This window comes from Schistosoma haematobium, chromosome ZW, assembly GCF_000699445.3.
Source record: "Schistosoma haematobium chromosome ZW, whole genome shotgun sequence".
Classification (NCBI taxonomy): domain Eukaryota; kingdom Metazoa; phylum Platyhelminthes; class Trematoda; order Strigeidida; family Schistosomatidae; genus Schistosoma; species Schistosoma haematobium.
In genome coordinates, this window is record NC_067195.1 from 75,980,413 (window position 1) to 76,537,062 (window position 556,650).

Consider the following 556,650-nt stretch of genomic DNA (forward strand, 5'->3'; position numbering starts at 1 on the left):
CTGTTTCCATTTCTCAGCGTAATGTGTTCCTTGGTCTACCAAAATAATTCATAGTAGAATGAATATAAACATTTTTTTTAAAAATTATATAGTGTCATGACTTTAAAAAAAATTCAAATCTTATCTATTCAGTATAGGTTTGGACAACCGGGCAGTATCCTAGCCCACACACAAATCAAATGACCTTAGTGGCGCATATGTATTTGGTATCCATTTGTACCAATATTTATGTGTTCAAATAAATAATTAAATAAACAATAATAGGTTTGTGAAGATCGTTGAATTTTAATTGAGATCATGAACCGATCAATGTTAGACTACCATTAGAAACCTGAAAGTATTGGATGACCGTCTCGTCCTAGTATGAGACTCCCCAACATTGGGTATCGACGATCTCGTACGTAAGTATTATATCATAATGTTTATTTTCTAATTTTCTTAACTAATCAATGTAATCAATAAAAATTTATTATATTTATATATTATTAGTTTGAAATGATGTAACATGGTATTGTTGTTGTTTATTTCTCCATTTCATTAAGTCAACTAAAACTGTAAGGAGTCGTTTATAAACCACAAAATTATATCACTGTAATTCGATTGTGAACTTAGTTTTATTGAAGAAGAAAACTGTTTTAAATTTTGTACATTTTAATTTGTTTTAATATACATAAAGATTTACAGTAAGTAGTCCTTTTTTATTTTTGGTGCAGTTTTGTTCTCTGAGCTGGATGGTTTGGTCTCCAGCTCAGAGAACAAAACTGCACCAAAATCATCCACCTGAGCTACAAATCTTCTCCACCATCTCAGTCCCTTTTTATATTATGAGTTTAAAAGAGTATTTCTAACGATCTAATAATTTAGTTAATGTATTTAATTATTCCCTTTAAATAGAACTACCCTCGTTAATTGTTGTTAATTTCTGTCTATATGGAATAATGTCGGTTATATCAAGGTTAGTATATTGAAATAAAGTTGAACAATATGAATCGAAGATAAACAAGAATGAGAAGATACAAATAAAACAACATTAAGTGAATTTAATTGAAGATAGTTTAGTATGGGATGTATATTTATATTTTACAACATTTTTTTCATGTTCAAAGATCAATATTCGATAGTAAAACTATTTGTTTATCGGAATATAATTTTCTTTTTTCTGTTATAAATCAAATTAGTTTCCATATAAAGTAATAAAACTTAATATTATACATTATCATGATTATTAAATAGGTTGACATGATATGCAAAATTAAAAAAACCCAGGAAACAACAACCTTGAAACGTTACCCATTAGAATAGTTACTAAACAGGTGGATATTAATCTATTCACACCTGTTTAACCTTTATTGATGAAAATTTTGTATTCAATTTTATATATCATACTGTTTATCATGAAATTCTTTAAAAAGTAAGATACAATTATGAATTTTACTGATTTTAAGAAAAAAGTACAAACGTTATATATTAACTTGATTGAGGTTTACACATTGATTACATGCTTTGAAACCGTATTAGAATGATTAGTGGAATTTATATATTTGAAAGTTGTAAAAGTTGGTTAATCAATGGAATTAAACTTTGAAATAATTAAACATGACAATATACAATAAATATAACAAACGTACTAAGGAATGTATTCAAGATAAACTTCCACTGAGTATTCATGGAGAGTAGGGTAAGTTTTTTCATAAATGTATCAGTTATTTACCAGTTATTTCAAATGATGGCAATGTAATATTGTAAGATTTATTGAATTTAAGAATATGAACCAGAGGATTTTGAATTAATGACCGAAAACCTGGTGCACTCACTAACAGATGTAAGAGTTTATTAATTATTGGGACGGCTTCCGAGAACTACGATGGAGCCTCCAAGGGCCCTAAAGGAGACGAAGAGTTTCCATCCAATCAGAACATGATGGGACTTTTTAGAACATCAACCTAGCATGATACGAATAGAGAGTAGAATAACATGTCTCTTTCCGGATTAGCTGAATTATAATGTTGATAAAACAAACGCTAATATTTATATATACCCATGATTTTCTGTTTATTTTGGTTCTTACCTAACAAGCACTTCTCCAGGCTTCTTCTAGTTTGCGACTAAAAGGGTTCTATACATTCGAGTGCTGTAGTTGTATACCGTCAACAAAGTAGCGAACTTTTAACAGTATTGTAGTATTGCATTCCATATTTGGACATAAAACAAAAGATCATAGTTTCTCTTTATTTCCAGTAGTTTGCTGCATAGTGATAGTCTGACAAACAATTTCTGTGATTGAAACTCTAACTATTAAAAATAGATAAATTGTGGCTAGCAGTGAAAGCATGAACACGTGTTTCTTTCTATTTGGATCTCATCAAGTGAATATACCTACTTACAATACAACAACGGTATTATTCAACTATTTTTGTATGAAAATTCAAATGTCTAACTGTTGCAACAGTATTCTTATTACATATGTCAACTCTTATTGGGTTTTTTTCCTTTACTTAGAAGTGATTAGATACCTTATGAAATTTATTCTTAATTCTTTTTACAATTAAGTAATCATGACATAAATATGTTTATTGTTTCCTGTTCATTTTACATAGTTACATCATTTACATTAGTTTTTATAAAAAAGGTGTTTCATAACAAAATATTTTCATTATTCTACTTGTTTTATTTAGTGTCATTTCATCAGTAGTTATAAAGAATTACCTTGTTTTAGTAAAACATGGATTTTTTTCCACCAAAAAAAATTAATAAATTTAATAATCTTAATCAATGAATTGAGTTCTTTTCCCTAGTCGATTAACGTACGTAGTACTTGAAATTTAAAATTGTAATTATTGTAATGTCACCATAGTTACACCAAATTGCGATACTATGGATCATCGTCGAACAATCAGTTGAGTGGAACGCGTCACTGTACATCAAGTTCATTGATTATGAAAAGGCATTTGACAGTATAGATAGGAGGACATTATGGAAACTTCTTCGACACTACGGAGTTCCTGAGATTTTCAACATTATCCGGAACTCATAAGACGGACTACAGGGAAAGGAATCCATGAAGGACAGCTGACAGATGCATTACAAGTAAGCACAGGAGTCAAACAAGGCTGTCTTCTATCAACCAATATCAAAGTGAGAATCTTCAATATGAACGTCAAAACGGTTCTACTGTACAGAGCTGAAACTTGGAGAATTACAACAACAATCATTAAGAAGGTACAAGTATTAATAAATGGTTGTCTACGCAAAATACTCAACATCCATTCGTCGGATACCATCAGCAACAGCTTTCTGTGAGAGAGAACAAACCAACTTCCAGTTGAAGAGGAAATTAGGAAAAGACGATGGAGTTGGTGGATAGAACATACATTAAGGAAATCATCAAACTACATCACGAGGCAAGGCGTAACTTGGAATGGTGAAGGGAAGCAGAAAAGAGGAAGGCCAAAGAACACATTACGTTGGGAAATAGAAGCAGATATGGAAAGGATGAATAAAAAGTTGAAGGAGCTGGAAAGTATTGCTCAGTACAGGGTTGGATGGAGAATACTGGTGAGCGGCCTATCTCGTTCACGAGGAGTAACAGGCGTAAGTGAGTAAGTAAGTAAGCATTGTAATTACATTTTAAGCAAACAGTACATTTAATGTATAATTTGATCTTTTATCATATCAATATAGGGACATATATTTACAAAATGGTATTAATATAAGTGTAAGATGTTTCTTTGAACGATTATATTAGAGAGTAATCGACTCTTTGAGAGAAAAAAAGTACAGCAACAACACAAATATGAAAAGAGAACAATTTTAAAAAAATAAAGATATACACATAGAGAAGAACTTGAATGAAAGGAAAAAACGATACCAACTATTGGACTATTTAAATAAAATCCTTTTTTTCAATACTTCTTTATGTCTTATCCATTCGAAAGTTAATGACAATAAAAACGACAATAAAATAATAAATGAAAATTAAATCAATAAAGATACCATTTTTTGTTTGTCTGTAATTAGTTAAGCAACAAATTTTTATACACCATAGTAACTATATTAATAAAATTTAAATAAATAATCATTTCAAGTTATCACTTTCTGATTACATAATAGACAATATATAGATTTTACATTAATTTACTTTATTTTAATTCTTTCTTTTCTTTTTCTTTTTTCTTCGTTAATTATTATTTATATTTCAACTTTGAATCAATTTTATTCTGAATCTATTCAATGTAATACAGTAATTAAGTATGATTTTATTCACTCGAATCATTTTCTCTATTTTATATTAAAAGGTTGTTTTATTTTATTTTAAGAAAATTTAAGATTATTATTTTCTCACTGATTGAAATTATGAGTCAATTGAAGCTAGATCACCATGGGAAACCTGAAAGCACTGGATGGCCGTTCCGTCCTAGTATGTGACTCCTCAGCAGTGCGCATCCACGATCCCGCACCCCGCGTGATTCGAACACAGAACCTATCAGTCTCGCGCCAGGCATTATTTTTTGTTACTTTTTTTCAAGTTTTAAAAACTCGATGAATTATTATAATACATAGTTTCATTAAATTATCTTTTATGAATATTACGTAACCTTTAGTAGATTTTACTTGATAAAAAAATAAACATTTTGTTACTTTCAGTTTTTCCATTTATATTCTTAGTTAATAGTTAAGATCATGAGTTAATTAGAGCTAGACTATCATGGAAAACCTGGAAGCACTGGACAGTCGTTTCATCCCAGTATGAGACTTCTCAGCGATACATATCCACGATTCCGCCTTGTGAAATTCGAAGTTAGATATTAACACGGTTGGATGACGACTCAGTTTGTTTAGAGGTTAGGCTTTCTCATGCAAGACTGGTAGGTTTGTGGCTTTGAAGCCCGCGAGGCGGGATCTTGGATGCTCACAGTTGAGGAGTCTCATACTAGGACCAAGCGGCCGTCCAGTGCTTCTAGGCTTTCCATAGTAGTTTAGCTTGAATTGACTTATGAATTCAACTAGTAATTTACTATAATATCCACAAAACCCCTCTCTGACTTCTATTATTATTTACTTGAATAATGGTTTGTCATTCGTTGTTGTTTTCTTACATTAGAAAATAAACAATTTATAGATTTCCGACGACAAAAACGATCATTAATGTTTAGTTTTCCGACCAGTTTTATTAATTGTATTGGGAATAGTGTTAATCTTCTTTAAACATTGTAGTAATTACATACGTTCATCTGTAATGTGAATTTGTTACGTTCTCAAATAAATAACAGTCCATTAGTTTTGAATTCAATTAAAAATTATAATTATAAAATGTAACAAAACAAATAAGTATTCCGCTGGTTGAAATCATGAGTCAATTGAAGCTAAACCATCATGGGAAACCTGGAAGCATTGGACGGCTATTTCGTCCGAGTATGAGAGCAGTGCGCATTCACGATCCCGCACCCCACGAGACCCAAGACCTATCAGTCCTGCACCAAGCGCTTAACCAACTAGACCACTGAGCTCGCCGGCATCCAATGGTGTTAATGTCTAACTTCAACCAATCCACGAAGTTGCACCACCGTACACCATTGTCTTCAGTGAGTTACTATCTCACAACAGACCTGGTTGAAATCCACTGGTCATTGCTACTCACTAGAACTCCAGGAGTATCTCTTGAATTCAGTCACTAGTGAGCAGATGATTATTATCAGAAGGGGTTTTGTGGAGATTTCAACCGGTGAAATTTCTAAAATCTCCACAAAACCCCTTCTGAAAATAGTTATTCAACGATAAATTATATCATTTTCACTAAGAAACTTGCAGAATAATCATTTCAGTACGTCGGAATCCGTGGATGGTTTTTGTGAGTCGACTTCAAACAAATATACGAATGAAGATTCGTATCTCATAGTTTTTAAATATTGTCTATAGTGCAAAATAACTGAAAATACTTCATCTTAACTGTAAATCTATTCATCATCTATGTAATATCATTTAATGCTTGAAAATTAGAATACTTTTATATTTAGTGAAATGATTTTTAGGTTAGATTTAGTTTAGGATTCTTATTAGAACGAAATTTACTTTAGTAAATTTGTTATCACTAAATATATATATATATATATATATATATATATATATATATAGAGAGAGAGAGAGAGAGAGACTATAAAATATAATTTAACTTCAGAATAATTTTTAATCTTGAGATGGTAAAAACAAATTTCTGCTCACGTGATTGTTGTCTAACTCTTTAGTTTTTTGAAGAGAAAGACAACAACAGGTTAAAGTTCAACAATAAGTAATCAAGATCGAGTTCAACGGAACAAGCTGTGAGTCATATTTGAAGAAATTCAAACAATTGACTTCCACCTGAAGTATGTGCTAATGATGTTGTTCAGAAGAATGATGAAAACTTCATAACCAAACCAAGCAACTCAGAGAATAAAACTCCATCCAAACTTTTAATATCAGTTATTAAGGTCGACTTTTTTAGAATAGATGAAGAGGTTTGGTGGTTACGCTTTTTTTAGCTGAACAATCCTACTTAGATGCTTTCATTGTCATCCTGCACGATATTTCAAATTGCTATCTTAGATACATATTAAGTGGTAGTACTACTTCTATGTGTAAGATTAAACGTGTTGTGAACATTTGAGTCCCGACTGACTAAATTACTAAGTTGATTTTCACCTATACGATCGCTTGACTTTTGTACACTAGTTTGATGTACTTCATTTGTCGAAATCTTGTTTGATTATAGAAGGAGATGAATTCTTGATTTCTGTAGATTAGAATATTGCTGGATTTTTATTGAACAAAATGTTAAGAAAGGCAAGACCATTTCATCGAAAATGAAACTTTCTACTGCATTTTATCGTTTTCTTTAAACTGTTTACCATATAGACACAATGTTACATCTTGTGCTTTGATTTAAAACTTCATTCAAAAAATTTAAAAAATTATTTTTTCAAATGAATGTTTTTTAAAACTACAAATTATATTCAATTTGAACAGTCAATAATCAGTAAAGGGAGTTGTAGATATTGTGGTATTTTCACAGTTGAAAGCCATCTAAGCTAGACCACCATTGGAAACCTGGAAACACTGGACGGCTGTTTCGTCCTGGTACGGGATTCCTCAGCAGTGCACAACCGCGATCCCTCCCGTGGGAATAGAACCCAAGACCTTCGGTCTCTCGCACAAACGCTTAAACTCTAGACCATTGCGCCGGCGTCTAACGGTGTTGATGTCTGACTTCAATTGACTCATGATCTTGCGCGACCCGTCATTCACAAACTGAGATGGATAACTACCTCACGCTCGACAATAATCATTTTTAAAAAACATCACAATAATTATAAAACTATATTTATTATTGCTAATAGAATATGTCTTTATCCCATCGGTTTTAATCGTTTGATACTTGTTCCCTAGAACTATGTACCATTTTTGAATAAAGGATCTGAATGACAAAGTTATTATATCGTGTTTCATGTATTCAACATTAGTTTGACTCTAAAAAGATATCACGCTATGTGATTTTGTTGATAATTAAAAATGCCACATTTTGCTTGGAAGAAGCCCTTTAATTAAATATGGTGAAGTAATCACTTGTTTTTGACCCTATGAACTCTTATTACAATCAATGTTGTTGAATGTTCTTTTATATAAGGTATATATTTACAATATTCAGTATACTTAATTTATTTGCACCCTTGCTATACTATACCGATGTGTTTTCAATATAACTTTCCACTAAACCCTTTCATGTAAGTAATTTAAATCCATTGTGTAATTATGTTTTAAAATATCACAAGTTGTAAGCAACTAACGAGAACCAAACGAAGTAAAATGAATTCATGCTATTCTTCTAGAATCTTCGTTCTTTCTCTCTACAAATACTAAGTATTTAGTTTGGTTGGTACTGATAATTACGATTTAAAAATATAGTCGAGAATAAACAGCTTTTTCTCGATAACATTTATATATGGTTGGATTAATTGCTCTTGTCAATACATTTTATTTGTCGTGTATTGTACATGTATATCTGGAGGATAAAAATCGCATGCTGACAGTCATTGTAAGTGGCATGACCAATAAATAAACAGCAAAGTATCAAATACATAAAGAAATGTATGAAAAATTAGAAAACCTTATAAAAACCTGTTTGTGCTTGTTTATTAAAATAATGTATTGAAGTGAATAGTTATTTTCAGATTAATCGTTTCGCTGTCGAATATCAGTGATGTAGGGATGATATAAAGCTAGAAAACGTATTGGCTTTCTGTGTTTATGAATGCTCTTAATGTGTGCTGTTACTTGGACTCTTTAACCGCTGATTCACTGTTTGAATCACTGATGAAGAAATAAATGTTTAGTGGGGGCCTTAATTTTGACGTCGATTAGATTGGACGATGTTATTGATGGACTCACCACTTCAGTGGACCGATGTCTGAGTTTAGTTGGATCGTATGAATGATTGCTGTCGAAATATATATATCGTCAATACTCGTATATAATCATCGACTTAGATCGCGTAAGTGAATAGCGGAATTAAATAAATCAGATACGAGAATGGATTTTCGAATACATATATTTTGTACACTCATTGATCTGGGCAGGCAAACGGAGGGACGAAACAAAGGAAGCGAAGTGACGAGCAATGGACAAGACAGTGAGCCTACTCGATTCAATCAAGCGTTAATCGATATTTATAGTCACACAGATATAGGTTACAAAAATGTCATGAGTAGGATAAGAAGTGTACACACACATACCCTCATATAAATACAGTCAGGCTTGATAAGTGAATAATTAACAAGGTCAAAACGTGACTCAAAAAGAATGGATAAATTAGCCTATTCGGAAGCTAAAAAATTGTGTGGGCTTAACACTGTTAACCGATACTACAAACGTTTTAAAAACCGTCTATGATCAGTTTCCTAACATTAGAAAAATATGAAAACAACAAAATGTGAAAAGACGAGAATACTTAACATACTGACTTCTGCAAAAGTCCCAAGCTATAGAAATTTATCAGTAACAATTTCATTGCTAAAAATAGAAAATATTCTAACACAAGTAAATTCTATGTAGTTTCAATATTATAAAGTGAATTTTTTATGAGTTCAGTTTGGTCGTTTCTTGGAAATTGACCTCATGATAACTGGTTTATCTTCATTAAATTTTGATGCAAGTTAGATATAATTTTGAAAATTTCTCTTTATATATGAAGAGAATTTATATTCTTTATATTATTAAAATTTTTAACGTGTAATCATATCTAAAATAAATGAGTACTGAAATTGTGATACATATTAATGTACGTTACTAAAACAGTCAAGAAAGATATTTCATAGACCGATCAATGTTAGACCACTATTGAAAACCTAGAAGCACTGGACGATCAATTGGTCCTAGTATGGTGGGACTCGTCATCAGTGCGCATCCACGACTCCGCGCGTGAGACCGAAGGTGCTCTAGACCATTGAGATAACATTCAAGGCTGTTAATGACTAAATTCGAGAGATAATTCTTGGAGTGATCAGTGGAGTTCAGCCGTGTCGAGTGTGAGACAGTTATCCACTGAGGACAATGGAAGATGGTCGCACAATATCGTGGATTGTTTAAAGTTAGACATTAACACCGTTGGATGCCGAATCATTGGTTTAGAGATCAAACGATTGCGCGTGAGACCGAAGATTCTAGGTTTGAATCCTACGCGGGTGATCGTGGATGCGCACTGATGAGTAGTCTTATACTGTGACGAAACGGCCGTTCAGTGCTTCTGAATTTTCAATGGTGCTCTAAACTTGATTGATTCATGATCGCAATCAAAAGGTTAAGTGTGTAAGTATACTACTAATTTGAATTTCAGTAACGAAATATTTAAATTTTGTATCCTATAAAGCCAAAAATCAATAAATAATACAAGTGTTGCTTTATATACTTTCCAAAGTAAGTGATTTTGAACTCTATCACAGATATAATTTGTTGATCATAAACTTTTTTCGAAGCAGATTTAATTTATTTTTATGAAGTTGAATGTTTTTTAACCACTGGTAAAATGTAATTTTACGATGATGAAGAATATGTGTAGCCGGAAATGAAGATTTTGAAGATGTTTTGTCCACGATAGAACAATCCTACTCATTAATTAAACACAATCTTTCTAGGTATCCATGCTAAGGTGAAACTTGATATTTTCAAATAAAATGAGTATTCAGTAGAAAGTTAACAATGAATATAGAAGTTGTGATATCACAATGAGTAGAAAAGTGTATTTTTGATATTTAGTGACTGAATCTAAACCACTTCTTCAGAGTAAATAAATAACCAAAATAAAATTAACACAAGTTTAAATAGTACATAGGAAGTAGTCGTGAATAGTATAATTATTACTAAAATGATTTATTAGATGAACTTGATTTCTAGATATACGTTTATTTACTTGGCTTTAGAATACTTCATAAGCATAAAAGAGACTAAGTTTTAACCTGCAACTTAATTTTAAAACTTCAAATGCTTTAATTGTTTAGTTATCAATCCATCAATTTAGTATGAATGGTCTATAATAGTTACAAACTTTAGTTTTAACAGTAATAATACAATGTTTCATCTGCTTATCAAATATGTACCTCCAAACATGTATATAGATATACATAATTTCACTAAAATTAGTTTATACGAATATCCGTCAAGATTGGAACGACGTTTAACCTCTTATACCACTGAGCCGGCATCCAATGGAGTTAGTGTCTAACAACAACCAATCCACGAAATTGCGCGATCATCTTCCATTGTACTGAGATAGATACCAGTCACTACCCGACACGGATTAGCTCCACTGGTCACAGCTTCTGTGTTTTTGATTATTACCCTGAAGAATTCCAGACAAGTTAGCTGGATGAAACGTTGGAATTATTTAAAAATTTCAATCGCTAAGGTTATTTCAAATAATAATTTTCATATATAATCACTTAAATTAAGTTGATATCTGATCTTCATTTATTAACATTTACCACTATTAATCGTTTAATAGTCTATATTAAATAAATAAATAATATAAATTTTAAATAAGTCTTAGATAATAACTATACATTTTCGACTATTCTTTCATGATCATTCAGACCTATTACTTAATTACTTACTTACTTACGCCTGTAACTCCTCGTGAATGAGCACAGGCCGCTCACCAGCATTCGCCATCCAATCCTGTCCTGGGCAAACCTTTCCAGCTCCTTCCATTTGTCATTCATCCTTTTCATATCTGCTTTGATTTCCCGATGTAACGTGTTCTTTGGCCTTCCTTCAGGATTACAGGTTAGGGCTTGTCTCGTGATGCAATTTGACGAGTTGTGTAGTGTATGTTCTATCCACCAACTCCATCGTCTTTCCTAATTTCCTCTTCAAGTGGAAGCTGGTTTGTTCTCTCCCACAGAAAGCTGTTGCTGATGGTATCCGGTCAATGGATGTTGACTATCTTGCGTAGACAGCTATTTATAAATACTTGCGCCTTCTTGATGGTAGTTATTGTAATTCTCCAAGTTTCAGCTCCGTACAGTTGAACTGCCTTGACGTTCGCATTGAAGATTCTCACCTTGATATTGGTTGATAGACGGTTGTTTTGAGCTCCATATGTTCTTCAACTGCTTTGTTAATACTCGCCTTTACGTCTGCATCTGATCCTCCTTGTTCATCGATGACGCTTCCCAGGTATGTGAAGGATTCTACATTTTCTAGAGGTTCGCCATCAAGAGTGGTTGGATTGCTGTTCTCCGTGTTGTATTTGAGGACCTTGGTTTTCTCCTTGTGCATGTTGAGGCCTACTGATACAGAGACTGCTGCTACACCGGCTGTCTTTATCTGCATTTGTTCATGTGTATGCACCTGTAGCTCTTCTAGAGTTACGGCCGGCCCCAATTGTAGGTAAAGCAGGAGGGTTGTGCATGGGGTTAGCGTCCCCATCCCGTAGAAAACTAACTCGCTAATAAAACGCTTACCAGAAAAAACAATTCAAACCTATAACTGTGTAATTTATTTAGATTTCATTCTATTGTTTTCTGATTGGTTAAAAAGAAATACAAATATTCTTCCTCTTTAATATGTCTCTTTAAAATGAATATTAGTTATGAAGTTGAATATTTACTATACTTAATTCCTTTGGAATATTCTGTATTTAATTAAAACATTTCATTTAAACAAATAGAATTGAATGATTTGTATTTTACAATTGACTGTGGAACATCATTTTGGAAATAAAAACAAAAATCTCAGGTTGTGGATCAATTTCTGATTTTTGATCTTATTCAAAATTTACAAAATCATTAAAATATGGTGATAGAACATGAAGGAATAATGAAAAAAAAATCCATATAAAATGAATGTCCCAGTGAATTATGATGGTGCAGTTGTGGGTTTAGCTAGACGATCTACTTTATTTCCATTTACAACACCATTACCAGGAATATCAACAGCAGCTGTACAATTAGAACACTTAATAGGAAGAAATAAAAAGTGGACATCAGCTGGTTGGAAATTAAGTTGTGAGTCAGGATTAGTATTTCGAACTCATTTACAAGATAAAGAATATGTCTATTTAAATGCAGCAGAGTTTGGTGAACTTGAAGTTGTTCGAGATTTATTGGATGATATAAAACTTGATGTAAACTGTGTAGATTATATGGGACGTAATGCTTTATTACTGGCAATGAAAAATGAAAATCTTGATTTAGTGGAACTATTAGTGAATAGGTTAGATTTTTATGCTGTTGAAGATGCTTTATTAAATGCGATAAGCCAACAAAAAAATCATTTAGTTAAACTAATTGTTGATCATCCACAATATATTAGAATGGAAAAACAATGCAAAAGTAAAGTGTCCGGACCATCAAGTGGAACAAATAATCGTGGTAAACGATCTCAGTTCTCCTCAGATATTTCACCTTTAATGCTTGCAGCACATATTAACAATCATGAAATTATTCAATTATTACTAGATAGAGGGTTAAAACTAGAAATGCCACATGATCGTGCATGTTCCTGTCTGGAGTGTGAAACTATTCGTGCTGAAGTAGGTGTTTGTTAAAATGTTAATATATCTTTTGTTTATTATCTAAAACTGTTATATTTCTGATATATACAGATATATTGTTGAATGCAAATTACATCATAGAACAATTTTATTTAGATAACTATTAATCATCAAGTAACAATAGACAAGTATCACTCATAGAATTCAACGATGGTTGAATAGTCTTTTATTAACTGAATTTGGAAAGTAAATCAGTAAATCTCAATTACTCAAAAACTTTCTTGCCTAGAGGTTTACAGGTTTGATTTCTGCAAGATTATGAAATGGAACCCTTGAGAACTTATATACTGGTATTAAACGGATGTCTTACTGTCCCATATTTCCAATGGCTTCTCCTATATGTATATTAAATTCTACATACATGTAACTAAATTCAGCTTTTTTAAAGTAAATGTATATGACCGCTAAGTAGCGAGGAAATATTAATCGTACAACATATTTCAACTGTTGGTACTTTATCGTATCTGTAGTGTTAAACATAGAATGTTACTCATGAGAAAGTAATTTTAATGTTTATATTGGATAACTAAATATTTACTTTTGTAAGAAACTATGATTTATCTTTGGCCACTAATAGATCTATACAATAAACAGATATTTGTTTTTATAATATTAACTGTCAGAGAGAAAACTTAGGTTTTCCACAATACATTTCTAGTGTATTTCAACATTGTAAATCTGAATGAAAATTTTTGTTTTTGTTTTAACGATGTTGTGAAAGTCATATTTCAAAATGATTCACTTGTCAAATATAAATAAGGTATATATCTAACCGATGAAATTAAATGTTATTTATACAAATTATATGTCGATGAATAAAAAACTTACTTGCTTACTTTTGTTACCCTTCATGAAAGAGCATAGGTTGCTTACCAGAATTCTCCATCCAACTTTGTCCTGGCCAATCCTTTACAGTAGTTTCCAGTTGTTATTCATATTTTTTATGTCTGCTTTTCATTCCCGAAGTAGTGTCGTCTTCGTCGTTTAACTTTTTCGTTTCTATTCACGGTTCCAAGTTAGCCCTTGCATCGTTATTCAGTTTGGCGATTTCCGCAGTGTATTTCCTATATACTTCCAACATCTTTTCCTAGTTTCCTCGCCAGCTGGAATGTGATTTGTTCACTCCCACAGTAGGTTGTTGCTGATGGTATCCGGCCAAAGAACACTGAGTATCTTTCATAGACAATTGTTTACAAATACTTGTAATATTTTGACGATGGTTGTGGTAGTTTTCGTAGTTTCAGCTGCATACAGTACAACTATCTCGACATTCATATTCAAGATTCTGATCAAAAGAGGGTACCCATAATTGCTTCAATGGATCATATATTAGACTTAGAGGTTGTTGTTGTTTTTTGCACAAGTGAAATGCATCTTGTTAAGTTTTTACAACAGAGTTGGGATCATCTAACATACAAAGCCTAAAATAACCCTTGACGAAATCAATTAAATACAGTTAACAGCCTTTCAGTTGTTTCTAATACTATATTTAGTGGCTTGTATTTGACAATTTGTAAATAATGATGAAGTAATGTGCAATAAATCATAATAACTTTTCAAGTTATTTAACACTGAAAGTGCATTAAAGCTTGAGTTGGAAACTGGTTAAAAGATGAACTTTTAATAGATGAATAGTCTTAGCTTAATGCATAATTATGGGGAAAGAAAGCTAAATAAGCCATCTCTGTTGACTTTTACCCGTATTTTATGACTTCACTGAACATAATGATGATATTATAATGCTTATATACTTGTGTACAAACTTAACTTACAATTACCCTAATCAATGTAACAAAATATATACATATGTAAGGACATCGGATTTAGCAAGTTTGTGTTACTGTCCAAGATTTACAATTATGAGGTATTGATTCTTATGAAAAGAGAAATAATTCTCTAAGTTATGTTTTAAACTGAATAATTTAATTGCACAATACCTAACTCCTATATATTTGTTATAATTAAATGATCGCAGAAAATTTCAGCCCCAGTTCATTAGGGACATTTTCAATCAAATTAATATAAGTCTTTATTATATTTTGACTACTTATAGTAAAGTAAAAATATCATAGTTAACTACCATGTACTCAACAGGGTTACATAAACTAATGATCAATTTTATTGTATGGTCATTTTATAACTATCGAAATTGATTGGAAAACATGGAGAAAACTGAGGTTGGCAAAATACAAAATAGAAAACAATAACTAATAGCAGATGGAAATTTTGTGTATCCTCCAAAGACCCTACAATTAATTTAATCAAATACATTTATCTACTTATCGATTTAACTAACCTTCGATGATTAGATAATGAATATCACATATGGTCAAAATTGGGAAAATATAAAAATGAATTTTGATCTGAATTATAGAAAAAAAACGATTACGACTTGTAATACTTTCTGAACTTCATAATGAATATAAAGGATAATGGACTGTAAAACTGTCTTGGTAAAATAAAACAAACATCATATTCAACGAGATTCTCACTAACTTTAACCATGATCAAGTGGTTTTATTCTATACTGACACCTCTATATTTTTAAGTGAATACGTTGGACTCCTGACTTCCACTGAAATATGTTTTGGTATAACTAAGAAGTGCACAAAAAAATCATGATTACTTCTCTTTTTTTTGTCTAAACTTAAAAGATTGTTTTTACACAATAATGAATTGAGTTATTACTTAACAAATGATAGAAACAACTTAAAGACTGGAAGCAGAACTAAAATGAGATGTTGACTGCAAACTTTCCTAAGCTTTCAATTAATAATGTGTCAGAAACCGTCAATGTACCTTTGAAATCAGTATTTCATTTTGACTTCATTCCGAAATTTGGAGTAAGGTTCGATACCTGTGATAGCATAAAGAAAGATTTGTTTATGTTCATATTAGCTGAAATGGATAGTGATTCAAATTGTCGTTCTCATCTTATGAAACTGAACTCCATTGAAGATATCCAATGTGTCAATTCTTTTTTCTTCCTGGAAATGTTCACTGAATTTAAAATTTTATAAAACGGCTAGCATTTTTCAAAAAGTGTTTGATGAAGAGTCATTAGTGTTCAGTACTGTTTTTAGTAATATTTTGTCCCTCAACGAATTCAATGTTAATTGTTAAAGTTTATCAGATGAGATGACTCATGCAAACATCTAACACTAGCTTCAATAAATCAAATTCAGTTTAACCGCTTCATATTTGTATGCAGCATACAACTCCATAGGTAACGGATATCAGATATGAAGTAAGAAATATCATTATTTTCTCAAGATTTGAAAGTATTATACAAAAATCTTATAAACTGAATGCTAAATGTAAAAGTTTATCGAAGATGAAAATTGTATGTAAGTGTTCAGAATGTTTTTGTCGTCAAAATAACCCATTACATCTACTTATTTAAAGGAAACGACATATCCAAGGTGTTTTTACTAGTCTTCAGAAGTATAAAACTCATTGTTTTTCTCCTTCATATTTTAAACATAAATGTATAGAATGTCAATAAGCAGAATGTTAATCTCGATTTGATAAGAAGACCGATTTTATTTGTTCATTTACAAAAAGTCAAGCCAGTTTCCTTCATTTTATCGATATGAATAAAACAGGAAAAACCTAATAAATAAATATAATCCAGGAGGTTTGTCAAAATGTTGGTGTTATCAAGGACAATCACAAATCAAACTGATGAATTAGATTCTAAACGTTATTCAGTTTAATTTATTCAAATTTGACTATTGGTTAATGTACACATTTGTATAGGAAATCAGCGTACTCAAATGTAGCTTTGATCCATTTTTAATCCAGAATAAATCTTTGTTTGGTTCTATCTTTTCCTTCTCCATTACATCAAACCATATAAACTTTTGTTCAGTTGTAACAAGATGGAATACAGTCATTTAAATAGTGATGTCATTTCAGATAAGTTCTAAATGATAAAATTATGTTACTTGTTGTCATTTTCATCATCTACATGAACAGTAATTAGGTTTGACTGAAAAGCGTAGTTCATCAAAATAAATACTTTCATAACTGAATCTCAAAAGGACAAACACTGAATTGTCTCATGAAGAGAGGAGAGTATGATTCAACTGGGCGTAAATTGATAATAGAAAAAGAGCATCGGAAAGGTTATTTCACAATTCATTACAAAATCACTCAGATATTCACTGACCAAATATAATAAAGCAAGAGCTAGTTACAAGTTGAACTGTTCATGCATCCATCAAACCGGTAGATTTTCTAGGCACAATTTGATGTTTAGCTTCTGTTGACGTAGCTGAGAATTCTATATTGTATTAAACATATAATATTGAATAAATCCATGGATAAAAATGATAAACAGTCATTCATTCTGTTGATTAATTTTTAGGCATCTAACCAAGCCTTACCTAGAATAGATATGTGCTTCGTTGTGTGGCAGGTAATAACTGCACATTTCATATGAAAGCATGGTATATATTTTGATACACGATAATCGGTACAGTTTTGATTAGTCTTGTGGTTAATTGTCTTCTCTTTTCTGAATGTTAAAAAAGTCACTACCTAGATTTCAATGTCCTTGATACGTTTTACACATTCGAATTCCGTTCCACTAAGTTACTGAAAGTAAACTCTAGAATATACTGTCTTGACCTTGAATGAGTTTTTTATTATTTAAAACTCTACTTAAATAGCTCACCATAAAAAAACACAGATACTGACTCATTTTATACACAATTACAGTGTCCCTACAGCTTATCAATATTAATTTGATTTTATTCACTTACATTTCCTATCATCCAAACCTATACTCAATCCTTAATATAGTAATTTTAAAACAAAAGTTATTTCCAACTTCTGACATTAGAATCCCTAGCCTTATGCCAGTTCCTCTTTAGCTGTTCTCCCTTTTGAGATGCCTGTATTTTGATGAACTGATAGAAATCTATTCAGTAATACAATGTATTCTTTTGAATGTATCAAAGTCACATAGTTTGTAAACTATTATTTTATCTACAACTTTCCCGTTGACTTTATTAAAAAGTTAAATATTTACTCTTGTACATTAATTATTAGCTATGATAGTCATCGCTTTTTAGTCATGAACATCAAACTTAGGGATAGATTCTTAAGCATTGGCCAAATATATCTGGGATCTGAACCACAATATGTTTTCTAAACAATTGGACAAATAAAATGTACATTTTTTTTGTCAATATTTTAAGACTTCTTATTTTTAAATGGCAAAAACGAATTGTAAAAGCATTCTTCAATTCATGTACTTCTGTGAAGTTTCCCATGACGTCTATCTGATAATAATGTCTTCAGAACAAAAGTTTCCCAAAAGCATTACACTTGTTCATTCAGAATCATTTTGAAATGAATGTTAATATAAGACAAAATAAAATCTTATCATAAATCATTGTTTATTACTAAAATGAAATACAAATGAGAACTGTTCCATTCTTTGTTGTACAAATAATTCGTTGATGTAATCTGTCACATAATGTAAATACAAACTGTTTTAGTTGGGTTTTTTTATTATTTGATTCATATGTCAAATGAGATAAAAACTTTTCCGTTTTCACACAGGATTATCCCGATTATTTATATTATATAATATGTGGTCGACTGTTTCTCATTGATGTATCTCGTGTAACTACAATCTTTATTTGGATTAATGACGTGATGTACCCCAAGAGATAAAACAACTAGTTAGTGAATGAAAGAATTTTTTTCTAGTCAAATGTCATATATACAAAAAAGAATATATAAACATAGATTTTAGAACTATATACCACCATTGGAAATTTAAAACTATACTATTTTGGCTAGTCACACTACTTTCCTACGCAATTAAACTAAACTACTTTGACTATTGTTATTTTTAAGTATAATAAAAAACATTTCATAGTGACTACTTTGAATAAAGAGAAGTCCCTATCTAGTTTTTATTATGAAATGACATTAATTCATAAACTTTTCAAAACATATCTTAATAAAAGATAAATCCTTCAAAACTGAAAAAAGGAGAAAACAAAAGAAAACATAAACGGGCCTCATTTTTGATGGTAAATAAAGTCCAGTTATCATGTGATAATATGTATATAAATTACATTGGATAAATTTCTCTATGTATAAGTCTTTTCTATCTTCATTGTTTAAATGTAAGATATTCAAATGATCGTAACTACATCTGAGTTACCTTTATTTGTTTAAACTTTTCCTAGAAAGATAATAATACTAGAAAGGGTTTTGTGGAGATTGTAGTCATTTCAATAGTTGAAATCATGAGTCAATTGAAGCTAGACCACCATTAAAAAAAAACTTGGAAGCACTAGATGATCGTTTCGTTCTATTGTGCTTCCAGGGATTTTCATGATGATCTAGCTTCAATTGACTCATGATTTCAACGATTGAAAATATTAATACGTTATCAACAAGCTTTTTATTTATTTAATTTGGAAATTATTTCATAAGAATATAAACTGATTATTCTTTGAACTACAAGAATACAGCCGTCCACATATATTTACCAAGAATCTACTAAATAAAACTGATTCTAAAAGATCCCTGAATTCTTGAATTTGAATGAAATGAAATATGAATTAAAATCGGAAAATGTAAAAATTAGGTCGAATTACCGACAATTACAAAGAAAATTTATTGTAAACTTTTCTCTATTTACACTAGAAGTGTACTTAGTTATTTATTATTCGTTTATTAGTGTACATGTTATGCCTGTAAGAGTTGTAATTTCTATTTTCGATTCATAGTTGAAATTAATGAAATTATGTCAATTTTATTGAGGTCCTATAATTAACAGATTTTGATTGAGTTCATGGATGGGTCAATGCACATTGCCGATGAGTTGCATACTAAGACAAAACGGTCATCCAATACTTTCAGGCTTTTAATGGATGGTCTAACAATAATCCATTCATGATGTCAGTCAAAATTCGAGAATTCCCTCAACCCTATAATGAAAGTTATTAGATTATAGAAAAGTAGAATATTGATTGAAATTTCCCTAATATACACTAAAACACATTATTCTAAGAGAAACGATAAATTATCTGATGAATTTTCATCTTTTAAAGAAAGATCTTCAGTGTTGAATTTTTTCAACTTGAATATACCCATTAAATAATAGAATAATAATTGTAATGAACTAATTCTTTTAAGCGAGTTTATTTGTTAGGTTATACAATCGTATGTGCTTAGATATTTTAAATTATGTCTAAATACAAATTGTATGTTTGTCAAGATAACAATGGAATAAGGGAATTAAATTAGATAGTCATGTAGGGGAATTTATGAAACTTAAAAAAATATTTAACCACAATGGGGATTTGTGTCGATTGTAGCAATTTTTACAGTTGAATTCACGAGTCAATCTAAGCAAGACCACCATTAGAAAATCGGAAGCACCAGATGACCATTTCGTCCTAGTACGACACTTATCAGCTGTGCACTTCCACTATACTTCACGCAAAAATCAAACACAAGACCTTCAGGCTCACACGTAAATGATGAAACTCTAGAACATTGAACCAGATTAGTCGTGAATTCAACTGTAAAAATACTAAAATATCCACAAATTTCCATACTGACAATAATGTGCTCATCAACGCCTAGCTTCAGGATGTTACTCCTCAAGTTTTAGTGGGAAGCCGTGACCAATGGAGTCCAGTCCGCCTGGAATGCAGACAGTAATCCACCTCATGCAATGGGTGAAAGGATGCACAAGATCATGGACCGACCAATGTCGGACACGAACACTTCGTCTGTATAACAACTATGAATGCACTTACCAGTATGTACATCGGTTCAAAATTACGAAGACTTTATGTTCCTTCTACAAATATTTATTGAAAACATGAAGTTTTAACATCTTAATTAATATTTTATCAAATTTTTGTTACAAATTGTGATGTATGCTACTGATATTAACAGATAGTAGTATGTAACACAAATCAGATGTGGAATACCTGTCAAAAAGAGGGCTGTGGAGATTGAACTAAAGAGAATAGAAAGGAAAACAAAAAGGAATCTGAATAAAAACAGAATTGGAAGTTTAGTAGTTAAATTTGTTAGTCGATTTAAGCTAAACCACTACTGAAAACCTGGAAGCACTGGACAGCCTATTCGTTCTAGTATGAGAATCCTCAGTAGTACACAACAACGATTCCCCACTCAGCACTCGGACCTAGGACCTTCATTCTCGTGAGTTAACACCTAGTCTCTAGACCACTAGACCGAGATCTAACGGTGTTAATGTCTAACTTCAATCAATCCACGATATCGCACGACAGTCTACCATTGTCTTCAGTAAATAACTGTCTCACAACAGACTCGGTTGAACTCTACTGGTCACAGAATGAAGTATATAATGTATGATTCCCATAATTTATGAAGACACTTTGTTATTATACATGAAATAATAAATTGGTTTTCTCCACTTGAGCTCTTATTAAGAATTATTTATTCATTTAATTAAACCATTAACTCTCTCAATTCACTTGGTGTTGTTTTACTTGTATCTTCCCATTGTTATTTAGGACTGCAATTGATCAGTCTCATGTTTGCATATGTGTTTTAAATGGACTAAAACTGATTTTATAAATAAACACATAAAACTGTAGACAATTAACTAAAATGTTAATAAATAATAATAATAATGTAATTAATTATGATGTTGAAAAATATACTACTTTTATTAAGTTTAATATTACTTCTACCAATATAATATAGCTCAGTGTTACATGATCTGAACATGGAAACCTTTAAAAGTCATATAAAGCAATTCTTAGATATTGATATCACATAATTTGAATATTTCACACGCAAAATATATTCTGTCTAAATATTTACCTATATAAACCCGGTACTATAGAACTATTGTACTATGAGTATAGGGGTGTGGAGAGTATTAAGTTTTTGATTGAGATCATGGACCGATTGATGTTAGACCATCGTTGGAAACCTGGAAGTACTGGACGTTCGTCTCGTCCTGTTGTTGGACTCCTCAGCAATGTGCATTCATGACCCCACTCGTGGGATTCGGACCCAGGGCTGTCAGTCTCGCGCGCGAACGCTTTACCTACTGGACCGCTGATCCGGCATCCAGTGGAATTAGTGTCTAACATCAACCAATCCACGAAATTGCGCGATCATCTTCCATTGTACTGAAGTAGATACCAGTCACTACCCGACACGGATTAGCTCCACTGGTCACAGCTTCTCACTAGAACTCCGAGAATTCCTTCACTAAGCTAGTCACTAGTGAGCACATGTTAATTATCAGTATAGTATTGTACTATGACTTCTCATAGTGAAATGTAATTGTCTCTGTTATCTTTATTCACTAATGTTTGTATTATTATTATTGCTATTGGGTAAACATCATTATTAATCTCCCCAGTATACATGACTCATTCACTTCGCATTCATCCCACCCTATTATGTCTTACTAATCTTTTACACAATATAGTCTTCTATTAAATATTTGATCGAATTCTAATTACACTATTTTTTTCTCTCACCCTATCTGATCCATATTAATTTGGATCATAGATATTAAAATTGTATTTAACATAGAAACTGATTCAAGTTAACATTTTATACGAATCATATCAACATAAACAATTTTATTGTATCTTGTTTAACAATCCTAAATTCACATGCTTTAAACGATTTACGTTGCCTTTAAATTGGCCATTTTTCGGATTATTAATTTAGATATATATAACTGTAGAACCTGAAGAGAATTTATCGAAAATAATATTCTTCATTCAAATATTAATCTTTTAATGTATATATATATATATATATATATATATATATATATATATATATATATATATATATATATATATATATATGCTTTTCCAATATCCAATATCATTGTCACGAGCTTATATTAAACTGATAAATTTCTTGGGGCTTGCTTCTTGTTGTTTTGTTACGGTTTCAGGTATTTGGTTATGTCCGACAGGTGGTAGTCCAACCACACGACTCCACTAATGTGAGACTTAATATAAAGTAAATATTTACATGAAAACTGTGCACCATAAAAGCTATTCGCATAATTGATATAAATTTTTATATTGTTTAAAAGAATTCACTCATTGATCAATATCTATGTGAATACTTCTTCAACAGTTAACAAATGTATATTTATCCTTGAATAGATAATAACCTAAAACATATTTATCATCATTTCTCTGAAAATGAAATCTTTAATAATAACCATATGAGAAAATTACCCAAAGTTTTGTAGAAATAATAAAATTAGGTAAATATAAATATAAACCACATAATGTTCTATAGTGGTGAATATTATTATTTGGGAAGAGATATAATCCGTTATAAAAACTATAGTGTAGTGTTTATTTTTTCGAATGTTTGTGTAAAGCAATGGATCCGTTTTATAAAATTTCAGATCAACTTCGTCATTTAAAATATTATGAAATCATTCATGGGAATAGGTGAATATTTTGTATTCAAAAGTCAATCAAATTATGTATTTTAACATTGATTATATTGTATGGAATATTCTTTATTGAAACGATAGTATATATACATATACAATAGGACTAGTGGAAATATTCTAATTTGATTGATCCTTCAAAGTAATAGTTAAGATCATGAGTCAATTGAAACTAGATATTCATGGGAAACTATGATGATTAGGAGTATTTGAATTATAGTATGAACCAAGAATCCCATAAATAACGCAATTGGATCATGAAGTACTCGATAAGCACAGACGAATGTACTGTATTTGGAATTCGAAATCAATCAATCAACAAGTACAAAGGAATCATTAGTTTATTCAAACATCACAGAAACGTGGTACCCCTCAGTAGTGTGTATGCACGATCCTGTCCCCTGGGATTCATACCCAAGGTTCTGTAAACGTTGAAAACTGATATATAAAAATATGTAATGCTTGTCATATCATCTATTCTTTATAATCTCTGATTCATATATGAAAATAATTACAAAAATCTTATGTTACTTCAAATTTACAATATTACTTGTAAAATTTATTCAGAATATCACGATAGTACAATTGTGACATAGTGACATTACAAATATTTTCATACTTGATTATAGAGTATTATTTTATTTTTTCGAAGGATATTTATACTATGCAAAATTCGAGATACAGTTTCATAATGTTGAGTTTAAAAGCAATAACAGGATAATAAACTGTAAAATTGTCTATTAAACTCCTTTGGAAATCCTCACAGTACAATATAAAGCTAACGAGTACTAAATGTCGTAGATCATTTAAAAATATTTTACCTGACATTATTCAGTTGCTAATATTTGAAATGTTAACTTCATAATTTAAATAGTATTGTGATGTATGCTACTGATATCGACAGATATATGTTGTATGCATCATTAATCGAAAGTGAAATACCTGGTGGCAGAAAGTTAAGAAGGTTGAAAGAAAGAGAACGAGAAGAGATAATGATTGGTATGGAAACGAAGGAACGATGAAATCTGAGACAATTGATTGACATTTTTTTTAAAATGAAGTATTTGCTGTATGAATCTCAGATTTTTACCAAGTTATTCTGTACATTTAGTTGTACCCTGCTTGTGTTCTTGTTCACATGTTCTTGTTCATTTAATTTCAAGCGTATTGATAATGTTACAAATCATATAACAATATTTGTAAATCGTGATAAATTTTTCTTCTGTGTAACAACTACCTTTTATCTATCGATATCATATAACCACGTAATAGCCTATCTATTGGTAATAAGATTAAGATTTGAAGAGAAGAGTGTTATTTTCATCAATCAAATGGTAATATGAAACAAATAGATGTGATAAATTCTAAGGAGTCCTTCTTTTGTTTTAACTAAAACCAGATAAATTGAAAATGTTCAATAGATGTTTTGAAGTTCAACAATGATTTGTACATTAATTATTTCAGTAAAACAGTTTCTCTCTCTTTCTCTCTCTCTCTCTCCAGAAAGCATTAACCTTAGTGAATATTTTCTCTAGGCAATTAACATTCTAATATCTTTTACTTTAGTTAGTAGTTATCTGTAAACAGTAGGTCATATTTGAAAAAAAGAAACGAAAAAAGAGGTTGATAATAATTTATTAGTCAACAAATCAAACAGGCGTTAAATTTAAAAGTACAAGAATCCTATTGAAACAATCGTGGTTTCAGATTTGTTTTGTTTGTTTGTTTGTTTGTTTGTATATTACTTATGAAAGTCAAACTGGTATAATAAACAACAATGAAATATAATAACACATTTACTGATTAGTTTACTTTTGTTTTCATTAATCAAAAATTAATAGATTCTCAATTTACAAAACAAGTATGATGAGTTTGCGAAAAGACATTTTTTTTTAAAAAAATGGACAACGACTTTGAAGGTCAAAATTATTGAAACAAACAATTGTTTCGTTCGAAAAATAACATGATATGGAAAAAATATGAACAAAAGTCTATCTTTAAACAATAATTGATAATTAACAATGGTATACAACTATTTAGTATGAAATATCATTAACAATAAATTCAATTAGTGTATTTTCCGATTGTTATTTAGGACTGGAATTGCTTTGATATAGCCACAAGTCAAAAGGCAATCTGTATAAGATGCATATATTCCAACAAGAGACTGATTAATCGCAATTCTAAATAACATTGGGAAGATATAAGTAAAATAACACCAAGTGAATTTAAACATCAGTCCATTCCATAGACAGGTGGCTATCAGGACTCAGTAGCTAAGTGAATAACGCTATGGAGTTTGAAGTGAACGGTACTGAGTTCGAGTCTTGGAGTGAACATTAACTTTGGGATGCAGCTGATGAATCCTAAATAAGATGAAACGGATTTCACTACTAGCCATTATTCATGTTTGCTTATCATTAACAATGTTGGAAATTTAAATACGAGTCAGTTTTATATATGTTACTGTAATGATGAAAGTAAATTGTTGGTTCAAATCGATTATATTTCATTAGTTGGTTGTTAATACAACTAGCTGTGGTTCCTAAAGTTATCGATGAGCTTAAATACAATAAACTTATCTTTATGGAACCATCACAAATATTATATTAATTACCCCATGAAATTTGTATAAACACAATCATTATGCTGAATTACTTAGGTATCAACTGATTGATCATTTAACGTGCAAATATCAAGTGTTTTTATTGCTATTTAAACTGTTTATCGTTTTCAAGAAATCTTAATTTCCAAAGTGAACTTTCTGTCTTTTTTTTTACAACAATCTTACTATGCTATACTTACATTTTATAAAGTTTAAAAACTCTTCACCCCGTTGACCTTCTGGGTTTTTACGTTGTTGTTTTTTTTTTTAGAAAAGCTACTTAAATGTATGTAAGTAATTCTGACAATATTAGTGTTAAGATCACATTTAATCTCACCGCACTATAATGATTGTTTACTCAGTAGATTATCTAGGGGGTAAATAAAGAAAATTCAGGAAATATTTAATTAGGGAAATATATTAAACATGAAAGATGAAATTTGACTGAATTAAACACTTTAACCTTAAAATTTTTTAGCACTATGTATTGATACGTGCATTTTATCAAATCAATTAAATTAATCTTTCAGTTAACTTAGTCATTTTACATATTGGCTACTTTTTGGGGAAAAAAAGCAAACATTAAGGTGAGAAAACATCACCCATTCGATGCATAATAAGAACGGTTATTAAAGTATGTACTTATACATATTACCACAGTTACCAACATTATCATGCATATTAAATGTCAAGACTTTGCGCTTTACGGCCCCAGTTTTCATATCACCCTATAAAACGTTTGTAAGGACCATAAGGAAACTTAAGAATGAATACAATGTTTTTTCAATAGAAAAGTTTTATGAGGACCACTGGATTAATAATTATTATTGTGACAGATATGTAATTTATGCATAATAACAAGGATTGTCTAAATTATGGTGACTAGTCCGATGTCGAGTTCATATAGCTTATTCTAGCTTCCGGATAAACCAGTTTATCCATTCTTCTCAAGTCACATCTTGACCTTATCAATTATTAGCTTATCAACCCTGAATGTTCTTATGTAAGCACATGTGTGTACACTTCTTATATTATACATCACATGTCTGTAGCTTGTTTTTGTGCGACTATAAGTATTGATTAACGCTTGATTAAAACGAATTGGTTCACATGCCTTCTCCATTGTGTGTTGTTTCGCTTCACTCTCTTCTTTGTGCTTCCCTCTGATCGCCTTCTCAAATCAATCATTGTATTCGAACATCCATTCTCGTATTTGACCTATTCCGTCATTCACTAACGCGATCTAGGTCGATAATCATATACAAGTATTGACGATATATATATATTTTGACAACAATCATTCATACGATCTAACTAGAGTCAAATAATGTACTTTTGAGTGAAATTTCATTATTCTGTGATGTATTAGATTTTGATTGGAGTAGGTAAAATTAACCAATCAGGATGCAAAGTTTATAAAATAATTAAATAATACCTATGAAAATATTAAGATCATCAAATCAGCTCATAATTACTTATAATAATAGTAACAATAATAATAATAATAACCTTCCTCCTTTACCCGGGCTTGAGACCGACAGTAACACTACAAGAGCTACAGGTGAAGTTAATCAATAAAACTTATTGTTAATTAAGGGTAAAATATATAATTAAGTGTATGAAACCCAAATTTTCTATGAATAAAAGAGACATTTTGAATAATTATAAATATAAATTGAAATACTTAAAATGAATAGAAGAAATATTCTTTATAATGTATATTGCTGAAATTATATTTTAAAGAAATAATAATAATAATAGTAATTACATGTTTCTATTTATACTACTAATAAATTATAAGGTGTAATTATGTTGTTATATTAAAATTAAATTGTTCATCAGAATATATTACTATAAGTAGTGATTATCAGCATCAATTTTAAAATAGTGCCGATAAATAAATATACCTAATTTATGATTGATCGATTAGTATAATGTTACTATATTTGCATTGAATATTACACATAATTGAGTAGATAAATACGTAAACAACTTTCGAATTCTCATGCACAGATGATTAAGTATATAAACTATACTGTATTGAATATTGTAATACTACGTACATATTGTGGTGTGAATTACTTACATCCACATAAGTAGTATATAACGATGGTCAAGCATAGAATGTATTTCAGTAGGAGATCGATAGGGAAAGAACGGGAACAGAATGTAATTGGTATAAGATAATTGACTGATATTTGCAAAAGGAACAGTCAAGTTTGAGACGATGGATTGATATTTTTCAAATTAACTATTTACTATACGGTTCTCAGATTTTATTGAGATGCTCTGTAATTTCGTGTCAAATAAATTCGATTGTCCACACTTGTGTTCTTGTTCACTACAACATAATGAAGTAAATAAATAAGTAAACGTTAGTTTGGATAATAGAATATTTCAACAGTTTATTGAGTCTCGTGCCTAGATGGTCAATAAAAACAATGCATATATTTGTATAAATTCACTTGGTATTGTTTACTTGAATGTTCCCATTATAGCTTTGAACTGCAGTTGATCAGTCTCTTATTGACATCTTTGTATACTGTGCAGATTGTCTCGATATTGCCTTAATTCACAAGCATTATATGCAAAGATGAATAGTGGATAGCAGTGGAAGCCAGAGTGAACATCAACTCTACGATCTAGGTACATCCAGCTGACGAGTCCTAAGTAGGACGAAATGCGCGTCCTTGATTCCACTGCTGCCCACTATCCATCTTTGCCTATAATATATATTTGTAATATTCCAATAAGTAGAAAAATTAGATTTTCTACTAGGTGGTTAAGTCTATAAGCTTTACTGATTACTTATAATCTAAATTTTTACTCGAAATTGTATCGTTACTGTCTATGTAATGCTCACGTTTCAGATGACAAATAAAACTACATCTTAATAGAGTAGATACCATTTTTTTGTTAAATAATAAAGAATGCAAATTTAATTTACGATTTATATCTCCACTTAATGTATTTTAAATAAATAGATTTGACAAACTGATGATTTTGATTGAATAAAACCAAACAGCAAACATAGATATTAATGTTCACTATCAACAAGATAAAGTTATGAATAAAACAATTGTATTTGGAAATTTTGTACTATGGAATAGGATTAAAATGTTTTTTGGTGAAGTTTTATTCTTTGAGCTGGATGGTTTAGTCGTGGAGCTTCCATCGTTCTTCTGAACGATATCATCAGTACAAACTTCAGTTAGTAGTAAATTGTTCATATGAGCGTAGTTGGATTAAACTATCTCCTATAAATGTAAATCATAACTTACAGGAATATAATGTGATATTTCTCGTTACGGGTTACACTATTATTATATATTATAGTGACAATAATAGTTATTGAGACGTTAATTATTCTTACTACTCAGTGTAACGAAAGAATGTCGACAGACAGTGTGATATTACAACATATTACGCTTAATCCTCCTAATAACTAAAGGCTACTTAAAAATTTCTAATCATTTCATTGACTTGAAGATCTACTCAAACATTTCCGTTACTATACAGAAATAACTGAATATTAATTCAAGTTAATAAAATGTATTGTGAGGCACAGTGTTGCAAAGTGTAAACTAAGCTTGTAGTGGCTGTGCTTCGTTGACCAATCACCCTCGTAACCGTTATCATATAATCCTCAACGGTGTTTGAAATTATATATATATATATACACATATATATATATATATATATATATAACACTCGGTTAGCTGACTCACTCATTCGCTTCACTGCTTTGTGGTCTGAGTTATCCGCTAATAAAACTGTAGTTGCTGCTTCTCTTTGCCTTCTAATTTCAAACAGCTTTGAGGATTATATATAGGGAAATGAATGGATCATCGAATCAATTAAGCAGTTCATAGTAAAGGTAGCAGAATGAATATATGCGTAGGCGGTAAGCAATGTTCAAGCATACATATTTCATACAAGCACAACAATAATAAAGGTGCAATAAGTTGTTATAGTACGGATAACTGTGTCCGCTAAATAAGTTAACAAAAGGACTTAACTGAGGTAAATGAGAACAAACTCAATTGCACGTGAGTTGCTATAAACTACTATTGAGGTCGATTTATCTTCTATATAGTTTATTCCATAAAGCAACAGGATATGATGACACTTGTATTCAAAGATTAAATGTACCATATAATAAGTAAATTTGTCGATTCAAATCTGGACAAAATTCAATATGATTGTGAATGGAAAACAATTGCATTTTAAATATTTCAAATAATTCTTGACTACATACAATTTGTATGTAAATAAATAATTAACTAATACACTATTTGAAGTACTGAAAAGGTTGTTTTTTTACCTCCTAGATATTACATAGAACTAAGTTTGTTCTCAACATTATTACTCATATCCAAGTAGGAATTAGCTGAAAATGTTACTAAAAATGAACTAAGTATGAACAAATCCTTGCAAAAATACCTAAAACATAGAAATAGACTAGTTATTTTGTGCTGTTTGCTATTTATGTTGACAGACATAAGTAGTATGTAACATCAATCGGAAGTGGAAAACGTGGCAGCAGAATGCTATGAAGGTTGACTTGAGGTGAATAAAAATGGAATTAGATAGGAATTGTGAATAGAAAGAATCATACAGAATGTAAATGACAAATGATGTAAATTTGAAAACGCAGTATTTAATGTATGGTTCTTATGTTTTACCAGGATACTGTGTAATTTTGTATTGAAATACATTTGATTGTATTCACCTGAGTGTTCGTTTACTACAATCTATCTTCATCTGAAGAAATTCTTGTAAGTTAAAATATGAGAAGGTTTTTGATAACATGATGCTTTGTTTTTTTTGTAGTTCACTTGCTGATGTCAATTAGTTATCTCAACTAATTTAAAACTGATTAAAATGTCTAGTTAAACTATTATCTAGTGCTTGTTAGTGACAGATATTCTAATTGATCCCCCGCAATCTCTCTGAGAAGCTATGTTTGATGGAGTTAAATGAGTCTAATGTCGAAAATTGACAAATTGATAAACCTAAATGAGAACCGCATTATGTCACAAAAAGATTAAAAACGAGAGTAAGGAACACCGAAATTTGAACCAGTGGATAAAATTTATTTTGTAAGCAGCAAGTATAGGCATTTCTATGGTTGTGGATGTACACTATTTACGAGCAAACAGATATCATGGTAGTATAGCAGATCACATGTAATTGAGTTTGTTCACATTTAATTTGGTTAAGCCCTTTTGTCAAATTCTTTGACGGACAGAGTCATTCCTACAGTAACAATTTATCTTTACCATTATACCTTTATTATTGTTGCACTTGTATGAATGTGTATGAATATGCTTGAGTATTGCTTACTGCCCACGCATGTATTCATTCTGTTAACCTTACCACTAGTCTATTATTCATTCATTTCACTATGTATATGTAGGTATATTTTATTCATGATCATTTTCTCACTGACTCGTTCGCACACTCGCCTCTTAGCTTTTCGGCACACTCTTTTATGCTTGTTTAACGTACCTGTGAATTTGGATATCTGTGTTCAATATTTGCTTCTGTCTTGAAATATTTGAAGAAATTATTAGTTTTCAAGACTTCAAATTGTTTTTTTTAAAATTAATTTGCAGTAAATAACGTTAAATATCTAGATCTAATTAAGTAATATTGAATGGAAAATGTCGAGTACAACAACTATATAATTTATATGCAAAGATATATAGTGGAAAGCAGTGGAATCCATGACGCCCGTTTCATCCTATTTGAGACTTATCAGTTGAACGTACCTGTATCTTAGTGTTGACATTCACTCTGGGACTTGAACCCAGTACCAACGTTTTGCACTGTTACATAAGCAAGTGTCTATCAAAATTCAGTAACTAAGTGGATAATGCGATAGCGTTTCAATCGAGCAGTACTGAGTTGGATACCCAGAGTGAACACCAACTCTGAAATGCAGGTACATCTAGCTGACGAATCCCAAATAGGACAAAATGTGCGTCCTGGATTCCACTACTAGCCACCATCCATCTTTGTTTATAATACTTGTGAATTAAGGCTATATATAAAGACAATTTGCACAATATACACATATACCAATAATAGACTAATCAATTATACTTCTAAACTATAATGGGATGATTCAACTAAACAATACCAAGTCAATTTATTATATAATTTGTTTAATATATTTGTATGTTTTATATGTCTAATAATGAACAATTGTTCAATGTCAAATAAAATAAATGGTATGTGACATAAACATGAATGTTTAACATCAAAGCAAATATTATTCATGATTAGAAATAAGGAAAGTAATAACTAACAATATACTAATTAATAGATTTAATATTGAAATATATTTCATTATAGAATTATAAAGTGATGCTTAGAGAAAAATAGGATCAAAATATAAAATGATTGTTGTTCATCAGCATAAACATCCCTCTAACATTATGTATCTAAGGCAAATCTATTTTTTTCAAATATTCAATAAATTATTGAATAGAACAGTAAAGATTCCTCTTTCTTTCTTTCCTTACGTTTTCCTATATGATACAATAATATCGTTTGTTTGCTTTGTTTTGATTAGGTTTATTCGGATTTTCTTTTCTTTTTCTTTTTCTTTTTTTTTTAAAAAAGAACGTTTTAGTCTATTCAATTCATTTTGTATTATCTAAGTTATGATATAATATCACGCATTCTATTTAAATTTCCTACTGAACTATAATTCTCTCTTTTTTTCTTCTTTTAATTAAGTGAAATATCAATATTTTTCTTTAGTTTATCACGTAGGAAAAACAAAATTACTCTTCATTTATATTTTTTCTTTGAAAGGGGGGGTGATAAAAGTGAAACTGATTTAATTAAATTGAATTGAGATGATGTAGAAAAACAAAAGAACAAATTTGCAATCTGCTTGATTATCAAAATTATCTGTTACTATCCGTTAGATATTTCAATAAGTTATCTAATTTTATTTGTTTTAATATTTTATTATGTTTATGAATTGTATAATCTATGGAAGTGAGTTTATAAAATATTTATAACCTTCCATTGTATAAGTTATTAAAAAAAGAGTACAAATAGAGACATTGTAGTGGTTAGTGATATGGAATGAAAAGAATGTACATTATTCAGATATTAATTTCTGAACTGTTAATATCTAACTGGCTATCAATCAATATTTATTGCCTGGATTGATCAACAATTTAGAAACAGAAACTTGTTGAAATACTTTGTACTGAGAATTCTATATTGTATCAGAAATATAATACTGAATTAAGCTAATAATTTATTTATATCAGAAGGGTTTTTGTGGATATTATTGTAATTTCACTGGTTAAGATCATGAGTTAATTAAAGCTAGACCACCATAGAAAATCTGGAAGCGTTTGCGCACGTGACTGATAGGTCCTGGGTTCAAATATCGCTAAGGATGCTATCATGAATGCGCACTGCTGAAGAGTCCCACAATAGAATGAAACGACCATTCAGTGCTTCCAGGTTTTCCGTGGTGGTCTAGCTTCAATTGACTCATGATTTCAACCAGTGAAATAATTTATTTGTTAAATACTCATTTATTTAAAATGTCTAGAAATTTGATTATCTCTATATTTCAAATGATGTAGATATTTTCAAATCTCCAAGTTGCACTCATAAAACTGTGAAATATTGTCTGTAAGATTAAAAAAAGAAGTTTTCATACAATGCCGTTTGAATTTTTTGGATATTAATTTTATGCGAATGTAAAGTTCTGTTCAGAATTTCATCTTAGACGGTGTAAAACACACAGGCTCTACAATACTTCAATTAGCATGATGATATAATATTCATGAATTGTAACTGTATCATCATGCATCACAATAATTTAACTATTCACAATATGACATCCTAAATTAAAGGCCTTGATTCTTTTTGTCTGTACCGTGTTATGGTCAATATTCAATATAATCCTTAAACTTGGTATACAGTTCTTCCTGATAACCCTCACTAGATGACGCTCCAATGGTGTATCAATCAGAAGGCGAATAAGAAGTGCTGATTACGTTTATACTATTGTACTACACACAGATCACCAAAATTACAGGTACGCTAAGCAAGCTTGGAAGAGCAGTGTCGAAAAGCAAGAGGGCAAACGAGTGAACATGAATAAAATGTACATATATACATAGTGAAATGAATGAATCATAGACTAATGCTAAGGTTAACAGAATGAATACATGCGTGGGCAGTAAGCAATACTCAAGCATATTCATACATATTCATACAAGTGCAACAATAATAAAGATATAATGGTAGGAACGACTCTGTCCGTTAAAGAATTCAACAAAAGGGCTTAACCAAATTAAATGTGAACAAACTCAATTACACGTAAGCTGTTATAATCTCTTAGTTTATTATTATTTTTTAAATCATATAGCACCGTTCAATCCTTGAACATTCAAAATGATCTTTCTTACTTAGGAATCTGGAGAAATTTCCAGCGTCAAGATGATTATCGTAAAATTAGAAAAAAAATATGTTCGACTAAAATGTCACAAAAACATTAATAGTTCATACTTTAAAATTAGAATAATTTACTTTGCAAGGTATTGTGGTGCGTGCTACTTATATTGATATAAGTAGTATATTATGCGAGTCAGAAATGTAATGTCCGACAGCAGAAGACGAGGGAAGATCAAGAAATCAGGAGCAGGAATAGAATGCAATTTGTATGAAAATGTAAGGACAATGAAGTCTGAGGCATTTTGAGACAATTGGTGGACATTTTGCAAATTAACGATTTAATATAAAGTTCTCAGATTTTATTGGGATGCTCTGTAAGTTTTGTGTCAAGTACATTCCATTGTCCCCACCCGTGTTCTTGCTCACTACAATATTGCTTCATTAAGTTAATTCATAGCAAAATAGGTTTGTATATAACCACTGAATTATGACAAATTCTTTGTTGAATTATAAAATTATCTTTTATTCCGGTAATTTTATAAGACAAAGATTATCAGAACTATGTAATTGCATAGCAAAGCATCCCCTGGCACTAAATAAGACCCAGATCATTTCACGTAACAGTGGATACTCTGTTAAATCATATCTTTCATCACATTGTCCAATGTGAGACAACTAACGATTTTTAAGACATTTATCCTTCAAACCAGTTGAATACCGACTTCACCAATACTTAGGCTGAAAGTTTTTGTAGGTCAATTTAGATGGGATATCATACTTAGCGAGGATATGCTTGATTGTCAGAAGTTGATCCCAGTGACATGGGTATGAATCTTCAGAAGTATAATCTTGTATAATCTTTTATTTTATTGTATTTGCCGTTATCATTCCTAAGATAATTCATGTAATTTCTTTTCTTCCATTCATTGTATTATTCAATAAAACTTTCCAGAATTTACCTGAATGTACATTGCATAACCCAATGAGTGTTTATTTTATTATTACATTCCCTACTCATTATATGATTGAATAGTAAAAATACACATTAATCATTATCAAGCTTCTGGAATTATTCACTTGATTAAATAAGACATGAAAACATATTCAGTTTTATTATATGTTGTTTATTTATATTAAAGTACTTAGTTTAGTCTAATAGTTCAACTGTGACCACATCTAAATGAATGCTTTTACTATCTGCTTTCAATATTTTATTTAGAAAATTGGTTATATTCATTTTTTTATTTTGATACATTGGATTTAGCTTTTTCGGAAAAAATATTTTTCATCCACCAATCATATGTTTCATAGTGACTGATTTCGAGGGGGCAATTCTGAACTTCTATTGATTAACCGTGACCAGTAGAGTCCGACCATATTGAATGTGTGGCAGTTAGTCAACAAATGTATTGGAAGATGTCTGTGTGATATTTTGAACTGATTGAAGCTAGACATGTATGCCATTGGATTCCTGTTCAGCGATCTAGATATTAAGCATTAGCACCTGAAACCCAAATTCTTGGGTTCGATGACTGGTGCTGGGGGCGTGGATATGCACTGTTGAGAATCCAATAATAGGATAAAACGACAGTTCAATATTTCTTGATTCTCAATGGTTATTCAATTAGGACCAGTCCATGATTTTGACCATGAGAGTTTTCATTTGTTTTCGTCAATTAAAAACGATATTTTTAATTAATTTCAATGTTTGATCCTCTGACTTTTTTTCGTCTTCGTCAATGTAAAGCTCATTACTTACTTCACTGAAAATAATATTAATAGATACATCATCATAATCAAGTAGTCATATTGTAATTATTTCTATATTACTGGATGTTTAAATGGAAAAAGAGTGAAAACATTATTATAATTGCAAGTTTGGTGGCCCCTTATTTATGAACATCTGAAGACTGAATAACTGGTCAATAAGAGAATTTCATCTTTATTAGTAACATAATGTACCAGATGATCAAATATCTACCATAAAAAATATTTCAATTATTTTCAAAATTGATAATAATATTTTCAATAGTTGAGATCATGAGTCGATTGAAGCTAGACCACCATGGAAAATTCGGAAGCATTGGACGGCCATTTCGTCCTATTGTGGGACTCTTCAGCAGTGCATATCCATGACCCCGCCTCCTGAGATTTGAACCCATGACCTGTTAGTTTCGCACGCGTTCGCTTAACCACTAGACCACTGAACTAGCAGGCATCCAACGATATTAATTTCTAACTTCAACTAATCCACGAAATTGAGCGACACATCCACTATTGTCATCAGTGAGTTCTTATCTCACAACAGACTCGGTTGAACTCTACTGGTCACTGCTTCTCACTAGAACTCCAGGATATACATCTTGAAGCCATAATAGTTTACCTAAGTCAATTTACGTCATATCTATTAAATAAAATATTGTTATTCTCAATAGTACAGAATTTCATTTTATATAACTGTACTCTATTGTTTCTTATAATTTTTTTAATGATCAACACCCTCCTTAGATATTAAGTTCTTTTTTCATCGAATTGTTTAAATATTCTTATAATAAATGTCATTTGTTTTTAAATTTTATTATAGTCATTCATGAATTTCTATCTTCCATTCACCTAACTATTCTATGGGGATGAGCAAAGAGAAGAAACAGTTTAAATGGATTGTTATTTTTTTATGAGCTATTAAGAAATATGATTATTCTGACAAATATCTTGTAAAATATGGATTAAGATTGAGAAAATAAGAAAAAAAACATCATATAAACAGATATTCGGATTTTTGGAAGAATCAAAATTATCTATGACCATACAAAGTGTACTATTACTTTTAATGTTTAACTACAAATAGAACCATGGTATTAGCCTCATAGTCATAAATATATTATTCTGAATATTTATTTAATACTTGACAGTTAAAATTAGACTATTTTTTTCATTGTCTATTTCCATTAAGATATTGTTATCACTTTTGTTCCATTCACTGTTTGCTCTATGCTACATTATGGCACAACATTTTTGGGCTTTCCTATAGTTTATAAGATTGTGAACATCTAGAGTTTATTATCCACAAGATTTTTATGGTCGTGCACAGAACAAATTACGACACAACGGATCATCGTCGAACAATCAGTTGATTGGAACTCGTCAATATACAACAACTTCATTGATTATGAAAAGGCATTCGACAGTGTACGTAAAAGAACAATATGAAAACTTCATCGACACTATGGAGTTCCTGAGATTGTCAACATTATCCGAAACTCATACGACGGACTACAGTGCGAAGTAGTGCATGGAGGACAGCTGACAGATGCATCCCATGTGAGGATCGGAGTCAGACAAGGCTGTCTACTCTCTCCTTTCCTCTTCTTTCTTCTGGTGGTTGACTGGATTATGAAGACCTCGACATCTGAGGGAAAACATGGCATACAATGGACAGCCCAGAACCAATTAGACGATTTGAACTTTGCAAATGACCTAGCCCTCCTATCGCATACGCACGAACAAATTTAGACGAAGAGAAGTCATATAGCAGTAATCTCTGTATCAGTAGGCCTCAACATACACAAGGGGAAAACCAAGGTACTCAAATACAACACGGAGAACACCAACCCAATCACACTTGATGGCGAAATTCTGGAAGATGTAGAATCCTTCACGTACCTGGGAAGCAACATCGATGATCAAGGAGGATCGGATGTAAAGACAAGTAAAGAAAAGAATTGCCAAAGCAAGAGCTGCATTCCTACAACTGAAGAACATATGCAACTCAAAACAACCGTCTATCAACCAATATCAAAGTGAGAATCTTCAATACGAATGTCAAAGCAGTTCTACTGTACAGAGCTGAAACATGGAGAACTACAACAACCACCATCAAGAAGGTACAAGTATTTATAAATGATTGTCTACGCAAGATACTCAACATCCATTGGTCGGATACCATCAGCAACAGCCTTCTGTGGGAGAGAACAAACCAGCTTCCAGTTGAAGAGGAAATTAGGAAAAGACGATGGAGTTGGTGGATAGGACATACATTAAGGAAATCACCAAACTACATCACGAGGCAAGGCGTAACTTGGAATCCCTAATGGGAGCTGAAAATAGGAAGATTAAAGAACATATTACATAGGGAAACAGAGGCAGATATGAAAAGGATGAATAATGACTGTAAGGAGCTGGAAAGGATTACCCGGGACAGGGGTTGGATGGAGAATACTGGTGAGCGGCCTATGCTCCTTCACGAGGAGTAAGAGGTGTAAGTTAGCAAGTTACGATTAATAAAGAAACTAATCATTTATTACCAGACTTCTTGAGTGAAAAATAAATATTTCCACCAAGATGGTGTTTTCGTGGAAAATATTCAGTTTGAAGATTTGCTGGTTTAATCCAGAAAACCGTTAAAAATCAATAGACATTTTCTGGCTGTTTTTTCTCGTAACTTTAAACCCTTCAGTAGTATACATTCAAAACCCAGCATAGCATTCATTAAAGGACCAACAAGCCACCAAGTCATAGACCAAAGGTTATCATTTCTGAACTCAATCAATTCCCGATGTCGCTAAACTGCCATTTAGTTTCATTCGTAATATCTGTTCCAATAAGTTTGATATCTACTTCACGTGGGGTCTCATTAAGGTAGTTTCTGGTGAGAATAAAACCACTGTTTGAATATACGGCACTTGGCAGTTGTTCAATTTGGGAACAAGATATATTTTTCAATGATTTACAGCAAATAACTTAGCTTACGACTCAATGATTTATAAGCAACAGTTTTGTTTAGAAAACTGATTGCTACTTGTTAGCGGATGATCAGTAATGTAAAGTAGCACAATGAAACAAAGCATTTCACAAACTCTCCTTGACTTTCAATGGTTGTCTAGTTGGGTCCAACTAGTAATTGAAACTGTTTCCTAAAACACTCTTGTTCAAAACTTATGCTTATTCCTAGGATTAGTGAAAATGATTTTAAACATACATAAAACAGTAAAACCAGAAAACACAATAACTTTGTTTCATTTTCGTCTAGCACTTCTCAACAATATGAATCTACAACCCTACTCTGGGTGGTATGCAGGACTTTCAGGTTGAATAGAACCTATTCTATTGATACATCACTAATTTGTCATTAGGTGGTTGTAAATGGCAGACGTTTATCTATATAATTAATTGATAGAAGTTTACAGTAAATTACGAAATAAATTTTAAAAGAGTTCACTGAGCTTACTAATCATCAAATACATAGATTATTCATATAAGCACAATTTTGGAAGATAAAATCACTTGTCAAGTGATAGACTTTAAATCAAAGAATAATTAATGGCAATAAATAAGTGAATAATCAGCTAGATAAATGCTAAGTACTAGTTATGGAAGAAGTAATTTTAATTTTGATTATATTCTACTCAAGACATTCAAATAGATAAGAAACCATAGCAGAAAAGAGTTCGTACAAACCTACTTTGAATGAAATATTCTTGTTTGTTATTGTAGATTTATACACCTTTGTTTGTGCTAGCTTTTAAGCCATCACGAGTTCACCTAATCGGCGAACGAGAACAAGACTCGGTGACCAAAGACCAGTAAGCTAGCTATTGATGCGTCCCAGCTCCACTAACTAGAGGAAGAAGTCCAAGCTTGGAATGGAAAGTATATTCTGCAAACAGCCAGAAACGAGCGATAACAACAAACACTATTCAAAACGTATATATACAGTGCCAAACCGTCCTTGGCGAAAGTCACCAAATAGCACACTATAGGACGCAATCGACCAATAGCATTTAAGATATTTCCCAGTGAGAAATACGACATGAAGGTGACAAGAGCGCCTTTGGCGCAAAAACAAAGAAGTTCAAATTTTCTAAATAAAATTACAAAATTAGATTCTTTCCCAAGTGAGTTCTGGAAATCTAACGTCCCCAACAGTTTAGATGACAAAGAATATGAATTGAAGCATAGAAATAAATTGAGTTTAAATAAGTAAATGATTTTTAACAGCTACCCTAAAAACAACTTTACTTCCACTATCAAATAGAAGTTAAAAGATTGGAAATTTTGCCGCTTTTTCTTTCTCAGATCAACATAGGTTCAGAAATGTAGTACCAAACTTATAGTTATGTTACAAATGTAATTATTCACGTATAAAAAAACATTTGAAAAATATAAAAGCGCGGATATGGTATAGATCTATTGTTAAATAGTTTGAAACCAAATTACATTCAATATCCTAATCATTCTTATTAAATGCAATTGACCCACGATCAATGTTTTTTAATCCTGACATACTATTAATAAGCTATGATTATACTTCTCAAATTCTGTTCTTCTTAATACGATGGTTCTAATGATACAATTTTAGGTGATACATATGCTTACAACTAGCTATAATAAACAAATGTATTTATCATATAATGAATAACCTTACAACAGTTAATTACCTCTCATTTACTGTATATAGGAAGTATGTATATTGAATTAAAAGCTTTTTTCAGGAAGAACTCAATGACGATAATTATTATTCTAAATTAACTAATTATTTTTTTTAAAAAAAAGGACAATTAACGAAATGATAATGAGAACGGATGTGTATTACATTGAAACTATGGTCATTTATAACAAACTAATGTATTTTGTATACAATAAATGATTGTACAAATGAGCTTACTTTCATAAATTATTATTTAGTCATGAATACAAATCTCTATATATTATTTTATAAATCTTGCATTCTTTTTACCGTTAGACATCGTGTACTTCACATTATGTCTGACACTTTATGAGGATATTTAGGTTCGTCATTGAAATTATAACAAAGATATGTAAAGAATTATCATTCATTACCATCTATCAGCTAGAAAAAAAACGATTATGTATGATTGGTAATGCGTAGGACTAACTTTGATTACTTGTATTGTCATTAACATTATTGTTCTAATGTTATGAATTCCTATTATAAGCATATGAATTTATCAACTTATGTAGGCTATAATGGATAGCGGTTAGCAGTGGAATCCAGGACGCGCGTTTCATCCTATTTGGGACTCGTCAGCTGGATGTGCCTGCATCTCAGAGTTGATGTTCACTCTGGAACTCGAACCCAGTATCATTCGCTTCAAACGCCATCACGTTATTCACTCAGCTACTGAGTCCTGATAGCCACTTGCTTGTGCAATCGGGTGAATTTAAATTCACTTGATATTGTTTTTCTTGTATCTTCCCATTGAGGTTTAAGACTGTAATTGGTCAGTCTGTTAATGACATATATTCTAGCCACTATCCATCATTGCTTACAAAAAGCTTGTGAATTCAGGCAATATCGAGGCATACGCACAGTATGCACATATACCAATAACAGACTGATCAATTGCAGTCTTAAACCTCAATGGGAAGATGCAAGCCAAACAATACCTAGTGAATTATGTAGACTATCTGTAAATACCATAATCTGAATTTTTCTTGTTATACTTGTATAATATGTATTACAAGTTGAGAGAACGCATGCAACAGACAAATATGCGCTGATAATATAATGGTTACCTTCTGATTAATTAATTGTACTGGGAAAGAAACAAGAATTAGATATTTCGATAATGTAATGAGAAGACGAAGTTTATCGGAATTATATGATATAGTTGTGCGTTCAAAAACAATTTGTCCTTACCCTTAACCTACCTTGGTAATACTGATTTATTATCCAGAGTGGTTATCACATTGTTTTTCTTTGTTACAACTTACCTTTAACCTGTTTAGTTGACATTTTAATTTTCATATAAAAATGTCTTAGCAAGTATGTGTGTGAACAGGTTGTTCAAGATGTATTGCGCAAATATATCACATAATTCTGATAAACTTCGTCTTCTCATTGAATTATCGAAATTTATCAAAGGGACTAATTGTTTTAAAAGAATTAGAGAGATAGAAATAAAACGTACTGGCGATACACGAAATACAAAATAATCTTGAGCAAATTTATAGTTTACATCAAGAACTTATCTTAGTTTGACAACTATTGTGGGCCAGAAAGCAATGCATGGTTATTCCAACCTAGTATGGGACTCATTGGCACTGCGCTTCAACGACCCCATAGGGGATTGAACTCAAGGAGTTTAGGTATTGTAACTCACTGTTAACATTTCGACCACTTAATTAACATCCAGTGGTTTACATTTCTATTTTCAATCAACTCTAATTAATGTTGTTTTTCAAACTTTCTCCTTTTTTACAACGGTAAAAGACATATCTATAATAATTAAACAAGAACACATAAAACTTAATACTGACCGTGGTAATAACTCTATATGATCATTTGGCAAGAGGTTTTTTTGACTTCTTAAATTTGTTCATGGAAATGAACATCAACGATAATTGTCTGTTATCAATTCGGTTACTGGTCCATAATTACATATTTTTTCACAATCAATGTTTCATAAATATTACAGCATTTAGTAAGTAGTAAATAAAAAAAGTTAAATAATTCAGGAATGTCAGAATGTAGGTTAATTATGAGAAATTATGATCAAGACAGTTAATTTAGCAAATAAATGTTGAATGAAAATAGCTATACACATCAGAAATGTAGTTCTATTGTAGTAAAACCATAAATATAAGTGGTAAAATAGAAAAATACAAATAAAATATCTATTCACATATCCATTTATTTATTTATCATATTTACTTTACAAGATCCTTGTTGACAAATATTTAAAATGAATTAGTTCAATAAACTTACTATCTTTTCGACTAAAAGATAAAGTGATTAGAATATTGAATTGAATAGAAAACTCTAAACAGTTTCAAAATCTTCATAACTGCGTGTAACATAAATTAAGATAAAAATAAGCCAAATTTATTACTAGGAAATCAGTATGACAATTTGGGGAGATCATAGGATTTTCACAGTTGAAGTCAAAGGTCGATCTAAGTTAAAACACCACTGATAACCTGGGGACACTGGAAGGCCAATTCAACCTAGTACGGAACTCCTCAGCAATGCGGATGCACAACCTCGCACACAAGACTCGAAATCGAGAACCCCGGTCTCGCGCGCGGATGCTTAGTCTCTAGACCTCTGAGCAGGCATTCAACGGTGATAGTGTTTAACTTTAAACAATCCACGATGTAGCTCGACCATCTTCTATTATCTTCGTTGGGTAACTGCATCACACTCTACACGGACGAAATCCAATGATCACGGTTTCTCACTGAAACTCTAGGAGTTACATCTTGAAGTTAGTCACCTGTGAGTATATGATTGTTATCAACATGGAGATCTGTGAATATTGTAGTGTTTTCACGGTTAAAATTGCAACTCAGCTGGTATAGCGGTTTAGAGGTTGAGCGTTCACGCTGTAAATATCATGATTTTGAAAAAAAATTATTAGTCAAATGAACAACAGTTGTCTCAACACAAACAGAATTTTAAGCTGAAAAGTATTTTGCTGTTTCGTCGCTAGTTAGTATTTTAAATAAATAAACATGATTCACTCAGTGTTGTTTACTTGTATCTACCCATAGTTATTTAGAACTTCAATTGATCAGTCTCTTGTTGGCATATGTTCATCCTATGCGGACTGCCTCAATATTGCCTGAAGTTAGTAGCTAGGTGAATAACGCGATGGTGTTTTAAGAGAATGGTACTGGGTTTGAGTCACACAGTGAATATCAACTCTGGGATGCAGATACATCCATCTGACGAGTCCCAAACAGGACGAAACATGCGTCCTGGATTCCACTACTAGCCACTATCCATCTTTGCAAATAAACATGGTATTTTATTTCTCATCAGCTGTTATATAATTAAATTGAATAAGAAAGTATATGCATCTCAAATAGAATTCTACTAATCCTCAAAGCTTTATTAACATACAATCCATATGTTAGTATCATCGTGAATATTTGTCATTCCTTTATTAGACATTTTTCAAGTCGTAAAATGGAATGGGAATAATTGTTAATTTACGAAGTGTACGCAGTTCCTTTCTTGTTCTACTGCAGAAAATACCCAGCTTTAATTTCAATTAAACACATAACTTATATTAGTAATCTCATAACTTTCAAGTTATTGAATGGAAATTTAGATGTGATCAATTATATATTAGGAAAGTGACATTTATTATGACTCGGGATCCCTTTCGAGTTTTTGGTTATCAAACGATACAGTAACAGTTATCCTATATATATGGTTTTGATGGTATATTAGAGTTCATTCGAACAACTGATCCCGATCCTTCAAATTAAACTTCAAGCATTCCCGTTTGTATGATTTTAAAAAATTTTTATTTTGTGCTGTGTAAAAAGTTTTTGAGTCCATAAGTTTGTATATCTTAGATATTCCAAAAAAGAATCTTATCTAGGTCATAAAATTCTAATCACCATTAACAATAATCAATAAATAAGAAATGACTATACTTCTCTCTAAAATTTAATATCCATTGTACATTTACTAGTAACGTGGAATTTTACAAACCTCTACTCAATAGTTATCTAGATTTTAAAGAGAGTAAGAACAAAGGTTGGTGCAGAACAATATGAATTCATTTTATTTCGTTAGGTTCTCTTCAGCTGCTTACAACCTAAAATATTTGAAATTCAACGTTATTATAGATATTGACATACGTATACAACAGAGGGCGATGAAGGATGAATATATGTAACATAATGTGGCAAAGATTTCGTTAGAGTTAATGAGGTCATAAAATTTTGTTTCGAATATATAAAGTTTGGGAGGGAAGGTTCCAGAACATTGAGATAGTGATTAGAAATCATGGAATTAAAACACATTAGACGATTATGTAATGAAGTAACTGAAAATAGATTAATGTTAATAAAGAGAGATATGAATTGAAATTGGTCAGTTATGAATGATGTAATTACGTCATTCCAACTCTTTCTGAATTTTATAATTACATCATTCATAACTGACCAATTTCAATTCATATCTCTCTTTATTAACATTAATCTATTTTCAGTTACTTCATTACATAATCGTCTAATGTGTTTTAATTCCATGATTTCTAATCACTATCTCAATGTTCTGGAACCTTCCCTCCCAAACTTTATATATTCGAAACAAAATTTTATGACCTCATTAACTCTAACGAAATCTTTGCCACATTATGTTACATATATTCATCCTTCATCGCCCTCTGTTGTATACGTATGTCAATATCTATAATAACGTTGAATTTCAAATATTTTAGGTTGTAAGCAGCTGAAGAGAACCTAACGAAATAAAATGAATTCATATTGTTCTGCACCAACCTTTGTTCTTACTCTCTTTAAAATAATAAAGGGAACTATGGGTGTGAAGTTATCTAGATCTTATATCAAAATAACAATATGGGATAAACTTCAAAGCAAACCATATTTAAATATTTTCATAATTTATATTTAAAAAGTTAATTATTACTTTATTGAAATTTTGATTAGTAATTTACCTTTATTTTTGTTCCTCTTAACAATAATATTTAGGATTCATTGATATTAGAACAACAACGCTTACATACCTATCAAGCATTATCTAGTTCAGCTTATTTAGCTTTAACTACATCTGATCCAGTATCTACAGCATTTATTTTACGTAATGAACTTTATCAATTAGCTTCTCAAGAAAAACAGTTCAAAGTAAGTGTTTAGTAGTAATTAAATTGTTAAGTTTTATTTAAATTCTTATAGTTGGTTAATCTATCAAAATAATATTCATATAATACAGTGTTTCAAATAAATTGGTCTAGCTTCAAATGACTCATGATTTCAACCATTGAAATTACTATAATATCCATAAAACCCCTTCTGATACTAATTAACATATGCTCACTAGTGACTGGCTTTAAGATATATATCCTGGAGTTCTAGTGAGAAGCACTGACCAGTGGAGTTCAACCAGGTCTGTTGTGAGATATCTACTCACTGATGACGATGGTGGATTAGTTGAAGTTAGACATTAACACCGTTGGATGCCGGCCAGTTCAGTGGTCTAGTGGTTAAGTGCTCGCCTGCGAGACTAATAGGTCCTGGGTTCGAATCTCGCAGGGGCGGGATCTTGGATATGCACTGCTGAGGAGTCCCACAATAGGATGAAACGGCCATCCAATGCTTTCGGGTTTTCCATGGTGTTCTAGCTTCAATCGACTCATGATCTCAACCATTGAAATTATATAAGTTTAATTGTTTTTAATTATAAGAAGAGATTTACGATAAACAAGTACTAATTATTCTATATTTGTTTATATTATTCTCTAATATAAACTTTTATTTTTCCACTTGAATGAATTATTCAGTTAATACTACTATCAATTTTAGCTAATATATATAAGCTGTTATTGATAAATTTATGGATAAGGTCATGCAAATAATTAAAATAACCCATGATGTCATTGAATAAGAAAGAGAAAATTCAGCTGTACATGTATATAACGTTATATAGGCCGCACAAAACGATCATTGTCCAAACACATCTCAGAACACTATCCGGCTTGGCTCTTAAAAGGAGAATGTAAAACAATTACTAGTTCGATACAGGAGGATTTAATTAACTGTGGACACGTCACTCTAAAAGATTCTTCTTTTAAAGTAGTCTACAGAGTCAAAAAAAGTGGATCGAAAGGGTAAAAGTCGAATCAATATTTTATGCACTGCTGAGGCATTAGCAATCCATGAACTCAAACCTGAACTTTGCGTTCAGAAACGATTTGTCCAACCTCTCATCTTTCCTTAGCCCTAATTCCTTTGATGGGTATTTTTCGGGGTTGTTTTTTTTCTGCTTGTTTTTCTGCACTTTTATTTGATCATTATTGAACTTTATAAATTACTATTTTACATTTTAAACTCGAATCAGTTATTATTACCCCATACAAGTTTTGTTGATAATTATTCAGTCTATCAGAATGATCTTTGTATTGGTTGCTTTTCTTCATATTTGTCAATTGGACTACGTAACGTCAATTGTTATTTATTCCCGAATCCATTTTTGGTGATGCAATCTTTTCTATTCTCCTATAGACATATATATGCGAATGTACAGTTTGAGTAAATGATTTCATCGAAAAGAAAATTTTCTTCTTTGAATTCTCTTTCTCTTATCCAAATAAGTATGATAGCAATTTTTCTCAGAACCAAAAATGTTCTTGAATGAAACTCCATTGTTTTACACTATATTAAAAATTTTATAGAATCAAGTAGGTATGTGGTATGTGCTACTGGTGTCGATAGATATAAGTAGTATGTATCATCAATCGAAAATGAAATACCTGGAGGCAGAAGAAAATGAAGAAACAATGAAGTCTGAGACAATTGATTGACATTTTTCAAATGAAATACTTACTGTATGGTCCTTAGGTTTTATTAAGAGATTTTGTAATTTTGTATTCAAATACATTCGATTGTCCCCCACTTGCATTCTCGTTCGCTACAGGTACGTTATCAGGAAGACATGGAGAGAGTCATTCATCTCTTTGACATTTGTGGTCTCATCTGCCTGTAAGTGAATCTGAATGGAAAAAGAAACATCAGTAGACTAAAAATTAATTAAATACAAGTATTGCAAAAAGAACCGTTAACTAGAGTCAACAAATATGAAAGTAGGCCAGTGTAGATGTAAAAACTTTACAAATAATACTATTAAATTTGCAAGTACTTTGCATTTATTTCATATTACTACATCTCAATGTCTCATTGTAGTCCCTCTTATTCATAGGTATTATCCAACAATATATGGTAGAGTTATCGTTTAAGTCTGTTCATTTCTGCATAATCTACGAATGTTTTTTTTCTTAATTTCAGGAGGAATATTCAGAATTAGCAGTTAAATGTATGGATTTTGCAATAAGTTGTGTAGATCTCTGTCGTACATCAGATGAACTACATTGTTTATTAGGTGGTACAATAAATTCAAAACCACATGATCGCGGAAATCCTTTAAACACTATTAAGAATGCAATTCAATCTCATGAAAAAAAGGTGAGTTTAATGTTTAATAAATAATTTTGATTACCTTGAAATGACTAAAACTTTTGAATGTATAGGACTTTTAATGTATATATTGAAGTTGATACTGGAAGTTATGTTTAAAATAGAAAACGCTAGTAATTTTTCTTATTTTTCGATAGAGATCATGAACTGATTGATCTTAGACCATCATTGAAACCTAGAAGCACTGGACGGTCGTTCCATCCTCTTGTAATACTCCTCAACGGTGCGCATCCACGATCCTGTTCGCAGGATTCGAATACAGGGCTTTCAGTCTCGCACACGAACGCTTAGCCTCTAGACCACTAAGTCGGCATTTGACGGTGTTAATGTCTAACCTCAACCATCTTCCATTTTACTGAGGTAGATACATGTGTCTACCCGACACAGATTAGCTTCACTGGTCACGGCGATTTCTTTTATTGTTACATCTTCTATGCAAAAGTCAATCTCAGAAGAATGTATTAGTGGTTGCATAAATTTATATGCGTGGAAATATATGAAATGAAACTTTTATCTGCGATGCAAAATCAAATGTTGATGTCTTTATCGCATTCAGCCATTGATAGTTACCTTGAGTTGAAAAATAAATCTTTGGTAGAGTTAAACAGTAGTTTATGAAACAGTTTATGTTATGTTAAAGTTTGAGAACTGAGACTATGAAATTAAATAGTATTTCCTTATTCTTTCAAATGTGCATGTCACTGAAATAAATTATTTTAATCGAATTAACCAATTGTTCATTGAATAAAAATAAGGAGAAGTCAGCGAAAAAAACTTTCTTTGCAACGAAATCATTAACTGGAGTTGAGAATTCGTATTTATAGTTGTTCAGCAAATATATATTTATGGAAAGATAGAAAAGATTAAATCATAAATTGATTTGAGATTCCAAATATCGAGATACATCTATAAATTTACTTGCTCCTATGGGGTAGGTTACATTGGCCGCACAAATTGATCACATTCCAAACGCCTCTCGGAGCATTACCCTATGTGGCTTTTAAAAGGAAAATGCAAAACAATCACCAGCCTAACATAAGAGTACCTAACCAATTGTGGACACGTCTCTCCAAAAGGATCTTCCTTCAAAATAATCTACAGAATCAAAGGAACTGGACCAAAGGGAGGTCGGGTCTAAAACTTATGCACTTCTGAGGCGTTGGCAAACAACTATCTCAAATCCGGACTCCGCGTACGAAAACGATAGATTCAATTTCTCATCCTCCTTTGGCCCTAATCCCCTTCCATAGTATATTTTACACATAGTTAATTATAGCTTGTTGCTTTCCAGTGCGTATTCACCGATTCAGCCACTCCCACGAAGAAATTTATATCTGTCGTATCATCTATCAACTTAACCAACGAATAAGTGAACATCTCTGTACGTTCAAACGTTCAAAAAATGACAACACTTATCTCCATATTATCATAATTGATCAGGTGGTAGAAAAAATTAAACCATTCCGAATGACATCACATATGTTATCAGTTTCAAAAAAAGTTCGATCGTGTCTTTTACGTATACTAGAAGTTACAAAAACTCGAGCCTACAACTCTAGTCTGTATGTTGTGACGAAATTTAGGATACGTCTATACTCTCTATGTCTAGAGAAGATTTATAACTGATTTCATTAACTATTCATCCGTTGATTTGTTTTTTTCACTTCCGTTTATATCTCCGCTCCATTATTTTTATATTTATGCCGATTATCTGCCTACTCATTATCACATAGTTTGAGCACATTTTAATGGTTCTTATTTTAATGCTGATTCTTCCAACTGTCGACTTCTAACTTCGGAACATCTAGTTAAGCTATCATTATTCTTACCACTACAAGGACGCTTGTCGCTGCACTTCTAATTTATACTTTTTTAATTATTATGATTAATTATGTGATGTAGTTCATTATTATAATTGTCTTACAAATTGTATCCATTAGTTTAATATTTTTCTCTCTATGCATCTGAATACTACTACCTGAGAACGATCAAATTGAAAGCAGTAATTCTCGCTTACACTTGCTGTTCTAATGATACTGTCTGACGGAATTTTCTTAATACATAAAGAAACACTTAACATGCTCCTTTCTTTGAGTCTATATTCATTTACTTTGATAAATAAGAGATTATGTTTTTTTTCTAGAAACTAGTCTATTTTGGACAGACCCTTGATAGTTCTCATTTTACAACAGAGTACATTTTTTTGCACTACATAATTTCCCATCTGACAAATTTACACACGCTCATTTTGGCACGATAATACTAAATTATTTAATGTTACAATGATAAAGAAAAAAATTGAAATGAAAAATTAGCATATACTTCTCAATGTTTTACTTAGAGAATTTTCTGTAAAGATAAACAGCTTTTAATTTTGAAGTATTCGGTTTGATTTGAAAAACGTTTCTGTAGTCCGCTGGACAACTACCAGAAATATAAAAGACTAGTCAGTTGTTTTGCTTACATCCGTTGTTATGATTAAATGATGTACAGCCAAGCATCCACATAGGAATAAATTTTTTACGATCAGATCTTTAAGAAGTGGAATCAAAACCCAGTGATTCACATTTTTAACTTTAATCAGTTGATGAATCATCACAACAATAATCCAGTGTTGCCAATCAGCCACTGTCCAATCTAAAAATTCCGTTGATCATGTATTTTTACTAAAACTACTTGTTACCATCTCAAAACTAGATAATTTTAAGCATCTCACTCTGTTTTTTGGTTTACTAAGTAGTTTAACGATTTATGTAGACGGTTTCAAAATTACTATCAAGTAAAACAAAGTTACTTTCTTCATAAGCAGATTTTACCTTTGAATTAATTAACATTTATTTAACAGTATCCTGTGAAATACATGTCAAAGAATGGATCAGTCAGGTTGAGTAAATTATTAACATTATAAGAAATTATTAAATAAAAGATAGTAGATGAGGTTTAGCAACAACAACCCTACAAAAATTTGTTTATACACCAATATTATCAGAAACGAATTCAGAAAAATTAACCTTTTGCTATCATTTTGGTTGTTTTCTTTTAACTAATTTGGCTTCCTGATAGAATGGTTCATAAGGAAACTTGTTCATCTTTATGATTTGTTATTGTTGTACTGTATGTGTTTACTGTGAATGATGACATTATCTTACACATGACATCATTGCAGTATGATTTGAAAGCCATGAACAACTAGTGATTATATCGAACTGATAGAACACCTGCTGAAAGTGTATTCCTTCCCTAAACCTATTGAACACTAATGGAATATGTGTTCTTTAATGTATGCTCCTCATTAGTGCTAACAGTCTAATTGTCCAAACTGTTTTACGTTTTATAGATATCTCACATTATGTTTTGCAAAAATCTAAGACACAAAAATGATAACATTTGATCATTCATCAAAAACACTATACGTTCCATGATTTCGATCACATTTCTGAATTTATGCTCAAAGTCTTGAAGTATCATTTATCATAAAACATTAACCTTTACAATAGAGTTCTACCAATCTTGGAAATAGCTCTCCGCAGATCGATGGTAGATGTGATCTAATTCGAATAACTAATACATAGTTTTTTATTAGTTGATCAGTTCGGTGACGAGATCAAGATTCATCTACTTTTATTTATGTCATATAAATACAATACAGATTGTATTCGAGGAAGTAAATATCGCTATCTTTTCGCTTTTAAGCTAATGACTTTCTAGTTATGATGGACATATGAAAGCTAATCAAATGTCAATTAAAGTTATATTTTGCCTGGCGAGAATATAATTTATGGACGAACTAATCAGATATAAGACAACAAGTCACAAACTTTGGCGCGAAATTCATTCATACATTTGGCTTAATAGAATTTCGGCATTATAGTTGGTATCAGTTTGTAATGAAAACCCTAAATCTAATTTTTAACCCTAACCATCAACTGTAAATGAGAATTCTAACGGTTTTATAACCCCCATTAAGTCCTAATCAGTAGGTGTCCACTCTCAAGGTCACTTCAGTGTCGCTCAAAAGTCGTCCATAAATTATAGTCTCAATATTTCGCCTTAATCACTAAGACATATTTCCAGTTTCACTAATGGACAAGTATTTTACATTATGCATATAAAAACTCTGTATACTAAATAATCATTCATCATTTTAAAATCACTCATTCTGTTACAAAATAGTTATGTCATCAAACATGTTCAAAAATCAATAATAACAATTTGCCTTGAGTAAACGAATATTTGATAGAGATTAAATTATTGATCGTCTTGGCTACTTCAACATTTTAAAAAAAGGACATATGGATCAAAAAAATTTCTTGAAAATAAAACATGAAATTTCATTGAATAAATCGACTAAACGTCTTTGCTCACGATTCTATATTCATTAAAATACTACTTCAAATATACTAATTTATAATAATAATAATAACAGTAAATAAGTATAGCTCATTGAACTAATACTCCTGATAATTCTGCCAAAAAAATCTAATGTCGAAAGTTGTCTAACTTCGTGGAAACTCATTTCTATATTTCTTATATTGTTCTCTTAATAACATCAGCGATTTATAAACAATGTTAAGAAATGATATGATAATCATGAAAATACACCATGCAAAGGAACTTTATGTTATATTTTTTTAAAAATTATTTTAGTAGCCCTTGAATATATGACTCCAATTAGATCGTTTCTGATTGTTATTGATTGAAATATACATGTCACCAATTCTTGTATATAATGATCATCAACTTAAATCGCGTTAGTGAATAACGGAATTAAATAAGTCAGATATGAGAATGGATTTTCGGATATGTGTATTTCGTACAATCGTTGATCAGAAAGCAAAACAAACCGGTAAGCCAAGTCGATTTGATCAAACGTGACTGAATATTTATAATCGGAGGAGAAATAAGCTACGGATATGTGATGAGTAAGATAAGAAATACACACATATACGCTTACATAAGAATAGTCATATTTGATAAGTGAATAATTAACAAGGTCAAAATGTGACTCAAGTAGAATGAATAGATTGGCTTGTTCGAAAGCTAGAATAAGCTATGTGGGTTTAACATAGCAACCGACACTACAATATATTTTTAAATTTATAAGCAAAGATGGATGGTGGCTAGCGGTAAAATCCAGGATGCACATTCCGTCCTATTTATGACTCGTCAGCCTGTATGTACCTGCATCTCACATTTGATGTTCACTCCGAGTTTCGAACCTAGTAACGTTCACTTTAAACACCACCGCGTTATTCACTTATCGACTAAGTCTCGATAACCACCAGCCTGTGCAATCCACACAGGATACATATGTGAGAGACTGATCAGTTGAAAGCTTAAACATTAATAGGAAAATTCAAACAAACGATACAAAATGAGGTATATTTGTAGCTGTTACAAGTGCCTATCATCTTGAATGATAAGAGATTCTTAATACTGAACATTTGAACAATTTTCTATTTATCTATTGATCACAATTAGTATATGATGTTAGTCGTGAACAGAAGGTCTGGCAGCAGAGAGACAAGAGGATCGAACAGTAAAGAATCGAAACAGGATGCAATTTGTATGAAAATTCAAGAACAATGAAGTCTGAGTCATTTTGAGATAATTGGTGGACATTTTGCAAATTAAGCACTTACTTTATGATTGTTAGATTTTATCAACAACTGTAATTTTGTGTTCAATACATTCAATTTTTCCCCACCGGTGTTCTTGTTCACTACAGTTGGAAGAGAACTTGACAGTGAACGATTATATAAGAAATAGAAAATAATCGAGATTTCACTTGTTTTTTTTTGGTACACAAACAATGTAACATAATAAAACGTAACTATTTCCTTACTTTATTATTAGTTTTGTTTAAACTATGTTACATCATTTTAATTCATAAATCTAAAGAAACTATAGACATAATCAAACAATTTATAATAATAAATATAATCAGATTCTATCTACATCATTGTATGAATAAATTCATTATCTAAAATAATATGACTACTAAATCAATTGTATAGATTGAACAGAGCAAGAACAAAGATTGGTGATGAATAATAGATGAATTCATTTTATTTCGTTAGGTTCTCATCAGCTGCTTACAACCTAAATTATTTGAAATTCAACGTTATTATAGATATTGACATACTTATACATAAGAGGATAATTAAAGATGACTAAATGTATCATGATGTAGCGAAGATTCCGATAGAGGTTATGTGATCATAAAATTTTGTCTCGAATAAATAAAGTGTGAGAGGGAAAGTTCCGGAACATTGAAATAGTGATTAGAACCCATGAAAATAGATTAATGATAATAAAGAAAATATGAATTGAAATCAGTCAGTTATGTATGATGTAATTTAAACTTCAGAAAGAGTTGGAATAATGACTAAATAAATAAATAAAGAAATAGAAATAAATGAATAAAAAGGGGGGTTATTGTTACCAGGATAAAAAAAGATTTATTACTGTCTCTTTTTGTATACATAGGTCTGGTTTTAGACGTTTGATTGCTAATGCTTCAGGAAATTTCAGGAAGTTGGAGCTTGATTGTTTATTAATCACCTTGAAAGTCTTCAGTGTATCAATTTCGTGTCCTGTCCCAAGGAGATGTCTTGCGATGGCACTATAGAATGCTTTCAATCCATTTGATGTTAAACTTTTCGGAATATGTTCTTTGAATCGGACGTAGGCTCTCCTTTCTGTTCTACCAATGTAACTGCTTTGGCAGCTACATGTGAATTTGTATAGGTTGAATTAATCTTTTGAAGTTGATCAAAATAAGGGAAAATACAATAAATCTAGTAAAGATTAAGAATGAAAACTTACTAAAATCAATTATTAAGAAGAAAGGTGCATTCATTACTGTACAACCGAATCAGTTCATTACTTATAACAAATTTTTGAGAATGTATATTTACTACTGAATTAAACAAGTGGAAATGTTTAGAAGGATTAGAACTTGTTATCGAATTTAAATAGGTACTTTATTATCTAAATAATCAATGGGTCAAGAATGGTATATCACAGCGTGATATATCAAACTTATAATTCTTAACAAAATAATGGAAATTAAAAATTTATTCTAAAGGTCTATTTTTGGTATGATTGTTTTCGTTTGCTAATCTTTATTAAGGTGTATAAGTTTTGCCGCTTTTATGGGCCAAGAAAATTATTTATTGTACACAAGATTCTTCATATAAATCGTTCAAATATAGCAGGTTCTTTTTATTATTAAATCTTTAAAATGGATGAGTCTCAACATACTCGTGGACTGAAACTGAACTCTGCATCAGGAAAAAATATGTTCTTTATTTGTCCTTAACTTGACGCATAAATATTAGATTTATTCATGAAATTAAATCTTAAAAATTATGTATATATATTCAATGATCACTGAAAAGTAACCACTATCTTGTTTGTCTCATCATCAGTGATCAAATCTTGTCAATTAAACTCCATTATCTCCACTGGTCTAAATAGAAAGTACTATGTTCTAATGCTAGATAGTTGGAGGTGATTAGCAGAAAATCCTTGACCTATGTTTTGTATTCCAATCAATGGAGTATAATTAGAATCTTGAGTGGATTGATGTTCTATGTTGGGTTTAAACCCATATCAACAATTTTGTCGATAGGATGTTGTGTTTCTAAAATACTGTATGAAGTCTTTCTTGAATAAAAGTTGTCATAAAACAGATTAATGACAGTTATCCAGAATATGAGGCAATGGATTGATGTTTGCAACAGGAACAGTCCAGTAAATCATTAATTTGCAAAATATTGATCCATCATATCAAACCGGACTGTTCCTGTTGCAAACATCAATCCGCTGTCTCACATTTCATTGTTCATGCGTTTTCTTACAAATTGCATTGTGTTTCCGCTCTTCCTTTCTTGATCTTCCCCCATCTTCTGCTCCCAGACATTACGTTTTTAACTCGCGTCATATGTTATTTATATCAATATAAGTAGCACGCACCACAGTATCATCCTATGCCACAATCGAATAAACCACCGCTGGGATTTTTAAACTTGAATTAACACTTTTAACTATACAATAATCGATTGTCGTTGAGATTCAAATGATTGATTGACTAAATTTTAAATTCAAAATGTTTACAATCCCTATTTTTAACTTTGTTGTTAAGTAAAAAGTTATTAACAACTTGATATGGTAAAAATACTCAGGGAAAATTGCTTTACACTAATTGGTTTATCACTAATAAAGTACAGATGATTAGAAACACGAAATTCAGCGAAGGGATCTCTTTTCAACGAATTTATTATCAAACTGTATAATAGTATATATACAAAAAGAGACAGTAATAAATCTTTTTTCACCCTGGTAACAATAACCCCCTTGTTATTCATTTATTTCTATTTCGTTCTTTATTTATTTATTTATTTAGTCATCATTCCAACTCTTTCTGAAGTTTAAATTACATCATACATAACTGACTGATTTCAATTCATATTTTCTTTATTATCATTAATCTATTTTCATGGGTTCTAATCACTATTTCAATGTTCCATGAGGAAATGTGAACATGAATACCCGTGATGACATAAAAAGCTTATAATACTAGATTACGTAATGCAATTCATAACAACAGACTTAGTAAATCAGTAATGAACAAAGTAGCCTATAATTTATTAAGACCAAAAGAATAACCAAATAAAACTTGACATGGTAATGCATTTAATAATAAGCATATGAAATGCAATATATAGATATTCTACTATCATATTCAGTCTTTAGTTAAGACTAATCTGTATGTTACCTAAGTTTAATGAGTACCATCATCAGAAATACAAAATATCTAGCTTATTCAGTCCTATAATGTTTGTCATCATTGTGATTACCTCTAAAATGTTTGTTCTTTTTTGTAACCATTATCTGTTATTCACCTTTAAGTGTAAAAATATTCTAACGGTTCAGCTACTACAACTATTTTCTTAAAATTCATCATTTATTAGATGTACAAATGAGAAAAATAAGCCAACAACTAGAGGGTTTTCCATTTAAGTTTTACAGTATTTGTAAGCTTATAATAAAGCTTGAGTTAATACAAAATTAGCTTTGAGAATTATTTAATTCAAGCAAATCTGTAAAAGGATTGTTTACTTACTTACTTACTTACGCCTGTTACTCTTCGTGAAGGAACATAGGCCGCTCACCAGCACTCGCTATCCAACCCTGTCCTGGACAATTCTTTCCAGCTCCTTTCAGTTCCTATTGATGCTTTTCATATCTGCTTCTATTTCCCGCCTGTAGCTCTTCCAGAGTTACTGCCGATCCCAAGTCCGGGTAAAAGAGGAGGGTTGTGCATGGGGTTAGCGTCCCCATCCCGTAGAAAACTAACTCGCTAAAAAACGCTTACCAGAAAAAATAACAGGATTGTTTGGATAGTTGAAGAATAAATCAAATAAAATGTTTAAATATACTCATTAGTATCCTTATTTATTATAAAGTTACCTAAATAAACTTACCGATATATATTAAAAATAAAGGTTTTCTTGCCTCCTACAAACTACTTATGAGTTAGAAATCGATTCAGTCATTCATTGATCAGAATAATTTCCGTTAAACTACAGTACTAGAGATGGAGTATTATAATTATTTGTTATCAGAATGTGGATTTGTGGAGATTATAGTAAATTTAATAGTTGAATTTATGAATCGATCTAAGCTAGACCACCAAAGTAGGACGAAACGGTCATCTAGTGCTTCCATGTTCTCTATGGTGGTCTAGCTAAGACCAACTCATTAATTCAACTTTTAAAATTATTTTTATTTAATTACCAAAAAATTTTAATTTTAATCATTAACTTGTCATTCATTCAGTCAATTGAAACTACTGTCATGAACTTTGCTACTGGACGAAATTGACAAAACTCTGTTTAATGCGATTAGTTAATCCATAAAACTGTAATAATACATAAATGTGATTAGTGATTAAGGAGTATTGTCATGTCTCATTCATTTAGTCCAACTTCCGGGATAAATTATAGTACAAAATAAAACTTGTGATTTATTTCATTGATTACGATTTGTAAATTATTTTAGGCAGTTCAATTAATGTAAAACATATGGACAGAATATCTGACAAGGAAACCAGATCATTATCAACAAAGAGACTTTTAACGAATTCAAGAATGCTACATAATGAGAACAGCTTACTCACTTAAGCTGAGATATACTTCTAACTTACACTGACAAGATTACTATTCACTAATTAAGTTTCCAAGCTCTATGATCTATAAAGATGTAAGTGAAAATTACAGATGAAACTTAAACTAAAGGTAAATATAAAGTTCCAGCTCTCTATTCTTTCCAAAGGATATCTGACTGATTTCCAACCTGTGTTGGAAAATTAATTCCAAATTCTATTTAGTTGGATAGTATTTAACCTCACTCTCAACTTCATAGGCTTTATGATATGTATTTGTGGAAAGATATTAAGACATTAAAAGTAAATAAATGAGTATTAAACTATGATTTGTTTCAAGAAAATTTATTTGTCTACACACAAATGTCAATCTCATAGGTCGAAATAAAAGATACCTTATCAACAGGTACATCAGTGTATTGTATGTCATTTCATTAATAAGCTATCCCAGCTCAGTATTTGAGTATACCTTGACAACAAAACAATATACGACGTTCTACATGTTGCGAACAATTCGAATTCAAACTCAAAGCAAAACAACATCCCGTTTTTCCATTATTATTATTATTTGTAGATGTTTGATAAAACTTTGGATATTTACTTTATGATTTATTAGTCCAGCTTACCTACTAATTATTATGAAGTCCCAACCTTTTTCTTTTCAACTCAATAGCTTCAAAGACGACATCGACTTTTTATTTATCTATTTACTTTCTTCTTTTTTTTCTATTACAGTTTGTCGCTCATCCAAATTGTCAACATCAAATGGAAAATTTATTTTACAGTTTAATGTTTTGCATTCGAGATTTTGAAGGTTTACAAAGATTACAATTTGTGATTATATTCCTCTCATTACTGCCATTTTTGTATATTATCTACTTATTTTTTCCACATTTTAAGGTTAGTTGAAATGACGTTTTGTAATTTTTTTATCCATAGTTTTGTTTGGATTTGTTAAATCAATATTCAATCATTACTGAACATAGAAAATAGTACTATACTTGCTTTTCTTGTATCAACTCAATGACATCTTAAATAAAAATTTATATTTCACAGATTGAAATCATGAGTCAATTGAAGCTAGACAACCATGGAAAACCTGGAAACACTGGACGGCCGTTTCGTCCTAGTATGGGACTCCTCAGTAGTGCGCATCTACGATCCCGCACTCCGCGAGATTCGAACCCAGGACTTATCAGTCTCTCGCCAAGCACTTAACCAACTAGACCACTAGGACGAAACGGCCGTCCAGTGCTTCCAGGTTTTTCATGATTTTCTAGCTTCAATTGACTCATGATTTCAATCTGTGAAATTTCTAAAATCTCCACAAACCCCTTCTGATAAAAATTGATATCTAAATTAGGTTAAAAAAATATCAGTTCAATTAATGTGTTTTACCCAGGATAGATTAGACTGAGACATATTTTACAGTACTATATACTAAAGATGATTCATAACATATCGTTTACAAGAGTGAAGTAGCTAAACTGATGTTTATTAGACACTAGCTTTTAAATCATACAAAATTGATGCTGTTGTCATTCTCAGCTAAATTATGCAAAAATTTACATACTCAAGAATTCTTTTGTACACTGATCATTCAGTAAATACTAATGGATAATAAATAAGTATTGATAGTTATTAGAAAAGGGTTTTGTGGTGATTGTAGTGATTTAATAGTTGAGTTCATGAATCAATTAAAGCTTGAGGTTAAGCGCTCGCATGCGAGGTCGAAGGTCTTGGGTTCGAATCCCAAGAGCGGGATCGTTGATGCACACTGCTGAGGAGTCCCATATTAGGACGAAACGACCGTCCAGTGTTTACAGGTTTTCAGTAGTGATCTAACATTAATATTGATTGAATTGGTTAGAGTAATTGAATAAATCTCAAAATCTACAAGGAAAACTGATTCATTGAGACAATATCCACCAGTAGATTTACTGTATACTCGAAAGTAATCTTTATGTTAAATTCACAAACCAGACAGTTTATTTAAGTAAAATACAATGAAACGTAAAGATACATTGGCATAATCAGATGTAACTCCCTCAACAATATGGCAAGATGGAATACGACGTTTAATGTAGAAATAAATTCAATTATCTTTTCAGGGCTCTCTGGTTTCCAAACAATTCTGATACTTATTCATGATAGAAACCATTGGCAAAAAATTCAAGGAGGTAGTTCTACTCATATTCTCGATCAACATTTGAAAATCACTGAACTGTCTAAGTTTGTTCTCGTATACTTCTTTTGGTTAACGGATTGAATATACCAAAAAGAAATAGACGAAACTTGTCTTTAGATGATACACTAATGTTTATCACTCTATTCAAGTTTGAAAATATATAAACTGATTTTCTATTCAGTTGCAATGAATCGAATAAATGTCAAGTATTTACCTTCAAAATATAATAGTCATAATACATTATAGGGTTGGAGATTATTTAAGTCTGCGTTTAATTTTTGATGGGGTCATAGGTATGCACTCCTTAGGCTTCTTATCGTATGAAAAAAAAATGTTTATTTTTTCCTGAATTTAAATATTACACAAACTAATATCAATCAAGAACAAATACTACATATAGATACATTATATTTCCCTAATTGTTTTGACTCAAAGTTTAAAATCAAATACCTTTAAGCTCATTAAACTATTCTTTTGTTAAATAACATTCTGAAGGGTTATACTACTAGAAGAATCAACAATTTTAGATTCCTAATACTTATTAAGCGTTATAGTTAATTACGTTTTGAATTGAGTCTTTATGTCAATATCGCGTTTAAGTGCATCTCTTTAATTACGACATCATACATACCCTAGTGATAAACCCATTTAAAAGTGGTTTTTGTAAACATCACTTATATTTCCAGTGCTTATAGTAAATGTTATTGACATGAAACGTAATTGTCAAAATAATACGTGAAACTTCCGAACTACAAAGTATCCGTTGAGTGATATACAAAAAAACTGGTCTCAAAAATCATGTTTTGTAGAGATTTATAGATTAGCCGATGTTGAAAGTTGATTTGTTTGTGGATTAATAATAAAAACCGGAAAGAAAACAACAGAATTTTTGTATAAGCATGAGTCTGTGTTTCGGAAGTTTTTTGTAACTATAGATTGAGCGTAGTGCTTAGGTGAAACTCTGACGATATTTCAAGTTGTTTTGATCTTCATGATCGTTTGTTTCTTACGAACACTTGAGAAGTAATTGCAAAACGAAAACCCTTTCATTTTTATTTACAGTATGCACAGAATCGTTATTTCACAATATTTCGACTGGAAATAACCAGATAATAATAACACAATGATCCAAATGTGTACAACGTACAGTTTATTTAAAAAGGTCATTACAGACACTTTGTTTTATTTTGGCCGCTTCTCCGCTGATCGGTTTGACTCAAAATGCTCTATTCCCGAACTACTTAACAATACTTAATCCTCTCGATGATGTTGAGTTACATTTCGTCATTCAATGCAAAAACAGAAATCAACTATGAAGGTTTGATGGATACTGGATACTAACAATGATTGGTATAGCAAATAAACCCACATAGTGCACCATTCACAGTAGTCAAGAAGTCTGTGCGGATCAGTCAGCGCGACACATTGTTTAAGTGTTCAGTTAAATATTCAGGTGTATACAAAATAAGACTACCATACAGACAAGCCAAACTATTTTATATAGTTTAAATTGATATCATGAATGTATCAACGTTAGACCACCACTGAAAACCTGGAAGCACTGGACGGCCGTCTTGTTCTACTATGGGACTCCCCAACAGTGTATATCCACGACAAAACGGTCTTACACTGCTTTCAAGTATTCATTGGTGGTCTAACATTAATCAATCTATGATGTCAATCTAAACTCAACAATCTACACAACCCTATACTGACTATTTGATATAGTTTAGCAAAAATAACACTTAAAATGTTATATAAACGCTTACAATTTTATTGCTTTATACTGCGCAATGCTACTTAGTATCAAACCACTTGAAAAATAAGTGGATTTATAGAATAATATAGCAACCATTATTACACATACAATTCTGTACCTAATGGTATTCTATTTTTCGTTTTGTAGATGCCACTTCCACAAAGTTTAATATATCGTGACCGAAGCGTTACAAAATATGAAGTAAGTAAATTTTCAAACTTTAGTAAATATTACATAACTGAATAAATCATAAGTGTAATGAAAGAATTCATAAAAATACAGGAATTTTGTTAATTACACTTATATGATGTGGGACAGGTATCATTCATTACATAACCTATTTAATAAATCTGTAGACAATAACATTTATGTTGATAATGGCTAAGTACATTCTTGATTCTTAGCATGTTCATAAATAAGTTTTAACCAAGAATCTAAATTTAGAATTTTAAATTAAACATGTTTTGAAGATGGATTCTGATGTTACTTTGCATTAACTACAGGACCATTGAAAAAAGGAAAGAAGTCATAAAATATTTTGAAAGGAACGAATGATCCTCTTCCAAATATGATTCATTACTATTAATATATACTACATATTTGTAATATCCCAATACGTAGAAAAATTAGATTTTCTGATGTTTCGTGAGTTAGTGTAAGCCACTTCTTCAGAGAGTAAATAAATATTCAGAAAATCTAATTTTTCTACTCATTGGGATAATACAAATAAATTATTTATTTATAACAATCTACCCAATGCTCAATTTATTCGAAATTATCAAGTTAAAACTTCGGTAACGATACCTAAAAAGATTCATTACTGCAGTATTTTATCTAGTCTTAAATTTACTTATATCCTCGCTATACTATACTGTTGAATATCCAAAACAACCTCCAGACAAACTTAAGTTGATGTAAACAGTTTTTATGTAACAAATGATTTAGTAATATTCATATACTAGAAACTAACTGGATATGTGATAAATCTCTCAAAATTTCAATTAGACCTCAATTTTCATGTCATCGAACATAATAGAAATGTAACAGTCACTGATCAGTTAATTTCATCAAAAGATATAACAACCTGTTAATTAATGGACAGTGGCTAGTAGTGGAATCCAGGAAGTTCATTTCATCCTATTTGTGACTGGTCAGCTGGATGTACCTGCATCTCAGAGTTGATGTTCACTCTGGGACTCGTACCCAGTACCATCCGCTTCAAACACCATCACGTTATTCACTCAGCTACTGAGTCCTGATAGCCACTTGCTTGTGCAATCGGGTGAATTTAAATTCACTTGATATTGTTTTGCTTGTATCCTCCCGTTGAGGTTTAAGACTGTAATTGATCAGTCTGTTATTGGCATATGATCAATTGCAGTTTTAAACCTCAATGGGAAGATACAAGCAAAACAATACCAAGTGAAACTCTTAATTGATTGAATTTAAATTCTTGTTTTTAAATTTTATATCAGTGATTTAAAAGTGCTGTGTTATCAACATATAATGTAAATCATAGATTTGACTCTATGAGTAATTATAAGGATTCTCTAGCAAAGAGATTTTTAACTAGAATCAAGCATTTAATCATTCTTTAGTTTAAGTTAGCTGATGATCAATTTTATTGTCAAACTATACAAATTTTTATAAAACACTTAATTATTGATGTAACAATCTAACCAGAATATTCTATTTTTTCTATAAAATTATCAGATTACACTTCTCCTTTTCAATTATTCTTACAACTAATTTGGTCCAATGATGTGAGTAAACTAAACTCAAATTCTAAATGTAACTCAATGGATAGTTTAGTCATTAAGGTTCGGTTATTTAATTACACAAATGTTAAGTATAAAGTAGTTATATGAGTTTTACTATAAATAGTGATTTATATATTGATTTTTTTATTAGTATCAGAAGGGGTTTTGTGGAGATTGTAGTAATTTCAACAGTTGAGATCATGAGTCAATTGAAGCTAGACAACCATGGAAAACCTGGAACCATTCGACGGCCGTTTCGCCCAATTGTGGGACTCCTCAGCGGTGCGCATCCACGATACCGCCTCGCGGGATTCGAACCCAGGACCTATCAGTCTCGCACCAGGCGCTTAACCAACTAGACCACTGAGCTGGCCGGCATCCAATGGTGTTAGTGTCTAACTTCAATTAATCTACGAAATTGAGCGACACATCCACTATTGTCATCAGTGAGTTACTACCTCACAACTGACCCGGTTGAACTCCACTGGTCAGTGCTTCTCACTAGAACTCCAGGATACATCTCTTGAAGCCAGTCACTAATGAGCATATGTTGATTAGTATCAGAAGGCGTTTTGGGGAGATTGTAGTAATTTCAATAGTTGAGATCATGAGTCAATTACTCAACTGTAAATAGTAAATTTATATTAGAAGCATTCTACCAATGATTATGTAATACGTTTCTAAATTTTACTCAAACAAACAAGAATTTTTCATCGTTTCTTTATTTCGTTCTTCTTTTGTTTGCCAAAAAATTCCCATGATATTAAAACATAATCGTATGAACAATTGTGTTTTTTTTATTATTTATTAATTGATTTTCCATTGAATTGATTTCGTTTCGCCTGGTACGGTCAAAGTAAAGTTCAATGTTAAATAATAAATAACTATCTATTCTGTTATCAAATTTACTAACTAAAGATAATATTTGTTTTATTAAGGTAACATGTTTACTCTACGAATAAGCGGTCAATTTGGAGTGAATTATCATTTCAGTTTACGATATATATACCGTATATATGGTAAACTTTTTCCCATAAACTTTATATTACTTATTCGTCTGTTTGTTTACTGTGAATAAATAAACTGATCTTTATTTCTCCTTTAGGGTATAATTGTATACCTTATTATATTACAAAAATAGGGGAACGTTAAGTATTTTTAATGTTCATCTTCTTTGTTAATATGTAATAATCACTAACCCTTTATTTTTCCTTGGAAAAGAAAACAACACGTTCGGCCTAAAAGATAAGAGTTCTTATTTTATAAAGGAACGTAAAAGTTATTTATTTAATAATTCTATTTTAAGATAAAATGCAATTTTCTATACTGAATTATATATATATATATATATATATATATATATATATATATATGCGGTGAGACTATAATTCATTGCCGACTTTTGAACGACGCCAGACTGACCTTGAGAGTGTTCACCTAATAACCAGGATCAAATGAAAGTTATAAACCTGTATGAGGAATTTGAATTACGATTTACAATTGATGTTTAATGTTAGAAATTAGATTTAAGGTATTCATCACGAACTAACATCAGCTATAATGCCAAAACTTTATTTATACAAATGAGTGAATGAATGAGAGACATGTTATTTTATACGAGATCGATTTGTCCAAAAATTATAGTCTCACCATATATGTTTATATTCTAAAGTTTTATCACAATAAATCCACTTAAAGATTGAATAATCAATGCATAAATGAAAAGTACTCATTGAAGCATATAATAATAAGAAAGTATAGTTCATTGGAAAATGTTTTCTTTTTGAATAACTTTATACAACAAACTGTACATTTGCAAATATGTAAAGTAGATTTTTTTTAACATAATAACAAACATGTAAAATAAATGTTTATCTCTTTCAGTTCTTAAAATAGGCATCAATAATAAAAAGCTTAAGAAAAGTGAAGTGTGGTTACTATGGGAACTAAACAGTTGTTAATATCACTATAAAACTAAGGTTTGAAAATGATATCATTATTCTTTGTAAATTTATTTATATATAACCTACAGAACTTTTATCAAGTAAGTTTCTCTCAAATTATTAAGAGAACTCAGCATCGATTAAACATCATCAGAACTGATAACTCAAACATATTAAACTACATGTATCCCTTTTTATAAAATCCAGATAAACAAAATTATAAGGATAATTAACTAATTAACAGTGCAGTTCTATGAAATACAGTCGGAATATTTATTTAATCATACTAATTCACATTTAAGTGACATTTTGCGTCTTTTTTCTTTCAATATATAGACACAGTGATCATATCCTATACTTATGAAGATCAACAATAGATTCACTTGGTATTATTTTGCTTGCATCTTCCCATTGAGGTTTAACACTGCAATTAATCAGTCTGTTATTGCCATATATGCATACTGTGCGTATGCCTCGATATTGCCCTAATTCACAGGCTATTTGTAAGCAATGATGGATAGTGGCTATCAGTGGAATCCACGATGCGCGTTTCGTCCTATTTGGGACGATAGATATTCTATGGTTAAGTAATATTGGTAATCATAATAGTGCATAGTATCCTGCAATTAATATGTCTCTTACTTAATTATTATATTTAATGGGAGATAACTGAATGAAATAAATGACTTTATTGTATATTTTAGGATAATACATTTATTTTCTATTCTGATCTACATTCAAGAGTTCAACCAGTTCTTATAACTTAAAATAATAATGCGAAGTGTCAATATCTGTCTGTTTAAATTTCACTGCCGGATTTGTTTCAATTTCTCAATTTGTGTTCGCGTTTTTAATGAAAAACAACAAATTTATTATTTTACAAGTTGAAATCATGAGTCAATTGAAGCTAGACAACCATGGAAAACCTGGAAGCACTGTACGGCCGCTTCGTCCTAGTATGGGACTCCTCAGCAGTGCGCATCCACGATCCCGCACCCAGCAGGACTCATGATTTCAACCTGTGAAATTTCTAAAAATTTATTATTATTTAAAAACCAACATCCTATAATAATGAAGTCCAATGACATTAAATATAATAATCATATACAATTAATACCAACTCTTATGAATATGGATTTATTCTTATATCATTGGAATTCAATTAAGATCAGTTAATTTGTTAGTAAATTGGATTCCAAGAACTTTGATTATGAGTGTAATAATCTCATTGAAGTATATATATACATATATATATATATGAAGATTTCAAACCAATGAAGGTAATTTAGGTCAATAATCACAATGAAATTGAATACGCCACTGCACATAATAGATAAAAGTATAGGTTTATAGTAGGAAGAATAATAAAATATGGTAACAAAGGTCTTATCAATAGTTTAACATTGGAAATGGAAGGTTAAACGTAAGTAAATAGAGTTAAAATAATCATCACAAAATATTAAAACCATTACGTAAAAATAAAAACTTTCGTCAAAATTTGATCGAATAGTTTCACAGAATTTGGGCGCCGAGTTGATGTGAGACATTAAGGAGGAAGAATGGATGTGTAAGACATGAAGTGTTTAAATAATTAGATAGTGAAGAATACAAAGAGAAAGAGGGGGAAAATCACAAACAAATACCGAATATGAAAATAATGTCAATGGTACCGAAAATAAAATAAAGTCGTTTGTTAAACTATGTCAACTTGTACTTTTACCTGTTATGTAAAGTGATGTATTCGATTTCATCGTGATTATTAACATAAATTACATTGATTGGTTTAACATTTTCGTATAGAGATTCATGTATATTAGAGTAATGCCTGATGATGTGATGATGATGATGATGATGATGATGATGATGATGATGATGATGATGATGATGATGATGATGATGATGATGATGATGATGATGATGATGATGATGATGATGATGATGATGATGATGATGATGATGATGATGATGATGATGATGATGATGATGATGATGATGATGATGATGATGATGATGATGATGATGATGATGATGATGATGATGATGATGATGATGATGATGATGATGATGATGATGATGATGATGATGATGATGATGATGATGATGATGATGATGATGATGATGATGATGATGATGATGATGATGATGATGATGATGATGATGATGATGATGATGATGATGATGATGATGATGATGATGATGATGATGATGATGATGATGATGATGATGATGATGATGATGATGATGATGATGATGATGATGATGATGATGATGATGATGATGATGATGATGATGATGATGATGATGATGATGATGATGATGATGATGATGATGATGATGATGATGATGATGATGATGATGATGATGATGATGATGATGATGATGATGATGATGATGATGATGATGATGATGATGATGATGATGATGATGATGATGATGATGATGATGATGATGATGATGATGATGATGATGATGATGATGATGATGATGATGATGATGATGATGATGATGATGATGATGATGATGATGATGATGATGATGATGATGATGATGATGATGATGATGATGATGATGATGATGATGATGATGATGATGATGATGATGATGATGATGATGATCTAATTGAATACAATTGTTCACTTACATATGTTGTTCTAATTTTCACAATAGGATTCTTTGATATTTCTTTATTACCTAACAGAGTATATGAACATTATTTGTAATTTCTTAACTAGTTAAAGATAGCATGTCCTATGAAATGGAATGTACTACATAAATTACAGGGAACTAAATTTTATCACCAAATAACATAACACCATACTACAGAATCTAATGAAAGTTTTTACCATAGTGTTATTATTAATCATAAAATAGACTATATTTTAAAATGAGATTTATCCCAGAACATTGAATAAATATCACTTAATAATCACTTACTTCAATTCTAATGTCAAAAATGATGAATTGAAACTATGTCCATCATGTGGATTTTCAAAAAAAAAAGGGAAAAAAGGAAAAAAACAGCATAAATTATACACTGTGACCAATTTTCATTGTTCCGTCTTTTTTTCTCTTTCTCTCTTTTCAATAATCCATAGAAATCGAAAGAAGTAAAAGATCATTTAGAACACGCAAATGTCATTATTAAAACTTAAAAAGTTTCCATAAATCAGAAAGGCTTTTTTTATGGAGATTGTAGTCATTTCAATAGTTGAGATCATGAGTCAACTGAAGCTAGACCACTATGGAAAATCTGGAAGCACTAGTGATCTAGCTTCAATTGACTCATGATCTCAACTATTGAAATTTTCATAAATCATAATAATATTAAATATATCTGACTAGTTTTAATTATGATAAAGTAGGAATGATATTAAAAAACTAACAACCACTGAAATGAATATGTCAGTCATTGAGAAAACTGAACAATTAAAAATGTATATATATGATATACCTCATATTTTTTTAAATTATTAAGTCTTCCTTGTCATTGCATAGGTGAAATTTCCCACGTAATCATTATTAATATTATTACTATTGTTATTTCAAAACTAAAACAATAAAACTTAATTAATAATGAATGTACAAATAACATAATATGAAATGTAAACAAAGACGAATGGTAAATAATAATAATAATAATAATAATAATAGAATCTATGACGCATATTTCATCCTATTTGAGACTCATTAGCTGATTATAAATGCATCCCAGAGTCGACATTTATTCTGAAACTCGAATCCAGTAACGTTTATTTCAAACACCATTATATTATTCACCTAGCTACTGAATCCTGATAGCCACTTGCTTGTATAATGAGATGTGGCGTTGGTACTGAGTTCAAGTCGTAGAGTGAACATCAACTCTGAGATGCAAGTACATCCAGCTGACGAGTCCTAAATAGGACGGAATGTGTGTTTTGGATTCCATTGTTTATTATATTATTTTATTAGCTACTGAATCCTGATCAACTGCAGCTCTAAACATTAATGGGAAGATTGAAATAAAACGATATCAAAGTGAATTTAATATGAAATATTTCGTAAAAAACTCAGTTTCAATGTTATTCTTTTTAATTAATTATTAAGAAAAGTACTTTACTCAATGAAATTCTATTTGAACAATGATAATTTATTTGAATACTTTACTGACTACGAAGTTTAAATTTCATTTTCAGTTGCTTAAACTGATAAATTAATTAAAGAAAATTTCTATTCAAATAATTTTAAATATAAAATCAGAAGGGTTTTTGTGAATATTATAGTAAGTTCAATGGTTGAGATCATGGGTGAATTGGAGCTAGACCACCACGAAAAACCTGGAAGCACTGGATGGCCGTGTCGCCCTATTTTGGGACTCCTCAGTAGTGTGCATCTACGACCTCGCTTCGCGATATTCGAACCCAGGATCTATCAGTCTCTCACGCGAGCACTTAACCACTAGACCACTGAACTGGCCGGCATCCAACGGTGTTAATGTCTAACTTCAATTAATCCACGATATTGAGCGACACGTCCACTATTGTCATCAATGAGTTCCTATCTCACAACAGACCCAGTCGAACCTCACTGCTGAGGGGTACCACAACAAGACGAAACGGCCGTCCAGTGCTTTCAATTTTTCCATTGTGGTCTGGTTTCAAGTGACTCATAATCTCAACCATTGAAATATGAAATCATTCAGTCATTATAATTTATATTTTAAAAGAACAAACTATTCAGTACTGATTAATTTGAAGCGAATGGTACTTGGTTTGAGTCCCTGAGTGAATATCAACTCTGAGATGCAGGCACATCCAGCTAACGAGTCCCAAATAGAATGAAATGTGCGTCCTGAATTCCACTACTAGCCACTATCCATCTTTGTTTATAAGGATTAATTTCATGTTTAACTAGTTCTAATAAACTATTACCATTCACTTTAAAATACAATACACTATGCCAAATAAAATTCAATCTAATTAGAATAAATTAAAAATCATTTTGAAATAAATAAACAACTAAGAAATCTATTTAGAAATTTTTTTTGATATGACTCATTACTTCCGATTTCCTTATTGTCCATTAGTTCTACCAAACTTTATTTGGATACAAAACCCCTACTCATCTTTTCAATGACAAAATTGAACTCTATCATTAAATTGAATAAAATTCTGTCTGAATCCAAATTAAAGGGATGCAACAGCTAAAAAAATTGTATATTTTATGTTTATGTATTATGAACATTTTCATCATAAATTATATTTGAACAAGAGTTACCTTTGATTATAGTTACAAGTCTCTCGTTATGTAGTTTTCATTGATGACAATCCGATGAAACTGCTTAATTTATCTTTTTTCTAATAATACTATTGAAATAATATTTTCATTGAATAAAAACAATGTAATTTAAGTAGTACGATCTAAATACTAAACTTGGTCATTAGAAACTAGATGTGTTTAGAAAAATATTTTGACATATGTGTTCTTGTTTTCTTCTAATCACTATGTAGATTTAGAGCTAGTTAACACGATACTGAAGGAAACATTCCTATATGAAAGATATGAAATAACTCTTTAAGGATTTTATCTAAAATAAATAGTAGATATATGTAGTTCCATTTGTTCAAGGTTATTGAGGTTATTGAATTTCGTTGATATTATGAACTGATCAAGTTTAGACCACCATTGAAAACTTGGAAGCCATGAACAACCGATTCTTTCTTGTACAGGACTCGTTAATAGTGTTTACCCACAATCTCGTATGTGGGATTCGAACCAAGGATCTTTGGTCTTACATGTTAACGACTGACCTCTAGATCTTTGAGCCGATATTCAACGGTGTTAATGTTTAACCAGTCCATGAGGTTGCTCAACCATCTTCTATTATCTTTGCTGGGTAACTGCCTCACACCCGACACGGTCGAACTCCACTGGTCATGGCTTCTCACTAGAACTCTGGGAGTTACATCTTGAGGCTAATCACTAGTGAGCACATGATAATTTTCATTTAGAGATTGTAGCAATTGTTGAATTTTATTAAATTCATGATCTGATCAATTTCAGAACATCAGTGAAGACCTGGAAGCACTGGACCGCCGTTTCGTCCTAGTATGGGACTCCCGACAACATATATATATATATAATATCTGCTAAATGTCAATTAATCCACAACATTACTCCCTGTGTGTCATTTCATTAAAATATGGATAAATGGCCCAACATTTGACAAAAACTACTTGTTTATTCCAGACAGTGTTTATTATAAACAAATATATTTTTTAGTTTATATATAACGACATTTAAAGTTAAATGCCAGTGGCTATAAACGTCTGTCATTGTTTTTTTAAAATTCTATTTTACAAAGTAATCTCTAACAGAATATGTTGAATGGTCAATTTGCTTCAAATTAAGCATAAATATGTTTGTTTAGTGAATTGATGTGAATAAAGGAAACATTGGAACATTTATCAATCGGACAATCTGAAGTGTTAAAACAGAGTTCTTTTTTCTAGAAAAAAAGTATGATTATGACTTAAACAATAGCATAAATTCTGTGGTAGACTAATTCAAAGTAACATGATGTATATTAAAAATGAATTAATTTCTTATTACCTCATATGACCTATTGAAACGATGAGGAAATCCTAACATCGTTTCAGATAGACTGGATACAATAATCTATTATACCCTTGTTCGTATCAGACTATTCAATAAGTGAATTATATTCTGAAATCAGTATGATGAAAAATGCATATGAAGAAAACTAAGAGCCTGTGAGAATATGACGTTTTTAACCATTATAAAATACAAATAAAGACTCATTTGAAAAACTTGCTTTGACAAAGTAACAAGTAGATAGGATTTTTTAGAGGAATTCAAAAATTCTAATAATCTATATGCCTACGTTAAACGAAATGCAGAATGTCTAGTTTTGAAGGTGAAACAAAAAGTAATTTAGTACTTAGAGAACTACAACAACCACCATCAAGAAGGTACAAGTATTTATAAATGGTTGTCTACGCAAGATACTCAACATCCATTGACCGGATACCATTAGCAACAGCTTCTAGCTGAAGAGGAAATTTGGAAAAGACGATGGAATTGGTGGATAGGACATACATTACGCAAATCATCAAACTGCATCACGAGACAAGCCCTAACTCGGAATCCTGAAGGGAAGAGGAAAAGAGGAAGGCCAAAGAACACATTACGTTGGGAAATAGAAGCAGATATGAAAAGGATGATTAACAACTGGAAAGAGCTGGAAAGGATTGCCCAGGACAGGTTAGGATGGAGAATGCTGGTGAGCAGCCTATGCTCCTTCACGAAGAGTAACAGGCGTAAGTAAGTAAGTAACTGTTATCCACAGTGATATCAGTTCACAAACTCAGTGAGATGAATAAAATCGACATTCAATTTTAAGTATAAATCATCGTAAACAAAAAATTTGGACTCTATCGGTTATAAACGTGATGATTATAATTGCTTCATATATCAATAAAAAAACAAATACAACAAAAGAATAGAAAACCAGTCACTCAGTAAATTACGTCAAGTACTAAGAATTGATAAGATTTATGAAAAATAGACAACTAAACGGAAACAATGATGACATACGTAATATTACTCAGTTAGATATGCTGTTACCAAGGTAAAGTTAAGGTAACCAATGCTCATTCAAATTGATAAGTTGTCTTTTAATTTATTCAACATTGTGAAATCATAATAATCATTTGAAAACCAAGCTTATTTTTATAATAATAAAAACAGTAAATTATTATATAAGAAATAGATCCCAATTAATTCAATTCGTCAGCTATGCAATTTAAAATAATTTAGTCTATACAAGGTTTAAATTTAGAGATCTTGCATCAGTTTATATCAAAACAGATTATAGATGTTTATAGTAAATAAACCTTGCCTTTAAGTGATATGTTAGCTCCTGAACAGTTGAAAACAAAACCAAGACGAATTAATTCTAACTGTCTTTGTATCTTACATGATAAACCATATTTACCTATTAGCACATGCTGTCGGTATAAGTAAAGAGTAGGCTTCCAATTTTAGTCACTTTTGTATTTAGTTATAATTTTAGCAACTCCTATGAAAAGATATAGATTAGTGGAACAAATAAGCAGATAGACTATCGATTTCTAAAGTAGTTTCTAGTGTAAATAGACAAAGATTCGATGGAATTAGCTTTATATTACTTTATTAAATAAATATAAAATCATCAAAATCTTATCACCCATAATTATATCAAGTGAAACCTTCAAGGTTTATTCGGCTTCATTTATTATTTATTTCAAAGGAAATTTCCGACCAACCTTAAACCTTAGTATCTTTCCTATTCTTAGATCGCATCTAATTAATTGGAATCCAATAGTTTAAATTTCCAACTTTAATAGATTCACAATATAACATAACAATTGTCCAATATCATTGGCGGGTTAATAATACACTTTCAAAATGAAAACTAACATAATTAAGAAAAACCTATTCAATATCAATAAATCTTTAAAATAAAGTCTTATTAAACATCATCAAACGGTAAAGTTACACACGTAATGAAAGTATTCTAACAAGATCATTATAGAATAAAAATTTACTAGTTACAGAATACTTCATTGTTTGATATGCATCAATTAATTTTATTCTGTACATCACTTTTTTACCCACCAAAATTAGTGTTGCTGTAAAAATTTTTAAAAAAAATAAAAATAGAACTGACATGGCATAGAAACTAAATCTCCAGGTTATATAATAAAGTTTATTAGGCAATCAATAATATATTCTATCAAAAAAAATTATTAAATTGAACTGTGATATATGAATATATGCTGTATCTAAAAAGAATTATTTAATTAGTCTTAATGAAACATATATATGTATATATATCAATAGTTGAGACCATGAGTGAATTGAAGCTAGACCATCATGGAAAACCTGAAAGCACTAGACCACTGGGCCGGCGATTTCGTGGACTGGTTGAAGTTAGACATTAAAATCGTTGGATGCCGGTCAGCTCAGTGGTCTAGTGGTTAAGCGCTCGCGCGCAAGACTGATAGATCCTGGGTTCGAATATCGCGAAGCGAGGTCGTAGATGCACACTACTGGGGAGTCCCAAAATAGGGCGACACGGCCGTCCAGTGCTCCCAGGTTTTTCATGGTGGTCTAGCTCCAATTCACTCATGATCTCAACCATTGGACTTACTATAATATCCATAAAAACCCTCCTCTTAATATATGTATATATATTCATTCTGACTCCGTTTTACAGATCAATAAATTATTTTCTCAAGTTTGTTTTATAGTACTTACAAGATACTCCATAGATTAGTAGTAGTTTCAACAATACTTGTTTGTAATAGTCTAATACTTCTAGATATTGTATAACATACATAATTAAGCCTTCAATATAAACTTTATTTATGAAACTTTGTTGTCAGTAATCATTCTGATTTCACATAACAAACTAACAATGTTCAATTGTTCAGTATTGAAACAAAACCAATCTCACAAAGAAAAGCACTTCTATCTCTTTTATACTTTCAAGAATTTCTTTATTATATTTGATCTACCTAGAATATATTTGTATTCGTACCAGAATTTTATAAGGTAAATATGAAGTATCAATATAAATAAATGTTGGGCTAATGTTTTTAATGAAAGATGAATTAAGTTTAGATGACTACTCTTATTGACAATATGGTAGTTGAGATGGATTTTTTAAACTTATGACCGCAAAATATGATCTATGAATACCAAACAAGTTTCATGTGATGATATTGGTTGAAGATCATGTTGTACCTAAAATTTTCTGAAGTTAATGACAGTCTTCGTTAATGGTAGCCTCCGTGTAACTTTGTTTTAAACGCATTTTATTTACTGTGAGAACTATTGATCTTGACTTTGATTATGTGTAGGATCGAGGGTATAGGCTTCTGGTAAGTTTCGAACTAAACTGAAACAGCTGTTACTTACTCCATTATACAATGTGGTTCTCCACCTGATAACTATTTTGGAAGTATAAGATGAATAAATCACACCTAACCGCAATAACCAGTGTTAACTACCAAAAGTGGGCAATATAATATTGCAAATTTTCCTAAATTATTAAAATCCAAATATTCCTTTAAGTGTCAAAAGTAACATCTTCTGAATCTCGTCTTCATAAGCGTTTAACATTTGTAATTACGGATTCTTTATAACAATAGAAAAGTTTCGCTGGTGATTTAGATACTATAGAAAAGATTGTGTCTTCTGATATGAGTGAAAAACGATTTATGTGTGTGATATTATTATTTCTGAATTTTCACGTTTCTCTTGGAGATCGCTATCGTTATTTTCATTTCATGTTCTAATACATAAATTAATTACGTTTTGTCGAGCGATTTCACTGTAATACGTTTGGTTTGAAAAACGTTTTCGTCCTAGACTGACATCAGTTTGTAAACTATTGAAAAGATGGGAGGGATGGACATCTATCCCGTCTCAATAAGATAATTATCATTGGATGATCGCCGTGTCATAATTTTTTTGATCGCAGTTGTAAATATGGATGGTCGGACTTCGGCTCTATAGTTTCAATACAAAGCAATCGACATGATGCTCTATTTGATTCCGCACATGATCTCGGAGGTGCACTACTAAGCGATCTCAACCCAGAAGAAATCACCTGTTGATTACTAACGGTAATGATGATTTTATCTAAAAGGATAATCAAAATTTAACTATTTCAGTTTCCTGCCCATATAACGTATTACAAATAAAATGCCGTTTACTGAATTTAAAACATTAATACAACCTTTACAAACGAAACATCATTTCTCTACTACCCTTCAACAATAATATTCAATGTTTTTCTGTCACTTTTCTTAACAATGAATACTTTACTTTTAAGGTAACAGAAATACTACGATGTCCTGTGACTAAATTTCTTGGTCATATGGTTTCATACTTAACATTCCTGATATTAATTACTGTGGCCACTTTTCGTTTGGATCGTACAGCAATCAGCGATGGTGAAGACAATTGGGAAGTTAGATATACAGAAATTTTAAGCTATGACTTTAGAACATCTCATGTGGTCATGACCAAAATTCAAATAATATTACTATTTTGGATACTTGGTAAGTAACTTTTTAATATTACGGCGGTTCAATTTTAAATAAATGTTACCTATCCATGAATGCTATTATATGTAATATAATTAGTTTTGTAAACATCTGATATTTTTCTCAAAACTATTCCAATAAACTTAGAAGTGTAAAAGCTGATTTGTGTATAAGCTGTTTAGTGCTCGGTACCCAACAATTCTATCCAACTAAATTACAATTGTTAACACTAATTTGGAAATCGAGATTCAATCTTCTAAGTTAGTTAGCCGAAGACAGTAGACAGAATGTTCTGAATTCAGATTATCTGAGAGTTAGCCTCCTAGATAACATGTGAATGATGAATAAAAGCTATCTTGAAACATCATTTTTAAATATTTCTCCTAATCAACTTTTATCAACTGTCATTAAAGGTTCTTTTAAGGTGTTTAACTATAATAACATCCTGCTGAATCTTGAGTACAAGTTGTATATTCTAAATAGTCAAGATGATACAGATATATGACCTTAAAAGTAGGATAATTTACAAATAATAATCTTTTTTATCAATCAACTAGAAATGAATCAATAAATTTATGTCATATGTAAACGAAGAAAAATTCTTTAAAAAAAAATAAAACTCATAGTTCAACGAACAGTATAAAACTTGTGACTTAAGATAATAATCAAGGCAATCCTTATAAGATGCATATATGTCAATAACAGATTGATCAATTACAGCTCAAAATAACATTAAGAAGAGAAGATATGGGTAACTAATACCAAGTGTGGATTGGTTGAAGTTAGACATTAACACCGTTGGATTCTGGCCGACTCAGTGGTCTAGTTGGTTAAGCGCCTGGAGCGAGACTGAGAGGCCCTGAGTTCGAATCTCGCGAGGTGCGGGATCGTGGATGCGCACTTCTGAGGAGTCCCATACTAGGACGAAACGGCCGTCCAGTGCTTCCAGGTTTTCCATGATGGTCTAGCTTCAAATGACTCATAATTTCAACCAGTGAAATACCAAGTGTATTTAAGTAGTATATTTAATTTCAAAGGTTCAATATTTCTAAATTTTTATGAAAAATGATTTTTTTTAGGAAAAAACTCTACTTAACAATTCATGAAGTCAAAAAAATTATCAATTAGATATTGACTAATTTACCTAATTATAGTAATTTCAATCGTTGAATTCATAAATCAATGAAAGCTAGACCACCATAAAAAACTTGAAAGCACTAAACGACCGTTTCATCCTATTGTGAAACTCCTTAACAGTATGCATCCACAATCCCACCCCACCAGATTCGAACCCAAAACCTATCATTCTCTTACGCAAACACTCAATCTCTTATTTATCCTTATAAACTATACTAAATTAATTATAGAATTAAACCAAATTTTAAAAAATACCCCCAAAGAAATGATAACAGTTTAGCATATTTAAAAAGAATTAACCAATTTGTCAAATAATAGAAAAAAAAAATTAATTTCCACCTTTTTTCCAAATATTCATTAAATAAGTTAATGACCTGATATTAATTTATTTTATCCATTAAAATAACTAATTAAATAATAATTATGTCCGTCATAAAACTTTTTTTTTAAAAATTTGCCTAGTAACAAAAAACTCATTGATTTTAAATCAGAATGTTTATGACGATTCTTCACTTGGATATTAATTTATATCATAAACTGACTTATAATACTAATAATAAAGGACCACTGGAAAGAATACAGACAGCATTTTAAAAAATTGTTTCGTTTTACATGGGGAATTTGCATTAGTACATACTCACTATTTTACATGAAATCAGATTTAGAATGTTCATAATCTGTGATAGGTACATTATAGGTAGATTTCAATGTTCTGTATTTCTAAGTTGATCAACCTTAGTAATTCATTTGATTGATTTTTTTGATAATTATAATTTAACTAATTAAGAATAACATCATTCAATCATACCTGTTAAAGCAGTCAAGTTACGTAGATTAGGGATGATTTTGAATTGAATTTTAACTAAGGGCTAAATGATCAGTCAACTGAGAATTAGGTCATATGAATTAAAAAAACTTACGGATCACGTCTCTGATTAATTAAGTTCTATTATGATCTATATTGATCGATATAATTCGAAAAGGGAAGCATGACAACATATAATGTCATTGGGATGATGAGCCGATTAATGTTAGATCACAACTGAAGACCTGGAACCACTGAGCGGCTGTTTTATCCTAATATGGAACTTCTCAGCAGTGAGCATCCACATCCTACACACGTGACATTAACGCGATTGAGTGCCTGCTCAATGGCCTAGGAGACAAGCGTTAGTTTGAGAGACCGTGGGTTCTGGTTTGCAGTTCCGCGTGCAGGATCATGGATGCGCAGTACTGAAGAGTCTCATACTAGGATTATTTCCTTATTTATTAGTTAACAGGGATTGAAACAGAACCTAGACTAATTGCATGGAACGTTACCTTTTTATTTCTTTCGGCCTAGGGACACTTGTTTTAATATCAGTTAAAACAATAAACTCTTTGTATTATTAAGTCACACATTGAGTATCTGTCAGATACCAATTAGCAATCAAAACCATACCAAAGTTGTGTGTGTAGTATAGAAGATCACTCAAAAATTTACAGATGATTACAAGTGTTTATTTTATTGGAACGAGTTAGGATATCTTTAACCATGTTATAATCCCTATATTTAAATAATTAGATGGTAACATGCAGTAAATTGCTCTGCTTGTTCAGGTATTTGTATTACTCTATGTTATTCCTAGCATAAGTGTGTCATGAAAACTCTGATAATAAGCTATGTATGCCTACTTGTATTCATTTATTTATCATCTAACAACGACAAGTACATTTGTTTGATAGATAATTCAAGTACACAGTGAATTAAATCAACGGTTTGTGGTTATTTAGTTTAATTGGTTATAAAGTCATAAATTGTTTCTTTGAAGAACTCTTATAACAAGTTGATGTAGCTAAAATTTCTAAAGCATATGGTGAATGTTTAATGACAGGTCGGGAAAAGTTAAGTAATCGCACTCTACCTTTTATTTCACATGATAGCTGAGATACAAGTATAGCCAGTATGTTGTGAGTACTTTAATTAATCACTTAGCTAATGTCAATTCTAGCATATCTACACTTGAGTAAGTCCTACAACCGATATACGATCATCAACTTAAAGTATAGTTATTCAGTTGTAGCAATATAACATTCTATATAGCCACAGATTTCTCTGTCTGAAAAACTGTGATTATCAAGTGTGCAAAAATGTATTAATGACTCAAACTGTAATTTCTTTCAAATGTTTGCAGTAGTCGCTTACATTGGATGAAAATTGTACTAGAGTGTACTGACCTCGATAAAAATAATCTGCATATTATCAATAAATTTTAAATTATATAATTGTTAAGCTAAATATTACCCAAATTAATACAAATACTAATAGATTAGCATAACTCAAATAATGGCAAGGCTTAACAGATTACCATAAAATCCTTTAAAATTCACTTGGTGTTGCTTACTTATATCTCCCCATTGTTATTTAGAACTGCAGTGAATCAGTCCTTTGTTGACATATATGCATTCTGTGCGAACTGACTTGATATTACCTGAAGTCACAAGCTTTATAAGCAAAGATGGATAGTGGCTAGCAGTGAAATCTAAGATGCATGTTTCGTCCTATTTGAGACTAGTCAGTCGGATGTACCTGTATTTCAGAGTTGATGTTCACTCAAGGACTCGAACCCAATACCATTCGCTTCAAACGCCATCGTGTTAGGACTGCAATAACAATGGGAAGATACAAGTAAACAACGCCAAATGAATATAACTTCATCCCATTGCACAACCAAGTGGCTATCAAGACTCAATAGTTAAGTGGATAACGCTATGGTGTTTAAAGCGAACGGTACTGGTTTCGAGTCCCAGAGTGAACATGAACACATGCAGGTAGATCCAGCTGACAAGTCCCAAAAAGGACGAAGTGCACATACTGGATTCCACTGCTAGCCACGATCCATCTTTGCTTATACATCTTTATAATTGTTAATATTCATTTTCTGATTTATTTAAAATAATTCAGTATTTTATTTTATTGAATCAATCATAGGTCAACTTTGTATGGAGTGTAAACAAGTTTATCATTATGGACTACGTTATTTTTTCCGTAGTTATTATAATTTTATGGATTGGGTATCTATTGCCTTGTATTTGGCATCATATTCATTAAGAATTATTGTAGACTTTAAAGTTCAAGCATCAATGAGACAATATCAAGATGTACTTAAAGTGGCTCAATCAATTCTGTTAAATACTACATGTTCCACTTCAAAATTTTGTTCTAGTACTGAACAGACAACACATCAAAATTATGTGAATTATCGAAATAAAATATTAATTCCAGAGTCTGCTTATTGGTTAAGAGGATGTAAGTTATTATATTGTTTTAGTAATAAATTCATTATGTCGTTTAGTTTATTATCAAAACCATCAAAAGTATTGTAGTTGTATTCAATAACTAATCTATTCCATATACATTTTTCACTCAGTTTTATTGTTATAATTAAGCAAAAACTTCTGACAAGTTGGCTAATTAATTCACATTAGGCGTCTCGCTGTTAACCCACCATTATTGTTACAGATAGTTGATATGATGGGAAGAAAAGTTCAAATTCGATTGATTTTACTCATTATAATTTTTGTTCAAGATTACTTCCGTTTTGATTCAATGTAATGATTACTCAATGTTGTATTTGTTTTCTTTTCTCGTATGATATTTTATTCTGTATAATATGCGATATTCTTGTATTCCATTGACATGAACTATGCTCAGTCTGTGATTTGTTATGTCTCTAAGTATTTTTTTATATATATGTGATTTCATCCTAATTATTTAATCAAAATGGGTGTACAATCAATAAATAAATAAGTGTATTTTCGACTAGGGTCGTCGTCGTCGCCTTGCTTTTGGGGGTTAATAAATCTTCATTTATACCAGTCTTTGCGTTCTTACTTTTGCGTCGTGGGAATTGCAGAGGTCACTCGTTCCGAGTATAAGTGATAAGCGTTTCCGACATAACAATCAGTGACGACCAAATATAACGAGTAGTATTCAATCCACTAGACATATCAATATTACTAAATCGAAATGTGCACTGCCAGTTGATTCATTACCGTTCAGATGGAGATAACTTTTATGTTTTAATATTAAACTATATATATAGCTATGATAAATGAGTATATAAAAACAAATATTCCTCCTTCCAATCTCCAATCTTATTGTCTGAATAGTTATATTTAATTGATCAAAGGAATTGGCTCTTATAGGCACACATCTATTTATAATGTTGAGTTTTTTCTACTTTTTTAACAGTATGCTGACTAGTAAGAAACTGAAATGAGTGTAGTTTTATTTATATATTTCTATTCTTCAATAAATTGATTTAACTACTTACAAGTAACTAGTGTTCTAATTAAAATATTTTGTTTAATTAATGATCAGTCAAATAGTTCGCGGGATCGTGGATGCGCACTGCTGAGGAGTCCCACAATAGGACGAAACGGCCGTCCAGTGCTTCCAGGTTTTCAATTGTGATGGTCTAACATCATTCGGTTCATGATCTCAATCAAAAACTTAATAATCTCCACAACCCCTATACTAGTTCAGAACCATCAAGTTTCCCAGTCAGCTTTCCACACTTGGAACACAATGCTGGCATTCATTGGTTCATATGTCTAATTTTAATTAATTGACTTTACTGTACAACCATATCGCATTTCATAATACCACACATATTTGAAGTTCACTGATCGAATTTTACTTTAGTAGTGATATTTACACTTAGGATACATTTAGTTTAACACTTAAGCTGTAAAGTTAAAGGAAATATATTTTATTTTCGAGCAGTGACAGTATCTTGTTTGAGTTAATGTAAGATAAAATGTAGGAAAAATATGTGTTTATTTGTTTAATATGGTAAACTCTTCTAAATAGTATCTAATACTAAGTTTAAAACTAGAGTTTATCACATTCGCGTTCAGTTTTACAATACATAGTCAGAAAAATAACCTATCACTACAAGAGTAACAGTGAATTTAGGTTCCAAATATAAAGGAGATACATTTCCAGCATTTTTATGTTCATGCTAGCATTCCAGTTCACGTTTAATATTTATTTAAAAAATGGAAACGATGCAATAAACGAAACTTCAGTTGATTTCTGTGCTTTTCTGTTAAGATTCATAAAAGTTCCTTCTCTGACAGTCAATTATCTTTTATATTTAAACGTAGGTCGGTTATGGTGGGCTCCAGACGACCCAGAGTACATTTCTGATTGTCTATTTGCTTTGGGTAATGTTTTATCATTTTCAAGAATTAGTTATCTAATGCCAGCATGGGAATTACTTGGACCTCTTCAAATATCTCTGGCTCGTATGGTATCAGATATCATACGATTCATGGCGCTCTTTACTGTGGTAAGTGATTTTTCGTTTGCCTGGGATGACAATTTGTTTGTGAGCACCCATGGTTTGAAGCGCAAGTGGGTATCTATCTTTTATATATCTATATGTTATGCATATAATTTAGACGCTTATGTGAATAACAAACATACACTGATGAAAGTACAGAAACTCTGTAAAACGGACCATGTTATTTTCACTGAATGGCTTTTCGTAAAATCGCAACGTCTGCGAGAAATCAAGTTACTGAGTTATAATCCATTCAAAATTACTTTTTGCTCACATCAGCTCATACAGTGACTTTTATGTTTATCATATTGTACAGATTTTAAGCAGGAATTATGAGCCATCAACGTGACATTCTGGAACGAACACCAGTGCAGAGTAGTGTTTGGATTTAGGGTCTTTATTTATCTGTATATAACACAAGGAAAATTAGTTCATTTCCTACTTTGTATAACTGACTATCATGGTAGATAGCTTAACAGATTAAATATAAAGTTTCAGATATGTTTTCAACAAAATAATCGAAGAGTTTGAAATCAACGTAATATAAATCAACTAGCAGGTGACAAAAGTTTCAATATTCCAAAAAACTCGGACTTACTGGGTTGCAAACGTGTGTCAAGAAATGAATTAAAGATAATGATGGTCGTAAGACATGTACTTTTCTATAAGTACACGAACCACAGCAATCAATATGAATTTAAATGTACAGTTTTTGGAGATTTGTTCACTTTGAACATATCACAAACTGGCAGAAGCTGGAGATACATGGAAAACCAAGGAGCATAGAACTTTTTTCCTCTTTGTTTGCAATTATTTTACAATGTACTCCTGTGATGTCACAAAAGATCAAATGAAAGATAGTTGAAATGAACTTATTAGAAATCTTGGAAAAAATCCGTGATATGTTAGGTTGAATAAGTTCAAAATCAGACTATTATCTACCTATGTAACTGAATGATAGTCGTATCATATCTAGAATTGACCAAAGTTGAAAACAGGGACTAATGGAATCCTACTTATCGTTCACTACAAGATTAAGTGTTTATACTGGTCAATTCTATGTGAGATTGTTATTACACATTTCTGAATAGTCTCAAAAGTTGGTGAATCAACGATTTATTAACTGATGTTAGTTTATAATGAAAATTATCGTCAAATGTTCATATGGATTAATTGATTTTAATTTATTTAAGATGGTAATTGCATTTGTCGTTGGTTTGACTAATCTCTATTGGTACTTTGCAAACATCATTGTATCCGTTGATGCTCAAGGACAATTAATTCGTTATGCTAGTGGAATACCATCATTTAAAAGGTGAGTGGTCTTTTTCATTGTGTTTAGTTGTTTTTTTTAGGACTTGATCAGAGTTTCTATGATGAAATCTCGAGACAGCTTCACGTAAACGTTACATTGTTGAAATCCGGTTGAAGAATGGAATTTTCAAAAATAAATTTTACACAATTATAAAAACATCCAAGATGAAATTATCAATCATTTCTATTCTCGTCCTTATTACTGAAATTGATGTAATAGACTAACAAATTGTCTTGTGACAAATGATTCACTCTAAATATTGACTGAGTTTTGTAAACCTGGTTTTAACATTTGAATATCAATGTAGATTTAATATAACCCTAAATAATTATGAATAATATTACATGAAAAGTTTAATCTGTCTATCATACTCGATGAGATTCATCACTTAGGTATACCTGTAACAAATACTTAATAATCATAAAACAAATTAGTAATAATCTTAGTCAAAAATGTTATCACTAATCATGTTTATGGTGTCTAAATAGAAATTTAAGAAAATTGATAAACAGTTAAGTCTTTTATTTAAACTAATAGATCATAGAATTCTTGTAACAAGTAACTAGTTATTGTTAAGAAAACAAAACTTTAATTTAAGCAAAGATGGATAGTGGTTAGTAGTGGAATCCAGGACGTGCATTTCATCCTATTTGGGACTGGTCAGCTGGATGTACCTACATGTGTTCATGTTCACTCTGGGACTCGAACCCAGTACAGTTCGCTTTAAACGTCATCACATTATCCACTTAACTACTGAGTCCTGATAACCACTTGGCTGTGCAACGGGCTGAAGTTTTTATTCACTTGGTATTGTTTTTACTTGAATCTTTCTATTGATATTTAGGACTGTAATTAATCAGTCTTTTATTGGCATATGTGTATACTATGCATACTGCCTCGATATTTTGTTTATAAATAATAATAATACTTACTCATGATAATTGAATACTTTTATAGTTGAAATTATTGATTAGATCAAGTGAAAGCTTTTTATTTTAAAATTAATTCTTTCTCAAGGAAATTCTTCAAGATAATCCAAATTCATTTATTATCAGTAGTATGTAAATTCTCCGCCTGAAGTCCCTCCGGGGGCTACTGCCGGTCCCAAGACCGGATAAAGGAGGAGGGTTGGGCATGAGATTAGCGTCCCCATCCCGTAGAAAACTAACTCGCTAAAAAAACGCTAGCCAGAAAAAATTATTCAAACCTTTTAAACTCTGCCCTGGGAGTCAGAAGGTCTTCATTTAGAGGAACTATGACGCCTCATGATGAAAACCGAATTCCTTCGGAAGTTACGAAACCGATACCCCTTCTGACAACCAGAGCAACCATTTATTTAGGTACATGGAATGTTCGTACAATGTGGGACACCGGGAGAGCCTTCCAAATTGCTGCAGAAATCAGAAGATACAACCTGGAGGTGCTTGGGATCAGTGAAACACATTGGACGCAAGTTGGACAACAACGACTAACTACAGGAGAGCTCCTGTTATACTCCGGCCATGAAGAAGAAAATGCACCACATACACAAGGAGTTGCATTGATGCTGTCCAAACAAGCACAAAATGCGCTTATAGGATGGGAATCTCATGGACCAAGGATCATCAAAGCCTCGTTCAAAACAAAGAAAGAGGGTATTTCAATGAACATCATCCAATGCTATGCGCCTACCAACGACTACAATGAAGACGCTAAAGATCAATTCTACAATAGGCTGCAGTCAATCGTCGAGAAGTTCCCAACAAAGGACCTGACCATTCTGATGGGAGATTTCAACGCCAAGGTTGGAACGGACAACACTGGATATGAAGACATCATGGGACGACACGGACTGGGAGAAAGAAACGAAAATGGTGAGAGATTTGCAAACCTATGTGCCTTCAATAAACTGGTCATAGGCGGAACTGTATTCCCACATAAACGCATACACAAAACCAAATCGACCATATTTGCATCAACAAAACGTTCAGGAGGACTATAGAGGACGTGAGAACCAAGAGAGGAGCTGATATAGCATCAGATCATCACTTGCTGGTCGCCAAGATGAAATTGAAACTCAAGAAGCACTGGACAACGGGGCGGACAATATCACAAAAGTTCAATACGGCCTTTCTTCAGGATACTATCAAACTCAACAAATTCAAGATAGACCTCAGCAACAAGTTCCAGGCCTTTCATGATCTACTCAATGGAGAAGGAACTACTGTGGAGAGCAACTGGAAGGGGATCAAAGAAGTAATCACTTCAACATGTCATGAGGTCCTGGGTCACAAGAAGCACCACCACAAGGAATGGATCACTGTTGATACACTGGATAAGATTCAAGAAAGGAGGAACAAGAAAGCAGCAATCAATACCAGTCGAACAAGAGCAGAAAAAGCCAAGGCACAAGCTGAATACACAGAAGTTAACAAACAAGTGAAGAGGAGCATCAGAACCGACAAACGTAAATATATGTAAGATCTAGCAACGACGGCGGAAAAGGCTGCAAGAGAAGGAAACATGAGACAATTGTATGACACGACAAAGAAACTCCCTGGAAATCGCCGCAAACCAGAACGACCAGTGAAAAGCAAGGAAGGCGAGGTAATCACCAACATTGAAGAGCAACGAAACTGGTGGGTAGAACACTTCAAAGAACTCTTGAATCGACCAGCCCCACTGAACCCACCCAACATCGAAGCAGCACCCAGGGACCTCCCAACCAATGTTGGCCCACCAACAATTGAAGAAATCAGCATGGCCATCAGATAAATCAAGAGTGGCAAAGCAGCAGGACCAGACAACATTCCAACAGAAGCACTAAAAGCAGATGTAGCGGTAACTGCAAGGATACTCCACATTCTCTTCAATAAGATTTGGGATGAGGAACAAGTACCAACAGACTGGAAAGAAGGACTTCTGATCAAAATACCGAAGAAAGGCGATCTCATCAACTGTGATAACTACAGGGGCATCACTCTTCTCTCAATACCGGGAAAAGTCTTCGACATGGTATTGTTAGACAGGATGAAGGACTGTGTAGACGCCCAACTTCGTGACCAACAGGCAGGATTCCGTAAGGATAGATCGTGTACAGACCAAATCGTAACTCTACGGATCATTGTGGATTAATCAATTGAATGGAATTCATCACTCTACATCAACTTCATTGACTACGAAAAGGCATTTGATAGCGTGGACAGAACAACCCTATGGAAACTTCTTCGACACTACGGCGTGCCTCAGAAGATAGTCAATATCATACAGAGTTCATATGATGGATTACACTGCAAAATCGTGCATGGAGGACAGTTGACAAAGTCGTTCGAAGTGAAGACCGGTGTCAAGCAAGGTTGCTTACTCTCACGCTTTCTGTTTATCCTGGTGATCGACTGGATCATGAAGACATCAACATCTGAAGGGAAACATGGGATACAGTGGACATCCAGCATGCAGTTAGACGATCTAGGCTTCGCAGATGATCTGGCCCTTCTATCCCAAACGCAACAACAAATGTAGGAGAAAACGACCAGTGTGGCAGCAGCCTCAGCAGCAGTAGGTCTCAATATACACAAAGGGAAAAGCAAGATTCTCCGATACAGCACAGCATGCACCAATCCAATCAAAATTGACGGAGAAGATTTGGAAGATGTAAAAACCTTTACGTATTTGGGCAGCATCATTGATGAACATGGTGGATCTGATGCAGATGGGAAGGCACGGATCGGCAAAGCAAGAGCAGCATATTTACAACTGAGGAACATCTGGAACTCAAAGCAACTGTCAACCAACACCAAGGTCAGGATTTTCAATACAAATGTCAAGACAGTTCTACTGTATGGGGCAGAAACCTGGAGAACTACGAAAGCCGTCATCCAGAAAATACAGGTGTTTATTAACAGTTGTCTACGCAAAATACTTCGGATCCGTTGGCCGGACACTATTAGCAACAACCTACTGTGGGAGAGAACAGACCAGATGTCAGCAGAGGAAGAAATCAGGAAGAAGCGCTGGAAGTGGATAGGACACACATAGAGGAAAGCACCCAACTGCGTCACAAGACAAGCCCTCACATGGAATCCTCAAGGCCAAAGGAAAAGAGGAAGACCAAAGAACACATTACGCCGGGAAAAGGAGATAGACATGAGAAGAATGAACAAAAATTGGATGGAATTAGAAAAGAAGGCCCAGTACAGAGTGGGTTGGAGAATGCTGGTCGGCGGCCTATGCTCCATTGGGAGTAACAGGCGTAAGTAAGTAAGTAAGTGAGTAATGTAAATTCTTTTGAAATTTATTAATAACATTCATTCAAATTAATAAAATCTCCAACGACAACAACCAAAATATATTTCATAAATTAAAATTCTATAATAATAATATTCTTTTTATTTTGATCAATTTTTATTAGCTTATATAATTAAAACAAACAACTACTTTTTTTCAAAATTATGACTAAACACGATACATTGAAATATAGAATAATAGTAATGGTAATAATAATAATAGTAGTGATGGTAGTAGTAATAATAATAGTAATGGTAATAATAGTAATAGTAATAATAATAATAGTAATGGTAATAATAACAGTAATAGTAATAATGATGATAATGGTAATGAAACAGATCAGACTAATAGCATGATGAAATATCGACATTGATGTTATTTAACATATGGAATAAAAATGTATAATTTTTACTTTTCTGATCTCAAATAATCTATAAATTCTTTTTAATACCATTTTATGGTTGTACACATAGTGACAAATAATATAAATGTATGGTTCTCTCTGTCTCTCTCTCTCGCGCGCGCGCACTCACGCACGCACACACACACACATTTTATCAAATTTCCTGAGGATTAATTACTTGAAATTATTCAATATAAATCGTCTTTTTTTCTCAAAATTTTATTAAATTAAAATTTATTACTGATAATATTGATATATCTTTTTATTATCATTAAATGAAATGAAAATAACAATTATGGAATTATAGATACCAGCTGTTTTATTATTCTTCGCTAATTGTAAAATTACAAATCCATTGCATTGTATTGCATATATCAGTGAAACATTTCTCTTAGATGGTGATGACAATCAAAATAATAATACGTGTGTTTATACATGTAATATAAATTGGGAAATTCATTAAGATAAAAATAATTATGTAATAAGTATAATATTACCATGTAATTTACACGGATTGAAATCATGAGTCAATTGAAGCTAGACAACCATGGAAAACCTGGAAGCATTGGTCGGCCGTTTCGTCCTAGTATGGGACTCCTCAGCAGTGCTCATCATTTCATCATTTCAATCAGTGAAACTTGTAAAATCTCCACAAAACCCCTTCTGATCATATAATTTTCAACGAAAAAGTGTTGAAAATCTTTATAAATTACAAGTAATAAAGTAACTTGATGATTAATTATTGAACAATACTATTAAAAGAATAATACTACTTATTTGTTTGTATATCTACTTATATATTGTATACTGGCTTATATAAGATGGGTTATGGTTAATTTTGTCTCAGTGGATATGTTATCGACTTAATCATTGTTTATTTGTCATTCATAATCGAATGTTTAAATTATCGGTATCTGAAATGCTAGTCTTATTCAACTTTTTATTTCCTTTTGTTAGAAGAATATATATGAAGTAAGTAGCTAATATAATTCCCCATGTAAATGTTTAAGACATTGTTATTTTCATCAAAGCATTGTTAATAAATTTCTATAGACTTTGTCAAAAACACTGGAATTCATTTAATATCAAATAAATGTAACTACATTATTGAATAACTTTGTATACTATACAAATTTCAATGATGACTAATTGTTCTAGACAAACTGTTTTACATTCAATTTGTATTGTTTGATTCTACCCTATGATGCTTAGGACTGCAGTTGATCAGTCTCTTATTGTAATATGTGTATCCTGTGTAGATTGCCTCGATATTGCCTTAAGTAACAAGCATTATAAGCAAAGATGGATAGTGATTAGTAGTGGAATCCAGGACGCATGTTTCGTCCTATTTTGAACTTGGATGTACCTGCATCTCAAAGTTAACGCTCACTCAAGGACTCGAACCCAGTACCGTTCACTTCAAACGCCATCACCATATCACACAAGCAAGTGGCTATCAAGACTCAGTAGTTAAGTGGATAATGCGACGGTGTTTGGAGCGAACGTTACTAGGTTCAAATCCCGGAGTGGACATCACCTGCGAGTCTCAAATAGGATGAGACGTGTGTCCTTGATTCCACTTCTAATCACCATCCACCTTCGTTTACAAACCACTTTACAAATGAAAAACTTGTAAATGTTTTTATGGTTACTGTCATTATTCAGATAATCAAGGAAATAAGTGATTAAGAAAAACGTCACCAATGGAGTTCAACCGTGTCTGTTGTGAGGTAGTTACTCACTGAAGACAATGGTAAACGGTCGCGCAATATCATAGATCGGTTGAAGTCAGATACTAACATCGTTGGATGCCTCTCCAGTGGTCTAGAGTTCAAGTGTTCGCGAGCAAGACCGAAGGTCCTGGGTCTGAATCCCGCGCGCGGGATAGTAGGTGCGCACCACTAGAGAATTCCCCACTAGGACGAAACGGCCGTCCAGTGCTTCCAGGTTTTCCAGCTTAAATCAACTCAACCATTAAATTACTACAATTTCTACAAACCCTCATTCTGTTATAAATCTATTCAGATATTCGTCACAATGTAACCAGAAAATTCCATAAATATTAAATGCCATATGAATTTTTTTTTAATGTTCTTATTTAAAAAGAAATACACTGATATTAAATGCCATACTTTTTGGAAGAATGAAAAATCCTTATTTCCTTAAGTAGTAACTAACATTATCACCTCTTTTGTCTTTTGCAAAATAAATGTATTACAAATTGATATAAGCAACATAAACAGTGCCTTCACTATATTCCACAACATAAACCCACTTCATAAATAATCGTTCATCTAGTTATGGACTGAAATAATTTGTTATAAATTCTCAGGCAAGTTATATCATAAATAGTAGATTTTCACCATTTATATTCAATGTCTATTATACAAGAATAATAAATTATAATATCATCATTCTGTAGTCAGTCCCAGCAACCGTGGATGTGATTGGACCGTTTTTACAGACGGAGAGCAGTAACCAGTACTTGCCAGTGATGACGGAACATTCTACATGTTGGGTAGACGCCGTACTCATTGCAAAAAACAATGACCGAAGTAGTAATCCGGCATATTGTAGCGTGTCACGGAATACCAAAGATGATATGAACAGACCAGGGTCCTTGTTTTGAAAGTGACGAGTTAAAAGCCGGTCTAAAGCAGTTTGACATCAAGAGAATGCGAACTACACCGTATCATCCTCAGACAAACGGGCTTACAGAAAGAAACAATCGGACGTTAAAGGAATGGTTAGCATCTAAAGGAGGAAATTGGGAGAAAGCGTTACCCACGATTTTGCTGGCTCATCGTTCCTCCATACAGGGAACAACCAAGAGGTCACCTTTCTTGCTCATGTATGGCAGACAGCCACGACTTCCAATGCATAATAAGACCTGTCCACAACAACAGAAGTGGACGACAACAAGGTTAAGAAAAGAAAGGAGGGAGGCAGTAAGGAACGTGAAAAAGAAGCAAATATCAGACATAAAGAAGGTGGAACAACAGGGGAGAACGTGGAAACCTTTTGCAGTGGGGGGCCTAGTAAAGTGTAGAGAACGGAAAAGTAACATAGCAAGGGGATCGGGGTCAAGAAAGCTGATCCCAAAGCGGGAAGGACCGTACGTTATCACGGAGAGACGTGGCTCAGTTTACACGATCCGGAGAGAAGACAAACAGAAGCGCATAAATGCCACTCAATTGCAGAGATGGTTTCAATATCATTATGAGTATGACTCACGAACAGCATCGAAGAAGACAGCGGTATGGCGATCGGAAAGACTGGGATAACAGCTCATAAAAATGGGGGAAGAGTGTGATGTGTGTTACGTATGTCGACAAAATTAGTAAATAACGCTATTCAGAAATAGAATATCTGGCAGCAGAAGGTTGAGAAGATCGAGAAGGGAAGAACGGGGACAGAAAGCAATTGGCATGGAAATGCAGGAACAATGAAGTTTGAGACAATTAATGAACATTTTGCAAATGAGGTATCTGAGTATGGTTTTTCTATTTTACCAAGTAACTGTAATTTTGTGTTGAATATATTGGTTGTTCTCATCTGTGTTCTCCTTGACTACACTTTGTCTCCCAACAAATTATGCTTAATTTAGTATTGCTCTATGTTGAATATTGCTACGTTGATTGTTTTGTACATTTATCTAGATTGTTTGTCTAGTCTTTTATTTAGTCGATTTAAAATTTCTTAAACTTAGAACATGTCTACTAACTAATTTGTCAGAGCTTAATTTGAGGTGTTATTTTGTTATTTATAAAAATTTAGTACGGGTGCTACTTTTCATACATTATACTGGGCTTTATTTGGACAATCATCAACTAATGTAACAACCATTGATGAAAATCTAGCCAGTATGTACCCTGGCCATGAATATTTGGCAGTAGACAGTAGTCCATATATAGTAAACAGTCTTGGTAGTATTTTATATGCAATATATAATGCTTGCATGATTATCATTTTGTTGAATATGTTGATCGCTATGATGAGTAAATCATTTGATGAGATACAGGTAATTAAAATTTTATTAATTAACTCTCATTAATAAGTGTTTGGTCCATTTACTTATATATTAGTAATATTATGCAGATTAATATGAATTACGATATAGTCGAAGCTACATTTTACAAATACTGTACTGCATCACTCTCGTACATTTAAATCATTATAGCTTATGGTGGTGTAGTGTTCTCTGAGCTGGATAGTTTAATTACAAAACTTTTGTCTCTTTTTTAAAGAAAATCGTAGACTGGTTTTGGAAATGAAATTGAGCTTCTTTAAAATCATGACATTCATGCCAAAGCAGACAATCCTGATGATCTTGTTTGTGACCATCTGTCATCTCAGACTTCGTTAGCTTTGTGTAAAAACTATTTTTAGGTTTCTTTGGATTGCGTCCTATTCCAATTGAACATCTTGTTAGGTTGATTTATTGCTCTGTGATTAATCTTGCCAGAAAAAGTTGATAAACTGAATCCATTTCAGAAAATGCGACCCTACTCACATCATTTATCTGAGTTACAAATCTTTCGCAGTATTTGTAGCTTTGTTCAACTCTTTGGGTGAATCTGCTAGTCAAAAGTTTATTTGTTCTATGTTTATCTGTGTGTAATTTACATGTCATGCGAATTTGAGCTTCTCAGCAGACATTTAGTCGAAATCTAGTTTTCTTTCAGATATTTATTACTAATAGCTTGGAATGATAAATTTTTTTATTTCGAATTTGCATAAAGTACATAAAGCTGTTAATTAGATTTGAAACGTGAATACAACAGTGGTAACATCTTTGACTGTAACATTGAGTAAGGTATGTTGAAAGACTATACGAAACATGAATTTCCTTAGAATACCAGATACACCTTGCTAATTAGTGTTGATTCACATGCAACCTGAATCCATGACTTTCTACTGACCATCTACGACTAATTAATATCAATAACGTTATTAAATGCAATAGAATTATTTGATTACAGCTTAACTTTAGGACAAGAATGACAGTTACCATCAGGGATTGTAATATGTGAATAAAATTTACGAATTTTTACAATATCGATTGTGTCACTAAAAGTGTATTACACTTCAAATAGTCTCACACTATTTCAATAAACATCCAAAATATACAATGGCTAAAGTGTATGAAATAGTAAAAGGAAACCTTGGTTAACTTTATTTTCTAATGCTGGAATTAATCAACAGACGTTTTTGGCATATCAATCGTGATTTTGTATCAAGCAGTTGACTCTTAAATTAAGAAACTGTTAAATAATTTGATATTTTAACAAGTCAATAACATGTAGTTTAATAGTTGAGTTCATGAGTCAAATGAAGCTAGACCACCATAGAAAACTTGAGAGCACTGCATGACCGCTTCGTCCTAGTATGAAATTCCTCAGCAGTGCGCATCAACGATCCCGCCTCGTGAGACTCGAACTGAGGACCTATCAGTCTCGCGCGAGCGCTTCACCTCTTTGCAACTGGGCCGGTATCCAACGGTATTATTGTCGAACTTCAACTAATCCATGAAATTGCACCACCGTCCACCATTATCATCAATGAGTTACTATCTTACAACAGACCCAGTTGAACTCCACTGTTCATGGCTTCTCACTAGAAATCCAGGAAATACCTCCTACAGATTGTCACTAGTGAGCATATGAGGATTGTAGTCAGATGCTATTTCAGTGGTCTAGAGGCTAAGCGCTCGCGCGCGAGACAGATAGGTCCTGGTTTCGATCCCCACGAGGAGGGATCATGAATGCGCACTGCTGAGGAGTCACACACTAGGACCAAATGGCCGTCCAGTGCTTCCAGGTTTCTCATGGTGGTCTAGCTTCATTTGATTCATGAGTTCAACTATCAACTTACTATAATGTCTACAAAACCCCTATCTGATCAATAACATGTACTGAGTAAATAATTTCGAATAAAGTAATTTTTATACCTACAAAAAACGTAAAATCACATTGGTAATTTATTTTAATTTTTATCTTCCTTTTTTATATTGATTTAAATAGGGTGACCGTTTAGAAGAATGGAAATTTGCACGAGCAAGTTTATGGTTAGTATATATTGATCAAGAAGGTGTACTTCCGGTTCCATTAAATTTATTACCATCACGAGAAGCTATATCATCATTATTATCACGATTTTGTAGTATAATACAGTGGAAGAAACCACAAATTTATACAAAACATCATTGTGATTTACAAAAAAATGAAAATGCTATTATATTTAGTCAAACTACACCAACTAAACATCATTCAGTGAATACACAATTCAATCAAAATATTCGTAAAACTCATACAACTACTACTGTAAGCACTTTATTAGATACAAATTCTATACATTCAAATGAATGGACATCTGATGGATCAGAAAGTGAGAATGAAACAGAAAAAATTCTTAACGATTATAAAGTGAGCTTACAATTAATAATTGAAAAATAATCATATACTTGTAGAATATATACAGTATAATAATTATTAAGATAATTTTTTTTGTTTAAAGTTTTATTATTGTACGAACATTCCATGTACCTAAATAAATGGTTGCTCTGGTTGTCAGAAGGGACATCAACCTCGTGACTTCCGAAAGAACTCAGTTTTTATCATGAGACATCATAACTCTTCTAAATGAACACGTTCTAACTCACAGGGCAGAGTTTAAATGATTTGAATTATTTTTTCTGGTTAGCATTTTTTAGCAAGTTAGTTTTCTACAGGATTGGGTCGCTAACCCCATGCTCAAACCCCTCCTTTATCCGGGGTTAGAACAGGCAGTAGCCTTAGGGGGGGGGCTCCAAATGGAGTTAAAGTGTTAACAAGTTGTAATGAATTTTTTACTACAAAACATGGAAGTAATTGGAATAACAGATCATTATCATTTGAATTCTATTGTGCCTGAAATGTTAATCAAAAAACACTGGAAAGCACACAAGTTAAAACAGGATTTCAATGAATAATAATCTGATGTCCTAAAAACAAATTGCGTTTGTGTAGATATGTGACTCTTTACATTTAAGAATTCAGTTTTCACAATCTCAGATTATAAATGTTTCTTAATAAATCGTTTTCTTTAAAAAGGAATCCGAATCATGGTGGTTTGAAAAACATTTTGATTTGTACTTAATCAGATTGAAATAGTTTCATATCAATGACTCTGAAATTAAGAAGATAAATCTTATCCATTGAGCTTTAAAAACTGACAAATATGCATATTTTTACAGTTTAACTCATAAACTGATCTTAGTCAAACGAACATTACAAACTTGGAATCTCTAAACGATCGGTTTGTTTTAGTATTGGACTGCTTAACTGTGTGTATTAACGATTCTGCTTCTGAGGATCGAACCAAAGAATTTTGACCTTATGCACGAACGTTTAATATCTAAACCCCAGAGGTGACATCTAATAGTGTTGATGTTTAACTTTAATCAATTCATGATGTTGTACAACCCTCATATATTGCCTACAGTAGATAATTGTCTCAAGATTGTAGATACACACTTCTGAGGAGTCCCATGCTAGAATGAGTCATCCGTTCAGTGCCTCCTGAAAACTCTAAAATCTCCATAAATCTCATATACTAAAAATATGCACATCCCAGATTTATTTTAGGCATTAAGTGTACAACTCACTGTTCAATAAACAGGAAAAATCAAAATCCTTTGTTATACTTTACACTAGCTACCAAATCAATTTAATTGAAATGGTACTAATTTACATGGAAAATTAACTAATCAATCAATAATTTAGTTAAATTATTTACGTAAACCAATTCGATTTAAAGAATGGACGAAGTTTCTCTGTAAAGTTCTTTGGTTTTCAACATCTTTCCAATCTATATCTTATTCTTGATGTAAATTATCTTCAGATCCAATCATTATTAGGATACAAATAAAAACTAGAGAATTACATCCATTTCAAAATTCCAGTTTCTATCATCAGTGGTGTGCTAAATTAAATTGTAGAATACACAGTTAATCTCCAAAATTCATCCTATAGATGTGATTTAATTAAATATTCAAGTCTTTATGGTTGGACATTTCAGGAGGATGTGTTACGTTGAAATGTAATGGATTTCCTAGCTTAAATATGTGATTTTAGAAAAAAGTCTACTAATAACTGTCCGTGTTGGTATTAGTTATCATAAAACTACCTACTGAGTTGAGTTTTCTTTGAATCAATAAGTTATATAGTTATATTTATCCCTTTCAAAACTGGACGTAGATATTCTTACATAAAATGATATTAATTCCAGAATTTGTGATAGTGATAATAAGAAAGTATGCTAATTTAAAGTGATAATAATAACCTAGTTCGAAACAGTGGGGTGAGCTTATTTTCAGAAGTTGTCATGTATACTGAGTGTTTTGCATATATCAGTTCTGAGTATTTATTTTTCGTTTACTGGGTAAGTGCTGTATATTCAAGTTTGATTTTTAATAAGGACTTCATTTCAAATCCTAACTTTTGTCATATTTGTGTGCTTCATCCACACTAGATCTCTCTATACTACATCGTTAGAGACAAATCCAGCTGAATAGTGTTGTTGTTCAAATGATGTGAAGAACCTAACAGGATTATTACTATACTAGTTTTTACTGTCCATCCACTTCCAAATCCGAAAGAGATAAACAGTTGGAACGGTCAATGTACAGAAACTTTAATATTTCATAAATATTGACTGTAATAAACTCTACTGATAAGATTGTCGATTTTAGCTTTTACGAGATAATATCAATGTGGTTAGTTTCTTTTTTAAACTATAAAGATTAAATCAAAACACATTATCTTTATGAGATGGTGGACAAGATTTGTAGCTGAGGTGGATGAATTTGATGGAGTTTTGTTCTCTGAGCTGTATGGTTTGGTTGTGAAGCTTTCATCGTTCTTCCAAACGATATCATTGGCGCGAACTTCGGACTTCTATCTGAAGTTTGTACTGATGATGTCGTTCAGAAGAACGGTGAAAGCCCCGCGACCAAACCATCCAGCTCAGAGAACAAAACTCCATCACCAACGTATTATTTCTATGATTCATTCATAAGTCTAAATGTTTTGGATAATAATCGATTTTAAAACAAAAAAATTTTTTTCTATTTTCTTAATCAATGTCCAACTTTAATTTTATACAGTTACTTTATTTCATATCATAATGTTTTCATGGAATTATATTTCAGCTTCATACTGATACTATACGTGCTGATGTAATGCGTCGGTACTTGTTCAAGTTACAGAAACAGAAAGAAGAAGAATTAAAATCTGGTGGTATGAAATGATTTATAATTTTCATTTGATTTACAGTAATGGATATAAGATGAAAATACAGTTAATTCATAATTAATTCTATAGGATTTAATAAGAAGAAAAAGAAATTCACCATTACATTGTTAAATAGGTTGTTTCATTATGACTTATCTATTGAGTGAGTATACAAGGAACTATTATAACTTGTGGCCTTGTGCCCTATTAATGCATAATGTAATGATATCACCATCTAGAGAACATTGATTTATTGACCGGACTAATGACGCATAAAACCCGTACAAGCAATCTAGAGTCTTTATCGGTCCTTCTTCCAGCCTAGCCTTGCCTGTTAAGTCTAGAACACCAATATCAGCCTCTGCGATATGAATCATATATTTCAAACATACTGGGTTTATATACAAACCAAACACACCACATCAAACCATAAAATAGAAAATAACATTTGTACACAATCTAGCCAGAAGTGGCTGTGAATGTAGGAGACTGTAATTAATAGACTGGACAGGACTCCAGAACGGTAAATCGTATAATAATAGTCAATGGGTCAGAATAAAGCTTATAATAAGAGGAACATGAATATGCATAGTTTAGCTACTTAAAAACAGTACAGTAAAAATATATGTATCGTATTGGTCCATAAATAGTTCTCAAGAGTTACCATTCATAATTTTCGTCGGGACGTAACAGAAACATAATGTATATCTAAAAGATATTATCTAACAGGTTATTTAGTATGTAGTCAATGATTCCATCTTATTACCAGTAAATCTGATTGTTTTAATTTTAAATACGTTTATTTTGTTTGCATATAAGATGGTAAGTAAATTTACTATAAATCGTTTATGTTATGATCTGTTTAATGTTTTTCATTCAATAAAACGTGATCTAGATCATAACGAATAACTTGAATTAATAATGATAGAACCGATACTCATCTAGTAAAAATGTACTTATAATTGAAAATAACTCGGACAAGTCTTTTTATTCTATTTACATTTCAATGACCTGTTGTAAACTGTTAAAATTACATATATGGGTATAAAAATGTAAACGCTGGACTTCAGTACAAATAAATATGAACTATCTTTAAAACTACACATAATAGAGTGAATACAGTAGTTATTACTAAGTGGAACCTGTAATATAATGTTTTCATTGATTTTCTTGTCTTACAAAAGATAATACTTCCTGAGTAATAATACCTAGAATCTAGTAGTCAAGGGATAAATAACTACATTCGTTGATAGAGAAGTTTACACTAATAATGATGAATTTTGCACTACATATTGACTGCTTTTTGTGTGTAGAAGATCCATATAATGTGTTCAATATAAGTTATATTGTTCCAGTAAGTAGCAATACGAACGTCTTGATATTCTACGAATGATTCGACACCTGAATAAAGTAAAAACGATCGTAAAATTTATTGGAAAGATTTCTTTCGGTTGGTTACAATATAGAAACATTGACATTAATTATTTAAATAACAACACGATATGCATATTATAAGTGAGAAAATTCTTGATCAAAATTGGATCTGATACGTAGATGTAGGTAAATAAAAGACGCTAATTGTACAGGAATTAAAGATTTTTTTCGATGGTTATCGATTTATAATTTGAATGTATAAATATTTTAGCAGAGAAAGCTGAGAGTAACATGGAAAATAAAATTTAGAAATAGATTAATGCCATTGTTTATGTAATACTTAAGAAAAAATAAACTGACTATTTGAGTAAAGCTCAGGTAAGATGCAAGAAATATGAAATTAACAGAAACTGGAAATTAATGTCTTCAAGACAAAGAATGATTGATAGCTACATCATTTTGGATGGACAAACTTGATATAAATCGTTTTATCACGACTGTATCAGCAGAGCTTAGTAAGTTTGATGTCCTTTGTTTATTGACTATTTTGAAAGACTAAGACATCAACATCATGTCCTCGGTAGAGGCAATTGCGATTCGAAAAGCACATTGTAATTTTGGTTTGTTTCTGGGAAATGTGCTCAGGGATGCAAACACTGACCCATTTTACTGTTATATGCACGTAAACTGGTAGACTTAATCGGAGGTACACAAGGCTCGAAGTTGTCTAAATTTGGCTATCCCAATGAGCAACTTTGTGGTACAGAGAAATTGACTTGGCTGCTTAATATGTCCTATTCGGCATGGTATTCAATTTAAAATAAATCTTCCAGTCTATCTCATCATCTCTGAATTCAACTCTTAGTAAAACTGGCCTTTTCTCAACCTTAGAATACTCCATTCGTTTTGTTCTAGTCTTCTCACAGTTATAGATTTCCGAATGTGATCGTTATTATGTGAATAATGCTCTCAATTTTATATCTTGAACATAATCTCTGTACACTGTTGGAAAGTGTTCTGATCAAAGCTATTTTGCAGCTTTATGGTCAGAAGCTACTGAAATTTAACTACATTTCACTTCATGCATCCTTCCGATAAACTTATCTTTCCAATCTCTCATTTGTATTGTCCTTACACCGAGGTCTAGAAAACGAAAAATGTTGCCATATTCAGGTTCCATAGTAAATTGAAGATATAGAGGAGTTTCAGTAAATTTGCAAAATGTTGATAATTATTACGAGTAATAAATGTATCATCAACGTATCTGATGTACACGGTATCGTTGATTACCATCTTCACCACTGCCTGTTCTAGTATTCCTATAAAGGTATCTGCAAGGATTGATATACTAATAGTCATTCCATTCAACAACATAAGACATAATTGAAGTGAAATGAAATATATTTAGTACACATAAGTGATTGCTGTTTGAATTCATCCTTTATCAAAAAAACTAAGTCAACGTGTTGGCATAGAATTTGTATAGTTTCTTCTAGTGGTAAGGTGGTAACTAATAAAAAAACTAACAAAAAATTAGCGATAACGCATATATATTATTGTAGTGTTGGTTGCTATGTTAAGCCCACATAGCTTTTTCTAGCTTTCAGACAGACCAGTCCATTCATTCTTCTTAAATCACATTTTAACCTTATCAATTATTCGCCTATCAACCCTGACTGTTTTTATATGAGCGTATATGTGTACTTCATATCCTATTCACCACATGTCGATAACTTATTTTTGTGTGAGTATAAATATCTATTCACGCTCGGTTAAATCGAGTTTTTTCACGTGCCTTCTCCACTGAGTGTCATTTCTCTCCGCCTCCTTCGTTTCGTTCCTCAGGCTGTCTTCCCAGAGCAATGAGTGTACAAAATATATGTATTCAAACATCATTCTCGTAGTTGACGTATTTAATCTCGTTATTATATACGAGGATTGGCGACATGCATATTTCAATAACAATCAATCATACGATATTACTGGAGTCATATTTAGGGCCACTAAAGTGGTGAACCCGTCGACAACATTATCGTCCGATCTAATTGGCATCAAAATAATGGGCCAATATTATCATCATTTTGCTGCATTAATCTTACTACTAAAGGCTAACGGTCCTCTTTTGTTCTTTAATAATGTTATCAAATAAAACCATAGTGTATTCAGTGACAGTCAGAAATCTTTAACAAGACATAAATAAACTAAACGAATATTGAACACAAAATAACTTTCTACCTAATTACATCATACATAGATACTGCCAATAAAAATATTGCTAAACTTAAACTAAGTCTTTCTTGTCCTCTTTATCTTTTATAGAATTTTCCGTTATGAATATCCACCGGCAACAAATACAAAAAATGATGGATCATGAAGTTAAACGTAAACAAGAATTAAACCAAGATAAATTGTCAAGAAAAGAAAGCAAAACTCAAGGTGATGAAGAAATTGACGAAACACCACCAAAGTCAGCAACAGAAATTGGTGATGAGAATAGATTGAGAGGTTTACGCAGTCTTTTAATGCCACCGTCTATTCGTAAGAAATTAGAAGCTGTTGCATCAGTAAATCATTCAGGTAATGAATCAGAAAAACGAGAAGCTGCTGAAGCAGCTGCACGTTTTTATTTACTTCAAACAACTAGAAAAGCATATGATACTAATAAATTAAGTGGTGAAAGTTTTAAAAGTCGTCAGTCATATTCTAATCAACCTAAAGATGAAACATTTACAGCACGTACCGAGAGACCAATTAAAGGTGTACATCTAAGAGAATTATATGGTGTTGAACAAGAAATGCATGATATGTCAGAAGCTCTTTCATCTTATTCATTGTCAGAAGCAACTATTTCAGAATTAAATGAATTAGAAACTTACTAACATTTTACAACATGATAGTGTACATTTAATACTAACTCATTCTATACTGCAAAAAAAAAAAAATATTAAAATCAACTTAATCAAATATCTTTGTAAGTTACAAAATTATAATACTAACACTGTTTATGATCTTCAGATTTCAGATCTAATTCACAATTCAAACATTCACTTCATATGATTCTCTTTCTCTTATTAAATAACACAATTTCCATGGAGATTTTCAGTTTGTAATACTTTTCACAATTTGGTTTGTGTTCTTTGTTTGTTTTTTGTTTTCAAAACAAATCAATGTGTTTTGGCTTCTATTTCGTTAACAAATTAGTTACTAGAAGTAGGATTGAATAACATGCAACATAATTCTTAGTAATTACTATTATTATTATTATTATTATTATTATTGACTTATTTGTTGTTACTTATTCGGTTTATTTGATTATTTTTTTTTCAATATTGTATTGTCTAAAGAAAGAAATAAGAAGAATCTTTGATAATATGTAGGACTAATTACTGAAATTCTATCGTTTTGCTAAATAATATATGAATGTTTCAAGGAAATTAGTCTAGTCTAATATTAATTATTATTGTCATGGAAATAAGTTTTGAGTATTGGTTACAAACAAGTGACTTAAATATATTGATCAACAAAATGTTAACAATATATATTAATATTATTTGATTGATTAACTGTTGGGATGCTTATGTCACTTCTATCAATCTCCCAAAAAAAAGCTTTTTCTAAGGTCCAAGCAATATAATGGATTTAATAAGTGATGTTTGGGAGATGTTGCTAGATTCTAGAGTATTCTGATAGTTTATTCTATTTAGATCACTTTAAGAAAATGTTATTACTGCAGTCATGGAATTCGAAAGATTACAAATATGCACTCTATAAGACTTACTGGTAATTACTTTACTCAATTAATCCATAGTGATTACATGGCCTCAACTTTTTAAGAACTAGCTATCTGCCTTTCGCTAAGTTCTCTATATTAAATCTGGAAAGTTTAACGAAAAACTTTTATAGGATAGCAGTGTATGAATCATTAATTGCAAATACTGACAGCAATTGGTTGTTGGATATAGACTTATAGTGATGTCTTTAAATTTACTATGATCCTTCAAAATACAATTTAAGAAAGAATGTATATAGCTCACCCGTGTTCAGGAGGAAAGAATTTCTCAATCTTTCAAATTCAAACATTTACATACTTACTTACGCCTGTTACTCCTCGTGAATGAGCATAGGCCGCTCATCAGCATTCTCCATCCACAGAAGTCTGTTGCTGATGGTATCCGGTCAATCGATGTTGAGTATCTTGCGTAGACAGCTATTTATAAATACTTTTGCCTTCTTAATGATGGTTGTTGTAGTTCTCCGATTTTCAGCTCCATACAGTAGAACTGCCTCGACGTTCGTATTGAAGATTCTCACTATGATATTGGTTGATAGACGGTTGTTTTGAGTTCTATATGTTCTTCAATTGTAGGAATGCGGCCCTTGCTTTGCCAATCCTTGCGTTCACGTCTGCATCTCATCCTCCTTGTTCATCGATGATGCTTCCCAGGTATGTGAAAGATCCCACATCTTCCAGAGTTTCTCCATTAAGAGTGATTGGATTGCTGTTCTCCGTGTTGTATTTGAGGACCTTGGTTTTCCCTTTGTGTATGTTGAGGCCTACTGATTCAGAGACTGCTGTTACACTGGCTGTCTTTATCTGTATTTGTATGTGTGTGTGCGATAGGAGGGCTAGGTCATCTGCGAAGTCCTGAGCTGTCCATTGTATTCCGTGTTTTCCCTCAGATGTCGAGGTTTTCATAATCCAGTCGACCACCAGAAGAGAGATGAAGGGAGAGAGTAAACAGTTTTGTGGCCCGTGGATCTGACTCCATTTAGATCGTACGAATGGTTGTTATCACCTGTCCTCGTATACAATCATCGACTTAACTCACATTAGTCAATAACGGAATTTAGATAAGTCAATTAACGAGAATGGCGTTTGAATACATATATTTTGTATGTAAAGTGGATGTAATAGAACAGAGCAAAATGACGCGCAAGGAAGATGGCTGGGAAGCCAACTCCATTTCTAGCCAGGCGTTACGCAATATTTATAGACAGACAAAATAAACTACAGACATCTGATGAGTCATGGGACATGAAGTGTACACACATATACGCTCACGTAAAAACAGTCAAGACTAATAAGCGAATAATTAACAAGGTCGAAATATGACTCAAGTAGAATGAATAGAATGGAATTTCCGAAAGCTAGAATAAGGTATATGGGCCTAAAATAGTGACTGACACTACAACAGCCTTGTCTGACTCCGGTCCTCACTTGGAATGCATCTGCCAGCTGTCCTCCATGCACGACCTTGCACTGTAGTCCGTCGTATGAGATCCGGATAATATTGACAATCTTCTCAGGAACTCCATAGTGTCGAAGAAGTTTCCATAATTTTCTCCTATCTACACTGTTAAATGCCTTTTCATAATCAATGAAGTTGATGTACAGTGACGAGTTCCACTCAATTGATTGTTCGACGATGATCCGTAGTATCGCAATTTGGTCTGTGCACGACCGATCCTTACGGAATCCAGCTTGTTGATCTCGAAGTTGGGCGTCTACTGCATCTTTCATCCGGTTCAGCAACACTCTGTTAAAGACCTTCCCTGGTATTGACAGTAGTGTAATGCCTCTGTAGTTTTCACATGTGCTCAGATCTCCTTTCTTTGGAATCTTGATGAGGTGTCCTTCTTTCCAGTCCATCGGCACTTGTTCCTCGTCCCAAATCTTTTTGAATAGAAGGTGAAGCACGTTTGTAATTATTTCGATGTCTAACTTCAGTGCTTCAGCTGGAATGTTGTCGGGTCCTGCTGCTTTCCCGTTCTTGATTTGTCTGATGGTCATTCTGATTTCTTCCATCGTTGGTAAATTGACATCTTTGGGAAGATCTGTGTGCTGCCTCGATTCCCGATGGATTCACTGGAGCCGGCCTATTCAAGGTTTCCTCGAAGTATTCTACCCATCTGTTCCGCTGTTGTTGAATTTCAGTGATTGGCCTGTCTTCTTTGTCTTTGACCGGTCTCTCTGGTTTATTATATTTCCCCGTTAGTTTCTTCGTTGTATGGTAAAGCTGTTTCATATTTCCTTCTCTTGCAGCTTTTTCCGCCGTCGTCACTAGCTCTTCCATGTATTTCTGCTTGTTCGCTTCTATATACTCAGCTTGTGCTTGAAATTTCTCTGCTCGTGTTCGGCTGTTGTTAATTGCTGTCTTCTTGTTCTTCTTTTCTTTGATCTTGTCCAGTGTTTCTATAGATATCCATTCCTTATGATGATGCTTCTTGAGGCCCAGAACCTCTTGACACTTTGAAGTTAATGCTTCTTTGATACCTTTCCAGTTGTCCTCCATAGTAGTTTCTTCTTCCTTCAGTAGATCTTGTAAGGCTTAGAACCTGTTGTTGAGGGCTATCCTGAATTCATTGAGTTTGTCAGTATCTCGAAGGAAGGCTGTATTGGACCTTTGTAGTGCTGTTTGTCCAGTTGTCCAGTTCTTCTTTAGCTTCAGTTTTAAATTGGCCACAACCAAGTGATGATCCGAAGCTATGTCAGCTCCTCTCCTGGCTTTCACATCTTCCATTGTCCTTCTGAACATTTTATTGATGCGAATATGATCTATCTGGTTCTCTGTAGTGTAGTCCGGTGAGATCCATGTAGCTTTGTGTATACGTTTGTGTGGAAATATTGTGCCTCGTATGACCAATTTGTTGAATGCACACAGATTTGCAAATCTTTCCCCTTCCGTTTCTCTCTCCCGGTCAATCCATGTCGTCCCATGATATCTTCATATCCGGTGTTGTCTATTCCGACTTTGGCATTTAGATCTCCCATCAGAATGGTGAGGTCCTTTCTTGGGCAATTCTCTATGATTGAGTGCAGCCGCTCATAGAATTGATCTTTAATGTCGTCGTTGCTATCATTGGTGGATGCATAACATTGGATAATATTCATTGTGACCCCTCCTTCTTTGTTTTGAATGATGATGCTTTGATTATTCTGGATCCGTGAGATTCCCATCCTACAAGTGCATTTCGTGTTATTTTGGACAGCACTAGAGCAACTCCCTGGGTCTGTGGAGCATTTTCCTCTTCGTGACCGGAGTATAGTAGCATCTCTCCCGTATTTAGCCTTTGTTGTCCAGCTTGGGTCCAATGGGTTTCGCTGATTCCCAGTACTGCCAAGTTGTATCTCCTCATTTCCGTTGCTATTTGACTGGTCTTCCCGGTCTCCCACAGTGTTCGGACGTCCCATGTACCTATAAAAATCGTTGCCGTGGTCGTTAGAAGGGGCATCGGCCTCGTGGCTTCTGAAGGAACTCGGCTTTCACCATGAGGCATCATAGTTCTTCTAAATGAAGACCTTCTAACTCCCAGGGCAGAGTTTAAATGGTTTGAATAATTTTTCCTGGTAAGCGTTTTTTTAGCGAGTTAGTTTTCTACGGGATGGGGACGCTAACCTCATGCCCAACCCTCCTCCTTTACCTGGGCTTGGGATCGGCAGTAACTCTAGAAGTGCTACAGGCGGAGTTAAATTCAAACATTTAGCATCCACTACAATTTCTACTATTTTCTCGCTATTAAGATCGTGGTGCGTTGACACTAACTCAAAGACTTAGTTACCTGAATAAACTTTAAAATCAATACGCAAAACTTATTTCATATTACCCTGAAAGAAAAACATAAATAGTTAGTATTTACAAAGCCACTAATCCACAGTTGTCAGTGGAGACATAATAAAAATTAGGGTCCATCCTTCACATGCACGAGCAACAAGATTGCAGGGAGAAAATTTGGTGGTTGACGGAAATTAATTTGAATCCTCGTTCGGAACTGGAATTAAACTGCTCAAGTAAACGGGGAACAGAAAAAATGGTCGAAAGTAGCAATGATGGAAAAATCTTCATAGGAAGAACAACCGAGAACATAAAATCAAAACAATAAGTGGATAGATTAAACAATTAATTGTCGCAAAAAGGATATCCTAGGGAGACTACAATTGATGGCAAACTAAATTAAGGATAGCAAGTCTTGGATTTGAGCGCGAAATTCATTCATCTATGTAGTTAATAAATAGCAAGTTAGGATTATAGCTGCTGTCATTTCGTGATAAAAATCTTTACTTTTATTCATAACCTTAAATTCTAAATCTAGACCCTAATCCTAACTCATATTAATTTATAGCCTTCTTTTTAACCTGGTAAGGAGGTGAGTTGTCTCAATGTCTCTCTAGCGTAGCATAAAGATCGTCTGTAAATTATAGTCCTACGCAAAGTCACCAGTAAAATGGTTCAAATTCTCAAACTACTTTCAAATATCAAGTAGTGTGAAAAACAGTATAAAAAACAGGTACACATAAGGGTGGAAAACTTATTTCCAATTAATACAAAATGTGAATATTTTATTGATGGTGCTATTCGAGTTGTGTCCTTAGTTTCAGACTGATAAATCTTGTACACAGTTATATCATCTAAGTATACTCAATCCAGGAAAGTATTATTACGTTCTGCTTGGTCAAAATTACCACCAGATTTTCTCCAAAGCAAAAATATATAAATCGTTATACAGATTATTATTATTATTATGAGTAAATCTACTTGGAATCATTTGTTTCCACCTTATTTGCTAGTTTGTCTCGTCCTCTTACCCTGAAACTTATATCCTAACTTAATAAAGTCTCAATCACAATTCACCAAGCACTTTAAACTGGACATCAAAATATAATTCCAAATATCTCCCAATCAAAACGTCAAACTATGGAATCATATATTATGTGTTGTACGGTAAATCATAAACACCCAACATCAAACCCAATGTTCGATTATACTTATCAGACCAAATCTGAACCACTGAAAGAACTTACTTTTGACGAAAACCAGAAATGAGCAAAATTGTTGAAAACTAAAGGAATTTAATATACTGTTGTTAGATCTATTGAAGCGTCCAAGTCATCCGATTTAGATACGCGCAAAACCGAAGTTTCCAAAACAACGATTTGTCTACAATAGCGGTTCTTTATTAAATAATACACAAAATTTAGTTACAAACCTCAACTTGTGAGGTGTCTTGGGCTTTTAAACGCACCCTTCAAGTATGAAATAAAAAGGCCTCCTGTAACAGTAACATAAAGAATAATTACAACATACGATAGTGCAAAGGACAGCTAATAACTGTGTCGAAATTCGATAACAGTTTATGAACAATCGAAACCTCGAACCAAGAGCAAAACAATATGGAAACTGTTGCGCTTAAACAAATGCACAAAACTGTGGATAACCGCTACAGTGATTAAGGTACAGTAATTATAGTGATAAATACAGTGATAAGTACAATAAACGTTATAAGTATATGTGAACATATCAGAATATTACATTACAACTTGCGTTACAACACATGTGTAAACATTGTTGGGAATACAACTGCTTACTGAATGTAAGTAAGTAGTATAAAACAATATACAAAAAATAGAAAGGGAGCGAGTAGAAACAATGTAAGACAAACTTAACAACTGTGAAGATTAGAATTTCTCGATAAACCGTCATTTAACCAATAAAAAATTGTGTGTTAAATCAGTGATACACCTGGTGTATAGCGGTTGATTGCCATATCAAATATTTCATAAAAGGGTACACCATACATCAAATAACATAAACTAAGTGAAAGAATAAAAACCTTCAGACACATCCTAAGATTGTTCATAAAAAGGTATATTTGAATTGTAAGAATACAGAAGGGCAGAAGCTATGTACCTGACAATCATTCGACCACCTTATAATGAGGGCGGTTACTAAATTATTGGTCCTCTGATCAGCCAGTATTATAAAAATTTAGACATACTTCTGAATTCAGAAACTGTGACAGGGATCCCTTGTGCTCTTCAAATGACCGATAGCATTAGCTTTTCACACAGATTATCTTTAACGAGGTACCTCATTGAAAATATATGGTAACTGTTGCATACTAATAATTGGAATAAAGGAAAAAACTGAAATTTACACTACTCAGTAAAGAAGATAAGACTGATGGCATCTGCAGATTTTATTAACCCTCTAAAAACAAGACGACGACTCCCATCAATAATACTGATCTGTACATCAGTTTTGCCGAAGTTTAATAGTCATTTAACTAGTTACACATATAACCGAATTAGGAGAAATACACAAATAGATGTCGAACAGAATTACCATAAAACGAGTGCTTCATGTTATGCTGAGAAAAATTCATATTATACTAATATGAAGAATATCATACTGAATAAATGTCATAAGGAAATAAGACCGATATAGCGCTGAACAAATAACCCACTAAATTAAAAGCGAAAGAAATGCTTAAAAACAGTCAAACTGAGTTAAGACATGATCTTTCGCTTATACCTCCCCTTCGCACCTCCCTGTCTTTAGTTGAATACGTAGGAACAAGTTTTTGTCAGCGTTCTGATTTCCTTTGTCACTTGTTTTGGTATAACTGTAGAATATATGTTATTGAAAACATCATGATTACTTAGCTTTTGAAATTGGAGTAGAGAGGCTAATGAGCGCTAGCAAGCGAATACAGAGGCGGATTTATAGTCAACTCGAATCAACACAAAGCAATTAATAGGATTCAAGGATATATATATATATATATATATATATATATATATATATGATCAAATATACACGTTTATACAGACGTGATAGTGATCATAATAATAATACAAAGAAATGGACAAATTGTTACTGTTTGAATAACACTGTCTGTCAAATAATTTGATAAAAAGGCTCGACAAAATTAACCATAAACAAAATTAATTGTAGGACAGTTGCTATAACGTACTGTTTATTTTTAGTCGTGGAAAGTGTAATTCCTGACGAGATTTTTTAGTTTTAAACAAAGTTATAACTACCATGACCCCCTAAGTTTTATCTACTAAATGTTCATCATTGTCTGGGTTTCATAAAACCGAGCTACGTTTTGACGTTTTTAACGCTTTCTTAACCAAGAGAAAATATATGCAAACAACTAATTGAAAGTTATGGATCAATTCTTAAACTCAATAAACATGTAGATAACGACGTTCTAATAAGCCGATTAACCATAGTTATTAAAGTGATCTTTCATGCATTTAATCTATGGTTCTCAAACAAAGAAAAAGTTATCTGGTTTTGCTAATTCAGTTTATGCATACATATTCAGCTGGTATTGTGGATGGAGATAATATCGGCTGTACTACCAAACAAATTATTCAAATAATTTCAAGATTATATTCTCAAAGGCATAATTTTTTCAGTGTTACTGATAAAATGTGCCTATTGGCATACTTCCGTTCTAGATGGATCTATAGTATTGACAGTATCTTCAACTATAAACTTTAGTAATGTGTAATTGTCGCTGGCAAAGAAACCTAAAACTCACGTTTCACACTATATAAAAATCGCTTCATCAAAAATTAGTGACAAATATCTAAAGTTAGATTTTCATCCTTTACAGGGCTTTAAAATTAAGTAGTAACTTTTGGTTTAGAAATTTCACTGTAAGATTACATAAGTAAAGAAACTATCTGCCTAATCTACCAACTCATATAAACCTGAAGTTAGTAATCAGTGAGAATTGATATGAACCTAAAGAAGCTCTAAAAACCAAAAAGCATTGACTATTTATTTCAATCTAGTTGTGGACACTTCAGTAGTGTATAGTCATAAAATGCCATATACTCCAGGATTAGTCATTTCGAGAATGAATTAAAAAATCATGGATGACATTGAACGAATATTGTTTTGTTTCATAAGTTGACTTGGCTTAAAGGTATCAACCACTGGATTTCAACTCTAATAACCAAAACCTGAAGTTTGTGCTGATACTGTCGTTCAGATAAACAATGAAAGCTCCACAACCAAACCATCTAGCTTAGAGAACAAAACTCCATCGAAACAGGAATATTATGCTCATACAAAACTTGTATAAGTTTGTTAAAGATTCCCAGAATAGAATAAAACTGAAATTTTTCTTTGCCTTGGTTATCCAGATGAAGTTTGTTATTGTAAAGTAAGACAAGCTACTCAACTAATGTATAATACCAATTGGCGACGGGGTGAAAGAATACAATCCAAAGTCAGCCTGTAATTGGACGAAATTCAGTATAATTATTCCGAGCAATCAACATTCAGATTTTTCATCAGTGTCCTTCAACGACATTGGTCATTAGTCATACAGTTAATTTTCATTGCCGGTGCTGATTTGAAAAAAAAAGACTCTTCCTTCCAATCGATTACAGCTGCTATTTGAACGACATTTGGAGTTCTTAGTCAGATTCCGCACGCAGCTGCTGAATCACTCATGCTTTGGAGATGCGACGGAAGTGGATGGATTGATTTCTGAATTGGACATTGAGTTGGGAAACGATTGCAGCCTCCATGAATCCTCGATAAACCGTACTTCAAACGCACAGCATTCACTCAAGATCTGCCCAGTGGTCCAGTACTCTCCATTTCAGAAACATGCCCGGTAATGGATTCAAACTCCATTATCCCCGAAACAGCATGTGTAAACAGTGACTCATCCAGCTCACAAACAGACGCCCTGCTAAGTGTACATAGAATTGTCGCAATAACCGCCCATGAAACAGGAAACAAATCGAGCGGTACAGAATGTTAATTTGAAAAAAATAAATAACTGAGCTTATTTTTCATTATCCATACTCAATTACAATAATACTAATCTGGTAATTAACTAATTTTATTGTTCAAGTGTTAATTTCTAACATCTGTTTCCCTATTAATTATTCTTAACATTAAATGACAATAACCAAATAATTAAATGAAGAATTCTATAGTAGCATAGTTTAGGCTATTTTAATACACATCAAAACTTATTATCAGTTATTCAATTTTTTTCTTAACATATAAAGTATACAACCACAATAATATCAAGATGTATATTTATATTCCCTTATGGTTTTATTTTATTCACACCATTTTCACTTCTTTTTCTTTTTTTCTTTTTTTTTCTTTTTTCTTTTTTCTTTTTATTTTACTGATAAGTAAAAACAAATGAAATCAGTGAAAAGCAACTGATGAATAAATAATGAGAATTTTATGCATGAACAACTTCACAATTTCACAGATTCTTTTATGACCTAATGAAGAAAAAGTGTTATGTAATATAAGATTACTTTCAAGCAGGTAATATATAAATACGCTTACTCATTGTTTAATTTAATGTTGACAGGATTCTTGTTTCTAAAATAAATACTAACTCATTTAGAATCATAGTTACTAAATATTAAATCAGCTGATTTATAATGCTTCTAATGATTAAATTACAGACATTCTAAAGAGTTTCTATGTATGAAATAAACAAATGAATGAATGAATGAATGAGTTTTATGTTATAAAATGATGGACAATGTAATGACAATTTCATTTTATTTTGTTGATATGATGAATTACAGTTTTATTTATTCTGACATTGAAAGAAATAGATTACTATGTGGATAATTCATTAATGAAGTAACTAAGGTTTATTGCTTCATTATGAGTTATATTAAAACACTTTCAATTCATTCTGTTTTCTGTTTTCAAAAGAAAAAAGTCATTAATTAGTTTTGTTTATTTAACTATGATGGTGACATAAATGAATACTAATGTATTTCATTGGTTATTGATAGACTTGGTACATAGAAAAATTTCAACGTTAGTCAGATAACTTGTTCGTATAATCTATTCATATTTCTTTACAAGTAATTCTCAGACTACTGTTTGAGATAGATAGACAATAGACCTGAGCATTAAGGCAATATTATGAGTACATCAATCATATGCTTAAAGTAAGCATCTAACTTATTCAGACTAGTCTTCTTTTGTAATTTTAGCATGATTGTTGTATGATCATGTTTTAGACTTGTTGCTTATTAAGTATGCGTAGTAAACATAATAAAAATCTTAAAAAAAGCCCATCCAATAAACATTTTATAAAAACAGCACTGAAAACTGTTGTATTTTCGGTTGGTTTTGTAAATTGTCAACTTGTATAGACTTAAAAATCTAACTCTTTACTTAATTTCTTTGAGTTAGGAAACGCAAATATTCCCAATGATCTCCAAATGACGTGATGACAATAAACATAATATCATTTGAATCTTGTACAATGTGTTCATTTCCGTGTCTTATCATTTAGCAGCCTATTCTGTACTTGAACATAAGAATGAAATGGGTTCATAAGTCCATGAATAAAGAAGTCTAACAATAATCTGCTTCTAGAAAAACTGTTCAAAAGTATCTCAGATAACCGACATTTTCCTATTCAAACGATGGCACATAAGAAAGTATCAATTAAGCTCATGAGAACAATTCATATGTGTTATGGTTATTTATTTACATTGTTTTTCACTAACTACTGTTATTTCCATCCCAACCTATGTAATAGAACTAGCCGAATAGTTGTCTGTTGTTTTGTTCACATAAGATAATCTTTTTGTGATATACAGTCTGATTATGAATGACTAATTTTACAGTTCCGATAGATAATTATATTGTTCGATAGATCGTTTTTTTATGTATCACCATTTGTCAAGTGTATTCTACATTGCAATAATAGCAGTATTATTAATGTAAAATAAATTAAGAATTTATTTCCCAATCATTGTAATTTTCATGGTCATTTAAATGTTGACACTGGAATGATTTAATTCTAACTAATTGTCATAGATCATTATGGTTATGAAGTTATCTATTGTCTTTCAGTTTCATAATGTTGTTACAAATAATATAAAAGTATTTACCTGTTTACATTTATAATTCACACGATCGAATGTAGAATTAACTGAAAATCAAATGTGGTACTTGATTATCTCTGTTGAATAACTAACAGAATAAGTTGTTTTTTACTACTTTTAATGAAGTATTCTAAGAAGACATTGCATCTACAGTGTTCATGAAATCGACTGTGAATTCGATTTTCGGAGTGTGCATATCATTATATTGTTACATAAATTGATTGTCTTGTACTCAATTCAGTATTATTATTATTATTATTATTATTTGACCTGAATATTAAAGATGTAAATATCATATACAGTGTTGTGGCCTTAAAGCCCGGCTAATTATCACGTGATTTATTTTCCAATCGAAATACGGCTTATACAATCTTCGTACTGTGCCAAACCAATGACGTTTGACTGGTATGAGCAGTCGAGCGTCCTTATTGGTCCTTTGTTCGCCTAACCCGTCCAATTGAGTCCAGAACGCCAATAACAGCTTTCACTATTATTATTTCAAGCATACTTGATTTATATACCAGCCAAACAGACCGCATCACATCACAAATTAGGAAATAACGTTTGTACAAGATCAAACCAAAAGTGGCTGTGAACGTCAGAGGCTGAAATTAATAAACTGAGTATAATTTCAGAATAGTAAATCGTATAATAATAATTTATAAGTCAAAATGAAGCTTATAATAAGAGGAGTATAGATATACAAAATCTAGTTCCAGAACATTTATACAATAGAAATAGATATATAATATTAGTACATTAATCATTTTCAGAAATTACCCATAATTTAATCTTCACTAGGATATAACACATAAAACATGAAATGCTAATTCTGATAGCTCAAAATTATCTCAAAAAAGAGAATGAATGACAATAAATTTCCATTAACTAGAAGTATGTTAACAGTCTTAACAATGATTTATATTTAACTGGAAAATGTTATTTCAGCTATTTGACTGACTTCGTTACGTTTGTTCAGTTGCAAATTGTTGATGAAAAGATATGTAATATCCAACGGTTGATGGTTTTACTTCTAGCCCAGAGGGAAAATTTTTGAAGGGTAATTTATTTGTACGAATCTAGAAGATAAGAAACAAAGGGAAACATAAGTTGACAACTTACGAATTACGGGGTTCACTAATATTTATGAAGAAAGTAAATGACATTTACAGGTAATGTACAAGTGCATACTCAGGATAATTTGATAATGGAAACTAGAAATTTGCAGAGTTTGTTTTCCATTGTGTTTCAAATGCCATTTTTTATCCACGGTACAGGTACATTAATTCATCTACTGAAGTTAGCTTTCATTGATAGGTTTTAAAAATTGGGTTTATAGAGCTGGTCATTTATAAATAAACTTGATTTACTGTCAAGTCAAAACTATTTGTTTCTTGAACTGCAATAAGAAAGGTTTGTTTAACTTAAATACACTCTTAGTGGGAATTTAGTTTATTCGAAAATAATTCTCATCACAGAATGAGTTGGGAAACTCTCAAAAACATGAGATCATTAGACAGATATTTCGCCTAAGGTCAGTCCTTTTATCAGTGTGTACCGACAACTCTACAAAGAATAAGATCTAAAATCATCAATCGTTGAAGAAAACGAATAGTAGTCAGACAGTGAGTATAATCCTAATTACAAAAATGTTTTGAATCGTCGTCAATTCACTACATCTCATGATATGCATAGTTTACAAAAACATCTATACTCTATAGAATTATCAATTAAATATTTTATTTACAGATCGTAAAAATTCTAATTAGAATATTGATTATTTATGCGAACAGTAAACACTATTAACTTCAAACAGTAATAATACACAGGTTTTAGTGATCCAAACTCTGTGAAGTCAGTCTACTTGTTCTAATGGCTGTTCGTTGGCGATGTTTACAAAACTGATTAAAATGGTGAAAAAATATTCTAACTACGTAATTTATCACGAGCATATTAAGCAGATTAGTCGTAATATTTAAACCTATATATTTAATGAATTGTACACCGTTAGTGGATTTAAGCGCGTTTCGTTGTTTTGTTTTTAAGTATTAGCTGAACAACTAAGCTGTTTGATTATGTAAGTTAAATCTGTCAGCTACATAAATTTTTACTGATTCATCAGTATTTCTCTGTTGTTGTTTTTTTACCATTAATGTTCATGATAATCTTAGGAGATAAAATATGAATAATGTCAACTTTTCACTATGTAAACTGATCCTAGCTTCTTCAGGGAAATAATTAAGCTCGAGTGAATTGTGTTTTAAAAAACAAGTGCTCGGGACTCCATTACGGTCAAACAATTCGTTCAAATTTTGACAAATAATCATATAATTGTTTTAAACTCCTATGTTTTTGTTGGTTGGCATTATCTCTTGACAATATCTGTTGTATTCTTCAGTATATTTACATTTTAATAAATAGGCAATCGTCATTTCGACATATCTTAATATTATGTAGTTAAGATCAAGAAATTCAGATTATCTTTGGTCTTTTAACAGCAAAAAATTTAGGCTACAATAAAGTTATTTAGACTAATAATGGTATCACAACCTGATCGACAGAATTCAATCGACTTTGAGAATTAAATACAATATGAAATTAATTACTATTACCTGATAAGGTAGCGTTGGCATTTTTAGGATTTATAAAGCAATAGATATAAAGTTACTACTTACATCCAAAATTTTTCGGTTTATGATTTTTTTGGGAGATAAGTAAATTGTGATTCAGAAACGGTGATATTTTTGCAATACGATTTATGTACATAATAAAAAAGTGTTAAATAAAAAAATGGTGTATTACAGTCAGTATTAAGTTTTATGTGTTCTTGTTTAATTATTATAGATATGTCTTTTACCGTTGTAAAAAAGGAGAAAGTTTGAAAAACAACATTAATTAGAGTTGATTGAAAATAGAAATGTAAACCACTGGATGTTAATTAAGTGGTCGAAATGTTAACAGTGAGTTACAATACCTAAACTCCTTGAGTTCAATCCCCGATGGGGTCGTTGAAGCGCAGTGCCAATGAGTCCCATACTAGGTTGAAATAACCATCCATTACTTTCTGGCCCACAATAGTTGTCAAACTAAGATAAGTTCTTGATGTAAACTATAAAGTTGCTTAAGATTATTTTGTATTTCGTGTATCGCCAGTACGTTTTATTTCTATCTCTCTAATTCTTTTAAAAAAATTAGTCCCTTTGATAAATTTCGATAATTCAATGAGAAGACGAAGTTTATCAGAATTATGTGATATATTTGCGCAATACATTTTGAACAACCTGTTCACACACATACTTGCTAAGACATTTTTATATGAAAATTAAAAGGTCAACTAAACAGGTTAAAGGTAAGTTGTAACAAAGAAAAACAATGTGATAACCACTCTGGATAATAAATCAGTATTACCAAGGTAGGTTAAGGGTAAGGACAAATTGTTTTTGAACGCACAACTATATCATATAATTCCGATAAACTTCGTCTTCTCATTACATTATCGAAATATCTAATTCTTGTTTCTTTCCCAGTACAATTAATTAATCAGAAGGTAACCATTATATTATCAGCGCATATTTGTCTGTTGCATGCGTTCTCTCAACTTGTAATACATATTATACAAGTATAACAAGAAAAAATTCAGATTATGGTATTTACAGATAGTCTACATAATTCACTAGGTATTGTTTGGCTTGCATCTTCCCATTGAGGTTTAAGACTGCAATTGATCAGTCTGTTATTGGTATATGTGCATACTGTGAGTATGCCTCGATATTGCCTGAATTCACAAGCTTTTTGTAAGCAATGATCATTATAATACTAGATTACGTAATACGAATAATAACAATAGTTTTAGTGAATATAATAAGATGATTAAAATGTTTTTGTTACAGCAATTAAAGGTTATTAAAGGTCATAGAGGTGTAAAAAATAAATAAGGTGATATAATGAGTATTTATGAATAAAATAATGAGAATATAAAACATAAGGGGAATGCAGTAATAATAATAATAAGTAAGGCCATTGTAACGATAACGATGAGACGTACTTCTTTTGTTCATGTTTCCTCACGGAATTAGTACTTTAACAAAAATCTTCATATATATATACGATTGTACAGCCTGATAATACATTCGTTGAAAAGAGATCCCTTCGTTGAAATTTTTTTAAATTTTTGAATGCATTTTATCTAGATTTCGTTTTTTTTTTAAATTATTTTTTATCAATCAGCGGACAACAGTGAAAAGTTATGACGGAAACTAATCAATTTCATTACGGTAACAGTAGTTTACAATTCCTTTTTACTCCTTTCAATCATAATAACAATTGTAGTTATTGAATAAACAAAATATCTGAATAATACAAATCATTTTTAGAACAGAAATATATTAGTAATTTGCATATACATTTATTATAGTGAATCATCATGTACACCAGTGTCCACACATGTGATAGTAATAATATTAATAATAACAGTGATATGAGAAAAGTTTATGCTCAACAAACCTACATTACATCATCTTATAGAATGAAATGTTTCTTTATTTTTAAACATTTCACAGGGAATAATAGTGGTGAATAGGAAAGTATTTGAAAAGATTGATAGGATAACATAAACACATACATATTTATACGTATACATAGCTACATATATCTATATCTAAACTAATATAGTCCAGAAAAAGAAGAATAACAAAATAAAAGATTAAGCAGAATATATATTTTTTAAAAAAAGAAAGATAAACAGAGACAAAACCAAAGAAAAAATAATAATAAAATGAAAAAGAATTTACATTTCACAAATCAAATTCATTCTTTGAGAGAATTATGAAATTGCCTTGTTAAAAAATATTCCAACTTAATCCTTTCCATTGGGTACAATAAGAGTTTATGTTTTAACATCTACACGTGTATATGTCTATGACATTCAAAAGTATGTATGTATGTATGTATGTATGTATGTATGTATGTATGTATGTAAGTATGTATGGGTATACGTGTTTGTGTATGTGTGTACATTTTCATAGATTTGTAACATCATATCTGATATATGATTGAGTAGGAGGGGGGAGATACATATACATACACAATGAAAAATGAAACACCAAAAAATTTGGCAATTTTACAGGAGAAAATCCCTTATTTTTTTTTAGCAAAATTTTTTAAATTATAAAGGATTATATAGATAATCATAAACTAATTTTATGAGCGAATACTTTCTGGCTTGTAATTTTCTAAAGGAACATATATATAACTGTGATTTTCCATTTTAGGATGTAGTGTAGTCTAGTATATCTACGTATAAACCAACAGTTGCTTGAGAAAAATAATACGCGTGAACGTAGGTTACATAAAAATATATAATGAGAATAAACTCAATTATTCGCTTGGTATTGTTTGGCTTGTATTTTCCCATTGAGGTTTAACACTGCAATTGATCAGTCTGTTATTGGCATGTGTGCATACTGTGCGTATTGCGTCGATATTGCCTTATTTCACAAGCTTTTTGTTAACAATGATGGATAGTGGCTAGCAGTGGAATCCAGGACAACAAACTCAATTATTTGTGGACTGAAATCAACTATTAGAAAGATACAAGTGAACCGAACAATTTACTTATTTTTGTCCTAAATAATATATAAACGGTTTCATTGAATTCATCATTAGACCATTGAGTTTGGAAGAATGAAAAAAATGATAATTTCAAACTAGAACTAATAGATGATTTATCACCGATCATTAAGTGATTTTGTTCTCAAGTTCTTTGATTTCATTGATTAAGTACTTATTGAATTGTGGAACTGTTGACCATACATCAATAAAACATGAATATCATGATTTCTATGATTTTTTAGTAAATCTCGATGTAAATGTAGAAAATTGTGATGAAAGTACATTTAACTGACGAATCCCAAGTAAGATGAAGAGAGTGTTATGGATTCTACTGCTAGCCACTATCAAAACTTAACATAGAAATTATTAATAAATGGATGAAGATTGAAAAAACAGTAAATCTTGAAAGTATTTCCTGAATAATTATTGTATATATTCTCATTGTAAAGTAATTAAATAACTAGACTAATTAGCTACTGTATTCTGTTAATTGTAAGCTTCCGTTTGACCTATTAACTATTACTACATCATCTTATGCCCAATTTATTGCTGACCAACTATTTACTGCTTGGATGATTCACAGGCACTTTTCACCAGTTTTGGTATAACTGTGATTTTCCATTTTAGGATGTAATATAGTCTAGTATATCTACGTATAAACCTACATTTGCTTTAGAAAAATAATGATAGAGGCTTGGCTGAAGACTTCTCCTTAACACTCAAGGCTGCGGAAAGAGAAAGGTGTTCAAATAGGCAAACCGATAGGAGTGAAGTTTACGTCAACTCTATGTTAACTGTTTTGACCAGTATGTATCATTCTTCAAATTAAGGATGCTAGGCTATAGACAAATTGGCAGACGGGTGGTAGAAATAATATAAACAGAATTATAATTGGTGAATTCAGCAAATGATAATATTTGGCGTCTTACAGGCATAACAATAAGAGCTTGAATTAACCTGTTAGTGATATTTAATATTAAATTCCGACGAGTTTTGATAGCACAGTCACAAGTTGTGGAGATCACGTCAATATAACTAAAGTGTCACAAGCTTTTAGAACAGATGGTTTGTGGTGGTTATCTGAACTTAGCAGTTCAGTGAATAATTAGTTGATATTTAAACTGAATGCCACAGCTTTCGAATCTCAGTACGAACATCACCACTGAAATGTAGGTACGTCCAACTAATGAGTTGTGAATAAAACGAATTTCGCTTCTTGAAGTTCACCAATAACCACAATTCGTTTGTTTTATAAGTTATGATTTGCTTATCATACTACAAAATGTCTTCATATTTAAACCCTTTCCATAGTTTATCTATCTATTGCCCTCGTGATGTTTTGGGTGCTCAATTTTCTTATTACTCATAATAGGACAAAACAGTTATCCAGTACTTCCTGATTTGCAGTGGTATTCCAACTGTTATCAATTCATACAGTCTATAAATTAAACCACTCTCCGTAAACAAGCTTTTATCAAAATAACTGAATGTTGCTGTACCAATACAACTATCAAATAAACCCGCTAATTTGTAATTATTGTAAAAACTATGTAGTCTCCTTAATAATTCTCTACAATCGTCAAGTTTTTTTTAAATATTCCTAATTACACTGGTTGAAACCATGAGTCACTTGAAGCTAGACCACCATGGAAAACCTGGAAACACTGGACGGCCGTTTCGTCCTAATATGGGACTCCTCAGCAGTGCAAGTCCACGATACCGCACCCCGCAAGATCCGAACCCAGGATCTATCAGTCTCGCTCCAGGCGCTTAACCAACTAGACCACTGAGCTGGCCAGCATCCAACGGTGTTAATGTCTAACTTCAACCAATCCACGAAATCGCTCCACCGTACACCATTGTCTTCAGTGAGTTGTTATCTCACAACAGACCTGGTTGAACTCCACTGGTAACGACTTCTCACTCCAGTGCTTCCAGATTTTCCATGGTGGTCTAGCTTCAATTGACTCAAGATTTCAACCAGTGAAATTTCTAAACATCTCCACAAAACCCATTCTCAATTATCCCAAGGTTTAACCAATAATCCAATGGTTAAATACAATCAAAAAAATAGTTCACTAATACTAAATACATAAGTAAAACTTTAAACAAACAGACATTCTTATAGAATTAAGCAAACAGAATCATAAATCATAATCATGAAAATTCTTACATAATATAGAATAATATAAAGAGAAACAACAATCACAACTTCCTGAATAAAATTTAATATATAATGCCATATACATCATACATATGGCACATGTGTGTACATACAAACGTACATATATTTAGAGTTAAAGAGAAATGAATTAGTATTGAATTGAATATAAATAAAGAACTATATAGATGAATAAATGACTGATTTGTAAATTCATTTTTATAAATAACTTGTCAACAAAAATTGTTACTTTTCTCTCAACAATTATTCATAATCACAATATCTAGTTTCTTTTCTTCTCTGTTCTTTTCTTTTCTTTACTTTTCTTTTCTTTTTCTTTCTTTGAAACAACAAAAAATCCTTATTATCAATCGTTAAATCATTAGAATATTTTCATTAAAATTATATTTTTGACACTTTTCTAACTTTTGTAAGCATTTATTTATAGTTTTAGTAAAGTAATTGTGGTAATACTTGAAGTAAAATGATGTTGATGTTGATATTGATGATGATGATGATGATGATGATGATGATGGTGATGAAGATGATGCCAAAAATAGGAATAATTCATCGGTGTTTAGCAAGAAAAAAAGAAGAGTACGAGACAGTTTAATGAGATAACGTGTGCCTGTGTGTATGTGTGTGGTTTATATGTCAACACAAACAAAAGAATAAAATAGAAAGTGATAGGAATAGATATGAATCAAAATGTATTTATTTATGTTTACTTGTTTGAATTATCGTCTCTTAGGATAAAAGCGGAGTAGAATTAATAATTTCTACAATACATTTCCTTCATATTATTAAAATTCTTATGTATACACGCGACTTGATTTGACAGAATTACAAAAATATTTTTCAAAATAAAAAAAAACAACGTATGATTCAATGTAATACAACACAAATTTGTAGACAATTATCAAAAGTGAATGGAACAGAATGGAAGAGAGTATGATTAAATCAAATTGATTAAAGTCAGAATGAAACTTAAAAGATTGTTGTTTTTAGTTATATACTACTTTTTCTTATTCTGATTAAGTAACAAATGAGATGTGTATTCTATATTAGTACAAGTAACAAGGGATAAAATATAACAATTTTTTCTGTAGTTGAAATCATGAGTCAATTGAAGCTAGACCATCATGGAAAACCTGGAAGCACTGGATGACCGTTTCGTTCTAGTATGGAACTCCTCAACAGTGCGCATCCACGATCCCGTCCCCCCCCCGCGAACTCAGGACCTATCAGTCACGCGCCAGGCGCTTAACCAACTAGACCACTGAGTTGGCCGGTATCCAACGGTGTTAATGTCTAACTTGGTGGTCTAGCTTCAACTGACTCATGATTTCACTTATTGAAATTACTAAAATCTCCACAAAAGCCCTTCTGATAATAATCATCTGCTCACTAGTGACTGATTTCAAGAGGCATTTCCTGAAGTTTTAGTGAGAAGCTGTGACCAGTGTAGTTCAACTAGGTCTGTTGTGAGATATCAGCTCACTGAAGACAATGGTATACGGTGGCGCAATTTCGCAGATTGGTTGAAGCTAGACATTAGCACCATTGGATCCCGGCCAGCTCAGTGGTCCAATGGTTAAGCGCTCGCGCGCGAGACTGATAGATCCTGGGTTCGAATTTCGCGGGGTGCAGGATGGTGGATGCACAGTTCTGAGGAGTCCCATACTAGGACGAAACGGCCGTCCAGTGTTTCCAGGTTTTCCTTGGTGGTCTGGCTTCAATTGACTCATGATTTCAACTATTGAAATTACTACGATCCCTACAAAACCCTTTGTGATAATTTTTTTTCTTTTCGAATAATGTAATTTTGATTTATCTAAGAAATAAATTGTTTCAATGTTGAACTCTTTCATCTATAATTTCAATATGAATTGAAGCAATATCTTGAAGTGAAATAGTAAACATGATGAGAATAGTTATAAGTCAAAAAACTTAATTAGCCATTAGATGACATTCAACCAATAATATTTACTAAACTATGAAGAACTTATTGTAATGTTAAAATGATTGTATCTTTTTATGATAAAAATAAAAGATAAATCTGAAGAATACAAGAATTCATTCTATTTTGAAAATTCATTGGTTTAAAAGGTGTTATGTTTTGTCTGACAACTGATTGATACAAGTTCATTATTCAATGGAGTTATGAGTTCGTTTAAATGCGAAAATCTAAACAATGACGATAAACTTATTCAGTAAATCAGCGCTTTTAATGATCCTCCTGTTGATATTATTTCATAATATAAAAACAACTAATTATGAGTGATGGGGTTGTGGAGATTGTTATGTTTTTGATTGAGAACATAAATCGATTGAAATTAGACCACTATAGAAAACCTGAAAGCACTGGACGGCTGTAGAGACAGGTATCTACCTCAAATAATGGAAGATGGCCGCGCAATTTCGTGAATTGGTTAATGTTAAACATCAGCACTGTTGGATGCCGATTCAGTGGCCCAAAGGTTAGGAGTTCGCACACGAGACCGGAAGTCTTGGGTTCGAATCTCGTATGTGGGATTGTGGTTGCACACTGCTGTGTGGTCCCATACTAGGACAAAACGGCCGTCCAGTACTTCCAAGTTTTCACTGATGGTCTGACATCAATCGATTCAATATCTTATTCAAAAATTCATTATAAATTGAATAATTTCCAAAACTACCCTATTTTATTGTGAGACATGTTTCTAAAAATTATCTATGATAATTTATACCTGTCACCTATTGAGTGATACACTTAATAGTTATGATAATATCTTCATTTACTTACTTTTATTATTATTCATTAACTTTAAAGATGTGATATAAGATATACTTTGAATAACTCAAAGCAAATAAATAGAGTAGTTAAATAATTGGAGCTGTTGAACTTGACAAACGATTGACAGATAATACTAGTCTTCTTTAAAATACAAAATACTTATTTAGTTTATGGAAATCATTTCATTTATGACTTTAGGTAGTATTGTTTATATTCGAAATCACACTGCTGTGAATCTGACAAGTTTATCATTACGAAAGTAACACTTAACAAACAGACATATAGGTGGTATCTGTTTCAAGATTCCCTACCGTGGTGTCAATATAACTTTTTCAAATTTTGGTCAACTGATTAAACTTATTTGCATAAAATATTGATATTATACATATATCATTTCGAAATTTTATATTACCTATATAATCTTTAGTTCCTTGTTTACATAGAACAATAGTCACTGATTTACATTTTATCTCTCCCTATTTTATTGATTGATATTTACCGGTAATTTATTTGAAATTCAACTGGAATCAAATTCTACTGAATGAATAAATGGGAATGTTAAACATAAATGTATTATTTATGTGTTCTTTTACAATCAACTACATTATATATGATGTTTTCTTGTCCAAATTGACCGATCGGAAAAAGTTATTAAACTTATGAAGCAAAAACGTGCATATCCTGTTTATGATGTCAGATTTCTCTAAAAGTCTGTCCTTCTTGGCTCCTAATATACTGAATAGTAATGCGATTGATAATTCCAAAAAATAATGCTTTAGTAGGTATTTAAAAAGGACCGGAGTCAGACAAGGCTGTCTACTCTTTCCTTTTCTCTTCTTTCTTCTGGTGGTTGACTGGATTATGAAGACCTCGACATCTGAGGGAAAACATGGCATACAATGGAAAGCTCAGAACCAATTAGACGATTTGGACTTCGCAGATGACCTAGCCCTCCTACGGCATACACATGAACAAATTCAGATGAAGAGAAGTCATATAGCAGCAGTCTCTGGATCAGTAGGCCTCAGCATACACAAGGGGAAAACCAAGGTACTCAAATACGACACGGAGAACAGCAATCCAATCACACTTGATGGCGAAACTCTCGAAGACGTAGAATCTTTCACATACCTGGAGAGCATCATCGATAAACAAGGAGGATCGGACGCAGAAGTAAAGACAAGAATCGGCAAAGCAAGGGCCGCATTCCTACAACTGAAGAACATATGCAACCCTAAACGACTGTCTGTCAACCAATATCAAAATGAGAATCTTCAATACGAACATCACAGCAGTTCTACTGTACGGAGCTGAAAATTGGAAAACTACAACAACCACCATCAAGAAGGTACAAGTATTTAAAAATAGCTGTCTACGCAATACACTTAACATCCATTGGTCGGATACCATCAGCAACAGCCTTCTGTGGGAGAGAACAAACCAACTTCCAGTTGAAGAGGAAATTAGGAAAAGACGATGGGGTTGGTGGATAGGACATATATTACGCAACTCACCAAACTGCATCATGAGGCAATGCGTAACTTGGAATCCTGAAGGGAAGCGGAAAAGAGGAAGGCCAAAGAACACATTACATCAGGAAATCGAAGCAGATATGGAAAGGATGAATAACAACTGGAAAGAGCTGGAAAGGATTGCCCAGGACAGGGTTGGATGGAGAATGCTGGTGGGTGGCCTATGCTCATTCACGAGGATTAACAGGCGTAAGTATGTAAGGTATTTAGTGTTAATACTGACCTTGTTAGTCTAAATAGAATTAAACTGTTAAAGGGGTTTAAAGAAACATCTGCACCATTTCTTGGCGCTTTTCATATGATACTCTTGCCATTTACTTGGAAGCTAATTGATGAACCTTATTTTTATTAATCTCTGTGCATAATAATATAAATCATTCAATTCAAACTATTACTGTTTTTATATTTCCTTCTTTTGGGTATAATGTTTAGAACAACTTGGTATAAGTATTTCTTGATTCTGTTGTATCAAGTAATCTGCAGTAAAATGAAACAATCATCTTTTAATATTAAATATAAATTTTTGTTATATCCCAACGAGTATAAAATTGTATTTCTGATGTTTCGTGACTTAATGTAAGCTACTTCTGAGGAAGTTTGATTTGGTGCATTGTATTTTTTAAGAGTACAAACTGTCGACACCACTACAGACCATGGTATGAAACTTTCAGTCTCATAAGGAACAAAAAAAGCTCTTTTCACTATTTTAGAACCCAGTCATGATCAATCTAAGGTCCTAATGTTGTGTATCAGATCATGAATGGAGACACGTATTCGTAATATCAGGGAATATCAAACTAACATAAACCAGCTTTCCAATACTGTTTACATTTCACTAATTTTTTAGCTGATATGAGCTTATAACTTAAACTCTTTTCACATTGAGATACTCTTCAAACCACCTAAACAATCAATGTAACCTACCTATTTTCCATCCATATTGAAAGAAGAAATAATTGTATTTATCAATAGAGTAATTCATTGACAGTTTTCATTACAAATCGCAATAATTATTCAGTTTTAAGTAAATAATATTCCCAGAAGGGGTTTTGTGGAGATTTTAGAAATTTCACTGATTGAAATCATGAGTCAATTGAAGCTAGACCACCATGGAAAACCTGGAAGCACTGGACGGCCGTTTCAACTCACTGAAGACAATGGTGTACGGTGGCGCAATTTCGTGGATTGGTTGAAGTTAAACATTAGCACCACTGGATCCCGGCCAGCTCAGTGGTCTATTTGGTTAAGCGCCTGGCTCGAGACTGATAGGTCCTGGGTTAGGATCTCGCGGGGTGCGGGATCGTGGATGCGCACTGCTGAGGAGTCCCATACTAGGACGAAACGGCCGTCTAGTGCTTCCAGGTTTCCCATGGCGGTCTAGCTTCAATTGACTCATGATTTCAATCAGTGAAATAATATTCGTCTGTAAAGTTTTTCTATCTCTTTAAATAATGTTACTTAAAATCCTGTAAATCAAACTGTTGATTAAATTAGATTGATTACATAAACAGTTGATAAACAATCATAACTTAATTCAAGGTACTATATTTATTCATGACTGAATATACTTTTTAATTAGTTTATTAAATTATTTTCTTCTATTAATGGAATTTTTTAATTTTTCAGTTAAAAGCTTTTACTGACTAGCATAATATCAGTATTTCCGTCCTCTAGGAAACTGACAGATATATATATTTGTTGTTATGCAAACGAACGACATAACATCATCACGATGCGACATACCATACTGTTAAATATCTAGACTAAGGCCTACATAGTTACTTATTTGAAATAATATTGGAATACATACAAATATGTGAGGTTATACTGGCAACAAAATTATATATTATTCTTATTAAATTGTCTACAAAACAGTTGGTTTACTGAATAACATACATATATTGTCTATGAAATATTAATGATAAAACAAATATTATATAATTGATAAGTGAAAACAAAGTTTTCTTCAACTATAAATAACTAAAAACAATTAGGAAAAGAGTATCGTACACAATTTCAATTACATTACTGTGGATTATTTAAAATATTAAATTGATGACTGAAAGTCCACTTGGTATTCTTTGGCTTGTATCTTCCCATTGAGGTTTAACACTGCAATTGATCAGTCTGTTATTGGCATATGTGCATACTGTGCATATGCCTCGATGTTGCCTTAATTCACAAGCTTTTTGTAAGTAATGATGGATAGTGGCTAGCAGTGGAGTCCAGGATGCGCGTTTCGTCCTATTTGGGACTCGTCAGCTGGGTATGCCTGCATCAGCGTTGATGTTCACTTTGGGACTCGAACCTAATTTTTAAGTAACAATATATGGTAAAATCACTGGATATTTAGCTAATATGAAGTACTAATTTTGATCAAGTCATTCAATTATATTTTATTTAGTGTTAATAGTCAGTATTTTCAATTTAGTGGGTAGATTTACAGATAGAAACAAAATAGCCCAATCCCATCTTTTATATCAGGAATAATGACAGATGTGAAGAAAAGTCTCGAGACTACCTCTCTACCAATAATCAAACCAAAGATCTGGATACGTTATGTAAATGAGATAAACTCCCAAATATTTATAAGATGATTAGTAAGACCTTCGATGACATAAAATTTATAAGACAAATAAAAACAGAAAACGAAATCTCATTCTTGGATGTTTTAATCAACAAATAAAAAATGAGAACTTTGGAAGCACAAGCGCACAGGAAATATAGCCTATCAGGTAAAATAATAAGCTATAACAGTAACATCTGAACAAAACATAAGAGGAATTATGTCCAGATATTGTTCAGAATAGTCAAAACCCACCACAGTACTCATACTACACGAAAACGTGATAAAACTCATCTTCAGTTCATCTTCCGTTGGAATGGTCAAAAAATCAAACAGAGAAACAGATCGCCCTACCGTATGTGAGAGATACATCGGACACCCTTAAATGAATCCTAAAGTTCAAATACTAACACAGTTATCTCAATCTATCTCAGATGGACCAAAAGTCAACGGCCAAATAAGACAAATCCGACGTAATCTACAAAATAAATTGAACCAACTGAGAGAAACATTACATTGTGCGATGTGAATATCACTTTTACATACATAAATGAAATAGATTAGCAGTGAGACGATATGACACATTATCATTCAGACACTTATGGACATGAATTCGATAGAAGAAACTTCTAAATTCTGTATCATGGAAATTTCGAAAATTTCCGAGAATTTCTAGAAACTTGGCATTCAGATCAAATAGTAACCAACAGATACATCGGCGTGTACTTTCAACTAACAAAGACAATCAACGTGAATAAATTGGGACGGTAAAATCTACATAGATAATCAATCACAAACAAGGCCATCGGAACGAACAGATGTAATACTTGCAGAGTAATCAAAAATCCCACTTCTACGCGGAATGGACTTTAAAATTTTCATCTGGGATGAAAATAAAAGCTCCACAATTAACTCAACCAGTTAAAAGGACACAGTATCGCTAAAAAAAAATCTGTCTGAGCTGCAAAACTTTACCATCATCCTTTATTTTGTTAGTCTGGAATATATTTTTTATCTTCTAAATCCTTTTATGTTCGTATTCTGATATGACAGATTATTTACCAAAGATTATTTTCCTGTAGTTTATATTAGTAAAGTCTAAATTTCAATGGTATGTTTCATGCAATTTGTTCCCTTTATGAATTTAAATAAAGCTAGAACAAACATTGATGCAGAATAATATGAATTCATTATATTTCATGGTTTCTCATCAGCTGCTTACAACCAAATATGTATTAAACTTTGACATAGAGATAAGAAATAGTATGGAATAATTGACAAAAGTGAATGTAAAGGATCCTTTATTTACGTCATATGGACTTGAATCAAGACTTACGGATTTTGCGTAAAGCATGATAATATAGAATTATTTGTTGTAGAGTTTAATCATAAGTGAAGGTAATAGAAATACCAAAATGTCTAACAGAAAAAATAATTACCTAGCACTTACTGGTTTTCAGTTGTACTCTTATTGGTACCAATTCATGATAAAAGTTTTCTTTGTAATATCTTTATTTAAGTCTGTTGTCTGTGTGAAATATTCACTTATGTATATAGTTTGAGCTTGTGGAATGGAGTAAATAACCATCTTTAAGTCAACAAACTATTTGGTAAATCATTAATGTATTTAAATGACCGATATCAAGATCTGTCGAATAAGTATCAGTTGCTGGCAAGTGTATGTCCTTCGATAAGTGCCCATACAGAACAGTGATATCACACCTATCTGTTTAATGATAAAAAGTCTTCACCAGTGACAACTGAGTATATTATGTGTTATATCGAAGAAAAAATATAAATGAAATTATAAGCACAAGTCAATGATGTTACTTCGGTTATGAGATTAGAAATAGTCAGTTCTTCATAAATATATAGCTTTCCATCGAAGTCAAATTGTGAATTTTTCCAGACGACTATTTAAATGATGCATAATCAATATTTATACAATGTCCAAAGGTGTTTAACTTGTTCCATGGAATCATTCTTTTCGAAAACAAACTCATTTTCTATGATAAACTGTTAAAAATAGGGATTTATATTCCTACTTAACGATTCAATTGAGTTAGACAAACAGTTAAGATAACATAACGCTTATATATATGTTATACAAAGCCATTCGTTTGAATGTGAAGTATATAAGTTGACAAACTTTACAAGTGTTATTACCTGACACAGATCAATCACATGTTTACTAATACTAATTCGAAAATCATCATCGTTAATACACTCATAATCTTATTATACAAATTAGAATTACAAATATATCACTTGGAGGCTAAACTAGATGTTATAGCTCTAGAAACTATTTCTTTTTTAATTTCTCATCGTGTTTGTTAGTTACACAATATTTTTACCAAAAATTTCCTTTCATTTTGTATCCTTTCAAAATCTACCCAAAAACTTATTAAGGATTGATTATTCTCCATCAAATTATATGAAGGAAAAGAGGATTATTGAAACGGTACATCAATTTTCCTCACCCTTTTTACGTCTATTTTCAATGGATAACTAAAAATCTGATTGGTCATATCATGTGATTGAATATTGTCTACCCCAGAATCTTAGACATATTCTAATGATATCAAATTTATTCATGTCCTATGTGTGATTCTTAATATTTCATTTGCTTGTTGTTATGTAAGTATGTTAACGTGTATTTCTATGTTCTAGGTGAATGGGACTAAAATATAGAAGTAAATTCCAACGCCCGACATCACACTACCTTGTTTCTGAAATTTAATCAAAATTCTTTAAGCTTAGTGGTTTAAAGGATTTAATAAAACCAACTGGCTTAAAGAATTTACTTGATTTAAACACACATGACCTGAAACTCATTTTCTCCTCTTTTTTTTGTTGTTGAAAATTCAAGCTATTCTTTATAAAATTGGGATTTTTCTAAAGATTTATTCGCTTGAGACGGAAAAACAGAGGGAAGAAAATAATACAGGGTGGTTGGATACGTATATTGAAAAATAGATATATATGACTAGTAAAATATTTACTATAGAATTCAGTACAGAGTAATATAGAAAGATACAGAACAAGGGAGCGAGCGTCAAACAGACACTTAATTTTTTAAACTCAACCGCGAACGAGATTACTTATATGCAGATTAGATAGTTTCAATCCTCAGAATCTACTATCTGTTTAAATAGGCTTAGTAGTTGACATACATATCATTACATTACCCGATTAGCTTGTATTCTGATCACTAGTTCAATTAAGCCGACTTAAAACCCAAGGATTTATACAAGATCTATACGTCGCCAAAATCCAGTTAAAGCTTCAACCTTCTGAATTTTGACAGAAAATCACATAAGCTTTACATGAATTAAGCTATTTTTGCGATCATCCATACATATATTCATTCTACATCTCTCTCTCCCACTCTTTAACAATTCCATTCATTGTGTCTGATCCTGGGCACCTGTTATCATTCTTTAATTTCTAAGAAGAAGAAGAATAAGAAGAAAAGAACACAACAACAAAAACAACTCCGAATAATAACGGATTTCCTCTCTTTATCCTTAATCATTCTTAAACGAAACGAAGAATATAGAAAAAAGTAATAATAACGATAATAAGAAAACAAAGAAGCCTGATTTGTCTAGGATTTACTTGTAAGTCTCTGAATAATCTCATTTGATTTCTGATTTATAACAATACATAATATGATGGTAATATTTTACTTTTACTAAATAAGTTTATAGTAAGCATTTTTTTGTATTGTCTCACTAATTAAATCCATTTTAGTAGTATCTTTAAAAGTAAGCTCATGTCATTCGCATATATTTCTAGTTAGCGTTTTTTAGCTAGTTAGATTTCTATGGGATGAGATCGCTAACTTCATGCCCGACCCTCCTCCTTTATCCGGGCTTGGGACCGGCAGTAGCCCCCAGAGGGACTCCAGGTAGAGTTATTCGTATATATATATATATATATATATATATGAAGAATTATCTCTGATCTTTCATAAATAACTTCTTTTTAAATGATTACGCTTTATACCTTGTTCAAATGAAAAACCATATAGTACAAGTGTAAAAATCCTTCATAATCCACACTTAAAAGAAATGTAGCTTGTCTAATATATTAGATTAGTCAAAAATGAAAATATTTTTGTTTAATGAAAGATAAATTGAAGGATCATGATGCCAAACCTCACTAATTGATATTCATTTTCTTTGAACAATATTATTAATTTCAAACACTTCTTTCGTCACAACCGTTATATATATATCATTTAACTGAAAAGTTTCGAGAGTAAGAGTGGCTTTATACTTTTGTGGCTAGAGATAAATACTCGTGTCAATGACTGTTGTTAAAACATATTTCCTCAAACTGAGGAAAGTTTTCTGCCTAATTTCTACTTTGAACCAATTATCTAATAATCAGAAAATCCATTATTGTCATTATTATTATAAGTGGTAACTAAACTCCCTTATTAGATTAGAAAATGTAGAATTCTTATTTCTCCTACTGTTATGATGGTCCAATTCTTTTGACAAAATATTTGAGGATGTCGAATTGATAAATATATATTAGTTGAATTCATGAGTCGATTTAAGCTAGACTACCTTGGAAAACCTGGAAGTACTTAACGGTCGTTTCGTCCTAGTATGGGACTCGTGAGTAGTGAACAATCACGATCCTCCACGTGGGACGAAACGGCCGTCCAGTGCTTCCAAGTTTTTCATGGTAGTTTAGTTTAAATCGACTCATGAACTCAACTATTAAATTACTACAATTTCCACAAACCCTCATTTTGATAAATATTTACCAAGTCACTTCTCAAGTTCTAACCTAGTAGAGTTTGGGAAACAGAAATATTAGTCATCTGAGTAAGTTTATGAATAGACATTAATAAACTAAAGCCAACATTTAAAGATAAAACATATAACTAACTTGGTGTGATCAGAATATGGTTTTGTGGAGATTATATAATCTTTATAGATTTTGTATCACAAATTAATCTTGGTTAGACCACCATTGAAAACATCGAAGTACTGGATAGTCGATTCGTCCTAGTATGGGACTCCCCAGCAGTACACATCCACGACCTCACAATCAGGTATCAGACTCAGAACCTTCAATCTCTTGGCATCTAGATCGTCGAAGAGGCAGCCAACGGTGTTGATGTAAGTTGTATTATTTGCTTGTCAATGGATAGATGAAGGTTTAAATAAAGAATGAAATATAACGAATCATTCCTTTCATAATCCAGCGTTAATAAAAGTATTGATTAGAAGTTTTCTAAATTCTAATCGTAAATACAGTAATAAGTACACTTGATAATAGTTTTAAATTTCAGTTCACTTATTCTCTAAGAGAAAAGAACAAGACAAGGAATTTATGAGAGAAAAAGAAAGAAGAACCAAAACTCATATTTAAAAGAAAACTAAGAAAAGAAATAAGATTATTAACAATATCTTTAATTATAATTTATTAATGACAGTGTATAAGGACAGTGTGACATTGTAGGGACAATTTCCATTGATCAAAATTAAGTTGTATCCATTTAACATAGGATGTATAATTTATATTTGTATAGCAACTTCAGTGATAGATATTGTTCAGTAATTTATACTATTTATATGTAAACATTTTCACTGATTAACACTAATATCCAGCTTAGAAATTTAAGTTCTAGTATTTATTAATGAATAGATTATATAATTTATGAAGGTAAAATGAAGTTATATTTGGAATGGAAGATTTAAACATGTTCACTTTCTTATTAGGAATAATTTTAGAGCAAAGTATTAAAAAATAACATGTATATATAATTTTAATGGTTAAAGTTATGAGTTGATCTAAACTAGACAATCAATGAAAGCTTGGGACTCCACAAAAGTGTACACCCAAGATCCAGCATTCGAGACTCGAACCGAGGCCTTCAGTCTCGCGTACGATCGATTAACCTCTAGACCACTGAGCCGGCATCCAACGGTATTAATGGATTCATGAATTTAACTATTAAAATTACTACAATCTTTACAAATCCCCATTTTGATATATATGTAATATTGTATAGTGTATTTGATTATGATCTTAGCACAGTACCATAAGTCATTATATAAGATCTTGTTTTAAAAAGACTCTAGTCACTTAATCTAATAACAAATAAAAATAGTTTTCGTTTCATATTATCCTCAATTGAACGATCATTAGAAATGGGGAAACATTGAATGCCTTTTAAATTGTAGTGTATGATTATTTAGCACTGCATATCAAGAGATTTGAACATTCTAGGTTTGATTCCATATGATATTCTAACTATCAATGAAACAAGTGCTCTCTTTTTTACTTCTCTTCTGTTGATGTTCATTTGTGATGGAAATCATCATATGAAAGGTAATGAAAATAATCTTCATAAATCTTAATTTTTAAAAAAGAAAATAAAGCATATTTCCTATGAATAATAAAATATATTAAAATGTTTGTTTTCCAGTTATTAAACTCAATGTACATTCCACATACATCAGATCTTATTATATCAAATAGTATGTTACATTCAATAAATACTACTACTACTACTACTAATACTACTACTATTATGAATACTAATATTCATGATCAAAATACAACTGATTTATGTAAATTACATAAAAATGGAATAAACAATGATCATAATTTTGGAAATTATTCTAATTCAGATCAAATTTATCCCATAAATAAAAATTCATTTAAACATGATTTTGAAAGATTTGGTACGTCTTACACAATGGATTTGAATACTCAATTAACACCAATTAAATTAAACAATAATAATAATAATGATAATAATGGTAGTATTAAGAAGTCATTACCACCCGACTTATTAATGAATTATCAAACTGAATTAATGGAACGTAGTCCGAAATCTTTTAATTCTAAAAAAGAGACCATACATCAAAAAATAATCGATAATAATAATAATAATAATAACATACATAATAAACATGATCACTCCAATCATTTGTGTACTCTTAGTAACAATATATTTTCTTCTAATAATTTTATGAATCCTCTTACTAATATATCGATATCAACAACTTCTTCTATGATACATTCAAATCATTCACAATATAATGGGATAATTTCTAATAATTTATCAAAATCAAAAAATCAATCATCAATCAAAAATTTTACTGAACATATTAAATCAAATTTTGAAGTTTATGATTCAAATATAAATAATTCTTTAATAAATAAAAAGTATAATTGTCGTTCACAATTAAATAAACGTCAACGACGTCAACGAACACATTTTACTAGTCAACAATTACAAGAATTAGAAGCAACATTTGCTAGAAATCGTTATCCTGATATGAATTTACGTGAAGAAATAGCTACATGGACAGATTTATCAGAAGGTCGTGTAAGAGTAAGTTATTTATTTGGTTAAAATAAATGAATTGTTAATTAATTTCAATGGTTAAGATCATGAGTCAGTTGAAGCTAGACCACCATGGAAAACCTGTTGTGAGATAGTAAGTCACTGATGACAAAGGTGGATGTGTCTCTCGATTTCGTGGATTAGTTGGAGTTAGACATTAACACCTTTGGATGCTGGCCAGCTCAGTGGTCTAATGGTTAAGTGCCCGCGCACGAAACCAGTAGGTTTTGAACTCGAATCTCGCAGGGGGCGGGATCGTGGATGCGCACTGCTGAGGAGTCCCACAATAGAATGAAACGGCCGTCCAGTGCTTCCAGATTTTCCATGGTGGTCTAGCTTCAACTGGCTCATGATCTTAACCATTGAAATTACTATAATATCCGCAAAACCCATCTGATATGAATAGTTAATTAGTTCAAAATATTTGTATATTTTATTTTTTCTCTCTAATTAAAGGGTCTGGTATTCATGTCATTAGTTAAATGATAGTTGTCTAAGATTTAATATGACAATTAAGTAGTTAGACGTAAACTGTAAGAGAAATTGAGGTTGATATATTTTATTACGTTAATAAACTGTGTATCATAGTACCTTAATCCATTCATCATTTATCAGAAATCTGGGCACTTTAAAAATGGAGTAAATAAGCGTTACCTATAAAATTAAAATGTCGACCGTTTATTACTATAAGATGTCAGGTTTTTATATTAGAATCATCTAGTCTAATCTGATCACAATATGCACATGCTTCCTAAACGCCTGAACCAACCGTTATGCAAGTGAAGACAGTAAGGATATTTAGAAAGCTACATTTTCAAAATCGGACTAATGTGTACGCACCTCATCCGTATATATATATATATATATATATATATATATATATATATATATTATAACTATTATTAATCGCTTCATTCAATATCATATTTTCTTGGGACAACATATAATTCTCAGCACAAAGTATTTCAACAAGCTTCCCATTCTTATTTCATGATCGATTCTGACGATAAATATTGAGTGATTCCCAGTTAGATGTTAGCAGTTCAGGAATCGACATCTAAATAATGCTCATTCATTTCAATGCACATTGCCAGCAACCACAATATTTTTGATTGTACTTCTTTGCAACTTGTGCAGCGAAAGGTCTCAAACTTTTCATAGACACACCTGAATAGGTTATGCGATTAATGGACATAATGATGTGTTAAAACAAGCAAAAAACAGATGACTTGTTGAAATGTCTAGATGGCAGGAACAGGTAACCCAGATATTCAAGCATGCAGCCGTCTATTTCTATATGAAGTTTTAGCTAAATAAAAATGAACCATAAAAAGTTAGACATTAGCACCGTCGGATGCCGGTCCAGTGATCTAAAGTGATCGTAGATGCATTATTTACTTACTTGAACACATAAATATTGATACAAAGGGTCAACGAACATATATGCGCCACACAAGTCACTTGAGTTGTGTGTGAGCTGTGATACCGACTGGATGCCCAGACTGAAGCAGGCGTTTTTCTTAGGGGGTCACACCCCAAGCCTTCTACCGAAAGGTCTGATCTACAAGGCAGTGAAGCAACGTCAGGAGATGCGATCCCACAGTATCCGGTGACCAACAATTGGTTCACATGCCATTTGTTCCCTCAGGATACTGGAGCCCATGTGCACCACTGGTTTGGAACCAGAGTTTTTCAACTCCTCTAGCTAGACTCTCAGTATCCGCCAACTCAGTTAGATCACCGCACATTCGCTTTTTGTCCTCTCAATTTCGTAAACAACACCCTCGCCACGAGAAGGCAGTGAGTAGAACTTCCCTGGTAGTGGTGTATACACGTGGCCATGTGAGAGCACTTGGAGAGGGAGAGCGGACTCCCCCAACTCTTAGCCATACCAGGACATTTGAGGGCATTGTGGGTGCACATTGTTGAGGAGTCTTATACTAGGACGAGACGGTCGTCCAGTGCTTCCAGGTTTTTTATGGTGGTCTAGCTTTAATCGACTTATGAATTCGACTATTAAATTACTATACTCTCCACAAAACTCCCTTTATGATTTAGAAAATTGTCTCATTTTCCAAACTAAGTATTCGATCAAAATGAATGTGATATTTTGATAAATACCTGTCAACCTTCTAATATATCAATTTGCCTAAGGCTTAGTTGACCTTTGTCTTTCTTGACATTAATATCACTTCTCAAGTTGAGACAACATTAAATTCAATTTACACTCTTAAGCACATAGTTATAACTTAGTTGAATTGTGGTACATTACTTGACACAGCCATAATACAGTGATACATTGAAAATGATATCAATTAAAAGAAAAAAATGAAGCTAATTTGCAGGATAAGACATACCTTAAAGACATTTCACTCCAAGTTACTATATAGTTTCATTTATGATATATTAAATGGGTTATTTACGAGAAACCAATTATGTAATATTTCAACTAAATATGAAGTTAGACATTAATACCGTCGGATGCCCATTAAGTAGTCTAGAGATTAAACATTCATGCGCGAAATCAAAGGTCATGAGTTCGAATCCGATGCAAGGGATTGTGGATGAACACTGTTGAATAGTCCCATACTAGGATGAAAAAGGCTGTCCAGTGCTTCCAGGTTTTCGATGATGGTCTAACATTGGTCGATTCATGATTTCAATCAAAACTCAACAATCTCTACAACCTTATACTGATAAATATAAATAACTTTTTTCTAATTTCAATTATATCCTATATATATATATGATACATTAAATATTAAAACCATATTATTGTAATTCTTTAAAATTTATTCCTTATAAACTCAAATCAATCTTTCTTTTTCTTTCTCATAAATCTCAACTTCTAAATGATTCAGAAACAATCCCCCCCCTCCAACATTTACGATTAAATCTTCATTTTAATATTGAAGTAAAAGTCCTAGTTATATGCATTTTAAAAAAATAAATAAATAAACCAATAGGTTAAATGAACATTAATAGTAGTAAATTGTTGGTAAAACGAAATCCATGTAATCTATACTATTTGAGGTATGTATTTATTACTCAATAAGAAGACAGTCATCAATTTCATAATATCCGTTTTAAATTTTCATTTATTTATAGCTTTCTGTGGTAAAATTACTCATAAAATTTGTGAAAAGTCAAATTAAAGTGTGTTATTTTTTTTGTAATAAAAGTCTCTTCATTATTAAGATTGAAAATTTTTTAGGTAGAATAAAGTTTCCACGGGAAGAAAACTTATACACAGAATAGGGGGAGGGAAAGAGAGAGTGAGAGAGTTATGAAAATGTTCAGTATATAAATTATGCTAAAAGACAATACTAAAAAGCTATAAATGTCATATATCCTTTTGGAGATTATTCTTCCTATAATATGAATTATTAGTAGTATATATGATGGAAAACAAATTAGAAATCAAATTATTTGATACCAATGAAAAAAATATCACAGACTCGTATTATTCCGGAATAAAATGTAAACATAAATAGTTTTATGAATAGAGCCACTAAAGTTTAATCATACCTACAAGAATAACTATACTGGCTATAGACACTTTGTAACATGTTACAAATGTAAAGAAGTAAACAAAAATGACAATAAAATATTTCGTAATTTCAATTAATCAACCTCTTCAAAACTTCACAGTTTTAATCACCTAAAAATAAGAAACTTGTTCTAAAATCTAATTAAAGTTACATGACATTGAAGTATTCCACTTGTGTTCAAAAGAATCCTACTAAATCTCTAAAACAAGAATAAGATATTAGAATCAACGTGTTTGAATAACTTGACTAATTAATTATTTAATAGTGGCTTATGACATGTTGATCAAACTCTATCGATCAAGTTTCAATATACTTACTAGACAAAGGGGTTAAGCATAACCGTCTGATTATAAGCAGTTAATGACAGTCACCAGGAGCTTCATGATCTAGTTTCTATGCTGGCTAATACTTACCAACCCGACATATCAGTATTCTTCAGGGAGTTAATATTCTTCAAAAAATCTCAAATTAACCGTATACCAAGTAGCATTCATTAACCGACTTGTTATTTATGCATTTAATACGACTGTAAGGTAATTTTCATAAATAGTTTTCTCAAGAAAATATTATTTTCCTGAAAGGTTTCTCACTTAAATTACTTTGAAACTAGACAATTGATGACATACCCAGGAACTTAAACAGAGCTCACTCAATAATTATCTTATGATGCTGACGATTTCTTGAAATAATTGACAGTGGCAAATTATGAAATTCATGAATGTTTATCAGCTGGTTTTAAATAAATCTTAGTAATATATCAGTGATGTATTTTGTAAGACCATGGTTTTGTATTGAACTGTGGCTACTGCTTTAAATATAAGCAAGTTACAATTACTCATGGTAATGGTTTAAAACTCCATTTCCAATATGAACATGGAACATTTTGGTATGTAAACATGATTTAAAGTCATTGAATAGATATGTGCAATTGAAGGGTAAATATCTCTGTAAGTTAGACATGAACCAATCAAATTAACCATCCGACTGTCAAATTTAATTTATAACCCTCCCACCATTATTACCTAATAATTTTTTTATTCATTTCATGAGTTGACCAATATTAGACCACCGTCGGAAACCTGGAAGCACTGAACGGCCGTTTGGTTCTAGTATGAGACTCCTCAACAGTGCACATCCATGAACCCGTGCGCGGAATTCGAGCCCACGATCACCGGTTTCGCGCGTGATCTCTTAACCTCTAGGCCCCTGAGCTGGCATCCAATGATGTTAATATCTAACTTCAAGCAATCCACGAAATTGCGCGACCATCTTCCATTGTCTGACGTAGATACCTGTCTCTATCTGACAGATTAATTTCATTGGTCACGGCTTCTCACTAGAAGCTGAGGAGTCCCACACTAGGGCGAAACAGCCATCCAATGCTTTCGGGTTTTCAATAGTAATCTTAAATCGATCTATTCGTGATCTGAATCAAAAACTCAACAATCTTCACAACTTAAACAGTTGAGATCATGAGTCAATTGAAGCTAGACCACCATGGAAAACCTGAAAGCACTGAACGACCGTTTCGTCCTATTGTAGGACTCCTCAGAAGTGCGCATCCACGACCCCGCCTAGCAGGATTCGAACCCAGGACCTATCAGTCTAGCTTCAATTAACTCATGATCTCAACTATTTAAATTACTACAATCTCCACAAAACCCCTTCTGATATTAATCTCCACAACCCCATATTGATATTTAATAATTGTTAGAAATCACTGATGAGACCAGATGAAATCAAGAATAAAATCATATTTAGTTCTTCTATGAAGCAAGGTCATTTGATTTATGTAATCATGTTAATATCAGTCTATTATTATTAGTATTATTATTAATAATCTTATTATTATTATTATTTAAAACACATCATTCACTGTTCTTTAAACAGGCAGCTCATTAATCAAAACAAATAAGAATACTAATCCTTAGAAATAAAAATAAGTCATGTCAAAATTATGACATAACTTCCTCCTATATATATAGGGTATAATCTTATTATTTGTAAAACGACATCAATTAGTCTGACACTATTATTATTATTATTATTATTATTATCATTACTGTTATAACATGAGTTTTCACAATCTGTTTATTTTTGACATCTTTCCATTTACCTATTAGATAAAAACTATTTATGTATATACATATACCTAAAAAAAATTCCTCCTTTTTTTAAAAAAAATAACCCGAATTGTTTGTTGTTTTTCAAATTTCATGATAATATAGTCTATACCATACAAGAAATAATTTTGATTGTTGTTGAGTAAATGGGGCAAATAAATGAAAACTTCTCTAGAGAATTAATAATCTACCTTCGTTTTTTTTTCTTTTTGTTTTTCTCTAAGAAAAAAAACACAAGAAAAGAACAATAAAATTAATTAAAAGGAATAATTAGTCATTATTTTGAAATTGATCATTTCTGTTATTAAACGTTAGGTAAATGTATTAATTTATGTGGATAAAGTATAAATTTTCTTTTGCATTTCAATAGTGGAGATCATGAGTCAATTGAATCTAGACCACTATGGTAAACCTGGAAGCATTGGATGGCTGTTTCATCCTGTTGTGGGACTCCACAGTAGTGCACATTCATGATCCCAGCCTTAGCGAGATTTGCACCCAAGATCTATCGTGGATGTGCACTACTGAGTAGTCCAAAAATAGGATGAAATGGTCATCTAGTGCTTCTCGGTTTTTCGTGGTGGTCTAGATTCAATCGGCTCATGACCTCAACTACTGAAATTGTAATATCCATAAAACCCCTTCTGATAATAATCATCTGCTCACTAGTGACTGGCTTCAAGAGGTATTTCCTGAAGTTCTAGTGAGAAGCAGTGACTAGTGGAGTTCAACCGGGTCTGTTGTGAGATAATACCTCACTAAAGACAACGATGGATGTGTTACACCATTTCGTGGACTAGTTAGAGTTAGACATTAAGACCATTAGATACCGGCCAGTTCAGTGGACTAGAGGTCAATCGTTCGCGCGTAAACTCGATAGGTCCCGGGTTCGAATCTTGCGGGGCAGGATCGTGGATGCGCACTGCTGAGGAGCCCCACAATAAGGCAAAACGACCGTCTAGTGCTTCCGGGTTTTTCATAGTGGTCTAGCTTTAATTGACTCATGATCCCAACTTTTGAAATTACTATAGTATCCACAAAAAACTCTTTCTCTTAATTGTTAAAATAATTTACATTATGAATCCAATAAAAACTAGAAGACTACTGGAGAGTACATTGCACCTGTTTTTCGTCCTACTATGAAACTCTCCGACAATATCCATTCAAACGCCAGATTTTCAAGATTTACATCCTATTTTATTTATAACTATTCCATTAAATTATCAGAGACTGGAATTTACTGTCCCATAACTAACAGCAATTTCTTCTTGGTTGTTCAATATTCAAACCAAATTTTGACATAAATTTACTGTCGCAAATGCTAACTATCGCAGATTCATAACTGACTTTCCATAGCTTTACAGCCATTTCGATATTTATCAGTTTTTTAAAGGAAATCTTTTTAAATTCATGAAACTATAAGCCACAAATGCTTTTTAATAAACTCAACTTTCAATCAATTTAAAAGTCAGATTTATCACCTCCATCAACTAGTTATGAATGGTTATTTCATTGATCTTGTAAATCCTTCTACGGGGACAAGAAACCGATTTTATGAAATCCTCTTATAACTCATAACTACAATACCACGTGTCACAATTTAAGTTTTGTGTTTGAAGTAACAAGGTAAGCATGTATTAGATTCCATTTAATTCTGATTATAAATGAGCTAATACGTTTCTAAATGGAGAAATATCAATTTTACAACCTGAAAAGCTTTTGTAAAAATAAATTGTTATACTATTTTTTAGCATAATCTGCATTGATACCTTCAATTAAAGTGTTTCTTGAATTTCAATCCCTTACTAAAGGTGTGGTTTAAAAATCGTAGAGCGAAATGGCGAAAACGTGAAAGACACCTAGATGTTGTATTACGTGGAACCATAACTAATCCTTTTGTGCCATTAATTCGTTCTGGAGTTGGGCATCCACCGAATGGACTCGTCAACCATCCAATATATGGGACAACTGGACATAGTTTTCCATCAGTACGACAAAATCAATTGTCTAATACAATTTTAACATTTTCACAACCACAAGGATCATATTTTCAAAATTCTTCCACGAATAATTCGCGTAATCCTTGTCCATTTGTATCTAGCTTACCATGTGATAATGTATTACCAAGCTTGATAAATAGAAATAGCCCGAATTCTCTAAATCAACATTTTGCTGATTTTCCAAATGATAATCGGAGTGATACAGATGAGTTTCATAGTTATCATGTTGGCTTGCCAGGTACATATCCGCTTAAATCTATCAGCAATGGCAGTAATAATACTAATACTACTAATAATGTGTCAATCTACTCTACACCATATTGTATGTCACAGAATGAAACAAATTTACACATGGGATTACCGGTACGTTTACCTCATTCAACATGGATAACAAATTTCAATAATATTGATAATAATAGTAATGATAATAATAATAATTTACAATCTACAGATTTCAGTGCAGCAGCCTTTGCCGCATCAAACATGTTGAATACCTATTCATCAGTAATTCATGGAATCAATTCAACAAATCTACTTGGTTTCAATACGAAAAAAGATTCTAATAATTATCCTTCTTTTGCTTCTTCATCAAATTCATTTTTATCTAATGAAACAATCAATCATACAGTTAATCCGCTATTAAGTTATTCAAATCACTTACAAAATACAAGTTTACGACCATTGGATGTATCACTCACTACTGAAAATACCGTCACTAACAGTAGTTGTCTTGAATCGACGTTATTTTCATCAGGAACACTGTCATCGATAGGAACAACATCAGTGACAGGATTGACAAGTATGCCTAATTGGCCATCTATAAACAAGCCTATGAATTCAAATCAGTACATAGATGATTTTCCTTCAATAAAAATGAACACACGTATGGATGACGAAATCAAACTTCATTCAAAACAATTTTTATTTGATGACATAAATAGTTCTTTGAAAACATTGAAAGATACCAAAGATTATATGAAAACGTCATTTACAAATGAAAATAAACATTCTTTGCAACAAGTAATCAATTCTGATCATAATACTACTAATATAAGTAATATACATGATTCAGAACTAACTGACAGTATACATTTCGATAATTTTATTCATCCTTTTATTGTAAAAAACGAAACCTATTTTAATACAAATGAAATTACTGAATCCATAGATTGTATGAATACCAATCGTAATTTTTCATCATCACCTCCATCCACAATACCTTCGGTATTAAATTCACTATCTACAAAGAAATATGATTACTTACAATTAATGAATTCATCACAATCAAATGAATTATTTTTTGATAGTACCAACCATCGTAAAGTAAATGGACAAAATTTCAAATTAGAAGAACCATTATCTATAAACAAATCATTGATTCAGTATCATCCATATCGTCAACATATGCGTCATACACATCCACAATCATTTCAACACCAGATAAATGAACCTGTACTTATGATACCTGGTAGTACAAATAATTTTTCATTTCTACCGACTGCAGCTATGATGGCCGCAGCTGCTGCCGTAAAAATGAATACAAATGTATGTAATGCTACAAATTTTAATGAATCAAAATCATTAGTACATATTATGTCAAAGAATTCTATTCCAACTAATACAATGACTAACCCAACATTATCAGAACGATATACAAATTTAGGCAAATTCTCTACTATATCAGACACAATTTTAACAGACTCTTCAAGGACAACAATAGTATCATCATCACCTTCATCATCATCGAATATTATAAATGATAAACAAACTAACCATGGAAATTATCGAAATTCAATGTTGACGCATTATGTTCTACCGCAAAGTATTCATGAAACAAATCAATTAAATGAAATTAATCCAATTTCAAGTTCAAATATTTATCAATTCTATAATTAATATCCGAAGAAAAATAATAAGATAGAATATTGAAACAATTGAGGGGAAAAACATCTAACTGATTTGAATATCTTCCAGCTACTTTAGAAAAAAACTAATTATTTCTTTCTGTACTATATCCTTATACATAACTTTCTTTTATATATTACTATCATTGAAGTAACCACTTCTATGAATTCGGTGTTTATTTTGTTGTGCTAATGAGATGTAGCAACTTGGACAAATGAATATATGTACCCGATCCTACGTTATAACTGACTGACTGACTTTTATTTTAAAATTTGCTTATCTTTTAAATAAGTCCACATAAATTTATGAAAGCAGCTGATTAATATTAGGTTATCTTAAACACAAAAAAGGCAGTGTATTCACATTTCAATAAACGAAAATCACCACATAAACATTCTTATCATTGTAGTATGTCCATTTTATGTTCATGTTGTAGTAATAATGTGGTCTTAATCAGGTATCAAATGATTGACAATTACGTATACAAATATATATCTTCTATAAATGTATGCAATGTATATTGTGGTTATTGATTATTAACCATTTACATATTCAAATGTTCAACATTCCATTTTATTGAAACAAGACATTTTCTAATTGTCTTTAATTATATTACACAGATTGTATTTATAATAATAATAATATAGATAATTTGTTGAATAAATAATTTACAGGAGGAATTTACGATAAATATGATTTTTAACAGATGAATTCATGAGTCTATATAGTAAGCTAGATCACCATGGAAAGCCGGGAAGTATTGGACAGTCGTTTCGCTCTAGTATGAAAACACTCAGCAGTGCGCATCCATGATCCAGCACGCGGGATCCGAACCCAGAACCCTCAGTCTCGCACTCAAACACTTAACCTTTAGGTCACTGAGTCGGCATACAACGGTGTTAATATCTAACTTCTATCGATCCATGAATGACTGCGTAACCATTCATCCATTATCTCAGGAAGATACCTGTCTCTACCCGACACGGACCGGACTACACTGGTCACGGCTTGTCACTAGAACTCCATGAAATTATCTTGGAGCCAGTCACTATTAAGCATTAACACTACTGAATGCCGACTCAGTGGTCTAGGAGTTAAGCGTTTGTACGCGTGACCGAAGACCCTGGGTTTGGATCCCGCGTGTAGGATCGTGGGGGCGCACTGTTTACGAGTCCCATACTAGGATGAAACGACCATTCAGTGCTTCCAGGTTTTCAATGAGGAGCTAGCTTATATCGACTCATGAATTCATCTATTAAAATTACTATAACCTCCACAAAACCCCATTCTGAAAATATGATTTCTTTGGAGAACTGGTATCAGTTGGAAAGCCGTAAAAGGATAACTTTGCAATAGAGAACATTTTGTTTATTCAGCAACTAATTTCCACGAATATTTACAAATATTTAAAATTTCTATATTCTGAGTTAGAATAACACATACAAATAAGGAATACTGTTTTCAATTAAATGTCCATCAGGTTCTGTCCTAATATACAGTAATATATATGCATATACCAAAATACCAAATCAACGAAGACGACTTATCAGTCAGTGACCACAACAAAATAGACTACAAAAATAAACATCATAAGTAAAAAGTATGAACTGATAGTGTGATGATAGATGTACTAGTTGTGATAAGAATAATGAAGCCTTGAGGCAAGGTTTCGTAATAGGAGGTAGGTCAATGACTCGGAAAAACAGACACCGAAGTAACATTCATTGAAACCCATTAAAATTACGTAATAAGATGTGTTCTTGTAATCAGACAGTGAAGAAAAGAAACGAAAAAGGGATGAAGAAATATACACAAACAAGGATATGGAAAATAGTAACAATAAGTAACATCATTTGCTCTAAGTAACGGATGGGAGTTAAAAATTTCTTATGCAAACAGAGACTAAGGTTTTTAGCTCAAGTTCCTTTAAATTTTATTGTACGTTGAAAATGAGGTAGAACTCAACAAGGAAAACCAGAAGGTATACGACAAATTACTCAAAATGACTTGGTTCTATTTACTACATTGACGCTACCTACCAAGTATGACAAAACGAAGTTGCTTATTTTCTTTACAAACCATTTCCCAACTACAAAGGATGGCACCTAGTAGCTCATTGGCTTTGTTGTCTGGCTGTACACTCAATACAGTCTTTCAATAGGAGCAGCTGAATTAGTAGAAAAACATGAATCTGGATAAACTGAGATTATTCTTAAATAATGGAATCACGACTGACATTAAAACGACTAAGGCCTTTTTTTCCTTACCCCTAAAGATAAACGTTATGGGTATGAGTACAAATATTAAGAAAATAGTGATTGGCTTAAGAGATGTAGAATGCAGAGAAATAAATTACCGCTAGTTGTAACTAAGTTTGAACTTGAATCCAAAATGGTGATGGCGTGGTTACCAGTACCCATTCTTGATGAAAAGGTATTCAATGAACAAATTGTTGGCTCTTATATTCATCTTGAAACAGTAATAACCGATAATACTATGTTTGAAATTACGAAGATTATTGAGTGACAGGTTTGAACGGTGGAAACCGGGAAGGGGTGAAGAACTACTAACTAACCCAGGGGCGACTAATAGGTACAATTGTAAAATAAAGTTGTTTTAATGTTACTCAGTGCCATGAAACTGAAATACTTTATTCATCAACGTAGTGAGTACACGGAAAATTTAATTACTGGAAGTCCACATATATTAAGAACACAATGAAACATGAAACTAACTTATAATCAAGGATGGATAGTGGCATGCAAACTCCTACTTTCTCAAACCACATTCAATCTACATGAAAGCATAAATGTGAGCTCTGTGTTAGACATGTTAGTAATCATTATCTCACGATTCGATCAGCATCGAAGCAAATATATCCAAAAAGCCGTTACCATGATAATGATTAATAATCCGTAAATTACCGAGGTTTGTGACTGGTGGATTTCAGCTATGTTGAACCTGAATTAATTGCCCAAGAATGGTATCAGATGACTGTCACTATATATCATGAACTAAATGAAACGGGAAATCTAAACCATAGGATACTGACTCAAAGATATCGTTCTTACAGAGAAACCTTAAGGTCACGTATTTTATCTAAGGAGTCCCGAACTGAGACAAAATAATTACAGTGTCCCTTGGTTTGTATTGCATTCTAGCAGGTCTAAGAAGTTAAGGAAGAATAACTTCAAAACGGACTTCACATAGATATTGTGTCACATATATAAGTGTTTACATAATGTTTTCTGTTTGATTCCAATAGTCGCCTAGTGATTTGACAGGCATTATCTTATTGTAAAATAATTAGTGTTCAATAAATCTATTCTTTCAATGCACAAACTATAGCTGACAAACCAACAAAAGGAAGTTGACTGAGAACTTTAAGAAAACAAATCACCAAAACTAGTTATTATTTGAAAGGTTGTTCTAAATGTATGAATTGTTTGACGATTCGTGAGTTAGGTCAAAATGATTTTTGAAAAAACTATTTTAGCTGAGAATCCTAACGGAGAATAGTTACGCTGCTAATAAACATCTTAAAAACTTACAATAATAGTTTTAATTAATCTAAATCAAGTTTCAGTTACTATCACAATAAAATAAATATCATCATATTGATGAAAACTTACAAAACGAACTTTAGATTTATGGCTAACGTAAATTGGCGGTCAAATTCTTTATACTTTTTTTTAGAAATCAATCATGCTGTGATGGATTAAGAAGTGTTGTATTGCAGTTGTATTCATTTCGAAAATGACAGACATAGGAGTTCATATTAAGAACGTGTATACGTTCATAAAACCATCAGTATATTCATATTGTGAAGATAAATTGAATGACTTACAGTCACATTGAATGATTGTTGTTTTGAATGAAACTTTCACTAAACTTAGAAGTTTTAGATAATAGTTTTTAGAATGAGTTTGTTGAAAATCAGTTTAATTTATAAGTAGTATTTATCACATTTTGAGCTTATTTAATGTAGCGATGAGAACCAGGGAAGACTGAACAACTATATTTTCTTCAGAAGCCAGATCATGAGACTGAACTACTAGAGAGACTAATATTAGAATGAGAATGGCAAGCTAAAAAAAGATCAATCTATAACGAATCCCTCATGTAAATGATACTTTGGAATTATTATGGACAAAATCCATTGATTCACACTTGAAAACCTTGGCAATTTGTAATTGGAGAGCAGTCATTTCCAAAATGCTTAACTGGATAAATTTGTCATCTAAAACCGAATTACTAGTGGAGATACAATTATTATTCATTTAATTGATTACTTGAATATTTTTGTATCTTTCCACGGTAATTTTTTATCATCTGATTTCAGTTTGTGACAGAATAAAATTATCTTCAAAATATACATACAAATCTTTACTGAACTACTGTACTTCAAATCTACATTACATATTCATTTAAACAAAATTATTCAACATAGCTATTACTTCATGATCTTTTTTTATACCAATATATTAGACCGTTTCAACACAATTGAACTTTCTCTAATTCACCGAATATGAAAGATGTGCTAGAAAATCTAGTGTCAAAGGTTGGGTGGGAAGGTGATTAATAAGTTTTCATATTGACTTATCTTTTTTACTATACCCCCCAGTGATGTCTTCTAATACAAGTACACACATTTACACAAAAAGGAAGAGAATCAGTAAAATAAAATGAATAAAATAGAAAAAGAAAAAAAAACAGTAATGTTGAATTATATTTATATTCAATATTGAAACAAAGAAAAAAAATTGGCTACACGTGTATTCTAATCTTTCGAATAGTTTCATAAATCTTCAAATAAGTATTTGATTGCCACATCAAAATATGGTAAATGTTTTTTCTTTCTTTTCTTTCGAACGTCAGCTATTAGATAACGAAAGAAAAGATTACTATTCACACTTGTCATCTTCATTCACAAACACACACACTTCCTCTCCCCCTCTCGCTGTCTCTTCTATCCCCCTCTTTACTGTTAGATACTTGCAAATATTTAAGAAAAAAGAAAAAAGCAATTTATTATGCATAGAAGTCTGTCAATTTAACAATGGCAAACAGAACACATACATAACTATGTTTTAAACAAATTAATTTGATATTTTGTTTGTAATTAACATTTTCTTAAGTTTTATCTTTTTGTTCCTCTTTTGAAAATAAACAAGACAGTGAATAAAAAAAATAATAAATTTGTTGTTGTTTTGATCAATAAAAGTATAACTGGTAATTTGTTCATCGTAAATCAATTAGTTAACGCTTTGTTATTGTTGTTGTTGTTGCAACTAATGAATTACATTCGTTCATAACTTGTAATGCATAATGTCTAAAAAAAGAAAAAAAAACACAAAGAAGTTTTCTTATCCAACTAGCCTAAACCCACCACTCCATCAGTCACTAAAACTATTTCAACTATACTGATTAGAAAAAGAAAAAAGAAAAGATATTTCATCGTTTATTATTCATATGAGAAATAAGAGTATTATGAGTGTATTTAAATTAAAAGTAAAATCAAAATGTTTTTCTATGGAACGATAATAATAATGATTAATTTAAAACAGAAGTTGTAAAAATCTGATTTGATCCAGAATTTAACTGTATTGTATCCTTATTTTTTTCAATAAATAAAAATAAACTAATAATGGTCTAGTGGTTAAGCGCTCGTGTGCGCGAGATTGATAAGTTCTGAGTTTGAATCTCGCGAAACAGGATCGTGGATGCGCACTGCTGAGGAGTTCCACGATAGGACGAAACAGTCATCCAGTGCTTCCAGGTTTTTCATGGTGGTCTAGCTTCAAATGACTCATGATCTCAACTAATGAAATTACTACAATCTTCACTAAAACTTTCCTCATACTAATAGTGAATAATAACAAAAAAATACGGATAGGATAATTGTAGGTATTTGTATATTATGATTATTAAGATTCATTGTTTGTATTTAAAAGAACAGGTTTGAGCCGTATTGTGAATATCAACGTTGGAATATTGGTATGTATATTTAATTAGTTTTGAATTCTATATAAAATCCATCCTAGAATACTCTTCTGGTTAAACGCTACACCATAGATATGATGACTTTTTTGAAGGTTTGATAGTACACAAACCTTCTAAACTTAGGAAAAAGAGAACCACTCTTTCGGTGAAATCATGAAAAAACTTTTATCTCGCGGTATATACTTAACAATATGAATGATCAAGACTGTTCAGCGCAATTTGGGAGGAAGTCATAAAGTTTCTGAGATTCCATTGAAAGTGATATAGAGACGGTAAAGCAACAAATAGTTCTATCATGCTCGAAATGATTCTACTAATATGGAGCAATTACATAATGTTGAATTTCCGCATCAAACAGAAAGATCAACGATGAACAATGACCATAACAGGTCTCGACTGGAAGAGTAACTACCAACGTGTCACAGCTAATGAATAAATTCGACCTCAGCAAATGAGGTTAATAATTCTAAAACATAAAACCAACCAACTTAAATATAAGATATAAATAACAAAAAAATATTTTTTGTTTGCTGACTGTTTAACTAAATTTCGCACCTCGAGTATACACATAGATTTTATGAATTTAAACCTAGTCTCATAATTTGTCACTACACTATTTAAACAAGATCAGACCTGATTTCCATACTCTACCTTCTTATAATATATTACTATGCTACTTACTACGATTCAGTAGTTTGTATATACTCATCTATTTTATAATATTTAGCGTTTGGCGCTACAATAGCAACACCGACAGTAGATGTGCTAGTGTTACTCACGGTCCCAAGTACAGGTAAATGAGAAGGGTTGAACTTCGGGACGGCAACCCCATCATACAGAAAAAATTCTTGTGAAAAAAAGCTAACCACATTAAACAAATTAAACAATTTAACCTCTGTCCTCTGAGTTGAAAGAATTATGACGCCACATGATTAAAACCGAGATTCTTCCGAAGTAATGTGGTCAATAACCCTTCTTACAATCAGACCAAAAACTAATATAGATACATAGAATGTCCTGATAATGTGGCAGACCAGAAGGAAAAAAAACTTCGTGCTGCTCAGAATCACTGAAACCCATTCGAATTCAAGCTGGACAGACAACGATACATTACAGAGAGAGACTGCTGCACTCTGGTCAATAACACGGAAATTCCCCAAACACTCACACAGTTGCTCTGATGCTATACAAAGAAGCACGTAAACCACTTATAGGATGGGAATCTCATGCATCCACAATCACCAAACCATTATTCAAAACAACGAATAAGACTATCACAACCAAAGTTATCAAGTGTTATGCACCCACCAATGATAGTAGTCAACATGATAAACATCAGTTCTATAGGAGCCTGCAATTAACCATAGTGAAATGATCAGGAAACGACCTGAACATTCTCATGGCACACCTAAACTCCAAAGTCGGAATACACAACACCGGCTATCAAGATATCATCGGACGACATGAACTCACTAGGAGAAACGAATGAAAATGGTGACAGATTTGCAAATTTATGTGCATCCAACAAAATCTTTGTAGACGATACAATATTCCTACACAAAAACACACACAAAGCTACACTGGTCTCACCACATCACACTACACAGAATCAGATCCATCATATTCGCATCACTAAAAAAATCCACAAGATGCACGAAGACGTGAGAACCAGGAGAGCAGCTCACATGGATTCAAATCACCACCAACTGGTGGTTGCCAACATGAAACTGAAGCTAAAGAAGTACTCGACAAATGCAGAAATAGCATCACAAAGGTTCAATACACACTTCCTTCGACATACTGACAAACTCAACCAATTCAAGATAACTCTCAACAACAGCTCCCAAGTCCTACAACACATACTCAAACAAGAAAAAACTACTATGGAAAACAACTGGAAAGAAATACCAACACAATCATATTTGATGGAGAAACTCTGTAAGTGGTGGAAACTTTCATATACCTGAACAACAGCATCATCGATGAACGAGGAGGATCTGATGCAGACGTACAGAATAGCATTGGCAAAGAAAGAACAGTATTCGTACACTTCAACAACATATCCAACTAAAAACAACTCTCTGTCAACCAATATCAAAGTCACAAGATCCAGTACGAACGTAAAAACAATTCTACTGGACAGAGATCAAATTTATAGAACTACTACAACCACCATCAAAATAGTACGAGTATTTATAATCAATTGTCTACTCAAAATACTCAATGTCCCTTGTTCACCAGATACCATCAGCAACCGCCTTCTGTGGCAGAGAACAAATCACCCTCCAGTTGAAGAGAAAATTAGGAAAAGGCAATGGAAGTGGATAAGACATATATTGTGGAAATCACCAAACTGCATCACGAGGCATACACCATACACCAACTTGGAATCCTGAAGGGAAACGGAAAAGAGGGAGACTGAAGAACGTAATGCGTCAAGAACTGGAAGCAAACATGAAAAGGATTAATAGAAATGAGAAACTGTTGGAAAGAATTGTCCAAGACAGAGTTGGATGGAGAATACTGGTGAGCGGCCTATGCTCCTCCATGAGGGTTAACAGGCGTAAGTAAGTGATATTGTGTTTCAGCCAAAATGCAACAATATCCTGCGTAGAAGTAACTGTTACCATTATTATAATTCTAAACGGTCGACTATTCATAATTGGTATTTGTTTTTTCTAAACTCCGAAACTTTCATGAATGTGATTGGACTCATTCGTAACATTAACTTGATCGCTTCAATATTCAATCAGTACATTAGGTTCGTTGTAAGAGTTAATATTACCATGAACCAATCGTAATCATCAACACTTTTTACTTTAACTCCTAGGTTTAAATAACATTGATAATGAATTTCCAGTACTTGTCCTATATCTTTATTCACTGTGATAGATTCATGAGAAAATAAGCATACCTGTGCTAATTATTCAAAAACGTTTTCAAATCGAAACAGATATCCATGACACCAGGATTGTCCAGGACAGAGTTGGATGGAGAATACTGGTGAGCGGCCTATGCTCCTCCATGAGGTTTAGCAGACGTAAGTAAGTTCTCATACTGTGATCAAATGTCAATTCTAAATATTTCCATTTTTATCAGATACTTTGATTGATTTTCCTTTAATTTTGCTTCCTCATCATTTTCGTAATTTGGTTTGTATTATATGTGTTACTCAGTGAAAGTTCGTTCATTCAAAACGACCTAAATATTTCGTACATAGACCTCGATTTATTTCGTTATTCTTGTTAGGCATGACATCCGTGTGCTGTGTTCTAATTTATGATTGATATTGTAATTTAGGTTTCATTTAGGTGTTTGGACGAATCGGTTTATTTTTGAATCTGTCTTTGACGTCATCATTGACACCTCACGACTTGAGACTTGTAAACCTTATCATCTATGATGTTTTCCTTAAAACTGCTGTTTTCCAGATATACTCAATGTCTGGTTTCGAGACTTCACGTATAACTCGATCGCTAATGTAGAACCCTAGAAAGGAACCTATTTAATTTCATATATTCATTGTTCATTTCATAGGATGTAGGATCCCATTCTGTCAGGCTCCTGACATTTTTAATTAAACCTCTAAAGCAATCAAAAATAATTTACTATAGTTCAATCATTACGTTGGCAGCCAGCTTGAATATTTTGGCTACCTGTTCCTGCCATTTATATATCTCAACAATTTATCTGTTTTTGTGTGCTTATGAAAAGTTTACGACCTTTCGCTGCACAAGTTACAAAAAAGTACGATCAAAGACATCGTGGTGGCTAGCAAAATACATTGAAAAGAATGAACATTATTCATTTGTCAATTCCTGAACTGCTAACATCTAACTGGCGATCACTAATTGACAAAGTGAACTGCTTTCAACTTTTACTAAGTATAAACATGTATCATAATCGTGATGTATTCACAATTCAAGAATCCTGGTTAAATTAAATTACAAGATTTTAATATTAATCGTCAGAATCGATCAGGAAATAAGAAAAGGAAACTTGTTGAATTACTTTGTGGTGAGAATTCTATATTGTACCGAAAACATAATATTGAATGAAGCCAATAATAATAATAATAACATTTTGGCCAATCTTGAAATGAAACAATTCATAAAAAAATATTATTAACTTCATAAGATGAATTATCAATAACCTTAATTTAATATTCACCAAAGCTCTTGTCAATCCTTTCCAGCTCCTTCCAGTTGTTATTCATCCTTTTCACATCTGATTCGATTTCCCGATGTAATGTGTTCTTTGATCTTCTTATTTTCCGCATCCCTTCAGGATTCCAAGTTACGCCTTGCCTCATGATGCAGTTTGATGATTTGCGTAATGTATGTCCTATCCACCAACTCCATCGTCTTTTCCTAATTTCCTCTTCAGCTGGAAGTTGGTTTGTTCTCTCCCACAGAAGGCTATTGCTGATGGTATCCGGCCAATGGATGTTGAGTATCTTGTGTAGACAGCTATTTATAAATACTTGTACTTTCTTGATTGTGGTTGTTGTAGTTCTCCAAGTTTCAGCTCCATACAGTAGAACTGCCTTGACATTCGTATTGAAGATTCTCATTTTGATATTAGTTGTAAGTTGTTTTGAGTTCCATATGTTCTTCAATTGCAGGAATCCGGCCCTTGCTTTGACAATGCTTGCCTTTACTTATGCACCCGATCCTTCTTGTTCATTGATGATGCTTCCCAAGTACGTGAAGGATCCTACATCTTCAGGAGTTTCGCCATCAAGAGTGATCGGATTGCTGTTCTCCGTGTTGTATTTGAGGATCTTGGTTTTCCCCTTGTGTATGTTGAGGCCTACTGATACAGAGACTGCCGCTACACTGGCTGTTTTTATCTGCATTTGTTCATGTGTATGCGATAGGAGGGTTAGGTCATCTGTGAAGTCCGAATCGTCTAATTGGTTCTAAGCTGTCCATTGTATGCCATGTTTTCTCTCAGATGTCGAGGTTTTCATAATCCAGTCGACCACCAGAAGAAAGAGGAAGGGAGAGATAGCAAACAGTTCCGGATAATATTGACAATCTTCTCAGGAACTCCGTAGTGTCGAAGAAGTTTCCATAATTTTCTCCTATCTACACTGTTAAATGCCTTTTCATAATCAATGAAGTTGATGTATAGTGACGAGTTCCACTCAACTGATTGTTCGACGATGATCCGTAGTGTTGCAATTTGGTCTGTGCACGACCGATCCTTACGGAATCCAGCTTGTTGATCTCGAAGTTGGGCGTCTACTGAGTCTTTCATCCGGTTCAACAACACTCTGTTGAAGACTTTCCCTGGTACTGAGAGTAGTGTAATGCCTCTGTAGTTTTCACATGTGCTCAGATCTCCTTTCTTTGGAATCTTGATGAGGTGTCCTTCTTTCCAGTCCATCGGCACTTGTTCCTCGTCCCAAATCTTTTTGAATAGAAGGTGAAGCATGTTTGTAGTTACTCCGATGTCTGACTTAAGTGCTTCGGCTGGTATATTGTCGGGTCCTGCTGCTTTCCCGCCCTTGATTTGTCTGATGGTCATTCTGATTTCTTCCATCGTTGGTAAATTGACATCTTTGGGAAGATCTGTGTTTGCTGCGTCAATGTCCGATGGATTCAATGGAGCCAGCCTATTCAGGAGTATCTCGAAGTACTTTACCCATCTGTTTCGCCGTTGTTGAATTTCAGTGATTGGCCTGTCTTCTTTGTCTTTGACCGGTCTCTCTGGTTTACTATATTTCCTTGCTAGTTTATTCGTTGTATCGTAAAGCTGTTTCATATTTCCTTCTCTTGAGGCTTTTTCCGCCGTCGTTGCTAGTTCTTCCACGTATTTCTGCTTGTTTGCTTCTATGTACTCAGCTTGTGCTTGAAATTTCTCTGCTCGTGTTCGGCTGTTGTTAATTGCTGTCTTCTTGTTCTTCTTTTCTTTGATCTTGTCCAGTGTTTCTATAGATATCCATTCCTTATGATGATGCTTCTTGAGGCCCAGAACCTCTTGACACTTTGAAGTTGATGCTTCTTTGATACCTTTCCAGTTGTCCTCCATAGTAGTTTCTTCTTCCTTCAGTAGATCTTGTAAGGCTTAGAACCTGTTGTTGAGAGCTATCTTGAATTCATTGAGGAAGGTTGTATTGAACCCTTGTAGTGCTGTTTGTCTTAAGCTTCAGTTTTAAATTGGCCACCACTAAGTGGTGATCTAAAGCTATGTCAGCTCCTCACTTGCTTCTCACATCTTCTATTGTCCTTCGGAACTTTTTATTGATGCGAATATGATCTATCTGGTTCTCTGTAGTGTAGTCCGGTGAGATCCATGTAGCTTTGTGTATACGTTTGTGTGGAAATATTGTGCCTCGTATGACCAATTCGTTGAATGCACACAGATTTGTAAATCTTTCTCCATTTTTGTTTCTCTCTCCCAGCCCATGTCGTCCCATGATATCTCCAAATCCGGTGTTGTCTATTCCGACTTTGGAGTTTAAATCTTTCATCAGAATGGTGAGGTTTTTTCTTGGGAACTTCTCTATGATTGATTGCAGCCGCCCGTAGAATTGATCCTTAATGTCGTCTTTGCTATCATTGGTGGGTGCATAACATTGGATAATATTCATTGTGACCCCCTCCTTCTTTGTTTTGAATGATGATGCTTTGATGATTCTGGATCATTGAGATTCCCATCCTACAAATGCATTTCGTGCTACTTTGGACAGCATTAGAGCAACTCCCTGAGTGTCGCTAACCCCATGCCCAACCCTCCTCCTTTACCCAGACTTGGGACCGGCAGTAACTCTAGAAGAGCTACAGGCGGAGTTCATATCCAAATTAATAATCCATAAAATTGGTAAAGTTTAAGGTAGAGTACAACATTTGAAAATTGTAACATGTGAATTAAGAAGTGTTTATCATATAAAATTAAATCAAATCGTTAGTGCTGGGATGAATAATATGTAGCAATTTTTTCACAATAATATATCGTGTTAACAGCAGTCTACCTAATTCCTTCAAACTGGGAATCCTGCAGACGGCTGAAGCGATTGATATTCGGATAGAAAACCCAAAGTTTTGAATCCAAAAGAAATATGTTCAGCCGCTCCCTTTACCCTGGTCAACTTCGAACCCGACTAGTTAATAATCAATTTTATAATATGGTGACGTAATTTGATTCATGTTCATTTTTATACCCTAAACTTATCCACACATCTTACCATTATCATTATTACTATTATTATTATTATTAGACTTGCTAATCTTTTTGAGAAATTTATTCAGCATTCATCCTTATCTACCAATTCTTGCCTAATTCGTATTATTCTACATATTACGTAATCTCTGATTTGTAATTACATTATTCTCTCTCTCACACCCCATGTTCACCATATTTATTCTGATCATTATTTATCTCACAATTTCATTTCACTTATAAACTGATTCAGGTTAACACTTCATATTAGTCAATCCCAACATTAACGATCTGATTTGATTTTATATGACAAACAACAATTCTTGATTCTTATCAGAAGGGGTTTGTGGAGATTTTAGAAATTTCACTGGTTGAAATCTTGAGTCAATTGAAGCTAGACCACCATGGAGTTCTAGTGGGAAGCCGTTACCAGTGGAGTTCAACCAGGTCTGTTGTGAGATATCAGCTCACTGAAGACAATGGTATACGGTGGCGCAACTTCGTGGATTGGTTGAAGTTAGACATTAACACCGTTGGATACCTGCTCAGTGGTCTAATGGTTAAGTGCTCGCGCGCGAAACCGGCAGGTCATGAGTTCGGATCCCGCGGAGTATGAGATCGTGGATGTGCACTGCTGAGGAGTACCATACTAGGACGAGACGGCCGTCCAGTGCTTCTAGGTTTTCCATGGTGGTCTAGCTTCAACTGACTCATGATTTCAATCCGTGAAAATTCTTGATTCGCCTATTACAGTTGCCAAATGTTGTACTCTGCCTTAAATCTGGCCAATTTTATGGATTATTAATTTGGATATGAGATAATTGTAGAACCTGATGAGAAATTGTGGTGTTTGAATGAACCAATGATACCTTTGTACTGGTTGAATGCTTGATTTCGAATTCTAAATACAATACATTCGTTGGTGCCTGTGTCTTCTTAATTCAATTGCGTTAATCCTGGAATTCCTAATTCACACGACAATTAGAACACTATATTGGCGTCGTGATGGAACCTGCAATGGAAAAGTTGGATATTCATTCAACTCCTGAGGCTATTGAGGATTATTTGGAAAGGTTCGAAATTTGGAGCATGACCAAGAAAGATGTTAAAGGTGAGAAAATTGTGGCACATTTTCTGACATTCATTGAGAGAGAAGCGTACAGCTTATTAAAAACTTTGGCATATCCAGAAAAACCTATCTCACTCCCTTATGCAACTCTTAAAGAGCTATTGTTAAGTCATGTAAAATGCACCAGTTTTGAATGCCGTGAAAGGGCGAAGTTTCATAAGATGGTTCGTCAAAATGACCAAAAGGTTCGGGAATTCATCCTTGAATTACAGAAACAAGCTGCCAAGTGTAATTTCGGTGATCAACTTCATGTGCAACTGAGAGATCGATTAATTGCAGGAATTAACATACCGAGTTTGGAAAGAGAGCTGTTAAGAATGCCAAACTGTTCCTTTCAAGATGCTAGAACTGCATGTATTAACTACGAAGCAGTCAATGAACTTGATATCCAGTCGATGAAGATTTCTAATACTTTGCTTAGTCGTCGTGATGAACTACAATCTCAGGGTCAATCAAACTTGCGTTCATTTAATGGTGATTCCTATTCTCGTGTAAATATGAAAGGTGTTTCAACAAGGAATTACAAAGAAAATCACAAGGGTGAGATCAAGTTTGGTAAATGTTTATCGTGTGCCAAATTTCATCCTCGCAATTAATGTGCATTTCGTAATGCTAAATGTTTTAAATGCGGTAAGATAGGACACATTCAGTCGGGATGCAAAACTACTGTTCGTTTTGCTTTAAGTAGCACTAAATCTTGTAATTTATATCTCAATAATTCCTCTGTTCCTAATGATCATTTATATTTGTCCACCATTTCGAAAGGTAAGGCTCCTATTCAAAAGTAATTATATAAATCCGTTGGTTCGTTTCATGACTTTATTGTGGACACAGGCAGTATAGAGTTCATTATTCCACTAAAGAACTTGAAATATTTAGATCCTAACGTTGTTGTACGACCCACTGAAGTATCAATACTGAGGATTACTGGACACAGACTGCCCATACGAGGATGTTGTGAATTACTAATCAGAGATGATAATTCTTCACACATACCTTGTGAATTTTTAGTTAGTGAAACAGGACTGTCAATATTGGGTTTAAAGAATTTGAAAAGGCTTAAGGTGGAGTTGTCCTTCTTGGTTTCTAAAGAAAATTCTGATACTTTACTTAAAGATTTGATAGCTATGTGTGCTAAGTGCAGTGGAGGTATGAAAATTAAGCCTATAAAACTTCAAGTACAGGGTGATCCCGTCTTTCTTAAAAGACGGATAATTCCTTATGGTCTTCGAGAAGCAGTACATAAGACATTAAACGATTTGTATGTGAAAGGCATAATTGAACCAATTCAGTCTTCAGCATGGGGTACTCCTATCGTTACGCCACTGAAGTCGGACGGCAAGACCCCTAGAATTTGTGGTGACTATAGATTAACTCTGAATTCCCGTTTGTTGAAGCAAACGTGCACGACGGTAGAAGCTGAAGATATTCTAAATCGACTTCATGGTTCTAAAGTGTTCTCGAAAGTTGACCTAAAAGATGCTTATCTTCAAATTCCTTTAGATGAATCTTCATCTATTTTGACGACAATTAACACTCCTTTTGGTCTGTTCAAATACAATTTCCTTCCATTTGGTCTAAGTTGTTCTCCAGCCATATTTCAGGAAGTTATGAATAAAGTAGTTAGTGATCTTGAAGGTGTTGAAGTTTATCAAGATGATCTCATTGTTCATGGCTCTAATAAGGTAGTTCATGACCAGAGACTTATTGCTTTATTGCGTCGTTTGATTGAGAAGAATATAACAGTGAATCCAAATAAGTGTTCATTTTGTGTATCTAGTTTTGAATGCCTTGGATACCTAGTTGATGGTAATGGTTTTAGACCAGATATGAAACGACTAGCTCCACTGACTAATGCACCGTCTCCGAAAAATCTTACAGAATTACGTTCACTAGTGGGTGCTCTTCAATACTATTCCCGTTTTATTCCTAATTTTTCTTGTCGTGCAAATTGTTTATTTAATATTTTAACATCCAATTCATTCAAATGGAGTGAGGAACAAGAGCCATGCTTACGAAGTCTGCTGACGTTTCTTCAAAGTGATGCTGTTCTTCGAACCTACTCCCCTAATGTACATTCTGTGCTTATTACTGATGCATCACCTGTGGGAATTGGTGCAGTTTTGGAACAGGAAGGTAGACCAGTTATTTGTGTTTCACGCAAACTTACTGTTACTGAACAAGGTTATTCACAGACTCAGCGAGAAGCATTAGCTGTGTTTTGGGCTGTTAAAAGACTTCATAAATATTTATTCGGAAAGAAATTCACTATTGTTACTGATCATGAAGCTTTAAAGTTTATTTATCATCCCGAAAAATCCTTAGCACGTTCCTCAGCAGCTATGGTTCAGCGATGGAGTATTGCTTTGAGTGCATATGACTATACGGTTCAGCACAGAAGTGCCAAACAGATTCAACATGTTGATTACATTTCTCGACAGTCATTACAAGACAAACCTATTAATACTTCGGATTGTTTGTTAGTGCAACCTTTACCAGTGAGACGTTCAGATCTCATTAGAGAAACTCGTAGATATTTTGGATGTATACTCAGTGCTATAAGGAAAGGTTGGAATGCTAATTTGAAACGTAGATTTCCTATCTATTTTTCAAAGCGGGATGAGCTATCTACTACTCCTGATGGTATTCTGTGTTTAGATGATCGTGTTGTCATTCCTCCTTCATTGCGTAAATCTGTTCTTGAAGATCTTCATAGTGGTCATTTAGGTGTTGAGAAAATGAAGTCCTTGGCAAGGCTCACATGCTGGTGGCCAGAGATAAATGCAGATATATGTCGTACGGCAAACAATTGTGAGAAACGTCATCAGTTGAAAAATCATCCTTCGAAGTGGGTGCCATGGCCAGTATCGTCTGAGGCCTGGCAGAGGATTCATGCTGACTATTGTGGACCATTTCTTGGTAAATACTACGCACTAGTAGTCATTGATTCTTTTTCAAAGTGGCCTGAAGTTTTTTTCACAACTTCACCAAATTCTGATTTCACAATACGAGCATTAAGAAAGGTGTTTAGTCGAGAAGGTGTTCCCTTGGTGTTGGTGACTGATAATGGCTCACATTTTGCTGCAGATGCAGTCACTACCTGGTTGAACGGTATAGGGTGCAAACATCTATTTACTGCTCCCAGACATCCGTGTTCTAATGGTCAGGCAGAGAATTTTGTTAGGACATTAAAGACTGCTATTGATTCTATAGCCCCCTCAACATTTAATGAGCTGGAGAGGGGAGTAGATACCTTTCTATTGCAATATAGAAATGCCAAACATTCGGTGACGAAGGAGACTCCAGCGAAGCTATTGAAAGGAAGAATTCTTCGGTCGAATATGAGATGTCTGGAGTCTGCAGAAGTTACATACTATCGAGGAAACGATCTTCGACCATCTACGGATATTGTTCTGAAGAATGTCGGAAAATCGATGGTGCGAATTCTAGACATCGATGACTTAAGTACACACAGTCGACATGTAGATCAAATACAATTTCAGGAACCAGGTGATTCAGTTCCAATTTCGATTGTTAATTCTAATGCTAATGAGCATATTCTAGATAATACAGAATCCTTATCCAATACAATGTCAGACAGACTCAGGATGAATTTGAGAAGAAGACGTACGATAGATTACAAACACTTAGACTCCAATTTAAGCTGTGGCGGATGTGGTGTTTGAATGAACCAATGATACCTTTGTACTGGTTGAATGCTTGATTTCGAATTCTAAATACAATACATTCGTTGGTGCCTGTGTCTTCTTAATTCAATTGCGTTAATCCTGGAATTCCTAATTCATACGACAATTAGAACACTATAGAAATTCATGGAAAAGAATATTCTTCATTCATATTAACTGTGTTTTAATATAACAGAAATTTTTCAGTGATCAATCATTTAAATTAGCTATAACATGTTTTTCATCATAATTTACATATAGGAAGCACTTACTTCAAACTTTACCCTGCTAAAAATATGTACAGACTAGATTTCAATAATTTATATTTTTACACATGAAATTCACATATTTATAAGTGTTAGCTTGTTTTTAGCACAAGATCATGAGTCTTAATCATGATTACATTAAAAATCTTGAATAAATTAAAGAGGATTGAAAAAATCCTTCCCAAATGCAATTACAATGCCTTTCTGATTCTATTAGAAAGAAGTGAGTACCAAACACTTGAGTCATGATACTATCATGAACATTCCTAACTAGAAATACAGGATCTACTTATTAATTATAGTTTACTTTAATGTTGAATTAACCGTTGGTTATCTGCGTATGTGAAATCAACAAATTCTATTCAGTAACCTATCATATTTAATAATGAAAATCTTATCGATCTTCCAAAGCTTACTAATTCTACCATTATTTCAAAACGTTTCCTTGGTACTTTCAATAAAAATTGTAAACAAACATTTATTTTTAAAGTCACTTTCATCATCTAATGATAATCCTATCATTGTCAGTTAGTGTAAGACTGATTTATATCATCACCAGGCACAGATAATAATAAACAATTTTTTTTAATCTAACATAACATGAGAACAAAATTAAAAAAGATTTTTGTTGTAGTTTAAGGGAACTTGAGAATTTAAAAAAAATAATTCAACGATCTCAAAGATAAATAGCTAAACAAAACACGTTCAGATTTGAAATCTGCCTTAGTTCCAGTGGTCCGCAGTGGTTATGAGTTGGCTAGGTATAAATTTTAAGGACTGTGTTAGTTAAATGAATTTTTCTGTAGTTATTACTTAAGAATTTCTGTTATTAATTCAAAATTGGGGTAGCTAATAACTAACAACATTTCATGGGAACTGATATTTCATTGAGGAGCATAGTTATTCATAATTAACAAATTCCATAAATACATAACTGTATCCACATATTTAGTATCTTTTTAATTTTTTAGTGAGAGGTCGATATTGTTTTTCTTTTATGTTACAAGTCGATAGTTAGCAGTTAGTATGTTCTTGTATTGTTTTTCTGAACTGTTCTACAAAGTGTCCTGTTTAACATTCAGTTATTGTATTATATTTCTTATTGTCGATCAATCAGGACCAACTAAGCACTACAAGACTGATATGAATAAATCTCATAATAAGTTAATCACTGAGTGAATATCTCTGTGATAAAGTCTTTGACTATATACATAAGTAACATTTATCATAATGTCGGGAACTGTCAGTGTATTTCTAAGTTGTAACAATCCTTAACGCTTAATAATGTATTTGATTTAGGATATTCAACCGACTATTTCTCCAACTGTTCAGCACAATAACATACATGTCACTTTATTATTCTGGAAATAAATAAACAACTGTTGTAACTGATAGAATGCAAAGTATAATCTTAAAAATAATACTTAAACAATATTCAAGTATTCATCCAACTGTATTAATTAAGCTAATCTTTAATAGTATCTTAATATTTCATATAAATCTTAGTTAATTTAGATAGACAATTTGATCATGTGCATAAATAAATCTAATGAAACGTCAATTATCGATACCGAGATTTTTGAATGATTATGTACACACCCATGTAAACAATTCCCAATTAACTGGATGAATCCTCGTGGTTTAGGCCTCACGTAAATCTACCTGTCGATCTTATTGTAGTATATTATGAATAAAATAAATAGTGAATTCATTAGTAAATAATATCGTGATAGATAGTACGAAGTCGTAACTCTTGGATTCCAACGAGTTGGTATATGAGACAGTCACTCACTAATATCGTAGAATGATTGTCATATTTTGTCAAAAAGTGACTGAAACTGAACTTTGATTTATCGATCTAAAAATCTGACTTATCGTTCACTAAGTCTGAATATCTTAAGTCCTATCTCATTGGGGGTTTTGAGTGTTCACCATGAAGAAGTCATAAACTAGGATAAGATAGGTCGGCTATTTCCTTGCCAAAAGTTAGGCACGAATGACTTTTCATACCGTTCAAGTGGAAAATGACATTTTTAAATCCTCAAATACATAAAAAAGCTTTTGATACACAGATATTGTAATATATTTTTTAATTTGATTGAGTCAAACAAGGATTTTGGTCCGCATCTAAAATACGCCACACCTTTCTTGTGTGAATAGACAGTATCTGTCTCCTGAATCGCCAACTTAAAGTTTTTTTAACGTCTATTTGATCAATGAAATTAATTGACAAATATATGGTATAGAAACAAGATTAATTTTCAAACGTCTACGATTTGACTGCTTTACGGTTCTTCTCTAAATACAGTCACACCGGTGACTATTCAATTTTATATCTACAGAAAGTACATTAGTGATATCTTCAACCAAATGGATGTCTTTCAAAAGTCAAACAACGCCCACCCATCAGTCAACTTTACATTAGAAACTGGATCAAAATCAACATTTGACTTCTTTGATGTCTGACTTTTGACAATCTCATTCAAATATACATTTTAAAAAGACACAATCGACAGGAAAATATTTTTCTGTGTTTCCTTAGTCTCAATTATAAGCTTCATCTACCTACTCTTTTCGAAGATCAGAAAATCATGAGTAATTAACGAGTGCAACTAAGAAATCGGAATCCATTAAGAATTTCTTAATATGAATATTTATTAAAATTAAAACGAATAATTTGAATGAAATTGAGCTCGATGTATCTATAAGAAATTACATACAAAAATTATGTATACGCTTATGGCGAGACTATAATTTATGGACGAACCAATCAGATATAAGCTGACAGTTCTTGGATTTTGGCGTGAAATTCACTCATCCATTTGGCTAAATAGCATTTTGATATTTTAACTGATGTCATTTCGTGATGAAAACCTCAAATCTAATTCCTAACCCCAACCATCAACTGTAAATCATAGTTCTAATTCATCACACTGATTTATAACCCTCATTCAGTCCTGGTTATAAGGTGGACTTTCTCACAGTCACTTTAGGGTCTCTCAAAGGTCATCCATAAATTATAGTCTCACTGAGAAACGACTCCAAGGATAAAAACGGGAGTTTGATTATTTCGTCATTTAATTTGTTCCCGTTCACCCCCAATCACTTTATTTAGTATCACAATCCACTACCTGACTACTACCAATAGATATATAATTTTTTTTCTGCAAGTTGTGGTTATTCTTATGTGCTTTTAGTTTAATTGTAAACAAAACGATTAATGCATCCTTAATCCTTCACAGAAGCTTCAATTGTTCATTGAACTTTAGTAACAAGCGCATACACATACCCTATGAATTTATCTCACATAGAATGACTACTTTCTTATTAGACACAAAACCCGCAATCGAACAAACGTTTAGTATAGATTTAGTTTAAACCTTTGGTATTTGTGATTTGGATTATTTTCATGAAGAAGCTCGTACTAGTTTCCCATGTGGAACGTCGAGATAATTTGAATTTCAGTCACTGAGATCATTTTAAATATATTTTCTACATATAATGTTTAAGCAATTCTGCTAGAACACTATTTCCTATCTTAATATACTAACAAAAACAATGAATAATTCCAACTTTGTAAAATATCTTTACCAAACCTTGAAAAAACTTCAAACTTTAAGCTTAAAAACGATACAATAGTAGATGTTAGTCATAAACTGTTTTTTTAAATAACTAAACTGAATTTATTATGATTCAATTATCAGTTATCTTTTTATCATATATACTATTTACAAACGAGCTTGTTTCCCTAACCCTCAATATGTTCACAGTAATGTGTGTTCCCTTACCACGTTTATTTGAAAACACTGTGAGATGTTGTTGAAAATGGAAAATAGTAAATCAGTACCCAACTTGACTGTTAAATGCAGGACATTTCACTTCAAATGAAAAATCCCTCAGGATGTTCTAAAACCTTCTCCTGGAGCTCTTCTAGGGTTACTACCGGTTCCAAATCAGGATATAGAAGGAGGATTGAGAGTGGGATTAGCATGTCGTGAAAAAGAAGCTTGCTAAATAGCTCTAACCAGAAAAAATCATTTAAACCATGTTTTAAAAAGCGAAACTAAATTGTTCAAAAGAAACTTGAATATATCTGACGAATAATTTCCAATCCAGAACTACAACTAAATAAAATTAGATATGTACAACCTATTTATTGAACTATATCCACAGAATGAGAATGTTATTTCATTTTCTTTATGGAATATTCCCCTATTGTACTAATCGAATCTATTCTTAGTTTCTATTTTACACTATGTGACAATGTGATATAACATTCTTCCAACTGGTTCTTCATGAACCTGTAGTGGCCTACTTTTACCAAGAGAACGCTATTGATTTAATGGAAACAATCATTATTACAACCAATTGTACCAGTGATTGTTTTACTGTGCTCGTTTGTTTAACTGTGTTAAAGACAGCTATATTACTGCCCCATTATCTTTCGATTGTGACCTTGCACGGGTTCGGTTACTCTCGGTAACCACGCTTGTACTCCTTTGGCACGATCTCGGTATCCTTTCGATACCACGAGATCGCCAAAAAATACATCTCGACTACAGCCATCAACTGTCTTCTGATATTTGGCTTACGGGGGATTTTATCGGTTAACTGGCACGTAGTCTTCTTATAGTGGTGTTCATAATCAACCGCGACTCGACTCTACGCTACAAACCATTGATAGCTGACCTGAAGCTTCTCTATCATATTCTATCATTTGTACTATGTATTTACCAATGTTCAAAGACAAAAATAAGTTTTAACTAACTGATTCATTTCTACAATGTAAGCATAACACGAAGAACAATAATTGCAGAATATATAATGAATTTATTGTATTTCGTTGCTTTCTCTTCAGCTATATACATGCTCATAGATTTAGTTTGTTCGAATGGAATTTTAAGAAATGAACTGTTAATAATTAAAGAGTAAGTTGAAGTTAAGAATAAAATTGTTTTTTCAATAACTTTTTTCAAGCAATAAGCTATTGACATATGTACATCCTGATCAACTGTAGTCTTAAATGTCAATCAGATTTAAATAACCAATACAAGATGAGTTGAACAAATAATTCTGAAATATTTTTATTACTGTTATAATCTAATTTAACGAGACAGTTGCCCAGTGGTTCCTGATTTTTAATGTATGTCTATCGTGTATTGGTCTGTGATACTAATGGAAAATAAAAAGACATTTTCATATAAATTTATTGAATCGTGAACAGGATTAACTGCGGAGTATCAAATTAAAAACTTAATTCCCATACTCTTCGCTTCTGTTATCAAAAGAGTTGAAGGTTAACCACTGACTCTTTTTCATTCAAAGGTTAGAGTCAAGGATTCTACCTGTTATGGTTTCCCCGGATCATAACAAGACAAAAAAACCTTGAACCCATTCATTTCATTCACGTTATGTCTCATATTAATCAAGTGGTTTTACCTAACTCTGAAGACTATTTTGGCCTCAGAGATGAGAATTCTCGGGAATATGTTGAATAAAACACGTAGATGGTCGCCTTTCAGTCCTTAAAATATACATACTTTTACACATACATGTGTATGGGTATTATTTGGGCAAAACCAGTATATCAAGGTATAAGGTTCTAACTTACTTCGATGAAAAGTGTTGATTCAAGTAAACATTACAACCACTTGTGTTCTTTCGAATTATATAAAGGTATGATTACTAATTGATTATTTAAGATTACTTTAAAAAGTATCCTAAAGATTGAAATGATATGGAAACTAATGTAGTTTAGAAGTATTTAAGTGATGCTTTATTCTCTAAGTTGAATGATTTATTACTAAAGCTTTGACAGCTTTTCCAGACAACAGTAATATATATTACTTTTGAAAGTATATACTGATAAAGATTAAAATTCAGATAATCAGTATAAATAAATCAGATTATAAAATTGAAAATGCTTTCATCTCCATAATAAATTAATAACATGAAATATTGATTTGACACTTCAGTTCCTGATTTGTATGATAATGATATTCTTGTACATGAATTATTATCGGAAAAACAAACTTGATCATGTATTCATACAATAACGATGTAAATTATGCTTTTTTTTTCTATTACATAATGTAGTGCTACCCAAAGAACTGATTAGAATTATTATCTGAGAATGTTTTGTAAGTTAAAATTAATTTGAAGACAATAACTAACCTGATTTTTAAAAAAAAATAGTTACTACGTTACAAATTTAAAAAGTAGAAATTGCGGACGATTAAAAACATTCAATGAATGCTGACAAATTCAAGGTAAATATCACATTGTTATTTGAAATGTCCATCTCATTAAAATGAATGTACATGTATGTGTATGTATGGAACATCCGTGTAATCCGTTTGTACGTTAGAAACAAATGGAAATTTTATGCATATTTTCAAAAATACTGCGGATTAGAGAAAACTGAAAATCACATCTGCTTGTTATCGATATGTATATAGTTCTGATAATCTTCGTCTTCTTATTACACCATCAAAATTTATCAAAGGAACAAACTACTTTAAATATATAAAGGTATTTTCAGATCTAAATGAAAAAAATATACTACTTATCCACAGTGATTTTTCATCACAGTTGACGTTATTTTTGTTAATAGTATTGTGGTGTGTGTTACTGATGTCGACGGATATAAGCATTATGTATCACCAGTCAAAAGTGGAATGCTTGGAGGTAGAACTTTGAGAAAATCAAAGAAAAAAGAACGAAAACAGAGAGAGATTGGTATGGTGATGAAGGAACGATAAAATCTGAGACGATTAATGGACATTTTGTAAATAGAGTATTCACTGTGTAGTTTTCAAATTTTATCAAGAAATTCTGTAATGTACTGAAATACGTTTGGTTGTTCCCACTGGTGTTCTCGTTCACCACAGTATTATAATTCTACGTGCGAGAGAGGTTATTGACTTATCATTACTAAGTTTTCTGTTGTTTTGTATTATTGTTATTACTATGTCAATTATCCGAGCTTAATAAACAAATTATGTCTTTATATTTTATGTAGGGAATTCTCCATTGCTTATAAGTCTAGGTCATAGGGCTCATCTATAACCTTAAGTGAACTGATGCTGTCTGTGTGATACGAATTCACGTCATCACACTTCACATCCTTAGACGTTAACACTGAGCCACTCGGTCCCCGACACCTTACAGACGAGTTCTAAATAGCACGGGATACAGGTCCAGGGTTTTCTATCGACTTCCTCCAACTAATTAACATCTTAACATTAGTGAACGTATTATTGTTTCATTTAGAATAATGTTGTTGTTACGACTTGATCGATAGGAACCGATTTGACAAAGATGACATTGATCACTAATCATTGATAAACCAATTTTAAATTATGAATTTATTCACTCTTACTCAACTTGACAGATGCATTTACATACTCTAGAAAACTAGCTAACAGTATGGTTTAATTTAAACGTTTTACCATCTAGGTCATTTAGTCTGTAACTAGGTTAAATGAGTTTGGGTCATTCATGATATGTTCTTAATTGTTTCTATTAGTCAAGTATATGTTCTAATCACGTAATCATATCGGATTATAAAAGTAATAAAAGACAAAAATATACAGCGCTGTTATTTTAGAGCTACTTTTCACAACAGCTGATACAACAGTTTCATTTTGGTTTTTAGGTTCACAAAAATCCATACTCATATCCACTCACAAGAGGATATCAGATCATTTAGATACCGTGTGAAAAACAAGATACCTTTATGCCACTAACACATCATCAGTCAGGTACAACCAAGTAGATTGTGAAATATGTCTTATAGATGATCTCGAAGCCAAATTACAATGTGACTGACGTTGAAAATGTCATCTATTTAGTTCCAATTTAGTAAATTAATTGTATTGTGTATGCTTTCATTTAAAGACTATATGGATATACTTCATGAAATTCAGTTATGATTGTTCTGTTTTAAGATTGATAAGTTTCTTCCATAGAAGTTTTATGGGATATTGATTAACTTTGTTTCCGGTTACTAGAACTTAAAAGCCTAACAACTTATTTGAAACTGTTAACATTTCATATGTACAGAACCATTTTCTATGCCACGTTTTGATGTTGCTACGTGGTTGGAACAACCTTATTGAACAATCCGTTCTGTTGTTGAACCAATCTTGAATGACTATTAGTCAGAATATTTGACTATTAAGATGAAACTATGAAACACTGATTTCAAATAATAAATAGCATGGATTTAGACCAACCATTTCAGTCGCGCCTTCAGGTTTAGTTAGAAACTTAATGACGCTGGTTAGCTTCGTTAACCTTGTGATTCATAAAGTGAGATTTAAAGCAATACAGTTTTAGAGTTTGTCATGTTCAGATCTATATTTGAAAGATTTAATAGATATTCCTTGATAAATTAGAGAACAGAATAAGCTAAAAACTCAAGAGAACTTCATATGAAATCTATCACGAGAATTTTTAACCAGTTCATTCGAATAACGATACCATGAGTAGTATTTTGAGAAAAATTCTGTCTAATGAATCAGAACTGATCACTTTAATGAAAATCCTTTTTTTAATTTATGTTAGAAAACGTAGTACTGACTTCCAAAGCAAAAAGTAAATACTTTAAGAAAAACCCATTTTCGTGTTTGGTGACTTTAGAGACTAGAGCTTTCATCAGTTTCATCAAACATCTTAGTTGGCTAAAAGAATAACCGAAATGATTTTCATCATTCAAGAGGAAACATATTTACAAGATTAATCAATATGATCTATTACGGTCCTGAAAAAGCTATAATCAGCTTCAGCAATAAATCAGTTCTTGTTACAGATGAGGAACAGTTGAAGTAGACCAGTAATAATGCTTGGATCATGATTAGGATATTCAGATCTCATAGTAATCATATTATCTACCTTCAAACTCAACAATCACCTCTAAAAAACCACAAAACTTAACGATAATCATGTGTTCACTAGTTGACTAACTTCAGAATTGAGTTCCAGAAAGTTCTAGTTCAGTCTACCGTTAACTACAAGTCTTATTGAAATGTTCATTATTTATTTGACAAGGAACATTTGTCATTACAGACCTTAAAATATTTAATTTAGAAATGTATCATAATTCAAAATAAATAAAAATTTACCAGTGTGTAGATTCCCGAAAATTCATAATATTTTAATAAGTGGTCAAACCAATTCGAAAAACATATCATTAAGATCAGTATGGGGGTCTGCGGAGATTGTAATGATTTCAATAGTTGAATTTATGAGTCGATGTACGCTAGATCATCATTAAAAACTTGAAAGCACAAGATGTCTGTTTCAGTCTAGTATGGGACTCTTCAGAAGTGCGCATCTACGGTTCTGCATACGGGACTCGAAACCAGGACCTTTGGTCTTGCGCGCGAACGTTTAACCTCATGAATTTAACCAATGAAATATCATTAAATTTAAATTACGCAACAATATAACATCAGGCTGTTGATTAATTTGTAAAACAACTTGACAATGGTAAACAAATGTCGTTAATTAATTACTTTTCAATTATTTTTCTTTTTTTCATTAATTATTTCAAGAGATGATCGTAACAAAAGTGTCATCTATCAGCTTTAATAAAGCTGATATATATTTATATATTAAAATGTGATGTTGAAAAGAAATTCTACCGTAGTGCCATGTTTGAAGCGATTACGAGTTCAGTTAGTCTGCGAACGGAACAAAGGCTTGTGACCAGTAAACTAGCCATTCTATTGCGTCCTAGGCCCGCTAACTAGAAAGAGATGTCGAAGTTCGAACAGGGAAGTATATTCCGCAAAAAGCCAGAAACACGAGCGATAAGAACAGACACAAATCAAACGTATATATACAGCATAAAACTGTCATTGGAAAGCGTTACAAATTAGCATACTGAAATACACAACGAACCAATAACGTTAAAGATTCTCCCAAGTGGGAAATACGACATGAAGGTGAAAAGGGCGTTTTTGGCGCAAAAACAAGGAAATTCAAAATTTCAAAATAAAATCGCAAAATTAAGGCATTTACCAAATGAGTTATGGGGATCTTAAATCCCTAACACGTAGTCAAATATTTGAAAAAACAAACAAAATAAGTCATTAAATTAGAGCTGAAAATTATTTACAAATTTTGATGTGTCAATTAAATGAAAGTGAGAAAAATAAGATGAGCATGTAGTGGTCAGCATTCAATATAGTCCTTAAACTTGGTGTACAGTTCATCCTGATAACCCTCACTAGATAACGATCCAATGGTGTATTAATCAGAAGGCGAACACGAAGTGCTGATTACGTTTATATTATTGTACTACGCACAGATCACCAAACTTACAGGTACGTTAAGCAAGCATGGAAAAGTAGTGCCGAAAAGCAAGAGGGCAAACGAGTGAACATTATTAAAATGCACATGCATATATACATAGTGAAATGAATGAACCATTGAATCAGTTAAGCGACAAATAGTAAGGCTAGCAGAATGAATATATACGTAAGCAGTAAGCAATGCTCAAGCGTACATATTCATACAAGTGCAATAATAATAAAGGTATAGTGGTATAGGTAAATTGTTACTGTAGAAATGACTCTATCCGTTAAATAAGTTAACAAAACGGCTTAACCAAATTAAATGTGAACAAACTCAACTGCACGTGAGCTGCTATAAACGATTTGTTATGTGAGATAATCTTAAGCAATAAGATACACACATTTTATGCAATAAAAGAATTTAACAAAATTTAAACTGTTACTATAATGTAGTTATTAAATTAATAAAAGAAACTTGGTAAACGTTTAGTGTTTTATATCATGTGAAATCAATGAAAATGTTAACGATATTGATGAATGAGGTAAGATTCAGCTTTAACATTATGGATCGATGAAATTCACAATTTTGTAGAGATCTATTTCAGAAAGTTTTCAACATGAAGTTACAGTAATTAAAGAACTATTGAAAACTAGAAAGTGAAATAGAGCTGAAGATCATCATGCCTCTTGGTGGGTATAATTGTTTAGAATATACTAAGCTGGATAGAATCCAGTATTATAGATTTAGAATTTCAGTCAATTTATGGTTTATAGCGATAATTATTTAATTTAGTCAGTATTATCTGTCTCAGACACAAATTGACTAGACTCCATCAGCCACAATTTCTCACTGAAATCTTGGTAGTTCATCTAGAAGTTGTGACTATAGAGGCTCAACCAAGTTGGATGTAAGTTGTTTATCACCGAAGTAAGATGAAAAAAAGTATTCAATGCTACTTGATGATTAGTAGTACACTACTGGTATTCAGTTATGATGCAAACAATCTTTAAATAGAAACATTGTTTACAATGAAAGATTCATTTTAGTCACATTAACTGGAACTGAATGATCTCATTCTAATCGAATTGAAATCCTGTAGTAGATGTTCATTTTGGTTTACACTTATTATCATCAAATCCATTAATAGGATATACTTTGAATCTAAACACATTGATTAAGTGAATTTAAATATAATACATTTATAATCCAATCATACGTTACGATACGATATGTGAGAATCAGGAGCAATAGTTAGGTTTTATTTTCACTAAAGTGTGAATAACCTACGAAATTCGTACTAAATGTTCACTTATATGTTAAATGTTTGTAGTATTACAAGTAAAATATTACGAATATTTTATTTTGTGGGCATTGAAAGAAAAAAATTAAATGTTTAAATAATTTTGTTGTCTGCTTCTGTTTTCATAATACAAAAATGGACAGAACAGATTATCACAAATTCTTCAGTCACATTTACACGAAAAAATATTGAAAATAACACCTTAAAATGCACAGACCACATAATTATGAACCGTAGTGATCGATATCATATTATACTTCGAAACACCGATTTTCAGTCAGCATAATAGCACAGCCAATAATTAGTTTATATTTGTATGAAAGAACCAACCAATATGTTCGTGACTTAATTATGATCAGCACCTTCCTAGATTTCTCACAATGGTTTTACAGCAAAAACTATTTCCTATGTTACCTAGTATTTCATATGGAAGTATCTGATCAACACTTCCTCCATAGAATAAGCACAACAGCTATTTCTTTTATATTTATTAATTCAACTGAGACTGTAGAGCAAGTGGCATCAGCCGATGACCCAGGAAACTACATTTTCGTGTCTATAAACAGCTCCAAGTCCAGATAAGTAAATGAATAGTTAAGAATGCAAACAACTCGACCTTAGCACATTTAGTTCAAACAGACCAAAAATGTTGCACGGACAAGTTACTCCTAATAATCTCCTAAAGGCGATCAGGCTCAAAGTCCTTCAAATGACATAATAGTCATAGAAAGTGAAAATACCGGAGTTATGTAGATGTATGTTCTGTCGCTTCTCTTACCTTGGTAAGTCTCAAAACACAATTATGAGATAATCGAGTTTGCAAACGTTTATGTCCTATCCTTGGTTAAATGGTCACTACACACACTCTCTACTTGAAATAGTAGCATGATCATCTTTAAAAACGTAGTGATCTAGACAACAAACATTTATGATGTGGCGAAAAGGAGTTAAGTGTGGTAATCAAGTGTTGACTTTATTGACTAATCGATACCATACAGACCGTTAATCTACAAACACAGGAAATTCAAGTCACATGGATCGAACATGAAATTAGAACAATAACAGACTAACAATGCACAAGAAGTTGGGTACACACTCTATTCAGGACCAAAACCTACTGAAGGACTCGCGCTGCATGAAAAATAGGGGAAACACACGTTTGTTCCGTTTCCAGTAAAATAGCTAACAAATTGATATTTCATCATCAATTCATCCCTAAAAATCAAGTCATCCTGCTATAAAAAAGACATTTTGGTAGTCCTTTCATATCAGTGTTACCAACATAGCGACACAACTAGTCTATTTCATCCTACACACATTGAAGGTAGACAAGTGAACGTCCACTACATTGGAAACATGGACTAGCGGTGAAATATAATGTATTACCACTTATACCAATCCACATACGTAAATATGAACACAAATCAGGTTGGGTAAACGTAAAAATTATGAATTAAGGAAGTTCCGAGAATGAAAGACAGTTGTTAAAGTCGTAGTATTGGTTAAGCCCACATAGCTTACTCTAGCTTCCGGACAAGCCAGTCTATTCATTATTCCTGAGTCACACTTTGACCATGTTAATTACAAGCTTATCAACCTTGTCTGTTTTTATGAGTGTACGTGTGAGCACATCTTATCATATTCATCACATGTCTGTAACTTATTTTTGTTCGGCTATAAACATCGATTAATACTTGATTAAATAGAGTTGGCTTACGTGCCTTCCTCACTGCGCGTCATTTCATTTCGCTTCGCTCTCCCCTTCGTTCCTCCGATTGTCTGTCCAGATCAAAGTGTACAAAATACATGTATTCGAATTCCATTCTCATATTTATTTAATTTCGTTATTCACTAACGCGAATTAAGTCGATAATTCTATACGACGATTGACAATATGTATGTCTCAATATCAATCAGAAATGATCTCACTGGAGTCAGATCCCGGGCCACTAAAACCTCACCCTCGTATATAGGAGGATTGCGTATTAGTATTAGATACGGACACTGCAAGTCACAATATTTTCAACTAATTATTCCTGAAAAGCTTAACAAACAAAATGCCTTAACCACTTTTATACAAGACATTCAAGGTAATTTTAAATAATATCCACTAAAGCAGTAGCTCATTCTAATTGAAATAAACACAAGTTACTATTACAAACCACTGTTTCATTAAAGAAAAGACAAATGTATGAAAAGAGAAAAGAAATAAGCTCAGTAAATTGATACACAAGCGCTAATCAATCATCCAACTTAAGAATGCAAATGTTACAAGTAAAGTAATAATATTAAAAATAGTAATGATAAAAGTAGTAACATGTTGCAATACTAGTAATAGCAATAACAATGACGAGTCTAACAACAAGCGGTATCATATGCAATTAATAGTTGCATAACCAATTAAGACTATAAATAATAAATAGTATACGTATATATTATATTTGTACAAAATTTTATCACAGTAGAGATAAAGAAGAATGAGAAATGCAAGTTCATGACTAGTAAAATTAGTATTTTTACCTAAGATATTCTGAATCATAGAATATCAGTAAGAAGATAATATATACTTATGGAAACTACGTACTTGGTAAGAATAGTGTGTAAAAGAGATGAAATGAAAAAGCACACAATGAATGTTATACATGTGTGCATACATACAAATGGAAATAATCCCTGGAAAGTATGAAAGTTTTTTGTTTTGTATATTGTATTGTTTGAACAAGTAATAGATAGAATTGAACTTTTAAAAGAAGATAAAACATTAATATTGCATGCATATATAAGAATAGTGTCTTTTTCTTAAATTAAAAAAAACGAAGTCAATTTAGCGAAAAAGAGAGAACTAGATAGAAACAAATTACTGTAAATAAGTAAGTAAATAAACAAATAAGTTAATAATTATTCTAAGTAAATAGATAAGTAATATATATATATATATATATATATATATATATATATATATATATGCAATTCACTAGGGACGGTGCTTTTTATTGTGATACAACTTTCAAGAGAATAGGGCAATCCAAAAGAAAATTGAATTGACACAACAAGTAACATTCACAGTGACAGAGAGAAATTAGTTTATGGGGGTAGTGTAGATGTTAAGAGAAATATCATGCATTAATTTCACTCTTGGAATGATTATATTTATGTACATATGTCTAAATAGCTATCTACATACATATGCAGACTTACAATTATATGATCAAGTTAAAAGTAAATGAAAGTAGACAAACTAATAAATGCATCATTACAAGGATATTCTGACAATAGAACAGAACGCTGAAACTTAAGTAAAAAAAGGTTACTATTATTAATATTATATGGTGTATTAAGGAATAAAAGAATGTAAGTATTGAGATATGTTTTCCTTTTTTCGCATACAAAGTATACAAGCAAAAAAAAAGATTTGATAAGATCATTTACTATGAATTTTGTGAACACAGAAACGATTGTGAAATATATATATAACTTCTTCATCTTCCATTACGACTAAAAACTCAGGAAATTTACGGCGTATGTGAAGTCATGAGTAGGCTATTAAGTGGTACTGTACAACAGTAAGCAGGTACAGATTTGGAGCGATGCATAACTTTACGAGTAGATGTACATTTAAATTCGTTTTGCCAAGGTGACCAATGAATATCAGCTTTTTGTTCGACAGTTGGTCGGTGATCAGCACTAACAATAGACGATCTACAAGATGGTATAAATATACTGTGATGAGGAGTTGATGAAGTAGGTTGAGGTGTATCTGTTCGATCATTTTGCACATTAGAAGATATAGGCGTATTTAATACACGACCATTAACCATATATAAACCCTGAGAATGCCGTTTGCGTAGACGGTGTTGGCGATAAAGCCGGTGACATTTTGCACAAATAATACATGGCACAGCAACCATGATAAATGGAGCAGCAACCAGTAATAAAATCGTTAATCCAGTAAATACACTGACAACCTGATTTTAGGTGTAAACAAAATACATAAATAAACAAGATAATAGTCTAACAATACGTGAAAGAAGACTAGTATAATTTACCGTTACTCACAACAAATCAATCGAAAAAAATACTAGCTTTACAAAAAGAATCAATCGTAATTGGATAAGTAATGAAATCAAGAAGAGGGATAAGTTGATCCCTGTACCCACCTTTTCATGTTATGTAATGTACCTTTGGAGTTAGACTCAAACTTATTGAAACCGCTAACTAGGATGACATATACTCAAATTAGATGTTTGTCTATATCAGATTTATGCAGTCACAACTTTAAAGACAATGAGTAGAAGACTGAACCTGAGTTTGACACTGGTTTGGACTCATCAGTAAAGGATATTTACAATAGTGTGAGAAGTGATGTTTAACTAAGACATTTGAACATGTCACTAACTGGGTTATTTGAGCCGCTTACCGTCAGAAAAAGAAGCTTAGGCTAGTAGAATATTGCAACATAAAGGTGGAAGCCCTCACTAAAAAACACAAACTTATTACCATAAAATCATTCCGTCAAGCACATAAAACTGAAAATATTTTAAAAATCAAATTGTAACTATGCCTATAAGTCAAAGGTAAATATGAAAGATTTCACACAGCAGTAATAACCTATGGAATGAAACCTGACGTCAATTTGATAAATTAAAAAATACCGAAATGCTATCATTCTATACAATAGTTTAGTAGTAAAGTAGAATTGCTGTGAAAATATACAAACCTTGATCGTTATAAATGCTTTTCAGTGTTATTAAGTCATACGTTCAAACTCTGGCCATTCAATTCAACCTGAGAAACCGCATAGCACCATTAATCATTACATAAAATTTATACCTTAAAGACAAGTGTGTAAACATGTATATGTAATCCTACCTACAAAAGTTAGACAAGTTAGTCAGTCGCAAGCAATGTAAGACCTGGCACAAATATACATCACGCGAAGTTGCCACACCAAGTTAGTAAAACGAGATATCAACAAAGACATATCAAAGAAGTCAAAATAATAGCGCCATTTTTGTTAATTTGTAAAGAAATAAAATCAAGAAATGAAAAAGAGATTAACTAGTATTACTACTCACGATTTATGGGAAGATGAAGAAAAAATTTATGTTAATGTGGTCGACTTTGAGCCATATTGCCTGACGTCACCAAATCACTAATCATGACTATCACGTGAATCATGATATGGAAGTGTGTACCTCGTTAAAAGGCTTAAACTAATACACTAGTATACTATTTAATCTGTTATAATCTCTTTCTTATGGTATGACCCAGCTATGCCTATTGCTTAGTATTCTTGGACATCAAATCACTCGACAAGTCCCCAAATCAGAACACGGTTGAATAGGAAAGAGATCATATTCCAAATAACAAGGTCAGATGGAAGCAAGAAGCAAGTAAGAAGTGCAATAGGGAAAACGCTAGTACATTTATAGCTTTTCACATGAGATTTATAGCGTTCACTAAGTATCGGCTAACGCTGATTGGCTGATTCTTACCCAATCAGCGTGCACCAAAGCAATCGTGCATTGAGCATGCTTTAATCCAGTCTATGTCCCGCTAACATAATCATTCTAACCAAAATAGATCATATGTCTAAGATTGAAAACACTGACTGAAAGTTGAATACACAAAGATTACACGCAGGTCTAGGTGGAATAGTTTTTGATCCATAATTGAATGATTAAGTATTTTCCTCATTAATTGGCAAGTTTAAAAGCATGTATAAGCAACGTAGTATTGAATATTTACCAACTTCTGATGAAAAATAAAATTGTTATTTATGATGGACAATCGCATAGTCAAATAGCCATTTATCTCAATATTTTATTAATTGAAAGATTTGATGTGATAATGATTTTTAATTGAAATCATCAAGTTTTTACCAAATCTTTATAAATAGAAATTTTTATTTAAAAAAACGAACACTTAGAAGTGATAAATATAACTTGATAAGTGAACGACGGGACTGAGGTTACCAGCGGTACCCAAGCATTCTCGGCCATTTTTCCGTTTATTTAGTGGTCAAACTCTGTAAACAAGAGTGTGATTTTCACTGAAGATTTGATTTTAGGCTTTAACTCTCACCTCATCCTGCACATTGAAATGTGGTAAACTGATATGTTCACCGTAAACAGATGTGGATAAACTCAGACGCTTAAGATGAAATCTCCAATGAAGACTACACTCTTAAATGTATCACTTACCCACTGGATGAATGGAAAAATACCTGAAAATGTTAGATATTGAACACTTACTGAATGTTGAAAAACAGATGGATAATATGAACCAATGAAAGTGATGATTTACAACGACTACATAAAATTCAACTTTTTTTTCTACGAAATTCCTAAATCTTGCCAAACGAAATGAGATCAAAAATTGTTAATTAAAGCGTTTGATTTAATGAAAGCATACTTAATCAATGCATAGCAAAACCGCAACAGATAACAGAATATAACCAACTTTTTTTTACACTAAAATAACTTACATAAACTCGATGACCAATTACTGATGCACGAGAATGACCAAGTTTTCCTTTACAGGCCCCGTCATCATAATGTTGAAGAAGGAAATCATCCTGGAAAATAAAGTATCAGTGAAAAAAATCTCCGATAAATTACACTGACAAAGCAATAATTGATAAATATGACAAATAATTTCCATTAGAACATTAAGAAACATGAAGTTCAGTGAAGGGATTACTAAGTTAACAAAGAATTATAATGTGTATGGAGTAAGACAATTAAAATGTAAATTAAGGGAATATCGAAGAAATCTACACAGAATGAACATATACCAATAAGAGACTGATCAATTGAAGTCCATAGCATCAATGGGAAGATTCAAACAAACAATGCAAAAATGAATTATTAATATATACGATTGTACAGCTTGATAATAAATTCGTTGAAAAGAGCCCCCTTCTCTGAACTTCATGTTTTTTAAATATGACAAAATCGTATAAAATCCATGATCTATGAAATATTGTCATTCAAATAAAATAAATGAAAGTTACCGTGAAAAATTTTAAAATACTATAAAAAGATACTATTTGAATTTTATTTTTATAAAGAACTTATATTCCTTAATAGTACTTATGAGCACTGATAATATAATTTCTAGTCTAAGTTCCAATTGTCTTGTGTAAAAGGACTTTTGTTATTTTACCGATATGTTTAAAGAATCATACTAATGCAACTATTTATTGACGGGATTTCTATCATGATTTGAGGTCACATGGAAAATTATTTACTTTATTTAGTTACTACTGCCAAAATAAAATTGTTTAGAAAATAAAAAAACCGGGATTTAAATCTTCAATCACTCTCACTGTATTTCTACTCATAAATGTTAAGTTATGGGATAACTTGTTTATTTCTATGACATAGGTGATCGTTTATTTTGTAAGCTTACAGTTTTAAATGAACTTCATCTATACATAAATGAAAAGCAATTTCATGTTTTACAAAATAATGTAGAAAAATTTAAGGCAGTTTGAACAATAATAACACCACCAATAGCTCTTCTAGAGATACTGCCGGATCCAAATATGGGTAAAGGAGAAGGGTTGGACTTCGGGACGGCAACCCCAACACAGAAAAAATTCCTGTTAAAAAAAGCTAACCACATTAGACAAATTAAACCATTTAGCCTCTATCCTCTGAGTTGAAAGAAGAATTATGACGCCACATGATGAAAGCCGAGATTCTTGAGAAGTCACGACGCCAATAACCCTTTTAACAACCAGAATAACGACTAATATAGGTACATAAAATATCCGAACAATGTAGGAAACCAGACTTTACTTACTTTCGCCTGTTAATCCTAATGGAGCATAGGCCACCGACCAGCATTCTCCAACACACTCTGCTCTGGGCCTTTCCTTCTAGTTCTATCCAATTTTTGTTCATTCTTTTCATATCTGTCTTCATTTCTCAACGTAATATAATCCTTTGTCTCTCACTTCTCCTTTAGCCTTAAGGATTCCAAGTGAGGGCTTGTCTTGTGACGCAGTTGGGCATTTTCCTCAGTGTGTGTCCTACCCACTTCCAGAGCTTCTTCCTGATTTCTTCCTCCGCTGGAATCTGGTTTGTTCCCTCCCATAGTAAATTGTTGCTGATGATGTATGGCCAACGAATCTGAGGTATTTTTTATAGACAACTGTTGATAAACACCTGTATCTTCTGGATGATGGCTTTCGTAGTTCTCCAGGTTTCCGCCCCAGTAGATAGTAGAACTGTCTTGACATTTGTATTAAAAATCCTGACCTTGGTGTTGGTTGACAGTTGCTTTGAGTTCCAGATTTTCTTCAATTGTAAATGTGCTGCTCTTGCTTTTCCAATTCACGGTTTCACATCTGCATCAGATCCACTGTGTTCATCAATGATGCCGCCCAGATATGTAAAGGTTTTTACATCTCCCAAAGCTTTTCCGTCAAGTGCGATTCGATTGGTGCATGCTGTATTGTGTCGGAAAATCTTGCTTTTCCCTTTGTGTATGTTGAGACCTACTGCTGCTAAGGATGCTGCTACGCTGGTTGTTGCTTCCCCCCAGAAACCAAAAGGACAAATCAAATAGATGTCGAAATGAAGAGATAGATTAGAGAGAGATCATGCTGCCCTCTGGTCACTAACACGGAAATTCCCCAAACACTCACACAGTTGCTCTGATGCTATACAAAGAAGCACGTAAACCACTTATAGGATGGGAATCTCATGCATCCACAATCACCAAACCATTATTCAAAACAACGAATAAGACTATCACAACCAAAGTTATCAAGTGTTATGCACCCACCAATGATAGTAGTCAACATGATAAACATCAGTTCTATAGGAGCCTGCAATTAACCATAGTGAAATGATCAGGAAACGACCTGAACATTCTCATGGCACACCTAAACTCCAAAGTCGGAATACACAACACCGGCTATCAAGATATCATCGGACGACATGAACTCACTAGGAGAAACGAATGAAAATGGTGACAGATTTGCAAATTTATGTGCATCCAACAAAATCTTTGTAGACGATACAATATTCCTACACAAAAACACACACAAAGCTACACTGGTCTCACCACATCACACTACACAGAATCAGATCCATCATATTCGCATCACTAAAAGAATCCACAAGATGCACGAAGACGTGAGAACCAGGAGAGCAGCTCACATGGATTCAAATCACCACCAACTGGTGGTTGCCAACATGAAACTGAAGCTAAAGAAGTACTCGACAAATGCAGAAATAGCATCACAAAGGTTCAATACACACTTCCTTCGACATACTGACAAACTCAACCAATTCAAGATAACTCTCAACAACAGCTCCCAAGTCCTACAACACATACTCAAACAAGAAAAAACTACTATGGAAAACAACTGGAAAGAAATACCAACACAATCATATTTGATGGAGAAACTCTGTAAGTGGTGGAAACTTTCATATACCTGAACAGCAGCATCATCGATGAACGAGGAGGATCTGATGCAGACGTACAGAATAGCATTGGCAAAGAAAGAACAGTATTCGTACACTTCAACAACATATCCAACTAAAAACAACTCTCTGTCAACCAATATCAAAGTCACAAGATCCAGTACGAACGTAAAAACAATTCTACTGGACAGAGATCAAATTTATAGAACTACTACAACCACCATCAAAATAGTACGAGTATTTATAATCAATTGTCTACTCAAAATACTCAATGTCCCTTGTTCACCAGATACCATCAGCAACCGCCTTCTGTGGCAGAGAACAAATCACCCTCCAGTTGAAGAGAAAATTAGGAAAAGGCAATGGAAGTGGATAAGACATATATTGTGGAAATCACCAAACTGCATCACGAGGCATACACCATACACCAACTTGGAATCCTGAAGGGAAACGGAAAAGAGGGAGACTGAAGAACGTAATGCGTCAAGAACTGGAAGCAAACATGAAAAGGATTAATAGAAATGAGAAACTGTTGGAAAGAATTGTCCAAGACAGAGTTGGATGGAGAATACTGGTGAGCGGCCTATGCTCCTCCATGAGGGTTAACAGGCGTAAGTAAGTGATATTGTGTTTCAGCCAAAATGCAACAATATCCTGCGTAGAAGTAACTGTTACCATTATTATAATTCTAAACGGTCGACTATTCATAATTGGTATTTGTTTTTTCTAAACTCCGAAACTTTCATGAATGTGATTGGACTCATTCGTAACATTAACTTGATCGCTTCAATATTCAATCAGTACATTAGGTTCGTTGTAAGAGTTAATATTACCATGAACCAATCGTAATCATCAACACTTTTTACTTTAACTCCTAGGTTTAAATAACATTGATAATGAATTTCCAGTACTTGTCCTATATCTTTATTCACTGTGATAGATTCATGAGAAAATAAGCATACCTGTGCTAATTATTCAAAAACGTTTTCAAATCGAAACATATATCCATGACACTAGTTATGAAAAGCAAGCACAGTTATTTCAAATTTAAACAATTAAAGCAGTACCAGGCCTACATATATGTAAGTGCAGACCGAACTCAGTCAAAAGTTAAATGACCAGCGTAACAATATTATTTTATGAAATGTACTTACATCCAATGAAGTCAAACAATACCAGCAAAAGGTATGTTTGCATGACCGGCACATCATTTGAGCGCAACCTTCGATACGTTCAATAGGGACTAGGCAGGCAGGACAACGTTTCAGCCAGTCATCAGGAGAATATGGAGGAAACCCAACAGCAAGAACGGAGACATCAATTGTATCACTGATATCCTGATTGGAAAGATAAATACCTGCATGACTCTGTAAATAATTACGCCGTTTTCTTTTGGATCGCCGGAGTGAGACTTTATTTATTTTGTTTTTCTCTGGAGGTTTTCTCAAGGATGGTAATGACTTGATGATTTCTGGATTTTGCGTCACAAACTGTGACTGGTGTTTCTGAAATATAATAGGATCTGGTTCTGAATGAGGATTAATATGATCCGAGGCATTTACATTTTCCTCCAAAATTCCAAGTAAATTTTGTTGACTAGTAAATTGAGTGCTTAAATTTTTATTTCCCTTGACAACGTTACGAGGATATTCTTCACACACATACGGTCCAACTCCGATGTGCCAGTTTAAATGGCATCGAGCACAAAATTCATGAGAACACTGTTTGCATACGACGCGTACAGCCGGGCGACCAGGACTCACTTGACACATCAACGTTCTTTTTTCAGAGATATGGAGTAAATCCTTCTCTCCAGCACCTTCACTGGTGGGTGTCTACAGAAAGAAAATGTTAACAGCTGTGAAATAAATGCAGAATTTTTCAAATTTTGAAATTACGGATTCTTTCCATCATGCAAACAGCTTTTACAACTTCGTAAATTGGTGTTAAATTATGGGATATAACCAAGCAAACAATAAACTTTAAAACTATGGTAAAAAAGAGGTTACTTGCCAACATTGAATACACAATACAACTAAATAACCATAGCATGAGACATTTATCGTAAGGCATTACCATTATAATAAGTGAGATATGAGAACTTTCACAGAGTGCAACTTAATCAAACATGATATCCAACTGAATACATAACCGACAATATTACGCGAAATACCACATCGCAGAAACTAAAAATTCAATGTCCTATAAATATATAGTTTAGTGATAGAATAACTAAACCCAACGTTTCACGTACCAAAACCAAAAAATTGCACAAAACAAACAGAAAACAGCACAATTAGTTCACTAAATCAAGTTGAATAACGAAATAATGCTTACCGTTACACAATCTTCTTTGTCTTCATCCCTGAGATTACTGATAGGCTTGTAATATGCGTTATTTGGAATTTTTGATGTGTCATCGGCATGAAAACTCGTACTTTTGGTGCTGGGAGAAACATGAGTGGTATCTCCTTGTGAACTGCAAAGATATCTTCTGTACCACCTAGTAAACCGTTCCAGAGCATGTTTATTACTTCTGGTAGATGGGTTTATTCCATTTCGTATGGGTACTTTTAAAATAGAAGGAACTTGGCACACAGCACCACAATTTACTGCTGGGCAAAATGTTAGGTTTACATTCTGCTCGATTTCTGAATATTTATGTTACAGTTGGGAAAAATGGACAACAAACTGACCTCGCTGAAGCTTCTTTACAGAAAAACGTTCGTAAACGTCAGAAGGCAGCAATTCTCTTATCTAGAGTAATAGAAATTTGGATAACTGAAACACCCTACCTCTGAGTCTGTCAAATGACCACTTTGACTACATGGATAACTTGGACAAGCACAGTTAACATCAACTCGATCTCGTAATACTGTAATAACATACGTTTTCAAGCACTATGAAGTAAAAATACTTCGAGTTAACGCAAGCTTTGATATGAATATACTCTCTATTGATAAGTAAACAGTTATAATAATGGAAGCTTTGTAAAGCTCCCAAAACACTTAGATTTTACGACTTTTAAAAGTCGTTCAAATACACAGTTGAATAGTAAACTTCAATGTAGCAGGAATTGATGCTGCTATAAAACGATCTTAATCTACCGTTATAAAGGGTTTGTTTAATGAATGTCATCAGTATATAAATCGGTTATGTAAGGTCTAAAAGAATGATTTGCATAATCCACATTTTTTGCGAAGCCAGAGCAGCATATCCTTTTTTTGTTCACTCTCCACCGAACGCTTGAACAGCGCTATAAATATTATGGTAACTATAGATCTTTAGATTAAGGCTTTCGACTTCCCAAAAAGGATTGTCTGTTGAACGAGGATGTCCAAAAAAATTGTTAACTTAGTGAAAGCTCATCACGAAAACTGTGAAAACATAACATGAGAAAATAATATTCTTTCCAACCATTTGAACCAGCAGCATTTTTTCACAGGATTGCTTAGTCTTACATAATTCCACGATTAGGTGAGTGAAGCCCGAGGAATCATGGGATTCAGTGGTCTAAAACGCTATCTGATCTAGCTTAGAATAAATGTCAGTGGTTACTCTATTGAATTCCTCGTAAAAAGATGTTTCCTTTGAAGGGAAGTAATTAATCCCGGTTTTACTATAACTTGAAGCATATTGTTCGGTGCGTACTGCTCCTGTTATTTATTGATTGTATGACTATCTTTTTAATTAAAAGTGATGTAATTTCGTCTGGGTGGTACAGTTCCAAATGCCCTACTGCACCAAGACTTCTCGTTCGGTAACGGAAATGAGTAGTACGATATACAGTGATACCATAGATAAAAAATGGTACGATATGTAGACCAGATCATATGACAGAAAATCAAATCCGTACAATATATGCATACAGCTGCACAACCGGTTTATCGACAAATTGGTTTGAACATTCGAGTGAAGCATATTTCTTTTATCATACTTTATGAAAACACTGAGAAGTACTTGAGGCTAAAATCTATAGACTTCACAAGACGTAAACATCCAAATATCGTATTGTACAGCTGTCTAAAGCTAAGGGTATGCTAAAGCTTAATATATCCACCATATTCGAGTCAACCGAAAATCGGCTATTACTTAAGTCAAAACCTCGGTCATAGCATAACTTACACCTGTCCAATCGTCCCTTCAGGCGGAAGACAAATCCAATGCCCTGGTCACTAGCAATACATATCATGTTTTTACAACAATACACTAATCAAAATATTTATGTGAAACAAACACCTAATTTTCGCATGCTTCGAATCATAATTAAATTCTTTTTTGAACAGAAATCCGTAAGGACTAAAATATGTGCTAAATAGTAAAATCACTACGAAAAATAGGAAGGTGAAGAGAGATGGCAAAAAACTACCTAGGGATATGATCTAAACTTTACTGAGGTTTTTGTGTCAGTTTGTTGCCTTGCTATATATGCAGTAGTGGAAAACGATTCAGTCACTTAGCTTTGATTACAAGCAATAAGTGGTGACGTCTCAAATGCACGACAATAAAAATCCTCCTAATGTGGTCGCTGAGCACCTACAGCCGTTGACTTAAAGTATTTTTCGCTCGAAAATAGCATACCCGAAGAATTCTTTTCTTTTACTCAGTTTCAGAGGCAGATACATTTAAAAAAGAAAAAAGCTAGAGTGATACACGTAATTTTATCTTGATAAGTATTAGCCAGATGAATAATAATATACTAAAAACGGTAACAAACCATAATACAACTCTTTTTAAACAAACGCGAATACCAAGATGATTCTTAAGTGGTTAGCAATATATATACAAGGTGATTTTCACACTACGTTTGAGTAGCAGTTTAATGTTATCAACTACTATGGTCCGGTTGCAATCACTGAAACCTAAACAACTTGGAAAAGACGCCCGTGTTTGAAGCCAAGAGATTCAGGTTAATCCTCTGAAAGAGTACCCACTTTAAACCCTCTCCTAAGAACAACTAATAAAAATGTAGTTACGGAAGTCTAAATCGTGATTGTAAATAACAGAATCACAGTGACAAAGTCAAGAAGTATTAGTGGGGTTTTTACCAAGCTACTAAGCGTTATAATATCTATATTATGCAAATGTCTTCGGATTTTCGAATGGTTTCTATGTATTATACGTCAAATGTTCATTTAACTCACCTCAACTAGCCACTTCTAAGGCCTTGTGAGGAATGTGCTGAGCAGAAATAAGCTCTTCGTTTACTAGGTACTTGAGCTACACTGTATCTAGCAGCCTAACTATTTCATATATTCAAGCATTTTGTTTGTAGATAAACTGATTGATTGAACGCCTGAGTAACTGCCTACAGAAACTTAACAATACCTTTGCTGACCAAAAAATCTTAAACATACATATGTATAAAACAAAACGACTATTTGGCTCAGGTCTAATACACTACATAATAAGTTTTCATTTACAGCCAAATAAACTAACCTGACGGCAAAAAGAACACCCGCAAGCCGAAAGAAATAACATGTTTTCATATGGCACTGCATCAAAGCAAATATTACAGTGTCCATACTCAGTCCCTATCATTCTGAGGACTAACCTTGACCGACCGCCATCAGATGAAATCGCGCAAGTTTGGCGGCTATGTGACCTTAGTTCAAACGGTTCAAATGGTTCTGGATGGAATAGAAGCTTTCACTTAACGGGCTTCCGCATCTAGAAGCAGTGGGTCATCGATGCCTCCAGGTAGGAACCTAGGCATATGAACGATAAAAGAGGAAAAGGAAAAAAGTTGATAAATCATAGTAAGATACTGCCCTTAGTCCTTAAGGATATGTCGCTTTTTCTCATAATGGACTCTTAGAAAGTCGCTTGAGCTAACTCATCTGGTAGCGACCTCCGGCATTTGACTACCCTTAAGGAGTAGAAGGTATGCCTACAGTCCGTTCTGCCATATTGTGTCTCAAGTTTCTAGGTATTACCCCTAAGGTTTGTATTGAGACTAAGCTCGAGAATTTGTTTAAATCGATGTTCAGAAGTGTTAAAGATGCTATACGTCATAAGAAGATCACCTTTAAGACGCTAGTACTCTAATGGGTAAAGGTTTAGTGATTGGATGCGCTCTTCATAAGACTTGAATTTGAGTACCCGTACTGATTTTGTGGGTGGCCTTTGGGTACATTCTGGTGTGTCCTTATCGTTTTGAAGTACACACTAAATTTCCATACCCTACATGAGATATGATGAAACAGTTGAAGACTAAGTGGAAATTTTTCCTGTCGAACTGGTCAAAAGTGAAATTCGACGTTACTAATGCAGGGTTTGCTCGGAAGACATTTTTTTGCAACTAGCGTGAGACTTCAAACCAAAGGGTACCAATACTCCTCGATCTTTTCAACTTGGAATACTTCCAGAGAGGATTTTCTTGATTTGTATCTGGAATGGGCTGCCTTACACTTTGAAGTGCTAATGGTAAGTCCGATGTTGTCTGCCCAAATTCGAAGTCGTGTCAGATCCTTCTGAAGTGCCAGTTTATTCTCTTTGTTGCAGACTTCTCTCCAGAGTTCCACACCGTCAGCAAAAAGAAATAAATCAGGCGATACCTGCTGTAAAGGATCGTTTACGTATATTAAGAACCCTGGTGAATCCCAACAGGTCATTCTATGGTCTGAGAGTATGTGAAATTAACCCTACCTTGAAATGTCGGTTTTTTAGATATAAAGTGAAGTGATCAATCAGTGGTGCTTGGACGCTTGATCGTTTGAGCTAGTTGATAAGATATATATGGTTGATCCAATCAAAAACTCTTGAGAATTCATAGTGTATTACGTCAGCCTTCTCCTTGAGAGTTAAGGATAGTTATCCATCCGTCCACCGCTGTCAGCAGGTTGATTGTGCAAGAACAATCTTTTCTGAAGGCGTGTTGCTGGAGTGAAAAGACGTTTGTGGATAGTAAGTAGTCGCGTTGAATTTCCAATATCAGGGACTCCACAATTTTTAAGGGTATAGAGAGGAGTGCTAACAGTCGGTAGGCTTGAGGTTCACTGAATCGACCCTACTTGAAAATTGGTGTAATGTGGGCCAGCTTCCAATTTTCTGATAATATGCCTGAGCTGAGCGGTTTCGCCAAAGCTGAAGCTGCTTCCCTCAGTATAGCAGAGTCGTCCAGGAGAAATGTACTTGTTTTGGCGCTGAAGTTTCCGATGCACCAAGTCAACGCCCAGGTTCACTTTTGAGAGTCCTATTGAGTTGCAGATGAAGCTCTCAGTATAGATACCGCTGGTTAATTGAAATTTCCGGGAGTAATGTTCTGCCAGAAGGTCGGCGGCGTCACCGTTGTTGTTGATTGGGCCATTAGTAAGCAGGATCGCAGGTACGTGGTTACTCCACCCCCATTCCTCTTTTTCTGTCGTTTTGAAACAAAGACATCTCGGATAATGCTAGCTCCTGGTTCGTTATTTGAGATATCCCTGTTCCAGATATTCCTATCAGATGCTATTATCAGCACTACTGAGTTCACTCAGCTTATCCATTTTGTTTGGTGAAATCACGGCGTCCACATACAAGCAGTTTATCTTTCCAGTTTAAAATCCGTGAGCTTCTCCGTCCTGCTTATCTGTATTAGGCTTATGTGAATGGACAATAAACCTACCTACACAGGGTTTTCCGAGTTGGTAGCCCTTTTATTTTCTACGTTTTTCATGGTCGTGACAGTCCACAAGTAGAACAGTCAGCTCCAATTTGCTTTTCTGCTTGATCATGACATCATATGACCTCTCAGGGTGCATGTGGATTCCAGTCGGCAACTGGCGTCTGTTAGCACGAAAAGCTTCAAGAGTGGTGACGGCCATATAGGAGGACGGGAACGTTATATTTATTAAACGCGGCCTAGAACCTCCGTCCTTCTTGGTTAGTAAATATGAGTAAATATGTTCTTGAGCTTTAATGACTGCTTGAATTGTTTGAACATTTACCACAAATGATTGTAAAAGATGTTTAAGTGCATGACCTTGAACTCACTCACGTGTTGAGTTGCTCATAGTCCAACGTGGTTAAAATAATCATGTATGATGTTTTTAATAGGTTCTATTTTTTTTTCTATTGCAGCGCGACCAAGGATAAATGCTTAGGAAGAAGAAGAGCAAGCTTTGAATGCACTGAACTTACATGATGACTCATAAGACTTTTTTGGAACTGGCTTTCCTTTCTGTACATGAGCAGCGAATTTCAATTTTCAAATAAAAGACTCGTAGCTTCCATTCCGTGTTCTCTCTTGGTGTGAAGTTAAAATTGTGTGTGTTGTGGTTTCAGGTCTTCTCCGTCTTTCAGTGACTGCTGAATATACGTGTTACAATAGCATGACACTGCTAACCGCTCGTGAATACACTTTTACACACACGTCTCTTGTTTCCAATTGCGTGTGGTTATGATAATTGGACTATAAAAATATCTACTATCCACATTTATAGACTACAGCCATATTCCCATTTTATACTAACTCTGGTTATATTACCGGAATCACAACAAATTCATTAAAACTATTAATTATATATAATTGTGGATAATGGTACCAAATGCAGCTCAAACACGCCAAAGCCTTCTAATTTAAGTGACGTCTCACAACGTTCCTTTGTGTTTATAAATTGTGATTGGTACATTGTAACAATAACATTTGAACATGATAACTTTACTGTCACTTTTGAGTTGAATAATTTTTGGTCCACCACAAGTGTTGAAGGTCAGTTATCTTGGTGTTACCTTTTCCTCTGATCTCTCTTATTTTTCTCATGTTTTACGGTTATCAAAATAAGTTTTCGGTCCGACTTACTAAATAAAGAGGCTGAATGCTTTTGGGATTACTTAATATTTACTCTTACAATTTATTAATTCCTGGATATTACCTATTATTATTATTATTATCATTATTATTCACTAACATCTTATGGGTACATAAATATTGTGAAAAAAACCATTTTCGTTTTCTTCAAAAATGTATTGATACACAATTTCCAATAATGTTAGCACTGTATTTGCCATATTTGAAAAAGAGAAAAAAAGACAATAATTATAATAATTAATAAACAACATATCTGTAATATCTCAATGAGCAACAAAATAAGATTTTTTGACGTTTCGTGACTTAGTGTAAGACAATCCTGTAGGGAATAAATAAATAATAACAAATCAGGTTCTGTATAATCGAGAAAAATATTGAGTTGGCTTTAAAGAAGGAAAGGGAGGAAAAAAGACAAAAGAAATCAAGGAGATGCAAAATACGTAAATAGTTTAATAAGCGTGATTGCAAACACAGAACAAGAATAAACGACTATCTATGTATCGTCAAATGAGTAACGACAATAAAATAAAACAAAAAACAAGAAAACCAATTTACTATTGCAGTAAGATATGATGTTAGAATAAGTGTTTGTGCAGTCATAGTTTGTAGTGATGCTATGAAAGTCTCAATTATGTGCGAACGATAACCAAATATCAATATGTACGAGTCATATATACATAGTAAAAATAAAACGAGTCTAAGAATTTAATTTAAGTGTAACACAAGCTATTGTCTTAATTACAAAGTTCAGAATCTAAGGAATAATATTTATTTTAAGGGGAAAAAGAGAGAGGAAAGTAATAAATACCTAGTGAAAGTGTTTAACCATGATAATAAGAGTGTAATGAATATGGGCCCCCGAAGTAAACGACTAATTTCGTTAGTTTTTAGTGCACTGGGGTGAATATATCTAAAGTTATGCAATCGGATTCAGAGTTAAAGTTGATATTAGTATAGACATTTGTGCAATGATAATTTAGAATGATGCTACGAAAGTCACAATTAATCGCAATGGATAATCAAATATAAATTTCTATGTGTTATATATATGGTGAAGATAAAATGAATTTGAGGAGTTAATTTATTTAAGTGTAACGTCAAGTGACTTTAATTGGTTATGCGTAAAAGAATTGAGTGATAAGTTTTCAGATATCTGTGAGGATAAATTGAGACTATGTGTAAAAGTAAGGGCTCGTAAATATGCTCAGCAGGAAGCGAAACCTGTGTTCCTTCCAAGGAGACCGGTACCTTATTCGATTACTGATGACTCGAATGCAGAACATGACAGACTACAGAACTCTGGTGTTATTTCTCCTATAAATTATTCTGCATGGGTAATATCATTAGCGGTTGTAAGAAAATCTGATGGTGAAATACGTGTATGTTGAGACTTCTCCACTGGGTTAAACAAAGCACTACAGGACCATTTATACCCTTTACCTATCTTGGAAGAATTGTTTACTAAGTTGAATGGGTGCTCCATATTTTCGGAGATTTTTTCAGATGCATATCTCCAAGTGGAAGTCGAAGAAGACTGTAGATACTGACAGTGAAGACACACCGGGGATTGTTCCAACACAATAGACAGTTTTTTGGTATAAAATGTGCCCCGGTAGTTTTTCAACAAGTTATGAACACTATGTTAAACGATATCCCGTTTGCCAAGGCATATGTGGATGATGTTATTATTGCCAGTAAAAGTGAAAAAGAACACTATGATCATTTATAAGAAGTCTTTGCTCGTATTGGAGAGTATGGTTTTCGTATAAAAGTAGAAAAGTGTTCACTTTTTATGTTAAGTATTCGATATTTGGGAACAATTATCGACTCTCAGGGGCGTAGATCTGATCCTGAAAAGGTTCATGCCATTGTGAATATGCCAGCTTTATCTAATGATAAAATGCTTCAGTCATGTTTGGTAATGATTAGCTGTTATAGCCATTTTGCGCCAAATATGCTTGCCGTGCGTGCTCCATTGAATGTACTGTTAACCAAGAACACCAGATAAAACCGGAATAAGGAATGTCAAGTGTCCTTTGAAAAAGCGAAACAGATCTTGACTCTTGAATTTTTGCTTACTCATTGTGACTCAAAACTTGAGTTAGTGGTAGCGGCCTACACATCTGATTATGTCATTGGAGCGGTGATTCTTCATAAATTTCCTAATGGGTCACAAAACGCTATTTTTCATGATTCACACACCCTTACTGGGGCTGAAAAGAATCACAGTCAAATCGATAAGGAGGTTTTAGCCCTAGTGTTTGAGGTCAGGAAGTTTCACAATATGCTATACGGTAAAAAGAATTACATGACAAACTAACCATAGACCATTGCTGGCCATATCTGGCTCTAGAGAAGGAATGCCCATCCACACTGCAAATCGCCTGACCAGGTGGGCTACTATTTTGCTACGATATGTATTCGAATTACTGTACGAGCCGTCAGCTCGTATGGGTCATGCAGATGGGTTGTCAAGGTTAATTACTAGTAACCTCAAGTTAGAGGAAGATAGCGTGGTTGCTTCTGTATCACTTGAACCGGAAATATAAAGTGTTCTATGGTGCTATCAGAATCCTACCAGTAACGGAGGAAGCGGTTGAAGAAGCAACGGCTTGTGATCTTCTACTCAAAAGAATAAACGGAGCTGTTTTAAAGGGTTGGAAAGATGATAAGGCTGATCGACAGTTTCAACATTTTTTTCAAAGACGTGAGTCCATATCGATTTATGATAACTGTTTGATGCATGGCAATCGTGTTGTTATCCCTAAATCTCTTCAGTTTTTTGTGCTTAGACGGTTTCACATTGGTCATCCGGGAATGAACAGAATGAAAGCAGTTATGCGTAGTTATGTCTATTGGCCACTCATGGACAAGGCAGTGGAAGAACACATGTTGAGATGTCGTCGATGTGCCTAAGGTGCAAAAGATCCACCGAAAGTAGAATACTAGCCATGGTCATAAACGAAAAAGCCTTGGGTCTGACTACACGTCGATTATGCTGGATCAATAAATGGACAATATTTTTGGTGTTGGTAGATTCAAAACGGCCTGAAATTTACGTTGTGCTAAGACTGTCTACGTCTGAAACACTGATGCATATCAGACAACTATTTGGTAGGTTTGGGACACCTAATGTTTTGGTTTCAGATAACGGGACGCAGTTCACGTCGCCAGAGTTTGAGGAGTTCTATTAAAAAAATAGAATCGAACATATTATAACCCGACCGTATCACCCTCAGTCGAAAAGGCAAGCAGAAAAATTTGTTGATATTCCTCAGTGAGCTCTCTTAAAGATGGGAGGAGAAGATAATGTAGAAGAGGCTCTGCAACACTTTCTAATTTCTCATAGAATTACACCGAGTCCAAACTATCAAGACGGGAAATCACCAGACGAATAATGTTCGGTCGACCAAATAGGACATTTTTTTATGTTTTGGACCCGAAAAACGGAATGAGTGAACAACAAAAAAATAAGAAAGGGAATCCTCAGAAGGTTCCAGAATTTAAAGCAGATGACCCAATCTGTGAGCGTGATTTCCGGCCTGGCCAGCCAAAATGAATATTTGGATGTGTAGGGTGGCGTCGAGTTGCGGTTGACTATAATCACCACTATAGGAAGACTACGTGCAAGTTAACGGATAAGATACCCCGTAGGCCAAATATCAGAAGGCGGTTAATGGCTGTAGTCGAGACAAACACCGTAAACGTTCCCATTCGAGTCTGCACGAAACGATGTGGGAGACCCGAATATCTACTCATTATGTGAAGCAACCAAATTTCATTGAGTGAACTACTACAAATTCCTCTAATTTTTACAACACATGCTTTGATACTTTTAATTCTGGTGCTAAAGTAAAAGCTCAATATGCACGGAATTTTTCTACTACTTAACTCCGCCTGGAACCCTTGAGGGCCACTGCCGGCTCAATCCCGGGTAATGGAGGAGGGTTGGGCAAGGAGTTAACAACCCCATCCTGTAGAAAACTAACAGGGCAAAAAGCGCTAACCAGAAAGAACAAGTCATCTCAGTTATTCAGCTGCTTCATTGAGGAGATTATGCGCGTAGAATGAAGTAATAACGATGAGGACGGAATCGAGAAAAATATGTACTTGTCTCTAATAATACAGTAGAGAGTTGTGGCCTAGTCCGATATTAGTCCACTAATCTTTGCTACTATAATAATAGAACTAATTTCGAACTTGTAGCTTTTTCATTACTATGTTGTACCTCGGTCCCATATAGTAAGGAAAGACGACCAGACGCTGCTACACTTAGTAAGCTATCAGAAGAGTGTTTACCAACAACAAACTCGTTGGGTTTAAACTTCTGGCTGGCCACGTCTTAGGGTCGTCACTGCCTCACTAGGGGGGAGTGATCTGTAGCGGTAAATAAATCCCCAAAATAAATAGCACTGAGTTTTCGACATTGGATGCTGACCATATGTTTTAGTGGACTCATCTAGCTGAAGGCGCTCGGTCAGGCATCCGCACCAGACCACGTGAGGTAACGCCGTGCTCAACATCACCCGCAATCGCTAGCTAGATTAGATCAGAGAATCCCGATATATTGGTCATCGCCAAATGTACTCTTCCGATCTCCTCGACTCTGTCTTTTGATTTCTCTGGGCGGGAACGAAATATATTAGGTGTTACTGGTAGAAGCGTTGTCAAACACTGAATACCTGTGACATCATCACTTTATCCCATAAGATCTTACGTGGAAGTCACACCAAGGTCTACACTGACTCGTCCTATCATGACGATCACCAATTTAATGTCTAGTGCTTCTAAATAACACGTTTGGGTTGTAGGATAACGTATTTGATAAATGAAGCAAGAGTGACTACGTTTGCATAGTCAAGACATGCCGTTTCGATTGATTGTTTTAACGTTCACCGTCACTAAGTTTCTCCCCGTGTTATATGTGAAATTTCTCGGTTCATGTTCAGTAACCTGTGGCTGGAATTAACTACCACAGCAATAATTCACACGAGATTTATGTTCAGGTTCTAAAAGGACTCCCACTACAACACGATTTCACCGAAGAATAACAACATACCCTGCAGTTATTTATGAAGCAAATTAAAGTGAACACCTGAAAATCACTGGTGACATGCAATTCATCACCTTGTTTCTTCCTATTACTGTTCCTATTATCATTCGAACTAATCAAATTATCTTTAATAACACAGTTTAAGTGCGACTAACATCCCGATGATAGTTCAAATTTAATGCTTTTTCACTGGTGGACATAGGTTGGCAAGTTAAAATAAAACCATGAATTGTTTGAGAAGCACTCTATACGACTCCCATGTTTCTTTCCACGCCGGTTCATATTTACACACGTGGTTGTTAATATTCCCCATGTACACACCACATGTAATAGTCTTACTCTTAAATATTTTGCTGTTGTAGCAGTAAATAAATATCCAAAATAAGTAGCTCTGTAAGTTTTCGACATTGGATGCTGACCATGTTTTAGTGGACTCATCTAGCTGAAGGCGCTCGGTCAGGCATCCGCACCAGACCACGTGTGATAACGCTGTGCTCAACATCAACCGCAATCGCTAGCCAGATTAGATCAGAGAATTCCGATATATTGGTAATTGCCAAATACACTCTTCCGATCTCCTCGACTCTGTCTTTTGATTTCTCTGGGTGGGTACGAATTATATTAAGTGTTGCTGGTAAGAGCGTTGTCAAACACTGAATACCTGCGTCATCTCCACTGTAAATCTCGACACCCTCTGTTTAGTATTGCATACTTTTGGCTACAAACTGTTATTATCCATTTCATCCCTAGTTTTGATTTACTGAAGGCGTCACCCAATTAACATGGCTTTACGGTGTTAATTTTGCTTTAATTGAACTGGAAACCCAGTTGCTGCCATATCGCTTGTTGAATTTGCGTTATTTCTGTTCAAATCGATTGAATCATTTTAAGGTTTGACTGTAGAATACATCTTCAAGATTATTCGGGACATCTTTTCCTCTTTACAACTTGTTTGCACAATGTATGTACACATTACCTGTTAGAGTTTGAGTGGTCGAACCGGTTAGTTAACTGACAGAATTAGGTCCCTCATTTGGTAGGGGCTGAACTGGATGTTGGCAGGATAAAGTTAATATATTTCCGTCCTTTTGTATAATTCCGTAGCTAGTTTGGGAATAAGAAATACCTATGCTCTTGAAGATAACGTAAGTCTCCCATTTTAAAAGGCTATGGTTCATAATTGTCTACGAAAACAGGGTGAGTTGCAACAGTATAATTTACCTTTTATTAAAGAGCAGTCGACAACTTAATACGATCCGCTCATTTTTTCCAAATATATACACTATTTGCTCATACTGAGCTTTAACCAAGAAACAAATCAAATGAAGTAGTGCTATGATATTTAGGTCAGACTACACCAAATAGACATTTGTTACGGATCACATTGCCAGAAACATTTTTATGAAGTGAAATTAAATGATAAACAAACCTTTTAGTCGGCAGCACGTAGTGACTGGAAATTACTCACCCAGGAATAATAATATCTAGTCGATACGGATATACACGTTTGTTTAGAAACTATTAAATTCTACTTTTGACAATACCATTGTGTAAAAACACCAATTAACCTACACTTTTGATGAAATTCGTGTTACAGTAATATGACTATTGAAATACACACTAGGATTGGTGATGAAAGTCAAGTAAGAGTAAGTACTCCATCAGTGTACAACCCATAATGTTACTGAATTGAAGTACGCATGTAGATAAAAAAAATCACTAGAAATATTTCACACAAACCAAATATAGTTTATTCGATTTCAGGCAGTTGAAGGAACGCCAAGAAAGAGAGAAATAACAAACGGACAAATGGTGTTGTAAATAAGAGAAGGAACAGTACAAAAAGATTGTAGAAACGATGATGATGATGCATTAGTTAAACAATACACACAATAGCGTCATGAATCTTAGTTTATATATATATATATATATATATATATATATATATATATATATATATACATATATATATAAAAAGTTAATCTATTTTGATGACAGAATAGATATGTCGCAGAAATATGAATGTAGAAGTGAAACCAATTGTTCCCGTTAGGATCCAGAATGCGATCACCATTAATATACTATAACCAAAGTATATAATTGTAGGAACGAATTCAGTTATACTAAGCTGTGAACGAAGAAAAGTTACAAAGAAATTATCATCAGGTTATGAAGGTCATTGCTTATAAGATTATAATACAAAAGAGCTGCAAATACATACCTTTGTCAAATAGTAGAAGAACGAATATCCGAACAGATAAACTGCCGCTCCACCAGATGTAATGAAAGTGCGCCACCACCAGTGATAATCCTATGTGAAGAAAATTTAAACAGTTATCTACAATGTTTCGAAGTTATAAAACATTGATTAAGAAATATAATTCCCGAGATCACGGTGATCAAGAAACTCGAAACAATATAACTCCGTATGATGGACCCGTTGCTACGATATATATATGTTTCTTTAAATTCAGGTAGCTAGATAATCTGTGGAGATACCGTTTTAATTGCATTTCAAAATATCTCCTGCTATGACTTAAAAGAAATAAGCAAATTGATTAAATCGTCCTTTGTGCAACATATAGTAGATTCAAGACACTGAGACCTACATGTTTACATTGACACCATCTAGAAGTCCGCTTACTGTTGTTTCGCTTAATTATTGACAACTGTTTAGTAGGTTCATATTCATGACTTGTTTTTCCTTTAACAGATATCAAAACAGTTTACTAAATAAATGCATGGTGATTGAAAGTAGTCAACAGGATACTCACCAGTCTCCTTGCATCAAAACATAAAACAGGAGAGATTGAGTCACTTGGACTAGTGGTTAGATGGGGACTTAATCGACTGAAATCGAATAGTACTAATGATTTGAGACAAATATAACACTGATACTCAAGAAACGTTAAATGCAAATATATTTTTATATTGAGCATAAAAACACCCAAAGTTATCTTCCAACAAGCCACAGAGTAATAAGTGGTTTTCTACGCCATATGAAATACATCCACGGACTCTGGTACAATGCTTTCAGACACGATCGATATGCCATTCTTCTAAAGCGCTAATTATAACAGCAGAAATTTAAATGAGTTGTTGTTAAAACAACTTATAACTTCAATAATTATGGAGGTAAAATACCAAACTAAAACATACCGTAATGCCTCAATCTCAATAATTCAAGTAAAAGATACCTAACAGACTTGAGTGGTCTACTTACAAGTTAATTAACTTTGCTTTTGCAAAGTAAAAAGTGTAATAATGATAAATACAAAGAGAATTCACAATTATTAACATATACAAATGCCAAAAACACTCAACCTAGTTGAAAAAATAAGCATTAAATGATATACAAACTACCTTCACAAAGAATACAACTACCAAAATTTCATATTTTACTCTTTACACCTTTAAACTATGACAAAAAAATGAAAATTACATCAATAAGTCTTTAATTGGGAGATGGACATTTGAAATGATGTAGGGAGATTCTCAACTCAGATGGATGCTTTTGGTGTTATTACGTATTCGTGAAACTAAGTGCTATAATTACAAAACACTCATTTTATTCTAAACAACATAATTAGTGTTTACTTTACTCTTGCATAAATCACAACTAAACAATCAAAATCAGAGGACGTAATAACATCAAAAGGAGAATGATATTGTTTTGAAAGATATAGTTGATTGTTATTTGATACTATACAGTAATAATTGTATATCCTTACAAGTGCTATAATGTACTATCATATTGTGAAAGTGTACCTTTTGGAACAATCTTACGAAGGATTATTGTACTCTTATATTATCCAAGTTATAAGCTTTCATTTGGAGCATAAACTACTTCTCCGTCTTATCTTCTTTAAGTTACTAATAATTAGTTGTGAGCGTATTACTTAGATCTCTTTCACTTACCAAGTAGTTATGCTCATATTGTAATTTCTTATTTATGTTGAAAATAACTAATCATACTAGTTTGAGTTATGAATTGATCCAGATAACAGAAGTCTAACTACTTGCTGTGTTGCCATTATTTTCTAGCTAAACAGAAAGCGAGTAGGGAACTGCATCCTGAATTGATAGGTTCTCAGTCGTTACCTCACTGTCATTGAGTTATTAGTTAAAAACAAGTCATTAATCCTAAACATGCAATCTAGGCAAATGAACTAATAATGAAATTAAATCATATATCTGCTCCTAAAACGACAATCTGATCTCATAAAGGCCTCAATACAATACAAGAACTTGTTTTTATTACCGTCACAAAGAAAAGGAAAATTCTCGAAATAAACCAGCTTTGGAGAGGTACGAATAATCTTATATAATATTAAAATTCATGATAAATTTCTTACTTCACTGCATAACTGAAAATACGTAGCAACAACTGCTACTTGTGCACAACAAATAATTAATATGATGAATACAACGAATAAAAATCCGAACAAATAGTAGAACTGACTCTCCCAGATAGCCTGTTTAATTTGAAACAAAATAGTGCAGAATTATACAGACGTAAGATATGACAATAATAATGACTAGTAGACAGTAAATAAAATGATTATAATATCTGATGTGTGGGCGAGAATGATAATGATTGGTTGTCTGCTTAGTCAGACATGTAGATAGTCTGATAGGTGTCAGATGAGTTATATATTTCCTTATCCTTATTATTGATTGTTCATTGTTGTTGGGTTGTGTCGGGTGTTTGGTGTGGAAATATATTTACGTTCTAGTCAAGCTAACCATGTGTTCTTGATTTGAATTGTGTTGAAGTCCTGTAGGATAGACACTGAGAGGGAATCTAGTGTAGATATTCACCTAATGTAAATTTACGGCCCATACGTGTAAAAGTGGAAAACCAACTGTTATAACAATATCAATCTGAGCAGTAGAAGAGTGAACTTACTGCTTGAACTACTCAGTGTTCAACCAACAGGTTGTAATTATGAACTTCATTTTACTTTCAGTTTGAACTATCCAACAAAAAGTCGACTTATGTGAACTTGGTAATTAACAAAAAAGTTCCATTTTGACATTACTCTATATTAATGAATGCTTGAAGTAGAATTAGAGAACTGTCCTTCTATAGACATATATTTTCCATATAACCATAAATACGAATGTACAGCTTAAGTAAATGATTTCGTCCAAAAAAATTTTTCTTCGTTGAGTTCTCTTTATTTTTATTCAACTATGGAAAATCTTCAAGATGAAAAGAGCAACACATGGTGCTTTCTGCACCTGTGACTATTGGTTTGGAGACTTATACGGATATTAGAAACATACTAGGTATAATCCACAAGATTATTAACTTGAAAAAGGTATGATAACATTAGTCAAGCAAATGTTTTATCTCCGAAATTTTTTAACAGTTTATCAGTCAATGCACCTGTAAGACTCGTTGTTACATGTTTTATTTATCATCAGTTGTTTACTAAATCTGATGACATAATTTTGATTTTCTTGTCTTCATCTTTTTCTCTTGGGCACACTTGAGGGACGACAAGTTAATCGCTTCAAGTTTAAGTTTGTACCTACACGGTGGTTTGATTTACGGACGAGTAAACTATTCAGTGTGATAGATAGAAAGAACTCGGATATAACCCGTGTAAATAATTACGACGCATATTTATTATCATATATAAGAAAATCTACTAGCCCTATAATATCAAGTATTACGTTGGTTAGAAATCCTGTCTCTGTGATTCAAATATGACAATTTATTACTTCCAACAATAAAATCTAACACTAACCAAAAAGTTAACACCAGCTACTATAACCAACCAGCAACGAATTTTAGTGAAGTTGTATTGTGGTCGGCAATGGAATTCAGGACATGTCGGTCAGATATACATACCTCGATCCAAGTGCCAACGCACCCAATAGCACTCGAATTCGGTAACTTTCGCTTCGAATCCCAACACATTATCAATTGAGCTATTGAATTCAGACAATTACTAACTTGTACAACAGGTATAAAGTTTTATATGTATCAGTAACATTTGTGAAGTTAAAAATAGAAAACTAGCTAATAAATTAAAAACAAATCAAAACTCCATCAAAGTCAGTTCAACCAAAGTTTTAAATCAGTACATAGAGCATATTAACATTTTTTTAAATACAAAAGACGAATATGATAAACTTACATTGTATATAAAGAAAACTTCGATAAAGACTGCACCAAATGGTAGAGCTCCAGAGTAAAGTGTACTATAAATAAATAAAGATATGTAAATGGAAGACAATATTTGTAGATCATCAATAATATTTACGTCTTTTTAAATGATCCAGAACTATGTTGATTAAGAAATAATTGTTTTATGATCTCCTAGAAGGGCTAACAACTTTGCTTAAGGGGATTATTTAGGAAAAAATGGCAACAGTAATGATGAAGAAACTGTTGGCTGAGTATACTGTAACACATACAACCAATACAGTCAGTCAGTAACAACGTAGAACTTCGTACGTACGTACATCAGTTCGAGTTGCCACACCACATTACCACAGAGATGCAGTGGTCGATTCAAATCCCGTAGTGCTAGATGTAGTAAAATTATAAGCTGTAATCAGAAAAATTAGGGTTTGAAGATGTTATTCAAGGAGTATAATCCAGTGAAATAAATTTGGAAAGAGGAAAAGAAAGGGACATGAAGAATTCAGAAGATTAGAATTTGGGAGAACATACAACCAATACCCATGTCTATGATGAATAATAAATTTATTTATTTATTTCTACTTAAAACTTAATGCCTAGTAACAGCATAAATTGTGAAACAGTTCAGTGGCACATGAGCGGTGATTTGAAGATCCTTATTATTAGAGCCATCAAACTATCCATTTATTCAACCTTTAAAATCAATTGAGATTCTACTCTCACTAGCCATAGGGTAGTGTTCCCATAGCAAAAATAGTTAATACACCTTACATAGTTAATTTTACAAGCGAAGCAAAAGTCAGTCAGTCAGTAACAACATAGAACTTCGTACGTACGTACATCAGTTCGAGTTGCCATACAACATTAGCACACAAATACAATTGTCCATTCAAATCCCATAGTGGTAGAGGTAGTAAAAGTATAAGCAGTAGTCGGAAAGATTAGAGTTCGAAGATGTTGCTCAAGGAGTATAATCCAGTGAAATAAATTTGGAATGAGAAAAAAGAAAGGGATATGAAGAATTCAGAAGGTTAGAATTTGGGATAACACAAAGAGTAGGTGCACCTGCGCCATTGCAAATGACGTTGAGCCATGTCATTCAAGGTCTCTAACCATCGGTTGCTATCGTCTAGTGGATCCCAACAAGGTAGTTTACACCTACCAACATGACTCAGTCCAATTGTCAGTGACTTCATGGATATTTAAATTTTATGAAAGTATCGAAATAAAAACACGTAGTTCTTATGTTAGACAGTTTACAAGAATAATGAACCAACTTTTACATCGATTTATTCATTAAGCGAATTGAAAAAATTTGCATAAACCATGCGTTTATAGTATTTTTATCATCACATGAAGTCATTTATAACTTATATATTTACTACCACTCTTTAGAAAAGTCATAAAAATCATGAAGAAACTATATAGTAAAGTGAATTTCGTAAGTCAATGGTATATACATATATCTATAACGTTTCGAGGCTGGTCTAAACCATATTTATACTAAACAAACACATTTATTTGACTTAATAATCGATTATGTTAGAGAATTCAAGCAAAACAGTTTCTGAATGAAGGTCCATTATCTGCTTAGTCAAACCAGTTAAACAGAGACTTAGACTTGGGTGCTGCTAAAGGTGACTGAGAGGTTGTTACTTCCCGGTTGTATATAACAGGGGAAAAAAACAATTTAATAATGAAAACAGATTAGTAGTGCTCTTAGAGACCTGGAATCGTGACAGTAGAGCCTAACCGACAGCTTCTTGAGACCGGTTGCATATAGCCTTATGGTAGCTACCTGACTCGAATGAAATATAAAGACTTGATCTTGATTCGTATTCATATTCTCAAACTTACCGCTTCGTTGAACGCAATATCAAAAGTGGAATACGAAATTTTCTGAAGATATATATATTTCAAGCATGGATATCAGTAGACAAACCAAGGCGAATAAAGGTACGTAAATGAATGAATTATGGAAGTTGTCTAGCAGCCAAATCACTGAATGAATTTGTGACGCAGTCTATGAAACTTTTCATTTGGCACAGTAAACAGATATGCAGTCGGATACGTGGAAAACGCGTACTGGAATACAGTAGCGAGATTAATAAGGCTATATTTATCTGGTTTTGTTACAACCTTTTTGTAAGTAGTTCCTGATGAGCTTGTAAAGCCTTAACAATAGATACAAAAATCCGTGGGGAAAAGGGAGGTGTGATTTATTGGTTCCCTTCTTTTCTAAACCTTCGTAACCACATTTTGGGAAGGTACTACAGCTGCAGATGCTGGTTTTTGAGGCAAACACCTTACTGCCGCTACACCTAGGTACAGTTGGTAGCATAAGCTTTAACTTCAGGCTTTAAGTGTCCGAATTTGTGAAGTAACTTAATATGTTTAAGAAAATAAGACCTTACACAAATTTACATCAGCATAGTGGGAGAAGAGCAACAACAGATAAGAAAAACCGAAAATGTTATCCATAAAATCGAGGAAATGAAAGAGGTAAGCCAGGCTTTGACATTGAAAGGTATGAATAAGATAGAGCATAAGTCAATCAATAAGTTATGACTAAAGTAAAAATTGTCACGAAAGTGCATTGGTCTAAATTTCCACACTACATCGGCACAGTAAGATAAATGAATCACGAATGAGTTGAACTAATAGTAGAAAAGGATTTGAATGAAGGTAAACAATGAACGTGTACTATGCGTTCGGTTTAAAACTGAGAAGTGTCTAAATTACTGGAATTTAATTAAATGTCAATGTCTCGTGACATTATTTTAGCATACTGCATCTAAACTGATGGGAGGACTTACGATAGTAACAAATTATGACAAAATCTTTGGTCAGGAACTGCTCGAGGAATTTGATTAGTGCGAATAGGTTGTTCAAATCCACGTTTTCTATAACCAAAGAAAAATCCGATATAAATTAACGGTAATGAAATCCCTAGCCATAATGACAACAACGCAAGCAGTGTAGTGAATGGAATAGCTGCAGAAGATCCTTTGTACCAGATAAAAGTATTTATTACCAGTCCAAATACAAGCACGATTCCTGGAAAAAGCAATCCGGTCTAAAGAGAAGTTCATAAAAACAATGCACAGACATTTAATAATTAGAAATAATTAAAACAAACGTTGTCTTATTTAAGTTGTGAATTGAATGAAACAATACAAACGATTAAAAAGATTTGAGGTAATGAGTCGATAGATGGTATATGTCAATACCCTTTTATGGTACCAATTAAGAACTAAGTTATCTTTTGCTTGGTGCAGTATTTCGACAGAAAAAATGAAATCCAATAACTAAGTAGCTTCGTGCACCCCGGTACCCGAAGTAAAACAGGCAGAGGATAGTTTGAAACTATAACACAATAGCTGAGTACGCAAACCATTAATATATAACTCTGATGTCAACTGATTGCAAAATAAACTAACATTGTTGACAGGGTTATGGATCTCTATTGCTGAAAAGCACAAAAATGTAGACAAATCTTCGAGTTCAACAGATGAGATATTTTCTTTGTAATAATTCAGTAGTAACCTGCTCCATTATGGCCGAAAACAGATTCGATATATAGAACTAATTATACAAAATATCAGTTAAGTACTGTTCTTTGTTAAATAATTATGGTCACTGTTGTCCTAAATAGCTCAGCAGTAACATTTCTCACTATGACGGAATGGTACGGGTTCTACTCTGACAGAAAGCATCAAATTCCTCAAGACTGTCGAAAGACCTTGCTAATTATCATCAAATAGGACGGAACTTAGATTTAGAACTTCCTGGCGAACACCTTAGACGACCTAACATCAACTTTTAAATAGGAATCAAATATTAATTATGCTTAACTGAATACATAACAAGTAATGAATAGATGGGGACTAATCTGAAAGTAAGTAACCAAATAATGTTAGGAATTTATTAAAAATAAAGCAGAATATTCATTACATGTCATCATAAATTAACTGATTAACAAAAGTTAGTATTCAAATACTGATTTGAGCATGAGAGGATTTGAGAACATTTACTGTAAGACTGACGAAACTGAATTGCAGAGAATTTTAAACTACTGATACAATAATCAAGTGAATTAGACCACTGAACTACGTCTTACTACTTGATACTCGTAAATAATAAATTATGATTTAAAATAAAGCTCAATATTATACATATATATATATATATATATATATATATATATATATATATATATATATATTATCAAGCTGTACAATCGTATATATATGAAAATTTTTGTTTTTTAAAAGTACTAATTCCGTAAGGAATATATATATATATATGGATTTAGAGTTTTGGAATGTCACAAGGATAAATTAAACTTACGGCTACTGCGGTCGACTTCCAAAATGGCCCACGTAAGGTCTTATACAATCTTCCAGCAAAATATCCAGCAAAAAGTCCCATAAACACGTATGTGAATATGGCTGCGTTCATAAGTGCACCGCGAGAAGCTGGTGACAATGTCCCGAGCATAGCAAAAACTAGAACCAATCGTTTTCATTACGAAATAGGACAAAAAAAGGGGTAAAAAAATTCAGTGGATTTTACTTTGAAAGTATTGATCAGATGCAAGAAAATTGTTACGCAGAAATTAGATTGAGAGTTGTGTTTTGAAACAATAACATCATAAAATTTAAGAATGAGTCAGATGGATGATAATTTACTTTGTTAGACAAAAATATTAAACACATACTATACCACGAGGAATCACCAGATCTATACAAATAATTATCAGTGTTTTCGGACAGATTATCAGTTATGTTTCATATAATTGGGGTCGCGTGTGGAAAAGTTTGCTTTTACAAACTTCAAAACTAATATCAAGTTATACACTAATTGAAAAATGAGACTGAACCTAATTATAGTGTAGTCGAATTCCTAGTAAAATTATGATGATTAAATAGGTAAGAAATATATACAGTCAAAGTAACTGATATAAAATATTTATAATTTCAATAGTTGATATCGTAAGTCAATTGAAGCTAGACCACCACGGAAAACCTGGAAGCACTGGACAGCCGTTTCGTCCTATTGTGGGACTATTGCGAGACTGATAGGTCCTGGGTCCGAATCCCGCGGGGCGGGGTCGTGGACGCACACTGCTGAGGAGTCCCACAATAGGAAGAAACGTCTTTCCAGTGCTTCCAGGTTTTCCATGGTGATCTAGCTTCAATTGACTCATGATCTCAACTAATGAAATTACTACAATCTCCACAAAACCCCTTCGAATATTTATAAATAATAATTACGTGACTCAAGTTATACAATGTATAAAATGAGGTGATTTCTTTAGATTAAAGTAATAATTATATAAATGATAAAAGCAATACTCTGATTTGAATAAAAATATGAAACTATCAAAGCGCTAAACAACTACTAAATAAAAGTTTGTTCCTTTTCTATAAAAACTCAATCAACAGATATATGAAACTTGAATCCGTACAATTAATCAGGCATCAAGGAAAGAACGATTTCCCTAGTGTAAAGATCACTATAACTTATCGAAGTTAATGAGTAAAATGTGCTTAAAAATTTCCGTGTTTCTTTTGTCGCAACTATGAAATATAAAGGATTAAAAAGCCCACTCAATCATGCTCACTTTGGTTAACAAACGACTCAACTTTCTACTGAACAATTCTCTAACAAGCGAAGAAAAACTGGACAGAAAATTTCAATTTGAATATGCACGTCCGACAAGAGATCTAGCAAAACAGCTCATCAGTTCACGTGGTCTTATTAGCTGACCTGAGATACTTACAGTTTTAAAATTTTCTCAATGAATTTAATAAGGACTATTGGTCGGGGTTCATCACAAATTATTCAGTAATTTTCTATTTCAATGAAGTTTATTAATTATCAATTTCAAATACTTACAACTCATAAAGTGTTTCGACTTAAGGATTATCTTCACTGATCTTAACATTAATACTCTCGAAATATATAAGAATACAAGTTTATTACAAACTTCGCTTTGTTATAGTGTAATAGCTGAACAGCAATTTTAAACATTATAACTAACATTATCCGAACCTTTATCACTGGGACAGATAAAATGTATTTACTTTTATAACAACTCTCTTTATATCTTGATGAATAAACAAGAGTATAGATAATAATTTAACAGAAGAACTTCACAAAATCAAGTACAAGGAATATTGTAGAATGAAGTAAATTCATTTGATTTCGTATGCTCTAAGTCATCCACAAACGCACTGATTTGTATAAATAGATTAAATGAATTTTATACATGATAAAAAGTCATCATATATTATGTAAATGTCAGTCGTCACAACGCCTGTCTTTTCGTTATGATGAAAACGCTATATGAAATGTGCTACTTGAAAAGTGAATTTTTACAATTTAAATGGACGAAGTTCATGAACTAATTGTTTTAAAGATGGATGTCTGGTAATCCTACAAAATATAACTACTTCCATTTGAATCAAATAAACAGAAAACAAACAATTCCTTAGTGTTGCATTAATCACAGTTTACTTTTTATGATCTTTAAGTATAGACCAACTAGGATAAATTATTCATAAATTATCCTACTAGAAATAATACCAAACAATCATACGAATCCGCTGAAAATGTATCTAAAGTATTAAGACTGTCAAAATAGTAATGCAGAAAAGAAACGTTTCAGTGTTTACTATTCGGTCAGTTTTAATAACCATAGAACCTGAAACAATTGTGCACTAGCCAGAGCTCTCATACCAAATCAGCAGAAGAAGATGAAATTAACATGGTAAATAGAAAACGATTCAAGAGTTATAATAAGAATGATATAAAGAATGATCAATCCATATGTTACACTTCAGATTAATACAGAAAGTTAACAAAATAAAGAACAGATAAACCAAAGTAATTGTTTTAATAATGGCAAAATCTAAACACAGAAAACATAGATCGTGAAACAAAAAGCAATAATCATAAACGATGATTAATTAGTGCTAGAAAATGTCATTCTGATACATGCCATAAATAAGCGCTTAAGGAATCTATTTTTTCCAATTCCTGTCAAATAAGTTATTCACTATCAGAGTAGGACATTAGTATAAAATTTCTCGGAATACAGAATGAATAATTGACATTTTAACCAACATTAAAAATCCAGAATCGGTTGGATTCAATGTAATTAACAAATTACTAATACTTGAATGTACTTTTAAGTAGAAAATATAAATAAGCTAATAAAATCATGAATGTAAATCTAATAAGAAAAATATAGTGGGTGTGATAATTGAAGTACAAGTGCTAAGAATAACTTAAGGCGAATAGGTCAACTGGTTGAAATAAATGTTTATTAATACTGATCACTGGAATTCAAACTACTTTTAACAACTACAGGCTTGCCTCAACAGAACCATAAAATAGTAGTAAACAATGACTGAAAATTAATAACTGTCATACAAGGGTACCTTATTTATTTATTTCAACACAAATATTGATATAAAGTAGCACTATATATATATATATATATATATATATATATATATATGCACCATACAGTATGCAAAATGAGAATGTGAAGAGTAAAGAAAAAAGGTAAGCATAATAAAAGAAAACAAAAATCAATGAGAGTAGTCCGCAATGGCAGAAGCAGTTCAAGTGAGAAAACACAAACAAAAAGAATTTTCCCAGTTAAAGAAGTTCCTCTCAGTTTCATAAAGTAAAAGTAAATTACAGCAGGACCGCCATTAGCTTCTGTTCTGAGCCATGTTTGGTAACTTCTCAAGCCAATGTGTTGTACTACCTCTAGGATTCCAACCACGGGGTTGTGAAGGACCGAAAGATCACAGTCTCGTGCAGCTTCACTTCATATCATGGCGCCGTGTCATAAATTGCACAGATGTACTCACCATATATCTGGTTCTTAGAATTGAAAAGCACATTTTCTTAATTATCCTCATGTTGCACAGCCTAATATTGTTATTCACGGGAATCACAGTTTACATCTCAAGCTTATTTTAATTAGAAAACCATTCAAAACCAAGAAGCACTGAACAGCTGTTTTGTCATGATATGGGACTCCTCAGTAGTGTACATCCAAGCCATCTCACAGGGGATTTAACCCAGGACCTTCGGATCTCACAACGAGCCCCTAACCTTTAAACGACTAAGACGACATTCAATAGTTCACATGTCTAACCTCAATCAATATGAGATATTTTGCGATCATCGTCTTCTGACCCTATAATGAGAAATTAACTAACTGTTCCATCTTTTCTGGTTGAACACACTTTACTGTTAAACTATTAAATATATCAAATAAGTGTATTATTATGCTGTGTGACCATATAACTCCTTGGGATCGACGGGAAACTCCGCACCGACTAATAAAATGTTGTATTTAAACACATATAATGGTCAGAATGTTGGATTTGGCAACTATGTATATTGTAAATAGTTACTATCAATAAATAATATGCAATTGGGAACAAAAATTGGACTAGAAAGTTACTTACATATTACAATGAAAACCATAAAGAACAACTGGACACCAGATCCAAATAATGCTGTGAATAATCGCGTATGTCGTGGCGGTCGAAAAACGTCTCCATGTACCAATTTCCATCCTGATTCCTCTAAAATATCCTCCTATAAGGTAGGCAAAAGTGATGAGTATTAGTCCAAACAGTTTTAATAGGATGCGTCTTAAGAAAATTTGAGGATCTACTTACTACATCATCACTGCGGTTATATTTGGCAATATCCTTCCTTAAAGTTCGGATAAGTATCATGAATATGACACCTAAAATGGGAAAAGTAACAAAATACATAAAGTTGGATATGAAAACAACGAAAATAATTGAAATTTAGACTAATTTAGGAAAACCTGGCTATCTAACTAAAGCAACTACACACATTGATAGTTAATTGTAATAATAATACAGTAATCTGACTATCAGAGAACAATGAAGAACAGAACAAACAACATACAGAACCCTGTTTTTAAGTGCAAATCATGCTGGGTTAGAAATAGAAACACTTCCGAATGCTTCTGTTTTGTGACTTTTCTGTACAGAGGTATGATTCAACGAGGTAGCAGGAGACGACTGCCTTGAATGTTGATTCTGTATTTTTATTAATCTTATAGATTTCCTCATTCGATATTTACTTTCTTACTGTCTAATAATATTCGTTTGCTTCATCTTCCATTTTCATTTCTTCGATTTTATGCATGTACTGTCAAAGCCTAAGTTTATTGGACCAACATGTGTTTAAAGTATTAAAGGAGAGTAAATCTGTTTCACTGTATTAACAGTAAAAAAATCTACTTGATATTGGTCATTCTAGATGGTCACTGTACTTCAATTAAATCTCATTAAAGTCAGCCACCAAACAACAGTGTTGAACCTAATGCTAAAAGATTTTGGTTGAATCACCTCAGGAGTCCCATAAAGTACTATTTTACTGGCTCAGCACATTGTGAGAGTTTGATTAATGCTGACGTGAAGGATGTCCGAGCTGTTTTAAATATTTTTATCAATATCTCGAACCAGCATAACAGCTTTCATGATCAAACTGTTTTTTAACAATAAATTGAGATTTCCATATTTACGCTCTGTGAATTAACGCAGAATAAATTCCATTAGCTAAAATTATCGCGACACCAACTATTTGTGTGTTACTGAAACATATATTTGACCCATAAAGTGTGGCTATTCCCGTGACGTTGTATCCGTGTGCTGACTTTACGAAGAACATAAATGCATGAAGAACTCTCGTTGATGGTACGGAAAATTCACTTCGACTATATTCAACCTAATCGCAAACCACAACTAAGTGCTTAATAAGAAAGTCGCTTCAGTCTCAATTTAAACATCGTGAAGATCTAATATTTGAGACACAAAAGAATAGACACTTGTTTGAAGGGTATCGTTTTCGCGTTTTTCCCAATATATGATTACCGACAAGAGTTAACCTTGGACCTTGGATCTTCCTGCACTTATCGTGATTTTCGGAGCCATTTCAAACACCTATACTAATCTTAACAACAAAATTATACTAAGCCTTTATTTCCAATCATATTTCTACTTGTAAATTTGGGTTGTTTATGATTAGTGAGGTCTCAAAATAGAATGAATTCATTTTATCCCGTAAACCTTTTTGTAGTTGGTTTGCTTAGAAATTTTGAGCACAACTTGTCAAAGAAAAAAGGCGAAGATCAACAAAAGTATGTCTAGATGATCAGGAAGAATTCAAATAAACGTTTCCTGAAGGAGTAAAGAAGGAACCATACTATTTAACTTGAAAAAGATGTGAAGTTGGGAATTTAGTAGATGTGATGAGATATTTATTCCTAATACTTGGGAGGGTTGAAACATATCACTATCGAAAATTCTATTTTCATGGCATTGCGCTTTACAGAAAGAAAGAAACTTTAGAACAAACGTGGTACGAAAAATTAATGTATAGTGGATATCAAATAGTTGAGTCTTGAGCTCTGTAATGACAAAAGATTAACCCGTTTTCCCCTACAGATATTAACACAGAAAATAGCTGAAAACCATTGAGAACCAACATGTAATAAATTACATTTCAAAACCAACAAATTCTAAACTGCACAAGTACTTTTTAGTTATTGATTCTAAAAAACTATAGAGTTGTATTACATTCCTAACCCTACTTAAGGTCTGTAGTCTTCGAAATAATATGCTTCTCTTGGTTTGTTATTACTGCGTTCTTATTTTTGCTGCTGTGCCATTCTGCTTGTCGATCTCCACTTACCCTGTTGATGCGAGATGTGGAAGCTTGGACTGGTACATTTATGTGCCAACACCCTCCACGATTGTCTTTACTAATCCTTTATAGCTTACAATCAGTATAATCAATATAATCTGGAATATTTCATAACTAGTTTTTTAATTGTGAACTAGGTCAGAAACAGAACTACCTAGTGTATAGTACTACGTAGGAATGGTAGGCATACGTTAAGGCTTATATTGAGCGAGGCACAAGAAGACTTGCATACTACAATGGCTTATATCGCTTCAAAAAAGTTAGGCAGTGAGAATTTATTTATTTATTCCAAACGGTTGGTGGTACGAGTTGGAAAACGAGGTCACACAGAACAACCTTCAAGTTATTATACCATATCAAAAGGAAAGGAAAGGAACACAATATTGAAAAGGAGTGGTTAAAGTAAATGAATCTACTCTACTATTAGTGATCTGAAGCTACAAATCTAGATTGCTTTGTTGAAAATATTTGAATAACTAGCCACAAACCGCAATTCCTTAAGGAACTCAAACTAACAAGCAGGTAACTCGAAACTTAAACTGGAAACGCAAATGCTTTTTTCAATCGATTAGAACTTCATCCTAGTTAAAAAGGCTAGGAGAAAAAACAAGCATTAAAAAGGCAACCGTCAGTGAGGCCTGTTGAAAAAACAGGTTCATAATCTACTCAACGTAGACGATTGTAACAATGGGCAGATCACCCCAAACAGTTTCATTAGTCTTCAGTTACCCCCCAGTTGCCTATCGCCAAGAAACTTTATTGAAACACCGAAAGAAGCCCCTCAAATATTGACAAAGCTTAAAAAGCTACGGCTAATCTCAATCAATGGAAAGAAGACTTGATGAATTAACTCATGAGGCTTTTAAAAACGGTGGTCCTGTTTTCGTAATTAGACCGACAGAAATACTAGCTATAGTTTGAGAGCTGAACGTAATCCTATCAGACTGGTTAAGATCCCTGATCATCCCAGTTCATTAAAAAAAGACTAAAATCCTGTTGTAGCAACCAAGTGTCTAAGATATTAGCCTTAGTGATTATACAACGCCCAAATAAGGTTCGCAAGCTGCACATCAAGGATGGTTTCAGACTTGGATGTAGATGTATCGATCAAACGTTTACCCTATGTTAGTTTCCAAAACACAAGTATACCTACTGTCTTCCGACAATGATGGCATTTCTTGATATGACGGTACTTGAGTCCGTAAACTGAGAGGTTTGTTGCAAAAAAATGCATCGAAGATGTACAAGAATCTTATGAAAGCTTTTTACACGGACGCTAACAGCTGTCGGAGCTTATGATCGACTGTTCTCGGAGTTGTAAACTTCAAATAAAGTTCGTCAGGCCTGCTCACTGATTGGTTGGAGTTCGTGGAATAACCAGGACCAGTGTTTGGATACGTTTGGTGACAAAGCTCAGAATCGTTCACAATGGCGTAAATACATTCACCTTTTATCTTCTCTTAGATCTTGAATTATAAAACTATTTTATACTTTTTATCCCTCTATTTCACTCTCGAATAATATTATCTACCCGTGTTCTTTTCTGCTACACCTGATAATTCTACTTTGGTATTCATCAGGATTATATCATCTCATTGTTCTGACGTAGCGGGACAACTCCAACTTACGTTTGGATACCAATGTACTATAGCTCCTTTTCCTTTCGAAACCTGGCTACTCCGGATACAATCTTGTTCATCACATAAGCCGATGCGTATATGTACCAGGTTCTACATTGCTTACTACTGACTGAAACAATCTTGAACCTTTTCAGTAGGGCTTTTATTTCCATTGGTTGAAACCACAATCTGCACATTTGTTCGTTGGTAACTCAAACAGACACCGATATGTGTAAAAGTATTTCGAATTTCAATCCAGCCAAATTATGCAGACCAACTGATTAACAGAAGTGTGTTTTTCCTACTGAACTTTATGTTGTAGTTTAAGTTGAGAAAACAAGCTCAGTTCCCCGAATACTCTAGATTGAAACACACAGAGTTGCTATGTCACATTCAGTTTTGGAATCAAATCTAACTGATGTGATTGTAATCAAGGCAAAAGTAGAAGCTAAAGATGAAGAAAGCTGATAGTTATCATGCTAATGAAAGTGAATTTCAGAAAGAATTATACATACTGATGTCCTGTAGAAGAACCTACAAAAATTTTTACTTGAACACACAAGTGCTTATCTCAACAGATGATAATGTTTTAACATGTTTGGATGAGATTTTATCACAGCATCGCTCATTAAAGACAATAAGACTGAACCTTTTTTCAATTGACTGTTTTGAATAGAACAAGATCAATGCAATATTATCAGACATACTCAATAGTATAGCTTTTTAACTATAAGATAATTACAACTAATTTTATTTTAAACGCTCTTCATCTGGCCTTAATAGTAGTGAGGAATTCAAAAACAAATACAAGATAGTCAAGATCGTTTTAAAACTAGTCATAGTAAGTCTTGGATGCGCATCATGTCAGCTGCATGTATACTGATTTGTACGCAGCACTTGAATTTCTTTAGTCGCAAATCTAGACAATATTCTTGGTGTACTGAATGGACTGTTTTGAATGAGTAAGTACTTATTATTTCCATTGAACATAACCAGATGAAAACAATATTCATGGTTAATGAGTAGCCGGTGCATAATATGTAAAACGAGAACACTTAGGTGACTATGATCGAAAAGGTCATAAAGTTTCATTGTCCATGCAAAACAGCTAATATACAGAGCTCCGAATATAAAGTACGTAAAACTCACTGGTAAGAAAGAGTACAATAACCACAGAGTTAATGATTGAAAACCAATGTAATTGGCCACTTGCTGTTTTGAGATAGATGTCCCAGCGCGAAGCCCATTTTATGTCTGATGGTTCCCAAACAACTTCGCTGGTAAAATGTATTACGGTCTCCTTTCCGTCAATCTTTTTCCAATTGGCAATCGACATATCTGAATCTAAATCTTTGCACACCCCATTCTCCATGTGCAGGTTTTTTTCGGAAATACTTTTGAAAGTGATAATACTGAAGACTTACCTCATGGGTTCGATTTCAAAGCCGACAAAACGGTAGTGACCACTATGGAAATGTAAAATAAGTCAAGTTAACATACTCATCAGTTTGGTGGTATTGCAGTATAAACTTTAGGTGATTATTAACATAAGCCACTCCATCGACAACTGACCCAAGTCTGTATCCGTGCTCATATCGAAAGGTTTTTCCGTTATCAGAAGACACTTTGGTTCCGCAAGGAAGGTTATCGATAGACCTTTACCAAGAAAGCTAATTAAACGACAGGTTTAATTACAGATGAACAGAATACTGGCTTAAAATGAAATGCCTCAGGAGGACGGCATCAGCACCGCTTAAAGTGAGAGGTGGACAGACTTCAGAACAACCTGTATTTTCGGCCATTTTTATCGAATATGGAGTATTGACGACACGATCACCGCGAAGTATCTCACCTAGATTGAATTCCGGTTAAAAAATAAAGCTATACCAATATTCTCCGGTGGGTACTCAACTAACTGCTTCGGACGACAGAATGGGAGTTTATAATACTCAAAAGGGAGTTGAGTTAAGTAGCTAGTCAACTTTACGGCCTGAAGGTAAATTCATCTTAACAAAAGCTACGTCATACCCTGACTTCAATAGAATCCCCCTTATAAAACTCATTCGGCGTCACTCCAGGAACACTTACTGCTTCATTTATTGACACAGAAGACAAGAAGATGAGAAGGCCGAACGCCAACATAGCTTCGACCTTGTGGCTTTTAAATAAAGTGCCATTTTCAATGCACAAGAATCTTATTCAATCCTCAGTCTTCAGTAACAAGAATAAGAGATCTATCAACATATATCAATCATTGCAGTTTGCAACACTGTGGAGGTCCAGTCTCGTTTTGAATATATCAACAAACCTCGCTATCGCGCTCGTTTCAAAAAGGGCAGTGATTTTTGTACTTGTGATTATACTTGCTTTGGGTACTTATTGCACCAAAAAGCATTCTTGGTCTACTTTAAATAAAAGTACTGTGGTTGACGGGAACGTGAAATCTCCGTTGACATTAACGAGGAATGAAGTGCCGCTTGATATTGACATCGGCAGTCATAGACCTCTAGTCGAAATAGAAGATCCGGATATAACTGTCACCGTTCTACGTAGTCCAGGTGTGGCTGTCCTGACTGGTGACAAATGGACTTCAGTAAGGAGAAAAAGAAATGGGAAGAAAAAGGCTGTAAGCAAAACGCAGCTGGTCAGCAAGGTATCGGAAGGGATGTAATCAGAAAAAAATCCTCACTGAGTGACAAGACAGATCTCTCTGAGAGATCAGTCATTTTTCATAAGATCAGAGAATCTTCAGATAAAGAACCAAAGGCGAGATTTGAACACGATCTCAATCGTATTAAGATATCATTAGGTAAACTACTCCCAGATACAGTTTCAGGAGTCAGTATTTGTAAGCTTAATAGAATAGGAAAATAGGTGGATTCCGAAAGTCCTCCGAAAAACCACCTCCTGAAGGTTACATTCAACACGGTGGAAGAAAGGAGCCTGATTCTAAGTAATTCACGTAAACTGATAGGATCCGGAATATGTGTCCGTGAGGATGTCAGCCTAGCTGATCGTATTAAGAGACGAGCTGCAGAAGCGGAAATAAATGAACGTCGCCAAAACGGGGAACGAAACATTGTTCTTAAGGGTTTTCAAGTTGTAAACGTTCGGAGCAAAACGATTCCCAAGCCACTCTGGGTGGCAAGGGAAAGCTCTCCACAGACTTAAAGGTATGCTACACAAATGCTCGCAGCCTACTAAATAAAATGGATGAGCTCAAGTCAGTGGTGGATAAAGAGAAACCGGACGTTATTGCTGTCTCGGAAACTTGGTTAACGTCAGAAGTATTAGATAGTGAAATCCAGTTGACTGGTTTCATAACCAGTAGGGCTGATAGATTGAACCGTAGGGGATGCGGGGTTATTCTGTACACGAAAAGTACCCTAACCATAAGATTAGCTGAGACAGTAGCACATGTTTCAGGGACATGTGAACTGGTGAGATGTAAGTTGAAGTGCCGACGGCAAGATATTGAATTAGTTGTAGTATATCACAGTCCAGAATTGTAGCAGATGATTTTATCCTAAGTAAACTTAGGTCCTAGTGTAACAACGGCAAAAGTCTTGTAGTGGACGACTTTAATGCACCACATATAAACTGGGTTAACTTAGAAGTAGGGTCATCCATATCGTCGTTCGACTGCAAACTGTTAGAAACCTCGATTGGACTAGCATTATTCCAACACATTAGAGATCCCACAAGATACGACTTAGGAAACTCTTCTCTTTTAGATTTAGTCTTCACACACGGTGATGACATTGGCCAAACGGCTTTTCTCCCACCACTTTGGAGAAGTGACCATGCAGTCATCTTATTCAAATTCATGGCTGAGATCGCCTGTCAAACAGTTGCACCGGCCCGTCCCAACATATGGAAGGCAGAAATGCAGGCAATTAACTTCGCAACATCGGCCGAAAACTGGGAAATTGACTCAAAGGCATCAGTACAAGAGGCATGAACTCTATTCAGGCAGTTATACAATCGGGTAACTCAACCATACATACCCTGGACTGTCCCAAAGAAAAAGAAGCACGGACATCCCTGGATAGGGCGGGATATTCGACGCTTACTAAGACAAAAGAAGAAATGCTGGGACGTTACCATCCTCCTTGGCACAGCAGGTACGATGGAACGCTACAGATCGATAAGAAACGAGTGTATAACGAAAATTCGGGAAGCTCAAAGAAAATATGAAATGCAGCTGGCACAACCTGTACTCAAGCAGCCCAAGAGAATATTCTCGTACATAAACTACAGAACAAGGCTGCATCATTGGATTCTCAACCTAATTGAAGAAGGGAGTAGATCTGAAATGATAGAGGAAGATCAAGAAAAAGCAGAGGCTATGGCTGACTATTTTGGGGCAGTTTTCACTCAGGAACCTCCTCTAGAGAAAGAACCAGACCCAAATATAGAGTCAACAAACCAGCTGCTCACCGTGGACTTCGACCAAAACGATGTGCCTAAAGCTCTTAGCACCCTAAACATGGAGAAGTCAACAGGACCAGATGAACTACACTCCAAAATCTTGAGACATTGCCCAATATATCGCGGCCCCACTGACTGTGATATTCAATATGTCACTTGACCAAGGTGTGTCACCTATGGACTGGAAGGACGCAATCATCACTCCCATACATAAAACAGGTCCACGATAAGTTCCATCGAATTACAGACCCGTAAGCCTCACCAGTGTTGTAATTAAAATACTGGAAAGAATAATCAAACGGACCAGAACGGCATTTATGGAAACCAATAACTTGCTGAACATGGCACAACATGGTTTTAGAAAGGGTCTATCCTGTACAACGAACCTTCTTATAGCTAGAGAGTTCTGGATTAACGCGCTAGACAACGGAAACTCAGTGGATGTTGTCTACATAGACTTCAGTAAGGCTTTTGACAAGGTGCCAACTAATAGACTGCTATTGAAGTTGGCAAACCTTGGTATTGCCGGACCTCTTTTAAAATGGATTAAGGATTTCCTAGTAGGTCGTAGGCAAAAGGTAAGAATAAATTCCAAGTGCTCCATCTGGAGACCAGTACTTAGTGGAGTACCCCAAGGTTCCGTCTTAGGTCCTTTACTTTTTATAATGTACGTTAATGATCTTACAAGTATAGTACAGTCTCCAATGTTATTATACGCTGACGATGTAAAAATTTGGCGAGTAATAACTGGAGACAAAGACGCATTTACTCTTCAGGCAGACTTAAATAATATGATAAACTGGTCTAAAGAGTGGCTGATGCCTATCAACTCGGAAAAGTGTGTCTACATTCACTTGGAGGATTCAAAGGTTAATAAGTACAACATAAGGGATGTGTCATTACCAGTAGTCCGGTCTCATAAGGATCTAGGGGTGATAGTGAGTAAGGATCTTAAGACGATGGCCCATTACCGGAAGGTCGCAGTTAAGGGGTTTCGAACCCTCTGGGCTTTAAAAAGGACATTCACTAAGCTTGATACTACCATGTTCACCACATTATACACATCCTTAGTTAGAACTAAGATAGAGAACTGTGTTCAGGCTGCAAGCCCCTGTTTAAAAGGTGACTCAGACATACTAGAAAAGGTACAGAGGGCAGCTACCAGTGCAATTCCGGAACTCCGGGGTTTATCATATAAAGAGCGGCTTGAAAAACTGAACCTCTTTACTCTGTCCTATCGCAGACTAAGGGGAGATCTAATTTTGATGTACAGAATACTGAGAAATGATTTCGGACCTAACTTATTCTCTCTCTTTCTTCCCACTAGATCGGGACACCTTAGAGGATATGGTAGGCGAGTAGAAAAGCCAAGAACGAACAAAATATCAGTGTCATACAGGTTTTCACACCGCGTCATCAATACTTGGAACCTCCTGCCTGAAGCAGTGGTGTCCGCACCTTCAATTGACTCTTTCAAGAGAAGACTGGACACTCACAGAAGCATACTAGAAAAGGAATAACATAGGCCGTAGGCCTTCTGTCCTTACTACACAAATCTGAATCTGAAATCTGATATTACAGAGAATTCCAGTAATTCACTACTCAGTGTGAGAAACGAAGCTCCAGTCGTACGATTTAATCTCGGTTTTTTGAACTTATTTAGAATATCTTCTCAAGCAATCAGTTCTAAACGGGAAGAAAAGATAAGACATATTAATACCAAGGTCACCATTCCGTATACAATAAGCCGAGATTAAATCACACTTTAATCTGCAATAAGATAACGGAAATAATTTGAGGTGCCTCAGTCTGTCTCCATCAGCTAGGATGTAGCTGGACAATCTGAACTTCGCAGGTGATCTGGCTCCTTCGTCACACACATAACCACAAATTCAGGAGAAAAGAATGAACAAAATTGGATAGAACTAGAAGGGAAGGCCCAGAGCAGAATATGTAGCAAAATGCTGGTCGATGGCCTATACTCCATTGGGAGTAACAGGCTAAGTAAGTAATTCGAAGAGAGTGAAGGCTCTAAACCTAAGAATCGTTTTGAGCATGACATTAGGCTTACGAAAGAGTTGCTAAATCAAATTATGCATAAGAATATCTCCGGAGTCACCTTGCTAAAGGTGTATAGACTGTGTAGTCAAGCGAAATTAAAACCAAACCATGCTGCTTAAAGTAGTATTAAAATCTCCTAATGTTAAAGATTTCCACTGTGAAAATTAGAACAACACATATAAGCGGACAATTGTTTTCAATTAGATCGTCATCAGGCTTTACCCTAATATACATGAATATTTATACGAAAATGTGAACCAATCAAGGCAATATGGGTCAATAATCACAGTGAGATAGAATAAGTCTCTACACATAATAGGTAAAAGTACAAGTTTATAATAGGAAGACAGGTGAACTGATAATAGTAAGAATAATAAAATACAATAACAAAACTCTTATCAATAGTTAAACGTTGGGAATATAAGGTCAAACATGGGTAAACAGACTAGGAATAGTAATCACAAAACATTAAAATCATTACGTAATAAAATGTGTGCAAATAATTAGATAGTGAAGAATACGAAGAGGCGGAAAATTACAAACAGATACTAGATGTGAAAATAAGGTTAACGATAACACAAATAGAGTAAAATAAATAATGATAATAATAAAATTTTAAAAAAATAAATAAAAAATTGTTAGTTAAGTTATAACCGGCCATGGGAGGGATAGGGGGGTTACGTATTTCTTCTGTACACATAAATTGGGGTTATATGTACGAATTCCAATGGCTTCAGCTATATGTAAGAGGCGGGAACGAACTCCGTTGGGAAATGATGGAGGTATACGATAGATAACTCGAAATGATTTCGATTTATCTACAGCATGACCGGTATCAATGAGATGTGCCAAGATAGAACTGCGAATAGAATTAATCTGGCCGTTTATGTACCAATTTAGTAGATGTTCACTCATTCGTTCGTTAAGTTTCCTGGTAATACGCCCTATCATTTACACCACGACTGTATGGTTCGCCTAAAGTACATAAAGCGGGAAGCCGAAAATGAACTACAACTTAGGTAAGACACTGGTGAAAAGAACCTAAAACCTGTAAATATTTGGTTTGTGTGGCTTCGACCGAGAATGATGCTGAAGCCATTTAAATAGGCTTCGGATCTGTTACACTAATCCACGAAGCCTGCTCAGTAAGCGGTCGGAACCAGGTATACAGATTGAATCCACAGTCACATATAATCGCAGTCACAGAAACCTGGCAGAGGCAGGCTATTGATAACGTGGAACTTCATTTTGAGTGCTTTACATTGGTAACGGCCGGCAGGATCCAGGAGTTTGAAGGAGGGTAAAGTAGTGGCATTGGACAATAACCGCACAATCCACAAAGCTGAACACGAGACTACTCAGAAAATAGATATTCAATATTTAACGCGGAGAAATACCTAACAATGGAGAAGGCGCGAACAATGAATTGAATGGACTGGGTTTGATCGGATGGCATGGCTCGTCCATGCAGGCGTGGTCCATCTCAATGTTACTTTATATCTTCTATTCATATTCAATATATTGTTCTTTCTCTAGCCTAACCTTGTTCTACATCATGTATTGGTAATTGATACGATACAGTGAGTTGGTGTAGTCGATGGTGTGACTTCCACGTAAGATCTTATAGATTAGGCAGTTATATCATGACAAATCTACAAATTTAGGATTAGGTCTATTATTAGAGCAGTACTAATATCATAGTAGATCATAATTCTACATTGGTGAGCCCAACTAAAGAAACGCAACCTATTATTGTTAATCCTTATTTTACAATAACTTTCTCAATCGGTTTTTATTTTTGTACATCCAGTATTCTAATAATCCTTTGATTAATGGTCACATATATTATCGTAATGTTATATCTATCAGTTTACATAACTTACTAGCTCAATCGATAATAAAAGTTGATCATCTATATCAACTAATTAGCTTTGATGGTTCGTTAACAAGCTTTAATAGCATTTACCTGCTTCAGCGACATAGGCTTGTTTAAACATCAAGCTCTAGCAAATATGACCTGTAAATAGCGTAAGTATACATTGACTAACAATGCAATCAAGGACTAAATAGTTATCTGGATCTAATTCTCAGTGTTCCTTCACTTAACACCTCATCCTGTTGTAAACTATGCACTATCCTGTAATATCTTTTCTTCCGACCACTGCCTGCCTAATTTCATATTTTCGAGTTCCATTGCCAAACAACAAGGATGACACTTCTCCAAAAAATACGGTGAGTTTCATCTTTAAGTTTTCTGCAATCATAAGTTCATTTTAGATGGCTCATTCAATGGCACACACAATTATCTGGATTCATTCAGTTGTTCTGATCAGAGTGAGTCCCAAAAATCTCGACAGCATCAAGCACCCTGGAAGTGATTGCCATACTGCATGTTTTATTCTGGATTCTTTTGGATCATTACTACTCCTCACGAATGGCGTTATATATGTCGTCCACTGAGTAATCTAATTTTCAAAAATAACCCAGGCGAGTTCAACTATTTTACTTGATGATTTTTTACTTAACATGTATATGTTTTCCGGCTCCTTTTGCTATATATTTGTAAGTGTCCCTAGGCTAAATGCAGTAACTTCTTATGGAATGTTTATAACGCGTCATATTCTTGCCTGAAGTTTCATAAGCAGTCTTAACTTTAAAATTATCTTTCTGATCATGTTCATTATTTTCAAATTGTCATATACGTCAACAACCTGCATGTTAACCTGGCCCATACATACGTTACACTATATCTCCATGTCTTCTAAATTTAGAAATCATCTGGATCGCCTTTAACATTTATCAATAAACCCATCATAGTCGTTGTTGCCAATCGTATTTGGGTTTATGGATTAGCCTAAAATGCAAACATAGTTTAGATAATAAGATTAAAAATTTAGGTACTATCAACGGCACTAGTCAAATAACTAAATCCCCAGGTAGCTGTTGGCTAAACAGACGTTTAAAATCAAAACTCCGTAGCCTACTAGAATTAACACTAAACGAACATTTCTGAATTGAAATTCATAATTAAATTAGGCGTCTCGGATTCTTTAACTTTGTAAATTTCTGATGATTTTGAATCACTTAAAGCAACAATACCTATTTTTCCACTGACTAATCCTCAATCAACACTATAACTAGTTAAATTTAATAGTTTCAGGATATCGTCATAAAGCATTGTCATGACTTGACAATCACGTAATATGACTGATAAAATTAATGAAACTATTAACGAAATCGGTCAACAAATTGACTTATAATTACCATTAAATGGTGTTGTTTTCTTGGTATCTTCATCCATCACAGATGATTACAGTATGTTTCTCTATCAGTTGCTCATTCAGTAAATATCTCAAAACCTTGTCAGTCTAATTGATGGTTTAGCGACACAATCATGCATGCAAATAATCAGTATGTAGTGACTGACATTTATCACGAGAACACGACTGGTTTAATAAAAACAATTATTATTATAACCAACTGTACCAGTGTTTGTTTTAATGTGCTTTTGTTTGACTGTGCTAATGACAGCTATTTTCTGCTTCCATTCTTATACTGACACTTCGATTGTAACTTCGCCCGAATTCGGTTACCTTCTGTAACCAAGGTTGTATCCTGGCACGATCTCGGTATCCTTTCGATGCCACGAGATCGCCAGCAAATATAACTCGACTTGGTCCATTAACTGCCTTCCGATATTTGGCTTCTCGGGGATTTTATGGAGTCATTTGAAACGACCTTCTTACGCCTTCTGATCTATTTGGCACGTGCTTCTTGGTAGCGGTGTTCATAGTTCATCTCAAATCGACGCCACGCTACAAGTATAAGCAGTCGAGCAAATCTCCTACAAACTGAAAACATCAATGTCGAATTTACCCCAACACTGACTAATGTTCAAGCCATTATCATAGACATGAGTTGGGAGTGTACTCCCTTGGTTACCACTTATGTTCTCCCTGATAATCACATGAGCGTCACTCATTATTAATCATCTTGTAAAAACTTATTTAGTCAAATACATCTTGCAGCACCACGTCAGTTAGTAATATGACACATAGGCTTAACTGATTTCAATAACTTATAACCACTATATCTCAATTAAGTCGTATTCCGCTTTATGATAAACCGCGTACTTGCAACTAACTTGTATGACCATCAGCCGGCAAGTATAAATATAAATAAATAGTCTGCCGCAGATCAGAACATTGAGTCTAGAGCATGTCTTACGAATACACTCAGGTTTAACGATTTTTCCTAGCTATCTGTCCAAAATCCATATAATTATCACTCATGTATTTAAATTTTGTTTTGATAACCATTCATGTGTATTAGTAGTATTACTAAATTCTATCACGGTCAAATAAAAATGAGGTTGAGAAAATCTCCCGTAACTAAATAAACCGTATCAAACTAACTGGAACACTAGTTGGAATTCTTCTCCACGGTATACTTTTGTTCCTTCAGTTAGCCTACTAATACAAATGCAATTGAAAATCAACTCATGGACAACTTACCGGCATAATCGTTATCTGATTTCATAATTTAAACCAAAACTAATACCAATATTAACATTTCTACAATATTCATTACTTTAATACTTCTAAACACAAAATACTACCTATACGTTAAGTTATTAACCAACGGCTATTAGCACGCATCGTTTTATTATTATTATTATTGTTATTCCATTCTTTATAGTTCAAAAAATCTTCACCCAAATTCTCATTTCAAGCGTTTTAAGCATGAAGGCAGATATTTTAAGATTATTACATGTATTTCCCGACCAGATGCTGCCGCTTTCTTTTTGATTTATCTTTCAGCTTACCAATATCCGGAGGATTCTTATTATCCTTGGTAACCTCCGGCGCGCGACGATCCCATCCAATTTGGTATCGAACCAACATCACGTTGATTCTGGTGGGAGAGTAGTGTAGTGGCATTGGACAATAACCGCACAATCCACAAAGCTGAACACGAGACTACTCAGAAAATAGATATTCAATATTTAACGCGGAGAAATACCTAACAATGGAGAAGGCGCGAACAATGAATTGAATGGACTGGGTTTGATCGGATGGCATGGCTCGTCCATGCAGGCGTGGTCCATCTCAATGTTACTTTATATCTTCTATTCATATTCAATATATTGTTCTTTCTCTAGCCTAACCTTGTTCTACATCATGTATTGGTAATTGATACGATACAGTGAGTTGGTGTAGTCGATGGTGTGACTTCCACGTAAGATCTTATAGATTAGGCAGTTATATCATGACAAATCTACAAATTTAGGATTAGGTCTATTATTAGAGCAGTACTAATATCATAGTAGATCATAATTCTACATTGGTGAGCCCAACTAAAGAAACGCAACCTATTATTGTTAATCCTTATTTTACAATAACTTTCTCAATCGGTTTTTATTTTTGTACATCCAGTATTCTAATAATCCTTTGATTAATGGTCACATATATTATCGTAATGTTATATCTATCAGTTTACATAACTTACTAGCTCAATCGATAATAAAAGTTGATCATCTATATCAACTAATTAGCTTTGATGGTTCGTTAACAAGCTTTAATAGCATTTACCTGCTTCAGCGACATAGGCTTGTTTAAACATCAAGCTCTAGCAAATATGACCTGTAAATAGCGTAAGTATACATTGACTAACAATGCAATCAAGGACTAAATAGTTATCTGGATCTAATTCTCAGTGTTCCTTCACTTAACACCTCATCCTGTTGTAAACTATGCACTATCCTGTAATATCTTTTCTTCCGACCACTGCCTGCCTAATTTCATATTTTCGAGTTCCATTGCCAAACAACAAGGATGACACTTCTCCAAAAAATACGGTGAGTTTCATCTTTAAGTTTTCTGCAATCATAAGTTCATTTTAGATGGCTCATTCAATGGCACACACAATTATCTGGATTCATTCAGTTGTTCTGATCAGAGTGAGTCCCAAAATCTCGACAGCATCAAGCACCCTGGAAGTGATTGCCATACTGCATGTTTTATTCTGGATTCTTTTGGATCATTACTACTCCTCACGAATGGCGTTATATATGTCGTCCACTGAGTAATCTAATTTTCAAAAATAACCCAGGCGAGTTCAACTATTTTACTTGATGATTTTTTTACTTAACATGTATATGTTTTCCGGCTCCTTTTGCTATATATTTGTAAGTGTCCCTAGGCTAAATGCAGTAACTTCTTATGGAATGTTTATAACGCGTCATATTCTTGCCTGAAGTTTCATAAGCAGTCTTAACTTTAAAATTATCTTTCTGATCATGTTCATTATTTTCAAATTGTCATATACGTCAACAACCTGCATGTTAACCTGGCCCATACATACGTTACACTATATCTCCATGTCTTCTAAATTTAGAAATCATCTGGATCGCCTTTAACATTTATCAATAAACCCATCATAGTCGTTGTTGCCAATCGTATTTGGGTTTATGGATTAGCCTAAAATGCAAACATAGTTTAGATAATAAGATTAAAAATTTAGGTACTATCAACGGCACTAGTCAAATAACTAAATCCCCAGGTAGCTGTTGGCTAAACAGACGTTTAAAATCAAAACTCCGTAGCCTACTAGAATTAACACTAAACGAACATTTCTGAATTGAAATTCATAATTAAATTAGGCGTCTCGGATTCTTTAACTTTGTAAATTTCTGATGATTTTGAATCACTTAAAGCAACAATACCTATTTTTCCACTGACTAATCCTCAATCAACACTATAACTAGTTAAATTTAATAGTTTCAGGATATCGTCATAAAGCATTGTCATGACTTGACAATCACGTAATATGACTGATAAAATTAATGAAACTATTAACGAAATCGGTCAACAAATTGACTTATAATTACCATTAAATGGTGTTGTTTTCTTGGTATCTTCATCCATCACAGATGATTACAGTATGTTTCTCTATCAGTTGCTCATTCAGTAAATATCTCAAAACCTTGTCAGTCTAATTGATGGTTTAGCGACACAATCATGCATGCAAATAATCAGTATAAGCAGTCGAGCAAATCTCCTACAAACTGAAAACATCAATGTCGAATTTACCCCAACACTGACTAATGTTCAAGCCATTATCATAGACATGAGTTGGGAGTGTACTCCCCTTGGTTACCACTTATGTTCTCCCTGATAATCACATGAGCGTCACTCATTATTAATCATCTTGTAAAAACTTATTTAGTCAAATACATCTTGCAGCACCACGTCAGTTAGTAATATGACACATAGGCTTAACTGATTTCAATAACTTATAACCACTATATCTCAATTAAGTCGTATTCCGCTTTATGATAAACCGCGTACTTGCAACTAACTTGTATGACCATCAGCCGGCAAGTATAAATATAAATAAATAGTCTGCCGCAGATCAGAACATTGAGTCTAGAGCATGTCTTACGAATACACTCAGGTTTAACGATTTTTCCTAGCTATCTGTCCAAAATCCATATAATTATCACTCATGTATTTAAATTTTGTTTTGATAACCATTCATGTGTATTAGTAGTATTACTAAATTCTATCACGGTCAAATAAAAATGAGGTTGAGAAAATCTCCCCGTAACTAAATAAACCGTATCAAACTAACTGGAACACTAGTTGGAATTCTTCTCCACGGTATACTTTTGTTCCTTCAGTTAGCCTACTAATACAAATGCAATTGAAAATCAACTCATGGACAACTTACCGGCATAATCGTTATCTGATTTCATAATTTAAACCAAAACTAATACCAATATTAACATTTCTACAATATTCATTACTTTAATACTTCTAAACACAAAATACTACCTATACGTTAAGTTATTAACCAACGGCTATTAGCACGCATCGTTTTATTATTATTATTATTGTTATTCCATTCTTTATAGTTCAAAAAATCTTCACCCAAATTCTCATTTCAAGCGTTTTAAGCATGAAGGCAGATATTTTAAGATTATTACATGTATTTCCCGACCAGATGCTGCCGCTTTCTTTTTGATTTATCTTTCAGCTTACCAATATCCGGAGGATTCTTATTATCCTTGGTAACCTCCGGCGCGCGACGATCCCATCCAATTTGGTATCGAACCAACATCACGTTGATTCTGGTGGGAGAGTAGTGTAGTGGCATTGGACAATAACCGCACAATCCACAAAGCTGAACACGAGACTACTCAGAAAATAGATATTCAATATTTAACGCGGAGAAATACCTAACAATGGAGAAGGCGCGAACAATGAATTGAATGGACTGGGTTTGATCGGATGGCATGGCTCGTCCATGCAGGCGTGGTCCATCTCAATGTTACTTTATATCTTCTATTCATATTCAATATATTGTTCTTTCTCTAGCCTAACCTTGTTCTACATCATGTATTGGTAATTGATACGATACAGTGAGTTGGTGTAGTCGATGGTGTGACTTCCACGTAAGATCTTATAGATTAGGCAGTTATATCATGACAAATCTACAAATTTAGGATTAGGTCTATTATTAGAGCAGTACTAATATCATAGTAGAACATAATTCTACACCTTCAATAAACTGGTCATAGGCGGCACCATATTCCCACATAAACGCATTCACAAAACCACATGGACTTCACGGGATCACACCACGCAAAACGAAATCGACCATATTCGCATCAACAAAACGTTCAGGATGACTATAGATGACGTGAGAACCAAGAGAGGAGCTGATATAGCATCAGATCATCACTTGCTGGACGCCAAGATGAAATTGAAATTCAAGAAGCACTGGACAATGGGGCGGACAATATCACAAAATTTCAATACGGCCTTTCTTCAGGATACTATCAAACTCAACAAATTCAAGATAGTCCTCAGCAACAAGTTCCAGGCCTTTCATGATCTACTCAATGGAGAAGGAACTACTGTGGAAAGCAACTGGAAGGGGATCAAAGAGGCAATCACTTCAACATATCATGAGGTCCTGGGTCACAAGAAGCACCACCACAAAGAATGGATCACTGTTGATACACTGGATAAGATTCAAGAAAGGAGGAACAAGAAGGCAGCAATCAATACCAGTCGAACAAGAGCAGAAAAAGCCAAGGCACAAGCTGAATACACAGAAGTTAACAAACAAGTAAAGAGGAGCATCAGAACCGACAAACGTAAATATGTGGGAGATTTAGCAACGGCGGCGGAAAAGGCTGCAAGAGAAGGAAACATGAGACAATTGTATGACACGACAAAGAAACTCTCTGGAAATCGCCGCAAACCAGAACGACCAGTGAAAAGCAAGGAAGGCGAGGTACTCACCAACATTGAAGAGCAACAAGACAGGTGGGTAGAACACTTCGAAGAACTCTTGAATCGACCAGCCCCCCTGAACCCACCCAACATCGAAGCAGCACTCACGGACCTCACAATCAATGTTGACCCACCAACAATTGAAGAAATCAGCATGGCCATCAGGCAAATCAAGTGTGACAAAGCAGCAGGACCGGACAACACTCCAGCAGAGGCACTAAAAGCAGACGTAGCGGTAACTGCAAGGATACTCCACAGTCTCTTCAATAAGATTTGGGATGAGGAACAAGTACCAACAGACTGGAAAGAAGGAATTCTGGTCAAAATACCAAAGAAAGGCGATCTCATCAACTGTGATAACTACAGGGGCATCACTCTTCTCTCAATACCGGGAAAAGTCTTCGACATGGTATTGTTAGACAGGATGAAGAACTGTGTAGACGCCCAACTTCGTGACCAACAGGCAGGATTCCGTAAGGATAGATCGTGTACAGACCAAATCGTAACTCTACGGATCATTGTGGATTAATCAATTGAATGGAATTCATCACTCTACATCAACTTCATTGACTACGAAAAGGCATTTGATAGCGTGGACAGAACAACCCTATGGAAACTTCTTCGACACTACGGCGTGCCTCAGAAGATAGTCAATATCATACAGAGTTCATATGATGGATTACACTGCAAAATCGTGCATGGAGGACAGTTGACAAAGTCGTTCGAAGTGAAGACCGGTGTCAAGCAAGGTTGCTTACTCTCACGCTTTCTGTTTATCCTGGTGATCGACTGGATCATGAAGACATCAACATCTGAAGGGAAACATGGGATACAGTGGACATCCAGCATGCAGTTAGACGATCTAGGCTTCGCAGATGATCTGGCCCTTCTATCCCAAACGCAACAACAAATGTAGGAGAAAACGACCAGTGTAGAAGCAGCCTCAGCAGCAGTAGGTCTCAATATACGCAAAGAGAAAAGCAGGATTCTCCGATACAACACAGAATGAAACAATCCAATCAAAATTGACGGAGAAGATTTGGAAGATGTAAAAACCTTTGCATATTTTGGCAGCATCATTGATGAACATGGTGGATATGATGCAGATGTGAAGGCACGGATCGGCAAAGCAAGAGCAGCATATTTACAACTTCGAAACATCTGGAACTCAAAACAACTGTCAACCAACACCAAGGTCAGGATTTTCAATACAAATGTCAAGGCAGTTCTACTGTATGGGGCAGAAACCTGGAGAACTACGAAAGCCATCATCCAGGAAATACAGGTGTTTCTTAACGGTTGTCTACGCAAAATACTTCGGATCCGTTGGCCGGACACTATTAGCAAAAACGTAATGTGGGAGAGAACAAACCAGATTCCAGCGGAGGAAGAAATAAGGAAGAAGCGTTGGAAGTGGATAGGGCACACATTGAGGAAAGCACCCAACTGCGTCACAAGACAAGCCCTCACATGGAATCCTGAAGGCCGAAGGAAAAGAGGAAGACCAAAGAACACATTGCACCGGGAAATGGAGATAGACATGAGAAAAATGAACAAGAATTGGATGGAACTAGAAAAGAAGGCTGAGGACAGAGTGGGTTGGAGAATGCTGGTCGGCTGCCTATGCTCAAAAGAGGCAGTGAGCTTTTGGAAAAGGTTTAGAGAACAGCAACTAAGCCGATTTCCGGAATAGCGAAGCTCCCGTATGATGCTCGATTGGCCAAGCTAAATCTATTCCCGTTGTCATATTGAAGAACTAGATGAGACTTGATGATTACAGTTTTAAAATCGCTTAGTGATAAACTTGCGCCTGATATGCCCTCATTTTTCTTGTCTTCCAAAACAGAGAGTTTACGAGGACACCCCAAAAAAGTTCACAATCCCAGGGCAAATTACTTGTCAGCTGAATACCAACTTTTCAATCGAATCATCAACGAGTGGAATTCATTACATCAGCACGTGATTGAGGCCCCATCCGTCGACTTCCTCAAAATAAAGTTGGATCACCTGAGAGACCATCACTGCCAGGTCTAACACAGGCCATTAAGCCTCCTCCCCTTTCCAAATTGAAACCGAAACATCTCAAGTCATCAAGATGGCGAATCGCGACACTATGGGTCATCTTTAAACAATCAGTTGAATGGAATTGGTCACTATACTTCAACTTCCCCGATTATGAGAAAGCGTTTGACAGACTGGACAAGAGAACGTTAAGGAAACTGTGGTACACCTGAGAAAATGATCAACATCATACAGAATTCACACGACAGACCCCAGTTAAACTTACAGTACAAGATAGGGAAAAAGGACAAAGAAATAAGAATATTGCCCAATAAAACAAGCTGGAGGAATTTCCAGTTTGTTCTTTCCGTTTCACTATCCCTGTCGAATTTGACCCAAATTATACAAAACCACCTTGGCGACTACGAGGTGGGATGAAAAGAAAAGTAAATTATTTACTACTTGCCCACAAATGTTCTGTTTCATATAACTCTCGAAGCGACCCCAAAATTACTTGTTGGGATATTCTTTGTGCGTAAAGTCTGACCACAATGCTATACAGCCATTGAATAACTTCAGAGATGAATATGGACAGTTAATACGTTGATTAAAACGCCTGGGAAAATCTGGTTTCATTTGCCTGTATTGGAAAGGTGCCCACCAGTGTAAACATAACATCTCGAGTAACCGAAAACAACGATGTGGTGAATAGCTTTCTCAGAAAGGTTGATTTATAATTGTGCTTCAAGTTCAAGTTTTCGAACATTTGACATATGCCTTTAAAAACAATAAAACTTCAAGATTTAACCCTTTCATGAACTTCTAAAAGTTACTACTGAGAGACGTTAGGCCCAAGTATAATTGTGAACCACTCAGAAACAAAAAAGTGCGAAGTCATGGTGAGAGATATTATTTAGGGAGCCACTCTGCATAACGGACCCCAAGCAAAGAATGCACCTAGAAAGAGAACTCCCTAGTTTTGGCGAAACACAGAACGCTTACTGAAGATAGAAGGAAGAGACCGACACAAATAGAAAGTCGCTCTAAAGTTGCAGATCTTGCTTGACACTAGGAAATAGATAAAGAGACATAGTAGTAGAAGTTTTCAGACCACTCTATCACCTTAAATATAAGTCGGCCCAAAATATCCTCATAGGTTCATCACACAACAGAAACACTAAGTGGTCCATGCCTAGCTGTAGTTGTCTTGCCAACATAGAAATAGTAGGAATCCCTATTACTAAATTCATCAGTCATTGAAATCAGAAACACAATGGCTCAGAACACTCTTCCACTCTAGAGCCAACTGGTCGCCATGGTAAATATTCACCTAACTCCAGGCCTAGCGCTAAGAAAGCTAGGAAAGTCACCAGATTGTGAGGACATCAACAACATAGTCCTGAAACGATGGTGGAAAGCCATCAGTAAACTGCTATATGGCCTGTTCAGGGACTCATTAGAGTCAAAGTAGCTTCCAAAAGAATGAAAATAGGCCACTTTCTTCCCGATCTCCTGAGGAGTAGAGAGGAAAGACCCAACCTATTGCACACCAGTCACATTACTCCGAATACTATCAAGGGTAATGGAAGGACCGTGCAATGACCAAATGATGGAAAAAGGGCAAAAGGATTTCATTTATAAAGCCCAAAGTGTTCATACAATCTTCTTGTATCATGAAGCGGCTGAACAGCTTTCTGGGTTCAAAAGCTGCTGGTCCATGTAATATTTCTCGACTTCTAAAAAGCGTCTAAGTGTCACACGCCTCCTCATGACGAAGGTTGTGAGGATGTGTTTCATTTACTCATCTTTACTCTGGCTCCGGAATTACTTGGCGAACCGAATATTCTGCATTGCGTTTTTATGAGTTGAAACGTGTTTACATTAGGCGTCTCACGAAGAACTGTTTTGGGTCCACCACTCTTCCTGATTTTCGTTAATGACGTCCTAGACAAAATTGGCTCATAAACTCATATACACTGACGATTTCAAAATATAGAGGTCCATTAAGAATGTTTAGTGGCCCGTGATCTGACTCCACTTAGATCGTACGAATGTTTGTTATCATTTATCCTCGTATACAATCATCAACTTAAATCACGTTAGTCAATAACGGAATTTAGATAAGTCAATTAACGAGAATGACCTTTGAATAAATATCTTTTGTGTGTAAAGTGAGTGTAATAGAGCATAATAAAATGACGCTCAGGGGAGATGGCTGGTAAGCCAACTCCTTTTTAGCCAGGCGTTACTCAATATTTACAGGCAGACAAAATAAACTAAAGACATGTGATGAGACATGGGATATGAAGTGTACACACATATACGCTCATATATAAACAGTCAAGACTGATAGGCGAATAATTAACAAGGTCAAAATATGACTCAATAGAATGAATAGATCGTACTGTCCGAAAGTTAGAATAAAGTATATGGGCTTAACACAATAACTGACACTACAAACGCTCTCTTAACAGAATAGCTCACATCCTGCTTAGTGGATAACTTCAAGAAGAGACTTAACAAACACTTACACACCCACAAATGACCATTTTCATCTTGGATTAGCTGTACCTGATGCATGTCTCTCAAATTATCTATTATTATTATTATCACCACATGCTGACCCATTAATTTCTCGCTTATGACCATTTCACTTTCTTCCAAATTCATATGCTCTAGTCTGCTGACATTGTCTGGACTGCTAATTAACTAATTTATGCATTTACTTCTCGAAAAATCGTTTCCTCTTACCACTAAGGTTTTACTTTTCTTATTTTTCAAATTGTGATTAGTAACTTCATCCATGGTTGTGTGATGGGTCCTGGTTTCAGAAACTCTAATCCCCTGAAACAAATGCACTCACTCCGTTTACAATATATACAAACCTACAAACGACTACCAAAATGATTAGGACTGATACAGTTGAGTAGCTAAATTACAGCTCATGAGACATTATCGAAGATGTGAAACCGTACCGGAACAACCAGAAGATGGAAGTTAGTAATATATAGATTTATTTGAGCTCATCACAAAGATATTGGATTTTCGATGGCGCAAATAGCAAAGTGAATCGTTCCGTGTCAGTTGCATTCCTATTGGCTGGAAATCGAAATTGTTTCTTTGGTCATCAAAACTCTCTGGAGGTTATCTCTAAAGCTTTTCATTCGCTAAAATGGCCAGCTCATAAAACTTTTTTCTTACTACGGTTGTTTTGACCTATCCTGTTATCTATGGGGAGCAGTTGGTAGGTCTACCGTGTAGCGCTAATGGTATTACATGACATTTTTCTTTACCTAGTCTCCTCTAGTGGAAGTGTGTAGCCCGATCTCCCGATTTTGGGGAAAATTCTGCCTGTTTTGGGGAAGCCATAATATAAAATTTCAGGGAAATGCAATAAGAACTCCAAAGTTTCCCCCAGACCAGCTGGTTTGGAGTTTTTCCTCAAAATCTCAAGTTGTTTTAGAGAAGTACCCAAAACGTGGCAGAGTACGAATTTTCATATGACTTTGGGGAGAACCTCAAAACCTGGAGATTAGGCTTTTTCTCTCTTGTCACTTTGTAGATTCGGTAAAGATACAACTTTGGAATAAGAGTTAGCTTGCGATTCCCATCCAAGAAAGTTTGAATACACATACAGTATTATTGTCACCTAAATCTTTTACCTCGTGGTCCATTATTTTGATAGTATATAGAGATGTATTTATAGTTAGGATTGGTTTTAATGTTTAAAACTTTCATACGAAAGCGGCACCTCAGGCGAGATATTATTACTGTTTTGTTGACGTACCAGATTAATTTTCCATTATGGTGCTAGTTATCGTGTCTATGCTGTTTATTGACAATATACAGCTGAACGTAGCGGAACTCTGTTTTTCCATAACGCTTCATGTATGTTAGGTAGCTAAACAGCATTCAACAATTGCGTAAAACCAACACTTCACCCCTCTTTCTTTCGATACCTAACACTACTCGCGACCAACAAGAAATGTTTATCTAATTGCTTAAACCCAATTGTAATGAGTATTCATACAGCTATTAAATTAGACTGGGATGCATGTGTGTTGAGTTTTATTAACATTTAATTGTTGATAACCAATTGCTTTTAAAATTTCAAACCATGAGCTAAACACCACCTTGTTAAACTATAATGAGATCACTTCTTATATCCCACCAGATATTTAGCTAACTTCTCCTGAAATACATACTTGATAGTCACTTTCAAATCAACTCTAGAGATATTCAAGCTCCTCAAATTTCCTTTATTTAAAGTGGTTGGAATGCAAACGGCTACTGCAGGAAGAGTAGAAATCTTCATCTGTTTATCTCTAACGTCTGTTAACAATATAATTTATCAGGGTATACCGTCGAGTTAATGTTTACGACCGTCAAAGTAGGGAGTTTTTACCTTAACATTTGAGCTTGTATTGGCTAACAACAAGTTGTTGTGACTGAATCTTAGAGAAGTCACTATTACTGCTTCATTGACACGAAATTCTTGGAAAAGCACTAAGATAGTACTCTGCCTATCTCAGCCCGTACTTAGATTTTGAAGTCCAGGATAAACATTCATACTCTTAGTCGTTTGGAGTAAAACCGACAGACTTTAATGGAATTGTTAGCGAGATGTAGACTGGATTAAAGCATGTTCAATGCACGATTGCTGTGCTGCACGCTGATTGGCTAATTCTTATCCAATCAGCGTTAGCCAATACTTAGTGAACACTAGAAATCTCATGTGAAAAGCTATAAATATACTAGCGTTTTCCCTATTGCACTTATTACTTGCTTCTTGCTTCCATCTAACCTTGTTATTTGGAATATAATCTCTTTCCTGTTCAACCGTGTTCTGATTTGGGGACTTGTCGAGTTAATCGGTGTCCGAGAATACTAAGCAATAGGAATAGCTTGGTTACAACCGTAAGAGAGAATTATAACAGGAATGTATCTTACATTTAGTAGGTGAGTGAAAAATTGTTTTCAAAAGATAGTGGAAATTTGAGAAAACGATAATATTAACATTTTCAATAAAACTGGATTATTTTTGCTCAGTCGAAGAAACCCAATCAACTACTTGAGTTGCTTAAGATATTGCTTTAGTGAAGGTTAGGAGATTTGGTTCATTTTTCGGGATAACTAACGCTTCTAAACTTGTCATCCTGGAATAAAAATGCACCATACTTGAAAACTAGTAACTCCATTGATGTTTGAGTATATAATTATATTAAATCACTTCTTTAAGGAATTTTAATTCAACATGTTATTTGTCAACTAGAGCTTATGTGCAAAAAACCAACAAAACCAATCAATCGTGCAACAAGTTCTGTTAATTTCTTAGTAACGGTAAACCCTGAGATAACAGATTCACCTCATGGTGCAAAATATCAACGTACACGCGGTTTTCATTGGTTTTATTTATTCCGGAGGTCTTGCAAGAACGATATGGGTGTTATATAAATAGATATGGTTTGCCCTCATTTACATTAGGTTATATAATTAAAGGTTTCGGGGTGATCTTTCAGAGTAACATTAACTGGTTACGATTCACCAAACGATATTGTAACTCAGAATTCTTACTTCTTTCAAATGTGATCTCTTAACTATCTAGATATGAATTCCTATTTTTCACCTCAAAACTATATTTTCCCAGTTGAATGTAAATTTGTCATATTCGATTGCATTAATATGCTTTGGTTATGAATAAGCAATGACAACTTGTAGTTAATTGATCAAAAGTTAAGCAAATACAACGTATTGGTCGTATCTCCCTGTTGCTCTGTTTAGTGTTTTACTTATCTAATGGTACCGATGCTAGTTTTGTTGTTTCGTCCTTTTATTTGTTTTGTTAGCACTGGTCAAAGAAGTCAGTTTATGAATGAATTCCACACATTAGTTTATAACCAACTCAATGTTCTGTTGACTTCATATAAAAAAGTACTTTTAATCAATATAAAAACAATCGTTTCTGGATAAAAACAATTGAAGCATGTCAAGATATAAATATGTGGACCTGAAAAGTGCGTCTGGCAGTGTCAATGTCATCGCCATTGTTAAACATGTTAAGAAACCGAAAAAAACCAAAGGTTCTTCATACTCACTGTTTTTTTCGATCACTGATCCTTCTTTAAACGGTGATAAAATGTCATGCATCGTTTTCCATGATGCGGAAGGAAATTTACCTCAGGTACAGTTCGTTTTATGTCGTTGAAAACTTTTCTTCAGATAAATGGCAATTTATTTGATGTATCTTTTTTCAAAAGAGACTCTCATTATCAGCCTACTTGAAAGTGCAAAGTTTTAGCTCTACCAAATAATAAAATAAATAATATCACCAGATATGCGACTAATTGGTATCCATATCGTCACATCTGTCGGCCAACAAAGACTGATTATCACTTCACTGTATGATTACTAATTACTCCAAGGAAGCATTACTGTAATATCAATTTGGAACGATTTTTAGTTATTATTGTAGGCACATCCACGTTATTTCTGCTGTTGAATTTTCACAAACCATCTTTAGCTAACTAGTTACCAGATTGTCAGTCAGTCAGTAACAACGTAGAACTCCGTACGTACGTACATCAGTTCGAGTTGCCATGCCACATTAGCACAGAGATGCAGTTGTCGATTCAAATCCCGTAGTGGTAGGGTAGTAAGAATATAAACAGTAGTCGGAAACACCAGGGTTTGAAGACGTTATTCAAGGAGTATAATCCAGTGAAATAAATCTGGAAAGAAAAAAGGGCATGAATAATTCAGGAGATTAGGACTTGGGATAACACAAAGAGTAGGTGCACCTGCGCCATTGCAAACGATTTTGAGCCATGTCATTCAAGGTCTCTAACCATCGGTTGCTATCATCTCGCAGTCCCCAACCAGGTAGTCTACACCTACCAACATGACTCAGTCCACTTGTCAGTGACTTCATGAATTTGTGCCATGTTTTGGTCTGGCCGCCCCTAGCTTTCTTCCAACCTTCTCCTACACCATAAAACATCGCACGTCGGGGCAGTCGGTGGTTGGGCATACGTAGCACGTGTCCCAGCCATAAAGTTTTACTACTTCATCAATTGATTTACCATCCTTACCTAGTACCCGTTTCCTAACAACTGTGTTACTTACTCGATGGTCCCAGGATATACGAGCAGTGTTTGGAAGACATCTTTGATCGAATACTAGTAACCTACGAATATCCTCTACTCTTACCGGCCGTGTTTCACTGCCATAAAGTAGGACAAAATGAACTGCTGCGCAGTAGAGACGTCGTTTGGTTGATAGACGGATATCTCGCCTGCGCTATAAATTTAGATTGTACCCAAATGCCCTGGTATGGCTGAGGATGGGGCGAGTTATTTCTCCCCCTCGAAATAATGCTCTCACATAGCCACACATATACAGTCACTGCCAAGGAAGTCCTACTCACTGCCTTCTAGCAGCGGGGTGTTTACGAAATTGAGAAGACGAAAAGCGAATATCCGGCGCTTTAACGGTGAATTGGAAAACCCTGATTCCAAACCAATGGTACATATGGGATCCAGGGTCCTGAGGGATTAAGTGGCGTATGATCCAGCTATTGGTCACCGGCTACCATGGGACTACATCCCCTGACGTTACTTTACTGCCTCGTGGATCAGACCTTCAGGTCGAAGACTTGGGGTGTGACCCCCTGAGAAAACCACCCGCTGCGGTCTGGGAACCCGGCCAGTATCACAGCCCACACACAAATCAAGTGACTTGTGTGGCGCGTATGTATATGGTGCCTCTTTGTATCAATATTTATGTGTTCAAATAAATGGAGATTGTTCACTCAGTAATCCTCCCATAAATGTGCTTTTTGTTTACTTGGAGATTTTCCTACCTGCGACAAAACATCGGGATGCAGAATATACTTTCCGCATCTCATGCTGCAACTTCTCATTCTTACCCTAACCTCGTCAGTTTTTACTAGATTTTCGTACCATTTTATTAGCAATGTCAATGTACATCACTTAAGAACGAGTTTGTTATTTTCTGATCGAGTAGTAGTTCTAGCTTGTCTGTCCAACTATACTCTGACATTACTTATCCTATTCTAGGATTAAGAGAATAAAATCGATTGCTCGCAAACATAGTTCTGACATTTTTCGGATTTTATAATATTTTGACCGTGTCAGTTATTTTACACCTATGGTATACTTTGGACTCGAGCCTCTGACAGTGACACACCACTCACCATATCTCTCTTAGACTTTGATGCTGAATTCGGCATTACTAATATTTGAGCACTTCCACATGATATTCTGTCAAAATCTTGGGCTGACATTTTTTTAATAGATCCAATTGGATATGTTGGTAGACGAATTTCAAATAATAATTTGTTGCTCCACATGATATTTATTTATTTATTTGAACACATAAATATTGGTACAGGAGAGCGCCAATATATATGCGCCACACAAAACAATGAGAATTCGAAGAGAAAAGAAAAAAAAAGGTAAGGAGCGTAAAAAAAGAGAACAGTAACGAAGAGATTGGTGTAAGGTAGTGTGGTAGTAATGGGGGAACGGAAAGGTACAATCGGAAGAAACCTTTAGGTAAGGGAGACACAACCACTTTTTATGAAGAAAGTAAAAGAAGGTTACAGCAGGATCGCCATTGGCTTCTATTCTGAGCCATATCTGATAACGTCTCTAGCCAATGTGCTACACCACCTCTCAGACCCCAACCAGAGAGTCGTGAAGAACCAACAGAAGCTAGTTCTTTGCAGCTTTCTTTCACACCACGACACCATGTCATACACTGACCACCTCTCCGCTTTTTCCAACCAGTCCCAGAGTCGGCAAATAATGCACGACGTGGAATTCTATGGGACGACATTCGGAGAACATGTCCAAGCCACCGAAGTCGGCGTTTCAAGATGGTGACACCAATTGAATTATCATCTCTGTGCCCGAACACACGATGCCGAACCTCTGCATTACTGACATGATGTTGCCACTGAATGTCAGCAATCCTTCGGAGACAGCGATGATCGAACACAGAGAGTCGTCTAACGTCCTCAACTCGGAGAGGCCAGGTTTCACAAGCATAGAGCAAAACTGCTCTCACCGACGCGTTGTAGATCCGACCTTTTACAGCCAGACTAACATCATGAAGGCGCTAAAGATGGCCCAGATTGGCATAAGCCGCTCTGGCTTTCACTATACGTGCATTGATCCCATCACTCACACCCCCACCAGCACTTATGCAGCTACCCAGATACACGAACTTCTCGACTACTTCTATCTGCTCACCATCCAGGGTGAGTGCAGGATCAAGGTCCTGCCAGTCTTGTAGAAGTACTTTGCACTTCGAAGGTGCAAAGCACATACCATTCCTACGGACACTGATTGCCAACTGATTAGGTGCGGATTACATGGCTTGGGCATTATCTCACAGTAAGACAATATCGTCCGCATACTCAAGGTCGAGAAGTCTTTCTCCAGGCAACAGATCCACACCACTATTACTTACATCCATCAGAGCTGTTTCCAGAATGTCATCGTTGGCAAAGTTGAAGAGGAATGGTGAGATTGGGCAACCCTGTCTAATCCCACTGCTTTAGTGGGATAGCGGAGAGCGGTGGTTGTATGCCCTCACTCTGCCTGAGGTGTTTGTATATAGGGCTTTTAGGATGTTAATAAACTTCTCAGGCACACCCTTCTTCAATAGACAATCCCAGAGGACAGTCCTGTTCAACGAATCGAAGGCAGCTCTGATGTCAACAAACACTACGATTGTTGTCCTGTGATAAGCATGACGGTGTTCTAACATTTGACGGAGGTTGAAGATATGACCAATACATCCTCGACCAGAACGAAAACCAGCCTGTTCCTCACGAGTCAATCTTCCTCGGGTTTTGAACAACCTACAAAGTATGACGGAAGCCAACAGTTTGGACTCAATCGGAAGTAGACTTATCCCTCGATAGTTTTTACAGGAACGACGTGAACCCTTTTTAAAGATAGGGACAACTATCGACTCATTCCATGATGTTGGAACACTCTCTAGCTCCCAGACCTTCGTAAACGACGTCGTCTATTCCTTAGTCAAAAAGTCACCACCATCTTTAAAAAGAGCCGGAGGTAAGTCATCTGGGCCAGGTGATTTGTAGCGTTTCAAGAGTTGGAGTTCCTTGCGGACTTCCGCCTCATTTGGTGGATCAGTCGTCACCGGCCATGGAGGGCAGGACAGTCTGATCGATGTTGCCGGGGCAGCAGGTCAGTTGAACTGCCCTTTGAAAAATTCTGCCCATCGTCCAAGACGTCGATGGATGTTAGTGATTGGCATCCTGTCATCATCACAGATTGTTTCGCTCACACCAGACTTCTTGCTACCAGTGGCTCGGGTGAGTTGGAAGAGCTTCCGGTAGTTACCAGATGCAGCTGCTGCTTCCAGCTCATTAGCACGCTCCGACCACCAGGCTTCTCGGTCCTTACGCAAGCTTTGCCCAATTTCCTTACGTAACATCCTTCGTCTGTGGTGAAACTCACGGTTACTCGGAGTAGACCGATGGGCTTCAATTAGTTGTAAGGAACCTGAAGAAACCCAGTGCTTATAAGTGGGACGTTTCGCGAACCCACAACTGACTGTACCCGCCATTTTCATGGCGTCACGCAATTGCAACCAATGCTCATCTATACTTTTCGGTGGAATGGTAGCTAGCCTAGAAACTAGCTCGGTTCGATACTTACTAGCAACAGAAGTTGCAACCAGCTTGCTAACATCAATCCGTTGATGGCGGTCACTTCGTTGGCCACTGAAAAGTAAGGCAAGATTGGCGCAGACCAGAGCATGATCAGAGTCCAGATAGGTACTCCAAAAGGAGTGGCAGTCTTGTACACAACCACGCCAGCGGTAGCTGATCGCGATGTGATCAATCTGAGTCCAGGCTTGGGATGCAGAGGGAGGACGCCAGGTGGTAGATCGGCGATGACTGTGCCGAAAGTTAGTGCTAGCCAGAAACAGGTTGTGGTCTGTGCACAGTTGCAGTAGACGGTCTCCGTTATCTGACCTGCGACCAACTAGTCTCCATCGGCCACCTAAACGACCCTCTTCTGTGCCTAGACGCCCTTATGCTTAAAATTAGTGCTTGCTAGAAATAAAAGATAGTCTGAGTACAGTTGCAACAGACGGTCACCATTATCTGTTCGTTGAGCTGGAATACCAAAATACCTACCTAAATATCTTTCTGTTTGGTTTAAGCTACCTACTTGGGTATTAAAGTCACTTGCTACGAGTGCTATGTCTGAGCGTTTTGCTTCATCCGGGCTGAAGTCAGTGGGAGCGTAGGCAGAAACGGCGGAAAGGTGACGACGTGTGTCCTTATCCTTCCGAGTTCTTACGGAGCTGTTTAGCCGTACAGCACATAGGCGACTGTTAACGGTAGTCCATTCTAATAGTACTTGTTCTGCCCTCGTACTCAGTGCTATGGCTGCACCAGCCAGTCCACAAGAACTAGCCATCGGGTCGCCAGATAAACGGTGGGCGTGTCACGTCGGCTCCCCGCTTTGGTGAGGTGAGGTCGATTGAATGATCACACTAAGATCCTGTATGTGTGTTTCAGAGACACAGCATAAATCAATGGTACGAGATTCTAGGGTTTTAACCAAGGAGACCTGCTGGCCGATTTGTTACATGGTGCATACGTTGAAGGCTCCAATCTGTAGTTTGGAGCGAGGTTTCAGTAGACCTGGAACAGTGTTTCGTGCACTAGAATCGTTGGCCATGGTGCCACCTGGGGAGGAAGCCAAAAGAGGAATTTTAGGGTTGAAATTTGAGGTAGGAGGAATAATAGGCATTGAAGAAAGGGATTGATTATGAATACAGTAATCTTTCGTTGCTAGAGGTATGAGGGTGGTTATCAGTTCCCGGTTGCCCACACCGTGGATGGGTTTTTATGGAGGTACCTGAAAAGGAAATCAGGTTATAGGTAGTCTTAGTGATCTGAGAGCGTGACCGCAGTGCCCAAGGGACAACTTCTTGACGTCGATCACACACAGCCTTTTTGTGAGCAATTTCCATGTTAGCTCCGTACTTGTTGGGACCTTACTGCTGGAGACGGATATCCGTGGAATAAGGCGAGGTGCGCATTTTTATAGTCAACATTTTACAACCCCGCTCTTCCTTGTGGGAAGGCAGCATCGCTGTTCTGCTGGTTGTCTGAAGGAAGCACCTTACTCCCGTCACACCTCTGTACAATCAGCAGTACGACTTAGCCCTCTGGCTGGTTTTCTGCTTTTAGTCTTACCACTCTTCAAACGACCTGTCTGGCACAGTAGGACCTTGAGGAACGATCGTTCCAGCCAGTATAGCTCGATTGGTTCATCACGATAGGCCAGCCCGACTACCACATCAAGGTAGCAGCAACGGTCGGGTTCACTACATCAGGTCTTAAATCATGTCGCAACATAATCTGAATAATCTTGTTTAATAGTTTGTTCTGTTAGACCAACCAGTTTACGTAGTTTGACCATTTCCTATTGTAATTTTTGGTTAGTTGAAAACGTATTTAGCGAGTTTCATTTTTGATAAATAATTCTTTAGTCTTACTAAATGTTGTATCCTCTCAGCCCAATGAGAAATAAAGTACTGGCGGACGGACTCGTATTCTCTATTCATTCGTGTTTTTTTCATCGCAGTTTGTTTTCCATTTTCGTATCAGTCAAATCGATCATGTCAACTACACATCATATAATTTTTATATATTGTTATAGTCCTCAACTTACTTTTTTGAACATAAACTTTTATTTTAGATTCAAAGTCCTGGAGATATTATCATTATGCATAGGCTTGTGATAAAACAATATAATGGTCGAAACCAAGGCTGCGGTTATGGTGCAACAGGTTTCAGTGCAGCTGTATTTTCAGGTGTTCATTTGGATCCATTGACTCCTTTTAAATCAAACACTCGATGCACTGTGAGTTAATTTTATTTGTAAGTGAACATTATCAATTTGTATACAATAGTTGTTTATTAATGTTACTGACTGATAACTCTCAGTTAAAGGACATAGAAAGTGAATGATATATGATAGATTGTCATTGGAAGTTGATATATTACTGATATTCATAAGCAGTCTAAGGTGTGGTTTGCTGGTTACATGTTATGTACAAACAAGTATCTTTTCAAGGAAATTGAGTATACATTTTGTTCTTGAAACAATAGAGATTTGTAGCGTATGTGGGTGATTTTATTGGTCTTATTCTCTTTTCTAAATGATTTATTTAAAAAGCCTCTTATTGTTTCCCTAAACGACACCATCAGTGCACACTCTGATAGTATCTTCTGGAAAGTCTATATCAATAGTGACGTGTTTATCGTTAACTTTAGTTTAAGAAATAAGTACTTATCATTCAATGGGTTGCAGGGGTATATTCTTAAACTGACAATAAGTCTTGATTACAAGTTACAGAGATCTTTAATGAAGGCGATAGTTATTGATTTTCATTGAACTTTAGGTTGGACATTGTCAATTATTGGAAAATTTAAAAAATATTCAAAAGATTTCTGTACTGTCCGATATTTTAGTATCTATATCTTTAGAAATAGAAATGTAAAAGAAGGCCGAAATGATTTGTGTGGCACATATGTATTTGGTTCCCCCTTTACCAATGTGTTTAAATAAATAAATAATACACATGGCCAATATTTATGCCTACATTCCAGTCTAAAATGATTGCATGAATAACGTTTTCTTAAGGTTTTTCGATGTTCTTTTTGTGGTATATCTAGTCTCATAAAGACATTAAACCTCTAATCGGAAATGACATCGCGAAGATCATAAAAAGTGTCTGAAGTTTTAATGACATTCTTCTTTGAACTATTTCTAACTGTCTCTAAAATGGACTGTTCAGGATGAGATAAATGAAAATTTCTCCTCGTTTTTAACAAACATGGAATTCCATGCAAACTAATTCCCATTTATTAACTTTAGCAAGGTAAAAATAAATCCAATAGAATACAATTAGTTCACCGTATTTTCCTTGTCTTTCCTTCAACTAAAAACACTAGTGAAAATAAATATGGGATGGAAATTCTTGGATCAATTTGTTATGTGTTAATAATTAGAAAAAAGTGACCCATTTTGTCGATAGACCTTTTCTTTTCAAATATCTACATTAATTTAATGCAACCGTTTATGTTGTAGCAGTTTCTCTGTTATTATGCGCCTATATGATTTCTGTCATTTGAATAGACTTTCTTGACTTAGACGACATTTGACCATTAAGTCATTTTTACCATTCTGATGACTGTTCTGTTCATAGGCGATTATGACTTTTTGTGCGTGTATGCCTTTTATATTCGTGTCCTTTTACGTCTTACATGCTCTTGTGTGTGTTTGTGTCTTATTCAATGTCTATCTTCTGGAACTATTTTAAGTTAATTAACCCTTATAATGATTAGCATTTTGGGTTGACTAGTATGCCAACTTGTTTCAGCATTTGTTTTTCTTTCTTTTACATGATTGTCTGCTTAGTGAGAATGCATAAATAAACGTATCCTGGTAACACTTCGGACTTTTGACTCATCATTGTACTAACGCGATGTACCAGCGATTAATTACGAAATTAAATATGGATTACATGAATATAAAACCGGAGTTGACAATGGATTGCTAAAATATCTTTCATTTATTTTACCCTGTTTATAAATCTATAGAAGTTAACGAATAACAGTGGGAGCTTATATCTAACATTTTATTTTTACTTTTACACCGAATTAGTTAAATATGTAGACTTAGCAGTTAATTTCACGTCGCTCATTCAACTGATTAATAAAAAATGCGTGATTCAAGATAGGCAAAGAAAATATTTTTGAGAAAGACCTTTAGTGAATCGCGTGAATGTGACTCATCACTCCCACTCGTAGTTTATGCTTATCGACTCAATAATAGTGTCGTAGTGCAGTCTTATTAACCTTTCATTCACCATTTTAATGCAATATCCAAATATTAGGTCTAACAGTCAGGTCTTATTCCTAAATATTCATTGGCACCAGTCAGATAATCACCTTTTCAATATTTGTTTAAAGAATTTTATTGAATGTATACTTTCAAAAAACACTTGAAATATATAATACATGCAGTTATGCCGAGATCTTTCCTTGTGTTTGTTTCAAAAACACTAATGAATAAAGCCTTGAGGCTGTTATGTGTTCAATGTTTTCTCCTTACAGTTGTCCCCACAAATATGTAATTCTGTATAACTTAAACAACAAAATCTGTATCTATTATTATGTGTGGGTCAATAAAAATTTCCTAGTCAATTTCAGAAATCTGGGGCCAACGACAATAAATCAGTTGAAATTTTTTAAAATTTCTTTAAAAGCCTTAGACGATATAGATTAACAAATACCGAACGAGCTCTTTTTGTTATTGTACAAATATTTCGTCAATAACCAACACTTTAGGGCTGATATAATTTTCTCAAATAAAATATTCAGTTCTTCACAATCAGTTTCTAAAATCTCTAAAAAATATTCTTTATGGTACATTAGTTTGGTGATGAAGAGCTGAGAGTGATAGAACGCTTAAGAGAGTGGTATATCTCTCCTAACTGCCCAGTTGAAAGGGAAAATATACAAATTTCAGCCGAACAAGGTGGTAATGAAGTATGCCGAACTATTACATCTGGAATAAAAAGACTTGATCTTCTGAATGGAGAAGAATATTGCACAATTGAAGGACAGGTAAGTACTCATTTTGTTATAATTTGTAAATTGATTTGACTGATTAATCACCACAAAAGAAGTTATGAGACCATGTTCTCTAAAAGCCAAAATTAGTGATAAAAGCAAACATGTTTTACGATTAATCAAGTCTGTCGACCCACAAAATAAATGTTTGACTCTTGTTATATGCCAGATGAATTCCCTGACTCCATTCTATCTTATTGATTACAAGTTCTTGTGGTAATCACAACAATTATATAACGTTATTCATAATCCTCTTCTTAAATTCATGCAATCGTTTTAATTTTTTCCAAACGGCTATTATCCAGGTTGAAAATACATAATGATATTCACCAGAGAAATCCAGTGTTCCCATTTTTCTATTAACTGATAGAATGAGCTTTTTTTGTCCATTTATAATTTTTTGGCTGAATTAAAATATCTAATCAACCTCATATTGAGGTATGACGAATATCTAAGTACTTCCATCATATCTCTTGTGCTTAGAGTGGCATTATCTTTATAAATCCTTCCCTTCACTACAATTGTATCGTATTGATTTATATATTTCCTTCTCCCACTATTAGGTCGCGAGTTCGAAATACTGTCCTATTACTGAGATACAAGTAGTAGGCACAGTATCATTAGCCTAAAATTAGTGTTTCAGTAAAATGTCTTTGTTTTCGTCTATATCATATGCGACTGGAGTTTATTATACAGTATAATTCTGATACCATAGAATGCTTGTAATGTAAAGTGGATTTGTATATATTCATGTATAATATTATTGCTTATTTGTAACAAACAAATTAACCGGCTTGTCAAAAAATGTTTGTTTTTTCCAGATTATCAGTATTTATAATTCTGTGGAAATTGATAATCGTATTGTTCTATATATATGGGATGGACCACAATCTAATAATAAACAAAATACTGTTTTTATTGGTCTTTCTCAAGACCATTTACTTCAATTACTTCCTTATTCTCAGCATGATCCTCATCTTGCTGCCTTAACAGGACACAATTTACAACAATGGAATGAAAATATAGTGAAGAATTATGAAACATATACCGAAGATTTAGATAAGGTATTGAAGTCAAATTTTTCGTCTAATTCAATGGAAACTTTTCGTGATTGGTCTGTCCCAATTTCCATCTATGATGAATACGCTATTAGCGAACCGATTGTCAACATTAAACCTGGTGATTTGATACGTATTCATAATGTGCATGTTAGTTGTAGTCGAGTAAGTCGTTGTTTATTGAGTTATATTATAAAATCGTCAATTTTGTATACATAGAAATTATACTTTAGGTTAAAGTTGTTAGCCTGTTAATTACTGTTTTCAATAACTTGCGTATAACTGAAAGCCATTTCATACTTTCATCTAAACATCAATCAGAGAGGAATAGGAAAACATATGTATTTTATGCTGTCTAGACTCGTATTACAAAGTATTATGAAAATGTCGGAAGTTATAACATATCTTATTAATAGTAATAATGTGAGTCAATGGTTATTTTCTGCTTCTCCCCTTTTTTAAAATCATACATAAAGTTAAATAATAGTTCGGTGGGTCAGTTCGAATGCATAATATTCGTGGTCATCGATCCGGTTACTCTCTTGAAAATAGTTTCTTTTTCATTTAATAGCGTATTTGCTTCATTGTTCATTGTAAACGGTTCAGAAGTCAGTTATTCAAAACAACTTAGGACTAGGGATAAATGAGTTTCAGCTCCAGTTGCCAAACTACATCAACACAATGATATAAAATTAACAAGATGTATAAAAATAGTTGGAACACCAATATGTTTGTCAAAAGCACTATATATAAGCAATATAGTCTGTAAAGAAGGAATAGGTTCACAAAATAAAAAAATGTAAAATAATATTCAAGTTTTAGAGAACAGTATCTGTATCTGCGACGCTGTAACTGATTTCGGTCTGTCACCTAACATCTTTGATCGTTAATATCACCATGGATATTTAAGAGATTGGACAGCTAGTCTAGTCCGCATTTAATCGTTGATCTTTGATTCTAATACTGCATCTATTTTTCATATTCCTGTTATAACCTGAACCTTTTTGCTACACAGTTCAAAATATTAATGTGACAGTGAATCCTCTCCATTATTCTTCAACAATATGCTCCCAATATTCTTAAACCAGGCCCTAACTATTAAGAAAACAAAATCTGACTTGCAAGAAATACATCTTTTTTTACAGAGATTAATAATTTCATTCAGATAATTATAACTTAAAGCGAATTTTATGCTGCGTAAACGTCAAAACTAAGTGTAATAATTATCAGAACTTAACAGAACGTCATGCCAAAATAAATTACCAGTTGGACATAACAAAATTCAGTCAAATGTTAAAGTGGCAAATTATCACATTTAATTAGTTAGTTTTACTATTGGTTAATTCTTATCAACTCCGTTGCTACGCTTATCTTAACTCTTCTGAATATCATCTATTGATATGTCCTGTTCTTGTCATGAGAGAATGGTAGAAAGCCAGTTTGCATTAGTCAGAACTTGTGAGGTTTTGGCATCACAGCATCAGTCATTTCTCCTAATTTTACCCCCTATCGAATCTTTCAGTAATTAACCTAGCATGACAATATCCACCAATAAGAATTTGAATAATGTAGGCTGAATTTTCTCTCTACTCACAGTCTGCGAGTTGACAAGTTAATATTTCCATTGAATAACATGAATTCCGACGTAGACATTTACAGAGTTGTGGAATGACTTGGGGACTGTTTTCCGAAAATGATCGCCGGAAGATCATAATAACAAGTAGTTGAGAATCCTTTTATAAATGTGAGGATTTACTGATGAAGAATAGCTTATGAGATTACATTTCTGAATTGTATTGCTGACATTACTGTTGCCACGTTCACTTATTCAACCTTCACAAACATCACTTGATAACAGCTTTCTTATTTAAAGTTTGCCATTGTCGTACAGCAAGCTACAATGCTGGTGTATTTCAAACTTCACAACGTATAGCGATTCTCATTTACACCAACTCTAATATTTTTTTGTGTTCTGTTTAATTCTAAGAACTAAACGATTAGTTCATACCATCCTGAAGATGAAATCTGAAGAAAAGCAAATTGTGTACTTAGCACTAATAACAACCTACTGGATGCAATCCTAATTCTGATCAAAGCACCGATCAATGTATAGGATCCAGGTGTTTTCCTATCGGCGTTAGTCTTGATCACTCGAACATCCGAAATAGGAATGTAATTAAAACAGAAGTGGAGAGTATTTCCTGATCATTTTACTATTTCTGAAGTTACATATGAGGTGGAAGTTAACCCGGTTTCGATCCGGAGGGCATATCAGACGCTGAGTCTTTCATTTCTATTTTTTACGCAATATACTTACTTGTCCTAACTATTTGTATTAGATAATTCACAGAGGCACCGTAAGAAGTAGATGGTTCTCTTATTTTTACTAAAATTTTAAAAACTCCCATATTGTGAATTATAGCAACATATATAAGGGAAAAATAGTTTTCAATTAGATCCTCATCAGGCTTTACTCTAATGTACAATAATATTTATATTCATATATGAAATTTCATACACACAGTCCCCTTTATAATCTTGAAGAGAACAGGAACAAAGATTTGAGCAGAATAGCATAAATTTATTTTATTTTGTTTGGTTCTCGTCAGCTGCTTACAACCTATGATATTTAAAAACCATAATTTCAAAATAGATTTAAAATACTTATATAAAAGAGTTTAGTTGGAAGTTACTTTGAGGACACATCAGTATAGTACATCACTTTCCTTAATTCCAGGCTAACTCCATATACCGAACGGTCATGAAAAGATGTATTCAATACGCCAAACATCAAGTTGATAACTCAAGTTTAATGTAATTTTTCTGTGTTCTCTGAACTCAACCAACACAATGAAAAACAACCATAGGAACTATATTTCTCCATTATTCTGAAATAAGTGTATAAATCTACTTAATCTGTTCATGAAAGTAATGCCAATAAAAGTGTACTAAAATAGAAAAAGGATCAATTATAGACCAATGAATTTTTGACAAAAACATCAATTCAAAATTGCAGTCAACATAAGTAACATAAAAAAATAATACAAATGCTTTGTTTTATTTTTTCTAGGATGGTTCTTAAACTTATTTTAAGAACTTTTTTGCAAGTATTACATTGTTTCAAGTGTTGTTTTTTTAGCAGAAAAATGATCAATCTTGCGGCTTGCAATTAAGATTACATGGTAACGGTCATAAATTTGGACGTGGAATAAAACATTTAGGTAATAAATGTTTACTAATGAATTATTTGAACGATACATTATTCACTTCGGGAGACGATGCAAACATATTAGACGAAGCAAATAGATATGGTCTCTTAGACAATTTAAAAAGTGGAATAAATTTAAGATCTCCACTACTTAAACCAAAATGTGAACTTTTGCCGTACGAGCTACAGTATCCCGTAAGTTCATTTATTTCCTGGCTTTCATTATATTTAAGTTGTATTCCGACATATTTATAGATTGTAAATGGATTATTCAGTATCCTTCGATAAGGCTGCTCGCAAAAAGGCAAGTTACACATGGTCCACATCATTACGAGAAAGTTGCGAAGGATGATTTTATGATGTAGTAAAACACTGACCGAGCAAATATAATAAGTCAAGATCGAGTGTGTAAATGGTGGTTTCTTAAAGTAATATAGACATAAATGTTACTTACACTCTTAAATTTTTATAACATCGTTTAATATGTCTAAATACTCACGTTCGAATCACGTGCCATTTCGCGCAAACAATCTAGCATCGATCTGTTTCTGTAATTTTGTACGACCAGTTTAATACGTTCTGCTACCTCCAAATACTTCCTTTTTAAGTCTTATTGCTGGATTCTCACAAAGAGATGTTCGACTTTCAACTCATTTCCTTTTTTAGAGCATCATATGTTCAGATAAGCGGTCCCAATTAGTTGATTAAGTCGTTTTTGGTATCACTCTATCACATTGTCCGTTTTAGGCATGTCTTCCACAACGGAAATGTGGACATTCCATAGTACAATTCTAAAAATTGGATCGCTATGGTCTCTGTGTTTTGTTATTCTCCCGGTCCAGATGTTTTCAAAATAATATGGTAATACTTTGATTTCTTTTGGATATACTTGTCGAAATGTTGATAACGCCGAATCTTCGTAATCAGTCATGACAGTTGGCGAATTTAAAGTCAGGTGTAGTTATTTAGATTTGTTGGAGGTGCGCACATACGAATTCATGTTTTTGTCTTTCATCGGGACTTAAACCGAAGGAACAATCGTTTTGAGTTTCATAGCATTGAATGGTGTATATCTGAGTAAACCAAGACCCTGAGGTTTTGAATATTCTATCGGTATATAAGTGAAGAAATCGCTCCAACGATTTCAGATTCGGAGTTGTAGAAACAATCGAAATTCGTTTTCCGCCCGATGTACTACCTTGTAAAATGAAATCCTCTCCTCTCACAATTGTCCTTAATTCAGACGATAGACTTAGTGGTTACTGCTGGTTATTTTAATCTAAATTCCTAAACTTAACCTTTGTAGTCAAAAGAAGTTTTTTTGAAACCTCTTTCTGTACCTTGTCCATCAGCAGAGGCTATACAAAAGCGGGTTAAGGCAGAAATTTTATTCTTTACATTTTTGCCAGATACATTACGTATGCTTCCATAATCTTAATATTCGTCTCCTTATTCTTACGTGACGGTTAATAAATTTTCTTGTTATCATATTCTTTTGACAGTTCACTTACCAGTTATATACATAATCCAGAGACATCCACGAACCCTCTATACTGGTAATTATCATGTACTAACTAGTGTCTATTTCTGATAGGTAATTTTCGCAGTCCTAGTGAGAAGCCATGACCAGTGAAGTTTAACGGTGTCGAGTAGACGTCAGTTACTCTTCAAAGATAAAGGAAAATGGTTGAGCAATACCACGAATTCACATATTTTTCTTCGGTCTATTTTTTTATTAGACGTATATTTTCAGGCAAAACGCTTTTAACCAATACTTATGCTATTTTATTTGTATGTTTCATGTGAAAATTCAATGTGGTTGTTTTTCTTTTTTGCAGCTCACTATCTCACAAATACGCAATATTCCTGTAGTAGTCAACGAAAAGCAAAGACAACTCAGTGATTGGGATTTATTATATCCTATACAAACAGAATTTATTCCACCTATTCCTCCTGACAGTTGGCTAACCTGTACTGATTTGCTACTCAGCTCATCAGATCTCAATGTTGTTTACACCCGATTATGTGCTCGAGTAGTTGATATTGCTCCACTGGATGTTAAAACGTTAAAAGATTGCTTACTATTAACATGTAGTAATTGTTCCTTTTCAATCAGGGGTTCCAGTATCTCTGATGATGATGAGTAAGTATAATATTTTATACCTTATTTCTTAAAAAACAATTTCTTCAACACCCTGAACAATTTAGAGTTTTCAGAGTCCCATTTACCAAACGTCTATTATTAAGCTAGCTCGATGATGCAAGTTTTCTATTTTCGATTTTTCTGGTATCATTCGAGTGAGATAATTATATAACAACACAAGTTTATTCTTAGTGTAAAAAACGGAAACCCTATCACTTGTTAGTTACTTTAATTTGAATTTACTTATTCCAATATCATAAGTAACTACTAAAGTGGCATTTAGCAATATTTAACTAATTCTTGAAGATTTATTATTATTGTGTACAGATAATGTAAAATTCACATTTGAAGGTGAACACTTCAGACAAATAGATGGTGTAGCTATGTGTAGCCCTCTAGGACTATTGCTGGCTGACGTGTTCATGGGATACGTGGAAAATTTAGTTGAAGACTCAATTCGAAAGATGGGTCTGTATAAACGATATGTAGATGACATAATAATCATAGGGGATAAAAGTGAAGACATAAACCGCTTGTTAGAAGAATTTAATAGTAGTCAAAAGCTCATTTTTCTTACATGTGAAGAAGAGAAGAAGAACAACCAACTCCCTTTTCTTGACATCCTGATTAGTAGGAGAGATGATGGTTCCATCAAACGTGCTATATATAGATAACCAACATGGACAGGACAATATCTTAATTTTCACAGAACATGGCAATTCTCCCATGCTAACTAATTAACGAAAACTGGGGTTTTATATTACTTTTCCTATAACTACTTATTCTTAAAAGTAAAAGACACGCGTAGGTGTCTCCGGAGCATTGCTAGCATTTCGTAGGACGGTTGATTTATCATTACTGAAGTTAAGCATATGGTACTAGACGACGTTGGTAAATCGCGTTGGAGGTTATGAACTTTCATCAGCTGAGATGGTTAGGACATGTTACATGTACATTGTCACCAACTACATCGATGGACAATGTTATCTGATGTAGGATTTGTTTTTAAGTTAGGGGGCTAAAAAGAAACGTGGCATCAGTCCATGAAGTAATTAACTTGATCTGAGTCATGCTGATAATTCTAGACTACGTGGTCGGGTCCGCGAGATTAACGCAACCAGTGGTTGGAGACTTTGGGTGGCATAGATCAGAATCGTTGACAGTGGCACAGATTCATTCACTCTTTGTCTTCCTCTCGATGTTGAATTCTAGTATCCCTTCATACATATCTTTCCACTACATCTTTTTCAGTCTTATTGTCATTGCTGCTACACTATTCCGATCTCTTATGCGATTATCCTGTTCATTCCATCTCGTCGTGCTGATATTATGGCAACGCATCCGTGCCAGGCTTTACGTTGACTTATCTAATCTGTCTTTTAAATACTTTCTAAAATTCATCCTAGGTCATTGTAACTGTATACCAACTAATTCACTTTGTCATGTCTGGTCAGACGATTTGCTTCCATACACTTACAATCTACGGCGAAAATGTTTTGCACTCGTACGTAAATGTCCTAATTTGATTTTCAATGCCCAGATATTTATTATCTTTCCTTGTTTAAAAATCTTTTTCAGAGCACTTTGCGAGTGTGGTTCTTGGTAAGTTAAAGCGTCTGTATTCTTATTTTATACCGAAGCTTATCTATTCTTCCTTTATTCTTCCTTCATTTAGAAGATCCATCCGGTAACTTAATTTTAACTGTCACAGGTCATAATGCCATTGGCTTAATTAATAGTTTAGTTGATGATGATCTTAGACCATGTATCAATAATGATGCATGGTGGACGGGACTAATATTCGAGATGAAAGAATTACAGAATATTGGTATATCACCAGATCAAATAGTTCTTGAACAATGTCGTCGATTATTGGGTCAGTGGATTGATGTTGCAGTTAAAATAAGTTGGTCAAGGAAATCCATTCCAGGTACTACAAACACCGAAAATGACAATGATCTCCAGTTTCATATTAATGATTGGAATTTTGTGTAGGAACGTATGTTGAAATTACTTTACATAAAATCGGATTTAAACCACACATTTCTCTTATATTCCATGCTCACCTTGTGCATAGTTTTGACATTTTTTTATCAACCCAGTTTCTACCATAAAACTTTTTAAGTTGCCTTGGTTATTTTGCTTACCGTTGTGGCTTGAGTTAAGGTTTTGTATTTTTAAATTCTGAACGACTAGGAGATTCTTTGTGCGAATAGGATCCATGTGAATTGAATAAACCAGACGACTGACACAACACTTCTCTGCTAAATCAAGGAGTAAATAAAAGTCTTATAGCGACAATGTATTGGTAAGGACCATCAGAGGAATTGTTTGAGCTCACATCAATCGTCACAGTGAATTTACGAATACAATAAGGTATTTTAAAATCAAGTGGCTAATTTTATGTCGAATGGATCAGTAGAAACCAGATTTCACTTCGCATCAAGTTAGTCTTGAGATAATATTCGAAAGAAATTAGTGTTTGAAGATTCAGCATGTCCAACACTAAGTTAGTAAAATGAAGCACACACTTTAGATGCTAAAATACACCCTACTATTGAGTTCTGAATGAAGCTTTAACCCAAGTGCTTTCATCCGTTTTCGCCTAATTGAAGTTTTAACATGTAGAGCACCAATTTACTTGAAACGGCGTGAGTACTTACAGTAAGTACATACTAATTTGTGTTTCTAGTTCATTGTCGTATTTAGTCTTTTATTAGTCGCAAAACGTTCGTGACTATAACACTAAAACAGGCCCCCAAATGCCCTGGTATGGCCGAGAATGGGGTGGGCCCTCCCTCCCTTTCGAAATGCTCTCACATGGCCACGCGTGTACAGCCCTTTCCAGGGAAGTCCTACTCACTGCCTTCTCGCGGCGGGGGTGTTGTTCACAAAATTGAGAGGACGAAAAGCGAATGTCCGGTGCTTTAACCGGATCCCAAACCAATGGTGCACATGGGCTCCAGGATCCTGGGATTAAATAGCGTATGAACCAATCGTTGGTCACCGGCTAGCATCTCCTCATGATGCTCCATCGCCTTGTCGGTTAGACCTTTAGGTTCAAGGCTCGGGGCGTGGCCCCCTAAGAAAACCACCTGCTTCGGTCTGGGCACCCAGGCAGTATCATAGCCCACACACAAATATATTGGTAATGAAAATGTGTGGCGCATACATATTTGGTGCCCCTTGTACCAATGTTTATGTTATTAAATAAATAAACACTAAGACAGAATAGTGTAAAGTTGTTCGGACATGTCAGTCAGCTACAACGTAGGACCAGGCACATATGTGCATCGGTCCAGGTTGCCATACCGCATCAGCACAACAAGATGAACACCGGATTCATAGCAGTGGTTAGGTCAAAGGTAGTAATATGTAAGAGAAAGATTACATATAGAGATATAGTACAAGAAGAAAGAATTGGTTCGTAGAAAGAAAGATATGAAGCGATTTTAATCCCTTGGTTTAAGGGAAGACAGGGAGTGTATACAGCGACGCCATTGTGATCGATTCTGAGCCATGTCACCAAGAGTCTCCAACCATTGGTTACGATAGTCACGCGGACCCCAACCAAGTAGTCTGCATCTACCAACATGGCTCAGACTAGAAGTTAGTGACTTCAAGCAATGATGCCACGTTTTGGTTTGGCCGCCCCTAACTTTCTTCCAACCATCTCCAATACCGGATAGCATTGCACGTTGTGGTAATCGGTGTTCAGGCATACGTAACACGTGGCCCAACCATCTCAGTCGATGAAGATTCACAACCTCATCAACTGATTTACCATCATTCCCTAATACCCTGCATCTAACCTCGCTATTACTTACCCGGTGATCCCAGCAGACGCCAGCAATATTTCTAAGGCATCTGTGGTCAAATACTAATAGCTTACGAGTGTCTTCTACTCTTAATGGCCATGTTTCGCTGCCGTAAATTAAAACAGAACGGACTGCCGCGCAGTATACTCGTCCTTTTATTGATAGACGGATATCTCGCCTTCGCCATAGGTGACGCAAGTTGGCAAAAGCCAATCGAGCTTTTCGAATCCGTGCTGAGATTTCGTCCGATACCAACCCATTAGGGCTGATCAGACTTCCAAGATAAGTGAAGTTGTCGAGGCGTTCGACTACTTCACTCCCTATCATTAGTTCAGGTGTTGACGCGGTTTGGTCCTGAAGCAACAACTTGCATTTAGAGGGAGAGAAGCGCATTCCAAACATTCTAGCATTGTTGCTCAGTGCTACCAGAAGACTCTGCATTTTGTCAGCGTCTTCACCAAACAGGACTATGTCATCTGCGTATTCTGAGTCGATAAGTGGACCTCCTGGTAGGAGATCAATACCCGAGAACTCAGTCGACGAGAATGTTATTTCCATCAGTAGATCTATGATGAAGTTAAACAAAAATGGGGAAAGTGGACAGCCTTGACGGACACCACTTTAGGTTGCAAAAGTAGATGACAGTTCGCCATAACCTCTGACTCGACTAGTAGTGTTCGAGTAAAGAGCCTTTACAAGGTTTATGTACTTCTGGGGTACGCCTTTCAATGACAGACACTGCCACAGAACCTCGCGGTCTACCGAGTCAAATGCTGCTTTTAAGTCGAGAAAGACCACCATTGTCGAACGCCGATAAGTATGCCTGTGTTCTAGAATCTGACGAATGGTGAATATGTGGTCGATGCAGCCACGACCAGGTCTGAAGCCAGCTTGATTCTCTCGTGTTTGCAGTTCACGAGTCTTAGTTAGGCGTCTGATAATTACCGAGGCTAGTATTTTAGATATTATATTAGTTAAACTAATCCCTCTGTGGTTGTCACAGGATGATTTTGACCCTTTCTTATATATTGGGACGATAAGTGATTGTGACAAGTTAGATGGAATAACGTCTAACTCCCAGATTTTAGCTAAAATATTAGTCAACCTAATCGCTAAAATTGGACCACCATCCTTAAATACCTCTGGAGCCAATCCATCTGGACCAGCTGCCCTTCCTCGTTCGGACATGTGCATTTACTGAAAGCTGACCTGAACCTCTATCCTATGCACATGCAAGTTGTGTTATGGTGAATATTTGAAAATCCATTGTTGTGATTGAATAATAACGTCTTAGCTTTGTTTAACAAACATTTAAATTTGATATTCTTAAGTGTATCGTAATCATGAAGAGTAGTTGCGACTAGCTGAGATCTGTTGTTCGATATTACAGGCAAAGGAACAAAACTCAATGGCACAGCGACTGTACCATAATTCTACGGTTTTGTGAGTTATTTTTTGTCGTAAAAGTGAGAATTGCTATTTGAACTTAGGAGTTAGTCTTAGCTTGGTTCCCACCAAGAACCAGGAGGCATTCTTTACTTACAACTGTAACCGACCGTGGAGAAGCATAGGCAGCCCACCAGCATTCTCCATCAAACTGTCCTGGGCAATCCTTTCCGTGCTTGCTTGTAATTCTCGGCACAGTGTTCTTTGGCCTTGCACTGTTCCGTTTCTCTTCAGGATTCCAAGTTAGCACTTACCTTGTGATGTAGTTTGGTGATTTCAGCAATGCATTTCCTGTCCACGTCCAACATCTTTTTCCAATTTCCTCTTCAACTGAAAGCTGGTTTGCTTTCTCCCTAAGTGAGCTCTTGCTGACGGTATCCGGTCAACAGACATTCAGTTTCTTACGTGGACAATTCTTTAGAGATAGTTGTACTATTTTGATGATGGTTGTAGTTCTCCAATTTTCAGCTTCGTACCATACAACTGTCTTGACGTCCGCACTGAAGATTTCGACTTTGATATTAGTTGACAGTTGCTTCGAGTTGCATATTTTGTTCAACTGTAGGAATACCGCTATTGCTTTGCCAATTCTCACCCTTACGTCACTGCATCAGATCCTTCTTGTTCGTCGACGGTACTGCTGTTCAGGTACGTGAGTCCCCACACCTTCCAGAGTTTCGCCACCAAGTTTGAAAGGGTCGGAGTTCTCCGTGTTGTATATGAGGGCCTTGTTATTTCCCTTTACTGCTGCTAAACTGGTTATCTCGACCCTTAATTGTTCGTGTGTATGGAATAGAAGTGCTAGATGGTCTGAGCTCAAATCGTCTAGTTGTCGATTGTATTCCGTGCTTCCCCTCAGATAGTCTTCATAATCCAGTCAACCGCTAGAAGAGTGGCAGTAAGCATTTTTATCTGACTACGCTACTCATTTTGAACGAGCCTGTCAGCTGTCCTCTATGCACGACTCTGCAGCGTGGTCCGTGGCATGAATCCTGTATGATGTTGACGACCTTCTATTATCAGTGTCCAAGAAGGTACTCCTATCCTCGCCGTCAGACGCCTCCTCAGTCGAGGGAGTTGAATTGTAGTGACGAGTTCCATTCCGACGGGGTATCTTCAACCGTTCACATGCACGTCCCTATCACAAGGTTTTCTGTTCCATATGACAACTCTTGACATCTAGACCATGGAGTCTTGCTACCAATTATGTACATATCTAAGCTCAGCATCGCGATCGTCTTTCACTGCATGCGGTAGATATCGCATCCGACATGTCTAGACCACTGGTCACGGGTTTTGACTATTTTACATTAGTATGTTTTTCCGGGTACTTAATTCCCATCGGCCAGATAAAGAAAATATCTACTGTACTTTTACTGCTCTTAGATTTTTGTGGCAAAACATATTCAGTGGCCCAGTCCTGCTACAATTACAAGCGTACCAGAAACCGTAGTAGGAGGCGAATATTATATCCTTCGTAAAAATATGATTAATTACAGATAATATTGACGATGATAATATTAGTAAGATTTCAAAGCACATATTAAATTACTATCTTTTATAAACTCAAGGGATTGGGAACCATAACTCTTTTATTCTAATCTAGCAAAAAAATAACTGAGAACGATCACATTTATTTACCAGGTTTACTTAATTTAAAAGGCATAAAACTTCTAAGTATGTTAACAGGCCTTCAAAATTATTCATCACAGAGAATATATGGTAAGAGATACAGAAAATAGTTGAGCATTGATCTGACAATTCCCATTACATGCAACGTATGGCGCGTACTAGCTATACGAGTACAATTATGATAAATTTTTGAAACACAAGAAACAATGTGGTTGGCAAACGCTTAGAGATCGGGAAAAGGCAGTTGAGGTTGCACGTGAGAAACAAGAACACAAGGTTAAAGTTCATCTTCAGAATAACTCAAGCAGTCCAACAATAATGCAGTACCAGATGGAAGGCAGTATATAGTTTTGGGGGATAGAAAATTCCATCGTGTGATTTACGTGACATTTCTCAGGACACATCTGGAAATAAAATCAAAAATTAAATGTTTTGAAAATATTACATTTTAAATTATTATCTGCGATTTGGGTCCCTAATTATGATAACGGTTGCACTTTACGACAGAAAGAATGCTCAGTGTCGGGAAAATTTTGGCGTAAAAAGTGGTCATAAAGGAATAAAACATTTTGTTTGGATGAATGTTTAGTCAAACTAAATTTAACTCCGTTTTTACCGATGAAGAATCCAGCAACGGCCTACACCAAGATTATGAGTATTATCTTTATATGAAAGTAAACTTAACAATCCTGTTGGATATCTTTGTAAAACGATTGGTTCCAACAATTTTCCGTAAATCAATTTACTAACCATATCTTTTTTATGCATGCTCCAAATTCTTACCAAAAACGAGTAGAATTTGTGAAAGTCTATAAATAACCACTTTGATGACTGAATTTCAAAACCAATGACATATGAACACCTTTGTTTGTAAAAGATAATCGAATGGATAGAAAATATGATTTAGAAGTTTTGGTGGTGTTTAAGTCGATGATCAATAGAAACCAAACAAAAGTGTGGGCTTCTGAGTGGCGATAAATATTTAGACGTTATCACTAATGAATCTAACGAAGGACAGGGTTATGGTTTGCTTTAGTGAAATTTCGAACCTATTTATTCATGAAATCAGCAAACAAATTTTCTGCGTGAATCCTTGCTTGGATTATTTCTTAAATAGACTATAACATCAAAGCATTCAAAAAGCCAGATTCGATAAACAATTACTTTGCCTAATAAACTGAACCTAGACATAGAGTTCAGGACAATATATGGGAAAATATCATTTGACTTAGAATGGGAAATACGGCAATGTTCAAACGAGAACTAGTTCATAGCCAACTAAAAAGAACGCAATCATCCTGAACAAATACGATGGAAAACTTACAACTCATTGGGGAGTTCTGAAATCGACTGTAGAGTTGATCGTGATTGAACTTCAGAAATGCTTCATATTGCTCTGAAATGTAAATGAAGATTCAATTGACAGAGGTTTAAAAAATTACGTTTTGTTTTAACCATGTTGAACCAGTTACTTTGAGAATCTTACTTTTGCCTCTTTAAAGATGTTGGTTCTCTTTTTACCTACGTCTGGTTGTTGTTGTATGTACCGTGAACGAAATATATACTTTTGTGGAGAACCGCCTAGGCAAAATACGTCTTCAAGTAATGTAGTTTAATATTTGACTGGCAGAATAGTGTTGACATAAAGTATCAAAATTTCATTTCAGTAGAACAGACTGGGCTGAACTAATATCACTGTTATTGTAGCACAAATCGATTGTATAAGGCAATCCGGATCCGTCTGAATGTATTTTTCGGTCTAGTTAGTCAAATTAGTCTCCATGGGAAATTGTTGTTCATGTTGAATCCCGAAATATGACATTCAGTTTTAAAAATAACGTTCTTATTTGAAATGAATTCCGTCTACCAACTTAACTTTTCACGTTAATTAATTCAGACTGATTCTCGTCCACTAACTTTTAGTGAATTCCTGTTTGTATCAGTCTATTCAATATAAAATTAGCCATTTGATTTTAAAACACCTTATTGTATTCATAAATTAACTATGATGATCGATCAGTCTGACAAAGTTTGTAATAAATAATCGGTATATAAGCCGACTAGCTTAAGTGTTAATAAATCAAGCAGCCTCGCTTGTCATATTAAGACTAGAGTTGTGAATAACTGGTTTGTTGTACAAATGTATTGAAAGTGTAAGTCACTACACTTTTCAGACGAATGATAATGTTGCATTTAAGACTAGTAATGATACGACGATAATCCACACGATGGTCTGAGACTTGACAGTCTGTTGCAACTACGCTAATATTTGAAATTTTTGAATAGAATACTGTTCTTTAAAAGTTATACATTCTCAACAGAATATAAACAGATTTGAACAAGCTGATAGTCTGTGGTTACAAGCAATCGAAAGTATTACATTATCTGGTGTAGAAAGTAATTGCCTACATACGTAATTCTTAACTATTCCCTAGACTGTCGAGTACAGTTTTAGCTTAGCCAAGTCAGAACAAGTAGGCTATTTGGCTTGATAAACTTTATCTGTTTCTAAACGTAAAAATAACAATTTGATTCGTACAATAGCTAAAGAAATTATAATCATTGAGTGGGACACACAAACATACCGACCAGTATTGCGTGTCTTAATGAAATGAATAAAAATGAGTCACAGTAATATAATGGGATAATGTCCTTCAATTGGCAGGTCATATGCAATAGAGATAGTCCACAGACACATCAGACCAGATTGACGTGTTGGGTGCTTAAAGGGCGATCTGATTAGTTAGTTATGGACATAAATAACATGTGGCACATTAACAAATAATGTTCCTGAATTAACTACGACTGTAACAAGAAATCTAATACTGAAGGTACCAGATGATTGAACTGATGGTCACACAGTGAGAAGGGCTTAGGCCCAACTGTTATGGAGTAAATGACCTACAATACAGATTTCCCATGACATTTAATCCTGTTCATTTTTTTGTCAATAATTCGTATATAAGCAAACTTTCATTTAAAAAACAACTTTTTCTTCTGACTAATGACCATTAACATCAGTTCATTGGAAGATCTGAATCGATAATCCAGTCTTATGAGCACCAATCACCCAGTTACATCTTACCACTACGTTCATCCATTGATGAGCATTCCGTTTACTAGACCGTATACGTTCTTTATTGCAAATAATGAAATTCTACTTTACGACAGATGAGTTTAAAATGTTGCTGCAGTTAACTAGACACTCAGTGTTAATGTTTGGTACTGAAGTTCCTGGATTATGAAATGATATTTAGATTCCTACATACACAGTCCCTTTGCAGGAAAAACATTTAAAATCAACTATTACTTTCCCTAGATTAAGCCTGCTCGGACAGAAAATTTGGAAAACAGAGTTTATATTCAAGACTAGTATACACTAACCATCAAATTATGAACTAACCTGCTAATTTACAAGATAATATACTGTCATACTCTTCTCGTAACTCTGCTTCTCGTTCTTTGATTAAGCGCTCACAAAGAGCCGTAACCTGGGGTAAGGTGAAGATCGGCATTGAATCGATGGTATGTGTAGGTTTCAAAGAAGATTGTGAGGAGACAACTGAGACATTCTCAAGTGTTTGGAATATCGGTTCACTGGTACGCAAAGGTGACTGATCACTATCCGAGTCTTGACTATCTGAAGTAGGTGACCGCAATGCCATGGATCGAAAACTACCACTGCACGAAGCAACTGATGCAAGAAAATATATGAAATAAGAAACAACTTTGTTTATAAGATAGAAAACTAGTTATATCTTGGCATGCCACGTACAAGTCCTATTTTATTGTTTTAGAAGTGAAAAGGATTATTCAACTTAATCAGGTAATAACTGCGACATCCAAAACCTTCAAACATAAAATGACTATTCTCAAAATATTACAAAGGTAACAAATACAAATGTCACAAATTTTTAAGCAGTTTTACAACATCGGATAGAGTATAACACAGTAAAGCGAAACTTTTTGGAATGATCTTGAATACATTTATTTTCGTTGTAACCATATCTACAAACCAACTTCTTAAGACATTTCCTAAATAATTAGTAGAATCTATAACTCCTTTATCGAAATGACTGCCGTGCAAACGTGAAGCAAATCATCAACCAATTGTCCATAACATTTAGCTTCTTAGTTATGTGAGTATACTTTTTAAAGTAAATGGTTAGCAATCGTTCGTAAAAGAATGTTTACTGCTGAGCAAAAAATCATGAGACAAATGAATGCTTCAAGATTTCCATAGAAGTATCTTGGATCGGCTGGGTAAATCTCATATTACGATCATGATATTTACTACATTTGGAACCAGTTTTAATAAGCAACAAACAAGCCATTGACTAATTTGTAGGTTATAAGAGAAAATTTAGAAACTGAAACTAAGTAAATAGGCCAAGTCCTAAACTTATACTAACCGTGAAACATTTATGTTTCCGTGGAGTTTTGTTCTGAGCTGGTCGACCAGATCATCCAGCTCAGAGAACACAGCTCCATCAAAATCATCCACCTGAGCTACGAATCACAATCTCAAAACATTTATTTAAACATCAACATTGGTATAAGGCGGCACCAAATACATATGCGCCACACAAATCACTCGATTTCTGTGAGGGCTGGGATACTACCTGGACACCCAAACCTAAGCAGGTGTTTTTCTTAGGGGGCCACACCCCGAGCCTTGAACCTGATCCACAAAACAGTAGAGCGACGTTGAGAGACGCAGTCCCATAGTAACCGGTGACCAATAATTGGTTTATACGCCATTTGTTCCTTCAGGATACTGGAGCCCATGTGCAACATTGGTTTGGAATCAAGGTTTTTCAACTCCCCAAGGTGGATCTTCCCTAATCAACAACCCCGTTAAGTGGTTGGGCATTCGCTTTCCATCCTCTCAACTTTGTAAACACTGTGAAACAGCTAGTTACATCTCATTAGAGTAAAATACTAACTGGATTATGAACAATCTGTAGTAATACACAGAACGACTAAACCTAGTATTCGTACTTATTTGTATTAGAACAAAAAGACCTCGCTGTCAGTAATTAGATGGCCACAATTTTATACACATGGACTGAACTGATTCCATAGATAAGAGTAACAACTCACCCACGTTTTCATCTTTTGCATGACCGGCGAATGTCGCAGTTATTGCCGGGGTGGGACCTCCAAGAAATCGTGGTATCAAACGACGTCGTTGTAGACGTTTGATTTCCTCCTTGATGCGCCGTTTCAATTGAGCTACAGAATCGAACATCAGAGACAGAAATTAGTGCAAGAGTTAACACGCACAAGTATTTGCTGATAGACCAGTTACAACCAGTTTGAGTTTTCTGGAAGACAACTAGGGAGAAATTAAATAGTGTATCCGACATGCAATCCTGACAAATACCATTTGAAGCTGGCGATATTGACGAGTCCTCAGTATGCCTTAATTTGAGCACTGGTGTTCGAGTACATCTTTAGGTTTATGGACTTGACTAGAACACCCTTCAGTGATGAGAACTGCCGAAGATCCCCTCGACTGATGGAGTTCGACGATGCTATTTGGTCAGGAAAAACTACAATCTGGAGTCGGTGTACTGAACTTTTCGAAGGGTAAAGCTATAATTAACACACCCATGACCAGAACTATAGTTTGTGAACACAAAAGGCTTGAAAACCCTAGTCAAATAAATAAATGTAGTTAGTATTTCTTTTTTAAGAACTGTGGTAATTGACATCTAGCACTTAGTCATAAGCCAGGATATCACTCAACTCATGAAACAGAAGTCAATTCTCCTAAGTTAACCTACTAAGTAGTGCTACCCTTCTATTGTTCTCTAATTGGGCAGGTAATGGCAAGCGAAACCTGAACCAGTTCTTGACACACACTAAACCGTGGACCCTAGTCAAAAGAATAAGGACCCCTGTCACTAGATGATGAAGGAAACAAAAAGCCCTATGATAACAAAAGCTGGGTTAATAAGTGAAGAGTTTTTCACAGAGCTTACCATGATGAGACCGTACCTAGTGTCCTGACCTTTATTTGCACATCGACTGAAATAATAAGCGACCCGGGGCTGACACTTGAGAAGTGGTGTGAGTACATAAAGTACATACTACACAAAAATTAGTCGACTCCACCGACCCAGACATTTTGTGCATTAGTTTGGTTCATGAATAATACCACACAGAAAGATACTCAACAACAGCAGAAATAAAACACCGGACACTGGCCAATTCGATTTATATGCTTAATGATGTGTGATTAGGAAGCACTGGCTTAATTTACTTATCCACACGATGTTTGGATATCGTTTAAGATGTGACTCCCAAACACTTGACAGGCAAACAATAAATTTGGAATTTAGCGAACGTACTTTGGGTTGATAACTCCTTCGGGATGAATGGGGATTCTGACGCTGCTGCTTCCGTGTTGCAGTTCCGAGTTAAAGCTTGGTATCGCCTTCTTTTGGAACAAGTCGCTTCCATGATGTCAAAGTTATGGGTTCGTTTAAGCGTAGCACATGCCATATTTCCAAACAATAACAAGTTAACTAGAGTTCACTAATGAAACACGCAACAAACTATGGCTAATATGTACGCCGGATGTCACCCGTCCACAAGATGGTTTGGCGCGAACTGATCGTATTCAATCTACAGGTTTACTGAAACAAAGACATGATCTTCAGCAGACAGAGTAGAAGTCCAAACTATCTGTACCAATAGCTCCAGATTGTGGAAATCAGTCAGGTTGCATGCGCGTTTTGAGAAATCAGTGAACATACTGACAAACAGGAAGAACCTCATGCGTTCCAAATTGAAAGCATAAACTGCTTATACATGAACGCCACGAGTCTACCAAACAAAATGGATGAGCTACGTGAACCTAGCAATACTAATAAGGCTCATCTGATAGGAATAACTGAAACTTGGATATCTTCTCAGTTCTCGAACCAGGAGTTAGCATTACCTGAGATGTCTTTGTTTCGCAGCGACAGAAAATCAGGAATTGGGGTTGGAGTAGCCGTGTACATACGATCTTGCTTGGAGGTACACCAAGTTCATAACCTGGAGCTTAACAATCTTCAGGAATCCATATGGTGCTTTGTAAGACTGTCAAGTACTTCGAGGTGTCTAGTCGGAGTCATATATAGGAAGCCCACCGCCGACATCGAGTACGACAGTCGTATGCTGGAAGAACTATCCCGCTCTACCCGTCGCGGTTTCACTCATATCCTGATTGTAAAGGACTTCAATCTCCCTAGAGTCAACTTCACGGAACATACGTATACTGGAGGTGAAAACTCAACTGAAGCACAGTTCTCCAACCTCATTGAGGACTTGCGATTATACGAAAATGTAAAGTCGGCAACTCGTTGGAGAAACAGTCAGACACCATCGCGCTTAGACTGTGTATTTACAAACGAAGGATTCCTAGCTGACAGTTTCTCAATCCTGGCTCCCCTGGGAAAAAGCGATCACGCCGTCATAGCTTTCAGTTTTGTCAGCAAAACTGAGCTAAGATATCCCACCAACAACTTGCGCTGGAATTTCAAACTGCTGAATTTGCCAGCTCTACAGGACTATCTGCAACAGGTGGATTGGGATGTTCACCCTCAACTCGATGTGGATACTCACTGGGACTTCTTACTGCACACTCATATGTGCTGCAAATCATTCAGTTCCTCAAACGGTTCCCCATAGCTATCAGCAACCCACAATCATCAGGAACCGCACTCTTCGCCTGCTAAGCCGCAAAAGGCACTGTTGGGCAGAGTACATACGAACTGACAACAACGGAGCGTACAGGCAATATAAACATATAAGGAACATATGCACGAAGGCTATAAGAGAAGATAGGCTTCAGTACCAGATAAAGCTTATGGACAAATTTGTCTCTGATCCTAAAAGCTTATTCCGTTATGCAGCCTCTCTTCGTCAAGCTAAAACTGGAGTTTCTCAACTGCTAGGTCTTAACGGCCCGACCAACAACGATGGCCACGCCGCTAACCTTCTGGCTGAACATTACTCCCAGACATTTCAACCGACCGACAGTAACTTTACTGATGATAGTTTCGTTTGCATTTCCACAGGACTTTCCGCTGTGAACCTAAGCACCGACTTGGTGTTCCGGAAACTGCAGCACTTAGGATTAGACACTTCTCCTGGCCCGGACATGGTTCATTCTGCCATACTGAGGGAAGCAGCCTCAATCCTGGCAACGCCGCTTAGCGTGATGGTCTGACACTCGCTAAGTCGAGGAAAACTACCGGAAAGTTGGAGGCTGGCTCACATCACACCAATTTTCAAAGGTGGTCGACGCAGCGAACCTTCAAGTTACCGACCTGTGGCTCTTCTCTCCATACCATCAAAAATCATGGAGTCCCTGATATGCGATGGTATAAATGACTATTTACTGTCCTTAAATTTCTTCTCACCCCAACAGCATGGTTTCAGGAAGGGTTAATCTTGAATTACCAACCTGCTGACTGCGTTGGACAGATGGACAAGCATCCTTGATCACAAAGGGAAGGTTGATATCATCTACCTAGATTTCTCAAAAGCTTTTGATAAGGTTAACCATACATGTCTTATCAATAAGCTCAAAAGATTGGGTATCAGACCACCTCTAACTGAGTGGCTCACTTCATATCTGAAAAATCGACATTTTAAGGTCAGGGTTAACTTCAATTTCTCTCAGGCTATGGAATGTCCTAGTGGGGTCCCCCAGGGCCCAGTACTAGGACCTCTTCTCTTCTTGATCTACATAAATGATCTTCCTCAACAGGTAACGTCAGACTTACTACTTTTTACCGACGACGTGGAACTTTGGAGAGAGATACGCAACCAAGACGATATACAGGCACTTCAGGAGGATCTGACTCGAATTCAAAGTTGGGCAGACGATGACGGACTTACCTTTGACACTTCGAAGTGTAAAGTAGTCCATTTGCGACATGTCGCAGACTACAGTGATAACCTAAGGAACTCCTCTCTAGTAGTATCTCGAGTCGAAAAAGACTTAGTAGTCCTGGTACCCTACGATTTAAAGTCTTCCCTAACTGTAACAAAAATGTCTTTCGAGCAAACCTTACACTGGTAACATTGAAGAGCATTTTTGGCCAGTTTGATGGAAGAACTTTCCACATAATCTTCAATAGTTTTCTCCGTCATCATTTAGAGTACGTAAACATAGTATTTCCTCCCTCACTCCAAAAGGATAAGGACACTCTGGAGCGTATCCAACGGCGAGCCACGAAATCACTTCTGGGACTCAAATTCAAACCTTATGAAGAGCGCCTCCAATCACTTAGCCTTTACCCATTGGAGTATAGACGTCTTAGAGGTGACCTTCTGATGGCTTGTAGTATCCCCAACACTTCTGGACATCCTCTCAAACACCTACTTAAGCTTAGTTCCAACACTAACCTAAGAGGTAACACCCAAAAACTGGAGACACAACATAGCAGAACGGACTGTAGACACAACTTCTACTCCTTAAGAGTTGTCAAATGCTGGAATTCGCTGCCGACTGAACTATTTCAGGCGGCTTTCCAGGAGTCCTTTAAGGGGAAACTTGATCTATTCTTAAGGACTAAGGATACCTTCTTATTATGATTTACCAATTTAAAGTCCAGTACCTGATAAACTTTCGCAAAATAATGTTTTTTGAAGCGACCTCAAAGATTGCTGGTCTTACGATAGGTCTTCACGTGATAGATATACGCTGATAAGCAGATATGACAGAATAATTTATCATTCCAGATTGCTGAAGTCTACGATAATCAACAGTAAACCTTCGTATAACTTCGTTAAGAAATAGGTACAAAACAGTAAATATTGGCTTGGGATTACCTCATGGTACACAGTTCTCACAATGATATTTTTATGCCTCTGATTGGAGAATTCCAACCCAATTACCGCCAATCCGTTATATCTCTGTTCACTGACAAATCTATCCTCTTCAGCCGTAATATTAGTATCATAGCTTTTGAAACTCGCATAATCAAAGGGAATCCGGGATGCTCGAAAGCATACCAACCTCCTGCCTTAGGTTGAATTTGACTCACAATCTCACATGGATGTTCAAACATACCGTGCCTCTGAACAATTTTCACGTGGATTTTCACTTTGCGCATGTTACGAATGAAACTAAGCATTTTGAAACTACTATATATATTTCCTGATCAGTTACTGCTGCTTCACTTTTGATTGACTTTCTAGTTTATCTGTACCCAGTGGATTCTTATTGTTTTCTTGGTAATTGCAGCGCGCAATAATCTCACTTGATTTGGTACCGAACCAACGTCACGTTGATCCTAATGGGAGAGTTGTATGGTAGTAATGGTTCCTAGCCACATAATCTTTGGACTTGGACATTACAAATAAGATTTATATTCAACATGTAACACCTAGGGAAAATCGAAAATGGTGGACGCGGTAACAGAGAATCGAAGTGACTTGGTTCAATAATTGGGTTAATTCTATTCCTATTGCTTATGAGCGACCCAAAATGATTGTTTTCCTATGGTAAATGGAGAACAAAGAGTAGTGATGGTACCCCCTTCGTGTTACACGAAAATTCAGATTTACTAGCTGGATCAGATCTGGCAAAAGCCGAGACTTTTTCAAACTATTTTAGCAAAGTCGACTATAGATGCATTATTACAAATGCCTGTCCTAATCACACCGTTGAGATGCCAGCCATAGGACCCGTAAGTATGACTAAGAAAACTGTCCTCCGATTGATCACTAACTTCAAACCTTGTAAGATACCGGACCCCAATGGGTTAAATCCACGACTGCTGTCATCTCTCGCGGAAATGATTTCAATACCACTCGCGACAATCTTCAACATGTCTCTTTCCCGCACTCAAGTCCTCAGAGATTGGAGAGATGCTATAGTCAGTCCTGTATTTAAAATGGTCAGAGACAGATCGTATCTAACTACCAACCTGTCAGTCTAACCAGCATAGTCGTCAAGTTACTTGGAAAGATAATTCGGGTTAAGTTACTAGATCACATAGAATCGTACAATCTGGTAACTCCCGGGCAACACGGGTTTCGAGACAAGCATTCATGCTTGACCATATATTGCAAGAGAGAATCGGACAGCAGCTTTAGATAACTGTCTGCCCGTCAATGTGATATTTATAGACTTTAACAAAGCGGTGGACAAAGTTTCAAACTTTGGGTTTGCGCAGAAGCTGTCGAGCTTTGAAAGAACGGATGCCGTACGAAAATGGATAGGAAACTTTTTATATGACCGCAACCAGAGAGTAGGGGTTAATGGGATGCCGGTCAAAAGTGACGTGCCCAAAGGTGCCATTTTAGGCTCCCTAATTTTTCTTCTCTACGTCGATGGACTACAGCCATTGCTTATGTAGTGGAGATTATTGTTTGGAGATGATGTCAAAATCTGGAGAACAACGAGAGGGGAAGCTGATTATTTTGATCTTCAGGCCAACCTAGACGAACTAATTAGCTGGACTCGGTGTTTGGGCTTAAAAGTTAATTCTAGAAACAGTGTGCTCATGTACATCGTACAAGTTAACAATTGCCAGAATATTACTGACGATACATTTCTTCTATGCGCTCAGGAACATAAAGACTACGCATTGAAGTGCAGCAGCTGCCAAAGGTTTCGCGCATTAGGATCACTTCGCCGAGCATTAAAATGGTTTGACATGCTGTTTAGAACTTTATATACCACCTACGTAAGACCGCTAGTAGAGTACTGTATCCAAGCAACTGACCCATGCCTGATTAACGATACCAACTCACTTGAGCGTGTTCAGTGTATGGGAACAAAATGAGTGAAGGGTCATTCCCAACTCCCTTACGACGGGCGCTTAAAACGCCTAAACCTTTCCCCTTATCTTATCGTAGAACTCGAGGTGACCTTATTTTGGCATTTTGTAATTTTAATCACGATTTGGGCGTTGATATATCTCATCTTTTTACTCTCTACAGCATTAATAATCTCCGAGGCCATATCAAGAAGGTTCACAACACCGCGACCTAATAAACCTCATCAAGTGGTTAATGACCAGAACGCCCCACCTAAACAAGTGGTATCAGCCCCATCAGTGAACATTTTCAAGGAGATGTTGAACATTCACCGGAAGGCAAACTTAGAGGATTAACACTGGTCCATCAACCTATTATCCTAATTACTGAAGACTGACACACCTATCATTCTGATTTAGTAACAACATTTAGATTTACTTGTTATTTCCTTCAGTTTCAGAAGGAACAAGATAAGAGTTGTACCGGGCCATAATCAAGAATGCTCCTTTAACATCCAAACTTATATCTCAAGGGACAAATCCTTTGGTGGGAGGGTGTGAAAAGGTTTTAAGTTTAAAGGCACTTATTATGGAGCCATCATTTGTCACGCACGAATCAGCCTTTCAAACTTTTCTGTGACAATATAGTGATATGATCGTTCTCTAGAATCGGAGTGTTATCAGTGAGGGAGACCAATTAACTAATGGGGTTTTTGGTATTTCCTTCATCCCAAAGCTAGTCAGAAGTGTCATTGGTCCATAAACGCGCTATTGTCTATGCTAGACTTAGTGATTAATCGACAACTTTTCTGTTAGATTAACTTGTTCCAGTTAACGAAGCTATCTTTGGGCACTCTCAGGACTCTAGAAAACCTAATGACAAGGCGATTAATTGTCGGGACAAGGCTTCAAATATTCCATCAGAACGAGAAAAACGAGGTTAGGCTGTCATAAACAGCGCTCTTCTCTGTAGTGCACAAAACTTCTTTGAGTCGTTTGTATTTAACGAATACATCGAACATGAAATTGATTATTTGTACACGTTTGTTTCCAACACATCCTCGTCGGTCTCTTTGTTTCTATTAGTTGTTTGACCTAATGTTATTGGGTATAGCTTACATACAATACACGTTCTCGTGTGTACTTAATGCAATACGATGTGAATTAGAGCTATATTATCTAATTCGGATTTCACTTATTTATGCCTGTTACCTTCAATGGAGCATAGGCCACAGACCAGCAATCTCCAACCCACTCTGTCCTGGGCCTTCCCTTCTAGTTCTATCCAATTTTTGTTCATTCTTTTCATATCTGTCTTCATTTCTCAACGTAATATAATCTTTTGTCTCTCACTTCTCCTTTAGCCTTAAGGATTCCAAGTGAAGGCTTGTCTTGTGACGCAGTTGGGCATTTTCCTCAGTGTGTGTCCTATCCACTTCCAGAGCTTCTTCCTGATTTCTTCCTCCGCTGGAATCTGGTTTGTTCCCTCCCATAGTAGATTGTTGCTGATGATGTATGGCCAACGAATCGGTGTCTAGCAACCTTCTAGAGGAAAATGACAAGGGTTGCCAGGAGTTGTTAACCCATTGTTGTAAGACGCCACCGATTGCCGAGTCCGATGCGTCTACTGCGATACTAATGGGTGCTTCGGTGTCCTGATGTGCGAGCATTGTTGCTTTAGCAATCAGTTCCTTAACTGTGGAGAATGCTTTTCGTGCGGTGTCGTCCAAATTAATGGATTTCGCATTTCCACGAAGTTGGTCGGTTAGCGGTTTCATGAGTAATGCGCATTTCGGTATGAAACGTCTATAGAAACTTACGAGGCCGTTAAACGTGCGTAATTGCTTTACGGTGGTCGGTTCTGGGTAATCCAGAATTGCCGCCACTTTGGTCCTAAGGGATCGGATGCCTTGAGCATCGATAGTGTGTCCTAGGAAGTTTAATGAGTCGGTTCCGAATTGGCATTTCTGAACGTTTACAGTAATGCCATGTTTTTGTAGTCGTTCGAAAACAAAATCCAGATGCTTGAGATGTGTTTCTCTGTCCGGACTTGCGATTAGACAGTCGTCAACATACGCATGTACGAAGTTCAGACCTCGAAAAACGTCGTCTATGAATCTTTGGAATGTTTGAGCCACGTTTCTTAAACCGAAAGGCATTCGCAAAAATTCATAGAGTCCGAAGGGAGTAATGATAGCTGTTTTCGGTATGTCGTCAGTAGCCATAGGGATTTGGTTATACGCTTTAATCAAGTCGATTTTTGAAAAGACAGTTGTACCTTTCAAGGTAGCTGTCAAATCGTGAATGTGAGGCAACGGGTAACGATCGGGAATGGGTTTCGTGTTCAATCGCTGATAGTCACCAGTTGGACGCCAATCGTTGCTGTCCCTTTTAGGGACCATGTGCAACGGAGATGCATATGGGCTATTTGACGGTCGTATGATTCCTAAGTCTATCATATGGTCGAACTCGTTTTTCGCTAACCTTAGCTTTTCGGGAGCTAGTAGTCGTGCTTTAGAGAATACAGGTGGTCCTGTAGTCGTGATGTGATGTGTAACATTGCTGGTTACACACGGTAGTTTCGGTTGAATTTGTTGTATCCCGGGATACTTATCGAGTAGTGGTTGATAGAGTGGGTCTATCATATGTTTACTTGTGACTGGGGATAATTTGCAACCAGTAAAAGAAGTTACGCAAACGGACAAATTAGTGTTCCCGTCTACTAGCCTCCGTTTGCGCGTATCGATGATCAGATTATGGTGTTGTAGAAGGTTCATACCAATAATTGGCATAGAAACATCTGCAACAACGAAGATCCAGTGAATGGGTTTGCGTAAACCCACGTTAAGGTAAACGTACCTTTTGCCATACGTAGCGATAGGTTTCCCGTTTGCCGCCTGTAAGTTTAGAGCCGATTCGTGAAGCCGGTCGTTGGGATTCGCTGGGAGAACGCTAACTTCTGCGCCAGTGTCGACGAGGTAGCGAACTCTCGTTGTCACATCTGTGACGTATAACAGACGGCTATGTTTGCCGGCTACGGTTGCCGTCAACGCGTGCCGGCTTGGAAGTTTCCCGAGTTGTTTTTCGGATCAGTCGGTTTCGTGTTGGGAAAATTGCAGGGTTTTCTGCAATTTCTGGAAGACTTTCCATACTGGTTATGATACCAGCACCAGTCGGGGTTATCTGTCTCTCGTGGTCTAGAGACAGATCGCTTACGTGAAATGTTTCTACGTGGTGTGCGCGATCTCTTACGGTCGGTACGAAGATTAAGATAACGCGTGAGTGTATGACGTACCTCGGTTATGTCATTCTGAGTCGTTTGAGGCTTTTCTTTGACTGAAAATACCTCGGTAGTAGATTTCGTAATTTCTAAAATGCGGTCGGCAGATGCAGCCAGTTCGTCTAAGGCGTTGTTCTGAAACGAGACCAGAACCGCTTGCACCTGTTGGGGAAGTTTGGACAAGAAAAGTTGTTTGAATAGGCCTTCGTCGAAAGTTCTTAGACCTATCACCTCTCTCATCCTTTCCAACATGTCCGTCGCAGAACCGTGTTGCAGGTCGATGTTATTAAAGAGTTGATCTAACCTTTGTCGATCGGTTAGGTCTCCTCGTTTAAGAATCGAACGTTTCAAGATTTCGTAAGGATCGGAAACATCACTAGTAAACATACTAGGTGTTACGTACCTGCTGAATTCGCGCGGTAGTGCCTTGACTACTGCGAGGAATTGTGCACGTGTGTCGATCACGCCGTGCTCGTGGAAGTCGGCTTCTGCGTAGCAGAACCAGGCTTCGATGTTGTCGGGCCAGAAAGGCATGAGTTGAAACGAAGGCGGGGACAAAGTCTTAAGCTTGAGTACTTTGGGTGTCTGTTCAGTCATGATGAAATATGAAGTACGATAATGAACGAGGGGAAAAATATATATATCCAAGAAAAAACACGAAAAAAGAATCACAATGTTTAAAAAATAAATAATAAGTCAATTATATATAAAAAATCCCAAAAAGGAACAGACTCACAGTTGCAATTAGGCGTACCAGATCACGTCGGGCTCACCAATGAAGATGACACAGGTATTCAGTGTTTGACAACGCTTCTACCAGTAACACCTTCTAATATGATTTGTACCCACCAAGAGAAATCAAAAGACAGAGTCGAGGAGATCGGAAGAGTGTATTTGGCGATAACCAATATATCGGAATTCTCTGATCTAATCTGGCTAGCGATTGCAGTAGCAGTTGAGCACAGCGTTACCAAACGTGATCTTCCAAATCTTCTCCGTTAATTGTGATTGGATTGGTGCATGCTGTGTTGTATCGGAGAATCTTGCTTTTCCCTTTGTGTGTGTTGAGACCTACTGCTGCTGAGGCTGCTGCTACACCGGTTGACTTCTGCATTTGGTGTGGTGCATGTGATGGAGGAGCCAGATCACCTGCGAAGTTCAGATTGTCCAGCCGCATTGTAGCTTTCTGCTGTATCCTATGCTTCTCCCACATGTTGACTTCTTCATGATCCAGTGGATCATCAGGAAAAAGAGAAAAGGTGAGAGCGAGCAACGTTGTCTGATACAGGTCTTTACTTTAGTCCAATCTGTCAGCTGTCCTCCACGCACGATTTTGCAGTTCGATCCATCATAGGAATTCCGTATGATATTCACTATCTTCTCAGTCGAAGAAGCCTTCATATTGTTGTCCTGTTCACGTTGTCAAATGCTTTCTCGTAGTCAATGAAGTTGATGTAAAGTGACGTAGAGTTAATTAGAAGTCTAAAATAGTTGCTGAACATTCCAACGCCAGTGTTACTATGACTCCAAACCAATTACAAGGGGGATTAAATCAGTTTTCATTCCACCACTACCCCCGTCACTTTGATCACATTTACGTACTTTCAGTCGTATGACACTTCTACTATACCTATTTCTGTTAAACGTATCAGTTAAATTAAATATTCAAATACTCTGTCAACAACGTTGGAGGGTTTGGACCACTGAAGTTTGTTTCTTCATACTGGAAATCAATTCCCTGGCTGTCATATGCCTAACATAGTTTCATCTAGACGTGGAACTCATCGACCATTAAGTTTATGGATATTTTGACCAATACAAATCGGTAGTGAAGAACATCAGACGGAAGTGCTAACAATGCTGATTAACGGTATCAACTTTTAGATCCCTCTGACTAACCGCAACTGTGGATTATGTTTGTCATATTGAGGTGGGTATTGGTTTCCTACCATCAGATCCACTTATCGGCTTAGAATTCGCAGATGACAGTCCTGTCTGGTGAAGACCCTGATAAAATACAGAGTCTCTTGGCAACACTTAGCAACAGTACCAAGATGTTTGGGATGTGTTTCTCTCCTCTATATGCAAATTGTTACTTCAGGACTGGTCTACCTCAACACCTGAACTAAGAATGAGGAGTAAAGTAGTCGAGCGCGTCGACAACTTCACTTATCTTGGAAGTCGGATCAGCCCTAATGGGTCAGTGTCTGACGAAATCTGTGCACGAATTCAAAAAGCTCGTTTGGATTTTACCGACTTATGTGACCCATGGTGAAGGGGGGATATCCGTCTATGAATTAAGGGACCGGTATACTGCTTGGCAGTTCGTTCTACTTTACGGCTGCGAAACGTGGCCATTAAGGGTAGAGGATACACGTAAGTTACTAGTATTTGACCACAGACGTCTTAGAAAGATTTCTCGCATCCGCTCTAATCACCAGGTAAGTAATAGTGGGGTTAGACGCAGAGTATTGGAGAGTGATGGCAAATCGGTTGATGCGGTTGTGAATCTTCATAGACTGAGATTTTTGGGTCACGTGTCACATGATCCTGGACACCGGTTACAGACATATTAATACCGCATTCTAGCTGTTATTTACTGATTGGCCGAAACATTCCTTTCCCTGGAGACGTGAAATTTCTAGTTCGATTCCCTTCTCCTACTGGGTTACACGTAGCCTAGCTAACTCTAGTTGTATCAGGTTATTGGTTATGGGTTCATCCTTATAAAACTGGTCTTCATCATAATCTGCCATATGATGGGGTGATAACTCTGGAATCTCATCAGATTTATGGTACATATTGGAAGCCATTTCAGTGGGTGTATCAAATTTACTGTTCGAAAGTTTGTAGGAAGTAATTTCGTGCATGTGAAATTCTAAACTATTCTCTTGACTGTCGAACCCAGAGTCTTAGCTTAGCCAAAGTCAGAATAAGTAAGCTACTTAGCTCGATAAATTTCATCTGTTTCTAAAACGTAAGTTAACACCGTTAGTATTCAAAATAAATAATTAATACTGTCTTTTAAACAAGGAAAAAGAGAGACGTAATTAACTTATGGAATAGTAACTACAGGATGAGAAGAATGAGTCAACAAAGTGAACAATACGTTATGATAAACATAAAACTGTGATTGGTGAATAAGCAAAGCACAGTCTTGACCATTATTTGCTCTTGTGTGTGGGATAAAAGTGCTAGGTGGTCTGAGAAGTTCAAATCGCCTAGTTGTCGATTGTATTCCGTGCTTCTCCTCAGATGTCAGTCTTCATAATCCAGTCAACCACTAGAAGAGTGACAGTAAGCAGCTTTGTCTGACTCCGCTCCTCACTTTGAATGAGTCTGTCAGCTGTCCTCTATGCACGACTTTGCAGTGTGGTCCGTAGCATGAATTCTGTATGGTGTTGACGATCTTCTCAGCTACTCACATCACAACGTCTAAGAAGTTTCCGTAAGGTTCTCCTGTCCACGCTGTCAAATGCCTGCTCATAATCGAGGAAGTTGAAGTATAGTGACGAATTCCATTCAAATGATTATTCAACGATGGTCCATAGTGTCGCGCTTCGGTCTCTGCACGACCGATTCTTACGGAATCCGGTCTATTCATGTCGAAGCTGTGTGTCTACTGAATCTTTCATCCAGCTCAGTGACACTCCGTTGAAAACGTTTCCTTCTACCGATGATAGAGTGATGCTTTTGTAGTTTTCACATTTGGTCATATTTCCTTTCTTTCGCATCTTGATGAAGTACCTTTCTTTCCAGTCTGTCGGTAGCGCTTGTCCTTCCTAACAAGTCTTCCTGAATAGAACGTGCGACACTTTCACAGTTGCTTCCATGTGTGACTTCCGTACTTCGACTTGCATATTGTCAGGTCCCGCTGCTCCTCAGTTCTTGATTTGTCTGATGGTCATCCCGAATTCTCCAGTCGTTGGTGGATTGACATCTTCAGCGAGCTCTGTATGTGCTACTCTGATGTCCAATGGATTCAATGGGGCTAGTCTGCTCAAGAGTTCTTCCAGGTGTTCTACCCACCCATTCCGCTGTTCCTAAATCTCAATGGTTGGCTTGGCTTCTTTGTGTCTGACTGATTGGTCTGGTATACAATACTGACCTGCTAGTTTCTTCATTTTATCATATGGTTGTTTGATATTTGATGCTTTCGCGACTTTTCCCTCTGTCATTGTTCGGTTTCAGTTGGTCCTTCTGATCCCCCACATTGTCCGGACATTTAGTGTACCTATAATTATTGTTGTTCTGGTTGTTGGAAAGAGTGTCAGTCTTATGACCTCCGAAATATCTTGGTTTTCTTCGTGAGGTGTCATAATTCTTTTAAAAGAAAATTCAACTTTCAAAAGAGAGTCTAAATGGTTTAAAACGTTTTCTGGTTGGCGTTTCTTTGTCAAAGTTGTTTCCTACGGGATGGGGTAGCTGACACCATGTTCAACTCTCCCCCTTTCTCCGGACTTGAGACGGGCATTAACCCTAGAAGAGTTTCAGGCAGTTATACAGTCAATAATAAGGAGCCAACTTTTTAATACGTTTACAATAGTAAAAACTCTCATTATTTTTAAAGATTTAAGGAACTTTCTTTTTATTGAAATTCAAGAATCAAACTCTTCTATTAAAAGCTAACATTTAGGAATTGATGTTTGTTGTTTGTTCACGAGTATTTTCTCGAGATATTTTTAGTTAGCTGAGTACAGCGATCTGTACCTTACAAATTACTTTCCAAAACATGAATAAAACACCACTATGGCTTACATCCGAATAGATAATCAACTCATTATAACTGCACATGATCTTCTTTGCAGAACGAAAAAATATTTCTGCTCAGATGGTATTTATTCGGTGTGGCTATTTTTTTAGTTTTATGTCGCCACAGAAAATTCAGAATTTTGTCTTGAAATGAGTCAGATATTCTGATTTTGGTCTCTTTGACTACAGATAACAGCGTGTTGTTTAATAAAACACCCGTGGTATCTAGGTTTGAACAATTAACGAACATCATAACTGTTCAACTGATTACTTTTTATCCTAATATTCAAACAAAAATGTTGATTTCATACACATAGTTCCGTTTATCATTTTGGAAAAAGCAAGAACAAAGATTCTAGCAGAATAACATGAATTCATTTTATTTCGTAGGTTCTCATCAGCTGCTTACAACCTGTGATATTTAAAAATCATAATCACATAATGGGTTTAAAGTGCTAACTGAATATTGTAAATATATACCTAATGTGAAAGAATATTCTACAACATTAATTGTGACAACAGTTCAAAAGTGGGTTAGAAACAATCGATTACATAATGAATAACATTGGAGGAATGTAGTGAGTAGAGTTCAGTTGAAAGATTATTAATTTGAAAGATAGTTGAAAAAAAAATAAAATAGAGTCAATGATGTAATAAATGAAAAAGAGAAAAAATAAAAAAATAAAAAATAAAATTCTATGGTGCAGTGAAGGAATATTTGTCACCAGGGCAAGGAAAGATTAACCACCGTCTCCTTTTGAATACATAGGTCAGGTTTTTGACGTCTGATGGCAATGGCTTCAGCAAACTTCAGAAGACTGGAGTTTGGCTGCTTACTAATCACCCTAAAGGATTGCAAGGTATCTACCTGATGTCCTGTATCAAGGAGATGTTTGGTGATTGCACTGTTCAGAGTCTTCCTTTCCCCTGTTCTAAGACTTTTTGGAACATGTTCAAAGACCCTAAGATATGCTCTCCTTTCAGTTCGGCCGATGTAGCTGCTTTGGCAGGTACACGTAAATTTATAAATACAGTTGGCGGTAACCTGAAAGGGTTGCTTGTCGATCTTTGATTGGGTTATTGAACATGTTGTTTTATAGAGAATTAAAAGTTTAGCAGCCGGATAAGTTCTGGCTATCACTGTATTCAGTCTCTTGTTGATAATTTGTGCGACGTCATCACCTTTAAAGTTAAGATTTATATATACTGGTTTTTTATTGACCATAGTTATTACCGTCTTCTTTTCCTTGGGCCTTTTATATTTGTCAATAAACTTTTGTGGATAAAAGTTTTCTTTTAGACATTTTTCTACGTTCATTAATTCTTCTTCCAGTTTGTCGGTGGTACATATCTTTTCTGCCCTGTAAAATAGTGTTTTAACCAACGCCTTCTTGTAACTAATTGGACAAAAACTATTGAAATTCAGGTAGAGGCCATTCCAATTACTTTTTCTATAAACTGATCGTTGGACTGTCCCATCTCCCCTGAGTTTTATGGCAACACCAAGAAAGTGGAACATGTCGTTCTGTTCGTGCTCCATAGTAAAATGTATGTTAGTATGAGCGTTATTGAAGAGTTTGAGCAGGCGGATTGCATATTGTTTATTATTACAGATAATAAATGTGTCGTCCACATATCTGGAGTATTCGGTTGTTTCACTAACTGCCTGTTTAAGTATCGTGTTTTCAAGATACCCCATAAAAATATCTGCCATAATTGGACCTAGTGGACTACCCATTGCTATGCCATCGACTTGGCGATATGTGGTGTTGTTAAATTGGAACTGAATATCCGTTGTACATATTAGTAGTAGTTTTTTGAATTCTGGGGCTGGCAAAGGTAGGAGATCATCATTCTTACAAATTATATCAATAGTTTCAAAGAGTGGTATATTGGTGAACAAGGATATTACATTAAAAGAGACCATGAACTTGTCGTTAACATTCGTATGATTTAGTCTATCAGCAAACTGGAATGAATCTCTTAACGTATATGTTGCTAATCTACGACGAACTGGTTCTAGTTTTTCTGCTAACCAGCGTGCGACTTTATGATGTGGTGAGTTGATCATTGATAGGATAGGTCTAAGAGGAACGTCACGCTTGTGAACTTTTGGTAAACCATACATATGAGGTAGACGTGAACCACGTGGTTTTAGATCGTTGTAAGTAGAATTATCAATCATTTTCTTTTTTAGGAGTTCTCTAAGCATGCCCGTGATTCGTTTTTCTGTTGAATCAGTCAAATCTTTTTGGGATTTATCTACTTTGAACCTCAGTTGGTCGTCGAGGATTGACTTCATCTTAGTGACATAATCAGCTGTATTCATTAGGACAACACCTGAACCTTTATCCGGTTGTAAAATCATCACCTCATTATTTCGTTTGATGTTTCTGAGGGCTATTAGATGTTCTTTGGATAGAATATTCGACTTTGGTGTTGATGACACGAGGTATTGGTTGGCAATATCAACTAACTTTGATTTGAACCATCCTTTCTTTTCCTCATTCATTGGCTGCAAATCTTTTAACTGGTCAAACAGATTTTCGAATTGAGCTTCTGTATCAATCCTGTCAGTTTTTGGTTTTGGTATATGAAATTTGAGTCCCAGACTCTGAACAGTGCAATCACCAAACATCTCCTTGATACAGGACATCAGGTAGATACCTTGCAATCCTTTAGGGTGATTAGTAAGCAGCCAAACTCCAGTCTTCTGAAGTTTGCTGAAGCCATTGCCATCAGACGTCAAAAACCTGACCTATGTATTCAAAAGGAGACGGTGGTTAATCTTTCCTTGCCCTGGTGACAAATATTCCTTCACTGCACCATAGAATTTTATTTTTTATTTTTTTATTTTTTCTCTTTTTCATTTATTACATCATTGACTCTATTTTATTTTTTTTTCAACTATCTTTCAAATTAATAATCTTTCAACTGAACTCTACTCACTACATTCCTCCAATGTTATTCATTATGTAATCGATTGTTTCTAACCCACTTTTGAACTGTTGTCACAATTAATGTTGTAGAATATTCTTTCACATTAGGTATATATTTACAATATTCAGTTAGCACTTTAAACCCATTATGTGATTATGATTTTTAAATATCACAGGTTGTAAGCAGCTGATGAGAACCTACGAAATAAAATGAATTCATGTTATTCTGCTAGAATCTTTGTTCTTACTCTTTTCAAAAAATGTTGATATTCGTAATACATACCCAGGAATCAGGAAAAAATCACGACCTTTTCCACACGAATACTGACAATCTTTTTGACAAAAAAACATTTGTAATTTAGTGTCTCAGATAATAGACTTCTTGTCTCTACGATAGTTATAGAAACAGGATTAGAAATAAGGTCGAGCGAGTTGTACCTGTCAGTGTACATTAGTGACGTCATGTTTATTCACGGAAAGATCTGCTTATTGCCTGTCAGAAAATGGTTAGTTTTATACCTTCCCACATTTACTATGGGGGTGAGAGAATCGAGATGTCATGATAGTGTATACAACACGTGAAAAGACACATCTTTCTTGGGCACGACTATTGACCTTGAGAAGTAGGCTAGAATGCACATTAATTTAAACCAATGAGAACTTACATGTAGACAGGGATAATTTCCACTCTGGTCAGTCAGATGCCGTGCTGAGAATTTTAGGGAAGACAATCAAGAGATGATGTAGGTATGTGTTACGAACATTTCTACCTAGTAAATCTTGTCAGCTGTGGTTGAATGAAATAATCTCATACTTTGAATTTACAACCCTATCAGCAATGTATCTATTTTACAAGATGTGAGTATTTATTAACAAATTGATTATTTCCCATAAACCTATGTTTAAATATATTTCAATAAATCGATAGTTTTACATCAGCTGTCCACGAATCAGTTTGATGTCTTAAACTGGATTTGTGTAGTTTTTAATGCTTGATATGTGATATATTTTCTGAAATTTAGTAGAAAATTTTTCATGTAAGTGGCATATTGTACCGAGATGCATTAACTTTATTTGATTTTTTTTCTGTGATCACAAATTGCCATTGTTACATTACCATAAATTAAAAATACATTTTTATAACTTCTATAGATATTTCAGAATAAAGTTATTCTAAAGGAATACATTCAACAAGCAACTGAATTTAAAACTTCAATATTTTCATATCCCGATGTTTGTGGAAATAACTGTCGCAGTAAATTATATATTATCACATTTATACACAAAGCTTCCGAGACGTCGAGTTGATAGTTTCGGTGAAGAACTTGAAAAGTATCTTCTAGCCAAATTCCAACATCATTGGTACCCTAGTGACCCACTTAGAGATTCTGCCTATCGGTGCATTAATTCTGTCGGTCCTCAGGTAGATCTTCTACTTCCTGAAGCAGCAGCTGTGAGTGGGTTAGAATGGAGTGAAATAGAAACATGTCTTCCAGAAGGTCTCATTATAAGTGTGGATCCAGGACATGTGGTGTGCCAATACACCCAGTCTAACTGTACAGGTCATGACAGAATCCTTTCGAACCATTGGCCATCATCACCAATTTCCTTATCATCATCTGGATGTTCTTCTGCATCTTCTATCTCATCATCCAACTTGACAAATTCATCTCAGATTACTCACCAAGTTCTTTACAGTTTACAAGGTGGATGGATTACAAACAATACAAATATGTTAGATGGAAGTAAACGAGGTCAGCTTCTAACAAAGCTTAGACGTTTCGAAAATGATCATGGCAATTTACTGTCTACAGCTGCTGCTTTGAGTGTGTTAGTTGAACCTGATGAAGGAATCGACACCAAATTTGAGCCTAATACAATGTATGGAGTAAACTCCTTAGGTTTGAACCATTCAAACTGGAACAATGAATCTTCTGTGATCGGTACATCTGTAATAAATCAGGAAGAACCTTCTAGGACTGAACCAAATGAATTTGATTTAAAATCTATAAATCCCCTACAAGCTGAAATGTATCATGAGAAAGAAATGTCAAAAACAATGAATACTTTTCCATGGGGTGTTTCTGAAAACGTGAAAGAATCTTTTTTATCTATAACAGGTAATGATCCGATTGGCGGAACACCATCAACAACTCAGTCTGTTATTTTCAATGCCAAAACAAATACATTCCATTCATTTCATCGTTCCTCCTCTCATCCTCCTCATTCAGGTCAGTTAACAACAACCCATGGTAAAGAATCTATTGCACTGTCAGCAAATTTTGAGAATTCAAATGTTCTGTGCTCAAAATCTGATCAACCATTCAATCAAATGTTTACAAATCCATTACCGAAATCATATCCAACATACATACAACCTCTTAATTCATCACATCCATTCGTTCAAAAATCTACATCTACTCCAAGTTTTACAGCGGCTACTTTTGCTCAAACTAAATTTGGCTCAACTAAGTTGAAAAGTCATCCAAAACGTACACCTACTCGTATTCTTTCCCCAGCAACTGTACAACAAACTATTACAGCTAATGAGAATTTCTTATCAAACGATAGTGTTCTGACCAACTTTTTAACAAATAACCAGGTAAATAATAATGATAGTTACAGCATTCACTGTATTATTAATTATTTTTTAATAAATAGTATGGTTTTCAGTTTGTAATTAAGATATCATGACTATGTACGGAATATGTCTAACGTTACTGTGTAATGATGTCAATATTATAAACAATAAATTATAGAAGTTTGTAAGTTTACGAGCTGAGCGTATTGGGAAGGAGTAAGTTGAAGTTAAAACAAATCTGTTTTCTTTTAAAAAGATACAGTTCAGTGATATGTATATTTACTAATCGTTATTTAATCTATCTTAAACCTAAAAAGGTATATTGTTTTGCGATTCTTCATATTGAGTAATAATTAATCTACGTAACTAATTTGCCATAAACAGCTTTGTGAACTTCGCGCTGAACTGAACTGTTCCCTAAACCTAGATGGGATTGAAACCTCGAACTGACGCATAGAAAGGTGAAAAATTTAACAACTAAGCTGTCATTTGATTTACACTCAAATACACGACTAATATCTGATTATATGCTGCTTGGGTGATATACAGTATTTTGACTAATATTTATCATAAAAAATAAAAGTCATCAGTGATGTTTGGTAGTCTGAATATGTCAGATATTTAATTATACGATGATCTGCGTAACTATGACACTTCTTTGAATATCACACTAATACAGTATCGTTTATTTTTGAGCATAGCTTCATCATTATTTACTAAAGTCAGTAGTCAGTCATAAACAATGTAAACATGGCGTATATGTGTTTTGGTCCGAGGTGCTCTATTATATTAGCTCAGAGCGATAAGATTATCAAGTCAAATGGTAGAGTATTAGAAGTAGTAACAGTTTCAATGAAATTAGAAACATCTAGGCTTAGACATTATAATCCAAGAAGAAAGAATGAATTCATGTAATAAAGTAGTGTAAGATAATTTTAAAAATCAAGATCTAAGGGAAGACAATGTATCTGCACCACTTTGACGGATTCTGAGCCATAAGGAATATGTCGTCAGACAAATAAATAATTTTATTAGATATTTTTCTTTTGTTAGTAAAATTGTTGAAAATGTGTAAAATTTCAGGTATAAAAGTACGGAAGTTATTTTGTGAATTTTGATTAAATAAAATTGACACTTTTACATCGTTATCAAAATTATTTCCCAATCATTTAAGCATCCTAAACATCAATCTTACGGGGATGAAAAAACTTTCTATTGTATATTTTATTAGCTACTGTCATACATCCGATGTATAAATGAGGAACAAATTTAAAACACTGATGCTCTGAGTTTTATTTAAGTATAAATAATATTGATAACTATATGTCTGAACTAACTTTAATCGTTCACTAAATTTCACACTGAATAAGTGAAAGTTAATATTCAAAATAATATATCTTATTGCTCTATGTGGTTGTATCGAAAAGGCTGTTAATGTTCCAGCTGAACAATGAAATTATTCAGGTGTATAGAATGCCTGGATGTATTGTATATTTCGAGTAAACTTTCTAATAAATATGTTTAAGCAGTTAAAGTTATTCATGCTTTATACAGTGAACTGAGTCATTTTCTATACAATTCAAACGAGTAAGATAATCATTCATTATTTAGATAAAATCTATCAAAATAGAGATCAAAAACTTAGTATGTTGAAAAGCATAGATGTATTCAAATTTCTATGATTCGTACTAGCTTAAGAAGAGAAGGATTAAAGAAAGAAACCAAGAAAGTGGAATTGATGAAATGCTACGGAAGTCCTAATAAAACAAGTTATTATATAAATTAAAAGATATAGAACAGTACTTTCAAGATTTAACAGAAAAGAAAGTGTTATGTCGTTGTCATGACTGACTTCATATTGCATCATCCTAATTCTCATCATTGGTTTCCGTTGACTAGTGAATCTCTACTGGGAAGTTTACAATTACACATATTGTTCAGTCACTTACTAAATTTGTCGACTGAACTTCAGTTAACATTGTTAGTTTTAGTTGGGATTGCTCACTCTTGGATAAAATATGTACTACTCATTCAAGGTGACGTAAGTCCATTTCTTCATCAAGTGAATTATCTACTAACGTTCTGTACCCTACCTCGGTTTCCACATCACAAATGATTAATACCTCATATTACCACTAATCTTCAGATCGTTAGTGACCTTTTTTGTACAATAACATAATAATGGAGGGTAAACCATCTCAATATAGACTCTTCCATTAAAAGTTATATAAACTGGAGATGGGTTCGTAAATTTCTACAATTCCTCTAATGAAGAAAGTGCACATCCGAACTCCATATCAAGTCATTGACTATTCGTATTACCTTTATACTTTTTTACTGAGCGCAGTTTGAACAAATAAAAAAAATTAAGCTATAAGTTACAAGAAATCCTAGTAGCAGTCTAAAGCTCTAGCATAATCATAGTAACCAACGGAATTAACTTTCAGCTAGGTAGACTAAGACAAGTGGAAAGATACCTAGGTATCGGTTTGGGAACTTTTTGAGTATGTTAAATTTTGAAATATAGCATTTAGAGATAAATCAGTCTTAAAGTTTATATATTGATTTATAGTGAATTTTGTTTATTATCAGTGTGAGATTGTGTAAATTGTTGATTTTTTAATTGAGATCATGAGTCGATCAATGTTAGACCACCATTAAAAACCTGGAAGCACTGAACAGTCGTTTCGTTCTAGTATGGAACTCCTGTGCAGTGCTCATCCAAGACTCCACACGTGGGACTTGAACCCGGGAACTACGGTCTCGCTTAACCTTTATACCACTGAGCCGGTATCTAACGGTGTTATTGTCTAACTTCAACCAACGTGATTATCAATGTAAATCAACATATATTCTGTAATTACTTTCAGAAGATAAATATTATATATAGTAAATGTTAAATTGGATCTTTTCTGTTTTAACTACAGCGTTTCGATGCATCGAATTCATCAAACATGAGTGCATTTAGAAGTTTTTTACCAATGAATATTGATATAAATACAACTAAACAAACCGGTTATATAACAATGAATGAATCGAATATTTCTGATCACAATGATTATCTTAATATAAATTTACATGAAAATGGGAATTCAGTATCTGAAATGAAATTTCTACCCATTTCATTTCATCAAAGAAATACATATAATCGTAGTAATAATAATCACATTAATCATAACGATACTTTTTTAATATCGAATTTAGAAAATTACCTATTAAATTCATCGGAAGATACTAGTCCAAATAGTGTTTTGGAGAGGATTCATTTGAATGAGGTTAGTTTAATTGATATGATGTATTTTTTTATATCGTTTACTTATTCCATTGCCACTTACTATACTAAATGATACAGAAGTGTGTTGCGAAAGAAGGATAGGAGCGGCTGAAGTAAAACATTGTCAGTTCATAAAGTCCTTAACTGTTGATAAACATCTTATCAAAAAGGGTGATGGCTATCTAAGTTGAGTCAGCAAAATAATCGTAATCTGCAGTTGAATATTATTTATTTGAACACAGATATTGTCCACTATTTTATTTAACCTCCCGTCCCTGTACTGACGTATGATGTGGAAAATTGGACAGAAGCACATCTGTACCAAGTCCTTCGTCATTGATAACTGACTAGTATCAAATGGGATTAATTCATTTATTTCATGAGAAAGCGATTATATCAAACAAAATATTTCCAAGTAACACTGCGATATCTGGCTGACATTTCTAATTAAGAACCATTTTGGAAATAACCATATACCCTTTGTAAAGCTTAACTAAATTTTTTAATGGTAACTTGAGTTGACCACTTTAAGTTTATGGATGAGATAAACAAGTTTCAGGATGCCTGAGACAATAACACCGAGTCATATCTACAAAGAGTTCATACACGGGAAACAACGTAATCAATTAAGTTCAAAAAAATCATCAAAAGCAGATAAGAAACTAAAATAGAAAATACTCTCTGTTAGAATAGAACTAGTATTCCTACCTACGTTTTCTAAATTCATTTTTGGATAAGAATGCTATTAATCAAGGGAATACAATTATATTTAGCTATGAAATATTAAAAATGAGTGAAGCATATGCCCTTTGATTCCTGTTCGAACTATCATAGAACTATATTTTCCAATTTCTATCATACTTCAAAGACACGTCATGTAAATAATGAATCCCCAAAAATCAACTTATGTGCTACTCTACATTATTCAGTGATTTTTTAGGTAGATTTCTTTTATTAATATTAATAGCCAGAAATAATTATTCAATATTCATGCCAAAATAATTTTTTACTCGATATGAAATAATATGTTCCAATAAAATGTGATCCATCCATTAGTTATTCAAATAAAAGAATGATACTTAATTGATTCTTCTACTATATGTATAGAAAGACTAAAAAGATCCATCCATCATGTATTCTATACTTCAGTAAATATTTAGAACGGCTGATATTTTGTTCTTTACTGTTTTTAATGCACGAATAAAACGATATATATATTCAACAGTTATTTTTAAAGTCACAGAACATAGCATATAACATAGTTCAGTTGTACTTTTACTTAAGTTCTCCTACATTTTAACAAAATAATTATATGCAAATATAAAAATAGGGGCATAAAACTTTCTTAGATTTATAGGAAGAGATTTTAAGGAAAAGAGAATAAGCCGATTTCAAATGGTAATGAATACAATAGTTACAAGTAATTACAAGTAAGTTTTATCATGATGGACTGACATCACGAGAAAAAACTATTGAAAAATTGGAAGGGATTGGATAGTTGCTTCTTCGTAGTAATCCGAGACTTAACAATTGAACGCAACAAGCCAAGTTCATAATCCCATTATTATTATTATTATTATTATTATTATTATTATTATTATTATTATTATTATCCACCATAGTTAATGAATAGTTGGTTTACTATCAAGTGTATTCTTCCATAAGAATCGTAAAGGAAAACAATAGCATATATACAATATTTATTTGTTTGTCATAATACTTCATTTATCGGTAATCTGTGATTGAAAGTACCAAAATTTCTAAAAAAAAATATAAGTTTTACTGTTTTCTTTTCGGAATTCCATTCAATAGTTATTAGTCGATTATCACAGTCTATTGATTTCTAGTATTGACAAAAAGACCAAGAAAACGTTTTGTCAATAACTGCTGTGACCTTGAGTATATTTAGATTTTGGTTTGTTTTGATGTTTTTTCTCCCAGCATAAAATCTCAAAGTTTGCCTAGTACGAAGTTGTTTCATTTCCCAGAGCCAAATCATTTAAACGATACTCTGTACTTTTGAAGTGAAAATAATTTTTTCAAGAAATTTGACTCAATGTAAACTAAACTCGGATGGATTATAGTGTTTATATTAGTGAGAAGAAAAGCTTTTCTACAAGTGACTAAAGTCAACTGGGGGGGGGACACCAGTCAGTACTTCACAGATGTTTAGCCTAGTTTAAGAACTCCAGAATGTTGGATCCCTCATGGATTCATCAAGGCTTGGATCTGGGATCCAGCCATCAACACATCCAATGATCCAGACTTCAAACTAAAACGAAAGAAAATAGGACAAAAACAAATTGAACACTTCCGTTTATAAAATCCTCGTCACTAGATTGATATCGACGTAAAAATACAACCAAACGTGATGCGTATTTTAATTGTATTCCCTTGACAGTTTAGAACAAGTTAAGAATACTGTTAATTGTAAGCTTGGATTAGATATGATTTCGCTCCATAAAGTCGTGACAACTACAGAAAAGCCATTTAAAATTGTGATTAATATTTAGGATAACAAAATAAATGTGTATAACATGCTCCTCCAAATAGCATTGTGAACAAATAACCTCCTGGTTATTAGTAAAAGACTGTAGCCTATGAAATTAACTAACTAGAAAGTAAAACAGTAAATAATTTATCAATGATTTTGAGTGAAAATTACATTGTATCACAAATATGACTAACGTTGAAAAATAGGCTATTGTATTTTCATTTATCAATTTAGTTGTATTGTATTATCTTCATGACTAGACTATTTCAGTTTTCATCCCTTGTGCGCAAGTGTACCTGAACATGTATAGGAAATCCAATAGTAGAATATAATATCCCTTCGAAGAATGTCCGTTTTTTCGATAAAAACCGTTTTGAGAGAAGGGTTTGTATATACATTTATGTATTTAAACTATTTCATATAGGTTGCCTTCTAAAGTTAGCCTGTCATATGCCCTGATGGTGTTTTCGTGACTTTCGGGTTGCTTGATTCTGTCAAGGGCGATGGAATAGTGTACAACAATATTAATGTTCGCTCTATTCAATACCATTAATTTGATTACAACATAAAATTCTCATCACGTAGTATGAAATATTACAACCAATTACCGTATAAGTCACTTTAAATTATTAATATTCAAAAGTATGTATCTGATAAAAATTAGTCAACAACTAATCACTTCAATTCATCTTTATATGAAAATGCTCTTAGACAAGTTTGGCTCCTATAACATCTCTTACCATCTCATAATACATTTAATGTATGAATTCCAATTAAATTACCTTTTTGCTTTTCCGAATACACAAAGCGGAAAGTATATTACCCATCGAGATGCTCCCGTATGAATTTATCAGTAATTATCTCATCCGGTTTAAAGATTATTTTATTAGAGCATTTGATTACACTGAAGAGTCATTATGCATAACCGAAAATAGAAAGATTCATAGCCTCATTTCTATGACTAGAAAAGAGATGGGTTAAAAGTTTGAGCAGCTTATTGTTAAATTGTATTTGATATTAAATGGTCAAATCCGATTGAGTAATTATTCATAATTTCTGAAAGTAGTCATGAAATTATTTGTTTCAAGGGTGATATATTAATGAAGTGTTGTTTTATAGTTTGTTACTGTAACATGGGAATGTAGCAAAAATGAATATTTATGTTCGTAAGCATAGTATATCTAAACGTTTAGGTACTTTTTGTTGTTAGTTCGGGGAACAATAACTTTTCTGCTGAATATCTAGATATATATATTTCCATGTATACTGTTTAGGTTCATAATGATGGTCATACTGCAACGAGTTATTGGCAATCATCATTTGAAAAGCATTTACAATCTACCAATATGACAATGGTAACAACAGATGAAACAGATCTGAAATCAGACAATATAGATTTTACCAATTTAGCTGATTGCACAAATTGGAATAATAATTATTATTCATCAGCTAATAGAACCACATTTAATCATGTATCGAACAATTTACATTTGGACAATAATTTCAAAAGTAATTTAACAGGACTATCATCAATCTGTGTTTCCAGTCCTGCTGAACAGCATCAGATCCAGCAACAACAAGTAAACATGAAAACAAACGAAAATTTAACCGGTAGCATTGAAGCACCGACATCAAATGACGTTTCCAACATTAATAATGATTGTCTATTAGATGATGTTCTACTTTCTACACAGATGGTAAATTTGCTCTTAGAAGAGGACAGTCTAACTGATTCAAATTATCGTGAAAACGTGTTCAATTATTTACATTCAGATGATGATGAAATAGAAGGATTTAAAGATATTAAAAGTCATTTGACCTTAACGAACAAAGAAAGTGATCAGAATGGTAAAGATATTCATACTGATAATAGGATTAGTTGTAATAATGGTCATTTAGCGTTCAAAGAAGTAGAACCAATTACAAAATATAATGAATCTAATTTAATTCATACAGGAACATCGATAGCTGGTTCAGTCACAGATAATATGCCTAGCATGGTTGCAACATAAATTGTTTAGTCTTTCTAGAAAATTCAGGAAGACTTTTTGATTTGTTCCTAGTTGTAAAACTTCCATATTTTTCCCATCGCTTTATTCTTATTTTATGGCTTTCCTGATTTTCTCACTAACATTATCGTTCTTTTCTCTCATGCTCAAGTTTTTGGTTATTTTCTATACATTTATACATGCAGATTAGTATAACTATTGCTAATTGTCATTACCATTTACAAAATACCATCATATAACTGAAAACTTAGAGTCCATCATTGTTTTTTGTGTTACCCTTTCCTAATGAAGACATAAACAACATAATGCTCTATTTTTATCTATTTTTCACTGTTAGTTTTGTTATATTTCAATGATTTATTTTCACAAAAAAAATAACCCAAAACTCTCCCAATTCTGTCCAACTTCATTTCCTTAAATACGAATAAACACATCGTAGAACTACAGACACACATATAGATTATATACCATACTATACTTACTGATCAATAATAAAACTACGGATTTGACCTTAAAATTGACATCTAATCTGACGCACGCTCAAGTGTGTCTGTGTACACTCTCGGAATGTATATGACATGCATTAACTGGAAAATTCCCTGCTATGGCCGTTTCATAGACTAGTGTTCTTTTTTGTGTGTGTGAAATATACAGAACATTTATCTATCTATCTGAAAATGTCATATATTGATTCATGATTTAAAATCGATGTTTTGCTTTTACTATCTGATAGAAAATTTAAAAAAAAAATCAATAGCCTATCTCTTACATAAATTTCCATTAATCATCCGTTCAAATGGAAGCTAGGATAAATAAACATGGAATGACGAAAGATATTAAGAAATTTGACATTATAATGATGTTGCACAGTAGAAATGTTCAATTTCGAATAAATTTTGAGATCTGAGACTGTATAATATGAATGTAGAAATCTCAATAGATCTTTCAGATTTCTAAAACAAAATTAAACAGCACAGATAAACTTCTCTAAACACAAAAATAATACGATAAAGATCTATTATTTTATTTATTTGCTTTCCTATTTTTAATTTATCTAGTCAATTTTGTTTTTGTTTTTATTCGATCAACAAAGCTTATTGTTGCTTATTGAATAACCAACTGTTCAGTGTAACATTATCAGAGGTTGGTTGCTACTCATCGCTAACTATCATCAACCATGAGTTCTTTCTTTTCTTTTTGACTAGTTTTTTTATATTAAATGCCCAGAAAAGAAACATTGACAAATACACACAGAGTATATGCTTGTTCCGAAAGGATTCAGTGACCCTATTTTTATCAGCAGTTTTTTTACTGTTTCTACGATTGTTCAGTGATTATTATTACTGTTATTATTGTCACATACATTACTATTGTTATTAATTTTACAATTGTTAACTTTGTTTTGAGTCTTGGTATAATAAGTGGTAAACTGAAACGATTTCTGTTACAAATCTGAACTATGATATCCAACTGATATGACCGCATTTGTGTGTCTGAAAGAGAGAGAGTAATTATTGAATGTAACAAACCAATCATTCGACAGTTTTCTATTCTTTTTTTTTTCTATTCGCAAATCTTTCCATTGTTCTCTTTTTTCGAATGTATGTGTACATGCGTGCGTAATTATTTGTGCCTAAAGAATTCAGACAAAAGCAATATGAATGTGAAACACAACATGTCTTCATTTTCTTCTAAGAAAAGTTTTTCGTCTTTCCAACACTCCACTTATTTTCTTAACTTTTACTTAGCTTCATTTTTAACTGCTTTGCGTGGCTAGACTCACTTAAACATATACACATATGGAAAATAATATATGACTACATTTATTTATGAGGTGTAATGTAAGATCCAAAAAAGACGGTCAAACACAGTAGGAGTCTCATAAGGTTGTTGTATTTTTTTAATTACCATTATTTTAAGCTGTGAGAGAATTAGTCTTTTTTTCATAAGCTTGTGTACTTTTTTCCATGTTTTTAATTAGTTTAATTAATAATTAATAATTCCTATATATGAGCATTTTAATTTGTTAGTTATCTATTGATTGAATCTACATAGTATTGGTGATCAAAAATGAAGAGAATTTACGGTCTTGATAAGGTCTAGTTGTTAAGATTCAGTTGTACTGACAGTGAACAATGAGTTATCGAACGAGGTTAGTTATTTGCTTATCTAACTACCAACATGTTTTCTTTATTAAAGGTTGGTGTTATAAATAATGCGATTGATTTTGTGATGAAAACTTACGAATTTTCCGTACTTTAATCCTTTTTCGAACTTAATGGTTACTGTCAAAAGTAATATTTTAGTGAACGAGAACTCAGGTACAACAACCCAATTTATTGTTTTATGCAAAGTTACACAGCGCCTTCGTAAAATATGAATATCATACATTAAATACATCATTTTTATATCTTCCTTGAGTTATCTTTAACATACTCTATCATTCAGCTAATTCTGTTGTTATTCCGATCGCTCCCCGTTTTTCTTCTTGTTCTCTTCATTTCAATCATCTGCTAGTAACCGTTCCACATCTTATTCCACTGCATACCACTTATATCTGTCCACATAAGAAGCGTGCACCACAATATGAGCATCAGAGGCCCGCTAACTGAACTGCGAAAGTAGGGAATTGGCGAACATTTGTATATAAACATTTTATGTTTGATTTTTATTTTGTGTCATAGAGAACTGGAATTTTATGGTTGTGTAGATTAGTGTATATAATGAATTTGCCTAATTTGTGTAGATTTATTCAATTTCAGTTCAGGATCTCCATGAGTTTCATGATTACTTATTACATGTCCTTAGCAATGTAAGTAATGTAATGAAAAAGAAGTATCTTGATATATCTTCTATTTAATCTATGGAGCTTTCAAATTTCGCTGATGTCTTATAAATTTTAAGCGTTCATTACTAATTATCTTATGAAAAATCTAAGTGGCTCTAATCGAATCAATCAAATGTTAAAAAATTGAAATAACGTAGGGATTTGTTAAGCTACATCTGTGGATTTCTAATCTCAATTAGTAAAACAGATATATGAATGAAGCATATTCTTTACAGTAAGTTCTCATCAAGTTCTTTAGTTACAAATCTGAATTGATGTTTCGAAGAGAAGTTTTAACAATTACACCAGTCCTTAACCTGCTGTGATTTTCAAGTCTCTATATATATAGCCTAGTGAAAAGTTATTGGAAAGAATATTCTTTGTTCATAATATTTGTTTGAATACGATAGGAATTTTCAAACAGCTTCGAAAATCTTAGCCACATATGATCAAATGAAATACTATAATATATTAGAGTTCCTTACATTTGAAGAATTATAGATATGAACTATTGGATTATGAATCACTAGGGTTTGAATAGTAATATGCTTGTAGTGGGATTTCGTTGTCCTTCAACCTCATATCGAGTTGATATTGACGGGAATAAATAAAAAAAATTCCAAAATAAAATAAAATATTTGTTTAGTTCTCTTTATTTTTAGATCTTTGATCTTACAATAATTCTCTAATGGATGTTAATTTATGATGAAAAACTATCTTGATGGAATATAGTACCAACACATTTTAACAGATAATTGATTCGTGATGAAAATTGCATGCAAGTAGAAAATTCATTTCTATTTTTTCTGTTTGTTTACAGACTAATGAGATTTAATAGATTTTGTGTCACAATTGATCAGTAAAAATTATAAAAATATAATCATAAAATGAATACTGAAATAATTATACCTTCTAGGCATTATTAATTATAAGCAAAGATAGATAGTGACTAGCAGTGGAATCCAGGACACGCGTTTCATCCTATATGGGACTCGTCAGCTAGATGTAACTGCATCTCAGGGTTGATGTTCACTCTGTGACTCAAACCCAGTATCGTTCGCTCTAAATGTCATCGCGTTATCCATTTAGCTACTGATTCCTGATAGCCACTTGCCTGTGCAATGGGGTGGTGTTTAATTCGCTTAGTATTGTTTTATTTGAATCTCCTCATTGATGTTTAGGACTACAATTGATCAGTTTTTTATCGGCATATGTGCATACTGTGCGTATCGCCTTGACATTGTCCTTGATTCCATTGCTAGCCACTATCCATCTTTGCTTATAATACTTATAAATTACGGCAATATCGAGGCAATACGCACAGTATGCACATATGACAATAAGAGACTGATCAATTGTAGTCCTAAACATCCATGCGAAGATTCAAGTAAAACAGTACCAAATGAATTATTGACTATAATTAATTTGTAATTAAATAAGAAAAGAAAATAATTAACATTTGAAATCTTTTTATCATCCATTTATGTTTCAATATAATTACATTTTGAAGTATTTGTTTATTTAAATCTGTAAAGATTAGAAACTGTTTTACAAATTTTTATTCCAGTATTCATTTTTATTTTTAAACAAAAATCTTTATCACTTGAATTACATGCATTCAATGTTATACAATTCTTTCTTTTTGTTTTATTATTTGAAAATATACAATTAACAAATTTAAAATAGGTGGTTATTTTCTCAACAAAAATTAGCATCATTTAGAATGAGAAAAAAAAACTAGTTGAACTAATATGGTATTGCGTACTTTTTTGTTGTTAATTTGATTCAACTTTTTATAAAATTTTAATGAAGGAATAAATTTGTTAGAGTCAGATGGGTATAAATATCTGATGAGAAGAGGTGAACTTAGATATTAATATTTTAAGTGATTAGTCAATCGGGGGAGGTAGAGATTTCTGTTTATTTAAACTTTGATGTATATTTCTACGTGGTTTGAACAATTTTATCGTATAGATTATTCCACTATTGAACAATTTAACAAAAATAATTTAACTACTGTAATTTTACGCTGAATGAAAATGTATCTAATGCGTCCTCTTTTTTTCCTAAATAATAACTGTTCTGACTCAAAGGTCATATTTAATATTATTGTGAATCAAGGAGAAATAAAGTATATGTTATATATAGTTTTTTTCTTTTCAAATCAAAATTTTACTATTTACCTTTGTTGAAGATTAGTTTTATTGATAAACTGACATAAACCGATTTATCGTTGAAAAACCGCGAAGTTAAAATTTTAGTCAAAACCTGTGATAATATGAACTTCAACTTAATCATATATCAATAATATCATAAGGTGATGATAGTTCAATATCAGAAACTGACTACAACTGAAAATGTGGAATGGTGAATTTGAAGGCGAAACTATAATCCATGGACGAATCTTAAACAACCAATAAAAAAGTAGTTAGTACATTGAAAATATTTTATACAAAACCAAAGAATTAGAGTGGTTACACTTCATTTACGTGGTTTAAAAACTTTTCAAGGTTAGAAAGAGGTTCAGAGATCTTAGTGCATACGGTAGAGAAAGTCATCCATATGACTCCGTAATTGTCGATCTCTGGAGTCACAATAAGGTCGTAAGAACTCTTTCAGCCTTGACTAGATAGCTTCAGTATTGTTTGTGTGCACTCCAGTTGTTGGTTACACAAAACGCCGCTTGTCGACAACGACACGATACGCATAATCAAGTCTATGTAGGCATCGGTACGCTCTCTAATCATCCGCATATACTGTCGTACCCGGTTGCACATATTTCCGTATAATTGGCATAATCGTTGTAGCCTGTCGGTTTTTTTAACCCGTTTGAAGTGTCCCATTTGAGACGACCTGTCGTATATTCCAAGGATCTGTGAGATATATTTATGGAAGTGCTACTTACCCAGTCTTCTTCAACACTACATCCTCTGTTGAATTCTCGTTTTCTCACAACTGATTCGCTAATTTTAACGATTCTCCCGACTCTCTAAAAAGACACGTGTAGGCTTGTCATTTTTACTGTGCATATATCTCTACAATACTAATATTACTGAACAGCTGAAGCTTCAGTAACATCTGCATATGTTGCAGCCAGTGAAACTGATGCTTTCATTATTCACTTCGCAACAATCATCATGATTTGCCTTAGTCGCAATCTGGATCAAGCAAAAAAATCTACGATGAAAACTACGTTTATATTGAAGAATCTATCTGAACCCTTGATATTCCTGCTTGATACTGATTTCTTTACCTCTCTCTAGGGCACCAAAACCCTTCATACTTTAACCCTGAACGGTAGAAAAGATGGATTTCCTTCAAGGTTAATTTAGGTATAAAAAACAAGCGAATTCATGAGATTATTGGAAATTCCTAAAAACATACTAAACTTAGTGACAGAGTAAGTCATAATTCAGTCAGACAAAGACATTTAATCAGTCAATTTTCTAAGATTTTGTGGAGTATGCTGATTCGATAAAATGTTCATTATCTTTTCTTGAAAATCTTATTGAAGGATTGTTGGGGGATACCAACAATTACTTATTAGAACTTATGGCTCAATCTAATATCACGTGATAAAAAAATAATCAGAATTCTGATCTCAGCACTAATAACCTTAAGTAAACACTAAGCTCTTACTGGTCCTCGATTCTCTCCCAATCCTGTTCGTTGAGTCCGGAATTCAGTAACCAGCCTCCGCTATACGAAAACTATATTTCGAACATGCGTTGTTTATATACAAAGATAACCCATCATATCACACCATAAAATGAAAAATAACAATTATACATGATCAAGCCAAAAGTGGCTGTGAGTAGGGGAGACTGAGAATAATAAGCTGGCAATAGATTACGAATAGTAAGTCATATAACAGTAGTTAATAGGCTAAACGAAAGCTCATGGTAAGAAGTATATATATATCTTATTTGTAAAGATTTATATTTTCTGGCTATCGATGAAAAGAATTGTAATTTATCAATCTCCGTTACAAAACTTGTTACTAAATGACAATAGTGAGGTCACCCACTCATGATGTACAAGTTCCAAAACAAACTGATGTACTGCATCTCTAAATATCAGTAATGGTAAAGTATGAACTCTTTCAAATAAAATTGATAATCATTGCTCGAGCTGATAACTATCTGAAATCAATAGGTAAACTCGTTAATCCTTTAAGGTGAAAGTTACTAGATTCGAGTCTCAGCGTGAAATATTAACATTGAGATGTGGATATTCCCTATTGACGAATCTAAAATGAGACGGAATGTACATCCTGAATTCCACTGCTACCTAATACCTAACTTGAATAACAAGGTATTAATATTAAGAAACTATAGGAAACAATAATGACCAACTGATTTTGATAAATAAATCTTATAATACTAATAATTATCGAAAGGTTAGAATAATCGATCTATATTTTTATTGAATTTATTAAATCACATGTTATTTTAATTATTGGGAAGAAAAAACAAACAAACGAAAAGGAATCCATTTTGAATAAATTAGGGAGTTGACTAGAGAGAAGAGAAGACTTTATTTAAAAGAATACATGTGAAAAGAAAAATAGGGAATTCTATGAATGAATTCGAAGAATTCTAAAGATAATTCAGAGAAATTTTCTTTCCGGTGATTTATTTTTACGATCGTATTTATAGATAATTTTATTTGCTAATAATAGTGTGGTGTGAGCTACTTATATTGATATGAGTAGTATATAACGTGAGTTAAAAGAACGTGATGTCTGGCAGCAGAAAATGGGGAAGATCAAGAAAGGAAGAGCGAGAACACAATGGAATTTGTAAGAAAACGCATGAACAATGGAATGGGAGGCAATGGATTGGTGTTTGCAACAGAAACAGTCCAGTTTGGTTTGATGCATGAATATTTTGCAAATTGACAATTTACTATATGGTATTCAGATTTTATTGAGATAGTCTGTAATTGTTATGTTAAGTACGTTCGATTGTCCCCACCCGAGTTCTTGTTCACTACAATAGTGCTGTATGGTCAAACAGAATTGTGTTGAGTAATTAAAGAGAAAAAGTCTGGTGTGGTAAGTTGTTATGAATTGTCTACGAAAATCAGATATCGAAAGGAATTTATGTAATGAACTCGTTGTAAACAAAATTTTCTTCACCGAACTATCTTTATTCTTGAATGTATTCATTTACATAATCAATAAACAGAGAGTGATAGTAAATCTAAAACAGTAAAATTAAAGGTAATTAGGTATTTCGATAAAAACATTAACTGTACGAATATATGATTATAGTTCTTTAGAAGTGATTTTGTGAAGATTGATGAAATTTACTGGTTGTAGTAATGATAGATTGATCTTCGGTGGGATACCATCAGAATAAATAATTCCTAGCCTTTACCATTCATTTATTCTTCCTTAGAATATAACATCATCCATTCATTTAAAAAAAGGCTTTCTTTATCGAGTGAAATTATCTAAAGAATTATTGTAAATCAGTGAACAATTGTTCTTTGATAGTGAAGGAATTCCCGACAGTGCTCATTTATGACGTCAGATAGAATTGAATACTCCCAAGAAGTTTTTAATTAGCTGTTTAGTGCATTACAAACATTGATAGTTCCCCAGTTATTTTCTGTCTATCGTGAAAATGATCTTCACAAAAACAACAAAATTATTCAATATTAGTTTGTTAGTTGGAATTAAATTGTACTTGGTTGACCTGAACATTTTAAGTAACATCTAGGAATTAAGTGGGATATTTAAGGTTATTTAGCATAAAATAGCAAAATGTTGTGGAATATAGAGTACACTTCAGATAATTTACAATAAAGGACAATTTTTTCGTGACATTCAAAGGTATTCTTGACCAGGTTCAGGATGCAATTAAATTAGTACCCATAGTGTAAAACAAATGGCTACACATCATCAGGAGGGGTTTTGTGGAGGTTTTAGTAATTTCAATAGTTGAAATCATGAGTCAGTTGAAGCTAGACCACCATGGGAAACCTACAAGTACTGAACAACCGTTTCGTCCTAGTATAGGACTCCTCAGCAGTGAGTACCAACAATCCCGCCCCCCACGAAATTCGAACCCAGGACCGTGACCAGTGGAGTTCAACCAGGTCTGTTGTGAGATATCAGCTCACTGAAGACAATGGTTACGGAGGCGCAATTTCGTGGATTGGTTGAAGTTAGACATTAACACCGTTGGATACACATCAATTAAATTTAGGAAAAAACTAGTATGACATTGAATAATGGTTACGTTTGGTTATCGAAAATCGTCTGTAACGGTTTTTAGAATGACGTTTAGAAGAAACCTAGGTGTTAACAGAATTCGAGCAAACTTGATATCAACTATTGGGTCACTGAGATAGAGTTGTGATTGATTCCACTGTTGTCTAGTATTTGGTAGGTTTTCACCTGAAATGTAAATGCTTAATACTTAAGGAAGTGTGAATGAGGTGCGCGGTATAGAATGTTCAATTAACCAACATGGAAATTCGAAAGAAAGAACGAGAGAAAAGGTTAGCCAATGACTCAACCATCAAGCAATATGTCAAGATAACCTGATAATTCAAACCACAATTAAAAAGAATAGATTTTCAAACTTCACTTAGCTTCATCTGGAAGAAATTACTGTCAAAGTAATAAAATATACCGGAAATACGTTAGTTTTAATTGATGAATTCGGTACATCAAGCGAGATGTCAGCGAATTGTTGAATGTCAGTCTGACAGTATATGAGCCAGGCCCCACCTCCGATAACAAATATAGTGTTAACACGTTCCGACTAAACCATAGGTTCAATGCTTTTAATGGAGCATGATCAAAGACAACCGTAAAATTGTTAGAGGTAATAAGTAAGTACAGCAGCAGTTAAACTGAATCTAACCTTTAAGGGAGAAACTGTAATTTATGGACAAACCAATCAGTTATAAGACAACAGGTCTTGGATTCTAGAGCAAAATTTATTTATCCACTTGGTTAGATAGAGTTCTGGCATTTTAGCTGATTTCACTTCGTGATGGAAATCTAATTCCTAACCCCAACCATCAACCGTAAATCATAATTCTAATTCCTCACAGTGGCTCATAAACGTCCCGTAGTCTTAGTAAGTAGGTAGATATTCTCAAGGTCACTCTGGTGTCGCTCAAAGGTCATCCATAAAATATGGTCTAACCAAATCAAGTTCTTGATAAAAATTAACTAATAAGTATGATTTTAATAGTTGAGATCATGAGTGAATTGAAGCTAGACCACCATGGAAAATCTAGAAGCACTGGACAGCCGTTTCTTCCGACTACGGGACTCCTCAACAGTGCGCATCCACGATTCCTCCTCGCGAGATTCGAACCCAGGACCTATCAGTCTCGTGGGCGAGCGCTTAACCTCTAGATCACTGAGCCGGCAACCAACGGTGCTGATGTCTAACTTTAACTAATCTACGGAATTGAGCGACACATCCACCATTATCTTCAGCGAGTTACTATCTGACAAAAAACTCGGTTGAACTCCACTGGTCACTGCTTCTCACTAGAACTTCAATAAATACCTCTAGAAGCCGGTCCAATGCTTCCAGGTTTTCCATGGTAGTGTAGCTTCAATTGACTCATGATCTCAACTATTAGAATTACTATAATATCCACAAAACAATAAGTATAAATCAAAATTCATAACACCCTTTTACTACTTCTGACCACATTAAATTTATTCTGATTGAAATACCGTTAAATAGACATATTGGTTGTGGTGCATGCTACTTAAGCTGACATATATACGTAGTATGTAGCGGCATTCAATAGCGGAATATCTGACAGGAGAATATTGAAATAAAGAGAACAGGAAAAAATCTAAATAACAACAGAATTAAAGGAAAGGTGAAGTATGTAAAGGACAATGCAAAGAAGCTGTACGAATGATGTATTTAATGTATGATTTTCCTGTTTTACTGAGTCACTGTGTGATTTGGCACAAAACGACAAATTTGTTTCCCCTCCTGAGTATTTCTTTACTACATTTGGTGTCTTTGCCAACTAACACAAGGGACTGACGTTATCTTACTCTGAAAGCACACTACCGTAATCCACTCCGACAGTGGGGTGAATGAATATTGTATTCTCCCCCCACGTAGGTACTCGATTTATTTATTGCATCTACAACTACAATTATTTACCGTTCTAATAATTTGCATATCTGAAACACAACGATTAATAAACACAGAGTTGCGTTTGTTTAGATGACTATGACTTTAGTTTGACAGTATCCGAATAAGATAATTTTGTATAAAAATCAAGTTCTACAAAACATTTCTTGAATCACCCAACAGAATCTTTACCAATCCCAGAGTTCACAGATTACTGATATCCCTCTTTATATATACACTAATTAAGTTGAAGTTGAATGTCATCTCTTTTATGATTACGTGTGCGTGTGTATTGACACTTATTCATGTACATCGTTTCACCGCTGTTTCGAAAGCTGAATTTATACTGAATAATTAACAAATCGATATATGTATCATATTTCAGTGGAATAAACAGGCATAATGTAGGAGAAAAAAGTCATTGTTTATCGTTACCAAGTATTATTATTGCCACTGAACTAAATACGTTTATATCTACCAAAAAACAGCCAAGTGGAATAATCAATAGGAACAGTTAGTAAACCAAACGTAGCAATGAGTTTTTCATTCATGATATGAATCACACCCTCCTCCTATACTCTGGAGAACTCAGTAAAAAAATGTTGGGTAGTTTTGCGGACATAGAAGCTGGCATGTTATTTATTTAGTAGAAATATAATCAAAGAATTATGTAAACAAGATTTTTTGAAAGGCAAAACAATGCACTACTTATCAGTCGGTTGTTTGAAAAATATCACATATGATTAGAGCAGTTGGAATTTTAACGTTGATTAACTAGTTATGTTTTTATTAGCAAAAGGTTTATCAACTTAGTAATAAGTTTTATGGATAATAGACCTTACTGAATTGAATATTTTGTAACGAACTTTAGATAACCTTACTATTTCTGATTAATGAATCAAACGAATGGATGTTAACACACCAACTGAATACTCAATTCATGAACAACGCTATACTATCTAGTCTTTAGTTTTGTTCAGATCGCACAAATCAAGCAATATGGTCAGTTGACATCATGATGAACAATGTTAGAAGCTTAAGAGCAATTCAAAAGAGTTGGAATCTATTCGATACATATTAGTGAGGTATATGAACACACTTGACATATCTGATGCTCCTAATGGAAGTGAAACATTTTTAATACATATGAAGCAGTTCAAATCGAAAATGTTGGCACAGTGATCTTGTTTACATTGTTGAGTAGGAATAGGACTGGAAAGAAAGTGTAAATCTTGAGTATCACTTGTATGAGTAGCGAGTAGAAGTAAATTGGATAGCCTCCGTAAGACAATGGGTGACTATTTTTCCTGTTAGAAATTCTACAGTGACCAAAATGAAAAGATAAGTTTAACAAATCAGAAACAATATAGCTTTGTAGAACTGATTCTTGAAAATTCAATATTCCAAAGTTATTGAGAGTTCCGAATCCCTATAAGAGAATGAGACATTTTGCTTTTAACAGATAGCTAAGGGCGTTCAAATTAGTCAACGGCTAGATAGTTAATTTAAGCCTATTTAGACAATTACAGTCACTAATAATTTTGATAAAATCAGGCTATTGCTAGAAGTTCAAGATTTCGGTATATGGTTTCATATTGATTAAACTCATTAATCTTCCCGTAAAATATAAAAATTTTATAATCACAATTTATTTCAACTACACCGCTCTGATAGCTATAATTGAAAATCCTAGTCATTATCAAGTTAGAGTTATTTGTCTTTAGCACAGAAAATAGTTATCTGAAGCTGATGCCTTGAAACTTCTTCAAACCATGACTTACTGTTTTTTTCAGGTTCACTAGGCAGGTGGGCAGCAAAATACAAAAAAATATTATGATAAGGACTAAACTATTGACTAATGAAACATTTCACTAGGCATTTCAGATGCTGTTAGTATCCATAACGCTTGCCGAGAAATTGGAGAACTGTTAAAATTAGATGTAGAAGGAAGATAGTACATGATTAACTCACTGAAGGATGGTTTAATTTATAACGTTCCCTAGGTTGTTAGCTGCCTTGTTGTCAAGCCCAACAGCGCCTTAACATTCCAAGTCACTAGCGAAATAGAATGCATTAAAGAGTATTAGCCTAAACCGATAGTTATCTGATATATACTAAGGTGAAATCATTGGAAATGAAGCGAATAGTTTCGGGAAATGTGTCAGCTATTTCATTCGAGGATAGTATTTAAAGTGACTATTGGACAAATTTAATTGACAGAGACCGATAAAAGTTCTGCACTAGAGAGCTCCAGAGTAGAACAAAATAATAAAACTACAAGACAGTAAATACTTTACAAAGTGATTAACTGAGTACGATACAACTGGTATGAGGCAATTGACTGCTTTAATCAAGATAACCGGCCCACGATATAGAATGAATCAAGTGGTTGCATTCTCATGATGTTGAAAGCATATTAAGTTCATATACTATTTATTTCGCAAAGTTGTTGAAGCGTATATCTTGTATATAGTTCAAGAATTGAATATCTAGCTATTTATTATGACCGTCGAATGTTCACTTCTTCACTCTAACATTTATGTAAAATAACCCACTCACGTGATCCCATTAAACAGTGGAGTCCTGTGTGAGGCTATGATTTCTTGGTCACTTAAAAGCTTTTGAAGGCTGAGGATTCGTTATCTAGTCATATTTGTGGCATAAAAATCAGCTTCAAAGCATCGAATAATTCTTAATTAACTATTTTTTACCTCTTGTTATGAGCACAGCACATGAGAACTAATAAAGCAACTTTATTTACTTAGGTAAAAGCTTTTAACATTCCATTGTCTTCACTAAGCCCAAACAATGAGATACGGATGTGATGTATGTTGATAGGCATCAACTAGGTGTGTTGTTGTGTGAATGTTGAATAGTTGATATTAGTTGTTGCTACTTTAACGTGGTGGTCGGGCTTGCCTATCGTGATGAAGCAACCGAGCTATACTGTCTGGAATAACCGTTCCTCAATGTCCTACCATGTCAGACAGGTCGGTTGAAGAGCGGTAAGACTAAAAGCAACATACCCAAGGTCCGAAGGCGAAGTCGTACTGCTGACTGTAGAGAGGTGTGACTGCAGTAAGGTGTTTCCTTCAGACAACCAGCATGACAGCGATGCTGCCTTCCCACAAGGAGGGGTGGGGTTAGAAAAATTCGACCCTAAAAATGCACACCTCGCCTTATCCCACGGATATCCGTCTCCGGCGATAAGGTCTCAACAAGTACGGAGCTAACACAAAAATTACTCACAGAAAGGTCGTGTGTAACCGACCTCAAGCAGTTGTCCCTTGGGCACTGCACTGCGTTCACGCTCTCAGGTCACTAAGACCACCTGTAATCCAATTTCCTTTCCAGGTACCTCTGGAAGAACCCTTCCACGGTGTGGGCAACCGAGAAGTGATAATCGTCCTCATGCCTTTAACAGCAGTCAAGACCACTGTATTCATAATCAACCTCCGTCTTCACTTTCTATTATTCCTCCTGCATTGAATTTCACCTCTAAACTTCCTCTTTTGGTTTCCTCCTTAAGTGTCACCATAGCCAACGATTTTAGTGCTCAAAACACTGTCCCAGGTCTATTGAAACCTCGCTCCAAACTACACATTGGAGCCTTCAACGTACGAACCCTATGTCAAATCGGTCAACAGGCTTCCCTGGTTAGAACCCTATAATCTCGTACCATTGATGTATGCTGTGTCTCTGAAACACGCATACAGGATCCCAGTGTGGTCATTCACTTGACCTCACCTCGGCAAAACGGAGAGCCGACGAGACACCCTCCGTTTATCTGGTGACTCGACGACCAGCTCTCGTGGACTGGCAGGAGTAGGCATAGCACTAAGCATGAGGGCGGGACAAACAATGTAAGAGTGGATCCCCGTCAACAGTCGTCTATGTGCTGTTCGGCTAAACGGCTCCGTAAGAACTCGAAAGGATAGGGACACACGTCGTTGCCTTTTTGTTGTTTCTGCCTACGCTCCCACCGACTGCAGCTCAGATGAAGTGAAAGATGAATTTTACAGAAAGCTATATGAACTTTAAAAAGCTAAACTCTCAGACATAGTACTCGTAGCAGGTGACTTTAATGCCTAGATAGGTAGTTTAAACCAAACAGAAAGGCATTTAGGTGGGTATTTTAGTATTCCTGCACAACGAACAGATAATGGTGGTCGTCTGCTACAACTGTGCTCAAACAATCGTTTATTTTTAGCAAACACAAATTTTAAGCATAAGTAGAGACATCGTCTAACATGGCGACCCCCTACACCAAACCAACGATGGACTCAAATAGACCATATTGCCATCAATCATCGTTGGAGAGGGTCGGTAGAAGATTGTCGCTCATCCTAAAGTACCTGCTTGGATTCCGACCACTCCCTAATACGAGCACGCATCTGCTTGCGCCTCACTGGACGCAAAAAAGCCTCAGTAAAAAGACCCATTAGAACTGAATTGAGTAGCGAGAAAACCAAAAGTAGGTTCCAGGAACAACTGAGGTCACAATTAGGTAGTTCTGAAAACGAGGTTGACCCAGATGTTGCTTGGAAAGCTGTACAAACAGCTATGGAAACAGCAGTGAAATCTATCAATGATTTAAACCACAGGGTTACAAAGAACCAATTGATTTCCTCAAGGTCTATAGCACTGATGGATTCTCGTAAACATCCCATCAGGCTCTGAACACGATGAAGAGCGACAACAAATCAGATCTAGGTCAGACTATTTCGAAAAAAGACGACACCCTCATCTGCTCCCAGTCCAGACGTTTAGAACGATGGGCGGAACATTTCAGTGAACAGTTCAACTGGCCTTCAGCTACTCTACAACTACCCTCCATTCCCAGACAGCGTGAATGGAACATTGAAGTAAGTCCCCCAACTCTTGCTGAAGTCCAAAAGGCTATAGTTAATCTGAAACGAGGAAGGGCAGCTGGTCCAGATGGATTGGCTCCAGAGGTCTTTAAGGATGGTGGTCCAATTTTAGCGATTAGGTTGACTAATATTTTAGCTAAGATCTGGGAGTTAGACGTTATTCCATCTAACTGGTCACAATCACTTATCGTCCCAATATATAAGAGAGGGTTAAAATCATCCTGTAACAACCATAGAGGGATTAGTTTAACTAATATAGTATCTAAAATACTAGCCTCGATAATTAACAGACGCCTAACTAAGACTCGTGAACTGCAAACACGAGAGAATCAAGCTGGCTTCAGACCTGGTCGTGGCTGCATCGACCACATATTCACCATTCGTCAGGTTCTAGAACATAGGCATACTTACCGGCGTCCGACAATGGTGGTCTTTCTCGACTTAAAAGCAGCATTTGACTCGGTAGACCGCGAGGTTCTGTGGCAGTGTCTGTCATTGAAAGCTGTACCTCAGAAGTACATAAACCTTGTACAGGCTCTTTACTCGAACACTATTAGTCGAGTCAGAGGTTATGGCGAACTGTCATCTGCTTTTGCAACCCTTCTAGTGGTGTCTGTCAAGGCTGTTCAGTTTCTCCATTTTTGTTTAACTTCATCATAGATCTACTGATGGAAATAACATTCTCGTCGACTGAGTTCTCGGGTATTGATCTCCTACCAGGAGGTCCACTTATCGACTTAGAATATGCAGATGACATAGTCCTGTTTGGTGAAGACGCTGACAAAATGCAGAGTCTTCTGGTAGCACTGAGCAACAATGCTAGAATGTTTGGAATGCACTTCTCTCCCTCTAAATGCAAGTTGTTGCTTCAGGACCAGTCCGCGTCAACACCTGAACTAATGATAGGGAGTGAAGTAGTCGAACGCCCCGACAACTTCACTTATCTTGGAAGTCTGATCAGCCCTAATGGGTTGGTGTCTGACGAAATCTCAGCACGGATTCGAAAAGCTCGATCGGCTTTTGCCAACTTGCGTCACCTATGGCGAAGGCGAGATATCCGTCTATCAATAAAAGGACGAGTATACTGCGCGGCAGTCCGTTCTGTTTTAATTTACGGCAGCGAAACATGGCCATTAAGAGTAGAAGACACTCGTAAGCTACTAGTATTTGACCACAGATGCCTTAGAAATATTGCTGGCGTCTGCTGGGATCACCGGGTAAGTAATAGTGAGGTTAGACGCAGGGTATTAGGGAATGATGGTAAATCATTTGATGAGGTTGTGAATCTTCATCGACTGAGATGGCTGGGTCACGTGTTACGTATGCCCGAACACTGATTACCACGACGTGCAATGCTATCCGGTATTGGAAATGGTTGGAAGAAAGTTAGGGGCGGCCAAACCAAAACGTGGCATCAGTGCTCGAAGTCACTAACCTCTAGTCTGAGCCATGTTGGTAGATGCAGACTACTTGGTTAGGGTCCGCGCGACTATCGTAACCAATGGTTGGAGACTCTTGGTGACATGGCTCAGAATCGATCACAATGGCGTCGGTGTATACACACTCTGTCTTCCTTTAAACTAAGAGATTAAAATCGCTTCATATCTTTCTTTCTACGAACTAATTCTTTCTTCCTGTACTATATCCTTATTGCAATCTTTCTTTTATATATTACCACCTCTGAATTGACTACTTTTATGAATCCGGTGTTCATCTTATTGTGTTAATGAGGTATGGCAACTTGGACCGATGCATATATGTGCCTGGTCCTACGTTGTCGCTGACTGACTGGCTGATCTATGTTTACTATGCACAACTGAAATTGATATTAAAAGACCGATTGAATAAAACACTATTGCAAAATAATTAAATTGTTCAGTCAGTTTTCTAACAATTGAACGGTAAAAATGTTGTACTAGACATTTGTAATTAATTCGAATTATGTCATACGTAAAATATGTTTTAAAAATGTCTCACTTAAGACATGTGACTGGGTAAAAATGTTTAAGCGCCGATTTCGTACATCAATTCAAAATATTTAAAGATTTATAAAAGCATGTAGTTAATTTTTTCAGTAGTTACTCTATAAACCCAGAAAAATGCCCGTAGACATTTGGCGACGACAACTTATCTAGAAATATTTTAACGAATTAATAATTAATTTTAGTGGTTTTACAGTGGTTTATGTAATAAACCATTTCATGTAATGAAATTCAAACATTTTATATTATCGCAAGTTAATCTATTAATTATAATGTGATCTAAATATCTGAAAAGACTATAACACCAGTTATTTTATTCACCTTTTCTAATAAAAATGAGTCTACTGAAAATATGAATAATGGAGAGCGAACTGACTTAGGCCACCTTTAATCGAATTAAGAATTCCGATAGAACAATGAGAAGACAGAGTTGTTTTGTCGAAATATATAAAAGGAGATACTTGCTTTAAATTAAGAATAGAAGATTGAGTGTTCTTTTCAACTAAATTATTTTTTAAATGAAACAGTTGACAATCTGATGTTCAGTTTCCATACAAAAACAATCAATACTCAAAGTTCATATTATGCTCATTTAGGTGTCGATATACTATTTGGTAAAAGAAAGTCATCATACAGCATGTGTTAAACAGGTAGTCAACTGTGTTAATATGATTTTGAATGAATTATAATATACCGTGGTCAGTCAGTAACAACGTAGAACTTCGTACGTACGTACATCAGTTCAAGTTGCCACACCACATTAGCCATTGCAAACGATTTTGAGCCATGTCATTCAGGGTCTCTAACCATCGGTTGCTATCATCTCGCGGTCCCCAACCAAGTAGTCTACACCTACCAACATGACTCAGTCCACTTGTCAGTGACTTCATGGACTTGTGCCATGTTTTGGTCTGGCCGCCCCTAGCTTTCTTCCACCCTACTCCTATACCACTGAACATAGCACGTCGAGGCAGTCGGTCGTTGGGCATACGTAACACGTGTCCCAACCATCTCAACTGATGAAGTTTCACTACGTCATCAATTGATTTGCCATCCTTACCTAGTACCCGTTTCCTAACAACTGTGTTACTTACTCGATGGTCCCATGATATACGAGCAATGTTTCGAAGACACCTATGATCAAATACTAGTAGCCTACGGATATCCTCTACTCTTACCGGCCATGTTTCACTGCCATAAAGTAGGACGGAACGAACTGCTGCGCAGTAAACACGTCCTTTGGTTGATAGACGGATATCTCGCCTACGCCATAAATGACGCAAGTTGGCAAAAGCTATTCGAGCCTCCTGTATCCGTGCTGAGATTTCGTCACACACCAGACCACAAGGACTGATGAGACTTCCAAGATAAGTGAAGCGGTCGACACACTCAACTACTTCACTCCCTATCACTAGTTCGGGTGTCGATGTAACCCAATCCTGAAGCAACATTTTGCATTTCGAGGGAGAGAATCGCATCCCGAACATGCTTGCATTGTTGCTTAGAGTGGTCAGAAGACTCTGCATTTTGTCAGCGTCTTCACCAAATAAAACTATGTCATCTGCATATTCTAAGTCAACAAGTGAACCTCCCGGTAGAAGTTCAACCCCTGTAAATTTACATGAGGACAGTGTTATCTCTAAAAGTACGTCGACCACAAAGTTGAACAAGAATGGGGAGAGTGGACAGCCCTGACGAATACCACTTGAGGTAATCAATTCTGATGACAGTTCGCCATAAGCTCTCACTCTACCAGTTGTGTTCGAGTAGAGAGCCTTTATAAGGTTAATGTACTTCTTTGGTACTCCTTTCAGTGACAAACACTGCCATAGAACCTCACGATCAACAGAGTCGAATGCCGCCTTAAGGTCGAGAAATACTACCATTGTGGGGCGTCTGAATGTGTGTCTGTGTTCTAGAACCTGACGTAGTGTGAATATGTGGTCTATACAACCACGTCCAGGTCGAAAACCAGCCTGATTTTCTCTGGTCTGCTCTTCACGAGCTTTAGTTAGGCGTCGAAGTATTATTGAAGCTAATATTTTAGACACTATATTAGTCAAACTGATTCCTCTGTGATTGTCACAAGAGGACTTTTGTCCTTTCTTATAGACTGGCACAATCAGTGATTGAGACCAGTCAGATGGGATTACGTCCAGTTCCCAAATTCTACCTAAGACCTCGGTTAATCTCATTGCTAATACTGGACCACCGTCCTTAAAAATCTCAGGAGTAAACCTGTCAGGGCCTGCTGCTCTCCCTCGTTTCAGATTTCCTATGGCTTTTTCAACTTCGTAAAGGGACGGAGGACCTACATTAACTTGCCATTCAGGTTGACTAGAGATTGTGGGAAACCGAAGTGTGGCTGAAGGCAAGTTGAACTGATCCCTAAAGTGTTCTGCCCATCGATCCAATCTCCTGGATTGAGAATGAATAATATGTCCATCTTTCTCTGAAATTGTTTCACTAACAGTCGGTTTCCTAATACCGGTTTCCTTAACAAGTCTGAACAATTGTCTGCTATTACCTATTGCCGCTGCCTTTTCCATCTCTCTTGCTTTCGCCACCCACCACTGTTCGCGATCATTGCGTAGGCTTCTTGTCAGCTTGCGCTTAAGCTGACTCCGCTCCTCATTATGTTCAGAGCCAGGTGGAATGAGTTTCCGAGCATCTATCAGTGAGATAGATGCTGCTGAGATCCAGTGTTGCTCCCTAACCTTCTGGTTTACTTTACTAGCAGATATCACTGCTGTTTCCACAGCTTTTCGGATATCATTCCATGCTGCATCGGGGTGGGCATCACATTCATGGCTGGCTAACTGTTTTCCTAGTTGTTCCTGAAATATACTCTTAGCTTGACTATCATTAAGTAGGCCCCTAAGAGGTTTCCTTGCAGCGTCTTTCCTACGTCCAGTAAGACGCAAGCAAATACGCGCTCGCACTAGAGCATGATCTGAATCTAGGCATGTGCTCCAGAATGAGCGACAGTCTTCTATCGAGCCCCTCCATCGGTGGCTGATAGCGATGTGATCTATTTGGGTCCAACGTTGGGACGAATTAGGGGGTCTCCATGTTAAAAGATGTTTTTCCTTATGTTTAAAGTTAGTATTTGCAAGGAACAGGCGGTTATCTGAGCATAGCTGCAACAGACGGTCGCCATTATCTGTTCTTTGAGCCACGACACCAGACGTATATCTAGTTAGTATGGCTGGTTTAATTGTAATGTCCAGTTTATCAGTTTTTTATATTTAGACAAATTAGATTGCTCTTTTGAGTATTGACCTATGAAAACGAACTCCCAGTACTTTGATAAAACACCGATCGAAGCTGCTACCTTGACGCGGTGGTCGGGCTTGCCTATCGTGATGACCCAACCGAGCTATATTGGCTGGAACATATGTTCCTGCAGGTTCTACCATGCCAGGCAGGTCGATTGGTGAACGGTAAGACTAAAAGCAGCAACTCAAGGTCTGAGGGCGAAGTCGTACTGCTGACTGTAGAGAGGTGTGACAGCAGTAAGGTGTTTCCCTCGGACAACCAGCATGACAGCGATGCTGCCTTCCCACAAGGAGGGGTGGGGTTAGAGAAGGTCGACCCTAAAAATGTCACACCTCTCCTTACCTCACGGATTTCCGTCTCCGGCGGTAAGGCCATTTGAAGAACGGAGCTAACACGTCAAAAACCTTCCACAAAAAGGCCGTGCGCGACCGGCCTCAAGCAGTTGTCACTTGGGCTCTGCGGTCACGCTCCCAGGTCGTCAAGACCAACACTAATCCAATTTCCTTTTCAGGTTCCTCAAGAAATACCCTTCCACGGTGTGGGCAGCCGGGAAGTGATATCAGCCCTCATACCCGTGACAGCACAAGAGACCAAGGTGGTCACATTCAAATCTCTCCTACACCTTCTAATACCTCTCTTATCTCCCCGACTAACCCTCCCCACGTCTCTTTATCACCTCGCACCGCTAGGGCAAACGATTCGAGTACGTGGAACGCCATTCCTGGTCTCCTGAAACCACGCTCTAAACTACACGTAGGAGCTTTTAACGTACGAACACTTTGCCAAATAGGACAGCAGGCTTCCTTAGCTAAAACTTTAGAATCTCGCGCCATCGATGTGTGCTGCGTCTCCGAAACGCGCATACAGGATCCAAGTAGCGTCATTCATTTGACCTCACCATGCCAAAATAAGGAACCGACTCGATTTACGCTTCGTGTATCTAGAAGCCCTGATTCTGCTTCCCGTGGCCTCGCCGGCGTAGGTATAGCATTGAGTCCTAGGGCAGAACTAGCTCTCTTAGAGTGGATCCCAGTAGACAGTCGTTTGTGCGCTGTCCGACTGAACGGAACAGTAAGAATCCGGAAAGATAGAAACACTCGTCGTTGCCTCTTCGTCGTCTCTGCCTATTCTCCCACTGACTGCAGCTCAGATGATGTAAAAGATGAGTTTTACAGAAAGCTTTCGGACCTTCTCCGAAAAGCTAAGCGCTCGGATGTAGTAATAGTGACCGGTGACTTTAATGCTCAAGTAGGTAAACTAAGCGATAGGGAAAGACACCTAGGTATATATCTTATTTGTGATAAATTGTGGATTTGTAGATGGAAATCAGCATCTGTTGTATCAAAGTACTGGGAGTTCGTTTTCATAGGTCAATACTCAAAAGAGCAATCTAATTTGTCTAAATATAAAAAACTGATAAACTGGACATGACAATTAAACCAGCCATACTAACTAGATATACGTCTACGAATAACAGTATTACTTCTCGAGTAAAATTTGGTTAACAAGGTGAAATACACAAATAATCCAATGAACAACTGTTTATTTAGATTATCTTCAGAACATCCACATCAAAATTTATATTTTAAATAACGAGCTTGCGCAATAAGTGAAAGACATACACAATACAGCGTAAATGTTAATTTAAAATATATTAATTAACCAGCGTCTTTAAGTATAATATCCACAGACCATTTCCACTCATTCATTTGTTGGCAAAATTACAAGTGAATAATAGTAACGATCATTATTATCATTAGTGTTATTACGGAGAAATAAACAAACTCAGCAAAACAAAAAAAACAGTAACAACAACTCAATTAATGAGAAATTAACTCCATATCACTTCATATTGCTAATTCTTCGTCATATCGTAAACGCAAAAAATCTTGTTGTGATCGCTTTTCAAGATTATCCAGTTCTTTAACGGAGGATGCTAAAATATTCACATGACTTTCATATTTAGGCGCCGCTATGTGAGATAAAAGCAAACAAAAGAGACAAACGTAAATTTTGATGAAGAGATAGATGAAGAAGACTTAACAATTGAATAAAAAGTGTATTCTTTGAAGAAAATGCAAAATGAAAATTGGTATCGATAGATGGTGATTGTAATGTGGAGAGTTTTTTGTTATAATTAACAAAGAATATTAGGCTACTAATGAGAACCAGGAAGCACTAAACGGCCGGTTTATCCTTGTATGGGGAGTGCGCATCCACGATCTCGCACACAGGACTCGAATCTAGAATATTCAGTTTTGCAAAAATACTTGACGTCTACTACCCCATATTGAGAATTATTGTCTATATTTTATTCATTAGGGATTAATAATTTTGGGTAAACGTTTTTGGAAACACATCATGGGTGTTAAGTAAATTATCTATGTACAGTTGGTTGAACCTTGACTAGTAAGTGACCAGTGCCATCTTTACTTATTGTCCTTTAACTATGGCTTAACTCTATCGATCAGTTTGGAAAGTGATCACTAATATAAGTGAGTTGACATTGCATACACTATATTGAGATGTTAGGTGGTAGTTGAAGGAAACCAGCAAAAAATTCTCCTTATATGTTTCGTGTTAGCTAGAGTTTGTCAATTTAATCATGCACGTGACTTTGAAGAATAGGTAAAAATCTAAGACACTTTTCATGGCAGCTTGGAAACAGCTAGAAATCACGGAGGATTTACATAACTAACTCAGTTCACGTTTAAAACTCCATACTAAAGACAACTTCTAATTCAACACAATAATAAATCTAAGTTCAGTGGCTGAATGATATTATGATTGTAGTAAAAGTTTTACAAGTACTTGATTTTCTTCCTGGTGAACTTGAGGAGGTATGCTACTAAGGCGTCATAAAACTATATCAAAAACAGGTAACCCAATCTGTCTGGTTTTGGGAAGCTTTCCAGATGATTTTAGTTAATATTGCACAAAAATCAACTTTTGGGAACTTAAAGAACATAACGTGAAAAAGTACTTTTAGAGAATATAATCCTTTTTATTTCATTCAAAGACAATATTATCGCAAATTTTATTAGTCACACGATCAAGACTGAAAGGGTAAGCTAATGGGACAAGATATCAATTAAAGTATTGAATGTCGAGGGCAAGTTGAATGAATGATGTCTTCAATAAACGGTTGGTAGGAGTGTGTTTGTCCAATTCATTTGAACTAATAAGTTATGAGCTTTTTACTTAACCTTAACAAAGTAATAATTAATGATCGGTAATTTCTTAGATAATGTTTGCGTAATTGTTTACCCACGTTTTAACAATATTGTATAATACAACAATTTGCAAAGCAGAATATACCTTGTAAATACTTCAAAGATAAACTTGTTTTAACAGTCAATAATCGAATAAGTTCAATAACAATAAGTCAGATTACCAATTTAATTTACTTAACAGCAGATTTTTCGGTCGGGTATGACTACAATGATTAGCATGCGTAAACCTAGTTAGTCAGTTTCTTGTTGGCTAATTCAATCAATGAAGATAAAATTTTTACAAATGATGGCTAAAAATCGTTCCCAATTCATTAAATATGTTACAGTAGTTCAAAATACGAACAATATTAACTACAAACATCAATATATTATATTTTTTATAAGCAAAGCTTACTTTTTTTCAATTTCTGGCCATATACAACTTTCCCATCAAATGCATCTACGGGTATAGTTAAATTTTTGTCCACCGTATCGATAGTCACACCTAAGTGTTCTTCAATTTCGCTTAATAAATTAGGCTCGTTATACCAAGTACAACAACCGCCTTGATCTAACAAACGAGTATTATAACAGCCACGACCACGTGTAGAACAATTAGAGTGATACCATACCTTTTGCAAAGACATTTACCAAGAAATAAAATTAATTTGTTTTGCACATTGATAAAGCACATTTTCTAAACAAATAAACATGTTTATCTAATTCGAAACATAGTTCAGGAGGATTGATAACACTGACCATTAACATAATTACAATAGATTAAACTAGGAGTGGTTGACTGTAATTATTTATTTATTTTAACACATAAGTATTTGTACAAGAGGGCACCAAACATATATGCGCCACACAAAACAATGAGAATGAGAAGAGAGTAAAAGGAGGTAAGGAGCGTAAAAGAGAAAAAAACAAGAAGAGGAACAATAACGACTAGACCAGTGTAATAATAATAATAATAATAATAATAATAATAATAATAATGAGGGGAATGGAAAGGTACAACCAGAAGTAATCTTTCAGTTAAGGAAGATGCAACCACTTTTTATGAAGAAAATAAAAGGTTACAGCAGGATCGCCACTACCTTCTGTTCTGAGCCATATCTGATAACGTCTCTAGCCACTGTGTTGCACCATCTCTAGGACCCCAGCCAGGGAGTCGTGAAGGACCAACACAAGACAGTCCTTTGCAGCTTTCTTTCATACCACGACACAATGTCATATACTAACTTCTCCGCTTTTTCCAAACAGTCCCAGAGTCGGCAGATAATGCACGACGTGGAATTCTCTGAAATGACATTCGTAGAACATGTCCAAGCCACCGAAGTCGGCGTTTCAAGATGGTGAAACCAATTGGATTGTCGTCGCTTTGCCCGAACACACGATGTCGAACCTCTGCATTACTAACATGGTGTTGTCACTGGATGTTAGCGATCCTTCGGAGACGAAGATGATCAAACACAGAGACTCGTCTAACATCCTCAACTCGGAGAGGCCAGGTTTCACAAGCATAGAGCAAAACTGCTCTCACCGACGCGTTGCAGATCCGACCTTTTACAGCCAGACTAACATCATGAAGGCGCCAAAGATGGCCCAGATTGGCAGAAGCCGCTCTAGCTTTCACTATACGTGCGTTGATCTTATCACTCACGCCACCACTAGTACTTATGTAGTTACCTAGATAGACGAACTTCTCGACTACTTCTATCTGCTCACCATCCAGGGTGAGTACAGGATCAAGGTCCTGCCAGTCTTGTAGAAGTACTTTGCACTTCGAAGGTGCAAAGCACATACCATACCTACGGACATTGATTGTCAACTGATTAAGTGCGGATTGCATGGCTTGGGCATTATCGCACAGTAAGACAATATCGTCCGCATACTCAAGGTCGAGAAGTCTTTCTCCAGGCAACAGATCCACACCGCCACTACTTACATCCATCAGAGCTGTTTCCAGAATGTCATCGATGGCAAAGTTAAAGAGGAATGGTGAGATTGGGCAACCCTGCCTAACCCCACTGCTCGAATAGGACAATGGAGAGAGGTGGTTGTATGCCTTCACTCTCCCTGAGGTGTTTGTATATAGGGCTTTTAGGATGTTAATAAACTTCTCAGGCACATCCTTCTTCAATAGACAATCCCAGAGAACAGTCCTGTTCAACGAATCGAAGGCAGCTCTGATGTCAACAAACACTACGATTGTTGGCCTTTGAAAAGTATGGCGGTGTTCTAACATCTGGCGGAGGTTGAAGATATGACCAATACATCCTCGACCAGAACGAAAACCAGCCTGTTCCTCACGAGTCAATCTTTCTCGAGTTTTGAACAACCTACAAAGTATGACGGAAGCCAACAGTTTGGACTCAATCGGAAGTAGACTTATCCCTCGATAGTTTTTACAGGAACGACGTGAACCCTTTTTAAAGATAGGGACAACTATCGACTCATTCCATGATGTTGGAACACTCTCTAGCTCCCAGATCTTCGTAAACAACGTCGTTAGTTCCTTAGTCAGAAATTCGCTACCATCTTTAAAAAGAGCCGAAGGTAAGTCGTCTGGGCCAGGTGATTTGTAGCGTTTCAAGAGTTGGAGTTCCTTGCGGACTTCCGCCTCATTTGGTGGATCAGTCGTCACCGGCCATGGAGGGCAGGACAGTCTGATCGATGTTGCCGGGGCAGCAGGTCAGTTGAACTGCCCTTTGAAAAATTCTGCCCATCGTCCAAGACGTCGATGGATGTTAGTGATTGGCATCCTGTTATCATCACAGATTGTTTCGCTCACACCAGACTTCTTGATGCCAGTGGCTCGGGTGAGTTGGAAGAGCTTTCGGTAGTTACCAGATGCAGCTGCTGCTTCCAGCTCATTAGCACGCTCCGACCACCAGGCTTCTCGGTCCTTACGCAAGCTTTGCCCAATTTCCTTACGTAACATCCTTCGTTTATGGTCAAACTCACGGTCACCCGGAGTAGACCGACGGGCTTCGATGAATTGTGAGGTGCCTGAAGAAACCCAGTGCTTATAAGTGGGACGTTTCGCGAAGCCGCAAGTGGCTTTACTCACCATTTTGATGGCATCATGATGTTGCAACCAATGCTCATCTAAACGTTTCGGTGGAATAGTAGATAGCTCGGTTCGATACTTACTAGCAACAGAAGTTGCAACCAGCTTGCTAACATCAATCCGTTGGTGACGATCATTTCGTTAGCCACTGAAAAGTAAGGTAAGATTGGCGCAGACCAGAGCATGATCAGAGTCCAGATAGGTACTCCAAAAGGAGTGGCAGTCTTGTACACAACCACGCCAGCGGTAGCTGATCGCGATGTGATCAATCTGAGTCCAGGCTTGGGATGCAGAGGGAGGACGCCAGGTGGTAGATCGGCGATGACTGTGCCGAAAGTTAGTGCTAGTCAGAAACAGGTTGTGGTCTGTGCACAGTTGCAGTAGACGGTTCCCGTTATCTGTCCTGCGACCAACTAGTCTCCATCGGCCACCTAAACGACTCTCTTCTGTGCCTAGATGCCCGACCTGAGCATGCAAGTCTCCGGCTAATACTACAATATCCGTCGAACGCACTTTCTGGAGAAGAACAGATAACTGGTGGTAAAACTCATCCTTGATTGCATCCGGGCTGCAATCTGTTGGAGCATAGGCGGAGATGACGAAAAGACATTGTTTCTCACGCCGATTTCTTCCCACTTTGATAGAACTTCCTAATCTAACAGCACATAACCAATCGACTGTTAATAGGGATCCAATCAATTAGTGCTGCCTCAGCTCTAGCGCTCAGTGCGACACCAACGCCAGCAAGACCAGACGAAGATGCCACAGGGTCCCAGGATAAGCGCACGTAAAACAAGCTTTTCGAAGCGACAGATGGAGATCGAATTTGTAGTACTTCGCCAGAGTCTTGAATACGGGTCTCGGATGGACAACAAACGTCGATATTAAGACTTTCTAAAGACATAGCCAGCCCTATCTGTTGTCCAACCTGCATAAGTGTGCAAACCTTGAAGGCAGCCAGTTTGAATGGTGCACGTGGTTTCAGAAGGACTGTCTCAGTATTCGTATTTGGTGGTAGCGTCCAATTTTCAACCAGGCAGTGACTCGAGAACGTTTAGATAGAACCGAGTTTCCATCATAGGCGAGCTGCTGTATAAGTCGAAAAATAAGGATACGTAAAGTGGGAATAAAAGTGAGCGAATAAGTGACGTAGTAAACAAAGATAATAATAATAATAATGTGAATTGTTTGACTGTTAATCGAAGCGAGAATAGAGTTTTCAGTAAATACCATCATTTTCATTATATTTGTGTGTAGGCTGTGATACTGCCTGGGTGCCCAGACCGAGGCAGATGGTTTCCTCAGGGGGCCACACCCCGAGACACAAGGCAGTGGAGCATCGTGAGGAGATGCAGTCCCATGGTAGCTGGTGACCAAAGATTGGTTCACACGCCATTTGTTCCCTCAGGATACTGGAGCCCATGTGCACCATTGATTTGGTTTGGAATCCGGTTAAAGCGCTGGACATTCGCTTTTCGTCCTCTCATTTTCGTAAACAACAGTAATGACACGAGAATACAGTGAATAGGACTTCTCTGGCAGAGGCTGTATACGCGTGGCCGTGTGAGAACATTTCGACAAGGAGGGCGGGCCCATTCCACTCTCGGCCATACCAGGGCATTTGGGGGCTGACTATAATTAGTTGATGAATGGTGGAAAGATCGCAATCTAGGCTATGAACCTGTTGGGATACTCAGAAGAATATCCCAAAAACAATTATCCAGTTAAGTCTAACGCTACCCTTGAACGTTAAATGGTGTCATTTCCCTACTGATCAATATTTATTTCGCGTGTCATTTTCCTATTGGTCAATATTATTTAACGTGTCATCTTTCTGTTGGTCAATATTTATAGTAATCCTAACTGTATAAATACGCATTTGTTTGTAAATCATTATTCTGCTGCTCCTGACCCCATAAACGATTTCTCAACCACGGTTCGTGTTCTGATATATTGGAGATTGGGAACAGTATTGGGGTCGAACTGGGATATCTGAAGCTAGTCAATCGGTAGAATTTAGAGTAGCCAACTCGCGATTCACAATAGAACCTATTGTTGACTGCTAGGATATATTTAGTTCAACATTTTATCTTGTAGACTTGGTACAGAAAAGTATATCTGGATTGAAGTTAAGCTGACTATTTCATCCAAGAATAATAGTAGAAAACAAGTGATAATAAAACAAAAATTCAACTACTTTTCATATTTCATCGTTAATATAATAACAGAAATATATTCACTGTGATATATAATCGGAATATCACGTAATCTCATGGTTTTATTTAACTGAACTGTTTATAATTACTATCTGAGTATAGTCAATAGTTGATAGGCCTATTGACAGAGTTAATAAGAAAGCAAGATAGTGTGGTCTGTTTTGACGAGGTGATAATGTGTATGCAAATGGCTAGATGTACGTTCACGCACATTTTCGTCAAAAGCCAAAAAACTATTATGGTGCTAAACACTTTGGGATACGAGAGGAAAATTATCAAAATATGAAAAATAACTGCAGTATAAGATGAACAGTAATTAAAAACTGTTGGAATATATCTGAATAAATTTTTCTAATTGGACACTACTGATGTGGAGTTTATATAAAAACTGTAAATTTTATGCAGAGGATTGTTTACTATAGCCTAACATGTACAATAGATTACTGTGCTTACTTTTTCTTTGACCGTTGACACTAGACTGATCGCCAGACCCATTCTATGAAACAATAAAGGTTGAGTAAAAGAGGAAATTGAAGATAATAATCATCAGTTTTCTAGACAAAACGGTTAAACAGAAGCTTCTACATTACAAATAAAAAATAAATAATATTTGCAATGTTGTAATGACGAACAACAGGCTCATTTACAGAGACAAAACGTAACAATGCCTCATTATTCCAATAGAACATCAACAGAGTGAATAGTACATAGTCCTTGTATCAATAAGCAAACCTGCTTATGGGGACTAAAGTATCAAGAGTGAATTATTAATTCTATTGGGAACAGTTATTGATTTGTAATTAGTTCGACGTACATTGAAAAAAAAAATCAGTATACTAAATCATATTCTTAAATAAAAAAATTTTCATTGGACGCGATTGAACAACTTCGTTTTTGGTCCTGTTTCGCAAAAATTTCTATTCTAAACGTGTTGCGAAACATAACCCAATTCAATGTTATAAAAAAATTAATACTACGAACAAACACAGGTTTCGAAGAAAAATATGAATACTACTGGGTAAGCTACAAAATAGGACCAGGTACATACATCCATAAGTCCAAGTTGCCGTAACACATTAGCACAACAAGATGAACAACAAATTCATAGCAGTTACTTCAATGGTAGTAATATATAAAACGGATATTGCGTATAAAGATATGATACAGGAAGGAAAGTATAAAGTAATTTTAATCTCACGGTTTAAGTGAAGACAAACAGTGTATACACCTACGCCATTGTGACCGATTCTCAGCCATGTCACCCCGAGTCTCCAACCATTGGTTACGATAGTCACGCGGACCCCAACCAAGTAATATGCACCTACCAACATGGCTAAAACCAGAATTCAGTGACTTCAAGGACTAATACCACGATTTAATTTGGACGCCCCTAACTTTTTTCCAACCATCCCCAACACTACTCAGCATTGTGCATACGTAACACGTGGTCCAAAAATCTCAGTCTATGAAGATTCACAACCTCATCAACCGATTTAACATCACTCTTCAATACTCTGCGTCTAACCTCAATATTACTTACCTGGTGATTCAAGTGGATGCGAGCAATCTTTCTAAGACATCTGTGATCAAATACCAGGAACTTACGAATATCCGCAGCCGTAAAGTAGAACGAACTGCCAAGCAGTATACTGGTCCCTCAATTGAAAGACGGATATCTCGCATTCGCCATAGGTCACGCAAGTTGGTAAAAGCCAAACGAGATTTTCGAATTAGTGCACAGATTTCGTCACACACCGACCTATTAGGATTGATCAAACTTCCAAGATAGGTAAAGTTGTCAACGCATTCGACTACTTCACAACCTATTCTTAGTTCAGGTATTGTGGTAGGCCAGTCCTGAAGCAACAATTTGCATTTAGAGGGGGGAAACGCATCCCGAACATCCTGGCATTGCTACTCAGTGCTAACAAAAGATTTCGCATTTTATCAGCATGTTCACAAAACAGGATTATGTCATTTGCGCATTCTAAGTCGATAAGTGGACCTCCTGGTAGGAGATCAATGTCCGAAAATTCAGTCCACGAGAATGTTATTTCCAGCAGTAGATCTATGATAAAGTTGAACAAAAATGGAGAAACTGGACAGCCTTGCCGGGCACCGCTTATAGTTGCAGAATCAGATGACGGTTCGCCATAACCTCTGACTTGATTGATAGTGTTCGAGTGAAGAACCTTCACGATTTGTTATTTATGGAATGAGATATTTTAGAGAGCACAAACTCGTAACTAATAAAATATACACCGACAAGTGTATATGAACAGTGGAAAGGAAAAATCATTAAAGCATTTCCGGTGTATGAAACTTTGGTTACGTAAAACGTTAATACTCAAATTGACTGTATATGTTCGTTAGGTGAAACAATAAGGTATACAGATTAACATTTAAACAGGAAACACTAATATGTTTCAAAGAATTTATTTGAGTTAGCGTGTTTAAACACTAGTAAAATGTATCTCACGCTTTTAACAAAAAATATCGACATCAAACAATAGCAAATAAACTGAATAATTTATAATATCATATAGTATACGTTACGTAAATGATAATTTGGGTAACATTTAATATTTGACAGAACTATGCTAATTTCACCCTAGATTCTACTGAATGTATTATTAGTATTAGCCAACTGTTCAGATATCAACATAATTAGTAAGAAATTCAAGAAACAATTTTAAAGTATACCATGTAGAGTCAACTTAATATATATATATATATATATATATATATATATATATATATATATATATATATATATATATATATATATATATATATATATATATATATATATATATATATATATATATATGATTGTACAGCTTGGTACTTAATTATCCAAACAAAGGTCCCTCCAATGAACTTTGTATGGGTAAGTGTTATGCAATTAGGTTAATTTATATAAATGTTCACTAATGCTGCACGTTATGCAGTTTGGGAATCATAAAATAGAAACGGAAATGTCGAAGGAAAATCGATGAAACAGTTGCTTTAATTTTATGTCATCATCCAACATGAAGTGATGTTGAATACAAAAGGATGAAATCAAACAGGAATGAGTAAACATATGAGTCTACCCAATCAATAGGCTGATAACAATAATAATAATAGTGGACAAATCAACCTTTAAGAAGTGAAACGCGGTTCACATTTATTAAGACCTAATAGTTGAAGCAATCAGTGGTTTAATTATTAAATCAACGCTCTACATATTCAGTATAAGAAACAGTAGGAAAATGTAGATCAACTATATGATGAGAATCATGTCTTATTATTATCATGTCTAATTAAACAATACTGTCCGATTATATATGTTGTCTTAATCATAATATGAAAATTTCTAGTATACCGTAAGTAATCAATTTAATACTTAAGTAAGTTTTTGAGAAATATCCCAATAAATATTATTTATTCAAACACATAAACTTTGGTACAAGGAGGCACCAAATAGATATGCGCCACATGAATCATTCGATTTGTGTGAGGGCTGGAATACTGCCCGAGTGTCCAAACCGAAGCAGGTGGTTTCCTCAGGCGGCCACACATAAATAAATAATGCTGAGTAAAGAACGAAGAGAATAATCCAAAGACTAGTAACCTTCGTAAAATAAGATCACCAGAGTTGCGGTCCAATTCATTATAAGCGTCAACTATTAATTTTAAAGTTTACATTTTTGCTTCACTTATTTTTGTATAGTCAGCATTTTCATAACTTGGTATGTAGAAAAGTGTGGCTACCAAACATAGTACATCATCAATCTGTACATTTGTGCTACACATTCTCAATAAAGACGTCTATTTTTGTAAACAGCTGATGATCCCTTAAGTGAGAATATATAAAATAATGCACTAAAATGGTTTATCGTTAACGCGATGAATACAAATCGTGAAGAGAAAATTATTTGACGCAATCATCATATTCATACACAATTCAATGATAAAGAAGCGTCAGATTAAACGAAACTCTACACAAAACGAGTAAATTTTTCTGAGGACACCATAAAATGATAATATCCTTAGATAAAAACAATCAGCAAATACATATTGGAGAAATCACTTCTCTTTTCACCTTTCAGCACGACCTACACGACCGATTCTATGCACGTAATTTTGTTTTTCATCTGGCAATGTCACATTAATTACTACAAAAAGAAACAAAGTGGGGAAGAAATTATGGCAACTGTGAGTACACAATAAAGGGAGTGACAAATGCCTAAAACTAGCTAACGATGGAAATAAAAGTCCGGAGTCATAAAAATGCTGAGTTTTGAACACACATAGTAAAAAAGAAAACAAATAAGTTTTGTTTCGATTTTATAACAAATAGCAATCTCGTTGTGGCAAGATATAATTTCTATGAAGTTATCAGAGTATGTTTTCTTATTCTTCTAAAGATCAAATAACCTTATCAAAAGAGAGAAAAAAGGCCTTTTAAATAATATTGTGGATCAGTAATGATCGAATTGTTGATGCCGCTACATTGTTTACGTCATAGACTGACTTTAGTCAGGAAACCATCAAGAGTTAGAAAGTACTGCATAAATTTTTGTTCACGTATGGGACTCGTTAAAGGTGCGAATCTATGACCCTATCGAGGGTCAAACCCATAACCATTAAGTCGCGCTGCAAGCTCCTAATCTATACACCACTGAGCCTGTATTTAATGGTCGATATTTGTTGATTTGATTAATTCGTGATAGGTAGCTACCTGTGATATAAGAGGGAAATGAGTAAGGGATCTTGTCTGTTAGTTCATATCATCAACAGATCACGGGATATGTTGATGCGTCGTCAAGTTACATCATTAACTAAATTACTATTCTTCCAAATATGAGAAGGTAGCATTAACAAAAAACAGTTTTGAAAATGAATGTGATTTATTCATCCACTTACCATATGGGAGACCAGTAATATCGATACCACGTGCAGCAACATCCGTACATATAAGAAAATGAACATCTCCATTCTGGAAAAAGAGGAAAAAATCATTTGTTAACAGATACTCTCGATTACCGAGAAAACGCATTAAATAATTGACAAAAATTTCCAAGATGAAATAAATAGTGACTAATACCTTGAACTTTTGCAAATTTGCTTTACGTTCCGGAGGAGCTCGATCACTATGAAGACAAACGCAAGTAAATGGTGAATCACGACGATTAGGTCCTAGGTGTATAAAAATTATCAACAGATAACAATTAGCTACTTAGTGTGAAAAGTCAGTGTCAAGTAAACTTATCACATAAAACGAAGATATTTTCGATGCATATACTTTTTCAGTCAGCTTTGTTGAAAATAATTCTCATCATATTCGACAGTTCAATGAATTAAGAAATATCGAGATAAATGGAATTACTACATATTTAGTACTATTCTAAATGTACAATACAGCACGTAGTATACGGTACATTCGTCACTATTTAACAGAGCTAGAAATAGACACGATAAGCATTGGAAAGCTTGGTGTAAGGTTATCCTAGATAATATTAGATGTCATGGAATAGTCAAATCATTTATTTGTGGACTACTGAGATTACGATGAAATGAGATAACAGGAACTTGAATGAAGTGAAATTTGAGTTTGCTTTAACCAGTTAGTAGTGCATACCATAATGTGGAGTTCACAATAAAAAGAACTATCAATTACAATCGTCGATTCTTTAACACTAATGGAAATTAACTACACTTATTGCATATGTAATAATATGCAAGGATTTTCATACTAATAGTGAACAAAACGATTCTCCAACTATATCTTAGAATGACTTGACAAAAGACAACTTAGATGTTCAATAACTTTCTCTATTCTGTAACATATAGCTGATAAAGGAAATTCACAATTCTTACTTCGGTATTCCGGGTCTAAACTCATTTTACATTCCAGAATCTTTAGTTACCATATCTGATCAACAAAAAAAAATTTTTTTAAACTTTCTTAATTCATCATATATAACCCTTAAGTAATATTTTAAAAAATGTTCCTATCTTTTCGTCTTTTGATTCCATCATACAAGATCTATTCTACTTAAGATCCTCGATTACCATTCATACTGTAGGCTTTATATCATGACTGGTCGTCGCTGTTTGTTATATCGGAATCACTTTACATCAAAACTGATACAATTGAAAACTTATTAACTCTAAAACACGACGATCCAAGTCGAAAATACACTCGATATATATATATATATATATATATATATATATATATATTGACTGTACACCCATTTTGATTATTAATAAGGATGAAATCACGTATATGAAAAATACTTAGAATTATAACAAATCACATTCCATGTATCATGCTGAGCATAGTTTATGTTAATCTAATACAAGAATATTGTATCTTGGATCAAAATCACACTCGAATATATGTTATACCTAGTGAAATATCACATTCGAAAACAAGACAAATACCACTATGAATAATCACTATATTGAATTAAAACGGAAGTAACGCTGAACACAAATCACAATGGGTAAAATAATATAATTTTGCTTTTTAATCCCGTCATACCACTTCATAAACCAACTTTCAGATTACTTACACTTTTATTGATTCTGATTACTTCAATGATGAATACATTTCTCACTTTATACAAGAATTTTACATCATAACTTTCTCAGTCAGTCAGTCAGGAACAACGTAGAACTTCGTACGTACGTACATCAGTTCGAGTTGCCACACCACATTAGCACAGAGATGCAGTTGTCGATTCAAATCCCATAGTGGTAAAGGTAATAAGAGTATAAGCAGTAATCGGGAAGATTAGGGTTTGGAGATGTTATTTAAAGAGTATAATCCAGTGAGATAAATTTGGAAAGAGGAAAAAAAGGGACATGAAGAATTCAGAAGATTAGAATTTGGCAGAACACAGAGAGTGGATGCACCTGCGCCATTGCAAACGATTTTGAGCTATGTCATTCAGGGTCTCTAACCATCGGTTGCTATCATCTCGCGGTCCCCAACCAAGTAGTCTACACCTACCAACATGACTCAGTCCACTTGTCAGTGACTTCATGGACTTGTGCCATGTTTTGGTCTGGCCGCCCCTAGCTTTCTTCCACCCTACTCCTATACCACTGAACATAGCACGTCGAGGCAGTCGGTCGTTGGGCATACGTAACACGTGTCCCAACCATCTCAACTGATGAAGTTTCACTACGTCATCAATTGATTTGCCATCCTTACCTAGTACCCGTTTCCTAACAACTGTGTTACTTACTCGATGGTCCCATGATATACGAGCAATGTTTCGAAGACACCTATGATCAAATACTAGTAGCCTACGGATATCCTCTACTCTTACCGGCCATGTTTCACTGCCATAAAGTAGGACGGAACGAACTGCTGCGCAGTAAACACGTCCTTTGGTTGATAGACGGATATCTCGCCTACGCCATAAATGACGCAAGTTGGCAAAAGCTATTCGAGCCTCCTGTATCCGTGCTGAGATTTCGTCACACACCAGACCACAAGGACTGATGAGACTTCCAAGATAAGTGAAGCGGTCGACACACTCAACTACTTCACTCCCTATCACTAGTTCGGGTGTCGATGTAACCCAATCCTGAAGCAACATTTTGCATTTCGAGGGAGAGAATCGCATCCCGAACATGCTTGCATTGTTGCTTAGAGTGGTCAGAAGACTCTGCATTTTGTCAGCGTCTTCACCAAATAAAACTATGTCATCTGCATATTCTAAGTCAACAAGTGAACCTCCCGGTAGAAGTTCAACCCCTGTAAATTTACATGAGGACAGTGTTATCTCTAAAAGTACGTCGACCACAAAGTTGAACAAGAATGGGGAGAGTGGACAGCCCTGACGAATACCACTTGAGGTAATCAATTCTGATGACAGTTCGCCATAAGCTCTCACTCTACCAGTTGTGTTCGAGTAGAGAGCCTTTATAAGGTTAATGTACTTCTTTGGTACTCCTTTCAGTGACAAACACTGCCATAGAACCTCACGATCAACAGAGTCGAATGCCGCCTTAAGGTCGAGAAATACTACCATTGTGGGGCGTCTGAATGTGTGTCTGTGTTCTAGAACCTGACGTAGTGTGAATATGTGGTCTATACAACCACGTCCAGGTCGAAAACCAGCCTGATTTTCTCTGGTCTGCTCTTCACGAGCTTTAGTTAGGCGTCGAAGTATTATTGAAGCTAATATTTTAGACACTATATTAGTCAAACTGATTCCTCTGTGATTGTCACAAGAGGACTTTTGTCCTTTCTTATAGACTGGCACAATCAGTGATTGAGACCAGTCAGATGGGATTACGTCCAGTTCCCAAATTCTACCTAAGACCTCGGTTAATCTCATTGCTAATACTGGACCACCGTCCTTAAAAATCTCAGGAGTAAACCTGTCAGGGCCTGCTGCTCTCCCTCGTTTCAGATTTCCTATGGCTTTTTCAACTTCGTAAAGGGACGGAGGACCTACATTAACTTGCCATTCAGGTTGACTAGAGATTGTGGGAAACCGAAGTGTGGCTGAAGGCAAGTTGAACTGATCCCTAAAGTGTTCTGCCCATCGATCCAATCTCCTGGATTGAGAATGAATAATATGTCCATCTTTCTCTGAAATTGTTTCACTAACAGTCGGTTTCCTAATACCGGTTTCCTTAACAAGTCTGAACAATTGTCTGCTATTACCTATTGCCGCTGCCTTTTCCATCTCTCTTGCTTTCGCCACCCACCACTGTTCGCGATCATTGCGTAGGCTTCTTGTCAGCTTGCGCTTAAGCTGACTCCGCTCCTCATTATGTTCAGAGCCAGGTGGAATGAGTTTCCGAGCATCTATCAGTGAGATAGATGCTGCTGAGATCCAGTGTTGCTCCCTAACCTTCTGGTTTACTTTACTAGCAGATATCACTGCTGTTTCCACAGCTTTTCGGATATCATTCCATGCTGCATCGGGGTGGGCATCACATTCATGGCTGGCTAACTGTTTTCCTAGTTGTTCCTGAAATATACTCTTAGCTTGACTATCATTAAGTAGGCCCCTAAGAGGTTTCCTTGCAGCGTCTTTCCTACGTCCAGTAAGACGCAAGCAAATACGCGCTCGCACTAGAGCATGATCTGAATCTAGGCATGTGCTCCAGAATGAGCGACAGTCTTCTATCGAGCCCCTCCATCGGTGGCTGATAGCGATGTGATCTATTTGGGTCCAACGTTGGGACGAATTAGGGGTCTCCATGTTAAAAGATGTTTTTCCTTATGTTTAAAGTTAGTATTTGCAAGGAACAGGCGGTTATCTGAGCATAGCTGCAACAGACGGTCGCCATTATCTGTTCTTTGAGCCACGACACCATAAGATCCACCTAGGTGTCTTTCCCTATCGCTTAGTTTACCTACTTGAGCATTAAAGTCACCGGTCACTATTACTACATCCGAGCGCTTAGCTTTTCGGAGAAGGTCCGAAAGCTTTCTGTAAAACTCATCTTTTACATCATCTGAGCTGCAGTCAGTGGGAGAATAGGCAGAGACGACGAAGAGGCAACGACGAGTGTTTCTATCTTTCCGGATTCTTACTGTTCCGTTCAGTCGGACAGCGCACAAACGACTGTCTACTGGGATCCACTCTAAGAGAGCTAGTTCTGCCCTAGGACTCAATGCTATACCTACGCCGGCGAGGCCACGGGAAGCAGAATCAGGGCTTCTAGATACACGAAGCGTAAATCGAGTCGGTTCCTTATTTTGGCATGGTGAGGTCAAATGAATGACGCTACTTGGATCCTGTATGCGCGTTTCGGAGACGCAGCACACATCGATGGCGCGAGATTCTAAAGTTTTAGCTAAGGAAGCCTGCTGTCCTATTTGGCAAAGTGTTCGTACGTTAAAAGCTCCTACGTGTAGTTTAGAGCGTGGTTTCAGGAGACCAGGAATGGCGTTCCACGTACTCGAATCGTTTGCCCTAGCGGTGCGAGGTGATAAAGAGACGTGGGGAGGGTTAGTCGGGGAGATAAGAGAGGTATTAGAAGGTGTAGGAGAGATTTGAATGTGACCACCTTGGTCTCTTGTGCTGTCACGGGTATGAGGGCTGATATCACTTCCCGGCTGCCCACACCGTGGAAGGGTATTTCTTGAGGAACCTGAATGGTATGGTTAATTCTAGAAAATATATAGCTAGTTTTCAGACTGATAATCTAACTTATATACTGCTTTATAGCTTTGAAGATAAACTGGTTAGAAATGAGTACTTGGTAAACTAAATATACCATGATAGGAAGTCCCGGATTCGAATCCCGCATGCGGGTTCGTCGATGAGCGCTGTTGAGAATTCACATACTAGAACGGAGGGGGCGTTAGTTCTTCCAGGTTTTTAATGGTGGTCTAACTTAGATCGGTTTGTGATTCCAATAAAAATTTAGATCTCCACGATTTCATGCTGAAAGTTATGGTTTAATTTGTTGATGGCAGTTCAAGTTAGAATGTAATGATAACCAATTTAGAATATTCTCTTCACCATAGGATAAATGAAACGTTATAAGACTAAGGTTTTGCGAAAAGTCATGTGAGATGTACGATTCTGATACTGATACACACAAGCATCCTACATGCGGGTTAAACTAGATAGCAGAGTGAGAACGTGATTAGAATGCTTTTAACAAACAATTCAATCGGGAGATAACCGTTATATATAAACATGTCCTTTAGAGATGTAAACCGTATATCTGACTGGTAGTGTGACTAATTCTTTAGAAAAGAGAATCAGATATCGGTCGATACAGTGCACTCGATGTCTGATTGGCCTACTATACCTCAAAATAATGGCGAATAATGAACCACAAGGAAGAGACAAACGAGAAGTGAATATACAAGCTTCCAAATTCCTTTGGTGAACCTTGTTGTTACATTATCCTTCGATTAATTATCGTTGTATGTCTAAATACATATGTGATTTGAACAATCCTAGTTATTATTCCTAGTACTTTACATGATAAATTCCTCTCAAATTATATGCAATCACTGAATTACATCATATTATTGAATAAAGTATTTCACGCATCTCTCACTAGTCCAACGTTCTTACATTTTAGTTGAAGTAGAGTACTATTAAGATTTTCTTAGTCAGTGTGCCGTTTACGGGTAATATTAAACTCGTGCACACCGACCAGAAGTTCAAAGATATTTGGTATGCCATTCCTTTCCGGGATTTATTTATATATCACATCTGTAAGTAAAAGAAGGCTGGATGATGAATTCTTTTCCAGATATTCCGAGCCGGTTAGCGCATATATATATATATATATATATATATATATATATATATATATATATATATATATATATATATATATATTGAAAGTTTCGAAAAGAAATTTGTGAAACATAACATTATAATAATGCGGAAATGAATTACGATTATTTAGAGTATTAAAATTCACAGATCATTTAACTAGATATCAGACAAGATAAATAATTTATTTTAATCTACTTTGATTAAGATTACGTAAGCTGATTCAAATTTCTAATGTATAAAATATTACATAATTTTCCATGAAGAGAAGAGATAACTAGTGAGGATAAGTTGTATTCACTTAGTTTGTATACATAAGAGTTGGAATGGATGATGGATAAGGAGGATCCATTTATTACGAAATATGTACAGGTAGACAGATTAATTATAATTTAATTATTATGAATATTTAATAATGAAAATAATGAGTAGAAAATCAAATTTCTACTAATTGAGATATTGCAAATATATCATTTTATTATAATAAATAATCAAATTAATGCTCAATTTCAGAATGAGTTAACACTGTTGGATGCCGGCTCAATGGTCTAGTTGGTTAAGCGCCTGGCGCGAGACTGATAGGTCCTGGGTTCGAATCTCGCGGGGGGCGGGATCGTGGATGTGCACTGCTGAGGAGTCCCATACTGGGACGAAACGGCCGTCCAGTGCTTCCAGGTTTTCCATGATGGTCTAGCTTCAATTGACTCATGAGTTCAACCAGTGAAATAATGCTCAATTTGTTTGAAACTATCAAGTAAAACATTGATAGTGATATAACAACTATTTACGATTGGATGATAATAGAATTGATGTATATTCGGGAAATATTTCAATAACGTATTCATATTAATTTTCGCCAGTCACGTAATATCAAAGTACACTGTGATGTGAAGTTTCTTAGACAAGTGATTAAAATTCGTAACTTACCATGAGAGGACAATCACAACCGAAATAGCTTTGTGGTAACGTCTTTAAATGTGACACTGCATGTATGTTTGAATCTGACCGAGTACACCAGTCACCTTGAGATTGTAGATACGCCGTACTAACAAGCACCAACTAGCATTAAACACTTAAGTTAAAAACAACCAATCGATTGACTCCGACTACTGACTAAGAGCAAGCAATTAAAATTCTTCAACATTGGGATGATATGTAAATTTTGCGTAACATTTTAGCGCTCAATATTGCATTTCGTTAAAGTTAATTAGTAAACCGAACACACCAGCTTGGTGTTTTTGAAAAAATAAAGGTATTTAATTGACTCACCACCACCCATTGATATGAAATACTGTTCCAGATTATCACAGTCCAATTTTGTACGACAGAAAATAAGTGCACGATCCATATTTTGCTGTTTAATTGCACGAATGACATACTCGCCTTTTAGTAATTTTACGGCTTCTGACAAAAGCTCTAAATCAAGAAAACATAATCAATATATTATTTTACTTTACTTGCAAAGATTAAAAAGTTGACAAGGAAATTTAAAACAGATATATAAGATATGTACTAAATGGGTAACAAAACTGAGTGCAGTTTCATCTAAATGATCGATATATCATGAGCTAGAAAACATTACGATTGTTATTGATGAAAAGTAATGATTTAGTGATTAAAGCATTTGACTCTTAATTATTAATCCTTAACCTATTATTATTATTATTATTATTATTGTTATTATTATTATTATTATTATTATCATTATCATTATTATTATTATTATTATTATTATTATTATTATTATTATTATTATTATTATTATTATTATTATTATTATTATTATGAAACATAGATATTGGTACGAGGGGGCGCCAAATACATAAGCGCCACACAAATCTCATTTGATTTGTGTGAGGGCTGTGATACTGCTCGGGTGCCCAAACCAACTTGTCTATCCCTCATTGTACAGTTAATTTAACTGGTAAAAAGACATTAATACTTTACTGTCATTTTTTAAATAAGAGAAAAAAAACATACAACCTGCTTTTTTTACATAATATTCACCTGGAGTACTCGAATTAGGATTAAGTTGATCTTTCATGTGGACCCCATCTGTTTGTATATGTTTATTTGATTTCATTAATTCTTTCCACGATGTATCATTGTTGGGATCAATAAGGCACACCTGAATGTAAAGAATTAACATTTATTTAAGATGAAATGAAATGTTACTTTTTCAAAGAATGTTATCGAATAAGAGAAAAAAATTGTTTAGGTAATTGTATGAATTAACCAGGAATCTACAATAATATTTGAATAGACATACGCTTCGTTTATCATATACACATGAAGAATATTTTAATGAATTGTGTAAAATTGGAGTTTGAATACAAATTAATGTTTGTGTACGTAATATATGCATACCTAACCCGAAGAACTAAATATTCGATATAAATTGTGAAATGAAACTAAAGTTTATTCATCATTGAATATCGGTTATTCACCATGAATAATTTGTTACATCTAACTACTTCTGACCTTATGTTTATACATCAAACAATCAAATGATATTCTATTAGTGAATAGACTGCTGTTATTTATGCTGATAAGTACATCTGACAAACTTTCGTCCAGTTGTATGAGGCTGACAATAACATGAAAAAAAGAATAAAAAAGGTGATTCGATGTTATTTTGTGGAGTATTTACTTTTATTGATTCAATGAATGAAATTCTACCGATATCACAACAATATTTTAGAAACATTTGAAAAGTACAATCATAGTATAGATAAATAATAGAAAAGTATAGAACTGTTGATAAAAGTACATAGTGAAATTTGAATGAACAGATACCGGTCTCAGTAGTCTACAGGTTGAAAGCTCAAGCGAGAGACCCTAGGTTCCGAATGTGCAGTCACACACTAGGACGAGACAGCTGTTTACTGTTTTTAGGTTTTGAATGGTGGGCTAACTTAAATCGGTTCAGGATTTCAATGAAGTTTTATAATTAATAGGTGGAGTGTAGGGATTTTCTTTTAAACCAAGACATGTCATACACTGAGACGAAATTCGTAATACATATTCAAGTCACCAAGGTAAATGTTTCAAGATGGTGGCGAAAATTGAATTATCACCACCGTATCCGAGTACACGTTGCCAAAACTCCGCATTACTAAAGTGGTGTTGCCGTTGGATTTCAGCAATCCTAGACACAACGATGACCAAACACAAAGAGTCGTCCAACACTCTCAACTCGGAGAGGCCAGGTTTCACGAGCATTGAACATGACTGCTATCACCAACGCGTTGTAGATACGACCTTTTACAATCAGACTAACATCGCAAAGACACCAAAGATGACCCAGATCGGCATAACCCGCTCTGGCTTTCATTATACATGAACTGATCTCATCACCGACGCCACCACCAGCACTTATGCAGCTACCCAGATATACGAACTTTTCGAACTGGCCGTCGGGTCACCAGATAAACGGAGGGTGTCTCGTCGGCTCTCCGTTTTGCCGAGGTGAGGTCAAGTGAATGACCACACTGGGATCCTGTATGCGTGTTTCAGAGACACAGCATACATCAATGGTACGAGATTATAGGGTTCTAACCAGGGAAGCCTGTTGACCGATTTGACATAGGGTTCGTACGTTGAAGGCTCCAATGTGTAGTTTGGAGCGAGGTTTCAATAGACCTGGGACAGTGTTTTGAGCACTAAAATCGTTGGCTATGGTGACACTTAAGGAGGAAACCAAAAGAGGAAGTTTAGAGGTGAAATTCAATGCAGGAGGAATAATAGAAAGTGAAGACGGAGGTTGATTATGAATACAGTGGTCTTGACTGCTGTTAAAGGCATGAGGACGATTATCACTTCTCGGTTGCCCACACCGTGGAAGGGTTCTTCCAGAGGTACCTGGAAAGGAAATTGGATTACAGGTGGTCTTAGTGACCTGAGAGCGTGAACGCAGTGCAGTGCCCAAGGGACAACTGCTTGAGGTCGGTTACACACGACCTTTCTGTGAGTAATTTTTGTGTTAGCTCCGTACTTGTTGAGACCTTATCGCCGGAGACGGATATCCGTGGGATAAGGCGAGGTGTGCATTTTTAGGGTCGAATTTTTCTAACCCCACCCCTCCTTGTGGGAAGGCAGCATCGCTGTCATGCTGGTTGTCTGAAGGAAACACCTTACTGCAGTCACACCTCTCTACAGTCAGCAGTACGACTTCGCCTTCGGACCTTGGGTATGTTGCTTTTAGTCTTACCGCTCTTCAACCGACCTGTCTGACATGGTAGGACATTGAGGAACGGTTGTTCCAGCCAGTATAGCTCGGTTGCTTCATCACGATAGGCAAGCCCGACCACCACGTCAAGGTAGAAACAACGGTCGGGAATCGGAAGCAAACTTATTCCTCGCTCGTTTTTTCGTAGGTGACGTGGACCATTTTAAAGAGTAGAGGCAACTATCGACTCATCACACCATGTTTGGACACTCTCTAATTGTCAGATATTGGTAAACAACTCAGTCAGTCCCTTAACCAGAAGTTCGCCACCATTTCTAAAAAAGCTAAAGGCAAGTCATCTGGACCTGGTGATTTATGGTTCTTCAAGATTTGGAGTTCCTTGCGGACTTTTACCTCGTTAGGTGGATAAGTCGTCACGGACCATGGAGGGAAGGACGATCTAATTGCTGTCGCCGGGACAGCAGACCAGCTAGACTGGTTGTCGAAAAATTACTTATCGTGTAAGACGTCAGTAGGTGATATTGTTTGGCTTCCCATTAGCTTCACTGATTGTTTCATACGCACGAAACGTCTTGCTACCAGTGTCTCGGATGAGTCTTAAAGCGGTTCCAACAGTTACAAGATGCATCTGCTACTTCCAACTCGTTAATACTTTTACATGGTCCCCTGATAAACGTACGCGAGTAATAATATGACTTAGTCAATTTTTTGTATTTGTTAGTTACAGACCTTTAGCTGTATGATATTATAAATGTTTATGCACACAGTAATTTATTGATCAATTGATGTGAAATACTTCTCAGTTCAAACTACACAAATCTGAATGTAAATAAATCACATAAAACGTGGTGTATCTACACATAGTTTTGATTTATTTCTGGAGTTAAACAAATCCTTGCCACCAGTGTTTGGTTTTTACTTCGTGTTGTCGGATTCGGGATCGCATAAGTCAGTTGAGCATTTCAGTTACATTAGTGTCAGATATATGGTTAAGTGATCCATCGATTTTGTCGCGGTCAAAAAAGGGTTTCATCTTGCCGGTCTACCGATGTTTCAACATTCTATTTTTGATTTTATCTTCAAAGATATTGGAGATATATTTATATACATAGATTTTTTGCTCAGTCAATTTTATTGGTAACCCGAATGCCTCCACACAATAGTTAACTTTGTGATAACGTGAAGCAAGGAGTTATCTATGCTTATCAGTCGATAAAGTTGGGAATTACAAAAACTGCTTGTATTATCAAAATATCCAACTGTTCACTTGATGTAATTATACTATCAGTGCTTCTGTAAGACAATTGATTAGCAATATACCGTAAAATAACATACATCAAGATAATGTGATTGTTTTATAAAACAATTAAAATGCAATATGATTCGTTTTGGGACGAAAATATTAGTTACGATTGGAATTATTCACTGAAATAAACAAAATAATCATAAAAATATATCATGATTCAATATTACTTAAAATAAGTGGTGTAAACTTACCACATGATGTACCGTTTCTGGGACACTATCCTGACCTTTTAAATCTATCCATACAGGAAAATGCATCAATTTATTCTAAAGTTCAAACAAAATGTGAGGTAATAAAGAATAGAAATTAACACTTGAAGTAAGAATTTTCTTCATTTACGAGAGGACAACTTAATTTGATTAGCAAGGAACAAGAGTGAACACAAAATAAATCAATAATAAAAATCTCAGTACTTTTTCAAGACTATTTTAATTGTCCAAAATCCCACCACATTTTTACATAGTCTATTTATGACTTAAGTAGATAGACACATTAACAATGCAGTGATTAAAGTATTCAACTTTCAAATTCTGCGGTGCAGTTATGGTCTCTCAATTTACATACTTGGGTGAATCAAAGAAAGTTTAACTGAACGCCAAATACATAAATATGTGTTTGGTTATTAATTTACAATAACAACTGGGCAGCTATTAGTTAAAATGAGATAGAGAAAAGGTTTTGAATATAGCTTAACCTTGGAATGAGCATATACGTATCCAAATAGTTACACAAATTATTTTCCATATGAAATTAAGTGATATATAAAAGCTGGGAGATGAGGATTTATCAGTGAAATAAAATCGCTGAGACAATGGGCTAAAGCCAGAATTTAACATAAATCTCCGGAGTTTTAGTTCTCCACCACACGATATATGTACACTTCTTGTTCCAGAGTAAGGAAGTTGAGCACCAAAATGCTTTGTGTTCCTACCAAACATGAGAACAGATCTTTAGAACCCTGTGACGTGAGGAAGATTTCATTTTCAATGGAGAATGTTTAATGATTGTTAAGTGAATGGATGAAGCATTGATCGATAAATGGAATGCCATGATACGATGTGGTTGATTAATGGCTGCCGACGATACCAACTTATTGATCCAAGCCCTTAGATGGGATTAGACCAAGAAAAAGACCACTAGCCAGATAAACGGGCTTTTTCGGTAGTAAAATAACACGCTTATGTATAAAATACTAAAAAAGGATGTTAGAGTTAATTAGAGATCACTAAACTGACAATGAATTAATGAATAAAAGTTATGCTTAATTCCTTCCCATCACTACAATTTTCCCATCAAAGATTACGAACGAAACTATGATATACCAAGCCTCTGAAAGTAGCTTTAAAAAATAATTTCTGAAAAGACTAACTGAAATTTTGACGAACGACTCAAATTCAAACTACTTATGAGTAGTTAAAATTCTCTTGTAAAATATTGTACAAACGGTCGAACACAAATTACCACATAACTGTTCCCATAGAATGTTAGGAAGAAGTAATACCTAAGATACAGGCATGAAGAATAGGGAGATTCTCGATAAGTTAACAAGTCACCTTCACGGAACTAAAGAGCTTGACTTACAGCTAATCGTTTAACATCCATGGAATGAAGAGTCGCCGAACAAACAATCATTTGTAAACGATTTCCATCAGCAGTAGCCTTAGGTATTTGTTTGTGTATTCGAGAAACCATATCTCCATAGCCGGCAGACAGAAGACCATCACATTCATCCAAGACGAAAAAACGACAATTACTTAACAGAAGAGACTGTGTTGAAATAAGATCATCCAATCGTCCGGGAGTAGCCACAACAATATCAACCTGAGATGAAACGTTAGAAAATTATTGATAACAGTAGGATAGAAAGTACGTATATTAACTTGGTTAGCTTAAACGAATAAAAGAAAACAAAAAAGTCGATAAGCGTTGATAAAATAAAAACATAATAAAGTTTTTACAAATGGAAAGGAGTGAGGGATTAATGGTTAAATTGTGACCACTTTTCATTCTTAATTAGTCATCTCTACTCAGTCACATTATTTTGATTGCATGTTTTGTACAAAAATAACAGTTCACATTGTATAAATCCATTAGGCAACAGTCTATTCTTAAATATATATTCAGTGAAGTTTGTCAGCTAGTTTCCGTGAGTAAATTTTTAGGCTCATTACCTGACTTACTGCAGTATTAGTTTATCAAACCATTTTTCTGGTTGTAGTACAAGTTAGATTTGTTTAGAGATAAATTTATCAGGAAACGTTTGAGTAACTCACATGAGTAAAATAAAATGACTCCCGTGTACAGTTATGTTCGATAAAGTTTACTTGTACTAAGGATAAACTTAATATTACATACATAGATCTAATTTTTGGCATATATTGGTAATCATTGACAAACTCTTAATGATCAAGAACTTACCCCAGAATGTAATTCATCCATTTGTTGTTTACTGTTGGCACCACCAATTAACAAGCACTCACGAGGACATGGATCTTTTAAATAACGTTTAAATTTTTTAATTTGCTCATAAGTTTGTTCTGCTAGTTCACGAGAAGGCTGTAGGGATAACATAAGTAATTTACAAAACAAGTCCAGTAGAGAAAAAATTCAAATATTTCATCTGTAGGTTATTTACGACAAACATTGTATCTGCTATCAACAATAACCCGGAAAAAAGGATTAAAAGAACTGATCAATATAGTGGACAGTTAAAAGTTAAACGGTGAATGGATCCAAAAATTGTTGAAAGGTATTAAAACATATATAGGATAGATTGAACAATTCGGGAATATTTCACATGGAAAAGCAAAACTCTGATTATGAAGTTGGTTTTATTACTCCCAAGAGCCTTTATAACCATGTATATTGATGAACTTTGTCATTTCTTCTCAAACGTGTTTGTGAACGGTATCCTACAAACTATTGTGAAGGGAAATCTGTGAAGCTTCCATAGATTCGCAAACAACAAAATGATGTTACTCTTGAGTATGAGAAAAATTGTTTTCTTTTACTATGACATACGTCACTTTATTTTATTTATTTATTTTAACACATAGACATTGGTACAAGGAGGCACCAAATACATATGCGCCACACAAATCTCATTCGATATGTGTGAGGGCTGTGATATTGCCCGGGTGCCCGGACCGAAGCAGGTGGTTTTCTTAGGGGGCCACACCCCGAACCTTCGACCCGAAGGTCTGATCCACAAGGCAGTGGAGCATCGTAAGGAGATGCAGTCCCATGGAAGCCGGTGACCAGCAATTGGTTCATACGCCATTTGTTTTCGCAGGATACTGGAGCCCATGTGCACCATACGTCACTGATACATATGATACGAATTGTATCACAAAAGTGCGTGAGAAATCAATGATTGAAAATGGTGGAATAGTTGATGTACGTGAGGAGCCTCTTAAATGCTAATGGAGTTAATTTTTATTTGGAAAAAGTGGTCAATGCAGGTCTGAGTAATATATGATACTGTTGTGACGATCTACTCAGGAATGATTAGATAAATAATGCTTGAATATAGTTTTGATTTTTTCATGAATGGAATCAATATTCTGATCACAGAAATGGATACATCGATTAAAATACATAGATGAAACTGAGACTACGTAATATTTTAATCGGACCATGGATGCATAAATTATGTTTCCACTCTTAGTCAGATGGTTAGACATGCTACATGTCATACAAATGATCGTCGTATTTCTGACAGATACTTTTAAACTGTTGCAAACGACTGTTCGTCAGATTTATCCGCTGAAGAGTGACACTCGTGAAGTATTTATTCATCAAGCAAGTTGTCTCTCCTATCTCTATTTAATTTGTAAAGCTCCCCTAAATTAACGACTTTGAAATGTTTGACACAAGAAGTTTAAGCGATTTCCATACCAAGCACTGTTTCTTGGTACTGGAACTAGCTGGAAGAAACGAAGAGATAATCAATTCACGGTGTGGCCCAATGATATGGAAAATAGTTGTCTCGAGTTAGAATTTATCGGTGCGTTGCAATTTTCTCGATAGCATTACAAAAAACCCGGCTCCTAACGTGGTACAAGACATTACTAGAGATGGTTAAAAAACAAAGGGAAAATTTCATACAAATAGTTCCCTTTATTATTTTAAAGAGAGTATGTCAATATCTATAATAACGTTGAATTTCAAATATTTTAGGTTGTAAGCAGCTGATGAGAACCTAACGAAATAAAATGAATTCATATTGTTCTGCACCAACCTTTGTTCTTACTCTCTTTAAAAGGGAAAATTATTTTCCGTTTAATATAAACAGTAAGATGTGCATTTAGAAGAAATGAAATGAAAATAAAATATACTAAATAGTTAAAATATTCAACCACTGATTCACACAGAAATGAGGACCAGTGAGTTAATTACGATCAGGGGAAGAGCTGTAAAATAGATCAAATAAATTTTCTGAGAACATTGAAAATAACTTACTTCAATAATTAAAGCAAGTGGGGCATTTGGTTTAGACTTATAGACTGAACCAGATGAAGTAGCTGAAAATAAAAATATTTTCAATAATAAGTACATTTGTATTACTTATCAGTAAATGTTAAAACTGGTCATTAAGTTAACACTATAAGTCCAAAGATTTAAAGTACGTTAAACCTACGAAAGCTAAAACAGAAGTTCTGCTTCTTTTATTCGGCAGATGACTAAGACGTTAAGAAGCAAAATTGAGTAAATTTGACGATACTTGAATAAGGTTGACTATTTTTGGTAATTTTGTGACACTCCTCTATTTTACGATAGACTATTACATGTTAGAAAATGTACCCATGAATACGATTGTACAGCTTTAGTAAATGATATCATCGAGAAGAAAATTTTCTCTGAAACGTCTTCATTCCTTTTTTTAATGAATCAATGGGCTTCCTTTGTTTTTTCGAAATCTGGCGTATTGGAAAGAGGTTGGAGATTAAGATAATCAAGGTAAAAACACGTGCTCCAGAATAAGAGATTCTTTAATCGAACCTTTTTATAGACGGCTGATAGTAACAGTCTACTTGTATTCATTGTTCAGTTGGTGTTGTGAGTTTCTACATGAATTATCCCTTTTTTATTCTTGAGGCTGATTGCTTACAAGGAATAAACGGTTGGTTCAGCACAGTTACAAAAGGAGATCGCCATTGTCTATTAGTTGAACAAGGACGAGCAAGGTTTGGTCGAAATACCTTTCAGCTTGCGTTGATCTACCTTCTAAAGTGTTTAAATCATACGCTAAACTTACTGAGTATAAGAGCTTAGTGTTTTCTACGGGGGATCAAAAAGCCTTCTATCAAAAGCATCCCTAATTTCATGAGCTACAGTTAGGGGGACAAGAAGAAAGTCACTAGTTTGAGAACTGACCTTTTCTGAGTTATTTTTCGGATGTGGAAGACATATATTTGTTATTTATGAAATACACTTTACTGACACTGCTACTTCGGAACTTCGGTTTGTTATTATCGATCCTACCGTTCTCCAAGGGACCTGATCTATATGAAGCAACCTCAAAAAACATATGTTCCAGCTAACAAACGCAACCAAAGCTTCTAGGTGGGGACTATAATCAGAAAAGTAGTGCGAATAAGCTTTATATGATAACTAATAATAGATTGAGCTATTTTATTATACTTTTAGATAAATCCTTCTTGATCTCAGTATCAGATATGTTTTGATTTTTAAGTGTTTCAATAATTCGATCCACTCATTTCACACCAAAATACCTGTGAAAAACCATGGAGTAAGTAAAGACAGTAGAAATGAACCGTGAAAGACTTGCCTTTAAAAGTATTTTCAACATAGTTTGTTTCTGGACAAGAACTGATACCTATCCAACCATTTGGTGGTGGGAAATCAAATGCACTATCGCCGAAATTAAATCTTAACTCAGCATTTTTTAAACACACTGATGGGAACAATCCTTTAGAACGTAAGGGAGCTGGGATGTCATACGCTTTTCCAAACATTTTACCTGGTCAAAAAGAAACGGTAATCCATACAAAAAGGTGGTAAAATAAGCTGAGAGATTGTAACTGATAATATTAGATTTTTATTTAATCTACAAATATATTCACATTGAATGATCATTGCAAAATTGTGAGCTAATCAGGGTTCATGACTGAAGGAAACTAAATAATTTAAATAGTACTTGGTTAGCACGACCTACAAGAATTACTTCGGTTCTAGGGTAAAAGTATATGATTACGAACCTGAAATAGTCTATATAAAATTTATGAAATTATTTTCTGAACTTCATTTTAAGCTGCACAGAAACGTTATCGGTATACGTATTCTAAGGATTAATAATCATATTAAGTAAATTGAATTGATAATTATAAGTTTTTCTTGATGCATATTTAGAGGTATCTTCACACTCACAGAGATTCAACCAATTCTTTTTACAGTAAAAATAACTGTACGAGAAGTGTTAGAGGTTTCCATAGGAACGATATGTCGTTATTGAAATTTACAAAAGAAAACAAATGAATATGAAATGGAATAGGTATTAATTTCAAACAGATAACAATGACCTATTCGTTCGAAAGGAATAAAAAGTATGAGCTAGTAATTTAACATACTACAAATTGTTAAAAACTATGAAGAATATTTCTGAATATCTATTATGTAAAATCGTAATTTCCTGTAACTGAATTAAGTTATTTGTTGAAGATAAATAATGTAATTCAATCCCTAAAACGTACAGTAGAATACTGAAGAATGAGTATTTATTGAAATGGGAAACAATTAGTTTAGATCGACTGTTAGGTATATTGTCACCGAATTTGTAGCACGTAGTGTTAAGTACATTGAGTATTCACCTACAAAAGTGTTTCAGATGGGTGGAAGACGCTAATTTAATGCAATTTACTAAACTTATGAAGAACTATTTGACTAACTTCGAGGTGTGGTGACTAGCGGGAAACAAGAAATGCTGTCCCGTTGTTCTGAATGGAAATAAAGGGTCCCTTAAAAGGTGGTTGCTCAGAACGAGAGATCATATCAATGAAGAGCAACATCATTAAGTACGATAACGTCATATCCATCGATCTCTAGAACACCTCATAAGACCCTCTAGGATAATCGGATCAATTTCTATATTTCAGTATGAAACATTGGGTTTAGATACACAACTTAGTGTGTGACCGTAACGAAACGCAAGTTACTGCTGTTTTGAAACACACTGTAATTCAGAATAACTCCAAGTAACTAATAGAATAGTTGGTGGAAGTTTATCAAACTATATTAGAAAGTTGAAAGATTCCTTTTTTAAAGCTGCAAGTATAGTATCTTGTTTTGAATATCATCGCAAAGTACTGTTTACACTCCCTCAATAGCTATACAGAACGCTTGGAAACACAACAAGCGTTGAAATGTAAGCACACAATAAGGGAGTAAATAATTCAGTATGTGAACGGTTTACAATATCATGCAGTAAATAATTCGAATACCATTGGTTTTGTAAAAAATATGGGGAAATGTTCCTGACAGTAACACTTGTGGTAAACGTTAGTCAACCATCTGTAATATTAGGCAATTTGTTGGTAACCAAAATTTTAAAAAGTAACCTAGAAACTCCAATAATTCCCCATAGTTACTGGAGTATAAAAACATTATGAAATAGTAAACAAGTGAACTGACCATTTTTTGACCAACTTATGGATCCATTATCAAGATCTAAGAAACAGCCAATAGTATCTCCTTTCCCGAAAGCCTCACCATACGAATCGAACTGTCGACGATGAGACATTTTACCAGTTCCACCGAAGCCGAAACTCTCAGCGTCAGTTCCAACGTCATGTGATGCATTCAAAGTTGACCAGCCGACCCGACATAGCCCTTCATCAGTTACATGCGCCTCATAATAATAACGACCTTTATATGTTGAAACATTACACAATAAGATGCTTAGATAAATAAATTATTTATATTAGTAAACTGAAAAAATAAAGGGATTTAGTCACAAAGCGTGCAGGGATTTCAAGTGTCATAAGGAGGTTGAGCTGAGATCTGGAGGTTAAATAAATGGTCATGATTATTTAGATCTTGCCGAATTAGTAAGATTAAAATAATTCGCTGGCCAGAGATGTGACAGGTAAATATTTGTATACTTGTATACAGATATGAAGAGGTGAAGAACGCGTTGACAATTGCGACTAAACAATTTATAAGGGTATTTTTAACTGGTTAATCAATAAAAAGATGTACTAGAAGGAGTACTAGTAACATGGAAGAATAGATTGCATGTGATGCTTTTGAATCTAGAGTTTAATATTGAACTTTTGACTTCAAGACTTTTTAGCCAACAAGTTCCGGATTTGTGTTCCTTTGAGCCAATTTGTTTAACTTTCAAATTTTTGAATGACAATTCTGGTGGAACAACATGATCAGGAATAATGAGATAAGATTACGGGAATCTAGTGCCATTCGAGGTTATATTAAAAAACCCAGGAAATTATGAAAAGATTATGGGTGAGACTATAATTTATCGACGGCTTGTGAGAGACATAAAAGTGACTCTGAGAAAATTCACCAGTATACTACGGGTTATAAGTGTGAGGAATCAGAATCGGGAATTAGAGTTAGAATTTAGGGTTAGGAATTAGAGTTATGGTTTTCATCACGAACTGGCATACCTATGGTGTCAAAATACTACTTAGCCATATGGATGAACGCATTCCGCGCCAAAACCCAAGATTCGCTATTTTAAATTTGACTGGTTCGTTCATAAATTATAGTTTCATCAGATTATTGTAGTGAATAAACAATACATTTACTGCACAGTAAAATATTTTGTGTTTTTCTTAAACATATGATAATACAATTTCATGCTGCGTACTTCGGATTTGAGTTCTTGATTGTATCTTGTCGAGGTTTTAGACAATAATATACAGGAAATGAAATATATATAAACAAAGTTCCTATTTACATGATTATTTACAGAGGATGGCACAAAAAGGATGATAGAAAAGATCACTGTGTGACGCAATCTCAGTCAGTCCGTTAGCTATAACGTAGGACTAGGCACATACATGCATAAGTCCAAGTTGCCGCAACTCATTAACACAACAAGATGAACAACAAATATTTATTTTATTTATTTATTTGAACACATAAATATTGGTACAAGAGAGCGCCAATATATATGCGCCACACAAAACAATGAGAATGCGAAGAGAAATAGAAAAAAAAACTAAGGAGCGCAAAAGAAAAAGAGAACAATAACGAAGAGATTGGTGTAAGGTAGTGTGGTAGTAACGAGGTACAATCAGAAGAAATCTTTCAGGTAAGGGAGACACAACCACTTTTTATGAAGAAAGTAAAAGAAGGTTACAGCAGGATCGCCATTGGCTTCTATTCTCAGCCATATCTGATAACGTCTCTAGCCACTGTGTAGCACCATCTCTCGGACCCCAACCAGGGAGTCGTGAAGGACCTACAGAAGCCAGTCCTTTGCAGCTTTCTTTCATGCCACGACACCATGTCATGCACTGACCACCTCTCCGCTTCTTCCAACCAGTTCTAGCACTGGCAAATAATGCACGACGTGGAATTCTATGGGACGACATTCGGAGAACATGTCCAAGCCACCGAAGTCGGTGTTTCAAGATGGTGACAACAATTGAATTATCATCTCTGTGCCCGAACACACGATGCCGAACCTCTGCATTACTGACATGGTGTTGCCACTGAGTGTCAGCAATCCTTCGGAGACAGCGATGATCGAACACAGAGAGTCGTCTAACGTCCTCAACTCGGAGAGGCCAGGTTTCACAAGCATAGAGCAAAACTGCTCTCACCAACGCGTTGTAGATCCGACCTTTTACAGCCAGACTAACATCATGAAGGCGCCAAAGATGGCCCAGATTGATATAAGCTGCTCTGGCTTTCACTATACGTGAATTGATCTCATCACTCACGCCACCACCAGCACTTATGCAGCTACCTAGATACACGAACATCTCAACTACTTCTATCTGCTCACCATCCAGGGTGAGTGCAGGATCAAGGTCCTGCCAGTCTTGTAGAAGTACTTTGTATTTCAAAGGTTAAAAGCACATACCATAACTACGGACACTAATTGCCAACTGATTAGGTGCGGATTGCATGGCTTGGGTATTATCACACAGTTAGACAAAATCATTCGCATACTCAAAGATCGAGAAGTCTTTCTCCAGGCAACAGATCCACACCACCATTACTTACATTCATCAGAGCTGTTTCCAGAACGCCATCGATAGCAAAGTTGAAGAGGAATGGTGAGATTGAGTAACCCTGCCTAACCCCATTGCTTGAATGGGACAGTGAGTAGAGGTGGTTGTATGCCCTCACTCATAGTAGTTACTTCTATGGCAGTAATATATAAAACGGAGGTTGCGTTTAAAGATATAATACAGGAAGGAAAGTATAAAGTAATCTTAATCTCACGGTCTAAGGGAAGACAAACAATGTATACACCTACGCCATTGTGACCAATTATGAGCCATGTCACCCATAGTTTCCATTCATTGGTTACGAGAGCCCCCAAATGCCCTGGTATGGTAGAGAGTGGGGTGGGCACGTCCTTCCTCTCGAAATGCTTTCACATGGCCACGCGTATACAGCCTCTGCCAGGGAAGTCCTACTCACTGCATTCTCGTGGTGTTGTTTACGAAAATGAGAGGACGAAAAGCGAATGTCCGGCGCTTTAACCGGATCCCAAATCAATGGTGCACATGGGCTACAGTATCCTGAGGGAACAAATGGCGTATGAATCAATTGTTGGCCGCTGATTACCATGGGACTGCATCTCCTTACGATGCTCCATTGCCTTGTGGGTTAGACCTTTAGGTTAAAGGCTCGGGGTGTGGCCCCCTAAGAAAACCACATGCTTCGGTCTGGGAACTCGGCCAGTATCACAGCCCACGCACAAATATAATGAAAATGATGGCATTTACTGAAAACTCTATTCTAAATAATAATAAATAATAACAAAGATTCACGCGGACTTCAACCAAGTAATCTGCACCTACCAACATGGCTAAAACCAGAATTCAGTGACTTGGTTTGGCCGCCCCTAACTTTCTTCCAACCATCCCCAACACTACTCAGCATTGTGCATACGTAACACGTGGTCCAAAAATCTCAGTCTATGAAGATTCACAACCTCATCAACCGATTTAACATCACTCTTCAATACTCTGCGTCTAACCTCAATATTACTTACCTGGTGATTCAAGTGGATGCGAGCAATCTTTCTAAGACATCTGTGATCAAATACCAGGAACTTACGAATATCCGCAGCCGTAAAGTAGAACGAACTGCCAAGCAGTATACTGGTCCCTCAATTGAAAGACGGATATCTCGCATTCGCCATAGGTCACGCAAGTTGGTAAAAGCCAAACGAGATTTTCGAATTAGTGCACAGATTTCGTCACACACCGACCTATTAGGATTGATCAAACTTCCAAGATAGGTAAAGTTGTCAACGCATTCGACTACTTCACAACCTATTCTTAGTTCAGGTATTGTGGTAGGCCAGTCCTGAAGCAACAATTTGCATTTAGAGGGGGGAAACGCATCCCGAACATCCTGGCATTGTTACTCAGTGCTAACAAAAGATTTCGCATTTTATCAGCATGTTCACAAAACAGGATTATGTCATCTGCGTATTCTAAGTCGATAGGTGGACCTCCTGGTAGGAGACCAATGCCCGAAAATTCAGTCCACGAGAATGTTATTTCCAGTAATAGGTCTTTGATGAAGTTATGTTAGTCGAACTAATCTCTCTATGGTTATCACAGGATGGTTTTGACCCCTTCTTATATATTGGGTCGCTCGGTGATTGAGACCAGTAAGATGGGATTATATTCAGTTCCCAGATTTTAGCTAAAATATTGGTCAACCTAATCGCCAAAACTGAAACACCATCCTTAAAGACTTCTGGAGCCCATCCATCTGAACCAGCTGCTCTTCCTCGTTTCAGATTAGCTATAGCTTTTTGAACTTTAATTACAGTCGGGGCACCTACTTCAATGTTTCATTCAGGCTGTTTAAGAATGGTCGGTAGTTGTAAAGTAGCTGAAAACCAGTTGAACTACTCCTTAAAGGGTTCCACTCATCGTTCTAAACGTCTGGGCAGAGAGCAGATAAGTGTTGTCTTTTTCCGAGACTTCATACTTGACTTCTCAATTCCAGTTTTTGTTAATCTGAAAAGCCGTTTAGTGTCACCTACAACCACTACCATCTCTTGCTTTTGTTGCCCAGCACTGCTCACGATCGTTCGTTAGACTTTTGATTAACCTAGATCTGATTTGTTTTTGCTCTTTATCGTGCTTGGAGCCAGGTGGGATGGGTTTACGAGAATCTTTCAGTACAATAGACTTATTAGGAATCCTCTGGTTTTTCGTGACCCTTTGGTTCAAATCACTAATAGATGTCGCTGCTGTTTCCATAGCTGTTTGTCTATCTTTTCAAGCAATACCTGAATCAGGCTCGTCTTCAGAACTGCCTAAGTGTGACATCAGTTGTTCCTGGAATATACTTTTGGCTTTCTCATCACTCAATTCAATTCTAATGGGTCTTTTTAATGTGGTTTTTTCGCATCCGCTGAGGAGCAAGCAAATGCGTGCTCGTATTAGAGCATGATCAGAGTCTAAATATGTGCTTTAGAATGAGAGGCAGTCTTCTATCGACCCTCTCCAACGATGACTGATGGCAACATGGTCTATTTGAGTCCATCGTTGGTTTGGTGCAGGCGGTCACCATGTTAGACGATGTCTCTCCTTATGCTTAAAATTAGTGTTTGCTAAAAATAAACTATTGTCTGAGCACAGTTGCAGCAGACGGTTACAATCATCTGTTCGTTGAGCTGGAATACCAAAATACCTACCTAAATATCTTTCTGTTTGGTTTAAGCTACCTACTTGGGTATTAATGTCACCTGCTACGAGTACTATGTCTGAGCGTTTAGCTTCATCCGGGCTGCAGTCAGTGGGAGCGTAGGCAGGAACGGCGGAAAGATGTGTCCTTATCCTTCCGAGTTCTTACGGAGCCGTTTAGCCGAACAGCAAATAGGCGACTGTTAAAAGGGTCCGTTCTAATAGTGCTTGTTCTGCCCTCGTACTCAGTGCTATGACTACACCAGCCAATTCGCAAGAACTAGACATCGGGTCGCCAGATAAACGGAGGGCGTGTCACGTCGGCTTCCTGCTTTGCTTAGGTGAGTTCGAGTGAATGACTACACTAGGATCCTGTATGCGTGTTTCCGTTCTAGTAGACCTGCGACAGTGTTTCGCGCACCAGAATCGCTGGCCGTGGTAACACTTGAGGAAGAAGTCAGAAGAGGAAGTTTAGAATCGAAAGTCGAAGTAGGAAGAATAATAGGAATTGAAGGAAGAGACTGATCACGAATACAGTGATCTTTAATGCTGTTAGAGGTGTGAGGGTGGTTATCACTTTCCGGTTGCCCATACCGTGAAAAGGTTCTTCCGGAGGTACCTGAAAAGGAATTCGGGTTTTTATTTCCGAAATATGGACGGACAACTGGTTATTTACTGAAACTAAATACCTTGAATACTAAACACTGTAGTAACTATAAAAGCACCCCATTCAATACCTGAACATTTTACACCACGATTTGCCCTAGCTCCGTGCCATCCACCTGGATCGCGACTTTGACAAAGCAACCCATTGGTATCAATTGCCATAGCATCGGTACGATCATATACATTGAGTTTCATCTGGCCGCTTGAATGCTTTGATAAGATATTAGCTTTGTTCTAATGAGGAGTGAGACCTTAATTAAATCATACCTGTTTATTAGATTGGAGAAGTTTAAGTGTTTCATATACAATTTGAAGCACAGGTAAACAAAATGCTCCTGTTTTTCCACTTCCGGTTTCAGCAGCCATTAAAACATCACCTCCACCGAGGATTAAGGGAACAGCCTCACTTTGAATGTCGGTAGGCAAAATCCAGTCCATTTCTTGTACAGCCTTAGATAGTTCGGGTAATACACCCATTTCTAGCAAACAATTAAAAAGTACGGAACATTTTATTCCATATTCGGTATTCTGTACATAAAAAACCAAAACATTCCCTAGAAAGTATCACTTTTCTTATTGGATTATATACGAAAATGTTTGATTTTATGATAGAACACCCAGCTGTGACGCCAGAGCTTCATGTGATCGACAAGCTGATAGTTATTTCCGCTTATTATGACTACTTACGACTTCCTATAGTCAGCATAACATTCTTAAAGCATAATAATGTAGCATCTCAAAGTCATGGGTGCTTCTGTTTAAGAAGGGAAATGTGGGAACCAGTTTGTAAGATGACAGACTTAATTTTTTGTCGAGTGGTTAAAATTATTCGGATTCTAGTTGATAGCCACAAAACTTCTCTGATACGTTATGGTGTATGTAATAGATTTGAAACAAGGGGTTAGGTCCAAATTATTCGGGGCACCCATAGAGTAGCAAAACTTCCGACTTCCATGATATGATTAAAAGTCGTATTATTAAAGACAGCGATTCCACGAGTGCTGTAAAGTCAAGACTTCCATGTTTTTGTTTGTGTGAGGAGCTTGGACAAGTTCACAGATATAGATAAGCGAGGATTATTCCAACCCACAATATGAGCCAAAAAACGTAATTACAGGAAAATAGAGTGTATGATTACAAATCACAATCACTAGCCATATTTAACTTGTTGAAGTGAAACCCACGTATTCCGCCGAATATAACATCGAGTTTTCAGCTGAATTCTACCGTAGTCATTAGAAGCCTTATCATGCTTTTTACACTAGTTATTCAGTAGATCTTACCAAAACAAAGCAAAATTTTCAACCGAAAGATAATAATCTAAATGTCAGATTGCAAACTTTGATGGAAAACCAGTGACCAGTGATTTTTCTGAGTACCTAAATATTTGTATAAATCCTTGGATGCTATAAATATTTGAAATGTGTCTTTTTATGAATTTGGAGTACGCTATTTGAAAGGACACTGCTAATTTCCCTCGCTGAGTTAAACCTCTGGTTTCGATTGTTTATTACTCATCAAATGCCCCCAGACGACCTGGTATGGTAGAGAGTGGGGTGGGCACGTCCTTCCTCTCGAAATGCTTTCACATGGCCACGCGTATACAGCCTCTGCCAGGGAAGTCCTACTCACTGCATTCTCGTGGTGTTGTTTACGAAAATGAGAGGACGAAAAGCGAATGTCCGGCGCTTTAACCGGATCCCAAATCAATGGTGCACATGGGCTACAGTATCCTGAGGGAACAAATGGCGTATGAACCAATTGTTGGCCGCTGGTTACCATGGGACTGCATCTCCTTACGATGCTCCATTGCCTTGTGGGTTAGACCTTTAGGTTAAAGGCTCGGAGTGTGGCCCCCTAAGAAAACCACATGCTTCGGTCTGGGAACTCGGGTAGTATCACAGCCGACACACAAACGGAGTGAAATGACGATACTTACGGAAAATATACTTGCTTCGATCAACAGTCAAACGATTCACACTATTATTATTATTACCATCATTATTTGCTACGTCATTTATTCACTCTCTTTTATTCCCACTTTATGTATTCTTATTTTTCGACTTATACAGAAGCTCGCCTATGGTGGAAACTCGGTTCTATCTAACTGTTCTCGAGTCACTGACTGATTGAAAAGTGGATGCTACCACCAAATACGAATACTGAGGCAGTTTTTCTTAAACCATGTGTGGCGCATATATATTAGGTGCCCCTTTGTACCAATATTTGTGTCCAAATAAATAAATACAAACAAATAAACCCATCAAGACAGTTATTTTCGCTGACTGAACTTATTTCAGTTAAAGTAATCGCCAAGACTATCGGCTTTTGACAACGTTCCTTACAACTGGCTACTAACTTAAGTGTTATCGGGGTTGGAGGCAATTATCAGATGAACTTGATAATTTCTCACACGATAATAATCCTGTAAGAAACTATCCAGTTTTTAGCATTCGAATGCTAAAACTTCTACTTGAAAAGTATCGCGCTCTCCTTAAACGACAGAGTTTGTAACAGCTTCAAACAGCATGCTAATAAAATATAAAAACGCTAATGGGTTTGTTACATGTAATACTATATAACAATATGGACCGAATATTACTACGACTCAGCAACAAATTTGCCATTAGGTCATATTTATGATCATATTTATTCTGTTATTATCAAATAAAACGAATACACAGTCCTACCAGTTTCAAATGCCGTGGCCATCACTCGAACCAAAAACTACCCCGTAGCGTTACGTTTCAAACTGTTCAAATGGTTGTGAACGGAATAGAAGAAGCTTTCGCTTAACAGGCTTCCGTGTCTAGTAGCAGGGGATCACTAAATCCTCCAGGCAGGAACCTAGGTACGTTACCAATAAAACAGGAAAAGAAATTTGTAAATCATAGTGTGATACTATCCTTAGTCCTTAAGAATAGATCAAGTTGCCTCTTAAAGGACTCCTGAGAAGTCGCTTGGACTAGCTCGGCCGGCAGCAAATTCCAGCTTTTGACAACTCTTAAAGAGTAGAAGTTGTGTCTACAGTCCGTTCTGTTATGTTGTGTCTCCAGTTTTTGGGTGTTACCTCTTAGGTTAGTGTTGGAACTAAGCTTAAGTAGGTGTTTGAGAGGATGTCCAGAAGTGTTGAGGATACTATAAGCCATCAGAAGGTCACCTCTAAGACGTCTATACTCTAATGGGCAAAGGTTAAGTGAATGGAGGCGCTCTTCGTAGGGTTTAAATTTGAGTCCTCGAACCGATTTCGTGGCTCTCTGTTGGATACGCTCCAGGGTGTCCTTATCCTTTCGGAGTGACGGGGGGAATACTATGCTTCCGTACTCTAAATGGGGACGGATAAAACTATTGAAGATTATATGGAAAGTTCTTCCATCAAACTGGCCAAAAATGCGCTTCAATGTTACCAGTACATGGTTTGCTCGGAAGGCATTTTTGTCACAGTTGGCGTAAGACTTTAAATCGTAGGGCACCAGGACTCCTAAATCTTTTTCGACTTGGGATACTACTAGAGAGGAGTTTCCTAAGTTGTAACTGTAGTTTGCGACATGTCGCAGATGGACTACTTTACACTTTGAAGTGTTAAAGGTAAGTCCGTTATCGTCTGTCCAACTTTGAAGTCGAGTCAGATCCTCCTGAAGTGCCTGTATATCGTCTTGGTTGCGTATCTCTCTCCAAAGTTTCACGTCGTCGGCAAAAAGTAATAAGTCTGACAATACCTGTTGAGGAAGATCATTTATGTAGATCAAGAAGAGAAGAGGTCCTAGTACCGAGCTTTGGAGGACCCCACGCGTGAGCTTCTTCCTGTTTGTCTGTATGAGCCTTACGTGAATGGACAGGTAGGCCACCTATATGAGGTTTGCCGAGGTGGTAAGCCCTGTCCTTTACACGTTTTTTTTATCGTCTAGACAGTCCACAAGTGGAATGGTCAGCTCCAACTTGCTTTTGTGTTTGGTCCTAGTTTCGCATGGCCTATCCGGGTGCATGTGGATTCCAGGTGGCAGTCGACGTCTGTTGGCACGAAATGCTTCCAGAGTTGCAGCCGCCATATGGGAAGATGGGAAGGTTATCTTCATTAGACGGGGTCTAGAATCACCATCCTTCTTGGCTAGTCTCGTCACATGTTGAGTCAGTATGTTTTTGAGCCTCAAGGACTGTTTGATGAATTTCCATTCCCTGATGTCAGTCTTTGATTGAGTAGGGTCCGTATTTTCCGGTATACCTTGCACGATTATATTCCTCCCGCGGAAAAACTGATCGCGAGTTTCTTTGAGGATGTTCCGGATGAGATTGCGCTCAGAATGCGGTATGTCAGGCAGTATTCTTACATTCCCATCTGATTTCAGTAAGTGACTCGCTAGTAAGACATCCTCTACGTCGGTAGCATTCTTAAGTGTTACTCGAAGTAGCCTCGGGTGATTTTGATGCTTAGATTCCTTTCCCCGAGTGAGCCGTGTGACTGTCAAAGCGCATATGGTTTTGGACGGAATAGAAGAAGCTTTCGCTTGACGAGCTTTCGCATCTAGTAGCAGTGAATCACCGATACCTCCAGGCAGTAAGGTAGAAGTATTATTTCAAAAAAGATGGAAAAGGAAAAACAGTAAATTTAGTAAGATACTGTCCTTAGTCCTTAAGAGTGTGTCGAATTATCTCTCAAAGGACTCCTTCGAAGTCTCGTAGACTAGCTCGGCCCGCAGCGAATTATAGCATTTGACTAATCTTAAGGAGTAGAAGGCATGTGTGCAGTCCGTACTGTTGTGTTGAGCCTCCAGCTTCTGGGCATTACTCCTATGGTTTATGTCGATACTAAGCTTATGTAGGTGTTTATAGGGATGTACAGACGTAATTAGGATGCTGTAAGCCATTAGAAGGCCACATCTAAGACGCCTGTACCCTAACGGGTTAATGCTCAGTAATTGGAGTCACTCTTCATAAGGCTTGCATTTGAGTCCCCAAATGATTCCATGGCTCATCGTTGGATACGTTCCAGAGTGTCCTTATCCTTTTGGAATGGGGGAGGTAATACTATGATTCCGTACTCTAAATGGGGATGAATAAAACTGTTGAGGATTATGTAGAAAGCTCTTTCGTCAAACTGACCAAAAATGCGCTTCAATGTTACCAGTGCAAGGTTTGCTCGGATGGCATTTTTGTCGTAGTAAACGTAGGGAACCAGCACTCTTAGATCTTTTTCAACTTGAGATACCTCTAGAGAGGTGCTACCTAAGTTGTAGTTGTGGTCTTCAACATGTCTAAGATGAACTATTTTACACTTGAAAGTGTTAAGGGTAAGTCCGTTATCGTCTGCCCAACTTTGAAGTTGTGCCAGATCTTACCGAAGTGCCGGTTTATCCTCATGGTTGCATATCTCTCTTCAGAGTTTCATGTCATCAGCAAAAAGTAATACGTCTGACAATACCAGTTGTGGAAGAACATTTATATAAATCAAGAAAATAGGGGGTTTCACTACCAAACCCTGGGGGACCCCACTAGGACATTCCGTAGCCTGAGATAAAGTGAAGTTAACCCTGACCTTAAAATGTCGAATTTTTAAATATGCAATGACAAATATGGTTGATCCTATCTAGAGCTTCTGAGAAGTCAAGGTATATGTCATCAGCCTCCCCCTTGCGATCAAGGATGGTTGTCCGTATATCCACCGCAGTAAGCAGGTTGGTTATACAAGAGCGATCTTTTCTAAAACTGTGCTGTTGGGGTGAAAAGAAATTTGTGGATAGTAAGTAGTTGTTGATAGCGTCGCATATCAGGGACTCTATAATTTTTAAGGTCATAAAGAGAGGTGCTACCGGTCGAAAACTTGAGGGTTCGCTGCGTCGACCACCTTTGAAAATTAGTGTGATGTGAGCCAGCTTCCAATTTTATGGTTCCCTGGTTCGGCTTAGTGAGTTCGAGTACAGCACTCTAAGCGGTGTTGCCAGGATTGAAGCTGCTTCCCTCAGTATAGCATAATGGACCATATCCGGAGTGGGAGAAGTGCCTTTTTTAGGTGCTGCAGTTTCCGGTATAGCAAATCGGCGCTCAAGTCCACTTCGGTAAGCCCTATACAGTTGCATATGAAGCTTTAATCAATAAAGTTAGTGTGGATCTGTTGGAATGTCCGAGAGCATTGTTCAGCCAGGAGATTCGCAGTGTCAACGTCGTTGGTGGTTGGGTCATTAGGACCTAGCAGTTGAGATAAGAAGCTGCATAACGGAATAAGCTTTTCGGATTGGAAACAAATTTATCGATAAGCTTTATCTGGTACTGAAGACAGTCTTCTCTCATCGCCTTTGTACATATGTTTGTTATATGTTTGTACTGCCTGCATGCGCCGTTGTTACCAGATCTTTTGTACTCCATTTAACAGTGTATTTTGCGGCTTCACAAACGAAGAGTGAGATTCTTGTTGACTGTAGGTTGCTTTGTAGCATATAAGATAGTGTACAGTAGAAAATCCTAATGATGGTCCTCATCAAGTTGAGAGTGAACGTCTCAGTCCACCTACTGTAGATTGTCCTGTGAAGCTGACACATCCAACCGCTTGAAATTCTAGCGCTCGTTGTCAGTAGAATCTACTAGCTCAGTTTTGCTGGTAAAACTAAAGGTAATGACGGCGTGATCGCTTTTTCTAATGGAGCCAGGATTGGGAGGTTGTCAACTGGGAAGTCTTCGTTTGTAAATGCAACGAGTTGCCGACTTCGCATTTTCGAATAATCCCAGATCTTCATTGAGCTTGAAAAACCAAGCTTCTGCAGAGTTTTCATCTCCAATATAGTATGTCCAGCACAAATGTCTTTAAAAGGATTGAAGTCTCTTGGGATCAAATGATCTCTTAAGGACCTTTCCAGATTGTTTCTACTGCCAGTCCTTAGACCTAGAGACGGTTACCAGTTACTACTACCTACTTCAACATCTTAGTTTTTCCACTACAGAAGAGCCTATTTAGTATATTCATTTGATGAACCGTTACTACTCTCTCAAGCCAGTGGTTATAGGTGCGATCAAGTTACAGTGAAAGTTGGAAAGGCCGTGGAAAAACCAAGCTCTAGAAATGCTTAGCAATTGAGTTACTGCTGCTCGGAGCCTGGTTCGAAAACTCAGATAACAACTACAGTCTATGTGGTCCCATATCATGGCCATATTAAAAATCAGCATGCAGCCTGAGACAAACTGTGTTGTATATGTAGCTGTAATTAGGTCCCTAAAATAAATAGTTCCGTGAGTTTTCGACATTGATGTTGACTTCATTAACTTTACTGGACATATCCTAGCTAAAGGCGCTCGGTGACGTATCTACACCAGACCACTAGTGGATACGCTGTGCTACTCATCGTTTGCGACTACTAGCCAGCTTGAATCAAACGATTCTCGACAGATTCGTAGTTCTCCAAATATATCTTCAAACCCCTTCATTTCTGATTTCTGACTTGACTGAGTCGTTATGCGTAAATGTAATGTCAAACTCCTGACACCTGTGACATCTGTACATATTTGACATGAATAACTAGTTATCTTATTTTATTGAAATCATTATCAGAACAATGGTAAACCACCACTAAAAACCTGGAAATACTAGGTGGCTGTTTCGTCCCGGTATGTGAATCATATGTAGTGAGGATCAATTATCCTTCAGGATCAGAATCCAGGTTTTTCGGTCCTGCGCTGAACCTCTAAACCACTGAGCCGGCATCCAACGACAATCAACAACCTCCACAACATCAAACAGTTAGTTATTTTTTGACAGTAAAGGAAACAGTTGGTTCTTAAATACAAGGTAAGCATTGAGAAATAGTTAGGTATTTTGAGTTAAAGCTCTGGAAAAAAACAAGACATTTGTCAAAGTTTTGAAGGGAAGCAATTCCTTATGAAATGCAATGTATAGTTTCCCTAACAACATCATTGGACCAGTAAATAATTCCAAAGCAATGATATTATCACTTAAATTACTACGATAAGGTATCCAAAATAGTTCAAAAATCCCTGTCAAAAAGACTATTTTGACGACTTCGATGCTCGCTGTTAAAGATGTCAGGGATATTCTGGATTTAGCAACTCTTTTTTCCGCAACATTTTTACAATCTAAAAATCTAAAACCAGTCAGACCAGTATTCAGGACTGAAAGATTTCAATCATATATTTGGAAGTTATGCGAAATGTCAAGAAGTGTGTGATGTAAGCTGGCAGACAGTTGCGAGGGGTACCTATTACTTGTGATGTAGCGATGTCGAGTGATCGAACGTCTTCAACTAGGATAAGTCCAGGTTAACACGATTGTTCAGGACATATAGAACGACTTATTTTATGGATTTATTCGCTACTTCAATACCGCCTTGACCAGAATCAAGAACGTAATAGAATGTACAGATGAAGGTATGAGGAAAAGTAATTACAAACTTGTGTATGTGGAGGCGATATCACACACCATAACAAAAATATTCACATAGAATTTTGCAGTAACCTCTAGTCAGATCAAATCAGAATATTGTCTAAGACATGGAACGTCCAGGTAATCTTAAAGACCGGGAGGACCAGTCACATAGCAACTAAAAATGAGGAGATATAATTTGGCGGTTCTCGTAATCAGTGACACGCATTAGACTGAAGCTGGACAGCAAAGGTTAGGTACGGCAAAGATGCTGCTGTACTCCGGCCATGAAGAGGAAAGTGCCTCACAATCAGAAAGTTGCTCTGATGATGTCCAAAGAAGCACGAAATGTACTTATAGGATGTGAATCTCATGGATTCAGGATCATCAAAGCATCCTACAGAACAAAGTAGGGGGAAATAACAATGAATGTTTTCCAATGTTATGTACCCACCAATGATAGCAATCACAACGATGAAGATCACTTCTATGAGAAACTGTAATCAGTCATAGCGAAGTGCCCACAAAAGGATCTCACCATCCTGACGGGAGACCTAAAAGCCAAAGTCGGAATGGACGATGACGGTTCAGCTTCGAGGATTGTGTGGTTATGGCCCACTGCCAGTACAGTTGCCAACATGAAACTGAAGCTAAAGAAACATTGTACAACCGGACAAATAGCATTACAAAGTTTCGATACCGACTTGCTTCGACATACTGACAAACTCAACCAATTCATGATAGTTATCAACAACAGGTTCCCAGACTTACAAGAGCTACTGAAAAAGACGGAAAATACTGTGGAGAGAAACCGAAAACGGATCAAATAAGCACTAACTTCAATGTGTCGAGAGGTTACGGGCCGCAAGTAGCATCATCACGAAGCAGGGATCTCTATGAAAACACTAGACAAGATTCAAGAAAGGAAGAAGATCAAGAACAGAGAGAGTCAGTGCACAAACTGAATACACAGAAGCAAACAAACAATTGAAGAAGGGTATTAGAGCTGACAAGTAGATATACGTAGAAGAATTAGCGACGACATCGGAAAAAGCCGCAAGAGAATGAAATATGGAACAATTATGCGATAAAACAAAGAGACTAGCAGCGAGATATAGTAAACCAGAGAGACCGGACAAGGACAAAGAAGGAAAGACAATCACGGAGATTCAAGAACAGAGGAACGGATGGGTGGAACATTTCGAGGAACTGTTGAATAGGCCAGCTTCATTGAAACTGTCGGACATCGAAGCAGCACCTACGGATGTTCCTATAGATGTCACTCCACCAACGATCGAAGAAATCAGGATGGCCATCAGACAAATCAAGAATTGGGGAGAGGCGGGACCTGACAATATGCAAGTCGAAGCACGGAAGTCACACATGGAAACACCTGTGAACGTGTCGCACGTTCTATTCAGGAAGACTTATTAGGAAGGACAAGTGCTACCGACAGACTGGAAAGAAAGGTACTTCATCAAGATGCGAAAGAAAGGAAATATGACTAAATGTGAAAACTACAAAAGCATCACTCTATCATCGGTAGAAGGAAACGTTTTCAACGGAGTGTCACTGAGCTGGATGAAAGATTCAGTAGACACACAGCTTCGACATGAATAGACCGGATTCCGTAAGAATCGGTCGTGCAGAGACCGAAGCGCGACACTATGGACCATCGTTGAATAATCATTTGAATGGAATTCGTCACTATACTTCAACTTCCTCGATTATGAGCAGGCATTTGACAGCGTGGACAGGAGAACCTTACGGAAACTTCTTAGACGTTGTGATGTGAGTAGCTGAGAAGATCGTCAACACCATACAGAATTCATGCTACGGACCACACTGCAAAGTCGTGCATAGAGGACAGATGACAGACTCATTCAAAGTGAGGAGCAGAGTCAGACAAAGCTGCTTACTGTCACTCTTCTAGTGGTTGACTGGATTATGAAGACTGACATCTGAGGGGAAGCACGGAATACGGTGGGCAGGTTGGATGTAACTAAACGATCTGGTCTTCTCAGACAGCCTATCACTTTTTCCCAGACGCACAAAAAATTGCAGCTGGAGACAAACAATGTACCAGCAGTCTCTGAAGCAGTAGACTTCAACATACACCAGCGAAAAAGTATGATCCTCAAATGCGACACAGAGAACACCAACCCAATCACGTTTGATGGAGAAACTCTGAAAGTGATGGAAAGTTTCACATACCTGTTCAGCAGCATCGTTAACGAACAAGAAGAGTCTGATGTAGACGTAAAGGTGAGGATTGGTAAATCACTAGGGGCATTCCTACAGTTAAACAACATACATTGTGGAAATCACCAAACTGCATCACATGGCAAGTGCTAACTTGGAATCCTGAAGGGAAACTGAAAAGTGGAAGGCTGAAAAATACATTGTGTCGAGAATCGTAGGCAGATATGAAAAATTATGGATAGCAACTGGAGACACCTGGGAAGGATTGTTCAGGACAGAGTTGGATGGAGAATACTGGTAGGTGGACTATGTTCACTTACCAGGTTCTAGCATGGTAAAAGTTCAGGAAACAATCGCACTTTCAAATGAGACATATGGGACAGATTTTCAAGTAATCTACCCAGTTACAGTGCTAAAAAACCACGTTAAAATATGACTCAAATATCTTAACTGCAACTCTTAGTAACGACGCTGTGTCTTAAGAACAAAAGTATGTGGTCGATTTATATCGATTTCACAAAACAATCTATCTTAAAGTTAATTTGGTGTCGGACGACACAGAATTGGATGCCTGTACCAATGAATATCTTATGAGAGTCATAGGTAGATTTGTTCTGTGACTTTCAGTTCAATATATAGTGTACATTTACACAGTGAGCGTACACATCAAGTTGATGATGAAATTTTTAACCTACCTGCTTTAAGTTGTCCCATACATCTGACATTTCCGAACGTTTGGAATTCCAACGCCAGTTGTTAATGGGATGTTTTAAGTCAACTATATTGATAGTATTGAGAGTGATCATTTTTACCGTGACAGCCAAGACTAAAAATTTGTCAATTAGGAATTCTTTGTTCGTAAATATTCAGTCTATGCATGACAGATACTGCTTCTACATCATGTTGCTGACTTAATATTTGCGAATAATACTAAATCCTCAATTTGGTCAAAGGGTATGAAACGGAGAGAAAGTTATAAAAAATACTCACGACTACTTTGATATTGTCAATAATGATTATTTCTTTGTTATGCTGTCGTTTGTTTTTATGTATCATCTAAAATTTACCACAGCCATAATTTCAAAATACTGACCAATCGTATTTGAGTTTGGTACAGCTGATTCAAGGTCATAAATGTTTATTTACATCCCTTCTTTGTGAGTTCATTCCTACATTTTCAAGTTTTCACTTATTGTTGCACAAAAGCTGAGAAATAAGATTACTTCTGCTATCATTGGTTCCTCTCTTTTCCTAGTTTCGTAAGATAAGATCATGTAAATTTAGTGATAGCAAGTATGCATTTCTGTCATCTTTAATCCCTCTCATTATTTTGATCCGGAGAAATGTTTTTATGAATCAGGTGATGACTTTTATCATGTTGTTTTACGTCTTGGCGCTTGACATCTTCTTTAAAGTTGTTTCCAACTTAACTCCACTTGTAAAGAAAACTTTGTTCTAACTACAATATTTTTATCTGAATATAACGTCATAGCCGTTATTTGGCAGTAAGGCACATCTTCTCAGTGAGGAGTGTGCCAGCCGTTCTTTGGTGAAGATATCAATGGATTTCTAATAAATAAGGAATCAAAGCTGCAAACTATTCCACAAAATACTTGTCACAACGCTGTGAATAATATTTGTTTCTTTCAAGAGTTCACTTCAGAGCACATTCGGTCTTTTCCTACGTGGATGATAGATTTATTAGCTTGTCTTGAACCTCACCGCTCATATCTCCATGTTCATCTAATCTTCTTAAATGATTCATCAGTCATAGATTTTACGTCTTTTTTGTTAGAAATTTCCCGTTGTTGACCACTCAGAAAGACAAATGGGGCACAGCCTAAGTTAATACAATAATGGTTTCCAGACCCATTACGACTGCTTCACAGTCGAGTAGTTCTAGAGAAAGGCGAAGTCTGTAGACCATAGAATTCTAATTATTGTACAGAATCACTTTGTATTCTGAGACACCACAAAAACCATCTTGGAGTTCAAATACTTTCTTGTAAAAGACGTTGAGATGTCCTACTACGGACGTTATACTTAAGCTATGAACTATGCGACTTGAATGAAATATGAACTAGGTGCGTGGTTGAAAACTTATCAATAAATTTTCACGGTTGTAGAGTGTATAACCACTACTATGTCTATGCCCAAATATTTGAAGGCTGTGCGAAGTGATTACATCAAATGAATCACCCAGTTATCCGCTAAATTGTATTATACTGTCTTTCTCAAGTCATGCCTTGCGATTAATCTTCACTCGTTTCTTCCTAAACCACATGGCAGTTTTGTCCCACGTATGATGCATTGGTAACAGGTGTTGGTCTGTAAAACCGGCCTATAATTATTTTTTGAGCATCAAATCATCAACAACCTAAACAATTAATTCAAGTCAGATTAAATCTCTGCTAGAGACTTGGGAAAGTATTTCTCTAAATCGTTCACAATAGAGCAGCTGTATTTAGTCTTTATCGTTTTCTCAATCTTGAATTCCATTATTTTGTTGAATATGCATTCGTTTCAGTTACATCTAGTTTACTCATACGTTCTGTCTTCTGCCGCAAAGATAGTCCTCTATCCTAGGTTAGTCACTCGATACTTTCACTATTTGGAAGTGTCTTGTAAATGTGCGTTCAAAAATTAATAACCAACCTGTCGTTAACCTACGAAGCCATAACCAACTACAAACCAAAGCTGTAACATGCGAGCTGCACGGTTGTTTACCACCCACTTTGTCTTGGAATACTCTCCTACATAGAAGTAGGTTGACCAGATCTATACGTGCGACCAATCTACATAATCACTGACTAATAGACTGAGTCATGTTGTTAACGCAGGCTTCGTCGTTGGAAGTTTTGTAATAGTTGTAATATATAGTTAGAAATGCTACGTTATATGGTCCAAAATCAATTTTGATACCAGTAGAAGTAATAATACAGATAGACATATTATTTATCTCCCTCTTCATCTTAAATTCTGGATCGTTACGTACGTTTCATCCTTTGGTCTCAACTTTTGGTTTTGAAAGATATTTCTGATGCATATACCACTAAACGGTTGGTATTATTGAACTCTTCTACTTTTTGTTTTGTTGATTTTCTGTCGATGCCCTGATGTAACTTGGATTATTACACAAACAATATTTGTTTCCGTTTTTCTATGCTTACGTTATGGATGCACACTTTTCAAGTATATTTAATTGGATTTTGGTTTCTATATTTGATAAACACGAATAATTAAATTTATCATGCTTTTAGGTAAAATATATTGATCCCATTTTGCAGAAACAATTGTTTGTCACTTCTAACCATGATGAAAGCCTGGCAATTAGTCGATATTAATGGTGAGGTGATCAATGAAGAAGATATTTCAAGTGTTGGTATGTTCAACATTCTTTTCTTGATATTCGTTTTGTTTTTATCTTGATAAATATAAAACTTTCTTGTGCCTTAGCTGTTACTAACCTGATATGACTTTCCTGATCATTTTTCACCCATTGGTCTGTGTTTTCTTATGAGGCAGTGCATATATTATGGCAAGTTGTCTTAAGGGCAAAGCTAATGCAGATATCCGATTGTTTATTATGTTTAAATATTTCATATTTTTGATGAATTCCCACAAGCGGTCTTATATGAGATAAGTATACAATGCAAAAGAGAAGTGCACTCAATCGTATGGTTACTGAGTACTAGGATGACTCAAATATATTAGAATGTTATATATTATCGGGGATTTTTCAGTCAGTCAGTCAGTCAGCTACAACGTAGGACCAGGCACATATGTGCATTGGTCCAGGTTGCCATACCGCATCAGCACAACAAGATGAACACCGGATTCATAGCAGTGGTTAGGTCAAAGGTAGTAATATGTAAGAGAAAGATTGCATATAGAGATATAGTACAAGAAGAAAGAATTGGTTCGTAGAAAGAAAGATATGAAGCGATTTTAATCTCTTAGTTTAAGGGATGACAGGGAGTGTATACACCGACGCCATTGTGATCGATTCTGAGCCATGTCACCAAGAGTCTCCAACCATTGGTTACGATAGTCACGCGGACCCTAACCAAGTAGTCTGCATCTACCAACATGGCTCAGACTAGAAGTTAGTGACTTCAAGCACTGATGCCACGTTTTGGTTTGGCCGCCCCTAACTTTCTTCCAACCATTTCCAATACCGGATAGCATTGCACGTCGTGGTAGTCGGTGTTCAGGCATACGTAACACGTGACCCAACCATCTCAGTCGATGAAGATTCATAACCTCATCAACTGATTTGCCATCATTCCCTAATACCCTGCGTCTAACCTCACTATTACTTACCCGGTGATCCCAGCAGACGCCAGCAATATTTCTAAGGCATCTGTGGTCAAATACTAATAGCTTACGAGTGTCTTCTACTCTTAATGGCCATGTTTCGCTGCCGTAAATTAAAACAGAACGGACTGCCGCGCAGTATACTCGTCCTTTTATTGATAGACGGATATCTCGCCTTCGCCATAGGTGACGCAAGTTGACAAAAGCCGATCGAGCTTTTCGAATCCGTGCTGAGATTTCGTCCGATACCAACCCATTAGGGCTGATCAGACTTCCAAGATAAGTGAAGTTGTCGAGGCGTTCGACTACTTCACTCCCTATCATTAGTTCAGGTGTTGACGCGGACTGGTCCTGAAGCAACAACTTGCATTTAGAGGGAGAGAAGCGCATTCCAAACATCCTGGCATTGTTGCTCAGTGCTACCAGAAGACTCTGCATTTTGTCAGCGTCTTCACCAAACAGGACTATGTCATCTGCGTATTCTAAGTCGATAAGTGGACCTCCTGGTAGGAGATCAATACCCGAGAACTCAGTCGACGAGAATGTTATTTCCATCAGTAGATCTATGATGAAGTTAAACAAAAATGGGGAAAGTGGACAGCCTTGACGGACACCACTTGAGGTTGCAAAAGTGGATGACAGTTCGCCATAAGCTCTGACTCGACTAATAGTGTTCGAGTAAAGAGCCTTTACAAGGTTTATGTACTTCTGGGGTACGCCTTTCAATGACAGACACTGCCACAGAATCTCGCGGTCTACCGAGTCAAATGCTGCTTTTAAGTCGAGAAAGACCACCATTGTCGAACGCCGATAAGTATGCCTGTGTTCTAGAATCTGACGAATGGTGAATATGTGGTCGATGCAGCCACGACCAGATCTAAAGCCAGCTTGGTTCTCTCGTGTTTGCAGTTCACGAGTCTTAGTTAGGCGTCTGATAATTATCGAGGCTAGTATTTTAGATATTATATTAGTTAAACTAATCCCTCTGTGGTTGTTACAGGATGATTTTGACCCTTTCTTATATATTGGGACGATAAGTGATTGTGACCAGTTAGATGGAATAACGTCTAACTCCCAGATTTTAGCTAAAATATTAGTCAACCTAATCGCTAAAATTGGACCACCATCCTTAAATACCTCTGGAGCCAATCCATCTGGACCAGCTGCCCTTCCTCGTTTCAGATTAACTATAGCCTTTTGGACTTCAGCAAGAGTTGGGGGACCTACTTCAATGTTCCATTCACACTGTCTGGGAATGGAGGGTAGTTGTAGAGTAGCTGAAGGCCAGCTAAACTGTTCTCTGAAATGTTCCGCCCATCGTTCTAAACGCCTGGACTGGGAGCAGATGAGTGTATCGTCTTTTTCCGATATAATCTCACTTACACTTGACTTATTAATTCCAGTTTCTTTTATTGGTCTGTAAAGCTGTCTTGTGTTCCCTATGGTCGCCGCCTTTTCCATCTCTTTTGCTTTCGTTGCCCACCACTGCTCACGGTCGTTTCTTAGACTTTTTCTTAACCTAGATCTGATTTGTTGTCGCTCTTCATCATGTTGAGAACCTGATGGGACGAGTTTGCGAGAATCCATCAGTGTGATAGACTTTGAAGAAATCCACTGGTTCTTTGAAACTCTGTGGTTTAAGTCGCTAATAGATGTCACTGCTGCTTCCACAGCTGCTTGTATTTCATTCCAAGCAACATCTGGGTCAGCCTCGTCTTCAGAACTACCTAATCGTGACCTCAGTTGTTCCTGGAAGCTACTTTTGGTTTCCTCGCTACTCAGTTCGGTTCTAATGGGTCTTTTTACTGTGGCTTTTTTGCGTCCATTGAGGCGCAAGCAGATGCGTGCCCGTATTAGGGCGTGGTCGGAGTCCAAGCAGGTACTCCAGAATGGGCGACAATCTTGTACCGACCCTCTCCAACGATGATTGATGGCAATATGGTCTATTTGAGTCCATCGTTGGTTTGGTGTAGGGGGTCGCCATGTTAGACGATGTCTCTCCTTATGCTTAAAATTTGTGTTTGCTAAAAATAAGCGATTGTCTGAGCACAGTTGCAGCAGACGGTCACCATTATCTGTTCGCTGTGCCGGAATGCTAAAATATCCACCTAAATGCCTTTCTGTTTGGCTTAAGCTACCTATCTGAGCATTAAAGTCACCTGCTACGAGTACTACGTCTGAGCGTTTAGCTTTCTGAAGAAGTTCGGACAGCTTTCTGTAAAATTCATCTTTCACTTCATCTGAGCTGCAGTCAGTGGGAGCGTAGGCAGAAACGACGAAAAGGCAACGACGTGTGTCCCTATCCTTCCGAGTTTTTACGGAGCCGTTTAGCCGAACAGCACATAGACGACTGTTGACGGGGATCCACTCTAACAGTGCTTGTTCCGCCCTCATGCTTAGTGCTATGCCTACACCTGCCAGTCCACGCGAACTGGCCATCGGGTCACCAGATACACGGAGGGTGTATCTCGTTGGCTCTCCGTTTTGCCAAGGTGAGGTCAAGTGAATGACCACACTGGAATCCTGTATGCGTGTTTCGGAGACACAGCATACATCAGTGGAAAGAGACTCTAGGGTTTTAGCCAAGGAAGCCTGCTGACCGATTTGACATAGAGTGCGTACGTTGAAGGCTCCAATGTGTAGTTTGGAGCGAGGTTTCAGTAGACCTGGGACAGAGTTTTGAGCACTAGAATCGTTGGCTATGGTGACACTTGAGGAGGAAGCCGAAGGAGGAAGTTTAGGGTTGAAAGTCGATGTAGGAGGAATAATAGGAATTGAAGAGGAAGGTTGATTATGAATACAGTGGTCTTGGGTGCTGTTAGAGGTATGAGGGCGGTTATCACTTCTCGATTGCCCACACCGTGGAAGGGTTCTTCTGGAGGTACCTGAAAAGGAAATTGGATTAGAGGCGGTCTCAGTGACCTGAGAGCGTGACCGCAGTGCCCAAGGGACAACTGCTTGAGGCCGGTCGCGCACGGCTTTTTCGTGGGAGGTTTTTGACGTGTTAGCTCCGTTCTTCAAAGGGCCTTACCGCCGGAGACGGAAATCCGTGAGATAAGGTGAGGTGCGCATTTTTAGGGTCGACCTTTTCTAACCCCACCCCTCCTTGTGGGAAGGCAGCATCGCTGTCATGCTGGTTGTCTGAAGGAAACACCTTACTGCTGTCACACCTCTGTACAGTCAGCAGTACGACTTCGCCTTCGGACCTTGGGTTTGTTGCTTTTAGTCTTACCGCTCTTCAACCGACCTGTCTGACATGGTAGGACCTTGAGGAACGGTTATTCCAGCCAGTATAGCTCGGTTGCTTCATCACGATAGGCAAGCCCGACCACCACGTCAAGGTAGCAACAACGGTCGGGATCGGGGGTTTTTGCAGAAATATGAACGACAGAATATCTGTACACTCATTTTTATTGTTCATATAAGGTTTTCTGTTAGGTAATGTCTTATCCTTATATCTTTTTAAAACTTTGGTAAGCATGTATTGTGATAAGTGTTTAATGTGTCAGTATCTTATACACTAAGTGCTATTTTAAAGCGTGCTATTCGCCCATAGTCCAAAACTCAGATTTCAGTCTGAATGAAAAGTGTCAAATCGCAGCTTTTCTTATCAACACTAATTATCTCACGTGACCTCTTGATAGTCTGTATAATCGAATTAAAAAGGCGCTTGAATAGTATTCGAATCTTGTTTATCTTTATTAAACGGACCACTGAACTTCCACTTACAAATTGCTATGAGATCTGTTGGTACTGGGACATGATAAGATTCATAACGTGAAATCCTTATCATATTACAGTTTAGCGTGTGAATTTCTATCGGATATGAAACTTGTATCAGTCTCTCTTTCTTACAATCTCTTCAACTTATCAGTGTACAAGCAAACGAGCAGTTTCATTTAACGTGAATAAAATGAGGTTGAGTTTGATTGTTTGTCGATTTACCATCTCATAGTCCCCATAGCAAGTTAGTGGTGTCACTTAGTAGTTCGTTATTTACAATATAAGATGACCTGATTGCCATTAATTGTTCTGTATTTTGTACTGCATAAATATTGTGACAGATAACATGACCAGTAATTAAACAGTTTTAGGAACTATACTGTAGCTTTACGCTGTAGTACACATCCGAATAGTATGTAGTAGATTATTTATTTGCACTATTTGCAATAACTATTCACAATTACACCGAAACAGGTGAGCTTTTAATTTCATGCAACCTAGCAGCTAAAACTAGATTTCAGGTTTTTAATTACATATTTTGCTCCATTACGTCAAAAATATTGCATAATATTGTTTCAACTATTTTATGTAGAATAAAATTATATATCATTATCTTTAACATAGTTTTCGTGGTGGTCCAAACATTCATTTCAGTATTTTAGAGTTGACTATTATAAATTGGTACTGATTAGTCTTTGTGTTATGCAATGAACAATGCAAAGCTAGAGTTTAATACACAAATTGTGGGAATTTTTAGATGAAATCCTAAAAAAATACGAGAGGTCGGTTAAAATTTGTCATTAGTTAGTGCAGCTAGCGTATGACTACCCTAGTAATTACAGTCACTATGCGATACAAAACAAATTTTTGCCTGTGAGAAATGTCATCTCAAACTTTGTGATTTACTGATAACATGTAGATTGTTTCACCACTTAAACTAAGAGAGTTCATCAATATTTCTTCACTGATGGAATTTTAATTCAACAGTTTAGGAACTTTTCAGTTGCGTATCCGAAATTCATTTTACCTCATAAAACTGCGAAATAATTGTTAGGTTTACTCATGATTTGATCGAGTAATTCATCATATGAACTCGTGTGAACTTAGACTCTGATGTCCTCCCTACATCTGTTTAAACAAACGGGTACTATATTTTGTTTCTCACACAAATTGTAACTGAAAACCAAGTATAGGGTTTCGGATAAATAATAAATTGGTACTAGCTAGGTTATATTATAATTATGTTCTTTTTACAGAAAAGTTTCATGTATATGATCATAAGGAAGTGATCTAATTCTAAATAAGAACCATATTAAACTCTTTAGTATTGTATTTGTCTGCGATGTTAAATAATTTGATTTAAAGTATGTAAAAAAGATATTTACTATCTGAAAACTGACGATATTTCTTGTTGATGAATTCTAAAATCCTCATAACTGTTGAATAATACAATTTTAATTAAACTATTAATAAGTGTAAGGTATATTGTGAGATTTGATTGTTAGTTGGTACACTCTTGATAACGTCCTTTCGATTATTTACTTAGTTTAGAATTAATTAACAAACCAAATTATCAGTTACTTTTAATTCTCACACCACATGATTACTGAATGGTAAAATAGTTTAAATTTTTTTTATTTGACTGTATTCAAATCGATCTTCGTACAATATGTACATGATATACGTTACTACATGTATATGTACGTATATTGCTTCTTTTAGTGGTACTTTATTTTCAGTATGTGTGTGTGTGTGTTCACCGACAAACTATGATATCATGTCGATAGTTAAAAAAAGTGACTAGACTTTGTTATTAGTTTTTGTTTTGCCGATTTCCTAGTCAAACATCTCTTTGAATTTGTCTAGTTTGATGATATAAAAATATCCAAGGATAAGTGTTAAAGCGTAGAGTATAACAGTTTATTGTTTCCATCATAATGTTATTGGAGTAGATGCTTGTTTTTAGTGTCATTGTAATAAGCGTTGAAAATAGTTATAATCATGGAAACATTAATGGTATATGTCGGCTTTTTTCGATCTATAAATTGTTTGTGATGTTACAAGAAATCCATTATGTTAAGAGTTTTCAAAATGTTAGAATTGAGAGTTATATTGAATTTGTGATTATGTTTGTGAAGTGCGAAATGATCCTAATAACTTGACATCATAAAGTTGGTGATATCCACATTAAGCTTTCCATGTATTTTTAAAACTAACTAGTGAACTATATATACGAGTAATAATGTATACTGAAACATCTTAGTTTAGCTTAAGTTTTTCATTCACAGTACTATAGAGAACATCGGAAGTTTTAATATTTTTTTGCTTTCAAATAACCAATTGCTGAATTGTTTAGATTGTTAAACATCAAATAAATTATTAATCAGATCAATCGTTTGTTCACACACTCACTTTGTTTCTTATTTTTTAATTAAAAGTTTACAGATTTAATGATCGAATTTTTCTTTTTTGAGACGAATTATCATTCCTTTTATAATCAATTTTTTGTTTCCCTGATCTAATCAATTTCGCAAAACTTTACTTCACTCGGTACTATTCAATTATTTTTTCTTGAAAGGAAATCATATGATTCGTGACAAATGTACTGTCATATGATGATATACACAATTAATGTGATGTTAAAAATGTGTGGATTTTATTATTTTTTTAGCCTTTAGCTTACTATCGATCTATCTTCTTTATCCAATGTTTGTATATATATATATATATATATATATATATATATATATATATATATATATATATATATATACGACAGTATGACCACTTTACATCCTGTACTTTCTGGTTTTATAGGACGGTAGCATTACATGATTATATAGATACATGTCATGGAAGACAGCATTTGTGACACATAGTCCAAAAGATTTTGACTGAATGGAATTTCCTGATTCTTTATTTTCCTCTTCCGTTTATTCATTTCATACATTTTGATGAATTACTTGGTCAATATCACTAGAAAAATGTATAGTTGCTGGAAAAAGTACTGATTTCTTTACAAGTTACTTAAACATGTTTAATTGACACACTATGTTTGGATCATATGATAGGTATAATTCTGTAACACAGAATTATGCTAAGCTGTTTGAGTTCTTGTAAATCTTGAAAGAAGTTCTCATTAATACTCGATATGAGTTGGAAGATCGACCATACGAAAATTTTTTTTGGGGGGGGGGTTTAAAATAGTATTCATTTTCCTTATTTCATTAAGCAAGTATAGAGTGTCATGACTGTTTACACAGTAAACGTTCCACGTTATAGAATGCAACAAGTAACATGAATGATAGACAATGATATGTATTGTGCAATAGGTGATTAGAGTCAACATCTTGTTTTCACGTTTGACAGAATTATTTTCATTGAATAAACGGAATTATATATGTATTAGCTTAAAAGTGAAAAAGAAACGGAATTTCTCTCAAATTAGTGATTTTATTCCGGGTTCAATTATTCATTTATTGTTTAACAGTCATGTGATCACTTTTTCACCCTCTATTCTTTATTACCACGATAATGTGACTTCCATTCACATTTTACTGAATTTATTTGTATAAAATTATTAAATTATCGATTGTTCCACATAATGAAAAGGAAGTGGATTACTATGATCCTAAGTAAAGCGAAAACAACAATTGACACGGAAACAGTGATAATATTTGTCATTTTTGAACTGATCAGTTACTATTGTTTTATGATCATGTTTTTTTGGCTTATAGGTTATTTTCCAAATTCTGTTCACATCTAAATAAGCAAATCATTTTATGGTCACTAGTGATTGGCAGAAGATCCTAGACTGTGATTTTATGGTAATTAATCCTCCTTCATCCTCACTGCTTATCTACATCAAAAATGCTAATTTTGTTCTTCCATCGCCAAATTTAGCAATTTTTATCATTGGTGTATGCATACCAAGACTATAGTCTATACAACTAGATCAAGCACATTGATCAATCCTTAGAAAAACTGTTACCTGTGTGATTTATTTCATTTTTTTCTCGAGTCAATTGAATTCTAAAGAGCACATTTGTACTGCTTTTTTTCAAGCTATATGGCTCGATGATCCAGTAGAATGTAATTACCGTCACAATATACTAACTATTCAGTGAATAAAACCTAGTTTCCATTCACTTTTTTCTTGTAACACTTGCTTATAGGACAAATGTACATTTTTTCATTCTAATAGCTGTTGTACTTTAACAAATAATTGATTTTTATTATTTCTTACTCTGTCTCAATTATTCGAATAAGTCAAGGTTTGTAATTTTAGTAATAATAATAATAATAATAATAATAACAATAGTGGTAATAAATAAATGCTTTATTTTATAAAAATTAAGGTAGTTTAGTGCTAGTGGACACGATAATTAGATATTTTAAATGTACTATTACCAAACCAATTATACAATAAAGCTTATTTCCTCTTACCTCAGTTGCTGTATTTGTATACATACTAAATTTCATAGACAATTGTTTCAAATTGTAGATTTTTTATATTAGACAAGCATATCTTTTTTACGCTATTCATTGAGCTGTAACTAATATCGCAGTTGCCTAGTCCTTAGTGCCGATCGAATTCTAGCGATTGAGTTATAATATAGCCCCTAGTCTAAGTGACTTGCAAACACATACATTAGATTCTGATGTTAAGTGATTAGATATCGTCAGAACAAAGTGTTAGATCTAGTTTCCAGGTTAGCTAGCGTTCATCAATAAGGCATATCTGTAATTTTACTGGAAATATCGCCTCTCATGAGATTCAAACTCGTGTCACTTAATTTCAAAGTAGCAAACAGGTGCTGGTTATTGAATTTTTTTCCTCCTAGAAATAAATATATCATTTCTGAGCAAAGCAGAAGCTGAATTTGAAATATGAAGGGATGGTTCGAGATGTCACAGTAAACCTTTAGTACGAACTCCTCGATTCAAGATCTCTAAAGTATTTCCAGTTCGTGTAATTTTCTCTATCTTTCTCATAACGAACATTTAAATGTGATCAACTAAAACTTATTTTACCAGACTAACTACTCATCCATGTCTTGAGGACTCTGACTGGTTATTCAATTACTACTTGTTTAAATCATGGAATGACTCAGACTTTCATGTAACTTTACTCATCTCTATATGTGGGGATCGGTAGGCCAGATATCCCTCTAACAGTTAAAGGACAAGTTTGCTGCTCAGTTGTTTGCTCCCTTCTCCTTTATGGCTGTGAAAAGTGGCTTTTAAATATAGAGTATATTCACAGGTTAGCAGTATTCGATTTTAGGTAGCTTCGAACTATTGGTCGTATATTTTGGGACCATCGAGTTAGGAGTTCTGAGGTTAGACGTAGAGTACTAAGTATTGATGACAAACTGACTGACAGGGTAGTAAATCTTTATCGACTTGGATATTCAGAGCATGTATTACGTGTTCCTGTCTACTGGCCACCTCGACATTCGATAAAGGGCTGGTACAGGAATAGCTTATTAAAAAGCTAGGGATGGAAAAACCAAGACATGGAGTCAGTCCATGAAAACATTGATTGTTGGATTGATCCATATAGGTAGGCACAGACTACTTCATATACAACTGACTGACTAACATCTCACCTTGTTTGGCTTGGTAATAAACGGAAAATACTTGACTGGACAGTCATTATAAAGTACGGCTAATTGTATATTTATCTATTATATGACAGTTAAGCATAACACTTCATAGCACATCGAACTTTTAACATCTTAAGCGGCTAGCTCCTGTAGGTAGTAGGTAGTCCATTGGTTTCTGACCTCATTCCTGGCACTAATTAAATTTCCTATCTCACAACTATAACTGTTGATTTTTATTGTCTGTTTGAATCTGCTTATTGATATTTAGGAATGCAATCGATCAGTCTCGTATGACATTTGGGCATCCTGTGTGGATCACCTCGATATTGCCATCAGGTCACAAGCATTATAAACATTTGGGTGGTAATTTTCAAACTCGTCAGCTGGATGTGCCTTCACCCCAGAGTTGATGTTTACTTCAGGACTCTTTGGACTCAGCAGCCAAGTAGATAACACGAGAGCGTTTAAAGTGAACGGCTTTGTGTTAGAGTCCCATTGCAGGTGCATCCAGTTGACAATTCCCAAATGTGACGAAGTCCGTGTCCTGATTTCTATTGCTAACCACCATTCAACTCTGCTTATAATGATTGTTTCATTGTAGATTTATCTATCTTGCTTTATTTTTCCTCGTACTCAAACTTATCAATCAGAATTATTGTACAGTTAATCAGTGTTAAAATACTTTTACGTAATCAAACAAATACAGTGTTTAGGAAACCATCGCATTGTTAAACACTATCAGTTACTTAGTTATGTCACTGCAAATGGTTATCTTTTTGTTATTAGCTTGTGTATCCTGATTTAAGGTATGTATAGTGTGAACTAATTTTCAATGATCCACTAATATTATTGATTTTGATTACTATGGTTATCACGTTATATGAATAAAACAATAGCAATTGTAACCTATAATCGGATTTGAATATAAATGTTTGTTCTTTATGTAATCGACTAATCTCAACCAGATTTTAAACAGTGAAGGGCAGTGTCAAAATTTTATCTACTCATATCTGTCTATATTAATGATTGTATAATCTGATCTATTCTTGTTTTCGCGCAAAATGTTTTATTAGTCTTCCTTTTTAGCATTACTGATGTCTGTCTTTGTTGTCGTTTAAATAGCTATGGTAGTGATCAATGTTTACTTGGTGAGTGATAATGTATGATTCGTAAGAAAGTCTTAATATGCCAAGTATTATTTGGAAGGGTATTTTAGTATGCGTAAAGAAGTTAGAAACGGCTTCACTAATCATTGGTTACTTGTGTCACTTTTCACTCTAATTTCAATAGCTGTATCCTTTCAAGATGTTGCAAAAGACATCAACTTAAAAATATGTCATCTTTTGGGCCAATTTAACAATAGTTTTCTTTGTTGTCTCTATAACTATTACTACTACTAGTGCTGCCAATGACAACTTCAGCATTCCTAGTGAAATGGTACGGCGATAATGATGATGCTTATGATGAAGATTGGTAAAAACCCTGAGTCATACCACAATTTAAATAAGTTGTCTTTGTTTGGTAGGGGAATTTGTTGAATCACACTTCCTTTAAAAACTTTAGTATCGTAGCTTATTAAAATCAATCTACAACTGATGGATGATTTTATAAAAAGTGTCCTACTTTTGAAATCTGGGAAGGGGTTTTTGACTTTAAAGGCTGATCATTTGATCGATTCCATGTGATGTTATGCTTGTATTCTTTTTTATAAAATGGAATCATTTGATAGATGACTATCATTTAAAATGCTAGAAAACCTTATCCTTAACCACCATAAAGCCTTAACAATATATGTGGATGTTAATTTGTAGCAGGAACTATTGAGTTTGCATCTTCGGTAATCTGTACTAAAAATTGTTTTCAGATCATCATTGCCGCTAACAAATTATACTAGCTAACAAATCAGCCTGTTTGAATAGTAACAACTGTGATTATTTTGATATTTATGATAAATAATATTGTCCCATAATCGTTACTCAGCTTACGAATTGACGTATAACACTACTTATAACCTTGGATTATTGATTGACATATACAGCTAATAACATCTGTGAAATTTTAACACAGTAAACTGGGAAATGCATTAGGTGTCAGTCTATTACATTCACCAAAATAAAGGAAGCCAACGCAAACTGTGAGATTCATCAGCATTTCCTCTTTAATGGCAAAAAATTTCATATATTCTTTATATTTAACGATTTCAAATATTTAACAAGAAGGTGTAATGCAAATTACATTCGATATAGAAAGGTAAAAGAAATTTTAGCTGCAATTGCTTAATTCATATTAAATAACGAAGTAACTACTTGCTGATATAATTTTTCCTGAAGAACTCAGGAAATCATACATCGTTATTACTAAGTTCTTAAAAACGTACTCTATTGTCAAACAACATCCGTTAGTATATACATAATCATATATTCACTTGTTACTAACTGCTTAATGCATCTCTTAGACACTTAATTTGAAGTTGTAACCCATAGAGTCTACTGAATTAGGAGTGAAGCATTAATTTATAGGCAAAATTGATGGAATAGCGCGCTTTATTCGAAATAAAATGAGTTTGAAAATATAGTCTATTGGATTCAGCCTCATTAGTCTAAATATTTCTTACTTACTCTTGGACCTGATTAGGTTCGATTTCATGTTGGGTTGTAGGTGTGCACACCGGGTAATTTCAAAACTAGGAGAAATACGGTGGTTTATTAGCTTGTATTTTACCAAAGCTTTTGATAAATGATTTTTCGAGCAAGATAACTTTAAATATTGAAAAGAACTCCCTTATTGTGAATGTACTTTTGGAAGTTAGTGCAATAGGGTATTCAATAAAAGTTTTGTCTAATTTAATGACTGCTTAACAAGATTTATTATAACTATTTTCATGGAAATGTTTAAATTGTATTTGTTTTGTCATTTGTCTTTTTTTCATCAATTAGGAATCAAAGAAATAATTTAAAATATAGGTTAGTTTTAAAATAAACATTAATTACAGCAACTCTAGGAGAAATGAACCATTTCAATCAGATATTTATGTGACAACCTCTTAAATTATTAATTCTTTTGGCAATAAAAGAAAAAAAAATCGAAAGATAGTTTGTGTGTGAGAGATAGTGAGTAAATTAGTTCTCCTCTAATTGTCTAGATGCTCGCTCTTGTTTATGATCTAGTAATAGTGACTTTGTGGTTGTCGGTATTCTATATAATCCTTAAACTTCGTGTACAGTTCTTCTTGATAACCGTCACTAGATAATGCCACAACGGTGTATTATTCAGAAGGCGAATACGAAGTGTTGATTACGTTTATTATGGGACCACACACAGATATCTAATTCACAAGGTACGTTAAGCAAGCATGAAAGAGTAGACCTGAAAAGCTAGTGGACAAGCGAGGGAGTCAGGGAATAGGAGTACGAGTAAGCGAGTAGAATGAACATGAATAAAATGTACATATATATACATAGTGAAATGAATGAATAATCGAATCAATTAAGCGACTAATAGTAAGGCTGGCAGAATGAATATATGCGTAGGCAGTAAACAATGCTCAGGCATACATATTCATACAAGTGTAACAATAATAAAGGTACAATGATATAGATAAGCTGTTATTGTACACGAATGACTATGTTCGTTAAATAAGTTGACAAAAGAGCTTAACCAAATTCAATGTGAACAAACTCAATTTCACGTGAGTTGTTATAACTTTTATGTGTATAAAATTAGTTTTCAGGATGTTTTATACGTATCCAATATTATACACTAACAATAATAATAGTATAATAACAGTTATGATTTTCTTTACTAATCTAAGTTACTATGTATCATGAATTTAATTAAATTGTATATGTCATTAAAATTATTCTAATTTTTCAATAAATTAACTTATATTGGAGTAATATAATATTGACTATTCGTTACTATACTCATTTTCTTATTGTATAATTGATCTTTTGTCCATTGATTAAATTTATGCAAATATTCATGAACTCAATTATTTAATTTATACTGAAATAGTCATTTTTTTTATTGTGAAAAGAAATATTCACTCTCAAAGTAGTCGTATATTACATAATTTCTTTTTATAAAATCACATAATCACTAATTGTATTTTTCTATAATTTATCATCATCATCATCATCATCATCCAATTGTCCATATTATCAGATATATACTTATTTACTTACGCCTGTTAATCCTCGTGAAGGAGCATAGGCCAAACACCAGCATTCTCCATCCAACCCCGTCCTGGGCAATCCTTTACGACTCTTTCCAGTTGTTATTCATCCTTTTCATATCTGATTCTATTTCCCGACGTGATGTGTTCTTTGGCCTTCCTCTTTTCCGCTTCCCTTCAGGATTCCAAGTTACGGCTTTCCTTGTGATGTGGTTAGATGATTTGCGTAATGTATGTCCTATCCATTTCCATCGTCTTTTCCTAATTTCCTCTTCTTTCCCACAGAAGGCTGTTGCAGATAGTATCCGGCTAACGGATGTTGAGTATCTTGCACAGGCAACTATTTATAAATACTTGTACCTTCTTGATGATTGTAGTGGTAGTTCTTCAAGTTTCAGCTTCATACAGTAGAATTGCCTTGACTTTCGTATTGAAGATTCTCACGTTGATATTGGTTGAAAGTTGTTTTGAGTTTCATAAGTTCTTCAACTGTTGGAATGCGGCCCTTACCTTGCCGATCCTCGCCTTTACGTCTGCATCTGAATCTCCTTGTTCATCGATGATGCTTCCCAGGTATGTGAAGGATTCTACATCTTCCAGAGTTTCACCATAAAGTGTGGTTGGATTGCTGTTCGTCGTGTTGTATTTGAATCAGATATATAACTAAATAGTAATTGAGAAAATTACTAGAATCCAATGAAAAATATACTGCCAACTAACATAAATAAATAGGGAATAAAACACACAACTTAAAACGATCTTTCAGTAGTGTTAATCTATTACAACAGCACCATTAATTTTCACATATTCTCATTAGTGTTAAAACCAATCAAACTGTTCGAATATGTACAAGCTCATTGAACCTTTTAAGATTGTAAGCTAGTTAGAAATGATTTACAGCCTCCAATCATATTTTACAGTTTTGAGCTTTCTTTTTATCACCTCATCATAAAACTAACTCGCCTATTTTAAGAACAAACCACTCATCTAGATTATTGATAAATCTTCTAATTGAATACTAGATTCAGTTTCCTAAGCTCTCTAGTAACCCTTAGGCTAAATCTATACAGCAATTTGAACACGAGAGAAAAGGTGTGGAATATGGAAGAAATGCTTTACTCCATAGGTTCGTTTATGTACAGAAAATTTAGGGTATTTATAGCATTTAGGATGGCCTTCGGCTTCCGGGAATTTCTGGGATGCTACTAAATATAGTAGCAGTATAGGTAATCTCCCAGTCAGAAACTGGACGTGTGACTTTTCACTTTCTAAATTTTTCTGGCAAAACTCTTATTGAATGCTGATTGGATAAGATGCTTCTCGGAGTTTTCATAGCCCATTTCTGCTTTTTTTCGAGAAAGTTTCTGGGTCTCTTCGACAATTATATGCCACACTTATATAAATCGCTTTTTCCTTTAAACGGGAGACTTATTATTATCATTATTATGGAGTTTTATTGCAATAAGTTTTCATCATTTATCTTATAAACTAATTGGATTTTTTGTTCTAATGTTAGCTAGTCTTAGTTAACTTAACAGAATTGTTGTTGTTGTTGTTGACATAAAATGAAAATCGATTCATGTTTTTGTGAATTTTACAAATAAGTTTAGTGACCTGTTTATTACTGGCTTATATTTGTTAACCTTGAACTATTACATTGTACTAATTACTATGGTAGCAACTGGGTAACAGTTGAGATTTTCTCTTGCATTCCATTAACAAACGATATTTTGATTGGTTACTTCAATTAGGGAAAACAATATTAAGTTTAAAAAAAAAACCAATGAAATTTCTATTTTCTTCAGTTTCTTTCAAAATAGCTTTTCTCATTAGAATGAAATTAATTAAAAACCAGGAAACAAATATTAAACATAGATGTTTAGTCCTAGTTCAATATTGCTAATTATTGCAGAGCTATTTCCTTTTAAGACCATGGGATCATCTATGATTCTTATATTCTTCTATTTAGCTTTTCGTTCGGAATTCATTTATTATTGACTTTTGATAATCTCTTTTGTTCAGTCATCTTTCTCACATCTGGACGAGGTTTCTTGCCGCACTGATAAATAAAGCGAAAAGAAAACTTTGAAGATATTTTAGTTGACTCTAGACGATCACTTCTGATGAACCACAACTAATATAAAGCCTTATTTAATCATTTCCTTCTAGTTATAATCAAACATTTAATGAATTCCACTTTTTCAATGAAAAAAAACAACTTGTAAATATTACATCATTCTATATTTAAAGATTATAAGCAAGGGATAGTTAGGATTGTATAGTGTTCTAAGCTTTTGGTTTTAATGATTAATATTATATCTACAGTTAAAGAAAACCATTGCTTTATGAAGCAAAATAAAGACAATTTGACGAAGAGAATTTTCCTTTCGACAATTTCTTTTACTAAAGCTGTATGATCGTATTTATAATCATTGTTTAGATTTGGTAGTGTTTAATAGAAATATGCTTGATTAGTTTTTAGAAGCCTTTTTAATGATGTATCGACTTTCTATTTTAAGTGTTGAAGTTACGCAGTAACCAAGGGTTAATAAGAAAATGGTAATTTAACGATTTAAGCCTGATCAGATGTGATATGTTCTGTCCATTATTTTACCACGGTACTGACTATTCTTCTAATTTTGTAAGTTGTTTCTAATACGTGTTTGTCTTTTCTTTATCTTCTCTGTACTGAACAATTGTCTTCTGTTTCTTTCTTCCATATTTTATTTCAATTTCACTTCCTTCTTATAACCAGACAGTTATTACGCAACTTAGATTCAACACCTAAACATATTTTTGGTTAATTTTCGTTAATCTTGTTAATGATTTTATTATGGGCAACTGTTTAGAAAATAACTACAAACATGATTGTACACTCTGAATAAATAACATCATTTCAAAGATGTGTGTAATTTTAATACAGTTTTGATTATTGAATAATAACACCGTTGGATGTCGGCTCAGTGGTCGAGTGAGACTGACAGGTCCCGGGTTCGAATCCCGTGGGTGGTATCGTGGATGCGCACTGCTGAGGAGTCTCACAATGGGACGAAATGGTCATCCATTGCTTCCAGGTTTTCCATAGTGATCTAACTTCAATTAACTCATAATCTAATCTATTGAAATGACTACAATCTCCACAAAACCCCTTCTGAATAATAACAGAAAAATAAATCATAAAGTATTTAATTAAACATTGTTTCATTCTAATTTGAAATTCTTCGTCAATGGACGACCTTAGTCTCATATCAAACTATCTAATTACTTAGTAAGTGGGTATCCATTAGTTTATCATAATATATATACATATATATATATAGATCAAGTAAGAAAGAAAAACAAACATTTGTAGTTGAATAATATGAATCTATTTATATAATGAATTTTCTTCATCTGTTTATAATATAAGAATGATAATATGAAGTATTTAATAAAATAGTGTACATACTATATAAGGTAAATAAGTAAATACCTTTTGTCAGTTGAATAGATAATACTGTTGGCTCAAAGAATTTATGACCGATGTTGGAATTTTTTCGTTTTCCTTTTGTATTTTTATTTTCATTTTGATTATTGTAAATTTTAAGACAATCAATCATATGCTTCTCAGAAAAACAAAATTCTAAATAATAAATTAATTTGAATATAATTGTTGATAAATATTTGTAAATCTATGACATCAACATTGATAATGTTAATAGTTGATCTTATTAAGTTTATTTATATTATTATTATTATTATTATTATTATTATTATTATTATTATATTCTTACTAATTAGTTATATTTATATAGTTGAAAGCTAAATAAACAGAAACTAAATGGGGATTACTCAGTAAATCAGTCAGTAACAACGTAGAACTCCGTACGTACGTACATCAGTTCGAGTTGCCATACCACATTAGCACAGAGATGCACTTGTCGATTCAAATCCCGTAGTGGTAGAGCTGGTAAGACTATAAGTAGTAATCGGGAAGATTAGGGTTTGAAGATGTTATTCAAGGAGTATAATCCAAGGAAATAAATTTAGAAAGAGAAAGAAAGGGACATGAAGAATTCAGAAGGTTAGGGTTTGTGAGAACACAAAGAGTGTATACAACCGCACCATTGCAAACGATTTTGAGCTATGTCATTCAGGGTCTCTAACCATCGGTTGCTATCATCTCGCGGTCCCCAACCAGATAGTCTACACCTACCAACATGACTCAGTCCACTTGTCAGTGACTTCATGGACTTGTGCCATGTTTTGGTCTGGCCGCCCCTAGCTTTCTTCCACCCTACTCCTATACCACTGAACATAGCACGTCGAGGCAGTCGGTCGTTGGGCATACGTAACACGTGTCCCAGCCATCTCAACTGATGAAGTTTCACTACGTCATCAATTGATTTGCCATCCTTACCTAGTACCCGTTTCCTAACAACTGTGTTACTTACTCGATGGTCCCATGATATACGAGCAATGTTTCGAAGACACCTATGATCAAATACTAGTAGCCTACGGATATCCTCTACTCTTACCGGCCATGTTTCACTGCCATAAAGTAGGACGGAACGAACTGCTGCGCAGTAAACACGTCCTTTGGTTGATAGACAGATATCTTGCCTACGCCATAAATGACGCAAGTTGGCAAAAGCTATTCGAGCCTCCTGTATCCGTGCTGAGATTTCGTCACACACCAGACCACAAGGACTGATGAGACTTCCAAGATAAGTGAATCGATCGACATGCTCAATTACTTCACTCCCTATCATTAGTTTGGGTGTCAATACAACCCAATCCTGAAGCAACATTTTGCATTTCGAGGGAGAGAATCGCATCCCGAACATGCTTGCATTGTTGCTTAGAGTGGTCAGAAGACTCTGCATTTTGTCAGCGTCCTCACCAAATAGAACTATGTCATCGGCATATTCTAAGTCAACAAGTGAATCTCCCTGTAGAAGTTCAACCCTTTGAAATTTAGATGAGGAAAGTGTCACCTCTAAAAGCACGTCTACGATCAAGTTAAACAAGAATGGAGAGAGTGGACAGCCCTGACGAAGATTACTTGAGGTAATCAATTCTGATGACAGTTCGCCATAAGCTCTCACTTGACCAGTTGTGTTCGAATAGAGAGCCTTTATAAGGTTAATATACTTCTTTGGTACTCCTTTCAGTGACAAACACTGCCATAGAACCTCACGATCGACAGAGTCGAATGCTGCTTTAAGGTCCAGAAATACTACGATTGTGGGGCGTCTGAATGTGTGTTTGTGTTCTAGAACCTGACGTAGTGTGAATATGTGGTCTATACAACCACGTCCAGGTCGAAAACCAGCCTGATTTTCTCTAGTCTGCTCTTCACGAGCTTTCGTTAGGCGTCGAAGTATTATTGAAGCTAATACTTTAGACACTATATTAGTCAAACTGATTTCTCTGTGATTGTCACAAGAGGACTTTTGTCCTTTCTTACAGACTGGCACAATCAGTGATTGAGACCAGTCATATGGGATTACGTCCAGTTCCTAGATGTGGGGGTTGCTATCATTTAATAAAATTTGTCTATGCCTACTATATGGTAGTTTATTTTGGTTTTATTAGTTTCTGAACTTAATGTAAATAATGTGTAATCAGATTTCGTTTTTAACAGTATATATGTTGATATAATATTTTTTTGAATTATATTTTAATGTGTTTAATTATGGAGCCCAATATTAAACTTTGTTATCATTTATTGATATTTGTTAAAATGTATTGTGGATCCTTGAGGAAATACACATCATAAAGTTTCTTGAAGTTTATTTTATGAAAAGCAGTTTATGGTGTTACTGTTGAACAGTTGGAAATCCAACAGAACCTTACTAGATGAAAGTTAGTTGTTAGATAATAATCAGTGTTCTGTTGTACACTTCAGTGATGAATGGATTCATTCCGTAGCCACAAATGTTTTTGCCATTTCTCTTAAAATTTATGGTAGTCTATATTAGTACCCTGTGCTGTTACATGGTTTTAGTATCACTTTAATTTCAACTAAAATGTAACTTAACTCATCAATTAACTATTTTGTCAAATAAAATTAACTACAAATAGGATCGTATAGCTTTAGTAAATGAGATAATCCAGAAGAAAATTTTCTTTGCTTAATTTTCTTCATCATTCTTCGGTGACACTACTCGTCTTTCGTTATTTATTTGGCTACCTAAATTTAAGGCCTCCTTGTTGTATGAGAAAAAAAGAAACTGCCCATCTATGAAAATTGAATCAGAAGGATCGGCATTTGAAATTATTATTTATTTTAAAGTCTAGAGAGAGAGTGAGTCTAAACTATTAATTCACGGATTAGCCTAGATTCTAAATGTTCGATTTAGTTTTTTTCAAAATAGTCGAAGTAATTTTGGAAGTTTAATTGTATCATTACGTAAGTCTTATTAGATACTATTAATAATTGTTAACCATTTTCAATTTCTATCATTGTTTTGTAGGTTCTGATTGGTCATTCATGCAATTCGATAGAGATGATGGATATCCAAGTCGCCCACATTCGGTAGCTGGTCGACGATCAGACACTGAATGTGAATATAAATCTCGTTCACCTTCTGCAAACAGTGATTATAACTGCTATAGCTCTCATTGTAGTCTGGACAGATACAATGAGCCTCCCGTAAGATCCAAAAATGCCAACAAATCATCAAAGAACAAACATTTGTCTGGGACTGTTCCTGAAAATACAGTAATTCCTATAACATCAAAAACCGAAATATTAAAATCTCATCCACGTAATGGATTACGACCTGGTCATATACATCAGTCCTCCGCTAGAAATTCCAATGGAACACGTCAAGCGTTGGCACGTTGGAATGCTTGTCGTAAACAAAATAATCATACAAACCTATGCGTTGATTCTCAACGTTCCAAATGTTTACGCCGTGGTCCACTAATCAATCATGGTTTTCAACGTCGTCAAGTTCGTATGGGAAACGGTGGTCATATACCTCATCAAAGAAGTTAATAAAAAACTAAGAAACTAATTTGTTTTTTGTGATATTTTGCTCCTACAACGTTGTAACAGCGGATATTTGGTGTTCAGTTTGTTTGTCACACTGATATAGTGACAGTAATAACTTACATATGATTCTTCTAAATTACTTAGTGTCTTAGTGTTATAAATAAAAAAAATAAACACGAAAAATATACACTCAATCAACAGCTATATTCTATATCAAAGTTTAGTTATTTTACTCATTTTCCGTGTGTTCTATCTGTTCTTCGGAATATTCATATTTTTCTTCTGCAGATATACTAGTCACATTCTAATGACTGCTACATTTAAACCTATTCCCCACATGTTACCCATAAAAATATATAGACATGGGTCATGAAAATCGCTTCTTTCAGCTATAATATTTGCGATATTGTGTCCTATTGGTTTGTTCTATTATTTGTTTATATTTGTGTGTTAGTTATTATATTGCTATATTTGATGTAATTGTAATATGTTTACTGGTTAGTAGTATATTTTCAATAATTTGTTTGGATTGCTTTCTAATATATTTATTCTATGGATTTTCATATTTCCATTTGTATCTATATGCAGCTGGAATATATGTTAATTAGTCCCTTATATTTTCTTGTGTTCTTGTTGTACTCACTGATATTTGTTTATTTCTAGTGCTCTTCTTTTTTTGCTGTCTTCACTTTTAAGACAGTTTGCTCAAATTATACAATATTTAATTAATATTGTTGTTATGCAAGTTTATTTATCGAAAAAACGTAATGGAACTTCATCTGTGAAAATTTCTAAAAATCTCCACAAACCCCTTCTGATAATAATCATCTGCTCACTAGTGACTGACTTCAAGAGATACTCCTGGAGTTCTAGTGGGAAGCCGTTACCAGTGGAGTACAACCAGGTCTGTTATGAGATATCAGCTCACTGAAGACAATGGTATATGGTGGCGCAACTTCGTGGATTGGCTGAAGTTAGACATTAACACCGTTGGACGCCGGCTTAGTGGTCTAATGGTTAAGTGTTCGCGCGCGAAGCCAGTAGGCCCTGGGTTCGAGCCCCGCGTGGTGCGGGATCGTGGATGCGCACTGCTGAGGAGTCCCATACTAGGACGAAACGGCCGTCCAGTGCTTCCAGGTTTTCAATGGTGGTCTAGCTTCAACTGACTCATGATTTCAATCTGTGAAAATTTCTAAAAATCTCCACAAACCCCTTCTGTTAATTAAAAATTGTTTTTTACATGGCAATTATGTAACATTATTCATGTGTAACCGATTTGAGAAAGAACACAGCTTGATTGTTAAGAAATACATTTTAAGCGAGATATGTCCTTTGGAAAGGATGATCCATGTTTTGAAATCCCTAAATGAGTGAGGTTCCAGTCACATACTAAAAGCCTAATATAAGGTAGGAAGTATTTGATGAATTTACAGTATGGAAAAACAATGCCTAATAAGGTGTTCCACCTTAATTCTCTTTGAGAATCAATGCACCTTGGGTAACTTACTTTGACGACGGTATTAGCAAAGGAAAGGCTCTCTAAAGGATGCATCTCAACAAAGATTATTCGGGAGCTAAATGCCCATATGTGTATAATGTAAGCCTTAATGGTATGTAGTTATCACAAAACAGCCATGTTTATCATCGCTTCTCTTTGCCACATGTAAAGTGCATTAATAGTGATAGCCAACCGTATTTAACAAATTAAATCATGAATAATCGGAGACACTAACAATTTATGACACGGCAAGCCAGTAGTAGGCTAATTACAATCATAGACACATGTTGAGCCTAATGTCCTCAATATCTGACTCCAATAAATAATATCCCACAAACTGAGTATTTAAGGTAGGCTTGATCTCCTAGTTGAATTACGGATTTACTCGAGATTATTCAGAAGCCTAAACACCAGTTGTAGAGACAATTTATTGTTAATGATTTATAAAAATCCGCAAGCGTACAGCGAGCAAGCACACGATGAAACAGAGTGTGTGAGTGTGTGTGTGTTAAAAATCCATATATATTTTTGAGAGTTAATCGGGTGTGGATAAATTATCGATTATCTGCACTTGCAACCAATAGGAGGATAGCTTAAGTGTTAATGTACACACATGCATTTGATCATACACACTGAATTAACATAGTGAATTAAGAGTCAGAAATGGACACAGAAATTAACATGATGAATTAAGTGTCTGAGTTACAATGAGTAGACAAATGATACAGTGGCCAAGTGGGCTTGCCACACACCACGCCACAGCGTCATTTACATACACTTTAAAACAAGGTAGCAACCCAGACGAAAACATGGGAACATTCTCACTGATAAATTAACTATTTTTTATGAGAAATACGGTAGACGTCCAAGGAATTCATTTAACAGATAATTTTGTAATCAACCTTATTCTTATTCATAAGTTTATATTAGTTGCATTTTATTGTGAAACATTCAACAAGTATTACGAGCTATTTGAAGAGGATGATGGTATTTTTCCTTACTGAAATACTTTTGTTAATTTGATAGTTAATTACGCATCAAGACAGCTGTTTTCGCTTTAACTAAATTTTAGTTAAAGTAATCGCTAAGTATATCGTTTTTTCGAAAGTAATTTATCATCTGTACTTTTGAGTACATTGGTTCTTTCCGTATTTATTTGCACTTTTGGTTCGAAAACTTTGGTTTTTAACTTTTTCCTGTCATCAGTTTCTTTTGTCTCTAGGTATTGTTTGTGCATAGATTCTTTTTGAGAATCTTTGATTAATGAACGGACAGTGGAAAAAATTAATACCCAACGCACGGGCTGTCGAAACTCTGTGGAAAGTGGCATGCAGTGCGATGAGTACAAAGGATAGTACCACGAAACTTGCACGAATTTAACACCTGTGCCTTCCAAAGTATTTGGTACAAATGGATGTATGTGTTTGTGATAGCAGTGATGTTGGGACGCAAACAGCTTGCTAACAGAAGCCACTCAATTGGTGAATGCTGCTAAAAAGCATCTTTACAAGCGTAATTGAGATGGATAAAATGGTGCTCACGTTGTCAATACACAAATCGATATGAAAATACCGAAACTAAGCTCAGAGTCTATTAAATTACATGGGCAGACGGAAGAAGGTCTATAAAGAGGTTTGTTAGAAATAAAAACTCAAGAAAGTAAGTTTCTTCTGTCCGTCACTCTCCAAATGGTAGCAAGCAAGAAGACGTATTCGTAAAACCAGGTCTGTTTCTATCAGGAAAAACAACCTGACTACCCAAGTTATCGACAATCATTCAAGATCTCGCAGTCTAAATAACGCGTCTGTGATTGCTACTCCATTGAAAACTGATGAGTAGGTATAAATCAAGAATGAGAAACGACCTAATATCGTTAAAGAAAAACCAGTCCTTCAAACTATAGCTGATAAATTAAAGGCTAATTATAATGAAAGGTCAATTGTCTTTTAGAGTCAAGGAGACTGAAAGCTCAGAATGTAGAACTCGCTTTGAGCTGAACATTAGCTTGATAGAAAATTTGCTAAACTAGCTAGTGCGTCAGGATACCTCTAGAATCGCCTTGCTGAAGCTTTATAAAATAGGTAGCCAAGTGAACTTAGAAAAAAACCAAACCAGGTCGCTAAAAGTGGTATTTAATTATCTTAGTGAAAGAGACTTAGTAATGCGGAATGGACATGAACTTAAGAAGTCAGAGATTTTTACCCATAAGTGCTTGCCGCTCGTGGATTTTTTAAAAAGGCGGGAGGACAAGAAAGAGCTATAACTAAGGCTAGATTCTGACAGAAGGGACCTTAAATTTGTAAATTTTAGGGTAGTGAGGCTTCGACAAAGAATGATGCTTAACCCACTTTGAGTGTAGCAAAAAGACATTTAAATGATCTTCGAGTCTGTTGGACGAACGTCCGAAGCTTGTTCAACAAGAGATAGAGGATAGGTGTACAGACAGACTCCACCAAGCTGGATGGAATCGCCCTCACAGAAACCTGCGTTACGCAGTCTGTAAACAGTTGGGAACGTGATTTCAAACGTTTCGCATCGGTAAGAGCCTACAGAATTCAGAATCATAGGGGAGGAGTAATTCTATTCATTAGAAATACTATCCCATTTGCCGTTATTGATAACATACCCGTGCGAATTAGTTATTTTCCACTTGTAATGCAAAGGTAGAGAGCTGCTGACTGGTTTGGTCTATCACCGTATAAACTACGAGTTGAACAAGGTCTTCCCAAACTATTTAAACACTTAGTCACAAAGTAGTTGATATTTAATCTTGAGAGATTTTAATGCACCCACGGTAGATTGTAAAAATCTGAAGACTGAATTGTCAGAAAATTCTTTCGAACTGAAGCTAGTCGATGAGGTTATAGCATGTGCTCTTTTGCAACAAGTGAATGAAACATTGATTCTGACATCACAATCTTTACTGAATACAGCTGAATGTGCTTTGTCGCACATTCGCACCATATCACGATTGGCTAAACTGTAAAACATATCCCTCACAACAACTAACCAGTTTAGGTCACGCATTTCTTGAAATATTGACTATCTTTCAAATATATATATTTGTGTTCCTTTATTCCTGATTTCTGGCTTGACTGGGTTTACAAAGCTGTTACGAACAAAAGATTTGTGGAGGAAGAACACTGATCTTTATTGTAAACTGTGGTCTGTAGTTATCAGGGGTCAGATGACAAAATTTTAGATCACTTGATCGAGAAATTCTAAATCACTTGTTGTTGAGAGAGAAACTCAAAGTTTTAAGGTGACTATAAGCTATTATTATGAATACCATCCCTTTCAATAATTTTAAAATTAATTTTTTCTACCGACATGTTAAGCCGGGTTCGTTAGCAGATTTGAAGTTGAACTTTTAATTTTGCACCTTGATTTTGTGTTTTGAAATTGTCATTCTGAAATCTTCAATATTGGGGAGACACATATGAAATGGGTATTTGGAAATCCACAAATAAAGTGTGGATACTTGATAACTGAAGTTCTGATTTCCACGTTCTTTGGTTCTAGAAGGATTTATCGAAACAGGAAAAATTTCTAGGAGCAATGATTATGGATTAATGAATCAAGTTTAATCGATAATTAAGCAAGGTAGTCGACTACAGATGCTGGGTATATTCATTGATGTGTGGGCTAGAAATTGGGGGATCATTTTCGTACAAAAAACCAAAATCCTACCTGTTATTTACTTTGTCTATAAAACTTCATAACACCTCTCCAGATATTTAACTACGCATTGCATTTTCAAGAGTCTAAATAAATAAAGCAGCACTATAATATTGTTTTTTGTGCTCTTGAACGATACAGGAAATTCATAATATGCCCTAATTCAAAGAATCTTAGAGAAAATTATTTTTCCATATGGAGTCAAGGAAAATGTCAAGCTTTGTAATTGATGAGTGGTGAAGATTCAGTGTTATTTAGCCGTCATTACGGTATCACTATGTCATTTCACGATTCAGCACATATAAAGGTTGTGCGAATCTCCCCACAAATGATGAAGCAGTATCAGACTTGAAAAAGTAATTGTAACATTGACTGGGATTCTCCTGCTCCCTTAGTGATATTTTGCATTTTCAACCAGCCTACTACTACAAACGTAATTGGATGTTCGGATGTTTGGATGGAATAAAATTAAGAAAACAGCCTGATTGTAAACTGAAGATGAATAAAACTATGGAGATCATTGAGAATAAATCGATTGTTTTCCACAGGTGTATTATTATTGCTTACATGGACATTTTGTTGGATTTACATGTAAAACAGACAGCTGCCAGTCAGTAGTATGTAGTTTCGGGTAAACCGTAGAATTGTTTTTGAACATCAAATCATTTCCCGATATCACTAAATTGGATCGTTCCGCTCTCAGAGAGCAATGACGTCATAATAATAATAATAATAATAATAATAATAATAATATATTTCTGCATGTGCAGGTACACACCGTTTTTACAGGCATGATCTATAAATTACAACATTTGTTGGTTCGCAAAATGCTTCCCAACTTATTAAATTTATAGTTGTTATAAAGTGAAATCGTAGAGCGCTTGCTGTAAACTATGACCTTGAGAGGACGCGTAGGTCAAGTTTGTTCCCAACGTCAGAAGTTTCATAGCTGTGCTCTCAGAGCAAGATTCTGAAAAAGAAAAAAAGAGAAACAGAAGAGCAGCAAGGCACTTGGATATGAACGCCAAAGGTTGCTTAACATTGTGTAGTAGAACGAACAGAGGTAGAATAAATTAGAATAAATTCATATTGTCTTGTTAGAGTGAAGTGAAGTCAGAGGCTCCATATTAGAGAATGTACTAATAAAGCACAATGAGTTGTGATGTTTAACAAGTTGGAGTAAGCTCACATGAAGGAAGGGAAGTCAATGTTGGTACATGGGAAGCGGTTTATTAGAAGGGTGTGTATATAGAGGGTGAAGTGTTAAGAATACTAATGACTATATCTTTTGTTATCTTTTTTTTGTCTATCCGATGCCAGCCACACAATCCTAGTGTAAAAGTCCGGGTTAGCATGTTGTAGGTTGTCTTAGTAGAATAGCTAATCCAGCATAATATTGGAAACATGAGTCTGAGTGGTGAGCGTAGGAAGACAATCTATATCACAGATTGATTGACTTATTCTCAATCATGAGGAGCCTGATACATACAAAATGTTCTGTCCCCACAAACACGGGTGGATTGAAGTTATCGCCCTCACCATCAATGCTTGCTGGTCAGTAACTCCACCCTCCCTCCTTTTGTGATGTTAGGCTCATTAGGCTTATTTTTGTATATACGTCATACCTCACACAATCCTCTGCTTCACAACCTGTTGGAAAGCACTATTTCTATAAGTACCATTTTACAAGCTTATCAGGCAGTTACAAGCTCTGGACTGTGGGTAAAGCATCGATGCAGTGTCTCTGTTGACTATAGTATAAAGTATAGTTTGCCAATCAGAATATAAGCGTTAAGAAGGGTATAATGTAGGATAGTTGTTTATTTAAGCAGGCGGAAAAAGTATAGAAGTATATGAGTTGTGGATAAGGGAACGAGTGGAGAAATAATATTAATTGCTAGTCAACATAGTGTACAGAAGAGTAAAAAGTTAATACAGGATAAACAGGAAGGAACTCACAGTAACTTGGTGCTGATGTTATTTTCTGTTGTCCTAACCAGTTGATTGGTAACAGGCTCCATAGATGCAAGACCACTGGTAGTAGGCAGCCGATTGTTTGGTCCTCTTGACTTTTTAGGGTGGTAGTGAGTGTCCCTTATCGACCGAGTTTAGTTTAACAGTAATGATCGGTCCAGTGAGTTACCTGTCTACTTCAAGTGAAGAAATAGGGTGGAAAAAGTAATTAATACAACTGCAAAGTGGGAAAAATAAGGCAAACTGAACTTGAAGTCCATTTTAGTCTAGACATGGAGAGAGCCTATGATGTCTGAGTGGGGCGCAGATGTGTTCGTACGTGCAAGATCAGTGCGAGTGAGGGCTTGATCAAGCAGTTTTGCAAGCGTATGTAATTCATCTGCCATGCGAGTCTCGGAGGGAAGACTGTTCCATATTATTGCATACTTGGTGAGGAAGAAGTTTTCCCGAGTTTTTGATCTGCATTTCTCAACTTTGACCGTAGATACTTTGTTTCGGAGTCCGTATTCATGTGAATCTCGGGCAAGAATTATCTTACATGTTGAATAAGTAAGGTTTTTGAGTAGTTTGAAGTAGAGAATCAAATTAGACCTAAGCCTTCTCTCCCAAAGGGGTGCTATTCCTAAGATTTGGCATCGAGAACTGTAGTCAATGACCGAGTCAGTTTTAAGTACTTTGCGGGTGAAGTCTCGTTGTATTCCTTCCACCTTTAGTATATCAGATAGGCGTAGGTTGGAAAATAAGAACGAGCAGTATTCAACGATAGGTCTTACACAAACTTTGCAAAGAAGGATTTTATATTCATTTTGATAGAAATTAAGGAGAATGAAGCCAAGCAATTTCCGCATTTGGGTTGCTTTGGCTGAGATGTGTTCAGAGAAATTAAGACTGTGTGAGTAATGTACCCCTAGGTCAGTTACTGATGCCGGTCTAAGCAGTGTGTGATTGCTAAGTGTTAGTTTCATTTTAAGAAACGTGTCTCCTATACATAACCAGCCGCATTTCTCTGTGTTGAGCTCTAACCTCCAGCGTTTGCACCAGTCGTCTACCATGTTGAGTTCATGTCGGATTGTTTGCATAGTACTGCGTAAATCGCAAATGTCAGTTTTATAGATGACTTTTAAGTCATCGGCATAGAGGTAGGTCTTACCTGTGCTAAAACACTTGCATATATTGTTGATGTAGATTATAAAGAGCAATGGACCCAAGACACTGCCCTGGACAACACCACTGGTTATTGGTCGAGGTGTAGATGTATTAGAGTTAATCTTAGTTATTTGATATCTGTTCGTAAGAAAAGACTTGATCCATTGCAGAAGGGGATTTATAATTCCAAATGACTTAAGTCTGTTGATTAGAAGATTATGAGGTACTTTATCAAAGGCTTTCTTAATATCGAAGTATAGTATAATAACTAGTTTCTTCTGGTCGCGTATACGAGTGACCTCGTTTAAGAAGTCTATCAGGCATGTACTGCACGACCTTGTTCTAATGAAGCCGTGTTGTGACGGGTCTATTAGATCTTCCTTGAGTAGGTGATCAGATAGTTGATTTTGTATCACTTTCTCCATTATGCGTGATATGACTGGAGTGATATTTATAGGTCTGTAGTTTTCAACCAGGTTTCTCGGTCCGGATTTGTGTTTGGGAAGAACATACGTTAACTTCCAGGTTTCCGGATATGTACCTGTCTCTAAAGATAATGTGTATATTTTGAGCAGTAGCGTCTGTATGTCCGGTCCTGACATTTTATAAACGATTGAAGGGATGTCATCGGCACCAGAACTCGCATTTGGCTTAAGGGTTTTAATGGCGGTATGTATACTCCTAATGTCGAAGTTTATGGTACTAAGATAGTTTTTGCCGGTGCACTTTGTGTCGATATCTGGAGCATCAGATGTATTTCCATTGTGAGAAAACCATTCACTTAATAGTTCACATATGACGGTTTGGTCATTATACGTTACTCCGTCGTGCAGTAAGGAGTGAATGTTGAGGTCTGTGTTCTTATGTGTTTCGTGAGGAGACGACATAGGGCTTGGGCTTTAGATGCAGCAGCGAGCGCAGTACGTTCCTCTACCTGTTTATGCTTGTTGTGTTGACTTTGTACTCCGTCAAGTACAGAGTATATCTGGTGCAGGGCACTGAAGTCTTTTGATATATAGTACATCCTTTTCAGTTTTCGCAGTTTAGACCTAGTCTTTCGGTTTATATAGGGAGTAACTGTTTTAAAACCAATTTTAGAGGGTATAGTAGTGTCTAGTGCAGATTTGGAGGTGATATTGAATATTTCTAATGTTTCTAAGAGGTTATTACTGGTAAAGAAACTGCCCCGGTCGGAGTGCTTTATTAGAAATAGAAAGTTTTCCCAGTCAGCGTTTGCATAGTCTCTATGTTGAAATCGCGTGTTTAATGTCTTTAATTTGTTGTATATGGCAAGAATCGGAAGGGTGCAGAGGACTATTTTATGATCGCTGTTGTGAAACTTTTCGCCAACCACCATTGATGTTGGTGTGACATTATGACAGAATATCAAGTCGAGAATGCTGTGATTTCGTGTAGGCAGGTGTACATGTTGTTGCCAGCCGTGTATGTCTAAGGACCTAAGTATGCTTTTAAGGCACAATGGGCCAAAATGTGTTTTCCAGTTGATGGTGGGAAGGTTGAAATCACCACATACAATTTTGTAAGTGAAGTCAAGCGAGGCAGCCTGAGCAAATGACTCACTTATAATAGTGTCAGTTGAACTGGGAGTGTTAGGAGCTCGATATATGCATCCGATTAGTATTTTACACTCATGAGTGTGCACAGTAAGCCATATCGATTCAGGAAGTTTGCTGAGGACGTGGTCGCTATAGATTTCCGCTCTCAAATTTTTTGATACATAAACGAGACAACCACCACCCTTCTTGGTGACTTGATCACAGCGGAAGTGGTCATAGGTGTCTATTTGTAGATATGTGTCTGTGGTATCGGAGGACAGCCAACTTTCCGTTATCAAAACAAGTGAGGGGTTGTTTAGAAGTAATAGGGTGCGTAGGTAAGTCATCTTACTTTGTACAGATCGAGCGTTGATTAACATAAGTGTCAGGTACGGTGACTGTTTGTCTAGTAGAAGGGTATAATGTAAACCCAGTGGTTTGTCTGTTTTGCCATAAGAAAAGGAAGAATCGGGAGCGTTGACTCCATGTCGAACGGAGAGCATGTGCTGGCCCATGTAGCGATGGTCACGGTTTGCACTCCTTTATCTCTTATCATAAACATTATTCCGGAAAGACTTTACCTATTCCATAAAAAAATACAAAATCAAAATAACATAGGTAACACTTTATAGTAGGGCAGGTTGGGAACTAGATAAATGGAGACTGTTACTCCCACGGACTTCCCAATCGACGTTGGCCCACAAAAATTGAAGAGATTAGCATGGCCATCAGACAAATAAAGAGCGGCAAAGCAGCAGAGCCAGACATTATTCTGGCAGAGGCGTCGAAAGCAGATGTATCGGTAAATGTAAAGATACTCCACATTCTCTTCAGCAAGATTTGGGATGAGGAACAAGTACCAACAGACTGGAAAGAAGGATACCTGTTCAAGATACAGAAGAAAGACGATCTTAGCAAGTGTGACAACTACAGAGGCATCACTCTTCTCTCAATACCAGGAAGCGTCTTCGACAGGGTATTGTCAAACAGAATAAAGGACTCAGTGGACCCCCAACTTCGAGACAGACAGGCAGGATTCCGTAAGGATAGATCGTCTACAAATCAAATCGCAACCCTACGGATAATTGTGGAACAATCAAATCAATGTAATTCATCACTCTACATCAACTTCATTGACTACAAAAAGGCATTTGATAGCGTGGACAGAACAGCACTATGGAAGCTTCTTCGACACTACGGCGTGCCTCAGAAGATAGTCAATATCATACAGAACTCATATGATGGATTACATTGCAAAATTGTGCATGGAGGACAGTTGAAAAAGTCGTTCGAAGTGAAGACCGGTGTTAGGCAAGGTTGCTTACTCTCACCCTTCCTCTTTCTCCTGGTGATCGACTGGATCATGAAGACATCAACATCTGAGGGGAAGCACGGGATACAGTGGACATCTAGGATGCAGCTGGACAATCTGAACTTCGTAGATGATCTGGCCCTTCTATTCCAAACTCAACAACAGATGCAGGAGAAGACGAACAGTGTGGCAGCAGCCTCAGCAGCAGTAGGTTTCAATATACACAAAGAGAAAAGCAGGATTCTCCGATACAACACAGCATGAAACAACCCAATCACAACTGACGGAGAAGATTTGAAAGATGTAAAAACCTTTACATATTTAGGCAGCATCATTGATGAATAGGGTGGATCTGATGCAGATGTGAAAGCGCGGATCGGAAAAGCAAGAGCAACATATTTACAACTGAGGAACATCTGGAACTCAAAGCAACTGTCAACCAACACCAAGGTCAGGATTTTCAATACAAATGTCAAGGCAGTTCTACTGTATGGGGCAGAAACCTGGAGAATTACGAAAGCCATCATCCAGAAAATACAGGTGTTTATTAACAGTTGTCTACGCAAAATACTTCAGATCCGTTGGCCGGACACTATTAGCAAAAACGTACTGTGGGAGAGAACAAACCAGATCCCAGCGGAGGAAGAAATTAGGAAGAAGCACTGGAAGTGGATAGGGCACACACTGTGGAAAGCACATAACTGTGTCACAAGACAAGCCATCTCCTGGAATCCTCAAGGCCAGAGGAAAAGAGGAAGACCAAAGAACACATTACGCCGGGAAATGGAGATAGACATGAGAAAAATGAACAAGAATTGGATGGAACTAGAAAAGAAGGCCCAGAACAGAGTGCGTTGGAGAATGCTGGTCGGCGGCCTATACTCTATTGGGAGTAACAGGCGTGAATAAGTAATATTTATTGATTCGAGTGCAAATCTAGCTGCATCGGCCAGTCCATGACGGAAGACCAATTGCAAGACATTAGTTATCTTTTACTCGAAAAACGGTCGGTACACTGTTCGACCTTCAGTGACCTGGTAACTGGATGGTCTATCTAGGACCATGACATTTCACTGTCCTACACTATGGAAACAATTTTCAATCAATACACGACCACTAACAATATTTTTCTCGTACAATCAATAGAAAAATATATGGAAAAATTTCCAAATAGAACAAAGATTTTTATGTACTCGTGAAATAAAAAAGCAGGTTGAGATTGTTTGAAATTACCAGCATCTCAGATGCATGCACTGTAGTTTGATCAAAATTTAAAATGAGTGGAAGTTACCGCTTATGATGGATCGAAAATCATCAGTTAATCGTAAGTGTTCAGATATTTTGATATAACATTCAATATTGACATTAACGCTTCCTTTTTTAATAAGCATTTGTCATCAGTTGTCTGTAGAACACTTCAACAACTAGAGAACAAATAATACTTATTGTTTACTGGTTGCAAGCACTTCTTCGTCGTATATGTTTAAATAATGGCCACTTTTTCGTTTATAACAGCGAAACAAAATCACCTGTTTACCTTTTTTAACATACCACTAAAAATTTTTATGTCATTTTTAATTTAATGTTTCGTACCTCAGTTTATTTTTCTGTCAGGATTGCCACTGTCGTGATAGAATTCATTTCACCATGAACTTTGTTGGCTGAAACTATCGACATTCAAGTTGTTTCCCAAAAAAAGCCTGACCTGCAGATGATTACCTTAATTTTATGGAAAAGTACAGTATGTTTTTCAGTCATTCATGAAAATTTATAGGGAAAAGCATTTCGGGATGATCTACAAATTCTTAACTGATCATCTTGTAAACTAATGTGCTAACTTTAGACGTATGCAGCTAATTGCATGAAGTATCCTTTTAGCCTTTATTGACCAGTTCTAATCTGTCTACTGTTCTTCAGTAGGATTGTATTGCTTTAGGTGACTGATCGACCCACAATATTGTTATTCCGTACTATTTGGTTCATACAAAATCAAAATTAATACGTCAGTAATTAGTCTTTAAGCTCTGAGGTATGAAACAGGGGTCTATTTCGCAAAGAGTGGAATCATATTTTATAATTTTATAAAGACAATAACCAATAATTCAAAGTAATCGAGGATTTGCAATTGCAAAAAGATTTATTCAGCCAGTAAACATCATTTCTGAGAAAGATTTACACCACTGTGATACCGTACCTTAATTCGATACTTAAATATAAGACAAGGTAATTTTCATTCGAAGATGAGAGGTATCTAGTTTTTGACTCCGAAATCACCTTTACTTTTTACAATGTTTTCCGGCATTCGTTATATATATATATATATATATATATATATATATATATTCATGAGACATTTAATTTATAACCTCACAATCAAAGCACATTCCTGGCCTAACAGTTCTAGTAAGTGAACCAAAACGTTTTCCCATATATTCTTGTTTGGAATTAATGTCTAAACCACCAAATTACAGCTCAGTAAATTATTTAAAGTAAGCGGTGCTCCAAATAAACCAGTTTTTGCTGGCACTAGTTAGTTACCTCATAACATCAGTCTTGATACAACCCGTTTCTAGATATGTTTTCTCCATAGGAAACATGGAGCATGGAACATCACAATGTTCAGTTGAGAAGTTCTTTTACAGTTTCAGTATGAAAAGGGTGAGAGGCTAGATAGCCTGTGTTAGTCCTGGCAATGGTTGTTTTTCATTTGACACAGCTTTCTTCTGAAGGCGTCGACAGGTGGGGCTTCAATCACGTGTATAGGTAACGAATTTCATTCGTTGATGATTAATTTGCTATGGGTTTGTAAACTGTCTTAGAGTGTCCTTATGAATCCTCTGTTTCTAAAAACAAAAAAGTGGGGGTATTTTAGATCCAAGTGTTTCATTCAGTAATTTAATAAATGTGATCAATTCACCTCTGGTTCCTCGGTATGTAACAGGAAATAGGTTTAGTTTAGCCAGTTGAACATCATATGGGAGGTTTGCGATTCCGGGTATCAGCTTAGTTGTGGTTCTTTGAATCCTTTCCAACAGCTCATTGTTTCGTTTTAGGTAGAGGTTGTCCGCTTGTATTCAGCACTAGAGTTTAGGATGAACGTATACTGTATAAAAAGTTAAAGGAGTTCTAGCATTGACTTGTCCAACGACTATTCGTATGGACCATAGGATCGTAAAACCTTGGACGTCTGTCTCATGGCAGTGTGCAGTATATTTTAAGTATTGGCAACGATGACTCATAAGACATTGTGTGTGAACAACAGGTAGCTCACTGTTATTCACCGTGGTGACTAATATGCGTTATAATGTGCTCGGAAGCATTTACCGACGACTGCCAAGTTCTAGATAATTCGGGTAATTTCTCCAATTCATCTTGACTCTCAAAAATATCCATTCACTTTTCATCTCTCTCTATACCTTGACAGCATCCGCATATAGCAAAACCGATGATGATAGGAGACTAGGAAGGTCATTTACACACAGATGGTAAAATACTGGTTTCAGAACTGTACCCTGAAGCATTCCGCTAAGTATAGTTTTCCGGCTCGGCAACTTGTACTCTTTGTGACGCCTAACCAGAAAGTTCTTTTTCTACATTAGTGAAGTGCCTCCATACTCAATACCACCTAAATTAGATGTCAGTTGGTTGGGAGGAACTTTGTCGAAAGCCTTACTGAAGTCAATATAGGCTACATCTATAGGTAACTTTGGATCTTTAAGGGCTCATCAACTTTCACTGGCTACGAACAAGTTATTGAGACACGAATAATTTGTTCTAAAGCCGTGGTGCTTTTCGGAGAGAATCCGGTTTTCATCGTGGTACTTAAACAATCCCTTCCAAATAATATCTTCTGAAACTAACAGTCACACTAGTTAGTCGTATTGGTCGATAGTTATCAGGTTTGTGTCTTGCACCTGTTTTGAAGACTGGACTTACTATGGCATTCTTCTAGTCATTTGGCAATCTATTTAGGGTTTCAGATAGACTAGAACATATTCGTAAGCAGTTTGTGATAAAAGTTGCCGATTTCTGTAGCAACTCAAGATGTATTTCATCAAGTTCCATGGATTCGCCTATATCAAGCTCAGTTAGTAGACCAAAGACATCGAGTTCTTTAATAATCATGGAGTTCACAGGGTGTGTAAGGGGTTGTATGAGAGGAAGGAAAGGGTATCTCCACGGTATATTTATTGTTAAAGTGATATGAGAATACCTAAGCTTTATCATAGTTGTCCTCCGCTAATGATACAGCATTTCTGCTCTCCATCTTTACATGTAACATCGTGCTAACACACCTCTTAGAATAAATGGTCTTTGGTTGATTCATATTTCTGAGTGGAATAAATTAGGTGGTTGCCTGATGAATTGAATAAAATGTTTCAGTTCAAATGGTAAGTTAAACAGTTGAAGCTATGATAAATGGGCTTTAGTTTTACTTTGAATATGAAAACCATGGAGCAAGTAGAAACAGGAGCAAAACGTTCGTGTTATCGGTAAAAAACTATTAAAAATATTTTCCAAGCTGTCATAAGATATTTCGGCCAACAAACAACCAAGAATCTTCAGCGAAAAACTTCTTCACACGAAGTAATTTACTTAGCTGTACACTAAAATTTATAGTTGTTTGATTAAACGTATGATTTTGTTAAAGAGCAGATAGAGACTACATCATTCAGTGATCCGAAATCTCAAACAGCAAAATAAGGTTAGCAGTTAGATAAGAAAGCAGGATGGAAATAGTGTATGGGTTAGAAATATGAAATATGATGGTGGTCTAACATCAATAGATCCATGATCTCTGTCAAAAACTTAACAAACTCCACAACCCCATGCTGATGGAAGATGGTTGTCCGACCAACAGAGATGAACAAGAAATGAACAGAATATAGGTCATAATAACAGTTTTGTGATTGATTTGAAAATCGTTAGAGCACAGAACGAAATTGATTACGGTTGAAACAGTAAAAAATTATTAACAAAGGCGAGATCCAAACATACTTTGAAAAGGAATTAGAACCATGTAGGAGAGGCGGATTCATCATTGGTGGGTAAAAAATGAACCGCAGTGACATTTTGGATCAATTCAATAACTGTCACCTCTTGATTAATTTCACACTTAAAGCAGAGGTAAAAATGAGACTTTCTCTCCTTGATGTCCTATTGAAAAAGGTGGTCAGATGATTCCTTAGAATGATCTGTTCTGTTATTTAAGATATCTGCAGCTATATCTCTTTTGACTTCAATACATGGGCAGATTTAATATAACTCGATAAACAATATTAAAATATGTTTGTTGTTACTGATTGGAATTTAATTTCTGTTCCTCTAATTAAAAAAAAATTAAATAGCACTTTGGAACAGCCCCCACATTCTTCTATTTTTAAAGAATAAATATTTTTCACTCTATTCATATTACAATAATTGATGTCATTTCGTTATTCAGATATGTCTTGATTGTTTAGATATACCTATCATATTGGTTCTATCAATTCAAAGATTGCTTTCACGATCCTATATTGTTTCTCAATCTGAAAAAGTTTATTGTACGCTATGTATTACACCTAAAAGATACACCCATTTAAGATTGTAAATTTATATGTTAAGTAGTTGGATGTAGTAGATAGTAGACTTGGGCCTATATTTCGTGCTAATTTGTAATGGTCAGCGCGGTGTGCCAGTAATCTTGGGCGAATCGATGTTCTTTTTGAAGTTCGAACTCGTGTCATTCAGCCTCATAGTCGGAAATATTAGCACTAATCCATTCGGGAGCGACTATAGCCCTATAGGACTTAAATATTTTCAATTGACTGACCACTGAGTCATGGTCATTGACATATTTTTAGCCCTTAAGTTCCGACGGAATAAAATCTATTACATTGATACACAAAATAACAGACAATTTAATTTGCGAAATCGATCACTTTAACAATTTACTTACTTACTTACGCCTGTTACTCCCAATAGAGTATAGGCCGCCGACCAGCATTCTCCAACGCACTCTGTTCTGGGCCTTCTTTTCTAGTTCCATCCAATTCTTGTTCATTTTCCTCATGTCTATCTCCATTTCCCGGCGTAATGTGTTCTTTGGTCTTCCTCTTTTCCTCTGGCCTTGAGGATTCCAGGAGATGGCTTGTCTTGTGACACAGTTATGTGCTTTCCACAGTGTGTGCCCTATCCACTTCCAGTGCTTCTTCCTAATTTCTTCCTCCGCTGGGATCTGGTTTGTTCTCTCCCACAGTACGTTTTTGCTAATAGTGTCCGGCCAACGGATCTGAAGTATTTTGCGTAGACAACTGTTAATAAACACCTGTATTTTCTGGATGATGGCTTTCGTAATTCTCCAGGTTTCTGCCCCATACAGTAGAACTGCCTTGACATTTGTATTGAAAATCCTGACCTTGGTGTTGGTTGACAGTTGCTTTGAGTTCCAGATGTTCCTCAGTTGTAAATATGTTGCTCTTGCTTTTCCGATCCGCGCTTTCACATCTGCATCAGATCCACCCTATTCATCAATGATGCTGCCTAAATATGTAAAGGTTTTTACATCTTTCAAATCTTCTCCGTCAGTTGTGATTGGATTGTTTCATGCTGTGTTGTATCGGAGAATCCTGCTTTTCTCTTTGTGTATATTGAAACCTACTGCTGCTGAGGCTGCTGCCACACTGTTCGTCTTCTCCTGCATCTGTTGTTGAGTTTGGAATAGAAGGGCCAGATCATCTACGAAGTTCAGATTGTCCAGCTGCATCCTAGATGTCCACTGTATCCCGTGCTTCCCCTCAGATGTTGATGTCTTCATGATCCAGTCGATCACCAGGAGAAAGAGGAAGGGTGAGAGTAAGCAACCTTGCCTAACACCGGTCTTCACTTCGAACGACTTTTTCAACTGTCCTCCATGCACAATTTTGCAATGTAATCCATCATATGAGTTCTGTATGATATTGACTATCTTCTGAGGCACGCCGTAGTGTCGAAGAAGCTTCCATAGTGCTGTTCTGTCCACGCTATCAAATGCCTTTTTGTAGTCAATGAAGTTGATGTAGAGTGATGAATTACATTGATTTGATTGTTCCACAATTATCCGTAGGGTTGCGATTTGATTTGTAGACGATCTATCCTTACGGAATCCTGCCTGTCTGTCACGAAGTTGGGCGTCTACGCAGTCCACTTTAACAATTTAAAATGACTTTAAAGAGATGAGGATTATAGAGTATTGAGTGACACATTTATTTCGACTTGTAACCATTTATCGTTTGAACTCAAACGAGAATATCCTATTATGCCACCACGTATTGTACAGGTCTCTGAATAACTGAAAGTGAATCGACAGACCTGTATTTTCATTTTGATTTAAGTTATGATGTGGTTCAATTTGTTTAGAAATATAATTTCTGAACCTATTATCTTACTGCACTTAAGATTTTTATAATTTCTGTAATTATCACTTTCTAAGATGTTAAGATATTCTAAATCTGAATAATATTTATAAATCATATTATATCTTTTAAGAGATAATATACATTAACTGTTGAATTAGTTGACTGTATGGCCCTGTAACTAACTTGTGTTAAAAAAGCTTTGTTAACTTGAAATCCTATTCAGTTTTACGTTATATGTATATTGAATAATTAATATACAAAAGATAAACTAATTTATGATAATTTGTATATGTTAATATTTTAACTGTCAAGTAAAATAATATACAGCGAAGTATTTTTATCGTGTTTATTGTTCCACTAAGAAATGAGGTTAAGTCTCTTGCTGTTCGTATCCGATCTTTGATGTAATTCTTACGTTTATAACTGTAAGCATGACGTACAAAAAGTTATTTTATCAGTACGAAGTTTTAGCGAGACTCATTTTGAGTGAACATTTGTTTACACATGATAGTTTATGTAGAAAATACTTTTAATGAGAGTAATTCATTTTGAATATCATTAGATTTAGGTTATGGGTGTGAATTCACATTAACCCTTCTTTTTAGCAAAATGAATAACACAGGCGTTATTAATTAAATGAAAATCTGTAATTGACTAAATGGTCCTGTATCTTGTAGTGAAGAAACCAAATTAACTGGAACATGTAGCTGGATATAGGCCCCCTCTTTGATTGTTTTCTTCTGTGTGTAAACAATCATGACTGTAAGTAAATCTGTGTTTTCGGCATTCAAGTTACACAGTTCTGCAGCTGTTCAAGTTTTATAGTTTAATCTGGTACGAAAGTATTCATTAAGTTAATTATTGTTGGTTTAAATCATATTCTTTGCTACATTCCAACGATTGTTCACGTTCTAAACAAATGAGTTTAATTAATAGGTTAATCTGTTATAAAATAAGGATCTATAATCAGAAAGACGTTTCAACAAGTTCTCATAAGGTTCTACCGTTTTAAGTTTAGTTCAGTGATCCTGATAAATAGTCAAGTTTGAAGCAAAGTTGTATTTTATGATAAAAAATATGAACTTAAGAATGATAGTGAAGTGTTTTAGGCTTTGTTAATATTGACATGACTAATGTGTAATTTATGCTTGTACTAACTCATATTTCAGTTGAAAGTAGGAAGTTAAAATTAAGAATAATAACATGTAACCTAAAGGGATTGAAGTAAACATGTAATTACTAAGTAGGTTAAATTTCCAAATAAAAATTCTTCACTCATACGTATTGATAAAATGTAAACTTCCAGGTAACCGAAAATTTCTACAAAATAGCTTATAACTACTATTATCCCCTTGTATTATATAGTTTACGTGGTAAGTTCAACACTTCAGACAGCGACAGGCTGTGAATGTGCTGTTCACGGCTACGATCATTGTATTACTTCCAATAATGACATAATTATTACAATATTAAATGATTCTTGGTATAAATTTAACACATTTAATATATCAGTAAAAGAATTGTGGAGATTGTTGAGTTTTTAATTGAAATCATCAATCGTTCAATTTTTAGCCATCACTGAGTTCCTGGAAGCACTGAATGGCGGTATCGTCCTAGTATGAGACCCCTCTGCAAGCACACTCACGACCGCTTACACGGGATTAAAATCAAGCACCTTCGGTCTCGAGCGCGGAAGCCTAACCTCTAGACCTCTGAGACGGAATCCAACAGTGATATTCTCTAACTTCAACCATTTCACAAAATTGCGCAAACATCTTCCATTGTTGGAGGTAGATACCTGTCTCTACCCGACACGGATTATCTTTACTGGTAATGTCTTCCCACAAAAGCTCCGAGAATGTCCTCATGAAGCTAGTGGACGGTCGAGCAATATCGTGGATTTTCGGAAGTTAGAAATCAACACTGTTGGGTGCCGGCTCAGTGGTCTAGTGGTAAAGCGCTCGCGCGCGAGACCGATAAGTCCTGGGTTCGAATCCAGCGAGGCGGGGTCATGGATACGCACTGCCGAGTAGTCCCAAAATAGGACGAAACGGCCGTCCAGTGCTTCTAGGTTTCTAATGATGGTTTAAAATTGATCCATTCATGATATCAATCCAATTCAAACGTATAACTGTTTTGACACAGTGTAGCTGGTCTAAGCAATAAAGTTAGTCTATGTGAGGTTCTCTATAAAATACAAACAAACAAGAAAATAAATAAATCAGTCTACTGATAATATGTATATAGATTTAATGTTGCTTAATTTCTGTAACACGATAATTACAATAACTTTCAATGTTTGACTATTTCGAATAAATAACAAAGAAATATGCGAATCTAAGTAACTTCATAAACGAGAACTAAATAGCACTGGTACAGTACAAAATCTGCTTTTATTTATTTTCTGTAATACGAAAAAAAATGCCAGAACGAGAAATCGGAAAGCTATAAAAACAGTTTGATGTATTTTTTTTTCAGATAAATAAAATTATTGAAAAAGATGTATTTTATGCGATGCTATTATTGTTTTATGTTCTGTTTTTTTTCAACTCTCTGTCTCTCTCTCTCTTGAACATCTTGTCACAGAAGCAAACTCTTATTCAATCATCACAATGTTTTTTTGTGCGTGTATTCTTGTCAAAATGTATTTCTGGTTTGATTCTTCTTTATATTCAATTTGACGCAAATAAAAAGTGATATGAATAGATAACTTGATTACTATTTTCTTTTTACTATCATCATCAAAGATTTGACAATGAGAGAAAAATATTACAAACCTATCAATATGATAAATATTAAGAGTATCATTATTTCTATTATCATTATATAGTTAAATTGTGGTATAAAAACAGAATAAATACAAGACAACATATTAGATAAGTGTTAATTGAATGGAAGGTCAACATTAAAAATACTTGAAAAAAGAATACAGAGAAAAAATACAATAAAAACTAAAAACAGTATTTGTCTTTTATTCAACGATAGATACATAAAATTGTGATCAACGTTTTTTTAAGAACTTTTTTTCATAACACAATCAATGAAATAAGTTTTATTGATTGGTCATCGAAAAAGAAACTATCTTTGAATAATTACTCCTTGATATAGTTTACTTTAGATGATCGTAGTGTTTTCATGTAATTAACCAAATACTGTTTACATGTTCACCAAGTTTAATAACAAACTTTTGACTATTTAAAATGTACACAATAAAATAGAAAAAAACCATCTTTATTACAGTACATTCGATTAGTTTTTCTAAAATCAATCACTACTAGCCAAACATTTTGAAACTTCGAAGATACATCAAATGTAACCGAACATTGGAAATGCAAGAGTGTGATTAAAAAAAAAAGATTAGCTTTACTAACCATTACAATCTAAAAGAAAATGAGCTTCGAATATATGGATGAAATCGAGTATAAAATTATACATCAAAAAATATCAGCAACTTAAACTTAAAATGTTATATGAAGCAATCTTATGCTGGCTTCTTTATAAAAACAATCAAGAATACTCGAACTTGATCACCAATAAAAGTTTGGAAGTATGTAGATTTAAATAATAATGATTTCTTAATGTATAATCTTATGCCCAATAATACTAATTTCTTAATCCAATATTTATCATCTATCGTTTCATTTTAAATATTTTTTGTTAAATTTTTATACTTTTGATAAATTAGTATTCATATCTCCTGCACACTTGATAAAGTGTGATTGGAGAACAGGATAATGATATAGCGTAGTGATCAGTCATATATCTATGTAACAACTGGATTTAGAGTAACACATACTAGAAGACTCAGTGGAAGTGTATGTTTAGGTCCAATTATTTACATCATTCAGTATTTTACCAATCAGTATCATGTGTCTAATAGATTTGAGGATTCTTCTTTGAGAAGAAATACTTATTTTAATGTTTGGTTATGTGATATGATGACTTACAATCATGTAGAAATTTCGAATAAAATATTGAATTTTTTTTATCATCGCCTCATTGATAATACATAAAATCAAATTTCTATTTACAAATCGAAATTCTATGCTTCATCGTTTAAAAAAAGAATAAAGTCAGCCACATCTCACTGTTGTACATCAAACACCTTGAGCACATCAAACACTGACAAAGTTTCTGACCAAATAAAATAGTTTAGTTTTCTAAGATTAATAATACTTTTTGTTAATGAAATCACTTGATATTTCTATCCCCTTATTTCCTATCATTTTTATGCATTTCTGTTTAAAGAATATTATTGCCTAACATTATGAAGACGTTAATATTGACTTAAGTGAACTGTGTTTTGTTTAGTTTCAATAACCTATTAATATTTTGCTAAAAAAAGAGACTTTACAATTCATTATTCTTGTCATTCTAATATGATGTAAAACAAATCATTTGTATATTAAAAACAATTTTAATTTCAAATAGTAATGATCGAGTTCAGACCAATTTATGTGTTCTTAGCTTTTTGTTAATGACACCTTAGTTCTACTTATTATCAAATTCAAAGTGTTTTCATCATCGTTTTGTTGTTCTTGACAAAAATGGAATTAATTTTGTCGGTTTTTATTTTCTTACAAAATGTAACTTTATAACTTCAAGTTGATTTTTAATCTTTTTCTATTATTTACAATTTTTTTTTCTCCAAATCTATTTCATTTTTATTTTAGTACACCCAAGTACATACATAAACATTGATTAAACAGTATAAAAAACTAGTATTTACTGCTTTGTCATAGTTGAAAGCTGGTCATCTATAGACATATGTTGTTTTCATACAAAAAAATACATGAATCTGAATGAATAAGACTCATTTTATAGTCTAAACAACATATTGTAAGAAAACAGTAGAATATCAAAAAATCACTATTATTTGTTCTTATTGTTGAGTGTTTTTTCCTGTTAGTATTATTATTATGATTATATATGTTTACTGCAGTGTTAAAAACCTCCACTGTGAGACACAGCATAAAAAAACATTTATAATGAAACAAATAAATAACTGGCAATCACAAAATATTAGAAACTCAGACAGTTGTTACTCAGTTAATAAAAGTGTTCGTCTAAAAAAACAATAAAAAACATTTATGATTTATTTAAAAATATGAAAACCATGGTGATTTTTTATGTAACAATAAATTTCTTCATGTCTTTATTCTTCAAACTATTAGTATTCATAATAAGATAGTTTAAATAAATCATTCTCATATAACTCACTTGCCGAATTCGGCTTTACGAGTTCAGTTTTAAGTCATTCATTTTAAGAATGTTATTACTACTGTCTGGCTGACTAGAGCAGGCATAGGAAGGATTTATATAAGCAAACAACGAACTAGTGAGTATATCTTATTTCCACCAAAAAACTGTAAGATTATTTTAGAAGCCTGATAAGAAATGTAATTCACAGTAATGTCTTGATGTCAACTGGAATCCTTAACAAAATATCTATTTCAGACCAGGTACAGGAGGTAATAAATATTCTCTTTAAAAAATGATATGTCTCTTTAATTAGGAGTGATTTCAGGGAATTATTCAGGAACCTGTCTCATTTAGGTACGTTTATGCATTTTACCAGGCAGAATATTAATAGATTGAACTCATGAGTCAGTTGAAGCTAGACCACCGTTGAAAACCTGGAGGTCTAGCTTCAACTGACTCATGAGTTCAATCTGTGAAAATTTCTAAAAATCTCCACAGAACACATTCTGATAAGAATATTAATAGTTTGTTTTTATCTAGTGGTTTCTTAACAGCTGATTACAACCGTATAAAGTGATGTTTTAACATATATACTGTTTTAGACAGACGATGGGAAACTGGAAACTATACTATATTCTCATTTATCAAAACCGTGACTTTGTAATCCAATTACCTTATAAGATTTACGATAGGTAACAAGCACGCTCAATATCGCTGACATCATTAGGGAATCTTATCACTTATAGATAACGATATGTATATATATTCACATTCGCTCAGATCTTCTTTCTTTCGTATCTTTGTGAGGCACCTTTCTTTCCAGTCTCACAGTTGACACTTGTTCTTCCTCCCAAATCCTCCCGAATAGAAAATGGGAGTACCTTTGCAGTTATTTCAATATATATGACTTCAGTACTTCGGCATGTATATTGTCAAATCCTGCTGCTTTTCTACTCATGGTTTGTCTGGTGGTCGGTCACCCTGATTCCTTCGATCGCTGGTGGAGTGACATTTATAGGAAGGTCTGTGTCTGCTGCTTCAATATCCGAATGATTCAGTGGAGTTGACCTATGGGTTTTACTGATTCTGAGAACTGCCAAGTTTTTTCCCCTTTAAAATTTGTTGTTCTGGCTGTTAGAAGGGGCGTCGGACTCATGATTCCTGGAGAATCTCAGCTTCCTTCATGAGGCGTCATAATTCTTCCTTGAACTCGGAGGACATAGTTTACATGGCTTAAATTGTTTATTCTGGTTAGCGTTTTTTAGCAAGGTTGTTTTCTACGGGATGAGGTTGCCGACTACACACCCAACCCTCCACCATAACGCGGACTTGTGATCGGCAGTAGCCCTAAAAGAGTTACAGGCGGAGTTAAAAAACTTCTCTATTAGGACCTACATATAGGTCTTTAAAAAGATACTTTTATCATAAAATCGGTGTAAAAGCGAAAATTTAGAGTAAATATCTGATTTACACCAGTTCATATGTCACAAATTATTTCTAATTGTTGGAGTGTTTTTTGATACTACCAAATCAATTATATAGTCGTAAAGTTATATAAAATTACTTGTAATAGGCTGTAGTAGTAATTGAACTGACATGCTAACTAGAAATTCCCAGAACTATTCAATCCATAGTCCACAATCCAATAGTCAGGAGTGGACAAATATCTAGGTCAGAACGAAATCACATAGCACATACGAAGGTTTCGTTTTTAAGCTTCCGATCAGCTGCGTTATTATGGATAGAGAAATAGTCATTGCATACAGTCATCATAGTACTGTAAAGTATAAAAGCCATTATTTAACTGGATTGTATTCATAATATATCTTTATTATTAATTTGACTGAAGTCAGAATAATTTTAACAAATTTTTAACATTTGTCAGTCTTTTTGATCATAAACAGTCTACTTATCATTGATAATCACAATACACATAATAAAAACAAATTAAAATACAATACTGAATAACAAATTATGTTTGAACTATGATTCAACACATAAACAGTAGAAACAATAACATTTCAAATGAATAATTAAGTTTATTTAATTAATTCTCTGGATAACAAATAAAACCATTTGTAAGAAAGGTTCACTTAAATTAGTAAAATGTAAATCTCAGTTGAATAAATACTTTATTGATATTCAACAAGTTCAAGATAAAGTAACATATTTCATTTACAGAAAAAAGTAATCAGTTAAAAAGCATTTACTTCATAATTTTTATGGTCGATTCGTCATAAAAACGTATACTCTGTTAGATATGTGCATCGGTTTAAGTTACTACATCCTATCAGCACAATAAAGTGAAATTAACATGGCAGATTGTCAACATAATAGAAATGGTAACAGTGTCAGTAACAGTAGAAAGACTAGTCAGAAGCAGTATGGCTCTGCAAAAAAAATAGAAAAAAATTAATAATTTCAAATGGAATAGCTCAGCAAAGACAAAGACCGAATTAATTTATTCGTATGGAAATAATTCTGACTGATACAGTTTATCCAACTCTTAAATTCAATGGTTGCGATAACCGCGCAGATGTTAACCAGGTATTCTGTACCATACTAATGTATTTTATTTCTATTGATTAAAGTTTAATTCGATACTAAAACTGTTTATTATTTATGCTAAGTATTATAAAAAGTAGCGAATTTATAGTTGGATACATTTATGTAATTATTTATGATTTTCTGTGTGACTGATTGATATGTCAGTTGTTGCTTTCTATTTACTTCTCGCCCTGAAAACATATCCTGATTTGTTTTTAATCAAAGTATAAATCTGAATCGTTTGATCTAAACCTATTGGTCATATCTTTCCACGCTTGCACTCAAAAGCCTACAGACACACAACTACAGTAATTGAATTAAATAATACGTTGACTTTCACTTTTACTAAGTATTACTCTCAGTATTTTTCTGGTTATTTTTCGTAAGTTCATTATGAAAAGTTTAGTAATTTGAAATACAGAAATTAACTATATAGTTTATTCTCTGAAGAAGTGGCTCATACAAAGTCATGAAACATCAGAAAATCTAATTTTTCTACTCATTGGGATATTGCAAATATATTATTTATAAAAATCTACCCAATGCTCAATTTATTCGAAACTATGAATTAAAACCTTGGTATTGATACATATATAGTTTATTCTAAAATCCTCACTTGGTTCTTTTACGTCGGTTGTTTGTGATGTATTACACGCCAGTATTTTCTTCACTCTATACTTATTTTTTGAAGAGAGTTGAATATTCATTTTTTAGTCATACACAGAATGTAGAATCATATGTAAATATATCAAGTGATGTATTTGAGAGAATGTCAACAGTCTACCGACTACTCATTCATTACTACATCAATATCACTGAAATATAATTTGGTAGTTGTTCGCATTTTCTTCAATATAAATTTACTTACTGAAACAAGATGGACTTGATTAGAACAATGCAGTACATTTAAGCACCATACAATTTCAAACCACGATCTGATAAAGTATTTAAATGAGAAATAAAAGATTAAACTACACAAATAATAAACTAAAAAAACAACAAGGATAATGAGAAAATACATACGTCAGGCCACTTTAATAATTTGAAATCATTATAATTAAGATAGGTTTAATGTATGTACAGATTATATTTAAGCGATTAAGAAGAGTTTGAATTCTTATACAGCTAAACTTTCAATGAACCAAAATATTGACCATAGACAATAATAAAAACTCACCAACCTTCACAACCCCATCCTGATAATTACCACGTGCTCACTAGTGACTAGTTTCGAGAGGTGATTCTCGGAGTTCTAGTAAAAGGCCGTTACCAAAGTAGCCAATCTGTATCGGGTAGAGACAGGTATCTACATCAGACAATCGAAGATGGTCGCGCGGTTTCGTGAATTTGTTGGAGGTAGACATCAACACCGTTAGTCTGAAGGTTGAGTGTTCGCGAGCGAGGCCGAAGGTCCTGGGTTCGAGTCCCGCTTGATGGATCATGAATGCGCACTGTAGAGGAGTCCCATACTAGGACAAGACGGTCGTCTGATGCTTTCACGTTTCTAATGGTGGTTTAATATTGATCGATTCATGATCTCATTTAAAATCTCAACAATCTTCAGAACTCCACACTGATAAAATATTTGAGTTTAGATGAATCATGTGACCTGTTTCAATTATATGTTTAATGAATTATACTACCTGTTCTTATTGGGTTATTGGAATATATTTATTTTCGAAAACATTTATTGTGTTATATTCACAGCATGTTCAAATCGCTTCCTAAAAGTTCCATAATAGTGCAAATCGTATTTTTGTTCGTCAGTCTAGTCACGTTTTTTTCTTTTTTTCTGTTTTATTTTCAATTGGTTATTGAAACAATGCATTAAAAAATATTATGTCATATAAGTGGTATTCTTAGTAATAGTTCGACATCTTTTATTTATATTCCACCTAGCATTTAATTCAGTATTAACTGAAGACGATGGAATTATTCAATGAACTGATGTAACACATCTAATAATAGAAGAGCGTGATAATTTGCGATCTCGAAAAATAAACTGTCAGAAGCTAATAATTTCGTATTATTGTGCTTCTTAAATTTGCACTCAATAGAATAGAATGTCTTTTAGAATCTCGATTAATATCTTATCATTTACACATCAAGTTTTAAATAACGATGTATATTTACTGAAACTTAAGTGTTTTGTGACAAAAAAGGCTAAGATAATCCCATATTATTTATGGAGATTTGAACCTTTTACCACATACTCTAAAAATGGATCGCTTGACTGAGCCATCTTCTCGTCTACTCAGAAGTATATCTAGGAAGGGGAGCTGTGGGTAGTCCACTAGGACCATTAATGGCAGATGTGTTCATACCACATGTTGAAAATCTGGCTGATGGCCTAATCGAAAACATGTCACTTTATAAGATATATGTGGACGATATCTTAGTTGTTTGTGAAAGAAAAGAGGATATGCACTGTTTATTGAGTAAATTTACCACTCTCCAAAACCATATCAGTCTCTCATGTGAAGAGGAGAAGAACGATCAGCTCCCCTTCCTAGATATACTTCTGAGTAGACTAGAAGATGGCTCAGTCAAGCGATCCATTTTTAGAGAACCAATGTGGACAGGTCAATACCTTAGTTATTATAGTTATTACCCTGTGCAATACAAACGTGGTTTGATAAGGTGCCTTTTCAACAGGCTTGATCGTATTTGTACAAATGACGCCATTGATGATGATGTTAAGTTGCTAAATAAAACATTGATAGAGAGTGGCTATCCTCTGAAATTCATAAATAGATGAAAAGTTCATGGCACAGTGAGACCTACTGTAGCCTTAGTGGAAAAAAAGCCTGTCTACATCACCTTACCATTCAGAGGTGATTCAAATAGCCTTTTATTGCAACAAAGACTTAAATCAGTCATCAACAAAACGTATTGCGCAGCAAAGGTAGTTATCAAAGAAAGAACAAGGTACATACTTCATCCAAAACGTAAAAGACATGAAAGCAATTGTGTCACATCCTACTATGTTTACTAATTTAAATGTGTGTGTGGTTACACATACATAGGGAGGAGCAATCGTGATCTCAAAATTAGGGTGTGTGAACATGTACCAAAATGGTTACAGAAACAAATACAATCAAGTGACCCAATAAGAGCAGAGGATAAACACCCATCATCGTCAATTGCTAAACATATAATTGAAACAGGCCATAAGATTGATCTAAACTCGGCTTTTGTGGTTTTGTATAAAAGTGTAAAAGGGCGTATACTAAGGTTTATTGTAGCCTTAGCCATACGGAAATTCAAACCCCTTTATGTGTTCAAAAACAGTTTGTTCTTACCTTAAACCTACCCTGGTAATATTGACTAATTATCAAGAGTGATTAGGTTTCGAATTGTGTTCACATTATTATTACTCTTATTATTATCCTTATCTCCTCTTACCCCATTTCCAGTCTAGTTGACCTTTTATTTTTATATATAAATGCTCTTAACAAGTTTATGTGTGATCAGATTGTTTGAAATGTATTGCGCTAATATATCACATAATTCAGATAATCTTCGTCTTATAACATTATCGAAATTTATCAAAGTAACTAATTGCTTTAAATCTTCACAGCCCCCAAATGAACGTAATTTTCAACCTACCTACATCATTCTTATAATTCTACACATAAAGTTCATTTAGACATCTACCTACTTCATCTTTTGAAAATCTTAGTTCATTCAAAATCTGGAGCTTTGAAATGTCAGTGAGACAGTTGGCTGTTCCTCACTTCTGTGAATTTTTTTAGTATAGGAAATCGGGTTTTATACAGTGATATGGGTTTGGGCAATGAAAAGTTATCAGCATGTTTTTTTCTGTTATTCCATTTGACTTATTTTCCCAATAAAAAAATTAAAATGAAACAACTGAGTCCCAAAATCTGGGGCTCAGATCGAAAATCTTCTAACAGGCAAACAAATGCAGCATATCTAATGACATAATTTATGCATTTTGAAAAATATTTCACTCAAGGATATTTTATCTAAGCTACATTTAGCAAGATTAATTTAAGCAACACAATTGTGGCTTCTGAAATGTTGATTTTTCATTTTTATTCCACTTGTTGTTTACCAAATGATTTTCTTTACATTTTTTAAAAAATTTCTCATATAAAACACCACATTGTAATTGTCTCTTTCAATACACAAAACATTTCATAGTTAGAAAACTAAGTGTATTTGGGTCATATGTATAACTATTGTCAATTATATATATAAAAAACACAGTAATTATTACAAGTCAGTATGAAGTATTACCATGTTTATCTCAAGTAAAACAAATAATGTGTTTGTTCTTTATTGAAGCTTAATACAGAAAATATAAACAGTACGACGATGAACCCAGCACTATACTATATATCAACTTGTATATTTTTTGTCAAAAACTAAACATTAGTTTCATTTACTCATGACTTTATAATGTGAATATTTTAGGTGACTATTGAACGTTTATAATTTCAAAGCTGTTTAAAAATTTTAACAGCTACATAGTCATTTAAATTTCATGTATAAAATTCATTAGATTTATACTTTTGTCGATCTTTTACCAATTAAAAGTATTGAATTACTGTTTATTAATTATTTACTAATGGTTCAATTAAAACTTACTGTCCTTAAAAATAAGTTCTTTATTGATTGTAAGTAAGCAAGTAATCTTTCCAGGCCATGTACTTAGTAAAATTGACATTTATCTTTTTAAGATGTAAAATGTATAATAGCTGAAAGTATATATATATATATATATATATATATATATATATATATATATATATATATATATATATATAATTTGATTCCTCAACAACAATCTACTTGAGTTACTTCATTCATTCAATAGTAAGTGAATTCTTGAACAAATAGTTTTTGCAGAGGTTTAATTAAATACACGAAGTAGCATATGCAGAACCTAGACTAATTGCTTTATTCTAGATTAAAGCCCAGAAATACAGGTTTCACAATATATGATGGGTTTATAAGTCATTAATAATAGCTAAGTAATTTGAAAAACTTAGACCACATTATTTTATAGAGGGTGATTAATGCTTTTGCTTCAAAAATGTCACCTATCGTTTGTACAACTAGATCAGACAGAACTAACTAATATAAAATAATCAGAATTACGCACTTCAAAATACAATTATCAGTATGCCGGAATCAAACGATAAGTTGCTTCACTGTTTATCTTAAAGTTTGCCCTAATTATTGGATCATATATGCGCCAATCTTTAATTGCAGAATCAAACGTAAAGTATTAGATTCATGAGTTGGTTAGCATCGTCAGGTGTTTTATGATCAAGCATATGATTCACCGGATCACGACATTATCTGATTTGGTTCAACTATGACACTAGTCACATAATTATTTCAACATCCTGCTAGGTTTTGTTAATAAAGTATCAGGTGGTAAGTAATTCTGCAAACAATATGTATTCAGGAGGTTTTGACATTGTTACAACTTACTATAGTAAGCACTGTCTGCGGTTTCCCTAGGCAGATGCCTTTTAATGGATAAATGAACTTCAATATGAATTTCGTAGTGAAATGATACGGTGAATAACAACCGATAATTTCAGTCTAAAAAAGGTGCTCTAACTTTTCAAAGAATTAAGCGAAAATCAAAAGTATTTGCATTTGAGGATATTTAAACGATATTTTTTAAAATAAAACCCAACAGTAATGAAACGGAGAGTCACCCATGTATCACTAATAAGTTAAAATCTTTAACCTGAGTACATTCATGATATATTTTATTCGTCTTTCATGTTATCACGGTAACTTCTTATTTGGGATTTTAATGAAGTTTGCTACTTTGAATATACGTTTGTAGCTGTATGGATATGCAAGTAAATAAACCATGCTGTTTAATGATTTATTAATTTAAATACATTCAACTTTTTCAAGCACTAAGGCCATAAACCTTTTAAAGAAAATCAAATTATCGTGTGACAACAAGTACAATGTTACAACTCATACTTTACTATTAGTAATTTGGATTTCAGTCAAGTACTTGAATTCAGAATTATATGTTATACGACAAAACTTAATTTGAGATATACCAGGCTAAATTTTATGATACTCTTGTGAAGTGCACAAAACCATATATTATCGCTTGAGTGATTTCTTTTCTTTAGGTCAAACAAACAGATAAGAACAATAAAATTGACCAACTGTAACCTGATAATTTACCTAGTCGTAGCTCTTCTAATTAACCAAGCTTAACTTAATAACTCCTTATTATTTTGAAATTAGAAAAACAAGGAATAATACTCATTGACCAAGAGTTATAGTGAAACTTTAATAACATGTTATTTTGTAATTGATAATGTCGATCACCAACGTAGATGATCTATGTCGAAATGATTGGAGGCCTACTCGAGTTAGACGTGAATGGTGTGACAAACTAGCTAACGTCGAAGTCACACCTCATGGTCAGCGCCTTACGTGGACTACCCGATTGACGTATCAAGGTACCATAGATGCTTTGACGACTGTACAATACAGAGGTTGTTAATACAGAAATATATATTAGTTAAAGTAGATACAAGCGAAAGCAAGACCACTGCCGCATGGGCCAGTCCATGGCATACGATTAACTGATGCGCGTTGGTTGTCCCTGACCTTGACGAGGATCGATGATTTGCTCGATATTCAATGACCCAACTGCCGGATGATTTGGTCAGGGCTTAGTGACATTTCGCTGGCCCTACAATAACACAAATTTACATTTGTAAAAGAAAATGATTATTTCTCTAGCATATCTATAAGTAGACAACATTGTTTTTTGGACATTATGTTAGTTGCTTATTCCAATAATAAGTAATAAATAATTGAATATCTAGCTTATTCAAAATTAGATAAATTAATTCTTGGTTATGATATGAATATTGAAATTTAATTCATTATATACATTCTGTTCGATGAAATTCTCTAAAATGTTCACAGATACATATACTAACTAAATACACTTTGATTTTTTTTATCACAAACACTGTTGTAATATAACAGTATCTTAAACTAGGAATTGAGACTAGAATTAGGAGAAATCCCTAAAAAACATAATATATTAATGCGATCATAGATTTATCACTGAAAACGATACCGATCAACTGTCATTTTAATATTAGATTAACCTTCTTTAAATGTTTTCATGCAGAGAAATGTTCACCTAGCTTATTATTGAGTTTTTTTTTTTCAAAAAAATGGCTAGTATAATATTTTATAATAGTAGAATTTCTATGGGAAATGAATCTTAAAAATAATTTAGAACTATTCTAGTACTTCAGAAATTTCTCATCAAAAACACTTCAAATAATCCATGAGTGAAAATTTATTCACATATTAAGATAATTCAATCTTTATTTAAATATTTATTTATTTATTATTAGCTTTATTCGATATTATATTTTTGGTATAATAAAGAATTCTCAGCACAGATTATTTCAACAAGTTTCCATTTCTTACCTCTTGGTCGATCATGATCGCCAGTTAGAAATTAACAGTCCAATAAATCGACAACTAAATAATATACATTCTTTTCGCTGCATACTGCCAATAATTACGATATCAATGATTGGGCCTTTTGTTAATTGTACAACGAAAAATTGTACACTTTTCAGAAACGCACTTGAATAGATTATACGATTAATAGACATAATGTTGAATTAAAATAAACAAAAATAGATAACTTGTTGAAATATCTAGAAGGCAGAAACACGTAGCCTAGATGCTGAAATAAGCAGACAAATATTTTATTATAAAATGAACTTATTATGAAAAGATATGTTCGTTTATTTTATAATATCAATTTGTCCATAATAAGTAACTATTATTTTCAATTAGATTAGTTGATTACAAAAAGTAAATATGATTTTCCATTGAATTTTATCAAGTTTGAAAACATATTATTCTGATAAACGTATTTTTGAGGAATTCTATACAAATACACATTGCTTTCAGTATAGTTATAGGTTGACTTTTACGTGTCTTGACGAAGGTGAATCTTAGAATTGTGTTATTTACTTTTGAAAATTTAAGCCTGACAGTGATTTGTCGTGACATTACAGCATTTAAATAACTATTCATATTACCAAGTTTATCCATGAAATTTCAACAGGACTATAATAATAATAATAATCACTATTAATGAATTTGTTCAATATTATATTTTTGGTACAATATAGAATTCTCGACACAAATTATTTCAGCAAGTTTCCTTTTCTTATTTGCTGATCGATCCTGGCGACAAATATTGAGTGGTTGTCAGTTAAATGTAAGCACTTTCGAGAGTCGACATCTGAATAATGTTTATTCTTTTCACTTCATATTTTCAGCAACCACGATGTCACTGATGGTACTTTTTTATCTGGTACAGCGAAATGTTGTAAACGTTTTACAAACGCCCCTAAATAGGTTATGCAATTAATAGACATAATAATGTGTTAAAACAAGCAAAAACAGATAAGTTGTTGAAATATCTAGATGGCAGGAACAGGTAGCCCAGATATTCAAACAGGTCTCCAATATCTAAGCAAAATTTTGGAGATTTGAAATCTTTACGTACTGACCAATAAACTAATTGACATGATTTAATCATTTATTTAAAATATAATTTACAAATTCTTACAACTTCTTGAAGTTCTGTAAGCATAGATAGATAGCGGTTAGCTGTGGAGTTCAGGATACACACTTCGTCCTACTGAACTTAATAACTAAGTAAATCATATGATAGCGTTTAAAACGAACAGTACGGGGTTGGAGTCTCAAAGTGAACATCAACTTAAAGATGCAGGTACATCCATCTGACGATTCCTAAACAGGATGAAATGCGTGTTCCAGAATCTGCTGCTATTCACCATCTATCTTAGCTTATTATGCTCGTTGCTTAGTGAAAATACTGAGCCAGTGCGAACAGAATGCACACATACCAACAAACGACTAATCAATTACAGTCCTAAATATCAATTGGAAGATTTAAGCAATCTACAAATGAATTTTTGTAGTACTGTTGGAAACGTTATTTAGTTGACTTTGATGATTATTGAAATAAAATCACACATTAAATTATCAAATCTTAATAATTTGATGTAATACTACTTACACCGTATATTTCTTATCCAGTTTTTTGTATTTTTCAACAATTACTGTTATTTCAATGGTCAAGATCATGAGTCATTTGAAGCTAGACCACCATGGAAAACATAGAAGCGCTGGACAGCCGTTTCGTCCTCGTATGGGACTCCTCAGTAGTGCGCATCTACGAACCCTCGAACCCAGGACCTACTGGTTTCGCGTGCGAGCACTTAACCACTAGATCACTGAGCCGGATTCCAACGGTGTTAATGTCTAACTTCAACCAATCCACGAAGTCGGGCGACACATACATCATTGTCTTCAGTGAGTTACTATCTCACAACAGACCTGGTTGAACTCCACTGGTCACTACTTCTCACTAGAACTCCAGGATATATCTCGTGAAGCCAGTCACTAGTGAGCATATGTTGATTAATATCGAATCTCGCAGGGGGCGAGGTTGTAGATGCACACTGCTGAGGAGTCCCACAATAGGACGGAACGACCGTCCAGTGCTTCCAGGTTTTCCGTGGTGTTCTAGCTTCAACTGACTCATGATCTTAACCATTGAAATTACTACAATCTCCACAAAACCCATCTGATATTAATTACTGTTATATTTCATTGCATTGTTCATACATTCAAACTTGTTACTGATAAGTTTCAGGTAAACTTAGGGTAATAAGCCAGTTGTTATTTATTACGAATAAAATTATTTTCTCATTTAGAAAAAAAATCTATCAGTTAGCCAATGTATCTTTTATCGAATAACAAATTCTTATTTAAGCTAACTAAATAAATCATATTTTGTTACATCACAGTTAAATTATATCAACTTGAATGATCTTTTTTTTAAAAAAAGAAAAGAATTTTGATTTATAAAACTTTTAAAGAATATTTCAAATAAAGTGATGTTTTTCTCAGCCATTTGAAAGTATCCAATTCTTTTTTTAATCAAAATTTCTCCAATTTATCAAAATAATAACCAGACATTTGTTCATGTTTACGAATAAAGCTTCATTTTATGATGTCATTATCACCTGTTTACAAGTTTGTTAAGGATCAGTGTATACATAGACATTTTTCAATATCTTACCTATCATAAATATTGGGAAATCATGCTATACTCATAGTTACTTTGTTAATGAAGGACTTTTTTTGGCTATTATAAATATTACCTACAATTTCATCTGTAAATTACTAATTAAAAGTACTATTATAGTGGTTGTACCCACGCACACACAACGATTATACGCATTAAATTGTAAATGTAATCAATTATATTTGACCCAAAAATTTTCTTTCACACAATTTGTATTTCTGAATAAGTCTAATTCTATCTAATATGTGAAACTACAATTTGTAATAAAATGAATAGTAAAATCGTTGAGAAATTTTGTATGAATATGCTTGAATCTACAGTTTCATAATTATTTCAATGGTAGTTTTAACTAATAGTTATGTATCATATATCTGACTTAATACCATTTATTCATTAGTATTACATTAATTTGAACATTTACATTGAGAAGATATTTAATAAACCGTTTAAAACTGGAAGAATCACGGATAGTTCATTCGACTGATCTGAAACTTTAAAAATCGAATGATTTAAACTGGAACGTTAACAATTCCATAATGATTTGTCTGTTAACCAACTGGTACCAAATGTATTGGCCAGGTGGAATAATATCCCACTAGAGCGATATTTTGAAATAAATTTGCAGAGATCTTTTGAATGAATTATCAGTTAACATTGATTTTAAAAGACTGATGAAAGAATATTACAAAAGTAACGCGGTTTCAACAAAGTAAATTCATCCCTTCGGTTTATTTTTCATGACAGTTTAGTTATACTTTTACGTCGTCATGATTCTATGCTGGTCTAATTTGATCAATATCAACAAATGTTTCAATGCTTATTTAATATTTACGTAAGCAAACAACTTTATCGTCTTAGTGTTCATCTTTCTGGTTACTTTTATTTTATAAGTATTTTCATAGTTATTAGCAACAAAAATTATTTTCGAACACTATTTAAATTGTAGACACCATTTTAACCACCCTAAAAAATTCACTTAATCTTGAGAATTTTAAATAACTATTCCATTATTTCTATATGTATAACTGAGCTGAATTGTATAGTCAAGTTCAAGGTTGAATCAATGTTAGATTGTGTTTATAAGAAATAGTACTTTTTAATATTTTTAAGGACCCAAACTTGTCAAATCATTTGGCTTACAAGAAAAACATTTGTCTTGATTCGTTTACTCATGAGAAGATTATTGATAATCCAGTATTTTTAAAAATAAATGTTTATGGAGCTATCAGTCAGAAAAATTGCGCGATATTGTCTTCTACTACATAACAGTCAGAATCATGAGTACGCACTGCTGAGGAGTATTATACAAAACGGAGGTCCAGTTCTTCAAGGTTTTCCACGGTGGTCCAACATTGGTGGTGATTTAGAAAACATTAAATTAAAATTCGCTGAAAACCGACTAAATGTTTACTTAATAACATGTTCTTTAAGTTTCAAATGCTTGCCAGATGTGCTTTTAGCAATTTTCATCGGTTAAAAAACTGTTTTCAACTAATTTAAAACAGTACATGTTTTGTAAGTCTAATTTTAGTTAATTAAATAAGACATTAAAGCCAAAAACACGCTAAATGTTTCATTCCACATCTTCAAACAACTGCTTTTTAGTACGGATATATTAATTAATTATTTTACTTAGTGTTATCATTAAATAACTAATTTCATAGTAGACAACTCACATTAAATTACTAAAAACCCGAATCAAATCATTAATTTAACAATCAAGAAATGACATTAATTATTAATAAGTCACCACGATAAGTTTGATCACTAGAACTAAATTGTCCGAGAGTTTATGATAGAAAGTATCAGTCCACTTCAACACTTATTGATGTTGATCAATAAGCATTTAAAAAAATATTTTCATTAGCACTCGGAATACTCTTAAAATAATATTTCCGGAATTTTGAGAATATTAAGCGATAAATGAATAATCTACCAAGAGTGAATATTTAAAAAATGGTTAATGATTATCCCACTGAATTTCTTTCATGAGGGCAAATTAATTTTGTGGTTGGATTTAAAGTTTTGTTTTCTTCAGAAGAATACCGTATTGTGCCATTAGCTGTGATTAAAGTAGAGTTTATATTATCAAGTATTATGGAGTTAGTAAATTAATTCAACTTACTATACAATATTTGGATTAATATTAAGTTATAAGCTTAGCACAAACATCTAGTTACAGCCAATGTTTTTTCAATAAAGTAAGATTAACTTTCAACTAGAATAATTTGCATTTTACACTTGCAGTTTGATTAGTATTTTGATACTATTCCTATTGCACAAAATTTATTTGAACACATAAATATTGATACAAGAGGGCACCAAATATGTATGCGCCACGCATTATCATTATATTTTTGTGTGGGCTATGATACTGCCCGGGTGCCCAGACTGAAGCAGGTGGTCTTCTTAGGGGGCCACATCCCGAGCCTTTGACCTAAAGGTCTGACCCACAAGGCAGTGGAGCATCGTGAGGAGATGCAGTCCCATGGTAGCCGGTGACCAACGATTGGTTCATACGCCATTTGTTCCCTCAGGATACTGGAGCCTATGTGCACCATTGATTTGGGATCCGGTTAAAGAGCCGGACATTCGCTTTTCGTCCTCTCATTTTCGTAAACAACAGTAATGCCACGAGAATGCAGTGAGTAGGACTTCCCTGGCAGAAGCTGTATACGCGTGGCCATGTGAGAGCATTTTGAGAGGGAGGGCGGGCCCACATCACTCTCGGCCATACCAGGGCATTTGGGGCACAAAACCTTAATAATGTATTCAATAGTCCAAATAAGAATAATAAATTATCAATGTTATTTATAGTAATAAAATGATGATGCGTTATTTCATTTATAATTATTTGTAAGGAGAAATAACTATTGAAATTATTTTGCTAATTACTTTTAATCATGTGTTGGTCACATATTGAACTTATTTATTAATATACGTCATTTATTGTCTGGATTTTTGTGAAAAATACATTTATACAAATATCTTAAAATCAGCATACACGTGAAAACAGTGACACATTCTAAACACACTTTTTATGGATTCCTTTTCAGCATGTTAGTAATAATATCATCATTGTACCAAAGGTTTATGAAAGACCTTAATCATCACACATCTACCGTTAAAAAGTTTAACCGCATGTTCAATTCTTTCATGAGTATTTTCTCATATTTTGCAAAACATTTTCAATTTAAAATTAATTTAGTTTTGTAAATAAAATTGTTTATTGTAACAACGTTTTGTGTCTATTGAATGTGTTATAAATGAACTATATGATGCGCTTCTCAGTTATTGTAGCTCAAAACCTTTAGATTACTAACCCAGGTAATCATCAGTCCTATATTTTGATCAATATTATATCAAATCGTAATTTTTCATCAAAAGTTCATGGTGTTAGGGATATTTTTGCGAAGATAGACAACTAGTATAATGCTATATGATACATCAATAGTTCATATGTTTTGAACTAGTTATGTTTTATTATACTGTCGGTGACCGTAATAGTCTGTCCATGACTTTTGTTACGACAACGCCAATCAACATATATTTGAGTGCCCTTAAAAATAATCAGTTTAACTGTTTTTAAGATTTCTTTTCTGAAAATCATAAACCTTCATAGAAAATGAGTGACATTTAACTCTACAGAATTCCTACCAAACCTCAAAATATGGTCTGTGTTGTCCCGTTATTAATAGTTACAGCTAAGATCAGATACTAATGAATCTGTGAACAGATATCTCTATTCCGATTGTAGTTAAAGGCGTTTTTTATGATTTTTGGCTATGTATTTGCACCCATGTTCATATTCAATCTGGTAATTATACCCAGTACTCACTGCCTAAAATACTGCCAAATTTAATCTTAATAGTATCTATTATGATTTGATGGCTTGATGGAGAACGTTTTGTATTTGAATTCATGTGTAATAAGTTCCAGTAATAGTGTGGATAAAAGACATCGGTACAGGTATACATGACTGACTAATATCAAATAGAATAAAATACCCTTTATTGATTCACTCTCTGTTCTCGACCTGGAATACAATAAAATAAAATAGGTGATTAAATATACACGAAAGGTTCTTAAATCAAGAAATAATTCTCAGTCTTGCAGCTGTTTTGTTAAAAACAACAATATGATCGTCTCCAAGGAACTGCACAGACACAATGTAATATATGAATATATTTAAATAAGTTCAGTATGAAAATAATATCGGTCTAAAATTCATTAGTAATAGTCAACTTATAACCTTTCTTTCAATTCCAGCACGGATACACTTTTATGACTAAGTTGAGGATCAAGCAGTTTGATTAACAAGAAATTGGTATAGCTATTTAAACGCTACTTAAATTTCAGGCATAAAACGGTTTATATAAGAGAAATGAAAAATCTATGAAAATCTTTTAATGTTTGCAATGGTAGTATTTCAGCAACATTTTTCTAATCAGAATGAAGCAGATGATTATCGAGCTAGATAACAGATGAAAGGGGCTTACATGAATGTTAAGAAGTTTTTAACATTTCGGACAGAATTACTCTTATGTACCATAACTAAAGAATATAGGAAACAATATACTAAATTTCTGAGTTTTATGTTGAACAATTCAGCAGGATTATAAGTAAGGAACGTCATTTATCTAGTGAGTTAATTAATTTTGACAAAAAAGGACTATTACAAATTAATTATTGAAGTGACCATAGTAAATTGATTACAAATTGATTTCACGGTTAACTTTCTGTAACTACTTATTATTTAAGTTTAATAAATAGTATATCACATGAATATTGTATTTCTCTGACCCTTCAGTTTAATTTACACCACTCAAGAGATATTCAATAGCTTAATATGTTGTCTCCGAGATCCATATTATGTACCAAGAAATAATAGAAAAATTTAATTGGAACTTAAATAATTATCAGATATAATGTGTATAATTGTTAAGGTAAATTATATGTAAAATAACACATGAGTTCCTAATTTTCCAAAATGATCAATTGTGAAACCAGAACTTGAAACATGCATTGTGGTAATAAAAGCCACAAATATTTTTTCACGTGCTCAAAAACCTGCCAAAGGTCGTTTTTCCAAAATAATTATTAGCATACAAGAATTATTAACTATTAATCAAAAGCACGGTAACCACGTGACTCAATAGTTTGAAACGAATTTATTAGTTTGTTTATAAGATGGTGACTGATTAGTACATATATATTTGTCATGTCATTTAAATCATTTCGATACTGATTCCTTTGATCCTAACGTTTATTAACATGGTCATAAGAATTTGTGCTTTCCCAATAATAATGTTCGGGACTGCAACTTGGCATATATATATATATATATATATATATATATATATATATATATATATATATTACAAACAAATTACAAACAAATACTAGATGTGAAAATAAGGTTAACGATAACACAAATAGAATAAAATAAATAATGATAATAATAAAATTTTTTAAAAAAATAAATAAATGAAAAAAATGTTAGTTAAGTTATAACCGGCCATGGAAGGGATAGGGGGGTCTCGTATTTCTTCTGTACACATAAATTGGGGTTATATGTACGAATTCCAATGGCTTCAGCTATATGTAGAAGACGGGAACGGACTGCATCGGGAAAAGATGGAGGTATACGATAGATAACTCGAAATGATTTCGATTTATCTACAGCATGACCGCTATCAGTAAGATGTGCCAATATAGAACTGCGAATAGATTTTATCTGGCCCTTTATGTACCAAGTTGGTAGATATTCACTCATTCGTTGGTTAAGTTGCTTGGTAGTACGCCCTATATAGCTATCTTCACAGGAGCAGCTGAATTTGTAAATGCACATGGAAGAGGCCAACTCAGGTAACTTATCCTTCGTTTGAGTAGACATCGCTGGTCGGCAAGAGAAGGTCAACGCAAGATTGGCCGCGTAGAATGTCCTGGTGATTACTTTGGTTAACCTATATTTCAGAGTGTCACTAGCCACATCCCTGTTGAATTGCACTTTCATGTATAAAGGTTTCTTACGAACAGTCGAAATCTCCGACTTCTTTATTATATCATACATGTACTTCTTAATGAAAGCGCTGGGGTAGCCGATCTTGGTCAGTGAGTTGTTGATAAATTCAAGCTCCTGACTTAGAGTATCTACTGTACAGATCTTTTTTGCTCTGCTAGTGAGACATCTGACCAACTTTCTCTTGTAACGGATGGGTGTGAAACTGCAGAAGTGAGTATATTGGCATGAAGAGGGGTTTCTTCTATACACGCTTCTACTTAATGTGCCGTCACTTTGTCTGCTTAGTGTGACGTCAAGGAAGTTCAGCTTCTTATCATGCTCGCTTTCACCAGTGAAAGTGATCGCTGGGTTCACACTGTTGAATTGGTCTAGGAGTTCTTCTTTACTAGTGTTTTGATCTACGATAATGAAGGTATCGTCAATGTATCGGCAATATAAATCAAGTTTCTTAATAGTCTCATTGAGAGGTCCATTTTCTAGCTTTGCTAGGAAGAGATCAGCTAAAATCGGGCCTAGAGGCGAGCCCATGGTTATCCCGTCTATTTGTCTATAGTAAGTATTGTTGAAGACAAAATTATTTATTTATTTATTTTTTAAATTTCATTATTATCATTATTTATTTATTTTATTCTATTTGTGTTATTGTTAACCTTATTTTCACATCTAGTATTTGTTTGTAATTTTCCGCCTCTTCGTATTCTTCACTATCTAATTATTTACACACATCTTACTACGTAATGATTTTAATGTTTTGTGATTACTATTCCTAGTCTATTTACCCATGTTTATTTGACCTTCTATTTCCAACGATTAACTATTGATAAGAGTTTTGTTATTCTGTTTTATTATTCTTACTATTATCAGTTCACCTGTCTTCCTACTATAAACTTGTACTTTTACCTATTATGTGTAGAGACTTATTCTATTTCATTGTGATTATTGACCCATATTGCCTTGATTGGTTTAAAATTTTCGTATAAATATTTATGTATATTAGAGTAAAGCCTGATGACGATCTAATTGAAAACAATTGTCCGCTTATATGTGTTGTTCTAATTAGTAATTGGTAGGACATCTAAATTCATGCTCTCTGAAAAATTCGTAATTTTTACTAATCCCATTTATAGATAAATAGTCAGTTTTAGATGTTGACACAAATGATGACCTCGTCACCTTAAATTTGACTGATCACATTTACCAAATTTTAATTGTATGTAAATTAAGTCAGTGCGATCCTTAAATCTTTCTTCATAAATGTATTTTCTAATGTTACCTCCTAAATTTTACACAGATTTAAGTGTATTTCCATAAACGTTTATGACTGATATACTTTAAAAATTCAGCTACAGTTTTCCATAGAGACATTTTGGAAACGTGTGACATATCTGATGGATTGTCTGTTTATGCACAGATAGTTAATTATTATTTGTAAAAAAAATCTTCACAGCATTCTCATATCAACACTTAGCTAAATTCAGAAAATTTTGTCACTCAGTTTATACTACTTAAAATTTTATCCTAAACATGATGAATTACTTAAGAAAAAAACAATTGATTTATATGGCAAAATTTTCATTTTTATTTCATGAATGTGATATTATTAAACTAAAAAACACGTATAGACTTTTTAATTTCTAGATATTTTTAAATTACGTAACTATTATGTATCTATCTGAATTATGTATATAGTTGCAAACATTTTGTTGATTTCACACTTGTTTTGTTTAAATATGACTGAATTAAATTTGTTCTTTTAAAATCCTTTCACTTATATGATTGACAAAATATCAAACATTTATCGCATTATATAGCAAACTGATTGGATTTGAAATCTTGAGTTATTGTAAACTCAACTGGTAGCATAATCTTATTATTCTCAACTTGCAATCTATTCAACAACCAGCTTCGCATTTTCTTACGACTGTGAAGTATGATCTACAAAAAGTAGAAGATACATTTGTTCCATCACAAATGTCTTTAAAGTGTCACTAACATATGGCAGAAACGCATAGTTAGTAACGCTAAGGTTATGAGCATGTCAGTTGTAAACTGTCATCGATTAGGGTGCTTACAACACGTATCACATTCAACGCAGTATAACTTTTCTGATTATGAGGGCCGATATATGAATAGAATGAGAAAAGGTAGGGATGAGGAAATCAACACATGAAGTCTGTAAGTGTTGACTGGAGCTTAATTAAAAAGTGTATGGTGGTCATATTTTGTATTTGGAGACGTTCGAAAATATGGCCAAAACGTTTACATCAGTTTAGTAACGTCTACTCCGCATCTTCGTTAAAGGCATTCCATCTGTTTTATTCTTCAGCTTCATCCGTTCCTTTTTATCTCTGACTTTTGTTTCTGGCCAGCTATGTCAGCTGATACTATTATTTCTTATGCTCTTGTTTTTACCTTATCAATTTACTTGCTTGATCCGTTGTTGTGAGATATAGCTTTGGACAGAAACTTGTGTTTGTCGCGTGGTATATCTATTATAACTAACCAAATTGGCTATTATATAGTGGAATTTTGTTAGATTCTTTTCCATTTTGGTGAAAATCAAAATACTCATTTCCTTTCATTTTGCGCAATATTTTTATACGATGTTCAAATGATAAACACTTTGGAGATGCTGAATTCCATCACTTAAATATTTTGATTACGAAGTTATCATATATATTTTTGCAAACAACTTACTGAATAATTTGCTTTCTTTTGAACTAGTGTACAAGATCTTTATATACCGGAAAATCGTAAGAGCACAGAAAGGAGGAAATTTCATATGATTTATAGTTTGTTATTGAGCCTGATAAATTATGTTCTTTTTTGAAAACCACTTACTTCATAGTATATTTAAACTGTTTGTACTACCTACAAGTTTTAAGTAGTAATAAATATTATAAGAAAAATATTAACTTGTGAAATTTTGTGAACCGGGAATTAACATGTGCTCACTAAGGACTAGCTTCGTGAGAGAATTCCCGGAGTTCTAGTGAGAGGCCGTGATCAGTGGAGATAATCCATGTCGGGTAGAGACAGATATCTACCTCAGTACAGTAGAAGATGGTCGTGCAGTTTCGTGAATTGGTTGATGTTAGACACTATCACTATTGGATGCCGGCTCAGTGGTCCAGTAGGTTAAGCGTTCGCGTGCGAGACCGAAGGCCCTGAATTCAAACCCCTAGAGCGGGGTCGTGGATGAGCACTGCTGAGTCCCACAATAGGACGAAACAGCCGTCCAGTGCTTCCAGGTTTCCAAAGGTGGTCTAACACCAATCGGTTCATGATCTCAATCAAATTACTGAACAGTTTTTACCCTTAAGGATATTACCATACTCACTCCACAACGTTAACAATGTTACTTAATCAATGAAATAGTTTCAACCATTGCAATCTGAAATCATCCTACTTATCCTAATGCATATGAGTGAAGGTAGACTTATCTCTGTTGTGTGATTTCTGAATATGGACCACTAAATAAATATTTTTGGTGAAAATTCATTCGAATAGTGTCTAGGATATAGTCAATAGCATTTGTAGCATTTCCTTCTTGGAGGCTTATTACTCCCATTAATATATCATGATTAGCTACTCTATTCTTAGAATTATTAGATCAATCAACAAATAAAACTGTGATCCGAAGCGTTTAGTTCTTTGAAATATCATTAAACTAAAGTACTTAGTGCTAAAACATGGCAAATACATTCTTCGTCAGATTTACGGAAGACTTTTTATAAACTTAATATTGGAAAGTGAGGTCTGTCAAACGTGTGAAGTTGGTTACATATAAATGAATTTGAGTTTGAAAAGCCACTGTTCAAGCGTTTGATATAAATAATCCCATCTCCTGACAATAATCTTGAATTATCTCATATCTTCATATGAATGCACATTTCCTATAAAATCCAGTGTCGGGTTAAATTTTGACTTATATCTGCAGTTCACACACATCTGTCCTAAAATATGCTTTTCATACTCTATTATCCTTCACCCTTCTACAAACTGTGTTTCTCTTCCAAAAATTTACGACAGTACGTCTGTGACTTCGAAGGTATTCGTATTCAAAAGTTCTAGGTCTTATATTCAGCATAGTAGTCAGTTTGCTAAGTTACTATTAGCAATTTTTTTTTCAACTTTATGTAAAAAAAATTACCTGCTGTTTTGTAGTTCAATCAGTTATCATTCATAAAATCTTTTTTTTTCGTCTTTGAAACTTGAAATTTCATATATGAATAATAATTTATAACCATAATATATATATATATATATATATTTCTCTACAAAAAGCGTTGGCACAATCACGTAAACCATCTGAAATCTCTAGCACTGAAGAATTATCACAAGGTCAAAAGCCACTACCTAAAGTCATTGGTAGATTATGTAAGTAAATAATTTAATAATAAATTGATTTATTAAAGTAAACTTTGCATGTTACCAACTTATCAAATAAATAAAATAGCACTATAATTTTTTATGAATTAACCTTATGAATTTATGAAATTTTACATTTTTTTTCAATCTTCAATTTCTTTATGAAACATTAAAGATTTGCTCAAACCATTTACTTTTTATAAGATTCATTTAATTTCATATTCACATGGGCATTTGTAAAATGTTGTCAAGTATTAATATTATGAATTCAAATTACTACATTGTGTATATTTTATGTTTGTTGTTTTGTTCAGTATAATTATTTATGTATAACATTATTTCAATAATAACTTTAAACTGAACACAATCAAAATAAGCTTGCACTATTTCACTCATCTACGTGTTTAAATAAGTGGTTGACAGTTTGCAGAAATTTGTGTAAACAAATATATATTTAATGGTTAAGTTCATGAGTCAATTAAAGCTAGACAACCATGAGAACTCTGGAAACATTCGACGGCCGTTTCGTACTAGTATGAAACTCCTCAGTAGTGAGCACCCCTCCCCGCCAGATCTGAATTCAAGACCCATCGGTCTGGCACGTGGACACTTAACTTCTAGACCACTGAGCCGGCATCCAACAGTTATTAAAAAGGTTTTTTTTCTTAGACAACTACATTTATCCATTTTTTTGCATCTGTTATCATTAATCAATTTGTTTATGCTAACAGACTTTTAGAAAGTGTTATCTTTTATAAACTTTATCAGTTAGATAAGTTAACTAAATATAATACACACTTTAAGTAGAGTTAATTTTTAATATTTGTTTAAGTATAGTTTTTTTACATTTTAGATTACAGTTTAAAAACAATGCGGTGTATTGGAGAAATGAGAATGTTTCTAATTTAATATTTTTCCTTTCACACACTTTACTAAATTCAAGTTTACTGTGTACTTTTAATTGAATCTATTCACTGATTTGGTGATAAACAACAGCACTTAGAGGAACACTTTACTTAAAATCGCGTATTGATTTTATAAGTTTTATTTCTGTTATTTGATTAAAACTAACTATTATGTATTATTACATTGGTGAATAAATTGAAACACTAATTTGCTCTTATCCATTTTTTCTTTTTAAACTCTTCCTCACCAATTATCTGCAGCCGTATTCAAGGATACAGGTTTGTCACTTATGTAAATTAAATATTGTTTATTTACGTATCTTGATGTAATGAATTACGTCTGTTTACTTTCGGGAAAAAAGTTGCTTAACTAACCTACTACGTAACCACACAAATTCAATCTTTGTTGGCAATATTTTAAAGATATTTATTTCGATCTGAGCAATTACTCACATAGAAACTGGCAATATATAAAAGCATAGACATTCTTCATTCATTTTTGAGAAAAGATAACATTTTACATATAATCGTTTCCTTTCATCATGTATATCGAATTCGTTGTTTTGCTGTTGACAAAAAGATCAGTCAGTCTTCAGTCTCCAGTAATAAGGATAGTAGGCTGGTGGACCTGCGTTAATCCTGACAGTTTGCCTTCTAGTGAAGGTCCAGCTTCTCCAAAATGTTTACTGATGGGGCTGATTCCACTTGTTCGCGTAAGGCATCCCAGTAGTTGACTGGGACGTAACCCCACTTCAATTTCATTAGATCGCGGGTTATGAACCTTCTTAGCATGATCTCGGAGATTATTAGTGCTGGAAGGACCAAAATGATAAGACGTATCAACATCCAAATTGTAATTAAAAATAGAAGATGCCAATATACGACAGTCTGATAACTAACCAACATTACATACATGTTGTTTGGAGTTTTCTGAAAACATTTCACCGCTCTTAATTGTCACAATTTTCTCTAACAAAATCTAAATTAGTATACAAGATTTTTGGTGATTGTAGAATTTCCACAATTTAGATCATGACCTAATCTTAGCTATACTACTACCGAAAACATAGAAGTGCTGGACGGTCGTTCGTAATCGTGCACCATTGAGGAATCATTGAATGTTTCCTAATTTCCAAAGGTTTCCAAGCTCAGGTCCTTAATTTCTAGAAAATAACAACACATTTTGCGTAATTTCATTGATTTCCATATGAACGGAACCGAAGAAATAACGACAGTTACAGTACTGTGATGATTGCGCGTCATTTACCCATCAAATAATTCAGTGAATAAACGTTTGTGAGCTTAAATAATCAACAGATAACATAAACTCAGTGTATTCCTGTGAAATTATTGTTCTGTATTTAATGACTGGTCAAATTTATGCAAATCGGAGATATCTGCATATAAGCCCTACGATTATCTCAGTAACCTCAGTTCGCTAATCCTTTCCACAAAGTATTTAATCAGTAGGTCTCTAAATTTCAGTTAAGGTGCATTTTCGGGGTTGTGAATCAAGATAAATAACTCATACCAAGAATGATGATGAATCAAAAAATCTCTGTGACTAAGTTAGCGTTCTTGCCTCGAACACATAGGTAAAGCAGAATTTCCTGAGCGCAAAATTACTCGATATCGCTCTCTGTTTTTATGCTTCAAAAATATAACAGTGATATCCTGGGGGCTAAACATTCAAATACTTTAAAATACCCGCAGAATAGACCAGATATTGGGATCCTTAAATATGATAAAGGTTCTAATGCACTTGTTATGATTAAATATGACTACAAAGAGAGAAAGTTATCCCTTCTAAGTAAAAAGATAGGTTTGTGTTTCCTAGAATACAACTAAGGCTTTGCAAAGTGCCTCTTTAACAGAACTAATCAAATATGCACCAAAGATGCTTTTAAATAAGACATGAAGCTGCTGAGTAAAACATTGATATTGAAGAGTTTTTCGTTGAAGCTGGTAAGTCGGTATAAAAGCCATTAGTACTGTAACCTCTTCTTAATCCTGTGTAAATATACTACTCTCATCGGGTCAAATCCGTGTTCTTATTAATTTAACAAAATTTATAAAAAGAACTAATTACTTTAAGTTACTGGACTATGTTTCGCACCATCTATTTAAACATTCGTACAAACGAATTCTATAGACCTGTTTAAATGTGGTATTTTGAGTGTAAAAATTATCCCGGAGAAATTTGTTTCTCTCAGCTTTTATACAAGCTATACCCTCACTATGTTGCCAATTTGCTAAAATTAAAAATAAATATCATTATCTTTCGGCTAAGTTACCTATGAATATTACTGGGTGACAATAAACTAAGATGAGGAATTCGTCTAGTGACTTTTGATTGTCCATGGTTTTCCATATGATGAGTCAGTTCATGGTGAAAAATACTATTATACATTATTTGTTTAACTGGACTTATGCAAAGTTTAACTTCGCCTTCGCATTGCATTATCGAAATTTATCGAAGGGACTAATGGTTTTAACTTATTAAAATCGTTATATAATTGTCTAATCCTAATCAGTGGAAAACTGAACTTTTAACATTTTGCTACTTAATGTAAACTATCTATTTAAAGAATAAATAATTAAAACAAATCAACACAAATGTCAACTACACAGACCAGTAAATCAAAATATTTAGTACAATAAAAATAAGTCTGAATATTCTAATGCCACATCATTTAGGTCAAAGTTAAAATGTTGGTATACATTCATGTTGATCTAAGTGGGTGTGAGAAATGTGATATGAGGAAGTGAAACTCATTTGTATATTTGCTTATAGTTTTTTTATTTATTTGAAAACATAAATAATGGTATAAATGGGCATCACATACATATACGCCACACAATAACAATGAGAATGTGAAGTGATAAAGCATGCAACGTGCGTATAAGAAAAAGGGGAACAAAAACAAACAGAAATTAGTGTATGATAGTGAAATAATAATAATAATAATGGGAGGGGCAGTTCAGTTAGTAAAGTTACAACCAGAAAGAATTCTTCTATTTAAGGAAGTTACGTCCACATTTTATGAAGTAAAATAAAGTTAAGCAGGATAGCCACTGGCTTCCATTCTGAGCTATATCTTACGACTTCTCTAGCCACTGTGTTTCACAATCTCTCGGACCCCAGCCAGGCAGTTGTGAAGGGCCAACAGGAGCCAGCCCTTTTGCAGCTTTCTTTCATACCGCGACACTATGTCATACACTGACCACCTCTCCGCTTCTTCCAACCAGTCCCAGAGTCGGCAAATAATGCACGACAGGGAATTCTCTGGGATGACATTCGTAGAAAATGTCCAAGCCACCGAAGTCGATGTTTCAGGATGGTGACACCAATTGGATTATCGTCTCTGCGCCTGAACACACGATGCCGAACTTCTGCATTACTAACATGGTGTTGCCACTGGATGTCGGCACCGCCATAACTTACATCCACCAGAGCTGTTTCCAGAATGTCGTCGATGGCAAGGTTGAAGAGGAATGATGAGATTGGTCAATCCTGTCTAACTTCACTGCTCGAATGGAACAATGGAGAAAGGTGGTTGTATGCCCTCACTCTGCCTGAGGTGTTTGTATGTAGAGCCTTTAACACGTCAATGAACTTCTCATGGACACCTTTCTTAAATAGACAATCCCAGCGAACAGTCCTGTCCAACGAATCGAAGGCAACCCTAATGTCTGCGCATAGTTGTAGTAGAAGGTCACTGTCATCTGATCTACGATCAACAGGCCACCACTGGCCCCCTAAAGAACTCTCGTCTATGCCTAGACGCCCGACCTGAGCATTCAAGTCTCCGGCTAATACTACAATATCTGTTGAACGCACTTTCTGTAGAACATTTGGCTAGTAGTAAAACCCATTCTTGATCGCATCCAGGTTGCAATCTGTCGGAGCATAGGCGGAGACGATGAAACGACATCGTTTCTCACACGGATTTCTTCTCGCTTTGATGGAACTTTCTAATCTAACAACACAGCGGATTGTTAATGGGATCCAACCGATCAGTGCTGTCTCAGCTCTAGCGCTTAGTGAGACACGAACGCCAGCAAAACCAGACGGAGATATCACAGGGTCCCCGGATAAACGCACGTAAAACAATCTTTTTAAAGCGACAGATGGAGAGCGGATTTGTAGTACTTCATTAGAGTCTTGAATACGGGTCTCGGTAGACAACAGATATCGATATTAAGACTTTCTAAAGACAGCCAGCCCTATGTGTTGTCCGATCTCCATTAGTGTGCGAACATTGAAGGAGGTCAGTTTGAGTGATATATGTGGTTTCAGAAAGACTTAGTATTCGTAGTCGGTGGTAGCATCCAACTTTCGACCGGTCAGTAACTCGAGATCGTTTAGATAGGACAGGGTTTCCACCATAGGCGAGCCTCTGTATAAGTCGAAAAATAAGGATGCACAAAGTGGAAATGAATGAAAGTAGTATATAGAAAAAAGAAAGAAAAATGGGAATTGTCTGAGTTTTAATCGAGGCGAAAATAGTGTTTTCAGTAATTATCGTCATTTCATTTTATTTGTGTGTGGGTTGTGATAATACCCAAGTGCTCAGGCCGAGGTAGATTGTTTTCTAAAGGGGCCACAACCGGAGCCTTTGATTAAAACGTATAATCTACAAGGCAGTTGAGCAAAATAAGGAGATACAAACCCATGGTAGCAGGTGACCAACAATAGGTTCATAGGCCTTTTGCTCCCCTAGGGTCATGTAACTCATATGCACCATTGGTTTGGGATCAGGGTTTTCCAACTCCTCTAGGTGGATCCTTCGTTTCCACCAATCCGGGTAAAGTGCCAGACATTCGTTTTTCATCCTCTCAATTTCGTAAACAACACCCCTTCTGAGAGAAGGCAGTGAGTAGGACTTCCCTAGTAGTTGTTGTATGCACGTGGCCATGTGAAAGCGTTTCGAGAGGGAGAGCTAACTCTCTCCACTCTCGGCCGTACATAAATAAATATACACATCTCCCCTTTGACTTGAATAATTTGAGATAAAAATAATCAAATTTGTATTTTGATTTGTTCGTCTATACCAATTAAAATGGTGTTAATTTATTTTAATTATTTATTCTCTGAAAGAACAATTTAATCTAAGTAGTGTAACGTCAGAAATTCAATTCTCTACTCACTGGAATATAACAACTTTTTTATTATTATAAATAATCTACTTCATGTTCTGGTTATTTGAGTACATCAAGTCAAACTTTGGTAATGATTCTTATAAACAGTCTTTTTTATATATAGGATTATAATTTTACTTGCTTTTTTAATAATCCTTATGTATTTTGTTTTCTTAAGACTTTTACTATAACTTGTAAACATTATTTTAAACGTATCTAAACAATATTAGATGTTAACTGTTAACAGAAAACCTATTGGCTGATTTGCTTAGCAAAAAAGCAATAATTTACTCCTACAGTATGAATGATTATATTAGCTACACAGATTATTTTTAGTTAATCAAATGCTTTATACCACGACTTGCATGGGTATAAAACGTTTTTACAAAAGGAAACGTACTATAAAGCAGATTAAATGTGAGGTTAACAATTGGATGGAATACCTTATTTTTTTTCTCAATTTATCTTTGCCTCTCAATCACAAAATGATTTAAAATGTATTTATTATCAAATTATGTCTGAAGATGATAAGGCGATATTCCGAAATAAATCAACAAATAAACAGCTCTATAACATATTTGTTTACGTTTTAAAAGAATTTTCATTGTTCACTTATCAGGTATTTTATATTACAGCATTGTCATCAGAAAAAAGGAGATATTCAGTACAGAATGCATCCGGATCTGGAGGTCAGTTTGTTCCACTTGTTAATCTGTTTTTTTTCTATTCATTCACTATCTAAAAAGTTTGATTACACATTAAACGGTTTATTCTAACATCTTTGCTACCCTGGCCAATCAGTAAATGAATCATCAAACCAATGATAAGAGAACTATCGGCTCAGTGGAGCATATCTTCGAAATTAAACATTTCCTTTAGGCAATATAAACAATTTTCTTACTATACTAATCTGTAGGTCGGTTATTTCTTGTTATATTTGAATCTTGTTATACTGCTAATTAGTTCAGAGATATTATATATATAATTCAAAATTAAAAGAACTGTATGAATCAGTAAACGTTATGAATTAACTCCCTGTTATTTTTAATTTCAACTAAATGTCCATGAATATCATAATTATCTGGCTATATTATCAGATTTTTTAGTTGAATTTTATTTTATTAAAATAAGACCTTTATAAAAAGGTTTACGAAATTAGCTATTGATTAAAATAATGTATCTGCTCAAAATGTTTGGATTTTTATTTTATATCTAAATCAGCCCTTCCTCCAAGAAACAGTCCACGTGCAACACCATATTTGAATACGCCAGTTACATCAGCTGGACGTAAGTAATGTAACTTCCAATTTTTTTGTTTCTATCATTTGTTTAGCAAAGATTCACAAGCTCTAGTTTATTATATATATATTCATGATCGCTAATCATAAGTTTAGTGATGTTTAGTTGCAAAACAATAAGGATAAATTTTAGTAAGTCATCGTTCTAAAGTAAATAGCGACTCATGAAAAAAATCAATAGAGGTTTTGGTTGCTTGGATGGGACTGAATCGTTCAGTTTATATATTTGAAAGATTTTAAAGGCAATCATAATTCGATTACTTTTAAAATCAATAAAATTCGTGGTACACTCAGAAATTTTGAACTTGTTCCACTCGCACACATTGTAATTGACCTACTTAGTTTAGCTGAAATTAACTCGTACACTATGAAAACTGTAATGAGCGTAGTTTCGTTAAACGTTCATCCTGATAACTGCCATTACGGGGACCCCATGGGACGGAATTCAGAAGGCGACATAAAGCTGCGACTACAACTCAGTAGCTGGTCGTGCCGACCACGGCATTACAGACACATCAAGCGGATTTGAAGCAGAAAAGCTAATGAATCGTTGCAAGAAAATATAGAGGCAAATTTATTGTCACAAAAAATAATGTCATGGAGAATCAAAGTACAGTTTGTTTTTATAATACGGGCACATATATATGAGAACTCCACTTGTAGCTCTTCTAGGGCTACTGCCGGTCCCAAGTCCGCGTTATGGTGGAGGGTTGGGCGTGTAGTCGGCAACCTCATCCCGTAGAAAACAACCTTGCTAAAAAAACGCTAACCAGAATAAACAATTTAAGCCATGTAAACTATGTCCTTCAAATTCAAGAAAGTATTATGACGCCTCATGATGAAAGTAGAGATTCTTACGAAGTCTCGAATCCGACGCCCTTTCTAACAACTAGAACAACAATTTTGAAAGGTACATAGAACGTCCGGAGAGCAAAGGTTAGACACGGCAGAGATGCTGCTGTACTCCGGTCACGATGAAGAAAATGTTCCATACACTCAAGGAGTTGTTCTGATGCCGGCCAAAGAATCACGAATTGCACTTATGGGATGGGAATCTCATGGATCCAGGATCATCAAAGCATCCTACAGAACAAAGTAGGAGGAAATAACAATGAACGTTTTCCAACGTTATGCACCCACCAATGATATCAATGACAACAATGAAGATCACTTCTACGAGAAGCTGCAATCAATCATAGCGAAGTGCCCACGAATGGATCTCACCATCCTAATGGGAGACCTAAAAGCCAAAGTCGGAATGGACGACAACGGTTATGAAGATATGGTGCAACGACATAGATTGGGAGAAAAGAACGAGAATGGCGAGAGATTTTCAAACCAATGTGCATTCCACAAATTGGTTGCAGGTGGCTCAATATTTCCACACAAATGCACACACAAAACTACATTGGTCTCACCGGACCACATCACGGAGAACCATATAGATCATATTTGTATCAATAAAATATTCAGAAGGACAATGAGAGGTATGAGAATGAGGAGAGGAGCTGAAATGGCTTCAGATTATCATCGACTGGTGGTTGCCAACATGAAACTGAAGCTAAAGAAACGTTGTACAACCGGACAAACAGCATTACAAAGTTTCGATACAGACTTGCTTCGACATACTGACAAACTTAACCAATTCAAGATAACTCTCAACAACAGGTTCCCAGACTTACAAGAGCTACTGAAAGAAGTAGAAAATACTATGGAGGGCGACTGGGATGAGATCAAAGAAGCACTAACTTCAACGTGTCAGGAGATTACGGCTCGCAAGAAGCATCATCATGAAGAATGGATCTCTATGGAAACCCTAGACAAGATTCAAGAAAGGAAGGAGAATATGGAGGCAGCAATTAACAACAACCAGACAAGAACAGAGAAAGTCATAGCACAAGCTGAATACACAGGGGCAGATAAGCTAGTGGAGAAGAACATTATAGAGAAAACAAGCAGAAATACGTGGAAGACCTAGCAACGACCGTGGAAAGAGGTGCTACAGAAGGAAATATGAATCAACTATATGACACAACGAATAATCTAGCAGGCAAATATCGTATATCAGAGTGACCAGTCAAGAACGAATAAATAAGCCAATTTGTGAACAGATGAACAGATGGGTAGAGCAATTTTAACACTTCCTGAATAGGTCAACTCCCCTGAATCATTCGGATATTGAAGCAGCAGACACAGCCCTTCCTATAAATGTCACTCCACCAGCGACCGAAGGAATCAGGATGGCCGACCATTAGACAGTTCTTGAGTAGGGAAACAGCAGTATTTGAGAATATACATGCCGAATTACTGAAGTCACATATAGAAATAACTGCAAAGGTACTCTCACTTTCTATTTGGTAGGAAGAACAAGTGCCACTGACAGATTGAAAAGAAGGATACCTCATCAAGATCAGAAGGAAAGGAGGTCTGAGCAAATGTGAAAACTACGGAGGCATCACATTACTGTAAGTACCAGGAAAGACTCAGTAGACACAAAACTTCTAGATCAACAGGTTGGATTCCGTAAAGATCGGTCGTGCACAAACCAAATCGCGACACTACGGATCATCGTTGAACAGTTAACTGAATGGAATTCGTCATTATAGATCAACTTCCCTGACTGTGAGAAGGCGTTTGACGGTGTGGTTAGAAGAATATTATGGAAACTTCTTCGACACTATGGAGTGAGTAACTGAGAAAATCGTTAACATCATCCGGAATGCATACTATGGACTACAGTTCAAAGTCGTGTATGAAGGATAGCAGACAAACTCATTTCAAGTATGGACCGGATTCAGACAAATCTGCTTACTTTCACTCTTCCTCTAGTTGACTGGATTATGAAGACCGACATTTGAGGGAAAGCACGGAATACAATCGAAAACTTGGGTGCAACTGGACTATTTGGACTTTGTAGACCACCTAGCACTTCTATCCCATGTACATCAATTAATAATGGTCAAGACAACCAATGTAGTAGCAGCCTCTGAAGCAGTAGACCTCAACATACACAAGAAAAAGAGTTAGATCCTCAAATGCAACACAGAGAACACCAGCTCAATCTCACTTCATGGAGAAGCTCTGGAATAGGTGGAATCTTTCACTTACCTTTGAAGCTTCATTGATGAACAAGAAGGATATGATGCAAACTTAAAGGCAAGGATTGGTAAAGCAAGGATAGCATTTCTTAACTTGAAGAACACATGGATTTCAAAACAACTGTCAACAAATAACAAGTCAGAATCTTCAATACGAACGTCAGGATAGTTCTACTGTACAGAACTGAAACTTGGAGAACTACTACAAGCATCATCAAAATAGCAGAAGTATTTCTAAACAGTTTTCTACGCAAGATACCGAATGTGCTTTGGTCGGATACGATCGGCAACAGCCTACTATGGGAGAGAACAAAGCAACTTCCAACTGAGGTGGAAATCTGGAAAAGACGTTGGAAGTGGATAGGACACATCGAGGAAATCATCAAACTGCATCACGAGTTTGATGGAGATCGCTGGTGAGCGGCCTATCCTCCTCCACGAAGGGTAACAGGCGTAAGTAAGTAAGTGCATCTATATGAGGGATGGAGAATTATACATCGAGTTATATTTAAGCGATCAATATTTGACTCAGACAGAAATATACGTTTGCGTAGGTATCATAGCGGTCCTGCTAATACAAAGAAATAAACGACTTATTACTATATCTATAAAGTTGTCCGTCAGATTAAAGTGCTTGACCGTTATCAAAATTAATCGTAAGGGTGTCACTACAAATCTTTAAATATATATACATCAATGTTCAAAGTTAATTACTCTGTTCTTTGTTTAATCTATTCAGAAGTTTTGTTGTATAAAAGCCCTCAATATTTACAAACATTGGATTATGTTATGAAGTTATTTTTTCAATCTAAAAATTTAGTTCAACTGTTTGTTTGATTTTACTTGAGTTACACAATATTTCACTTACCAAATAAACTAACTGAACAAACTAATAAAAGAACTGATTTTATTCCATAATGACAACAAAGAATGACTGGTATTGAAGTATAGGTGTCTTCATTATCACTATAATAATGACTAGATGCTCTGTCGTATGATTTATGAAACAGAAGTGAGAATAATACTTCAGTTTCTACTCAATTGGCTATATATATATATATATATATATATATATATATATATCATTTAATGTATAGCCAATTTACGCATTTCATTATTAAGTTCTGAACCTAGGTTTGATGTTAGATAGATTCATTGGCAGAATGTGTTTATGTACTTCAGAAAACTGATAATCCCCAGAGTTTGAAATCCGTGTCATACAGTATTATAGCCGCGAAATGGAATCCGTACACTAATTATGCCTTGACTGATTTTCTATTTGCACTTGGTTCGCCACCAAATAGTAATTAATATTATGCTGTTTATTCTTTGGTGATGATCAGTAGAAATCGACTAGACGTCTATCAATAGTTTAGGGAAAAGCACCAAAGTATTATAGTAGTGAGAATAATTGACGTGAAAACAATTTATCCTGTGTTTGTATTATTTGTTGTTTGTATTCATACATTGCTTAGCATTTGAACTGAAAGAATTTTTCATAAGAATTATTTGTAATCTCCCTTTTTTTTGTGTAATTTAATTGCATTATATAACATAGTCTCTAAATTCTAGTGACGGTGATCCATTTTCTTGAAAATTATACCAACTATTTAGCAAGCACTGGCTAATAAAACTCTTGTAAAACACAAGCAGATTAAAAGAAGTTATACAAAACACAATAAGTTATTTCAAACAACTGACATCCATAATTTTTAAATTGTCACTATTTAAATAACCTTAATAGTATCCTTCATTACACAACATTAGCAAAATCTTCCAGAGGTGTTCAATTCCACAGCTTACTGACAACAGTACATAGGTTTCTAAATAAAACTTGTGTAACACTAAGGATCAGAGTAAAAAAACACTAATTATCATTTAATGTTTTATATGTTTCAACACACCTGAGGGTCAACCAAAATCTGAACTTTCAATTGCTTTATTCAAAATGGAAACCGATTATTGTAAATAAGTGTTAATTTTATAAATAAGAAGTCTACAGCCTTCTAAGAATTATTTTCCAATAGTTAACATATAACTATAAGTAATTTTAAACTACAAAATGTGAACTAATATATATTAAAATGTTAATTGACTACTCAGTTTTATTTTCATTATTTTTAACTAAATCATCATTGACAGGAAAATACAAATGCTATGAGATCTATGTTTTGGCATATCATTATTTCTAGCACATTATAGATAATAACTCTTTCCAAACTGTTGATATTTCTATGGTCTGATAGTGTAATATTTTAGTGCATTTATTGTTAAACAGACTTGACATACATGATTGAAATAATAGTAGATCTGTGCAATTTATAGATGTGAACATTTAAATGTTTTCAGTTCAAGATGATTTGATGAAAGTAACCGCAAGAATTTTCAAAAACATCCACACTCATAATTTATCTTTGAAACAATGTATCAAGTTATCTTTAAAAGTGTTCATTCATGACTCAAAAATAAGTAGCTTGAAAAAAAAATCACATTTCTCTGGGCTTACTTCATAATTTACGCTTGTTGTGAAAAAGGCATTTCAAAATAATATAATTTTAATGAAGCTGAATGATTAAAAAGTAAACATTTAATTTTAAGAATATATATATATATATATAAACATTTAGAACATAATAATTTCGAATAAATTGAGCATTGGGTAGATTGTTATAAATAAATGACATATCTGTAAAATCCCAATGAGTAGAAAATTAGATTTCCTGACGTTTCGTGGCTTAGTGTAAGTCACTTCTTTTATTCTCTGAAGAAGTGGCTTACACTAAGCCGCGAAACATCAGGAAATCTAATTTTCTACTCATTGGGATTTTACAAATATATTATTTATTTATTTAGAACATAACGTTTTTTTCTAAAATACAACTATATACTTGTATATAATTCTATCTTGTTCAATGCTTACTAAGACAATATTTATTTGTGATTAAGTTGAAACAAAATCACTTAGATTGTTTATTTACATTGAGTTAACAGTTAATTATTTTTGTTTATGTATCTCAGCAATACCTGTATCATCGACAATTCCAAGAGCATCGATCGCATGTAGTAAGTTTACACATTTGTTTACTGTTCCTAATCTCTGTTGTACATAATTACATCAAATATTTTAAAAGCTAGAATTTCACATTACAAGTTATTTCAGTTTTAACGATTCATTTATTGTTTTATATTCATTCATAAATAATATAGACCTGACATATATATGCATCAGTTCACATTATTACACTATATCAACACTGAGAGATGAATTTGTGAAAATAAATGTCAGGATAATAGAAACAATAACCGTATCAATGGTAGTAAAGAAAATTGAGCATAGACAATACGATTTTAGAAAAAAAGAATGAAGTCACGTAATAAAAAATTAAGGACAGTCCTAAAACTGAAGATTTAAGGAAGAATGAATGAACCTACAAAGTTATTATCCCATTAAAGTAATTTAACCTGTTAATTTAGTAATAGACATATTAATTTACAAATTTAAAAGAAACTAAACAATCAATGTAAACGGATAATAAAAATTTATTTCACTTTATCATCTGATTGTTTATAGAGTCACTTTAAATGTAATTCATTGTGAAGAGTAATATGATTGATTTAATAATATTCACTGTGTCATTTAATCAAACATTTCATGCCACACTTATATTAAATCTTTCGATGTTATACTTTCAAAATGAAATTACTATAATCTCCGCAAAACCCCTTCTGATACTAATCAACATATGCTCACTAGTGACTGGCTTCAAAAAGTATATCCTGGAGTTCTAGTGGGAAGCAGTGACCAGTGGAGTTCAACAGGGTCAGTTGTGAGGTAGTAACTCACTGATGACAATGGTGGATGTGCCGCTCAATTTTGTGGATTAGTTGAAGTTAGACATTAACACTGCTGGATGCCGGCTCAGTGGTCTAGTGGTTAAGAGCTCGCGCGCGAGACTGGTAGGTCCTGGGTTCGAATCCCGCGAGGCGGGGTCGTAGATGCACTGCTGAGGAGTCCCAGGTTTTCCATGTTGATCTAGCTTCAATTGACTCATGATCTCAACTATTGAAATCAAACAATTAATGTTTTATAATCAAATGACATCAATGTATTCAAGGATAATTAAATTGGTATCACAAAGAGTTTTGTGGATATTATAGTAATTTTATTAGTTGAGATCATGAGTCAATCGAAGCTAGACCATCATAGAAAACCTAGAAGCGCTGGACGGTCATTTCATTCTACTGTGGGACTCCTTAACAGTGCGCATTCACGATCCCAGGACCTATCAGTCTCGCTCGTGAGCGCTTAAGCTCTAGACAATTACAAGCATATAAATATTTTTAAAATTGACTTAATTTGCTCTAAATGTTTTAAAATAAAAATAATTATCAAACATAAAAGATTAATGTTTATCATTTCATATCAAATGGTATTTTCTTTTTTTATTAATCCTATTTCAAACTGAAAAACAACATATCTAATTGCTAATTAACAAAATAATGGTGTAACAATGATATCTATTTATATTTCATCTCTGTTAAAATAGTAATTGCTTATATTCACATAAATATATATGTATATTAAAGCTTTATATCTGTATTTAATATCCAATATATCTTTAATCAATACATGAAAAGTAAAGAGCTATGATAGAAATAACTGCAGATTTCCTTTTTTGCTTTGGTATTCAAAAATGTTTTATACTCATCAAATGTTTTTATGTTCTTCTTTACTGGCCAACTAATTCGCATTTTATTTATTTAATTTTATTTATTTATTTTATTTTCATTTGAAAAATTAAAAAGTTCAGTTTTTCCCTTCATTTTTTTCCATATTATAAAACAAAATTATTGTAATCAAGACATTTGAATCCCTTCAAATAGTATTTGACTTGTAGACTATGCCAATACTTGGCGAACGTACAATGACAGAAGCATTTTGAAAAGTTCTTCAACAGGTAAACCATAATATATATATGTGTAAATGTATATCAAAAATGGATTGTTACAATAAGTAAGCATACGATGTAATTTTGAATGAATGTAATTCAAAAATCATTCAAATTACTAATTAGCATTCATATGTTGACTAAATCCAAAGGTAAGATTTATGTTAAACTGGAAGCAAATGGATGTTGATTTATGTTCTAGTAACATTTCATGTTTTTCTGTAAATCTATCAATTATGTAATCAGTATATTTTAGAAAGGGATGATAAATGAAATTCTATTTAATGATTAACTTATTCTACCTAAATTTAATCTGCATAACGGTTTTGTCACTTAATGCACTGACTCTTATGGTTGAACATATCGATTAAAATACTGTTATGATTTTTATTAATCTAAGCAATTTTATTAACAGTTAAAATACAGAGATTCTCTTTCTGTTTTGACAATTTCATCCAAAGTCTTCAACCACAAATAATAACTAATGTGCAGGCGTTAGTCAAGAAAGTTTTCATTTCATTATAGTTGAATGGCATTTAGCATTATTATATTTACTTTTATCCTGTAGCAGAAGCTTAGATGGATTTTTAAAAAAATCCTTATTCATTTTAAATTACCCATAAAATATATTTCATAAGTGTATAATGATCTTAAACGGTTTAAGTCTAATTAATGAAACCATTGAAGAATAGTGTACAAGTACAGATTTTTCGGTTATCATACATCAATTCACTTAAAATTAAGTTTTTAATATTGTAAAAAAAGTCAAAAAAACATTTTAGTTTGGTCAAATTATTTACGTTGTTTGTTCTCATGTTCTTAATATCAATCTAGTAAATGATTCAGGCTATAAAGTAGATTATACAAATGAAACATATAGAATATAATCACAAATCTACGTCGAATAATGAAAATTTAACAATTATTTTCATTAATAACTAACTTAATAACTATGTACATAGAAAATATATCATACTTTTGTGTATGATACACTACTGTGGTGTGTGCTACTTATATTGACATAAATAGTATGTGATGTTAGTCGTGAACAGAAGGTCTGGCAGCAGAGAGACAAAAGAATCGGACAGTAAGGAATGGAAACAGAATGCAATTTGTATAAAAATTCAAGGACAATGAAGTTTGAGTGATTTTGAGACAATTGATGGACATTTTGCAAATTAAGCATTTACTTTATGATTGTTAGATTTTATTAAGAAGTCCTGTAATTTTGTGTTAAATACATTCGATTGTCCCCACTGGTGTTCTGTTCACTACACTACCATTAGTATGATTAGATGACGTACTACTGTAGAAACAGTAATAATTTAATAATAATTTATTAATATAAATCAGTATGTGCAATATTAAAATTACTAACAAAATAGTGTTGTGAAGAAACACTTTCATTTTGAACAGAACACATGAATTGAATTAACGGCTTGATTTGTCTAATAATTAATTTTCTCTCTCAGTCTCACACAATCACATACAAACAGGCATACACTTTCACTTTTGACTTGACTGGTAACTAGTAGAATTGTGTTTCCAATTATATTAAAACGTTAAAATATGACTTTGATAGTATACATAAATTAAAAATCATTTATGCATGATAGAAAATATTTATAATTACCTTGAGTCAGACTTGTGTACTCATGAATAAAGTGAATAGTTTTTCGGAAAGTTTCGTTTGAACTGAAGGTTCTTTTCGTTAAAAACTGATTTCAGGGAGGTCTACCAAAACTAAAAGGCTCGTTAATAAACGTCTGACTATTGATAACTTGCTTTGAGATGGATTCCTCAAGGTTTTGAACAGAAGTCATGACCTATCAAATCCTACAACTCTAATGCAGCCCATTGATGTCGAAAGACGTTTGCACTGCATCGAAATGACCTAGACAAATAAATTCTGGCAGAGTTACTTTACGATCCCATGTTTTACGCAAGACTTGAATGCTTTATATTTGACTTTGTGTTAGCTTGTGATAGGAAACTAAGGAAAATCAACTTCCCAGTATGTATTAGTTGTTTACTACCTACTTGCTATATACATATATATTCACAGAATGTAGTTATACTTTTCTCTTTGTTAACCAATTATTTTGAAGTAGGTGTAACTTTTCTTCAAAGGATGTAGAGGAAATAAATCTAACTTTGACTCAATTAACTTTAAAAATACAAAATGTGTAAAAGCAGTGTTACTTCATTTAAAGTGAAATGAAAATCAGTAAAAGAAACACGTTTCATTATTCACGGAATAATTCTTGCTATTCATGTAAATTTTATTACCAGTTATTTGCTTTTAACTTTTAGTGATAGCTTACTGTCATTCACATTTAATCCATTGACTACTTTTAACACTTGATGTTTTAACAATACCATTTTGGTGAACTTTCAAATACACCTTATACAGATATGTATATGTCTCTCGTTCACTTAACTGTTTACATTTTCTAATTTTGTTTTGATTAAATCACTGAACTTTTCGTGTTCATTGTAACATATATTCATATAGGCTTTAAAAATTATTTTGTTATGATTTAATTTGTCGATAATGTTTACTTGAATTATTTCCAGTGCTTTTAAATAGTGCAATTTTCGACAGAAATAAACAAGCATTACACTAATCACTCTCTACTTACTACACAAAGCCAAGAGTGCTCCAAAAAAGATATTATTGTGTATTAGATTAAAATACATTTTTTTTCCAAATCCATATGACAATAAATGAAGATGTGAAATTCTTGCAGATGAAGAAATTGAAAATCATTCCTAACTAATTAAGAGTTTCATTTTTATAATTTGACTGTATATTTAAAAAGAATCATATTAATGAGAAAAAATTAAGTTATACAAAGTAGTATCCTTTTACTTTTGTATTGTTTTTATAGTCCCACTGAGTGTTCAGGCTCAAATTCAACAAAACCAAGCAATTAAATCTGAACAACCTTCTATTGCAAAGCGTAAGTAGTTTTGTTAAACATTTAAAATTTAACGACATGTAAATTAAACTAATTGCTTTTGTTTGTTGTAATGATTCATATTCTACAGTTGTTAATATTATGAGTTAGATCTGTAAACTCTGTATAAATATATGCTCTGCTTGAATGAATAGCTCAAATAATTATTTATAGTTATAAGGTTATTATAGCTTACGTTTAAAGCACATGCTTTGCATTCCAAGGTCAACCACTATCCCAAATTATTTACTTTGATTCTTGTTATGCTACATTTACGTTGTTTCACTGTTTATCGTATAGCTATCACTATTAAATGGAGATCCTCATTCTATTAAGTTTGATATGCAAAACTAATCTGTATTATTTTTTCATTTTATAAGTTTTACTTATTATAGAATAATTTTAACTTAGCTGTTCACTTAGTTGAACGCTAAACGACATTATATCCATCAATACTTGATATTTAATTAACTACAAACCTGTTACTATTAATTATTTGATAAATGTTAGATAATTCATTGGTTTCTATCATCATATTCCATGTTTATTATGCATAATTATGTATATTAATAAATACCCTTTGAAATAATGTAATCTAGATATTTCTAAGTACATAAATTCTTCCCATTTGAATTTCGTAATAACTACAATTTGAAGAAATACTTTCTACTAAATACATTATTTGTAACTTATTTTTTGCAGCTACACCATCACCTTTGACAAAAACTTTTGTTACACCTCAAGTAACACCCAGAGCATCTATAAGCAAAGGTAAGCTGTGTGAAAGTTTCATAAAAATCTATGTTCTATGATTAAAAATAATATTGTAAACATTGAAGGATATTTTATTATGGTAATTTAGCATGATACATAGTTTTGAATTAATTGTATTCAAAATGGAATTATTAAATAAACTTATTAACTGACGAATATTGCAAAGCAACTAACTTGATAAAAAGTCACTAATATATAAGTATTAAGAAAACGAATTTCGTTGATAAATATTATTACAGAATGAATGATATTCTTGATGTTATGTAATTAAAGGCAGTTGGAAGAGACCCTAGATTTTTATTGTTGCACACTTTTGTTAATCGCTAATCAATCTTACAGTTAAACTTAAGAAAAATGAATCACTCTAAAAGATCAAACAAGAACTCAACGATAATTACTACCTATAAATTGAGTGTATTGAATTTGATATTCTTTAGGAATAAAAAATCAATAAACTAATCACTTATTGAACAGAAGGAAATGTCATTTGATATAATTATTAACTCTAATTGAATAATATCTTCTATGTTTAAATTATAACCGCTAAATTGACTGCATTGATATAACATTATCTTACAATCTAAATCTTAGTTTTAATGCATAAAACTATCTTTAATCATTTTAAAAATCTATTAAAGTATACCAATTTAAATCACTAAGCCTTATAACTAAGCTTAAACTACAATCAATAGAATATCATACTTATTTTAACAATGATAAATTAAATAAATAATTCATTGAAGTAAACAATTCAATCTATAAACAGTATTGTTAATAAGTAACTTAATAAATTCTATCATATAAATCTTCTAAGTTAATAAACAAAATGTCAGTTATCTTGGTTAAATATTAATTTAAAACATGTATTCATTATACATTAATACTTACAGTGAAAATCATATATAAAAGAATCCATAAAACATTCAAAACTACTTGTCATGTATATCATATTAGATCATTAATAAACAGTCTAAAATAATAAATAACTAATCTCTCTTTATTATTCTTATTTTAACTAAATTTAAACGATGTATTCACATAGAAACGTTTTATTTATTTATTTCTGTTAAATTAAATAAAACTTTTTTTAATGACAATATCTTGTGCCAAAAAAATATAAATAAGAAAAAGGTAACAATCACACTTAGAGTACATAAACATTTATTAGAAGTATTATTATTGTTATTATTTTGTTAAGATTATTATTAGACATGAACGGCATGTAAACATCATTTTGAAATTTCATAATGCTTGTGCCATTGGAGACTCTTTGATAAACACAGTGTCGAAGGTCAATTATCTCAGTGTTACCTTCTCCTCTGATCTCTCTCGTCCTTCTCACGTTTTATTGTTATCGAAGAAGGTTTTCCGTCTGACTTACTACATAAAGAGATTGTATGCTCTTGGGATTACTCGTCATTTACTCTTACAGTTTGTCAATTCTTGCATATTACTTATTATTCTTTACTGTTCTTCATTATTCTTTTCCGGGCTTTTGAGAAAAGACTTTGCTGTATTGCTGAGAGTGCTGAAGACAGTTAGCAAGGTGTGTGGCGAATCTTTCGAGGTCATAATTAATGTGGTTGTGGATACACATTTAAAATCATGCAAACTCCTGGTAGGTGTTATTTTATCAGATACTAACCATCCCCTTCACTCTTATCTTTCTCCTTGTATATCTTCTGGTAGAACGAGACGTAATTACATTAAAATCCATGCACGCAAGCAGAAGTGTAAAAGTTCTATAATACCTTACCTAGCAAATATACTCTGTGACGAACAGGCTGTTAGAGTTAACCAAGTCAATAACCTGGATTCTTAACATGTCTCTTATTTGTAAAGTTGTACAGTTTCTCGTTTTTTTAAAACATTTTTATTCCTTCTCTTGTCTTTTTTACTGTTTTTTGTGTGTAAGAAACTTGTTGAGATACCCTGTGCTGAGAATTTCTATATTGTACCAAAATATAATATTGAATAAAGCCATTAATAATCATAATAATAATTATTATTATTAAGATTAAGATTATTATAATCAAATCATCGTGAAATAGATAATATGTATTTTAAGAAAAAAAATTTTCATTTTTTATTTTATTATTAGTTTCTGAATCAGATATAGAACATACTAAAAAACTTAATCGTCTACCAAAATCTTTCCAATGTGATTGTTGTCAACATGTTACTGTGTCCAGAATAACATATCATGTTGGTGTTTTAACATGGCTTATGGCAGTGTTAATTTTTTTATGTGGGTAAGTTGTATATAAATTATTTTTTTATATTTAAAACAAACAATAAAAACCACTAAACAAAATGTCATTAAATGATTCATCAGACAAATAATAATAATTATAAGAAGTTTAAATAGCATTGTATTTAATGAATGTATTGATCTGACATAGTTAACATGACCCATAACAGGAATAGTTTTTTTCTTCTTAATATAAAGTGCATTTGGGCGAAATCTAACGATCATTTCAATGAATTAATTAAATATAGTTATAGTGCATTTCATATTATTGTTATTCATTCTTATTCAAAAATAAAAAAAGCACTAAGAGATTGAAATCGCTTCATATCTTTCTTTCTACGAATTAATTCTTTCTTCCTATACTATATCCTTATATGCAATCTTTCTTTTATATATTGCCACCTTTGAATTAACTACTTTTATGAATCCCGGTGTTCATCTTGTTGTGTTAATGAGGTATGACAACTTGGACCAATGCATATATGTGCCTGGTCCTACGTTGTAGCTGACTGACTGACTGAATGCTAAATGAAATTTGTAACAGTTACTAAAACTCCGCCTGTAGCTCTTCTAGAGTTACTGCCGGTCCCAAGCCCGGGTAAAGGAGGAGGGTTGGGCATGGGGTTAGCGTCCCCATCCCGTAGAAAACTAACTCGCTAAAAAAACGCTTACCAGAAAAAATAATTCAAACCATTTTAACTCTGCCCTGAGAGTTAGAAGGTCTTCATTTAGAAGAATTATGACGCTTCATGGTGAAAGCCGAATTCCTTCGGAAGCCACGAGGCCGATGCCCCTTCTAACAACCAGAGCAAAAATTTTTATAGGTACATGGAACGTTAGAACAATATGGGAAACCGGGAAGACCAGCCAAATAGCAACGGAAATGAGGAGATACAACTTGGCAGTACTGGGAATCAGCGAAACCCACTGGACCCAAGCTGGACAGAAAAGGCTAGCTACGGGAGAGATGCTGCTATACTCCGGTCACGAAGAGGAAAATGCTCCACACACACACAGGGAGTTGCTCTTATGCTGTCCAAAGTAGCACGAAATGCACTTGTAGGATGGGAATCCCACGGATCCAGAATCATCAAAGCATCATTCAAAACAAAGAAGGAGGGGATCTTAATGAATATTATCCAATGTTATGCACCCACCAATGATAGCAACGACGACATTAAAGATCAATTCTACGAGCGGCTGCAGTCAATCATAGAGAAATGCTCAAGAAAGGACCTCACCATTCTGATGGGAGATCTAAATGCCAAGGTCGGAATAGACAACACTGGATATGAAGATATTATGGGACGACATGGACTGGGAGAGAGGAACGAAAATGGAGAAAGATTTGCAAATTTGTGTGCATTCAACAAATTAGTCATAGGAGGCACAATATTTCCACACAAACGTATACACAAGGCTACATGGATCTCACCGGACCACACTACAGAGAACCAGATAGACCATATTTGCATTAAAAAAAAATTCCGAAGGACAATGGAAGATGTGAGAACCAGGAGAGGAGCTGACGTAGCTACAGATCACCACCTAGTTGTAGCCAATTTAAAACTGAAGCTAAAAAAGAACTGGACAAGTGGACAAACAGCAATACAAAGGTTCAATACAGCCTTCCTTCGAGATACTGACAAACTCAATGAATTCAAGATAGCTCTCAACAACAGATTCCAAGCCTTTCAAGATCTACTGAAGGAAGAAGAAACTACCATGGAGGACAACTGGAAAGGCATCAAAGAAACATTGACTTCAACGTGTCAAGAGGTTCTGGGCCTAAAGAAACACCATCATAAGGAATGGATCTCTATAGAAACACTGGACAAGATCAAAGAAAGGAAGAACAAGAAGACAGCAATTAACAACAGCCGAACACGAGCAGAGAAAGTCCAAGCACAAGCTGAATACATAGAAGCAAACAAGCAAGTGAAGAGGAGCATTAGAGCCGACAGGAAGAAATACGTGGAAGAATTAGCAACGACGGCAGAAAAAGCTGCTAGAGAAGGAAATATAAAACAGCTCTACGATACAACGAAGAAACTATCAGGGAAATACAGTAAACCAGAGAGGCCGGTCAAAGACAAAGAAGGCAAGCCAATCACTGAAATTCAACAACAGCGAAACAGATGGGTAGAATACTTCGAGGAACTCCTGAATAGGCCGGCTCCAATGAATCCACCGAACATCGAAGCAGCACACACAGATCTTCCTATAGATGTCAACCCACCAACGACGGAAGAAATTAGAATGGCCGTCAGACAAATCAAGAACGGGAAAGCAGCAGGACCCGACAACATACCAGCTGAAGCACTGAAATCAGACGTCGAAGTAACCACAAGCATGCTTTACCCTCTATTCAAAAAGATTTGGGAGGAGGAACAAGTGCCAATGGACTGGAAAGAAGGACACCTCATCAAGATTCCAAAGAAAGGAGATCTGAGCAAATGTGAAAACTACAAAGGCATTACACTACTGTCAATACCAGGGAAAGTCTTCAACAGGGTGTTGCTGAACCGGATGAAGGATGCAGTAGATGCCCAACTTCGAGATCAACAAGCTGGATTCCGAAAGGATCGGTCGTGCACAGACCAAATTGCAACACTACGGATCATCGTCGAACAATCAGTTGAGTGGAACTCGTCACTATACATCAACTTCATTGATTATGAAAAGGCATTCGACAGTGTAGATAGGAGGACATTATGGAAACTTCTTCGACACTACGGAGTTCCTGAGAAGATTGTCAATATTATCCGGAACTCATACGACGGACTACAGTGCAAAGTAGTGCATGGAGGACAGCTGACAGATGCATTCCAAGTAAAGACCGGAGTCAGACAAGGCTGTTTACTCTCTCCCTTCCTCTTTCTTCTGGTGGTCGACTGGATTATGAAGACCTCGACATCTGAAGGAAAACACGGAATACAATGGACAGCTCAGAATCAATTAGACGATTTGGACTTCGCAGATGACCTAGCCCTCCTATCACGTACACACGAACAGATGCAGATGAAGACAGCCAGTGTAGCAGCAGTCTCTGCATCAGTAGGCCTCAGCATACACAAGGGGAAAACTAAGGTCCTCAAATTCAAAGCGGAGAACAGCAATCCAATCACATTTGATGGCGAAACTCTGGAAGATGTAGAATCCTTCACATATCTGGGAAGCATCGTCGATAGACATGGAGGTTCAGATGCAGACGTAAAGGCGAGGATTGGCAAAGCAAGGGCCGCATTCCTACAATTGAAGAACATATGGAACTCAAAACAACTTTCAACCAATATCAAAGTGAGAATCTTCAATACGAACGTCAAGGCAATTCTACTGTATGGAGCTGAAACTTGGAGAACTACAACAACCACAATCAAGAAAGTACAAGTATTTATAAATAGCTGTCTACGCAAGATACTCAACATCCATTGGCCGGATACCATCAGCAATAGCCTTCTGTGGGAGAGAACAAACCAACTTCCAGCTGAAGAGGAAATTAGGAAAAGACGATGGAAATGGATAAGACATACATTACGCAAATCGTCAAACTGCATCACGAGGCAAGCTCTAACTTGGAATCCTGAAGGGAAGCGGAAAAGAGGAAGGCCAAAGAACACATTACGTCGGATAATAGAAGCAGATATGAAAAGGATGAATTACAACTGGAAGGAGCTGGAAAGGATTGCCCAGGACAGGGTTGGATGGAGAATGCTGGTGAGCGACCTATGCTCCTTCACGAGGAGTAACAGGTGTAAGTAAGTAAGTAAGTAAGTAAGTAAGTAACAGTTACTAAGTTGGAAATGAATACTTATTCAAAAATTTTAAGTTTTTTTTAAAATCATCTATTAAATAAGTATTAGCTTACTTTATTTTGAAAGCTTCAAGGATCTTTGTTCATCTAAAACGTCTTATTGAATATATGGATTTTTTTCACTTTCCTACCTATGAAGATAATAAGAGATTTACAATGATGTCACCTATTTTACACAACACAAAATCACCAATAACATAGGTATTCTTAAATCATTCTGAATAAATAAGGTAGTTTTGTACAAAATTGTTGTTATATTTCGTAGGGATTTTCATAAAGGATCAATAACAACTAAATATCCACTGAAAATCAACAAGTATTTGATATCTGTTTTGTTCTTGTTTGCGACTACTCATCAGTGCATTGTGAAGATCATACAATGATCTTCATATCTTACGGTGAATTCAGGAATATTATAACACGACTGAGTGAATACTAAATGGTGTATATTTTAGGACAAATTCACTTTAAAAATTTATAAAACCACGCTAGTCATTGCTTATAAGGTGGATTTCATAGTTTCAGTTGTTGGTCATAACCTCTATAGTCAACCAAGTGGATAATAAACCAGTGATTGAATGATAATATTGAATAGGAATTACAAGAGAATTCCAATTTTTACAATTGGTCATTTGTAAGTGAAAAGAAAAACAACACAAAATAATCTGTCTTCATAAACATTTTAGAAATGATCAAGAGTAATATTACATCAATATATTTATTTCAGTCGAATTGTACAATAAAAATATAGATAGTAAAACACTAGTATGTTGAATGAACAAAGTTAGTATTTGAAATTGAATGATAGTTGAATAATCAAGTGTATCTAATCAATATTTTATTGTGTGATACTAAACAAACTGCATGTATAAACAGAACTCAATGAAACTTCAACAAAAATATTTGTCACTTCAATCTGTCTTTTTTTCTGTATTAATTTTTACTAAATATTGAATAAATCAGTATATAATCAGAGAGAGGTTTTGTGAAGATTGTAGTAATTTACTAATTGAATTCATGAGTCATTTGAAGCCAGATCACCATGGAAAACCTGGAAGCACTGGACGGCCGTTTCATCCTAATATGGGGCTCCTCAGCAGTGCACATCTACGATCCCGTCTCACGAGATTCAGACTCAGGAATTATCAGTCTCGTGCGTGAACGCTTAACCTTGAGACCACTGAGCCACTGTATTGAACAAAATGATAACCACTTTATTCAATACCATATATTTACTTAAAATAGAGAGTTCTTGCCAAAATAGATGAAATATTTTAACAATATTCCCGTTTTTAATCATCCAACTTATGTATATCCAAACAATGAGCATAAAAGGTTTCTAATCATTCATTATCAATCATTCATATTCACTCACCCACAAATGTTTAAGAATGGTTATGTTTCCGTAACATTATTTTCTATTGTAATAAATATTTGATGAATGAATTTCATAGTAATCGCCTGTCATTTTCTCATATATTATAGGTGTTAAATGTACAAACCATCTCTTTGATTCTTTTAAATTTCCTCAGTAATTGTATCTGCTATAGCCTACTAGAATTTTATGAAGGTTCTTAAGTGTTTCCGGCTGACAGTCACAATTACTCAATTGAAAAAAATATCTAAAATAGGAATTTGTATAACAATAGATCTATATTTAATAGTTCAGATGTTTTAGCAACTAGTCATTTATGAAATGCTAACTAATTAGGACTTTGTTAGACATAGTAGTTACTTATATACCATGAAAGTTCTTCAAAACGTTTTGATTTTTCTTGATAATTAATCAAGAACGTAGTCAAATCTTATCCATTTAGATATCACATAATGTTTTTTCTTATGATATCAGCTGATATAAATTTTAGTTAACAAATATATCATTCAATAACATTAAATATTCCTTTTTCTACCTTCTCTTATTTCAATAATCATTGAATATAACAGTGGCGTTCTAGGCTGTTTTCTGATACCATTCTTTACAAATTGTTGTAAAGATGTTAAACATGAATGTCCATTCTGTGGTACAGAAATTGGTATGGTTAAATGTATCTAAATGTGTTTTTTTTTATTTACTACTGGACAATGAATAGAAATACTTATTTGATTGGAAATCACTTACATCCTATGAACACATACCATATTTGCGTTTCATAAATATTTTTACTTATGTTCTGTGGAGAACAATTTTTATTCAAAGTAAATACACTAATCTCAACCACAAAAAAATCATGTACCACTTCGAAGGTGTTGCCATTTTATGAAAGAAAGAAAGAAACCCCAGAGACTTTTTTAAAATTATAACTCAAATACTGATTTCTTATTTCGCTGTATTATGTATAAATCAAAAATGAATAGTAATCTGTATCTAATGATATTATAACCATAAAATTCTATTAAATATTCAACATTTAACATTTTGATTAATGATTGTAAGTTTATTTCTTACTATTGAAAAGTGTTGATATTTTAATAAACAATAATTTTTTCATTATTATTATCATTATTACCATTATGGGATTTGCATCCGAAATTGTATCTTTGTGTTAATGTGATATGGCAACTTGAACTGATGTATGTACGTACGAAGTTCTACGTTGTTGACTGACTGACTGATATATATATATATACTCATGAAACTATCCTATTTTTTATATTTTCTTCTAAATATTTCATTTTAATATGGAAACAATTCGTTTTTTGTTTTAAAAAAATTGAAAATAGAAACAAAAATCATATTTGGTATTATTTAAATTGAATTGAAATGTACTTCTTTCTCTTTTTTTTTTTACTTTTCATTTTCTTTACGTATGATGTATCTGTTATTTAATTGTTTGCCTTTAATAACTTCTTAACTAAATGTATTTATTTATTCAATGTATTCTTTTTTAATGATCAGATATGTATGAATGTTTTCATAAAGTACTAATAAATTTCATAATAATTGTAATTCATCTATTTCTTATAGTTTACTTATTGCAAACAGTTTTAAAGTTTCGATGGTTTCACTTTCTCAAGTTAATACTATTTATATTAAATAAAAGAGTAATATAGTTGCTGGGTAGTTTACTTTAATTTTTCAACAAAAAGAAACCATGGAAAGAAAATACCGGCACCAAGACTAGCCTGTATAATTTGTGCTCAACAGAAGTTTAACCGAAAAAAATCTCTGCTTTTGTTGTTGTTGTATGATTTTTTTTTTAAAAAATAAAAGATTTATCACTATGGATCAATATATTTACTCATTTATTTTTTAGTGGAGAAATGATATACATAGTCTGTTAGGGATTCTAAAGAAAACTATTTTGATAATGTCTCATCATTAATTGAAGATAATTTCATTAACTAGTTTTAAGGTTTTGTTTAAAACTATCTCGGCTTATTACGGAATATCAGTGGAAAACATATCTAGTTGTCTTTCAAAGATTTTCAATTATATATAAATGTTGTTAATTAAGAAAGTTTCATCTAGCGATGGACGTCGTTTAAGTGCCTAAGATTCATGACGATCGTATTTAACTACAAAATATGACCACTAAGAATAAAATAAAAGATAATGACAGAGTAATAATCAGCTAACTAACAAAACTTCTCATTTATGTTTCTTAAAGTACTGACATTTCCAACAGTTGAGGTATACCACAGTCTTACTAAAATCGTGTAACATTACTTGCAAGAAACTAGACAGGCAATCAGTTTGGCGTTGTAGGATATTAGAATAAAAGTAGACTACTTCAGTAAACTACTGCATATCGAGAATGGGAAACTGGAGTTAACAGAGAAGAAATACGAGGTTAGAAGCATAAACTATGCTGGGATTCTTGTTACGACAAAATCGAACAGTCTTGAACTCAAAGATCTTCAAGTATCGTATCAGGAAGGAAAACAATAAAGGCAGCTGTATCGGTGAATAAATCCCTAAACCAAATAGTTCTGTAAGTCGTTGGCATTGATACTGGCCTGATTAGTTCACTGGGACACACCTAGCTAAGGCTCTAGGTCATGCATCCACGCCTGATCACGAGTGAGTACGCCATGATACGCATCTCTTGCGATCGTTGACCAACTCAGACAAAACCCTTCCTGACATATCGATGGTCTTTCAAATATATCTTCAAACGTCTTCGTTTCTGACTTTTGATTTGACTGGGTTGGCATACTTCGATTATAAGATTCTTAAGTGTAAGGGCGTTATCAGACTCCGAATACCTGCGGCATCTTTACAATAACTGATAGGAGAGAAATTCCATTGTAAAAAGGACAAATGTTAATGGTAAGAGGTTACTAAGGCGACTGTTCATAAAGTTATCATGTAACAGTATATTGTTTAATGCGAGTCAGCCACTTACTACAAAAGTGTCAATCGTGACGAAAGGCTGTTTTATTTTTTTGATTACTCTTTTGCAATGAACATCTAATCAATATCTCTCAACGCAGGTAAGCGTATTATCACTCCCAGAATGTGCATACATAGATTCGAAATTGTTTAGTGCTGTGACTCGGTTAACGAAATCTATCTCATAAACACTTTGTATCAGAATTTAATATCTAGTTATCAGGTGTAGCGGATTATCTAAAAGGATTGTTCTAGAAAGCAAACGCACTTAAAATGGGTCTAGACTAACCTTGGCCAGATTTTACCACAAATGTCGTGAACCCAACATGAAGGGATATAGTATATATGATTTCATTCGGTTATTTTTAACTCAATTTACCACCCATGATTCGACCTTAAGCATCACAAAGTAGGATATCTACTTGGGACAGTACACGAAAAACCGTTTAAAACTCGTGTGAACTCTTTGAGGTTATAATAACTAAGTTGCCAAATTTTCAACACGAAGTGAAAAGGCGGTAGCCCCTTTTGCTAGGTCGGAACTCAAAAGAGCTCAACATCCCTCAAGATTCCGTGTATTATGGTGGATTTTACTGAAAATTTCAATCTAAAATCACTTGTTCCACCTTTAACCTGAGTTTTTACCAATCTTATTTAGAAAGAACAAAACAAAATTTAGGTGTCTTTCCACCCAGGATCTCCTAGTACTACTTATAGTAACAAAATTACTATACACTTATAAACCACAACCTGATCCAAAAAAATAAATTATAGGCAGGACTAAGCTGGCAGGCCAGTCATCCTTCATAAGTTAAGAGAATCTTCCGAAAAGTAACCAAAGGCTAGATCTCAACACGAACTAAGTCACAATTGAGTTCTTAATAGGCAAGCAACTTCCAGAAGCAGTATCAACAGTTAGCATCTGTAAGCTTTATAGAATTGGACAAAAAATGGATTCTGTAAGTACGTAGAAATGCTGCCTCTTAACAGTCACCTCTACTTTGGTTGAAGAAAGAAACCGAATGCTGGAAAACTCGCGCAAACTAACTGGACCCGCAATATATATCCATGAGGATCTCATGCCGGTTGATTGTATTGAGAGACGACCGACAGATATAGAACTAAACGAGCTCCACCCGAACGGTGAGAAAAACCTTTTACTTCAGGGTCTCCTCATTGTACAAATTCAGAGCAAAATGGTCCTCAAACCACTTTGATAAAAGAAAGCCCTTCACAGAACTGAAGGTGTGCTATACAAACGCCTGCAGCCTTCAAAACAAAATGGCGGTGCTCAAGACAATGATAGACATAGAAAATTCTGATGTCATTGCCATCTCCCAAATATGGTCAATGTCGAAAGTGTGTGATAGTAGAATTCAATTGATTGATGTACTTCCCAGTGGAGCTGATAGATGAAACCTCAGGAAAAGTGGGGTTATACCATACACGAAAAGTACCTTAACCATACAAACTGTCGAGACAGTGCACATGACTCAGGGACACGTGAATTGGAACACCGCAGGCCGAAATTTAAGTGGTAAGTTATTGAATTGGTTGTAGTGAACCTCAGTCCATAATTTGTAGTAGATGACTCCCTTCTACACAAACATCAGTCCCGGTGTAATGGGGCTGAAAGCGTTACAATAGGCTACTTCAATTCACCATATATAAACTGGGGAAACTTATAAGTAGGGTTATCAACAATATCATTTGATTGGAAATTGTTGGAAATCACAATCGCTCTAGCTTCATTCCAGCATATTAGGGATCCCACCAGATATGAACTATAAAACTTCTCATCTCTCTTGAGCCTAATCTTCACACACGGTGATGATGTTGGTCAAGGGACTTTCCTCCTACTTCTGTGGAGAGGTGATCATTCTGTCAGACTACTCAAGTCTATGGCTGAAATGGTCTGTCGAATAGTTGCGTCGTTCATCCTAGCATATGGATGGCAGACATGAAAGCAATTAACTCTGTAGCATCAGCCGAAAAATGGATCTTTGACTCAGGGTCATGGACTCATTTCGGGCAGTTATACAACCACGTAACTCAATCATATATGCCCTGAACGGTCCCAAAGAATAAGAGGCACGGCCGTCCTTGGGTTGACCGAGATAGCCGACGTTTACTAAGACAAAAGAAGAAATGTTGGAACATTTCTATCAGTCTTGGCAAACCAAGTGTGCCGAACACTACAGGTCGGTAAGAAATATGTGTATAACTAAAATCCGGGAAGCACAGTGGGACTATGAAATGCAGTTAACCCAGTCTTGTAACCAAGCAACTTAAGGGACTATTCTCGCATATAAATTACGGAGCAAGGGTGCAGCATTACATTCCCGACCTAGTTACGGAAGAGAGTGGATCTCAAGCGATAGAGAATGATCACAAAAACGCAGAGGCTATGACAAACTATTTCGAGACAGTTTTACCCACGAGTATCTTCTAGACGAAGAACTAGACCCAAATATAAAAGTCAATAAAACGTCTGCTAATCGTGTACTTTGATATGGACAATTTACTTTAGGCTTTTGGCATTTTATACGAGAAAAATTCAACAGAACCGGATGAACTACACCCCAAAATCTTGAGACAAATTGCACAATATATTCCTTCGTCACTAACTGCGATATTCAATCATATCACCAAGGTGAGTTACCCACGAACTGAATGATGCAACTATCACTCCAATACACAAACTAGGACCAACATAACTTCCACCGAACTACAGATTTGTTAGTCCCACCAGTGTCGTAGTTAAAATACTGGCAAGAATGATCTAAAAGATAATAATGGCATTCGTGGAAATTAAAAACTTATTAAACGGAAGAAAACATGGCTTCACAAAATATTTATCTTACACAACAAGTCTCTTTCTATCAAAGGAGCAGTAGATAGAGGTTCTAAACAATGGGAAATCAGTTGATGTAGCCTACACAGACTTCAGCAAAGCATCTCACAAGATGCCAACAAATACACTACTCCTGGAGCTTCAAAATCTAGGCACTGACTGGACTCATCTAAAATGGCTTAAAGATTTCCTGGTAGGTCGTAGACAGAAAGTGAGAATAAATTCCAAGTGCTTCATCTGGAGACCAGTATTTAATGGAATATCGCAAGATTCTGTTCTAGGTCGTCTACGTTTTCATACCGTGTGTAAATGAGCTCCCAAGTATGGTTTAGCCCCCAGTGCTAATATACGCTGATGATGTGAAAATCTGACAAGAAATAACAGGAGACACAGATGCATTCGCACATCAAAGAGTCTTAGGAATTCTGATTGACTGGCCTAATAAGTGGCTGATGCCTATCAACGAGGCAAGGTGTGTCTACATACACTTCATGCATATAAAATCTAGAAATGATTATGGACTTGAAATATCCTTTATTTTCCTTCCTACCAGATTGAGACGATTCAGAGGACATAGCGGGCAATTAGAAAAGCCAAGAACGAACAAATCACATGTGACATACCGGTTTACACACCGAGTTATCAATACTTGGAATCCATTACCAAAGTAGTGTTGCCCTTACCTTCAATAAACTCATTCAGAAAAAAACTAGACACTCACAAAAACGCACTAGAGAAGGAATAACACAGGCCATAGAACTCCTGTCCTTACCACACAAATCTGAATAACTTGGATTGAACGTTGAACGGCAACCGTAAATAGTTTTGAGGCTGGCTTTATGTATTACATCGCTACGGTCTCATTTTTCTCATGAATAATTCTAGGCCAAATGAGTTGCTAGTTAACAATTTCAAGATACCTAATTGGTAAGAGCTTTTGCTACAAAGCTTTTGACACTTTTTCTGAAATTTAGGTCAGGTAAACCCCCGCCAGGTCTTCATCTAGATGTGCTCAAAGATGGGAAATTGATTCAGGTAATTGGTATTCTGTCTGTAGCTAAATAGCATAGAAACTTATAATAGATGAAAAAAGCTGTTACTTTTTTGGCAGAAACAAACAGTTATGCGACTTTGCCGTGGATCATCAATCATGCTCACGTGTGCATGCAGTTTTGGTATGGCACAAATTCTTGAGTCGTGCGTTCCTAATTGACCTTGGGAGTGTCCATGGAACTTTTATTGGGAAAATTAGGTTGGAACCACACAAACCTCAGCAGGTCAGTTTTATCTACCTTACATCTACTGGTCCCTTCTTTTATAACAAGTCTGAAACTGTTGGATTTAGATTTGTGTATTAATAACAGAAGCCCAAGTGTCTGTGTTAGTTTTTTTCTGATAAGATTCTGTAAGTATCTAGTCTTATCCTGTATAAGCCAATTGAAGATGTGGATATCAATCCTTCCACCAATAGGTTGCAAGAGCTGGTTACCTGGTGGGAAAACCTGTTTGCATCAAATATTTTGTTCATCCTTCAGTTTCCAGCGTGCCCGCTATGTCCTTCAGTTTGTCCAAACCTACTTAGAATAAGATAAGTCGTTTCACATCCGAAAGTAATTATGATTAGGGTACTAATTAATACATTACTTAGTACCCTAACCATAATTACATCCCCTTTTAATCTGTAATAAACCAGCTTAAATAGATCCAACATTTCTTTATATTAACTCATCGTGAGCCTACACTGGTATCTTCCCCACCCCTTACATTCAGTTAGTTTGGTATATTTTTAACATGGAGGCTTGATTCCCAGGGTTCGTTTCGTTTACATTTATTTTATGTAACCGTAGTTTCATAGAATACTTAACAGTTTCTTCGTACTTTAGCTCACAAGTTCGACTATTTGTAATCAGCGACTTTGTTGTATATAAAAGTTTGGATCTGTTCATAAACGCTCGTATTCAATGGATGCCGTCGAAGCTTCGATTTAAATATTGATCTTGCAATCACACGTTGAGGCTTTTATCTCATTAACATGTTATACAAGTTATTGTTGTGAGACTATAATTTATGGACGACCGTTATTGTGACAGTTCCACGTAAAATGTGGTGTTTGTGCTGCAGTGGTTGTGAATATATATTTGTGTGTATTCCTAATTTTAACCCAGTCACTTATTCCACAATATAACCAGACTGTTGTCGAGTTATAGATGCCACACAGATGGAAACTACTTCCATAACTTATGTCAGTTGTTAGGAAAACTCGATATAGAATCATTATATAAGCATTTGGTGTTTTTTTACCGCTTAATTTTAGCAATTGAAATTGGGATTAGGATGCTGGCAATAATTTTCAAAAAGTAAAGTCATTAAACGTTGGCTGTTTCAGATTGGTACTTACAGGAGTTCAATAGTTTAATTTGTCATCAGTCAGTCAGTAACAACGTGGAACTTCGTACGTACGTACATCAGTTCGAGTTGCCACATCACATTAGCACAGAGATGCAGTGGTCGATTCAAATCCCGTAGTGGTAGAGGTAGATGAGTATAAGCAGTAATCGGGAAAATTAGTGCTTGGAGATATTGTTTAAAGAGTATAATCCAGTGAAATAAATTTGGAAAGAGGAAAAAAATAGAAGGATGAATAAGGAGATCAAAATTTGGGAGAACACAAAGAGTGTATGCACCTGCGCCATTGCAAACGATTTTGAGCCATGTCATTCAGGGTCTCTAACCATCGGTTGCTATCATCTCGCGGTCCCCAACCAGGTAGTCTACACCTACCAACAAGGCTCAGTCCACTTGTCAGTGACTTCATGGACTTGTGCCATGTTTTGGTTTGGCCGCCCCTATCTTCCAACCTACTCCTATACCATTGAGCATCGCGCATCGAGGCAGTCGGTCGTTGGGCATACGTAACACGTGTCCCAGCCATCTCAACTGATGAGCTTCCATTACTTTATCAGTTGATTTTCCATTCTTACCTGGTACCCGTTTCGTACCAACTGCATTACTTACTCGGTGGTCCCAGGATATACGAGCAATGTTTCGAAGACACCTATGATCAAATACTGGTAACCTACGAATATCATCTACTCTTACCGGCCATGTTTCACTGCCATAAAGTAGGACGGGACGAACTGCTGCGCAGTAAACCCGTCCTTTGGTTGATAGACGGATATCTCGCCTACGCCATAAATGACGCAATTTGGCAAAAGCTAGTCGAGCCTTCTGTATCCGTGCTGAGATTTCGTCACACACCAGACCACAAGGACTGATGAGACTTCCAAGATAAGTGAAGCGGTCGACACGCTCAATTACTTCACTCCCTATCACTAGTTCGGGTGTCGATGTAACCCAATCCTGAAGCAACATTTTGCATTTCGAGGGAGAGAATCGCATCCCGAACATGCTTGCATTGTTGCTTAGAGTGGTCAGAAGACTGCATTTTGTCAGCGTCTTCACCAAATAAAACTATGTCATCTGCATATTCTAAGTCAACAAGTGAACCTCCCGGTAGAAGTTCAACCCCTGGAAATTTAGATGAGGAGAGTGTTATCTCTAAAAGTACGTCGACCACAAAGTTGAACAAGAATGGAGAGAGTGGACAGCCCTGACGAACACCACTTGAGGTAATCAATTCTGATGACAGTTCTCCATAAGCTCTCACTCTACCAGTTGTGTTCGAGTAGAGAGCCTTTATAAGGTTAATGTACTTCTTTGGTACTCCTTTCAGTGACAAACACTGCCATAGAACCTCACGATCAACAGAGTCGAATGCCGCCTTAAGGTCGAGAAATACTACCATTGTGGGGCGTCTGAATGTGTGTCTGTGTTCTAGAACCTGACGTAGTGTGAATATGTGGTCTATACAACCACATCCGGGTCGAAAACCAGACTAATTTTCTCTAATCTCTTCTTCAAGAGCTTTGGTTAGGCGTCGGAGTATTATTGAAGCTAATATTTTAGACACTAGTCAAACTGATTCCTCTGTGGTTGTCACAAGAAGACTTTTGTCCTTTCTTATAGACTGGCACAATCAGTGATTGAGACCAGTCAGATGGGATTACGTCCAGTTCCCAAATTCTACCTAAGACCTCAGTTAATCTCACTGCTAATACTGAACCACCATCCTTAAAATTCTCAGGAGTAAACCTGTCAGGGCCTGCTGTTCTCCCTCGCTTCAGATTTCCTATGGCTTTTTCAACTTCGTAAAGAGACGGATGACCTACATTAACTTGCCATTCAGGTTGACTGGAGATCGTGGGAAACCGAAGTGTGGCTGAAGGCCAGTTGAACTGATCCCTAAAGTGTTCTGCCCATCGATCTAATCTCCTGGATTGAGAATGAATAATATGTCCATCTTTCTCTGAGAGTGTTTCGCCAACAGTCGGTTTCCTTAACAAGTCTGAGCAGTCGTCTGCTATTACCTATTGCCGCTGCCTTTTCCATCTCTCTTGCTTTCGCTACCCACCACTGTTCACGATCATTGCGTAGACTTCTTGTCAGCTTGCGCTTAAGCTGACTCCGCTCTTCATTATGTTCAGAACCAGGTGGAATGAGCTTCCGAGCATCTATCAGTGCGATAGATGCTGCTGAGATCCAGTGTTGCTCCCTAACCTTCTGGTTTACCTTACTAGCAAATATCACTGCCGTTTCCACAGCTTTTCGGATATCATTCCATGCTGCCTCGGGTTGGGCATCACATACATGGCTGCCTAACTGTTTTCCTAGTTGTTCCTGAAATATACTCTTAGCTTGACTATCATTAAGTAGGGTCCTCAGAGGTTTACTTGCAGCGTCTTTCCTACGTCCAGTAAGACGCAGACAGATACGCGCTCGTACTAGAGCATGACCTGAATCTAAGCATGTGCTCCAGAATGAGCGACAGTCATACTTCACAAATGTACCAAGAAAGAAGTGAAACGTTTAAAATCAGCAAAAGAGAGTGGATAAATAAGGAATATGTTAGTGAAGAATGATACGTTACTCAAGATATGCGATAAAATAAACCTCAGTTGTCTGTTATAGGTTATGTCATTTAGGTCTTTAAGCATTATATATACAACAAAAAATGATCGGTGCAACGAGGTATATGTGTAGAGCTTATCAGATAACATAAACAGTATCAGTAAAATCATATTACATTCGTTTCATCCGATGCCTCTTACAGTTATTGAAAAACATGAAGTATGCAGCATGATTGCCACATGTACCTAAGCTGAATTACCATTAGACCTTATCTCCTAACATTGCTTCACTGCCTCGTGGACTTGACTCCTATGTTAAATGCTTGGAGAGTGGCCTCCTACGTAGACCACCTGCTTCGGTTTAGGCACCCGATAGTATCCCAATCCACACACAAATTTGTGCTGCTGTATGGAGTACTAGGGGAGGGGCAGCCAAACCAAAGCATGGCATCAGTCCTTGAAGTCATCAACCATAGGACTGAGATATGGTAACCAACTCTCTGTACAGATTCAGAGAGCTCGTTTGGGTTTTGCCAACTTACGTCACCTATGGCAAAGGCGAGATATCCGTCTATCTTCACCCTCCGCCAGATGTTAGAACACCGTCATACTTATCACAGGCCAACAATCGTAGTGTTTCTTGACATCAGGGCTGCCTTCGATTCGTTGGACAGGACTGTTCTCTGGGATTGTCTATTGAAGAAGGGTGTGCCTGAGAAGTTTATTAACATCCTAAAAGCCCTATATACAAACACCTCAGGGAGAGTGAAGGCATACAACCACCTCTCTCCATTGTCCTATTCGAGCAGTGGGGTTAGGCAGGGTTGCCCAATCTCACCATTCCTCTTTAACTTTGCCATCGATGACATTCTGGAAACAGCTCTGATGGATGTAAGTAATGGCGGTGTGGATCTGTTGCCTGGAGAAAGACTTCTCGACCTTGAGTATGCGGACGATATTGTCTTACTGTGCGATAATGCCCAAGGCATGCAATCCGCACTTAATCATTTGGCAATCAGTGTCCGTAGGTATGGTATGTGCTTTGCACCTTCGAAATGCAAAGTACTTCTACAAGACTGGCAGGACCTTGATCCTGTACTCACTCTGGATGGTGAGCATATAGAAGTATTCGAGAAGTTCGTGTATCTGGGTAGCTGCATAAGTGCTGGTGGGGATGTGAGTGATGAGATTAATGCACGTATAGTGAAAGCTAGAACGGCTTATGCCAATCTGGGCCATCTTTGGCGCTTTCGTGATGTTAGTCTGACTGTAAAAGGTCGGATCTACAACGCGTCAGTGAGAGCAGTTTTGCTCTATGCTTGTGAAACCTGGCCTCTCCAAGTTGAGGACGTCAGACAACTTTCTGTGTTCGATCATCGTTGATTGCTGACATCCAGTGGCAACATCATGTTAGTAATGCAGAGGTTCGGCATCGTGTGTTCGGGCACAGAGACGATAATGCAATTGGTGTCACCATCTTGAAACACCGACTTCGGTGGCTTGGACATGTTCTCCGAATGTCGTCCCATAGAATTCCACGTCGTGCATTATCTGCCGACTCTGGGACTGGTTGGAGAAAGCGGAGAGGTGGTCAGTATATGACATGGTGTCGTGGCATGAAAGAAAGCTGCAAAGGGCTGGCTCCTGTCAGTCCTTCACGACTCCCTGGTTGGGGTCCGAGAGATGGTACAACACAGTGGCTAGAGACGTTATCAGATATGGCTCAGAATAGAAGCCAGTGGCGATCATGCTGTAACCTTTTACTTTCTTCATAAAACGTGGTTGTATCTTCCTTAACCGAAAGATTTCTTCTGATTGTACCCTTCTGTTTCCCTACTATTACTATTATTATTACACTACCTTACAAAAATCTCTTCGCTATTGTTTTTTTAAATGTTTTTTACGTTCCCCACTTTTTTCTTTTTCTTCTTCTTAAATTCTCATTGTTTTGTGTGGCGCATATATATTTGGCGCAATCCCGTACCAATATATATGTGTTCAAATAAAATAAATAAATAAATTAATTAATTAATGAACGGACGAGTGCACTGCGCAGCATTTCGTTCTGTTTTACTTAACAGCTGCAAAACGTGGTCATTAAGAGTAGAGAATACCCGTAAGTTACTAGTATTTGATCACAGATGTCTTAGAAAGATTTCTCGCATCCGCTCGAATCACCAGGTAAGTAATAGTGAGGTCAGACGCAGAGTATTAAAGAGTGATGGCAAATCAGTCGATGGGGTTGTAAATCTTCACCGACTGAGATGATTAGGCTACGTGTTATGTATGCCTGGACACCGGCTATCACTGAATGGTGTTGCAGACGGACGGAAGAAAGTTAGGGGCGGCCAAACCAAAACGTGGCATCAGTCCATGAAGTCAATAACTTCTGATCTGAACCATGCTGGTAGATTCAGATTACTTGGTTGGAGTCCGCACAATTATCGTAATCAATGGTTGGAGACCCTGGGTGACATGACTGAGAATCGACTACAATGGCATAGGTTTATACACTCTATCTTTCCTTAAACCATGAGATTAAAATTGCTTTATACCTTTATTTCTACGAACCAATTCTTTCTCCCTACATCATATCCTTATATGCAATATTTTTATATATTAAGACCATTAAAGTAACTGCTTTTATGAATTTGGTGTTCATCTTGTTGTGTTGATGAGGTGTGGCAACTTGGACCGATGCATATATGTGCCTGGTCCTATGTCGTTACTGACTGAGACATGGTAATAGGTATATACTACCTGGTTGGGGTCTGCTTGATTATCATAATCAATGGTTAGAGATTTTAAATGACATGTCTCACGTTCATCTGCGACAGCGTGTTTGCATCCATTCTTTGTCTTCCTCTGAATTTTGAGATCCCGATTTCCTCACAACTTGTTTTGTTTTTATCTCGTTGATTTATATTTTCTTGAATCGTATCTTTGATGTCCAGTCCTTTCAAACACCATTGATACTGTTACTACCTCTACTATTCTGGGATTTGGCCCGATAATTTCATCTCTGCTAATGGGGTAATGCAACTTGAAGCGATTTACATAAGTACCAGGCTCTCTACATTGCGACTGGCTGACAGTCAGCAAATCTTGGTGAAACACCGAATACTAACCTAATATAACTATCCTTCGTCCCATACTTCTAAGTGACTTTCTTTTCTCCACTCAATACGAATAATATAAAGTACCGTTCAATACACATTCTGTTGGGTTTTTACTTTTTCAAGACACTGAAAACAGTATTTCGGGCTAAAAGCTTATTGAATTATAGTTCTTTCTATCCCCATGGATCGTTACCAAGCCTCTGTTCCACTTATACGATGTTATCATCAAATGTGAGAAATGTTTTTAATGAGTTTATGGTCGAATGGTGAAGATTTGTAGCTAAGGTGGATGATTTTGATAAAGTTTTGTTCTCTGAGCTGGATGGTTTGGTCATGGGGCTTTCATCGTTCTTCTGAACGACATCATCAGCACAAAATTTAGATAGAAGTGAAGCGTTCGAATTTCTCCACATGTGGTTCACAGCTTGTCCTGTAAACCTCGATGTTGATCGGTTCTTGTTGACCTTAAACCTGTCATTGTTTACTTCTTTGTTTTGGTTGTATCTCCCATTGGCTTGATTTTTGTTCCTATGTTTGTGCATAATTTTCCTGATTGGTTGATAAATTGGATCGATTTCAGTGTGCTTGTTGATTGATCTGAGTGCCAAGCTTCCAAAAATCACCGTCTGAAATTATTGGCTTACTGAAACCGGTTCTCATAAGCATACGTGACTACAGGCTACATCAGAATCTACCCCCATTTTCCGAGTTTAAGTGTAAAACTTACTGTGATCTTAAAACTTTTCTTAATGTACGTAGTCGATAAACTAATTGTTTTTATTTATAGGTTCCAATCGACTCTGAAATACATTTTGGTGCATCTACTCGTGTTTATATCATCCGTGAACGTCCTAATCCTTTGTACAATATTTCTGGAAATCCTTCGGACCCGAACTCGCAAGCACTAGATGGCAATGGTACAATGGGTCCAGAAAATCGCAATCTGGATGGGTCTGATGCGGCCACAAATTCTTTGGGTTTACTCTACTCTCAGCTTCCTCAATCCGAGGTTGAATTGGATAATTTAACCGAGTTTAACACAGCACATAACCGTCGTATAAGTAGCATGGTTGATGTTGCCTCTAATCCTACAATTCCTACTAACAAAGCACGTAAGAGACCACTGCAAAATGTGCATTTCAGTGACGCAGATGAGGTTATTAATCCTGAGGATGTTGATCCTTCTATTGGAAGATTCCGAAATCTTATACAGGAGACTTTCATACCAAATAAGGTAATTATGACTATCGATTTCCAGTAACGATTAAATGTCAAAGTTTCTTCGTTGTCTCTATTTTCGTAGGGAATTTAGTCGGTCTAATTTATCAGATTTATGTACGAGGTAATGATTCGTGTCATTCTGTTTTAATTTATCCTAATAATGAAATACTATTAGCAAGTGATGTCTAAGCATTTCTCCAATATTCCCATACCACACTGGAAGCTAATAGTAAAATCGACATCCAAAGTAGAATATTTGTCTCATACTTATTTCCATCATTTTTTTCATGATAATTACTATAAAATACAAAACATAGGTTTAAGGTCCCTAAACTACTTTACTTAACAATCCAGCCTCAATTAAAAGACACCAGGTGGTTAATTTACCTTGCCCAAACAAATAGATGAAAGCCTTGTGCAGTTTTAAAATACGGTATTACTGTCTACAATTGAGCAGGCAAAACCATATATATATTGGCAGTAATATCATGCTATTGCTTTTTGTATATGATTGTAGTAGATATTTCAATGTTTAAGGACTCATTTTAAATACTTTTCAAATTTCTAAGGCACATGTAAATCCTATATTGTATTAAATTTTTTCTGTCATTTAAAGCGTGCTAAAGGCAGTCATGAAGGTGCTAGCTTAGGTGTTGCAGCTCCAGACCTACCTGAAACTTTTCGAACAACTGGAAAAAATAATGTAGATGGGAATAACTCTGTTCATAGCTCAGGAAGAAGTTTGATGCACATGAAAAACATATTTGGACCTCATTACAGTCTGGCTTCTAAGCTTGGTTTACCTGTGCCTAATCTTGCTCCAGATGTTGAAAGCGAACCTCAAGAGCCTACTTTACCACCAACTGTAGCAATGCTTCATGCCTATGCACATTCAAGACCTGGGACTTTAGGAAATGCTTTTTCAGAAGGAAAAAATACTGCTGGTGTATCTAGACTGAGTGCCAGTGACATATTAGGGACTTCGAATGAACTGGATGGTGTTTCAGGTGCTAATCAGGATTCTGGACTAGATATGGGTCTTGTTGAAGCAAATTATCCTAAGAAGAAGAAGTACGCTAAAGAAGCATGGCCTGGTAAACGTCCAGGGTTTCTGGTTGGACCTACGACCTAGTATTTGTGCATATTTCTTTTCATTTCTAACAATTCCCGTGGTACCTTATATTTCATCATTCTTGAATAAGATGTCTGCCTTGTATATTCGTTCCATTAATGTTATTAGAAGTTTTACCATAATTGACCATGATATCGCTTTAATAACTGACAGAATGTACAAAACTTTTCTGTTTACTATCATACGAATACCAAGTTCTAGTTTTTATCAATCTTGTTAATTATCATAATTCACCAACTACTTTTGGAGGATTTTGTGCAAGCGTAAAATACCTGATGGTTTTACAAGAAATAAACCACTGTAAATACAATCACATTTTTATTTAAATAATATCCCCATTTTAGTAACAAATATCAGTTTTCTCAAAATACCATTACGAAATTACAATGCTTACTACATCAATAACAGTAAAGATATGTTGACACTACGACCTGAAGATTTACCAGAGATAGTCTCAAGGCAGACCTCATGCATGAGTGGGTCAGGATTATAGTCCTTACGTATTGAATTGCTCCTACATCTTAACTATACCCAGCTAATGACAAATTATGTAGAATGTTTTTTTGATGGAGGAACTACTTATACCTGTTACCCCTCGTCCACCGGCATTCTCCATTGAACTCTGTCCTTGGCAATCCTTCCCAGTTGCTATTCATCCTTTTCATGTCTGCTTCCAATTCCCGACGCAGTGTTTTTTGGTCTTCATCTTTTCCGTTTCTCTTCAGGATTTCCGGGTTACGGCTTACTTCGTGATGCAGTTTAGTGATTTACTCGATGTGTTCTATCCACTTCCAGCGTCTTTTCTTAAGTTCTACCTGAGCTGAAAGCTGGTTTGTTCCCTCTCACAGTAAGCTGTTGCTGATGGTATTCGGCCAACGGACATTCAGTATCTTGCGTAGACAATTGTACTATTTTGATTATAGTTATAGTAGTTCCCCAAATTTCAGCTCCGTACAGTAGAACTTCCCTAACGTTCCTACTAAAGATTCTGACTTTGATGTTGGCGGATAGTTTCCTTGAGTTCCATATGCCCTCCAACTGTAGGAATGCTGTCCTTGCTTTGCCAATCCTTGCCGTTACGTCTGCACCGAATCCTCCTTGTTCATCTATGATGCTGCTCAGGTAAATGAAAGTTTCCACCTCTTCCGGAACTTCACCAAGTGTGTTTAGGTTGATGTTCTCCGTGCTGTATTTGAGGATCTTGCTTTTTCCCTTGTGTATGTTGAGGCTTACTGCTACACTGGCTGTCGTTACCTGCATTTGTTGCAGTGTATGGGATAGAAGAGCTAGGTCCAAATCGTCTAGTCGCATCCAGGCTGTCCACTTCTCTACGACCGATTGCAGCCTCTCGTGAAACTGGACTTTGTCGTCGTCATTGCTATCACTGGTGAGTGCATAACTTTCATTGTTATTTCCTCTTTCCTTGTCTTGAAGGATGCTTTGATGATTCTAGATTTATGAGATCCCCATCTCACAAGTGCTGTAAGTACTTCTTTAGACAGTGTCAGAGCAACTCTCTGCGTCTGTGGATCATTTTCCTCTTCATGGCCGGAGTACAGCAGTATCTCCCTTGAATTTAACCCTCTCTGTTCAGCTTGAATCTAACTGGTCTCACTGATTCCGAGCACCACGAACTTGTATCTCTTCATTTTCCTAGCCATTTGATTAGTCGTACCGGTCTCCCACATTATCCGGACATTCCATTTACCTATATTAATTGTGGCTCTAGTTGTTAGAAGGAGTATTGTCCTCGTGACTTCCGAAGAATCCTGGCTTTCACCATGAGGCGTCATAACTTCTGAACGGAAATCCTTGGACTCGGAGGGCAGAGTTTAAATTTTTTTTGGGGGGGGTTAGCGCTTTTTAACGAGGTTGTTTTCTGCTGGATGGGGTTGCCGATCTGACGCTCAACCCTCCTCCTTTACCCGGGTTTGGTACCGGCAGTAGCCCTAGAAAAGCTACAGTTGGAGTTATAGAGGAACCAAGTTTATACTTTATGGTTTGAAAGCATTATGGCACTGGATGGGTTATATTTTCTGTTAAGGCTTTCATTTCCGTATGATTAAAAAACAGGCGACGATATCGCTTTTCTTATAATGACCCAGTTAGTGTGATAAAATATTTGAGTGGTTGAACAAATAATTTGCTTGCTAAACCAATCTCTAAAACTAAAAGAAAAAAAATTCAGAAGAAAGAACCTCTGACCAGCTGATAACGAGAATATGTTACGAAACTAAAGTCATTATTTATGTACGATTGCTCAGCCAAAGTAACCACTTACCACTGAACGAATGAATAATTAAGGATAAGAATAAAGTTCAGAAACAGCCAGTGCTTATTCATATTTGCTGGTAACATCGTGAATACATAAGGTCTGGACTGTTTGTAATTGTCTCTTGATTCAGGTTACTAATGGATTTCATTGCTGTTTTTACGGCAGATTGTTGATCATCCTAGGCTACCTCAACATAAACATTTTTATATGGTTAGTTTTACCTTGACGTATTTTAGTGGCCCGTGTATCTGACTCCTGTTTAGATCGTATGGATGTTTGCTCTCGCCGATTCTCGTATATCATCGTCGACTTTAATCACGTTAGTCAATAACGGAATTAAGTAAGTCAAATAACGAGAATGGAATTTTGAATACATATATTTTGTATACAAGGTGAATGGAATAGCAGGAAGAGAAGCGATGCAGAGTGGAGATAGCTGAGAAGCCAACTCATTTTTAGTCAGGCGTTAACCAATATTTCTAGGTAGACAAAAATAAGCTACAGACATGCGATGAATGGGATGGGAAGTGTACACACATATACGCTCATATAAAAACAGTCAAGACTGATAAGCGAATAATTGACAAGGTCAAAATATGACTCCAGTAGAATGAATAGAATGGGATGTCCAAAAGCTAGAATAAGATATATAGGCTTAACATAATAAATGACACTACAGTATTTACCCTTTAAGGTCTCGTTGCACTTCTTTCCAAAGGCCGACACACAAGTTCATACTAGGGCATTTTTAGAGTCTAGACATTTCCTGTCGAGAGACCACTGCTCTTAAACCGAACATCTCCAATTACATTCATTTACTGCCGTAATGGTACCAGTAATCTCCAGGTTATGCAGTGTTTCTGCTCATGCTTAAGGTCGGTGCATGTTAAGAATACACGATCGTGACAGGCGGTCACCGTTACCTATCCGCTCAGCTAGGATCCCAAAATGCTTTTCTACATGCCTCTCACTTTCCCCACCTACTCGGGCCTTAAAATCAACCATGATTACTATCTCCGAGTGTTTGGGTCAGGATGCTTCTGATAGAGCTCTTCTATTTTGTCCATGCTGCAGTCAGCATGGTGAGGAGACAACAGCGTGTATCGTCATCTGTGAAAACTCCCATTGGACCTAGTCTGACAGCACATAGACGTCTGTCGAGCCTATTGCGAGGTTAACTGTTCCGCTATCAAAATTAGTTATGTACCTACACAGTGATGTCGCATTTTATATTTACCACCTGTTATTATGGTTCCTTGGATTCTGGACCGATGAGCTTGTAGTGGGGCGTTAGTCAGTAACGGAATTAAATAAGTCAAATAACGAAAATGGACTTTTGAATACATATATTTTTTATATGAATCGAATGGAATAGAGAGAAGCGAGACGACGCGCAGTGAAGATGGCGGGTAAGCCGACTCTATTTAGTCGAGCGTTAATCAATACTTATAGTCACACAAAATTAAGCTACGAACATGAAATGAATGGGATAAGAAATGTACACACATATGCGCTCACATAAAAACAGTCAAGATTGGTAAGCGAATAACTAACAAGGTCAAAATATGACTTAAGTAGGATGAATAGATTGGGCTGTTCGAAAGCTAGAATAAGGTATATGGGCTTAACACAATAACCGACACTACAAGCTATTTTACAATATTCTGCATGGTTGATTTGGTCATGGAAGGTTGGACAGAATTTAGGGGCATAATCTAAGAAATGTGTTTTCGATTTAAGCCGTATCCGTAGGTGAAGAGTTCTTGAAATCGCAGTAGTCCTACTTCATTTCTGGAGAATTTGGATGTTTTAGTCCGGAATTATGTATAGATAAATTCATTGTACGTAAATTCATTCATATATCCTGAGTGTAAAGTCCCTCCATAATCCCCATTTCTCCTCTGAACTCTATGTTTCTAACATTCAGCTTCTCTTCGTAGGTAATAAGATTTCACATCTAGCGGCCACCACTCTTGAAGTGTTGAAGTAAAGTGATAATTCGGACCGACTCATATGCTACGTTTTACTGTCCCTGTGAATAACTAATCTTACTTAAATTATGTTGATAAAGGTTTTCAGAAAAAGTTCGCTGAGATTTCTTGGAGTTCCACCTCTAAATTGGTTGCGCTGGGCTCTTTTGAGATGTTAGTTCCCGTGGTGAGTACGGAGGATCCACCTAGGGGAGTTCGAGAACCCCCCCAAATGCCCTGGTACGGCCGAGAGTCCGCTCTCCCTCTCGAAATGCTCTCACATGGCCACGCGTATATAGCCTATGCCAGGGAAGTCCTATTCACTGTCTTCTCGTGGCATTACTGTTGTTTACGAAAATGAGAGGACGAAAAGCGAATGTCCGGCGCTTTAACCGGATCCCAAACCAGATCAATGGTGCACATGGGCTCCAGTATCCTGCGGGAACAAACGGCGTATGAACCAATCGTTGGTCACCGGCTACCATGGGACTGCATCTCCTCACGATGCTCCACTGCCTTGTGGGTCAGACCTTTAGGTCGAAGGCCCGGGGAGTGGCCCTCTAAGCAAACCACCTGCTTCGGTTTGGGCGCCCGGGCAGTATCACAGCCCTCACACAAATCTCATTTGATTTGTGTGACGCATATGTATTTGGCGCCTCATTATTTGAGAACCCTGGTTCCGAACCAATGATGCACATAGGGTCCTGAGGGAAACTGTGGCATATTGTAGGTCACCGGATGCCATGGGACTACATCTTCTAAAGTTGCTCAGCTGCCTTGTCGATTAGAGCTCTAAGTCAAAAGCTCGGGGAGCAGCCCCACTGGGCGCCCGGGCAGTGTCCCAGCCCTCACACAAATCGAATTACTGGTGTGGTGCATATATATTGGGTGCCTTCTTCACTGCACTGATATTCATGTATAACATGTATATCCTTAAAGGTAATTGTTTACTTCTGACTCTCGTTCAACTGCAAAAAGTGAATAGTAAATACAAGTGTATTCCTCCAGGTCAGCTCGTAAAGTACTGTAAAACAATTACAAGCTTCTTTTATTGGGTGAGTCGAAATTATTATTTATGTACTAAATTATTAACACACAGGACACTTTGACCGCGTTAAATTTCGACCTATAACAGTGACATCAATGTTGAGTAATGTCAGTACTAACAGGTCAGCAATATATTTACAAATCCATCATGAAACTTGAAATTCCAATATTTGTGGGAAATATTTCACCCATCTTTGAATAGGGAAACATTATGACGTCAATTTTAGTAAAGATAAATACAGCAGTGTGTAGAATTCTTACGACCGACCATACTTTTTGGGCTTCAGATTCCTCTGTTAAAGTTCTTGGTCAGTATTTGTATATATTTGGTGCTATCTTATCCACTTTCGACAAGTTAGTAAGCAAGTTACTCAATAGGATAACCAACAGAAAGATAAATACATTTGGAGTACATACTACTTAAATTAGAATCATTTTTACGCAGTTCAGTTTTGGCATTTATCATTACACTGAATAGTAAGACACAGTTTTCAATTATCCAAAGACGGCAATGAATATTATACCGAATATGGTAGCAAATTAAACTAATAGATTAGAACGTATTTATGAACAGTTTTATTGATTAGTCATATTAAAGTAGTCTTCATAATTGACTAATTTAAACCAGTGGCCACAATAACACTGAACTGGATCGCCTTTTTCTAATTCTAGCCAATTGATAGAGTCCGCTTCCGGTTCACCTAAGGAAAAAAAGTGATCGTAAGTTTCAAAAAATTTGTGCTAAATATATAATTCAGTAAACCTCAGAATAGACCTTAGCTTTATCTAATCCGTCAAGGCGTGTTTAATATTTGGCTATAAATTAATTTACGGAGACATTTATTTGTCTAACCATACCCGAAAAGTACTATATCTAAGTTATGATGGGATTTAAAATAACTAATAGCCGTTTTTACAGGGCAGTTGAAATTGCCATGTTTAGAAACAGGCGGGAGACCAGTTTATTAATTTTAGACTACTATCTTTATTATCTATGTCAGATTATATGTTAACTGCGTTGACTGCACTAACTGTTTGAGCGGATTACTGATTTTGGATACAATTCTACCGCTTCTCTCACTAAGGCAATACTCATGTGATTACTGTTGCTTATTAATCTAAATTAATTAATACAAAAACTGTAGTATCATTCTTCATTTTACTAGCCTTGTTATCATTTATGATAGTAGCTGTTATGTTATGTGAGTGTTTCTCCAGACAGAAATTATGCCTTCTCATGATGCACACAAAAATTATCATGTTATAGTATGTAGGATTGTTGTGTCTGACTGTGTTTTGAATTCACTCTACACTTCTTATCTTCAAAAACAACAGGGAGTGATATCATCATTACTAACTCACTAATGCACTTACAAGTAAACTAATATTGAGGTCATAAAATATGTCAAATAAGCTTTCGTACAGAAACCAATCTTAAACACATTATCTGCTTTAGAATGCTTCATGTCTGACTAGTATATAACTAGTAAGCAAAACATTCTAGACAAATAAAATTTTTGTCTGTGGGATAAATGTCTCATAATATATGAAAATTCGAATCAATATTTGAGCCACAGTGGATATTCTCATTGGTAGAAAACCAATATAATATAAGCTGAAATCTTCCCTTCACTCCACACCCAGTTCTAAATAGATGTAGATGTATTTAGTATGAATATGTTGAAAAACGAACATTAGTTTAAGATCAGGAAGTAGTAAGCGGACAATACAACTTGAACTCCCAACAAAAAGATAACAAGTAGGTCCATACACGTTGTTGCTAGTTTCTTTTAGCAAAGCTCTTTGCATCCTTTAACCATAGAGACCATCTAGCCAACAAACTTTTACACAGCTATGACAAGTTCTAAAAGCTCCAAGAACCGCGATCATTTATTGGTCCGACTACCTTAAGGCTTCTGTAATTTTGTCACTCAATAGATCTTACGATATGTGAAAAATGCTTAGAATACATAATTTTACGGACATCTGTAGTTTTCTAACATCTTTTTGCCACTAACTCGTCTGACTTCGCAAAACTGTTAATCTTGCATTCAAAATATATTCTAATATCCTATGTAACAGGTGTATTAGGAAAAATCAGAACTGTGGATTGCACGCTACATCATATAATTTAATAAAAGAGAGAAAAATGAACTTAATAAAACTAACAAGCATTCGCTAAGGTCAACTTACAGATGCATCCAACCATTCGCCTGTGTGACTGTGAAGGAATAAGATTAGGAGAGGACTTTGAATTTTCTATAGGGATCCGTATGCGTTTAACCTCAAAGGGATCCTTTAACATGAACAAGTGTTAAATGAATGTATTTTTGTTCATTACCTGTTCCACAACTATTTTCGATACTAATTCAAAGTCTTTTGCATTCACAGCTTCACTAAGCAGTGGGAAATCAGAAACTAAAATACTAGATTAAAAATAAGCATAGGTTACCAACGCAGTTTTCTGATGATTCATTTGCATCTGACTTAGTCGTAAAAAGTCTTAAGTAGCACGAACCAACATAGCTTCTTACTAACGGGATAGACCTTACGACATTAATCCGAGAGTACGCGAACATCATCCAACTTTTACTGATGGGAGTACATGTGTGTGCTAAATTTAAGACAAAAGATATTTATGGACGAATTAGATAAATTCTACATAAGTTGAAACGTTGTCGTCAACCTCCGCGTCAATACCTGTTGGTAGTGGGTTCTCGGCCGAACAAGTAACATTGGCAACTCAAGTCTGTTCTAGATTTGCAAAACTACACGTTGTTACGCAGAGCATGTCATCAGCAGTATTAGGCTCGAGTGCCAATGTTATGCTTATATAGCAGCTAGCCCTGTCCTATGTAAACGATCTCGAGTTACTGACCGGTCGAAAGTTGGATGCTACCACCGACTACGAATACTAAGTCTTTCTGAAACCACATATATCACTCAAACTGACCTCCTTCAATGTTCGCACACTAATGGAGATCGGACAACACATAGGGCTGGCTGTCTTTAGAAAGTCTTAATATCGATATCTGTTGTCTACCGAGACCCGTATTCAAGACTCTAATGAAGTACTACAAATCCGCTCTCCATCTGTCGCTTTAAAAAGATTGTTTTACGTGCGTTTATCCGGGGACCCTGTGATATCTCCGTCTGGTTTTGCTGGCGTTCGTGTCTCACTAAGCGCTAGAGCTGAGACAGCACTGATCGGTTGGATCCCATTAACAATCCGCTGTGTTGTTAGATTAGAAAGTTCCATCAAAGCGAGAAGAAATCCGTGTGAGAAACGATATCTTTTCGTCATCTCCGCCTATGCCCCGACAGATTGCAGCCCGGATGCAATCAAGGATGAGTTTTACCACCAGTTATCTGTTCTTCTCCAGATAGTGCGTTCGACAGATATTGTAGTACTAACCGGAGACTTGAATGCTCAGGTCGGGCGTCTAGGCATAGACGAGAGTCCTTTAGGTGGTCAGTGGGGGCCTGTTGATCGTAGATCAGATAACAGTGACCTTCTACTACAACTGTGAGCAGACCACAACCTGGTTCTGCCGGCATAGTCATCGCCGATGTTCTGCCTGGCGTCCTCCCTCTGCATCTCAAGCCTGGACGCAGATTGACCACACCGCGATCAGCTACTGCTGGTGTGGTTGTGTACAAGATTGCCAGTGCTTTTGGAGTACCTATCTGGACTCTGATCATGCCCTTGTTTGCGCTAACTTTACCTTACATTTTAGTGGCTAAAAAATTCATCATCTTAAGCGGATTGATTTCAGTAAGTTGGTTACAGCTTCTGTCGCAACTAAATATCAAACCGAGTTAGGTTCAAGTCTAGCTACCAGTCCAATTATGAGAGATAAACGTAACTTCTTTAACTGAAAGAATTCTTTCTGGTTGTATTTCTGCTAACTAAATTGCATCTCTCATTATTATTTTATTCTCACACACTAACTTATGCTCGTTGTTGTTCTCCTTTTTCTTATACACACGTTACATTCTCTATTTCTTCACAGCCTCATTATTATTGTGTGGAGCATATGTATTTGGTGCCTCCTTTGTACCAATGTTTCTGTTCAAATAAATAACAAATAATAATTCATGTAACGGTCTAAGTCAAATGCGCGTGGTAATCCATGGAGACTTGTTATTGGATTACCAAGTCCACATTCCTCTTTATCACCTGAGGAACTGAGAACATCGGATACGTGTCTTCAACAATAAAAAAGGAGGAACCTTTAAGTTCACTAAGTTTTTTTGCTATTAATTTACATTTCAGATGGCCATAGTGAGGCGGTTAATAGATAATCATTCCAAAACTCCCATGCGCCATATTTTTTCATACGTCATGAAAACTGAAGTGCCCAGCTACTTAACACTATTTGGCACTACATCTAAGAGATCTTCAAAACTGCAGGCTTCATGACAGCAAAAAAAGTAAGACCGTGTCGTCTTATTCTTAATTATTAGGAGCATTACCACGCTTTTAATCATCAACTGTCACAGAAAAATGCCTTGAAAAATTGTATGACATCGCAACGCAAGTTTCTTTCCGTGATATTAGTGATAAGCTTAAAAAAAGTTGTCGAAGGAGGAAAGATAATGTAAGTAGTAATTTGATGTGATAACTTTTGATAGATGTTTTATAGGCACAGTGTTCAGTGTTAACGAGTATCACTCTAAGTTTTACCTTATGCTGCCTGTTGTTGGTAATAAAAAAAAGAAGTGTAAAATTATTGTAAAGGTTTGACTTTTATTAAATTTTACAATTCACAGGACGGTCACTGCGATTCTGAATAACAGCATTGATATACTAATGGGCGTTACTGTTTCTCGAAATTGTTTGGGGCAGGTACATGAGGGCTTTAGAACTTAGTTATGGTTTGCTCGCTTCGGAATTCCATCGGTTGGTCGGGTATAATTTCGTTAATGGTTTTACGCGGTTAAAACGCTGTAAAGTGGGCTGTGATACCCTGAGAAACACAGGACCATTTGTGAGTAAACTGGTTTAGTGACTTTGCTGTTCAATGATTGTATATTGATATTGGTATCGTATTCCGTTAGAATTGATTCATACCTTTATTTCTACGTACTAATTCTTTCTTCCTGCATCATATCCTTAAATGCAATCTTTCTTTTACATATTACCACCATTAAATTAACTACTATGAATTCGGTGTTCATCTTGTGCTAATGAGGTATGGCAACTTGGACCGATGAATATATGCGCATGGTCCTACATTGTAGCTGACCGACTGACGTTCGATTTTCCTGGATGGCAAAATTATGGCGATTATATTTGATTTCAGCTGCGTCCAATTTTGGGACGACTTTAAAGTCGTAGTATCAAGAACTTGTAGTGTTAGCACGAATGATCCTTTTTGACTGCAGTGAGATCCCCATCTTTGGGGTCGATCCCTTAACTTTTTATGACTGTAGTTGTATTGAGTAACAGTCAGGCGGTCAGCTACAACGTAGGACCAGGCACATATATGCATCGGTCCAAGTTGCCACACCTCATCAACACAACAAGATGAACACCAAATTCATAAAAGCAGTTACTTTAATGGTCTTAATATATAAAAATATTGCATATAAGGATATGATGTAGGGAGAAAGAATTGGTTCGTAGAAATAAAGGTATAAAGCAATTTTAATCTCATGGTTTAAGGAAAGACAGAGTGTATAAACCTATGCCATTGTAGTCGATTCTCAGTCATGTCACCCAGGGTCTCCAACCATTGATTACGATAATTGTGCGGACTCCAACCAAGTAATCTGAATCTACCAGCATGGTTCAGATCAGAAGTTATTGACTTCATGGACTGATGCCACGTTTTGGTTTGGCCGCCCCTAACTTTCTTCCGTCCGTCTGCAACACCATTCAGTGATAGCCGGTGTCCAGGCATACATAACACGTAGCCTAATCATCTCAGTCGGTGAAGATTTACAACCTCATCGATTGATTTGCCATCACTCCCCTGATTTTCTCGTATTTACAGTTAACGAGTTTTTGTCAGGTGCCGGATAATTAATGTAGATGCTATATTAGTTAAACTAATCCGTCTATGGTTATCATAGAATGATTTTGATTCTTTCCTATATATTGGGACGATCAGTCAGATGGGGTGCGTGCTCGTATTAGAGCGTGATCAGAGTCTAAGTATGTACTTCAGAACGAGTGGCTGCCTTCTATCGAGCTTCTTCAACGATAACTGATAGCAATATGGTCTATTTGTTGTTAAAGGTATGAGGACAATTATCACTTCCCAGTTTCGCACACCGTAGAAGGGTTCTTCTAGAGGAACTTGAAAAGGATATTGGGTTAGAGTTGGTCTTAGTGACCTGAGAGCGTGATTGCAGTGCCCAAGGCACAACTGCTTAAGGCCAGTCACACACGACCTTTTTGTGGTTAATTTTTGTGCTAGTTCCGTATTTGTTGAAATTTTACTGCCAGGGATGGATATCCGTGGGATAAGGCGAGGTGTGCATTTTTAGGGTCAAACTTTTATAACCACACTCTACCTTTGTGGGAAGGCAGCATCGCCGTTATGCTGGCTGTCTGGGGAAAACGCCTTACTTCCATCACGCCTGTACAGTCAGCAGTACTACTTCACCTTTGGACCTTAAGTTTGCTGCTTTTAGTCTTACTGTTTTTCAACCTATCTGCTTGACATTGTAGGACATTGAGGAACGAATGTCCCAGCCAGTATAGCCCAATTGGTTCATCACGCTAGGCAAGACCGACTATCACGAGAAGGTAACAACAACGGTGGGTGGACATTCAGTACTTTGGTAGTATGTCTAAAATTCATTTTCAGAGATAGTGAACCAGTAATATTTTTACTTAACCCATCACCTAACCAACTCCGCCTGGAGTCCCCCCGGGGGCTATTGCCGGTCCCAAGCCCGGATAAAGGAGGAGGGTTGGGCATGGGGTTAGCGTCCCCATTCCGTAGAAAACTAACTCGCTAAAAAAACGCTAACCAGAAAAAATTATTCAAATCTTTTAAACTCTGCCCTGAGAGTCAGAAGGTCTTAATTTAGAAGAATTATGACGCCTCATGATGAAAGCCGAATTCGTTCGGAAGTTACGAGGCCGATGCCCCTTCTGACAACCAGAGCGACCATTTATTTAGGTACATGGAATGTTCGTACAATGTGGGACACCGGGAGAGCCTTCCAAATTGCTGCAGAAATGAGAAGATACAACCTAGAGGTACTTGGGATCAGTGAAACACATTGGACACAAGTTGGACAACAACGACTAACTACAGGAGAGCTCCTGTTATACTCCGGCCATGAAGAAGAAAATGCATCACATACACAAGGAGTTGCATTGATGCTGTCCAAACAAGCGCGAAATGCGCTTATAGGATGGGAATCTCATGGACCAAGGATCATCAAAGCCTCGTTTAAAACAAAGAAAGAGGGCATTTCAATGAACATCATCCAATGCTATGCGCCTACCAACGACTACAATGAAGACACTAAAGATCAATTCTACAATAGGCTGCAGTCAATCATCGAGAAGTTCCCAACAAAGGACCTGACCATTCTGATGGGAGATTTCAATGCCAAGGTTGGAACGGACAACACTGGATATGAAGACATCATGGGACGACACGGATTGGGAGAAAGAAACGAAAATGGTGAGAGATTTGCAAATCTATGTGCCTTCAATAAGCTGGTCATAGGCGGCACCATATTCCCACATAAACGCATACACAAAACCACATGGACTTCACCGGATCACTCTACACAAAACCAAATCGACCATATTTCCATCAACAAAACGTTCAGGAGGACTATAGAGGACGTGAGAACCAAGAGAGGAGCTGATATAGCATCAGATCATCACTTGCTGGACGCCAAGATGAAATTGAAATTCAAGAAGCACTGGACAATGGGGCGGACAATATCACAAAAGTCCAATACGGCCTTTCTTCAGGATACTATCAAACTCAACAAATTCAAGATAGACCTCAGCAATAAGTTCCAGGCCTTTCATGATCTACTCAATGGAGAAGGAACTACTGTGGAAAGCAACTGGAAGGGAATCAAAGAGGCAATCACTTCAACATATCATGAGGTCCTGGGTCACAAGAAGCACCACCACAAAGAATGGATCACTGTTGATACACTGGATAAGATTCAAGAAAGGAGGAACAAGAAGGCAGCAATCAATACCAGTCGAACAAGAGCAGAAAAAGCCAAGGCACAAGCTGAATACACAGAAGTTAACAAACAAGTAAAGAGGAGCATCAGAACCGACAAACGTAAATATGTGGAAAATTTAGCAACGGCGGCGGAAAAGGCTGCAAGAGAAGGAAACATGAGACAACTGTATGACACGACAAAGAAACTCTCTGGAAATCGCCGCAAACCAGAACGACCAGTGAAAAGCAAGGAAGGCGAGGTAATCACCAACACTGAAGAGCAACAAGACAGGTGGGTAGAACACTTCAAAGAACTCTTGAATCGACCAGCTCCACTGAGCCCACCCAACATCGAAGCAGCACCCACGGACCTCCCAATCAATGTTGGCCCACCAACAATTGAAGAAATCAGCATGGCCATCAGATAAATCAAGAGTGGCAAAGCAGCAGGACCAGACAACATCCCAGCAGAGGCACTAAAAGCAGACGTAGCGGCAACTGCAAGGATACTCCACATTCTCTTCAATAAGATTCGGGATGAGGAACAAGTACCAAAAGACTGGAAAGAAGGACTTCTGATCAAAATACCAAAGAAAGGCGATCTCAGCAAGTGTGATAACTACAGGGGCATCACTCTTCTCTCAATACCGGGAAAAGTCTTCAACAGGGTATTGTTAAACAGGATGAAGGACTGCGTAGACGCCCAACTTCGTGGCCAACAGGCAGGACTCCGTAAGGATAGATCGTGTACAGACCAAATCGCAACTCTACGGATCATTGTGGAACAATCAATTGAATGGAATTCATCACTCTACATCAACTTCATTGACTACGAAAAGGCATTTGATAGCGTGGACAGAACAACATTATGGAAACTTCTTCGACACTACGGCGTGCCTCAGAAGATAGTCAATATCATACAGAACTCATATGATGGATTACATTGCAAAATTGTGCATGGAGGACAGTTGACAAAGTCGTTCGAAGTGAAGACCGGTGTTAGGCAAGGTTGCTTACTCTCACCCTTCCTCTTTCTCCTGGTGATCGACTGGATCATGAAGACGTCAACGTCTGAAGCGAAGCGCGGGATACAATGGACAACTAAGATGCAGTTGGATGATCTAGACTTCGCAGACGATCTGGCCCTACTATCCCAAACGCAGCAACAGATGCAGGAGAAGACGAACAGTGTGGCAGCAGCCTCAGCAGCAGTAGGTCTCAATATACACAAAGGGAAAAGCAGGATTCTCCGATACAACACAGGATGCACCAATCCAATCACAATTGACGGAGAAGATTTGGAAGATGTAAAAACCTTTACATATTTGGGCAGCATCATTGATGAACAAGGTGGATCTGATGCAGATGTGAAGGCGCGGAGCGGCAAAGCAAGAGCAGCATATTTACAACTGAAGAACATCTGGAACTCAAAGCAACTGTCAACCAACACCAAGGTCAGGATTTTCAATACAAATGTCAAGGCAGTTCTACTGTATGGGGCAGAAACCTGGAGAACTACAAAAGCCATCATCCAGAAAATACAGGTGTTTATTAACAATTGTCTACGCAAAATACTTCAGATCCATTGGCCGGACACTATTAGCAACAACGTACTGTGGGAGAGAACAAACCAGATCCCAGCGGAGGAAGAAATCAGGAAGAAGCGTTGGAAGTGGATAGGACACACATTGAGGAAAGCACCCAACTGCGTCACAAGACAAGCCCTCGCATGGAATCCTGAAGGTCAAAGGAAAAGAGGAAGACCAAAGAACACATTACGCCGAGAAATGGAGATAGACATGAGAAAAATGAACAAGAATTGGATGGAACTAGAAAAGAAGGCCCAGGACAGAGTGGGTTGGAGAATGCTGGTCAGCGGCCTATGCTCCATTGAGAGTAACAGGCGTAAGTAAGTAAGTATCACCTAACCAGTGCTCTTCTCTAGGGTCCCGGTAACTTGATAGTATTTCTTAGTTGGTTATAGATATACTGCACATCTCAGGTGAAGGGCAATATACTTCTGGATAATGTTGCAAATAACCTCATTGTCGGATGAAATATTAAAATCTTGTTGTAGCAGAAGTCGAGCTGCATATCCACACAGAAGAAGAACACGATCAGAACGACAGTAACGAAAACCAATGTATTTATCTAAGCAACGTAAATGTAGTTATATGCAATATCAAATACATGCAGTAAGTAACTGAATGGCAATCAAAATTACCAAACAGTCCGGTGAAGTCATATTAATTCTGACTTATTCTCCACCCTATAATCTCGATATGTTAAGACCAACTAGTCCAACCCATATTCCTTCGGTATTCGAAATTTTTGAACGCTTCTGTTTCTTAATCGGTGAGAAGACAATAGAATAATTAAGTTTGACAGCTTAGAAACGCCAAGAGTTCAATAAGAAATACCCAAACTCGAGCACACCAGATTGGTGTCTTTATCTAACACTTGTTTGGATGTCATGAAAACAAAGAGAGGATTGAAGGCAAACGACTCCTTGAAATAAACAGCTTTGTGGAAATTCAAAACTGATGCAGACCTAGTTAGACTATTATAAGGCGATAGATCAAGCATCACAGAAAAACAATACGATGATCTACCAAGAAATATTTTGGGGGGAGTTTTGTTCTCCACCGAAATCATCCACCTGAGCTACAAATCTTCTCCACCATACCAAGAAATATTGTTTTCATCTGTTTGACCTGTGTTTAAATTCAGTGTATTTCTTTTGAAACTGGACAGGTCTAACAAGGTCGATCCCTTCGAGAACATTCAAGGAATTCATGAGACAAGACCCCTGCAATTATATTGATTACGCCAGAAATATACTGCTTGAAAAAATTAACTGACTTTCAGTGGATAAGTAAACGGACCTACTGAGACTTGCTCAGAGATTAAATTTAGAATACAGTATACAAAGTCCAGATAAGAATATTACTGCTTGTCATATATAAAAAGGAAATTCATGATATAAGGACCAATTAGTTGCACGAAAAGTCAAACCTATAGGTTATGTATAACTATAGTTATACAATGTATAACAGGGGGTAGAGATCCTACATCATTCCTGTTTTGGAAATGTCTCTTTAAGTTTACGTAGCGGCAAATGATCTTAAAAATATGTAGTTTTGTAAGTCATTGATGTTAAAGTAATCCAGTTTTTAAGATTTTGGAGGAGAGCACTCGTATGCAGACGATCTAGGAGGCCTGTGATCACAAAGAAAGGTAAATTTTCAGTCCTACACATAATGTTGTAAGCACTGTAAATCACAACATTCCTTAAGCTATACACAAAACCACTTGTGCATCATAATTTGTCAGTGACTTACACTTCAGCCCGAAGAACAACGCTATCTTACAAGCTGGCAACGCTCCTAGGGTATAGTCCACTGTTGGGGGTTGCGAGCACTTGAAGGTCAAACTGTCGCAAAATGATTGGTGCGTCACATCGACAATTCATGAAAATTTTCAGAAGCGGTCAAATCAAGGCATTTTTAGATTTGAATTGGGTTCAGCCACACCATGTCTAGTAACGTTCATTCTTCAAGTAACGAAGACGATGCCATCGTGATGATGCATGATATAGGTAATATGACTTCTGTGGTTAGTAATTATTTTTTTAGTATACGCATACTAAGTACGTTATGTCAGTATACAAAGGGAACAGATTCAGATTTGTGTAGTAAGGACAGAAGGCCTACGGCCTGTGTTATTTCTTTTCTAGTATGCTTCTGTGAGTGTCCAGTCTTCTCTTGAAAGAGTCAATTGAAGGTGCGGATACCACTGCTTCAGGCAGCAGGTTCCAAGTATTGATGACTCGGTGTGAAAACCTGTATGCCACGGGTATTTTGTTCGTTCTTGGCTTTTCTACTCGCCTGCTATGTCCTCTGAGGTGTCCCGATCTAGTGGGAAGGAAGAGAGAGAATAAGTTAGGTCCGAAATCATTTCTTAGTATTCTGTACATCAACAACACCCGCGCTATTTAAAAAGGACAGTGGTATTTTTCCTCGCTGAGTAAATTTCATTGTTTTGATCGTTTATTACGTATCAAGACTACTGCTTTTCACTTTAATTGAATTTATTTCAGTTAAAGTATTTGACTAAAGTATCGTTTTTACTGTTTTTGTCGTTGGTACTCTTTAGTACCTCTTTTTCAACTGTATCTGTTAGTACTTTTGGTCCTAGCAATCTACAGCTCTTCACTTTTTTTGGTCATTGATAATTTTTTTGTTTCTGGGTATCATCGCATATTGAAAAAACCCTTCCTAAATGACCGGACAGTGTAAAAAAAGCAGTTGCCAACGTCCGGGTTGTCGTTATCCTGTTGAAAGCGGCATGCAGTGCGACGAGTGCAAAGGCTGGTACCACGAAGTTTGCACGAACTTAACGCCTGCTGCTTTCAAACGGTTCAGTAAGAAGGGTTGTGTGTGGCTTTGTCAACAGTGCTGCTCGGATGCAAACAGCTTGTTAACCGAGGCCATCTCACTGGTTGATGCTGCAAAGAAGTGTTTCAAAAGCATAGTCGGAACGCGTCAAACAGCACTCGATCTGTTGACACGCAAATCAATGTGAAGGAAACTAAGGTGAGTCCGGTGATAGATGACTCACGCCCGTCAAAGAAGGAAAAGCAGTCTTCAAAGGGGCCTGCCTTAAAAAAAAGCTCAAGAAAAGTAGGGTCTTCTGTTCCCCGTCTCCCAGATGGGATCCAACAGGAAACACCTAGGAGCCGCAATCGCAAGGCTCGATCGGTTTCAAATGGTAAACATAACACGACCCCTCAGGTCGTCGACAACCCCAAAACCCAACACTAGGTTTGACGCAACTGCTATTGCTTCTACCAGCAGCGTTGACGAATGGGTAAAGGTTGTAAGAAAGAAAAGTATTGATATAAAAGGGAAACCTACCCCCGTAAAAGTGGTTGAAAAATCGAAAACTGATCATAGCGACAGATCAGCTATTTTTCATAGAATTAAGGAGAGCGATAGCTCTGAACCTAAAGCTCGTTTTGAGCATGACATTGTACTGATTAGGCAGCTGCTTAATCAACTCATGCCTCAAAATATGACTGGGGTCACCTTGCTAAAGGTGTATAGACTAGGAGTCTAACGGACTCGAAACCAAATCATTCCAGACTGCTTAAAGTAGTATTCGGCTCTTCAAACGAACGTGACCTAATTTTACAAAATGGACACAAATTAAAGGGTTCAGGAGTCTTTATCCGAAAGGACCTACCGTTGGCAGACCGTGTTAAAAGACGGGAAGCCGAGAAAGAACTACAACATAGGTTAGACGCTGGCGAAAAGGACCTGAAAATTGTAAATTTTCGGGTTGTAAGACTTCGACAGAGAATGATGCCGAAGCCGCTCTGGGTGAAGCACGAAGGCACTTAAACAGGCTTCGGATCTGTTACACCAATGCACGAAGCTTACTTAATAAGCGATCGGAACTAGGTGTGCAGATTGACTCTATAAAGCCAGATATAATCGCAGTAACAGAAACCTGGCTGACACAGGCTATAGATAGTATAGAACTTGATTTCGAGGGCTTTACGTTAGTAAGGGCCGACAGAACACAAAAGCGCAAAGGAGGGGGAGTAGCTCTATTCATTAGGAATGCTATCCCATTTACCATTATCGATAGTGTATCCCATGAGAGTGGGACGTGTGAATTAGTTAGTCTTCGCTTAAAATGCAAGGGACAAGAGCTGCTGATTGGTTTGGTCTATCGCAGTCCAAGCTGTGAGGCAAATGAGATCCTGTTAAGCAGTCTCAATACTTGGTCCCAAAGTGGTCGATGTCTAATCCTAGGGGACTTTAATGCACCTATGGTAGACTGGGAAAATCTGCGAACTGAATCGTCAGAAAATTCCTTCGAGCAGGAACTAGTTGATGCGGTTATCACATGTGCCCTAGTGCAACATGTGAAAGAAGCGACTAGGTACGACCCGGACACTGAATCATCCTTATTAGATCTTATACTGACTCACTATGAGGATGATGTTGCGAACCTCCACCATATGCCACCCTTAGGTAAAAGTGACCACGCAGTTTTAACTTTCGACTTCCATATAACTGCCAGTCATGAGGACGCGTCAGTCCAGTCCAGACCCAACGTCTGGAAAGCAAACATACCAGACATCATGCACTCAGCATCGTTAATAGATTGGACAATAGACCCAGAGTCCTCCATTGAAACGGCCTGGGACGCATTTCGAAAATCATACTTAAAAGTTACCACACCTCACATCCCTTGGACTATACCAAAGGGGCCGAGAAACTCACCACCATGGTTCAGTAGGGAGGTCCGTATCCTTCTCCGTAAGAAAAGGAAAACGTGGGATAGATTTAGGTTACTGGGGACTGATGAGTCAAAATCTCAGTATCGAAAGGCTCGGAACACTTGTGCCTCGACCCTCCGTAAGTCTAGAAAATTGTACGAAGAAAAACTTGTTAAGGAATCCATAGAATGTCCTAAACGCTTGTATTCCTATATAAACCAAAGGACAAGGAGAAAAGGAAATATTCCTGCTCTATGGGGAGACAGTACTGCTTCATCATTAGTGGAGGACGACTTTGGTAAGGCTCAAGCGTTCTCGAACTACTTTAGCAACGTGTATACCATAGAAGCACCCTTCTCGTCAGCGTATACAGATCCCCCCATACATACACTGGATAGCGTGACCATTAAAGAACTCGATGTCTTTGGTCTGCTAAATAAGCTTGACATAGGTAAATCCACGGGGCCCGATGAATTACATCCTAGGCTACTGAAGGAATTATCTAACTTCGTTGCAAGCCCTTTAAGTACATGCTTTAACCTATCCGTTACGCAGGGTCGCTTACCGAAAGATTGGAAAAACGCCATAGTAAGTCCTGTCTTCAAAACAGGCACGAAACACAAACCTGAGAACTACCGCCCCGTTAGCCTAACTAGTGTGGTTGTTAAAATCTTAGAAAAGATTATTCGGAAGGAGCTGTTTAAGTATCTCGATAAAAGCCGGATCCTCTCGGAGAAGCAGCATGGCTTCAGAATAGGTTATTCTTGTCTCACTAACTTATTAGTGGCTCGTGAAAGCTGGTGTGCTCTTAAGGACCAAAAGCTACCTGTAGACGTCGCCTTCATTGATTTCAGTAAAGCTTTTGATAAAGTTCCGCACAACCGGCTGTTATATAAGTTAAGACATATCGGGATTGGAGGTAATTTATTGATGTGGATAAAAGGCTTCTTAGTTGGGCGTCAACAAAGAGTAAGGGTGAACTCAAAGTTATCTAGCTGGGAAACTGTGCTTAGCGGAGTGCCCCAGGGTACAGTTTTGGGGCCAGTGCTATTCCTCTTATATGTAAATGACCTTCCTTGTCTCCTATCATCATCGGTCTTGCTATATGCTGACGATGTCAAGATATGGAGAACGATACGATGTAAGAGTGATAGCTTAGAACTTCAAAATGACCTGAAGAAGTTATCTGAATGGTCTCAAACATGGCAGTTGCCGATAAATACTTCCAAGTGTGTTGTGATGCATATCGGTCATCAAGGCACAGATACATATACGATGAATAACACTGAGCTACCTGTCGTCCAGACATATAATGACTTAGGAGTTATCGTTAGTCAAGACTTAAAGACTACTGCACACTGCCGTGCAATAGCCGCCAAAAGTTTTAGAACGTTATGGTCAATACGTAGGGCTTTTAGTCATGTCGACACTAAGACGTTTTTGACTTTGTATACAGTGTTCGTTCGTCCTAAACTTGAGTACTGCATACAGGCGGCTAGCCCCTGCTTTAAAAAGACAGTGAGCTTCTGGAAAAGGTTCAGAGAACGGCGACTAAGCTGGTTCCCGCAATAGCGAAGCTTCCGTATGAATCTCGACTGGCCAAGCTGAACCTTTTCCCGTTGTCATATCGCAGAACTAGAGGCGACTTGATTACAGTCTACAAATTGCTTAGTGATAAATTTGCACCTAACATGCCCTCATTTTTCTTGTCTTCCAAAACAGAGAATTTACGAGGACACTCCAAAAAAGTTCATAAGCCGAGAACAAATTACTTGTCAGCTGACTATCGACTTTCCCATCGAATCATCAACGAGTGGAATTCACTACCTCAGCACGTCGTTGAGGCTCCATCCGTCGATTCTTTCAAAAGAAAGTTGGATCAACTGAGAGACCACCATTGCCAGGACTAACATAGGCCATCGAGCCTCCTGTCCTTCCCAAACTGAAACAAACTGAAATATTAGATCTCCCCTTAGTCTGGGATAGGACAGAGTAAAGAGGTTCAGTTTTTCAAGCCGCTCTTCATATGATAAACCCCGGAGTTCCGGAATTGCACGCGTAGCTGCCCTCTGTACCTTTTCTAGTATGTCTGAGTCACCTTTTAAACAGGGGCTTGCAGCCTGAACACAGTTCTCTAACTTAGTTCTCACTAAGGATGTGTATAATGTGGTGAACATGGTAGTACCAAGCTTAGTGAATGTCCTTTTTAAAGCCCAGAGGGTTCGAAACCCCTTAACTGCGACCTCCCGGCAATGGGCCGTCGTCTTAAGATCATTGCTCACTGTCACCCCTAGGTCCTTATGAGACCGGACTACGGGTAATGACACATCCCCTATGTTGTACGTATTAACCTTTGAATCCCCCAAGTGCATGTAGACACACTTTTCCGAGTTGATAGGCATTAGCCACTCTTTAGACCAGTTTATCATATTATTTAAGTCCGCCTGAAGAGTAAATGCGTCTTTGTCTCCAGTGATGATCCAACTCTGAAGTACTTTTTCGTGAGTTATGTCTGTACATATGGACGTAAACGCAGTTCGTCAGAGTCAGATGCTTGCGTTCAGGATGTAGATGATGATAGTAATAATCATTCTTCTGAAGAGCTTACAACTTCTAACTCGCCAACACATCCTAGGCAAAGGAGACGACGTCAGTCATCTACGTATGCTTTACTTCAAATGAATTTATCCTTCAGGTCAAAATATTGCGTTTCAATGACTACATGCTGCCCTGTGGTCATATTTTGTATGCACATTCTAAAGGTATGTGTGTTCCTTTATCTCTATAAGTTTTGTAGACTTATTTCGACATAGCAACAAGTGGACAAGAAAATACATAATAGACCTGGTTCTTCGTGCGCTGGACAACATCTCAATCTCTACAGGGAGTGATGATCTTCTAGAGAAGTTCACCAGCAACTACCACTCAATCCATGCTCTTAGTGAACCTTTGGCAAGTAAACTCATCCGTTCATGCCTCGAAGCATCGGAAGACATATGCGCACAAGTGATGAGTTCAATCGGTGCTAATGATGAAGCTACAACGTCAGAATCCATTGTTAATACAGACCATAGCTATGCTTCTTGATAACAAGAAGTTCTAATATTGTTATCTTTTTAGTTTTACATAAATTCATTTATATAGCCATTGACTTATTCTTATAGCGTAACGGCAGGGAGTGTATTGTGCAGTATTATGTGGCTGTGAGACAGGGGTGTTGTTTCGCGTTCTTGTGTAATAATTACCAGTTTGGCGCACACGCGATTAGTCATACATACTGTTTACCAAATACTGCTACGTTGAACATGGTGTACCATACTAGTAGTTCGAATTCCGACCTGTCACGATAGATACGAATTGCCGTAATTAAAAGACTGGTGCGTTATAAATGAAAACGTTTATTAAAGTTTGAATCTAGCACAAATGATCCATTAATAAATAACTTCTATTTCTCAGGAATTGTTCCCGTTACGTCTGCATTATTTATAAGGAATGTGCATTTAATCAAAAGTTCACTGACACTCAAACACACATTCTCAACACTTCTACAGTTTCCTATGTAAGTAAGAAAGTAAGCTGTTTGAAAAATGTTTATTGAAATGTAGGTATAACATCAAAACAATTGCACGGCTATTGAGAATTGAGGTAGTCGTCCCGTGAGTTCTGAATTAAAAAAAGTCACAACCATATCTCAATGACATGCTTTGGTACAGCCAAATACTTGTGTAGATCTACACAAGAGGAAGTAATGCTATCTTAGCTTGGTCTCTGGTAAATTCTCCACATAATTATACCTCTTCCGCATGATTATGATTTATTTCCTGCAATATAATCATCTAGTGGCTAATATATCTAACTGTAGAAGGTGATATTAACATCTTGGTATGTGTTATTATCAAATGGTTCAAGTGGTTGTGGACGGAATAGAAGAAGCTTTCGCTTAACAGGCTTCCGTGTCTAGTAGCAGGGGATCACCAAATCCTCCAAGCAGGAACCTAGGTATGTTAACAATAAAACAGGAAAAGAAATTGGTAAATCATAGTGTGATGCTGTCCTTGGTCCTTAAGAATAGGTCAAGTTGCCTCTTGAAGGACTCCTGAGAAGTCGCTTGGACTAGCTCGGCCGGCAGCAAATTCCAGCTTTTGACAACTCTTAAGGAGTAGAAGTTGTGTCTACAGTCCGTTCTGTTATGTTGTGTTTCCAGTTTCTGGGTGTTACCCCTTGGGTTATTATTCGAACTAAGCTTAAGTAGGTGTTTAAGAGGATGTCCGGAAGTGTTAAGAATACTATAAGCCATTAATAAATCACCTCTAAAACGCCTATATTCTAATGGGTAAAGGTCTAATGAACGGAGGCGTTCTTCGTAAGGCTTAGATTTGAGTCCTCGAACCGATTTCGTGGCTCGCCGTTGGATGCGCTCCAAAGTGACCTTGTTCTTTTGGATTGAGGGGGGTAGTACTATGTTTCCGTACTCTAAATGGGGACGGATAAAACTATTGAAGATTATATGGAAAGTTCTTCCATCAAACTGGCCAAAAATGCGCTTCAATGTTACCAGTGCAAGGTTTGCTCGGAAGGCATTTTTGTCACAGTTAGCGTAAGACTTTAAATCGTAGGGCACCAGGACTCCTAAATCTTTTTCGACTTGGGATACTACTAGAGAGGAGTTTCCTAAGTTGTAACTGTAGTTTGCGACATGTCGCAGATGGACTACTTTACACTTTGAAGTGTTAAAGGTAAGTCCGTTATCGTCTGCCCAACTTTGAAGTCGAGGTAGATCCTCCTGAAGTGCCTGTTTATCGTCTTGGTTGCGTATCTCTCTCCAAAGTTCCACGTCGTCGGCAAAAAGTAATAAATCTGACGTTACCTGTTGAGGAAGATCATTTATGTAGATCAAGAAGAGAAGAGGTCCTAGTACTGGGCCCTGGGGGACCCCACTAGGACATTCCATAGCCTGAGAGAAATTGAAGTTAACCCTGACCTTAAAATGTCGATTTTTCAGATATGAAGTGAGCCACTCAGTTAGAGGTGGTCTGATACCCAATCTTTTGAGCTTATTGATAAGACATGTATGGTTAACCTTATCAAAAGCTTTTGAGAAATCTAGGTAGATGATATCAACCTTCCCTTTGTGATCAAGGATGCTTGTCCATCTGTCCAACGCAGTCAGCAGGTTGGTAATTCAAGATTAACCCTTCCTGAAACCATGCTGTTGGGGTGAGAAGAAATTTAAGGACAGTAAATAGTCATTTATACCATCGCATATCAGGGACTCCATGATTTTTGATGGTATGGAGAGAAGAGCCACAGGTCGGTAACTTGAAGGTTCGCTGCGTCGACCACCTTTGAAAATTGGTGTGATGTGAGCCAGCCTCCAACTTTCCGGTAGTTTTCCTCGACTTAGCGAGTGTGAGACCATCACGCTAAGCGGCGTTGCCAGGATTGAGGCTGCTTCCCTCAGTATGGCAGAATGAACCATGTCCGGGCCAGGAGAAGTGTCTAATCCTAAGTGCTGCAGTTTCCGGAACACCAAGTCGGTGCTTAGGTTCACAGCGGAAAGTCCTGTGGAAATGCAAACGAAACTATCATCAGTAAAGTTACTGTCGGTCGGTTGAAATGTCTGGGAGTAATGTTCAGCCAGAAGGTTAGCGGCGTCGCCATCGTTGTTGGTCGGGCCGTTAAGACCTAGCAGTTGAGAAACTCCTGTTTTGGCTTGACGAAGAGAGGCTGCATAACGGAATAGGCTTCTAGGGTTAGAGGCGAATTTGTCCATAAGCTTTGTTTGGTACTGAAGCCTGTCTTCTCTTATAGCCTTCGTGCATATGTTCCTGATATGTTTATATTGCCTATACGCTTCATCGTTATTAGTTCGTTTGTATTCCGCCCAACAGTGCCTTTTGCAGCTTAGCAGGCGAAGGGTACGGTTCTTGATTACTGTAGGTGGCTTGCAGCTTTTTGGAACCGTTTGAGGAACTGAATGGTCTGTAGCACATAAGAGCGTGTGCAGTAAGAAGTCCCAATGACCATCCACATCGAGTTGAGGGTGAACATCCCAAACTACCTGTTGTAGATAGTCATGTAGAGCTGGCACATTCAGCCGTTTAAAATTCCAACGCAAATTATTGTTGGGATACCTTAGCTTAGTTTTGATGACAAAACTGAAGGCTATGACTGCATGATCGCTCTTTCCCAGAGGAGCCAGGATTGAGAGGTTGTCGACTAGGAATTCTTCGTTAGTGAATACACAGTCTAAGCGCGATGGTGTCTGACTGTTTCTCCAACGAGTTGCCGACCTCACATTTTCATATAAGCCCAAGTCATCGATGAGGTTGAAGAACCGAGCTTCAATTGAGTTGTCGCCTCCAGTGTACGTGTGTTCCGCGAAGTTGACTCTAGGGAGATTAAAGTCCCCTAGAATCAGGATATGAGTGAAACCGAGACGAGCAGAGTGGGATTGTCCTTCCAGCATACGACTATCGTACTCGATGTCGGCAGTTGGCTTCCTGTAAATGACTCCGACTAGACACCTCGAAGCAGTAGACAATCTCACAGAGCACCATATGGATTCCTCAAGATTGTTAAACTCGAGGTTGTGAACTTGATGCACCTCCAAGCAAGAGCTTATGTATATGGCTACTCCGCCCCCAATTCCTGTTTTTCTGTCGTTGCGGAACAAAGTCATCCCAGGTAATGCTAACTCTTGGTCCGAGAACTGAGAAGATATCCAGGTTTCGGATATTCCTATCAGATGGGCCTTATTAGCGTTGCTAAGTTTACGTAGTTCATCCAGTTTGTTTGGTTGACTCGCGGCGTTCATATATAAGCAGTTTATGCTTTCAATTTGGAACGCATGAGCTTCTTCCTGTTTGTTTGTATGAGCCTTACGTGAATGGACAGGTAGGCCACCTATATGAGCTTTGCCGAGATGGTAGGCCCTGTCCTTTACACGTTTTTTTATCGTCTAGACTGTCCACAAGTGGAATGGTTAGCTCCAACTTGCCTTTGTGTTTGGTCCCAGGTTCGTTTGGCCTATCCGGGTGCATGTGGATTCCAGGTGGCAGTAGACGTCTGTTGGCACGAAACGCTTCCAGAGTTGCAGCCGCCATGTGGGAAGATGGGAAGGTTATCTTCATTAGACGGGGTCTATAATCACCATCCTTCTTGGCTAGTCTCGTCACATGTTGAGTCAGTATGTTTTTGAGCCTCAAGGACTGTTTGATGAATTTCCATTCCCTGATGTCAGTCTTTGATTGAGTAGGGTCCGTATTTTCCGGTATATCTTGCACGATTATATTCCTCTTGCGAAAAAACTGATCGCGAGTTTCTTTGAGGATGTTCCGGATGAGATTGCGCTCAGAATACGGTATGTCAGGCAGTATTCTTACATTCCCATCTGATTTCAGTAAGTGACTCGCTAGTAAGACATCCTCTACGTCGGTAGCATTCTTAAGTGTTACACGAAGTAGCCTCGGGTGATTTTGATGCTTAGATTCCTTTCCCCGAGTGAGCCGTGTGACTGTCAAAGGCTCTATTCTTGGAAGTCCAAGTTTCTTGTTCAATTCTCCACATAGGGCTTTCCTATCTAATAGCAGTGAATCACCAGTGCCTTCAGGTAGGAACCTAGTTATACTTGACGATAAAGTAAAAATATTAGTGAATTGTGATGATTTTGTTGGGTCCTTAACAATATGTCAAGTTTCCCTTTAAAGGACTCCTGAGAAGTCGTCAGGACTACTTCGGCCTGCAGGGAATTCTAGAATCTGACTACTAAGAGGGTAAGAGGTATTACTACAGTCTGTTCTACTATGTCGTGTTTCCGATTACTGGGAGTTGCTTCCAAGGACTTACCTAGCTGAAGGCTCTACGTAATGCTGTGGACTTATTTACTCTTTATAACTTGGTTAACACTTTTTCGCGTTCATATTTGTTTGGCCCACCACAATGCATCCACACCAGATCACGAGTGAGTACGCCATGATACACATCTCGTGCGATCGTTGGCCAACTCAGACAAAACCCTTCCTGACATATCGATGGTCTTCCAAATATATCTTCAAACGTCTTCGTTTCTGACTTTTGATTTGACTGGGTTGGCATACTTCGATTATAGGTGTTACTGGTCAGGGTATTGTCAAACTCCGAATACTCGTGCCATCTTCAAGTGTTTGGACGGTCACCTCTGAAACTTCTATACTCTTGTGAGTAAAGGTTCAGTGATTTGAGGCGTCCTCCCTGGAGCTTGAGTTTGAGTCCCCGAATTAATTTCGTGACTCACCTTTGAATAATTTCCAATGTATTCCTATTCTTTTGAGTGGAGGGCAGAAACACTGCATTCCATGTTCTAAATGGGTCCAAATAAAACCGCTGAAGTGTAAGTGGAAAGTTCTACTGTTCAACTGGGCAAGTATGCGCATAAACGTTACTTGTGCAAGGTTTGCGTAAGATCTCTGACCACAGGGTACTGCGGGCCTGTGAAATGTCACTGAGTCTTAGCACAATCATCCGGCAGTCGACTCACCGGGTATTAAATGGTCCACTGTTCCTGATCAGTTTCAACAACAATCAACACACATCGATAAATCTTACGACATGGGTTGGCCTATGCGGTGGTGGTCGCACTGTCAGCCTTATACCTACTCTTACTAATATGTTCCTGTAATAGTGTCCTTTGTGTCATATGGTCTTCACAACAATCATAGTACAACGAAGGGTTAATCCGCGTTAGGTGCTAACCGCGAAGTATTACTTAGAAGTAAACTGATTCGTCACACCATTCCCATCTAACTCGAGAAGGCCCCCAATCGTTCGACACAGATCATCTACGTTAGTGATCTACAGCAGCAACACTCGATCTTTTTAAACCTTGGATACCTCTAGAAGGGAGTTACCTGAGTTATGTGCAAGGTATGTAATATGTCTCAGATGGACTACTTTACACTTTTCATTGTCGGACGCCAGTCCGCTGTTATCCGCCGAACTTAAAATTGCTGTTAGGCCCTCCGGAAATTTCAGCTTGTCATGTTGGTTGTAAACTTCCCTCCAGAGTTTCATGTCGTCAGTGAAAAACAATATGCCAAACGATACTCTATGAAGGAGAAGAACTTTACCCTGACATTAAAAAATCGATTGTCTGAATATAGAGTGACTTAATCAATTAACAGTGGCGTAGTACCTAACCGTTTGAACTTACTGACAAGACATATATGGTTGACTTATCAGAAGCCTTCGTGACGTCAGTGTATATAACATCAACTTTTCCCTTGCTATCTAGAATGATCATACATCTGCCCACTGTGGTCGGAAGGTTGGTTATACAGGAGTAGCCCTACCTGAGATTGTGCTTTTAGAATGAAAAGAAGTTTGCGGTTAGTAAGTATCCACGTACACCATGGTATATCACTGACTCCACATTTTTGAGGATACTGAGGGAAGCGCTACCGTTCGATAGATTGACAGTCCACTGCACCGGCCTCCTTCGGCGATTAGTGCAATGTAAACCAGCTTCCGATTTTCTCGTACTGTGCCCTGGCTTAGCGAATATAGGAACACCGTGCTAAGCGCTGTTGCCAAGATTATAGTCTCTTCTCTCAACATAACAGAATGAACCATGCCCGTTCCTGGAGAAGTGTGCTTGTTTGGATTCCCCAGTTTCTGACACACCTGATCATCACTCAAGTTCACTTATGAGAGTATTGATGAGTTGTACTGAGCCTCTTGTCGACGTAGTTATTGTCAGACGTTTGAAATGTTTGAAAAGACTGTTCTGATAGAAGGTTGGTGGCGTCATCATCGTTATTGGTTAGGCCAACAGGACCTACCACTTGGAAAACTCCGATTTCGGCTTGTCAGATAATGGCATCATAAAAGAATAAGCTTTTTGGATTGGCGATAAATTTGTCGATTGGCTTTATCTGGTAATGAAGCCTGCCTTCTCTTATCATTTTTGTGGATTGGTTCCTTGCTTTTTTGAATTGTCTATGTGTTGTCGTCGCTAATTTATATTCCATCTAGTAGTGCATTCTGCGTCTCAGCATTCAAAGAGTTACGGAGAGGCGGATTTTCACAGGCTCAGTGTGCTCAAGCTGTACGCACAGTTGCTAGAAGTAGCAAAGAGATTACAGCACTAGTTCAGCGGGTATGTCATACTTAATATGTTTGCAAGTCATGTCTCGGGACCACAAAAAGCTCTGATAGACTTCCTCTACACTTGGAGGCCCGCAGAAAAAGGTCAGATGGACTCTTCGACAGTAGGGAATTACGAGATGGCTGGGCAACAGAAACACCCTCTTCGTCTAAGGTTACTCAATATATTTAAGGGAATTTGGTTTGGTTTCAAAACAACGCCCTTGATGATCTAGCATCACATGCCAATATGATTCAAGAGATCACGAAAAATCCTAGCACTAAGATTCATTCAGTCAAGACCCGTCTGACTCCATATGAAATATACTAGCTATTTTATTAGATCTTCGAAATAACTTCGTTCAGTCTACAAATCCCCGGAAAGGCGCATCACGAGGAATATCTTTATTCAAACTACGAGAATCAAACGATACTAATTACTGTTGACACCACGACATATACAGGAAATTGTCTCTCACCTACGGAGAGCTTTGTGGTCCTTCTAACTTACAACCTACTGTAGCACTGACTAATCCCCTGCGAAACGTCCTCACCGACATTCGTTAACGACAGCCATACCTTACAGATAACGTCATCTGCTACCCATCACAGATTTGAGTACGTATAGGCATTATATTTCCTATTATCTTATATTGAATGTTCAGAGACGTTGTTTGTATGAACAGGCAATTCCACGTTCCACTGTGACTCTGCAAAGGTGTAAATAAAGACCTACTCACTACTAGTCTTGTTTCTCCTATCAATAGCACGAGGGTTACCTATGAGCACGAAAGATTCACTATCCCGTCAGCAACATTAGTTTCCCTCCTGTTGATTTGAACGAGTGGTTAGGAAACGAGTTTTCGCCCTACGAGTGCCAAGTTGACAAACGATCACCAAAAACTGCAAGAGATATATTTGCTTGAATGCGAATTTACGAAAACCTGCTCACTGGTTCTTCGTTATTACAGATATATTGATGCCAACAACTAGCATACGCGAAGACTCAAGTAATTGTTTCCAGAAGCCATCCAAAGGTCAAAAATCATCAGCAGCCTCACACTGTCACGTTGAGTTTACATTTGAGATAAGAGAATATATAAACTTGATCATTATGGAAGGGTAGACAGCTTATCATAGTTCTTTCCTAGTTAACTACAGTGAATACCTGGTCTTCTCTTGAACGAATCACTGAAAGTAAGGACACCACTTCCTTGAGCAACGCGTTCCAATAGATCCAAGAGACTTGGCTCGAAAACTTGTGTGTCATTAGTATTTTATTTGCTTTTGGATTCCGATATCATCTGCTACGTTCTATGATTTGTCCTGATCTTAAGAAGAAGAGGAAAGGATCTACTAGGTACAAAATCATTCCTTAGTATTCAATACAACAGAATCAGATCACCTTTTAGTCTGCGGAAAAATAGAGTAGAGAGACAAAACTTTTCAAGATGCTCCGTATATGGTAAACATCAAATTTCAAGAAATGAACGGGTAGCTGCCTCCTGTAACTTTCCTAAGATGTCTGAGATGCTTTTTAAACAACAGATTGCAGCCTGAACGCAGTTTTCAAGTTTGCTTCTCACTAAGGTTCTATATACGATAGCGAACATACTTGTATCCAACTTCATGAATGTTCGTTCTAAGCCAACAATGTTCTAAACAGAGCAGCTGTAACTGCATGGCAGTAGGCAGTCAAATAATCATATTGTTAATGATGCAGGATCATACATATAATAACTTCAATGAAAAGCAAATCCTAATCGAACTCAAATAATAAAAATACAAACAAAGAAAACTGAGAAACTTAAAAGATAGTTTTAGGAGTCCTGAGTGAAAACCAAAGTACAAGATAGGGAGAAAGATCAAACAATAATAGTATTATCTGACAAAAAACACATTGGGACGATTTTCAGAGCACTTCTTCTTATGAATCTTGATCGGGTAAAACATGTCAACTATTTGTAATTCCAGTCGATACCTAATCAGTATTATGGGCTGGTCGATTCAAGAGTTCCTTAAAGTGCTCTACCCACCTGTTTCACTGTTCTTCAATGTTGGTGGTTACTTTGCCCTCCTTGCTTTTCACTGATCGTTCTGGTTTACGATAATTTCCAGCGAGCTTCTTTGTTGCATCATACAGTTGTCTCATATCTCCCTCTCTTGCAGCCTTTTCCGCCGTCATTGATAGATCCTCCACAAATTTACGTTCGTTGGTTCTGATGCTCTTCTTCACTTGCTTGTTTGATTCTGTGTATTCAGCTTGTGACTTGGCTGTTTCTGCTCTTGTTCGGCTGGTACTGATTGCCGCCATCTTGTTTCTTATTTCTTCAATCGTACGCAGCAAATCGACAGTGATCCATTCCCTGTGATGGTGCTTCTTGTGGCCCAAAACCACGTGACATGTTAAAGTGATTGCTTCTTTTATCTCTTTCAAATTCCTCTCCATCTCTTACACGTACACCAGCGATTTTTAGGACAGTAGGAATATTTGACTGAATTCAAATTCTTTTCTTCAAAGTAGATGTTAAAAAGTTGTTTTATTTTGCAGATAGGAACGTCACTCAGCTTCTAATTCGTTTGTTTATCGGAAGCTTTTAATGTTGCTAAATGCTGAATGAATTTTGAGAATAGCTGAAAAGACATGTTGAACAGAAATCCTTTTTCTCAACTTCTGATCCGAATTTGATAAAAATAAAATCACAATAAGTGACGTATGAGTTTCGTTGTAATTAAAGTGATTGAGTTCAGATGGGACTTTGGATTAAAAAAGAAAACTCAGTGTAGTATTAACGCCACCAGAAGGGAAACTCATCCCAACTAAGACCACGTAGAATTTCGGAGTAGGACCGGCTAATGTTCACAAAGTTCCTGATGGAATCAATGGAGACTTTTGTTCCACTAAAGGAAGACATTGCTCTTTTAGTCACTTCTCCAGATCCAAACTTGAAGAAAAATTCAGCTTTAGTGAGTTGTTCAAGACTTTAGTCATTATTAAGGGCCTATATATGTATGAGCAGTGCTAACTGGTCACGTTTACTGTTAATTTCGTCTAGAGAGTTCAGTATTTTTGGTGTGCATGAGATGTGTTAGGCGCCTTGGTTTTTGATATTTTGAATTTCGACCCATTTAGAATCCTTAGCTGTTTCTAAGAAGCTACTTACTTAGTATAAATGACAAGAGGTCTCTAGACAAACCTGTCACGAATGTGTTAGTGTGTCAGCAGGAAATCTGTTCTTTCCACCCATGAACAGTACCTAATACGTTTTTTTACGGATATAGTCCCTTGATAACTGTTCTGAACTCTCGATTTACAACTTCTGCTAGTTTCTCCTACAAAATTACACGACAACTAGCATAGAGAAGACGAAGTAAGTTTTCTTAAATTTTTCTCACTAAGCTCCTCATGTGAGGTGTCAAGTCTGAATGACTCCCTTATAATTTCTTCCTCCGCTCAATAAACGTCTTTTCAGTCTTATATTTAAAATTCATCAGTCTAAATAAGCTGGTTTAAGCACATCAATAAATTAGCCTTGGAACGTTTACATATGCAATTTTTTCGACTTTGGACAAATAATCAGTCTTATCACTTATGAGTTTTCCTTCTGTTCCTGACAACCAATGGTATAAATAAATTAACTCCATCGTGTCTAAATTAGTGGCTGATGCTTTTAGACTTCGATTTAGGAATTGGCTTAGTTATGGATTATTCCATATTGAGATTTCTCCCTCTGCATTTCTTATATTCACTAATAACCAGTTTTACCATCATTTCTCTCTTGAGGACTAAGTTTTTAGTTTTCATTCTGACTAACACTTGAGTAAACCCTAGATGCTGTTCCACAGATTTATGATATGGGATTATTAGTTACAAAACCGGTTGGCTCTTTAAAATGGTCCAGTAGCCTACTAACATGGTTATATCACAGAGAATTAGTCATCTACCTAATCAAACTATCCGTTTGACTGTTAATATATCACGTTTTTCCTCGCGTTTTTGAACTCTTAGAACTCCGGGATATTGCCCATTTTACGTTTATACAAGCCTTACACCTGATGGTTATACCAATGATTTTTTCGTTCTTTTGAGATTCCGTAATGTTTAGTGGAATTGTAGAACTATGCTCTTCCATGGTATTAGTACTGCTCTAATGATAGACCTAATCATAAAATTATACGTCTGTCATGATGTAACTGACTAATCTATAAGATCTTAAGTGGGAGTCACATCATTGTCTACACTGACTCATCGTATCGTGACAACCACCAATACATGATGGAGAACAAGCTTAAACTACAGATAGAACAATACATTTAATATGAATAAAAGATATACGGTAACATTCAGCAGGGACCACACCTGCATGGCTAAGCCATGCCGTCCGATCAACTCCAGTTGATTCAATTCACTGCTCCCGCCTTATCCACTGTTGGGTTTTTCTCCGCGGTGAGCTTTGAACATCTGTTTTCTTAAGTGTCTCGTGTTCATCTTTGATGGTTGTGTGGTTAGGGCCCAGTACACTACAGAATTACGTTTAGTCAAACAGTGATTCAGTAGATATAAAGTTTCTTCAGATATCCGGTAATAATCACCAGATAAAATGATAAGCATACAGTGACAGAAATAAAAATCCATTAGCCAAAATTCGGATGAGCATATGTTGGCCTTAAAACATGTCATACTCACACCTACTTGTGGTCCAGCTTACTTCCATGAGTAATCGCAACTCTCCCATCTTAGAAATCCTGGACAGCTGACTGATTTTTCCGCAAACGTACTAGGTCGCTTTCTGTGAATGCGGCCAGAGTTTCCTAGACAACTTTCAAATAGTGGATTGGAGGAAATGATCCGCTGCACTATTTTCTCCCATTTTTTATGTTTTGTTTACCATGTATGTACAAGTAATGGATTTAAATTTTTACCAGAATGACTATGTTGCTGAGCTTGATAGGCAAACTACCTTATTTTTTGTGAATGTGATCGGTATCCTTAGGGGATTGGTGGATAATATTAATCTGTTTTATCGTCCCTGAGGTCATGGGGAAACATTTTAGTAACAGTAGGTTCAAGGATGAGGATGAAACAACCACGCCGGTCCATTGTGTGCAATTGACTGGTGCGCATTAATTATCTTTGACTTTGGCAAGGATCACTGAACGATTTGATACCCAGTGACCCGACTGCCAGATGATTTTGATATGGCTCACTGATATTTCACTGGCCCTACAATACTCTTCTACCAGATTCAACAACTGTTCGAATCGGTACTAAACACGCAGAGGGTAATAGTGTGACAGAGGTTGTCAAACTATGATGAGATTTCCTTGGGTATTGTGACCTGTAACATGAACTGAAAGGAGGTGGCAGACAGTGACCGGGAAATAGCGAGTAATAATAAGTCTGAGAATGTTGGATCTACTCATGTGCTTAAAATTACGACTTACAAATAAACAATGGCAATAATAAAAATCTGTCATTTTCCCGTCCTATAAAGCAGTATTGAAATACATTGGGTTGACATGTGACTGAGTGCAGTCTGCCGCAAGAGTAATGATAATACAGTAGCAGTATGATAATCGTATTGTCAATTGATGCATATACTGGTATAGTGATTAACTTAAAGTAGAAAGTCAGTCCGTGTTGTTGATGGCTTACTGCTTGAAAGTGTCCGATTCTATTTGTATTTATAATTGGCAGATTAACTGGAAGGACGGAAGTATAACGGTAAAGAGAATTCATGTTTTCGACGTCATCTTACGTCGTGTATGGTTTGCCAATTAATCACGAAGTTACTGATCACTTCGTAGTCAGAGTCTGAAAAATTGATGATCATTTATTTATTCATTTATTGGCTTTATTCAGTATTATATTTTGGTGCAATATACAATTCCCAGCACAGGGTATCTCAACAAGTTTCTTACACACAAAAAACAATAACATAGACAAGAAAAGGAATAAAAATGTTTAAAAAACCGAGAAACTGTACAACTTTACAAATTAGAGACATGTTAAGAATCCAGGTTATTGACTAGGTTAACTCTAACAACCTGTTCATCACAGAGTTTATTTACTAGGTAAGGTATTATAGAACTTTTACACTTCTGCTTGCGTGCATGGATTTTAATGTAATTACGTCTCGTTCTACCAGAAGATATACAAGGAGAAAGATAAGAGTGAAGGGGATGGTTAGTATCTGATAAAATAACACCTACCAGGAGTTTGCATGATTTTAAATGTGTACCCACAACCATATTAATTATGATCTCGAAAGATTCACCACACATCTTACTAACTGCCTTCAACACTCTCAGCAATACAGCAAAGTCTTTTCTCAAAAGCCCGGAAAAGAATAATGAAGAACAGTAAAGAATAATAGGTAATATGCAAGAATTGACAAGTTGTAGGAGTAAATGACGAGTAATCCCAAGAGCATGCAATCTCTTTATGTAGTAGGTCAGACGGAAAACCTTCTCCGATAACAATAAAATGTGGGAAAACCAAGAGAGATCAGAGGAAAAGGTAACACCAAGATAATCGACCTTCAACACTGTGTTTATCAAAGAGCCTCCAACGGCACAAGCATTATTGGATCTCAAAATGGTGTTTAGGTTTCGTTCATGTCTCATGCTAAAGTTAACAGCTTGATATTTAGACGAATTAATTGTGAGACCATTACCAACAGACCAACAATCAATACAAGACAAAAACTCATTCATTCCTATGGGATGTAAGGATGAAGAGATAGGCATACATACAGTGAGATCATCCGCGTATTTCACAAAAGTGTTATCTGTAGAAGATGATAGATCATTCAGAAAAAAAGAGAAAAGAAGAGGTGAAAGAACAGCTCCTTGTATTGCATGTACACCTTCATGAGACAGCAGAGACTCTGAACACTTTCCTCCAAACACAGTGTACTGTTCCCTTCCAGAGAGGTAGGAACATAGCCAGTTGGTTATCCAGCTGTCAGCGTTGACGCTGATTAACTTGTTAATTAAACTTTGTCTTGGTATAGAATCAAAAGCTGAAGTATAGTCCAGAAAAGTACATCGAACATACTTCTTATCCTTTTCTAAGTTGAACACTATATGGTGATACAGAACAGAAACAGCTTATAAGGTGCATCTTTTGCATCTGTAGGCAAACTGATATGGATCAATATGCTCTTTTGTTGCAGACTGAAGTGGAAGTATTAATAATTTTTCCATTGTTTTGAGGAAGGATGAAGTTATTGCAACAGGTCTAAATTTAATATTCTTATCACCAGATACTTTCTTTGGTACAGGAATTATCTTCATCTTTCTGCACATTTTCTGTATGAGATTAGATGAGAAGGATCTGTTAAAGATAGTTGTGAACGGCTAACATAGGGCGTCAGCACACTTTTTAAAAAGGAGGTTTGGGATACCATCAGGTTCCAAACATCGAGATGAATTAAGCGACTAGAGACATCCTCGTACATCAGTTTCAGTGAAAGTAGGAACACATCTATTCTTTAAACCTGTGGATAGAGGGAGCATCACATCAGATGACTGACGTACAAAAGACTTATTTAAGTCACAAATATTCAGCTGGTTATCGCTCCTAAACTGTCTGTCACCTGTAAGTTCTTTAAAGAGTTTTCACATACTTGGAGAGCTTCTACAAGACAAGAGTTTTTGAGTAAACACAGAGTTAAGACGTCTAATCTCTAGGTTTATCAGCCCATTTAGCTTACGAACTTCATCAGAATTCTTCTCCTTGTACATTCTTTCTTTCACCCTCCGTAGTCGTTTTAGTTGTGAAGATGTAAGTCGATCAAAACTTACAAAAATGGTTTCAGTGGGACAACAAATATCAAAACAGAATTTAAGGTAACAAGTGATAACATCAGTAGTGATTTCCAGTGAGTCATCTGTAAATGATTCCCAGTTAGTCGTATGAAACATGTTTTTCAGATTTCGGATATTTTCTTCTGAGTAATTCCCATATTTTACTTTCTTGGTTTGATGTAAGAGTGTGCTCCTGCCATGCTTTACATATACCTTAGGTAGAACACGAATTATACAGTGATCCGAGATAGACAATGGAGCTTGTTCACGAGTCGCATATATACCCACATCATTGATGAAAACGAAGTCTAAATGAGCGTCCAAACGGGTAGGAAATTCTACTACATTTTGGTGACCTAGTGACGTAGGGAAGCTACAGTCACATGAATTGAAATCACCATATACAACCGAAAGTGAATCACTGAAGGCAGTGTAGCGGTAAATAAATCCCCAAAATAAATAGCACTAAGTTTTCGACATTGGATGCTGACCATATGTTTTAGTGGACTCATCTAGCTGAAGGCGCTCGGTCAGGCATCCGCACCAGATCACGTGTGGTAACGCCGTGCTCAACATCAACCGCAATCGCTGGCCAGATTAGATCAGAGAATTCCGATATATTGGTCGTCGCCAAATATACTCTTCCGATCTCCTCGACTCTGTCTTTTGATTTCTCTTGGTGGGAACGAAATACATAAGAAGGTGTTACTGGTAGAAGCGTTGTCAAACACTGAATACCTGTGACATCATCATTGGTGAGCCCGACGTGATCTGGTACACCTAATTGCAACTGTGAGTCTGTTCCTTTTTGGGATTTTTATATATCATTGCCTTATTTTTTATTTTTTTTTAAACATTGTGATTTTTTTTTCGTGTTTTTTCTTGGATATATATATATTTTCCCCTCGTTCATTATCGTACTTCATATATCATCATGACTGAACAGACACCTAAAGTACTCAAGCTTAAGACTTTGTCCCCACCTTCGTTTCAACTGATGCCTTTCTGGCCCGACAACATCGAAGCCTGGTTTTGCTACGCAGAAGCCGACTTCTCCGAGCACGGCGTGATCGACACACGTGCACAATTCCTCGCAGTAGTCAAGGCACTACCACGCGAATTCAACAGGTACGTAACACCTAGTATGTTTACTAGTGATGTTTCCGATCCTTACGAAATCTTGAAACGCTCGATTCTTAAACGAGGAGATCTAACCGATCGACAAAGGTTAGATCAACTCTTCAATAACATCGACCTGCAACACGGTTCTGCGACAGACATGTTGCAACGGATGAGAGAGGTTATAGGCCTAAGAACTTTCGACGAAGGTCTATTAAAACAACTCTTCTTGTCAAAACTTCCCCCAACAAGTGCAAGCAGTCCTGGTCTCGTTCCAGAACAACGGCTTAGACGAGCTAGCTGCATCTGCCGACCGCATTCTAGAAATTACGAAACCTTCTACTACCGAGGTATTTTCAGTCAAAGAAAAGCCTCACACGACTCAGAATGACATAACCGACTTATGTCACACACTCACGCGTTATCTTAGTCTTCGTACCGACCGTAAGAGATCGCGCACACCACGTAGAAGCATTTCTCGTAAGCGATCTGTCTCTAGACCACGAGAGACAGATAACCACGACTGGTGCTGGTATCATAACCAGTATGGAAAGTTTTCCAGAAATTGCAGAAAACCCTGCAATTTTCCCAACACGAAACCGACTGATTCGAAAAACAATTCGGGAAACTTCCAAGCCGGCACGCGTTAACGGCAACCGTAGCCGGCGAACAAAGCCGTCTGTTATTCGTCACAGATGTTACAACGAGAGTTCGCTACCTCGTCGACACTGGCGCAGAAGTTAGCGTTCTCCCAGCAAATCCTAACGACCGACTACACGAATCGACCCTAAACTTACAGGCGGCAAACGGAAAACCGATCGCTACGTATGGCAAAAGGTACGTTTACCTTAACGTGGGTTTACGCAAACCCATCCACTGGATTTTCGTTGTTGCAGATGTTTCTATGCCAATCATTGGTATGGATCTTCTACAACACCATAATCTGACCATCGACACGCGCAAACGGAGGCTAGTAGACGGGAACACTAATTTGTCCGTTTGCGTAACTTCTTTTACTGGTTGCAGAGTATCCCCAGTCACAGTTAAACATATGATAGACCCACTCTATCAACCGCTACTCGATAAGTACCCTGGGATACAACAAATTCAACCGAAACTACCGTGTGTAACCAGCAACGTTACACATCACATCACGACTACAGGACCACCTGTATTCTCTAAAGCACGACGACTAGCTCCTGAAAAGCTAAGGTTAGCGAAAAACGAATTCGATCACATGATAGACTTAGGAATCATACGACCGTCAAGTAGCCCATATGCATCTCCGTTGCACATGGTCCCTAAAAGGGACAGCAACGATTGGCGTCCAACTGGTGACTATCGACGATTGAACGCGAAAACCATTCCCGATCGTTACCCGTTGCCTCACATTCACGATTTGACAGCTACCTTGAAAGGTACAACTGTCTTTTCGAAAATCGACTTGGTTAAAGCGTATAACCAAATCCCTATGGCTACTGACGACATACCGAAAACAGCTATCATAACTCCTTTCGGACTCTATGAATTTTTGCGAATGCCTTTCGGTCTAAGGAATGCTGCTCAAACATTCCAAAGATTCATAGACGACGTTTTTCGAGGTCTCAACTTCGTACACGCGTATGTTGATGACTGTCTAATCGCAAGTCCGGACAGAGAAACACATCTCAAGCATCTGGATCTTGTTTTCGAACGACTTCAAAAACATGGCATTACTGTAAACGTTCAGAAATGCCAATTCGGAAACGACTCGTTAGACTTTCTGGGACACACTATCGATGCTCAAGGCATTCGACCTCTTAGGACCAAAGTGGCGGCCATTCTGGATTACCCAGAACCGACCACCGTCAAGCAATTACGCACGTTCAACGGCCTCGTAAGTTTCTATAGACGTTTCATACCCAAATGCGCATTACTTATGAAACCTCTGACCGACCAACTTCGTGGAAATGCGAAATCCATCAATTTGGACGACACCGCACGAAAAGCATTCTCCACAGTTAAGGAACTGATTGCTAAAGCAACAATGCTCGCACATCAGGACACCCGAGCACCCATTAGCATCGCAGTAGACGCATCCGACTCAGCAATCGGAGGAGTCTTACAACAATGGGTTAACAACTCTTGGCAACCCTTGGCATTTTTCTCTAGAAGGTTGCTAGACACCGAATCGAGGTACAGTACATTCGGTAGGGAACTCCTAGCTATGTATTGTGCTGTACGGCATTTCCAACACTACATCGAAGGTCGTGAATTCACTCTTTTCACGGACCATAAACCGCTCACTTTCTCGTTAAGCTCTCCTTCTGACAAGTACTCTCCCCGTGAGTCTCGACAACTGGACTACATTTCGCAGTTTACTTCAGATGTTCAACACATCTCTAGAGCAAACAATGTAGTTGCAGACGCCTTATCTCGCATAACTTCTTTGAACAGTTTCCAAGGAATCGACCTTCCTAAACTCGCCGAGCTTCAAAAAGAAGACAGTGATCTTCAGCACGAGTGATCGTCCACAACACTTAAACTACGCATCAAACAGATGGGAACAGTTAAAGAAACCTTACTTTGTGACACATCTACAGGTAGGGATCGCCCAATCGTGCCGAAACATTATCGACGCAATGTCTTCAACACATTGCACAAAGTTTCGCATCCAGGTGTTCGTGCAACCATCAAGCTTATAGCAGAATGGTTTTGCTGGCCTGGAATGAATAAAGACGTGAGGGAGTGGGCACGCTCCTGTGTAAGCTGCCAAAAATCTAAGGTTATTAGACACAATAAATGTCCCTTAGGCTCGTTTAAAACTCCCGATGCTCGTTTCGACCATTTTCATTTGGATTTGGTAGGACCTTTACCAGATTCAAATGGATACTCTTATCTCTTAACCTGCGTTGACCGTTTCACTCGATGGCCAGAAGCAGTACCTATTAAGGACATCACTGCTGAAACAGTGGCCCGCACCTTCGTCGAACGATGGGTAGCAAACTTCGGTTGCCCTTCAACCATCACTACAGACCGCGGACGTCAGTTTGAATCTGATCTTTTCCGTCGTCTGACCACACTTTTAGGAATCACTCGCTTCCGAACGACCGCCTACCATCCACAAGCAAACGGGTTGGTAGAACGTTTTCACCGACAACTGAAAGCTTCGCTATCAGCAGCAAACGTTTCACAGTGGACCGACGCTCTTCCACTCGTCTTACTAGGTATCCGCAATGCAGTGAAAGCTGACATTGGATACACTGCGTCTCAACTCGTTTATGGAACGACACTTCGACTTCCAGGAGAATTCGTGGGTCCTTCATCCTCTTCAATGAACATGGATCTAACCTCCTACACGAACAGGCTTACAAACGCAATGCGTTCAGTTAAACCTGCTTTCACTCGACCTCAATCAACTGATGTTTTCGTTCAACCTGACTTACGATATAGTACACACGTTTTCGTTCGTCGAGACTCGCATCGACGACCATTCGAATCAGCATACGAAGGACCCTTCAAAGTTCTTCAACGTGAATCTAAGTACTATATAGTCGATAAGAACGGAACCAACGATAGCATCAGCATCGATCGCTTAAAAGCAGCGTATTTAGAAGGAAATCCTATCCACGTGGATTTTCCTTCGGTACAATCGAACGACACGACTCCGACACTTATAATACCTCATCCGACAACCAACACACACGAAGATACTTCGACAGTATCCGAAAATAAACTTAAAACGACGCGTTCTGGAAGAAGGGTGAGATTTCCAGAACATTTAAACGACTATTGCACGTAAGGCACTTCTCGACATTGTATATTATTTTTTTTAAAAAAAAACAATTTTAATATGCTTATATATTTTTATTTCTATTTAAAAAAACAAAACAAAAAAACAATTTTTTTAACGCTATTACGTGTTCATGAGTTTATTTTCCATTTTTTTCTCTGACATTGTGCTTTTACACACATACGAGTGTATTTCGACATGCACTTACATTTTCTTTTTTCTTTTCCAGGACGGCTGGAAAAGAACGATGACGTTTATGAGGATCCGAAATTTTCATTGTACATTTTCTTTTTTACTATGTTGTACCTCCGTCCCATATAGTAAGGAAAGACGACCAGACGCTGCTAAATTTAGTAAGCTATCAGAAGAGTGTTTACCAACGACAAACTCGTTGGGTTTAAACTTCTGGCTGGCCACGTCTTAGGGTCGTCACTGCCCCACTAGGGGGAGTGATCTGTAGCGGTAAATAAATCCCCAAAATAAATAGCACTAAGTTTTCGACATTGGATGCTGACCATATGTTTTAGTGGACTCATCTAGCTGAAGGCGCTCGGTCAGGCATCCGCACCAGATCACGTGTGGTAACGCCGTGCTCAACATCAACCGCAATCGCTGGCCAGATTAGATCAGAGAATTCCGATATATTGGTCGTCGCCAAATATACTCTTCCGATCTCCTCGACTCTGTCTTTTGATTTCTCTTGGTGGGAACGAAATACATAAGAAGGTGTTACTGGTAGAAGCGTTGTCAAACACTGAATACCTGTGACATCATCAGCAGTAACAACGAACTCAGCGAATTCACCAGCGAAAACAGATAGCTCAGATGGTGTGCAGTCTGGAGTCACGTAGATATTGGTAACATAAACATATTTGTATTCATTCAGATGTTTTGGACGACATCTTAGAGTAAGACAGTCGATAAAGTCATTCGGAAACTTAAAACACACAAGCGAAGATCGACACCAGTTTACGTTTACAAACGTTTGTGGCTACGTATGTAGCTACACCACCACCACACCTCTTTTTATTGTTTGATCGATCCTGACGATAAATTTCGAAATCACGTACTAATACTAGGCAGTCGTCTTGTAAATCATTTAACCAAGACTCTTGAATAGTGATGACACCACAATTACGATACATATTTTGACTTAGTAGGAATTGCAGATAGTCGATTTGGTTGATTAGTGGTCGGCAGTTAGGATTTAGAAGCTCGGGAATCGACATACGATTAATGTTCATTCACTTTAACGCATATTGCCAACCACCACGAAGTCTTTTATAGTACTTTTTTGTAATTTGTGCTGCGAAAGATCGTAGGCTTTTCATAAAAGCGCCTGGATAGGTTATGCGATTAATGGACATAATGATAAGTTAAAACAAATGAAAAGACAGATAACTTGTTGAAATAATTAGATGTCAGGAACAGGTAGCCCATATATTCAAACAGGCCGCCGTATATATTGCTGTTACAATCGGCAAGGGTCGATGACTACGGGTCAAGGGTGACGGTTATATGATGAGGTCTTCGCTACAGGATGATAAACGGCGAGAAAGCACTTAAGAAACCAAAAGTGTCACTGTGTACTTATGTCAATGATACCGGTGAAAAATGCTGTCACTGTTGGGATAGAGGCGGTAATGTTGTTTCTAGTTTGCAGGAGATTTGCTCAACATCGTAATTTGATGATTCTTGCGAATGGTTGTGTCATCAGAACACCAATCGAACTGGACAGCATTTAAATAGTCGAGTATTTGAAAAGCCGGTTGATGTACCAAAATCATCTGGTAGATGACAGCTGCGAAAAAACAATACTCCGTAGGATACGGAGAGTACGAAGCCGAAGCAGAATAATTATAGTAGTTTGAATGTATCATAATGTCACGACGAGACAACACCGTCCTTATATGTATTGATAGCTGCTATGAACTTTCCTTTGGGTAATTTTAGTTTGACCGTTGGATGAGTGAGTACAAAAATGTATGAAGACTATGGTGCAGTTCGTGCAGAATTCTGGAGACCATTTAGACATTCGCCAAACCCGTATTGCATGTAAATAAATCGAAAACAGAACTACGGTGACTTAAGTGTAGTCAGAAAGTCGAGTCGTGGTATACTGTGTGAGATAGCAGCAAATGCAAAGCGTATGGTAAACATCAGCAAAAACGGTGATTATCAGTGTGGCAAAGGCTTAGAGACTGTAAGAAACGCAACCATTAGTAAGAGGCTGATGCTGGGACTCAGTGACATCTAACTGGTCCTACCCTTCTGATGTGGTGTGTAATTATTCCAAGTTCATTACATTAAATCCGACAAGTAAACTGAAACCACTAATGATGAACAGTTGTTTAACACATTATGGTGAGGTTAACTCACAAAACGGTTATGAAATTGTTTGTGTTTCACGATTCTTGGAGTTGTTATAATGCATTAAATCAAGAGTGCATTGTTAATTTGTGAATTCGTCTGATTTATTTCAAAGGCGGTAATTCAGTCGTCCGTGGTGTCATGCAGGTTTTAACATTTTCTTTTCGTTTCTTTTGTCTTTTTTTACTTTTTCCTCCCTCATAACACCATTACTAAGCAAAAGGAGAACATGAATAGAGCAACGACCTGGGGGAGGTTTTTTGTATTCTCAATTTTTGGAAGCTGGTGTTACAAACTAGATGTTTTTCAGTGACCATAGGAAGTCTTGTAAATTATCATTAATTATGAGACTAGTTGAGTAGTACAAAAGTAAGTTTGAGGGACTATTTCATCTACAGTACACCATTTTTACATCGTCCGCTAAACAACATTGGAGATCTGTTGTCGACCCAAATATTCTTCCACCGTTAGTGAATAGCGACCACGCTGTTTTGTCATTCGCGTTTAGAACTAGGGACATGTTATACGATAAGGTTACAACTCTCCCAAATGTATGGAAAACTAACATCAGCCATTCAGGAATGCTCTGCTAAGACGGGTTGGTTTGTAGATATTAGCTTATCAGTTGAAGAAGTATGGTCTGTATTTAAAGGTAAGTTTAGTCTAGTTACGTCCTCGTTCATACCGTGCCTAGTGCCACGAAGACTAAATAACAGTCCACCATGGATAACTAAACCAGTCAGGAAACTTCTTAGGGAAAGGAAGAAGCACTGGAATTTGTTCATCTCTACTGGCTTAGAACAATACAGATCCAGTTATTGTAAGATTAGGAATACGTGTAAAGCCTTAATAAGTAAGACTAGACTGTCATACGAAAAACAATTGGTTAGGGATTCTAGATATATAGTCCGAAACGGTTATTCTCGTATATAAAAAGGCGAACTCAAAGAAGCGATGGGATTTCATCACTTTTGATACAAGAAAATCCGTTAATCTTGGCAGAAAATGATGCCGAAAAGGCTGAAGCTTTATCGGAATATTTTAGTAAAGTATTTTCTGTCGGTAATGAGGAACAACCAACGATTCATCGTGAACGTGACGGCTCGCTGATGGATCCTGTAGTCATTAAGAAAGGTACTGTTTTAAGGCTACTTTAGCATCTCAAACCTGATAAGTCCAGTGGTCATGATGATATTCATCCTAGGATTATGAAAGCCATATCAGATGAAATTGCTGAACCATTAACGATACTATTTGACATGTCTCTAAGACAGTCCAGACTGCCTAGAGACTGGAAAGACGCTATAATAAGTCCGGTGTATAATGCTGAGAGTAGGGATTTAGTTAGTAACTATAGACCTGTTTGCTTAACTAGTGCAGTTGTAAAACTGATAGAGAAAATCATTCGGATATCCGTTCTAAACTATGTTGAAGGGCATAATCTTTTCTCTAGGGCACAACATGGTTTTCGGAAAAGCCTATCTTGCTTGACAAATCTCATTGCAAAAGAAGGTTGGGCTGCTGCAGAGACGACAAAGAGGCAACGACGAGTGTCTCTATCTTTCCGAGTCCTTACTGTTCCGTTTAGTCGAACAGCGCACAGATGATTGTCTACTGGGATCCAGTCTAAGAGAGCTAGTTCTGCCCTAGGACTCAATGCCATACCTACGCCGGCGAGGCCACGAGAAGCAGCATCAGGGCTTCCAGATACACGAAGTGTGAATCGAGTTGATTCTTTATTTTGACATGGTGATGTCAAATGAATGACGCTACTCGGATCCTGTATGCGCGTTTTGGAGACGCAGCACACATCGATGGCTCGAGATTCTAAAGTCCTATCTAAGAAAGTCCGTTGTCCTATTTGGCACAGTGTTTGGACGTTAAAAGCTCCTACGTGTAGTTTAAAGCGTGGTTTCAGGAGGCCAGGAATAACGTTCCGCCCACTCGAATCGTTTGCCCTAGCGGTGCGAGGTGATAAAGGGACGTGAGAAGGATTAGTCGTGGAGATAAGAGAGGTATTGGGGGGTGTAGGAAGGATTTGAATGTGACTAACTTGGTCTCGTGTGCTGTTACGCGTATGAGGGCTGATGTTCCTTCCCGGCTGCCCACAACATGGAAGGAGGATCATTGACTAGTATTGCAATTAACAATGTCACATAAAAAAAATTTGATTTTAACATTTTCTGCTTTCCATCCATACAATGTTTTTTAAAGATTCTCTATATTGTATTACTTCTCTTATGTTCAAAGTCTTGGTACTTAGTGAAGGTAGATCCTATTTTTACAGGACTGACATCAAATGCAATCAGTAGCTACCTTACTTTCTCTATCGCTGTCTTTAGTATCCTGTGTGTAAATTATTAATGCAGTGTAAAGTTGCTTGTCCCACATTAAACAAAAGTTATTTTAATTAATCATTTGTTTTTATCCCTTTTCATTTCATTATTTTTTTTTTCAGTTACCTTCAATACATTTCGATTTGTCAATGTTCATAAATCGCTCTAGTAAATAAACCATGACACAAGACGATATGATATATACAATAATACTTATATTGTCCCTGGTTACTGGGCCATTAGTCCAAAAATGTGGGAAATATCGACCTTGGTTCGCGGCTGTTGTAGGGTTTCTTATGTTTTTCTGTTTTGCGGGACAAGCTGTATGGCATTCACTCCTGACATCGTCTGTATTCACATTGGCCTTTATTCTTTTTCCTGCAAGGTAGGCCGTTTAATCTTGATAATAATTATTATCTTAAGATTTTTGCATTACGTAGCTGTTGCATGGTGCTTTGGTTATTTGGGATTTTTTCGAACTTGTCACTATTTCGGATTCTCTCAGGTTACTCCTGTCGCAAATATTGTGCAGCTTTTATTGACCTTACGTGTACGTATTTTCATGTGTTTATTGATTTATAATCAGTTAATAGGTGCATCATTTGAAATAAGTGATAGTTGGCGAATAAACGATCAATTACAAAATTCTGATTTGCACCCACAGGATAAAAGCAAACTTGAACTTCTAAAAAAATATAAATGTATCGAGCCTTCTCCACTGATGATTATGTTGTATGCCTATTGCTATATTGGTTTGTTTACAGGTAAGAAGTTTTATTTGTGCTTAATTAAATTTAGCATAAATATGATAAAACGTGTTTCTCGGTTTTTCAGTTCTAATGTTCATATGCACGCTTCTGCTAAGCCAACCACTTTTATATATTGTTAGTGTAGAACTTAGTATTTTAGGAACTTTACTATTGACCACTGGATCACCGGTTTATTAATTACTGACGTTCAATCTAGGCGTATGCTCAATATTTCTAGCTCTTGTACAAGAAGTATTTAATGCAATTTTCAACCGGACAGTGACTCGAAAACGTTTAGATACAGTCGAATTTCCACCAAAGACGAGCCGCTGTATAAGTATTTAATGCACAAGCTTGGATGTATTGTGATATTGTAATCTACCAACTATTAAGCACCTAATTTCTTGAGATTCTTCCAAGTTGAGGTATTAATGACCAAATGAAACTAATGGACGTCGATGAATTGACTCAAACAGATGCCGTGTGTTAATAATACCGGTTATCTTGAACTAATGGAACATATCCTATAGATTCAAGTTCGAAAGTTGTGGATACGGAAAGTGAGTATAAAATTAGTACCGAATTTACCAGTATGATGTTGTATTTCGTCGAATTAATGAAGCGATCTCAGTTGAACCACCACTAGAAATCTGGAAGCACTAAACAGTCACTTCGTCCCAGTGCGAGACTCCTCAGTAGTACGTGTTTACGACCGCGTATGCGGGAATCAAACCGAATATCCTCGGTCTCGCACTGCAATATCTTAGGAAATTTTAGCATATATGTTTGTATTATTTCCAAGAAACACTTTACGAAACTCGTTATATTTGTTTTAGGTCCATATTACAATCTGAAAACGTTTGAAGACTTTTGCAATCGGGATTCTGAAACCGTAATAACTGCAGAAGAACCTCTTCTTCAACACCTTCAAGAAGCACCTCCATTCGGTGTAGCTTATTTAATACTTTCTCACTTTTATACTGTTGATGTAAGTGTTTAGTGTTACGATATACGATCGCCGATTATATTTGCTATCTCACTGATAAGGTTTTACATAATAATGACATAAACATCTTATTCGCCATAAAGTGGTGCAACTCTGTGACTAAACAAAGGTTCATGAGGCATGGTTTAGGCCGTATTTTTTGTTTATGATTTGATGATATTATTTGGCTATCCAAACTCTGAAATAGATAGTGCGAAGTTTGACATATCAGTCCAGTAGTCGAGAATCGATTTATCTCACTACTAATCCACGGCTCCATCCATTAGAGGACAAGAAGTATCTAGTAAGTTGAGGTGTGTGTGTGTTTAGTGCACTTCTCTCATTTACATACCTACAGCTTCTTCAAAGCTTATCTACATTAGCTTATGGTTTAACAATAAGCCTCCCTGTAGTTAAACCTGTTCACTACTTCATGCTATTTGAAACGTCATACTTGTTGGATTTTATAAAAATGTAAAATTTGCCGACCAAATAAAAGACAAATCTTAACTCTAGGTGTTAGGGAATTAACTGCGAACGTGTTTTAATTATCTATGTATACAAAGGTAATGCGTTAACTTTATCCTGTCTAAAAACACTCAATATTCCTTATAGTGTATAAATCATATCCATAATTATACCACTCAAAGCTTTATATTTTATCGTTTTATATATTCAGTAGGGATACTGTCTGACATGTCTGTATAACTTTTTTAATCCTAACCCATTTTTACACCATTATTTTCAGTATGTACGCACTGCAGAATTCTATGATCGACATTTCCTGTATCGATTTTTTTATATGATGGTTATTTTCTTTACCTTCCGAATGCGAATTTATTTTGCTTGGAAAATGTCTGAGTGCGTGTGTATATCCGCTCGTTTAGGTGCATATCCTAAATTATCTGAACCTGAAAAAGGTGAAGGACCAACTAATCTACATGCATTAGATTTGTAAGTTAATGGGGGATTTTTTTGCTTTCTTTATTGGAATTTACACAAAATACATGTTTCATTTATATTCGTTATAAATTGACTTCACATAGGGTAACATTAAAAACTAGAGACTATTGATCAACTGCTTTACCCTAGTTTAGGATTGCTCAGTAGTGTACATCTACGAGCCCACCAGGTGCGTCTGATAATCTTTGTTCGTCAATGATCATTAAAAAACTATCATGTTTCTGCCCGTTTTCACGATGTGTGTTTTGCAATTAAATGATCATGTTGATATTACTTAAACTAACCACTTAAGTAGATTTTAGACTTCAACAATAAATATATTTTTTGTCATATCTCAATGAGTAGAAAAATTGTATTTCTGACGTTTCGTGGCTTAATGTAGGCCACTTCTTCAAAGTAAATAACCGAAATAAATTACTACAAGTATAAATAGTACAAAGAAAACAATGCAGAATATTTCTATTACAATTAAACTCATAATAGGTCTGAATATGTCGAAGTCAATTTATTCTTAGTCAAGGTGAATTTGTATGGCATATCACCATTAATTTGTACGTCAGGATTTGGGTATGAAAAATGTATACATTTGTAATATGAAGTGGTGAGGTTGAGATTGTGTGGAAAATAAATAAGATCAAATGTAATTGTTTGGACAAATAGTTCAGGTTGGATCAATATTCAGGCCTTTCCTATTAAGGACGGAGGGATTTAGCATTATGTGAAACGCTTTAGCTACTCGCCTCTCTTTATATTTGGGAAAACCTGGGTTATTTTGATATTTGTAATGTCAACTTGGTGATTATTGGAAATATTATGTACTGCTATTGATGATTTAACCCGTAAAGTTCACAGTTCTACAGGATTATTAAGCCTTTCTATGTAACTTGAGTATCCCTTGGCACGAGTCGAGATCTCAGGGGAACTCTTCAATGTAGAACGCCTCGCAATCGGCACAACCTAATCTGTAGACAATTTTGTGTGGAGGTGAACGGAATTTTTTCTTTAACTCAAATAAAGCGTTTCTTAGAATGTTAGTTGTCTAATAGAAAGCTTTAATTCTGTATGTTTTTGATATCCGTTGTAATTATTCCGTCATACTTTGGCGGTAAGGTAAAACCACAGTACCAATCCAAGATCCTTCATCAGGATTGATTTTTACAGAAGGATAGTTTTGTTTTAATATGTTTTTAGGAATATTTTTAGAAAAGTTAATCGTAAGATGTTTATTATATTCTCTTTTTCTCTCAGCTTGTCTTCTAAGGTAATGATCTTGGTCGCTCTTCTGAAAAGATTTAGGGCTAGGGGAATTTTCTCACTGGATGAGTGCGCACAGTTAACATCAATATACCGATTTGAATTTGTTGGTTTTCGGTATATAGCTAGATTTAGACTACCATTGGAATTCCTTTTAACTAGACAGTCTGAGAATAGTAGTTCATTATATTCGTCTTCCTTTTCGAAAGTGAATTTGATATGTTTTGAGAGCGTGTTTATGTGTTTGGAGAAATTTCTGAGAAGATTATTTTTAATAATGACAAATGTGTCATCTTTATATTTGAGCCACGTGCATGGGTTGATAGTGCTGGCAAAAATAAGCGACTCACTGTGGGACAAATAAATTTGTAACAATCAGAGATACTGAAGATCCCATTGCTTTAGTTCTTTCAGAAGTGCACTTGTCTCTGATGCAACTTTATTTTTAAACACTTGAACATTTTTCGAATCGATCTTTAAATATAGTCCCGTTGATAAACGATTAGTAGCTTTTTCTTCATAGTCGTTTTTGTTCATGACCACTGATGTATTACCTTAGTCAGTTTCAGTAATGACAATCGTTTCATTTCAACTAACCTTGTAACCTGTTTTGAAGCACTCCCGGTTGAATGCACTGGATGTTCGTCTACCGACCTTAATATGACGTTTTAACTGTGTTTGTATTGTGTAATGAACATTATTCGTATACACAATTGTGCTTCCACACATTTTTATAGTAAACCTTGGTCAACCGATCAGAAAGATTGCGTTATCACACTAAAGTGCCTCTATTTCAGTATCGTATTAATCGTACCAATATCGTCTGAGATTACCGAAATGAATCTTCACAATGAGTAAGACATAGTGTTCGTTCTGTTCTCTTACCATCTTATCTTGTTATATCCACTGGGAACGTCTAGTTGATTTACAATTAAAATGAGTGAACAATCATTCGGATAGTCACAATGTTATTGTTCACCCCCCAAATGCCCTGGTACGGCCGATAGTGGAGAGAGTCCGTTCTCCCTCTCGAAATGCTCCCACATGGCCACGCGTATATAGCCTATACCAGAGAAGTCCTACTCACTGCCTTCTCGTTGCATTACTGTTGTTTACGAAATTGAGAGGACGAAAATCGAATGTCTGGCGCTTTAACCGTGTTGGTGGACATGGAGAACCCACCCACGGGAGTTGGAAAACCCTGATTCCAAACCAATGGTGCACAAGGGCTCCAGTATCCTGAAGGAAAAAATGGCGTATGAACCGATCGTTGCTCACCGGCTACCATGGGATTGCATCTCCTTACGGTACTCCACTGCCTTGTGGATCAGCCCTTCAGGTCGAAGGTTCCGGGTGTGGCCCCCTAAGAAAACCACCTGCTTCGGTTTGGGCACCTTGGCAGTATCACAGCCTTCACAAATAGAATGATTTATGTGGCGCATATGTATTTGGTGCCCCCTTGTATCAGTATTTGTGTGTTCAAATAAATAAATAAACCCTCTCTCCTAGAAATGAATCTATGAGACAAAAGTGAGCATAATTAAAAATCACCCAGTTCATAACTAATTGGTCTTAAAAAGTTTTCAGTGATTATTGAACATTGAATTCAGGACTTCGGCAATCCATTATTCTGTTGTTTACTACAACAGTTTCGTTTTTGTAAGAGTTAGTGTTCGTATTTCCAGTCTTCCTCTGGTATTAAATTCTCGGTTTTAGAATTTCATTGTAAGCGTTTTACCTGTCAACACTGGTCACACCTCAGTAACTGAATCATTCAAACTTAACGATTTTACATTGATAAACATTTGTTTGAATTCAAAAGAACAATTTAAACTATTGTTTATTTAATTTTATTATATTGCGAATTGTCACATTAGATACATGGAACAACAGGCAGCCAATGATGTGAAATTAAACAGCGTTATAAACCAGTCCAATCATCTTCATCGTCATCAAACTTCTGACCCTGTCAATTCTGTTATTCATTCCACACTAAAAAATAAACCGAATTTTGAAATGAAGTCAGAGACAAATGTAATATATAATTATAATACAATATCCAACTTAAGTATATGGGGATGTGAATTCGCTCCTACAGTACGTGAATCGATGAAATCGTGGAATTGTTCGGTGCAATTTTGGTTGGCCAATTATTTTTATAGACGTTGCAAAGCTTCACGAAATATACGGCAAGTGATTCATTTGGGCGATTCATTCTATTTTTTAATCCCTTATCAATTAAGGAACTCAATCGATGCCCGAGTATTTTGTATTAGTAATTTGTTTGGAATTTTCTTCTTAATGAATTCATTATGCTTTGCGAATAAGTCATATGTTCTATTAAGGCTTAATAGTACTGTTTAATCACACGAACCAAAATAATTGATGGGGTGTCTAGACCTGTTAGGGATTGATAATTTCTACCATTTATATAAAGCTTTTTGGTTGTGGTCCAAAATTATTATTCAACAATCTAACGATTTGGACACCATTTAGTCTTGTTTTTTTTTTGATATATAATGCCTGTGTCAATTATTCTTTTCATTCATTCTTTTTATTATGTAAATTTCTACAGGACATTATGGACAATGATGGTTAGTGCCTATTGGCATGGTTTACATGCAGGTTATTATTTATCCTTTCTGGTCATCCCACTTGCATTAGTTGGTGAGACAAGTCTAAAAAATTTAATGAATTTATGCGCAAATAGTCTACCAACTGGTAGTGTATCATTTATTTCATGGTTATTAAAAATGCGTGTCTTTGAATATTGTTGTATGGGGTTTTTATTATTAGACTGGGAGACTACCATTGCTTATTGGTCCAGTATTTATTTTTGTATTCATATAGTTTTAATTGGATTGATTATTTTCGACTATTTTCTACGACTTATATTACCAGCTAAAGCATTTAAAATTGTATCTTCATTAGATTCATCTACTGTTTCATCATTATCATCTGATATGTTTGTTGTTAATAATGACACAGTTGGTGATCGATCATCAACGCTTCATTCTCATCATCGTCCTAATTATAAATCAAAAATGTAAATTATTGCATCTACATATATTACATAAAAATCTTTAACTATAATTTGATAATTATTGAACAATGAAAACAGCATTTTGTGTTTCCCCCTCTTTTTTTTTTGAAAAAAAAAATTGATTTCATTATTTTCATTTAACAATGTTTATTTTATCCTCTTCATAGATAGAGTTAGTCATTTTTTCCACTCTCTAAGTGTTATCTTGATATTTTTATTTAGATGTTATCACTTTAGTTGTTCTCTGTTTCGTATTGTCAATTCATTTCATTCTGATATTATCATTATTATTATTGGGATTTTACCGCTCTCTTATCTGATGTTCACGAATATATACATATATGTCCATCATGGAAAGCACTGCGGAATTGTGGCTTTGTATTTTATAAAACAACAATAATATCAGTATCAGAAAGGATAATTATGTGTTGAATTATTCTTATCAGTTACCTTTTTTCTTCTTTTCTTGTAGTATTTTCTTTTATAAACTTTCCTTTCTTCAAAATACATTAATTTGATACTTACTAATTTCAAAGAGACGTATTCTCAAATGAACAAATATGTTTCCTACTAACAATTTAATTTGTATTATTATGTTCAGCAATTATATACGCATACAGTTTTTTTCTGATTATCTCTTCTGATATAATAAGAGTTGTTTCAAATTATATGAAGTAGAAAAAAAGAACGAGAAAACTTTGAAAGAAAAGCTTTTTTTTACTTTAAATTTATTTTCCTCTTTTTTAAAATTACAAACTTTCAAATGGATACTTATGAATAACCTTATGAAATTATCTATACAACATATGTATTATCTGTTCCCTCAAAGATAAATATCTAACAACAATTTAGTAAAGTTAGTGGATTTATTTACTTTGTTCTTTATCAGAAAATTAATACCATAAGTGTCTTTTTTAATGTAAGGGGTAAGGAGAGAATTTATACATTTATTCATGGTTATTTACTTATCGTACAAGAAATGCTTCGTGTAGAAAAACATTAACAAGTTATATCGTACAAATTGGAGTGATAATGTTGATAAAAATTAGAAAACAGTGACGGAAAAAAGTGTAGGATGATCTGGTCAAAATTTGTAGAGCAACGATCCATTTGAATTACTCCATCGGACATTTGAAGCGTCTTCTATGATTTTTATCTCATTGAAACCAGCCTTCTCAATTTTACAGGTTTTAATATCGTGCCACTGATTCCGTAAATTTGCAGATGCAATTAAGAAAAGAGGACGGTAAGTTGTGCTCCGATAATAACAACTGTGATTTTGTTTTTCGTTAGAAAGTAGGTTATGTTCATGGGAAATATGCAGAAGACAACCACTTTTATCCCACTTGTAATCGAAGAATTCTAATTGGCTACCCAAACTATTACTAATGCGTAGAACCCAGAACGTCCATCTAGATTTTCAGCTACTAATACGTCTGTCGCAGGAGTTTGACAGAAGCTACATATTTAGTGGTAGTCTATGTTCCTCCTCCTAGTTTTGTCTTATCATTTGTGCGGAGATTCCTTTCCAATAGGAAGCAGTAAGTATAATCCGTTTGGTAGAGCCTTTAAGGATGGAGCTTCATGAGAGTGTGTCGATGTAGAAAGTTTAGCTCCATTTTCGGCCATATTTTTTGGGATTTTCACTTTAAATCAGTCTAAGCGTCCAAGATTTAAGAGCAGTATCTTGTCTTCTGAGATGGTCGGATTCAGTTTCTCATCGTTCACTAAACTAAATTTAGTTTAATTGGTTATTTTTTTAATCAAATGGCGCACAACTGTCATTTGAAAATCCATGTTTATCGTTCGGATTATCGGTTATTTCCTACGGTCTAGTCTTATGTCTTTCATAACCCTTCCAACTAGAAGTGTAATATGAGTTGCTTGTATCAATTGTGGTACTGTTTTATACTGTCTCTTGTTGTAGGATGTACGTGATTTTTTGACGGGTTTTCAGTTGTTCGCTAAAACAATACATTTGATTATCCAAATAATTAACAGTCACAATTTGAAACTGAAAGTTCAACAAAAAAGCCTTTCAGAAATTAATCATGATAGCTACTCACAATATGGGAATATTTCACGAATTCTTTAAACGTTAGTTGTTTTACATTCTAACTGTATGATTTGGTCAAATATCTAATGGATATAATTTACGTTATCAATATTGGTTGTCTCATCTGTAGTCTCATTACTTGATGGTAAGTCAAGAAAAAGATATCACTTTTACTGTTCGAATAAAACTCAATTACTTCCGATGTGTGTACAAAAGAACAACTAGGTTTTATACCATAATTTCTTTAATTCATATGATGTGGAAACTTATTTTATTGATCATGTTTGTTGTATCAGCTGCTGTTCATCATTACAATATAATCTTTAAATATAAACAGAAAACTGTACAGATACTTTACATGACATGTTAACAAGTTTCCCATTTTTCTGATTTTCTTTATTCCGGAAATATGATGTCAGATATGCATATATATATTGTTAAGTTGTATAGTTTTCGCTTTTTCTCAGTTGTATGTAAATATGTCGGCTGTTGTTTAAGAGAATTCGAATGATTTCATACTTACAATCCTAATGAATGAAATAATCTTCAAACCTGACTTCAAGTCACAATAATTTTACTGTTCAAACCAAAAAATAAGGAGTAACATCATTGCATTAAGTCAGTCAGTCAGTCGGGTCATTGCATTAAAGTCGTAGAGATACATTTTGATCATTCACTTATTTGAAGCAATAAGTTAAAGTTTCTAGAAAATTAACAACAAACTTTTACTATATTAGGCAACCATTTTAAAACGTGGCTATTCGAATACTTCACATTGTAACTGTAAGTGTAAGATGAGATATCTTGTACTGTAATTTAATAAACTGTTCTGAAGTTAACATGAATTTGTAATGATTTTACTGGTCGATGATCAACTTAATTTATGAAGCAATGTGATTGAAATTATTCATTAAACTGTTAATTTCTGTGTGCACGACAGATTTCCATATAACATGACGAGTAATGCACTTTAACAGGAGACCATATATTCTTTCTTAAGAAGTCTGTACTTATTTGAACGAATGCAACATCAAAACATTGGTTTTCTGTAATACAGGACGAACCATTGTTTTCTGTAGAGGCTGATAAAGTACTTAACGAATTTTAAATTCAGGATATCTATGTATATTCTATTCCTTTTAAAGAGTTTTCAACGACTGAAACCCTTCACTTAAAACTAATATATATATATATATATATATATATATATATATATATATATATATATATATATATATTCATCATTTACAAGTTGGCTTTAGGGAATCTATTCAAAGAACGGCTGCATCTATGGCCGTGATTTTAGCAAAACCATTTGCAAGAAATCAAATAATAGTTTGCATTGTAGATAGCAAAAAAAGATTGATGCAGAATAGTGTGAATTCATCTTATTTCGCTACGATCTCAGCTCCTTACAACCTGTAATATTTCAAAATCAAAGTTATAATGTATATAGACATACTTATAAATACGAAGGTGATTAGAAATGAATATGTGTATCATGATTTTGTGAAGATTCCAACAGGGATAATAAGATCATAAAATTTTTTGTTTCAGATAAATAAACAAATGAAAACTGCATTTACAAGAACTTATCCTTCAGTTAAACTAATTTTGTCCAAAATCCCATGTTCTTTAATACAATTATAGATTGGTAGGTATCCCTTTCATGTTACCACCAACTGCGCATGCAAATTCACATGTATCTGGCAAAGCAGTTACTGTAATACGTGCTACTTTTATTGATATAAGTAGTATATGACGCGAGTCAGGAATGTAATGTCTAGCATCATAAGATGGAGGAAGATCAAGAAAGCAAGAGTGGGAATAGAATGCAATTTGTATGGAAGTGCAAGGACAATGAAGTCTGAGGCATTTTGAGACAGTTAGTGGACATTTTTCAAATTAACGATTTAATATATGGTTCTCAGATTTTATTGAGATGCTCCGTGTTCTGTTCACTACAGTTACATTGATAAAACAGAAAGGAGGGCCTACGTCTAATTCAAAGAACATATTCCAAAAACTCTAAGGTCAAATGTATTAAAAGCACTCAGCAGAACCCTCTCGAGACATCTTGATACGGGACATTAAGTGTATACAGTGAAATCTTTCAAAGTGAATACTAAGCAACCTGATACTAATCTTCTGAAGCCACAGAGATAAAACGTCTAGAACCAAATCTGTGCGTCCAAAAAGAAACAGTAATCTTTCTTTTCCCTGGTAATATTACGTCATTTTTATTGAGTCATTGATTATTTCAGCACTTTTACAAGTTTTGATTGCGTGACTATCATTTTTCTTTAATTCATAATTTTCATCCGAATTGACTGATTCCAATTCATACCCTTCTTCATTACCATTTGTCTGTATTCAATTACTTCATTACACAATCATGTGATTGAGAACCTAACGAAATATAGAGTCATATTAATTCTGCATCAACCTATGTTTTTGTTCTCTTCAAGATAATAAGAGGAACCATGTGTATGAAGTTTGCATTATATTCGTTTGAAACGCCTAGTCTTTAAATAGATAGTATATTCAAAAGTTCTATTTAACTCACATTTGTGCTAGACTCTATATTGATAATGACTGATTAAAATGTTTATTAGTGCTTAAAACAGAGAGATAACGTCAAATTAGCTTGAATAGTTATATCACTCCAGTCTAATTATTTGTTAATTTCATGAGAATGCTTAATTAAATGTAACTGAATTATGCTAAATTTTCTTGGATCTACATACCTTTATTACTTTACACAACTGTTTCATATAGATAACAGTTCATCACTATATTTCCTGATAAATAATCACGAATGAAAATTTGTGAAAGCAATACTTTTTGTTTAGTTCATAACTAATTATTTCATTTACTCAATAAAACTGATAATAGTAAAGTCTAATAATTAGATTTATGTGATTAAATGTCTCAGCTTATGAACTATCACCAATATTTCGCAATCATGTTAACACAAACATACTTTCTTCCATCATTTCTAGACTTTTTAGCTGAAGATCATGTTTATTCTATTCATACCATGCTAGAAACAAATTTCCCCTCTCGATCGATTAACTGGTTAAAATGAACGAGGCTGAGACAAAGAAAACATAAAGATGACACTGTTTAAACTGCACACCAGCCAAATGGTCGGGTATTCAATTTACTCAACGATATATGAAATATACAAAGCTCTTGTCAACCACATTACACTTGATCGACACCATGGGATTCTCCCATCAAGAAACCTTTGGTAAAAAACAGTAGAAAGCTGAACGAACTGTCACAGATTTTAATGTATCAGTATTAGATGTAGAGTTCAAATAGGATATCTATTGATACATTAAACTTTTCAATCTCATATGTGAAAAATTTATTTTTAAATCCATATAGTTTCCGAAAAATTTAGATAATAGTGACTATTGATAATGGGATGTTAGCGTATCTAGAAATTGTCTCATTGAATTAGTTTTAATATCCTGAGAGCAGTTACAAAATGAACACTACAGACACTGTCAGGCTGATGAAAAATGAAAACAGCACTAAAAAAATACAACTACATTGTTTGGAAAGTCGTAATTCGTAGATTATTTTAGTCATACGTGTTAATAATTTTGAGCGTAAAATGCAATTACAATGAACAATCAAAGGTGATAGGATTTTAGAATACAAGATTCATTTCGAAGTACAGAACCCAATAGTCATATATCTTGTAAAAATAGAGTAATTAAATAGTATGTAAAAAGCATAAATACAATAATAAGTGGCATAACTACAATATCATGAGCGTTTTGGAGAGAAAAATATCAGATTTACCCCATAGACGGTTCATTAAACAGTGGTTGTATGGTTTCGTGTACACTTCGATCTGGCGACTAGGCTTACTATATACGTTAAAGTGGATTGTTAATATTTAAATAGCACTGTATGTTAAGTTAATTGAAGGGTTTGACAAAACTAACCATAAACGAACTTAAACGTACGAGGGGTGCCACAACCTTATTGTAGATTACAGGTTTTGAATCCAGCTCCACTTATTATTAAAGGCACATGGGTAAGATCACCATCACTCACAGTCAGTGTGACCCAAAAACGAGTACACAAAACTTGTAATTCGTAGATTAATTACATTGGATTCGATCATTTCAATTGGTAATGACATTCACTTTCTGAATATTTAGGAAATTTTATCCGCTTTGTCAAAACTTATAAAATATTTTTCGATTTTTTATCAAACTCCTAATTACTATTTTACTTAGTGTGAAAAAATCTTGTCATAACAAATAATTTCACTGATTGAAATCATAAGTCAATTGAAGGTAAACCACCATGGGAAACCTGAAAGCACTGGACGGCCGTTTCGTCCTAGTATGGAACTCCTCAGCAGCGCGCATCCATGATCTGGCACCCCGCGAGATTCGAACCCAGGACCTATCAGTCTCGCGTCAGGCTCCCAACCACTGAGCCGGCATCTAACGGTGTTAATGTCTAACCTCAGCCGATCCACGAAGTTGCGCCACCGTACACGATTGTTTTCAGTGAGTTGATATCTAATAACAGACCTGGTTGTAAACTCCACTGCTGAGGAGTCCCATACTAGAACGAAACGGTCGTCCAGTGCTTCCAGGTTTTCCATGGTGGTCTAGCTTCAATTGACTCATGATTTCGATCATTGAAGTTTCCAAAATCTCCACAAAAACCCTTCTGATAACAAATAATGGAAAATGCTTCTTTTCAAAATAAATTAATTTGGACCATATTACCAACCTATTTGTATATGATTAGCTAATTAGAATGTATGGTTGGTGTGTATTAGATCAGGAAATGAAGTAAACCATCTTATCATCAAAGGTAAACAGCCTGCAAATTAAAAAGAAAAAAATAACCAATATGAACTGAGGCCCAATAAAACCATCTACAATAGCTTATATCCTAAACTCAAACTAATGCCTTAAACAAACTTCTCTTAAATACCGTGAAATAGACTATTGTAGTGAACAAGAACACGAGTGGGAGGCAATCGAATGTATTTCGTCACGAAATCACAGCATCTCAATAAAATCTGAGAACCATATAGTAAATAATTAATTTGCAAAATATCAACCCATCATCTCAAACTTAACTATTCCTTTTGCAAATATCAGTTCATTGTCTCAGATTTCATTGTTTATACATTTTCATACCAATTGCGTTCCGTTTCCATTCCTTCCTTATCAATCTTCTACTGAAATACATTCTACACCTGATCACTGTTATATATTACTTATGTAGATATAAGTAACTCACATCACACTATTATTTAAAAATAAACAAATAAATCACCTGATATTTTATCGATTAACCAATTACTTTGAATATTATCACTACACATACTATTGGGAAATTTCTTGCAAGACTATTTATCTAATAACTATTCATATGTGTTATATTTCTATGAGAAGAATTTTATATTTTTGGTTATTTACATTTTTTATATTCTATGGAATAATTACAATACTCCTTTATATATATAAACAAAAAATTAATTTATTCATGGATACAAATAATAATCAATTCATCTATTCATACTATTCATTAATATTAACTTGTTTATCATTAATGAATTTTATTTTAGCCATTGGAACATTGAACATTGGTAAATGTTTATTCATTATCCTCTTTTTAAGCATATCCTTCATTATTTTTATGAGTGAATTATTATTTCTCATTCAATTATATCACTATAGAGAAAATAAATTTTTTGGTTATCAAATGATAGAAAATTTGATAAAAAATTTAGTACAATTTTATAATTCAAATCAAATGGAACATTTTATATTAGATTATATACAGAATTATTTTCAATGTTGCGGTTATAATGAATGGCATTATGAATGGTATAATATTACTAGACAAATAATAAAAAAGGATACAAATCAATTTATTGATTATTGGGTACCAAATTCATGTTGTAAAAAAATGTATCAAAATGATAAATATTGTGGTTATGCCATTTATCATATTCCTATTAATAATAATGATTATTTTATTAAATTACTGAAATCTTATCAACCAATATATATACCTAATAAATGGTATATCAAGTTAAATAATGAACCATGTCCAGAATTAATTTATATTTGGTTAGGTGAAATACCTGTGTATTTAATAATGTTTGGTTTAACGGTTATTGTTGCACGACTGCTTTACACCATATATATTGTATTAAATTTTGTTAAAACAAACTAGTAGACTGGGTAATTTATGGACATCATTTTCATGTATGGAACACATATGTCTCTCATACATCACATAAAATCGTCTTTTTGATTTATTGTCAATGTAGATTGAATGTTACATTTTGTTGTTAAACAATAAAATAATCATTGATCAACTATTTCATATTTATTTTGATGATAATATCCATCATCATTTTTCAGTAGGTTTTTAATACAAATAACAGGGTCTACTTGCCAGGTTACTTAAGTGTAATCAATGGTATACTTCCTAGTCTGGTTTATTGACTTGAAACACAATTCACCCCTGCTTCTAAATGTATAAATCACATAGTTAAGATGTGAAAAAATGGATACCTATGGTACATAACAACGACATTGGACCTTGTCCGTTGAGAGATTTTGTGGAAGTATTGGTAGAAGGAGTGCAGATTGAACAGTCAATTCAATCAAACTTATTTTTGGCTTCCAGACGGACTTTTTAAAACTCTAGTACAAAGCTGGTATTGATGGTACCGATTCAGTTAAGGGTGTGGCAGTGACCCATTGATAACGGTATTTGAAGTTTTTACGATATCAAAAAATACTTAAGTTTTAAAATGTATGCCAGAGACTTTGAGTCCAGTATAACTCGAAGGTCCTGGGTTTGACCCTATCTTGCTTTATAGATGCAACCTTGTGAGAATTCTTACACGAAGATCAGAATATTCAGTGCTTCATAAATCTTAACTGTTCTCCAGCTGAATAATGTCTCGAATCTCGGCAAATTACCACGTTAGATAATTTTCCCTTTTCTGAAAAGCTTGGTAACTATAGTTATTGTTTTTATGGATAAGTTTGTATCTTAGATTGATCATCTTATAACTTTGTTTTTCCCAACGAACTGCCAATATGAAACACATGGTCTGAAAAAATCAGTAGACGTGGTGAGACGAAAACAGTATACACTAGACCGGATATACCATATTCTCAGAAATAATGTCAGAGTATTTTCTTTTGGAAAAATATTGTCAAAAAGCAAAAGCCCGTGATTCACCTAATCCTTATTACTTTTAATCCAGACAAAATAGATGACGTGACATATTTAATAACTGGAAACACAAAATTTTGTAACAAAAACGCTTGAGTGACATTATTGATTACCGTTGTAATTACATTGTACACGACTGAATTTATACCTTTTATCATGTATCGCTTTTATAAAGTTCTACATTTTACTTAAAGACTTAAATATGAAGTCACTCAATAGAACAGTATCGTCTCAATTACCTGTCACTAGTTCTACATTCGTTTACCGGAAAGTAAGTGTAAGAACCCAGATATTATTCCATAAAGTTTGTTTGAAAGCACAAATATAAGATGAACAGGACAATTCGTTCAATAACTTATACCACGATGTTTACATATATTAATTAATTAATTAATATCAAGATACTTGATTTTTCAGTGTGGTTATTTTCTAAATATCTGTCACACACAACTGTAAATAAATGATAAGTTTCGCTCTTCACAAGAAGTTCCAAACCGAACTTCAGGTAGAAAATAACGTTTTTTTGATTAATTCATTGTGATAAGATCACTACATGTGTGCAATAATAGTACATCAGTCAGTCAGTCAGTCAGTAACAACGTAAAACTTCGTACGTACGTACATCAGTTCGAGTTGCCACACCACATTAGCACAGAGATGCAGTTGTCGAATCAAATCACGTAGTGGTAGAGGTAGTAAGAGTATAAGCAGTAATAGGGAAGATTAGGGTTTGGAGATGTTATTTAAAGAGTATAATACAGTGAAATAAATTTGGAAAGAGGAAAAAAGGGACATGGAGAATTCAGAAGATTAGAATCTGGGAGAACACAGAGAGTGGATGCACCTGCGCCATTGCAAACGATTTTGAGCCATGTCATTCAGGGTCTCTAACCATCGGTTGCTATCATCTCGCGGTCCCCAACCAGGTAGTCCACACCTACCAACATGACTCAGTCCACTTGTCAGTGACTTCATGGACTTGTGCCATGTTTTGGTTTGGCCGCCCCTATCTTCCAACCTACTCCTATACCATTGAGCATCGCGCATCGAGGCAGTCGGTCGTTGGGCATACGTAACACGTGTCCCAGCCATCTCAACTGATGAGCTTCCATTACTTTATCAGTTGATTTTCCATTCTTACCTGGTACCCGTTTCGTACCAACTGCATTACTTACTCGGTGGTCCCAGGATATACGAGCAATGTTTCGAAGACACCTATGATCAAATACTGGTAACCTACGAATATCATCTACTCTTACCGGCCATGTTTCACTGCCATAAAGTAGGACGGGACGAACTGCTGCGCAGTAAACCCGTCCTTTGGTTGATAGACGGATATCTCGCCTACGCCATAAATGACGCAAGTTGGCAAAAGCTAGTCGAGCCTTCTGTATCCGTGCTGAGATTTCGTCACACACTAAACCACAAGGGCTGATGAGACTTCCAAGATAAGTGAAGCGGTCGACACACTCAACTACTTCACTCCCTATCACTAGTTCGGGTGTCGATGTAACCCAATCCTGAAGCAACATTTTGCATTTCGAGGGAGAGAATCGCATCCCGAACATGCTTGCATTGTTGCTTAGAGTGGTCAGAAGACTGCATTTTGTCAGCGTCTTCACCAAATAAAACTATGTCATCTGCATATTCTAAGTCAACAAGTGAACCTCCCGGTAGAAGTTCAACCCCTGGAAATTTACATGAGGACAGTGTTATCTCTAAAAGTACGTCGACCACAAAGTTGAACAAGAATGGAGAGAGTGGACAGCCCTGACGAACACCACTTGAGGTAATCAATTCTGATGACAGTTCTCCATAAGCTCTCACTCTACCAGTTGTGTTCGAGTAGAGAGCCTTTATAAGGTTAATGTACTTCTTTGGTACTCCTTTCAGTGACAAACACTGCCATAGAACCTCACGATCAACAGAGTCGAATGCCGCCTTAAGGTCGAGAAATACTACCATTGTGGGGCGTCTGAATGTGTGTCTGTGTTCTAGAACCTGACGTAGTGTGAATATGTGGTCTATACAACCACATCCGGGTCGAAAACCAGACTAATTTTCTCTAATCTCTTCTTCAAGAGCTTTGGTTAGGCGTCGGAGTATTATTGAAGCTAATATTTTAGACACTAGTCAAACTGATTCCTCTGTGGTTGTCACAAGAAGACTTTTGTCCTTTCTTATAGACTGGCACAATCAGTGATTGAGACCAGTCAGATGGGATTAAGTCCAGTTCCCAAATTCTACCTAAGACCTCGGTTAATCTCATTGCTAATACTGGACCACCATCCTTAAAAATCTCAGGAGTAAACCTGTCAGGGCCTGCTGCTCTCCCTCGTTTCAGATTTCCTATGGCTTTTTCAACTTCGTAAAGAGACGGATGACCTACATTAACTTGCCATTCAGGTTGACTGGAGATCGTGGGAAACCGAAGTGTGGCTGAAGGCCAGTTGAACTGATCCCTAAAGTGTTCTGCCCATCGATCCAATCTCCTGGATTGAGAATGAATAATATGTCCATCTTTCTCTGAGATTGTTCCGCTAACAGTCGGGTTCCTAATTCCGGTTTCCTTAACGAGTCTGAACAATTGTCTGCTATTACCTATTGCCGCTGCCTTTTCCATCTCTCTTGCTTTCGCTACCCACCACTGTTCGCGATCATTGCGTAGACTTCTTGTCAGCTTGCGCTTAAGCTGACTCCGCTCTTCATTATGTTCAGAGCCAGGTGGAATGAGTTCCCGAGCATCTATCAGTGCGATAGATGCTGCTGAGATCCAGTGTTGCTCCCTAACCTTCTGGTTTACCTTACTAGCAGATATCACTGCCGTTTCCACAGCTTTTCGGATATCATTCCATGCTGCCTCGGGTTGGGCATCACATACATGGCTGCCTAACTGTTTTCCTAGTTGTTCCTGAAATATACTCTTAGCTGACTATCATAAGGTAGGCCCCTAAGAGGTTTACTTGCAGCGTCTTTCCTACGTCCAGTAAGACGCAAGCAAATACACGTGAGGGTTAGTCATGGAGATAAGAGAGGTATTGGGAGGTGTAGGAAGGATTTGAATGTGACCAACTTGGTCTCGTGTGCTGTTGCGGGTATGAGGGCTGATGTCACTTCCCGGCTGCCCACACCGTGGAAGGGTATTTCTTGAGGAACCTGAAAAGGAAATTGGATTAGTGTTGTTCTTGACGACCTGGGAGCGTTACCACAGAGCCCGAGGGACAACTGCTTGAGGCCGGTCGCGCACGGCCTTTTTGTGGAAGGTTTTTGACGTGTTAGCTCCGTTCTTCAAAGGGCCTTACCGCCGGAGACGGAAATCCGTGAGGTAAGGAGAGGTGTGACATTTTAGGGTCGACCTTTTCTAACCCCACCCCTCCTTGTGGTAAGGCAGCATCGCTGTCATGCTGGTTGTCCGAGGGAAACACCTTACTGCTGTCACACCTCTCTACAGTCAGCAGTACGACTTCGCCCTCAGACCTTGAGTTGCTGCTTTTAGTCTTACCGTTCACCAATCGACCTGCCTGGCATGGTAGAACCTACAGGAACATATGTTCCAGCCAATATAGCTCGGTTGGGTCATCACGATAGGCAAGCCCGACCACCGCGTCAAGGTAGCAGCTTCGGTCAGGAATAATAGTAGATAAACATATTTAGAAAATCTTTGGAACTACGAGAAGAAATTCAGTAGTGAAAATGATATCTTGAAGAGAACAAAAAATGGTGATAAAGTAGACTTTAGGAATGGTAAGTCAACCAATTTCCAATACTTTTAGAGTACTTAAATCATGAACTGGGTTTAGAAGTAAACGATAAGACCGGGATTAGTATTTCTTTTATGAATTATCGACATAGTAAAGGATTTATTGAAAGTGTTTAAAAGTGGGCTATTATTATCAGTATGTTGAAAAACAAAACTATCGAATTAAAATCAGAGGTACTGCATTGTTTCATGGACAGAGATTAGTTAAAAATTAGCTCGAATGATATTACGATTTCTGTTTCTCATTTCGAATGAAATTCTCATGACTTTTCAACAGTCTGTTAATAAACATTTTGTCTGTATAGAGTTGTAGAGACTATTGAGTTTTTATTAGTATTATGAACCGATTAATGTAAGATCACCATTGAAAATCTGAAAGCACTGCGCGGCTGTTTCGTTCTAGTGCGGGACTCCCCAGCAGTGCGCATCCATGATACCACACGCGGGACTCGGACTCAGGACCTACGGTTTCGCGCGTGAACGCTTATCCAACAGTCCATTGAGCCGGCATTTAATGGTGTCAATATCTATCTTCATTCAATCCACGATGTCGCGCGATTATCTTCCTTTTTTTCAGTGGGTAACTGTATCACACCCGACACGATGAACTCTACTGGTCACGGCACCTCACTATAACTACAGAGTGTTCGTGTCTCGCGTGCGGGATCGCGAATGCTCACTGCTAAAAAATTCCATACTAGAACAAAACAACCGTTCAGTGCTTCTAGGTTGTCGGCTCTTGATCTCAATATAAACATCGAGTTGTTCATTATAAACAGTTATTTGAAAACGCTGAACTTTGACATCTTAAACATGATTGGATCCTTTTAGAAGAGACAATTATACTTTTTATGATTTATTCATCTAATTTCATTTCAGATGATATAATAATAAGAAAAAATATTATTATTATTATTATTGTTATATCATATATTAGCACAATAAACTTTGAACAAGTGAAAAACAAAGTTTAAACTAAACAAATTACAGGATAAGAACAAACAAAGATTATATAATCTATGCTGTATGAATAACATCATTCTGTTCATTACTCCTTTTGTACATTCTTTCCATTAATATTCTATTGAATACAAATTTCAAAATTTATACACCCTTAAATAGTTTAGTTATAATATATGGTTTATTTTTTTTCTCATCCTACATTTTTAATGTTTTCATTTTAGGGAAAAAAAGGAAGTATTTTGTTGTAGCCTTTTCATTCTAGAATCGATTGAATCATCTGACCGATAGTTTATTTCATAAATGTCGATTTTCTTATGTAACAGAATCGTAAATAAAACAAATTACAATTATATATATATCAAGAGTTTTGTAGAGATTGTAGTAATTTCAATAATTGAGATCATGAGTCAATTGAAGCTAGACCCACAATAGGACGAAACGACCGTCCAGTGCTTCCAGGTTTTCCATAGTGATCTAGCTTCAATTAACTTATGATCTCAACCATTGAAATTATTACAATCTCCACAAAACCCCTTCTGATACTAATCAACATATGCTCACTAGTGACTGGCTTCAAAAGGTATACTCTGGAGTTCAGTGAGTACTGACCAGTGGAGTTCAACCGAGTCTGTTGTGAGATAGTGACTCACTGATGACAATGGTTGTTGTGTCGCTCAATTTTGTGGATTAGTTGAAGTTAGACATTAACACTGCTGGATGCCGGTCAGCTCAGTGATCTAGTGGTTAAGCGCTCGTGCGCGAGACTGATAGGTCCTGGGTTCGAATGCCGTAAGGAGGGGTCGTGGATGCGTACTGCTGAGGAGTTCCACAATAGGATGGAACAGCCATCCAGTGCTCCCAGGTTCCCCATGGTGGTCTAGCTTCAATTGACTCATGATCTCAACCATTAATATATATATATATATATATATATATATATATATATATATATATATATATATATGTATATATATAATATATATATAGAATAATTTTATCAGATATTTTATTCAAGTAAATAAGGTCAAATTCTATGTAAAATATGTAATAAAGTAAGTATACTTTGGAATTTTAATCCATATGATATTCATGGAAAAATTAATGTATCATTAAAAAATAACTTGTGAAATATTTTGGCTAAAATAATGAAAATGTTAACCGGTCATTTCATTAAATAAGCAGTTTAAGGTGCACTATTATTATTATAAAAATTAGAACAAGAATTTATATGTTATTCAGCTAGTAAACTATTAACTGGAATGTGAGTATAATTAACTTCAATCAATCATAATAGTTTTTTGATTGAGATCATGAATCGATTGGTTTTAGACCATTATTCAAAACCTGTAATCACTGGATGAACGTTTCACCCTGTTATGGGATTCAGCAGTTCGTATCCACGATCTCGCTTGTGAGATGTGAACCCAGGACCTACGGTCCCACGCGTGAATGTTTAATCTCTAGACCACTGATCTGGCCGGTATCCAACGGTGTTAAATTCTAACCTCAGCCAGTCCATGAGGAGTCCCATAATAGGACGAAACAACAGTCCAATGCTTCCAGGTTTTCAATGGTGGTCTAACATCAATCGATTTATGATCTCCATCAAAAACTTAATAATCTCCACAACCCCATTCTGACAATGATAGTAGTGTTAGTAAGCTTATGTAATTAAGATGACCTCAATTATAAACATTGGAATATTGGTGTTTATTATAAGATATATAATTTAAAATTTGCCGATATCATTATGTAAAAGTAATTTACATTAGTAACTGTATAATGTTTGTGGTTTGCACTGGCTCTCAGCTTTTTAAAGTTCATGATAGGATATCCTACTTGATGCGGAATTTCGATTGTCATACATGAGTTCTGTTCCAACTTATTTGTCCTCGTACAGATTTCTGAATGACTCAAATGTATAACTTGGTACCTAGATGCAGATTTGCTGTGATGAACTTCCTTCTCAAGCCTCAATGAGATAAGAAGGCAATTACTGTACTAACTTACACATCCTTCTGTCTTTGACTCAAAATTCACATGATTAGATATTTCAATAGACGGACCACAAAGCATCAATATTAAGGAAATACAATCTGTACCGAAATGGGACATTTAACATACAGCATACAATTGAATTAAATTAATTTGGAAACAATAAATTGTGACGATAGTTTATAAATCAAACGAAAGCTGGCAACTAGGAAAATATGAAAATCATGTGAACTGGTAAGTTGAGAATCAAATGTATTGATGCCACAAAACACAGAATTCGAAATATTTCATCTTGCTATATGCAATAAACTGTAATAAATTGAAAAGCAAGGTACAACGGACAGGTTTTTAATCTTCAGATTAAACCACCTCAGCATTACCCAACTATAACCTTAGGTTGTATTGAAACCAGAGAAATTAAAGGTTCTAATAGAACTGTTCGTTGCTCTCCGGCTAATATTGACCAGTGAAAATAATTTTTAACACAAATCTCCATCAAATCACTTAGTTCAAAAGGTATATAATGTCAAGATACCGAATGCTGTCATAATGAATGACAAAAACGTTTCTTTTTCAACTTGACTGTAATAAAATCAAGTGAATCCGAATGTAATGACTTTCTAAATATCCAATATCACTCAAAATACTTGTTACTTTACCATATACTTAAATAGTTTGTTTTGGTCATTTTGAATAAAAATTCTCATCATGTTAAAACGCATTCAAATGAATAAAGAACATTCTTTTCGATAAACCTATTTTCTAACAATTCGAATCTCATTACTAAATGCACTGAATATTTGTGTTTGAATGCTAAACCATGATAATCCTCTCAGGATTCACACATACCAACAAAGGGAGTTTAGATACAATTCTCGATACCAATAATGATTGGACTATGGCTTGCCTCGTGGTGCATTTTGATTATTTCCTTAATATATATCCTATCCACTTTCAACGTCTTTTCCTAATTTCCAACTCAGCTGGAAGTTGGTTTGTTCTTTCCCACAGTAGGCTGTTGCTGATGATATCCGACCAACAGAAATTCAGTATATTAGGTAAATAATCGTTTAGAAGTACTTGCACTATTTTGATGGTTGTGGTAGCTCTCCAAATTTCAGTTCCGTATAATAGAACTGTTTTGACGTTCCCATTGGAGATTGTGCTTTGATATTGACTGACAGTTGCTTGAGTTCCATATGTTGCTCAAGTGTAGGAATGTTATCCTTGATTTGTCGAACCCCAACTTGAAATCCCGAAGGAAAACGGAAAAGAGGAAGACCGAAGAAGACACTACGTCGGGAATTGGAAGCAGATATGAAAAGCATGGATAGCAACTGGAAAGGATTGTCGAGGACAGGGTTGAATGGAGAGTGCTAATGAACGACCTATACTTCTCCATGATGGGTAAGTAAGTAGTTACTGCAACAGTGCAGGTATAGGCCCAAAACAAATATATCATAGGATATGTTGAATATGTTAATTATAATTACAGTATAATTATTAACCATTGATCAATTGCAGAAACGGAGAAAAATATTTTTAAGAAAAAGGATGTTCAAAACTCTCTTATGTCCAAATCAAAGTCTCAATTTTAGCAAAGATTATTATGCTGAAATTATAACAAAATTAATCAGTCCAAAAAGTTGTGTGGTAACTTTAATTTGTACTATATCATCAGCAACAGCCTACTGTGGGAAAGAACAAACCAACTTCCAGCTGAGTTGGAAATTAGGAAAAGACGTTGAAAGTGGATAGGATATATATTAAGGAAATAATCAAAATGCACCACGAGGCAAGCCATAGTCCAATCATTATTGGTATCGAGAATTGTATCTAAACTCCCTTTGTTGGTATGTGTGAATCCTGAGAGGATTATCATGGTTTAGCATTCAAACACAAATATTCAGTGCATTTAGTAATGAGATTCGAATTGTTAGAAAATAGGTTTATCGAAAAGAATGTTCTTTATTCATTTGAATGCGTTTTAACATGATGAGAATTTTTATTCAAAATAACCAAAACGGTATACGGTAAAAGCAACAAATATTTTGAATTATTTATCTAAATTATTAAGTGAATAATAACTTGCTCATATATTATGACAATTTTATTGTAATTAACTACTTCATCCGTAATTTGATCTCACTGTGCAATTTAAAAACAATAGTTATTCCTAATTAACACATACCTATAGACTATTTTTATTAATCATAAAATCTTATCATTGCTTATTTTTATTTGAACACAGATAGTGGTACAAAGAGACACCAAATACATATGCGCCACACAAATCTCATTTGATATATGTGAGGGCTGTGATACTGCCAAGGTGCCCAAACCGAAGCAGATGGTTTTATTAGAGGGCCACACTCGGAGCCTTCGGCCTAAAGGTCTGACCCACAAGGTAGTGGAGCATCGTGAGGAGATGCAGTCCAATGGTAGCCCATGGCCAACGATTGGTTCATACACTGTTTGTTCCTTCAGGATACTGGAGCCCATGTGCACCATTGGTTTGGAATCAGGGTTTTCCAACTCCCGTGGGTGGGTTCTCCATGTCCATCAACACGGTTAAAGCGCCAGACATTCGATTTCCGTAAACAACAGTAATGCAACGAGAAGGCAGTGAGTAGAACTTCCCTGGCACAGGCTATATACGCGTGGCCATGTGAGAGCATTTCGTGAGGGAGAACGGACTCTCTCCACTATCGGCCGTACCAGAGCATTTGGGGGCTAACGAGAACAATAACGGGGCGGATTTGCATACATATAGCAAACAATTCGCTTTGAACCTAGCACACAACAATAGCATCATGCACTGTCCCATCGCCCTTGGCAGATCAGGTAACCCGAAAGTTACGAGAACACCATGAGAGCATACGACAGACTTGATACCCCAGAAAGTACTGTATCATTACAGTACTTTCTGAAGGTCTTACACTACTGATTATAACTATTTACTAGTTTC

At 35.1% G+C, this 556,650-nt stretch overlaps 13 protein-coding genes across 18 annotated transcripts; 8 read left to right on the top strand and 5 right to left on the bottom strand.

Moving 5' to 3' along the window:
* Positions 1-12,367: 12,367 nt before the first annotated feature.
* Positions 12,368-104,095, top strand: TRPC2 (Short transient receptor putative channel 2; the record flags this gene model as incomplete). Its single annotated transcript, XM_012939972.3, has 13 exons — positions 12,368-13,060; positions 46,063-46,215; positions 48,373-48,549; positions 59,468-59,632; positions 62,827-62,880; positions 77,265-77,493; positions 81,587-81,904; positions 83,767-83,951; positions 85,139-85,260; positions 93,707-93,950; positions 95,953-96,354; positions 99,120-99,207; positions 102,895-104,095. 13 exons carry the CDS (start codon positions 12,368-12,370, stop codon positions 103,452-103,454), a joined length of 3,390 nt encoding a protein of 1,129 aa, XP_012795426.2. The 3' UTR covers positions 103,455-104,095.
* Positions 104,096-136,372: 32,277 nt separating this feature from the next.
* On the top strand, positions 136,373-146,857 carry PITX2 (Pituitary homeobox 2; the record flags this gene model as incomplete). Its single annotated transcript, XM_035733445.1, has 2 exons — positions 136,373-137,275; positions 144,773-146,857. 2 exons carry the CDS (start codon positions 136,373-136,375, stop codon positions 146,855-146,857), a joined length of 2,988 nt encoding a protein of 995 aa, XP_035587127.1.
* Positions 146,858-178,867: 32,010 nt separating this feature from the next.
* On the bottom strand, positions 178,868-191,740 carry TM9SF4_1 (Transmembrane 9 super member 4). The gene is made up of 7 exons (XM_051218868.1): positions 191,599-191,740; positions 188,955-189,059; positions 188,856-188,916; positions 188,497-188,810; positions 187,314-187,994; positions 183,207-183,296; positions 178,868-180,684 (listed from the first exon to the last, which is right to left on the bottom strand). The coding sequence occupies exons 1-7, from the start codon at positions 191,698-191,700 to the stop codon at positions 180,232-180,234; spliced, it is 1,806 nt and encodes a 601-aa protein (XP_051072499.1). The 5' UTR covers positions 191,701-191,740; the 3' UTR covers positions 178,868-180,231.
* A 23,147-nt stretch (positions 191,741-214,887) lies between these two features.
* Positions 214,888-220,694, bottom strand: TM9SF4_2 (Transmembrane 9 super member 4; the record flags this gene model as incomplete). Its single annotated transcript, XM_051218869.1, has 6 exons — positions 214,888-214,942; positions 219,977-220,018; positions 220,053-220,208; positions 220,248-220,404; positions 220,440-220,542; positions 220,581-220,694. The coding sequence occupies 6 exons, from the start codon at positions 220,692-220,694 to the stop codon at positions 214,888-214,890; spliced, it is 627 nt and encodes a 208-aa protein (XP_051072500.1).
* An 18,545-nt stretch (positions 220,695-239,239) lies between these two features.
* On the top strand, positions 239,240-261,790 carry POT1_1 (3-ketoacyl-CoA thiolase with broad chain length specificity). 2 transcript variants are annotated; one of them, XM_051212329.1, is made up of 9 exons: positions 239,240-239,591; positions 242,194-242,528; positions 249,121-249,285; positions 251,865-252,056; positions 252,884-253,285; positions 256,260-256,523; positions 258,167-258,471; positions 260,050-260,073; positions 260,112-261,790. In XM_051212329.1, exons 2-9 carry the CDS (start codon positions 242,331-242,333, stop codon positions 260,464-260,466), a joined length of 1,905 nt encoding a protein of 634 aa, XP_051072501.1. In that variant the 5' UTR covers positions 239,240-239,591; positions 242,194-242,330; the 3' UTR covers positions 260,467-261,790. The 2 variants fall into 2 exon arrangements, with proteins under 2 accessions (XP_051072501.1, XP_051072502.1); XM_051212330.1 differs by adding an exon at positions 239,811-241,306 and having other exon boundaries at positions 239,240-239,773; positions 256,263-256,523; positions 258,167-261,790.
* Positions 261,791-263,457: 1,667 nt separating this feature from the next.
* AKIRIN2_1 (Akirin-2) lies at positions 263,458-272,127 on the bottom strand. 3 transcript variants are annotated; one of them, XM_051212332.1, is made up of 6 exons: positions 271,724-272,127; positions 271,371-271,682; positions 270,471-270,602; positions 268,771-269,061; positions 266,692-266,763; positions 265,354-265,771 (listed from the first exon to the last, which is right to left on the bottom strand). In XM_051212332.1, the coding sequence occupies exons 2-6, from the start codon at positions 271,459-271,461 to the stop codon at positions 265,761-265,763; spliced, it is 597 nt and encodes a 198-aa protein (XP_051072504.1). In that variant the 5' UTR covers positions 271,462-271,682; positions 271,724-272,127; the 3' UTR covers positions 265,354-265,760. The 3 variants fall into 3 exon arrangements, with proteins under 3 accessions (XP_035587125.2, XP_051072503.1, XP_051072504.1); XM_035733443.2 differs by lacking the exon at positions 271,371-271,682 and having other exon boundaries at positions 263,458-265,771; XM_051212331.1 differs by lacking the exons at positions 270,471-270,602; positions 271,371-271,682 and having other exon boundaries at positions 263,458-269,061.
* Positions 272,128-288,881: 16,754 nt separating this feature from the next.
* TOB1 (transducer of ERBB2) lies at positions 288,882-302,777 on the top strand. The gene is made up of 4 exons (XM_051212333.1): positions 288,882-288,964; positions 289,259-290,708; positions 293,615-293,962; positions 297,730-302,777. Exons 2-4 carry the CDS (start codon positions 289,338-289,340, stop codon positions 298,465-298,467), a joined length of 2,457 nt encoding a protein of 818 aa, XP_051072505.1. The 5' UTR covers positions 288,882-288,964; positions 289,259-289,337; the 3' UTR covers positions 298,468-302,777.
* Positions 302,778-321,078: 18,301 nt separating this feature from the next.
* Positions 321,079-361,096, bottom strand: DDX1 (ATP-dependent RNA helicase ddx1). Its single transcript, XM_051218870.1, has 17 exons — positions 361,041-361,096; positions 358,618-358,829; positions 358,422-358,584; positions 352,466-352,699; positions 350,607-350,798; positions 349,277-349,338; positions 347,234-347,371; positions 346,397-346,636; positions 345,007-345,081; positions 341,328-341,448; positions 340,590-340,736; positions 333,149-333,240; positions 332,968-333,040; positions 332,144-332,216; positions 328,510-328,552; positions 323,180-323,396; positions 321,079-321,524 (listed from the first exon to the last, which is right to left on the bottom strand). The coding sequence occupies exons 1-17, from the start codon at positions 361,060-361,062 to the stop codon at positions 321,400-321,402; spliced, it is 2,229 nt and encodes a 742-aa protein (XP_051072506.1). The 5' UTR covers positions 361,063-361,096; the 3' UTR covers positions 321,079-321,399.
* Positions 361,097-369,991: 8,895 nt separating this feature from the next.
* On the top strand, positions 369,992-394,451 carry MS3_00004421 (uncharacterized protein). The gene is made up of 2 exons (XM_051212334.1): positions 369,992-372,299; positions 393,199-394,451. The coding sequence occupies exons 1-2, from the start codon at positions 372,230-372,232 to the stop codon at positions 393,723-393,725; spliced, it is 597 nt and encodes a 198-aa protein (XP_051072507.1). The 5' UTR covers positions 369,992-372,229; the 3' UTR covers positions 393,726-394,451.
* Positions 394,452-406,118: 11,667 nt separating this feature from the next.
* On the top strand, positions 406,119-469,446 carry MS3_00004422 (uncharacterized protein). Its single transcript, XM_051212335.1, has 10 exons — positions 406,119-406,210; positions 440,501-440,593; positions 441,751-441,768; positions 447,267-447,320; positions 447,853-447,918; positions 454,046-454,090; positions 458,868-458,939; positions 459,639-459,707; positions 461,812-461,962; positions 467,720-469,446. The coding sequence occupies exons 1-10, from the start codon at positions 406,183-406,185 to the stop codon at positions 467,826-467,828; spliced, it is 705 nt and encodes a 234-aa protein (XP_051072508.1). The 5' UTR covers positions 406,119-406,182; the 3' UTR covers positions 467,829-469,446.
* A 4,083-nt stretch (positions 469,447-473,529) lies between these two features.
* PPP1R8 (Nuclear inhibitor of protein phosphatase 1) lies at positions 473,530-483,711 on the top strand. The gene is made up of 6 exons (XM_051212336.1): positions 473,530-473,629; positions 473,665-473,889; positions 473,937-473,997; positions 474,033-474,239; positions 481,836-482,282; positions 482,886-483,711. The coding sequence occupies exons 2-6, from the start codon at positions 473,834-473,836 to the stop codon at positions 483,399-483,401; spliced, it is 1,287 nt and encodes a 428-aa protein (XP_051072509.1). The 5' UTR covers positions 473,530-473,629; positions 473,665-473,833; the 3' UTR covers positions 483,402-483,711.
* Positions 483,712-489,254: 5,543 nt separating this feature from the next.
* Positions 489,255-500,249, bottom strand: COX5B_1 (Cytochrome c oxidase subunit 5B; the record flags this gene model as incomplete). Of its 3 annotated transcripts, XM_051218871.1 has the most annotated exons (5): positions 489,255-489,394; positions 490,887-490,989; positions 491,035-491,111; positions 491,146-491,307; positions 500,191-500,249. In XM_051218871.1, coding segments are annotated over 5 exons (525 nt in total), but the record flags the coding sequence as incomplete, so codon positions are not given. The 3 variants fall into 3 exon arrangements, with proteins under 3 accessions (XP_051072510.1, XP_051072511.1, XP_051072512.1); XM_051218873.1 differs by lacking the exon at positions 491,146-491,307; XM_051218872.1 differs by lacking the exon at positions 491,146-491,307 and having other exon boundaries at positions 490,887-491,119.
* A 28,181-nt stretch (positions 500,250-528,430) lies between these two features.
* MBOAT7 (Lysophospholipid acyltransferase 7) lies at positions 528,431-540,874 on the top strand. The gene is made up of 6 exons (XM_051212337.1): positions 528,431-531,054; positions 531,093-531,219; positions 531,256-531,433; positions 532,255-532,406; positions 533,152-533,357; positions 536,498-540,874. The coding sequence occupies exons 1-6, from the start codon at positions 530,849-530,851 to the stop codon at positions 536,982-536,984; spliced, it is 1,356 nt and encodes a 451-aa protein (XP_051072513.1). The 5' UTR covers positions 528,431-530,848; the 3' UTR covers positions 536,985-540,874.
* Positions 540,875-556,650: the final 15,776 nt, after the last annotated feature.

Bases quoted from the DNA above. Each gene is read 5' to 3' on its own strand.
- TM9SF4_1 (XM_051218868.1), bottom strand. From the start codon at position 191,700: ATGATAGGGACTGAGTATGGACACTGTAATATTTGCTTTGATGCAGTG. The intron at 188,811-188,855 runs GTCAGTTTGTTG...ATAAATATTCAG, and splicing joins TGTAAAGAAGCTTCAGCGAG to AAATCGAGCAGAATGTAAAC. The intron at 183,297-187,313 runs GTAAGTACATTT...TTTATTTTCCAG, and splicing joins ATTGTTTGACTTCATTGGAT to GATGATTTCCTTCTTCAACA.
- POT1_1 (XM_051212329.1), top strand. From the start codon at position 242,331: ATGTCAAGATATAAATATGTGGACCTGAAAAGTGCGTCTGGCAGTGTC. The intron at 249,286-251,864 runs GTGAGTTAATTT...ATGGTACATTAG, and splicing joins AATCAAACACTCGATGCACT to TTTGGTGATGAAGAGCTGAG. The intron at 252,057-252,883 runs GTAAGTACTCAT...TGTTTTTTCCAG, and splicing joins ATTGCACAATTGAAGGACAG to ATTATCAGTATTTATAATTC.
- AKIRIN2_1 (XM_035733443.2), bottom strand. From the start codon at position 271,877: ATGGCATGTGCTACGCTTAAACGAACCCATAACTTTGACATCATGGAA. The intron at 270,603-271,723 runs GTACGTTCGCTA...TCGATTCTGTAG, and splicing joins GAAGGAGTTATCAACCCAAA to CTCAATTGAAACGGCGCATC. The intron at 269,062-270,470 runs GTGAGTTGTTAC...TTCTTGCATCAG, and splicing joins TGCAAAAGATGAAAACGTGG to TTGCTTCGTGCAGTGGTAGT.
- TOB1 (XM_051212333.1), top strand. From the start codon at position 289,338: ATGTTTGTGGAAATAACTGTCGCAGTAAATTATATATTATCACATTTA. The intron at 290,709-293,614 runs GTAAATAATAAT...TTTTAACTACAG, and splicing joins ACTTTTTAACAAATAACCAG to CGTTTCGATGCATCGAATTC. The intron at 293,963-297,729 runs GTTAGTTTAATT...TATACTGTTTAG, and splicing joins AGAGGATTCATTTGAATGAG to GTTCATAATGATGGTCATAC.
- DDX1 (XM_051218870.1), bottom strand. From the start codon at position 361,062: ATGGCCACGGCATTTGAAACTG. The intron at 350,799-352,465 runs GTCAGTTCACTT...CTTTTTGACCAG, and splicing joins CATAAGTTGGTCAAAAAATG to GTAAAATGTTTGGAAAAGCG. The intron at 347,372-349,276 runs GTAAGTTATTTT...TTATCCCTACAG, and splicing joins CACTTGCTTTAATTATTGAA to CCTTCTCGTGAACTAGCAGA.
- MS3_00004421 (XM_051212334.1), top strand. From the start codon at position 372,230: ATGATGAAAGCCTGGCAATTAGTCGATATTAATGGTGAGGTGATCAAT. The intron at 372,300-393,198 runs GTATGTTCAACA...ATTGTTTTGTAG, and splicing joins AGAAGATATTTCAAGTGTTG to GTTCTGATTGGTCATTCATG.
- MS3_00004422 (XM_051212335.1), top strand. From the start codon at position 406,183: ATGATGGATCGAAAATCATCAGTTAATC. The intron at 406,211-440,500 runs GTAAGTGTTCAG...CTCTACAAAAAG, and splicing joins TCGAAAATCATCAGTTAATC to CGTTGGCACAATCACGTAAA. The intron at 447,919-454,045 runs GTAAGTAATGTA...TATGTATCTCAG, and splicing joins GCCAGTTACATCAGCTGGAC to CAATACCTGTATCATCGACA.
- PPP1R8 (XM_051212336.1), top strand. From the start codon at position 473,834: ATGAATAATTCTAGGCCAAATGAGTTGCTAGTTAACAATTTCAAGATA. The intron at 473,890-473,936 runs GTAAGAGCTTTT...TCTGAAATTTAG, and splicing joins AATTTCAAGATACCTAATTG to GTCAGGTAAACCCCCGCCAG. The intron at 474,240-481,835 runs GTCAGTTTTATC...TTTTATTTATAG, and splicing joins AACCACACAAACCTCAGCAG to GTTCCAATCGACTCTGAAAT.
- MBOAT7 (XM_051212337.1), top strand. From the start codon at position 530,849: ATGACACAAGACGATATGATATATACAATAATACTTATATTGTCCCTG. The intron at 531,434-532,254 runs GTAAGAAGTTTT...TATTTGTTTTAG, and splicing joins CTATATTGGTTTGTTTACAG to GTCCATATTACAATCTGAAA. The intron at 533,358-536,497 runs GTAAGTTAATGG...TTGTCACATTAG, and splicing joins AATCTACATGCATTAGATTT to ATACATGGAACAACAGGCAG.